This window comes from Chamaea fasciata, unplaced genomic scaffold (assembly GCF_029207755.1).
Source record: "Chamaea fasciata isolate MVZ Bird 193981 ecotype frontalis unplaced genomic scaffold, bChaFas1.0.hap1 SCAF_6, whole genome shotgun sequence".
NCBI classification, from domain to species: domain Eukaryota; kingdom Metazoa; phylum Chordata; class Aves; order Passeriformes; family Sylviidae; genus Chamaea; species Chamaea fasciata.
The window spans coordinates 22,379,941-22,917,754 of NW_027094091.1; the positions used below are offsets into that span (position 1 = coordinate 22,379,941).

At 38.8% G+C, this 537,814-nt stretch overlaps 15 protein-coding genes across 30 annotated transcripts; 7 read left to right on the forward strand and 8 right to left on the reverse strand.

Annotated features, from left to right (window-relative positions):
* Positions 1-34,077: 34,077 nt before the first annotated feature.
* On the forward strand, positions 34,078-58,579 carry KLF3 (KLF transcription factor 3). 4 transcript variants are annotated; one of them, XM_066185612.1, is made up of 7 exons: positions 34,078-34,724; positions 38,278-38,784; positions 45,457-45,553; positions 50,934-51,429; positions 52,284-52,434; positions 56,732-56,892; positions 58,049-58,579. In XM_066185612.1, the coding sequence occupies exons 3-7, from the start codon at positions 45,497-45,499 to the stop codon at positions 58,228-58,230; spliced, it is 1,047 nt and encodes a 348-aa protein (XP_066041709.1). In that variant the 5' UTR covers positions 34,078-34,724; positions 38,278-38,784; positions 45,457-45,496; the 3' UTR covers positions 58,231-58,579. The 4 variants fall into 4 exon arrangements, with proteins under 4 accessions (XP_066041709.1, XP_066041707.1, XP_066041708.1 ...); XM_066185610.1 differs by having other exon boundaries at positions 34,079-34,724; positions 45,454-45,553; XM_066185611.1 differs by having other exon boundaries at positions 34,079-34,724; positions 38,670-38,784; positions 45,454-45,553.
* A 6,642-nt stretch (positions 58,580-65,221) lies between these two features.
* On the reverse strand, positions 65,222-69,036 carry LOC136291031 (toll-like receptor 1). Its single transcript, XM_066185608.1, has one exon. The coding sequence runs from the start codon at positions 68,750-68,752 to the stop codon at positions 66,236-66,238; it is 2,517 nt and encodes an 838-aa protein (XP_066041705.1). The 5' UTR covers positions 68,753-69,036; the 3' UTR covers positions 65,222-66,235.
* Positions 69,037-76,936: 7,900 nt separating this feature from the next.
* LOC136291033 (toll-like receptor 1) lies at positions 76,937-81,635 on the reverse strand. Of its 2 annotated transcripts, none has more exons than XM_066185613.1 (2): positions 81,547-81,635; positions 76,937-79,028 (listed from the first exon to the last, which is right to left on the reverse strand). In XM_066185613.1, the coding sequence occupies exon 2, from the start codon at positions 78,949-78,951 to the stop codon at positions 77,002-77,004; it is 1,950 nt and encodes a 649-aa protein (XP_066041710.1). In that variant the 5' UTR covers positions 78,952-79,028; positions 81,547-81,635; the 3' UTR covers positions 76,937-77,001. The 2 variants fall into 2 exon arrangements, with proteins under 2 accessions (XP_066041710.1, XP_066041711.1); XM_066185614.1 differs by having other exon boundaries at positions 76,937-79,025; positions 81,547-81,625.
* A 2,853-nt stretch (positions 81,636-84,488) lies between these two features.
* Positions 84,489-115,041, forward strand: FAM114A1 (family with sequence similarity 114 member A1). 2 transcript variants are annotated; one of them, XM_066185615.1, is made up of 14 exons: positions 84,489-84,546; positions 86,985-87,331; positions 88,111-88,198; positions 96,577-96,690; positions 96,849-96,955; positions 98,999-99,133; positions 100,906-101,058; positions 103,241-103,364; positions 105,388-105,473; positions 106,526-106,693; positions 107,926-108,065; positions 109,326-109,398; positions 111,366-111,419; positions 112,805-115,041. In XM_066185615.1, the coding sequence occupies exons 2-14, from the start codon at positions 86,993-86,995 to the stop codon at positions 112,931-112,933; spliced, it is 1,710 nt and encodes a 569-aa protein (XP_066041712.1). In that variant the 5' UTR covers positions 84,489-84,546; positions 86,985-86,992; the 3' UTR covers positions 112,934-115,041. The 2 variants fall into 2 exon arrangements, with proteins under 2 accessions (XP_066041712.1, XP_066041713.1); XM_066185616.1 differs by having other exon boundaries at positions 105,391-105,473.
* Positions 115,042-117,703: 2,662 nt separating this feature from the next.
* Positions 117,704-143,883, reverse strand: TMEM156 (transmembrane protein 156). The gene is given in 7 exon segments (XM_066185617.1): positions 117,704-119,101; positions 127,273-127,373; positions 131,815-131,919; positions 134,970-135,077; positions 137,155-137,403; positions 139,121-139,402; positions 143,709-143,883. Coding segments are annotated over 6 exon segments (1,017 nt in total). The 3' UTR covers positions 117,704-119,101; positions 127,273-127,275.
* Positions 143,884-146,603: 2,720 nt separating this feature from the next.
* Positions 146,604-197,628, forward strand: KLHL5 (kelch like family member 5). 5 transcript variants are annotated; one of them, XM_066185622.1, is made up of 12 exons: positions 146,604-146,684; positions 149,547-149,660; positions 167,210-167,395; positions 173,598-173,734; positions 174,519-174,715; positions 182,168-182,380; positions 187,003-187,189; positions 188,117-188,341; positions 188,639-188,801; positions 191,437-191,649; positions 193,880-194,051; positions 196,117-197,628. In XM_066185622.1, the coding sequence occupies exons 3-12, from the start codon at positions 167,253-167,255 to the stop codon at positions 196,171-196,173; spliced, it is 1,707 nt and encodes a 568-aa protein (XP_066041719.1). In that variant the 5' UTR covers positions 146,604-146,684; positions 149,547-149,660; positions 167,210-167,252; the 3' UTR covers positions 196,174-197,628. The 5 variants fall into 5 exon arrangements, with proteins under 5 accessions (XP_066041719.1, XP_066041720.1, XP_066041715.1 ...); XM_066185623.1 differs by having other exon boundaries at positions 167,213-167,395; XM_066185618.1 differs by lacking the exons at positions 146,604-146,684; positions 149,547-149,660 and adding an exon at positions 161,364-161,740.
* A 271-nt stretch (positions 197,629-197,899) lies between these two features.
* Positions 197,900-237,177, forward strand: WDR19 (WD repeat domain 19). Of its 2 annotated transcripts, XM_066185624.1 has the most exons (37): positions 197,900-197,919; positions 199,414-199,505; positions 199,588-199,653; positions 201,116-201,241; positions 202,932-203,047; positions 203,637-203,752; positions 204,092-204,172; positions 204,522-204,634; positions 205,878-206,051; positions 207,247-207,317; positions 208,462-208,634; positions 208,733-208,847; positions 209,564-209,670; positions 210,079-210,201; positions 211,498-211,647; positions 212,167-212,314; positions 212,932-213,136; positions 213,692-213,851; positions 214,442-214,552; positions 215,899-216,008; positions 217,095-217,152; positions 217,381-217,521; positions 217,634-217,716; positions 218,951-219,034; positions 220,078-220,224; positions 220,631-220,755; positions 222,384-222,496; positions 223,370-223,438; positions 223,782-223,859; positions 228,299-228,395; positions 230,472-230,596; positions 231,274-231,355; positions 231,967-232,117; positions 233,419-233,542; positions 235,221-235,297; positions 235,974-236,094; positions 236,861-237,177. In XM_066185624.1, the coding sequence occupies exons 1-36, from the start codon at positions 197,914-197,916 to the stop codon at positions 236,086-236,088; spliced, it is 4,032 nt and encodes a 1,343-aa protein (XP_066041721.1). In that variant the 5' UTR covers positions 197,900-197,913; the 3' UTR covers positions 236,089-236,094; positions 236,861-237,177. The 2 variants fall into 2 exon arrangements, with proteins under 2 accessions (XP_066041721.1, XP_066041722.1); XM_066185625.1 differs by lacking the exons at positions 197,900-197,919; positions 199,414-199,505; positions 199,588-199,653; ... (3 more) ...; positions 204,092-204,172; positions 204,522-204,634 and adding an exon at positions 205,247-205,262 and having other exon boundaries at positions 236,861-237,173.
* A 194-nt stretch (positions 237,178-237,371) lies between these two features.
* Positions 237,372-270,476, reverse strand: RFC1 (replication factor C subunit 1). 3 transcript variants are annotated; one of them, XM_066185627.1, is made up of 25 exons: positions 270,393-270,476; positions 265,247-265,375; positions 264,206-264,281; positions 263,630-263,749; positions 254,314-254,543; positions 253,518-253,592; positions 251,589-251,666; positions 251,197-251,284; positions 250,865-251,097; positions 249,677-249,784; positions 248,987-249,166; positions 248,564-248,668; positions 247,181-247,577; positions 246,160-246,269; positions 244,689-244,803; positions 244,155-244,243; positions 242,996-243,133; positions 242,478-242,573; positions 242,218-242,316; positions 241,642-241,796; positions 241,410-241,527; positions 240,364-240,509; positions 239,698-239,911; positions 238,468-238,659; positions 237,372-237,924 (listed from the first exon to the last, which is right to left on the reverse strand). In XM_066185627.1, exons 1-25 carry the CDS (start codon positions 270,393-270,395, stop codon positions 237,823-237,825), a joined length of 3,396 nt encoding a protein of 1,131 aa, XP_066041724.1. In that variant the 5' UTR covers positions 270,396-270,476; the 3' UTR covers positions 237,372-237,822. The 3 variants fall into 3 exon arrangements, with proteins under 3 accessions (XP_066041724.1, XP_066041723.1, XP_066041725.1); XM_066185626.1 differs by lacking the exon at positions 270,393-270,476 and adding an exon at positions 266,115-266,178; XM_066185628.1 differs by lacking the exons at positions 263,630-263,749; positions 270,393-270,476 and adding an exon at positions 266,115-266,178.
* Positions 270,477-275,960: 5,484 nt separating this feature from the next.
* KLB (klotho beta) lies at positions 275,961-292,606 on the forward strand. The gene is made up of 5 exons (XM_066184946.1): positions 275,961-276,778; positions 284,432-284,939; positions 287,202-287,470; positions 289,016-290,159; positions 291,887-292,606. The coding sequence occupies exons 1-5, from the start codon at positions 276,041-276,043 to the stop codon at positions 292,246-292,248; spliced, it is 3,021 nt and encodes a 1,006-aa protein (XP_066041043.1). The 5' UTR covers positions 275,961-276,040; the 3' UTR covers positions 292,249-292,606.
* Positions 292,607-293,714: 1,108 nt separating this feature from the next.
* RPL9 (ribosomal protein L9) lies at positions 293,715-298,864 on the reverse strand. Its single transcript, XM_066185629.1, has 8 exons — positions 298,835-298,864; positions 298,418-298,464; positions 298,223-298,338; positions 297,325-297,420; positions 296,876-297,008; positions 295,375-295,455; positions 294,816-294,929; positions 293,715-293,814 (listed from the first exon to the last, which is right to left on the reverse strand). The coding sequence occupies exons 2-7, from the start codon at positions 298,461-298,463 to the stop codon at positions 294,823-294,825; spliced, it is 579 nt and encodes a 192-aa protein (XP_066041726.1). The 5' UTR covers position 298,464; positions 298,835-298,864; the 3' UTR covers positions 293,715-293,814; positions 294,816-294,822.
* Positions 298,865-298,964: 100 nt separating this feature from the next.
* LIAS (lipoic acid synthetase) lies at positions 298,965-310,585 on the forward strand. The gene is made up of 11 exons (XM_066185630.1): positions 298,965-299,063; positions 300,136-300,308; positions 300,956-301,049; positions 301,796-301,876; positions 302,116-302,272; positions 303,106-303,163; positions 304,357-304,485; positions 304,988-305,133; positions 305,403-305,473; positions 306,227-306,338; positions 307,265-310,585. Exons 1-11 carry the CDS (start codon positions 298,986-298,988, stop codon positions 307,315-307,317), a joined length of 1,152 nt encoding a protein of 383 aa, XP_066041727.1. The 5' UTR covers positions 298,965-298,985; the 3' UTR covers positions 307,318-310,585.
* A 1,750-nt stretch (positions 310,586-312,335) lies between these two features.
* UGDH (UDP-glucose 6-dehydrogenase) lies at positions 312,336-327,220 on the reverse strand. 2 transcript variants are annotated; one of them, XM_066185632.1, is made up of 12 exons: positions 327,024-327,220; positions 326,219-326,382; positions 323,823-323,924; positions 322,266-322,466; positions 321,981-322,178; positions 321,382-321,529; positions 320,063-320,157; positions 318,660-318,790; positions 317,831-317,964; positions 316,672-316,763; positions 316,472-316,582; positions 312,336-313,596 (listed from the first exon to the last, which is right to left on the reverse strand). In XM_066185632.1, exons 2-12 carry the CDS (start codon positions 326,378-326,380, stop codon positions 313,486-313,488), a joined length of 1,485 nt encoding a protein of 494 aa, XP_066041729.1. In that variant the 5' UTR covers positions 326,381-326,382; positions 327,024-327,220; the 3' UTR covers positions 312,336-313,485. The 2 variants fall into 2 exon arrangements, with proteins under 2 accessions (XP_066041729.1, XP_066041728.1); XM_066185631.1 differs by having other exon boundaries at positions 326,219-326,387.
* Positions 327,221-333,448: 6,228 nt separating this feature from the next.
* Positions 333,449-373,998, reverse strand: SMIM14 (small integral membrane protein 14). The gene is made up of 5 exons (XM_066185633.1): positions 373,881-373,998; positions 357,978-358,088; positions 345,834-345,882; positions 338,327-338,475; positions 333,449-337,794 (listed from the first exon to the last, which is right to left on the reverse strand). The coding sequence occupies exons 2-5, from the start codon at positions 358,050-358,052 to the stop codon at positions 337,762-337,764; spliced, it is 306 nt and encodes a 101-aa protein (XP_066041730.1). The 5' UTR covers positions 358,053-358,088; positions 373,881-373,998; the 3' UTR covers positions 333,449-337,761.
* A 15,179-nt stretch (positions 373,999-389,177) lies between these two features.
* On the forward strand, positions 389,178-433,957 carry UBE2K (ubiquitin conjugating enzyme E2 K). Of its 2 annotated transcripts, XM_066185635.1 has the most exons (7): positions 389,178-389,353; positions 407,265-407,358; positions 412,518-412,576; positions 414,694-414,776; positions 423,666-423,765; positions 427,150-427,278; positions 427,643-433,957. In XM_066185635.1, exons 1-7 carry the CDS (start codon positions 389,291-389,293, stop codon positions 427,715-427,717), a joined length of 603 nt encoding a protein of 200 aa, XP_066041732.1. In that variant the 5' UTR covers positions 389,178-389,290; the 3' UTR covers positions 427,718-433,957. The 2 variants fall into 2 exon arrangements, with proteins under 2 accessions (XP_066041732.1, XP_066041733.1); XM_066185636.1 differs by lacking the exons at positions 389,178-389,353; positions 407,265-407,358 and adding an exon at positions 413,797-413,894 and having other exon boundaries at positions 412,513-412,576.
* Positions 433,958-441,556: 7,599 nt separating this feature from the next.
* On the reverse strand, positions 441,557-519,407 carry PDS5A (PDS5 cohesin associated factor A). Of its 2 annotated transcripts, XM_066185637.1 has the most exons (34): positions 519,220-519,407; positions 518,254-518,424; positions 488,002-488,205; positions 487,500-487,586; positions 486,634-486,731; positions 486,025-486,151; positions 482,594-482,674; positions 481,001-481,141; positions 479,853-479,968; positions 478,973-479,067; positions 477,957-478,102; positions 471,726-471,877; positions 468,438-468,551; positions 467,757-467,838; positions 466,974-467,022; positions 466,705-466,844; positions 465,692-465,807; positions 464,882-464,987; positions 463,823-463,983; positions 461,980-462,103; positions 460,550-460,708; positions 460,214-460,282; positions 459,441-459,577; positions 458,644-458,767; positions 458,188-458,392; positions 457,566-457,680; positions 454,291-454,423; positions 453,553-453,672; positions 452,350-452,412; positions 448,477-448,616; positions 447,365-447,470; positions 444,547-444,899; positions 443,338-443,488; positions 441,557-442,764 (listed from the first exon to the last, which is right to left on the reverse strand). In XM_066185637.1, the coding sequence occupies exons 1-34, from the start codon at positions 519,244-519,246 to the stop codon at positions 442,729-442,731; spliced, it is 4,248 nt and encodes a 1,415-aa protein (XP_066041734.1). In that variant the 5' UTR covers positions 519,247-519,407; the 3' UTR covers positions 441,557-442,728. The 2 variants fall into 2 exon arrangements, with proteins under 2 accessions (XP_066041734.1, XP_066041735.1); XM_066185638.1 differs by lacking the exon at positions 443,338-443,488 and having other exon boundaries at positions 519,220-519,405.
* Between the last annotated feature and the right edge of the window lie 18,407 nt (positions 519,408-537,814).

Below are 537,814 nucleotides of genomic sequence, written 5' to 3' on the forward strand. Positions count from 1 at the left end.
CTGCTCTATCTCCCTGGAACTATGTAAGAGGTTTTATTTGCTTTGTTCAAAACCAGCACCCCTCACTGCTTTGATAAAATTTCCTCTTTGTGTGGGATTGGGTTTTTTTATCACAATTTGGTGATAGGCCTTTAAAAACACCTTGGAGCAGGAGAAGCAAGGAGCAGCTCACATTGCATGTAGCAATGGACTAAGTGGCACATTACAATAATGAAGAGGGACAGGTAGCTATTAGAAAAAGAGGGTGGATAAGCTCAATTCATCTCCCAGCTGCAGCAGTGCCTCACCTGTGGCAGGTGTGGGTGACTGGGCAGCTTCGTGCTCCCAGCCTCCCTGGACAAGACAGGTCAGCATGTGTGCCAGCTTCTGATTTAGCAGACCCTGGGGTTCCTGGTCCTCTCTCAACCTCTTCAGCCATCCTCCAGAACCAGTCTGGGGTCACATGTACCACTTCACCACAGAGACGCAGAACTTGCAATGAAGTCCAGCAGGCGAAAACAGCTTCTGCTCAAACCATTGCACAAAACCCAATCCCCAGCTATCATTAGGAACAAGTTAACTTTTATCCATCACTGCTTTCCTCATCTGCCTCTTTTCTGCTTAGTCCACTCCCATTCCTGTTTCCGTGGCATGTCTTTTGTGTGTCACTTAGCTGAACTAAGTGGAATGTAGTATACATGAAACATATATAAAACATTTCCTCTGCTGGAGAATCAACCCCCTCATGGGGGAGGTTGTTTTATTTTCCTTCTTTGTTGTTCTGGAAGAAGTAAGGGAAAAGAGCTGACTCAATGGTATTTCAAAGATATAGTCCAACTTAATAAAAAATGCATAAAACAAATAAAAATAAGCAAAAAGGAAATATCCTTCTTTCTACATTCTTTGTAGTACTTCGCTCACAGTATCATGCACAGTATTAGACTGGTGGGGGGCTTTTCCCTGTACAACCTTGCCATGGCAGGACAAAGCAATGCAACTGCCCTGAGATCAAAGGCCTGAGAAATACAGCCTTTACACTTTAAGCAGTTACTGCTGGTATGAAAAAAAAGCAGTGTATATGTGGATTTGAAGCATATTAATTCGGATCGCAAACTCCAGAAACCCATCTGCAAAGCACTGATATAGTATAAAGTCACTCTGACAATTCAGATAGTACCAAAAATCCCTGATGTTCACTTTGACTGGTACCTGCAGGCTCTATGCCTGACCCATTACACTGCTTGCTGACCCCCTCTAGATTTTCACCAGCCAGGCCAGCACAGAGAGGCAACAGAAATGTGCTTGGGGTGATTACACAGAAATGTGATCCTGTGCCACACCTGATCTGAATCAAACATGTATTTCTGGGAGATCCAGTCAAACACAGATCCAATGTTAGTAATCATGGATTTACAACCTGAGAAGTTTCCAGAGAAAAGATTACAGGCCTAGGAAATGGTCACAGATTCATGGAAATTGAAGGCAAAGCCAATCAGTATTGCAAATGGCTTCTTCACATAATAAAGCCTTTAAAATCGTGTTCTTTGAGAGGTATCAATTAGGAAAATTTTAATTTATATAATGCAATTAGGTTGTACTGTTTTTCTGTCAGGCACTTTTAAAAATTCATGTCACAGGGAAAAATGCTTTTCAGAAGTCCAACAGTTGGCTGGAGGAACCAATTCATAGCCCAATTTCTAATTTGGAGGTGTGGGGGAGAGATAATGCTATCAAATTGAAATCTAACTACCATACAATTTAATGGCTGAGCATCAATCATGCAACTAACATTTCTGCTCACTATTTGCATGCCACAGTAGCCCCTCTAAGATTTTAATTGAGATTAGAGCAGTTTCCTGGTTCGATCTGGTGCAATTTTCAAACACTAGCGCAGATCTTTGTCGATCTCTGCAAGACGCCTGTGTGTGCCGAGCTCCTACGCTGGCAGTTCAGAGAATCATTCCGACAACTTGATAATGCTCTGGGGAGAGATTTTGGAAATGTTTAACTTCAACAGTTAGTGCTTTGTGTCCCAGTTGGTTGGTGGGAGCTTGTTTGTGCCCGCCGCAGGCAGAGCCGGTGCGGCGGGGTGTGTGTGTGCCTGTGCGGGTGTGTGCGCCCCAGGGCATTGCACATCCCGTCCCCTCCCTCGGCAGCGGCCCCGCCGGCCCGCGGCCGCACGGCTCCGCCCTGACCCTCGCACAGGCAGTGGGCAAAAGGCAGCAAACATAGCCCTGGGGAATCGGGTCAGCAGTCCCTGCGGCAAGGCAGGACCGACAGCAAAATGCGCCTGGTTGGGCAGCTTGATCGTGATCTGCTGATCCTCTCGAGGCTGCTGGAAATATTCTTGTTTCAGTGCAACACCCTGGCTGTAGGCTTTGGGGAGACTGCTTGCAGTAATTACAGTCTGTCATAACATGAGTTTATTACAATAGTCGTGTTCTTGTAATAGGGAGGAATGTTTTTACCCTTATGAAATACACAGATGCTGGAAGATTTATGTGGATAATGCAAACAATAACGCCTTTGCAGATTACAAACCACAGCCAATCTGCATATACTGTACTGAAGAAATGGCAAGAGCAGTTTATAAAGTCATCTGCCCAAAGCCAAGATTTCAGTAAATTATTTATCTTCAAGGAAGCAACAAACTGTCTTTCAATGATGCTTCTATTCATTGACAATTACAAGTTATTTGCTGGCACTTTAAAGTTGAGGGAAGGGTAAGGGGATTTGTCTGCTCAGGGGGAGGACTTCTGTTGGCATTTTAAAAATGATCAGGCCCCTCTAGGAGCCAGGTACAGCATTACACTGCTCAGGCGGCACCAATATAAGCAGGTTTTAGTGCCCAAAGTCTATTATTATGGCTGTCATGGCTCAATACAGTAGTTGAAGACATTGTCTGCCATAGAACAGGCAGGCAGATCTCTGCACTGGAGCTTGCTCACAATTATGGGAGCTGAAGGTCCTTAACTCTAAAACTATTTCCTTAGCTTTTTTAGTCAAAGAATCACCTAATGTGGGGGTAAAAAAAATATCCTTTAATCATCTTCAATAGTGCAGCCACAAGGCTTTTTATAAACAGCTACCAAAAATGAGGTTAAATTGTCCGGGTTCATTTAGAACATTTTCTCTCACATAACTTGTTTCCCCAGGCTTACCCGCATGGCAGTGTGCAACTTACATGCATTTTATTTGTTTGTGATTGTTTCAAGAAAGCTTTTTGAAGAGGCGTGGCTCATCCCCCACTCATCGACAGTGTTTTAAAGGACAGGGCGTGAAGATCTCTGTGACAGGCAGGTAGCTGCCACAGCAGAGGGTTTGCACAGCTTCTTAGACTGCTTATTTGTGTCAGTGTCATCCAGGAGATGCTCCCTCTGTCTCCTACCCAAACTGCCAAACTGCCACAGGCACCTCAGCAGTAATAATCTGCACCTAGCCTTGAGAAAGATTCCGTGGCATGTCTGGAAATTAATCTTCTCTAAAATTGACACTTTTCTCTTGAAAGTTTTTACATCTGTGTGACAAGGTTTATAGCTCCACTCTATAGCAAAATTTGCAAAGATACTTCTTTGCATCTGGCATAATGGTTCACCTTTTTTGTACAAGCCACAGTGACACCTCTTATGTTCAGTCACCTCCCTGCACATCAAGATGACAGCAGGACATGCAAAGAAGACAAGCATAGCAGCAACATCAGTGTTTCTTGGATCTGCTGTTGATTCCATTCAAAGTGTTTTTATTGAAGCTGTTTTCCTCTGGAAAAGCAGCCAGGTACACACCAATCAGGTGCAAGTGGGGAGACTAATCAGTATTGCTTATCATTTAGAAAGCACCACAAAAATATTTGTCACTCTACAGAACATCAATTCAGAAGTGTTGAACAAACATGCAGGATAGTCCCTGTTCTGAGCAGCTCAATTTAAAAACAGGATGTAGTGGGGTTAAGGATAAGAAAAGAGAAAACAGAATAAATGTGTTACTGAAAATTATGTTTAAAAGTTTTGTACTGAATAAATTTAATTGCTTAAGTATTGCTCTGGCTTGCAGCATCCTTTCAGAACTCTCAGTGTACTTGATGCTTAACTTTCTACTTTAATTTAATTAATTTTTGAAATCCCAGGGGCCCCCAGTATCCACAATATCCAATGCAAATTAGTTCTATTTTAACAACATATTACATGGTTTTATCTCCTTTTATTTGTTCGTTTAAATTTCCCACCTGATGATTTGATTTCATTTCATCCCACCTAAATCTTGCACCACAAGAAACAGAAAGCAGTTCAACCCACACGCATTTTCTCCCTTCCGTTTACTGATTGCTAGTTTATCCTCCCTCATTACCTCTTCTTGGGCTCAGGAATCTTGGTCTACTGAAGTGTTTCATATATGAAAGCCATTCCATATCTTAAGTGATATTTTTTCACCTTCTCTATACCTTTTATAATGTGACTGCACCCTTTTTGAGAAGAGCACACAGTATTCAAAACAGGGGTGTATCACAGATTTATACAATGGGATAGTTTCATTGCTGCAATTTAAGCAATTTAGTGTTTTCAGCTGCTAGTTTAATTACATTTTGAAAATATGCACAAAGACTAAAAAGGAAATGTAAATCTTTATAATTTCAGTCCCCTCACACTGATTCTGGGATTGATATTCAAGCTTAAATTTCTAAAGACTAATTACTGATTTGGGGAATCTACTTGTCCTCCTGGAGCATATAATGGTAAGTAATTTTTGAGGCTGTAAGAAGAGACTCGGGTGCTTAGATTCTGTTTGAAAACTCATCTCTGGTTGAAAAAGAGGTATAATATTTTTGTTTTCTTCTCTAACTAGGTTCCTATGTGAGACTGGAACAGGAGTGAATACTCCTTATCTTATAAATTAAAACATTCACAAATCTCCTCTCTGTCTCTATTTTTTTTCTGGTATTTTCTCTATTTGCTCCTAGAAGTAAAAGATACAACCTGTTGCTGTAACTGGCCTAAAAGAGGCTCTTAGAGAACTCCATAACACAAATATACATACATATATTGTTTTAATGGTTACACAGTAAGGAAAACTTTTCACATTATGAAACTGGTTATAGCCTATATACAAGGTTATACTTATACAAGGTTATACTGGTTATAGCCTATATACACATAACTACAGCACTTCTTATCATGGAGCATTTGGGTACTTTGAACAATATCTTAAATCAGCGTGGGTTCTCTGAAGGTAATGGAGCCATGAAGGTTGAAATTAGATGAAATAGGATGAAGCAACTTTCTGACCATGGCAGAATCATATCTCTCCTGTCCGTTTCCAAAGGACTTCCAAGGGCTCAAACAGCACAATTTACCTTGCTATAGGAGGTCCAGACAGTCCTTACACTGCATTTGCAAAGCTTTTTGGTATAGACATACTGCTGACAAAGGCATTATTTACACTGACAGGTCTGATAAGAGAATGTAAACACCTTAAAAGTGCCATTCCTCTTGCACAATTAGCTCCTGGCTGCTGAATCAGCGTTCCGGGGACAGCCCTTCCTGCCAACCACCCCTCCTGTTGTTCAGCCTGCACCTATCTGCTGCCATCACACCATTCCTCTTCTTCAGGGCTCCACATGAGCCTCAGAGAGCCCAGCAAAGCCATTTTCCAGCCAGCACAAAGTGGTTGTGCCCCTTTTCTAATCCAAATATTTCATAAACTGACAAATTAGAAGATTAGTTGGATGTGATAACTGGTGAGAATCTTTACCATACAGGTATTTTCTTTTGGGTCAAGTGCACTTTTCTTGAATTATCAAACCAACCCCCCTAGATTAAAGATATGGGGTATCCTAGATAACTATTGTCTGGTTAAAAATATTTTTTGCTTGAATCTGTAGGTTTCTTCAGAAACCCCATGACTTCATCCAGATAGTAAACCACAGTACTCTCTGAGCAGAGACAGACCTACTGTGTTTACAAAACACACGGCACCATCTGAAATCCTTCATCCATACTGGGTAAAAATCAATTGACTCGAACTACAGATAAAGGTTCATCTTTTATTATCTTGTAAGAGATAACAGCAGAGCTGATGATATGATCCAACAAGTGTTTTCAATCGAATTATTGTATTTAATAAACTGCCATTCCACACCTGTGAGCACATCCCTGAGCCATAGCTGCTGTGCAGGCTGCAAGACAGCAGAGTACACTCTGGGTGCAGCTAACTCGTTGAGATGCCCAGTGAAAACAGCAGCTGTTGCATGGGAGTGTGAGAGAGGACAGAATCAGGCTGTCCTTGGAGATGCTGAGGGGCAGGATGAGAGATACATGCTCCAACACAGGAAATTCCAACTAGATACAAGGAAATTGTTTGCACTATGAAAGGAGCCAAGCACTAGCACAGGTTGCCTAGAGAGGCTATGGAGTCTCCATCCTTGGAAGTATTTAAACACGGTCTGAGCAACCAGCTCCAGCTGATCTGCTCTGAGCAGGGCAGGAGGGATGGAGTACCCAATATCCAGATGTCCCTCCTCAATTACTCCATGATGCTGTGAATTTATGGCCAGTTACCATATTGCAGTTGAAGGAGCACTAGTTAACAAGTTTTGATGATTTTTCCCATCACTGTACCTATAAAGTATTCAAGAAAATTCAAGGATGAGAAAATAACCATTACCTATTAAAAAAAAGAACAGAAATGTAGATGTTGGAGAGATGCTTTCCAACCAAATTATCAACTGGCAGCACAGCTTCTCAGGAAATGGAGTTTGCTAAGACATGGGGAATTTCCAGCATGCTAGAGTGCGTTTTTAACCAGATTTGAGATGAAAAATGCAGATCATATATTTTACAGGAATAATCCAAAATATTTCAATTAGTAAAAAATGTTAATAATGTTAAAAGATCATCACACAATACAAACATGCACATACATACATGTGTGAACATAAATAAAATATAAATACATATGGAAATAAACAAGAATACCAACACTAAAAATTCAGGAAAAGTGATGCAGGGAATCAAAATAAAACAGGGAGAGAATATCCAAATGGAATATCACAATTCAGTATTGAATTTCTTTGAAATTTTCCCATTGAAAAAGCTATTTGTTTTCAACATTCTTCTTTGTGGAATACATCTTGTACCCTATGGAGCAGCATTTTCCAAAGGGAAAGTTCAGTTTCAAAACTTTACATCAGTTCTCCTCAGCTATTGCTCCAAAAGCCAGTATCTTTGAGGAATATGAGGAATACAACTCCAATTTTACCGAGTCACAGTTTTCCTTTCATCACAATAAAGCAGTGAATTCTTCACGTTTGTTACACATTCCTATAATGTTTCACAAAATGACATCTACAAATTTTACTGCCCTGTTTGTTTCCGGACCACCCTAACAAACAACTTCTGCTTTATTTTTAGAATTAGCCCTTCTTGCTGGCTTTTATTTTCCTGTGCCACCCTAGCATGATTTATTGTAATTCAAATTTAACTATTAGTTTGCTGCACTGCACACCTGACTCTATGGCACAAATAATACTTACCGATTTCCCTCCAAGCCCTCATTACTCAGGCTATTTGAGTACCCCAAGCGTTGACAAACAAAAAGGACATAAATAATGTATACCTCATGGTATGGAGGAGAGGTAATAAATTAGCTTCCCAGAGATGCTAGCAATCAGATGCTCGCTACATTAAAAGCTGTGACACTATGCATTATGTCCCTGGGTGTAAGCATATAACATTTGTGGATGTGAGTTATGGCCCAGAAAGATTTGTGCTTCCAGTGGTATAATGCCACTAAAGGTCATGTCAGAAGAACTGAAAGTCTCTGTATCACAAGGTTATAAAGACCCCTGATGTTTCAAACCCACAGTAATAAACAATGAGAGTGACTGGGGCTACTGCACAGTTAGTGTCTGAAGCAGCTGCTGCTCCACAGTCAGTCAGGAAAAGGTTAAGATTTTCTGGAAGTGATGTCTCCACAGATGGCAAATTCCTCTTTCTGTTCAAATAAGACTGTCAAAAACAAAACAACCTCTTTCCCAGAGAAAGAAAACTAATTTTCCACGAATTCAACCCTTCTTTCTTCCACCATTTCCTCCGCTGTTGGTTCACTGCCAGCTCACTACATCCTCAGCCCTCATTCCCAGTGGTTCTTAGAAATGATCGTGTTTGCTGCTTGCTGTTGATTTCCAGCCCTGGCTACCCTACTCCAGCAGTGAACATTACATTCCCCTTCTCCCTGTTCTCATTCCTACTTTTTTCTCTTACCTTTGTGGCTCCATCCCCAGTTTGCAATATCATGTGCTGTTTGAGCAAAAGACGCCACCTCTCCCTAAAAAGCCTGACTCATTCACACCACTGAACTGAAAAAACTCAACAGCCTCAAGCTAAGCCCCTTTTCTCTGATTATTCAGTTTCAAATCTGTCTGTCACTAGCTTTTTTTGCAGATCTTCTCTTGTTTTCCTGTGACAATCTTCATTTGCTTCACTAAGATCTTTAAACTCAGCAGACTTCAAGAGCTGCAGTGGTAGTTGTCTTTTTTTTTTTTCTTTTTCCTAACTTCAGCCTTCCTCCAAGGCTTAAAAGGATTCTCTTACATTCTCCCTTTTGTTTTTTATCATGTAAGAAGAATCATCTGTAGATCACAACTAGTAGGAGCTCAACCATCAGAATTAAATGTATTAATGAAGTCCTGTATCCCTTTTTTTGAATGCCTCAACACTCATCTGAGAGAATGTGGATGTACAAATTTGCCATTTCTATGAACCTAAAACTTTCTCAGTAGCAGACCCATTTCTCCAGGAGGTATTGTAGTTCTGTTCATAGTCTATGGCTCAGGGATATCAACAACTTAGACATTATTGCACTTCCAGTCAGTTTCATACCCTCACACAGTTATACAAATAAAAATGTTCCAAGGATTTATATAAAAATCTGCTCAATAACATTAAAATCCTTTATTAGGTAAACAAGACAGCAGGAGAACAAAATTTTGGTTACCATAACTTGAATGATAATGTGGAAAAACACATTTATGTGAGAGTGCCAAATTTTTTAGAAATTTACATAGAATTTTGAAATCTCGGTCTTTCTGTAGGTCTTGGCTGCTTGTGCATGCAGATGTTAATTTAGCAAGTGTCTACATATACAAATCAGATGGCAAAACTGGAGCTGCACACTGGTGTGGCAGAGGCACTGCTAGTGGCATGACTGGCAATGTTTTCATCATTTTCAAGGAGTGAAACCTCATATAATTGCTTTTTGAACACACAAAGAAACTACAGCAGAACTGATGAAGAAAATTCCCCAGCTGAGAAAGAAATCCCCAGTCAAACTACTCATGCAGATAGATCCCTCCAGCTCTTGCAAGGGAGACATAGCAGACAGACACCTATTTCAAGCCACCTAATTTCAGTGCTGTGCTAGCCCATTGGATATGCCGCTTTCAAGCATATCTTCTGTCTGTAATTCCCATACACAACACTCACAGGGGCTCCTCGTCCAGTCTCTTTCTATAGGCAGCTATACTACATGAACTATGCAGTGGGTACACACACAGACACTGGTTTAGCTCTACATTGTACTTGTCCACCTGATGAGTAACTTGGGAGAGAGAGGCTATGTGTGTTTCAGAGCTCAGCTAAATAGGGGAACCTCTCCAAAAAGTTGTACTTACAGTGTCAGGGCCCAGGGCCAGCTTTGCTCTTAGAGCAACTAAGGCACTTGTAACAGAAATCCCCACTTCTATAAGAAGAGCCTGCCGAAAACACTTACATTCAGGGAAGAAATAAATACTTTTCACAGGAAAATTGTGAAATCCTTTTCTGATATTATCACATATTTTCTAACTATATGACACACAAAAATTATTACTTCACCATCTATTCCTACTGCCTGTCTATGTTTTGAACGCCACTTTCACTCCCTTCCTAATTCTAACCCTCCCTAATCAGCACCTTTCCAAAATCAGTGACCTCTGTCCAAAACCAGTGCCTGCCAGCCCAAAGTGCCCTGTGTACCATGCCTTAGCTGGCTCTTTCACTGATGACTATGCCAATTACTCCTGATGGGAGAGGACTTTGTGGGCCAAGGGGATGGAAAGCAGTTTCTCATTTTGCTAATCATAATTCCAATTATCAAAAGGGATGGATCCCCTATTGTTTTTCTTAGCCCTGTTTTCACGGTAGTAACCATGAATTTTCATGTAGCCTTTGAGTAAGCTGTGCTGGCTGCCCAAGTTCTTTCATTATAAATACTATCTAGAGCTATTGATCCCTGGGCTTTCACAGCTCAATCAAGGGTAAAATCTACCTTGCTCAGTCTCAGCTAAGGAGCAACCTGTTCCCTAGCCCTCAAATGAAGTCAAGCCAGTCAGTTTTTACATTGGAAAATTCTTACAAAATATGTCTCTAGTAACTAAGGAGTTTCTTAGTTGTTAAATCAAACTATCACATGACAAATTGGCACTTTTAAACAGAATACAGTCTCATAATTCTTGCATTTCTGTAGATAAATGTTAAGCGAGGACAATGTGGCAAAATTCCAGATATCTTGCTGGAAAGCAAAAAGGTTAATTAATCCTCAGTGTAGTTTCAATCATGAACAAATAAAAATGCTTAAAGAGCTCTGGGGTTTAGATTTCAGCCGAGGCTGCTACGCATACGGCAAGACTGTGATGTTCTTCATCAGTGTCTGGTGCTCCACAGAGACTTTTCTGTATGAGCCCCAAAGTTCCAGATTTGAGTTTTATTCATATAACAAAGCCTAGGCTGAAGGCTGAGCCAAGCTTAACAAGATGTCAGGACATCCTTCTAGCTTTAACTCCTCATTTCTCCTCTTTACCATCTCTCCAGCACTTGATCTCTTTTACCTTCAGAGATCACTGCTGTCAGTTCCACACCAGAGACAAGCTATGACCGCAATCTGGCATTTCTAACCACTGCAGACCCAGGGGTGTAGTCCATGACAGGAATTTGCCTGTTAAACATTGTGTCCTAAAACTGTAGTGACATGAAAAACCCTTATTCTTCTACCATGTTTTCTGTCCTAAACACTGCATTTTCCCAAAGGCCTGACTTTTTTATTTATAGAAAAAAAAATATGAGGCATTTTGTGCTGTATTATAATTGGACAAACATTGAGTGAAAGATTGCAGTTTCTAGGAGACCCCCAGATAGTTCTGATCCTACATCAGTCAGAGGAGCTTCTTGCCATGATTTTGGTGGGAATCAAATCAGCCCCCGAATCTCATGAATGAGGCTTACAGGTGAGCTTTACAGCTGGCTGTTTGGGAGTGTGGCATATGAAAAATCAGACATGCAGCTGCTGTACCCAGGAGCTCAACCCTGAGCATCAACACAATCCAGTGAGAATGCAGCAAGCTTGACCAGCACAGTGACTTACAGAACAAGGTGGCATGCCCAGCATCAATGTTTAAAGAGCTGAAATCTGGTGTCTTTGCAGATGGACGGAGAGAGCACTATTAATGTGTATTATAAGAATGTAAATTTGAGCTGTGAAACAGAACTATGAGATAAGCCACAGCCAAAACTATTGATCTGAGTTTTCTATCTATCTGCTATGGGAAAATAGAACCTTGGATACAAGAGCACTTAAATCCAGGGCTTAGGACTTTGGACTTGAATCTAATTTTTCCATCTTTGTAGGTTTTTCAAAACTATATTCAGATTTGATCTGACACAGTTCAGGCCCAGACCCAAAATCTCAGTTCAGACTCAACTCTACTGAAAATTAGTTACCCAATTTATGCCATTTAAATCCAAATTTGTCCTAATTTCTAGGAAGTTTAATGTCAGGTAAACCAGTTCTAAAGTTCTATGGTGAAGTTCAGGTTTATATACTGGAAACATCTGGAGAAATTAGGATACTTAGAGTAAGAGGAAAACAGAAGGGTGAAAATCAGAAGAAAAACATCAAGAAGACCAGCTGACTGCCAAGAGACGGGGAAGAAGGGGCACTATTGCATGGCTCTGTTTACACTTCTATCAGGTAGGACATAGTTCTAGTGTGGAAGCTGTGGAGATAGCATGAAATGTCTATATTATAATAAATCTCGGCTTTCAGGTAGACTTGCCGGAATGAGAACATTCCCATTCTAACCAGTAACGCAGATCTGTGACTGGAACTGGCTTGTATCTCTCTTGGAAATGATGGCCCCTGACTGCTTTCACCCTGTGAGAAGGTATTTAGTATTTTAGATAGCTGACACACTGGCATGATGGTGTAGAAATTACATGAATCTGAGGTAACTTAGTACCAGTGACATCTCGTCAATGGTGAAAGACCCTTATATTAAAATTAACTCCTATGGTTTCTTCTAAACTCTTATACTAAACTTTTAAATGGTTTCTTCTAAACTGAAATGGTAAAATATTTTCTCTAGCCCTGAGAAGGTCATTTCCATAAATGGAGACATGTGGAATATTACTGTTTCAGTTTTGCTATTCTTGATAGAAAAGGGAACCACAAATCCTTGCTTGCTCTGTACTCAGAAAGACAGAAGGATTTGTCTAAAACACTAAGTGACCACTTGCTGTGCAAGCACAGCCTGAGATGTATGTAAAACCTGGTAGGAAATAAAACCCTTTTTCATTCTCAGTGAGACCAAAGGTATAAACCTCCTCATACACGCTGTCTCCTTGGTCAGCAAGATATGCACGGGATATTGAACTCAGCCAAAATGCTCTGTGTTACTCACTCTCTCTCTCTTGTGTGCTCACTCTAGAAAGTAACTCCTCTAGGTGTTGCACAGAACCAAAAAGGTCATTTATTCAGACAAGAAAGGAACATTCAGGGTGACTTGGAAAAGCATCTTGCAACTGCCTTTAGAAGGGCAGTGACATTGCAGAAACCCAACAAAATTATCATGTGAAACTCAGTATGATATTGTGGGTTTTGTCCTTTTCATTATCCACATTTCTATTTGTCAATTTATCATGTGTGAAACTGCATCCAGCCTCAGGTGCAGTTGTTGCTGTACTGTTTTGCACACTCTGTGCAAAGCTTTAGCACACGTGGGCCAAGTACAGATTCCATACGACGCACACAAGGCAGTGATGGTTGTGCTGCAGAAACACTCAGGGTTAAGAGCAGGGCAGGGCCATGCATGGAAAGGGAGCCCAGACTATCTGCCAGAGAAGCCTGATAGGATAAAGTTTGAAACTGTAGGATGGTTCTAAAACTCAGCTAAGACTGGCATGGGACTGCAGTGAACAGCAGACTGAATGGGTTCTCACATAAAAAAGAGAGGAGATCCTAGCAGTGTTTAAAAATTTTGTGAAAAGGAGAAAGCAGAAGCAGTAGCTACAGAAGACATTGAGATCAAAGACGGGGATTTTTTAAGGTGGAAAAGTCAAAAACTTGTTTGCATTATGCAGCAAAAAATCCCAGAACAAAAAGAAATTAATGTGGTAAGCAGAAGAGAGATGGAGGGGTGCAGCCAGAGATCTGCCTCCAGCAGGGGTATATTCCCTGCTTCTCATCCCACACTCTGCTACTACCAGCCATAGGGTGCCTGTAGCTTGCACAGCACCACCATTTTCTCTAGACAGCTGCTTAACTGATCATATTCCTCTTTAACCATTCTGCAATGTGTTTTTAGGACCTTTAGGCTGATTATTGCAGTGGGTCAGGGAGCAATAATGACAAATCTGACCTAGGGTCTTGCACCTGTGAGTGTGGGCACATACAGACTCTGGGCACAGCCTGTGCTCAAAGAACACTCACAATTTTTAAGTATGTTTTCCCCAAACTGATGGCATAGTTCAGGAAATGAAATCTTGTCTCCAGAGCATTGCACTGGGACCCACAGTGCATTTTTAATTCCATGCCTCATACACAGCAATTTATTGATGACTACTCACATAGTGAAGTGCACAGTTACCCACACAGCAATTGCTGGGAAGTATCTTCCAAGCTAAAACATTAATAATTTTTGACCGATGTGGAAAAAGTTAAATTAAGGTGAAGCTTTCTTGGTTTTCTTTTCCTTTTTGTAAGACATTCAACATCTGTCTCAGCCCCAACATTACTTAAGTGTACTAGGTGCTCACACAAGAGTTTGAGGCTGTTGAGCATCCCAGAGGGCTGGGGACACAAGTCCAAGGCTAAACTTTTCTTAAGGAAACATTTCAGGTTACCTTTAAAATTATAGGGCAAATAACAACAATAAAACAGGTAATAAATTACGATCACAACCAGAGCCCCGTATCTCCTTCGCAAGCAAACATCTGAACAAGACCAAACTACCGGTAGTGCAATAAAACACAGAGGGTGTGGAGTTTTTGTAACATGAAGACATAATTTCTGCTTCATGAATCTACTTATAGAAAGAGGAAAGAATTTCTGGGAAGTAAACAAGTTCATTTAAACAGAAAATCAACTTCAAAGAGAATCATAAAAGGGGGAGGGCAAACACAGAGATCACTTTGTTTTGAACTCTGTCCAGTTGCTCAATAAAAATGTCTGCTATTCAAATTTAATTTTTGGTTTAAGCATTCCAGTTTCTTTTGCTACTCATGGCAAAATTATGTTCCTATCCTGTAGGCACTTCTGTTGTTACTCTTTTTCTTAGCCTCTAAGCTTAAGGCTTCACAGGGACACCAGAGTTCATTCCCACAGACTGGCCTCCAGGACTGTGGGTTGCTTACAGCTTATCCAATGGAGTGATATTTTCAGATATGGACACCTTATCTGCAAAAGCAGTACAAGTTAGCTCAAAGTTTGAGGAACTGGATGTGTCACTACTACAGAAAAAAAAAATCCATTCTTCATTCTTTCTTTTCAAGCTACAATATAGGTTTCAACTATAAGGAATCTATTTCTGTTTTTTGACTTAAAAATGCCTATCTTTAGAGCAGCAGAGGGTTAGCTGGCAAGTCAGCTCATGCTTTTTCCTTGTCTCTGATCATAATTCCTCTTTTAAAAGACTATTTGTGATTCTCTTCTACAAGGTATATCAAACATTTACCAACCAAAGAAAGATTTTAATTCTTATCAAATTTTTGTAGCTATATTTTACCCACAATTTTCCTATTCTCCTGAGAGCTGAACCAGCTGACATTTATGCATTTAATTAATAGCATACTATACATGATATATCTTAACCTACACATGCAGTCTGCATAGCGTGGCAAGGACTGCTCTTTTTAATAGTTAAATTTCCCATGGCATTTAGTGGACCAAGCTACCTATGGGGACCTACCTCATTTTCCTGTCTTTGAAAATCCAAGCCAGTATTAGTATCTAACAGTTTTTATAGCAACCCTTTTAATACCCAAAAGAAGACAATTGGTATTTGCATACAACAGATCCCAAATACCGAAGAAGGTAAAGAAAACAAAAACACAAAGTCCACTTTGTGGAGGTAGTGCAAAGACATGGTATGACCCTAGGGACATCAGGATCATTTTGGTCATCTGCTACACTGAAAGCTGGGGGGAAAAAAGTTCCTTATTTACCCATAGGCTTGTCCTCCTCTTGTGAACATCAAACTCACCTGGAGCATAAAATGTTTCTGGAGACTATGGCATTGTTTTGGTCTGGTTAATATTTGTAAAGCTTTTTATCTTGTTTTACAAACAGTGCTAGCACCAAAATGACCTGTCAGCTTTTATTTTTAAAGAAGTATGACTGGTCAGATTCCTAGGTATAACTATTTAAGCCAGAGGGCATGTGGTAGCCAAAGATCCTCACTTATAAACAAGTAGTTCTATAAAACATTGCTTCAGGCAGAAAAATGTGGCAGATAAGGCACTGCTGGATGACAGTTACATTTTCCTCAAAGTAGGGAAAACAATGTCACAGTTCCCAAAGGCCCCATCTCTGTAGGCTTGAAATAGAGTAAAAAAAAATTAAAAAGAATGAAAAAAAAAAAGCATGCAAGAACTGTTTTCCATTTCTCAAGAACTGCCAGTAATAAAAATACAATGGATAAGCTTTTCTTGCACTGTATGTAATATTTTTGCATCAAAAAAGACAATGGATAAGCCTTTCTTGCACTGTATGTAATATTTTTGCATCTTCATGAAAGTTATGTGTACAAAGCATACACAAAGATGTCAAGAGAAATAATACCATCAGTGGAACTACAGAGTTGAGAAAACAAGCATTCAAAGGCAGGGAAACAGTCTTAAAATAAAATGCTGTCCCTGAACTTTACCCTCCTATATTTTTTCTAAAATATTGGATTTTTAAAATAGAAATAAAGAGAAATATTGGTGATTCCAAGAGCACAAAAACCATAAAATATTTTTTGTACAACTCAGCATATTATGCTTCACCAAAAGTAATGTTTGGCCTTTGCATATCTACAGGCTGGAGAACTTCACCTCAGCTAGTTTTCTGCAAGCGTGTCATATGTGAATTGCAAAAGTGTATTAATTTAAGCTAACTTTGGTTAAACTGTCTTATTGTTCAGTTATCCTTGCACAATGAAGGTGTGGTTTTATCAGGGGAAAAGTTATTTAATGTGTTTGGAATGACAAATGCAGTAGATACATTCTCTTTGCTTCAAAGGGACAAACTATGAAACTCAAATTTAGTCAAATTTACTATTTAATGCACACCTTTGGTATAAGGACTTAGAAATCTAAACTAAAGATTTCCCTTTAGGACTCAGTATTACTAAAACAACCCTTTTTTGACCCACCCAAATGTTAATGGTCTCATAAATTAGGCAACACACACTCTGAGTACATTCATTTGTTTGTTTGTTTGTTTTAATGTGAAATAAAAATAATAATGAATTCATTAACTGCCTGCATTGATATCAATCAGGGACAATTAATTAAGTACTCTACAAATGCACCATTGAACAAAGTGTTCCTGTAGGTAAAAAATAAATGAAATGTAATATTAATTCCTGTGTTTAGGGATTAGAATCAAGGATTCCTGCAGCATGGTCGAGGTTATCAACTGAAACCACAGAAGAGAAAACAGAGGATACCAAGACCACAGGAAACCCATTAGACCCAAATGTAATTATGACCTAAGTAATGTGGTCCTGAGATATTTCAGACAAAATATTTCCACTTGAAAAGGAACAATATTCATGGAAAAGTGCATTGCTTCACCTAAATCTGAAGTATTTAGTATACAATTCTGGTCACTCATTGTTCAGAAGGGATGAATTCAGGATGCAAAAGCAGTGCAGATGACTGGCATGAGCCTAAGAATGGATAGGCTACCATACATGAAAATACAATAGGCTCATTTGTTTAACCTAGTGAAGTGAAGGTCATTAGTGAAAATGGAATCAAGCATAACACCAGAAAGCTAAAATAACTTTTTCAGCTATTGGATAATGCTGACACTTGATGGAGATTGGAATTCTGATATTTTTTTACAATAATGTAGATTCTTAACCAGCAAAGAAATATGTTTCAGAAACAGACACTAAAGTGAAAATAGAAACCTAATTGCTTTACAGAGAGACACAATTAACTTGTGAGAGGCATTGTATGGTACAGTTGTCTGCAACAGGAGAGACATAGACTTGATGATACAAAATGTCCTTCTGAATTGTATCATCCTATCTAATAGGTATTAATCCCATAGGTATTGTATAACCTATAGGTTTAATGGGGTTCAGCCATCCATTGAAGACTGGACATCACCAACATTTCAAGGATTGCAACAGCTGAGAGGTACTACCACCTCAAAATCACATTTAAATTTAAATCAAGAGCTCTCAGGCAACATTCACTCATGTTTACCATTTTCCTGAAATCACTCTGGTTTGCTATGGCTGCAGACATGCTGCCAGTGCTGTCCCTGCAAAAAGCAGCTTCCAGCGCACAGGTTACCCAGACTGTGCTGTGTGGGGTCTCTTCCCTGCCCAGGCTCCTCTGCCAAGTGCTGCCCAGTAAGGCAGCCCTGCTGCAAACTGCTTCGCATTGAGCACAAGCACTCAGGGAGCTGGAAATCCTGCATGGAACATGCGGTAAACCTAGAGGACTGTAGGAGGGACTAGCAGTGTTGAAGCAGCCAGGATTTGGAAATTTTGGCTTTCAGGAAGAGGACAGTTTGTTAACATGACCTGTGGATCCTGGAGCGTTACAAGCCTGGCAAGACCATCCTTCTGTTGAATGGGGTGATCCCACCCAGGGGTCACTTTCTGGTCTATCTGCAACCTTGTCACCACAAGGTGAAACTGCAGCTATTGTTTAACTGAAAAGAAGTTTTGCCCACCTACAGTCATCACCTGCTATTCCTCCTGCAATCTCATTAAGCCGTGTTTTGCTTTGCTGACACCAGCGCTGCCAAAAAGCTCAGCTGGCGAAGGAGTGTGTGTTAGTAATGTGGCTGGCATTCTGCCTCCTGCAGCTGAGGTCACTTCTGAGCACTTCTCAGTCTCTGCTGGTCCACTCAGATGGATGGCCTAAAACTCCCTCCCTCTGTTCAGCTTCCCAATGATGCAGCAGGCTTGCAATTGGACTCTTGCACTGCCCTTGCTCCCTAGCAGTGATGATACTATATAACTGCTATTTTTCTTGCCTTGTATCTTCCCTAGCCAGCCACCAGAGTTGCTGAAATACTTAATGATTCTGTGTTCCCATTCCACTCAAAAGCTCCAAGCAGCCCTGCAGACCATTCCCCCTAATTCATGGAAACAACTTAGCTTTGCTGGAAGATTTTGCTTGAATTGTTTCAAATTTGGGTTAGAGTGCTTCTTTTTCAGCTCTCTTGTGAAACGCTCATCACGCTCACTCAATTTGGTCTTTTGATTTCAGTGGCCAGAGATGTGAAGCACAAACTACCTTCTTTGCACACTCTATAAACAACCTTAACTGTCTAGGATGGAGTCCATTTCACTTCACCTTGGCCATCAAAAAGTCAGCCTAAGCCAATAATTTAGATTAACTCTATAATGGTTAGAAATGAGAAATTTCTTTTAGAAGGAAAACATTTCCTACACTGATACATGGGGAGGTCTTACCCTTTGGAAAGGTCTCTCTCCACTAAATGCATATCTAGTACCCAGAAGTGTCTGCATGAGCACACACACAGTTTTATCATTTTTAGGAGTAACTTTTGATTCTGAAATACTCGTTCTTACTAATGAAGTATGCAGCTCACCAGAAATTTGTATGCCTATAGGGGAACTCCAAAGAGATATCTTCCACTTTACCATGCTGGACTTAGCCGCCTGAAAAGACTGACCAGATCAGGAAGGGAGAGGTATGGCTGTAAAGCCAGGGTGAATAATTTGTGGTGCAATGTAGTTGTAAAATCACCGGGCAAATACCTACTGAATCTCTAAACCATTGAGCTGCTGCATGTGGAGTGCATGTTGTGGAGAAGCTCAGCTGTGTCATACGAGAGGCCGCAAGGAGTCCTGAATTCTTACTGCCAGCTTATCAGAAAGAGTCATGAGACAAAGGAATTACTCTTTTTCAAACAGTTTAGTAGCTGAGAGCAGAAAATAGTGGGTTTGTTTGTGGTAAAGACAGCACTACACCCTGCACTCACTCTGCTACTGTACAGAAAATGTAAGAATGCAAAGCAATAGCATTTTAATTTCAGGTTGTAAATGCTACACTCTGCTCTTCATGCCCCATGCTTCATGCCAAGGAAAAGCTGCAGCATGCCAGACAGGAGCTCTTTTCAGTGAGCAGAAATAAAACTGAGGAAACTGGAAAACTACACTGTTTTACTGCATTTAAACTCCCTTCTCATGGTAAGCAACAGCCGCACCAGCAAGCCACAAACCAAGAGACACCTTAATGGTCCAGGAAGTTCAGAGATCTTTGAGTTAAATATTGAGCAATGCAGGTGCAGGCTGCAGATGGGAGGTTCGGGTGTGAAAGCATGCCAAGGGCATAACAAAACTCGATTGAAAGAAGCCAGTATTAAGATCTCAGTCTGAATTCATTGCACATAGATGGCAGGAATTCCACAGATAGCCTATGTGAAACAAGAGAGTTTTCAAGGTTCCTCAGTGTGCAAGCCACTGGCATAAAAAAGGACCTGCTTTGCTCTCTCTCAATTACAATTATCACTACACACACCTAAGGATATCTTCTGCTAAATATGCAGGGGCAAATATCTTCTTGGTGCAGCCCAGCTGAAGTGACTGTACTCACAGAATCAATGTTTTTCCAAGATTTATGTCTAATTATTTCAGAATTAAGAACTGAGTATTTTGCTGGTCATAGCCCATCATGCTATTTCATCTGTAAACTATAAGAGGTAATAACAGAGGTGACTCTCTTACACATAAACCTTAGTGAAGAGAAACCCTCTCAAAGTAGCCCCTTGCATTTCCTTGGAACCACTGACATAATGGCATTTAGAATCTGGGCCATTGTTCATGCAGTGGGTTTGATATATAAAGCCCAGGGCCTACACTAACTACTCCATTACTGTTGACACATATTTAAAAGACTTTATGATTTATTCTTCATGCCTTGCATTTCTTTGCTTAGGTTCCAATTCTTCCTAACCTTTACAGCCAGTATTTTAAGTTGACACATTATCAATTATTATACCAGAAATATATGCAGTATATTAGGTTAGGCATACACAAGTCTTTGTAGAATGTAGGAGACTTCACAAAGACTGAAATTCTCTCTCCTCAAGTGCCCTAAACTTTTATTCCATCTTAAGGATGTAAATAGGATTTATGCATGAAATTGGCTGTTGCTGGCTGTTAGCACATGGGTGAATTTGGTGCAGTGGGTGTGTATGTTGATTTTCCACTCTAGAATTTCTGATCCTCCCAATCCTTCAATACTACCTGCCAAGATTGCTATTGTTAGGTTTGGTGTTTTGAACACCTGAAGAAAGATTTATAACCTTTGTGGTCAAAGTATTCCACATCTCATCCTTTTTCTATTTGCCTTTAACTCTTCCCCAGCCCTGATCATAGCTGCTTTAAAAAGTTTAAATGGCTTGATGATGTTTTTATTAATTATTCATGTAACTAAAAGCTAGTTTATTAACTGAGTAGGTCTTGGTTTCTGGAGTACTGGGGAAATTGCATGTCACTGAGGATTTCTCTAAGTTTATGGTGTCCATGTAAATGGTTCTAACCTTCTCAAGTGCTTATTTCTGAGAACTTCCACCTCCAAAGGACTGGTGTTTGCAACAATTTTCTTTGGAAGATTTGAGAGTTTAAACATTTCAGACTTAGTAGCAAATTTTAAAGCAAGTTAATAGACCTTTCTGAGAGAAACGTTAATTTGTATTTTGAGTTATATAATTATTTCCCTAAGGTAATAAAATTCAACTGCTTTTGAAAATGAATGTTATTTTACCTCTCTTATTTTTAAAATAGTATTTCCTTAAGCTTGATTCTTAAATTAAAGTACCTTTTCTATTTTCACATTACATCTTAAATAACTGACGCATTTTATGATCCTCTCTGGAACCCAATAAGTAAAGGTCTGATTTGAGACTTCTGTATTACGAATTTTTAGTTCTTGCCTGCCACAAGCACACTCCAAAAAGAGATGAAACTTTGTGCCAGAATATAACGCTATTCAAGTACTCAAGTATAGAAGAACAAAAAACCAAAAAGTTGAAAATTGCATTAAAAGAGCCATTAGTATTATCCAAGAAAAATACATATATTCTCTACAAAACTGGAGATTCCACAAACCCCAAACTCTAAATTTTCAGCTATTCATTCAATACACACCTGCAGCAGATTGTCCAGGCCTTTTATTAGAAGTATGCATAATATATTGCCCTCTCCAGATGTACTCTGCAATTGGTTCATAAAGAGGAGAAATGGCAACAGGCACAATGGAAGAGGCCAAAGGAAGACTTTGGACATTGCTTCCCCTGAAGAGATGACAGAACAGATTTGATGTCTGCAGAAACAAATACAGCATATTTATTTATAAAATATTTTATTTGTAAATGCAACTTTTATTTATTTTAAAAAATAAGCTTCAGGATTTCTACAGCAGATTTTTATGATGGTACTTCTAAAACCTGATCACCAAAGGTTGAATTTCTTCACTGATGTGAAGGTGCTTTTGCCATGCCTCACTGGTGAGGTTTTACTGAAGCAATTCCTTTGAGAGGTCCTCACTACAGGAATAACTTTGCTGTTCATAATGGATCTAAAGAAACCTGAGGAGAGCATGCCTTCAGTGTAGACAGAGGAGAGTAAACTGAAAAGCCATCTTCATGTTCTCTTAATCTTGTTTGTCTTAGTCCCATGTAATTCAGACATCCCAGATAAACTCTTCAATATACACATGAGCAGCAGTGCTCTCCCAGCACCAGTACACTTTAAAAGGAAGCCATTATTAACATTCCCATGACTCTTCCCACACCTCTCCCTACTAAAGCCCTCTAAGCATGTTTCTGAAAGCATCTTTGGAAAGTGCCACTTGGCTATGCCTGATCCTGTTCCAGGTAAACTCTCCTCTCTAAAGACCTCTTCATCTCTTCCATCTCTCTTGCATCCTGTGAAAGAACACAGTAAGGACAAAGTTTTAATCTACAGTTTGTATAGATCCAACAAGCCAGGTTTTAAAGTGGTCCAGGAGAGGTAAAATCTAATTTCTGGATAGTTTTCAGTAACTTTTTCCTGTTTTGGGAACTGTTTTATTTCTGTTTAAATGTTACTATAGATACTGGAACTTAGCCTTACAAAGTTACACAACCAGCCTCTGCAGAGGCAAGAGCAAGGGTGTCTGGAGGGACATAACACCCTCCTGTGCAAATCTGACACAGAGAACATTTGGTGCAAAAGTGCTGGGAGGGAAAGGTACCCTTCACACCTCTCTCCAGGTCTGGGAGGCTGTGTACCTGCCCTGAGGCCCATAAGGGAACATGGCTAAAGCACCTGGGAACAACTGGGTGAAACTAGTCATAGGACAGTCATAAACAATATTGAAAGGGTAACAGCAGATATTGTTCAGACAGAGACAGCAACACATACTAGCAGACTCCACAGCTTGGAAACAGGAATGAAGGTGCATTGCGTTTGTCTGGACCATTCAGGACAATGATGTGTACAGAAACCAACCACCTTGGAAGAAGCTAAGTCTAGACCCAGGGTGCTGGAGTGGTCAAGCACACCAGTTAACTAGCCCAAAAAGCTGAGCTAGTCAGTTGTTGTGTCACTGCTGCCCAAGATCTATGGTGGTGGCTGGATAAGCACAGTTCAAAACCCACCAGTTTCCTCAGCACAAATTCTGAGCAATGTTACCTACCCATGATAGTATGCTTATGGCCTCAGTCATTCTTCTATTACTCATGAATATTTCTTTATCATATGGTAGAGAGAAAGAAGTTTCTAAAACAACTTATACATTAATTTGGCTTTTTCCCCATCATGTTTATAATTTAGGAAATTGCTTAGGAAAAGTCATTATCCTCAAAGCCCAGAAATTCCCTATTGCTCGACCAAATACAACTGAACTCCGAGTGGACACCTGTTAGAGGGGAAGGATGGTGCACTGCTTTCCCAATATTTTCAACAAAGCCAGGTTCAGCTCTTGAAATATTGAAGCATTGAAGCCTAAACCCACAATTCTGAACTGAGATAGACATTTGAACATTTAACTGAGTCTCTACAAATTCAGACACTGTAATTTTCACACTTCCCTGCTCGCACTACCAGTTTCCTGAAAATGGTGATCATGCTTCCCTATTTCACAGAGCTGCAGCAAAGAAATTCCCATAGCGAGTATGTGATGCTTGTCATCAAAGTCTTAAAAAAAAGGACTGAAGGAGAGCTGAAATAGAAATTCCCTGCATCCCAGGCATATAAAATGCCCAAATGCTTTTTATTTAAAATTGTGTTCATTGTAATCTTGCCTTTCTTGGCAACTGCCACAAATGGTCCCTTTACAACCAGTGCAGATGCTGCTGCTTCTTTAGTGAAACAAGGAGAGAGCTCAACAAGACAGAGACATCAGGCACAGCCATTTAGGACCAGAATTAAGAATTAATCAACATCACATGGCAATAATATAGGCAGGCAGATTTTCTGAACAGAAGCCTTGTTTCACCTTCCCTGCATATACCTGCTACCCCAGTTTTATATCTCAGCACTATCTCACTGCCAACTCTATACTGAGACCAGAGCTTTTGACCCATATGTAGCTTTTAAATAAATAGAGGCCATTTAGATACTCTTCACAAGCTATGAGTATAGTGCTGTACTTGAAATTTTCCAACACCATTTGAAATAAGTACACACTTAAGTTAGTAGATTTTTCCCAAAGCATGTAAAACAGGTCAGACACAGGTCCACTGCATTTGTACATTTAAAGGACAGGGTTTATGTAAACACAAAGAGGGATAGTAAATGATCTAGCACTGAGAAGGCAAGTAGGAGATCCTGACTCCAGTGCTTGTAGTAGATAGATATATACATTTCAATTCTATTTCCACTTTCTTTTACTGACAGTGAAATGAAATCCCTCACAAAAAAAACCCCACAAAACAAACAAAATTTTAAAAGCCCACTTTGCCTTGAGAAATGCCAATAGAGAACAATTTCTATGATGCATTGACTCCCCCACCACCTAGGTTTTGGCTGAGTTAGAGCTGATTTTTTTCCAAGTAGATGGTAAAGGCTGGGGTTTGGATTTAGTCTGAGAATAATGTTGATAACACACTGATGTTTGAGTTGTTGCTAAGCAGTGCTTACACTAAGTAGAGGACTTTTCAGCTGCCCATCCTCTGCCAGCAAGGTGGTCCACAAGAAGCATGGAGGAAGCATGGCCAGGACAGTTGGCTCAAAGAGGCCAAAGAGAGGTTCCATACCATAGAATGCCACACTCAGTATAGAACCTGGGTGGGGGAGGGGTCAATCACTGTTTAGGAATAGGCCTGACATTCATCAGCATCAACTGTTCATTGATGAACAATTACAGTGTTCATCACTTGTGTTTCTCGGGGTTTATTTTGCTGTCTCTTCTTTTTGTTGCCTCCCTCTTCACTAAATTATTATAATATTGTTATTATATTTTATTCCTATCTCAATCCACAGGTTTTACCTTTTCTCCCCCAATTCTTCTGTGATCACATTGGGGACCAGGGTGCAGCAAGCAGCTGTGTCATACTTAGTTACTAGCTGGGTTAAACCATAACTCCCACTTTTTAACAACCTGATTCCTTCAAAACTGTTTCAAGATGCACTCTGAAAACCTGAGGACTTCAAAAAAGAGAACCTGGTCTTTTTTTGAAAATGTAGTACTAGTATGAAGTGATGTAGATTAAGGAAGAGAAATGGTGAGTTTTCCCTCAAAGTTTAGACTGGAAGATGTTTTTCTGGTGATGGTTTTATCTGGTTCATGAAAAATTTTGAAGGTGTTTAGCAAAACAAACTGTACAAATGCTTTTCCTATTGCATTGAAGAAATTATGAGCACAACTGAAAGACTTGCATATATTGTGAAATAGTTTCTTTACTTTCACATCATTTTAATGTCACCCACTTTCTTGATGAAATCCTGAACCATAAACTGAGCTGTAGGCAGGCTATCTATGAAGTAAACCCCCATGACTTTGGATGTTCTGAATGCCACATCCCCTTCTATCTCAGTACCTTTACTTTTACAATTCCATAGGGCTTTGCTTGAATTATAACCACTGCTGGAGTAGTTCAAATAAATTCAGGCCACTTTAACCAATCAGTTCAGTGTCATTCTTTGCTCAGAAATGCCAGTGTGACCTTACTATTTGCTGAATCTGTAAATAAGTAATTATTTGGCTTACTTATTAAGGTAACACACCCTAGCTAGGACGAAAAACCAGACCTACAAGATAATCCTCATCTCAAGTTTCTGCTGGCTGTACTGTCCCAAAGAATATGGCCATATTGAATAAGTGAAATTTCATTTAGCCTTCATACTGTAGTTGGACCTGTGAGGCACAGGTGGTCAAAGCCATAGTCATTGAACAGGCGTTTTCTCACATTAATTTATGAGTATGGAATTTTGCTCTGCAGATAGAGATATATTTTTCTTACTGCAGAAACTGTATTGTTAAGTATGCAATTAAAATTTCCTGTCAAATCACTTTTCATTAAAATAGGTGGATCAATAATGACATTGTTAGATATCTGTGTAGAAGGCAAAGAAATTAAATTTCATAGAAGAGATCTATATTTCACACTATAGCTGATATCACCCCATTAATCATTTTTTTATAGACACTGAAATTCTGAATATCACTGTTTTACAAAAGTAGTTTGGAAGTATCATGAAAACAGCAGTTATGTAAAAGAAAATAGACATCGTGATATAATTCTTTAAAAGTTTTAAAATTATGTATTTTCCCAGGTTTTTTTTTTTCTTTTAATACTTAGAATATGCAGTAAAAAAAAAATATTATTGCTGGTTAAAACAGGGAACAGCACTTGTTCTCTCATTTTAACCAACAGATGCCATTCTTGCTGGAGCATGTAGTACCATATGTATGTAAGATGGTAGCCACTGGCTATTCCCTTACTTTGTTGTTAGTGCCTGCATTATGATAATTTCAACTTGCAATTCGTTCTCATTCATGTTTTCATTTTTAAAAGTACAACATTTTATAGCTATAAGTTGCCATGAACAGCCTGATTTTAAAATACATAATGATCCTTATCTTCCCCCAACAGTGGTACTTAATGCAGATGCAAAGAAATCACAGGGTTGGTCAGGCTGGAAAGGACCTCAGGAGGTCATTTAGTCCAAACTCCTGTTCAGAACAGGTTCTGAGTTTAGAATGGATTTGTCTAAACTTCGTTCAGTCAGATCCTGAAAACCTTTTGGAAACATTTCAGAGCCTCCATGAGCAACTTGTTCCAAAACTTCACAACGCAAAAATGTTTATTCTTGTTTTGTCTAGAATTCCCCTCTCCCATTCCCTAATCTTTAGGAAACCACTGTCTCCCACGTCCACACTGTGCTCCTCAACTTCAGTTTCACCTCCTCAGTAACCTCCAGTGCTCAGAAGGCTGCTCTTAGGTCTCCTGACAACATTTCTTCTCCAGGCTGTCACAGCCTTTACTGAAATACTTTTTTATATAGTGATATTTTTAATTTACGAAAATCAGCTTAAGATGGCAGCTAGTTCAAACTGTTCCGAGTCTGCAAAGGTTTTTCAAACAGCAAGAGAAGGAACCAATAGCTTACCAATTTTAGTACATTCTTCTGTCAAATGTATTCAATTCCACATTTTGTCTGATAAGTAATTTCAAGGCCTCACAATTCAGCAAAGAAATGTGCTAACTTTTCAGTAAGTATTCAATAACATTAGAGTAAAAGAGATTCAACATTTTTTAGTTCTATATTAACTTTTCAAATTATTCCAGTATATCTTTTTCTTACAATACCATCTTTGCAAGAGAAGAAAACCCAAAACAACAAACCAAACCAAACACTGTTTCCCAAAATTGCATGCTTTTGGAGTTTGTTTTTGAATATTGAGCATTATGAGTCATTTGTGACTGTGGAAATTCCAGTAAGTCAATGGAGTTACATCAGACCTGAATTGGACTCTTTAATTCCTGACAGTACATCCTAAACTGCACGAGCAAACAATGTCCCCAAATGTGAAAGGAGTGTTAACATCCTCCACATTTTAAGACAGCTCTCAATCACCAGATTAAACCCAAAACCTCCATTCTTGCAGAACACATGAAAACCTGTGATCTCTGGATATATGAAACCTCCAAAGCTCAGTCTCCTACTCAAGTTGTATAAAGCCATACATAATAAAACACAACAAAATGGGGAAATAAATTCTTAAATTAAACAACAAAAAACCCCACCTCAACAAAATTATTAAAATTTATCTATTTTCTCATCAGTCAAGGAAATAAATAATAACTGAAGGTCTAGCAGCTTTAACTATAGGCTACTATAGTTAGATAGCCTTAACTATCTCCTGAAAGATCCAAGACCTGGTTTTCCCCTAGGAGTAACCTGGCATTACTCCACTTGAGTTGCTTAACTGAGCAAAGTCAAATGACTTTTACATTATAAAAGACCCTCAACAGACATAAACTGACACATCTAAATTACTTTTTGTGCAGCAAAGTCAACTTCTGTCTTTTAACAATCCAACTTTCTATCTAACTGGTGCACTACAAGATTTTCTGAGAATAGTAAAGAGCAGAATTACTTCTCTTGATTTCTCATCTACCATGGGTTGACCCTGGCTGGATGCCAGGCACCCACCAAAGCTGTTCTATCACTCCTCTCCACAGCTGGACAAGGGAGAGAAAATACCATGAAGGGTTCATGAGTTAAGGATAGAGAGAGATCACTCACCAAATACTGTCATGGGCAAAACAGGCTTGAATTAGGGATGTTAACTGAATTTATTGTTAACAAAATCAGAGCAGGACAATGAGAAGTAAAATAAGACCTTAAAAACACATTCCCTTACCCCTCCCTCCTTCCCAGCTCTACCTCCTCCCCCAGCAGCACAGACAAACAGAGAATGGGGATTATAGTCAGTTCATCACGTGTTGTTTCTGCCACTGCTCAGGGAGAGCAGTCCTTCCCCTGCTCCCTCTCACAGGAGACAGTTCTTCAAGGTTGAGTCCATCCCACAGGCAACAGTTCTTCACAAACTGCTCCAACACGTGTGACTCCTCCATGGGGTGCAGTCCTTCAAGGACAGGCTGTTCCAACATGGGTCCCCAAGGGGTCACAAGTCCTACCAGCAAACCTGATCCAGCATGGGCTCCTGTCTCCGTGGATCTGCAGATCCCTCCCAGGACCTTGCTCCAGGACGGGTCTCCCAGGGGGTCACAGCTTTGTCTCAGGCATCCACCTGCTCCAGTGTGAGACTCTCTCACAGGCTGCAGGTGGATCTCAGCATCTCCATGGTCCTTTGCAGGCTCCAGGAGCAGAGCTGCCTCACCTCACAGCTGCAGGGGAATCTCAGGTCCAGAGCCTGAAGCACCTCCTGCCCCTCCTTCTCCACTGACCTGTGTATCTGCAGAGTTGTTCTTCTCACATGTTCTCACCCCACTCTTCTCTGGCTGCAATTACATCTGCACAATAACTTTCTTCCTTCTTAGATATGTTATCACAGAGTCATTACCACAATTTCTAACTGGCCCAGCCTTGGCCAGCAGCACAGCTGTCCTGGAGCCATTTGGCATTGGCTCTGCTGGACAGGGGGGAACCTTCTGCCAGCATCTGACAGAAGCCACCCCTCACTATCAAAACCTGGCTGCGCACACACAATACATCATCATTTCAAGACTTCCAGAGCATATATTGGAACACAGAACAAATCTTTATACAATGAAAGTCAACAGAGTAACTCACTTTTTATCCATGTGTTTTCCATTGCTTTCTGTTGGGAAGGAACAGTGAACATAGATTGAAAGCAACAGACCTTTTATAACCAAACCACTGACTGCATATATTTTTGTAGGAGAGAACTACACCATCTTTCTGTTTCCTGTTGTGCACTCTAGAGAGAAATTCCTGCCCCACTACTGAGGAAAACGTAATTATAAACATAAAGCTTAAGAACAGTATCAAGAGACGGGGCACCTACACAAGATCATTCTCAATTATAACATCATCCACACATCATCTTAAGCTCATGTCAGCATATACTTGATGGAGATTTGGTCTCCAAACCCATCAATCTTCACACATACGTATCTGCTCTTGCTTCCAAAATTGTTGTTATTCTTTCTACTATGAAAACTTCAGGTGTCCCTCAACTACATCTTGGATACCACTACTAAATTCAACCATCTTTCTACACTTCAAATAATAAAATTCAAGCTCAGCAGGCTTCAGTAAGCATTACACCTGCAACAAAATCATGCCTGTTCTTAAAAACATTAACATATAACAAGAAATTCAACACACACACATCCCAGTCCCCACATGTTGCCTCTGTAATTTTGACTTCTGCAGTAGGCTTGAGGGCTGGCCCTCAGAGAGCTGATTTTTGCGTGACTTGTTGGTTTTAACTAGAAAGAGACGCCATCCATCCTTTCCTTGTGTGAGGCATTGAGCACAAAAGAACCTTGTATTGTGGTGTTTGAAATTTGTTTCTGCACAAAACGTAAATTCATTTCAGGGGTGAGGAACTACAGTAATCGTCTTGATCTGTGGGCACAGAAAGGGACAGGCAGGAGGAAGAACCTGGGCCAGGTCAGGCAGCAAGACTCGTCATCCATGTGTGGGCAGGAGAGATGCAGGGAGGGGTTCACACAGTAGCCTCTGCCCTAGGCCCTATGCACCTCAATACCAGCTCTGCCCAAGCTCCTCCAGTGGTTTCCTCTTGTCCACACCTGTATGACAGAGCCAGGAACTGGCTACTCACCCTCACCTTGCTCTTCCTCCAAGCAAACAAGAAGGACCCAATTATGCAAACACGCAGATTGACTCACAAACTGCTCACATGGCTACAAGATGAGAGCCCACCATTACAACATGGGACATTTCAGTGCAGTAAAGGTGAACCTTATGTTCCGCTTTGAGTTTTATAATACCTGCAAAAGCCTTTCCCATGGACCACTGAATTGACACTAACCACAAAACTCCCAGGAGAGCTTGGGAATCATATGCCAGAAGACAAGGCTGAGTCACAGAATTCACAGGATATGTCGGTGCTATAGTCACAAGTGATGTGACTGCAATACTGTGTATACACAGCCAGGCAAGTTCTACATTACCTGTCTTGGGCACTGGTAGTAGTCTGGCCATTGAGTTCAGGCCCGCCTAACCACTCAAGTATTTACCCAGCTTTTTGGGCATGTTTTCCAGATAGCTTCAGGGTCCACACTGCCACAGCTAGAATGCTACCAGCTCCCCAGCTGACTAGTTTTAAACCAGCTCAGGTAAGTACATGATTGTAGCATAAACATACCTAAGCTTTTAAGTCATTTAAGCTTATATTCAAATTCATACTGCTTCAACTTCTACATTTCTAACAACTTGGACTTATAGCATGTATCCTCACTGTATTGTGGAGATTAACCATTTGGGGGGCAATAAATTAATAGCATTTTAAGTGTGAAATTTATGGTTCTTGCAAAATGGGAACTGTGTTTAACAAAAGTAATGAATATTGCTGGCTATGTGATGATCTCTCCCTCATTCCTTCCAGAAGCTGTTCAGTGAATACTAGATGTATGAGGTGACTATCTGACCTGAAACGCTGCAGAACACAGTAAGTTTATACACAGATATTCACATCCCTCAAACATGTATCTGTAGACTGAGGAAAAAGCCCACTGGTTGCAGTGGACATTTTCTCTACATAAATACCATTCACTGACTACATCTATAGTACATTTTGTAACACAGAACAACTTGGAAGAAATGTCAGCTTAACAACTGTACTGCTTGGATCCAGCAAACTACTTCCAATTCACCTCAAAACCTGAAGTTGAATGAAGGACCGCAAGAGTACACAGAATTCATAAGCATTTCTTTTAATTTTTAACTGGATTTTGGGAAGCAGAATATGTCAGAAATGTGACAGAACAGTCACAGTTATCACAGTGGCAATTTAGCCGAATGTAGCAAAGGTTCAACAAATGGCTGGATCTGGTCTTTTAACAGACATCTGAATATATTACAAACTTTCGTTTAAAATTTTAATACTGATTTGTTCACACCAGAGATTCATACCTTCCCCTCAACCCACTCTAGCTAACACCACCTCTCTGCTTTTATCAGAAACTTGTAACATGTTGCCAACACTCTTCCTAATGCTCGGTATTATGCATCCTCAAGGCCCCATGTTGTTAAATGCTCCATCTTGTTGCAAGGGCTCATGGCAGGCGCTACAAACTAAAAGTTGCCCAAGCAGCATTCTTTCTTTTTTTCAATACCAAGGACTTGCATACCACTTCTCTACCTTCCGTTTTGAGACAGAAGTCATTCTGTGGGGATGATGGGTAGAGCAGAGATGGAAGAGGTGTTGTGCTAGAAGATGTTAAGGGCTGCCATCAACCACTCCTTTGATCTAGAAACACTTCCACACCTGGTTAAAACTGCTGGATCTGCTAACCAGATGGCAAGGACTCTCTGCTCCCAGCTTCTCCCTTCTGGTTTTTCAATTCCCACTAAAATCAGTAAGATTCTGCTCCCTTCAGAATTTGGACTTGCCAAAACAAACATGGGAAGGCAACAAAATGCTGACAGATGTACAATCTTGACAGTGCAAAAGCATCATTCTCAATCCTCCCTATCCTCTGCCAGTTCACAAGAAGACAGTAAAATTCCACCAGATTAAAACAGGTTCATCTGAGCCAGAGCTAGATAATAGCAAGAAAAGCCAGTGACTTCACCAGGAGCAGCATGCTGGCTACTACTAAATATTTTGGCATTTCTCACGATTTGACATCAAAACAGCTCTGCCTCTGACCTAAGGGTTCCACTTAGCTGTTTAACATCTGCTAGTTCCCAGAATGAAAGAATGCAAACTGGGACATACCTACTTCATCTTGAGCATGTTCATGCAAGAAAACTACAGCAGCTCCTTTTCACAGCCCTAGTGAAATATTTTGTGCCCATGTGTGCAACACAGCATTCTGTTTATTTTATAGACTTATAATAAAAAAATGACACTTTATGAGCTACATGACAGTATTTCAACAATACGTTGTTGTGACATGATATGGTGTAATTACTTAGCAGGAGATACTACAATTTATTGTTATGTCACTGAGTCACACCCTTCAGGGCTTCAGATTGCTGTCTTAATTTGCTTTTTTTAAAGCCATACAGACTAGCAAGATAAGTAATGGGATTTATTAAAACATCCTAGGAATAAGGACATAGTCTGAACACGCGTGCACAGCCGCGTGTTTGAAAATACTTTCCCCATCCTTTCCCCTTCCTTATTTGCTTTGTTTTTACAGCATTATCGACTGGGTCAATAAGAAGCAAAGCGAACAGAAATTTCAACCCAAACATACAAAGAAACAGCTATGTTACCCTTGGGTCCTATTAAGACAGTTATATACATAGACTGGTCCTGAAGAGCCGGAAATACTCAGTCCCTTCCACTGACTTTACCCATGAAACAAAGCATGTAAATGAAGACCTGCCTGGTGACCTGTCCATCCACACCTATCACTGGCTTTTCCTCTGTCCATGCCATTAGCACTGGACAGGGCCTTGCCAGGCACAGCATTTGCCTCTTCTTGGTCTCGTGGTTAGGTACCATACACCAGTAAGGAGAGAACATGATTTCATATGGCACACTACAACCATTGTAAGCACACTACAGTGAATAAGTGGCAGCACTTTTCCTTAACCAGTGGAATAGATACAGTCAGCCAAGATACATTTTTTAAAAAGTATTGCTCCCGGTGAAGTCCCTCGGTCTATCAGTGGTTTTAAGTGCCTCCCATTTCACAGAGGGTGCGTGCAGCGCACTCCGCTCAAAACTGTCTCGAGCAGCAAGCGCAGCCCTGGGGCAGAGCCAGCGCCCCGCCGTACCCCACATCCCCGTGCCGGGAGCGGCCCCGCAGCGCGGCCCCCCCCAGGCAGCGCGGCCCCCCCCGGGCAGCGCGGCCCCCCCGGGCAGCGCGGCCCCCCCCCCGGGCAGCGCGGCCCCGCGCCGCTCCCCGCTCCGGCCCCTCCCGCTGCGAGCGGAGCCCGGAGGAGGGGCGGGCTGGGTCACGCACACACACCTGCCCCGGGCCGGTGCCAGACGCAGGGCTGGGCGGGCAGCGGCGGCACGGGAAGGGGAGGGAGGGGATCGCCGCCTCTGGCGACTGGGGTCGAGTCGAGGGAAGCTGGCAGCGCCTCTCCCCGCCAGCCCCTTTCCCTCCGGCGGGAGCGCACCCGAGGCACAACGGGCTGAGCGCAGCTATAAAAACCACCCCGCCAGGGGCCTCAACAGCCGGCGGTCCCGCCGGGCGAGCCGCCAAGCCGGGGCGGAGCCGGGCCGACACCTCTGCCCCACGCCCGCCGCGCTCCAGCCCTCGCCCCGCCCGGCCCCGCCACCTCCCCCGGCGCGACGGGGCGCGGTGCAGGCAGCCCGCGGCGGCAGGGCCGGGGAGCCGCCGCCCGGCTCCGCGCCGCCCCGCGCCCTTTCCCAGCCCCTGCCGGCGAAGCCAGCTCGGCGGCAGCGGCCCAGCGTGAGCACCTCCCTTCCTTCCCCCCGGGCGCAGGGTGTTGCTTGTTGTTTTGCTGCCGCCGCAGGTCGGCCGGGGTGGACGCGGAGGGAGGGAAGCAGGGAGGGGTGCGCCGCGCCGCAGGGCCGCTGCCAGGTGCACGCCTCTGCCTGACACACGGGCGGGGAGGAGGAGCTGGACGGGCAGGTTTGTCGGTGGGGCGGCCCCACTCCCCTCTCCTCCGCTCCCTGGGCTGCTGGGGATAATTAGTGTCTGTGCGAGGCCGTCTGCCCCCGGGAGGCAGGGCGGGCGCGCAGTCAGTGCGTGCCCGCCTGCTTGTGAGCGGTGACTCGCCCCGGCCCCTCGGCGGAGCCTCCACCCCGCGGGCGGGGACCCGCCCGGCCGCGCTCCCTGCCGTGACCCTCCCACCACCACTCACCCCGCCGGCCCGGGGAGCCTGGCAGGGCGAGCGGCGCCGGCGTCATGTGACAGCGCGGCCCGGTGCCAGGAGCCCGGGGGGAAGGCGAGCGGGCGGAGGGCGGGAGCGGGCAGCTCCTCCTCGCACACAGTCCCGGAGACACCGCTGAGGCGTCTCAGCCGCGGGGACGCGGGACACGCCGGGCTCGCGCCTCGGTCCATCGGAGCGCTCCCACCGCCGCCACCTACCGCGACCCCCGGCGCTGCGGGAGCCGACGGAATCGCGGCGCGCTCCGCACCGCTTGCCGAGCGTAAGTGTGAGGACGGGGGTAATGCGGGGGCCGGGCTGTGCCGGCTGCGGGATGGAGGTGCCTGAGGAGGAAAGTTTCCAGGCGCTGAGAGCAGCGCGGAGCCCGAGGCGGCAAGGTGGTGCCGCGAGAGCCGCAGCCACGCCGGGGGTGGCGGGAGCTGGGTCTCCTCCGTCAGGCCGCAGTTGCGGGGAAGGGGGAGCAGAACTCGCCGCGGGGACTCTCTCCGCGGCGCCTGGGAAACTGTGTGCGGCCGGCAGGAGCCGGGGGCGGGGGGCCGCCGCTGTCCGCCGCGCCCGGCGGGCGGGCAGCGCACCTGTGTGGCCGGCGGGGCCGCTCGGGGGGCGCCTTCCCCGGCGCCCTCCCCCCCGCCTGTCCGCCCCGCGGGCCGCCCGCCCCCCGGGGCCGCTCTCCCGCCCAGCGCGGCCGCAGCCCCCGGCCTTTCGCCGGGGCGGGACGGGCGCGTCTTCGGGTAGAGGCTGCAGTGCCATCGGATCCCGGGCGGCATACGGTGCCCCACCGACCGACCGAGGCGGAAAGTATAGCGGGCTCGCTCGGTTCCGCGGGCGATGGGTAGGTGCCAAGGCAGGAGCTCGCGTCCGGGCCGTGTCCCAGCCGTAGCGCGGAGCGGATCGGCAAGCGCCATGTCCCCCATTTAACTCTTGGTGAAGTCCAGGATGAAATCGGCTCCTAAAAGCCTGCCCCTCGTACTGTCACGTCACCTTAGCACCGCTTGGCCGCCATGCAGGCGAAGGTACAACGTGGGACAGCACAGCAGCGAAGTGTGGACTTAAAAATAACCTTTCCTTTGCTAGATGCCTTTTGTTGGTCTTTTCTTAGGGTTTTTTTTTTTTCTGGATTTCTGTTTGTTTATTTGTTTTTAACCGAAATAGGACTAGAAGTTACTTGCCTTGGACCACTGTCAGGTGAGTGCCTGGCACAGGCAGGGGGGCCCTGGCAAAGGAAGGCTCAGCAACACGAGCCTGTGCTGGGAGATCACAGCACCTAACTGGAGCTTGGGAGAAGGACCTAGTTCAGAATAGCTCAAGTGGTCGTCCAGGAATTATATTTTAAAAAATATATTAAAGTTGTTTTGTATGCTTTCCTTTTGATTCAGGTACTGTACCTGCACTGTCCACTGTGTTTTATTCACTTCCTCACCTTTGAAAATTCAGGAAGTGCCACTGTTTATAGAATGAACTCTGAAGGTTTAATTGTTGGGAAAAGCTGAGTTTGAGTGGCTGGTAGGAGAGCTCTGAAGATTTGACTTCATTTAAACTAATATAAATATACATTATCTTTATTGAAAAGACAGAATTACATGGCTGCTGACTAGTGACTTTTCCGTTAAATACTTTGAAGATACTGGCGTGATAATCACATGAACAGTTGGTATTTGTGTGAGAGGAATAACATCTGGATTTGATAATCCCACCTGACCCAGAAGATGCTTATTTCAAATTAGGTTTCACCTTGTATTTTTGAGAATATATCGTTATTACCTAGTACCAAAATATAAAAAACTCAAAGCTAACTTGAGTAGGCTTTTTTTGTACAAGCAGGCAAATATTTTTGGGTTTTTTTCCCGTTATAGTTATGGTACAGATGACGAGAGAGACTAGGGGTAAGGGCGAGGGGTGGGGGCAGGAAAGAATGCTAAATGTTCTCTTCCTTTTCTGAGAATCCAAGCAAAATTTCCTCCAAGTTGCAGAACTGCAAGGGAGCCCTTAGGTACTGTGAACATTTGACCTAGTCAGCACCTGTTTAGCTTAAAGCAAAAGCCTCCAGATAAATCAGGATGTGTGAGTGAGATGAGTTGAAGAGTCAGTGATATTAAAGATGTATACAATCACCAAATTACCTATATTTGCAGTTATTTAGTATGAAAAAGTATGGAACTGATACTATTGGCACAAAACCTACACCCACACCTTGCTGTGTAGATGCTGTACTAGCCAGTTTTTACCCCATGTTTACCGCATTACTCCAGGCTTGGAGCCCCGCAGCATGTGTTGCTGTGGTACTCATCCACGTAATTCGCTGTACCATTCTCACATTTGATAATATTAGATGCCCCACTCGTGGCATATAAATAACTGATGCAAGGTATCTAAGAGAAGAGAGAGTATTTGAAACCACAGCTTTGAAGGAAAACAAGTGTTGAAGTTACTGTACTGCATGAAACGTAGACAAGTTGTGCTCTTCCTCTGCTTCAGCTTACTTCATTTATTCAGCTTTATATGTAGGTGCTTCAAAAATAAAAGTAGTAAATTCATAGGAAATTAGATTCCGAAATGAAGTCTGAGTGCATATGAAAACAGGGATGTGGAAGGCTAAGCATGTGATGGCTTAGAAAAATATTCTTGAGTGTACTGAGTGACGTTGGTCCTCAGCTATGGAGCAGTATTGAGCATGAGTGAGCCACTGTCCAGGAGCAGCCCCAAGCTTTACAAATCCTTCCTGCAATGGTCTCATCCCCCAGCTCTGTCTGCAAAAAAAAAGCTACTTACTGCCAGGCTGGGCGCTGCCTCTTTGATGTCATGAAGCCAGAGCTCTGTTTAGCTACTGGCATTGTGTAAATACTGTAATAAACCAACTGGTCTGAGGGAAGGTTTCAGTGAATCCTGACCTGTGGTGTCTTAAAATCTCCTGCTCCCTCATGTTAAGGGAGACTGTTTGTAAATAGGGCAGGTCCCCTGCATAAGGACAGTGTTTTTATTCACACCCAATGAACAAACACCTCCACCCACTGTTGTTGTTTTAAAAGACTCCAGCTGCTCATGAATATAGGGTCAGGGAGGGCCGCCTAAATGTTTCTCTGTGCTTTCTCCCCAGCACAGCCAGCAGAGCTGTTTCCTGTTCTTTGTTTCAAGGCTGGGGTTTGCGTCACACATTCCAAGTGGCATATGTGGTGCTCTTTCCTGTTTCAGGCTGTTTTCTGGCAGTTCGGTAGCCTCGTCCAGGCCCCTTGTCACTGCCCCTCAACTCCCAATCCCCACCCGATGAGTTATCATGTCTCTACACACTGAGGATTGCTTAAGATGCCTGTGTTATGTCATAACGAGGTTTCCAAGTTAACCTTTAACGCGCGCCTTCAACTCCAATATAGTTGTGGGGGTGAACTGGAGTTTTTAGCTCTGTTCGCTGAAAACTTGAACTCAAGTCTCCAGAAAGTTGTGAGCCAGTTTTCTGCTCTCACTTGCTCATCAGCTGATTTGGAATAGCTCCATTAAAGTTACAGAGTTGCACTGATGTATGAAGAGTGTAAGTGAGAAGAAAGTCCACATCTGTAGGCTCGTAGTTGTGAGAGGATTCTGACTGAATGGCTCACTATAAGCACTTCGTATTTCCAAATCTCAGGAGGAATAGGTATTTTCTCCTCATACAGGCTAGAAGAATCATTGTCTTCCAGATGTAATACAGAATATGAGGCATTGTTGTCTAACTTTTCTTTGGCATTAATAAGTACTGTCCTGCATTTTGCATTTTTGAAGGCATAAAAGTAATTGTTTTACTCTTGTTCTTATATTTATCTCTCCCCCTCACCCTGTTGCAGACAGATGTAGTGAAAAATTGAGAGGAAATTGAGAAAAACATAAATCTTTCTGTTGCTTTGAATCTGACAAGAAGAAGAGCTAAAGGACCCAAGCCAAAGCTCATTGAAATCGAGAGGAAAACATCGCATTAACTTCAATGTGCCCTGGATGAAAATGCAAGATGGAGTATTTATTCTTCCCTGTCTGTTAGGAGCTGGAATATGCCTGATTTCTGTACACACAGAAATAATTCCAGCCTTTCATTTTACTCTTTTTTTTTTTCCCCCAGTCATTTTTAAAGTAGTCTTTTAATTCCTGTTCTTGCTCTTCTGGATGCTACAGGTTAGCTGCTTGAGATCGTTGAACGTATCTTTAGGAAGTATCTGAAATATACACTTTAAATGTCTTTCAGAGCTTAATTGTATGTGAAAAAAAATCTACTGGATTATGTGCACATACTTAGAGCAAACTGTTTTTTGTCTGTTCAAAAATCCAGATAAAAAGAAGTATTTGGCTACACAGTTTTGGTAAGTTGTTTATTGATTATTTTAATGTGTTGCTCTCAGTTGTTTTTATTTTGTAGATTTTCTGTTTTAGAACACCATGGATGAGTTTACCCATTGGAACACAGTTACATATTTTAATTCTCGTACTGATAATTTGCCCAAGATTTCAAACAGCTAATCCTTTTTTTTTTCAATGACAGAGGAAAAGAGTTGCCTTTAACTGTGTTTAATATTGGAAACTGCTGTATAATAAATGCAGTAAATTTTGTGGTTCACACCTTTTTGTAGCCAGAAGTTCTATAAAATAGGGAACTGAGGTTAAAATTATAATAATTTTTGTAAACCAACTTTTAAATATTAATTAACACTGCTAACAGGAGGTCTTTTAGAGTTCTTTTATGCTGTCAGCATTCAATCTTTGTGTTTTCATTCCGAGGCTAGTTGCTTCCAGTCCAGAATATGAAGTTTGGCAGAGCTGGTTTTAGGAGAGATTTAACTCTTTCCTGTGAAGCATTCACTTGATGCCGAAGCTTCCTTTGAGGGTTTTGTAGCTGCAGGTGATATCTCCCAGGGGAAGGAAGTGTAAGTGTAGATCAGCCAAATGGAAAGACCAAGCTCCAACAGGTTTTAAATAGTAAACTAACTCAGAAGGGAAAAAAAACTCCAAACAAACGCATGGTCTGCCTATCATGCAGACCGTGTGTGTTACCAGCCAACTAACTTGATCCATGAAGACATGACAGAGTTTCCACTTTCAAAGAGTCTAGGCTGCTTGGATCACTGTCACATTTGTACCCACTATACTGTCCACCTCTTTTCCCTGGTTGTTTGGTTTTTTGGTTTCTTTTTAAATTTCCATAGGTTCATAGAAATTAATCAGCATTTGCCCTGTATTCTGATTCTTGTTCAAATCAATCATTTAGGCAGTTATTCATAAATGTATACTTCCTTTCTCTAAGATTAGATTTTCTTTATTCTTTCCCATGCTGTAAAAATGTTGAATCTCTTTTTCATGTTTCCTGAAATAGCAGAACCCTTCACATAAGAGAACGGTATTTTCTGTCATTTTCCCCTCACAATTAAAAGGTTTAATATATCTCCTTTTAAATTATCTTTAAAATTAACCTCTTAAGAAAAACACGACAAGAAAAGTGAAGTTCAGTTTGGAAGGGAAAGATTATCATACCATTCCACATACATAATTTGTTTTCAAAAGTCTGATCTTTTATCCTTACACTGTTTCTTCTTCTAAGAAGTAGCTTGGGACAGGAAACCAGACAGCAGTCTGCCCTGATAAGGGAGAATATTGTCTGATGGAGGTGCCTCAAGAGATTTTCTTTCTCCTCTTAGGTTCAGTAAGTATAGAACTGAAGGTTGAACAGGGCTCAATTTTTCCTTGGTAAAGAAGATGTTTTCTTAGCAAGCACTTCAAGAACATTTATTCTGAAGATTTTTACATACAAGAAAGCCATTTCCAGACATGTGGCTTCAAAGAGCCTGCAACAGTATTATCAGAAATTTAATTGAAATACCGTTAAGTCTGCTACCTGTCAAAGCTGTTCTAGGTCAAACAAGGTGACGTCAACAAAGTCATGATGCACGAGTTGTGCAAAAACACAAGCTTTTCAGTCTGCTTGCAGTCCTGAAGGAAGGATGATAAAAGATTTTCAAGTCTTTGCTAGGAAACAAATGTAATTTGAAATACTGAATACCAGAATTCTGTAGAAATGCTCTTTTTTTAAAGGCCTATCAATAAAACCTCAAGGAGTAAATTTTTGCCTAGGTGCCATTTTCTTTTACAAAATGTCCTAACATTTTCAACAATTATTATGGTTACCCAATGGAAATCCAGCAAATAAACACAGAAGGCTATTGATCAGTAGAAGATTTTCTTGGTGTGCTGGTTCTTCATGATTCTCCTCCTGCTCTGTTCGTCATGGTCTGGGTGCTCTGGTGTCTTCCCACAGCACCGTGTCTGGACCTTTGTTGCTTTAGCTGAGTCTGACTGCTGTGCTAAGCTGGAGAGCTTCTTTGCCTGCTGCTATTTTGGGGTCAAGTGCAGTTAAGCACTTGCTTACTTCCCATTAAAGTTAATGGAACTTTAGAAACACTTTTTTGATGACTCAGGTCTTGAGGAGCAACTAGTACAGTAAAGTGCAAACACCTTACAAGCTCTGGAAAACAGCTTTTTTACCTTCCACAGGGAATGTCTGTCTCAGAAACTGGTTCCTCTCTGTCAAACTCTTTGGAGGTTCCACTGAAGACAACTTCTCACCTGGGTTCAGAAAACCTCCCTTCCCTTTTGGATTTCAGTGGATTTCAGTGGCAGTGAAAAATCTTCTGATACTATTGCTTCTCCCTTGTATCAGAGCAAGTTTGACTTGAGGTTCACAGGAGTCATAGGTTCAGAGCAGCAGGTCTGAGTCCCAATATGCTTGGAATGAAGAGCTTTTGCAATGTAACAGTGTTTGCTGCTGGATTCAAACAGTGCTGCAAGAGCTGCAGTTCCTTGCAGAGGGCACTCATGCAGTGCTAATTTAGGAGATATCATTACATTATTGTGTAATTATACTGACAATAACAATCATACCTTGAAGCTTCTAGACAAAGACTTGCTGTACATGGGGCAGCATTCCCTTGCTTCCCCCAGGCACAAAGACTGAGGAAATAAACCCTGTATGTGTTCTCAGGCAGAGTGAAGTGTGGCAAAATGTATGGTCACCACCCCCATGTATGTAACAAAAGTCAGTCACGGACTGCTCTTCCAGGTATTTAATGAGAGCACAGGCTTTATATTAGAATAAACCTTTGTTGTTGGATGTGCATAGTCAAAACTGGTCCTCCACCCCACCCTTTCCTTTCATAACAGGTCTGCAGAATTGGTGGACCTTGAAAGTAGATGTGCAGGGCTGCTGGGAGCAGCTGCACTGTGGTTGCCCTTTTCCAGCTGCTCTGCAGTGCAGATGTGTACTCTCAGTGCATTCTTTAACCACTTTGCACATTTCATCCAGAGTAAATAATCCATCCAAGCCCTTATTGTCAGAATACATGTTTAAGTACCTTTAAGCTTTCATTTAATCTCAATTATGTCTCTGAAACAATAAACCATACACCTGTCAGGAAGTTAATATTGAGAATTGTTCAATCCTGACAAGGAGATGAGCTCTAACGATAATGAACTTCCCTTCTGGAATGGATACCTTGCTGTATATTGGATCATAAGGGCAGTAGTGTTTCTGGCTTGCTGTCTTCACTGGACTTCAGATAGGAGAATACTGAGGCACTTTGCCTGGACTTTACCTTGCACCTGTCCTTATTTGCATACAAAACCCAGTTGCTTCATGCGTCTTTCTGAAGTACAGGGTGTGAGCAAAATCTTATCAAAAGCTGTGTCCTGTTTGGACAAGTTGGACTGACTTGGCAGAGATCCACAGGGTGGAGTGAATGGGAGGAGGCAAGAAAGTAAAACTGGGTGGCTTGTGAGCAGAAAAAAAAGAGGGAGAGCAAAAAAAAAAGAGAGGGTGGAATGTTTGCTTACTGGATTGCAGTTAATTATTTAGTTTCAGATTATATTAATTTTAAATTCTTTTACCTCACATGAGAAAACCCTTTAATGCAAAACAGTTTACCTAATAAAGACAAAAGTTCTTACTTATTAATACCTTTAACATGAATATATTGTTGTTACCTCACCAGTTTTTCCAGAGTACCTCAGGAATGAGAGATGGTATTTTGATTTTCCAGAAATTACTTGTATGTACTAAACAATTTGCAGGCTTTCAAACAAGTACATTCTGAAATCACTCTGTAAAATAGAACTCAACTGTTTTTTCATTCCGCTGTAATAGATAAGACTGTTTACCTTCTCTATTGCCCCCTTCTCAAATGTTTAGGAGCAAAAGACTGAGAAGTTTTGAGTTAATAGGCATGATTTTGCAAATATACTGGGAAAAACTACCTACTTCTTAGTAGAGGTACCATGCTTTTTTGTTAGTGTGTGAGTGTACATGCACATATTTGCCCATGAGTGTGGTCCAAGCTATCAATTTGGAGCATTATTTTTACATACAAAGAGGAGTCTTTTGTGAGTTTATTTACAGCCTTATAAAAACATCATTTTGAGATAAATTTTAAATGCCAGATCCAAAGCTGACTTACATTGACTATGTAGCAATCCGACAGGACCAAGTGTTTTATCTTAATTCATTTTCCCTTCTTGAATATTGGTTTCCAGTCACTATCAAATGGGGAAAAGAAACCTGCTTAAGAGTAACATTATATAAATAAAGAAATGCTTGATTCCTATACTCACATGCAGCATAGTAAACGTACATAAAAGTAAAGTTTTCCTCTGCTGTTCTTAGATGACTGCACTTGGAAAAGATTGAGAATTACTTTTCACATTTGTTCAGAGTAGTACACTTCCTGTTGTCTGTGTCAGTTCAATTCCTGCACAGTGATTTAGAGCTATCTCAGGAAATACTGAAATGTGTAGCATATCATGTGAAATGTGTATAAAGTGTCTTTTCACACACTCTTTTGGAGTAAAAGGTGAAAAGGAGTAACTCTTAAACTGAAGAAAATATGGTTTCAGAATTACAAAAATTACAGAAAGAATGAGCATAGTTGCATTTACTTAGAACAAACATTTTCTTTCTCTCTCTCTTCCTCCCTTCCTCTCTTCCTCTCTCTTTCTTTCTCTCTTTCTCTCTCTTTCTCTCTTTCCTCTTCTTTCTTTCCTTTATTTTCTCCTTTCTTCCTTCACTAAAGTTCAGATTGGTGTGTACTTTATCTATGCACATACAGGCTAAAAATCAAACATTTCTGGAAACTTGATAGGAATTAGTTCCAAATACCTATGTAGGAGCTCTGAGTGGCTACATTATACTGTAAACTTTTTTCATGTCTAAAAGTACAACTTTCCTGTTTTCACAATGCAGATGAATGTGTGAGAATATGAATGATGCATAGATACATGGATATATTTCTGGCAAGTCAGTATTCCGTAACATTAGTTCTAGCTATGTGACATGTGGAAACCTGAAAAAGATAACTTGATAACAATTATCTAAATGATAACCATTCTAAGAAAATAGTGTAATTAATAACCTTCTCACAAACACGCTTAAGGTATTTACAGAATTATCACAACTTTTAGCAAATAGTGTCATCTTACACGACTGCTCCGAAACTAAAACTGCATACTAAGTTTAAACTAGAAATTGCATTAAGCTGCATTATTTGTTTCACTGTAGTTTTATCATTTGTTTTTGTCAGACCCTCAACTTTTATAAGGTGAATTATGAAGATACTATCATTTACTCTGCTACCTGTTTATTTCTATTATTCAAAGTGCACACTGTTGTAATATACTTCCAGAAGTCTTTAAACTTCATTTATGTACCTGAGTAACTAATGGTAGACTTGTAATAACTCGTGCCATCTCTCTCTGGAAGCTCTTAACAAATTTTGATCTATAAACACATGCTCACTGCAAAACTGTTCATTAGCGTAGGCTTATTAGAATTGTTTTAATTAGAGCAGGTATATCTTCAAATGTTCATTTACGTTTCTGGGAGAATTTCCCAGCCACAGCTACAAATCTGTTGGTGAGCCTTCAGCCTGTCCTGCGGGTGAATTGCAGACGGTGGAGTGTGACTGTATTCGCTTCTTTCCAGTGCCATCTACCGGCCAAATTCAATTTGTGTCATTTACTTTTGTCCTCGCGTCTTAAAAGAGGTTGTACCGCTTCCAGGCAGGGCTGTGAAGTCTGCGGTGTACGGTCAGAACTTGTTCCTTTGACATCAGTCATATAATGTATAAACTCTAGTGATTTATAAACAGCTTGGCAACATCTAAATGTCATTGTGAGCAACTTCCTTTGCTTCCCCTTAGTTTCTCTGTGTGCTTTCATGGCTTTACCCAGAAGAGGTACCTCCTTTCTTTCCCCGGTATCTTTCCAAGATGACCATGGCAAATGTGTGGTGTGACAGTTATGACATGCTTTATGCTAAATACTTTTATTTCAGGCATTTAGAGATTGGACAAGTAAGGTTGAACATTGTAGGGAAAAAACCCCTGAAGCTGCACAGAATGCAAGCAGATTTTTAAAGTGCTTTTATTTGGCACAGTTAGCACAAATAGCTGTTGGATTGTCGGTAAATCTGTTATAACTGATGCATTTTTTTCTATTAAACCAGTGTAGCACATTGAATATAGTCCATTAGTCTTGAATTTTAATCTTTTTTTTGCATTGATATCAGTGTCACTGTGTATGATCTATTGAGTGTTTCTATTAGGACTCTTAGGAAAGGGAGATCCTCTCCAGAAGCAGTTCACTTGTATAAACAAGGTTATTCTGAGGTTGTAATGCTGATGAGAAATGCGTAGTTTAGACTGTGACGTGTTAGAACACTTGATAGCTAATGAAAGTGAAAATTCTGTGGTCTTGGTGCGCTGACATGCATCACAAAAATTCAATTTGACTTTAATGAAAGTGAGCAGATGTCCCTTTGTTTCAATAACAATTTGGAAAGAAAAAACTTGCAATAAATTCAGTCAAAGATTTAAAAATCTGTGTTAGCGATGGATAAATATTCACATTAATCTGACAAAATAGTAAATTCTCTACTATTCAGAAAGTTGATCCAGGTGTTTCCTGTGGCTCTCTAACACCTTGTCTTTCCCCAGCAGGACAGAACTTCAGAGGCATCAGAGCAGGTGAATAAAAAAGATGCTAATGTTCGACCCAGTCCCTATCAAGCAAGAAGCCATGGAGCCTGTTTCAGTGGTAAGACTTCAAATATATTGGTGCTAAAGATGACGCTTTAGTTTTTGCACCTTTAAAGTCATGATGAGATGTAATTAGGCTTTGGACTAGCTTAGGAAAGCATGTGAAGCTGTATTTTCCTGAATCAGATTCCCATTCTAGGAAAACTTTCTGTAGTTTATTAATTTATTGCCTTAAATGACTGACCAGTTGCCTGTCAGAGGAGAGGGCATCCCCTGAGCCACTGCTCTGTTAAATATCATCTCTCTAGCTCATGCTGCTGATGGAGATGGGTAGAACTTCAGATGCCACTCTTCATGGTGAAGTGGCAATAGCCTGTGGTTTTAATGTTGCACCTTCGAACAGCTTCTTGCTGTCCCTGTTTTCCTCTTGATTGTGGGAGCAGGTGCCTGTGGCTAACTCTGCTGTAAACAGCAGAAAATTAATCCTGCAAAAACCCAAGACAACAATGGCTTTTTTGCTGGGTAAACTGGTTGCACTACTTTACCAAGTGAGCAAATGAGAACTAGGGCAGTGAGGAAAAAAGGGGAAGAGGAGACACTTCTTTAAAGTTGGGTTAATTTTCCATGAACTTAGAGTATAGGGTCATCTCAGAGAAGAGTCTGATATGCAACAGCAGCAGGGACATTTAGGTGGGAGCAGTGCAATGAGAATTGTGACGATATAGGCTGCTGCTGAAAAGAAAGGTTTTAACTTTGCTCCCTCCGTACCAGCTTTGTGTCTCCTTTGTGTGACTGAAGAACTGTGCGGTCCTAGAATGATTTGGAACCTTTGGATCAGCTCAATGAATGGTCAGAATTGCAAACCCACCGAAAATACTTATTTTTTGGTCAGATCCGGAAGCTGATCTAACTCATTCTGTGCAGCTGCTCAATACTAAAGCAAGGGGAGGGGGAAGGATGAGAGAACAGGACCTCCCCTTTCAGCAGTAGCCTGCAATAACCGATTAGGTATAACATGAAACCACACCCCGAGGAAGGCTGATCCATTAGAAGGGTGAAGTCAGTGTACATAACTGAGTGAGCATTAAACTTGTGCCCTGAATGGCATCAAAGTTTGTTTCCTGTTTTATTTAAAACAAAGAGTAATTTTCATAAATATAAATGCATCTGTAAGGAGTCTAATTTCTTCAGTGCTATTCATAATACTTCTGGGTGTTAAGTGTATATGCATTTTAAAATTACAGTTTGACTTACGTGGGGTTCATTTGCTGGAGAGTAATAATAGAAAAAAAACTGTCACTGAAAGAATTTCAATATTTGGGTCATGAAAGAAGTTAAATATTGGCCAGCCTGTCTGTCACTTTAATCACAGTTATTGTGCAACTGTATTAAGATTAGTGGTGGTTATCTACTCTAATCTAAGATTATCTAATGGTGTGCATTGAAACCAGAAAAGAGGCCTCTTTTACAAAAGATGTGTCACTGCTGTCTTTTGGGCCACCTTTCTTGCACGTCTGTCTGCATCTCCCAGAGAAGGTTCTGCAATGGTTTGGGATTCTGCGCAAGACACACAAGTGGCCCAAACAGTTGTGTGCTTCTGCCAGATGGGCAAGGTCAGTCCCTCAAAAGGCTCACCAGGAGAGGAGTGAGCAGTCTTTCTCAGACCAGCAGATGAAGGAAAAATTGCAATGGGAAGAACAACGGGGCATTTCTGAGCCAAGTGCATTTCCAGACTGGAGTTCAAATATTGGAATGATACCATATAGTTGTTCTACACCATATCCTTCTCCCAGTGATGTGGTGCCTTCCGTGCTTTGATTGTCTGGAATTTTCTCATAAGTCAGTGTAATCACTCTGACTAGCTATTAAAAACTACTCAGAGCATTTTACCACATTTTTATGGTTTTCTTTTTGCCATTGCATAAGGGGAAAAAAAAAAAAAGGCAGAAAATGAAAAGCAGAAAGTCCAGAGGAAAGTATGGTTTCGGAGTGAAGTTTCCATCACTGGACACTACTTTGTTTTTCCTCAGGCTCAGGACCATGTATGTTTCAGCTTCTGTACACACATAGGCTGCTTAGCCCCAAGCCCTCGAGCTCCCAGCTCTTCTTGGTCTTGTGGCTTTCTTGGAGCCCTAGTGCCACAACAGAAAATGCCCAGGAGACACCTCTAAAGGGAGGTGATGTGGAGAAAACATGGGAAAGGATAGCAGCCACTGAGTGAGTTAGTTTTCTTGACCACCTTTTGAGGCGGTGGAATGATAGGGAAACTGTTAGTGTAATGTTAAGTGCTAAGCAGAGCAGTATGGGCTAACATTACCCAGAAATCTAGAATCAGAATTCTTTGTATTGCATCTTTCATTCTGATAGAATCATTAAAGGCCAAATTAAATTAAGCCCCCTAGAAATAACTCACTCTTCTATCTGAATGTACACTGTAGATGTAGAGTCTATCTGTCTTTAAAACACTGCAATAGTAGGAGTGGAAGGAGGAAACTAGTAAAGGTTTTGACACCACTGTATTTCAGGGTGTGTGGCTGAAAGGATTAACTATACTTTTCAGGTGACTGAAGCTTGCACCCACATTATTTCATCACTCTACCAACTGCTCATGCCATTTATTGAAATGAATTATTGAACATACATTATAATAGTTTTTAATGAACTACTGACAAAGTCATCCAAGTCCTAACTAAAGGACTACCTGTTTCCTGCAAGGACTTTTTAAACATTTGGACAAATACCAGTTACCATTTGGTGAAACAAATTGCTTTTTTGTTTGACTTGGAATAAACAGTTTTTCTCTGTGTAGCAGAGTAGTAGAGAGAAGACTTGGTCAGGCACAAGAAATATGACACTGATGATGTGAGTCATGATGATAAGATTTACTGATAATACAGTGTCTAAATATTGTCAATGCAGTATGTAATATAATGAGGTCCGAAGGGTTATTATATATAAATATATTAGCAGGTTCAGCTAGAAATGTTTACAGTCTTCGGCCTCGCAGAATGCACAACTACAAAGGAGCAAAGCACCTGTGGAGCTGCTTCAGGGTTTTATCTTTGTATGTGACTGAATCTTGGCATTTTTACTCACCCATCCAAAAGTGAGTGTTCCAGTCCTTGCTGTGGCAGTATTCTGCTGGCCTCCCTACCAGGGAGGGGGAGAATCTATCTGGAAGCTGCCCAGAGTCTCAAGAGAGCAGTTTTCCCAGTCTCCAGTGGCATTTCTACCCTTTTGCAGGCTGTGCACCAAAATCAGTCACAATCATCATCGCTCCCCCATCAAAGAATGTATAAACTATGTGAGCATCCTGACAGTTACTCCTCCAATTCCCACCAGGTGTTCTTAGGATAAGGTTACACCTAGGGTTGCTTGTTCTTCATAGACTCATTGGTCAAAAGCATTCCTGGAGATTTAAATTTCACAGGCCTTTTCCTTTTTAGCGTTCTTGCAAGGGAAGAAAAGTTCATAGGCAATGACACTGTGATCATCCCTGACAAACCTGCAGCACTTTAAATGCACTGATGCTTAGTGATGGAATGTTTACCATTTTGTAAATGCTGGGTGAACTCTGCGCTGTAAACCAGTAACAGGAGTTTTAACAGATGTATTTAATGTTTCTTACCTGTTAAAATTTTGATTTTCTGGCTGTGCCTATAATTTGATCAGATTTAATAGATACTAAATCCTGTTAAATATTAAATTATATCAATATTTAGTGGTCTCCATTACTTAAAATGCTAATAATTTCATTGCTTGGCTCAGCAGTGCTGGCAAGTCTACAGACTGCACTTCTTGCAATAATGGCATTTAATAAAATTCTGACAAACCAATTACCATCAAAGATGAATGTTTCTATTGGTGGAATTTGTAAGAATAGTCATAAAGAGAATACATAACTTTCAGAGATTTTATTGTAATATTTATTGTTTGAAGATTATTTGCCATCGTGTGTGCTGCTTTATTTGAATGTTTTATGGACTGAGTGATTCAGCTTTGTTATTTTATCAACAAAGTGCTATCAATGCAGGAGGATAATTGAGTATTTTCTAAACTCAGTGTTTCAAACAGTAACTGAAAAGAATAAAATTACATTTGTGTCATTTTACAAAAAGACCTCCAGTTTACACTGATTTTTAAAATGAACCAAGTATTGCCTCACAGGGAAGACAGAGGTAAGAAACCAAGAAGATGTATTGACAGAAGTGTTCACCCCAGCAAGAAAAATAATTGAAATGTTATGAAAATAATTTTATAAAAATACAGTAGTTTTATACTTCTGATCTGTTTCACTTTATACCATTTTGAACATTTTTTTAATCCCACTCATCAAAATATTTTTGGTAACCAAAGAAGTAATTAGTTTCTTAATATTAGTTTACTTACCTAAAATCCAAAGGTAGCATTTTATTTCAAAAAGTTGACAACACAACAAAAAATTTCAGTGCGTTGCATTTTCCGTGTCTCACTGCTGTGTTAGAGCATCATATCAGTTTCCATTGTGAGTTAGCTGTTAGTAAACAGCCTCAGTTTTCAACAGTTTTTAAATGCAGTATTGGTGTGGATATTTGTTTAATAATACTGCACTCTGAAGTTAATGTTAATACTTACTGGTTTACAAAAATCGTTAGATATGTGTGCTACTTATATAATACATACACACACATAGATATAAAAGTTATTACTAAATTGTGGAGGTCATCACATAGGTCAAGATGAGCTTTGGTGTTTATATTGTAATGGGAAGAGGTAGCTACCACTAACAGGAATATTCTTCCAACTCACCAAATGTTTATCCTTGTATTCATTTTCCAAAATAAGACTGGCTAGTTAGCTGCTTTATATCTCCAAAATTCGTTTAGAAAAGTTTAGATTTTACCTTTTGCACCCTTGAGTTTCCCACCCATTACTTACATAGTTCAGCTGAGTATTTTGTATTGATTGTAGGGTTTAGATTCATAATTTCTTTCTTTAGTGACGATTGTTTTTCAGTTACTTTGAAAATTTGATTGGGACTGATTACTTGCAATTCTAAGCCCAAGTGAACTCCCCTCTTTCTAGAAATTATGATCCTCAGTATATAGTAATATGCTTGGCATAGCAGGTGTATCTCCCAGGTCAGTTAAGAAATGTACAGTTTAATAAATGACAGGCAGTTTTAAAGGGAGAAAAGTAGTTGAGTAGGCCTTGAAGATTTGTTTTCATAATCTGTTTTACATTGCTTCTGAAACACTTAGTGAATCAGAACTTGATTAACTTCCTGTGTGTGGAATCTGAGGCTTAATTTAATTCCCTTTTATTTAGAAAGTACATTAAAGTGCCTTCTTGAAACTTCTTCATTTTGCCTGTTTTATTGGCTGCCTTTCTTTTTCAGCAGTAGCTGTATGTGTTGATGTATTTTTTGATTTTCTGTATTTCTTTTCCACTCTTGACAGTCATACCCATCCAATTACATGGACCAAATGAAGCCAAACAAATACGGCGTCATTTATTCTACACCAAGTATGTTGCACAATAAATTCTACTCAAACCCTGAAGGACTATCAAATGGAATCCAGATGGAGCCAGTAGACCTTACAGTAAATAAACGGAGCTCACCACCTTCAACTGGAAGTTCTCCTTCCCCACTAAAATTTCAGACTGTGCATAGGAGAAGTTCACCTGGATTGACTCTGTCCTCACCCAGCTCACCTCTCAGTAAATTCACACCGTCACCCCCAGGAGTACAGCCTCTTTCTATGCCAATAACAATCCCACCTGTAATGGCCGCTGCTCTTTCACGCCACGGACTGAGAAGCCCTGGGATACTCCCAGTTATACAGCCTGTTGTGGTCCAGCCAGTTCCTTTCATGTATGCTCCCCATCTCCAGCAGCCCATCATGGTGTCCACAGTTCTTGCAGATGAGATGGAAACTCCAAGTAGCATGCAAGGTTGGTGTTGTCAGAATTCCTTTTTATGCTGTTTCCTCCCTATAAAATAACACAAATATCCAAGTGCTTGGTTTCTGTGGGTTGTTTGCATTTTAGGAAGTTGAACATAATTCCTGTTCCTCCAAAATAAACAGGCATAGAATTTGTTGGGTAAATATTTTACCAGACTTACCAAGGTCACAGGATCACAGAACAAATTCGGTTGAAAGGACCTCTGGGATCACTGAGTCCAGCCTGCCACCAAACACCACCTTGTCAACCACACCATGGCACCACATGCCACATCTAGTCTTCCCTTAAACACCTCCAGGGATGGTGACTGCACCACCTCCCTGGGAAGCCCATTCCAGTGTCTTAATCACCTTTTCTGGGAAGAAATTCTTCCTAATGCCCGAACTAAACCATTTTCTCTGGTCCTGTCTCTAGTTGTCTGGGAGACCAACCACCACCTGGGTACAACCTCCTTTCAGGCAGTTGTAGAGAATGATCAGGTCTCCTCTGAGCCTCCTTTTCTCCAGGATAAACAACCCCAGCTTCCTTAGCTGGTCCTCACAGGACTTGTTCTCCACACCGTCACCAGCTCTGTTGCATTTGTTTGTATCTACATAAACTATTCATCTACCAAGATGTGGACTGATAATAACATCAGACTGATGAAAATTAATAGAAATGTTTTGAATCATAGTTCGTCAGGAGATAATTAAAACAGGAAGATTTTGTATTTAGTATAAATTGTCACAGTAAATGTAGAACTGATGGATTTGTTTTAACTATAGATTTTTATGTATATTATTTATTTCGATAACTCTTAATTTTTATGTGTTGCTTTCCCTCTCCTGCCCTCTCCCATACAGTGCCCGTCATTGAGTCTTATGAGAAGCCCACACTGAAGAAAACAATCAAAGTAGAGCCAGGAAGCGAACCATCAAAGACTGACTTCTATCCTGAACAAATGTCACCTCCAATGATGACCTCCTTGTCTCCTCAGCAAGTAATGTTGCAAGAGTAAGTAGCTAACAGTAGTCCCAAGATCAGCAGAGGAATGGAAAGCAGTTTACTACAATAGTTAGCAGTTCTGAGGAGTGGGAAGGATTGTTGCTATGCTTTAGAACATGTCATAAAATACAGGAAAATCCCTCCTACCACTGTCACTATGAAACGTGATTTCAACTTTCTTTTCCCCCTTCTTCACCAACACAGGAGTTGATCATGTTTATACATTGCAATAGATCTGCCATTTATAGAATGCATTTCTAAAGTGATGATAGGTCCCAGTTCCACAATTTACTGAAAGTAGAACTAATAAGCCAGTGATAACCTACTTACATAAAACCAGCAGCAAAATTGAAAGAAACTTAAAAGACAGTTCATACTGATATCTCTGTTCATGTTACTTGAAATACCTTTCTTTAAAATGAGTGTTGCAACTTTCTCTTCTTGGAGGACCTCTTTGTCTTTTCAAAAGTTTTGCCTGCTTGGTGGGAAGAACCTCTTCAGGCTTACAAGTTCTGTGTATATCCAGTGAAATTGCATTTTTACCTGAGGCCATTGTTCTGGGGGTGATTTTTTTTGGCAGCTCAAGTAGTTTCTGAAGCTTTCTTCCCTCACAGCCACTTGTTTCCATCCCAGTATTAACTCACTGTGCTGGTATAGCTGTTACTGGGGCTGCAGCATGAACTGGATCACAGATCTAATGGGTTTTAAAACACTGCTGCTTGCAGAAGAAAGGACAAGGGCTAGAAGAAGAAATTAGGTCTGGGCCATAAACCTTTTAATTGAAAACATTAAAAAGTTCTCAGGAAAGTACCTGAGGAGCCATGGGCACCTTTCCATTTCCTATTTTCCTAGGGAAGATCCTGTCAACTTATTAAAGCCAGGGAATCACCAGAGCCTGGCTCATCCTTCAGCAGGCAGTGTCTGGGTAGGAAGGCAGGCTGCCAACGTGGCTCTGGCAGGAGCTGAAGTTGAGAGCTGAGCAGGGCTCACAGCACAGAACCTCAGAATCCATTTCTGCACTTCCCTCTTGCTCGCAGTTACCCTTGAGGTGGTTGTGTTTGACCTCACCTCATAGAGTAAGGGAAAGAGGGCTTCAAGCCAGACACTCAAAACCTGGTTTGAGTATGGTCCAAAGAGAGAATGAAAAGCATAGGATGGATGGGTGGTCTCCTGTATTTCCTCCAGAGCACTGCCTCTTCCTCCTGCTCATGGCCATTGGGTTCAAAAGCACACCACAGCACCAGGGCTGCCTACATTCCACAGCAGCCTTCTTGTGGGCACCCCTCCTTGTCTTCAAACAGTCTAGATGCAGCTCCTAGACTGTGGGCTCTTTGCAATTGGTTGCCAGCTAGCTTTTATAAACTATGTTTATGTGCTGTTTCTTTTTAAATCACCTTACACATTTTATTGTAATAAACATGCTACTGCTAGGTCAGGACTATCAGATGGTTCAGTGTTTTTTTTGTCTTTGTTAAGTCTCTTTTACAAGAGCAAACCAGTAAGTGCTGTTCCTGACTTGTGCCACACCCTTCCTCCAGGGCTGAGACTTCTGCAGGCTTGTCACCTGCATTAGTGATTTGCATTATTTATTTCCCAATGGGTCTAGTTTCCCCAGGAAACCCATCCACTGAGCAAAGAATATAAAATTTGGTATAATGTGTAGATGGATTTGTTACAGAAAACATTTCTATGTGAATGTTTCCAAAGCATCTCCTCTGCTTGCCCATGCTGAGTGTTATGTTCATGGAGATTCTGTCCTTGCATTGGAACAGCTTAAATTGCTTTGTAGCTGTCCTGTGGAGCTCTAGTTCTTGCTCCTAGAGCCAGCCCTTTCAAGTTCACATTCTGCTGTGTCCAGAACATGAAGTTTATAAATTGTGTTTCTTATCATTAAAAAAAAAAAAACATAGATAACTCACACAAGTTACAAGATGAGATACTTAAACCTTTATTTTAAAAAAATGTTGTTGTCTCACAGCTTTATGAGCTATAGCCATTAGTTAGGCATTGAAGTTTTTATCACTGTTCATTGGTTCCAGCTGCCCAGACTGTACTATTCAGAAACCTAAGCTACATTAAAGGGGCATAGAAAACCTTTAGTGTCACTGAAGTGACTTATTTAAGACTTTTAAATGACCTAATTTGCTTTAGTGTTAGCTTGTGGCAGTATATCTGTCTATATCTGGATATCCATGTCTATCTATCTATCTGTCTGTCTATATATAAAAATAATGTTGGTGGCATTTCTGTAGGGATGGCTGGACTTTCTAGTATGACTGATAATCTATGTGCAGTTATTTCTAAAATCAAACTTGAGGTAATAATAATAATCTCTGGCCAAATATAAGGAGCCTCATTAACATGCTTTCATGCAAGTTTCAAAATCTAACTCATGCTCTTGACACAGTGCTGTGGTAAAGAAGAAAAAGCTGTTGAAGTTCTAATGTAATTTTTGGAAGATACTCTTACCTATTGAAGAGTGACAAATGGGTAGACTCAGGTGAACTTACATCTGGTTGTAGAAGAGGGAATGAAAGAATTAGGGCTATGCTTTTATTATTGGCACTTACTTAATATTTACCCCTGAATTTGACACCACCCTAACCATTTTTTAAAACTGCCACATCCTATCTGATTATTGGTAACATTCTGTTGTACTGCCAGCCTCCTCTCCCATAAGGGGAAAAGGAGACATTCTCAGTGCTTTTTCCAAACACTTGCAGATTGAAAATCTGTATCACAAATGGTATATGGCCAGTATCCTTTTTTTCTCCCTTTTCCCAGATGTTACCATGTCCAGGACTAGCCTCCACATACAATGATTTAAACCAAGTCTGTTTGCTGTCCTAAGCCAGAGCTTGTCCAAAAAGACTGGTATGCAACTGCATTAAGACTGTGCATTGCTTTAGAGAGCCATTTCTTTGGAAGCTAGAAACCTGCCTTCATATTTAAGAGTTTGTACATCTCTTGTCTAACATCACCATCTGGGATTTCCTGCCATTATAATGTTTTTAGCTAGATTTCATGTGTACTTGAAGAGTACATCACTCAACAGTCACAGAACCACCCAAGAAAGAGAATTTGGCTCCCAGTTCCCAGCTTCTAACTCTTAAGAAAAGAATCAGTAACAGACTTCGACTTTTCCCACATCGGTAATCCCCATTCTGCTGCTGTGGGGTCATAGAAAAATCTTTTTTTCTTAAGCCATGCACAAGATTTTCTGTCCTTAGCACATGCCCTTTATTTTGCTGAGAGAAGTAGGTATTCAGTGTTCCTGAAAATTAGGCCCTAACGGAACTTGTAGTAAGTAACCAGTAGAACCCAGTGTTACAAAACATAAGTTGATTGGTAAAAATGTGAAATACATTAACTTAGAAAAGACAGAGGAGTACTAGAGAGCTGCTTTCTGTTGCGTGGAGGAGCTGGTTTTGCCACCAGGAATGCTAGTATCTGCACGTTACATTCTACACGTACCTTTTTGACAAACATGTTTTCTAAGATTGATGTGGAAGAAAGAATCAAGGTTGTCCCCAGTTCTACAGTAGGGGTGTCATTCAACAGTCAATGACACCTTTTAGAAGCTTATGTGTTTTTACACGCGTGAACACGTAGGGGTATGTTTGTTGCAGAAGTCCATGTGTAGTTCGTATATGTCTTACCTGCACTGTACCTGTGGACTTCTAAAGTGAAAAATTATGTTTATGAAGGTGGAGGGACAACTTCAGACATCCTGTGGGTGTGCCACACAGGCTAAGCTCTACTTTTAGGAATTGACGTCAGTGGTAGAGGGAGGCCGCACCCTGCTGCCAGCACCAAACAGGAAATTCATAATTACATTCTAAAGGAGTGGCTGGAACAATAAAGATTGAGTTCTGCTTTGAAACCCTAAAGACACAATTTCTTTAATAATATGGAATAGCTGTTTCCAATTACAGTCAAATTAGTTGTATTTGAAGGAAAAATAATAGTGAACAAATACAAGAAAAGTTAAGTTAAATATTAAGAAATCTGGGTTTGACTGAAAAACACGAAGTTGAAGGGGTTTTTCTCTGTCAGTTTTAAGAAAGGGCTAGGAAGTTGTAAAAAGGCTACATCATGCCACAAAGTGAGTAAACATTTCAAAATATTACTGCTAAAGTACACAAAATTTGCTAAACTCTGTTGAATTTCTCGACATGCATGTAATGTTGTTCTTTCTGCCAAGAGACAGAGTGGTAGTGAATAAAAAGGCTCTGTTATGAATCATATTAGCTAAAGTTTGCTTTGCTAAATGTTTTTGATTTTTAACATCAATTTGACTTTGCAGGAATCACCCTTCAGTTATAGTTCAGCCAGGAAAGAGACCTTTACCTGTGGAATCTCCAGACACACAAAGAAAACGCAGAATACATCGATGTGATTATGAAGGCTGCAACAAAGTCTACACTAAAAGCTCCCACCTGAAAGCTCACCGAAGAACCCATACAGGTTTGAGCATAGCTATGCTTCTCTTTCATCAAGTCTATGGTAAAATAGTAGGCTAAGCTTGTAATTTCTGCTAATGGCCAGGTGACCACAGGTGTAAATAACAGAATGACAGAAGGTAGATCTGACATTGTTGTGAAAGTAATTATAGGCTGAGCAAAAGACAGAGGACATAGTAGGAAAAACCTACAAGAGACCGTAAGCCAGAACAGGCTCACAGTGCATGCTGATGTGTTTTACATTCACTGGCTCTTCACTCATTTTGTGTCCAGTTGCTTGCCGTTTACTCAGTCCACACACCCTGTAAACACCAAATCCGTTCAAATTGCACTGGCTTGCCTGTGACATCACTGTTAAATTTGACTGTGATTTCCATGGGAGTAGCCCATTTGCAGAAGTCTGGACTGTATGCCAAAAGCAAACGCATCTGCTGTGTGGAGATGCTAACCACTGGTGCAGTGATGCTTTTTTTCTGAATGAGTGTTCCAGTAATTATATCCCCATCTCTGTTCTCCACAGAGATGTTCATCTTGGCGTGCTGAATGAATATATACACACCCAAGATTTTTACAAGGGCACCTCTTCTAGGAGAAATGGAGCCCAGTTCATGTCTGTTGTGCATCAAGCCAGCCCTTTACCTGTTGGGCAATACAGTGATGTTAAAGGAGGAGGATGACTTATTAGTAATGATAGAGAGTTTCATTTGATGTACTTGCAACAGGGATGCCAGTCATTTGCACTACATTAAATTTCAGAAATCACAAGATTCTGTTGTGCTTTATGGTAGCACAGTCCTTTCCCCCAGAAATCTAGAAAATGAGACCTCTGTTTTGAAAATACTTGAACAAATGCTTAAACCTCCATCCTTCTGCGCTTCGTAAGACAAAACAAGTGTTAATATGGCAGAGAGAGGAACAGAGAGACAATAAAAAAATGAGTTGTGGCAGGTAACAATTTTTTTTGGTCAGTTAACTTCGACTACAGTTTCTAGCGCAGAGTGCTCTCCAGCTTTGAGCTTTTGGGGGCTTTTTGAGTAAGCATTGAAGTACTTGCTAAAATTCAGCAAGGGAATAGAATAAATCTGTCAGATTTATGTGTGAACTTATCAGAATTGAAGTGTTCATGTTTTAAACCCCTACTTCTGTGTTTCCTTTTCCAGGAGAAAAGCCGTACAAATGCACTTGGGAGGGATGCACGTGGAAGTTTGCTCGTTCTGATGAACTAACGCGGCATTTCCGCAAGCACACAGGAATCAAACCCTTCCAGTGCCCAGACTGTGATCGTAGCTTTTCACGTTCGGACCATCTTGCTCTTCACAGGAAACGCCACATGCTAGTCTGAATGTCTTCTGTCCCTGACTCCTGTCACACTTTGTTTTTTACACATGCATTTTAATTTGGATTCAGCTGGTCTGGATCTCTGAGTTTATACCATTAAAAGCGTACGTATGGTCAGTAACAGATGTTATCTAACCCTTCTATGTCCTTGCCACGGGTCAGACCTAAAGAATGTGAACACGTCTTTTTTTTTTCTCCTGGGGATGCTAAGCAAACCCTTTCTGCATTCATTATGTTTATTGTATTTCATTTGTGAATAAGGGAATTTTTAAACTAACAGCTTTCGTTGGTTTCTTCGTATAATCAACCCAGCATATACTGATAAAATAGTAAATGTTACTGAATATCCGAAATGCTAGTCCTTGCCAGAGACTATTATTTATGTGCCCTGTAAGGCATACACTCTCATTTTATGCTCAACAATGCAATGAATGGACTCTCCCAGCTGTGTTGATTTCTGCAGTGTGGTTAATACAACAGTTCTAGAAAGACACCTGATTTACAAATCCCCTCCTCCCAAACAGTGAGTAATGCTGAGGAAATAAATCTAAACAGTTTAATTACTTCACAGAAAGATTGAATCATAGTATCATTTACCCCAGTTAAGAAGAAAAATGGGCAGGAATTGGTCCATACATAATACTGTGCATCTAAACCAATGTCATGTCACCTGTATTACAGTGTAGTGTATATCCTTGTTTTTATTGCATAATGTCCTGGTGGATTTTTTAAGGGAACACTTTGTGTGACGCTGTATGTCTGGTTTCTGTGCAAGTGTATGGATGGAACACACACAGTTGAGGAAACTTCGGCTTGAAGCTGTGTCAGGGGTTTACCATCAGGAAGTTTTTCACCCAGAGGCAGGTTGGGCACTGGAACAGGCTTCCCAGGAAAATTGTCACAGCACCAAGTCTGAGTTAAGTCTGGACAATGTTCTCGGGAACATGGTGACTTTTGGGGTGTCCTGTGCAGGGCCAGGAGTTGGACTTGATGATCCTGATGGGTCACTTCCAACTCAGAATATTCTATGATTCTGTGATTCTATGGTACTCTCCTGTGATTTGGCATTAAATGACATTCATGGAAACCTACTGCACCTCATTTCAGGGATACAGATTATCCCCCTGCAATCATGCCCCTGCATTTCTTCTAAATAAGTTTTTTTTTCTTTCCTGTACTTCAGAAAATAGCAATCATTAAGTCAAAAACTGCTCTGAACTGTATTGTTGTGAGTACCACTGTGATACACTACAGTATTTAAAATTACTGATCCACAATATTTTTATGAGAAGATGGCATCAGAAGTACTTCTGATGATAAATCGATTCATGTATGTTTTGGATAAAAACATATACCAAATCATCCAGTTCCTAACTCTTGATTTGTGACACTCAATGGTAGGTACAACTGCTTCCTTGTGGACATGTCTATTGCATTAAAACCATGCCTACCAGCAAACAGAACTCCATAGGGAAAAGAAATTGAATTCAAGCAACCTGAAGTTGTCCCTAGAAATGTTCCTCTGAAAGGAAGGTTTCTGTCTGTATTAGCTGGCAGACTTTGTGGCGCTGCAAGGAAGCAGGATGTATTTCTCTACGCACACACACAAGCGCATTTTCCTTCCTTGCCCTATGTAAGGTAACCACCATTCCCTGTACGTTAAACATACTGAAGTCGGCTTTTCCTTTCGTTTGGAAAAACCCAGTGAACAATGGAGGTGTGAGGGGAGGAAGAGTTCCATAGAACTCTGCAGGAGACAAGTGGAGTGTCCATGTGCAGGTGGGTATATTTGAGCTTATGGAACAAGTAGGCTTTGCTTTTATATCCAGTGGAGCCCAATGCCAAACAGCCTTGGAGATGCAAGAGTGTGGGTGCGAAGAGCCTTTATTTGGTGATAGGGCTTTACCAGCTGTTACACTGACATCCACATGCCTGTGGAATTAGAGAAAGAGAGGTCTGTACTTGTAGAAAAATGCTCTGACAGCAATTGCTCTTTTCCAGCTCCATACATCTTCACCACCTCTAGGGCTACATCTGGTGTCTTGTAACGCTCCCTTATCTGCTCACCTGCGGCCCTGAAACACCTGGCACATGAATTGGTCTTTTTTCTTTCTTGGTAGGCCAGATTGTTAGTGACATTGAGAAACTTGTAGGAAAGAGACTGGTATTAATGAGCAGCTGTTCCAGAATGTGGACTTCCTTCTTTTTCTTCTTCTTCTTTTTTTTTTTTTTTTTTTTTTTTTTTTGGTCAGTGGTAGAAGGATTGGCTCTAGGTTTTAATGGCAGTTTTGTGAATCTAGGTGCGTCACTGGCTGAGAGGCTGTGTGGAGGGAGCCCTGTGGCATCAGTCACAAGTCTGCAGACATTTAGTACCGTGGGATGAAAACAATTCTCTGTTCCGTTGTAGAGGGGAAAAAGCAGATAAAATAAAAAATAAGCACCTTAATGGCAACTGGTCCCATTTTTGCCTTAAAAATGCAAATTTATAAAATCCGGGATATTTAAGGAACATTTCTTTCTAATGCTATGTTTCTCTTTTGAGGCTTACATACAACAGTTTTATTAATATGTTTTTTAATATTTTTTAAATCAGTACCCTAAAAGCAGAACTTCTTTGTAACTAAGAATTACTTCAGATAATTTAGGTTATTTGCCATGTTAATTCATTAGCTTATGTACCTTTTTCTTGAAAGTATTTATGCTAATGATGAGGTCAAGTACAGTGGAGATTGAGCAGAACTTTCAAATTTCATCCATGTGTCTTGCGAATTAGAACAGCAGAAATTTAAATATTAAATACAGGTATTTTAGATTATTACATGATAGTGCCTTCCTTATAGGATTTTTCAGTTGGGTCTGTGGTGTCTTTGTCGGAAATCTAAAAGGTCACAAACAAAGACACTTTTAGCTGAATGTGAATTTACCTCTTAACCAGCTCATTGGTTCATTTTAGCAAACTTTGATTTGAGGGATACCTTGCAATTTTTAAATATACTCAGTTAAATAGTTTGCAAAACCAGTCGTTCCATCTATGCCCTAAAGAAAAGCCAGTTCAGATAGAAAATCCTAATCCTGGAGAATGAGTGTATTTAAACTACTCCCACCTTTCTCCCTAACAGTATTGCACTGTGCAGTGTATAACAGGTAATACTGTTTTACTAAAATGTACCTGTTTAGGCCATATGATTATAATAAATTACTCGTTTCTAATGCAATTGCAAGAAACTAAGCAGGTGGGGTTTATTTAATATGTGTGGGGTTTATTTAAATATAAACCCAGCATCCTGCAGTGATACTTCTAATGCCACATTTTGTTCAACTATGTTGTTTCTGTCAAGGTTAGCAATGTATAGGTGAATACAAATCCATTCTAAAAAATTTACAAAGCATTTTACATCTCTTAAGAGGACTACACCAGTTTTCATTATATTTTACAGATATTAGCACTTAATGTACATTAGAGGGTCAAAATAATCCTTTTGCTTAGCATCTCTCACCTGCAAACATAGCAAGGATTTTTATTTACTTTAATACTTCTATAAACTATGCAGAATTTTTAAAATAAAATGTAATATATTTTATAAGCTAATAAGACAAAATGGCTAATTAAAAGTTTCTAGCGTGCATTACTATAACTTGCAAATATGGAGACATTTTGGTAATCTTTTCTTACTAAAGATGTGAATGTTTAATGTACTTTCACTGTTTCTACTTTGGTAGTCCAATGGGAATTCAGTAATGACATTTTGTCATGTCAAACTGTGAACATAAATTTGTACTGTACAGTCCTCATATTTAGTATAATTAGTATAATTAGTGTATTTAGTATACAGTGCATATGTATTATACTTGTTAATAAAACACTCAGAATGTTGTCCGTGGTGATGTTGTCACGTGCTGGATGACAAAGAGCAGTGACGCTGTCCTTGGGTGGGAGGCAGGCCTGGAGGAGACCCCTGCGGCTCTGGGCGTTTGCGTGGCCCTGCTGCCCGGCCCGTGGCCGCCTCCCGTGTGTGCCTGCCCCACCCGGGGCCTAGGGCAGGAGCACAGGGAGTTTGTGCTGGAGGAGCCGTGTCCAGCAGCACGCTTGGTGGCAAGCTCACAGAAATGTTTTACTCACTTCTAAATAGGGCATTCTAATTAGGGCATTCTAAGTAGCCCATATGCAGGTGTAGAGCACCGAACACGTGAGTTTGCCTTTTTTATCACTAGCCAAGCTCTGCCCTACAGCCCCTCCCAGACCGCGGTGCCAGAGGCTGCTGACACATCACCACATGAGTCCTGCGTGCCTCCAGACACACCTGCAGGCTGTGCTGAGAGATGATGATGATGTTGATGGGTAGAGATGACGAAGAACGGGGTTTTATTTCTTCACACCTTATCAGATGCCTAAGAAGGGGGAGCCCGGCTGAATTCACTATGCATCTCTAACATCTCCCATATCTGCTGAAGTATTTGCAGCACAATGTTGGTGTCTCACTACCTGGGATCCTGCAGATCAGCCTGGTGAGCACCTGTGCTATGCCATGGTGATGTACGGAAGGGAAAGCAGGTACAGCAGAGATGACGCATAAAAACAAAAGCCTGCAAACGGCAATCGGAATATGAGAAAATGACTGGCTTGAATTTCTTGGCCTCCTGCTTGAAAATAAGGACTGCACATTGCAAAGCCAGAGACACTCATATCATGCTGTTGATTTCAAAGGTTCAGGCAGGAGGGACCAATGGCATGGGGGAATCACAGCCACTGACCCAGCGTGGCAGCTGTCACGGGAAAAAAACTCGTCCTGACCTGTCCTCTTGAGCCCGCACACTGCAAGAGACTACTCCAGTTGCTGGCCTGATAAGATTTATCTCTGTTTTCCTATGAGTCAAAAGCATTGCAATACATTCTAGACTGAGTGATCACTTTCAGGAAGCAGTGATAATTTCATCGGCCACTGGGTGTCCCTCTTAGTCTGAGAAAAAGGCAAAATTTAAGTTAATGAGATTGTAATTTAAGATAATATTCGGTTTCTTGTACTTGAGAAATTAAGGTGTTCCCTCTGTCTTATTTGCTATCATTGAGTTCAATCCTGTCGTACGCAGGAATCTGCTCAAGGATTTAAAACTGGTCTCTGTGTCTTTACTGCGATTTTTAGTCATAAAAACACTTTAAATGTGTCCTTTACAATTAAAACTCTGGCCTGGCTGAACACTGAGCCAATATACAATGTTGCTTGATAAGAAATATTGTCAAATGCTTACTTAAAAAAGAAAACCAACCAACACACCAAACCACGAGAAAAGTCTGCTTTATCAAAGGAACTCAGAAGTGTATTTTAAGAAGCTGTAGTGTATGTAGGTATGTAAATAACTGAAATATTTGCAATGTGCATGAAAGATCTGCGAGGTGGGAAGGATAGAGTGTAAACAGCTCTTACAGTATTAATATTCCAAAACAATATACATAACAGACTTTAGAAACCATTTCTTTCACACCCTAAAGCTTACATTTCAGAACAGTCTTAAGGTGAGGGATTCCTCCATGGCCCAGTCTGTATATTATTTAGGACATAACTCCCCATTTGATGCTGACATAACTCAGCATTTAATGCTGATGCATTAAATTTACAGAGACCGGAAAGCCTGCATTAAGAAATTTTACTTCCTCTTTTCTTGTCTTGTAAACAGGGTAGGCTATGTCGCCTTTAGCCCATTAGCACTAAGTGTGACTGCTAATCATGTCCTTAGGCTGTAATGCCTGGGAGGGGGAGAAGGCTTTCAGGAAGAAGGGGCACAGGATTTCTTGGTAGCATTCCCCACTTTAAAGTGTCAAGAAGTCCTAGAGAGGTAAAATCATTAAATCATAGAGTCATAAAATGGCTTGGGTTGGAATAGACTTTTAAAGGTCATCTAGTCCAACACCCTGCAATGAGCAGGGATGTCTTCAACTAGATCAGATCACTCAGAGCCCTTTCCAACCTGACCTTGAAGGTTTCCAGGGATGGCACATCCACAAGTTCTTTGGACTGTCTCTTCCAGTGTTTCGCCACCCTCATTATAAAAAATTATCGCTTATATCCAACCTAAATCAGCCCTCTTTTAGCTTATAAGCAGTACCCTTGTCTTATCACAACAGGCCCTGCTAAAAAGTCCCCATCTTTCTTATAAGCCCTATTTAAGTACTGAAAGGCCTCAAAAAGACTTCGAGGGAGCCTTCTCTTCTCCAGGCTGAACAACCCCAGCTCTCTCAGTGAATAGGAGAGCCTAATAGGAGAGGTGCTCTAGCCTTCTAATCATCTTTGTGGACCCACTCCAACAGGTCCACATCCTTCTTACACTGGGACCCCAGAGCTGGATGCAGCACTGCAGGCGGGGTCTCACCAGAGCAGAGCAGAGGGGCAGAATCCCCTCCCTGGCCCTGCTGCCCACATGGCTCTGGATGCAGCCCAGGACACGTTTGGCTTTCTGGGCTGTGAGTGCCCATGGCTCGGTCATGTCCAGCCTCTCATCCGGCAGCACCCCTAATCCCTACTAAATCTTAATTTCTGGGTAAGGCTTTGACACAGTCCCCCACAACATCCTCCTCTCTAAATTGGAGGCATATGGATTTAATGAGTGTGGAAATAATTGAGTGATAACTAAGATTTACTAGAGATTTTTAGCTCTTCTTTCCAAAGCTCAGGAGCCAGGCACCTGCCATCCTACTGCAATCCTATCCAGTTAACCTGAACTGGTAGGTGGGTGCCAGGAGTGTCTCAGCATCTTTGGGCACCAGGAAGCTCTCCCACAGCTTCAATTTCACTGTTTCATCTAGCTACCACACCTGGTGTGTGTTTGGTGAGCCAACTCAGTGAGTGATAAGGATCACATCCTCTTACCAGTTTGATCACCTCATGTGCTGCTCACAGTTGTGATCACAGGACTTTACATTTCCATTAAGCTGTAAGTATGACACAACTCCACATCATCATTGAAATTACACATGAAATTTAATAATTAATTAAGAATGAGATGTTTATTAGACTCAAATCCAAGCACAGCAAGTTACTAGATATCTTCTACTAACAAACACTATTAATTTAATCAGTAAAATTTTCGCAGAGAAGTTATTCCCCAGGGAAAACTACTCTTTTTTCACCTGTGTGATGACCCTGAGCACCTGCTAATTAAATGAGCAAGGTAACAGAGTTCAGTGGAAGGCTGGAGATAAAATGGAGATAAAAAACCTCCAAACATCAAGTTTCTAAGTATTAGGAAGCAAAAAAAAACCCCACGCAACCCAGCATAGCTTGATAGAATCACAGCAGAAAGCAGTAACATTACAATACTACAAAAATAGTAAGTATGGGTATTACCTATGAATTTGAAGACAGTGAATAGCAAATTCTATGAAATCATGACTTGGCAGGTATCTATCTCTAGGCAAGTGGTAACGTTTAATACAGCAAAGGAAGAAGAACATCAAACAAGGATTATTGGATTCAACTTTTCAGCACTTACCGAAGAAAGGAAGGGAAAACAGGCTAAAACGGTGTGGATACTGTACTCTTGACAACTACTATACCAATGTACTGGATGGGATTCAAACAAGAGTTTTCTTCTTTGTGTTATTTAATTAAAACCAAGAAAGGAGATCCCTACAATCTAAACCTCACAACACTCACATCAGAACAAAGATTAAATGTATGCCTTGGCAGCCTGATGGCACCAAACCAGCCACTATTCTTGTTACTTCCAAATATAGCTTTCAATAGGAAAAGTCCAAAATAAATGCAACCTAAAAATAAGGTCAATCACTATGAAAATTTCTCTCTCATTCTCTTTGTTGATGATGGGCAACTACAGATGACTTTTAACTACTTGGATGGCTTGAATAAGCAATAGCAATTTCTATATGTATGACATTTTGCAACAATCTGGGAATATGGTGAGAAAATAGAAAAAAATATTAACAGAGTTTAATGCAAAACAGTCAAGTCAGTTATTCACATACTTATACTACTAGTAAGTGTAGCATCAATCTTCTACTCATTTGCTTCACTCGATATTGGCAGGTTAATGCTAATGGCTGCCCTCAGGTTAGCCCAGAATAGGGCACGCTTGCTCCTCTCCTTCGGCCACTCCAGGTAGGTGCGCTTTGCCATGAGAGCTTTCAGCTTGTGATACCTGGCAGGGATAAGGTACGGAGGGATTGGCTCCAGTAAAATGAGGATCAAGCTGTTGGAATTCTCACTGAATAACTTGTGATGGGCAAAGTACAGCTCATAGTGACACCACTCACTCTGCACAAAGTTGGGAGACAACACAAAGATCGACTTGTAGCTCTTCTCAATGCAGTTAATGATGTTCTCCACAATGCTCTTTCCGGGGATAAAGTTTCGCTCGTGCTGGCACAGTTGTATGCAGCCCTCCCCCTTCTCCAGATTGGGGATCAGCTCGTTCTTCACCCACAGCGAATCGCGCTCGCTGTAGGAAATGAAGGCGTGAAATTGCAGAACGGGCCCCTGATCTCCGGGGGAGTCGTGCCAAGCTCTGCGCTTGGTCTGCGTCCACTGCCACGTCATCCGCACGTACCACGGCACATCCAGGTAGATGCACAGAAAGGCCACCGCAGCCACCAGCACCAGCGTCAGCAGCAGGGCTGTCACAAGCAGGAGCGTCGTGTTGCAAGCCAGCGGGCTCAGGTGGAAGTCCTTGAGCTCCGTTCCTCGCAAGCCTTCCGGGTACTCGCACACGTAGGCCGCGGGCCAGCCAGACAGCTTCCCCCCTGACTGCCTCTCCAGGCCGATAAAGGCTTGCAGCTCACAGGAACACTTGAACGGGTTGTGCCCCACCTGCAGCTCCCTGACCCTTGGGCAGCTCTGGAAGAAGTCAGCAGATGGGGTGAGGATCAAATTCATCTCTATGTTCAGGAACTGCAGCGATGCAAAGCCACTGCACCCAGGCAGGTCAGCCAGCCTGTTCGATGCCAGGTTCAGCTCCTCCAAGGATTTCAGCTCCACCATCCCCCTGGGGACATTGCTGATCTGATTGTTTTGTAGGCTGAGTTTTTTGACGTTGACCGGCAAGCACTCAAACACAGCATCTGCCAGCTGGTTGGAGGACAGGTCCAGCTCTGACAGAGACTCGGCCCACTGGCAGCGCACATCAGCTCCATCATGGCACAGCAGGTTGCTGCTCATGTCCAGGTATTGCAGTGATTTCATACGGCTGGTCATGAAGCTTACCTTGTGAAGGCTCTTAAATTTATTCTTCTGCAAAATAAGTAATTTCAGATCCGTGAGAGTTCCACAGTTCTGGAACAACTCATCTGTCAGGGCGTTGTGAGAAAAATTTAAATACTGAAATGAGCTTGTTGTATTGGGGCAAAGCATGTGCGGCATATACGCATCATTTATTGTCAAATTGGCAATATTCATCTCTGAAAACTGTCTGTATAGAATCTCCTGGTTGAAATAATAAACCTTATTACGAACATGCTCCAAAGTTAATGCTTTCATGGAGCCATCCAAAGAGATTAATTGTTCCACAGAGCTTAATAAGTGTAGAAATGCATATTCAGTCAGCTCCTCCAGTGGTCCCCGAAAAGTCAAATTTCTCACAGTCAAATGTTCCACAGGTGAATACCAAATAAGCATGAAAATTTGCAGGATGATAGCCCATTGTAAGTCCACAGCATCAAGTGTGAGAACTGTTGTCTTGATTTTCTTCAAAAGCATTAAAGGTGGAGAGGGGAAATCTTTGTAGCTCAAGGTATATATTAAGTTAACTATTTTTAAGTTTTCTGAAGCGCTCATTCCATCATACAAGAGGGGGAAAATGAAGTTTTGGTTTGCTGCGAAAACAATGTGGAGGTTTTTTGTAGTCAAGGCTGTCAGACTCTGAGGCTCATACAGTGAAAAGTTTCCCAAGGTCAGGAAGACGGTGTGCAGCTGCAAATGTTTGATATACCTGAAATCTGACCTTTGTATCATCGTAGCACTTAATCCAAGGTACTTCAAATGAAACATGTTCCCAAATTCCTGACAGATGGGCAGGACAGTAAACTTATTGAAAGAAAGATCTAAATGTCTAAGACATGAAAGAGTTAGACACCAAACTTTTGAAATGTGATTATGAGATAAATCTAAGTATTCTAAATTTTTATTAAAAATAAAGACACTAAAGTCAAGTACTGTAATTAGATTATAAGAAATATTTAATACTTGAAGGTCAGAAAGATAAATAAATTCTGAGGTACTAAGTCCAGATATCCTATTATGTGAGAAATCTAATACTTGAGTATGGACTGGAATAGTTTTTGGAACATTAGTTAGCAAACTGCTTGAATAATTTGCAATAAATTCATTTTCTATGGTTGGCTGGATATTATTCCACAGTGTGAATGTAAAGGCACAAATGAAGACATGGATATTTGTGAGGGATCTCATTATGCTATCCAGCTTTATCTTGTTTTTTTTTACAGAAACACAGCAGCATATCTTTGTTTTCTGTTCAATATGTCTCACTGATGAGTCCAGTCCTATGAAAAAAAAATACATGAAATTTAATGAAGCTGTTTAAGGGCTGAAGTTGCTTTTTCATTGTGAAAATAAAATTCAATATAAAATCTACATAATAAGAAATTATTTTTACATACTCTTGTTTTCAGTTCTTATCAATCGTCTGCACTTCCATTCTTTAACTCTAATTATTGACTCAGTCAAATATAAATTACTTCTCTTATAATAGGCAAGATGCCACTGGTATGTTAAAAACACATAGATGTTAAGACATACAAATTTCCTAACAATCATAAAAAAATACACAACTGGTACAAACCAGCATCAGTGCATTTATGAATAAAGGAGAACAAAACAACCCATCCATCTGCTGTTTCTATACATCCCAAGTTCACACACATTTGGGGAAAAAACTGCAATAAAACCACTCTCCAGCAACTGGTGCAAAAACAAATTCTTCACTCAAAGAATATTCCTCTTCACACCCCAAAGACCCTGGACATTGCCATGTACCCTCTCAGAGTCAGATTATCAGCTTTGTCCTTGCTATAGCACAAAGACTTAAGAGTTCATTTTTCCAGTAAGCCAAGACTTCTGAGGAGGAATTATACTGTCCATTGTATTGGGTTTGCATGGTGGGGTTTCAGTAGCAGAGGGACTACAGGTCTGGTTCCTGTGAGAAGCTGCCAGAAGCTTCCTCTGTGTTCCACAGAGCCAGTAGGAGCTGGATTGAAGCTCATCCACAACATTAGTAGTGACTCTGGGATAACATGGTGAAGGAGGGGGGAAAAGCCCTGGAGAAAAGCAACTGCAGCTGGGAGAGGGGAGTGAGAATATAGGGGAGAAACAGCTCTGCAGACGCCAAGGTCAGTGCAGAAGGTGTTCCAGGTGCTGGAGCAGAGATTCCTCTGCAGCCCGTGGTGAAGCAGCTGTGTCCTTGCAACCCATGGAGGTCCACAATGGAGCAGAGATCCACCTGCAGCCATGGAAAACCCCATGCTGGAGCATGTAGATGCCTGAAGGAGGCTGTGACCTCATGGGAAGCTCATACTGGAGCAAGCTCTTGGTAGAACCTGTAGTCCTGTGGAGAAAGGAGCCCACCCTGGAGCAGGTTTGCTGACAGGACTTGTGACCTTGTGAAGAACCCATGCTGGAGCATCCTATGCCTGAAGGACTGTTCCCCTTGGAAGGGATCCATGCTGAAGAATCCTTGAACAACTGCAGCTAGTGGGACAGACTCACACTGGAGAACTTTGTGGAGAACCATCTCTAGTGGACAGGACCTCAGGATGGAGCAAGGGAATAGAGTGAGGAGGAAGAAGCGGGAAATAACAAGTGATGAACAGACCACATCCCCCATTCCCTGACCCCTGTGCCACTGGGAGAGGAGGTAGAGCATTCAGAGCTGAAGCTGTGCCCAGGGAACAGGGGAGGTCTGGGAGGAAAGTGTTTTGGGATTTGGCTTTATTTCTCATTGTCCTTCTCTGACTAAATTGTAATAAATTAAATAAATTTCCCAGGTTGAGTCTGTTTTGCCTGTGACAGTCATGGGTGAGTGATCTCTTCCTACCCTTATCTGGCTCACAAGCTTTTCATTTTATATTGCCTGTCCAGTTGCGGAAGGGGGTGATGGAATGGCTTGGGTGGGCACCCTGCAGGGTCAACTCTCCACACTCCAAACAAAAGAATATTGTAATACCAGTCTGACCAAAAGCATACTAATGGTAATACCACACCATGACTGGACTATGTATGAAGCAGTGATACCCAAAATCTGAAAGAAAACACTAGACATTACCAAAGACCCCAGAATTTCCTAGGTATCCTATGAAATTTCCTGTATTTTTCTACAGGAAATTGGAACTTGACAAAGAATCTCTCTAAAAATAGTGAGGAATGATGAATCTAGTTCTAAGTATCAAAAACCCAAGGAGGAAAAGATTTTGTGGATAGGGTCCAGCTGAATTAAAGCTGGTCATGCCTAGCAATAGTCTCCATGGACTTGGAGAGGCATGAGTCCTTTTCTGAAAAACCATGACCTGGGCATTACTCTCTTGTTGTCAAGCATTAAACAAAACACACAGACAATATGAAGCATAAACAACTCATGACTAGTTTCAGGAGACAAACATCCCCAGTTTTATTTTCTGTTCTGATTTTTTCTGTCAAAAAGATCTAAAACCCCAAAGTTTTAAAATTCTGTACCTGTGTAATCTTTTGTTAAATAGAAACCAAAAACCTATTTTTTTCAGTTCTAGGTTATAATGTGTGTTAGTCCCTAATAATTTGACTAACTGACATCAAAACTTAACCCTTCCCATCCAAGTTTCCTATCAGGCTTAATCCAGGTTTTTCTTAATTAAGTAAAGCAGAAATATATGCAATTAACATCACCAAGAGAAAAAAAAAGAATAAATCACTAAAGAACTTCTACCTCTATTGAATCCAATAGAGAGGTCAGATTACGCCTTCAGAACGTTGTGCTATGGTATCTGAGGACACAAAAGAAATGAGGCTGAGATGGTTGATCAAAGTACAGTATCAATTGCAAGACAAAACAAGACAAGGAAATCTGACCCAGCTCCTTCGAAGTGCCGTTGGCTTCAGAGTCCAGACTGATAAGCAATCTAACTCTTGAATCAAATAAACTTTGATCTAGATCTATCTGGAGGAACTTCTTCCTGGGCAAAAGGGATGTCAGTAATAAAGCAAGAAATGTTCTCAAGGGAGAAAAAAACAGAAATATGTTCTCTGTCCATGTTCCAGCACCAGATGAGTTTTAATTTACTGCACATGCTATGCTAGACACTGTAACAAGGGACAAGCCACACTCTATGGCCCTGCAGAGTGCCACAATAAAAGGGTAAAGCAAATATGTCTAGAAAAACAGTCTTACAATAGGAAGGATCAAGGGTTACCCCTCCAATGCTGTTTCAGAATGGTATTAGAGTTGGCTGCGAATTAAAACTGCCGTGCCAAATGATTTTTCTCCCTTTCCTCTTTGCTGAAATTCAGATGAGTTTTTTCACTGCAACTTCAAAATATAAGAGTATCTTCCAACAGCAAAGAAACACCTGAGATTTGATGAAGACCAAGATATATATATTAAAAAGAGAAAATAATTATAAATAATGGAGCAAATGTAACCCACCTTTTGTGCATGGAATTCATCTCCAAGCTGAAGAACCAGCAAAAGTCCTCTGCATTGGTTAGCATCCTCAAAATACAATTTCAAACATATGTAATCTTCAAGGTGAGATGAGATGCTCACATGAGATGCTAATTCCTCAATAACTACCTACCTCAGGAAGCAAAAAACCCCAGGGCTTTTAAAAACGGGCCATACAATTCTAAGAATTAATGAAACTTCCTTTCCATGCAGGTATTAAGAGCACAATAAAAGGAAAGTTTTAACAGTTCAGACTAAAAATACGCTTACTTCTGCAATATTTACATAGCTATCCAGTTTAGGAGGAACTTAACCTATCTGTAGTGTAGAACATTTCCGTTGGCCAGACTGTTCAAATAATTCTGCATTTCTAATTTCAAGTCTGCTTCTGATGTTACACAGATGTTCTAGAAATCCGTCAGCTGTATCTCCTCTTTGCACACACAGAAAAGAGGAAGCAGAACCCTCACCGCCAACATTTGCTCATATCAAGATCTCTTGCAGAGCCTTACCCTACCAAAATTTTTTGCTCATCAAGGAGAGCAATTAATGTAGCACACTGACAGATGACAGAAGTTTATGTCTCAAAAGCTAGTAACAGGGGCAAACTGGCACAGGTAAAAACCTTTACAGGCCAATCATCTTTACACTAGAATGTAGTGGATCACATTGTGGATTTCTCCAAAAAATTATAAAAACTAACAGAGAATATTCCCTATGACAAGACAGTTGTAATGAAGCCACAAAGAATATGACAATATAGGGCAATCTGGGGCTGAAGGAATCCAAGAAAGCAGCCATTCAGTTAGCATTGTGAACAGGGACATGAGCCTGGGAAAAAATCAACATCTGTGACCCAAGCAAGGGATCATGAATGTTTCTCAGTAAGCAGGAGTGTTTGCCAGCTGATATTATCTAGACTTCAAGTTAAAAGAGATGCACCGATTGCTAGGCATTAATCCATGATACTGAATAGAGTAAGGCACTTGCTGACAGAACAATGATATCACGATTAGGCAAAGCAGTGGCAGCTTTACTTTGAATATAATTCATAGAAAAAACTTTGCTGCATGGATAAAATCAAATACATCATCAGCTTTCATCAGAACTGACTCTAGTGCACACACAGCTATTAAAACCACATTTTAGTTGTAGTATGTTCGATGTCCATACCACCGTTCTTTATGAGGTTTTAAAATACCTTCAAATAAACAGTTTGTCATAAAGAAAAATTTGCAATTAGTTAAAATAAAACTGATACTTCTGAATACCTCTGTTAAACCACTAGAAACCTTGCATAATTTATTTTTACTAACTAATTCAACAAAGTTTAGTTTGGGACTTGTTTCAGTAATTTTTCATCAACAGACAAAAACTAAAAGGAATGTATTTCTGTTCATGCATCTTGAAATGTACCAGCTACATACCATCTTTTCCATAATCAGCTCACACATGTTCATGCAGATACCTTGTTCCACTTCTGAATTTTACACTGCTGGGGGTTTTTGCAGTTTGTTTTATCAATGTTCATAAAAAGACATTTCACACTTCTGCCTGTTCGTCATCATTACTTACCCAGAGAGGGACCACAGATACCCTTGACTGGGTATGAAAAGTCATTCAGGACCAGCGCCATGCTAAAAGTGTGAAGAATCACTCTGACAAGAACTTACATGTGCAAGACATAGCACATGTCTTAAAAAGCATAGTCACAGCAGATGAACCTATCTGAGCTGAAAGCAACTCATGAAAAGTTAATACAATAACTAAAGGTTTGCAAAGCTGGTGTTTGGTCACATTAAGGACTTTATGTTTAACTGTAATTGTCATAGTCACCTGTATGTCAAGTAGGTGAAACAAAGGCAAAATGCCACCACAAGGCAAAGTGAGCAGAGACTGTATCACATTTATGCTCAAGCCTATTTTACTCTGGTATAAATAGGCACAAGGTTCAAAGCTGTGGAAATCAAATTGGTAACCCAGAGCCACCTTGCAGAACACACTTATTTTCTCACTTATTTATTATAAATACTGCTTTCTCTTGACAAAACAGTGACTATAAATGAGCATTATAGTCAATCTCAGCAAATATTTCCAAAAGAAAAAACAAAGCCCTGAGTAAAGACATGGGTTTCACAGAGATTTTGAACCTTCCCCGCAGCAGAATCTCCCACAGAGTCCCATTATTTTTCCTTGAGTGCCTTTTCTCCTCTAACTCTGTGCAGCTGAACTTCAGTGAAGATGTTTTGTAACATTTCTAAAGCTAAAGAAGAGCTGAGCTCTCATCAGGGCAGCCCACAGTGTGTCAAGTCTCCCTGTCTGCCCTAGTTCAGTTTCCTTTATACTACACACTACTTAAATGTACATAAAAACATTTACACTTTCATACTTTCATTTTATCCTGTGCATTTTTTAGGTTTTGGAGGGTGTTTAACTCCCATGTTATCAGTTTTGTATGTTGATATTTTTATGTATGTAAAAATAGCATTCCTGCTAGTCACCAAGATGACTAGCCAAATGCCAGGAATCTGCTCTGATACAGTATCTGACACATTATCAGAACACATTTACACACTCCCTTTTCCTGATAACTGGAGTGCAGCAACAGTTCGACATTTCAGTGCGGTACCAAATGCAGGCACACATCATCAGGCTGTGCACAGAAAAGGTTGGTCCCTTTCCAAAATGTGCAGATAAACTGGCTTATGTGCTGTGAGACTACCCATGGCCCCATGAACACGGAAAAATTTCTTCATGGATTAAAGCTGATTTTATAGAAAGGGTTGAGAATATGACAGAGGCTAAGATAATTGTTTGAAATAGTCTAATAACAGTGGAGAAACTCATTCTCTCTTGTGGAATCAGAGAAACTAGCTCTAATAACTAGTTGGATGTTTAGATGTTTTATCAGTTATTTGGCACATATAAAAAAAAATAATAGTATGTGGGCTTCCGTGGGAAAAAAGGTAACAGTACGTGGGCTTCTGGTTCCAAAGTACAAGTTTTAATTGATGCCTGTGCTCATCAAAAGCCACCCTTTCCAATTTATCTGCTCAAGGATTTTGGAATCCAGAAACCTGTAATACCAGAGAACTGTAATTATATACTTCTGCTTATCATAGCATCAGCTACTTTCCCTGAGGTCACATAGTTCCAAGTTCTTTCTAAAGTGGCAAACAAACCTTGCTTGCCTTGCTAAAACCTTCCACTCCTTAATTTCTGGTAATGGCTATGGCTCCCACATGAGTAGGAGGAAGGTTTCTTGGTGCACTCTCTGACTTGCAGAGGGTTTCTCTGTCTTCCAGACAACAGAAGGAGCCAGATGAGTTCTTAAGGTTACACACAACAAGGGGATGTTAATTGTATTGCACAGGTTTCAAGGGTTACTGGCCTAAAACTCTGAGGCTTCTGAAGAAAAAATTCAAGCAAGGCACCACATAATCCAGCTGTCCCTGGTCGTGAGAAAGGAATAGGCAAAACAAGCTGTCTGATCATCTTCAGTTTTCTAAGGGTAAAATGAGTCACACACTGAAGCAGTAGTTAGAGGGGAAGGAGGAAGCAGAGAAAACACTTATTTCCACAGTCGTGAATGAAATGTCTGCAATTTGGTAATAGGTGTGTTATATTAATTTTGAGGCTGAGTGGCATGAGAGAGCACTAAAGGTGTTAAATTTGACCTTTCTTCTACAGGTCATAAACAGTCACTCTCAGTTCAAGGCTTCAGGTCAAGAAATCTCAGCCTACTTAGACCTCAGGCAAAAAAAAGCATCAAAATTAAAACCTTTTGCTAATAATGGAAGATAAAAATAAGATAAAATGTAAACATTCTATACTACATGAGGATTTCATAATAACATCCCTTCTTCTCTCATATACATGTTGAAACACATTTTTGAAGGGAAACTTCCTGCCTGATGGTCATCTAGCTCTGGTATTTCAAACAATCCTCGCTCACTGCGGCAAAGAGGAAGTTTGCTGTCATAATCTTTAGTAATGGTGAATGTTTGCCTCAACCCAGCCATGCTTCCTTGAAGCTAAAACAGTGTAAGTACGGACAGAGGAGCCTGCTATATTTCTGTAAAGGTAAGCAAATACTGTAAATGTCGTTTGTTTTTCTAACTCAGTGAATAAAGTCTTACCTGCTGTCCCAAGACCTGGGAAATTTTTTCAGGTTCTGACTGGTTATTGACTTTCTGACCACAAGTCATAGCCATGTTGGAGGAGACACTGTTTCAGCTGAAAAGGACAGATTCTTTTAATGATAAGCATAAAGTAAGATGTATGGGTGAGAAAGCAAAAAGTAGAAAGCTAGGGGGAAAAAGAATCATTTAGAGATGTCAGGAGTTTCTCAATACACAGACAATATGATGAAAGCAGTTCTGTTACTGCAGATGCCCTCCCACCCGCTCTGGTCAAGGTATCTCTCAGGATCAAAATGGTAACAGGACCGTATGGGTATTAGAGCTCCGTCGATTCACGGCCTCTCCTTGCCACAATACCAAACTAAAAAGTGAAGTACCTCGCTGCCTTTTTTTTTTTCCTTAAGAAAAAAAACCAAACCTTTCCTTCCTTGCTCAATCCATGGTTTTGGCAAGTTCAAAGTTCACAAATTTCTGGGTCCTATCCTTTTAATCTTCACCGAATCTGAGCAAAGACTATTTGGCAACCATTTTGAGCTCTGGACTTCCGGCATCTTGTCAGACTTAATTTTCTTTCACATGAACCAATTTTAGCAAAATATCTCCTTTGACAAAGCTGCCTAAATTTTGTGATTAAAGCAGCTCTGCAAACTATCCAGCAGTGGAAGCACTCTTCCATATGACTAAATTTTATTCTGTTGACAAAAACTCACCCCAGATTTTATTCTGCTGAGTAAACCTCACTATAATATTTCAAGTCGTATTTCAAAATCCACATTCAAATTCATTTGCAATTTGCTATCGCAAGAGATGTGCAATAAGGTGAATTGAATTTTGACTACAGTTAAGAAGCAACACAGACAACTAGTAAGAAACAAGAGTGTGTAACAAAAAATTAAATACATTTACAAGGAATGAAATAAAATCATATTTATTGTTTCACAAAGGGAAAAAAAAGTGAAATTCCATTAGAAAGATTCTTATTCTCTTTCCTCATAACAGTTTTCATCAGTTTTTGGCAGGTTAATGCTAATGGCTGCCCTCAGGTTAGCCCAGAATAGGGCACGCTTGCTCCTCTCCTTCGGCCACTCCAGGTAGGTGCGCTTTGCCATGAGAGCTTTCAGCTTGTGATACCTGGCAGGGATAAGGTACGGAGGGATTGGCTCCAGTAAAATGAGGATCAAGCTGTTGGAATTCTCACTGAATAACTTGTGATGGGCAAAGTACAGCTCATAGTGACACCACTCACTCTGCACAAAGTTGGGAGACAACACAAAGATCGACTTGTAGCTCTTCTCAATGCAGTTAATGATGTTCTCCACAATGCTCTTTCCGGGGATAAAGTTTCGCTCGTGCTGGCACAGTTGTATGCAGCCCTCCCCCTTCTCCAGGTTGGGGATCAGCTCGTTCTTCACCCACAGCGAATCGCGCTCGCTGTAGGAAATGAAGGCGTGAAATTGCAGAACGGGCCCCTGATCTCCGGGGGAGTCGTGCCAAGCTCTGCGCTTGGTCTGCGTCCACTGCCACGTCATCCGCACGTACCACAGCACATCCAGGTAGATGCACAGAAAGGCCACCGCAGCCACCAGCACCAGCGTCAGCAGCAGGGCTGTCACAAGCAGGAGCGTCGTGTTGCAAGCCAGCGGGCTCAGGTGGAAGTCCTTGAGCTCCGTTCCTCGCAAGCCTTCCGGGTACTCGCACACGTAGGCCGCGGGCCAGCCAGACAGCTTCCCCCCTGACTGCCTCTCCAGGCCGATAAAGGCTTGCAGCTCACAGGAACACTTGAACGGGTTGTGCCCCACCTGCAGCTCCCTGACCCTTGGGCAGCTCTGGAAGAAGTCAGCAGATGGGGTGAGGATCAAATTCATCTCTATGTTCAGGAACTGCAGCGATGCAAAGCCACTGCACCCAGGCAGGTCAGCCAGCCTGTTCGATGCCAGGTTCAGCTCCTCCAAGGATTTCAGCTCCACCATCCCCCTGGGGACATTGCTGATCTGATTGTTTTGTAGGCTGAGTTTTTTGACGTTGACCGGCAAGCACTCAAACACAGCATCCGCCAGCTGGTTGGAGGAGAGGTCCAGCTCTGACAGGGACTCGGCCCACTGGCAGCGCACATCAGCTCCATCGTAGCGCAGCAGGTTGTTGCTCATGTCCAGGTATTGCAGTGATTTCATACGGCTGGTCATGAAGCTTACCTTGTGAAGGCTCTCAAACTTATTCTTATGCAAGATTAATGTCTCCAGTTGAAGTAGGTTGTCACAGTTTTGAAATAGAAAATCTGTTAAATCATTCTTTAAAAAATTTAGGTATCTAAAGGGACTCTTAGATGAAGGGCAAAGCATATGAATCATCTCTGAATCAGCTATTGTCATGTCCACAATATTCATGTCTGCAAATATTCTGTATAGGTCATCCTGTGTGAAGTACAGGTCAGTGATTTTAATTTTCTTCATTGTCAATGCTTTCATAGAGGTACCTGAATAGTCAAAGTCATAACTTTCAATGTCTGCCAGTTGTGTTACTCTGTTAATATTGAAGTATTCAATGGATGAGTGCCATACAGTCTGAAATATTTCCATAAGAGCATTCCAATTCACTGACACATTTGTCAGTGTCAGATTTTGTAATCTGGATCCTTGTCTAAAATTAGATAATAAAGCTACCAATTCTTTTACATTGCCATTTGTGATTTCTGACAATGACAGGCTTTCTGTAGTATTTTGTATCACAACCCAATCAGAATCATGTTTGGACTGATTTCTCTTTGTATACAGGAGTGGCAGGCTCTTGATTTTTTGGTTAGAACCATCTTCTGGAAAATTGTTAGAAACAGATGTAAATAGTTCATCTTCCACAGATAGGTTGACATGGTTCCAAAAAGTTAATGCAAATAGACACTTGTAAAGAGAAGAGTTTCTGAGAAAGCTCATATTTTTGTCATACTGTTTTCTGTTTCCTCGGAGATGCTTAATACTTTTCTTAACTGCCCTTCTTTGTTCTAATCCTGCTGGAAAACAAAGAAACACAAGCAAAAACCAGATTGCATTATTAAGTAGCTGTGTAGCCATTAGAGACTTTTTTAAGGTTCCAATTTCTCACTTCTCTGATTCAAAAAGTAAGGATTTTCTAAAATACCTGAGGAGAGACGATCTTTATTAACAGAACACCACTGAAATTTTTATTTGGCAAATATGGTGTATTTAACAAATAATCAGTCAGTTTTTTACAAAATATCTGATTTCATAGGTGTCTAAAATTTGCTGCTTACTTACAGAATTACTGCCGTGATACAGTGTATTATGAATGCTTCCTAAACTGTGTAATACACTTTGATTAGAAAGTACAATAATTGGGGTCAGCACAGTCATCGTCTCCTCAGAGTCACTCTTAAGGGATGTGAACTGGACTCAAAGACATTATTTTAAAATGGGCTTTTTGAAAGTAACACTTGGACTGAAACATAGGATGGAGGTTCAAGAGTCTGAATCAAAAGCTGAATGTCCTTAGACAGCTGAGATTGGACCATCAGTGCTTCTTTTAACTGAGGAAACTGGGGCAAATTATCTATATTTATGCCTTGGGAAAGTCCACAGAAGAGTTCACTTCTTGTTTGAGCTTGAGCATTTCCTGAATTCAGACTGAAAGTGGGGTGCTCACGTATGGTTTGTCACAGACACACACACAGAGGACACCAGACACACACTGGAAATATTTGCAGGCTACACAAAAATATATCAGTTGTAAAACCTCTGTACACAAAATCCAGCCCTGATCCAAGGACACTGGCCTTAAACACCTCTGTTGTGAAAGAGAGGATTATTTAAACAGACTTTAGGTGAAAAAAATCATAACTGATCAAAGCCTTTGCTTTAGTTTTCCGTATTAGAAGTTACTTTTTCTTTCCAAATGTAGGAGTTTAGGGTAGCCAGCCTCCCTTTGTTTAAGTCAGCCATGGAGAAGAGTGTCTTAAATCTCCTTTTAGGTATTGCATAAATCCATTAGACCACTCCTCTAAAAGAGGAACTGGTAAGAACTTGGCTAACACTTTTACATGCGTAAATCTTACTTAAAGTTGTTTTCCAGATTACGAATATCTTTTTATTTCTTCTTCTTTTCCCATCCCTCCCATTAATTTTAAATCATAGTCTTGCCTGAATCTTCCCTTAGTACTTATTAATGGCTGTACTGGCCTTCAGCTTTCACTTGATATTGAAGAGGTTAAATTGTGAGTTTATATTTTTAATGACTCTACAATGAGACAGTAGATACCACCTGATGGACTGATTTACAACTTCAAGGACTACATTCACTGCACCATTAACCATCCCACAAGCTTTCTCAGAAGTACTGGGGTAAAATACATGTTCTCCTCAATCTAATTATCAAAAAAAAAAAAGAAGAAGAAGAAGAAGAAAAAAAGTCGACTGAGTTCTTTTGTAAAGAATGCATGAAACTAAGCTTGGAAATAATCCAGAAAACTTTTCCAGCCTTTTTCCAAACTATCATTTGGAAAAATTATATGCATCACAGCCCTCAAAAGGCATTTGGGCATCTTCAGTCCTGTTCCTCTGATTGTTTGGGCAACTCTATTAATGTGTTTATAACCAAACAAAGTACATCACTTCAAGAGAAATCTGAAAAGAAAAATCTACTTTTAAATCACTATTCCTTCTTTGGATAAAATTTCAGCAATATCCATGGACTAGATGAAAAACAGATATGATCCTTCTACATGTGTTTTCTTTCTCATTCATATCCTAGCATTCATCCTAGCATTCAGTCAAATTATTTATGAGTACCTTTAAACTTTCTTTAGCACATCCTATGAAGCAACACAAGTGAAAACTTTTATAACATATAACCTGTGATTTGGGGGTAATACTGTAGAAATTATCCTTCATAGTCATTTCACTTTTAATTCAGAAGTATCCTCATGTCTTCAAACTTGATTAAAAAAGCTTAATTAAGAAAAGCAATCCAGGAGGGTAGGCAAGCCAAGAGCATAGCAAGAAAGTGTCCTGTTGTTAAAGAGTGAGGGGAGAGATAAAAAATGAGGTTTTAAGAGGTTTTCCAATATAAAATTGGTATAATCTGACTAAACTTCCATATAAGAAATACACAGAATATATTCAACTAAGACAGTTCAGTATTAAGGCATGCACTTCGTAAGTTACCAGCATAGGAAAAAACTCGAATGTTACAAACATGCCTTTCACAAGAAAGAAACACATGATCAAGTTAGATCCATTCCTGAACTATAGCGAAAATAATGCCATCACTCTGCCTCCCCCCCCCCCTTAACTATGGGTGTAGTACTAATAAAAAGAGACTGCTACTTCGACAGTTCCTTTGGATAAATATTCCAAACACAAGCAACTTTACCATCGTTGCACACCCATACACTTGAAAGAACATCATACACTCTCTATGGAAAACAAGGCTAATTTTCAAATAAGATAGAGAATATAAAACAATTCCAGCTAACTAGCAACAGCATAAAGTCAACAAAATAAAAACTTTCTCACCAGAAATCCCTGCTGTCCAAAACAGCAGAAAATGTTCCAAGGAAAACACAAAAAAGAAAACTTCCCGTAACTATCCTACTGAGTAACAACGGTTAGGAACGCCCACATTTTTATAGACATGCTTGCGCCATCTACTGACAGCTTGTGAAATGGCATTTGCTTTTCCCCAGATGTATTTTTCACATACAACATTACTGTAATATCCCCACTAGTCTATTATTATTGAACTTTGTGGTTTTATGTTTTGCAACATATTAAACAGGAGAAAAAAAGAATCTTTTCACCAACTTTCTACCTTCATTAAATTAATATGAAAATAAGTACCTCTTTTGAACAAGGAATTAAAACACGTTCCTATCTGAACTTAATAATGATCTGAGTCTATATGCATTATTGTAATTGTTTGTCCATTTTGCTATACCAATTTAGTTGTCAGGCCCTTATCAAGGCTGGTTTACAAAGTACCATTTGTCTTAGTTTAATTTCCATTTAATGGGAATGGAATAATAATCCCTCTTCTGCTCCAGCAGTGTTGTGATTAGGTTAAACAATCACATGGAAACATGAGTATGGAAACATTGAGTGGGGTTTGGTTCGTTTTTTTTTTAAATTAGAACAGACTTTGGTACTGAATGCCCAAACACAAGGTTATTGTCCTGGCAAAGACATAAACTAGTCCCCCTTTATTTTTGTACAATGTTGGTCAGAAATTCCACCATTGCTGAGATCTAAATACAGAACTGTCACACTATAACCTACCTTTCTGGGTTAGCATATCCTAACACATTCATGATTTAATATTTCAATGATTCAGGAAGCAGAGGAAATAATCTTTAAAGACTATATTTAATTTATCACCCTCAAGTGAAAAGAGGTCATCAAAAATTAAATTGAAAGATAGGGCAGGTAGTAAGCAACAGAATACAGAAAATTCTCTGCCATAATGCTGATGAGTCTTAGAGTAATTTTATGATTCATTCTCCATTTCTGTCAATTCAGACAAGACTATTCACAGCTGATTTTCAAATGACACCTTATAATGATGTTACATACAAACCTCCCCAATGGCCTGCTCTTAGCTGGAAAGACTTTGCTCTCCATCCTTAGGATGAGATAAAATCCTAAGGTCATCCTTAGGTAGATTTGCTTCTACCAAATATTTATTCCTGTTTTGTAATGTAACAGCTGAACTGCTTGAACATAGCCTACATATTACACTGCTGAATACAGAGCCAGATGTACAATTACTGTAAGAACTTGGTAAGAACCGGTAAGAACTTAGCTAACACTGTGTATTAACTGTTGTAAGGTAGAGACTGTTATTCCAGAGGATCCCTTCAATTCAGTGACAGTATGAGCTGCCACTGGCATTGTTTGTATGCCTATATACTATAAAGACAGATGAGCAATACATTAAACAGCAAAATAAGCATATTACCATTAATTGCATGCCATTAACCATTCAGATTTACCAGTGCAATCACTAGAAGTAGATTAATACAGTCCATGAATGCCATGCATACTTCCATGTTCTGTTAAAAGCAGCCAAATGTATTTTCATCTTTATTTATATTTATGCGTTTATTTATTACAAGGCAAGTATCTTTTCTGAAACTCATTAGAAAGATGATGACATTGTAATAACAAACATCAGTGAAATATGAGTGGAAGTGTTCAGTCTCTAATGCTTATTTATTCCAAAACCATTTGCAATATTACCATAGTGAAACAATACAAGTGAAATCAATTACTGAAAATTGAAAGAGAAAAAAATTAGAAAATGCTAAGTGTAAAAGCCTTTAATTCAAAAAAGTAGTTTAGGAACTTACAAAAGGTATGCATCCATATATCCAAACAGACAGACATCCCCATTCATATACATATGTTAATTTCACCCTTAAGTGACAACTTCGTGTTACAACAGTGATTAACAATGTCTTGCATTAATAATGTCTTGCTGTTCTATAACATGCGTGGTCATGTAAACAATCTGCAAAACTGACAGTGCAAGATCCACGTTACAGTCAAAATTATTATCTGTCATGGGTTAAACAATCTCCAGCCAAAATGATTCCTCCTAAAATACTGGTCTTACTCTTCCACAAGCTCCACTGAAAAGCAGAGGGAAATCCCTAGGGCCACTCTAGATTTCATTTTCAATAAATGTATCTAACATTAATGAATTACCCAGCATTCCCTGACACTTAAATTCTCACTGAAAGACCTTCAAAAGAAACTTATTATGTAGGGCTACAAACATTTGTATGCTAATAGCTACCTTAATGAGAAACCTCAGAGACATATGCCTGGTAAATGTCTAAGTCACATAGCATGATCAGCTCACTTTGAGGAAAGATTAGACTTTCTAAAAAGAAAATAATTTTTATGCCAGCTCAGCAACTAGATTAATTTGGACTTTTTCTCTCAGGGGACGGCCGAGCACTGAACAGGCTTCCCAGTGAAGCAGCCACAGCATCAAGCTTGTCCGAGTCCAGGAGGCGTTTGGAGACAACGCTCCCAGGCACGTGGTGTGATTCTTGGGGTGTCCTGCACAGGGCCAGGAGTTGGACTCGTTGATCCTGATAGGTCCCTTCCAACTCAGCGTAAAATTCTGTGAAATTCACCCCTTTTCCCCCTCAGCGCGGAGGCACCGCCGGTCCTGAGGGAAGCGCTGCTGCAGCCGTGCCCGACGCTCCCACCGGGGTCCCGCCGGGGCCGTGAGGGGCGGGCATGGCGGCCGGGACGGCTCCCCGCGCTGGGTCAGAGGAGCCTGCACTCCGGGGACGGCTCAGCAGCGGCGGCGCGGCGCTGCCCGTTTGCGGCAAACGGCCGCCTCGCACAGCCGGAAGAAGAGCGAGGGACAACAGCCAGCCCTCCCTCCTCCCTGGGGCCGGCCCGGGCTGCCTGGCCCGCTCTGCCTCCTCCCCCCCGCTGCTGCCGACGTGGCGGGGCGGGGAAGGGAAGGAGCCGGGGGCGCGGCGGTCGGGGCACTGCTGAGCGGTAAGGAGCGCGGCGATTTCTGTATTTTCTGCCGCTTTTGACACTGGCTGCACCACACAGATCTGTTCCAGAGGGGAATTTCGAAAAGGGAAAACAACAAAAGGCGAAGCGGGAAGTTGTGGGCGCTGCGGGGTTGCGGGAGCGGCGCCCCGGCTGCTCCTGCCCCGCCTGGGGCAGAGGGCGGCGGGGCAGGGGCAGCTGCCGGCGGCGGGCGCCAGGGGAGGTTCGCTGCGCTCGCCGTGCCCGCAGAGTCCCGCGGAGAAGGAGCGACTGCGGGCGTCGAGCGAGAGGGGAGCGAGGTGCCGTCGTCAAAAATGTTATTCCTCCCTGCTGCTCGGGGACGCCGATCCGTGTCTGAAGGCGCCCGGAGGCGGCCGGGTTTTGCTTTCTAGGGGAGATGAAACACCTGAGACGGACGCTCGGCAGGTGCTGCCACCGCCAGTCCCCTCAGCACGGCTGGTCGGTGCGGGCCGGGCACTCCCCTGCCAGCGGTCCGGGCCGGCCTTAGCATCTCCCTCACGAACTCCCCGTAGAGTAATTCCCTTTGGGCGGAGCTGTCCGAGTTGATTTGGATCTGGACAGTCTCACGGATGAGAGATTGAATGGCGCTGACCCCGGGTGCAGCACGGCTCATCTGCCGTTACAGACGCAGTAATTTGCTGTTTCATGCCGTGCTCCTGGAAGGAAGGTTCAGCAGGCAACTGCAGGGACCGTGGTCCGAGTGGTACCCAGAGATGACCCAGTACTGCAGAAATCCATGTGCAAGTCTGCGTAATCCTTTAAAAAGTGCTAGGCTTACTCAGACATAATGCCCATTCAAAATTATGAAGTATGTGTGTAAAGGTTTTCAGGTTTTAGTAGAGGATCCTCATATCTCATGGTGGAATTTGGTTTACAAGTACAAAAAATTTCCTTAGGTGATACTACCCATCACACAGAATGGAATGTTAAAACAATAGCAATACTTCCCTGCACTAAAGCATTTTATAATATTTGCTGTCTTTTTAATGGAAAGCTGTCAAAAGCTGACTTGAGAATTCATGTTTTCTGAAGATAATTAAGGTAGAGTGTAAGCTGAAGTAGTAAAAGTGGTAGCAAGTGCTTACTTTTTCACTTACGTTTCTTGTTCACTGTTCCAAAATGCTACTCTTGTAACTGTTTAAACAAGTGATCTACTTTCACATTAGATAAACAGGCTGCTAAACTATAGTTATAGATTTAATAAAATATACTCATCTAAATACATGCTTTTCAGGCAAATTTCTCCTAAATCCCAGTTATGTTTCGCATTTTGCCTTTTTTTCCACCCTCTTTTCTTCAGTATCTCATAGAACCTCCATTCTTCCTGACAGATGCAAACCTTTGAGCCATATTTAATTAATATGAGAGTCAATGAAAAGGCAGCATCTACAGAGAGGACTGTACAAGTCTTTTTATGCTATGCCACTCAACATTTTGCAAGCTCTCTGTCAAGGATTGTCTTCTGAGTGCTGAGTATACTGTTAGTACCAACAAATAAGTGTTAGTAATCACAGACCAGCAGTCCTTCTGGACCCTGGCAGTGCCACTCCTTAATCAGCTGCAGACCTTACTCTGTGGCTTTATTTTTGCCCATCAGGATCCTCAGCCTGATGGCTGCACAATGGTGGAAAACACCTCCAAAATTACATTGGAAGATAAGGAATAAGTAAGAGAAAACTGTACAAAAACAACCAAAAAAAAATCAGTAACTACCTCATACAAGCTTACCTTGGCTTCAAAATTGAAGTTTCATCACACAGCTGGAATTTTTGGAAATGGTGAGAAGTGTTGTACTCCCCAAAGAGTAAGACTGGGACAAGTGATACAGAAACAGTGTGAGCAATGACTGGGCTATGGCTGTGTCTATGGAATGGGACTAGGGCCCATAGCCTGTCGTATTCACAGATTATGCCCCTTCTCAAACTCATGAATATCACCACAGTTTTAGTTACAGAGAGTTACTCTCCCCTCTATCAGTCAGCAGGCTGTAGGGACCTGCGTATGTCACAGTGATGAAAGAGACAGCAAGAGCTGCTTGGCTGTTGCAGATTATTTTGTTCTGCAATGGTCTTTCATACACACCTGATAGTGAATATAGAAATTAACCATGTGGAAACTGCTACATTTGACTTCTCCAGACAAATTAATATCCTTTCACCCTCACTAAACCATATTTTGGAAAACATTAATGCTGTTCTTCATATTTGAGTGAGATTCTGCAGAGTGAGTGGAGTATTTACAGTATTATCGTGATACCAGTGCCAGCATGATGCATGTGCCACAGGGCTCCATGCTTTAGGGGGTCTTACATCAAGGCTGTATTGTTTTTCAGCAGTAGCATATGGCAAATGCTGTGAATTTTATAATAAACATTCAAATGTTTATGGCACCTAAAAGACTTTACTTTCTATATTCAGAACTGAAAATGTCTGAAGGCATATCTGATGGCACCCCATCTGAAGGAAAACCTGAAATAATGGAAATGCCCAGCAATGAGGTATTGCCTCAGGAATCAGTACCACACCTCTTAGAAGCTGAGATCTTGCATGAGTCTTCACAAGATCAACATGGACAGGTCACTCAGAATGTCAGTAATAGAGAGGAAGGAGACGTCCTCATTAATGAAAACCCTTTGACTGAAAAACTTAAAAGTCTGCCTTCCAGTGAAGAGACAACTGAAGACATGCCCACTGAGTGCATTGAAACTGTAAGCCTTGATGCAGAACCTGAACTGGAAGAAACACTGCATGAGCAAAACAGTCCAGTAAGCAATACCTTCTTTTCTGTAAAAGCCCTCCTCTCCCTGCGACAGAATTTTGTATAATGTATGTACTCTTTTTCACAAAAACCAAGGAAGCTATGCAGAAAACCTGCATAGGGATAAATTAAATTACAACACCAATCTTTTGAAAACTAGGAATAGTTTAATTTCATTTTGCCAGTATGATACTAATTTGGTTTTTCAAGTCTGGTTGCAGTAAAACTTGCATTATGTCGAGGTGGTATGTTACTGGAGACTTTCTTGAGACAACAGTTTCTTAACACAATTTAAATATGAATACTGATAATTGCTTAACACTGCCCATTACTGTAAAAGGTGTGCAGCACCTTCTCTGGCTGTGTTTTTATTGAACTCAGTTGTTAGGAGTTCCCTGTGCACATCCGCTGAATTACACATGTGAGGAGACTTTGGAAGAGAAGCCTTCAACTCTGGCTCCTGCCTCCTACCAAGGAAGGCGACAGGTTCCTGCCTCTCCCTAATATTAGCCCTGATAAACTTGTATGGCTTTGTAGGATTGGGTGCCTGAAGAAATATTAGGACATCTGTAATGACTTCTCTGGAATTTAAGGCTCTTCCAGGAACAGATGATGTAATCCATGCTTTTGATTTTTTGTACACAGAAGTTTGAGCTCCACATAATACCCAATCCATCATCATCTATTAAATGCCAGTCTTTGTTGCCTGATCAGTTCTTTGTGTTTCCTCCTGCCCTTTGAGAACAAGATTTTTCAGACAGTGGAGTAACATTTTTTTTCTTTTAGGCTGCAGACTCCTCATCTAAAGCAAGTAGATGGGGAGCTTGGGGTACCTGGGGAAAGTCCCTCCTGTCATCGGCTTCTGCCACAGTGGGTAAGTCTTCAGTTGGTAAAGTGTGTGGAACTAATTAATTTTCATGTGTCATTAGACAGATTAATGTTGCATCTTAAAGATTCATAGACAATTTTGCCTTGATAAGCTTGGGAAGCATGATTTTTTTGAAGAGGAAGATGGGCCTTCCTAATTATTCAAACTATGAACAAGGCACTAGGTTTGTTTGTAAAGTTAATTAATTACTTGATTGTGATTTCTTCATAGAAATTCTTAATGAATTACTTGATTGTAACTTCTTCACAACCTCTTCATAATCCAATACAATTACTATCAGCCAAAGGCTTATGATTTCTCAAGTCAAAGATGCCAGATTCATGCTCATGCGTGTTAATGGTTTGTGTGCCAGGTTTGTCTCCTGCCTACTCAACATGAATTCACTTCTAGTAAATCATTCCAGCTTTCATTGTCACCCAGTGAAACTGTCGCACGGCCACACTAGATTTCAGACAGTAGAACAGCGTATTGAAACATGGACCCTATACTCCCTCTCTCATTTCCAATAGTAGACCAGTACAAACTGTTCTTGTGAAGACTTTAGGTAAAAATTATTGCTCTTTGAAAACTCACAGAAAAAAAGCGAAGCACAGCAATATGTAGTTACCAGTGGGAAATAATTTCTCACAAACCAGAAATGTTTTGTAACAAAAAAAAATGTGTTAGCTAGTCACTTCTCATAAAGGATCCACAGAACACCCTTAAAAGATGAACCTAGGAATTAAAATTAATTGCCAGTTACTAAAAATGAGTTCAAGAGATACTGGTTTTATGATCCCATATAAGGCTGAATAATTCTCCTCCTTATCTCTTCTGTTTCATAGACAGTAAAAGGTTTCTGTCTGTTTCTCAGAGGAGGAAGGAAGTTTACTTGTACTCTTTTTTTTCCAGTAACATCCACAGTCAGGACTAGATACCTACATTTTCTTTCAGACAGTCCAACAATTAACATTTTTAGTTACATTCAGAATGGGTTTCTAGGGTGTGTAGAACAGTCTGACTTGATAAAGTTGTGTGATGTCTGTTTTGAACAGGCATGTGATCACCATGAATATATATTTTTTGGATTGTTATTGCCTAAAAATGAGCTTTTTTGTTCCAGTTGGAACAAGTCAAGTTGCCTTGGAAAAAGAGCATCCACATGCAGAGAAGGAAAAGGAAAATTTTAAAATAATTTTATTTCAACCTCAGAATGGTTGCAATATTTTGCACTGAAGACCCATCTACTATTTAGCTTCTGGCAGTGACCAAGAACAACTAGAAAAGCACCTAAAACCAGGTGTATATAAAGCAGCAGTTCCCCCTGTTTTCCTATTTCCTGGGATCTGCAGTATAGACAGACTTCTGTAAGCTTTATTTTAGTTAGTTAGTTAGTTAGTTAGTTAGTTAGTTAGTTAGTATTCCCCTTCAAGTTACTCCATTTAATATCTGATCAGTTCATCTCCTATTGCGCATCAGAAAATAGTTTTGCTATGGACCAGTTCATTATAAAGTGTAGCAAGTGCTGTAAGTAAAACTGCCTTCTTGGAGTGAAGACTTAGTAGCAATACCTTCAGTCTGATTTTTCTGTTGTTCTGTCGTCATGCTGTACAACACAGCTGCTTGCCTGGTGAAATATAGCCAATATTTACTATTCCTTATATTTTTCTTAAAAATCGTACTTCGTAAAAATAGCAGAAAGCTTGAGGTGGACTAAATAATATTTTAAAAGCTTAAACAAATGCATTCTGCTTTTAACAAAGAGTATCATAGACCAGCTAGGGTTGGATGGCACCTTGGAAAGTGTTCTGGTCAACGGTTTTGTGGGAAAGGTTTTATGCATCTAGATGAGATTATCTAGTGTGTTTCCAGTCACATCTTGAAAACCTCCAGCAATGAAGACTCTACCATATCCCTGGGTAGGTTTTTCCAGTGAATAATTTTTCTTACTGTAATTAATTTTTCTTGCATTCCTGCATATTTAAGACTGAGTTAAAATGTTGTCCCAATGATCTCAGTTTCATTATTCTTCAAACACTGATGGAGAATTCACAAACACATGAGCATTTTTAATGCATGGCTATAATTTGTTTAGCACAGCTGATTTTAGTTCCTGATAGTAACACAGTTTCCATAAAATTTGTATCTCATCCTCCTTTAAGTAACTCTGCGCATACAGCCAAGGATTGTTTTAGTGGTAGTTTTTTATTCCAAAGAAAATATCTGTTGTCGTTGAACTGATTGTGACATTTTTTGGATCGAGGTCCCCACAACAAGAGAGATGTGATACTCATCTACGCAACAGAACCTGTAGTGCTTTTGGATTAGTTTCAGTCACTGCCTGAACCATGTTTGGGCTCTTAACACTAGATGTCACACTAAGCTAACTATTGAATCAGCTTCATCAACGAGGTGAAGAGATTTCTTTTGTTTTTAAAATGTGCAAGAAAGTTGGTTCCATCTTGTGGAACCACAGTGGAGCAGAACCACTAAAATAGTTGCTGGAATGGTGAGATTGGAGAAGGTGGCTCACTGTGATATGGAGGAACAACTTGTACTAATTATCAGCATTTTAGTCTCTTTCTTTTCAGTTGTGTTTTTTAGTAAATCAGCCATTACACAATCCAGTCCTTTAAGTGTTGGTAAAGCTATCCTGCTCGAGAGGGTGACTCTTGCAACTAAATCCATTAATGGGTAGTAGCCGCTGAAATGGGTAGTCCCTCACCTGTCTTTTCCTTGCATGTTTCTTCCTTCTCCCTGTACCAGCACTCATGTTCCTCTGAGTCCCTCTAATCCAGTTCAGGAAGCTAAACTGACATATGAATAACTCTAGAGGAAAGAAAAATCCATTTTCTGGCTCTTCAGTTCTTTGAACTGACTCTTTGAGACCAGTTTCAGGGCAAGCAGGAGGGACAAGCTTGGAATATGGGGAGGAGTAGAACTTCCCATAACTGCACCAAGATACCATTAGGTTAGCTTAGCTGTAACAGCAAACTATCCCCAGGGTTTATGTGAGGCAAAATATATTTTCAGTTTGTACTGGCAGCTTGTGACTTGCATTTTTAAAACAGCTTCTATGCTTTAAAGCGTGGCTCTTTGGTTTTTCTGCCAACTAATCTATCAGCTAGCTTAATGAAAATGCTGCATACCTTGCCTTTCATATGCTGTGGTGTTTTGAATGAGGTATGACATTCATAAGGTGCTGAAGTTACAGTGCTCAATGAGCTGCATTTCCAAGGAAGTCTGTTCTCTATCATGCTATATACAAATGCTGCACTCCGTGTAAGTTTAAGGTGTTTTACCTTTAGGGCTGTTGCTAAGACGAGCACTGTCAATACATTCACACAGTAAAAGTCATTTAAAAAATAACCCAGCTGTTTGACTCCCATGTTCTCTGAAATTCATACTATAAGGCTGCATGATGCATCTTTCTAATGTATTGTTTGTAATTGATGTTCTGCTGTCTAGATTATTTTGTTCTTGTGTATATTCTCATGTTGTTCCTCAACTATGAGAATGGCACATAAAATATCAGACACCCGCAGTTCTCCCTGGTATGCTGAAAAGCACTTTTTGTCAGTCAGTATGACAGAATGAAATGTCGCTTGAAATGTCACTGTGTTCATGAGCTTGGATATCATTACACATGGATGTGTGTAGTAATCTGTATTGCATAGCTTAAGTTGACTTCTCTGTGGAGCAGAAATGCCAGTGCTGCAGATAATGTGAAACTAAAGCGTTCAAACATTGCAAATGTTTTTTCTATTTTCTATAGATACTATTCCCCTGTTGCAAAATAAAGTACAGTACTAAAAAAAAGAAGGCTGGGTGTTATGCTTGTACTTAGTTATGCTTGTACTTAATGTGATCATAAAGAGGATAGTTAATCTCTTTGGACTTTTTTTTTATTTCATAAATTCAGCTGATTAAGGGAAAACTACTTTGGGTTGAAATCACATGGTGATCACAACTGTTTTGTAAATAACACTTTACGGCTGCTGTAGCAGCAAAGCCCTTTTTTTACAGTTATTCCTTTTTAAGAATGTTGAATGCAAGTAACAGATGGAAGGAAATGTGGATGCTTTCGGGGTTGGCAGTCCCTTTTGCTTTCTTTATGTCTTCTAACATGGGCTTATAGTCTAGAAGAGACCGAGAACCAATAAAATGGTGTTAACAGCCTTTATACTTTTTGCTGTTATTGAAACTTTTTATGCTTGCAATAAGGAGATCTGAATCTAGTCTCATTTACTAGATTAATTGGAGTGATCCCTGATTAATAGACCAAATAGCAGAGGTATAATAAGAATCTAGCCTGTTTTGTTTGTTTGTTTTTTTATTTTAACTGCAAGGAAGAGAAGTTTTGTGAAGGCTTGAAGTGATTGGAGTGCAAATAGAATAGCCTAAAAGGGAGCATAATGGGGTCCCACTTTTTAGTGTACTAAACCAGAGCATGGCTGGATTTTCCACATCTCTGTACTTCGTGTAGAGAAGTGATTCTCTTCCAGCCAGTTTCAGGTTCTTCAGTTTCTCATCTGGTGAAAGATGCTCATTTAAGGCCTTGGTCTTCATCTTTAGCTTGAGCCAGATGAGGTCTCACTCATGTTACTAGACTAAATTTTGATCAGTTCTTCATTAGATGTGCTCCCATGGTAGGACACAGGTTACAAAGGCAGTGTGGTAGCCAGGGACAAAATCTCAAAATCCTCCCCATCTGTACCACTGAATCAGAGAGTCCAGTTGCCTTTGGGTAAGAGATGGACAAGGAATCAGTGAATCCTATACAGAGTGGTTTAGGTTTCAGACATAGCGAACTGCCCTTCAGAGGTGTCTGTTTGCCTCTCTCAGCTCTGCTGGGAATCCAAAGCTACTAAGCTGGGAGGTGGAAGATAGGACAGCTTGCAGTGAAGTGGGATGTATCTGACTAAAGCATTTGTGGGTGCTGTAATCTGGCCTTGGGCAGATCAGGCAAACCAAAAGGCAGGTCATGTTGTTAGGCAGTGTTAGCAAAACCTTCCCATTCAAATGAAAGATCCCAGCTAGGAACATGAACAATAATATTCTGTGGAAATTGCCAGCCAATAGAAAGGCAAGGAATCATGGAGGCAAGAGAAACAAAAGCAACAACACAGGGGAAAAAAGAGTGCTTTCTTCCAAAAGCTCACAGTTAACAATGCCCATTGCATAGCTCTTCTGTCTGCTGTTAACAGAAGAGTAAATGGAGGTGTCAGAGGTGTCGGCTCAGTTGCATTACCACACCCAGTGTAACAAAATGAGTGCATCTTTAAACTGTAGACTTCTCTCCCATGACCTCTTTTATTTCTGTGCCTTTTGACATTACAAATAATCATTTTCATTTCCAAGGCAACACGCGTTTCTGCCCTGTTTGTGTACGTATGTGTATCTAACAGTTGCTTCAGTTGTGGTCTTCTGATCTCATCTGGTTTTGCTGCTGCAGTCAAACATGCATGCCATATAGCTTAGTACAGCAAAGCCACCGGTTGTATTTCTCTGGGGAATGGTTTTTCCCCCCAAGACCCCTAATGCCTGTAACCACATGGTTTGACCTTTCCTTCCTTTCTTGATGTAATTGGCTGAGTGCCAACTGTCCTCCCAGAGTGGGAGTCTAGATAAGACCCCTATACTTCCATGTTCTCTCTCGTGCCCCTGGAACCCTTCGAGAATTAAACGCCTTGGAATAATTCTGTGGTAAGAGCCTCTCTTGGAATCTTTTGTCCTGTTCCTCTGAGATATCCCTCCAAAGCCTCTCAAGAGCTAGTCCCGGGGGGGGCTGCGAGGGGATATTTTCAGCCACCCCTAGCTGACCTGGAGTATTTTCTTATTATTCTAGTGCATGTAACTACAGCCCTGAAAATGCTACCTTTTGTAGGTCAGTAAATATCAGTACAGCAACTGTGTGCTTTCTCTTCTTAAATGTGTTAGCTTGTCTGCAAAATTATAAGAACCAATTCAAGGCTATAAAAAAATCACCATAAAAAAGTGGGAAATTGATCTGAAAACACATAACTTTTCCAGACAATTCAGATTTTTGCTCAAAATTTGCAGGATTTTTACTATGACTACAGGACCACAGTATTTTGTTACCAAGTCGATTAAGTCAATGAAAAGAATAAAACTCTTGCTCATTTAAAAAGTTGTGAGCAGAAGCAATGGAAAGGAATGTGACAGGCAGTATCAATTATGTTAGTGTAAAAGCACAGTTAATAGTGATTTGAGTCCCAGGAATTTGGGGATTAAATAAATGATTCCAGAATCTTTCCACACTAATATTTTTATTGAGCTCATTAAAATATGTGGGAGATTGGGATCAGACCATGCAGTACACTGCTCTCTAGGATCTGCATTGGAACAGACTGCAAAATTCAAGAAATTATCCAGTGGTAACTTAAACATTGTGGTGCATAACCTGGTAGGACCCACACAGTTGAACACACTGCTGGTTTTTGTAAGACACAAGATAAAATAGATAAAGGTCATACTTTCTTTAGACTGGTAAAAGCATTTATCTGCCTAGGCTGTTACAGTGTAAAACATTAGGACCTTCTGCAGCCTATGAAATTCCTGGTCTCTGCATTCTGTTCCTTAGGGGATATCTGTTCTTTGTGATCACCTCCAGATAGTCCAGTTTTCTTGTATGTAGTCTTTCAGAGGTGCTGCTTCACATATGTTTTCTAGAGTATTATTTATTACTGAAGTCACAGAGCACCTGATGTGTACTTCATCTGGAAATCACAGAATCATAAATCTAGTCTAATCTTTCCTTTTTCCTACTCCATTTCAAATCAATTTGCTGCATCTTTCTTAAATCAAATGTTCAAAAGCTTATTTGTGTGACTACACACACAGACACACATAGATGTATATGTTTATTCAGAATGCTGCAGAGCACTGGCAAGTGATAGGCTATTTTGCTGTATTTAGTGCAACTCAGAAAAGATGCTTTGAGCTTCTCTAATAGAATGCACACAGTTGTGGGAAAATGTGTTTAACACTTAATGAGTCATTGTGCATAACTTCTGGCCTTAGATGTCTAGATATCTGCCTGACCATCTGTGTTGATGCCTTTTCTGAAATAATATATCCATTTACAGTTCAGTTTAACCAAGGAAGTATGAAATTGTCATGAATATTTCTTAAAAATCATTAGGCAAATAGTTGAAGCACTCTGGATTGTCCTGCTGCTAGAAGTGATACCTGTCATGCAAGATGCACTAACAGTGTACTGTACAAGATAAAAATCAAATCCTGTCATTGAAGCTACTTAATTTTGTGTTGGAAAGAAATATTGCTCACCTGGTTTGTTGCACCTCAGCTGATACACAGAAACTTCCAGCTGAGGAAGATCAACAGCTGGATTGCTTATAATTAGCAAAGTATATCATGGACATACTTGTGCACAGATCCAGAAGCAAAATAGACAGACAACTTTAGAGTAGTCTTTTTTGAGGGCAGCATTTTTCAACTACAGTTGATGCAGATTAGGAAGATATTGCCTCTCCTTGAGTGACTGACTACCAGTTAGTCTACCCTATCTTACAGTGGGATGTTACCAGTCCCTGTGGTCTTCTAGTGTAAATAAACTGTGTCGAAAGCCAGCAAGGCAATCCTGTTCTGTCAAAAATATTCAGATAAAAATGGTAGCAAGATTAATACTTTAAAGTAAAGTAGAACATTTTAATAGAGGGCTGGGGAGTCACTGCATATGAGTCATGCAAGGTGGTAAAATCTCTGTAGGAGATCTCCTGCCACTGAAGCAATAGTTCTGCCTGTGTCAATTGACATCAGCAGACTTTACAAAGTGTATTTAAATAGTAGTTTTGGGGAGAGACACTTAAGAATTTTACTTCAAATGAGAAACTAAGGAGCTTAAATCCTGAAATAACTTTGAGGAATGGAGTCAGTATTCCTAAAGACATAGCACCTATTTGGAGGACTGAAGAACAAATTCCTTGCCTCAGACCTGCAATCATACACAATCCATTAACTTTGAGTTAATTGTTCTAGAATTCTGAAAACTATGTGAGCTCTTACCCTATGGCCTTAGGAGGATTGTCAGTTTCCATTTAAACTGATTGCAATAGAGTATTTGGCATCTTGAAAAGCAGGAAACTAAACTTATGTGTGTCACTGAAATAACTTCTGCTTTTCAGATCCAGCATAGTTTGTATTATATTTCAGCTTTATCATTTATATTCAGTGAATATAAATACAGTAGAAGAAGTGAATTATTAACCTTGAGAAAATTAAGCAGTTGGGGTAAGTTTAATAGATACTTTGTTTCTCATAATTCATGAAGTTTAAGAATACTATGTACTGTTAGTAACAAGTTTTCAAATCATATAGTCTAAAATATGCCTCTGATACAGGTCATGGGATAACAGCAGTGAAAGAAAAAGCAGGGACTACCCTAAGAATTCATAGTGGAAGTTCAGCATCTCTGGAAACAGCAGAGCCTCCTGCAGCTGAAACACCAGTTACTCGTAAGTTGAAGTCTGCTGAATTTGGACAAAACCCTTTCACTCTGCCAAATTAGTTCAATTTACAAAATTTTAAGATTTTGGTCACAGCAACCAGTTTACTGTAATTTGTGACTTGCAGGGTTGAAATTATGCTGTAACCTGCTTTTTTTCTTTGTTAGAAGCAGAAGATTCTCTGGACCAAAGCTCTTCTGAGAATATTCCTTCTTCTCCTTCATCTGGATCTCGTGGCATGCTGTCAGCTATCACTAGTGCTGTACAAAACACCGTGAGTCATTTTAGCTGGTCTCTCTGCTGTAGTTTTTTTTCATTATTTTTAGGTTCAGCCTTACTGTAAGTCATGTTTTTTAAGTTATAGGTCTTTGTAAAAACATCTCTTTTGTGAGTCTGGAGTCTTTTCCATGACAAAATAACTGTCAAATTAAAAAATAAAAAGTCAAACAGAACTATACTCAGTTACTATGTTGTCACCAGTTTCAGTGAAAAAAAATATGGTCTTCTCCTAAGCTATGTAGAATTCTGCAAATTTTTTGGAAAATCTTTTTTGTAATTGTACCATTGTCTGATTTTTTATTTTTACAGTTCAGTCCTTCCAGAGAAAGTGTGATAGGACTTGTTACCATTTTTGAAGCCAAATAAAATATAAAAATACTCCATTTGCTTGTTTTAAGGCTTTTACTAAGCTCTCTATTTTTAGTTCCTGCCCTTTACCTTCACCTCTCTATCTAGTCCCTCATTTCATATTAGCCTTCCTAGAGGGGATCTGATTACAAACTCAGTGAGGCAAAATCTTTTGTTCACAGTTCTTTCCTATTACACTGTCTTTACATTTTGTGTGTTGAACTTCATCCTTTTCTTTTTTGTTGGGTTTCAGATTTTGCAAAATTCTGTACTGTATGATTTCTAAATCAATTTTTGTGTCATCTTCTTCCCCTACTTTTTTTCACCTTTAAGTATGGTGTTTAACCTGAAATTAAAAGAGACTTTTAACATTGACTGCAAAAGCATAGAAGATTCATTCCCCACTGAGCATGTTTTATGAAATGCCAGTTCTTTTTATTGCGTATCCAGTTCACTCTGCCTCATCCCTCTAATATCAAAGATTTTGGGAACAGAAGGAGATTCCTATAGATACATCATATGGCTTGTGATAGCTGGCCACCGGTAAGATTACTCGAGCATTATACTAGATTTGCAAATAAGAGAAACGTGCTTGTAGCCAGCCTGGAGAGGCTGCTATGCCACAGTGTTCAGTGTGGTACAAAAATAATCACTTATGATCTCAGTAAGTCACCTGTAATGCCATTTGAGACTTTGGTAGGGTTTTCCATTATATATCAAGTTACAAGAGCATTTGAGTATCTGACACACACATAATCCAGATTGAAACGGAAATCTTTAGCCGGTGAAACTTCTTCAGTGTACATAAAAAAGTATGAAGACACAGAAGAACATAAGTATTTAAATAGACAGTTACAGAGTCATCACAAGTGTTAAATTTTTAAAAGTCAGGTAAGGTACAGTGTTCTGTTCATGATGGACTTGGCTCCGTATTATTCATATCTAAAATAAGTTCCTAAAAACCAGATGCCATTGGATGAAATTGAAGTGGTATTCATAGAATGATAGAGCCACAGAATAGTTAGGATTGGAAGGGAACTTAAGGATCATCTAGTTCCTAGCCCCCTGCCTTGGGCATGGACACCTTCCATTAAACCAAGTTGCCCAAGGCCTGATCCAACCTGGCCTTTGATATTCCAGCAGTGATGCATCTGCCACCTCTCTGGGCAACCTGTTCCAGTGCTTCACCATCCTCATAGTGAAGATTTCTTCCTGATATCCAATCTAAATCTATCCTCTTTCAAAATAAAGCCATTCCCTTTTGTCCAAACACTGCTTGCCCTTGCAAAGATCCCTCTCAAGCCTTCCTACAGGCCCCGTTCAGGTACTGGAAGGCTGGTGGAAGGTTTCCTCAGAGCATTGTCTTCTCCAGGCTGAACAGCCCAGATTTTCTCAGACTTGTCTTCACAGGAGATGTGCTCCAGCCCTTTTACTTTCCCCCCCTCAACAACTGTTACATTTCCCCTGGCGTAAGTAGTTTAATTAACTGGAAATATTTGTATAATTCTTTTATTTTCTTTTGGAAAATGTATTCAGAACAAAGTAAATGCATCAATCCTCCTGTTAGTTAAAGTATAGGAAATTTAGGGACCTGAATGTTCAAAGATGGTGTCTACAAAAGCACTGCCCTTTGCAGTTCATATTAGCCAAAACTGGGAAGAAAATAACCACATTGCATTATTTTATACAGGGGAAAAGTGTATTATCTGGAGGCTTAGATGCTTTGGAATTTATTGGGAAGACAACCATGAATGTCCTTGCAGAAAGCGATCCTGGATTTAAGAGAACCAAAACACTGATGGCAAGAACAGTCTCACTATCTCAGGTTGGATATATTTAAATACTGCTCTGTCAATGCAATTTCAGATTCTTTTTCCAGAATTTCACATGCCTCAGGGAGAGGCTTTATTTATTGCAGTATTTGCTGGCTGGGCTTACAGAAATAAATATTATGCTTTATAGTTGCTCTACTTTATTTTTCTTCACAGAACAACAAAAGATAATATAAAGTCATCTTTTCTGCATAATCACATATGCAGTTGCTGATTTAAATAAGATAGTATATGTGGTGATAAATCTTTACACTCTGGAGGCAAAATCAAATTGTTGGTGTTTTGGTAACAGCTGTAGATAGATATCTTCCAGCATAAACATCACTATACTGTTTTCCTTGGACATCAGTAATACTGGAATACGGCGTATGTTTCATTTGGAATTAGACCTGTAAAAAGTTGTATCTCAGTGCCCATCTAACTTAATGGTACCCTCACACACTTGTGACTCATATGTTTTAAAGCTCAGAGATGCAATACGAACTGAAGTATAAATGCCCTCAGTACAAAATTATTTTAGTTCTCCAGACTGAAAAGAGGGAAAACAATAGGCATTGAAAAGAAACTGTGTTTACTGCATGTTTACTTCCTTGTAGAGAAGAGTAAGGTACTTTTCTTTTAATGAGATGTTTCATCTTTAGTATTCATCATTGGAAGAGTTAACAGATTTATGCTGTTATAGTAGATCAAAAGCAATTAACTCTTGTTAAGGCCCACAGGGTTAGAATGAGCTTTTGAGAATGTCTCCTTTAACAACATGCATGGATTTGCACATAGAATCTGGGCCAGAACGCAACATAAATCAGTTCTCATGGGTTGCACTATCGCTTTTCAGTGATTTGTTCATGAACCTTAGTTAACTGAGTTAACTTCTGAAGACAGACTTCGAAAGAAAAATGTACCATTTTAAGTCTTTTGTACTAAATGAATCACTGAAGACAGTATTGTAGGAATTTTGAATGATGGAATAACATAACTGGTGGGAGTTCACCTGTATTCAGAGACTTGTATGAGACGTAACATGCAGTTCGAATGTATCTGCCACCTTTGCAGTAGGAAATTCATGAGAGGCCATTTTGTCCAGGAACGGAAGGAAGGAGTAGAAGATCCTGTTGTATACACTGTTCTATTCTTATACACTGATAGAAGTGTATTAAAAGCACACCAAAATATACCCAAGTATATAGAGGGTAGTTCTTCCCTACCTTTGGTGTAAGTCATCAATGTCTTTTGTCAGCCCTGCTGTCACATAAAACTGACTTTACTATTTGCTAAGAATATTTTATAGGAAATATTTATGTAGGTGCATTATTTATGCCAGTTGGTGGATAGGTCCTGAAAATAAAACTTCCCATTTTGTGGTCTGTAGAATGGATTGCATGGCTCTTTAAGGCTGCACATGAAATAGTCCTTTCTCTTTCATTATAATTGGTAGTGAAATTTATTATATGGTACCTGTAGCTGACATTGTTTTTGAAAATAAAAGCAAGATCTTTTTTGTTGTTGTTGTTCATTGTATTTTAAAGAGAGATGGTTAGAAAATACCATTGGGAAAACCCTGCTTAGAATACTGTATAAATATTTTCTCAGAGAAAATTGTCAAAAAAGAAGTTAGCTATTTAATCTCTAAAATTTTAGCTCTGCAGGTGTGATATAGTCCCAAATTTTATTACTACTTCTAGACACGCAGAAGCAGGTAGTAATAAAATCTGTCACACTTACAGTACTATCAATAAAACATAGAATGATGTATGTATTTTTACAGCTGTTGCGAGAAGCCAAAGAAAAAGAGAAACAGAGGCGGGCCCAGCAAGCTACAGTTGAAAGAACAGCACATTATGGACTACTTTTTGATGAATTCCAAGGTTTGTCTCATCTTGAAGCTCTGGAAATCCTATCAAATGAAAGTGAAGCTCAGGTACAGTACAGATTTATGCAGACAGCATAAATCAACGTGGTTGGTAAAAAAATTTATCTTTACATTAATTTTATTCTGCAGATGTGTGTAGAATGAACAGTAAGTTTTCCATCAAGTTCAGAGAAAGCTGAATTGATCCTTTGGGCTAGTCCTGGGTTTTAGGAACTCTATCTCGATACCTCTAAAGTGTAACTATAAGATTAACTCGAAACGAGCTTCGTAACTGACAGGTGTTTTTGTCAGGACTGTATGTGGTGTGCTATACACAGCTTGTGACACTGCAGATGTCTTGCAAATTCCATGTGGAATTTGCAATGAGGTTGAAATCTTTTGGTTGAAATCAGGTACAGATACTTACATTCAGGAATTCCAGACATATTACACGTGGAGGCTGGTGAACTAAAATTAGTTCCAGATCACTTATTAACTTCTTATTTTGTCAGTTTTTAAAGTTACATAGAACTACACCAAGATACTATTACTGGAAGTATGCAAATATCTCTCTGAAGATGGTAATGTTAATAAGGCCTATCTGATAAATATATATTTCAATTTCAACTCTCAATTTTTTGCTCTGTTAGTACATCAGTAGATCTCTGACAGTGGACCAATAGAATTTTGCAGATTCCTAACAGTGATATTTTTGTACTGGAACAGTTTCCTAAATAAATTTCTTAAAAACAAGTTTTCCTTTTTGTTATTGTAATTAGCATTCTTTGCCCTGTGGGGTACTTCTTAATAAAATATTACCAACTTATATTTTAAAATATTTTATTTGCTCTCACAAATAAAAGAAGCTTATATTAGTAACAGTTAGGTGCATACTGTCAGTGTTGTTATTTTTTGTTACCATCTAGATGAAATCTATACATTCAAACCGCACATGTAAGGTTCAAGGGTCTGCTTTTAAAAACAAACAACAAAACCGAAACTGGCCAAAATCCCCCACCCACTAAACAGGAAAGAGATAGATAGAAAACAAGTTCAGGTTAATTGCACGTGTCAACAATATTTTTATTTTACTGTGAAATACCACAAGGTAAGCAAGACATGGAGGTTGTTACCATGAAGTTTCTGATACACTTCATTTATGTCCTAGACACATACATGGTTCTACTCAGTCCAACAGGATTGATGGTAACTGTGTGGGTCAACAAGTCCAATACCCAGATAAATGTCCCGCTTACCAGACACAGATGCACACAAACACAGAATACAAAAAGAGTACTCTAAGCTTGAGACCACTTCTAACAGCCCAAAAGCCACAGAATGAGTTCAAGAGGTATTGAAGACATGTATGTTTAAGCTTTTATTTTAAAAGTTTCCATTAAAAGAAGTTCCCAGTTAGCCCTTGAAATGGATAGTGCTATAGAAAGGGAGGAAAAAAGCCCTATATAGTCCTTCATAACCTGACTACAGTGTCACAGGTTTGTCTTGCTGTTCAACCCTGAGCACAGGAGCTGGACACAAGGACACGCCAGTAAGAAAGTAACAGCTGTCTCCAGCCTTGCACTGAGGTAGTCTGTACATCTGTGGTGTGGAGCAAGCTTTAGAAAGGCCCCTTGAAACAAACATCAAGGTAAAACTTTGTATCAAGGGGAGTAAGGGCATTTCTCTTGGCTTCCGTAGCAGAAGGAGCGCTCTGCTCACGGAATTAACACCAAAAAACTGTAGTACAAACAGTGAATCAAAAAATCTGTTTCCATCCCTCTTAGATGTGCTGTCCTTGTTAAAGATGCAGGGATTTGCAGATAGCTGAGACATGCAAAGACCTGCCAATACATTCTTCAGAACATTCTATACAATAATTTTGGCTGCATTTTGAAGGCAAGTTTTTCCAGCTCTCCCCATGAGTGCTCAAGACTAACCATTATGCCAGTGCTCTTTTTGCCTGCTGTCTTCATCCAGGCAATCCCAAAATGTCTGTTACAGTTTGCAGTTAAACCACAGATTTTTAGATCAAAACTCATGTTCTGGAGGACAGAAGGGACCTGATGATCTGGCAAGGGTGGTGTAGTTTTTGTGATACTCAACAAATTCTGTTGACAACATCTAAAAATATGTCTAAGCTGGGAGGTTAGAGACAAGATCTGAACATAATGGAAGTTCCCATTTCTTAGTCTGTTTTTGATTCAGGCTCTAAATTGGCATTTAGTAATACTTACTGTCCTTTCTTTTACAGATCCAGTCACATTTAACAACACTTGAGGGAGAGCAGTTGGAGACTGTGAAAAATGATTTAATTGCTATAAAAGAGATCTTTGTTCCAAAGGAGTTAGATGATGAAGTGCCGCAGGTGCAAAAAGGTAATTTGAAATATAGAGACTTAACCATATGAACAATTGCTACTTCTTTATCTAGTATTTAAAAAAATTCCAGTCCGAACTGTAATTTCTGATATCCTAATAGTCTTCAAAAGGTAGTTACTGAAATTAATACTCTAAAAGTTCTGGAAGCTGATCAGTGCTTAATTTGGAATTTTTATTGTAACTGAAGTGCAAGATATGGAAGATCAAACATAAATAAATTTTACATTTTTTTGCTATAACATCAGTGAAAGCAAAAAATGCAAAATAATTTTTTTGATAACTAAGCTTTTCTTACAGAAATTGTGTAACCTGAAAGTTTTGAACTACTTAGAAATGCTTTTATGTTCAGCAACTTCATCCTCACTCTGTACCCTCCCTTGCTGGATGGGCAAAAAGATTAGAATATCATAAGGAAATTTAAGAACCCTGAATTTTTTTGAATGAAAGTGACTTTGAAACATAGAAGCAAAGCAACTTTATAGGTATTGCTTGGCAAGATGTGGCATGTGGAATGTGAGAAGGAAGTTAGAGCCTCATAAGCATTTCCGTAACTGTGACACAGCCCAGCATTGAAGAGAATAGGCTGAGCTCACAAAAGTTACAATAAAATGGGTGAGTGCTTTGGTTAGCGGCAAAATAAGCGTCTTAAACAGGTCAGAAATTTTAACATTCCCACAAACAGGTTAGAACAGAAGGGTAAGAAGTCCGCTTAAAGGCAGCATTGTTCATGTCTTCAGGCCTGTGAGATACATATCAAACCTCTTAGACCTAACAGGAAAAATCCCCTTGACCTCAAGACAGGCATATGCCATTGAACATCATATTGTTGTGTTTTGGAAACAAAGAAACATAAAAGGATATTTCTTCCAGGTCCTCTTGATCTTCTCAGGGGTGCTTTGCCCATAAAACCTACGTTTTGCAAGATGGTGAGATTTGATTTCTTTAGCCTTCTGAAAAGTTAGCAAAACTTTTTTTTAACATCCACGTGTTCTAACAGGAAAGTAATTTCTTCTCAGAGTGCTCCTTCTGGCAGTGCTTACTCAGCTTGCCCGATCCTTCTCACAGGGAGTTCATTGTTCCTCATTGAGGGGGGCAGCAAGTGCTCAGCACAAAGTCTTAGTGTGGCGAAGTTTTGTGCTGGTTTTTTCCCCTCTTAGTTGCTCTTTAAACCCCATTCCTCTATGGAGTTGTGAGAATAGAAGTCAAGAAAGTGTATTACCTGCTTAGGAGTGAAGATTCATGAGATGTCTGTCGTTCCTTAATTTCTGTGGAAAGTAGTTTCTTGCTTTAACCAACTCCCAGGAAAAGCTCTGTTTCTTGCATAAAGTAATGGTTTCTCTGAAGGTCACAAGTTCTGGTTTTTTTTCAGTAAAGCACAACTGCTTACCCTGCTCCTTGAAACATTTACAAGTGTTTTGAATGGGCTGCAACCAAGGCAGTGAACACCTTAAAAAAAAAAAAAAAAAAAAAAAAAAAAAAAAAAAAAAAAAAAAAGACCAAATCAAAGTTTGCTGCAGATTTTCCCCCAGAAAAGCAAACCACTCATCAGTGAAACACCTTCCTTCTTCCTGTGACTGCAGAAACAACTAGGAGTGTTTTCTGGTACAAGTAGCAGAAAGCCACACACATACCCTTCTCTCTGATGTTTCCTCTCACTTTGATTATCTAACCCTTTAATGTATTTTTCACTGCAGCTTCATTTCAATTGTTTATGAAATAGTAAGAGGGGAAATATCTGAAAAAGTGGCTTTACCTACATTTTGAAAGCCATTAACACCAAAAATTTCATAAATGAGGTTAACTGAGACAGCAACCACAGTGAATATTCAATTGAATATCCCAGTTATCAACAATTTTGGTGCATATACATGCACACCCCTACACATTCCTTTCTTGTGTCACTGTCACTGTTTTTCAAGTGCTGGAATACTTGGTGAAACTATTTCATTGGATATGTTTGATCATATAAAATGCTATAGCAGTAACACGCTAACAAAATCTGTCTTGTTTTTTCTTGCAGCAGATATGGGAGAAGAGTTTGTCAGCATGCTCACAGAACTGCTGTTTGAATTGCATGTTGCTGCTACTCCTGACAAACTAAATAAGGTTAGCACCTGTTAGTGAGCTGCCTTCAGTTTTTTGGGCAAAGAAGGAGGGCTTTGTTTTGAAATCTGACACAGAGCAGCACCCAGTTCCCTTCAGACAGCTCAGAAAGCAAAGTACAGGAGACTGAGACTAAAATGCTGAATATAGAAAAGCTTTCAGAGAAGAAGTGAGACGAGCAAGGCAGTGCAGTTGGATGAGCCCTTTCCAGTGTTAGAAAGCTTGAATGGGGGGTGTCTCAGCTGAACAGGGCTCATGAGTACAGCAGATTTGATCTTACATACTGGGAACAAAAGTCAGGTTCAGAGTAATTATTCTTGCTCTAAAAATGAGATTTCTAGGAGCTAGTCACATAACTAGTCACATTCGTACTATCAGGTCCCTTTAAAGCTGGTTCATCTGCTGATCTTAGGCTCAAATGAATGTTTATCTCTAGCTACATAGATAGACTATGGATAGTCTGGCTTAGGTCTTAACGTGTTTTAATTTGACTTCATTTTTAAAAAGAGACATCATACATTTCCTACTAAGCATAACAGTACTCTGAAGTTGTATAAAGCTTCAAGACTCTTCAGCTTCGATCTGTTTGCACGTCAGAGAAATCAGCTCAAGATACAGTGATGTTATATTTATTTTTCATTTAAGATTTTAGTACATCTCTTACCTCTCCAAAGTGTTATTCTTTTTTATACACATTTGTCATTTTCTTATTTGGGAAACTGTGTAAGAAAAAATTCTGTATAAATTCATTTTAATAATACATAATAAAGCTGAAATATTAACTTTGTAATTAACAACAGCTGTATGTGTTGATTAGGAATATTATACCTGTAGAGGAATTATCCCTGGATGATTTATCTTCATGCAGTCCAAAATGCTTCTCTCTACAGTTTCTTAAATGTACACTTATCTAAATGCCACCCAGAGGCTTGATACATTCAAATTTCTGAGTATAAAAAGGAAATAATTAAATGTATTGTTAATTGATGTTCAGGAATGTCATCTGATAGTCTCTTTTCAAACTGAACTTTGAGACTGGGTTCTTTGTTTGGCAGGCTAGGAAAAAAGCTCATGAATGGCTGGAAGAAGCCAGTTTGTCCACCCCAGTAGACATAGAAGAGGAGCTAAATGAAAAACCTGAAGAACCTGGTGAAGAAACTACTCAAAAAGACAATAAAATTGAGAACGATAAAGCAGAAGTAGACAAAAGCAAAACTGTGGAGGTAAAATAACTTTTAGAGTATAAGTTTCATAAAATGAATTAACATATTTTGTTTGATAAGATTGTTTCTTTGTGTGTTGGCCTTGTATGTCATCCTTATTTTTTAAATTCATGGAAGTAGTAAGAAATAATAATACGCAACTCTTTACTTTAGGCCCAGTTGAAGACTAAATTACATAAATATTCTTACTGTTGTTCCATAAGTAAATATCAAAGTAACAGGTATCACATTGCTTTTATTGTTCTATATCTGTGTCTTTGTGTGTATGCATGTGTATACTCAACATACAGTGAGCTGAGGGATTCTGAGGTGTCATGTCAAACATTACATGGACACTGAAAGTTGTATCTCAATGTTCCTTAGTATGTCCTCTCAGTGAGAATACATGGGGAAAATGTTCAAACTGTTTAAACAGTTTAAATCATAAACAGACAAAACAGAAATATTATTTAGGCAACTAACAACTGTTCAATTCTCTTTATGAAAGGTAGCTCTTAAGGCTAAAAGTGTTCATTTAGACAGATCTGATAAGGTTAATTGTGATTGAGTATTTTCTGTCGAGTTAATGGCAATATTAAATGTGGTTGCTATCTTTGTTGAGATTATTATTTCTAATTAGAAATTATCTGTCCTGTTTCCTTACAAAATGTCTAAAGAAGCAAACAGAATATATACCCTATATGTATTTCAGATTTTTTTAAGTGATTGCAGATTACCAGCTGGCATCAGCTTGTGAAAGCTGTAACCCCAAAGTGCTGCATAGAGATTTCTATCATTGTTGATAAAAGCCACTTTTTTATTGGGCACATGATCTGTTTCTGCTCTAGAGATTCAGCAAAGGGATGCTTCAGTGCTTTTAGCTCCATATGAAAATAATTATGATTATGACTTATTCTAGAGTTTAGGTATCTTTCTGTTTGTTAGGACAAGGTTTAAAAGTGGTATGTTAGAAAATCCAAGAGCCTGACCTAGTTCCCAGCCAAGTAAACAGTAGACTTGATCTTACTAATTTTTCAGAGCAAGTAGAATGTCTGTATTTTATAGTCTGTGGATATTTAGTTTTCCAGTATTGTTTGTGAGGATGACATTATGGTTGATATTCACCATGTATGTGTTGGTATTTCCAGTTGGGGTAGGAAGGGCTCCTATGTTTGAAATTCTTTTATATATTATATGTATATGTTTATCAGTGTTGTTATTACTGATTGTATTATTCTCATTTTTAATTTAAGGAAATCTACATGCTGTCCATTGAAAGTCTGGCTGAGGTAACTGCTCGTTGTATTGAACAGCTTCATAAAGTAGCAGAATTAATTCTACATGGGCAGGAAGTAGAAAAAACTGCTCAAGATCAAGCAAAAGTACTGACAAAGTGAGTATTACGTACTTCATATATGAACATTTGACATTTGCATAGAACTCATGAAGTTCGATTCAGCTTGAAGGCACAGTGTTCATGGATCAACAAACAACATTGGCTTTAGGGGTCCTGGTGCTTTATTTTCTCAGGAAATCAGGCTCTATAGGCTACCTGTCATTTTTTGACGTGGCTGACATATGTATGTTTATGAAAACATGACCTATTCACAGGCTAAAAGTTGTTTCTGCTCCAGCAAGCAAATGTGCATGCCAACTTGGGTTGCATTTCCTGTTCCCTCTGCAGAAGATACTGTGCCTGCATATATGGAATTTGCTTTCAGAGTATAAAATGCAGTCTTAGTATCTGCCAACAGAGTTTCATTATTTAGTGTTTATCTGCCAAAAATATACAAAAATCAATCTCTTGTTCTAAACAATAGACCACATTTGTTAGCAACTTTAGAATTAACTGTAGTAAAACACCCAGAATTTCAAGAAGCCAGTCGGTCTAGTGGGACTCTAAATTGAAATCTCAAGCTCTCTGTAGTTATTAAGTCTACTGCTTTCAGTAAGTTTTCATGTTAAGATATTTTAAACAGTTGACTCCTGAATAGGTAAAATATTTAACCAAGTGCTTATCCTTAAGAATGCTGCTAAGAATAGCAAAGTCCATGGGAACACTTGAGTCTAAAACAAAGCACTTGTTAAGTATTTTTCAGAATCAGAGCTAAGGTATGATGAACCTGGGAGGATGAGGCCCTATGGGATACACTTGAGAATGTCTAGGAAAACAATTAAAGATCTCAGAACAGAACTAGATCTTGTTGTCTCAGATTTTAACCACAAATGGTCTTTCCCTTTTAGCACAAGAGTAGATGTTCTGTTGTTCACATAGAAAACTTCTCACTGTTCTCACTGAAGTTTGTTTTATTTCCAACAGTATTCCCAGAAGTTGTGTTGCTGCAATCATCAGAAAAACCACAGTTAAACTAGAAGTTTAAAATTTTAAAAAGTGAAACACTGCACTGTCAAAAAAGGCTGGTGTGTGTAACAACACATCATTTTTCTGCTGTAGTCAGCAGTGGATTTTTCAGTGAAGGAATATAAAAACTTTATCATTAACAGTTTATGCCTAAATATTTTAAAAATATTTAAAAGCAAAATTGCTTTAAGAACATCTTTGCTTCCAAGATAAAGTTTGTCATAAGGTTGTCATCTATTGATAGGTCAAGAATGTATTTTTATATTTCTCTCTTTTTTTTTTTTAAACCAGTTTAACAAGTGCCATGTGCAATGAAGTTTCATCTTTATCAAAGAAGTTTTCTGATTCTGTAACAGCAGCTGGGGTAAGATGACAGCATTTTCTGTAGCATTTGGGCTTTTTTTAACATAGTTCACCTCTTGAAACAGAAATTCTTACGTGAGTACCAAGGCTTTCTATCAGCAAAGAGGCCACTTCTTTCCTCAGATCAAGATCACAGCATTTTTGCAGCAGGGAAAGTTTATAAGCTTTGATAGATGACACTGTGTCCCCTGCCTTGTAAAATCTGTGTTTGCAGAAACCATTTCCTGTTTTTCCTGATCACCACTCAACACTTCTTGCCTTCTCACATTGTAAGGCCCCGCATTCAAAGTTACACAGAGTGATGATAATTTCTTCTCAGACTCAGCCTATCCCTTTTGAACACATTTGTGTGAAAGTCATTCACAGATTGTACTTGCAGCACCTTAAGGTGGTTTCACAAGTTGTCTTCTTAGCCTTTACTAGATCCCCTGGCTTAGCACTGCAGTGTTTTCAAAAGGTTTAAGAGATCAGAAAATCTGTTTGGCCCATCTTAAAAAAAATCCCTCTGTCTTCTATCACAAGATATTCTGCTTAAGAACATCCATTTATCTGTGAACATCTTTGCTAGAAGTAGCATCCTGCCTTTCAAGATGCTTCAAGGATGACTGACATCCGAGCATTATAGCAGGGTTTGGAGGTAAAAATTGTGCTGTTGCTGAAATCGTTCTGTAAACATCAGAAAAGAACAAATTCTGGTTCTCTTGGTTGTTCCATGAAAACATGAACGTAATTCAAAGGGAATTTTTCCAGTTTCCCATTAGCTCTTCCAGCACATCTCTGAGCATGTTTTGTCATAGTTGTTTGTAAAGGACATGATTTATTTCTTTGCTTTTATTATGAATAATGTACATAACTTCCAATTACTGTAAGGAAAAATACTTATTTTGCATTTTGGGATTGTGCTTTAGCATATATCTGTGGGACACTTGAAATAAATACATGCACAATAATATAAAAATAAATTGCACACAAAATATTAAACTAGCCCACTAAATAGTGCATTTTGTAATGGATTTTCTGGTAACTGAGAGTAAAAATGTACTTCTTTTTTCCAACCATCTCTCTCTCCTTGGTTCTGCCATCTTTCTCTGAACTAAAATTAAGAAGTTTCATGCTTCTGTAAATCTGTAATATCAGAGCTACAAGGCTGCAAGTGGAAATCCTTCAGTTAAATTAATCAGTATTGTATTCAGTGTTGAAAGAAAACAACTCTTGCTGGAGGTTACTGTTGTTCTAAAGAACCACAATGCAAAGAGCATTGAGAAAAAAAAGGGAAGAACTTTTGCCATTTTAAAAAGTAGACAAACTAATGAATCTTGATTTTTTTAGCCTCTAGTAGTGTCACTACTTGTTGTAACCACCTTTCTTCTTATCTGGTGGTTGAGCAAAATGTCATGTGTGCTGAGCTGTTTCACCAACCAGCCTGCCCTGCCCAGCACATGTGCTGCCTCCAGTTTGGCGATCTGAGTTTCACCTGGTTTTCCTTCTTCAGGGGAGCTACTCTGGACCTTTCATTTTGTCCTAACCACAGATATTTATATAACTTCTAAGAACTTCATTTTCTTCTGACATGTCTTTTTTCCTTTTTGTGTCCTTGAAAATGAGCAGGGGGTTAAAAAATCTGTGGGATGTGAAATGGTCACTGATGGACAAACAATGTCATTACATAAACCTCACACCTGTAGGAAAGCAGGCAATTTGAAACTCTGTGGTACATGAATTAATGAAGAAGTAAAAGCCTGGGCCTCTCTTAGTTCATTGTACTCTGTGGTAGAAATGCAGGGGGTGTACTGAGTTGTGTTTGAAATGCAGGCACAGTTATTAGCAATACTGAGATAAGCAGTTTGAACAAGAATCAAGGTGAAAGAAGACCTTTACAGAATTCATAAATCCACATCTCAGATATCAGTGTATTTCTGTTAAATGTGTTTCTTGACCTGGCTTTTCATTCTGTTTTCTGGCTTACAGAGCAATATGAAGGCAGAGATTCTTAACCCCATGATCAACAGTGTGCTATTAGAGGTAAGCTCCACCTCTTCACATCAGCAAATGTTGTAATAAAATTATTTGAAATGAGACAGGCACATTTATTTCTAAAGAAAAAACTATTTAAAAAGTAATGACAATATCATTCTGACTGTTCTGTGCCAGCACATAAATGTCCCAATTTTGTGTTCAGCCTCTCCCACAAACACTGTAGTAGTGAGGTTGCATTTACTGAGGACTCTTAAGAGCTGTATGACTGAAGTGAGGCTGGGCTGCTCTGAAACTCTGCTGCTGTATTGGTCAGAACACAGCAACAAGTAGCAATTTCAGACTACTCTTTCCTTTAAAATTTGGATTGTAGATATGCTACAGCATTTCCCATCTGCAGACACTTAGATTTCAATAAAGATTCACAGTCTAGCAACAGCCTTGGTCAGCCCATGGATAACCATGTATCAGACCACCAAAATGTTCATAAGTTATTTCTTTCATTGACACCATGATCTGTTTTTCTTCAGAAAAGCACAGTGAGTAAAACACACCTCAGATTTATCATGAAGAGGTTGAGATGAAGTAATATCCTCATAAAGTCCTAAAACTCACAGGATCTGCAGCACAAGATTTTAACTCTGTCAGATCACACTTACCTTAAAATATAAATAAACTTATAGTAGTTGACCATAAATTGTCATTCTTTATTTAATAGCAGCCGTCTCTTATAAATAAGGAGAAGATTGCTTTACGAAAAGCAAATTTGCACTGAATTAACAACACCTTTAAGGAAAATGATGGAAAGTTGAATAGAGCTGTAGTGAGGACTACTGTGCAGTTCCTTTTGTTCTAGGGTAAATTTGCTGTTGCTGTTGACTCACCTTCCTGTGCTCCAGGAACTGCAAAATCTAGGAGTATTTAGAATTGTGGATTACAATGTTTTGTACTTCATAAATCCCATAGTTGTATACAAATGTGTATTAATACAGCCTAGGATCATGGAGAATTACAGGCTGCTGTACTGTTCAGTATTAGAAATTCCAAAAATAGTACTACATGTTAAAACCATTATAATTTGAACTGTTAATTTCAGTGACACTTCTTCCACCTACAGCAAATTCAAAATTGGTTCACTTGATGGAAAGACTAGCTAGTTTGTGTTTAAAAAGTCAAATCTGCTTCTGAACAGTGTGGCATTTTATTCTACTCATATTACCAACAAAGCTGTCCAAGAGTTCAAACTTAGAGGCAGTCAGATTTTTTCCATATTTATTCAGGCTAAGCTATCTACAAATTCTAAAATCTGTGTGAAGACATATGCTAATATAGCATCATGCAGATGTAAAAAAAAAAGGGGGAAAAAAAGTACAGTATAATTTCTGAAGTACATGGCAGCTGTACTGATGAACCGCATTTTCTCTCCCCATTAGGGCTGCAACAGTACTGCTTATATTCAGGATGCTTTCCAGTTACTGCTTCCAGTTCTGCAAATTTCCCATATCCAGACCAGTTGTTCGAAAGCCCAGGAGTTGACAGCAACCACAGACCCAAAGTCTTGAGCTGTGCCAAGAGAAGAGCTGGTGCAAGAGATGTCTGGCCACTCGACTTCTTTGAAGACACTAAATGCGGTTTTGCACACACAGTACTGAACAATATTTTAAAACTCTTTCAGACTTTGAGACTTTAGAAGTAGTCAGTAAAGTGAGTCATTTCTTTTCCAGTATGGTTCATGCTTTGCATTAATTTAAACAGAAGTTTATTGATATTAGCATTGACTTAAATACAGATTCTAAATGTTGACCCTTTCAGTTGTAAACAACGCATGAAACAAATTGAAATGTAAAATTTCTTAAAACATTCCAGTTCAGATTACCCTTTATATCGTTTGTATTATAACTGCAGTTTAAAAAGTATATTTCAGAAGCTGGTTTCAGTATTTAATTTTCGCCAACATGAACAAATTATCATAGTGTTGAGCTTGTTAAATATTATTTCCAGTAGCGAATAATAACATCATATTAATATGTACCACTAACATAACACTTTGTATTGAAGAAGTTGCACAGCAATAGGTATTAACTTTACTAAATGAAAATTATGGAGGTTATGCATAAAGAATTATACTGAAAAGAAATTTTCTGAGCCAGTAAAGGTTACGGGTATAGCTCTGTATTTGCTGACCCATACATTTATATTAATTTAGGTCTAATTCTTCATTTCAGTGGTTGAACAACACAGGAGACAAAAAAAATCTTTTTAAAATGCAAGGGATTGAAAATTTTCTTTTGTTTGGCAATCAAAACACCTGCTAAACAACCTTCTCTCAGATGTGTTACCTTGGGGTTTACTGATACCTACAGTTCAGAAATAGAAGTTGTAGAAGAAGTTATGAAAAAATTGCTTTGGGTGTGGAGGTATTTGTCAGAGCAATCACCTTTTTTCTGAGGCTATAGTGAGGGCATACACAAGCGATAGAAATGACATTTCATAAGAACACTAGCAACCATGCTAATTTGTCCATATCTTTAGTTTAAAATTCTGGGCTTTGGACCTAAGAATTTGTTTAGGCTATTTTACCTCTTAGACAGGAAAAACCTTCCAATATTTTACATAGCCTGTTCTCTTGGATTTTTGTCATTTATTATGTTTCTTTCCATTATTTTGTACTTTTTTCTCTTGGTATACTCATGAAGTGTATTTAAATGCTAATTTTTACAATTAATATTTTAATACCTTGAAACATAGTTCATACATCGTAAAAATAATGAAGTAGAGTGTGAGGCAGTTTCTGTGTTTGATAGAAAAGAGAAACCATGTATCTGCTTTGCACATGGTAACATCTTTGAGTCCAAAGAACAGAACAGAAAGGTCTTTTTGTGTTGTACACTATTGTAGTACTTGTTCGGCTGTCACACTCATGGTGACTTTTCCATTTTTTGTTATATAGAAATGAAATTTTCCCTGTCCCTGAAATAAGGTTTATTACGCAAAATCTGTATTCTGGCACCCTGTAATTTAACAGACGTGAGATATCTTTCTGGGTAAGTAGAAGATGTACAGTCTTCAAATCATTTGTACAGGCTGAATATAACATCAGAACCCTCGGGGGAGAATGTTTGAAATCATTGAGGGGTATTCTTAAGACAAAGATTGCTTGTCTGAGATACTCCTTACTAGAGGTTTCACTGTCTTGCTTGAATTATGCATTTCTGAATAAAGTACCTTACCCTGAAGTAAAAGAAGGTATAAAAAGTAACATGGAGACTTAAAGTATTTACATCCATACAATGTAGGAAAGGAAACAGGGCAAGATATAAGCATAGGGATACTCCCATCTGATCTTAGATTCAATCATCTTGTCCTTGGAAAACTGAATATTGTATCTTTAAATCAATTTTAGGTAGATAATGTTTCAGTGGAAAAGTACTGTATGGACATAGCCAGAATATTTCGTTTACACTGATTTGTATTATTCCACCCGTCAAATAAATCATTTGAGATACTGAACTGAGACAGTACACTGAAAGGGAGTGGTTTGAAGAATAATGTGATGGGAGTATATTCTCAGTGAACTAATTTACTTTCTGATTTTTTGATTTACCTTTGGAATGATGAGTGTGATTTTACTGCAAGACTGACAAAAACAGATGTTGCCTTAAACTTTTAATGAAGAGTGTTCTTTCTTTCATCACCACCATTTTCCAGGTTAGTACACTGAGTGTGCCTTGGCACTTGGCAGACTACTAGGTTTTAAGTACTTGTGAAAATTACCTGTTTTCTTGAGCAGATGTGTTTTCTGTGGCAGTCCATTCACTTTTGAGCACACCCACCCTGTTATGCAGTGACAAAGGAGGCAGGCTTGTGCACTGATTTAAGTTCAAAATTTGTCAGGATGAAACTTAAAATAATGTCTGCATACCTACCGCCTTGCAGATGATCCAGAGTTACAGGTCATCCCTGAAGAACAAGCTGGAATTAGACTGTTACAGGAGTAATTTACTGTATATTAAGGATATTGACTTCTTTTTTTCTTGGGTTTGGGTTTGTTGGGTTTTTTTTGGCAAACAAACCAAAGCAAGCTGTAAGTTGTTTACTGCTTTGTAGGGTATAGTCTATTCGTGTGTAAGCATCTCTTCCCCATGAGTTCCTCCTACACTCCAGCTTCCATTGCTAGAGACAGCTGAACAAAAGAACTGTCTCTTCCACTTTTTATCATGCTGCTTAAATCACCCACTGAAGCTGTTAATATCTTCCTCCAAAATGTGCCACAGTCATATCATACAAAATCACAGCTATTACCAGTTGGGATGTCTTTTAATGATGTGTGTCACCAATAATGTCCATTGTCACTCACCAGTCAGGATTCATAACAATTTCAAGGAGTCTGAAACACCACAGTATATTGAATGACAAATACAGTTTCCCCCCTTTTTTCTGATTCACAGAAGTGTTTTTATCATACAAGAATTCACCCAGCTCATAGGATTATCTTTGAGACATTCCAGTTCTATTTCAGATGACAGCCCTGTCCTTTCTGTTAGTCTCAAAAGAATGTAGAGCGTGGAAAAGGACTTTGCTGAGTTCTTTTGAAAACCATCTCAGGGCAAGGCTTAACGTGACGCCATCAGCCAGTCTGACCTACTTTGAGGTTCTTACAGTTGGACTGGAAAGCCCTCTGGACTTCAAACCCTTTATTCTGTCTCAGATCAACCTTAATTGTTGTTTTTATTGTGCAACTCGTACATTTTCCATGCTGTTTCCTACTTCAGCATTCATATTGTTGACAGTGCGCAGTTTTAGAATTAAAAATTGAAAACAAAATGTCAAAAATTCAGCTGTATTAAAAAGATGGGAGATGGAAATTATTTTCAAAAGAAAAAACAAAAGAATGTGCTCTCTGGAAATAACAATTTTCAAGGTTGGATTCTCTAATCTCTAAAATCTCTAATTCTCTAAAAGCCTCTGTAAAAATATTTTGTCAATGTTTCTCAGAACAAACAAGAGATGATATCTGATTAGCTCAGCAGAACAGGAATAATGCACTTCTGAAGTGAAATGAAAATCTGCATTAACCTTAAGATCGTCAGAGGGGGAACATTAAAAGAGGAAGAGCTCAAAAGAAAGAAGACAGTTAATTTGATCACTCTGGGTCTGCAGTGCTCATTTGCCCTCTATTGCCTGCCCTGCAAAAGTCCATGAGTACACATTTGCGAAGAACTCCTTAGAAGTCTCCCCACTTTGATCCCCTGTTCAAAGCCTCCCTTTACAGACTTTTGAGGACGTACCCAGAACACCAGGTAATTCAAGTAATTTTTAAACACCTTAAGAAGCCTCTCAACCCATTTAGTAGATTTGGGAAAATGCAGCCCTGCTCTTCCTGCACTTTGAGATCCCAGAGAGTATCAGCAGCTTATCTGGTGCACCATTTAAGGTCGTCTCTGCCTTCCCTCCAATTCCGTTTGCCAGTTCAGCCCCATGTCCATTTTGCACGTTCTCTGCTCCATCAGTTCCACCTTCCCCACCAGTTTTGTTCACACACACACACCCTCGTCCACCTTCATGTCTCCTTCCCCTTTATGGTTTCTGAGGCTCTTCCCTCCTGCCCATCATCTTGTGCTTCAGAGGCTGCAACAGGACATCCTTTCTCTCCTCACATGTTCAGTTCTGACAAAGCCAGAGATGAAGACAAGGAGTTACAAGGATCTGGGAGGAGAGAAACCAAACCTCAGGAGAAAATGGCAAGACATTAAACCAGTTGTTTTCAGTCCCTCCTTCAGTGTAAAGGAGGTCGGATCAGCCACCACCTGAAATCCTTTTCAACCAGAACTACTTCAGGATCACATTTTTTGTTACCATCCTTACCAATGTCCCCCCATTCTTTATTTCCTGTAGTTTGGATCATAGTTAGAAGACAAGGTAAGCTTTACTCAGCAGAGAGGAAAAGCCTGTAAGAGCCTTTTGGGTTTGTTTTTTTTGTTCGTTTATGGCATTCTTAAAGGTAACTTTGAAGATGGAACCTTCCAGGGTGGTAAAACCAAACGCTTGGAGAGCCATGGGAGAACTGTGGTTAATGAAATAGCAAATCATAGGAGAAAGAAAATTATGTTGGGGTCACAAGAAGCAGGGCTGCTCCTGTCAAGATCTCTGGATTACTGAAGGGGAAAAGTGATAAATATCTTGAATCACTTGAAGCATTTAAACACCAACAAAAATGGCCTTAGCAACTCTGTAGTGATTTGAGACAAATATGTCTCTTAATCTGTAAGTTGCTTTCTATAATAATAAGAAAAAACAACCAAGAAGCAAATTGTGAGAGGTTTACTTTATAGGTTGTATTTAAAACTCTGCTTCTGAAAAGCTCATTAAAAACTCTACTTCTGAAAAACTCTGCTTCTGAGAAGCTTAGTTGTTACCACAGACAAACAATAAAAAGCCCCCAAATCAAGAAAGTATTTTTCTCTTATTTTTTTAATAAGATGTTAAAATAAAAAGCAATATAAACAAATGCTTCAGACTTATCCAACGAAATACAAAAAATTCCATATGCCCTCAAATCATTCAGAAGCTAATGTTCACAACTATTCCTATTAAATCTGAAGTGCTCAGTGTAGACTGGAAAATGCAATTTCAGAAAGCTTCAGGAGGGAAAGGCTATATAAATGTAAGGAATGGAGGTAATGAAGTATTAACTGGATGCTAAATTGCTGCCTATCATGTTTGCAATGGGCAGTTTACAATCTGTTCGTCCTGATGGATTTAGCACAAGGGAGCCTGAAGTCCTGGCAGTTTCTGTCTCTGCCTAGTAATTGATGGCTGAGCTGTACCCACAAATCATGTGTTAGCACGGAAGGAGTTTGGGACCCTGCTCAGCCCAAACAGCTCCACTGCACTCGGAGCAGTAGGAAATGGAAAGTAAGGAAAAGTTCCAAGAGATAGTAAGTCAGAATGCTAATGACCCAAGCTAGAACAAAGGATGGAAATGCAATTTCTCAAAAAGTACAAACCCATTTTATGTCCTAATGAGTTATTAAAAACCTGTAATAAGGATTTTGTGATCTGAAACCAAATTAGTATTTTTCCACATTTTTTTCTTTATCCATTAAGATATTGCACAAATTATGATGGTCTTTCTGGTTTACTGCAGAAACTAACATGCTTGCTGCAGAATTATTTTCTTCTGTAGTACTTTGGCCGCCCTTCTCAACAGCCAGAAACTGTATCTTTTAGGCATCTTAGTCATCTAGAGCATTAAGTAGGTTGAAAATTGTGCTCATTCCATGAAAGTAGAGGATAATTCCTAGGTTTATACAGACTTTTTATCCTACGGAATATATAAAAATAAATTTCTGCCCTGATAAAAAAAGGTAATTATCACAAGGATTATCTCTCAACCATATATATAAGTATGAATCCTGAACAAACAGGAAATAGATGTGAAATCTATCCTCTCCTATCCAAGTTGTTTACGCAGAAAAACTTGTTCGTCCATCATTCATATTTTCTTAATACCAGGAATTATGATGGAAAATGCCAAGTAATTACAATACATTACAATACCAAATAATTATGATGACAAAAAATGAGGCTTGTCAACTAAAATGCATAATTGGCATTCCCATGAAAAGATGGTAACATAGCTCCACAAACTGGAAATGGGGAGGCTTTCTTCTGTGGTGCATGATGTGTCTTCTTTCATCCAGAGGTGCTGGTATTTCATAGGGTGATGCCTGAAACTAAAGAAAATAGTATCAGAAAAGAATGAGGAGATTAATTTAGTCTTCTCTAATTTATCTCGTCATAATTTTCTCTTTCACAGTAATGAATTCTCCTCTTTATTACAAAAGAAAACAACATTGTAAACAAAAGGCAGACAAAATAGATGATGCACATCAGATTGGAGCGAAAGACTGAGGCTGATACCTGACAGCTGAGTGTGATACAGGAACATGAGCAAGGCACACCAGGCCTTACCCACTTCCAGGGAATCTGGCAGTGGAGTGGTGGGCAGAGCCTGAAACGTTCATCTCATCCACCTAGCTGAAGTGCTCTTCTGTGCCCAACTGTATTTCCCATTCTATACTGCTACATGGCAGGACAAATTTGGAAATAATGAAATGAAAGCAGCTTTTTCCACATTCACAAGTGAAATGCTTCTCACTAACCATCAATGACACTTTCAAATTTGGATTGCAGCTCCGAGAGCTCACAGATTCCAATCAAGCTTATCTTACTTTTTAGGGAACTGTACAATGCTGAGGGAGGGGAAGAGGGAGGTGGAGTGGAAGTAGAGGATTTCTGTACTTCTAACTTGCACACTGAGTGAAAAAGCAAATATAGCTTGTCACCCATTCTGGTAGCTCCCATAGCTGCAGGCCGGATTACAACATCTGTCTACATTTTCTTTTACATGATAGGAACTGGGTTCAGAAGTGTTCCTTGGCTGTGAAATTGTACTGGAGGCAGCAGCTGCCTAAGTGAGTTAGAAAATGACAAGTGTAGGCAGGATATACTGCATCAAAAATTTATGCCAGCTAATGGAGCAGTGGGTTTAAACAGCCTGCACAGTGCCCCTTATAGTCCAGTTCTGCCAGCAAGCAGGAGTGCTTCCCATGGAAACTCTCAGTGTCTCATTTGGAAAGAAATACATCCTGGCATGCATTTAGTGCAGGACCCAGTAATTGTGCCAAGTACCCTGAAATGTGCTCAGCAATCTGATTCTGTGAGCTCTTCTGTGCTGAGAGGAGTTGTCATTTTAATGTACGATTAAGACTGGAATCTCTTACAGAAGCAGAAACAGGAGGAATTACCTTTCATGATGTTTATAAAATAAATACATAATTGAGTGCGTACAGTTCTGAAAACAATTTAAAGCTGCATGAGGGCGTAGAATCATAGTTATCAACAAGAATTATGGTGTAAAAAATGAAGTCTATCAAAAATGGCCAACCCACAAAGCCAGTAGGTAAGTACTAGTAGGAACTTCTCCCTTCAGCACCTTCACTCCAAATTTTATGATGACTTCAATGACAGTACTATCACTTCAGAGCACTGAAATTATGCTTTTCAGAAAAACTGTCAAAAGGATAATTGGAAGGATCCCAGCAATTTAAAATCACACCTACTGTTCTTCACAAATACTTGCATGAAAGCAGTTTAACTATAATCTTCCTCTCACTCCTGAGCTCACTCATAACATGCCTTTGCTAGAATGTCTTATGAGTTTCTCTGTTTTCTCTGCATAATTTCTATCTTCTGTTGTTTGTGTGGGTGCCTTGCTTAAAGACAGATGAGAGAGAGATTCTTTTAAATATGAAAACATTTTTGTCAAGCCACAATCACATAAGGAAAACAGGCAAAGAATATTTTTAGTTGCACTTGCTGTTTGTGCTACTAAGTTCAGCAAGGATGGCATTTAAAGCCCTCTTCAGGAAGGCAGCACCGGCGTGAGCCAAAGCCCAGGTAATACTCTAGGTATACCTGCACTAAAATTGCCTGGCAGTAGACTGGGACATGCACAATCAAATTTCTGATTTCCTATGGGAGTGTTTCACTAGAAAACAAGGATGGTGATGATGATCTGAATATTGCTGGAGAAGAGTCAGCCTCTCATAAACTTGTTGATTTCTTGTGCCAACCCTTGCACCCACAGGGGGTTTCATGCCTACATGCTTCTCAGACTGTAAGAGAGGAAAGGGATGCATCAAATTCTTCCATTTTACAATTTCTTTGACAGAGGTTTTCATCTTTTTAGCCATACACCATGTGTTGTCCCTGCCAGTTACCTGTCATCTACTTCATATTCCAGTTTTGTAATCCATTTCACCTGAAGATACGATCGTGCCTTGAATTCTATATTCACTGGATACCAACCTGTCGTCTTTAACTGTACAGCTACACTGTCACTCAGAAAGAAGTGAAGCTCCTTATGTGTTCAAGAATCTCAAAGCTCTTCACAAAGACAGATGGCCAAAGGCAGTGTACTAAAAATCAGTGTATTAAAAATCATTGACAGTTGCTTATGTAGAACTTTCATTAGCTTTTATGCAGCCTTTGACATGTCTAGCAGTTTTATTTAAAGAATTAGTGGAATGTAGGATACCAAGATTATTTTATCGTGTCCTTGGGGCATTGATTGATGCAGTAAATAAAATGTTTGGGTAATAGTGACCAGTTTGTGTGAATTTGATCTAGCATCATCTAAGCATAACACTGGGCACTTTCAAGGAAGAAAAAAAAAAAAGTTCACAGCAGTTGGCTTTAAGACACTGAGTTTTTCAGCTCTCTCTTTCTCTTTCTCTCTCTCTCTCTTTCTTTCTTTCTCTTTCCTCATAAAGTGGCAGCACTTCATCCAAGAACTTTCAGGTCTCTATGTGTCTCTAATTCCTCCAAACAGAACACTGTTCTGTCCTGAGTCATTCATGAAATCTATTAATGCCTGAGAGCCCCTTAATTTTGGAGGGGAGGTTTACATTCTCCATTCCAAGGGAGACTACTGCCTTACTTATCTGACACCTGTCTTTCCGAACCAAGACACCCACTTTAATTTCTTACTTCAGTTATTCTTTGCCCCCACTCTTTAGGGAATAGCCATTGAATCAAGCACTTTCAGAAATGTTAGTCCTCATGGTTTCTCAAAGCATATATGCATCACACAGCATTTTACAGCAGCTGAAAATAATAGTTCACGCAAGTAACGTTCTTAAAGTTAAAAGTACTGGCGAATGCAAGTAAAGCTTTGTTAAAAGCACTATGCAATCTCTGTGTTAGCTGAGGATAAACAGTTCTTTCTTACCACCATGCAAATTAGTGAGGAGGTGTCATTAGGAGGGACAGCCCTGAATGCAAATATATGCCCTGAATAAAATGTTCATGCTTCCAATCTAAATAAAATTAGGGTAATTAATGTCACAACCTTCTGACAGCACTATGGAAATACATTGACAGCTGTCATATGTTGTCCTGGTTCTGGCCAGGACAGAGTTAATATTTTGCTGGAGCTGTGAGGCAATGAGCCTGGATCTGTGTGGGCATGGTTAGGAGATTATTCTATACCACCTCAGGTCATTGCCGGGAGCAGGGATAAGGGACTCTTGCTTCCAAGGAGAAGGGTTTTCCTTGCAGTTGGGAGAAAATGTGGTGGGGAAGAGCCTGTCAGTATTGTCCCAGGCTTTCCATGTAATTTGTTTCCTTGCCTATACCTTTTGTTATTTTCTTATCTCATTGCTGTTTCCACTAAATTGCTTGTATCTCAAGCCATGATCTTTTGCCTTTTGTGCTTCCAGTTGGAGGGGAGGGGAAGCGAGCTGCAGTGTGGTTTGGAAAATACCATTCCTAAACCACGACATAGGTAAAGTGTGTTTCAACACTTGAAGGACATGGCTCATTCATTTTTTCCAGGACAGTTGCTAATATGGTAGTTTAATGAAAGATGGCAGAAACGGGGGATTCTTACTTTTGGTATTCAAGTGTAGTTGTAATAGTTACTGTGAAAATACACAAAGACATTAAGTGATCTATGCTGAAAACATTCACCTTTGGCAAAGACACAACTGCAGAAGTTGGTACATTTTTTATTAGCTAAATTAGCTATCAGTGCAATAGCGAATAACAAAGCATTTGGGTGCATTTCTGTGTGCACACAGATAGATAGATACACCACACAGTTGGATCTAAGTATATTGGTAAACATAGCAACACATGTACAGTCATATGTTTGTCAATATATTTACAATTTATAATCGATAGTATTGTCTTAAATCTAAAGACTTTAAAATACATTTATAGAAAGAAATGTCTTTTTCTTGACATAAAAATCAAAACAGCAGAAAATTGCAATGTGTAATTGATTGATCATTGATAACTCTCTCAATCTCTTAGCAAGAGCAATACTTTACTGTTGGAGAGTGGAGCAACAAGCAAAGAATAGGCAAATAGGTCTCTCCTGACCATTCCCGTGGCTAAAACCAATGTTTTTCAGCCTTTCATCTTCCAATGTGTTGTGTTAAGGGCGACTGCTGAGGCCATCAGCAGGTTCTCCAGCTCATTAGCTATAATGGTCGTGATCAGAGTGATCCTTGCTTTTACATTTCCTCCCCCTCACAACTGCTGTTACACCTACCACAGCTGCTGCGTAGGTAGTCTCCTGACAGAGAAATCAAACACTCAGTGCTATGGTTAATGATTTCTCTGAGTGCAGCTCCAGCTGGCTGAAGATGAGGAAAAGTATAACTCATCTTGCCTGTCTGATTCAAGGCAGGCATTGAGGTAACTCTTACCAACCAGACAGAAGCCAGGTTTGAGGCAGGGAAGAGCAGTATCCCCAGTGGAGCTCTCTCAGGTTTCTGGCTCTGCCTAGAACCCTTCCTTATTTGAGGCTCTTGTATCAGTGGTCTGAAATGCACACACTTCAGGGAAGCAACTGTCAGTGATACAAAGATGAGGAGTGTGATCAAGAAACTCCCTGGTACATACTTCTCATCTCCACCCCACCTCCTCCTTCAGAGAAAAACCCACACTTTATCAAGCTGATGTAGTCTAGAACTGTCTTTGGCAATTCTGGGAATTTGATTATTTTTGCTTTCTTCCTGCTCCGTACTTAGCTTTCATGTGCAGTACTTGTAACACAGCTTCTCCCTGTTGAGTGAACGAGTGTTTAGCAGCATTCTAGAGACTTCACAGAGACAAACCCAGCACTCATGCGAAAAGCAAATCACCATTTCCTTCCCCCACCTCAGTTACCACGAGCACTCGTCACTAGCAAGCTTTCCTGGAACTGAGGCACCCACAGACACAAACAGTAATGACCTGCATCTGACCTTATCAGATAAGAAAGGAGGGGGGGGGGGGGGGAGGTTTGCAGGAAGTAAAGCAAAATTAAAGCAGAAAGTGCTTTTTATTATTTTCACAGAGTATTTAGCTCTGAGACATTATTCCTTTAAGAAATGTATTCAAAACAAAACATGATGAAAGGCAAAACCTACATCGAAGTTTCTGCAGCCACATCATTTAATAATATTTCCACACAATGTCATGTAACATTACAATTTACAATGTATTCTGCATTATTCCCACATATCACATCTGGATTTCACCTCACTGCCAGCTGTCCCTCTGATAGGAAGACTATCTGGAAAAGCAAGCCTGCTTCTGTACGGCACTGAAGAAGATTTTTGGACTTTCTCAAGATATCTGATCTTTTTTCTTTCAGTCATTCACACAGAGATTAAGAAAAGGGAATAATTGATCCCAAAGTGTTCTGGATCTCACATATTGTCTCACAGAGCAACCAAAAATCTGAAAAGCTGTTCCATCTCTTCTTTCTATCCTTTATTTCCTAATAGTTAAGGTAACAAAAGCAAAATGTCACTCCAACAGTTACTCCCACCTCTAGCAACACAAAAGGTAGATTTGTATGGGAATGAGCCATGATTTTTCCCCCTGCTTCTAAAAGATGGGTTTTAGGTGAATGCAACATCCTGGAAGAAGAATTAAAAGAATTTACAAAGCATAGTAATGATCAGCTGTAATACTGTATAAATGAAGGCACTGAATACAGGTGAGCACCTGCATAGCAGCATGTCCTATCTCAACCTTAGAAAAGTATTATTTTTAAACCAAGAGTAAAAAAACCAATTAAGTTGGGCAGGTGTCGCAGGCACGACACGAAAGAATGACACCATCCGGTTGAGAAGTGATGAGCAAAAGAACGTTTATTATGATTTGGGGTTTATATAAGGTTTGGAAATTGTTCAGGGATTGGGGGACGAGAAGAGCACCTCTTTGACCCCAGTGGTCAACTTGGAAGTTTATCAATTTGTCCTTCCTCTTGGAAGGAATGTTGTTTACAAAACATTAGTTTTTGTTTATCTTACAATTTGTGAGAAAACTCCAGTAGAAATGAAAACAGCCAGAAGGTTGAAAATCAGGGCGACAGGCAGGTACCTGGCAGACATGGATATGGTGAAGTTACAGGTTTGTCTGAGAGACAGTTGATGGATACCAGAAAAATAAATGGTGTAGTACTGAAGTGTCTGGGAGGAATCCCTGCAGAAAAAGAAGAAAGCTGCCCTACAGAAAGGCTAACTGGAAAACACCTGCTCAGTCAGAAACTGAGCACAAGTGGCAAACGGCTGAACTCAGATGATCTGAGAACTGCTCTCAGTTATGTCACGGAGTTACCAAGTCATGTTATCTCTGTGTCTCCTGATAGCCTCATTTTAAAATAGTAATAACAACAGCTTCTCACCTTTGTAAGTCTTCACAAGATCTATGGATGACAACCACTTAAGCAGTATTTTTTATAACTATAATATACTATCCTATAACCCAACTAGTCTCATTCAAACACTAAAAAATTACCTAGCTTAGTTATTCATGTACTATGGAATTACCTCATCCTCTGTCAGTAAAGGTATTCAAAATTTTTTCTTTAGCTCTGTTCTCAAGGTACAATTTCATCCTCATGGTTCCACATGAAGCACAAAAATCAAACTGCTCTTCAGTACATTATTTTTTTAACACAATAAAAAGATAGCATGACATGTGTAGTGGTTTGAAAGCAAAACAAGTGAGAGGCTTCAAGTCAGAAATACAATTTAATAGGAAAAAAGGGGAAAAAAAAAAGGTAAAATAAAACAAATGCAATATTACAAAAGACCACTGACAGAGTCAGAACACAACCTGAGCAGGGTGATGGAAGCAGTCCAGATGAGGTGGTCTTCCTGAAGTAGCAATCCTGTAGAAGAGTCTAGTAACTCTCATCCTCTGGGGATCCAGTGGGTAAGGCTGCTTGTACTGACCCAAATCCCAGATTATATCCAGGTGGGAATGCTTGGTTCCTCCCTCTGGGCAGAGCATCTCACAATGGGATGATGAGTCATGCAGGGGGTCCCTGATGGCCCATTATACAGAGATAACTCCTAGAGGGGGTTATCCATGAGTCATGGGCAAGGCATTTGATGGGCCATTAGCAGAAGATAGCCCTGAGGGAGGGGGCCCAGGAGGAGCACTGCTCCAACAATTGGATTCAACAGTTCATGAAGATGGTGATAGAATATTTTGTGCACATCCTACACTACAACCCAGGACAACATGATATTGAGTTTCCAATAAAACTCCATCCAATTTAAGTAGAAATATAAAAGAAGGACCTCCTTAAAGTTCTAACCTAAAAAAGTTCACCATATACAATAATATCACGCATGCAGGTAGCCATCACCTGCTCTATGCACTTGAAATATTAGTCTGTATTACTTAGTCAAGTCGCAGCTGTTCTTTTTCTAAACATTACAAGTATTTTCAGGAAAAGGTATCTCTTACTGCACATTTCTATGAAGATTTGTTTTCTTGCATCTGGAGTTCCTGAAACAATTACTGCAGCACAGTTTTCTTACATCTGGAGTTCCTGGAACAATTACTGCAGCACAGTGGCTGCAGAAAGTGAGGACTGGGAGATCAGTTTTAGTTCTGAACAGAAACCAGTTTCTCATCATTCCTTCTGACTGGTGTAAGAACAACAGAGTGATCAATTTCTCTTGCTTGAGGAATTTCATAAAGAAGCTAGGTATTTCAATTCAGAGATCATTTGCAAATTGCTTTTTTCCTCTGCCCTTGTCAGAAACAAATGTCAGCACAATGCTGAAGTCTAGGACACAATATTTTACAGAGACACACTGGGTTTATTAGGCTAACACATATGATTATAGATCACTTTTGGTAGCAGAAGTAAAACTGACTCTCTTTTCATGCCACCTAGCTCTCACAGAACAAATTATCCAGTTTTTCATCTCATACACTTGGCTAGAAGAAGTAAGAATTTGTTTTGTGCAGATATCCACTCTATTAATTCTAAATATATGAGGAAAACCAGAATAATCAGGGTTGTAAGATGTTTACTTACCTTCTACAGCTGATCCACATGACAATGCTCTTGTTCAGGAATTGCAGGCAGTATGTTTGTGGTCTGTGCAGGAAGTGGAATCTCTTGTTTGCTGGTTTTCACTATTGAAAGTTAAAATAATTTTTATCCATATTATTAACAGCAAACATATCTGCAGAATGTTGGACTTGCATATGGAAGTTTGAAAATAATTGCGACCTATTTGAACACAAGACAGAGATGGACAGTACTGAAAGTACTAACCATGTTTTGTATTTAACCTCCTCTGAATACTAGTAGGACTACAATGTGCTGATTTTAAGTCTCCCTGGGAGGCAGCTTCAAGGTAAGCAAATTAATTTGTGTGAAAAAAATTGTGAATATATTGTAGTGAAAATCCAAAGCATGCGAATTTGAGGTTATATAAGAGTTCCCCAAAATACAAACCCCTCCATTTGGCCAGTTAAGCAGAAACAATGGAAATTTAGAAAAATTCCTGACTCATTTTCCCATAAGGGCCACACAGATTGCCACAGGCACATGTGGTGTGGCCTCAGCTCACATGCTATACACACAGGGAGAGCTCCTGGGTATCACCCAGTTGTCAACAAAGATGACAGCATACCCCTCAGAAGCGGGAAGGGGTGAGGTGATGCCTTTAGCACACAGATCCTGATACAGTATCTCAGTGGAATACAGATAAGGAAATGCAGAGATAGCATTGTCAGGCAAATGCACACAGAGTTGTTTATCCAATGCATTTTTCAAAGAACTGCTGTAGAACACAAATAATATTTTGACTCCAGGTCCATCTTGTCCCTGACTATCCATTACTTCTGTAAACCTACAAATGGGTTTCAACTGAGTTGACAACAAGAGGATAAACAGTGCCACTTATATCTAGCTATGTTTATTCTCCACTGACTACATCATTTGGAATTCTCTCTTCACAAATGCAATTAAAAAGTAGAGTTTGGATCTTGGCACTTAAGCAGCTGAATATGAAAAGCAAAGTCAAAATAAAACTGGGGTAGTTTAACAAAAATAACAATTAATCTTGTTTCACCCTTAGGATGAATCTGGAGAGAATGGGAATATAGGCTAATGTCCCCTTCAGTATCAGTGTTCTACATACATGCAAACTGAGTAGAGAAAAAGTCGTTTGTACATCAGTGCTCTACGGAAAGCATACAGGGGCTATAAAAACTTCCCAAAAAGTACCTGCATCCTATAGATTTTTATCCTTTTTATCTAAAAAAAGTTTTTAAAGCTCCAAAATGGTAATAAGGCTTCACAATTTTCTCGGATATGTTGCATTTCAGAAACATTTAAGTCTGTGTTAAATATTGAATACTATGAGAAGCTTTGCTTTTGCCAGCATTATTAATGTAAGTTGCAGAGGGAAAGATAATTATTCAGCTATGTCAGGAACTGAGGGAGACCACCAAATAGGTGATGTTTCAGTTAGCCAAGATTAAACAAATTTCACACATCTTATGCCACATTCAAAATAGAATAAAAATAAACAAGGAATGTCATTCTTTCTCCAGGAAAAGAAAGTCTAAATGGGAATTTATAGTGATAAGATTCTAGTAATATAAATTCTCACTTAAGTATAACCCATCTAATTATATTAATGAATCTTCCAGACCCTACTAAGCAGTTTCAGCTTAGCTATTAAATGCCCTGATTTATGCAATCTCATTCCTCTACAATTTTTTTTTTAACAATATCACATACGGTTCACACACACTGGCCTGCTCCCAACAAGAATATCTTTTTTTTAAGATACACCTGCATGAGAATAACTACAGTTATTCTTAGTTATACTTAGTCAGTTACTAGTAATAGTCAGTTACTATACTTAGTCAGTTACTAGTAATAGAAGAGGTACCAAAGTGGTTTAGGGAAAATGGGCTAAGGAAGAGGAGTAACAGCAGGGTAAGTATAACTTTCTTCCCTTTATCTGCATCAGAGACTGATTTAAGCAGTAAGCTGCAAATGTCAATTCAGCAGTTTCTATCTGAGTTCTTTTAAAGCTCTGTGGGGAATACATTCCAGTCCTTCTAATTGCTATTATTAATTTATTAAGCTGTTCTACAACCTCTTCTACTGCTTCTTCAATTTAAGAAAGCTCTTCAAAGAAATTCTTGCAATAAAATTCTCTTATGTGGGAATGTCACTAAGATTCTCTGTAGTAAATGCAAAGGAAGGAAGTGGCTTCAAAGGGTTATTTCCTATGTGTTATTACTATCAAGTTCTATTAGATGAAAATGCTCTGTGTCTGGAAATACAGCTCAGTCACTTAAAGAATACTTACTTCTTGCACTAAAAAAAAAGTACCCTCTCTTCTTTCCCTTGTCTTGTGGATACATTTAAGGGCAACTCTGTTTTGACAGTTCATACCATTTAAGGGACAGGTATTATACATAAATGCAATGGCAGGACCAGCTCCTAAGTCTAGAAAATGTGCTTTGTACAAGACATGGTCTAGTGTCTTTTTTAGCTGAACACCCCAGACAATGTTTAGTCAACATTTATGACCAGAATGCTATAAAGCTCCTCACTACATGTGCTTAATCCTTTGCAGTACTGTGAATTTGGAAGGTTGTAAATTTAATCCTTCCCTAGAGAACATGCTATACATTTTCCCCACTCTCCTCTGGTCACTGGGCTTAATGACAATGATTCATGGATATGAAGCCACTAACAGTTCCACAAAACTAATATCCATGCTGTAAATTACCTTTTTGTAGGACCACAGTGACATAAAGCCAGTAATTTACTGTGCTTCCTAAGAATTCACTCCCATTCTCGAAGTATAGGCTTCCTTCTTTTTCTTCCCTTATAATTTCTTAACTTCAAATAACCTTTTAGTAGTACCTATACATCTTTTCATCTATATGATGTATTATCACATCCTCGCAAGTACTCATTACCATGTTTCCAGGGTGACTGTATTTTCTTCAGTGGATGTCAATGGTTTTTTTCGAGATTACAACCTATTCCCTAATTATAATGAAAATATTGTCAAGGGCTGACAACAAAGTCATCTGTAGCTATTTATAATCCATTATCATGGTAGCAAATCCTAAGCTTAGAAACTGTGGAAAGAATAAACTCTTCATATTGATTTGATTCCACTTTAAATTATATTGGTGTAAACTGTGAAATTGATTGGATTGACTGAAATTATGGTGTGTGAAACCAAGGAATTTTATATTAAAATAAACCCCATTATAGCAGTTCATGCAACTAAGCACCTTTCTGGGTTACATGTATTGATTGTAGTGGGAGGCACTTAAAAGTGAGAATGACAGACCAATAAGGGATTCCTATTCTCTCCAATATAATCTAGCGAAACCAGATTTGAATTTCCATAAGACCACATCAAAAATGCCTTGGATATACAACATTAAAAATGCCATTCTGAACATGTGATAAAACAGGTATGGTATTAGTGAAGCTACTCAAGACAATAGATGTCAGAAAAGTAATTCCTTTCCTGCAGAATGAAAATAACACGCTCATAAATATATCTGAGAGGTGGCCAGTGCTTTAAGAGCAAGAAGCATAAATTGTACTCACAGGAGAGTTCAGACAGACAAGAAGCTATTCACTCTTTTCTAGGTAAAATTGAAATGCCATGAAATACTGAGTTGTAGACATAAATTACTGAGTCTCCTCTTACTCCCGAAGAACTAAGAAGACAAAAAGCAAAGTACTTAAGACTAGCCAAATTTAAAACCATTTTTTTCATTTGCTTGCTTTGTATTTTTGTTGTTTTGAAGGTTAGTTTGCCATTCAGAGCTATTATTCTATATTTTCATGTTAATCTTTTTAAAATATAGCTCCCTTCACAAAACCGAAGTCCTTGAAATTTATTAAAACATTTTATTCTTTGAGCAATGTCGGTAACACTCACAGTAACAACTGGTAATTGGCACTCACACAGATATTTGTTGCCAAATTCAGTTTTCTAGAATCCAAACTTTGAGTTTAGCCATGCCATTTAGTTTATCTGTGCTAAAAAAACCTACACTCTCTGAAGACTATAATTTTTTACCTATCTGAAACTCAAAAAATTGCATTTGGTGGGAATTTGACCCTAGAAATAGGCTATGAAATGCCAGCAAAGCCATTTTTTGAGTCCTGCTACAGTCATTCATTCCACGCTCTGGTAGCAAATTTTATCAAAAGTCACAAACACATAGAGCATACATACACGTGTACATCTATGTATACTTTTCATACACACACAAAGCACTCAGCTGCCAAGCCTCAAAACTGCACACAACATGAGCAAAAATTTTAAAAATTCAAAGTCATTTTGAAGAAGCTTTCCTACATGATATATATATTTCTTATAGTTTTGTTGTAAGATTTATTTCTTTATAATAAAAAAGTGTTTCCTTAACATAAACCAGATCAAATTTCGGTAGGACCAAGGTAACTCTGAAACAAACCCGAAGCATCTCTTGACAGGAAAGTCTTAAAAAGTCTTTCTTGACTTTCTCATGCCTCGAGATTTGTTAGATTTTGTTTTACTTTTATATTACTTACCAGGAAGAGGATGAATTTTAGTAGCAGATACAGTTCTTCTTGCATGCCCGGAACCCTTTCTTCTTAAAACAGTAGAAACTGATGTTGCTGCTCTGCATTTATAATCTGCTTTAAACAAAATGTGTTAGCATCAGCCCTGATTAGAAGGAAAGCTTGTAAACCCCTTATTATTAAACTGTTGAACACCTTGGAATGTGTTCAAAAAATCAGGAAGGCATTGGAATAAGGTGATGAGGAAAACCAAGGGCCAGATAATTTGTGTTTTCCTGAATGAAATTTTCTAGAAATTTCATTCAAGTTTGTCCCTTTCAAATCATTACTTGCTTTTTTCTAGCCTGTGTACCTTGAACAAATTTTGGAAGGATATCAAGAAAAGTACATGTTTCAGTACAGGTTTGGACTCTCACTGCTGACAGTGGAGTAGGAAGGATGGAGTGTACTGGCATCCTAGGAAGCTGACAGATTCCTTGCTAGTGTGGGGTGTTCATCTTGGAAAGCACAGTCTGAGAGCAAGCTCCACACCACTGGCAAAGCTAGAGCTGGACTGGGCACCTCCAGCTGTTCCTCAGCACCCAGTTCATAAACTCTCAGTCTTTCCATCCTTCTGCTGCTCTCTAAACGCTGTGCTCTCAGTGGATTTATTGCAGACAGTTGTGCAGCTGTTGTGGTTAGCCCTGTTCAGCAGTGACTGTAGTCCAGGGCTCAGACAGCTTCTGGTGACAGGCTCGCTCCAATTCTATGTAACAGAATTTATTTTTATCTTTTTCCTTTGAGAACACTAAGAAATTCATGAAGTTAAAATTATTTAGGTCATGAATTTTTTTTTATGAATAGCCAGTGGAGATTTAAATTGCTGAAGCCTCAAGCATGCACTGTAACAGTTAATGTCAAAGGAAGCACTGGAAGTGTTTGTGAGACAGGGGCGGAAGGGAAAAGGCAAAACAATCAATTTCTAGTTTAGGGCCTTTGTCATGGATTGATTGTAACCTCCACCAAGTTTATTTCCATATTTTATTTTATGCACTCATGAAAATAGCTTAATGATTCAGAGAGACTCAGAGTCTACCTAGCAGCATATCTTGCAAGGTCTCAAGAGGAAATGAGTAATTCCACATTTCTTAACAGCTTTCAGTGGTGCTCAGAAATGAAGAGGAAAAACTACTAACTGAATTACGGCTGGAAAAATTCATAACAACTGTTTTAGGAACATAGTTATGTTCTGCTCTCTTCTTTGAGCACCACTGATAAAAATTAGTATATAGACTTGCAATGAAAGGTGACATCTTTATATATATACATAAACTTAAGTTTTATTTTTTATGCACTTGTCTTTTTATCAGTAACATAATGATGTTGGTTATAATGTTATATATTATAAATATAACTCATAAACCCACTTTTCCTCAATTAGCAGAAAATGTATCTTTGATGCTAGTAAGTAATTAGAAGCCTCAAAAGGGCATCTTTTCCTCCCTGTTTGTGTTCATGATGATTCTGAAAACTTGAATTTAATAAAAAAGTTATACCTTTAAGAATAAAGGTACTAAATCATTAATCATCACTACTTAACAGTTATCATCAATCATCACTACTTACAGTTCTACATTAAAAATAAAATGTTATGACTCAAAGCATAGAAAATCAGAGACATGACATTTATAAGTCATTTTCAAATTACAAATAAAAGTTCTTTAAATTAGAGCACTTAATAGTCCACTTATAAAGTCCTAATTTACGCTTTGTGGGGTTTTATATACATGAAATAGTTCTCAGAAACTGGTTCTAGCAATGAGTAAAATATCATGTATTTTAGGAGTTCCTTTCATTGGGGCAGGGAGGGTACAAACTTGACATCTCAAACAATTATTTTGCTTATTCATTAAAAATACACGCATAAAGTATTTACACTATGCAAAAAAGGCACAGAAATATTTTGTGTGTGGGCACTATTCTTCCTTCTGTTCGCTTATGATTAAAGCTAAACTTCTATTGCTCCTTCATTACAAAAGTATCTGTGCATACAGTAAGAATGGTCAGGGGACTGGATATGGCTTATTATTTGTTTTACTACCCCTGTGACCAGGGTCTCCTTTCAGCACCTCTGAACTACAGGGGGAATGGACACCTGCCTGGGAATAGCAACTAAATGATGGTTGTCTGGAGGCTTTCTGCCCGCTCAGGGCTGATGCAAGCAAAACACCTCTAGAAACTGCTGTGAAAAGCACCTAGGGGTTATTCCCTCCGGTAACAGCTTAAGTAACATTCTTTTCACAATGAGGAAAGGTGATGTGCTCCTGGTATCACCTTCCTCTGACTTGGCAGGAGAAACAAGGACCAGCAGCTGACCAGCGGTCAGTTTTCTGTACTGTTTTTGTGCAGAGGACTTTATCTTGATTTCTCAAAGGTCTCAAGCTCAGGGTACTCCTACAATTTTATTCTTGTTTTATTCATTGTATATTGCTAGAGAAAATACTGTAAATCTGATTTCAGCTTGTATCCCAAGAGAAGAGCCTGTCTTGGCTGAAGTAATATTGTAAAAACAATTGTTTCAGTCTCTGAACTAATGGCAGGCTCTGTCATAGCAAAGTTAATGGTATCTGGGTTTAATTCAGCTCTGGGCTTAAGACGGTGCTCCTTGGTTGTACTTCATGGGATTACACCACCAATGAATTTGAATAGCCAGTTTTTAGGACAGACAGATGAGTGCATATCTCCTCAAATCTCTCCTGTAATTTTTCCTGTCACCTAAATTAATCCTCTTCAGGAAGGAAAGGGTATTTCAATTAATTTATAAATGTCATTGGCATTTCTGCTTAAAAACTTCCACAAAGTTTAACATAAATGTTCCATCTACTGAAATCAATGTGAAACCAGAAGTTCCTGTCACTAAGCCACCAATCATCTATGAAAACCCCCCCATTTAATTTGCCATCAACAAGCTTGGATTTGCATCCACAATTTTTGCATTCAAAGAGGTGAGAGGTGATACTATCAATCATCTGAGTACTTCAGTCAGTCTCCAGGAAGCTTTTAACATTTGACAATCAAAATATCAGTATCTGAGCTACAGTAATAACAGTTTTGTTACTATAAATTAATATATGTTTACATGCATAGAAATTTAAATTCATGCGGATTAACTTTTCGTTACTTACAGTTCTGTTTATTTTCTTGGACTATTTTGTAGATGACAATTGAAACAGTAAACACAAAAACTACTGAAATCATAGTGAGCCAAGTGATCTTCGTCATACACATCGGATCTGTCCATAAAATGTACAAGAGAGAAAATTAGGCAGCAAATCACTGGCAGCAGAAAAAAAGCAGAATATTCCATCTTGGTAGGTTTCTGGATTGTCCTATCCCCACAGATTAAGAGAGAAAAAAAAATAGAGAGAGAGATGATGCCTTTTTTTTTCAGCCTTCTCTGGTTTTTGATGTTAGATTTCCTGTCTAGAATTTAGTTTAAATTTTGCCTCTATTTTTATATCTATATCTATATATCTCCCCACAGCTGAAATAGGTACAGATGACTAATTGAATGAAAACTTTTCAACTCAGCCAATGAAAATGCTTCAAAGATCAACATTCGTATTTAAGGTAGAACAAGGGTAATACATGTCCCCTCTGTCTGGACAGAGCATGGAAGGGTTTGGTCTGCTGTCCAACATTGGCCTATACTGTCATTCTTAACTTCCTCGTCCATCTTCATATATGAGAGATGGCAAGATTCTACATATAGAAATTTTCTTATAAAAAGGTGAGGAAATGCCACCAACAGGAGCCCTCTGGGAAGACCTTTAAAGTTGCTGTGAGGGAGAATTGCATGGGACTGGATGCAGGAGGTAGGCTGCTCTTTTGGATAACAGCTGCTGCAGAAATGCACCCACATTCCACAGGGATTTAGTTCAATAACTAGTACAAGTCAGGACTATATACAACAAAGGAACGATCTGGAGAACTTTTCCCTCTGGTTGTTTGAATGGCCTTTCAAACTTCTTTGGCAGCTGCATGTTGATACATACCTTAGCACTGTCAAATAACTGTTTTAAAAAACAGCTCTGTTACTGTGACTCATGAAAAACCAAATTACACCCTGTAGCCAAACTACTGTTTCCCTTTCCCTGACTTAGAAAAATATAATTAGACTTACTCCGACTTCCTTTGTCCCTTCTCCATCAAGAACTCATGAAGCAAATGCCAATGACCCCATGGTTCATTCCTTCTAATTTAGAACTAAAAATATCTTTTATACAGTAATCTAGGCTCCTTTTAAACAGAGCACTCTACCCCATTTTGCAGTGGCTTGTAATGACTTGATTATCAGCCATGCTTAGTACAAGCCCTGAGCATCTCTTTACCTGTTTTGAAGTAAAGAGAAAAAGAGAACGTATTGTTAATTTTCGTTGCTAATATGAGATTACTACTATCCAGGTAAATCAGTATTAGCAAAGGGTGGTTAGTTCATAGTATTGACTCATGTTAGAGGGGCAAGTTACAAATTATGCTCCTCTTATGGCTAGACACACTTATTAAAAAAAAACCCAAACAAACAAAAAAACCAAAACAATCTTAAACTGCCCTTTCTTCTCTAGGATTTTCCCTGGAATTCTTTAACATACATTAATCCAACTCTAAAAAACCATTTTTTCCAGCAAAGGTACAGCATCATTTGCCATGCAAAACCAAATGTATGCAATAATTCAGCAATTTCTAAATGACAAGTGTTGCATATAGACAGAATGGAAGCCCTGACCATGGTCAGGCAATCAGACAAAACACTCTTGCAGCACAAAGAGAAATATAAAAAGCTGAAGGTTGTCCTCTGGGAAAACTAAGCTTAGTTCAGCTGAAAATTTATCTTTTAAGCATACTGTAGTGAGGGTATATAGTAGGCTATTGGAGTACAACCTTAGAATGGTCAAATCTATCCCCTGGTTCTTTTCCCACTGCAGTTAACAGAGATTTTTAAATTTACCTCCAAGACAACAGGGTTATGCCATTGTAAGGAAAGAGAAAATTATAGTTCCAGGTTTTGTCACATGCAATACGTGAGACTGTTGCTGCTAAGCAAAAAACAATGTACATACCTTTATTTTGCTGTATTTCTTCTAGGAAAAAAGGGCACAGCTAAATCTGCTTTAAATCAGTATAAAAATCATCAGTTGTCTACTATGTATTGTTTTTTAATAAGGGATGTTCAAAATTTTATTCTCTTCTTGTGAAATATTTAAATATTTTCAAATGGTTGCTGGAAGCAGAGAACTACCTACCTGAGATTTTTTGCAAGATTATATTGTTTCTAGTTTGATTTCCATTCTGACTCTCCTTTGTACTTACATTCCATGTAAGACTTCAGTTGCAGTGAAATATTTATACAGTCGTTTTGGTCTTCCATCATTGCCAAGAGGCAAGAATGATTCAATTGTTCATCAGCTGCATTTCGTCCTCCCACTATAGAATTGTTGATGTAGATTTCCATCAGGTAGTTCGTATTATGCTCCACTTCTTTCTTGGAAACCGTGGTGAAATTAAAATATTTATAAAAATATGTAACATTTTCTTTTTTCACTTCAAGAGAGCCTTTTGCTTTTGGAAATAAAAATGAAAACAAACATGTTATACAAGTGGGAGACCAAGAGACAACTCTCAAAAAGAACTGAATTCTCTGTCTCATTTGCAAAAACATAAAGGTTTCTGCATCACTGACTATTAAAAAGATGGATAAATGCATACCGCGTAAAGTTACTCCGAACAGATCTGAAGAGCATTGATTATCTATACTTTTTCCCCTTTTTTGCTTTACTATCACCTTTTTGTTGTTGTTTTTTGTTGTTAGTTGTCAAAGACAACAGGCAAAAATCAGGCTATGGGAAGGATAGAACCCAGGTAGAAGCCATATGATGCTAGAGATTTGAAGTGTGCACATTGTTTATCTGCTATCAGTTGCAGGAGGCCCTTGCTTCGCTTCAAACCACAAAAGCTGTGAAACTTGTGCTATGTTTACAAGAAACAGGTGAGACATTGTCAAAAGTGTTAGTTGTACAGGTATAACTGAGAACAGAGATTTTCCATATAAAAGTTTTTATTTTTCATACTTGTTAAGACAGCTATTTTGTAATAAAGAAAATATGTGGTTGGAAAAGAACTGAATTTCTTCTATTCAGGACTTGGACTATTGCCCCTGTTGCTGACAATGTTAGAAAGAGGTATCCTCATCCCCAAAGATTTCCAGATATTTGTAAGTGTAAATGGCACAGAAGGCATGTGCTGCTACTGCTCTGAAAAGATGTGGGTATTGCTACTAATGCCTTAAGTTCTAGCTTTCATGTTTTTCAGATTCTGTGCTGCCTAGGTGTGTTCTGAGCCGCGTATGAAGTGTTAGTAAGTTCTCCTCACAGAGTAGGTAGACAAAACAAATCCTTTTTCTACTGAAGACCAAGGACAACAAGTACAAGTTTCAGGCCCAAAAGCATAAATAATGGTGGACTGAAGAGAGAAACAAGAAGGATGAGACCTCACAACCTGAATCTGTAATTGGACAATTAAACCCCAATATGCAAATGGACGAAAACTTAGTGTGAGACCTCGTGACCAGTAATCCACTTTTGTCACCATTTTAAGTCCATCTTGGGTGTAGCCCTGGCCAGGCTCTTGGAACTACCCAAAGTGTATCCTTAAAGGCCTTTTAATAAATATCTACTTTATTCTCTGGCTCTCTCCAGTCCATGTTCGAGGTCAGCCTTCCCACAGGCATCACTAGCTCTCCTCTGTAGTGCTGTGCCATTCCTTACTCAGTGCTGCTTTCTATAAAACATATAAGGCCATTTCTGATACTACACAATTGTAGATAATGTAGACTACAAACACAAAAATGGTTATTTCTTACATAGCTGCCATTGGAATAGTTACCTACTGAATTAGTTCTTCAGATACTTGCTCATAACTATCTTCATAATGCCAGCAATCTACATGTAGAGTTCCCCAATGGCATTTAAAAGCAAATTCAGCTTGAAAATTTGTCAGAAAGTACAACTCCTTAGAAATAAATTAAGTACTTTAGAAAATACTTGCTACCAACATGTTTCACTGACAGCCAGGAATGAATGCCACTGAGAATCTGGCACAAAATATGCATTTTCCAGATATGCAAAGCAAAGCTCAGACCCCCATTGTTCATAGACTTCATTGTGAAGACCATAGAGAACTAGGAGCATATAATTTTCTTCTAAGTACCAAATAAAAACTTGTCTTTTATTTTGTAATTACCTACTTCAAAATCAAGTATTTCCCTTATCCTACTTACTTTTTTTAGCTATTGACCCTGATCCTTGATGATCAACATTCACATCCCTTTTGGATTCACACTCTCTCTGTTTAGGGTGGGACTGTTGTTCCCTCCAGGATAACTGGCAAATACATGGAATATTTTGGAAATTGGAATTATTTACAAGGACCTTCAGCAAAATAGTCTGGTTTTCTCTTCTTTGTTGCACTGATCTTTTGTAAGAATTGTTAAAAGTACAAAGTGGAAACGTGGTGTTACTTGATGAACAGGTATCCATGCATGACACCATTACAGTGTTAGCTGTAAAAGAAAGAGTGCTATATTAGTCAGACAATCAGACAGGACACATGGATGATATATGCATAGAAGCATCATGTAGTGGATATTCCAACCATCTTATGATGAAATGCACTTTTTTTTTTTTTTCTTGAGAGTTATGACAAGATGTCAAATGCATCAAATGTAAGAGAAAGCAAGCACAGCTTCCCACAACCCAGATGCTGAATTTTATTTGCTGAATTGTATTAAAACTCTTGTAATAGTAACTGGAATTTCTGGTGGTATCTAGTCACATTCCTGTTTCAAAGCTGCTCCAATTTGACTGTTCTTCAAAAGAAGAGAAAACTTGTTTGGAGAGGGAACTGAGCCCTGGAACAGTGCAGTTGCAACACTCCAGTGCAATTATGTTGTAAAATAGCTATAAACAAAATAGAAGCTTTCTTTCCAAATGACATTGAAACCACAGATTGAAAAAAAAACTAGAAATGCTGCTGAATCCTCCAGCCACACCCTTCACACTCTTTTATATTCAGTCAACAAACATGGATTTTAATTATGACCTTTGGGGTTGGTATTCAGAGTCATATTTCAGTATCAAATTACTATAGCTAGAGTACATTAATGCAGTTCTGGCAAGCAGCAAAAACCAAAAAGTTATAAATAAGTGTGATTTGTCTTCCACATTACAATAGAGCTTTATCATGCAAATTTTTACTCATGTTAACTTTGAACTACTTTTTCAGCATACAAAAAATCAAGAATAATAAAAAAATTGTGTGACCTCAACATTAAATATATATTTATGAATAACCACTTCCCAGATCTGATGCAGCACTAACCTACAGTTTTATAGCTATGTTTCCAATTCTAGTAGTACCCTTGCATCTCTATAAAGGGAAAATTTTGTATATAACTCCCATTATGAGCAACTGGAGCAATATGATCACAAATCCTTATGTACAGAGAACAAAATATAGCCTTTAGTTCCTCCAGTGCTCAGCTACGCTCTGACGGCTTCAACAGGCCACCTGTGCTCATAGAGCAGCAGGCTGACCTCAGAAATGGTTCAGTAAGAGATTCCAGACAGGATACAGAAATAAAATCCAAACTCCAATGTCAAAGTCAATTATCTTCTCTTTACTCACACTACATCAGAGAGTCATAAACTCCTTATAAAACATAATAAATTGAAATGTAAAACACACAGGTAAGAAAAAGTTAATTTTTATGTAAAAAGGAAAAACTCAGACAAAATTTAGGGCTTGATCTTTCCCTGAGGCAAGACAAAGTATTCTTCTTGAAATGCTTACAATCTGACCCACATAAGAGGTCATGGAGCAGGCTTCTGAGATCAAATTCTTCCACCTGAAAGAGGCATTTTGTATAGAACTTGTCTGTGGAGATGAGCCAGGAGCAAAAATTGAATTCCTACTCTGCTTTCATGGCAAGCCATGGCATCTGGGCAACCAGTCTAAAACCAATGCTACAGCTTTCAGTGGCAATTAATCATAATTCCCTAACATATCTTTTTCACCAAGAAATCTGTACATGGACTTGGGAATCTGCTGACTGGACTGTGACAGACATCTATGTTCAGCACTGCAAAGTCCATTTTGAACTTCACAAATGGCTAAACAGATTCCAGCGCTGCCTGTGAGTCACCTTGTGGGTGTGTAAAAGGCATGTTATCTGAGTGGAAAAGGTGTGAATGTTGTTGAGTTAGGGAGAGTGCTTACCAACCTCTTGAAAGGTCTCTACTGAGAAAGCCAATCAAATGATTCTTTTGTTCCATGTCACAGGTCTGTGGCTTTTCTAAGGAAGGATGTAGATTGTTGAACACTTGAAGGAAGGCCACAACAACACTACACTTTCCCAGTGGATTACATGGCAGACAGAGAGACATCCCATACTCATTGCTCCTTACTGCAGGACTGGGAAGCCCCTCCCAAATGTAAACATCACTCTACAGATGTGGGAAGGGTTTTGTGAAGTCTGAACACAGGCAGCCTGAATAGTTAAAAAGGATTGCTGAGAAGAAACTGTACAAATAACCTGAGAAAACTGTTTTATATTCAAAGGCCTGCAATCACATGCTTATGTTAGGAAGTTCTGAGATTATTAAATTCTTTTATAAAACCTCTATTTACAGGGTGGTTTTCCAGATAAAATCCAAATCCATGAAAATGAAATTTTTCACAGGGAAGATTACAATTTGTAAAAAACTTGTTTCCCATTAAGAAAATCACAAATATTTCACTTTGCATGGGCTCTTTTCCACTTGATCTGCGGTATTCTGTTTTAAGTCAGAGCAGCAGTGTATGCAGTTGCATTTTTTATCACTTCCTTATGGAGGCTGTAGTCACCACTTAACATTGTAGAGATGCAAACCTACAGTACAAGCTGGGGAATACCCAACTGATAGATTAAAGGAGATCCACACCATCAAGTAGCAGGAGCCAAGGGATAGGACTGGAATTGAAAACATCAGACCCCAAAAGGATAACCTCCTATCTAACTCACTGTAATTTAAAGGTTCAATGACTCGTAACCGAACAAGTGGGTTGCTTTACAAATAAAAAGGAAACATTTCATTTCTGGTAATGCTGAACTGTATTCTTTATTAAAAAATTTAAAGGCTTTTTTTTTTTTTTTAACAAATTGATTTCCCCCTAAATTTTTTGTTTAAGAAGAAATTTCCATTTTTATTCCCTCTCCAGAATGAACATAAATGCTGGAACTTCCCCTGGCATAAGATATCCAGGAATTAGGAACTTTCTGCCATTTGTTTAGGAACTCGCAGAAGAAGAGCCAGTGATTATATTTCACATCTCAAAGATTTCCAACAACTCTGTCTGTTGAAGCCTCATGGTGTAACCAGCAATTTGAACCATTTACATAAAATTCTGTACATTTTAGGTTTGTCACAAAATCTGAAATAAAACTGCTTTTCAACAGAAGGTTTTTGATAAACCAGAGACCCAAAAATCTAGGAGATTTTGAGAAAATTTTTCAACATATTTACTTTCTAATGTAGTTCAGACATCATTACACAGTCTGTTATATAGTAATTTAGTTTTTAAAGCATCCCAAATGTAGCAATAATTCTAATTTTTCCAAATATAAATCTGTCTTGCTCCAACTATAATTCTGTTCTGCACGTGTATTTCACAATCTTATTTTAGACATGCTGTGATTAAGACAGAATTGAAGTGATCACACTGTTGCAGCCTAAAGCATGGCCAATAAGAGCAATCTAGAAAAATTATCATGGAAAAATGTAATTATTCTTTGATGTTTGACACAATGGTTAATGTTTTCTTCTGGTAATAGTCCTGTAATTGTTTATTTGCATAATCTGTGCTACAAATACTTTGTTTACTTCTGCATGGAGGTAAAACATTAATTATTCCAACAGCTTAAACTGAATTATAAATGTTATGGTATTCAAAACTTATGACAGCCTACCAAGTTTGTTCATTTATAAACTATAAAAATCTATACATTATATTCCAATTACTGGTATGTCCATTCTTCATCATTAATAAAAAAAAAAAAAAGTAAGTTACCTAACCTGGATATTTTGATACTCATTTTTTCCAGAAAATTATATGCTTGATAAAGATATTATGATATGATGCCTGAGAATACACTCTTTGTCAAAGGGATGGTTTTTATCATAATACTTATTTATTCAAAAGCTTTCTTAGGAATGGATGTGACAAAACTATTTTAAAATTAATTTACTCATGAACTTTCAAAAAACAATGAACGAATAACTTATTCACATGCGTAATTTGCACTTATCCTAAATCCAGTATCAACATTTAGGATCACAAAGAAGCATTTGGCATTCATGCTACAAGATTTGCTTTACTCAGTTACATCTATTCTGCTCTACTTTCTGTCAGGTTACTACTGCATAACTCTTTCACAGACAGCATCTCATTACCAGAGAGTAATTATACAAAGTTTTACAGCATTTAAGTATAAAAACTTCTAAAAAGCCTTTTTTGAAGACACAAACACCTGGTATAAGAGAACATGAGCACTTTAACTACTTTCTTCATGATTAAGACAGTAAAAATACAGTTACATGGAAATAGTTACCAAAAAAATTGCAGTGTATGTAAATGAATTACAAACTCATTTCAAATTACCACATATAATTAACTCTGTTTGTAAAAAGTCTAACAAAAAGAACCAATATCCTTTGCAAATTCCACATGTGTACAGCCTTCTAACTATTACTTTTAGGAAAGCACATGCCAACTTTTCAATTGCTGACTTCAGAATAAATGAAAGGTTATTTTAAAAGATGATCACTCACCTTCATGGATTTTGAAAAATTCAGGTAAACACAAAATAAACACGGTAATTATTCCTAGTGCTAACCTGAAGACTACTGGTTTTCTCAAAAGTAAGAACATGTCACTGAAGCACTCCCATCTACCATAGTGATGGTAACTTCCTTCCTGGTTTAGCTTTTAACTTAGTGCAGCCATTATGCAAAACAACATCTATTCATTTCCTTTTCTTATAAAGACTTCCCTTCTTACTTCTTACTACATTAACTTGCAGAAAGCCACAGTCTGTTCTTACATGGGCATAGATGAGGCTGATTCATTCAAATATGCTCAAGATAAAATTAATGTACCACAATGACAATTTTAAAAAAAGGCAACTATTTTATATGTTTGTGGTAGTTTTGCTTTAAGAACCCCTTAATAACCACTTTCAAATACCTGCTAAACATTAAATCAATTGTCTTTGTGGAAGAATTTTGTTCTCCTGTGGCCAAGAAAATTTTTTAAAAATGAGTCAGACCCTCATTATAAAAATGAGTCAGAACCACGAGTCAGTTAGAGGGATTTTATTGTTTTATTTATATAAATTTGCATGGGTCTAGGTGGAAGATAATGTTATGTAATAGAGAACCTTTCAGACTTTAATAGACTATTGATTTGATCATTACAATCTTAAGTTTTTGATCTGGCAATCAGTGATATACTAAGTACAATGAACTGAGGATGAGTTGTTCATGTCATTGCTGTATTCTTAAAAGATGGCAGATGTGTTGCCAATCTGTCAAATGTCAGTTTGCATTTTACTATTCCTTACACCACAAGAAGGCTGGATAGAGCCATTGCTATTTCTGTACATCATAGTCACAATTTTTCAGCTAAACTTTCCAGTTAAAAGTGAACTATTTAATTTTGAGAACCACCATGATATTCTATAAATTTTTCTTATAGATGAGACTGCAAAGAACATTTCTGAAATGTTCTGAATAAAAGTACTCTGAATAATGCATGTGTAAAAACAAACAAATTGACTCAAATATAGAGTAACACAGTATAAAAGATTTCATTAATGCAGAATGATGTCTTCTGAAGTATTTTTCCCACTAGCCATTAAATATTGAGTACTACCCAAATGAAGTAATACTGTTGAAATTAAAATAAGAAATGCCCTACAAACTTGAAATGCTCTTCTTGTCATCTAGTTATCTCAGAAAATGAGTAAGGCAAATGGAAGCAAATACAGTATTCATTCTATAGAAAGAGTCCTAATGAAGCTGTAGTGAATGTACATTTATTAATATGATATTTTAATGTAGCACTTTCATGCAGTGAAAGCAATGAAATCAAAGCAAAATGAACACTGATTTTTTGGCAGTATGGTATAATAGAAGCAATAGGATACAAAAAATCATAGGTATGAGTTTAAAAGGAAAACATTATGCAATTTATATGTCATCCATTAGTAATTTAGCTCTACTTTGTTTTTGCTGATTTGCATTTCCCCTTAAGTATCTTCCATATCAGTTACTTTTATCTTCCTGTTTTCAGTGTTGTATGGTGTTCACCCATTCTATCGGCCCAGAAGAAATGGAGAAAATACTGGAAAACAGCAGGAGGACTTTCAAGTACTACGTGTATCTGTCTGTTTCTGGTACAGACTATCACCACTGATGGTAGTGCCCAAGGTTAGAATAGATATTGCCCTATAGGATTCCATCCAAGCTCAGGCTCCGATAGTATTAACCTGTGAAATACATTGAGCATCAGATTCTACAGAAGGTGGCTTCCAAGAACTCTGCAGTAAACTGATGGGGCATATCTATTTTAGGGCTATTGTGATGGCAGTTTTTAGTTTTGTTTCTGAGTTCAGAGTGCTCATGTATGATCTGTCTGCACATCCCCCAAGGACGCCGTAAACTTTAGACCTTTGGGCTGTTCTGAGTGCGTGTGTGCGTGTGTGTGTGTGTGAACTAGCTGAATCAAGTGTGTGTGTGGCCTGGCCACACACCAACCTGGAAAAGACGAGCTTTGTTTCTTGGGGACAATCTTCCCTACACCTAGCTAGTAATTTTTACACAGCTGGAACAACTAGCATCTTTGAACCCCCCATCTTTGTGTCAAGTTTAGTTAAAACCGGCTCAGTCATTTAATGCCAGCCGGGATGAGAACTGTCAGACAGGCGAAGGAGGCCGTATTTCAGTGCAGAACGAGGCACAGCACGAGCTCTATATTTCATTACTGCATCAAACCTGCACCACCATGCCTCAGCAATGGCCTTCTGCACCCTTAAATCAGTTTGAGCAGTTGGAGGTGCATCTGGCCGTCACACAGTCTATTAATTCGGAAAATTATCAACCTCTGGATGGCAGCGGGCACTGGTAAGGCATTGTGTGACGAGGGCAGGAAACGCTGTGTGTATTTGCGCATGAGGCAGTTAGGACCGGCTGCCTCAGCATCAAGTACAGCATCCTGAGAGGAGGCGAAAGGCTGTGGTGTGTATTACCGCAGGTTTCTTTCTCTGAAACGGGGCAGCGTGCAGCTAGGGAAATGTTTGGCTTTGTGCTTTTGGAAGAACGACAAAGACACCCAGCGACAGGATGGGACGGACACCGGCTCCTCCATCGCTTCCCTTGCCCCGCCGGCAGGGGGCGCGCGGCGCGCGGCCTGAGGGGAGCGGCCCCGGCTCCGCCCCGCCACACGCGACCACGCGCCGCTCCCGCCTCGGGGCAGGGGGCGGGGCCGAGGGCAGGGGGCGGGGCTCTACGTGGCCCCGCCCCCCCGGGCCGCCCGAGCGCAGGGAGGGGCTGGAGCGGGGACGCGACAGCGGCGGGCGGGAGCGCCCAGTGCCCGCGGCTCCCGGCGCAGCGGGAGCGCTGGCGGCCTCCGGGCGGGGCGGGAGGAGAGGGCACGGGAGGGGACGGGAGAGGGTGCAGGGGCCTTCCTTGCGATTTTTTTCTTTCTCCGCCCCCTCCCAGCCGCGCCCCCTTCCCGGACCGTGAGAGGTGAGAAGGGCGGTGGGGGCTCGGCAGCGAGGGGAGGGGGCCGCGGCTGCCTGGAGGGGGAGGAGAAAGCGAGAAGGAGGAGGAGGGCGAGGGCCGGCGCCAGCGAGGGGTGGGGGCGGGTTCGCCCTCACCGCCACCGGGCTCCCTCCTGCCGCTCGGCTGCGGAGAGGGGCTGCGGCCGCCGCCCGGGGGCCGGTGCCCCTTGCCCGGTGTCCGATGCCCGGGCTGAGCGGGGCCCGGCGGGAACCGCGGCGCTCGGCGGGGCAGTGCCGGCGCTCGCCCGAGCGGGGCGGGGCGGGGGCGGCGGGGCGGGACCCGGCGCGGGGTCCGGTCCCGCCGTGACGGGCGGCCCCCGTGGCCGGCTCGGTTCAAAGCAGTCAGAGCTGAGACCTGGTAGAAGTGCACTGACACAGCTCTCAGGGACTTAACCCCATGTCTCTTAGCCTTCACCATCACAGTATGAAATAGTGGAAAACATTTTTTTTAAAAAAAATTTGAGACTCGTCGAAAAGATTAGAGCAGCGACTGACTGCTAACTCACTATTACATGGGGAGCGGCGTTATTACGCGGGGAGCAAAAAGAAGTATAAACTGTTGAACATCAAAGATCTGCTGATTATATCCGTTACTGGTTTATGTTTTTCCTTAAAGCGTTTTGGTGGCTTAGGGCTTTGAGCTCGGGCTGGTTGAGCTTCGTGAGCAGCGGGGCAGCCCATCTGAAGCCCAGCCGCCCGAGGCTCGTTCGTGGTCGGCTGTTTGGGCAGCTATGTCAGAACAGTAAAAGGGGAAGGCTTGGCTTTGTTCCTTTCTTTTACTTAGAAGTTGATTGCGAAATTACATGAGCTGAACTCCAAATACGTCTCCAAATACAACTCCAATTTCATCTTTTGAAGAAAAAAATATTGCTCAGGTCTTCTACGAGCATGAACAGGAATAAAAATTTGAACTCATGGTAATGTTGGTGTAGCTTTTCTATCTAGACACTCTATGTGCTGGATGGGTGGATCCTTTTTAAAAAACAGATCGCACAATGTATTTTCATGAGGAATTCATCAATTTTGCCAGAAATCATCTGATCATTTCTCATAAAGGTCTTTTTACCTAGGAATTTCCAGGGGCATATGTGGATTAGTATAAAAAATAAAAATAAAAAAAAAAAAAAGGCAGCACCCTGTTCCTGAACTTCATAGGTGCATTCTTGATAGGTCAGATTGTATTCCCATTTTATGTTTTTCCTGTTTTCCCCTTGCTGAACAATGCTAAGGAACATAAAGCAGGATAAAACCAAAGTGATAATAAATAATAAACCTAATCTGAGTCAAATAGTGTTTTCTTCTTCTGCTGTGTGTCAGTTTCATTGAACCATCCATCTCTCAGTCATGTCCTCTCCATGGGCAAGTCCGCTACCAAAGGCAGCATATTTACACCATGGCAGTAGACAAACGTATTACACCAAAATGCAATAACTGCTAATTTAAAATAAAAAATTATTTGAGTGAAGATGAAAATCTTCCATTAGACCGTTATGGTTAAACAGTACTTGCAAGCTGTTGCTAACAATGACAATTCATATTGGTGGACTTGTTCCAACTCTTTAGACTTCTATATCACCCGTGCTTTTAAAAAGATTATTGTTTGCTTATTTTTAAAGTCTTGTGGCTTTGTTGATATAATTCAGTGTTTCATGCTATGGTAAAAAAGATTACCTAATCAGACATAACATGATCCATTAATGAAAGTTTCTACAGCTCTTAAGAAATTATAGTATAATTTTACATTTCCCTTACAAAATTCTTACAGTTTCCTCTTTCCGTAGCAATTAAATTGCTTTTCTTTACAGCAGTCTTACTAAGTAGAAAAGTACAGAAGTTACAAACGTGACTATCCACTGCTTGATTTTTGTTATAAGAACAGAATCTTTCATTTGAAGTTACCAGTAAGGCAATGCTGACTCTAGACACATATTATTTGGCTGCGTGGCCTTAAAAAACAGTCTTATGGGAGAGGTGAGATTATGTGTTCCAGATGCAAGAATGAGGTGGTATTACCCTTCAGAGACTGCAAGGTTCTTGAAGCTAGTAAGAAAGATCAGACTGTGAGAGGTTACATATTAGGTATCACATTATGCATGCAGGTATCATGTAAGGCTACTTTCTTTCTTTTCCAAGTGCATATAGTAATCTGTTTGGTGCCAAGCCAAAAGCATACACATACTATTTCAGCAGGCTAGATTTTTTGAGTAGAGTCTAACTTTGGTAAGAAAATTTTTACATGCCTGCAAATAGGTAAGGTTTAAGAACCACTGTAATAGTAAGTGTGAATTTTAGAGCTGCTCCATTTAGGGGAGTGTGTTTAGTGGTGGTACTTGGCTTTAATCACCTTGCAGTGATAATGTCATAATGCAGTCAGTCTTTACTCTTTGGCACCAGTGTTCAGCTTAAGTGCTTCATGTGGCAGATCAGTTCTTCACTGTTTTTCCCTTCAGGGGAGACAATCAAACATAAGGGTGACAGTGGACTAAGGTTAGTTTGTTTTTTGGTTTTTGGGGGGGTTTTTTTTTTTTTTTTTTGGTTTGTTGTTTGTTTGTTTTCAGTAGGTACTGTCTTTGTAAACCAGTGTTTCTTGAGAATTTACATATTCACATTTCATATTAATTTCCCCTCTTTTTTATGAGTCTTTGTTGATGGGTAAGTAACTTGAAGTTGTGGAAGGAACTAGGGTGACAGTTGTGCACTGACACACTTTTAGCATCTTCCTATCAGTAAGTGTAAGAATCACAATACAAATTGAAAGAAGTTTTGTCTGAACAGAATAGGGAATCTGCTTTTGAGATGATTCCTTTCTTTTTTTTTTTCCTTCCAGTGGGTATTTTTCTGCCTCTAGATCTTTTACTGCTACCTCAGTTTTTTTGGAAAGAGGAAGACAAATGGAACTAGATGATTCTTTGAACAACCAGAGATGATTCTGGTGTTATAGGTAAGTATATATAGTATGTATTTACTCAGTTCTAACAGTAAGTTATGCCACAAGGAATGTGATTTTAGCCCAAAAGGCTATATAGTCTTCCTTACACCTGAAATTTTATTCTTTTTTTGGTCTTATATAACACATCTTGTAAGGGGTTCTTTCTGGCAAGTGTGCATAAGCAGCAATGACTTTGCTCTTCTGTGGGCTTCACATGCTAGTGTTTGGACCATTTTTATGTGATTTCAACACTTGTGCTCTTTATCAAAGCATGCTTTATAGAAGACTGTCAGCATTACTGTAAAGTTCAATTTTGATCTTTTCAAAATGCATGAGAAGCCTTTGAATCTTTTAATCATTATAAGAAAAACAGGAAAATTGATACTGAGTCTGTTAGAGAAAATACTGCTTTATAGAAATTCTTACGAATAAGAATAATTTATTTATAATTCATATGAAAAAACCAAATGCACAATCAAATCTCATCACTCCAATAATGCTGACTGGGTTTCGCTTTATTTCATTATTTTAGCAGGAAAATAGTAAGACTGTTCCAAGTGAAATTAATTTTCAAAGGGAGTAACTTTGACATTTGCACAAAGGAAAAGGATAAAAGAATGTTGAAAGCATGAATCCATGCAAGAATCTAGCTTTACCTGAACTCTCTATAAAGTAAAATACTGCTGGAAAATAAGTGCTAAGGGTGACAAAAGCAATCCAATTAATTTAGAAACACTAGGTTTTACTGTAGTGAAAAAATCTTTCTCAACTGTGTGATCTCTCTGTTTTGGGAATGTTGATAAATCCCTTTAGAATTTACTCATGTGATACAAATACAGAAGAGAGATGGTCTTTCTCCCGGTTCATGATATGATCAGTCACATTGTTTCCCTCTGTCAATCCATATCCTTGTTGGTATCTTCCGCCACAGATGATATCAACACTTTTGTGAGCTTTAAACATTATTAGAACTGCTAAGGTTCCTCGGAAATTGCTTTCAGAACAGGCTTTGTGTTTTCATTATTTTGCAGTAATTACAAGTGTGGTAGCTCCACCTACCAAAATAGCCAACCTCCTCCAGGCCCTCAGAATTTGTGCAGACTTGACCTGCATCCTTTCTACGGTGGTCATGAAAGTTGAAAGGGATTTGAAACAAATGCCCAAGTGTACTACAAAGAGAAGGAACTGAAAAGGTTGACCTTTATATTGGATATATCTTTTTTCCTATCTTACTGCAAGGTAGAATGACTAGTAATCGAGCAGGGCTGCTGATCTTTAATTATGTCTTACGGACTTTGCTGGCATTTTTCCAGAGGACAAATTTCTTTAAAGTTGGTTATTGATTTCAATCTATTCAGAGGAATACTTTGCTAATTAATTACCTCTTCTGGCAGTTCTAAGTGCAACTGATGTTAAAAATCCTGATGTCTTCCATAACAACAGGATATACTTTAAAGAAAAGAAAATTGAGTGGTAGCTTGGATTCTTCCAAGAGCATCCATCAGATTTTCAAAGTGGAAGACTGTTCACAAAATCGTACAGGATGTTTTTGTAAAACAGTGAAATTTAAGGTAGAGTGAGTGCTGGTTTAATTTCTTTGAAAATGCGTGTGGATAGGCTTGTCTCACTGCCTTAGTTGATGCTTTTATCAAATATCAAATATACATCGTATTGACTCTCTTGAAAAGAACTTAATAAAGGACAATGATGATATGATCTGTCTAGAACAGATTTGAGTTGATTTGGATGGAAGTAGTATCATTCACTACAAGTGAAAAAAGTTCACACTATTCTGGGACTTGCTGTAGCCTTGATCTCAGAACCAACAGAACTCATCAAAATGAGGCTAAAGTATAGCTTTAAAACAGATTAAATATTCACGGCACCTTGCTGTATCCTTTGATACATGTTTCTGGTGTACAGTAAGACAAGACTCAAATCCATAGAGGTTTACTAACCTGAACTGTAAAGAATACAAGTAGTAATATGGCTGAATTAGCAAATTAGTTAAAAGTTTACAAGTAGTGTGTATGTGGTAAGGAGATGTAGGAAAAGTTCATAGGAAGATGAGATTTTTATCAGTGGTTTTGATGGTTGGATTATTTGCAAGCAAGTTCTTACTTGCTCGAGTAGATGTTTTATGTTGACTTTTGCATGAATAAGCTATTAGCCTGTCAGTTGCTGTGAAGCATGATATGTTGGTTATTCATTAGATCCCTATGCATTGTCTGGTAGATAGATAAAATGTATTCTAATATTCTAAAAGAAAAATACTTTTGAATATTAAATGATCACTTCATCCTTGCCTAGGATGAAACCAAAGTTTAAATCTTGCTCTTTTACATGCAGTATGGGAAATTATGTTTTTGAATGTAAATGTAATCACAAGCTTTTGCATTCAAACTATAATGAGAGCATGAAGGAGGTCGGGCATTTCATAATGTTATCATAGCTTGATATGGCTTGGCAAGATCTTCACCAAGCACCATAGCATTTTAAACTTGGAAGTATTTTCCAAGGAAATAAAAGTAATTAACAAGAATTTGTCTATGAGTTTATAAACATGTGGGCAGATCAAGTGATAAGTAATAGAACTTCACTTTGTATCTCCTCTTACTTCCTGATAGTTTTTGTAATTAACAAATACAAACTTAAATTGCACTTTTGTGTAAGAAATTGTCCAATGGTTCAACTCAAGAACAGTTGTACTTAAACCAGATTAAGTGATAGTTTTCAGTGAATATTCAAACGTTGTTTGAAAACTTACAAGCTCAATGAATGAAAAATAATTTTTACAAATACTGAAAGCTATGTAAAGAATTCTTAGAACTTTGAACTAATGAAGAAGAGTGTTGGATAAATGATTGCAGATCATCTAAATCTGAGGAGATCTATATGCACTAAATACACAGTTTTGTATTTCTCTTAAGAAATGGCTAGAGTTGATATGAGAGAATGGAAACAAACATATGCCAAGCAAAGAGTTAATGTTTTTTTATCAATCATGCTTTCTCCTTCTGACAGTTTAGCAGTCTGGATTCAAGATTTTTCCCTTTTTTGAGCATATTACTTCAGTAATTGACCTCATGTCCCTGGTAGTGCCAACAGTTCTTCCTGGCACTTTACTTATATTGCTGATGTCTAGTTCTTGCTCCCTGTGCAGAACAGGAAACATTCAGGGGTTCCTTTAAAACCAGGGGTAAGGCAACTAAGATGGGATCAGTATGCCGTTTAGGATAGTAGTTAACTCTGCAGGTAATTCAGCGATTTAAAGCTTTAATAAGTGGTCAGATTTCTGCCGTTGTTGCCTCTGTCCTTAAGCTCATTTCAGTTTTATGCAATCATGGAAGGGTAAGAGCTCAGAGCTGTGTTTGAACAGTCAGTTGGCTTTTGTGTTGATTTCGCTTCTACTTTGTTTATAAATCCTGGGCTTAGGCGACATGTAGCCACCCGGGCTAAGGCAGTTGTAGATACTCAGAAGCAAAAGATAGGCAGGTTGTGAGTCTGTAAGTTCCCCAGGCAAATTTGGTTTATGTCTTGTGGTTTAGCCAGTTCTTCCCTAATAACATTTCTATCTGCTAGCCTATTTCAGTCAAACTCTGACAGAACGGAGCCCTTGTTGCATTTAAATTCCTGAAACGTTTTGAAAATACAGGTAGGTAGGAAAGGCCAAATAAGTAAATACTATTTGACCTACCAGCTGATGAGCCTGTCTGTTCTCTGTCTGAATATGGCAAAGAATTTGCTTGTCCTGCCTGTTCTGGTACTTGGTAGGGAGGGATGTGTACATATGGGATAAGGGAGACTACGTGAGGTGAAACATGCAGAAGAACTGTAGTTATTGTCAGAAGAGTTTGTAAAATAAATCATACTGGGGAATCTGAGATTACTTTCACGTGAAACTGTGGAGACAGAATAAAGAACTTAAGAAACCAGTTTTCTGATTGTGGTTAGGAATACACGGTGACTTGATGCGTAGCTTAACCTGAGATTTAATAGTATCCAAATACAGAATTAAAAGATCTTTTTCCTTATGTGCCTCAGATACATACTGTTTTTAGCTACATTGATCCAGGCAGTGGACTAGTTTTGTTTTAGAATGAAGAGGATAGTTAAATATACTGTGATTTGTTCTGCTTTTTTTTTTTTTGTTGTTTTCCTGGTAATATATCCTTCAGCCAAATCACTAGCAAAATTAATGGAAGCCTGTTGTTAATATCTCCAATTTAGTCATCTTGTTTTTACAACTTTGTGAAGCTTATTGTAACATGAAAAATTTATCATCAAGTTACAATACTTGTAATAAAAGCATGTAATACAAGGGTTTGTGTTCTCTCCTCAAGGGGGGGGGGTCACCAAAAGTAAGTTGCCCAGACAGCTTTTGAATATCTCTTAAGGATGTAGACCCCACAGTCTTTCTGGGCAACCTGTAGTCAGTCATCCTTACAGTGAAAAGTTTTTTCCTCATGTTTAGATGTTGTGTTTTAGTTGTTTCCTGTTGATTCTTGTCCTGTCACTGGACACCCCTGAAAGAGCCTTTGCTCCATTTTCTTTGAACCTTTCTTTCAGATATTTATGCACGTTGATGAGACCCCCATGAGTCTTCTCTAGGCTCAGCAGTCCCAACCCTCTCACACTTTCATCAGACAGAAGAGCTCCAGGCCATTCCTCATTTTACTGGACTTTTTTGCACTCCATCTTCAGTACGATCATATCTCATACTGCTGAGTAGAGGGGCAGGATCACTACCTTCACTTGCTGGCAGCACTCCTACTGCAGGCCAGGGGGCCATTAGCCTTCTTTGCTGCAAGGGCACACCACTGGTTCATGTGCAGCTTGGCAACCAGCAGGTCCTTTCCTGCAAGTTGTTTTCCTGCTATGTGCCCCACAGCATGGGGTTGTTTCTTCCCAGGTGCAGGATTTGATTTTACACTTCCCTTTGTTGAGCTTCCTCAGGTTGTGAAGGCTGATATTGCTAGTAAAGAGTGAGGGCATTCAATACCTCAGCCTTTCCCATATCCCATGTCACCAGGGCCCTGCCCCATTCAGCAGTAGGCCCATGTACAGAAGACATTCCCTAGACATCCTTTGTTCCCTGTGTACCTACATAAGTCCTTCATGTTACCTATGATACCTCTTCTGAGATTCAACTCCAGGTGGGCAAATGGTGTTAGAAATCTTTATATTGAAAGGACTTTTATGAGAAGTTCTGCTTGACATCTGCAATGTTATGCACAGTTGGGTTCTAAAAATGCTGTAAGTCCAGCATTGATTCTTAAAATAGAAGTTGTTTTCCATATTTATGAGATATTATGATTCTCATAAACATTAATCTTGATACTTATAAATTTTTATATGATTCTTATAAAGCATTCTGCCTTTTAGTGTGATGATTGTTGGCTTTATACTTTGATCCTGTGTGTTGCCTTTCTGTGAACCCTGTTTGCTGCGACACTACTTTTGAGTTGCAATGATCAATTGAACACAAGGAATTCCAGATGAGATCGCACCCCTTGTTTTATAAATATGTAATAAGATATGATGTCCTCATATATTATCTCTTAGGCGACTCAAAGTTTCAGTTGGGGGGTGGCTTAACTGAAGCTGCTAATTAAACAGAAGTCCTCACTGGGAGATAAGTCTCTTGAGGTGTTTTTGGTGTTAAATGATTAATTTAGAATGCTCAAGTCAGTATTTTGAAATGCTTTGCCTCAGTAGCTGTGGCATTGCATAGCTTGACATTTAAATACAGTGTAAACTTTTTGCCCACAGACCTCTGTGTATTTCTCTTAAAAGTTTGTGTTGTCTGTCACGGAGCACTACATTGCATTGCCTAATCACTTGCAAATCTGCTTTTTGACTGGTTTTTTAATGTGTCATGACCTGGTGGATTTTTATATGGTGCCTAATGTAGAACTGTGAGTACTGGTAATTTTTTACCAAATAAACATCCACTCTGCTGTTAACAATGTTGGTTGTGTTATCCTTTACCCAGTTTTCTGTGAGTTTTTGAGTCAGTCTGGATACTTCATAGTGAAATAACACTGCTGCTGTCTTGGAAAAATGTTAAAATATTGTCTTTAGTTTGCCCAGCAGATCTGCCTCTAAAAGGAAACTATCTACTTGTTATTTTGTTTTGATTTGATCACTCTTTCAGTCTGTCCTTTATGGTATTTTGTAACTTTATTAGGCAATACCTTCCTAAACTGATTCTAAAGAATGACTTTACTTTCAGCAGGACATCTTTAAATGTCTGCAGAACAGTGTTTTTGTCACCACTCTTTCTTAACAGTGACATTTCTAAAGGACACGATTTGTGCTGGGCTATTACTGTGTCTAGATTGATGACTACCTTGTTTCCACTCGAATTGGTGCTACCAGTGTTTCTGGAATGGATGAACTGGTAGTCTTTTGCTTGTCTTCACTCTGTGTGTTGCTGCTTGACCCTTTTAGTACAGAAAACCGGTTCTCTGTTTTGAGAGACTGGCCCTTCACAGTGTTGTCCATTTTGTATTACAAGTAATTTTTAACTTAAAACCAGCATCTGACCTGATGAATTGGAGTGCTCGTTTTTTGAGAGTAAATAAGCTTACTGTGCTGTTTACTTAGGAATAGCTCTTCACTATGGCTTTACTTGTAGATGGTGCAGTCCCTGATGATGCTTCAGCATTAAGTGAATGAAGCAGTATTATTGTTTTAATCTTAAAGAAATACAAATGTCTTGAATCACAACTTCTGTTGTGTGTGAACCACTATGATATTTGAGCTTGGATCTAACAGTGTAGTCTTGTATTACATGTGGAAATCTCTTATTCCCCACCCCACTCTTAGCTGAGTAAAATAAACTGCAAACCAGGCTGTTGTTCTGTACAGGACTTTTCATGCTGTTGTTAAGTTGACTGCTCCCTCATGTTTCGAGGAAAATCTACAATGCGAAGTGACAGAAAGTTGTGATGAAGTACCAGTAATCTGGCTACAGCTCATTTCTGCCAGTCAGAACAATGAATTTAAGTACATACAGTCAGTAGCTGTAGGATGTTTTCCTCTCTTTCTACTGAATGAACTGTGCCATAGGTGCTGATGTAAGGCACTTTTCACATAACTGTAAACCAGAAGTGTTTGCATTTATATAAAACTTTGGGATAGGAAGCAATTACAGTTTTATAGAATCATGAAGCGTTATTATAGCAATCTTTCTGACATTTTTGTTGAGCTATTTCTGTAATTTTGGGTCTGGAGCACAGGAATAGTGAAGAAAAAAGAAAGTAAATATTCAACACTTCTAACAGAGTAGTTGTAAGCAGAGTTGCAGTTTGAAGTTTGTCTATAGCAGTTTTCTTTGAGCAGTTATTTTAATGCCTCAAATTAGTATCTTAAAGTTTGGAAATTCCAATTTAAAAAGTGCCAAAGTTAGAATGCCTTTTAATGCTGTAAGTATGTGTTTGATTAATTGATGAACATCTTATGGTCAGTGAAGCTTTCTTATGTTTTCAAATACACATCTAGGATTGCTAAACACTGACAATATTACTTTTTCACATCGTAATGAGTCTACTTATATCTAAAACTTATCTTTTTATATTTAATTCTTTTGTTAATCAGTATTTTTTCAGAAAACAACTCGTGTAGTCACAACAAAGACTTAAGTAATTATTTTGACATTTACATTCTTAATTGGCACTTGAAAGGATCATTAACATCTTCTCAGGAGTAACTGAGCTTTTATGACCCCTTTTAAAATTCATTTGACACATTAAATACCTCAAAAATATTATATCTGAATTGCCTTGAGGTTGAGTGGTGAAAGGTTTTGGAGCCAAATCGTAGTAGTGACAGAAAAAATGTTACCATGAAAAGTAGTGTTGAAATTTAAATCTCAAAAGTGCCTGAAAAAAGTATTCCTTATGCATGTTTGTTTATTTGAAAACTTGATTGATTTCCTTTGGCAAGAAAAAGGAAAAATAACAATGAACAAAAGCACTAGGTCTTATTATTTAAATAATAATATTTCCGTATTTCCCAGTGATACACTCTAAATATGAATTACGCCTTCCCTCAAAATATACAGTAGAAGTATCTTAAGACTAAAATAGTTTAAATTTATCTAGTTTATGCTGGATTGCAATCTATCTTTAACTCTTGTATGAATAAATGTATATCGTATCAGAGAATATCAGTGTAGTAAATTTTTTGATTAGTAAAAAAAATGCTTTTTATCTCTGTGCAGATAAAGTGTCTGAAGATTTTGAAAAGGGCAATTTATAAAGCTGTCAGGCTATGTTCTTGGTGTTACCTATTTACACAGATTTAACATACAACATTTTTTAGATGTTTATTTTTGTTCACAAGCCAGAATCTGGGAAACTGTCCCCCACTGCTAACTGCAAGGATTTATAGCTTTGTGAAGCTCTTCATATGGGAGAAATTATGTGCTTAAATGTTCAGGTGTTCCACTTGGAGATATATCAATCAGTTCAATTAAAAATCGGAGTTCTCAAACTTGTTTTCACGGTAAGCTTACACAACCTTGTTAATACGAACAGAAATATGTTCTCAAATGTGACAGTGTACTTATATTTGAAATGTTATTTTGATTCACCACAAAATAGAAACAGCAACAGCGCCCCAAGGTCAGAAAAAATGGATATAAGCGCTGTTGTTTTCTCAATAAATACAAACTTTTGCCTTACTAGATGAAAAGATATTTCAGAATCCTTGCCAAGTCTGTGTATACTGTGCTTGACTAAGATGAGTTTTAGCAGGTTTCTCAGAAATGAGTTAGTGCCTTAGAAGGATGTGTGATGGGAGGCCATAGAGGGTGGGCATTTGGATTTGTGAGCTCCAATCACCAGATGAGATGTCAGCGATGAAGTCTGAGTGATCCTAGTCAGTGGAAGTCCTAACAGTTCATTGTTTGAGATCTTCTCAAGAGTCTTTTAACTCCTGGCTGGGGATGTGATAGAAGATATCACATTTTTCATAGTAATGAAGATTGTCCAGAACAAGAGGCCCTCAATTGTTTCTGAGGAATACTGTCAATTTAAACTGAAGAATTAACTGGCACTTGTCTTATCATGTCATCTATAATACAAACGTTCCTATGAAACAGAGAAATACTTTAGATATTTATGCAGTCACTCTTAGAACTGTAATTTTGAGAATGGGTAGAGGAGCAAGAGTTTCTTTCATCTAGAAAAGAGAAAGAGAATAGAAAACACTCTTGTGGTGCGGTCTGTTAAAACTGCAGCACATTTTGTTTCCTAATCTCTGTTTGAGCCCATAGCTTCACAGCCAAAAAAAAGGCAGTTATTGGGCTGTTTCTGCCAGTAAATCAATGAAAAGTGCTGAAAAAGCACTAGAATCGCAAATCTGCCACTGTCTTAGTAGACTTGTACTGGGACAGCTTGAATTTTAAATGAGTCTGTTATACAAGAGTAAGAATCCAGGTCACTCCTGATGTATAATGTATTTACCATACCAGCAGAAATAAAGGTATTTAAAGCTTACTTTTTTATAGTTGAATGGATAATTAAAATATTAGTGGTTTGATGAATGTGAAAGGCACTAGTTGCTTATCCTATTTCTTCACCCTCAATGAACACCCGGGACCAATACAAAACAGGAGGAGAGGATAAATAAAAAGATGCCATTTTGTTTTTACTTCTTAAGCCTTACTCCAGTTTCAGTCAGCTTGCAGTTACACAAATGATGGTATTTGACCACTACAGTTAAGTGTTTATAATTAGCTATATGTGTACAAGGTGAATGGGGGCTGATGGCATATCATTTTGGTTAAGCATCCATACATTTTTCATGCTAATATACTAAAACATTAATCCTTTCCTAAATATTTCCCTGTATTTCTGTGTTTAAATTAAATCACCAGGAAAGATGGTAAGAGCTTTATAGATTTACCTACTTAATCATCTTGCATCTGACGCATCTTCAGCTTTTTTCTGGATATGCTGCAAAGGTCTCAGTATTTGGCTTCTGGTAGGCCAGGATGCCAGCAAAGAACACACACTCTGAAATGCATCTCTGTGGAAACAGCTGGAATGCAGTTCCTGTAGAAATGAGCTTTTGCTAGCCTTTGTGAGAAGCACTTAGATAAATAACTGCACTCTGGGCAATGACGGGTGAGCTTTCCAGGCTAAAACTAGCACTTGGAGCATTGTGTTTCCTCAGAAAATAGCATAATATTCTCCTGGCACTGAGTTTGAAACAGTGTGGGGGTTAGGGTGGTAGAATCTGGCACTGTTTAAGTTTTCATGTGGACTCTACATATAGCTTGTTTTAAAGAGTACTGCAGATATCCTAATTACAGGATTCCATATTTTGGAGTTCATCATGTTCATCTGAGTGAGACTGGCTTTCACTTTTGATGAAAACTGTAGGGTAGTAAAGAAGCACTTCTTGTAAATTTGTTGCATATGTGTCCTGGAGAGTTGAACAGACTAAATAAGTTGTAAAGTTTGAAAACACAGATCTCTGTATCAAGGACTGATAAAATCCAGTGCCTCTTTTTTGTTTTAAAATTGTTATTACAATTCGCATGTGACTGAAATTAATCTCAGCATTTTATACCTAACTAGCTTTGTATGTCAGAGGAAATAGGCTGGTTTTCATGGGAACTGTAAATTGGTCATTCTATATTTTGTGCTTTAGGCTTTCTATTCCTCATTTGAGTAGAAACTTTTGCTGGATATTTTAAGATGTTATGTAAATTCCTAGAGGGAGTTCTGTCTCAAAAGTATGCATCTCTCTTTTTCACTGTTCCATCACAGTAGTTCTAACATGATGTGGAAACTGCTGATAATGTATGATTAGAAAGAAGCCTTTTGAATGGTTGTCTTATATTGTTTATTTTGCAGGGATCTGTCTGGTGTCTTGCAATGACCAATTGGCTTTTTCTTGCTTTCTGTTTTAGTGATGTATAAGTGAATGGAAACCATTTGCTCATTTCAGATAGAAATTTTCAGTTACTGCAGACCTAGATTTTAATCAAAGCACATCAAGATGAAAGGCTTTATAGCCTCCACTGCTAGTCCCTTGAGCCTTCCGAGGCTGTTCTTGTCCTTTTTAAGTTAGTTCATGTCCTGTAATGAGAAAAAGAATTATTTACAGTTCAGCTTCTGCTCAGCGTAATCATTTATCTTTGGGTTAGTTTTAATTCTTCTCTGTACATTTATTTTTTAGCAGTGTAGAAGGAATTTGATTTGATTTTTGCAGTTTTCCCCCTCTGTAGTAGAAAGAGTTAACAGAATAAGAAACAGATTGTAACACGCAGTATAGGAATTGCGTTTGCTGTCATTTGTGGTTTAAGCAAAGGGGGTGGTATTTAGCTGTTGAAAGGACTTTAATGAATATTGTTTAGTGGTTTTGAAACCTAATGGTCAGAGGCAGCATCAGAAACAGCCTCGGAGCTTTTAGGATGAAGTGATTAGCATTTTTCCTGATGAAGGTGATTGTTTCACCTCCTCTTTTATGTCAGCATTTTTCACTGTCTGTTGCCTTTTGTTTATATTCCAATGACAAACCGTTAAAGAAGGCTTTTTTGTGTGATTGCAATGCTTTTCCCCCTCCTTCTGTAGAAAATCTGCTTGCTACAGTCAGGCAGAGCATGTGTTTCTCTTGTCTTGGTTGGGTGCACAAATCTTCTTTTATGTGTGCTGCTTCTTACCCTGTTGCCTAGACGATCGCTGGCTTTCACTAAGAATGTCTGGTTCTCGTAAAGAGTTTGACGTGAAGCAGATTTTAAAAATCAGATGGAGGTGGTTTGGTCATCAGGCATCAGCCCCTAACTCTGCAATTGAAAACCATCAGGGAGACTTCTGGAATAGAGGACAAAATGTAACAACTGGTGGCACGAAGTTTTTAGATTCAGGTAACTTACCTTTAACATCAGTTGATTACAGAAGGTCCAGCCAACAAGATTTCCAGAACTCGCATCTTTGGCCAATGGCATCCACCTCAGAAATCCCTGCATTTGAATTCTCTGCAGAAGACTGTGGAGGTGCATGTTGGCTTGACAGACAAGAAACAGATGGTAGAGCAAGTGAAGAAGAAAATGAATTGGACAGCAGCTCGTGCAGGTTAATTATTACTTTCCTATTGTGAGAAACATGTTTTCATTTCCTGTTTGTAGTTAGCGTGCATATACAAGCTTGTCTTTGTTCTGAACTAAAATGCTTTAGAAACCTAGAAGCTATTGTGAATTAGAAACAGAAAATAAAGTATAATCAGGTTCTGTGTGTTTACTAGGACCTTTCTAAAGGCAGTCAGTGGGGATAAAGCATGAACATGGATGCACTTATGTTTTAAACAGTGCACTGGTACATGCTGCTATGAACAAGGTACTGCCCATTACGGTAATGTTACAGAATGCTTTCTACATTATTTTGAAGTTATACTGGTTGTTTAGTTATGTCAGTTAGGAGAAGATTATGAAAATGTAACCTTCTTATTCTGACCTCATGTTTCCATGTGTGTCTTTAGAAGACAGAGAATGAACTGTAAAAAATACTTACACTATAAATCAATGAAAAAATTTACATTTATTGAAAGTCAGTCAATTTGTGCTTTAAAGTGATTGCAGTAACCCATTTGGTTGTATTAAACTGTGCATCTGGCATAAGAAGAAAAATGTTTATATTGCATCTGTGAAGGTGTTTTGGTGTTCTTTTCTTAGACATCGTTACTAAAGATGAAACTGTAAAACTTGTTCTTGAATGAATGTTGTTTACCAGGTGGTGTAAGTTAGGCAAGTTAATAACCTTTCTTATAAAGTATCAATTAAATTCTTTTATTTCATTTACTGCATGTCAGTCATTCTTCACTGCAAGTATTTTCCTGTTTTGTAGTTCATGTAGTGCATAATAGCTTACCATTTCAGCAAATTTTATGTTTGCTTTCTTGCTGTTAAGATAGCTTTGCCCTGATGTGGCATTTCAGAAAGTGTGGCTACCTAAAAGGGTACACTGTTTAATAAAGGCTATTAAGGGCAGATCGATCTACTTATAGCAGTTTAGTGTTTTTCATTCTTTAGCAGAAGAATCAATTTAGTGGAAAGGCAAAGTAGTCCATAATATAAATACTAACTGTTTATTGTGTATATGACCTTTAAAAATTCAAGGAAAAGAAGGAGAGTAAGATTGCTTAGAAGTGAACACAGTGTATTTGCTTTTATCACCGCATGTCAAAATAGTAGAATTACTGGGAAAGGAAATCCTATATTACTGCTGCATCATAACAGCAGTCTCACCATGCTGCAGCAACTATGTAGCTGTAAGTAACATACCTCTGAAGAGACCCCTTTTTGAATGACATTCAGAGGTGAATTTTTAAATAGCTATGTCATTGGATATGATACAGGTATAATATCACCTTCCATTTCAGCAACATATATTTGTGATGGGAAAGTTTTACGTGCAGCATTTCCCCAGTTAGAATATTCTCTTCACAGCAAGGGGATCACTGTAGGGAAAAAAACTGCAATTTTAAATGATAAATGTGTAAATTGAAAATACTACAACGTTTGGTCTTAATTGTAAGAGAATAATGTGCATATGGCAAAACTAATTTATTGCGTTGTAGAACTGGAGAACTGCAGGTATTTATTTAGGAGTTTTTAAAAGTCTTGGTTTGTTTATGGTTTTTTTTAGACAGTTGTATACTAGAGAAAATGCACGAAGGATTTGAACTTAGTAAATTGAAAATACCTTTTAAATTATGTGCTTAATCATGTATAGCATCTAGTGGTTTTTGTATTTCTGTTACTGTGTTCTAATTCATGCTAATGTTTACTTACACGCTTTAAAATAAATAATTGGGGTAAATTTTGAGTTCCGTGTCAGTACAATTTAAGATGTAACTAATGGCAATGCAGGAACTTGCTTTGCATTGTTATCTGTATCTCTGTCTTATGGGGAGACTGTACTCAAACCATGTTTTATTCACTTCATTTGTTAAGAATGTATAAGCTCTTGGACAGACTACATAATTCTGCCTAACACCTGGAGTTTTTCTGATATTAAGAACTTAATTAAGTATTTTTTTCTTTGTAGTCTAAAATATGGTTTCTTATATGTTGACTCGAGGAAGAAACCCATACCAACATTTTCGTCTACATAGTTTTCAAAGAGCTTTTTTTCCTGTATGAAAGCCGTTACTTCCTTTACAAATAAATTGTGTGCATGAATAAGTCCTTTTAAAAAACCTTTTTCTAGAAGCTACAGAGTTACCTTACTTCTATGATCCTCTGTAACTTACTGCCCACTTACAAGCCCTAAAACTATGAAGTAACAGAAGCTGCTCTACTGCTTTGTTTGTATCAGTCCTTCCTCATTGCCTTGTCATATAGCAGAAGGAGAAAAGCATTTAGATCAGGTCTTTGTCATTATGGCATAATTTAGATCATTATGTGATTCATTTAGAGGAGAGCTGCTGTCAAATTAATTTGATGTTATTACAGAGCTCAATTCCAAGTTTAGTACCAGATCTTTGACCAAGGTTGGGTTTGAGATGCAGATAGATCATTCAGATTCAAGAATCAGGGCTAGTCAGCTGTAATACTGTTCATATCATACTCCTATGTGTCATTTGTAACCAGCATCAGCTCAAATGGTTGTTTACTGGGACAGTGAGTTTTGAATCCTTCTGCAGATTTTCATCTTCTAGATCTCCTCTATTGCTACTGTTTATTAACTGTCCTGCATCCCTGAGGCAATGATCATCCTTTTGGATTTGTACACTTTTAAGAATTCACTAACAGCTGTGCAGACTCTGGTATAGAAAGTGTAAGCCTATTAGCATTAGATTTGTTTTTCTTTTTTCATGGTGCCTTAGCAGCAATGTACAGACCTTGAAGGCATGGTGGAGATAAAGCTAAAAATACCTAGAGTGTACCTAGTGTGCAGTGTTATATCTGGTTCATTTCATCCAGGTATTAAAATATGGGAATTATTTTATTGTAAATTGAAGTCGGGAAATGTATTAAAATATAATATAAAATGTGTATTGATATTTGAACATGAAATACAAGCAGGATTCAAAAATTCATCAGCTGTGTGCTGATTTTGAACAGTTTAGTAAAATGTCTGTAATTATTTAAAGGCAAGGTCTGAATGTACCAGGTAGTAGCAGCTCTGCAACGTTGCTCTGTATGATCAGTCTTGGAGTTAGGATGTTATAACTTCCAATCTTAGTCTGTCTCCCCACCCTGAGTTTTCAAGCAACAGAATCCTTTGATATGTCTTTTCTTTCACCTCAGACTCACTGACCTTTGAGGGTATAAGTTCTTTAGGAATTCTCCCAGGTTGTCATTTGTCATTTCTGTGGTAAATGGAACTAGAAAAAGATTCATAAAACAGTTTGTGGAAGGAGGGGCATTTAAATTTTTCATATCCAGTCACAGGGTAACAGGTACAAATAGCTTTTCAAGTGTTATTTTTCTTTCTCTCTCTCTCTCTCTCTCTCTCTCTCTCTCTCTCTCTTTTTTTTTTTTTTTTTTTTTTTTTTTTTTTTTTTTTTTGCAAACACCAGAAGTATTAGACTGTCTCTTTCATATTCTTTTTATGGACCACTGAATCTTAGTCTTTCTTTCCTTCTCCTGTTCCTTCATTATGGAAAATAGTAAAATAGTTTGTAAGTGACTAGCTAGAGGACAGGTAGGGGATTGAATATCTTTAGATGAGGGGGAGAACTAGGCTTGACTCTGTTGTGACCTGAATACATGCTTTATTGTGGGTAGTGGAAAACAGACACCACTGCAATTATTTTTCCTTATTGAACGAGAGTGATGAATGAGTTCTGTGTGGAAAACCTGCAGTTTTGAGGCTGGCAATAGCTCCAGTGAAGTTGTGATCAAGCAGGTGCTGGCTTAGAAAGCTTTTTCCTTTGTTGTTTTTTCCATTCTATCTGCAAAACACTTTGTAAGGTTGTAATATAAATAAAATCCTGATAGTGTGCAATTTTTTAAAAACTATTAATATTAATTGAGTTACTTTGAAGAATGTGGGTTAAAATATAGTTCAAACAAACAACCAAACAAACCAGAAAAAACACAATGTATTAACACATTTGAGAATGTGCTAAATTGTGATACAGACGTACAGAATAATTTCCTAAGTATTTGAGTGTTGACCAGCCACCTACTCTTTCCACTTCTATTTTTATTTTTCAGGGCTTTTAGTGTTGCTTTTACTGAGTACTTCTCACTCATTCCCTTGAGAATGCCACCCAGCTGGCCAACATAGTGTTGTCCATGGTTACATGGTTACATCTTTGAATGAGCCCCTGATTCAGTTTCCAAAGTGGCCACAAAGAAGACTTGTTCCAGCCTGTTAGAGGGCCCGTGGTGGAGCAGAGGGAGTGACTTGTGGGCTACAGAGATCAGGGAAGAAGTTGACAAATAAATAAATGGCTAACCAGAGCTTCAGCGAGAACATTTAACATAAAGTCCCCCAAGGGAAATCAGTAGGCAGGTATCTCATTTCTGATCCATTATCAGATTTAGCTCTGAATTAAGTACCAAACTGCTTGGCTTTTTTAGGTGCCTCAGTACATGCAAAAAAAGCCCCAAAACCAAAACATAGAAACCAAGACCAAACCACAAAGTTCCCCTTTACAGAAAATCTTCTAATGGAAATTTAGACTTTGGTTTTGAGGAGCTATGTCTTTAAATGAGTATCCTATACCAAGGAGTAAGATAATTTTTGTGGTGGATTTAGCCCCAGGCATGCTGCTCAGTTCATGATATGTTTTGTGGAAGCAGGGGTTGGGATGCAGATCTTGTGAAACCACATCCTTTCAAATGTTATGGTAGATCCAGAGTATTTTATAAGTTGCCTGGATTGTTGAAAACTAAGTAGTAGTCAGTTAAAGAGCTGTGAGCAAGAAAACGTGCTTTCCAGTGTCCATAATTAGGATTAATTTCCTGTATCTCCTAGGTCCATGCATTCCTTTTTCATTTTCTCTATTCCTGTTTTTTCCCAATCTTCTGTGTTTGTGTATACAGACGGGAATAATTTTTCTCCCTATCCACCCTTGCTTTCATTTCTGTTGACTTCTGATGTTGTAGATCTCATATTGGACACAAGGAGTGCAATAGGAGTGGTGGTCTATCAATGTGTTTCTTTGTGGTTTTTTCCCCTGTTACTACCTGAGTTCTGTTCCAGCCACCTTAGGCTAAGTGTGAAACATAAGTGGCAGGGGTTGTTTGGTTCCTTATTGCCATCCTTCCATTACTTTTTCGCTTTGGAAAGTCTTGATGGATGTTCTTCCTTAACCATCTGACAGTGCTACAGATGCAATTGCTGGGCCCATCTCTGTGTATCTATTAGTTGAAGAGTACAAGCTGAAATGTTTGTACTTTTTTCACGAGGGTCTAGATTAAGTTTGGAGGGAAATTATGAATATGAAGAAAAATCAAATAGCAAGGGAATATATATTAAAATAGATCATGTGTATAAACTTTAAAAGCACATGTGGTTTTTATTTTACCCTTTGTAGATAAAATTTCACATGAATATTGTGTGAACTAAGATTTCTGTTATTGTCTTCAGCAGAACCTCTGACAGCAGTCACACCTTATCATCTTGTCAAACAATGGAGCCCTGTACCTCAGATGAATTTTTTCAGGCTCTCAACCATGCTGAACAAACTTTTAAAAAGATGGAGAATTATCTTAGACACAATCAGCTATGTGATGTGGTGTTAGTTGCTGGTGATCGTAGAATTCCAGCTCACAGGTAAGTTTATTATAATTTGAAATATCTTCACAATTGTTTACAAATGCACCTTCAAACTGTGTCCCATGTTTTATTAAAAAAAGTTAGAACATCCTAAACAATTTAGAATACTTTAAACAAGTATTTTTTAACAATTATTTGAAAATGAAAAGTTAATTTGTCTGTTGTATGCAATACAGAATTAAAAAAAAAAAACATGTTCTTTTTGTTTCCAAGTATACTTACAATATTTGCATAACAAAATTAAACCCTCAGAAGTCCCAAATGCACTCCCAGAATATTATAAGTTGTAGAGATTTCTTTATCATAAAATGGTGTAAAATTTTTTTCTTAGATTTAGTTTTTTCTTTGTAGTAGCAATTATTGGAGTTACATTTAACAATAAGGACGGTTTTCTGTCCACATAAAGGTTTTTTTGCTCCCATAGTAAGAAGAGTCCATTGATAGGAGACTTCTGAACACTGCCAGTATTAGATGTCTAAATTAGTTCAAACATTACCTTCTCTGTCATCTGTGTAATCAACAGATCATATGTAGGCCACTTAAAAGCTAGGAAAATACCAAAGATTGCAAAACACAGGCATATGTAACTGAAGCACATTATGGTATTTAATGCACGGAACTCTAGTTTGAATAGGAACCTAGCTATAATAAAGCTGTGGTTTCCTAAGTTGAGGTTTACAACAGAAATAGCACCATCAAGCATTCTTGTTTTCCATCGCTCATTCCTACTCCGACGGTGAAACTACAGCTCAATGCTGAAATAGTAATAAAAAGATGGGAAGATGTTGCTGGTTTGGAGTTGGTACTTTCCTTTTAAAAAGCCAGATTTCTGATTTTATTCAGGTATTATCCACACTGTTGTGCTGACTCAGCTGAGGGAATGACTTGAGATGGGATGGAAACTGACTTGAGAATCAGGGAGGCTTTTAAACCATAGCTTGCTATTGCTCTCAGAGACTTCATTTTATGAAATATTCAAATTAGTTACTAAGTTGTCCCTGTGAAAAGAATAAATCAGATGAAAACAGGGAATACACACACCCCTAGTGGGCACATGCTCAAGTAATTTAGGGTCAAAAAACTTCGGAGTGGTTTAACCAGGAAAAAATAGTGATTATAATAAGGGAATCATTTAATTCCTTATGGAGCCAAGGAAACCCCTTTGCAATACATATTTGAACTATGGCTTATGTAATAATTAAAAATGTATAGGAAGTGTGCAGAGGGCAACCATGAATATCTTGTAAGGACTGGAAGATTCTATTTGCAACGAAATAAAAGGATAAACACACTAAAAAGTCCTTTAATGTGGTTCACACTTGTTTCTCATTTATTTAGAGAACTGGCTTTGATTCTCCAGTTTCTGCTACTGTATGCACTATTTCTGTAGTGCATGAGGTATATGCTATTACCTGTTATTTGCTCTGGACTTGTCTTCTGGGGAGAAACATCTTGCTGTAATTGATATATTGTGTGTTAAATATGCATGAAAGTTAAAGCCAAAGAAGCACACTTCGTGCTTGTAGCAGGAGGTGGGAGGCTTATGATTGTTCCTTGTTCACTTTATAATGTTGGAGCAACTTACAAAGAAGCTTTGCCTTTTGCATAATAAGTTATTTCTCTGTTTTGTTTTCACAGGGAAACATAGCAATAACTACTTAATCTCAGTAGATCCAAAGTATCTCTCTGAAAACTGATTTTTTTTCATAGTGGGAAAGATAAATATGGAAATCTTAAATTTCATTTAAATTTTATAGAAATTCAAGAAGATGACTGCCTTTATGTACTTGTAGTAGCCAACGTTAAAAGAAAAAACTTCTGTAATATTTTTTGCTACCTCCATACAAGTTCTGACTTCTTTAGTGTTGACTGTAGGCTGGATCATTTCAGAACACCAGGGATTATTTTGTCTAGAGACTTAATAAGCAGCAGAATATGTATTAAATGGATCTTAGCTTAATGGCTTGGCATTCTAAGATAAGTAAGAAAATAGAAGGTTAACTTACACTGGACAGCTTTGTTTTCCTTTATTTTTTTATAAGAAAGATAAGAGTTTTTCATAGTATGTGGTCACAGAGCTGGTAAGAAAGAACATCTTTCATTATTATTATTATTATTATTATTATTATTATTATTATTATTCACACTAATATGTAGAGCATATTCAGATTTTCTATTTTGAACCTGGTATTTTTAATAATTCCTGTATTTTTAAAATTATCAGTTTCTATTTTTATTGAGTGTTGTGAGGTGCATGATGTATGTTTTTAGAGAAAAGAGACATGAGTTTAGTGTCTGTCTTGGTAATAAGCACAGGAATACATTACTATGAAATTCTGAGAGGTTTTGTATCTATTCGAAGAATTCAGGCTATGAGTCTACTACAAATAAAAGCATCACATATAGTCATGATTTTTCTGAATATGGCATTCTCTATTGTTCCAGAAGTGTTTATCTTCTTTTTCTGTGCTGAAATTATAGCTAAAAACTTGTTTACAAGGTCAAGAAGCAAGTAGGAAAACAGGACCATTCTCCACTAGGAAGAAATGTATTATATTGCCACCCCTTCAGCTTGCAGTTCCATAAAGGAATTTTGGATACTTTAATTAATTTAATGAAGTTTTTCATAGCAGGTGTTTATTTTGTGTCCACTGCAATTTCAGATGTCTGCCATTTATTATGTTCGTATTTATTACATTCAGTTAACTGCTATATCCATAATAAAATCTTGTTTTGTTTGGTAATAACCCACTGATCAGTACATTTATGTAAGAAAAGGGAAATATGTGTAAATTTCTGCCCAGAGGGTATTTAAAGCCTGCTCCACATCCTTTAATCAGAAGTTTGGGCAGAGCCATTGTCTGTCTTTCTGTTGACACTGAAAGATGGAAATGCAAAAGACATGGCACTTAAGAAAAGAAGGCAAATGGAACCTTATGTACTCACGGGTTTAGGAAGCTTGTTTGAAAGAGGGTGAACTCTTCAGTATCACAACTTCAGTGAATGCCGATACTGAGTTTCCAAGGGCGGTTTTCAGCTGTTAGACAGCCACAAACAAAGAGCTGCCTAGGAAGTATCCCTTTTATCTTTCAGATCTGAAGCAGCTTCACTTCATTCTGTCAGATGAGATGGGTTTGGAGATACTAAACCTATAAATTGCCAGGTTTGGCAGCTGTCATCATTTTACACAGTAATTGCTTTGGTGACGTAGAAAACTATCTAGATGATGCAGTTTGTGGCAGTTCCAACAAGTAGGGATTTTAAGGTATGCCACATATTTTACTGGTTCTCAGTGGAAGACTGTTTAAAATAAGTTAAGCCATCAAGGTAGATCTTTCTAGTTTTGGATTAATACAGACCACTGAAATTAAAGACATCAGTAGCCTTGAAGCCTCCTGCAGGAACAGAAAAATGTGCTGAAAAACCCAGATTTTGTCAGTACTTAGTGACAAGTAAATATCAAGTCACATGTGTATAGCAGTAATTGATTTTTATCAGTGACCAGTGGGAAAAAGATAAGACAAGAAAAGGCCAGTTGGCTGAAAGTCTGCCTTTGTTTTCTTTTATCCTAGCTCAGTGTCACCTTGATGCATTGTCACTTTATATTTTCATCCCATTTCTTTCTTTGAAAGAACTTTCTTTTCTAAATTAGTTGAATTAAGAGAAAAGTGTGAATACCTCCTCTAAGGCTATTCATTGTGAAATCATTACGAAACTACTCTCAGTATAATTTGTGCTTTTTAAAATTACCTGTATTAAACTACTTCTGGACTTCACATCCTCTGTCAGCATATGCAAGTCACTCTCTGAAAAGCACTTACCACTGTGAAGCATGTATACCTCCTTATGGATCTGAACATGTTTGCAAAAATAGTAAATGGATTACAGTTCTGTTAATTTCTTTTGGAGGACTCTTGAGTCTGGAAATTACAGGGAGAAATTTGCTGATGTCATACCTCTGGTAGATTGGGACCCTCATGTTATTATTTGGCATTTGTTCAGCAGTTGTTCCTAACATGTATACAGTCCAGTGTTCTAAATAATAGTGCAGCTACATAGTCCAGTTGCACTGCTGGGAGAAGAAAAAAAACAAAAACCAAACCAACAAAAAAAAACAAAAAAAACCCCACAACTGTGATATGACTAAATATTAAGTTCTGTTTCCCACTGCAGAAGACCTGTCCTTTTCAAGTGTTGCTCTGATTCTTCAAGCCTTCTGATGATTGTTTAAATATTTCTAGTGGAGTCTCTCACAAATGTAACATTAACAAGTAGATTGTTTTCATACCAGTCTGTGATGGACTGTTGAACTGGCCACTAGGGTCAGAAAGGTGTTCCTCTCATCTCCCAATCCTTGATCAAACTCCAAATCTTATTTAAACCCCAAATCATAATAAACTTCCTCTCTTTCTCTACTCATCTCTCAACCTGAGTGAGTGTGGTTTTTCCGTGTCCCTGCTGGTGACATTCAAGCTCTGTTCTGTGTAGAAGTTTCAAGTCAGAACTGCCGTATGTGAATATGTTAAATTGATTGTTTTGCTTTTTTAAATTCTGAATTGGACCTGCAGCGATACTTGGGTTATTCAAACCACTTTCCCTTCCAGTGAGAACCCCTATTTTGTACTCAGAAATGTGATCTTGTCATCTCATTCTAGCATTAAAAGCAGTTGCAGAAATCCTCTCTTGATACTTACATGAATGTATTCTCTAATTTACTCCACTTCTATAGATCTCTGGGAGTCAGTATTTTCATTTAAATGCAGATTTCATTAAACCTGAGGTTAAAATGCCTAGAAATGATGCCTGGACCCTACCTTGGCAGAAGTTTCTACCTTTTCTAGTCAACCACAGAATAAATCTCATATTTCAATAACAAAATTTCATTTTTCTTTAAAAGAACAGAACTTTGTTTCTTTTGACAAAACTTCAATCATACAAGGTGTTAATCTTTTTCCCATACACTCATAACTCTACTCTGTTGCCTCAACAGCTAGAAAAAAAGGATTACCCTTTTTTTCTGTAAGTCTGTAAGCCTGACCAAATCGTCAATGATCAGAAAATTCACAAGAAAAATGTATTATGATAGTGATTTTATTCAAAAGTCAAAATTTAATTTGCAGGTAAATAACTGAGACAACTCCTTATATTTCATTACTTTGTATATGTACCTGTAAATCCTCCCCTAATGTGCTCACCTTTTCAATTAGTTTTGCTCTGTTTTGTGGTTCCTGATCTCTGTCATTTTAACCCATCAGTATAATGATTCAGCACAGCATAAACTGCCTGAAGTATTAGATTAATTGAATGTATGCATATGGACTGTTTAATATATTTGCAGTAGGCTGTGTTCTTGGGCTTGCTGCTTGTATAGATCACTAAGTATACCAAGTGTATTTATATTGAATTCCCTGTGGGCAAGCCACAAGGCCATTCCTGGAGGTGTCTTATTCCTCCTGAATAGTTATGGTAGGTTTCATATTCCTGCCTCATATCATTTTCTCTTTAACACCAGTCTCTGAACACACACTTCCACATTTTGCAGGGTGGCATTATTGTTTGTAGTGTGTGTTTTACTCTCAATAATCCAAAGAAATGTCTGTTGTGCATTAACATGTTTACTTACACAGTATTGTAAAATAGTCAGGACTGTTAAAAAAAGGCTAAATACTTACCCACAAAAGAGATTACTGTGTATCATCTCCACATTTACTGTGACAAGTTTTGTTATCAGTATTAGTAATTGAACGTATATGTGTGCACCAAGAGTAAAAGCATTTTAAAGCACTTTGAAATGGACTGGTAAGTCATTCTTTCACATTAAAAAAAGTATCTAACGTAACATAAATTAAAGTCAATTCAATTTTATTTTTATTTAAATAATGTATATTTATATTCCATTTCCAATTTATGTGGATTTGGGGGGGGTGTTATGTCTGTGTTGGCTATTAAAAGTCTTTGAGCTTTGAAAGGGTAATTAGTTTAGATCAGTTGCAAATGTAGGTTTAGTATCAGTATTTCGTTATTCATAGAGAGAAAGTAGAGTATGGTGCACTTTGTGTCAATTTTTAAATGCTTTTCTCCCTACAGTGTTTCTTCGAAGGGCAAAGTAATGAATCATAAACTAACAAACATCAGGTTGACTAAGGTTTTTTTCTTTTCTTCTCTGGTTCTCTCCTTTTCTCCTTCATGTCGAACTCAGATTGGTTCTCTCCTCTGTTTCGGACTACTTTGCAGCAATGTTCACTAATGATGTAAGGGAAGCAAGACAGGAAGAAATCAAGATGGAAGGTGTGGAGCCAAAGGCATTGTGGGCTCTGGTTCAATATGCATATACAGGTAATTGAAGTGAAAATGGGAATTTCATCTAGTGACTTGTCCTCATGTGAGCATTGTATTCCATTCCTAGATTTCAGATGCTCTTTACAAATCATCCACATTATTTAAATTCTTATAAATAAATAAAAATAAATCATAGAATATCCTGAGTTGGAAGCAACCTACAAGGATTCTCAGAGTCCAACTACCAACGCTGCTCAGAATGCTCCAACAATCACAGCATGTGTCCCAGAGTGTTTTCCAAGCGTTTCTTGAACTCTGTCAGGCTCAGTGCTGTGACCGCTCCCCTGGGGATCCTGGGCCAATGCCCAGCCACCCTGTGGGGGAAGAACCTTTTCCTAATGTCCAACCTAACCCGCTGACACAGCTTCAGGCCATTCCCTGGGGTCCTGTCACCAGTCAGCAGAGAGAAGAGATCAGTGCCTGCCCCACCCCTTCCCTGGTGAGAAAGCTGTAGACAGCAGTTAGGTCTCATTGCTGTTACCTGAGACAACCTGACGGGATAAAGTTTCTCTGATAATACTGTATTCAGTTAGTTAACAAATTATGTGAATCTATTAAATGCATCGTGACTGACAAAAAAAGGAATCTCATTAGGATTCCCTTTCCTTGCATCATTATAGATATTAATTTTGAAAACTATCAGTTGTCTAATGCTGAGGGTGATGTTTACTAAGCCTTCTATTCTGTCATAATCTGTAAGTAGTTCTGTTGCCTTGGGGTTTTAGGGAATTTTTAAGATTATAAGAGCAAATTAATGTGATTTTCTTCTTGATATTACCAGGTCGCCTTGAATTAAAAGAAGATAACATTGAGTGCCTGTTGTCCACAGCTTGCCTTCTTCAGCTCTCTCAGGTTGTAGAAGCATGCTGTAAATTCCTAATGAAGCAGCTTCACCCATCCAATTGCCTTGGAATCCGATCTTTTGCTGATGCACAGGGTTGCACTGACTTGCACAAGGTGGCTCACAATTACACTATGGTATGTTGTTACATCAAGTGTCACCTGCTTTGTTTAGTAAGGAAAATACAGAATTTTTTCCTAAATAGAGTACTAATGTTTTTCCCCCAGAAAGCCTTCATCATTTTCAAAGAATGCTCGTATGTTCCCATGATGAAAAATGACAAAATAACCGCAAAGTTGCTGGTTTAGAGTTGGAAGGAAATACACAAGCATTAATGCTTCCCTGTAACAGAAATGGGATTATGCATTTAATAAAATATTTCAAAATCTAGTTCTTTCTGACAGTCAGAAACTACAGACTTCACAGTGGGCAAGCTGCTGTCACCTATTCCAAAATTACACATTACTAAACGGAAATGTAGAGTTCCTTTTTTCTAATGAACTGGAGTAATCAGGTTCTAAGCTATACTTGGGGTATGAATGTGGGCATTTAGCAATATAGATTCTGCATTACCCTTAATAACTTAGCAATGGGATGTCAGGCATCAAAGAATTTAATCCTAGGCTAGGTAATATGTGACTAAGTACAAATTTGCCAATTATATTTTTGAATTAACTTTCAGAAATTCAGACCAATCAACTTCAATAAACTTCATCTGCTGAACAGTCATCCTTTTATTTTGATACAAAATGTTCTTTTTTTTTCTTCTCAGAAGTGTATTTTAGTAAAGTTATCAAAAGAAGGCAGGAGAGCTATCTCTGAAGCAAGTCAGTTCATCTGCTCTTTGCAGTTTTGTGAGGCATTTTCCTCACATGTTGATGAAATTTTGCCTAAGTAAGCTCTTGGGATCTGAATGAGGGCATGTAGATACTACATAAGAGATGTGGGAATGAAGACAGTGCTTAATTTGCTTGTGTGTCATGGCATTACCTTGCCATTAAGATATTGGCTTAGATCCAAGAGTTGTAATTTATGTCTTGTAATTAGTATTAAAAATCCGTGGGTCTTCCTTTTGCTGCCTTAGGTTTAAAACCACTTTTCTTAAAAATTACTTGTTCTTGGCTTAAAATTAATTTAATTTAGTGTGAATACGAGTTTAAGATAGTTTTTTTTTCATACACAAGACAAAGTTCTTCCACAGTGAATGGATCTCTCACATATTTGATATTATAGACACAGATTTACTGAGGCAGATCAACAAATAATGTGCAGATTGTAACATGTACATGTTTCTATTTTTGGTCTTCGTTATTGCACAAACAAAAATAAGGAGACTGCAGTTAGGTAGAATGTGCAATGAAACAGTAAAGTAAATGTGGCTTATGCCTTTGAGGAATATTAGAATTTATGTTGAGTGAGACCAGTGATAGAAAAAATACGTGAAAAGAGAAACTCCCTCCTCTGACCTACTTGTTCGTTTTCAGAATAAGCATGTGTTTTGGTCTGGGCTATTGTCATGTCCTTTATAAGTGAACTGCCAAGATCAGAATAGTAAGAATTATTCATCTAGTGCATCCTTAAAGGGGAATGTTGGCATTCCAGTCTTAGTATTCTGACTGACAATTCATGACTTAGGGCAAATAGGGGGGCTCTGAACTTTCTAAAAGCCATTTTTTTGCAGCACCTATCTTTCTTTTGTTCAGACCAGAGGAAAATAGTTCTGTGCCTTTGGCTGTTGTTTACTTCAGTGGCAAATTGTTGCTTTTAAGGCTTTGATGTGAATGAAATTCTAATTAGGTGGATTTTAAAAAGCCATTTTCAAAACTAATTAGTTGTACTAGATGGATTTTTCCCAAGGCCTCTTTTAATGTTGTTTAGTTCCAACAGAGACATTAAATTGAATTTTAGTAATAATGAGTAATAGAGAAGCAGCTTCTTTATTTTGAAATGAATGTTGCTATGGAAACTGCATAGAAATGTATAGTCCAATTGAATCTTCAATTAAAATAAATCCCCAAGTAATTTCATTTGTTTAAAAGCTGTTTGAAAAAAGAAAATGTTCAACACTAGTAAGTGCTAGGTGCTTGATGCTCTTTCCATTAACAAGTATAAGAATGTAAGGGTTAAGTACACCTGTAGTACCTGGTAAAATTCTCTTTGATATAACAAGGAATTATTTTTATGCTGCATTGGGCTGCATAGAACAGTGTGGGATTATACTGAGTACAGTTTACAGTTCTTTATAGTTTATGGTTCTTTTAAAATGCTTGAAGGTAGTGAATAGTATAAAATACTTAAATTTTAATTTGCACATGTTATTTTCTATGAGTTTTTCTTTGACAGAAAAAAACACTGATTGCCATTTAATATTTTTACAAGTAAAACAGCTTCTCTGTTTTAAAGGTTTTTATGACACATGTAATAAGTTTGTAATCATCTTACCTGCTTCATTAAAATCATGAAGATTTGAAATTCAGGTAAAATGAATGTTTGTTTAAACTGGACGATGAATCAGTGAGTTATCCCATTAGGTCTGCCTCTATTAATAGGGTTCTGTCTTAGTAAAGTACATTAGTCATAGGAAAGCATCACTGATTTAAAAAAAAATTAATAAGAAGGATTTGTATGCTGCATTTCTTCATATTACAGATGTATATTATGCTAAAAGGACTGAAGTGTTGCATTACTGTATTGCTTCCTGTGTTGACACATGATAAGTTGTTTTGACAGGGGAACAGTTCATCAGAACGGGTCAATTTCTGGCATTAGAAACTCAAGCTTAAAAAATCCTCAATATACATGAAGTAAAACATGAAATGAACTGATTAGTAGTGGATTTAATGCTGTATAAAGAGCAACTGATTTTTACACATCACAGTTCTAAAATAGAGTTGATAGAATAATGAAATGTATCTGAGTAAAGATATCTTTTGAACAAAGGTTATCCTGTTTTGTTGTGATTCATATATAGTATTTGGGGCATACAGTTATAATTTTAAGAATTTTATTAGACTGGCCAGTATTTTATCTGTTTGCTTTAACAAATTTGTAAAGGCATTTTTGCACAAAATGCCTTCTACGCATTTTTATTGCTGTCTTCAAAGTCAGAACAATCACCCCTTTTGACATCTTGTTTGTTTGAAACAGTTGATCGTGTACCTTGACCAAAAACCAATAGTTCCTTTTCCACAAAAGAGTAAACAAAAAGGAAGTTAATACTTTGAGATAAGGAAAAGCTAGCCTGTGTTATTTCCCGAACATGAAATATCTGTGGTGACTAGTGAGGTGTTCTTAGGTAAGTGTCAGTAGCTTCTTCAGTAGCCAGATTTTAACTTTCTGATTTATACCTAAAAAAGAAAGAGCAGACATTCAAAACTTTGTGTGATAGTGCCTGAGTTAGTCCCTGTGTAATCACTGTTGCTCAGCTATGCATGCTTAAAGCAGAGTGAAAAGTCACTTTGATTTTCACCAGAAGTCTTCAGAAAGTACATGAGCAGTGATAGCATTATAAGATTCAGATAAGGTTAGTTTTGGAATTTGTGTGATTTCTGAGCAAACCAATGGATGTATAAAAAAGAAAAACTTAAAAGAACAGAGTAATAGATTGGGTCCAAGTACAGAAACTAGATCATTTTGCAGAAGAAAAAGTGTGGCACACTTAGACTTGCTTTCTCCTGTAAGGCAGTAGTTGGGTAACAAAAAATCATGGAGTTACAATTTGAAACTAAAGAATTAAAGAGAGATAATTTGTCTTTTTTTTTTTCTTGCAACAACCAGGATAGCTTTTTCTTTTGCTAGTGGGGGGCATGAAGAGAGAAGAAATTCAAATGCTTTTTGTCCATAAAGGGCCAGAACCAAAGATTGTCACAGTGTCTAAAACAAGGATTTAACATTCTTGCACCTGATATTGCAGTCTAAAATATCCTGCTCAGTAATCAACTGACTTGGAAAATACTCATTCACTTTCTTTTCACCTGTGAAAATCCAAGATATTTTTGTCTTTCAAGTTCCCTCAGTCCTGCCTAGCACAATAGATCAGTTCTGCCTTTTCTAGACTGAACAGGTTTCTGCATGTTGCTCAGCCTGTTTTGGAATCCAGAAACGGTGCAGCAAGGAGTCAAGCTACAATAGCTGTACTCTAAGCAAACCCTGCACACAGTGTAAGTATTAGGTTGGTTGATTGTTCAACATATCAGTCAAATCTGAGTAAAAGTGTAAAGTAGGTGGTATCTGACAGCTGTTTGACTATTAATAGTTTACAGGAAGTCAGCTCAGTTCCTAGTGAATTCATACTTAGTTGACCAGAGGACTGAAGCAGTCAGCAGACAAAATAACATTTCCTGCTTGCTCTCATTCAGATCCTGTGTGTCAAACACCTCTTGGTTTTTTGGTTGCCCAAGTTCAGAGTTTAAGCAGAGCCCTGTGGTTAGAGCTGCCTGTTGGGCAGCCTCAGTCCCTCTCAACCTGCAGGTGTCTGATCCTCTCCAAGGTTTTCATCCTTCTGACACAGTTTGCAGGGAGACTAACCACCTCACTGCATCCCACTGTAGGAATTAAGTATCATTTAGAAATGCACATCACAACATCTTATTTTTTATGTGCTCCTAATATTTTTTTTGCTCTGTACCAAGTCCAAGGCTGATCTGTAGTTAAGGGTATCAGTATTAGTCTCTCTGGAGTTGCTGAAGAATGAATTTGAGGTTATGATGTGAATGAGCGGTACCCAGCATTGAGCATGAGGACTGAGTGTCCCTGTCTTGGTTAACACATAAGCCTCAGGCTAGTTATTTGATAAAGTTTTCAAGCTCTTTGAGGAGTTAATTTTGGGGTTGGGAAATTCTGTATTCTTTCAGGACCAGAAAGCGAGGGATTGAAACTGCAGACCATTTGTTCTCTGAAATATCCTGTTCTTCCACAGAGAGTTCCCATAAGAAGAAGGAAAGAAAAGGCTAATGAGGAGGTTAAGAATGCTAGGAGATACACTGGCTCCTTCTTTTTGTCTTCAGAATCTCTGTCTGTAAAGGAAGAGGAATTTTCAGATTCTGATCATAAAAAAACCCAGACATAGGACAAAGAGTGCCTGTATTCCCAGTGGAATGCTTTGATACTCTGCTCAAAAGGAGTCTCTGCTTTAAAAATAGAATGGGAGCAAGAGGAAATTTAACTTGTTCCCATCAGAAAGCAATGGTCTGCAAGCAACAAGAAGGAAAATCAGGCATTTTAAACATAACAGCTGTCGAAGTGATGAAATCCAGTTGGAAAAAAGCTTTCCAAAGAGGATCCCTGATTGACTTATGCAAGATCAGCTTGTTGTTGCCTCCAGAGACAAAAGAACTTTTCATGCAAGTGCTTTCCCCTTCCTCTTCCTGTGATCTGGATAGACAATTTGGAAAGTTTAAGGTAGTAAGTGTTGGTGTTTCTCCTTGTCAGAGCTCACTGCATGTTCATTCAGCAAAACTAAAAGCACAGCTCCAGCTTGCATACTGTCTAGGAAAAAGAACCAACAAAAAAGCAGCCAGTGGAAAAAATTAACTCAGTGGAATATGAATTGCTGTGAACTGCATGTTTAAACTGTGGAAATAATTTTGATCATTTCTCAGATTCAATTTTACTGCCAGGCATTTAATATCAGAGTGAAATAAATAGCAATGCACGTGTAGTGTTTCTGAATATTGATACAGTCCTTTCACTGTTTTTAATTCTTATATTTGTTCATTTGGACTTTTATTTTGTAATACAAATAGTTAAATGAATTAAAGAGGAAAAGACAATTCTATCTCCCTTCTAATCTACTATATCTTTCACTTGGAAGTACTTTTCTTGTGTAGACAGTTGGGTCTTTGTTGTAGGAAAGCTTTTCCGATATTAGATATTTTCAGTTATTAAATGTAAAAGCTTTCTTTCCAAATTCTCTCCACAAGTAGAATTATGTACACTGATAACATTTTCAGTTATTTTCCTGATTTCCAGAATTACCCATGGGCTGGAGTAACTTTGATCTTTCTCCTTACATATCTTGCAGCCTTCTTATATACATCTGGCTTTCATGTAAGATGGACTTTTTACACTAATTAGTTTCTTCCTCTTAGCTTTTTTTTTTAATTTGTCAGTATCTATTGAGAACTGAGGTATAGCTTTGAAAGCATTAGACCAAGCAATAAAATCAAAGTATTAACTCTTTTGCTTTGTTGTCATGAGGCCCATTGCATATATAATGCCAAACTGCACTGTCATTTTTGTTGCCATTTTAAATACTAAATTCAGACCTGTTTTGCAGTGCACCTCTTGCTTCTTCTTGTGAGTTTCTCCCCTTTCTTGACCTAAAAATCCTATTTTTTTCCAACATAGGCTTCTAATCTACAGGTTTTTTTATTAACATGCAATTCTTTCTTTTTAAATCATTAAATAAGACACTAAGCAAGGCTAATTTTCATATTGGTCCAGTTAGACTTCCGTGTTTATGGATCCAACACATTTTGTTCTCTAGGTGTTTTAGAGGTGCATGTGATGGCAGAGCAAAACCAGCATACCATTAGTTTGCTATCTAGCAATCCACAGTGCATTTAACAAATTGATTTTAACATTGTTATCATCGTGAAGTTACTCTCAGTTTTGAGTGTGAATTTAAGTGGAGTTTGAGTTACCAAAATACAAGAATATATTGTGATTTTACTTTTCTGCTTTTTCGTTGCTTTGCTTTGCTGCCTTGTAAAGGTATATGAGGAGAGAGGATAGACATCACCCTTTTCTGTTACATTCAGGTTTTTCACTGTAAATTCATGGTGCTGATTGTGTTTCTACATACTTGTGCTATTTCAGCCTAAAATGACCAAAATCCTTACAGAATATGCTGCAAGTCCTCTATTATGAATTAATCGGGTGTCGACATAAGATGTGTTACATATTATGAATTTCTTATTTTGCAGTAAGGATTTGTTGCTGAAAATAACTGGATGAAAATTAGAAGATTGAATCCTATCAGAATAAATATTGTCAGTGTAGCAAGGCATGTGTAACATCGTGCATTCTTTGTATGTTTTCCTCCCCAGTCAAATCAGATCAATTGTATAAAACCTATGAAATAGCAAAATAAACTTAAAATGATCTCTTTTAAATCAACAATAAAATTGTTAATGTTGTTTGTTTTCTCTGAAAACTTACTGCCACATTTTCATCTAGCAGTAATGGAAACAGTTACATGTGCCCAGTTGTTGTAGTGTGTTGTGCTCTTTTCTTGACGACAGGAACAAACTGCATCTTTTTAACTGTACTTCAGAAAGTATTCCTTTACTTCGCAGTGCCAAGATAGTAACACCTACAACCTGTGGCTCATTTCTGCCTGTACACTTCCCTTGGTTGTTTCAGCACATCTGTCTGTGAGACTGAGTGATTGAGCTGAGGAAATGATCAGGGGTGAAAATAATTCAGTACATTAACTCCATTTTTGTTCTTCCTCCTCAGTCAGTATTCCAGTGGGAGAACTGAGAGATGGCGTGAAGGGAGGGAAAAGAGGGAAGGATACAGCAGGCATTCCATAAAATGTCTTCAAATTATGATGTTGCCTCTATTAAAATACTTTTCTTTTCCAGGAAAACTTCATGGAAGTAATTAGAAATCAGGAATTTCTGTTATTGCCAGCCACTGAAATTGCTAAGCTTTTAGCAAGTGATGACATGAATATTCCTAATGAAGAAACTATACTGAATGCACTACTTACATGGGTTCGACATGATTTGGAACAGAGAAGGAAAGATCTCAGTAAACTTCTGGCTTACATTAGACTGCCTCTGCTTGCTCCACAAGTAAATTGTTCAGTTCCTCTCTAATTTATACACTGGTTACAGTGGGCATAATCTTCAGCATAAATATATTGATAGTTACAAACCATAAAATTTATAGTGATCTGGATTCTTAGAGCTGCATGTAAGAACTTAGCATGGTGTATGTAGGTATGATAGTTTCTGTCTGTGAACTACAACATATTCTGATCTTAGGACATAAGAAGGGGAGGAGCCTCTAAAAAAAGTTGTTTTTCTTGCCTATAAAAATGCCCATCAAGGATATCTTAGTCACTAGAAGCTGTGACATTTTTAAAGTTCTTCTGTATTGAGCTTGCACAGTTTATTTGGTTCATTATATTTCTTTCATGTAGAAATAGCTAGTAAATGCAATTTGAATTAATTGTTTGGAGTGATTTTTCTTCTGTTGATTCTTGATAGGCCATCATTGGGTACTTCTTGTTCTTTTCAGTCAATACTTTTTCTCCTTCTTGGACATTAACAGAAATTGTTGTGGAAACTTTGGGCTCAGTTTGTTTAAATAGTTGTGAATTACAGTTTTCCTAGTCTTGTAGGAATGACTACTCTTGTTAGTCTCATACTGACTCCCCCAAAGGAAGGGAGGCCCTGTGGAGAGACCTCGACAGATTAGAGGACTAGGCAATCACCAACTGTACAAAGTTTAACGAGGAAATGCCAGACTCTGCAAATGGCATGGGGCAACCCTGGATGTACAGACAGACTGGGGAATGAGATTCTGGAAAGCAATGACATTGAAGGGGACCTGGGGGTCCTGGTCAGTGGCGAGATGAACATAAGTCAGCAGTGCCCTGGCAGCCAGGAGGGACAACCCTGTCCTGGGGTGCATCAGGCACAGCATCACCAGCCAGGCAATGGAGGGGATTGTCCTGCTCTGCTCTGCACTAGTACAACCTCATCTTGAGCCGTTTGTGCAGTTTTGGGCACCACAACATAAGAAGGATCTAAAGCTGTTAGAAAGTGTCCAAAGGAAGGCAACAAAGATGGTGAAGGGCCTTGAGGGGAAGCCCTCAAATATAAGGAGTGGCTGAGGGACCTGAGGGAATGGCCTGAAGTTGTATCAGTGCAAATTTAGGTTGGATATTAGGAAAATGTTCTTCACTTAGAGGATGGCTGGGCACTGGAACGGGCTCTCTGGGGAAGTGGTCACAGCACCAAGCCTTCACAGAGTTCAAGAAGTATTTGGACAATGCTCTCAGGCACTGGATATGACCCTTGGGGATGTCCTGTGGGGTGCTGGGAGCTGGAGTCAGTGATCCTCGTGGGTCTCTTCCAACTCCACTTATTTTGTGATTCTGTGATTCACTCCCTGATAGCAAGTTTGTAAACTAGGTTTGATTGTTTTTACTTTTTTTTTCCTTTCTTCTCTTTCTTTGCTGGACCTTCTTTAGTAATATTTAATATTTACTATATAGTCAAAGGATTTTGCTTTATGATTTTCAGTTTGTTTAGTGAGAATTTGCTCTTAAATGAAGAAAATAGGATTTTTATGTAACCTGAATAATAAGTAAAATTCATTAACACAGGAAAAATAGAATTCAAGTAATTCACAGGGATAAATCACATGCACTACATTCTGTGTATTACTTCTAATCTGATGTCATCTTGCTGGATAGTAAGATTCTCTTACTCAAGCATTTTAGTATTTATTTCCATACTGATTATTATACGTTCAAAAGCAGGATTTTCTCAGTTGTGGCTTTGACTTTGTCATTCACTTTTTCTAGAAACATAATTCAGTGTAAGGCAATTGACAAGGAAGAAATCATTCTTTTGTTGAACATTTAATTAATTGATAATTAAGTAACCCCTGCTGTATTCCTTTTACTTAATTGGCTGTAATTGAAACATCTTTAGAAACTGAAATTACAGAATTTATCCCGGAAATATGTACTGAAATCAAATTATGTCCACTCAGTAACTGATTAGGAAAATAGCAAGATGAAATACAAAAGCAAAATTATATTTTACTTATTTTATCTTTAATTTTTCATCTCATCTCCAAATTGTACTCATATTTCTAAAACAAGATTTTTCTGATACCTTTTTATTTATTACTTTCTTTAACAAAAGTGTTGGAACTTTGATTTAATATGGAAACATTTAGTAGATGAGTAAACTAATAAGTTTTGTACCGAAAATAGTCTTAATATTTTCAGAATCATGTTTTTATTCATGATTATGTGACATTATATGTAATATAAACAGGAAATATAACATAAACAAAAGCTTTTTAGTTTTATTGTTGATGAGCTAAAGGTATTTGAAAGAAATTAAATTAGAAAATTTAACAACTTGCTGAAACCAAAACCATTGCAAGCAGAGATGCAGATAGATACACTTAAAAAAAATCTTCAGGAAATACTATGATACTGTAGCACTGGAAGCAAAAAAATTGTAATTAAATGTTAGTTTTATTGGTTGGTTTTATCCATCTCTTTGTAGACAGCATTCTGACATCTCTCTGGTTTTAATGCAAGCAGTGTCCTAAATATTTGTACATTTCTTTTTCCTAAAGGTGAATATTTGTCAGCCTCTAAAGCTGTAAGGTGGCTCTGATAAATAATGAAAAAGATGATTTAGCAATTTCTGAATTACAAGATGGCTCCCATTCCTTTTAGACAGAAATTCTTAGTACTGGAGTGTCCACACTACCATTCTCCTTACCAGATTTGCAGTTACTATGATTTCATGCTAACATGTCATTTGTAAATGCTGTTAGAAATGCTTTTAGTACAAGGACCTATGTAAATAATAGAACTTGAAAAAAATGTACTTTTACTAAGCCCATTCTACGTTCTTTGAGAAATAATTATAGTAGTTTCAGTTTCAAGAGCCTGCAAACTAGATTGCATTTCTTTTGAAATGAAATGCTTTCAGAGACTGCGACTCTGCTGTGAAAAATTCTTTAGAGGTTGAGTGGGTTAGAAACTGTAGAAAATGTAGGTTGCATCTTGTTGTTGCAGAACTTATATTCACACGTAGTGTTGCTTTAAATATTATATGCTGCTTGTCCATCAGAAAAATATATTGAAAGCCTGGATTGGTCATGTTGTGTACAAGCCTTAGTTTTCATGCATGCAGCTCTGATTTAGGACAGTAGGAATTAATTGATTTCTTTTGTATCTATTTTTAATCTGTGTGCAGTTCTATAGCATTGCACACTGGCAGTTAAAAGACAGCTTTTAGTATATTATTTTATAATCAGAAAGTGTCCCTGTGAAGTGATACAAGTGGTCCTTCGGGTCAAAAGAAGAAACAATGGAGAGTATGAAAGTAAAGGATGAGATTAAGTTCTCTCTACTAATTTACATGAGAACACTTCATTTGCTATTTTAAATAGTGAGAACTTTAGCCACTTAGAGAAATGCTGCAAAAGACTCAGTTTTCTGAAAATCACTGGTTAGGGCTTTCAAAGGCTTTTTTATTCTCTCTGTGATGGTTAGTTATGTTTTCTGTCATATTTTGTGTTACTTTGCCTGATACTGAGGTGTTCAGGTTTAGCCATCTGTAGTTACCTATATCTCTTCTGGAACCGTGGTTATCATATTTGCCACTTTGCAGCCCTAAGGCAGCTTTAAGCCAGGGATATTCACACCATATTGTGCACATCTATTTCACAGCAAGTCCCTTTAGTACTTCTGATGACTGATGTCACAGCAGTTTTGTACCTGTTAGTGGTTGGCTGTCAACAGCTCAATAATGACATCTCATTCTGGTTTGTGGACGTGCAAATCACAAAGTGTTTGGATTTTGGCTTTTCAGAGGCATCTGCTTTTTTTCCTCTCTCTCTCTCTTTCTGACAAATGTCCAAATCCCATTGGGGCACTTAATTTCTTTTTACTCTGTGATTCATGCTATGTTGTGCAGCTCAGAAAAATGCCAGTTTCCAGACTTCTGATAATTAGAATGTGACTCTGAACCTAATATTTTTTTTCCTGCAGTTTGATAAATATGGAGTACAAACAACTCCAGAATCTTTGAATTTAAAAACTTCTGTTAGTAGTCTTAAGTTGAATTTTATTTAATTCATATTTAAGATTTAAAAGTTGCCAAATTTGCTTGTAAGCTTGATATAAAAATTTTAACAAAGGCTTTTATTAAGTGATTCACTGTGATCTTAGTCACTGTCAGGGTGAGGAACAGAATATATATTGAAATATTCAGTGTGTGCTGAAAGGGTTTTTACAGACCTCTGCACTGGGTAGATTTGGGAATAAAAGCATAAGGTTGAACTGATTTACATACCCAGAACCTGTTTCCATTTTCTTGAACATTCCTGCACAGCACTGGAACTCAAGGAGATTATGTTTCCTTCCTTTGGACCATTAAGCTTAAATCCTCCATTAAGAGCAGATGGCCTTTCTCTTTAAATATTTGTTTGTTTGTTTGTTTGTTTGAGGGTTTTGCTCAAAATGCGAATGTTCTGTTTATTAGAGGTTTGTTTTTACCCTAGCCTTTTTTAATATGACCATTTTGAAAATACAGAGATTTTAAATCAAGAAGTGAAAGTGTCTGTATAAAATACTGTCTTGGTAGTCATGGTTTTATTCTTCATGTGGTTTATATATCAATACAGCTTGTTTGATTTTCTTTCTTTTTCACAGTTTCTGGCAGATATGGAGAACAACGCACTCTTTAGGGATGACATTGAGTGTCAAAAACTCATTATGGAAGCAATGAAGTACCATCTGTTGCCAGAGAGACGACCTATGTTGCAAAGCCCTCGCACCAAACCTAGAAAATCTACAGTGGGCGTTTTGTTTGCAGTTGGAGGAATGGATGCAACGAAAGGTATTGGCTTATGTAATGTTTAGCTGATGAGCTGGTTTGGTTCTTTTTAAAAAAAATGTTTGATAGGTTTTTTTTACAACCTGTTAAATCTAAAATTCAAGGATTCGGCAGTACAGAACATAAAACATCTAAAGTGTATACTCTTTATTAGGTTAAAAAGGCCTATATATCTTTGAGAATACTGTAAATATTCTGGAATCTAAAGTTCAGAATTGAAATTACCATAGGAATACCTGGTATCTGAGTGGTCAAGTGTTTAATTGAATACAAACTAATCTTTATTTACTTGAGGGGGCAGTAGTTTGGAAAAGGAAGAAAAGGACTGAAAGGCCACAAAGGTGACCTGCACATGCCTAAAAAAAAAGCCAAAACGACAAAAATATTTTGACTAATTTTTAAATAGTTCTGTCACAACTACTTGGATTAATTTTTTCATAGAAAATTCCGTCGTTTTTAATGGTAACTAGAAGGGATCTGGTAAGTTAGGAAAGTTACGGCAGAGAATGTTTTTTCTTTAATTTGTTGTTTTAAAGCTGTTTCTCGGTAGTTCATGGTGCATACCATCAGCTTTTTTGTCTAATATTACAAAACAGTTGTTTTCAGTATATGATTGCATTCCACACAGTTGGTTTATATTCCTAATATTTCTTTCCTAATATTTGATTCCTTTCTTTCCCAATATTTGATTCTGCAAAGCGGTTACAAAACCTGTATTTTATCTTGAAAAGTACCAAGAAAGTTGTCCTTTGTAATGGTGCAGGTAGTTGCTGAAGAAGTCAAAAAAGACTATTTGTCTACACGGACTTAAGAATATGCTGCAGGATATCATGGTGTCTTGTGAGATCAGCATATTGCTAAAATAAAAACTATCCTAATACTTTAGAACTTTTTTTTTCCCATATATAACTTGCAAATATTGTCATTCAGGAGCCACAAGCATTGAAAAATATGAACTTCGTACCAATACATGGACTCCAGTTGCAAACATGAATGGACGAAGATTACAGTTTGGAGTTGCAGTCTTAGATGATAAATTGTTTGTTGTTGGTGGCAGAGATGGACTGAAAACATTGAATACTGTGGAATGCTACAACCCTAGATCAAAAACTTGGAGTGTAATGCCACCAATGTCCACTCATCGTCATGGTCTTGGTATGTACAGTTCTGTAAAGACTGAATGCATGTTTTTCAAGGTTACCTGTTTTATGATTGGCCAAAAAAAAATCCAAAAGTAAAGTTTAGGAGGGTGGAAATTTTGTTTTAATGCCAACTGCTTATTCAATGTCCTTTCTCCTTCAGATTATACTGGAGATTGTATTTGCTAGGATCAGCTACCAAAAGGAAATTTTTTTTTTTTCAGTTTTGTGGTGCACACTGGACTGTCACTAAGAAATTCTGATCTCAATTCCTCTTATCCAGAAGCAATTGTTTTTCATATCTGTTTTGTAGGAGTAGCTGTATTGGAAGGTCCCATGTATGCTGTAGGAGGACATGATGGGTGGAGCTACCTGAATACAGTAGAAAGATGGGATCCACAGGCTCGTCAGTGGAACTTCGTAGCTAGTATGTCAACTCCCAGGAGCACTGTTGGTGTAGCAATATTAAATGGAAAGTATGTGAAGGAATTTCTGTTTTCAAATTTAAAATCTCATTATTTTAATGTAATTAAAGGAACATCCTAAATGACTGCTAGTAATTCCTCTTGATAGATATCAGTTAGTAGCATTAAGAGCTAAGTTTCTTCATTCACAGAAAAGATACCTGCTGGGACAAGCAAGCCTCTCCACAGCATTACAGCTGTATAGCAAGCACCTTCATCATCCTGGTGACCGTCAGCTGGACTTGCTCCAGTATGTCAAGATCTTTTTTATACCAAGAACCTGCTGCATTAAGTAGGAAATTTGGCAGAAAATAATCCCCCTTGCATTCCAGCCGGTCCCCAGAGATCAGAGGGGCTGGGTGCAGCTGGGCCTAATTTCTGTTTATAACCAGTTCAGTGCTGTAGGTCTAGTTGGGTTCAATACTTTCACAATCACAGATCCACAGTGTGGTTTTTTGAAGCTACAGAAATGCAGGTTTGGAGCTGCTGCTGATGAATGCACCTAGTGCATCAGCACTAAATATACTAAGACTAACCAGTGATTAACCAAGCTAAGTCGGCAATTCAAGCTAAATTAACAAATTCAGTCTCTCGCTTCACCCATCATTAAGCTTAGTTTCACTGGGTATGCGCCTATGCACTTGGAGTTGCAATTTGTACTAAAGAAATGCCCCTGCTTTGAGAGTGGAGAGAGGAGCAAGCTATGTTTTGCCAGGGTGGCTACAGGAATACCACAGCAGACAAGTGCTACTGATTTTCGGAGTAGTACTGTAGTTGTGACAGAATATTTACACTCTATTGTCCACAAATTTTCACTTCCTGATTCTGTGCTATCTGATGCATCTCCCTTGAGCTACTTGAATGCTGTCAGGTAAAAAATGTTTTTCACACCTTTTTTTTTGTTTGTTTTTTTTTGTTTGTTTTTTTTTGTTTGTTTGTTTGTTTGTTTTTGTTTGGTTTTTTTTTTGTTTTTTGGGTTTTGTTTTTTTTTGGGAAGCCTAGTCACTGGTAAATTAGTACTGCTGAAAGGCACCTACAAAGGGTTCTGTAAGATCTGAAATAAGTCCAAGAATGAGTGGAAATGCTCTCTGCCTACAGGAAGGAGGGATGAACCTGAATGACTAGCAAGCAGAGTGCTTTGGCTGCCTTGGAACTGCAGTCTCAGATACCTCAGTTAGGTCTTAAGTTTGCTCTATATTCAGCAGAGGGTCCTAGATGTGGTGAGAAGCACCAGAATTAGAGCCTCACATTTCCTTATTATTATAGAATATTGCCTAGTCTCTTAATGGAGGCAGCAAGAAAAGATCACTACAGCTGACAATTTTAAAATGCATGCAGCTTTTCAGATGCAGGAGCAGTAATTTCTGCACTTTTCTTGTAACATCTTTCTCTAACTTGGGAAGTTTCAATGACTGAATCAAAACCTTCATACAGAGAAATGAATATGTCTTTCTCTGTGTCCAGAATGCAAAATCACTGCATAAGTGATGAAAACTCTCTCATGTTTTGAGAGAAGGTAAAGTTGAAGTTGGGAGCTTCATAAATGTTATGTTGCATAAAGGGTTGATTTTAGTCATGGACTTTATGGAACTAGAGCAGAGTTTTACAGAAACCTTCAGTACATTCCTTACCTCAAACAAGCTGTATTACTAAACAAAGCAACTTCCATGCAATTTTTTTAAAGCATATTAAAATTGTTACTGAGAAGGACTAGATCAACCATATTTACAAGATGTTTGTATTTAAGTTCCTTGGTCAGTATATTTTGAAAACCAAACACTATTATCCAAACTGAGGACATTTTGAATAGTGCTTCATGGTAACTGTTGTAAATTGTTCACACTATCATTATCTACAGTATCTAATGTTTGTTTGATCATTTAACCGTTCTTAGGCTCTGAAATTATTTGAGGTGATCTCTCACTGGATTTTACTTCTGATGCATTGCTTCCTTTTTAGAATGGCTTCTGCCTTCCTGCTTTTCCAAATAATAGTGCTGGGCATGTCTGCGGCTATGCCTAGATTGCTCATAAATTCTGTTCATAAGCTCTTTATGAAGTTTGATTATTTGATTAGTTTTAAAGGTTCATCAGCAATTGAGTCCTCCTAAACCCAATTTTTTTAAAAATTCATTTCAGTCAGCCCATGCAAATAATTGAAATCTTATGTACCAAATGCTAGAAACTTTTTTCTTAGGACTGAGCAAATTGGGCCACCTAGTGGGTGCGAGGGATTTAAGGTAGTGTTGTCGGTCATGGACTAAAACCCAGGTCCAGAGAAGCACTTGAATGCCTAAGATGAGGCAGGGTAGAGATGGTGCATGCACAGATCCACTACTGAATTTGTCCTTCTGACCCTGCAAGTCACATATACGATTTTGAAATTGTTGGCATAGATTGGAATATAAATGCTGTGTAAGATATTCCATTTTCTCTAAATTATTGTTGTTATGCATTGATTGTTACAATAGGAAAATGTTGGAGCAAAATCTTGCCTGAGATTTCACAACAGAGCAGTCTACTGAAAGTTGAAATTCTCCTTCTAAACTTCTCTTTTTAACAAACTTGGAATCCTTCATGTTTCACTAGAAGCTGTCTTATTCAGACAGCATTTATTTTCTTCTCTTTTGTTGTGTTTTGTTTTGTAGGCTTTATGCAGTTGGTGGTCGAGATGGAAGTTCTTGTCTTAAGTCAGTAGAATGTTTTGATCCTCATACAAACAAATGGACTCTCTGTGCTCAGATGTCAAAAAGAAGAGGTGGTGTAGGTGTAACCACCTGGAATGGGTTCTTATATGCAATAGGTGGCCATGATGCTCCAGCATCCAACTTAACATCCAGGCTGTCAGACTGCGTAGAAAGGTAATATCCTGATGGAGGCATATCCTGCTGTGGGATTCTAATAATGCTAGTCTATGAAGTGATTTATGAAAAGAGATGTAAGTAGAAACCAAATAAAATAGGTGTGTTATTTTTAGCATGAACAGAGGAAACTTACATATAAAAATATGCCATGTAGTCATACTATGATTCAAAATGTTACCTGCACAGATTATTTCAAGCAAATTCTCCTTAATGCAATTCATCTAGATTATTTTAACAATCTCATTGAATGAGTTATGATTGATAACTGAAAAAAACTTGGAATTTAATGCTTTTAAAAATGGAGCAGATCTTCTTTCACAAAAGAAATCTGAATCTAATCATATAACTTTCAAAGGAGTTAACAGTAAGGTTTTGTGGATCTTTATATATCTAATTCTTTCTTGTATCCCCTAATGGCACTGAGGAACTGGCATGTAATTCAGTCATTCCTAGGTTGGTATGTCTTTCTGTAAAGTGATTAATGAATGACTATATCACAAATTGCAGAAGCACAAGTGATCCATAAAATAATCTTAAAAGATAGTAAATACTTCATAATTCACTGTATTAAATCTTCACTGGCATTTTAGGTATTTCTGAACTATGCTTTAATTCTCTCCCTGCTCTCCCATCACCAGCTGTAAAACTTTTCTTCTTTCTTGTTACCTCCCAACACTTTAAGTAAGTCTTCGTTGCCCATATTCTTCTTTTACTGAATTTTTTCATGCCAGGACATATATTTTCCCCTTAACCCCCCAAAGAACCCCAAACAAACAACAAAACACAAACTAAAACAAAATAACAAGAAAACACACCACAAAAATCCACCACAAGACAACTGTAATTTTCAAACTTTCAGTCCTAGTAGACCTGAAAACACAGTGTGGCCCATAGCCCTTAACATGTGGAAGTTGCACTGAAAAGACCCCAGAAAGTTTTGCAGATAGGAAGTTACTACTTAGCAAATTTTAGGGCAATACAGATAATCAGAAACCCAAGAGAAGCAGTAAATCTGTGTATTTTTCTACATCAGTGTTCTCTGAAACAAAGTTACAGAACTCATGGCTTTAATAAATAGGAATCATCTTGGTAACGCATTTTGTCCTTGCTCTTTAAGTGAGTTGAAATTGAAGACCATTAAATTCATGGAACTAGTTTCTTTAAAAAATTAAAGAATTGAGAAATACTAATTTTAAAAATCAGGCTTTTATAACCACACTAAGCTTCTGAATTATGTTTTGCAACATAAGTTGTTATTTCCAGATAAATCCAATTGCTTATAAATTATAAAATAATGGGGAAAGTAATTTCTACATGTGGCTTACTCTTCTATTTGCAAATGTGCTTCAGGTAGTGTTTTCATGTTACAGTTATGCTTGCATGCATTTGTGTAGTATTTTGACTAGAGGACAGGAAATAAAATTGTTAGAGCTCTTTGTATCTATGCTCTTAATGCAAAAAATTAAGACTGCTGTCTTTCAACTTGTTTCTAGCAAGTATGATTTTAGCCAAATAATTATTTTCTTTGTACTGTTTTTAGAGCCCTTCAGAGCTCTGTAATTACACTAGTTCTGCTGTAAGTGTCTGCAATCTTAAAAAAGATTGTTTCTTTCAGTGAGATTAAAATATATTCCTTGCCATAAGCATAGCATGGAGTCTCCTATGTAGTTCTCAATTTAACTTGTAAAGAATGTTGATAATGTTCTTGAACCACACATTTTTTTTCATTAAACCATCTGGTGTTTACTGTGCTGATACTTCTGATTTGAGAAGTGTTGTAAATTGTCTTAAGGGTTCACATTTCCCATATAATTTTTTCAAACCACTTTTGGGGGTCATATTTTTGAAATTGGTAATCTTGGTAATCTTAGTACCAAACCAAATTTTACCAGCTTGTGCTTTGACATACAGTACCTAAAGTAAGCACTTGCTCTACTGTGGTGTAGCAACAGAACTGTTTGTGGCATAGTATGTTTAGACATACAAAATGTAGTAAGAGCAGCTGCATATGGCTGTATGACTATTTGGAAGTAGACATCTGGCTAGTAGTGACTGTGTTGCCAGATGACTAAAGAAACAGTTTCAAAAGGAAGGAGAAAGTCCTTTGAAATTAACACCCAGATCTGTACTGTCCTGGTTTCTACTACCTTGATAGCATCAATTCCAGTACATTTTGTTGTTGTTCAATTTTAGTAAGTTTTAGAGCATAATGCATATTATCTTTTAGGTATGATCCGAAAACAGATGTGTGGACTGCTGTGGCCTCCATGAGCATTAGCAGAGATGCAGTGGGAGTGTGTCTTCTTGGTGACAAGTTGTATGCTGTTGGAGGATATGATGGTCAAACATATCTTAATACTGTGGAGTCTTATGATCCCCAGACAAATGAATGGACACAGGTATAGTTTCTGATCAGACCATACACTACTATTAATATTGTTATTTCAGATGTGCCTCCTTTTGCAAGGAGAATTCGAGTATTCCTTCTCTAAAAAGCACTGTCATACTAGTCTGTTGTGAGTCTCTTTTTTTCCTTTGTATACCATCTTGAGATGACTTATCTTGAACAGACAGTTGTTAATTTCCAATAAACCGCCCTCCTTTCTTTTGCAAGAGTATAGCTATTTTCTTTGACAATTTCAGTTACTTCTAATAAAATGTATTGCCACATTCCCCAAACTGTCATAAAGGATTTTGTTTACATGCCTGTTCTGAAGATAAATTATAAATGTAGATTAGTTTTAGCTCTAATGCATCTCTCAGCATTGATTTCGTCAAGGTTTTGGTTATTTTTTCATAAATAATCCCATCCTGAGGTGAATACTATGTGCAGTGTGTGCAGGTTTCAGAAAGCCTTTGCCCATTTTTCTTTTTGTAGCTTTAAAATAAAAATAATTCTTCAGTTCATGCTCAGAAACCATTACTGTCAGTTCAGAGCTTGGTTACTTTTATATAGCTCCAGGAATGTGTGTCTCTGTGGGAAGAGCACGCTCAAGGACATCCTGAGCTGACTGTCCTTTGGTATGTAATACCATTTGAGATACCCTAAAGCATCTACCTCCACAGAAGGTTGGCAGATACAGCACAGAATCTATGGGACACCAAGGCCCTCCTGGAGTCCAGTTGCAGACCAGGATGAATGTCCAAGCGCATCTCTAATAGCATTAGACATCAGTATTTAGGCAACTGAACTCTGAATTACCTGAATATGTTATTCTGGTAATAGCCCAGATCCCTAATCCAAAAAGAGAACTAAACTGCTGTTTATAAAAATCCCTGAACACAAAAATCTCAACTGTCCATTTCCCTCCATTTCATACTGCTGCAAGCTCTTAAAACACAAGTCATCAAGGAGGATCATCAGAGCTTGGGGCATTCACTGGTACTGGTAATGATAACCCATGGCATTGTTAGTCCTGCTAAAGAAAAAGTGTACCAGAGGACAGCAACTGCTTCTCACCAGAGGAGAGACACTGTGCTTCTCACCATTGCATCTAAATGAGTCTCACGTGTCTAGGTGGTGACCATCTGATACCTTTGTATCCTTAGCCTTGGCCCTCTATATCTCACTGAATGCCATGATCCCAGTATGTAGGATAGTTTAAAACCCTTCCCAGAGGGATTTGGAAGTATTTGTGTACCTTCCTTCTCTCTTGATTTGTCAGCAGTCTGCCACCTCTTCATCTACACACAGCTCAGGAGAGGGCAGTGGAATTTTCTCAGGTGACGGTTGTCAGAGCCACAGACAGCTCTATAAAAGCCTATTGTTCCTGGGGAAAAAAAAAAAAATAGAAATAGGGGAGTTGGGATAAACAGCCTTTTTGTCTTCAGGATAGCCTCTGTACCACTTGGTGTGCTATTCACATACACTGCAATACTATGAAGGTTAAAAAGGGAAGCAAAGGGGAGTGTTAGAAACTACTGCCCTCTGTTCAAGTCCAGCAGAATCTCAGCAGAAAAGCGTCTTGCCAGAAGTAAATTCTGTTTGCAGTTAAAGAATAAAGACTGGTAAATTTATTCTGATTTCAAGAACTCTTAACAGGATTTTATCAAATAATCAAGTAGAAAGGAGAGGTTGCTCCTATAATTTCAGACACTTTCTGTTTCTGAGAAATGCATTATTTTACCACCCTTTGTTCAATTGTCTGACTGTCTAGCTCCTTTATACAGTTTGTACTATAAAAAAAAAGGTGTTTTTTTGCTGTACTACTGAATAATCAAATTTATCAATAAGAATTGCTTGATGTCCTTAGGGCTTGCTCTTGTTTTCAGAGTGCTTCACTCTGGTATATAAAATGTCTTTACCTTTTCTTTGTGTTTGTATCCAATTTCGGACCATTTTGTAAGTCTTGTTAACAGAGCATGGGTAATATCGTCATTCTGCTGAAGCCATATAATTAGGGGGAAAAATTACTTAAAGCTGACTGCATTTATCTCACGGATGGTTTGTTTGTTTGTTTACAGGTTGCACCACTGTGCTTAGGAAGAGCTGGAGCATGTGTTGTGACTGTAAAACTCTGAATTATTTTCTCTGGGAAGGTGACATTCTCCCGCGTAGACTCAGAGGATTTCTTTTTCCTCAAGCAAATTATGAGCGCACCAATAAACACCAGGTGCAGGATATCTGCCACAGAAAAGTGTTTGGTCTGAAGCTGACATAATGTTCTTATGGACCAATATTAAGCACTTTTTAAAAATGTATCTTTGTCATGCATATGTTACAAGAATTCTACTTGTAAGAAAGTCAGCTGCAACCTGCCAGTTGGCAGCAGAGAACTTCTGTTTAGGAAGTGCTAAGAAAATGACTGAACTCACTATAATAATCAAATGTTATAGTTCCAGGGCCTTGATTTCCCCAAATGCAGAGCAATGATGCTATAAATGGATATACTTTGTTATAATTGGGTCTGTCTCTGGATGAAACAAGTTATAGGGTTGGATCCCATAGATTTGATTTGCTGTAATAAATGCAAATAAGTATCTGAGTGACTACAAGGCAGGCTAACAAACCAATGCAAACTATTGTAAATGGCAGGTGTAATGCCTGCCTTGGAAATGAAGTTGTGTATTTGGTGAATCTTTTGCACTTTTTATCATCATTCCTAGTTTAGAAAACTTTTTATTTAACCAAAGCCTTATTTTAAATATTGTCTTATGCTAACAGAAACCTGCTATTTAATAATTTCTGACAGATATTTTTGACATCCAGTGTACTTTTTGGATTTTCAAAGTTGTTATGCAAGATGCAGAACATCGTATCTTTTTCTCTGCTTTGGTTCTTGTATTTACTTTGCTATTTGTATGAGTTATTGGAAGAATTCTAAAGTGTGATAAGCAATTAACTAATTTAACATTTGCACTTTGGAATTTTTGAAGCATTCCATGACATCTAGACTAATTACATTTTTAAATGAGGCTTTGCACTACTATGAGAACTATAATTTTATAAGATGAAGAAATTGTCTGTCTTTCCTGTAAGGTTATTTAAAAATGTAAAGGGCCCAATCCTGCCAGATGCTCATCTGCCACCATTTAAGCATGTTCAGCATCTTGCAGGAGAGTGAGGTATGCCTCGCAGGTCTGTATCAAATCAGTTACCTTATTTAAGTTACCTATTTTTTTCAGATACTTTATAATTTGCCTTTCTCGAGCCCTCTGCTGTTACATCGATTTGCTTTGAAGGGTCTAAATGTTCTCGGGAGAAGCCTTTTTGTATTTGCTTTTACGTGCCTTGTCCTTTTTGTTCTCCGAACAGCACCGCGCGTGAAAAACGGGAAGATGTGAACTCATTGAATGTTTAGGGCTTGGTTTTTTTTTAAAAAAAAAAAAGTTTGAAGTGCCCGATACCCAAAGTCCTTTGTACATTTGTAATTTTAAACGTATGTTTTAACGCTCTCGACGAACTGTTTATTGTTTTAAAAGAAATCGGTAAAACTTTGTGATGAAGCTTTGCAGTCGGAATACAGCTGATCTCAAGAGGCTTTGCTGGCGGGTGTGTGCCTTTATTCCCTCGCTTAGAGTCCGTTCTGCGTGCCTGCGGGTCCAAAACCCCTCCTTTTCCTCTGAGAACTGCCCGTATCCCTCTCCGGGGGCCGCGGTCTCACGCAGAGCTCCTCCCGATGGGGATGGGGGCCGGGGCCGGGGCCGGGGCCGGTCTCGGTCTGTGCCCGCCCTCAGCCCGCTCCGTCTCCGCGGTAACCGCGGCGCCGTGGGCGGGCGGCGCATGCGCGGTGGCGGCGCCGGCAGCCCGCGGTGGCCGCGATGAAGGTGGGTCTGGGCGGCCGCGGGCGCCGCAGCCGCGGGCGGGGGCGGGCGGGGGGCGCGGGTCCCGCCCCGCCGAGCGGGCGGTGGCGCTTGCGGCCTGTGCAGGGCCGGGAGGCGCGGCGGGAAGGGCCGCCGGCAAGCGGCGGGGGGGGGGGCCGATGTGCTTGCCTGCGCTCCCGTGTTTGTTTACTTTCTCGTGGAAAGACTTCGGGTAGAAGGGAGCTTAAAGGTCATCTAGTTGCAACGCCTCTGCGATGGTCCGGGACGTCTTCCGCTAGCCCGGGTTGCGCAGGGCTCCATCTAGCCTGGCCTTGTACGCTGCCCTTACACAGATGAGTTGTCCAAAACTTCCACGGGAAACCTGTTCCAGTGCCTCGCCACCGTCAGAGCAAATACCTCTTAATAACTAATCTAAACCTTCTTTCACAGTCTGAAGCCATTCCCCCTCGTTCTGTGGCTGCGTGCCGTTATAATAGTCCCTCTCTGTATATCTTGTAGGTTTCCTTCAGGTACTGAAAGTCCGCAATTAGGTCACGCCAAAGCTTTCACTCCTCCAGGCTGAGCACTCTCAGTTCTCTCAGCCTTTCCTCAAATCATCTTGGTGGCCTTCCTCTGGACGAAGATTTTTTAAAATATTTTTCAAAATCAGACGTCATTGTCAGATGTCATTTGTGAGTGTGGCATGTGGTGGTTCCATTTTTCCCATTCTTCTGAGCAGAACGCAAATCCAGTGTGAAGAATGCTTCAGTTTACATTGACCCAAAGGAAGGGATAAGAACCCGTGGCAGATTTGAGCAAGCCTGACAGGCATTTGGTGGACAGCGAGTGTTGGTGTTTATCTTATGACATGTAGAGATATAAGTCTCGATAGCAAGCTGTGAAACAAATTTGTGGGTTTTATCTTATACCCAAGTTACAGAAAAATACCTGTGGATGGTGCGAAAGAAAAAGGACATTTAGAAATTTTCTCCGTTGGAAGTCAGAATCTCTTTCTATAGTGTGTTGCTTTGAAATCTTAGCTTTTAAGACTCAGGAATTCAGAGTAACAAAAAGGGTACCTATCTCTGTAAGAGTGAATGTTGAGTCTTCTGTGTTTTACAAACTAAGGATGCTTTCTGATCCCAGACTTTTCTATTAAATTTAGAGAACTATTGAGATTGTGGTCTTTGAACTAGGAGAGTCTCATGCAATTTTTTAATTCTTGTAACTAAGAGGCAAAAATAATAGTTTTAATAGAGTCACAGTTCTCTGTGCAGACATCCAGCAGGCAAAACTTCAATTCTTTCCACTCAGACTGAAAGAACTTTTATGTGGGATTTTGGTACTTTGGTTCGTTGGAATCACACAGAAGTTGGTTTGGATTGTTTGGGGGGGTTTTTTACCTCCACAGTACTCAGTTGCAAACATGCTAGGAAATTGTAGTATTCTTATATGTTATGATTTTAAGATTTATCATTTCCTACTTTTTTTTTCTTTCTTCTTTTTTTTTCCCCCCAGCAAGTATTCAGTCTGTATGAAAAAGCTTGGTCTGGTTCGCCGGTGCAGTTTGCTTGGCAGAAAACTTTAGGAAATTTTCTTGCTGTAACAGGGTAAGACTGCAACTATTTATTGCATTTGTCCATCAAAATTACTGATAAAGAAAGGGAATTATTCTATGTTAATCTCTTTTAGAGGTGATCGTGCTGTGAAAATTTTTGATCGTCACGGTCAGAAGAGAAATGAAATTAGCCTACCAGGGTAGGTACTAAGATAGGTTTGAATTATTTTCTGCGTTGTTTTCTTTAAAAATGCTTCTCTTCTGGTGAGATACTTAGACAATGCAAGAAATTTGTAGGATGCCATACTATCTCTGGTAAACATACCTGGCAAAGACAAATTTTGTAATTAAAGTGTAACAAAAAACCTATCACATTAAGTAATATCATAATGAGGTTGTGTACAATATATCCTTGCGTTCTTGCTAGTGTTGATTTTCTAACGGTTTCTTATAGTGGCTTTGCTGAGGAAAGATACTCCTTTGGTTTACATCAGTGGCCCAAATGTACACATTGGCATTGTTGCTTTAGGTCAAGATGATACTTATAGAGTGTGTCTTTTTTTTCCCCAGCTTATCACACTTTGGTTCACATCAAAGAGTGGTATGGGAGTTTACTGGATTTTTTTCTGATTAAATTTTAAAACTTGTGTACTTTGGAAGATATATTGAACTTCTTAAAAGGCAGTCAGACCATAGGAACAGGCTGGATATGAACCAGGGGAGACCTCCCTAGGGAAAAATGGTGTGACATTGGGTCATCATATTGGTTTGCTCAATAAATACACTTTTACTGGGCACCAGTAATGCCTCATGTAGTTTCATTTGTGTACTGCTCATCTCTTCTTAAGACTTTAACTGTTCTTAGGAAATTTTTAATTTTGTTTATAATTACCTGATTAATTTCAATTAAGATAAACCCCTTAGTCAAGGCAAAATTCCCATGGTCTTTAAGGCTGGAACCTCTAGTCAAGAGTATAACTTTAATTTCCAGATCGTCGCTTATGTAGCCCTGTGTCATTGGTAAGTATGAGCCAGACTCACTTAGTTCCCCAAGAAGTCTAGAAATCCAGTTTTTGCAGTTCGTGGTACTTGCCACCTTGCACCAAACCAAGAGATGCAATTCTCATTGTCTTTACCATCACTGACCATCACATCTTGCTGTTTGGGTTAGGTGTCATTCATAATATGGTCTGGCTGTGCCAGTCTCTTTTGCTTGGTAATATCCATGGCCCAGGTCATTCTGTGCAGTGTTTTGCACAATGTATGATAAATACACATTGCCTCTGGAAAACTGTCCAAAGTGAGGACAGCTGTGAGGAACAGAGGTGTATTATTGGAAACATAATCCCAACTCTGAATAGCCTCTAACAAACCAGAACCTTACAGGGGACGTTCACTGTCTCTTGAAAATCAAGGTGACAGTATTTCAAGTACTAGAACATACGTAGCAGTGTCCTTTGTGACCTTCCTCTCAGCCTCTGTCATCACTGAGATTTGAGTAAGAGTGGGGTTGCTAGAAAACTAATTTACAGATAAATCTGCAATCTGTCATAGGTTTGCAGGGGAGGAGAAAGGAAGAATAGGGACTCAGTTGCATAGTTCTGTCTGTTTCTGTACACTTACAAACACATTTTAACATTCTTAGTGATTTTTTTTCTCCAGTAACTGTGTTGCTATGGACTGGGATAAGGATGGAGATACTTTAGCAATAATCACGGACAAATCTAGCACCATATTTCTGTGGGATGCAATCACAAACAAAACAAGCCAAGTAGACAGTGGCATGAGGTAAGAAATTTTTTTTAACGTGTACCACTGTGACTTGTTGATGTGGAGGCTATACTTCAAAATCATCTTTTTATTGGAGTCCTCATATATACTAATTAAACTAATATGCTACAGTTCATTGCTAAATCATTTTTATATGATTTGCTAGTTTTGAAATGTTTGTTGTGGATGGGGATTTTTGGGTTTACAGGGTGTTTGTTTATTTTTTGAGTGTCAGCAGTGCCATAGTTTCTAGAGAGCTTCTCTTCAATGTTACGACTTTGTGGGAGCAACAAGGATGGGTGAAATTTTTTTGTGTGTCTGCACTGGCTACTCTTTCTCCTAAGTCTTTCACACCAGCTAAAGGGAGCTTAAAAGTAAAGGAGGTGATATCAGTGGTGCTAAGATATTTTTCCCCCCTTAGTAAGGGGGCTAAAATGTTCTTCACGAAGTAGACTAGTTTAGGATGGAAGGAGATCTCTAAGGTTCAAAGCTTTATCTTTCTGAATTTGGCCACAGACTTTAAACTCTTCTGGGGTCTGCATAACCGTCAAGCATAGATAAGGGTGGTCAAATAATTAAACTTTTGGCTTCTTTGAGTCTATTCCACTAAACTCTTGCATTCTACATAAGCATTCTTCTTGTAGGAAAGAGTGTGGAATCAACTCCGTCCTATGTTTGTTAACATGTATGTTATACACGTGTTATACTGTGGGAATGAACGGACCATATTGTACCATTTTCATATGTGAACAAATACTATGGGAAGAAGAGTAACCTGCCAGTATGCAAGCAAAAAAAAAAAAAAAAAAAAAAAAGCAACAAAAAATATACAAGGTACTTAACAGAATGGAGTCTGCAGTTAATTGCAGTTCCTCCATGAGCTTTCTCTCTAATACTGGAGGTAAATTGGTTGCTGGAGGCAGTCTTGCTGGAACATTATATCAATGTAAGTCCCTAATTCTTTTTTTGTCAAAGTGTTATTGCTTAAGCAGAATAAGCACCAAGACATAAACAGTGTGATAATGAGGCTTTTCTGATATCCTTCCCTTTTTGAAATTAGAAAAGCTCCCTTATATGCAAACCAAATATATCTGAGGTCATTTCACATGTCAATATTTCAGATTTCTTTCAAATTTCTATTGCATGCCTGCAGTGAAATTTAAAAAGTTGGGAGGGACTGCACTAATTAGAAAATTCTGGTCTAAATTTTTTGCTTAAGAGGCTCTTTGTTTTTTAACATGATGTATAGTATCTGTGTAGCCTTAAATATACATCAAAATAGGCCTTGCTCTATCTTAAACTTGAAGTTAAAGTAGATCTTTCTAACTTCTTTATTACATTGACTAGAACAAGACCTACTCACTTTTGAGTTGGCTAAATGCATAGGATTATTTAGGTACAAAAAAACAATGCAGAAAGTGACTGGAAAATTACCAGTGATTCCATCAAAACTTGATGTTTGCAGACCCATTTTCGTTTGTGCAAGTCATGTTACATTACCTCATACAATTTTGTATTACTTTTACTATCTTCTGCCTGCTTTGATAATTCTGATATTGGTAGAGAACATTTGCTTAATTTAAAAGTTCTCCTTGGTCTGTATGACTCATAGAAATTAAAGACAAATGCAGAATTTCTTATGCAAAATGTTTTAATATGTGAACACAGGAAAGAAATCTCTACAAAGTAAAATTTTTCTTTGTTTTAGGGATGCAATGTCTTTCTTGTTGTGGTCTCGAGTTGGAACTTTACTTGCTGTTGGAACAACAAAGGGAAACTTACTGATATATAACCGTCAGACTTCTCGCAAGATTTCTGTTCTTGGTATGGGCTGGTTTGAAACTACTCTGGCACATGTGAAAGTGGAATTTTGCTAATATACATAGTTTCCTTTCCAGTTCTCTGTATGAACATACAGGTTAAAGATGTGCTCATACTCAACTTACACCTTCTACTTTGGTGTACTCAGCAGAGTATTTTTAGAGTATACTAAGTGATATATATATATATATATATATATATATGTATACACACACGAATACTTCATACTGCCTTACTGCTTCATGGGAGTCTTGTGTTACCTTTCTTGCAAAGGATTTTTGTGGTTGTTCATTTGCTAAGTTACTCTTTCTTACCTGCTTAGAGTACTTCTGAGCATAAAGGCTAAGGATGTAACACAATCCCTAGAAATGTGATGCATACATATGGAAGAACAGGGGCTGTGCTCTTTCATATAAAGTCAAAAGACTTCCATCTGAGGGCAGATTTTTTCAAAAAGGGCTCTTGCTCTGACAGGTTGTTCCACATTCTGACAATCTGTGTTTGAGTGGCCAAACGGTGTATATTTCCATCACAGAATTTTTTTTTTGTAGTTGTGTTTGCTTTGTGTTGTATAGTTTTTTTTCTTTTTCAGGTAAACACACAAAGAAGATTACTTGTGGCTGTTGGAGTACTGAAAACCTCCTTGCTTTAGGTGGTGAAGACAAAATGATTACTATAAGCAATCAGGAAGGGGATACTATAAGACAGGTAGTACTTATAGTGCACATTTGATTTTAAGGTGTACATTATTACTCCTGGTTCCCAGCAAAGCTGGGACTTATGGGAGCTTGTGCCTTTTGAATCCCAGTCCTTTCAAGGACAAGGAGCTTTTTTTTTTCCAGTATATTTTATGCTAACGTGTCATTAAGACCCAAACTGAGGTCATGGTTTCTCCAACGATTTTCTTGATTTTGGTACTAAATGCAGTAGCAACTTTCTCTTTCTGTCCTTATGAAAAAGTATATATGGCAGGAATAATGCAATTATTTGTCATCAGTATGTGCCACATTAACTGTTGATTTCTCAATCTGCACTTCTTTCTTGCAGACCTCAGTCAATGCAGATCCCAGTGACATGCAGTTCTCAGTTATGAAGACTGATGAAAGAGTATCAACCAGGGAAAGCACAGTAAGAAGTCACTGCAAAATACTGTAGTTCAAGTGGGAATAATCTCACAGGATAACTCTATGTGACCTGCTGCCTTTTCTTCTGAGGAAATCGAGCTGACTTCTGTAGGAGAAAGTCCTGAATTTGAGATGTTCTGCTGAGCTTGCATTTAGATTTGTGAACCACTGGCTCATGCAGGGGAATGTCCTGAAAATCTCTTCCAGTGTTGATGAAGATTCAGAATTCAAATCCATGGGATTCTTAAGGATTATTCAAATTCCTAAATCTCATCTTTTAGTAAAGATATAGGGCCTTACTTTAAAGTTATGCCATTCTTGTCATGTTATTTTTTCTTTTCATTCATTGGCAGGTAAGTGTTGTGGTTGGCAAGAGGACTCTCTTCCTTTTTAATTTGAATGATCCTGATAATCCAATTGATCTGAAATTTCAGCAGCCTTACGGCAGTATTGTAAGCTACAAATGGTGAGCAGAACTTTCTCAATTAATTATTCTAGTATTAAGAAGCTGACTATTTTCCAAGTAGTTCTGATAAATGCTGGAAACGAAATCATCTATCTCTTGCTCAGGCTGGATTTTTTTTGGCTGTATTGCAGACTTTTCAGTAATTCTTTTCTGAACACAAGGTAGTCTACACTTTTTTTACTATTTTACTTGATGATTCAATAGCTATAAAAACAGTATCTTCCAACAGAATCACTGTTGGTATGCTCAGCTTTAAATGAAAATTTGTTGCTGTCTTGACGGAAGATTAAACTGAGGGGTTTATGGGTTTTTTACTGTTTGGATGAGTAACTGATGAAAGAGCTAGGAATTGTGTTCTTCAGCTAGTTTGTTGGTTTGCAAAGCTGTGCAAAGTTCTTGTAGCCTTCTTATTGTGCAACACCACTGGTAATGTTCCTATGAAGAAAACCTAAGCTAGAAGTTTCATATCTGTACCAAAAAAGTAGTTGTACTATTTCTGTATCTTTGAATTATTACAGCTTGTCTTTTAATGCCTGTTCAGGCAACATGGAATTGACATCCCTTTACACTTCAACTCCAAGAAAACCTGAAGCTGTATGCTTCTTATTTTATGACCATGTGTAACAAGGTATACCTGGGCTGTTTCCCTTGCAGTGATTTTTCTTGCAATTGAGCTAATGAGATGTTGTTTGGATTTGTCTTTACATGCTTTAACTATTTGTGCCTTAACCTCATTATTTCTACTTGACACTATGAGAAGTAAATAGAATATTCACAAATTTGTTGCTTTGGTACTTCCACTGTGTTTGCTGTTCCCCTAAGGGCACAGTGACTGGCATTATTGTTTTGATATGGGACCACATAGGCCAGAACACTGAAATAGAAGCTGCCATCTTCTGGTATGCTTATTTCAATGAAGATACCAGAAATCTTTCTCCTGGCATCACTCCCATGTGTGCGGGTAGCTGAAAATAAAGTGGCATTATAGAATACAGGAGAGAATAAAGGTGACTTACGAGGCATCTGGGCACAGACATGGTTCTGTCCTTTAAGGATCTTTGATAGTCTTCCCTTAACCTGTTTTATATTATAGGGTTCAACATGATATATATGATTTCCCATAATTTGTTTATTTTCTTTGTTGCTGGGAGGCATTTACCGTACTCCAGCAGTCTGAAAGAAAATGCTTTTTGCACATTGCATTAATAGAGCTCTTTTCTAAATTGCTGCTTTTTTGTAACAGGTATGGTGATGGCTACATTATGATTGGTTTCTCACAAGGGTGTTTTGTAGTCATTTCTACACACATCCGTGAAATAGGACAAGAAGTCTTTCAAGCTCATAATCATAAGGATAATCTAAGCAGCGTTGCCGTATCACAGTCATTAAACAAAGCTGCATCATGTGGAGACAATTGGTAAGTGGTAGTTTTATACATAAATAATAGAATTCAACTCCCAGAGCTGGAGGTACTGGGCATTCATGCTATGCTTCCTAAGGCATCAAGGCTCCCTAAGAAGTGAATTTAGAAAAAGTAAGATTAATTGCTCTTTGGAACTGCTGCTCTGCTGAGAGTTAGGGGAAGCTATTATTGACAAAAATCTCTGCAGCTGTAATTAATATAATTAATTGTAAACAAAAAAGAAATAAACTTTAGTATATATTATTCCTTTTGATTCATTCTTTTTCTGTTATGTTGCTTGGCTACACAAAAGTCCAAATTTCTTTACTGAGATTTATGGATTGAGCATAAACATCTGCTTAGCAACAGGAGAAAAATGAATTTAAATGTCTACTGAGTATGTTGATACCTGATATCCTCCTCTCTGGTGTTTGGTCTTACCTGCAGTCCAGACAAAAGTTGAAAAGTGTGAGCAATTAAGGAAATAAATAATTAAATATACTGGAGTTTTTCCAAAATGTTTTGTGCATATGATAGAATAGCTCCTTTAGCTCCGCATCTGCTAATCCCTGATTCTGTGATTTTTGAATTCTTCAGCAAAAGAGGAATTGTGTCATAGTAGAAGTCAAACTATTCTTTCTGTCGTCAGCCCTGTGTAGGACCAACTGCTGATTTATGACACTTGCACATCAAGAGTGCTGTAACCATGAACGAAACATGGTGCAACTTCAACCACTTGAGCTGTTGTTCAGTAGGGGTTATTTCTTCAAGGAGTGGTTTAACTTGCATTGAGTGACATGACAGCATAAGTAGACTCTCACTCTGTCCCTTTTATATGCAGCAGGATTGAAAGTATTATTTGCATCTGTGTTTCAAACCCTGTGTGTCGATCAGTAATGTCTTTTAAAAATAAAATACTGTAACAGATTAAAAGGGAGTAACAGTTTATGTTTCCCAACCCTGAATTCTTTCAAATTGGATTTATGCCTTTTCCTCAAATTTTAATTCTCTGAGCAAATATTTTTGTACTGTGAGTGATACACTATTTACAGTGATGGATAATAATGTGTTGTTTTTTAGGAAATTAGAGACATTTTGCATTTGTGTTCTACTTTTTGCTCCATTAGGCTGTCTTGATTGGACTGGGTTTCTTCCAGTTTGTGGTGACTGAGATTGGGTGGGAATGACTGACTCTTTGTTTTTGTTTTAGCATCAAAATCCATGATCTGACAGATATGAAAGAAATGTATGCCATAATAAACCTGGATGATGAAAACAAAGGTATGTTAACTTTCCCCATGGGGATAGAAAATTTGACAAATTAACTGGAATTTTGACAGTGTCTCTGGTCATGGAGTGAAAGTACTGCTGTTGGAAAAACTGTGTAAATATAGAATTTTGCAAAAACTCCTGCTTTCCCAACTTGTATTTATTAGGTGACCTGTAGCAAAATGGGAGCATATTTTACCTGTTCAAAGTATAGAGGAGTACAGCTCTCAGAATATTTGAGCAGTTAGTGTTGTGCAGTTTTGAATCTGTATTACAATATATTCACATTATTACAATAATACACTTAACTTGTTTCTGCATCTTTACATGATTTTTTTTTTTTGTGCTTTTCAGCATGTCTTGTACTAACACTGATACTTGATCTGTTTTTGTCCTGATGTACAGCACTTGTGCCTATGGCTTCAGTGAACAATGTTACAAAACCATTTTCTTGAGTAGTGAATTTCCACCTTTATCTCTTCATGTAGTGTTTGTGAATGCTTCAGTTATTGTCAAGTAGCTGGTTGCTTCCAGCATTTTAATTTCAAAGAACCTTTCTCTTTTAATTTTTTTTTTTTAAGAAATTTAGGATACTTTCTGCACAAACTTCTCTGTCTCCCTTGGAATATTGGCATTAGTCAGTTAGGGTATGATTTTTCTAATGACATTTTCAGACACTGAGGAACAAACACCAGTTCTGTGTTTAGTACTTACTGATTTGGCAGTAAGGGGAATAAGATGGAATTCTGCTCAGCTGCTTCCAGTATTATGGATCACTTTGAATGTGCTGCCTGAACTGTCAGTGTTGAAAAGAGGAAGAGTGTTGATCAGTTTTGTAACAGATCTGTTATCTGGTGTAATGGAAGGTGAATTGCACCTAGATGGCCTTTAAGGTCCCTTCCAATTCAGACCATTCTGTGATTCTGTGAAGTCTTCAATCTCAGGAGAATGCTATATTAGTAAATTATGTGTTTGATTTGAGTGGTTCTAGTTGATTCTGGAATTGTATTAATTGATTAGCTTTGAGTACATTAGTACATATGTTCTAGATATTAATTCCTACCATTTTCACAGTTTAGAGCAAAGTAATTACTTGTTGGTAACAGTAGTTAACGAAAGGACTGTATTTTTTACAAAAAACTTGTGAACATTTTAGGTGTAGATCACATGGCTTGGACAGATGATGGACAGCTGTTGGCAGTATCTACACGAAGAGGATCACTCCATGTTTTCTTGACAAAGCTTCCAATCCTTGGAGATGCTTGCAGTACACGGATTGCGTACCTCACATCTCTTCTTGAAGTCACCACAGCAAATCACGTGGAGAGTGTATGATTACCTCTTCCTTTTAAACTTCATGTAGATGTAATTGAAGTAAGTATTAAAAATGAATGGAAATTGTATTATTTTGTTTTGTTTTCTTACAGGAGCTGCCAGTCACAGTCTCTGTTGAAGTAGAGCCCAGTTTTGTCGCTATTGGTGTTTATCATTTGGCTGTAGGAATGAACAATCGGGCTTGGTTTTATGCACTTGGAGAGAATAGTAAGCATAAATTTAGTTCTTTTAAAACTAACACAGCACTCTGTCTTATTTTATTAATTCAATATTGTGTTTAGTTCTGGACATTCCACGCTGTACAATAAAAACTTGAATTGCCTGTGGTCCTGCTAGGATGAGATAATAATTTTTGCAGTTATGGCAAGGCATCATAAGTAATAGAAATAAAACTTCTCGTTTGAGGTGTTGGTCATGAAATGTAGACTGTTGCTTACTTGTTTTTTTCACATCATCTTGTTAATCAATGAAGGACTTCAGGCTTTTTGAGACATGATATATCTGTATCTTAAAGTACTAAGTTTGGCAAGGTACCTAGGAGCTATGATCAGAGAGTTTAAATTTTCAGTTTGGTAGATCTTCATGTTGTTTGTATGGGATAAGGAAAATTGGTTATGCTGTGTCCCAAGTTTTAGATGGTGGATTTCAAACTTTCGTGTTTCTTTAAGCATTCCCTTTTTTCAGTGACAGTAAATGAAATAAAACTGTAACAATACTTGTCAGAGTTGCATAGGAAAAGAGCTTCTGTTGTGGTTTCTAACCAGTTCTCTGACTTCTAAGAAGAAAGTCTCTGTGTGACTTGTCCCCTCTCTGCTCAGTTGTGAGATTTTCACATTTGCTTACTCAGCTGCAAATTTAGATAAGCAGAGACCTGTACAAAATCAAAATACTTCTACCTTATCTTTTCTGTTTGAATCCTTTAGATGTAAAAAAGCTCAAAGACGTGGAGTACCTGGGGACAGTAGCAAGTATGCACCTTAATTCCGATTATGCTGCTGCTCTATTTGAGGGTAAAGTCCAGTTGCATATGGTAAGAGCTCTGGCAGTTTGGATTGTTGAACCAATGAGTTGATATAAGCTGAACAAGTTAATGTAATTTTAAAAATTAAATAAAATGCAATGATCTGCAGTTAATGGGGATAAAAATTAAAAAATCTTCAGAATAGTTTTGCTGTCTAAATAAAATATAGAGCTGAATTTCTGTAGACTTAGTAATACAACCTAGACTAGAACAGGTGAAGAGAAACGTTTTCTTGTCAGCTATTTAACAGGTTTTATTTTAATGGTCTCTGGTAATGTGAGAGAAGCAGATGCTAGGTTAAGGGATGCACATGCAAAGTTTTTTTCATCTAATTTTCTACAGTTTGATACAAGCAGCACTATGATACCCTATTGTTAACAGTGGAGTTTTTCAGTTCATTCTGTCCTTTATATTTAGATAGAAAGTGAGGGTTTGGGTGCTCAGGAAGAACGAGAAACTCGACTTTTCCCAGCAGATGATGATAAATACCGAATTTTGTGCCATGCTTTAACTAGTGACTTCCTCATATACGGTACAGATGTGAGTATTTCTTCTTTTAAAAGACCTTTTTAAATGGAATATATTTCTGTCTGAATTTTTTTCATTACTGCTTATGCTTTTGGCAAAACAAAAAGTGCATCTGTGAACTTTAGAGTGGATTATTTTCTATACAAGAACTCTGAGCAAATACAGTCAAAATTGCATCCAGCTTTCTTTACTGTTGCCTTTATATGACATGCATTGGCAGGAAGGTTAAGTTTTGCTTTTACTAGTGTTTGTTGCAAAACATTGCTTTTAATAGCAGAACTTAATTCTGTTGCATTAATGAGAGGGTTGGCAATGAAAATGTCTTCCAGATTGAGAAAAAACATAGCACTTGCCTGGCAAATTTGTTGGTTTAGGTGGTGATGTGAAAAATGTGGACAAAAAGGTACTCATGTATATAAGTGTCATAGTATAAATGAAAGCCTTGACTTGCTACTGAAGCCTTTGTCCAAAGAGAATTTTTTAATGTGTTTCAACAAGGATAGCAATTAAGGAGGGCACTAAAGAAGGATGAGGGCATGCTTATGGATTTTTCTGGAGATTTTTTTATATATGAGGGTAGTTTTTTGTCATCGTAATATTTTCTGGCACTGGGAATACAGAGCACGTTTGGCATTGTAGTATCATGCTCTTTGTGATATTGACTCATGTATTGACCTTCCAGAGGCAAGGCAGAACTACCTCTGGTTTAATAACTGGTTTAGGAACTTGAGTGTGAGTTTTGTAGCAGATGAGGCCTTTCCCACCTCCTCAGTACCTAAACTGATACTGGTAAATTTGAAGGACTAACTTTGCAACTGATCAATTTGATGTGTACAAATTCTACCACTGATGTCAAAAGCCACTTTCTTTTTAAATATACTTTTAATCACAAATCAGTTTGATTGCTTTTATTACCTGAGTTAGGTGCCTCTCTTCTTAAGAATGTGTGGTTCTTCCTTGGAAGCAAATTTTACAGCTTTTTTTGAAGGTTAGGCTTCTCTCAGCAATGAGACAGACATGTCATTTGTTTAGAGAACTGCACAGTGAACACTTGTCTCCACAAAGCAGAGGGAGGTAAGTATCAAAACCAAGAGAGAACCCCTCAAACCTGCCAAATCCTTTCTTTGTCCCCCAAAAGTTTTTCCTGTCTTACCCAAAACAGGGTGTGAGAATGAAGCAAAAAAACCTTCTTGGAAGTACTTTTTCTGAACTCTCGATACTCTAAGATGGAAGGCACTACAGCCAGATTGATTACCTGCTTGCCACTTACTGATGTAATTATTAACATTTTCTATTATTTATTGTTAGACTGGAGTTATTCATTATTTCTACATTGAAGACTGGCAATATGTGAATGAATATCGACATCCTGTCAGTGTGAGAAAGGTTTTTCCAGATCCCAATGGAACCAGGATGGCTTTCATAGATGACAAAAGTGATGGCTTTGTCTATTGTCCAGTAAGTTAGTGTGGGATAGCAACACAATATATTTACAAGCAGGCTCTTCAACTATATAGTGTTTTTAATAGAAAATGAAGAAGATTTTGTCACTCCAGCATGTATGCTGATAGAAGAAATTGGCAAGGAAGCTTGAAGATAATTTAATGGTAATGTAAGGAAATAAAATTTGTCATACTAGATCGAGACAACTTCATTATACTAAGTTTCTGATCGGTAATTTTCAAAAATGTATGTGTTTGTGTATTTAAATACAGATCATTTAGCCAGTTTCACTGCCCCTCTCCATACCTTTTTTTTTAAGAATAGTAAATATCATTTATATAATGTGTATTTTCTCTGCTTTAAATTTAAATTCTTGTGTTATTCAGGATCACTGCTTATAAGGAAACTTTTTCTTAAGACAATTTTCATATTTCTGCACTACTTATATTATTTTTAAAAATTTTAATCACAGCTGAGATGAATATTTCTTGTCTTAGTCACTTGGTAGTAATTTTACTTTTGCATTATATGTAGGTAAATGATAGAGTATATGAGATTCCAGACTTCTCACCAACCATTAAAGGAATCCTGTGGGAAAACTGGCCAATGGATAAAGGTGTTTTTGTTGCCTTTGATGATGATAAAGTATACACTTACGTTTTTCATAAGGATGCCATTCAAGGTACCATAAGCTCTTTAAAAAGGTTATTCTTAAAGATTATACTCTTTCAGTTTACAAAGTAAAACATGTTCTGAATCTTTATTTGTCTTAAATAAAATGCATATAGAAATAAATAGTACTACAGAAGATTCGAAGTGCAACTGATGAATAGAAAACTAGTTACTTTGCAGGTTTCTCTGTAAGGCTTGAAGACATTTTGGTCTCAACTCCATAAGCTATTATAATATTTTCATCTGAAAGTTACATGTGCTTCAATTGTATTTGGAAGCATTCATGAGAAAAAATTCAGGATCAGGGTGACAAAACTTGCATCAGGGTGACAAAACTTGTATTCACTGAATGTGTTAAAGTTGTAAACATAACCATTTCTATATTTGCAAGAAAAAACATTTATATTTACCTACAAATATTTGGAAAAGGACCTTACTGGATTAGAAGCTTTAGATTCTGTATATTTACTGAAAGATATGTGCTTGTGTAGTTGCTGCTGACTGTCAGAATTACACACCCTGAATGAATGCCCTGCAAATTGTATGTTTTCAGCTGCTTGCTATACTTTTTACCATGTAGGGATTTTTACAAAACCTCTTTTTTTTCTTCCTGATCTTTGAATCTAGGATCAAGGATTATTTTGGCAGGTGGCACGGAAGTCCCCTATTCCTATAAACCTTTATTGTTATATAATGGAGAATTAACTTGTCAGACTCAGAGTGGGAAAACAAACAATATCTATTTAAGTACTCACAGTTTCCTTGGCAATTTGAAAGGCTTTGGACCCGATAGGCTGAGACAAATGCTTACTCAGACTCTAATGTTGAAAAGGTACATCTGCATTTTAATTATATTGTGTAAATGGTTGTCTTCTGTGCTTATAGTTCAATATAGCATATCCTGCTGATTTTCAAGTGTCCTGCTGAATATAAATCAGATTGTTCACTTAGCTCTCCAGGCAGACCAAGCAAAGTAAATGACTGCGTGGTCATCTGGGGTTTTTCATTGTTGAGTAGAAGCCTAAAGTAATTTTTTCAAGACTTATTCGGGGTTTTGTGACAGTGGCTCCTCCGAAACTGGTTGAAGGTGCTTCTGTCGTACTCTGCTCCCTCTGTAATGAAGCAATGCAAAATCAATATAATGGAAAGAATGCCAGGCTTCCAATCCCTGAATTTTCCTGAAAAAATATGGTAGAAACAGGAGAAATAGAACTGTATGGTACACATTTGTATTTTTCCTTTTTTCCTGATACATCTCTCTCTCTAGCCTAGAAGTAAATGTTTTAAATGTTTTGTATATAAGAGAGAAAAAAATGTTGAGAGAGAGTTTTGAGAATGAGTAATACCTAAAATTAAAAGAGTTGTAAATGTGTTTTACCTTCTATAGGTTTTCTGAAGCATGGGAGGTTTGCAAACTTCTGAATGACCAGTCTTGTTGGGATGAGCTGGCCAAAGCTTGCTTACATCATATGGAGGTGGATTTTGCAATACGTGTTTATCGAACATCTGGTAATGCTGGGATGGTGATGTCACTGGAGCAAATAAAGGTAAAATGTAAAGTCTTCCCTAGGAAATATGGTAATTTAGTTCCTCTTTAGGAATTTCTGAATTCTTGGGGTTTTTTTTGCAGGGGAAAGGGGTTGTTTTTGTTCAAACAGAAGTTGAGTTGCTTTCAAGGGACATAGAGGATAAAGTGTCCGAACTACAGACTGTTAACTTGGTTTTCTCTTGAAGTGGTTGCAGTCTCTACTGGACTGCACAGTATTTCTTTCTGCATTTACTTGAGAACAGCAGAATATATTCATGTCTCAGGCATTGGGAGGCTCTTATTTCCTTTTGTTATTTCTGAGAAAATGTTGAAGACTACTATTAAAAAAAATCCAAAACAAAACTAGATTGTATTTATACATCTAAAATACCTCAGAATTACACTTCTCCAAATTGCTGATTTCAGACAGTGTTAGCTGTACTGGCACATAAGGGCTTTTTCTGGTTTGTAGAATTCAATACACGTCATTGTGAAATGTAAGGATATTTAAATTTAGTATTTTGCATTATTTTTCTTACTAGATTATGTTATTTGTACATTATTTCTTTTCTTTTGGACTACTTCTGTACCTATTGTGTCTTTCTGCAGGGAATAGAAGACCACAACCTTTTAGCAGGACATCTTGCAATGTTTACTAGTGATTTTAATCTGGCTCAGGATTTGTATCTGGCATCCTCCTGTCCTATTGCTGCTCTTGAGGTACTCATTTAAGATGTGTATTTTTTCTGCTGGTTTTGTTTCCAGGTTAATGCTGAAATCTTTTACCTTCTGATAATTTTGTCATTTTATGATTTTGATCTTGCCATTGTGTGACTAGAATCGTAGACTGTCCTGAATTGGAATGGAACCACAAGGATCGTTGAGTCCAAGACCTGGCCCTGCACAGAACAATCCCAAGAGTCACACCATGTGCCTGAGAGCATTGTACAAATGCTTCTGGAACTCTGTCAGCCTTAGTGCTGTGACCACTACCTTGGGGAGCTGTGCCAGTGCCCAGCCACCCTCTGGGTGACAAATATTTTCCTGAATGATATCCAGTGTAAAACTGCTCTGACACAGCTTCAGGCTGGGGTCCTGTATCTGGGCACCACAGAGAAGAGATCAGTGTCTGCCCTTCCTCTTCCCCTCAGAGGGAAGTTGTAGACTGTGATGAGGTCTCCCTTCAGTCTCCTCCAGGCTGAACAGACTAAGTGCCCTCTGCCACTCCTCACATAGCTTCCCCTCAAGGCCCTTCACTATCTTTGTTGCCCTCCTGTGGACACTCTCTAATAGCTTTAGATCCTTCTTATACTGTGGTGCCCAAAATTGCAGACAAGACTCAAGGTGAGGCCACGCCAGTGCAGAGCAGAGCAGAGCAGAGCAGGACAATCCCACCCACCCTTGCCTGGCTGGTGATGCTGTGCCTGATGCAAACTTATTTATTATACCTTCAGCTCCTGTGTCCAAGTCATTTATGAAGATGCTGAAGAGCACAGGGCTGAGGATGGAGCCCTGTGGAGCCCCCGTAGTGACAGGTCCCCAGTCTGATGTCACCCCATTCACTATAACCCTTTGTGCCTGACCTGTGAACCAGTTGCTCACCCACCCCATTATGTGTTTATTCAGATGTGGGCTGGACATTTTACATGCTCTATGAGACTGTATTCAAGGTTTTACTGAAATCCAAAAAGATTACATCAATTGACTGTCCTTGATCAGCTAGGTGGGTTACCTTTAAATGAAAGGAAATAAAGTTTGTCAAGTAGGACTTTGCTCTCCTGAAGTTGTGCTGTCTGTGACCAGTGACTGCATTGTCCTTCAAGTGTTTTTCAGGATCTCCCAGAATAATCTTTTCCATAATTTTACCAGGCACTGAAGTGAGACCAACAGGCCTGTAGTTGCCAGGGTCAACCTAACAGACCTTCCTTCTGGATGAACATCTCTCAAATTGTCTGAATCTTTCTAGAATATTAACTCAATATTTATATTTAGAATAATTTAAAGTTCAGAATTGAAGACCAAATTCGATATTTGCATCAGAAAATGTTACTCTTCTTTGTTAATAGATGCGAAAGGACTTGCAGCACTGGGACAGAGCACTTCAGCTGGCTAAGCGTCTGGCCCCAGACCAGATCCCTTTCATATCGAAGGAATATGCAGTGCAACTTGAATTCATGTAAGTTCTCCTGTATGGCTGTAGTATAAGAATATTAAACCAATACTCATGGTCAATAGAAGAACATAGAATTGAGATACTTCAGATTACTGCATTGCTGAGAGAGGATTCAGTGAGGTCTTGCAGCTATAGTACGAAGAAGAGGAGTTTTGCAAGGAATCTTTCATGCTAGAGACATGTTAGTGAACCATAGTTCCTTTTGACTAATTCTGTTTTATGTAGGTTCTTTGCTACTGGTAGGTCCACTATATAATATCATCTACTAAATAAATACTTCGGTGCAGGAAAGTGCTTGGAAAATAGAGAAAGTCCAAATCATTTAACATTTCTTACATTGGGTGAAAACCACGCCTTTTGCCTGTCTTTCTGTAAATATCTATAAGCCTTCATTTTCTTAAACCATTTAGGTAGAGATGTGTCAAATTTCAAGGCTGCCAATCCCTGAAAGACAGAAGGTATTAACCATTTGACATGATTTAAAAGTCTATTTAATAATTAATTCTTCCCAGATAAAACCTGGTCTGTTTAATATCTAAGTCAAGAGGAAAAACTTACTTATTAATAGTTTGTAGACAACTCCCTCTCCCTGGCAGTACACTTGGCATTGAGAGGACACTTGCTGGTCACAGAAAGGAAGGAATAGACACAGTTGAAACAATGGGACCATCTGGAACTTGAGTTCTGAATATACTCCAGGGAAAAAAAATGCCTTTAATTTTGTGTTGCAAAAATTCTGAATAATTTCGAAGATTAGCTTTCATTTCAGAAAAATTTGGAATAGACCTGAGACCACTGAGGTGTATTTTGCAGGTAGATTCTCTGCATTTCAAGGGAGGTTTATTGGTCCCTGTCCAACAGAATTGAGAGATGGAATTGCCTCTTTGACTAAGAGCTTGATCAAGTCCATGGAAAGTGCGATGACAATCTATGTAACTGTCCACCTCTCGCATACTTCACAACCTTCTATGCAGTTGTTATGTCTAAATCAAGGCAGATGCATGCATAATGCATGCATGAAGTGGTAGGAATGCAAACATCTCTTCCTATTAAAAATATTTGTCTGTGTAACTTCCAGTTTTCTTTTAGGGGTGATTATGTTAATGCTCTGGCACATTATGAGAAAGGAATCACTGGAAACAATAAGGTAACTCCTTTTTAGTACTGATAGCATTGTACTGTCACAATATACAATAAGTTGTCATGTTTCAGACACATTTGAATTCAAATTTTTTAATTCTGCTCTAAATTAAATGTTATTAAGTCTGTAATATTTTGTTTGTTTGTTTCAATGCTTGATTACTGTTGCTTTTGTGACCTGGGTTTCTAATGTGTAATCTATAGTTACTGCTTTTTATTTGATTGCCACTACCAGGAGCACGATGAAATTTGCCTTGCTGGAGTGGCTCAAATGTCCATTCGAATGGGAGATATTCGTCGAGGGGTAAACCAGGCCATTGAACATCCCAGTAGGTTACTAAAAAGAGACTGTGGAGCTATACTGGAGAATATGAAGGTACTCAAAAGAGTGAATATAAGTTAAGGCTGAATATGTGATTTCACTAGGTTAGTAATTTATCTATGATGTTAATTTAGAAATTTTATTTTAATGGTTTCTGATATTGTAGCAATTTTCAGAAGCTGCTCAGCTGTATGAAAAGGGACAATATTATGACAAGGCAGCATCAGTATACATCCGGTGTAAAAACTGGTAAGTACAGGTTTCAGGGAAATGTTATATTTCAGAGGATTTGCTGGGGTGCTCTTTGTAAAGGATTGATTCTCTGAATAGCATAAATGCCTCATTAACTATGTTTTATTGATTTTACTGTTCCAAATTCAAGCTTAAGATTCTCTCAGAAAATTATGCTGTTTTAATATAGTCTTACTGTAAATGGGAAATAATTTTTCCTCTTTTTTGAGTGTTATGGTTAAAGTTTCCTGCAGTTTCAAGTCCTTTGTGGGTGTGTGCACATGCACACATCCACACTGAATTTAGTGCTCACTGAATATAGTAATTATATTTGTGTAGTTACTGTTAATTTAATTAGATTTCTTAGTTTTATAACATGCATAGCTGAGACTGAGTATTTGGAAAATTGGAAATGATTCAAGAATAGCCAGTAACATAATTCTCTTTTTAAGTTAATTTGATTATTGTGAAGTCTCCATTGGAAAAGTCCAATTTTTTGAGAGATTTAAAGGCTCAGTTCTGGCCTAATTGCATTTTATGGGCTTGTCACATTAGGAGCTGGTTGGATGGCTCAGTAAGACCTCTTTCATATGAGTGCTCTCAAGATTAGGTTGGAATATTTTTGTGCATTTATTTGAAAAATGAAAATTTTATTCCATCAGAGAATTGTCAGTGGCATCAAAATGAGCCAGGAAAGCATTTGGTTAAGGGGGGTAGCTTGCATCCAATGATAACCTTGATTTGGGAAGTGGGAGGTACGAGATTTGTTTATTATTACAGAAGGAGGTTCAATTTGAAGAGTGCCCACTTTTAGTCAGAGAGGTGAGATTTAAGGTCAGCCTCTGTTGAGTCTCTCATATCCTTTGTCCTGAAAGGCTCACTGCTTGGTTTTCTGGGTTTTATAGATCTTTCAGGTTACAGTTTTAATGCAGTGCTTCCTCTGTTGGTTAATCCAAGAACACCTCAGGTAAAAATTTTTGGTCTGGCACTTCTTACGCTTGTATACCTCAGACTTAAAAAAAAAAAAAAAAGAGAAGAGAATGTCTTCAAGCCTGTATGCTCATAAAAGAATCTGTAATTTCCGGTTCTTTCAAAGTGCAACTTTTTGAAAATATTGAAGTGACTTCAAAGCTTATCCATAATGTTCAGTTTCTTCTATCAGACTCTTTTTCAGTGTTGATATAAATATGACAGTTATACTGGAGAAAAATTGGAACCAGATGTATTTATTAAACAGCTATTATCTTTCTAGGGCTAAGGTTGGTGAACTTCTACCTCAGGTTTCATCTCCAAAGATTCACCTACAATATGCAAAGGCCAAGGAAGCAGATGGCAGGTACTTTTGAATGCTCTTTTTTAATATAAAACATGTTATTGCTGCTGTTGTTATTATTATACATTAGTGGTTTTGTAAAAAAATTAAAATGCATACTGAAACTTTTGCATAAAATAGTCTTGTGAAAATGGATTCTAAAATATGTCAACTTAAGCTTACACTTAGTGTCTTGAAGATTTGAAATATAATCTAAGGACATTCATCTGGTATCAAAGATGTATTTCTAATTAATTGTTTCCCTGTCTAAACATTAATATCTTTCTAACAAAAATCATCAAAGGTTTTAAAGTACTGAACATCATTCCCCTTGGCAGAGTATTCAAGTTCAGTTTGTTTCTAACAACTCCTTAGCTGTGATTTTAAAGGTCATTTAAAGGGAGAATAATCATCAAAAAATTTTTTTCATTCTAGAATCAAAATACTGGTACATCTTAATGGCTGCACTTGCATAATATTTTATTAGCTGAAGTGAAAGCCCCAAATAGGTTATATTTAATCACAGAATGTAGTTCCTCCTAGTCCTTACCCATAAATAAACGTGCTTCAGAATAATACTTTAAAATATGAAATGGCACCAGAGTTTAATGTTTGCATTAATGAGACTAGAAAATACTGCTTGTGTCAATTGCATAGTGAGAGAATGAGAAATTTCTTGATCTCATCTACAGAACAGAAAAGAGTTCTTATTTTTTAAATTGAGCACCCTGCTATCGTGTTTGGTTTTTATTGTTCTCTTGCTCCCAAGGGATTTCATATGGAAGAGATGAACTGTTTTTAGTATATAGCAAAAGAGATGCTGGCAGAGTAGTTCAAAAATAGTATTGTGGTAGATATTTTTCTGTTGCCTCTGCTTTTCATTCTCCTAAGAGAAAATTAAACCAAAAAGAACATAGTAAATGCAGAGCAATGTGATTACATGCAAACTGGAAGGAAGTTGCCACAAAGTAATCTCACAGAAATAAAATACCTTGTTTCCTTCACACCATATTAGAAAGAGTTATTTACAAAGTTAAAACAACTGAGGTGGGACCATTATTTTGCAGGTATACAGAAGCTGTGATAGCTTATGAACATGCAAAACAATGGGATAGTGTAATTCGACTATATTTGGATCACCTAAATAATCCTGAAAAAGCCGTTAATATTGTGAGAGAAACACAGTCTCTTGAAGGAGCAAAGATGGTGGCCAGGTAACAATCATGTTATGCACATTAAAAAGAAGTCTATATCTATTGGGAGTTTATGAGGCTTGCTAACATATTAAACTCTGGTTATTGATACTTGGCTAGTGACTGTATATTTCAGTTAATTGATTTCAGTTCTTAAAGATTTGGACAACTAAACAGGTACTGAATTTTTTGTTGTTGTTGACTTTCTGATTAAAATTATATTAACCTGAAGTGATAAGTTTAGACAATAATAAAAAATTGCCATGCTGTATCATTTATGATAAGTTAATTTTAGGACCCTAGTTAAAATAATCCAGATACAAAAGTGTGTCATATTTGTATGTATGAAATGTACTATCTTCCTGAAACATTTGGTGTTTTTGTTAAGCTAATTAGTACTAAGGTATTAATTTGTTATTCTGATTAGATTCTTTCTGCAGCTTGGTGACTATGGTTCTGCCATCCAGTTCCTGGTTTTGTCCAAGTGTAATAATGAAGCTTTCACGTTAGCTCAACAACACAACAAGATGGAGATTTATGCTGATATCATCAGTGAGTATTCCAGGCCCATAGTTTGCATGCATTATGTTTTGCTGTTCTTTTAGTTGATTTTAACCAATTTGAAATCATAAGACAGTGGGCGTTAAGTTTTGTTCCCCATTTCCAGTCATTGTGGCCAGATTTGGCAATGATGTGTGTGCTTCAGGCATACAAGCCAGATTTTGCTTTCAGCTTTGCTATCTCCTTGGTTTTCAAATCTTGCCTGTCCTACAGGGTTGTTTTTTTTTTTTTTATCCATAGAGATAAAACATTTGTCTAGACTATTTTCCTGTGCCCTTTAAAGATAATCCCTTTCTTTGACCTTGATACAAAACGGAGCATTTGACAGGTACTGTCCTTTATTTTTGTTCCCTTTTCCCTTTTTGTTGATTCCAGCTCCTTTCTTATATGTATTTTTTTTTCCTTTTGTACTCTTTAAGACCCTTCATGGCCTCCTCTTGTATCAGTGAGAGATGGAAAGGAGATTTTACTGAGAAGCTGACTTTTATCTTAGTTCATCAAGCCAGTCAGAATCCACCTTGTGAATTTCCACCAAATTTTGTAGTTTCCATTTGTGAGAGGCACCTTTGAAGAATGCCCTATCAGCTCCACATACTTATCTCCCAAATTCTCATATTTTCAATTAATCACTTTGTTTAGACATTGATTTCTTATTATGAAGGTTATAAAAAAACTTGGCAACAGTTAGCTTGGAGATGTATGGTTGCAGATGATTGTCAAGGTGACCACAATTGTTCTACAGTTCCTTATGCTTTCTTACTTCTGTCCAAAATAGGATGTCTCAAACTGTAATCTAAGTGGGTAGAAAAGGAGTTTAAAACTAACTTTGGAGTAGTGGCTGTCTTTGTTTCACATGTATACAGCAGAATGGAGTCTTGGTTAGAAGACTTAACTGGTACTCTCTGCTACCACATGGTTGCATTGGCCCTCATAGCCTTGCTTTGTACAATGCAAGTATGCTTCCATATTCTGAAACTGTGAGAGCAATTCAGGTGATCATTTCATAATCATTTGCCTGGCTTTAGTGTTGCCAAGACATGATGGAAAACTTCAATATTAGATCATAGCCATGCCATTTCATTATGATTTTTTAGAAGAGAATGTAGACAGGATGAGGGGGGATGGTTTTAAACTACAAGAGAGTAGATTTAGATTAGATATTAGGAAAAATTTCTTTACTGTGAGGGTGGAGGCACTGGAAAAAGTTACCCAGAGAAGTTTTGGATGTCCCATCCTGGAGGGGTTCCAAGGCCAGGTTGTATAGAGGTCTGGGCAAGACGGTCTAGTGAAAGGTGTCCCTGCCAATGGCAGGGGTCTTGGAAGTAGGTGATCTTTAAGATCCCTTCAAACCCAAATAATTCCATTATTCTACGACTGTGTGAAAAAGAGAAATCTCATTATGGTGAAACCTTTTCACTATGTTATTAGCTCCTAATATCTGACATTTAGTCTGAATAAGTAGGAAAAAAAAGTGTAAGACATAATTTGAGTCTGTTTGGATTTGGTTTTCTTTGAATGTCAGTAGAAAAACAAAGTAGAATAGGAATATGTTCCTTCAGTAGGGTCTTAATCTTATTTAATAAGAATACCCTGCTATCACTCCTATGTGTGTGTTGCAGGTTCTGAAAGTTCTACCAATGAAGATTATCAGAGCATTGCACTATATTTTGAAGCAGAAAAGAAACATTTTCAGGCGGGGAAGTTTTTCTTGCTGTGTGGTCAATATGGACGGGTCAGTATTTAAAGGATAATCCAGTGAAAGTTAAATGTTTATATAAACTGTTCAAAATAGAGTCTTCAGGAAAGTTCATATTAGATTTTAAGTGCCTTAACTGGTGACATACTGATATTTTTTAAAAGGGTAAAAAATGTAAGCAAACTATTTATATTTATAGTCATCTAGACAGTGTTCTGTGAATGATACATTGCCATGCACAGAGGTCTTTCATAGCACTAGAAGCCTGAGATGAGTCAATGATATACTATTGTCAATGAATCTCTGAGTGTCACGATCCGCAGCAGCAATTTATTTACATTTCATTGCCTTGACCAGTGGAGACTTGGTTGCAGAATAACTAGTTCATTTAATTGCTGTAGCATGCCCTAACTGAAAGCTTTTTTTAAAAAAAGAAAATGTGATAATTGAAGTATGTTGATTAACATAATTTTGATCAGTTACAACTCTGTGAACTGATGCTTATGAAAAATTTGACTTTTGCATACTGAACACATACCAAAATAATATGACTGATTTTTGCAAATTGTGGCCATTGTAGATGACAGTTCCTTCAACTATGGCATGGGGGGCTCCATGACATTAAAAACATTATGACATTAGTCACATTGTGACATTAATTACATTAATCATTAATTTGTTCTCACCATATTGCTGTGAACATCTTTCACAGTTAGTGAAAGGTGTACACCAGTATTTGGCAAAGTCTCTATTGTTTCTTGCTTGAATATCGGTAAGAGCAGTTGCTACCTCTGTAGTTGAGATAAGCATTCAGTGTGCCACTTGTCTTATCAAAATGCAGAGAGAGAGAATTTGATAAAAAATAGTTTCATGTGTCTTAATTTTAACTTCTCTTCTGTATCATTTTAGGCATTAAGGCACTTCTTGCAAAGTCCAAGCACAGAAGATAACTTGGCTATGGAAATGGCAATTGAAACAGTAAGCACCTTTGATAAAAAAATTCTTTTTAAGATGTTTACCTTCAGTATTGTGACATTTTCCCATCATCACTGGGTATGTTTGGACAGCTTTCAAACAGAAGGAAAACTGTATCAGTAAAGATGATATCTAAACATGTCTAAAAATCCCAACTTAATACATTAGAAAATGAATGCAAACTGCTGCATGTCAAAGCTGATGAACCAAGGAATCATCTGGTTTGAACGTACAGAACTAAAAAAATCATGTTCTAAATCTATCTAGTTTCAGTGTTTTATGGAAAGGTTCCTTATGAGTAAGTTATTTTTTCTTTTTTTCGTATCATAATTTCTTTTTTTAATAGGTGGGACGGGCAAAAGATGAAGCCCTGAAAAATCAGCTGATTGACTACCTTATGGGAGAGGGGGATGGCATGCCCCAGGTATTGTATTTTTATCGCTGCTATTGTGTTGCATTTCTATGCTACAAGATATTTTGAGCTTACTTGGTCCTAAAATTCTTAGTAGGCACAGACTGTGCTTTAGCTTTCGTTAAGGAGCCAGACTTGTATGATCATTGCATGAGTCATTCACCCAATAACTCCAGATTCAGATATATAAGAAAGGAAGGAACTATCTTAGATATAATAATTTTCTTCAGTCATCTTTATGAAAGCAGGTAGTGGGACAGAGGAGGTCCAAATTATTGCTCATAATGAGAGTAAGAGACAAAACTTCAAAACTTAGCTGTTTGTTGTTGCCAGTTTGCCGGCTGGCTGTTGCCTCTCCAAGATGGACAGTCAGCATGTGTATGTCTGGAGACAAGCTACAGCCCTGATCTCTTCCTGCAGGAGCAGAGTTGGTCTGACTTTTGTGGTGGAAGAAAGCAAGGTACAGAGTAGGAGATGCAGGTCAAAACCCCAAAATTGACCAGACTACAATAGTTCTTGTGGTCAACATCAGTGTAAGGCATAAAATATTGTGGACAGATTTTCAAAATTAGCAGCTCCATTTTGATTTCTGAATGGCTTTGATGAACATAGAGCTTGTTGTACATTCAGTCATAATTGGGCTTCAGTTCGTGGAACTAAGTGGCTGAACCACTTGAAGTTTTATTGCTTGTTACAGCAGACCTGGAACACGAGCTAAGTAGTGAAAGCCAAACCTCAGGTGAGGGTGTTGCAGTCTGCAGTCAGTTGCTTAGTCAAGGAATTTAGGGTCTCATACAAAGTCATTGTAAATACAGTCAGGTGCCATAGGATATATATGGAAGAATAAATTACGCCTTGCTGAGGGCAGTAAGATTTGGTAATTATGGAGCTGACAGGGGCTCGGTGCAGTAAGTTGATTTCACCCCTAATATTACAGCTGTGGTTTGCAATTCTGTTAGGAAATTGGAAACTCTGTCTCTTTCCTCTCTGTATGGATTAAGGGTTTGAGATTTTAGACTTTTAGAGACACTGGCCATTTGATGGCCAAGCAAATTTTGCTTTTGTAAAAGGTTAAAAAAAAAAAAAAAAAAAAAAAAAAAAAAAAAAAAAAAAAGAACCAAACCAAACCACTATCTTTTTATTATTAACATCTTACTTTACCTCTAACAAGAAACGTGAACTTCAATAAAATAACGAGAAGCAAAACATAGCAAAACAAATGGAATTCAACTGCAAGAACCCAAAGGGAATCAAGCTGTTAGAAGCACAGGGTGAAAAATCTATGCAGTATCAGTGTAAGCCGGACTAATTTCATATTTATGCTGGAAGTTGGGTGGGGAGAAACTGTAGCATCCATGCTCTTTTCTCAGAACTGCAGTCTAGCGGCCTTGTTCAAAGAAGTCCACGGGACTGTGTAAGGGAAGTGAGCTACAGTATGAACCCCATAGTGAAGAGGTTCTAAAGATTTTAGAAAAGATTTAGGAATTTTTTGAATGCCATTATTGCTACATTTCACATTGTTTTTAATTTCAGTGTAGAGCTTTGTTTTCCTTATTTAAAAGCTGTCTCTTGTTCTTCTGAATGCTTTAATCCAATCTACCATAGTCTCTCTCAGTGAGTAACAAAATTTTACTTTATCAAATCATATGTATTTGCTTTAAAAACTACTTTAAACATAACATTATCTTGATTATGCTGTGGAGACTGTTCTTGAACTTGTCAAGCAAGATATTATTGTTTTTAGAAAATAGAAGCTTCTATGTCGTGACATTTTTGTAAAGCTGAAAGTAAGAGTGAATTTAATAGTAGCCGTGCAGCAGAAACTTGTTCACCATTTCAAGCACTGATCTTCAAACCAGATCATCACTGACAGCAGGCTGATTGCTTTAAATCTTTCACAGCCAACAATTGTGTGGCATTTGAATGAAGGGCCATATTATCAAAATTATTATGCTCACCAAAATTTTGCTACACTACTGTCTGACTAATTATAAACTATTTCTTAGATGTGTGATTATGTCAACTATTTTGTTTGTTAACTTCAACATATAAAGATTCTTAATTTGTCACGTGCACTCTTTCAGGGAACATTAGCTAGCAAGGTTCTGCTGTTTTCTGTGTGCATATTTTCTGAGTACACATGTTTTAAAAAGAAAAATTAAACTCAAAGTATGAATATCTAATATCAAATCAGATTGCAATAATAAATTTTCCAAAGACCTTAGGAAATGTATTAGAAAATTCTTTCCTGCATTTTCTGCTTTTTAACTTACTGACTTTAAAGGTAGAAGTGTGAAAGTAAAATATGGGACTAATTTTTCTTGAAATATTTGCAGTGTTTTCTTTTTCTTTTGTTATGTTTTCTTTTTTTTTTTTTTTTTTGGTGGGAGGGTAAGTATTTAAAATATATTATTTAAGTCAAATAGAATTAGAAACATGGCAAATACCATGTAAGACAACTGGTCTCTGCTGGGACAGGATCCTTTCCTGCTGCAGCTGGAGAAAGGGGAAAAGCAGCCTGGATGGTGAAGTAGTGCTGCTTTCTGCAATTCATCAATGGAATAGCCATCTCTGGCCATTAGGTGATGTCAGAAGTTGGGAACAATTATGTCATAACCCACAATTTTAACTAAGTTTTGGTTTATCCCACTAAGAGGATAGTAATTTTTCTTTTTAAGGCACTTTACAGTGGGTAAATAATATCTGTTAATATAAGTAGTTGCCGTTACTTTATTATCCAGATAACCATTATTCTTAAGTTACAATTCTTACGCTGTTCAACCTTTTCATCATATGTTACCTAAAAATCTGCTCCATCATTAGTTTTAACAGTAATTACTTTGGGTCACTTAATGTTTTTCCTTGTATTTCAAGTTAAAGAGAAGATTTTGTCTTCTCTTTTTTCTTTGCATGTGCAATTCTTTCTCTCTTGCTTTTATTTCTGTGATTTTTTTGATTTTTTTGTAATTATTCTTCGCTTCTCAAGTACAAGCTAATCTTTGCAGTTATCTTCTCTACAAGGAAATACCTTTATATCTTTAATATTTCTGTTCCCTTGAATTTCTGCCTTTTTTTTTGCTGTGTCTGATACTCACATACAAAACCCACACAGTATTCCAGAGAATAACACAATATTGGTTAATGCAATTATTGTTGTAGTAATTTTTATACCATTTTAAATAGAATACACACTTTAAATGTTTGGATATACTACTAATACTGCAGAATTGGTTGGTTTGGATTTTTTTGCTAAGTTCTCCATAAAGTTGCCAATGTGTTCTTTTTTTTTTGCATTTGTACACTTAAGTTGAAACCATACCATTATTTACAATATTTAGCTTAATTTAACCCTAATTTACTAGTTATAAGATTATCATGTACCGGCTTTACTTTTTATCGACCCCATTTTAGAAATCACTGCTAATGATATAAAATAGTGACACTTGCCCAATTTTTTTCACTTAGTATTTCCTTTTCAACATAAGCAACATCATTTTATTTTGCTTTTTTTTCTACTTCTTTAGTACCAATAAATAGATTATTTTTAATATTCACTTTTTCTATTCTTTTTTATATTCCTATATTTTATTTTGTATTTTTAATAATTACCTCTTGAGGATTTTCTCAAAACCAAACCAATTCTGATTTGTTAACAAAGACCAATTCTTCTTTCTGTCATTGGTATGTTTTTACTAGTCTTCTAGACATTTGAGTACACTTACAATAATAGAAGTCATGTTTGTTTTCTACAATACTGCCATCTTGTTTTTTAGTTCTGTTTTAAATTATTTCACTAATTTGCCTGCTGTTAGATTGCCAGTTTTAGGGTGAACTGTTTGCTACATTTGCCATTCTTGAGGTTATATAATTATCAGAAATACCTGGTATAGCAAATTATAAATTTTATGCATCTTATTAGCTGGTTGTCCCCTAATTTTCAATTTTTTAGCTGTCTTGGATATCTACCATCTTGTCCCAGAACAACACATTTGTTAGGGGTCAGATTTTGTCATCTGCATCCACATTAAGCAATGTTTGCATCTAGATCTGTAACACAATTTAAGCATTTCCGGCAAGACTTCTGTTTCTAAAAGGGGTCCCTGGGTTCTTTTCTGACACCATAAATGCCCACACAGCTGGAGTTGTTTGGTTTCCCCCTGTGCCACTCTCCATGTGCATAGTGGTCTGTGGCTTTCTGCATGCCTCCTGACAGGCCTTGGCCAGCACCTGCCAGGACTCCCTCAGGCCCTTGGCGCGGGTGTTCTGTGCCTGGGCAACAGCCAAACCCTGCAGGTGACTGTGGCATAGCTGAAACGTGTTCATACAAAGAGCTCTTCACAAAGCAAGCTTGTCTGCTTTCTTTGGAGAATGTGGTGGTAGGATGTGCAAGAAAGGGAATGCAGCAGTATGTATTTGATCATTATTAATTGCTTTTGTATGATTTCATTCAGGATGCCAAGTACCTGTTCCGCTTGTACATGGCCCTAAAGCAGTACCGAGACGCTGCCAGAACTGCCATAATAATTGCCAGGGAGGAGCAGTGTTCAGGTAAGTCTGTTTTCTCTGATATGATGGCATCTCTCATGCTACCTCCTTAGGTACCCTACTTAGGCTGCTGTTACTTGTGTAGGATTATACTTAGAGAAGACATGTGCTTTTAATTATATTCAAGTTCAGTTTTGAATTTTAAAGTAGACTTGGGGAAAACCTGTGGACTCACACCTGTATATTAAATATTGGGAAAAAAAGAAACTTGTGGAAAATATCTGTGTTCTTTATTACGTTCAGGTAAACACAGTGATTAAGACAGCCTGTGACTTTACCTTTCAGTCTATTACAGGTCATAGAACTGCCATTTCTACATATGGTTTCTGACTTGGTACTGAACCTTTAGTCTTAGCACCTGAGTTTTATCAGTGGAAAATGGGCAGAGGAGTTGATTTCTATTGAAGGACCAGACATATGCTTACTTTTAGCTTGGTTTTCCTTTGTAATGGGTTGCTAAAGTTAGAAATAGAAAAAAATAAGAAGAGAGAGGGCTAGAAGCAAAATAGCTGCCACCTCCATTATTCACTCTCCTCTGTAGCCATGGCAACAACCCTACCCTAACACTGCTTGCTTTTCATTTCAATTATGTAAAGGAAAAATAGCAGCCTCGGGAATAACCCAGGAAAATTAACATTTATGGGCTGCTTCTCAGCATTGGGCTGAGGAGTAGAAAAACCTCTGAAACCCTTGGCAAGCAAATCTCCCAGTCCATCATAGCAGTGAATAATGTGTTTGTGCTAATTATATTAGCAGGAAATACAAAGGCTCAAAGGTTTAAATATTTACTAGCTTCTCTGAATTTGAAAACTTGTATCTAAAATGCAGTATCATGTATTTCATATTCCCTAGTAGTATAAATGTGTTCTGCAACATTGTAATAAGAATCACAATATTTGTCTCACTAAAAGCCCCAATCTTGCAGTAATTGTTTCTTCTAGAGAGCCAGTTTTACATCAGCCCCCTCGTCCTTCAGCAGATTTCAGTGAGCTTGATTGTGAAATTTGCACCACTATAGTTTCTTCTTTCCCTAAAAATCCATCTAATGATAATATTTAAGTCATACTGCTTGGTATTTTTCTTTGGGTATGCCATTTTTAGTGCCATTTTCCATATTGTTTTTATGTAATCACGTGATTTTAAGACTGTATTATACTGAGAGTCAGTAATACAATATAAAAGAGTAATGTTGTTTTCCAGCAACTAATTCTGAAGTGATATTTAGCTGTCTCACACGAATTTCACAGTTCGATTCAATTGTAGTGTATAACAAAACATTACAAATTACTCTGTAGACGAAAAACATCTGCTGATAAGAGAAATATAGGGAGGCAAAGGAAAATGTTTGCTGAAATAACTGGAATTTCCTTTAAATGCCTCCAGCTGCAAACAGTATGACTTTCTCAGCCTCTAGTAATGCCAAAAATCCCAAAACAATCAGAAAAACAACCGTCAAAACAAAATAAGGAAAAAAGAACTAAGAATAGACGAACTGAAAAACACTGCTTGATTTCAGCTACATTGATAATTTAATGAAATCCTGTGATTTCAGGACAATCTTCAGTAGTAACCTTGAAGCAGTATAATCTAGTGAACATTCAAATTTTAACTATCCCTTGACAAGTTTTGGGTTTGTTTCATTGAAGAGGCAAGGAGTTGCCAAGGCAAATGATCAAGTAAAAGTATGCTAAATTGACATTTAAAAAGTAGTTTTTGAATATCTGACACTGAAGAACCAGAAAAAAAAAAAAAACAACCAAAAAAACCCCCCAACAAACCCCTTTGAATGCTCTGAAAATATCTTCCACTTTTAAAGTTCATTATATTAAATTGCCATCATATATATTTTGCTGCTGTTTAGATTACTTCTCCCAGTGTAATTTTTGAGTTTTTGTAACTTCCTGGCTGATACTGTTTAGGATACTGTGACAAGCATCTGCTTATGGCTTTCCAAAGAAATTGTCATGCAATGGTTTTATTCGAAGGATCAACATAACTTCAGCTTCCCTATATGTCGTTAGTAAATATATTGTTACGAAAAATTAAATTTACTGTTAATTGTTGGGTTTTTTTCTTAAGGAAACTATCGAAATGCACGTGATGTTCTTTTCAGTATGTATTCTGAGTTAAAGACCCAGAAGATTAAAATCTCTTCCGAGATGGCTACAAACCTGATGATTCTACACAGCTATATTTTAGTGAAGGTAAGGAACTGAGAAATTGAATTTATGTGTAAGTTACACAGTGTCTGATTTATTGAACTGTATGTATGGATGCTCTGTACATAAATTATATTTGCATATAGATTGTATCACAGAATCCAAGTGCATGCTAACAGCAAGCTTCAGGAGGACAGTCCATAGTTGTTTCTGCCTCTTGGAGTAGCATAGTCTTTTTTAAAATACCGAATCATTGAAAATACATATGGCTTCCTGTTTTTCTTTTGCATTCATGCTTACAAATACTACGCTACTAGTACAACTATATTTATTATGATTGTTGTTGTATTTGAGGTTATTATCCATAAGTAGATCAGTGCTTTTCTGTAAATGAAATTAAGCAGGGGCTCAAACGTTTTCTATTAGTTAACCCATAACGTTTTCTATTAGTTAACCCATGGATGCCCATCAGGATATCCATTCCTACAGCCAGCTTTGGCCTCCCTCTCTACCAGCAGTGAGGCAAGAGCTGCAAGTGATGGGATGAAGGCCAAAAAGACTGGGAAAGAGCCATGCTGCAGTCTCTGGTCCCCTCTGTAGTCAAACTGCTCAGTTTCATGAAGGAGCTGTTGGCATGGAGCAGCAGGATGAATGCCAAGGGCAGGCTGCATGAATTTCTCTCCAATGGCTGCAGTAAATGTGGTTTCTTTGCTGCATTCCAGATTCACGTGAAACGTGGCGATCACATGAAGGGAGCACGGATGCTTATACGTGTAGCCAACAACATCAGCAAGTTCCCATCACGTAAGTGCTGACAGCAGAGGAGCTGTGCTCTGCAGGGCAACTCATTAATCAGCACTGCATTGCAAGGTTCATCCTCCCCCTGTGATCCTGTGGGCAGCAACAGAGTGTAACTACACAGTGTGCTCTGCATCCTCCTCTATACACTGCCTCCAGGATGGGATCCTCACCAGCACTTTAACCTGTCCTCACAGTACTGCAGTACTGAGCAGCCTCAACCACACACAGTCTCAGGACTGTGTGTCATGAACTGACTAGTTCTGAGACTTTATCACAAAATTTTAATTGATCTTTTTTAAAAGTGATTTTTGAATACATGGAAAATGTAGACTAAAAAATAGGCTTTAAAGAATGCAGACCAGATTTGGGAGAAATGGTTAAAGTTAGAATATTCCTGCTGCCATGCTGAGCTTCAGGAGTGTGAGACAGTGAGAGGTGAAACCATGGTTTTCTTATATATGGTTCCAGGAATGGCCCAAATTGTGCCACTGTGTACCATGACAAAGAAGAAAAATAGTCTTTTTTCATCAGTACTTTTCTAGCTGTATTAGCTCAAAGATTATAAACATTAATATTGGTAAATAAATATTTGACATCGTTTCATTCTATTACAGATATTGTGCCAATCTTGACTTCAGCTGTGATTGAGTGTCACCGAGCAGGATTGAAAAACTCAGCGTTCAGTTTTGCTGCTATGTTGATGAGACCTGAGTATCGGAGTAAAATAGATCCAAAATACAAAAAGAAAATTGAAACTATGGTCAGGTGATGTTAATCAAATGCACGCAATGTCAAGGCTTTATTTGCAATGCTGTTTTTGCTCATAAAGCCTGTAGACTGTTTTCATATTATTTCAATGTCTTATATTTGAAAGGCTAAGAACCATTTCCCACCCTTCTCGGAGAATTAAAGACTTCCTTTGAATGTGATAAGTCGTAAATGCAATGTGCATTTAAAATGCTTCCTAATCAGCGTTTTCCATCTTCTCCATACAGACACAAGTGCAGCCACACAGGTTTAGCTGGTTTCTAGTTGAGAATCCACAGCCAATCTGTTGGCTACTACAGCCAGCAGCATTGTGCTCTTCTGTGACTTAGATGATTAAATGGCTAAGATAAAAAGAATCAGAAGGCAAATAAAATATATGAATTCCTGATATTTTCTTCCTTATCTGAAGTTTTGTTTTGATCCTAGTCAGTATTTTCTGCCAGAGAAGGAAGCATAGGTAATTGTACAAGAGCAGGACATGCATATGTAACAGTTCTGTCATTTATTCTACTAGTCTCTGACCAAGGCTGAGGGACTTGCTGAGCTCATAGGGGTAGTTTAGGTATTTATTAAATCTCTAAGCTCTCCATGAGCTTATCCAATTGCTCTGCTTAAAGTCATGTAAATATTTAACGAGAGTTGACTCCTACAAGAAGTTCCATTGTGTCAAGACTGGTCTCTAGCTAGTTTAAGGTGATGCCTCGTAGTTTTCTTTTCCTCTTGGGAGAGATCTCCCCTTTTCTGTGTCATATATGATTTTAAAAATCTCCATAATTTATTTATTTCCCTTCTATATCTTTTCAGGACCTGAAGAGTCTCAGCTTACATAGCTTTTTTATGGATACTGGTTTTTATGGTGTTTCTCTGAAACTCTTCTTACAGCCTTTTTGGAGGCAGTTAGAAGCTGTATAATCCTACCAGAAAGTCAGGGTTTTTTTACTTCTGTTCTTTGTGGTCCTGCCAAAGAAAAACTCTGAAACAAAGAAACCATAGCTTTATAGTCAATACATATAGATCAAGTTTTGAAATCTTATAAAGTATTAAGATCTGTTACACCTTTTAAAAAGTGGTGGTGTTTCTAATTAAATGGAAAATGACCTATTTCTGAGTTGACATAATTGTGATGAAGCTTGGGCGATAGTTAATAGGAAGGAGCTAATAGAATGTAAAATAGCAGCTGGAAGCTGTGCAGGTAACTCAAAGGAAAAACACTTGCCAAGTATCAAAGACATTGTAAAACAGCTTTGATAAGTTCAAACAGCTTGAGGGTTTTATTCACAGCTGTATCTATGTTTCAGACGTCGGGACACAACTGAGACCGAAGAGCCAACAACAGCCTGTCCCTACTGTGCTTTCCAGCTCCCGGAGTGTGATCTTCTGTGTCCCAGCTGTAAAAACAACCTTCCATACTGCATTGCAACTGTGAGTGTCTGCTGTGTTTTCTGCACTGTGACAGTAAAGGCAAAGGTGCTTTCCCTTCTAAAAATAAGTTCATTTGAACTTCAGTTTGCTAGTGGATCCCAGCTAGATATTTTTATGCATTTATGGGTTTTTCTAATCTGTTGCTGGATTTCTTTTTGTCTGTGATTACCAGAGTGTCCTCACTTGCCACCTAAAAGTAGCAGGCACTTGAGGGTGCCAGTAAATTCAGGAAGTCATTCTGGGAGACTTCAGCTTCCCGAGAAGGCAGGTGCAGCACCAGGAATCCCCAGCACACACATTTGGTGCACTTGGGAGAGCAGACAGGCTACTGCTGCCTTCCCAGCTCAGCCATTTGCCCAGGGGCTCAAGTGCTGAGAAAACTAACACAAGTCCCCCTTTCCTTTTCCACGTACAGGACCTTGTGGAGGGCACACCTCTCCTCCCCTAAGCTACCAAGACTTCAAATTAAAAAAATTTAAAAAACCAAACCAACCGACTGAACAAAAAGCCCAACAAAACTTCAAAAATCTGTTCTGGGGATTTTTTAAGCACATCCAATGCTAATGGTTCAGGCAGTGACCTCAGCATTTCTTACATTACTCATCCTTCCAGACATGAGAAGTTCTAACATTCTTTGTTTCTTTAGAGTGTACTGAAAAGGTAAGGGTGGCATACATTCCTGCTGGAAGTTAATGTACAGCTACTGTATAACTAACAATTTTTACTGGGTTCATGTGAATTGTCATCCTAAAATTCCGGGGGAAAAAAGAGAACTTACTTGAACAGGAAACAAATGTTAAGAGTTAACATTCTTTATTAAAATTAAAGAACTAAGTCTGACAAAAAAATTAATATCCATTATGCAAGGGTATTTTTGATCTATTGGTTTAGCAGAAAAAGATGACAGGCAAACTTTAGAAGTAATACCTTTAGGAAAACAAAGGGTTTTAAATAAAAATTTCTGAGTGTACTTGTTAATATATGTTACACAATATTTATTTAGGCTCCATCTTGGCCACAGTTTATGTCAAAGGTGTTTGTAGACATTAGGACTGTGGCATTTTCAAATATCTGAGAATCAGTGTCAACACAGTCTGTTGTTGCATATTGTATTAGAGCATAAATTTCTCAGTATAGTCCAAAGTGCTGCTGTGTTTTTCTAGTATTGAAAGGTACATACAAACTCATTCTATCAAAAATAAACTAGTAAACTGTAGCAAAAAAGAGAAAATGTAGAGTAAGGAGGCAAAGGGCAGGCAGGCTTACAAACTTGAGTGCTGAATGTGACCTACTAGGCTCAGGTGCTTTGGGGACATTTTTGGTATGTCATATACAACACCAAAAATGCCAGAAGATTTAGGTACAGCTCTCGATACAGATCTACAACTAGCATTCTAGAATTGCCGAACTAAAAGAATTTTAAACACTATAATTCAGTATAATCTTAGATTTCCATTTTTAAAAGAGGAATACAGATGATAACACTGCATCTCTGAGAGCTCCTTTTCGAGTTAGAGAATTTACACAGTAATTAGCTACAGTAACACATAGATGGGGCTTTTAACTCAAGATCTTAGAATTCATTTGCTGAGACTTTCATAAGAACAGGTTGGAAAGTAAATACCCTCTGTAGCCAGGCAGCAGTTTCCCCTTAGTTACCTGCAGGTTTTGTGTGCAGGGTCGGCACATGGTACGTGATGACTGGACAGTTTGCCCACACTGTGACTTTCCTGCCCTCTACTCAGAATTCAAAAGGTAAGTTGGGATTTTTTTTTCTATTGCAGTATTCTGATGTTTGTTCGTATTTTAGCAGCTAATGGATCATTTGGTACTAAAAACATGTAACAGCTGGGCTGGGTGGAAGAGGAATTCCCCTTCCTTGGTAGTTGCACCTAAGGCGCTCACAGAACATTGCTTCAAAGTTGACCAAAACGACAGGCTGTGACAAAGAACTGGGCCAGTGATGCAGGGCTCCAACAGGAACAATAATGAAGATGGATGGTGAGCTTGTTTAAGTCCTCAGCTCAGTCCAGGAAGAAGGCCTGAGATGAGGGCAGGGCAGGAACACAGGTGTACCAGCAATCACCAAAACAAAATGCACATAGACTTGGGTACAGACTACCACAGCAATAGTGTCTTGTCCCTGATAATCAATGTGGCAACAGGATGGGATAGCTCTGTTCCAATGTCAGGAACTCTGAAGCTGCTAAAACCTCCTTTGTTATATGTTTCAATGCTGCAAACACCAGCCTTCCTGGTGTGGTGTTAGCTCCCAACTGCTGAAAACATAGACAGAAGCATCCATTGCTCTGTCCTGCACTTGTTACATAGCACTGGTCAGAACCCTGCTCTAGGCTTGTGCCTTAGGCCCAACTTCCTTTGAAAAAATGTTAGAATTAGCTTTTGACCAGTTACCCTTTCTTTAAAACAGCATGTTACAGACTGAAAATGTGTGTCCCATGTGTTCTGAAAGGATTAACGTTGTTGATCTTAAGAAAATAAATGATTGCACAGAGCACCTCAAACTAGAAGATGAGGACCAATAAATTCAGGTATGTCCTACACTCTGTACTTTTTACTTAACAGGGTTCATTCTAGACAGCTCTGGGCGTTTTTCCCAGTAAGGAATCTTAACTTACAACCTGGGTCAATGCCCCAGACAACTTGAGATCCACTTCTATCACTTATTTTCCCCCAGACATGCAAACACCAGTAGGTTTTGCCACTGCAACTAACCTGGTTGTTAAACTGGGCTTTAACTCAGTTCACCCCTAAAACCACGTTAACATCCACAAGCTGTTCTGGTTTGGAGCATGTTCCTGAACACCAGGTGTGCCTGAGTAGCATAGAACAGTTTGAAGATCTCAGCATCATCCAGACTTCTCCAGATCTTCCAGCACAGGTTTAAGTGTGGGGAGAGAGAGCAAGAGGGGTACTAACTGGAAAGAGCAAATCTAAAATGCACGTTACATGATCTTAACTTGCTTATCTAACAAAATCTATCCCAGGATAACAGCAACAAGTATTGGCCTGAGATACTCATACTTCAAAGAATGAGAGCATGGCTCTGTCTAGACCAAAGACTTAGATCCAGAATTTTTTTTTAATGGTAACTAAAAATGAGTTAACAATGTTCCTCAATAATGTTAATAATTTCAAGCCAGATTTACTATTGCAAATACATTATGTGAAAACTCAGTTGTAGGTCACAGTAATGCACTTAAGTTCTTTTGGGGAATTTTGAGTTGATTTTATTTTTCCTGATCTGCTATCACAGTGTATCTAAGAAAATAATTAACCACCTCTGTTTATTTCCAGAACTGCTTGTGTTGGCTGGCAAGCAGCAAGAAAGCTCTATCACTACATCACACATCTCTTCCCCAGAAAGGCCTAATACCAGCCATGTCATTTCTATTTTGTGATATCTAACTATTTAGCTTTTGATAAATTTTGTACTTTGCTTCATTGTAGTAATAAAACTGGTAATTAATACAAAAAAAAATCTGCATTTTATCTGCACCAAAGAAAAACCACCTCCCTATTGTTCTTTTTTTCAGTATCAGTTCTGAACTGTTACGAATATTTTCAATTAAACATTTTTTATTCTTTAAATATTCCTTTCTGGTTTTGATTAAAGATGTAAGTTGTACAAGTAGAAGCAACTGAAGTTTTGGAAGTAAATTCCTCACTACTTTTCTGTGTCTCTCATTGAACAAAAAGGAAGTTCTAGGAAAAGAGGAATGCCACATCATGCATGTGAAGGAAAGACAAAACTTGAAGGAATAAAGGAGGGAGACAGGACAGAACACTCCATGAACTTAAGCAAAGCTTTAAAAGAGTCCTGTGAAACATTTTATTGTCATTTTATATACTGCTTAATTTCTGTAATGTACAAATAGGCCATTTATGTATGGGGTTTTTGCATCACATGCTATTTACAAGACTTCACCGCATAATGCCAGGGGATTTATATTAAAAAAAAAAAAAAAAAGGCAGTGAAGTCCTAGGAAGACTCGGCAGAAATGCCAGGTAACTAACATGACATTTTCAGCATGTTCATGCACCTGGTGTCTGTTGCACAAGGACAGTTATAGCTTGTAACATGTACCATGTCAAGAGTTAAGCACAGCAGGGCATCGTGTGAGAGCACAAGAGCTACAGCACCTCTATAAGAGGAGCATTTTCAATGTACTGGTTCTACTTTCCCAGCAGCAGCACTGGATCAGTTTCATGTTCCTGGCAGAAATTAAGACAAGCAAAGCTGTGTCCAAAGCAAGATTTTACTCTAAATGTCTTGTTTTCTCTTTTCTTTTCCCTTCTTTTTTTGTTGTTTCTTCATTTTTCTCTCTTTTTGGCAGCTTGGAAGACTTCACCTTTTTTTGCTATAAACAGAAATATACAGACAGTTTAAAATCCAGCTGCAACCTGGCAAAAGTTTAAGTCAAAATGTAGTCATTGTTAAGGAAAAAGGCAGCTCTTTCCCTCCCCCTTCAAGTGTTCAGTTTCCAAATGCCATGGAGAATACAGACTACAATATTAAGGGCTGACCACAGTTCCCCATTTGGTGATACCTACAAAGGTATTACTAGAATTGTCATCTGTAGTAACCACAGTCACAGGCATGGCACCATCCTCATCAACACCTGAAATATTACTAAGTTTTGGAATTGATGCAGAATGCAGAGGTTTAGAGTGATATCTTACTTTGGTTCAACATAAGATAATGGATGGAAGTAACTTCATACTTTTCCACACTATCACCAGTTAAAAATTTAAAAGTTGAGAGATTAATATTTAATATCTACTATGATTCTTTTTCTTCATTCATTAAGATGATGCTAAAAGTCACAGAAAGGTAACTAAAAACAAACAAAAAAGTCCCAACACTTCAGTGGGGTGGTTTAATACTGAGGAAATTAAATCACCTTAATCATTGCATCACTGTCCACAGTATCCTGCTCATCCTCATCAGACAGGATTTCTTCCACATTCAAGTCTTCACTCAGATCTAAGGTCGCTGCAGATCCCGACTGCCTTTTAGATGCCTTGACAGAACTAAGTGAATAAGGAGTCAGATGTGCCTCTTTGTTGTAGGCACGTGTAAAAGCTGCTTTGACCTGGCAGGGTGGAAGGAAGGAAACTGAGCATCAGTTTAGGAACCATAGATTATTAGCAAACTAACTTACTGAGAAATTCCACGTCAACTTTCCTTTGGAAAGATGTGACCAAAGATACATAGAAGACTACACTCTCTCAAAAGGAGACAGAAAGCATTTAAGAGCTGTATGGTGAAGGCTCATTCTAAATAAGTCCCACATAATCCTCAATAAAGTGTGCATCTTCAGATGCTTCTTGCTTAGGCCTACAATAATTTCAGCACAGTCACACCAGAGTCCCCTCCAGCAGCACTGTACACTTGCCAGACTAAACAGCATATTCAGACTATGGGAAAACACTTGATAGAAACAAAGGTTTAGTTACCAGCAGGTTCTTCTCTTTCCATGAGCACCTGACCTGGATGAGGGAGATCAAGGTTCAGATCATGTTTCAGATCACATCTGCCTAGTTTGTAAAAGCAACCTGAGCTTAAGGTCACCTTGTACCAGGTGAGGGTCCCAAGAACTGGAGTGCAGAAGCTGGACACTGGAAGAGCTGCACACAAAGCACCCCAGGTCTGGCAGTTCTGTCTAAGAGGACTGGGAAAGGTGCAAGCTGCCAGGCACCTCTGAATGCAGGGCCTGCTCTGTAACAGGTAGCTGTGCATCCCTCCTCCTTTGCAGGATGGTAAGAAAGGCAGGGCTGTGCCTGAAGGACACAGATCTTGCAGCCAGAGCTTGCCTCTAGAAAGATACCAGCTTTCCCTGTCCTTCCTGTGTTCTGCTTCTATACCCAAAACACAACTGACTCCCAGTAATCCTTTACACCAGGAACAAAAAGTGTAGGACTCCTGAGTGAAGCACAGCCTGATTATCTTCAGAACTTAGCCCTGAAGCTTTAGTGGTATGTTTGACAGCTGATTCATAAAGCCTACCATCAATTATGGTTAAGCTGGTGCACCAACTTCAGCCTTTCCAAAGCACATCCAGACCATAGCAATTATTCCAGGATTTCTTTTTTAAGATATGAAGAAAAACAAATTCACTGGTGAATTTTACCTTGGGATCCAGCTTTGAAAAAGGACTGGGTTTGCCTCCCCACATGCTTATTTCCATGATATTTTCAACATCTTCTTTCATCAAGCAGTAAGAGTCCATAAATGATACAGCTTCTTGTACACCATCTGCTCCAAAGTCTTTCAAGGGCTGGACAAGTGAATCCCGCAAATATGACAAATATTCCATATTTACTGTCCTCTTGCACGTCTGAGTTCTTTGTCAAATTGAAAATAAAGTATTGAGTAAGTAAATCTGTCCAACCAGCACCACTGACTTCTAAAGACAAGAACAAATAGGTAAGGAGGCCCTCAGCAAATCAACGATCAGATGCCTTAAGAGCAAACTGCAAGTTGTACTGTGCCATTCCTTTTGCCATAGCTGCATTAGGGAATAACCAATGCAAGGTATTTGAACACCAAACAGTCTGGGGAAACACATCCTTAAGTGAGAAACAACTTCAGGGGAGAAAAGAAAAATGCAGGGTACTTGTGATTATACTAAAAGCATTTCCAGTTTTGACTTGTTCAAACTAAGCACTGAGAAAAGTGTCACCAATAACATAGGAACACATTCACAGAACACACGAATGTGTCATTTGTCCAAGGAATTGATGGTAGATAAAGAACTGCCCAAGAAAGATCTGTATCAGAGGAACGTCAGTACTACCTGAGACTCATGTGCATTGCCAGTTCTTGAATGATACGATCATGTTTGCCTGTGGATGAGAATTTCCCCAGCCAGCTGGGAAAGACAGGAAACTGGGACATGTAGCCCCTCATCAGCTCCCCTGGGAGAACACTTGCATAAATAGCCTGAAAAAGTAACACACATGCCAAACTCATATCACACTGAAATTCTCATGGATACCATGACACCCTGCACTGCACTGTCCCCAGGAAAGAAGGGTAGTCAACATAGGGCCACAGTAGAAAGAGTTTATTTTAAGAGAACTCTCTCAATTGCTTATTTCTAGTCAATCCCTGTTGGGTTACAGCTTCACCCCTTGTACCACCCTTGTTACCATGTTCTAAAATACCAGTGAAATTATCTGGGTTTCAAAACTCAAAAAAAAAAAAAAAAAAACCAACCCCAGAACATGGCCTTTTCTCATGTCCAGTTTCGAGTGCAGTCAAATACTCACTTCACACAAACATGTGAGCTCCAACACAAAGACATAGTGAAGGAGACACTTCAAAGAACACTGCAAATCTACATCAAGTCAGCTGTGTTCCTAAGCAATTCAGCTCTTGGGACCTGTACTGAGCAGGGGGGTGAACTAGACGACCTCCAGAGGTGCCTTTCAATTTCACCTACAATGCCAGTCATAATCCTTTAAGCACAAGTCTTGTCAGTGTTTCAGTGAGCATTAAAAGAAGTACAGTGACCAAACTTCAGTCCTCTATGCTTTGGGAGAAATCCTTCCCTGGTGAGAGGAAGGACAGAGCAGGCTTGTAACAGCACAAGTGATACACACCACATGCTTCTATGCTTTGTGACAGTCCAACTTTTCCAAGTTTAAGACGACTTCATTTCATGTTGCAGCATGGGCTCAACAATATGGATATGGGAAACTCTTCTGATCACCAGTGGAACAGAGAATACTACATCAAGTATGAACTTTACAGAGCATATACTGGAACACCGATTTCCACAGATCCACCTTTAACATTGAACACCCCTTAAAAAACATAAAATGAATGTTAAGTGCTCACCTGTGTTGGAAGAAGATTCCAGTTCTGCTTGCTACGAATCTGCCTGTCCACGATATCACCATCACATATACTATCAGCTGCTCTACTCAACAGCACCAAGTGCTTTTTTAAATTGCCTCTGGAAAAAATAAAGTTGACTTTATTACTAAGCAGAAATAGCCAGATTGGTTTTGGTCTACTTTGACTCCCTGACACAAAAGCCTATGTCAATTTAGGGTTTGGAGTAACTCACCCAGCAGCAGCTGGTTTCACATGCACGTAGTTCTCTTGGACAAAGAGAGGTGCTAGTGAATAATCATGGAAGAACAGATCTGATTTGTCAATAAGAGACATACGAGCAGTCTCCTCTCCAGTAGCGAAAACCTTCCGGACAACATCGAAAGGGCCCTAAATAAATGACATTTCAAGAAGTCAGAGGCTAGAAGGTCAACACAAAAAGTAAGACACAGCACAGTATCAGCTAAATTAGTATCGAGGAGTATCCTGACTCATCAGTACAAGCTCCATGTTCAGTATTTCCACCCTAGAACTTCACCAGGTTTAAGAACTGTATTTTATTTTTGATATTAAGAGAATTAACTCCTAAACAGAGAACAAAGGATGGGAAGAATGAGCATCATAATTGCGTCTTACCTAAGAGACCAGTATATCAAAATATATACTCAGTCCTTGATATACTACTCTCCAGCTACTTGTGGTAAATGTGATAGCTCTTGGCACCTAGTGCTTCAGTTCAAAAGATGCTTATAAAGCCTAGTGATTATATCAGAATATGACAGCAAAAGCCAATCCAGTATTTGACACTTACCAGTTTGATGTCCTTTTTGGCTCTGCTGGCATCTGTTTTAGCCTCGTCGTAAGTCAGTGATTTGTCTTTTGCACACCACATATTAAGATTATGCAAAACCTAAAGAACAAAGTTTACAATTTGGTAGCATAATAGAATTTAAATGGTAGACTCCAGCAGTAACAGCCTGATCTTATACATAACAATACTGCTCAAATATTTCAAAGATAATGTACATAATCTGCTATCTGAATGGTCACTGATGCTGAATGGGTACTGACCTGTCTGATGTCCTGATTTGCTGCCAGGATTATCTCTTGCATAGCAGGTGGGGGAATTTTTAAACCTTCTTTAAATGCAATAGACATCATGGCACCCTGTAATCACAATTGAGAAACTGTCACTAGAGAATTCCTATGAATTCCAGTAGAACATACTGACACATGAAACCGACACTGTTCTACTAACAGTAGAACATGAAAGAGCACTGCATAATTTTCTGAATTTTTAAAGCACATATAGCTCAAATATTCTCTCACAAACATAAACCATCATTAACCACTGGTGTAAAAAAGAGCATGTTCATTTATAAAAACCCATTCTGGCTATATTCTTAAGACAGACATCTAAAATCTAAAAGGCTTTGGGAAGAAAAACTCAAACAATTCATTCTGAAAAGCAGTTACTCACTGAGATGATCCATTAAGTGCTGTATCCAATTCTGAATAAACCCTGCCACATGAAAACTGAAGTTACGGATGGTAATTCAGTGCAGTCCATCAAGCCACAGCCTACTTACTTTGATCTGTTCTAGCCGAGGTCTCTGAAAACGAAGATCCAAACAGTAGTGCACTAAGGAGCGCATTTTAGGATGGTTGCGATCATTGCACATACAAATGATGGGTATCTTTGTGTGTCGGATCAAACCAATCAACTCCTGTAATTTAAACGTGTTACATCAGCTAACCTGGATAATGGGAACAATTAGAATGTCATACCAAGCAGCATTAGTGCCTGCCTTAAATCAGATCCTTGACAGATGCCAAGTCCATAACACTCCTCCTGCTGTAATCACATTTCTGCACAGTGCAAACATAGCCCCTTGCCTGCATTTTTCAGTTGCTTTTCTGTTCAGCTGCAAGAGATCTGCTGCTTACCCACTTCCACTGTCTACTTCCAGCAATTATGTTTGGAACTGTCTTCAAGAAGCAATGAAGTCCAACAACCCAGAGTACAGCTGTTCACCTGCAGAACTAGACTCATTTCTCCAAAGGCCAGTTTGACCTGCCTTATACCCAGAGGGAACACACAGATTTCTGCCTGCACCCTGCTACAAAGCATGAAAAAGCAGAAAGTAAAAAGATTGGCTCATCCCTGCTTCAAGAGGCTTGATCATTTTTAGGCTTGCCAGAACAAACTTTGCTAGCTCTAATGAAGGTGAAATTCAGTTCAGTTTCATTCCTGCAATGGAAATGCCTGCATCTGAGCTAAAAATCTGTATGCCCTTTACTGTCAAAGTACTGCACGTGACTATAGGAACTCCTCAGAAGCTAAAACTGGAGCTACTGAAGAGAACAAAGGATGCTGCTGCCTATGACACACGTTAGCTACTCAGTGTTACTGCCTATGCAAAAGAGCAACAGTCCCAGCCAGATTATGAACCTCCCACTGCAGGGAGATGTCACCTTAGAGAGACCTTAGGATAAATATACTTGTTCTGAAGTGCACACACTCAAGTTCATCACTCCAGGCTGTTTCTACACAAGTATCCTTTTTCCCCTCTCTACCAATGCACAGTTCTTACACAAAGACAGGCTTCTAAAACAAGTCAGACTGTACTCTGCAGAGTTTGTTTATGGACCATGGGTTGAGGGACAGCAGAGTAGCTTGACCATTTTGTGCTGTATATGGCACATACTCTTGGCAATCGCATTAGCTAGGAACTACAGTGGCTTCACCTGAATCCCTCCTCTGTCTTCATTGCCTGCCATACCATCCACTTCATCCATGATCAATACATGTTTCCCGCTAACTGATGAAGATGCACCTGAAAATGAATATGGATAAGAAAATGAGATGGGAATAAAGGAGTCTTGCTCAGAGCACTACCCAAAGCTAAGTAAGATAACCCCGGCCTAGGCAACTGAGGTGGTGGCTCTGCCACTGGATCACATGAATCTATGTTCACAGACCAGTCTATAACCTCATGTCATCTTCTGAGAAACAAGTCCAATGGAACAGAGGAGCAACTGCAGAGTTCTTGAGTGGTTTGTGCAGATTAACAACTCAGGCTATGAATAACAGGATTTAATTCTAAATTGAAGAAGAAATGCAATGGCTTACTACATGAACCCATCCCTATTAGAGCCAGGTCCCTCCACCTGACAAGCAAGGTAAATTCCTAACATTGTTGTGTAATAAGGAAGCTCTGCCCTCCTCTACCCAGACTCTTTCTTAGTAAAACGAAAGTCTCCTTCAAACAACAGACGCACCAGAACAGAAGTCTTTGATGCTGGTGTTGTTAAGTGACTCAGCAACTACTTCCTTGAGACTGTTCTTGCTGCGAGTGTCACTGGCATTCAGCTCCACGTAGCTATACCCCAGTTCCTGGTCCAAACACATAAACCACATAAAAAGCGAGAACACAAATCAGTGAAAAATCATACAGCTTTAATTAGTTTCTCCCCTTATATTCCTTTTCTGTAGCAATTTCTCAAAAATTATAACCATGTATGGAACAGATAGGCCCAAAAGAGATTATTTTTGAGTTTTTTGTGGCGGGTTTTTGTTGAGATTTTTTTTTAGCTTTTTTTTGTTTGGCTTCTTTTGTTTGAGTTTTTTGTTTGGTTGGTCGTTGGGGTTTTTTTTGGTTGGTTGGTTTTCATTTTGTTTTAAATGAGGGGGATGGGGAAGGATTGGAATCATTGGCACACATTAAATTTTGAAAGATTAACAGAACTGCCAGAACTACCAGCTGGGATGGAAACAGAGCTATGAGCCAAGGCTGGCTAAGCTCCATGGAATTTCCAGCAGCATAACAAAGAAACATACCACATAGCTCTGAAAGCTGCAGGAAAGAGAAACTTTTGACTATTTAACCAATAGGAAACACATGACTCCCCCAGCAGCACTAATACAGTCCTTGACACAACTTAACCCAGTTGTTCTTTTATCAGCAAACTCTCTTGCCAGAGGCAGCCAGAACACAGCACTGAGCACACACAGCCTTGGTCTGCTTAGCTGGCATTTCCTGTGGAGCACAGAGAACTGCTCTGCAGAGTCCTGAGGTAGCTGAGAGCAAGCCAGGTTGGAAACCAGAAACAGAAAAAACCATGCCTGGGGAAAAAAAACCATGAGCCCAAGACAGCACATTCACCTTTTCTAAAAGTCTAGTTCTAGGTGTGACATCAACTTGTTGGCACAAAGCCCAAAGGCATGCAGTGGGGGAAGGTGGGGTAAAAGATTAAGAGTTACTCTACACAAGAGATTTCTAAATTCAGATTTAGAAATGGACACATAGCCCTGTCAATTTCTCTCACCCTAAAGTAGCATTTCAATATATAAAAACCATAACCTTAGGCTTTCAAAAAGCTTGCCAGATTTTGACTCACACTAAATTAAGTCTCCACTCCCACCTAAATTATTCTCCACCTTGCAGAACTAGTGCTGAATACTCACAATTGGAAAACCATTTCCAATTATTCAACATACTGTGATATGCTTCCTCTCAATGTAACAGAAAGAAATGCAGACACCCATTGGTACCTTCTCACCTCAGACCTGGTAAAGGTATCTAAACAGCCACATATTTTTACCTGGAACCCTGTTCTGAGCAGGTGCAACCTGGCTGACAGCAGACCCCGGTCATTCAGAGCATACCCACCTACACGCTGTAGCTGTATGCAGATACAGAATTAATATGTAACAAAAAAGTGCTGGGAACAACCATTGCTATGAACTCACCTTACAAACCAAAGCAGCTGTAGTAGTTTTACCAACTCCAGGTGGACCAGAAAGTAATGCTGCTTTAAAGCCTGTCCCATCATCTTTGCTTCCAGTTTTACTGGGTTTTGCTAAAAAAAAAAAAAAAAAGATTTCAGGTTTTACCTAGGTATGTAATTATAAAACAAACTGCATGCTCCTAAAGATATCAAGCATCACTGAAATTTTTCCTCATTTAAGGCTTGATAAGAACATCCAAAGATGCATATACAGCTGCATCCTAACCACTTGGAGAAAAGCAGCTTATGTTAGCTTACAATTTATGACTTGCAGTGATTTTGAACTGAAAAATACCAGAAAGTGCTATTAATGTAATACAACCATTTCAGCAATTTCCTCACAAACATATCATACACATAAAAAAACAAGGACACCACCAACCCCACACGCCACCACAAATTAAGCCAAACCCCAAATACACCACACACAAAAATCCCACTATGGCTGAACTAAAACTTAAACCCTCTTTTAAATACAGAAAAACCTGTCTGTCCATAGGATGATGAACTGTCTACTTGACAAGTGCACTTTTTGCCAGAGCCAGGACCTTGACAATTCACCCCTACACATGACAGCAGCCCTTTAGACCTGCTCTTATCCTGTGTCTTCGCTGCTGGCAGTGCCAAACCTATTTCCTCTTGCTGAGGAAGAAATCAATAGGCCCAACACAAGGCCATTTTTAGATACATCACACTAGGCTATTTTGGGGTTTTTTGTAAAAATGAAACCTAAGACTTGGGGAAAAAAATCTTTAAGACACATTTTTCTGCTCTTTTTTGAGGTGGAGAGATGGGTAGCAAATGAACAACTACTTTGCCAAAAAAAATCTCAGGCTCAGTTGCTGCTAAAAAACACATCTGATTGCAGTATTATTCCCGATTTCTAGAGCTGCTCTGCTACCACCCAAGCCCTCACTGGTCCAGGGAACCAAGGAGCACAATTAGCGTGAAAGAACACAGAGAAAATTAACCAGGCCAGTCACCTTGTCCATCTTCCAAAGTGTTCCTGTGCCAATTTCTGAGCCATCGCAGCAGTTTATTGGCACAGCTTTGCTCACCCTGCTGTCCAATAATTGCCTTAACAGACACAGGCTTATATTTATCCACCCATAGCAATTTCTCTGTGCCATCTTCATTAACCTGAGAAACCAAGTTCCCCTTAGGTTTTGGGGCTTCTTTTTCCTCTACAGTCTGACGTTTAAAGTCCGTAAGTTTTCGAACAGCAGTGGTTTCTTTCTTGACAGATCCGATGGTATCTCCTTTTTCAGGAGTAGACTTGTATTTTTTATTATTAGCTTCCCTCTTGTAGGGGCTAAAATTCCTTTTTCCAGCTTCAGCTTTCTGTGGTGTCTTTTTGGGTTTTGACTCCACTTTCTTTGCCTTAGTAGAATAAAAAAATTAAAAAGAAATTTTAAAAAATGCAATAAATGAACAGCATATTTATTTTAACAATTACAGGAGTGCTTAGGAAGTGACAAAGTTTACGTATTGATTAAAAAAAAAACTTCAAGAGCAGATACTCTCTGAGAAATAAAGCACAATGTCAGCAGGTTCTGTGATACAACCCACAAAAAAGAGGCAGGAAATGTTCTGGTCATTCCAAAAGCAGTCCCCTTATTCACACAGCCTGAGGAATCCTACAGTGCTAAACTGATGACTGTCAGATTGGAACAAATGTGTCAGACACCCTTGAAGCTATTGCAAAACAACACTTGCAGAAGCTGTCCAACGCAAAATAATTCAAAGGGAGCAAAAGTGATCAGCTAATGAGCTTAGAGTTGCTTTTCCCTGGGACACTAATGGTATCTTTGCATAAATAACTCATGTCTGTACTGAATGCACCACATGTTAGAGCTAACAGGGATTTTAATAACATTCTATCAGCCACTACAACTTAAATTTAAATGTGCACAAAAACCTTGTTACCTCTTTTTTGGTATTGCCTGAAAAAATTACCTTTAATATTCTTAGTTCAAGTACCCCATAAAGACAAGGTCTGTTATGTATACACATAGTTTACACATTCCTGGGCCTGTCTGGTACCACATGCTATCAGTCACAATTACTTATTCCAAAGAATTAATTAATACTCCTTGTTTCAACACAATGCCATCTAAGGAGATGCAATTACCTGCTGTGTCAGGTACCTAAAATGCAGAATAATGTCAGAGTGCGAATATAACCTTTAGCTCCCAAGGAGAGTCATTTCTCTTAAGCACAAACAAAAAATTTTCACTTTTAACCTAGAAGGTGAAACTGATGATTGTTGTGTTACTATTACTGGAACAGAAGAGAAACTCCTTTCAATTAAAAACAAACCAAAGCAAAAAAACACCCCTAGCCCCCTAATTTTATTATAAACATACCTCTGCTTCAGCTGCCACCTCATATTTGGACTTTTTGCCTGGCATGGTTCGAATAAGATCGAACAGACCATCCTCATCAATAAGTTTTGTACCTAAAGCTGATGCCTGGAGCAAAAGAAAGAATTAAATGTGAAGTCAAGTTACATTAGAATTTGCATCATTCATTTCAAAGTGTTTTCCAGTAAAAACTATGACTAGGAACAGAACAACAACAAGAGTTTATATATATGTGTGTGTGTATGTGTATGTATGCACAGAAGTAAAAACAAAACAAAACCGTAAACCACTTGGCAACTTTTCATTTTAAAAATGCACTTTACTGTTAGCACGGCTTCCTGTTGGCAGGGATACTGGAAATTACCAGTTAAGAGAGGAACAATTCAGTTTCACTTTGCCTTTGGCCAGGCACAGGAACACACTCACCTTCTCACATTTGGACTGGCCGCAGTCTCTCCCCACCACCAGGTAATTTGTCTTCTTGCTGACGTTGCCAGTTACTTTTCCTCCGTAACGTTCAATCAGAGACTTGGCCTCATCTCTCTCAATACACTCCAGAACACCCGTAATTACAAATGTCAGGCCTTCCAAGCAGTTTTCAGCTCCCTGAGAAAAGGAGCATTGCAGAAAATGCCATTACTGATACAATGCTACCAAATAGCTCTTAACCATCAGCTATTTTAAACCTCTACCATGTCAAGTACCCTCTGAAACTTTACAAATAAGATTATCATACCTACCTGGGTAATAGTTCTAAAACTTCCAATGGGAATAGCTACCAACAAAACCTCACACATTGTTTACCTGACCATACTAGTAGCCCTCTGCTTCAAGCCTAGCATGTCAGTCAAATGAGTGACAGCAACCTTCAACTTTAAGACCAGTAACTATTTTTGATCATCATGACTTCCTAGACCAAGTTCTGAATACAAATTCTTTAGTACACTTCTTTACATTTAGTCACTGCTTTGCATTACAATTTGGATTTTTCTAATACATTCTTCCTACTGGGAAAAAAATACCAGTCTTTAAACAGTTAGGTTGATGCTTATTAAACCACTTACAGCGGTAGGTCTACCAAACACTCCATATATAGAATCCTGTGGCCAAACTTACCTGAGGTATCTCTTTGGAACCCAGTGCTTTTGGACCCTCACGATTAAGGAAGCTGCGGTAAGCCTGGTAATTGTTTCGCTTCTTTTCAGAGTCCTCAGGACTTACAGACTAGGTCAGGAGAGGGAATAAAAAAAAATATACACATTACATATATAAAAACAGCAAAATAAACCCAAGCTTCACAGTTTAAGACATTTTCATGCACCAAAGGAAAAGCAAGTTCTAATGTTTGTTTTTAATCTACTAACATGCAATACTGAAGCTTGCTCTGTTTTTGGTGCTTGAGTTGAGGTGTTTTTTCTTGATCCTTTAAAAAATATTTCAAAAATGTGAGAGAGTTTAAAAATACGTACCCATTGTCTATTGTCAGGTTTCTGTGAATTCGTCTATCACACATGTACAGGCTCACTTAACTCAAACTGTCACTTTAAATTCACATCCTATTTAATTTGTGATCTACACTTACATAAAAGTAGAAATACTATGAAGTAGACTCAAAGAGACACTTAAGCTTCTTAATCAGTAAAAACTGTTAAAAACTCACCTCAAAAGGAGGTGCAGTCTCTCCCTTCTAATTATAACAGTTATTTAATTGTCAAAATGGGGTACTTTATATTGTATGATTAAAAAGTACCTTTTGATGTTGCAAATAACTGCCAGTGTTCAACAAATACAGTTCCTGAATCAGATAAAAAACCCTAAATTCTATTCCTACATAGCATATAAATAATAAGAAAAAAATAGGGGACTAGGGAGAGAAATATAAATCCCTAAAACAATGCCACATATCATTCTAGCCACAGAACAGATCCTCAAGGTCACCACACTCACATCAGGGAGTTTTCACTCACTAAGTAAGCCTCAGAATTCCTGCATTCTTAACTTTTCCAGCAAAGTTAAACAAGAGAAAGCACAGAACTGATTTTGCAGTGTACCTGCAAACCATAATGGGCATTGGAGAACCTCAGGTCCATCATCTGCTTAATTTACACTTTGCCAGATAATTTTTTCCACATAGTTTTACAACTGCTGTAAGGAAGGAACTTACAGTCTTACCAGAATTCAAATCCTTAAAAGCTGCCCAGGAGATTCAAAGTACCAAGTTACAACAGTGACACCTATAATAAATGAAAACTATTTTCCTGCAAACTCCACCAAGACATCCAAATTAATTTTGACAGCTCCTACCTCAGTCTTCTTGGGAGAAACTTTCTCCTTCTTTGGTGGTGTCTTCTCTTCTTTCCCTGAAGCTGCTTTTTCTCTTGATAGTGAATTTTGAGCACCTCTTTCCTTTTCAGCAATCTCTTCTTTTTTACCATCAGATGATTGTGGGGATAAATGAGAAGCTTTCAACTGCTCAGATTTAGTTTGTGGCTTTGCAGAGTAATTCTTGGCTGTACCAGCTGAATCTGTTGCTTTCACTCGAAAGGAGGCAGAGGGAGAAGAGCTCATATATAAGAATGTATCTCATTAATATTATAAATGAGTTTTATAAATGCTTTTCAGTTTCTGTGTCCTACCTCTTTCTGACTGCTTATATCCTGCTGTTGTAGTAGGGCTGTTGTTGATGCTCAGTACTGTTTGCTCTCCTTCTGTATCTTTCCGAGCCTAAATAAACACAAAATGCCAAAGTCAGGGATGTGCCCCAAGCTACCACTGGGACACAGCAACACACTTCACCTAATTACCCCAACAGAGGCATGCAGCACACACTGTCTGATTAGGCAGAACACCCTTTACTGAGCAAGGAAAAGCCAGGAGGGAAGTATAAAAATTGAGTATGCTATTTCCATGAAAACATTTTCCTGCTGTTTTTAATGCATTTGTATGGAAGTCTCAAAACACAGGTGTCTAAATAAGAACACTCCTGGCAATGCAATTCCTAAAAGCTTAAGTTTAAAAAGAATTCAACCTTTTTCTTCCGTGGCGTTTCATCCAACATGGCCAGAGTTCTAGCAAATTCTTCATCTTCATGCAGCTGTCTCTCCAGCTGAAAAAAAAATATTTTTAGGCTAGTGCCAAACAAGTTCTAACTCTAGTGTTTTTTTAAAAAAAACTCTATGCGAGCACATAGCTAGAAAAAGGGTGTTCTACCAGAGGCAAATAAATTTCTAGAAATGGCACTGAAGAATTACTTGTTTGCCCCAGAAAGCAAGACTAGTTAAATCTAGTAAGAAAAATGGATTTGTTGCATTAGAAGCATTATTATGCCTGTATAAGCTATTTTCAAAGGAGTTTTTTGTTCGTATTTTTATTGTTGTGTACCCTTTTCTTTTAAATAACCAAACTCTAAAGACAGCACCTCATAACTAAGAGCTTGCAACAAGATGTAATCTGTAGGCTTTATCAAAGGAAGTCCCAAAAGACAAGTAGTAACAACGCTTGTTAAAAATTATGATGTCTCCAGAATGAATGTTTTCTTATCATTTACTACTAGCAACATATATACATATATATACATATATACATATATATATATATATATATATATATATATATATACACACACACACACACAAAATTCTGTCTGTTTTGGAGAATTTAACTACTGCCCTTAGGCCTGCACTTAGTGTCAGTTCTATTTACTTCAGGGAAGCAAATATACTTTAACTTTCTATTATTTATACTCAGACAACTGATTTTCTCTGATAGAAGAACCAGTAAGAACAAACAGGACATGACATCTGTGAAAGTTATTTATTAGCAGTAAAAAACCCCCCAAAGTCAGTTTGATTTCATTTTTACTTCACTTAACAACATAAACCTGGCATCTCCAGTGAAAACTGATCCTTTGGTTACCTGTCCTGTCCAATGCGGTGCCTTGGGGAAAACCTTTTCTATTCATGAACAGTGTTCATTATTGCAAATAAATATTGACCACTGTTTTAACAAGAGAACAACAAAATTACTTTCATAATTGAAATCCAACATGCCGTGCTCTAAGACCCCAACAGATGACTTGACAAAACCAGTATGCCACAGGCATTGTTTGTACGTGTCCATAACAGTGAAATCTACCTTCCCTGTGTATAGTGAGAAAGGGAAAGGACAGTGACCACAAAATGCAAAGCAGACTGAAGCAGACATACACCTGACATGAAGTACTTTGATGCACAGAAACTCTTATAGATAAGATCAGTTCAAATGAAAGACATAATCTTACTTTTCATAAAGATAGAAAGACATAACCTCATTGATAGGTTAACTTTCTAGTAGGGTGAAGTTGGATTCATTTACTCTCATCCTTACCTTCAGAGATGCAGATTTGTCTGTACAATCTATTTATTTCAAACAATACTTAATATTACAAATATATCTGGGAAATCAAATTTTCCCAAAAGCTAGTCAGTATGTGTAAGTGTACCTTCCCCTCATATTAGTATTGATTCAAATAGGAAAGTTTAAGGGTCATTCCAATTTTTGTCAACTATAAGAAAATTCAGAAGACAAGTAAAACAGATCACAGATGACAACGACTTTTCATTTTTCACTCCAGAAAATTAAAAAAATATGTAACACCATCAAAACACTACTAAAACATGAGGAAGAAGAAAGTGAATTCTGTGTGAAAGGCAGGATTATTAGAAGCACATCAGCTGCACAGATAGAAAAAGTCTGGATAGAGAGAAAATAGACTAAGTGATACATTCTATTTACATAACTGAAATAATGCCTATAAAAATAACTGTGTGACCAGGCTTGCACATATTGATGAATTTTATTACACTTAACTAAGTGTAATAAAATAGTGTACCTGGAAAGTCCATCTTAATTTCTTAAGGAAAAACAATTTAAGTTAAACTGCTCTTGATATGGAGCATGAAATTTGTAGAGCTTTTACCTCTGAATCTTCATCAAGCTGCAGTTGCCTAGCAATGGCCTCATCATCAAGAGTGCTGTCTCTGCTCTGTGAAGGCTATATTAAAGAAAAAAAAAGACCAACCATTCAGTCACCCTATAACCGTGTGAATTATAATAATTTAGTATGTATAGATCCCTTCTGTATGCCTCTAGAAAAGGACTGTGAATGAGATACACAACATTAATTTCTAGCTCTCTAACCTAAACACTATTAAACAAGGCTATTTTCAAGGGATTTTATTATTCAAGACAAGACTGTGCTATATATAAATATCTCAACTCTTCAAACAGTGCTGAACATCTCTGAAGCTACCACAGTTGGCCCACTTGAAAAATACATCAAATAACTACGCTGGGAATTTTTAAGTTCCTCCATACTTTACTTAGTGCTTTGTTATTCCATGAATACATAGGCCATAAAGCTTGGGAAAACCACCTTCTCCCTCTCCTGCCTGCCCTCCACCCTCAAATATAAGCTATCCCTTCCACTCACTAACCTCAGAAAACATCATGGAGTTCAAGAAAAAGTCACTTGAGAAGAAAATACGACCTTCAACTTCGTGCTATCTTATCAAGCATGGAAACTCTACTCCGAACTTGTGGTTGAGGGCCTGAGGTGCACACCCGGATCATCAGAGCCCAACTTCTACCGGAGTGCTCATTACAAAGTAACAGGAGGTAGGAGCAGCAGTTAAGAACTTCCTTGCAGTCAAACTGTTCATTCTGAGCTGCCACCAGACACAGGGGCAGCCTAAAGGAACGTCGTCAGTACTCACCTCTTTCCTTTTACTTGCTACCAGTTTCTTTTCTGAGCGTTGGACACTCCTTGTCCCAAAGAAATCAAGTGCAGAGGTGGGAGTCTGTTTCACTGGAGAGAGGGGCTTGCTTTTAGCTGGTGGTTTTACTTCTTTTTTCACACTATTTGTTCCTGGACAACCAACAGCTGACGTCCCATTCTCCTTTGGTTTCAGGGAAATTCTTTTATTGGCAAAATCATCATCTTCATCTAAACACAAAGAGAATTCCATTACTTCTGGTACACAGAGCTCAAGTTCTAATAACTGAATGGCCAAGAGAACTATTTTGGCACGTTACATTAACTCAGATACTAAAAAAACGCTACAGGCATTCAGAAGTTTTTTGGAAAAAAGGCTGAGTTGCACAACATGCAGTATTTATCAACTTTTATAGCATAACTCGAGTCTGAACAGATTCAAGACTAAAATAATGACACATTTGTTACTTGTGCTCCTACATTACCTCTCAATTAGACAAGTTCACAAGGAATGCCTTCCCTTCTTAAATGGGGAAAACAACAACCAGAAGATCTAGATCAATGAAATTTGAACTCTCTCCTTAATTAATGAATGTCAAATTGAACAGCACAACTCTTCCTTTACATTTTATGTGTAGTACAAAGGCACGTTTATCACTTCATGGTATTCATCAACAAAGCAGCTAATATAGGCTTTGTAGACATGTATTTTTAAGAATCTCTCCACCTGACATTACAAACCAAGGAAAAATATCAGAACAATTAGTTTACAAAAAAAAAAGGAAAAAAAAAAAAGGATTCTAGGGTAAGCTTCCTTGTTATTTTTAAAGTACTGCTCATAGTTTATGAATGTGTTAGCAAAAACATTTCAATGTCATTTTTTCACTTTTTCCCTTTTAGAAATTCTATGAGCTCTCTACATCTCTATCTCTATACTTAAACACACTCTCCTTCCAGTACAGAAATAAAGAAATACAACAATTTCACAGAATACAGAAATCAGATGAGGTCAGCAAGACAAAATGGATTTTTCAGTTTGAAAGGAGGAGGAAAAGTGGCATCCACAGTCTTACTAAGAACTAGCCCACAGACCACCAAACAAAATTTTAATCTCTCCTTTTCAAACTCTTATCTAATAACCAGGACATGGTCTGCCCAGCAGTGAGTTTGATGGCCACTTACTCATTCTGAACCCAAACACTTCATCCAGTCAATCAATCAACAAAAAATTAATACCAAGGACTTCAAAGAGCTCTAATTCACGTTGTGAAGTTTTACTGACAGTCATATAAATGAAACCCTCTCACTGAGGCATACAAAACCTCACATATATCGTTGCCACGTGATTGGATTAATACTACAGCACAGAAGACAAACATCACTGGACAAATTTTTGACAAAGCACGATCTTTGTGAATTCTTCTACAAACTCAAAGTGAGCAAATAAACTGAGACAAAATCCCCAAAATTAACATTAGACACAATAAAAAAGCAGCAGAAAGACTTGAGAGGAACAGAAACAGAGGCCGTTTTATTTGCATGCCTCTAACTGAAGTCTAGTTTTACTTTTCTCAAAATACAGATGTTTCAGACACTCACCTCAACGTATCATAAACATCTGTTTTTTAACAATTTAAACGGACAGCATTATCACAAAAACATGCTCATTTTCCAGCAACCTCTAATTTAAGTCCCCGTATTTCTTTTCACACTAAAATTTATTTTCTTACCACTTCCCTAAGTTTAGGAGATGTTATAGGTCTGTCATCTCTTATTTTTGTTGTATTCTAGACAAAGATGGAGGGAAACAATTATTTTTTGTTTCACCTGTTCTCAACAGATGGCAGTGTTTTAGAGTGTTTTAGGCATCAGCCAGAACTTGCTGCTACTGAACACTTACTAGGCAGAATATAAAGAGAACTAAGCAGGATTCCACCTGTTGCTGGGAGAGAAAGTTCAGAGAGGAAAAAAAGGTAACACAAAAATGCATCTGTAAGGGGGTGAATTAGTTCAGCAGTTGAATTGAGAATGCCTAAGGATAAAATTTTATCCAAGAGAAAGTGGCATTTCAGCCAACTCAATTCACAAAGCAATATATGGAAGGGAAGATTCAATCCCAGGTCCTCAGCTGACAGCAGCAAGTTTTACACAAAGCTAAAAGCGTTACTATTCTCAGTGCAATTTATTTTCCCGGTGCAGCAGTGAATGTCCTGCTGCCATTTAGCTCAATTTAACAAACTATAACATATGAGGGAGATTTGGACACTAGATGCTGTAGACTCCTAATTTATGATAGTTTCAAGTTCTGAATAGGAGATTGCTTACCTCAAACAATTTCAAGAATATTTTTGGTTCTTTCAAATTTTTTCAGTTTAACAAAAAAAATTTGCAGAAGTAAAATATATAGTTACTGCAAATCAGCAGTTAATATAGATGTAATTACATTTATTTGTCTTAAGAAGATACAAGTTCTCGTCTTCCCCCCTGCTCCCAGCTTTTCTTAAACTAAGGACTGCTTGATGCTAAAAAACATTTTTTACTTATCATTATTGTTATCAGATCTGTATGCAATATTGATTTTTTTCATTATTCACTTACAACCATAAATAGCAACAAAACCCAACAGGATATTGCTTTCTCTTAAGTAGAAAGAAGTAAATACAATTAGATTTTAATTAAGAAATATATGGACTCAAGTCATTTATGAAGCCGGTACCATATATTATCAATAGTTAGAACTTGGCTTTAATTATGTTGTTTCAAGAAATTACAGGATTAGAAGCATTTATTGACTGCAAGCAGTGCCTGAAGACAGACAAGAGACTTACTCATGAACAGTCATTGATAAATGTAAATAAAGAAAAGGGAGAATGAGAACATGGAAGTTGTCATTAGGAAACAAAACAAGCCTAATTATATTAAGTGGGTTTCAAAAGAGGCTTTAGGGGACTGACACTAAGGCTACAGTTTCATCCCAGGTTCAGGAAAGACATCAACACGTCACAAATTCACCTGATCTCCAGGCACTCCCCTTATTTCAAGAATTGATAAACACCAACTTTTTCAGCAAAACTTTAACTCTTTTCCTCCAAACAAACTGCTCCCAACAAACTACTGTCACAAGTGAACAGCAAAGTTAATCAGGTGCACACTTCCGCTCTCCTTACAAGCAAGAAGGCAACTTTATTTACAACTCTGAAAATGCCAAGAGTGTCATACTATTGCTGCAGCACTAATCAGGTCAATGTTTCTCAACACCTGACCTGTAAAAGGAAAAAGATGTGTTCTTATTCACACAAGCAAGCCAAAAAATGTGGAAAATACAAGTGAAAGTTTGGGTTTTAACTTGTAAAAATTGTAGATTAATTGCATTCTTATAGCAACTGCTGGGTAAACTTTGAGATAGCCTTACATGGGGGCATGATCTTCACCAAGAAATAGCAATCAATTTCATCATCAACTAGATGACTTTTCTGTTGTAAAACCTTTCTATAGCAGAACACGACTATTCCAAGAACAGTATTTCCTGTTTACATGGATTCATTTTTGTGTGCTACACAATGAAAAAATATGCTAAACATACACTTATTTTTTCCAGGATCAGCTCAGAACTACAAACACAAGTAAAAACCATATATTCTAGTTGAGGCTTCTGGAAATCAAGTACATGTGACAAAGGGAAAACTAATCATGTGATCAATGGAACACACAGGCAGTGACAATCAAGAGATTGCTTTTAATTATTTTGTATGCAAACACTACACAAGAAGCAGGGATCTATTATGCCAGGCAGTGTAGAAGGACAAACTTCCCTAGCAACAAAGAGCTGTCATCCTGGGGGTTTTAAGAGCTATTCCATGACGTTAAAGCACAGCTTTATACTGTTCCAGCAGTACCACAATTATGTTAATAAACCAATGCCAGCAGGTCACTTGCAACTGTTTGTTATTCCTCTTCTTCCTATCATCACCCTTTCTCAAAAGAGTTTCACCTGTTGATTACTGAAAAACATCTGTGCTTATTCCCTAACTGCGCCTGATGAAAATTATCTAGGCCATTTTTAACATAAATTCAGATCCTTTTAAAAGGCTTGGGTATAGGAATTACCTCAGCCAATCTAAAAAAGGAGCAATCTATTGCAGGCAGGGACAATGGCAACAAGCAGCATAGGACAGATCCTCAGAGGGTCTTCAGAAGAGTGTCTTTTATTAATTCATTTTTTCTGTACTACTGAGTTGCTCATCACTAGAGAATATAATTCTCTGGTTGCTATTCTATTTAGGATACAAAATATTTGAGGCAGGGACAGCCTCTTGCTACGATTTCATAAAACCAATTCCAGATACAAGGCATCTACAGATTATAAATAACTTGTACTTATTACAATGTATGTTGAGTGCCATTTGTAGACTACTACATAAGGATTTCTGTATGGAGCTCAAGGACTATATCCTAAAATCATTAAATCTACATTACTTGTAAAAAATTATAATATTCTGGATATTTTTCAGTTTCAATGACACCTCTTCTGCACAAGTACTTAAAACAGCTCCTGCCCTACAGAACCCACCATCTCCAGCAACAGGCACTGCTGTCTAAGCTAAACTGAGGATGCAGAAAGTGAAGTTTGTCTACGGTCCTAATACTGACTTAATTTACTTTACCTGTGCATGGGTCAGTACTCAACACTCCCAACACTTGGCAGGATTGAGTTTTGTTCTCATCTTTTGCATAAAGTAACTCTTTAAGAAGATTACCTTTAAGTTAACGGCTTCTCAAAAAAGCCAGCACGTCTATTGCAACTCAAGTCCTGTAACTCATTCCAAACGACAGATGCTATGTATGATTAACAAAGTGTATTTTTTCTTTCCCCTCATTTAAAAAACTAGTAGTTGCAACTACATTAAAAAATTAGATAATATGTCACTTTAGATTTTTAATGCCATTTCTCAAAAAGGTAACTGATTTCAGATATACGACAAACATGCATTTTAAAGCACAACTGTTTGCACTTGGCCTATATTGACATGTCAAGGTTCTGTGCTGTTATAAAAATATAAAGTTTACCTGAATCATTTCACCTTTACACCCCTGAAACAAATTTACCTTTAGATTTTCCAGTTATAAAAGGTAACCTCAGAAAGTTGCCTCTGCTTTATTTTTCACTTTGAGATAAAAAGGTTTAGGGATACAAGACTGAAACGCAATTAACTACCATGAGTTAGACACTTAAGTGTGAAACTACATAGCCTCTGATATCCTTACATACCAAATAAAATTGTTAGTCAAGTCTGTATGCTTAGTTTTGGGACCATTAAAACATGTAAGAAGGGTGAATATATTTAAACCAAAGTAAATTATCTTAATCTGCAAACCATCAATTATAGCAACTCCTTCCAAATTAAATGCTTGCACTTGGCATAGAAACATCTGTGTGTATTACCTCACGAAGCAATTAGAAGGGATCAGTCCATTAACTCATTCCAGCTTATTATTACTGAAATTTTTATTCACTTGAGCAGGTTGCTTTTCTACAATAGTAGCTCACAGAAGCAGATCTGAATCCCACCGTGCAATGAAATTTCATGTTCTGGTTGAATTGCCTGAAGTTACCTGCGTGACAGGAATATTCAGTAATGCCAAGTGAATAATTACAAAACAGGAAAAAAAAGTAACTTCAAGCAATCCAGGCAAGTATAAATGTGCTAATTTTTTCCAGCTGCAGCTCAGCTTACTGATCCTCTCAGGACACAGTGCTCTGTTTTCAAACAAAATCAATCAGTGTAGAAAATAAAAATCCAAACATAAATCCTCTTTTTACATTTTTAACTAAGCCAGCAGATTAACCACATTAAGACTGGTTGCTCTGGCAGCTCAATAAGGAGATGTGAAAGGGAGAGAAAAGGTCTCCAGCATGGAGAATAGGAACAGGCAGAGGAAAGCAGCAACATCTTCAGCTAACACAGCTACCGCTTGAAGAGCTGCTAAAAAGACTAAACTAAAATTAATTTTATTTCATGTCCTGCCATGTTTGAAATACAGGCTGACAAGTAATTCTAATGTCTTCTGATAAATTAAGCCTTTTTTTAGTCAGAATTACCTTTATTTCTCAATATTGCTGTTATCCTAGTTTCTGTAGAAAGGAAAAAAGACCACTTCTGTAAGGATAAGATTATATTTTACTTCATCCACACCTCTGGTTTACACTTACTCCCTTACCCAGGGAGTTAACTACTATCATATAGTCACTATATTCACACAACAGTCCTCTCAAGAGCTTGAGTACAAGAGCACATTTACCATTATATGACCCTTATGTTGCACTGCTGGTATTCCCAAACTTAGCCCAATCAATTTCAAACAGGCTCACTCCTCAATAACTTTTATATTCTCCTCTACAACACCCACCCCTGCTTCTTCAGAGGATTTCTGCCAGAACCCACCCTCATTCTCCAAATGCATTTCAAAACTCCCTTAAGGTTCAACGACACCTTTGCAACAGACTTTTCAGCAAACACTTTAGAGAAAGGTTGGTACACGCAGTACTATTTATCTCCTCCTCACATTTTCACTTAAGTATAGCGTTTTCCATAAGCAAGTAGAACACAAGTATTGCCCAGGAAATGCCAGTGACAGTATTTTATTTCCCCATGAAGTATTCCAGTGAAAGACACGCTTATTCACTGACAACCTGCTGCTCATTTGGACCTGTGCTTGGATGTGAGGACTACTTGTTTGGACACCAGTATTAGCACTTAATTAAGTTTTTGTCTGGGGTTGTTTGGCTTTGTTTCGTTGTTTGTTTGTTTACCCATCCCCGATATTCTCTACATTAAGAGTCTATATTCAGCAAGGACCTTCACAAGCTGTTCTTTTTGTCCTGTCTTCTAAGCTGTAAAGGAACAATTTTCCAGTAACCTGGAGACTACCATGTCAATTTTTCTACCTTTAAAAATAATTCAGCCTACCACTAAGACTTTTCTATTTTTAAAAATATTCCAGCAATCAAGGCAATTGCTAATATACATGATTACTTCTACACAATATATATGAAAGATTAAGTATTCACTTCAAGCAAGGTCAAAATTCTTGCTAAATAGCCACCTATGATGAAACCAGATGAGGTTCAACAAACCACACTCACAGGTCATCTACAAAGCTCAAGGTTCCATGCTTCATTAAACAGTGCAAGTATTATTTTAACAAGTAAAATGAACATCTAGATTTTTCCCAAGCCCCGAAGACTGTACTACCAACAAAAAAGGCGCTTTTTTCCCCTTTGTTGCAGTGCAGAACAACTTAGTTTTATCTTTGGCCACCATTAAACTAAATATTTATTTCGATTAAATGTATGAATGAAGACAAAGAGCAACTATTCTTGCTTTGTTCTTTTGCCTTTTAAAAAATTAACTTGTTCACAAAGCAACGCAATAATCCAGATCAGTCTACTCCTACACAAACCTAAAGGTTGATTTCCCCAGACACTTTTGGAGAAAGCTGTATACCACAGAGATATACAGATCAGCTGAAAAGGAATTCAAGCAATAATGGGAAGAAAGTTTCAAATTAAACTGAAAAATAGGTTGAGGCAATTAACTACCAAACCTCTATTGCCTTGTTGATGCCAAAAGGCTCTTTCAAACACTGCCATGGACGGAGCCTTTGAGAATGAGATTCTGACTTCTGAGTAAGTCCCAGCAGCATATTCTTGATTTAAGTTTTCAGTTCCACAACAGTAAAAAAAAGGACAAACATCTACAAATTTTGTTAGGACCTTTTCTATCTGTGTGTTGATATTCCTATTCTGGTAAAACATATTTATCTCAAGCCAACCGCTGTTCCGATACCACTTAAATGCACTCAGCTTGACAGGTCCATCAAGCTGAAGAAACAATTTATAGAAATTAAATGTAAACAAAATTCAAGCATTATGTCTCAGGGTTGTAAAGGCATTGTTTTAAAATACACTGTTAAATCAAACCTGTGTGTACTTAAGACTCTTTTGATAAGAGTAACCTTGAGCCCATGGTTTCCAGGGATTTCACTAATGACCTTGAGTAGTGTTCCCATGGTATCCCTATGCAGAAAAACCTGATTACACCACTTGGAATTGCATAACAAACCTAAATATATGCTGTTTGTTTCCCAGGAATTTGATCATTTACCTATTCTGGGATAAATGTTTTTAAAGATCCTTTTAATTAGGACAGAATTGTGGGAAAAACTGTCAAAGGAAACAAAGCTTTGAGTAAAAGGATAAGTAAGACGAATAAAATGTTATTTTGGAAAATTGAGCTCATTTGAATCCCTGATATGATACAGCAGTATGTCAGGTCAACTACCTAAGACAATCAAAATAAGCACAATGTACCTTAGAGATGGAAAAGACCCCAAGGAAGAAGAAAGGTATAGAAAAAAACAGCCGAGCTACATTTCTAATGCCATACTGCAGCAAACAATCCATTTTTGTTTTAAAAATGCACGGTATTATTATAGGGAGGCAATGTTTATGTTCAGCAATAAACTTACAAAAAAAAAAAAATACTGCCATACCTAGTGACAGTGTTCACTCTTCCAAAACAAGTACAATAAAACTCAAAGAGGGATTACAGAAGCCGTATTAAAATTCTATTACTTAAAAACCATGTTTGATCAAAACAGATTTGGATTCAAGTCTGTTAATTGAATCACAGTTTCCTCAGGAAGTACTGTGGCCAGAAAAGAATTCTACTCCAGAGACAAATACAGAAGGCAGAAGTTACAGCTTCAGCCCAACTCAGACTGGGTGCAGAAGTACAGGCAACCACTGCAGCAACTGACAAAATAAACGTGTGTGTTGAGAAGTAAAAGACAAAACCCAAGAACTTTTTAGTCACCAACATATCACATTAGACATGGAAGGTTATATACCAGGTAAAATAAAAATCCCTGTTTTATAACCTGCAGCCAACAGTCATTTCAAAGTATGTTAGTGAGCAGCTAAACTATATTAAAGGTATTCCTTAACTTCCTCCCCTAAATCTACGGAATTCTCTTAAGCAAGTGAAGCATTGCCTCATTAAACTACATGACTATTTAAATCAACCTAAGCCACTACTCGCCAACATCTCAGTTTTCACTCTGCTCCAGACTTTACAGTACTTGAGGCTAAACTTCTGAAGTGTTTTTGGTTAGCTTGTTTAAGAAGAACATAATGATTCTTCCTCAATATTAGGTTTTATGGCCACATTTGAGTCTATCAGTCAAACAATCCATCCCACTGTAACACAACCCACCCCACTTCAGGTGAACATGTAATGATATATTTCTTCCATTACCTGTCTCTGAAATATAAACAACAGGATCCTGCTTTAGAACTTTACCAAGTTTTGAAGTAGCTGCTTTTTTCTCAGGTGGCTTCTTCGAATTTTTCACTGACTGCACCTCCTCTTCTGAATCTGTGTTTTGACCACAACATAAATGTAGATTTCCTCCACATACACATAGGCTTTAAGTAATAGATCACATAACAGTTAATATGTTCACATATATTCAGCTGAGTGACAAAAAGACTCCATATTCCTACCATACAGTGGAAGGTCAGAGCATGGCTTCCCTTTTCAGCCACCATATAAATGACTAAATGAAAATTTGGTCAGAACTCAGTCTTGAGAGCACTATTTCTCTTTTTCTCTCCTACTACTAAAAGGTTAGAACTTGCCAAATCTCCAAACAATATCAGTACTTTAAAGGTAGCAGCAATATATTAATTTCGTACTCCTATTCCTCACTGCTGAACAGGAACTGTTTATTAAACTCAACCCACAAAAACTTTCAGATGTACAATTTACCTAATCAACATTGCGTGCTGACAGAAAAACAAAGGAATATTCAGAAACAGTTGTGAACACTACCTGAATCATAGATGATTCTTCTCTTCTTTTTTGTCCGCTTTTGTTTGGAATCATCATCACTGGGTGAATTATTCACCTAAGTGTAACAGTCCATTAGTTCAACCATTAAACAGATCCTCTAAGCTTTTGGTCAGTCATACATTCAAATGTACGAGTTTCAAACAAATTCTAGCAGAAATTATTTATTTTCCAATATTACATTTACAAACAGTCTGGTGCTAACCTTGTGCATGGGAGGGGAAAGATGCACCATGGAGAAAATAAGGAAGAATTTCCACATAGAAATTACATAGTCAGAATATTTATTTTAAGTAGCATGCTACTTCTAAACTGTTACGTTTCACATTAAACATTCCATCCTATTAGAAATTCTTCCACTTTTTAAGTGATTTTAAAACTAGCTTTAGCCATTGCTGTCTTTTTTTATACAGCTCAGATGATTAACATGTAAAGCAGACTGAAACCAGAACCCAATCTAGTTTTAATGTGCCATTTTAAAGAATTTGGTCTTTGTAGGAGGTTTAGAGAAGTGATCCCAACAAACCTAATGTTCATGTTTCCTGCACAGGTGTTTAAAAAACTGGTCAGCAGGCACTACACCACAGACTTTTACCTCATTTGTAAGCATGACACCTTTATGAAATGTCTACATCTACTGGGCACAAACCTTGGGTTTATTAGACTAAAAATTACATTAGCAAACCTAATTAGAGAATTGTGGCCAATAGTCAAAATCACCTCAAATATATCAGACTCTTCTTACACTAGCACTTAACTGTAAAAACTTCTACCTACCTTTGTCTCAGAAACCAAAGTTTTCAAATTAGCAATTTTCTTCACCCCTACAAAGTTTTACTGCTAGAAGTTAATTTTTAGTGGCAGTTTCCTGCCATGCCTACAAAAACAACTGACATATAATCTGTTATTTTAGTACATGAGAAGAATCATGACTTTAAAAAATGCTAGATACACAAACAATCCAGCAACATAAATATGAAACTATAAATATCCAACTCCATAAATATGAAAAGCAAAACTAACCTTAGTCTCCTTTTCCCTTTTCCTCCCACTTGAGGGTCCTTCACCATTTTTAATTTTTTCACTCTTTTTCAGAGTCTCACATTCCTGTCGCTTTCCAGAAGGTACAACACCAAAGAATCTCCGGATATCCTAGTAAAAGGGAAAAGAGATTTATAAATTTTTAAATACAGACAGCTCTTCACACTACAAAATAGCAATGCACTGAAGTTACCTTCTCAGCAGCTCCATTACATTTATTGATTTTGAAATCCTGTTTATAGTTCAGAAAACAAAGCCCAGATGGTTAGAAGTAGTGACTCAGACACCCACACCACCTGACTGTAGTCTTTGAATCATGAAAAGAATAATTTCTTCCTCAGCTGGTCATCTTCACCAATACAAACTTCTAGCAGCAATGAAATATGACTTAAGACGGATGTATAATTAGATTTTTTTTTTTTCTGATTAATTATTGCAAACCTAAACCAAAGTATTTCTGTAGTTAAAATGATTAACACAGCTATGAAGTAGCATCTCAGGTAGAAAGAAAGAAAAGGACCGGGAGCTTCAAACAGTGAAGTAATGATACAAACTGCATTCTCCACCTTCCCAAAAATTTTTAAGACAGTAACTCACACTTCACTAAAAAACTAGCCAGCAAGAAACTTATAAAACTTAAATGAAGAAAAATGACACTAAGATCTATTTTGTTACCTAATTTTAGTACCTGACCACAATACCGCCATAACAAGCTTTCTAAGCATGTATAATCAGCAGCTGGAGCTTAAATTTTAGAAAATCACTATTGTACACACAAAGCCACATCTGACTACTCTTTAAAAAAATCTAGCAATCCAGTTTTATTAAAAGAAATTGAGGAAAGAGGTACCTTATTGGTATCACTAGCTCCAGGTTTAGCAGGCATTTTAGAGAAAGAAAGCACCTGCTGTGGCCTAAATCACAGACAGCAGGTAAAGGATGGGGCTCAGGACTCCACTGGAGACAGCTGAGAACTTTTCCCTTTCATGGAGTTCAGCTGGCACCTCTTTATTATTACAGGGAACCACAAGTAAAGCTGTACATTCTGATGAAACTGGCATCAGGTCTGGTTGATAAGGGGTCTTTGAGGCTCTTTTTCTAACAGTCAACTCCTGTAAGTTTGGATTTAGGGCTTAAAATCAATGGAACATGGAATTTGAAAGTATAAACAAAAGATAGGACATGTATAGATTCATTTAGTGCACATAAAACAATTTTCTAGAATTGAAAATGTTGTTTCCTGTAAAAATTTAGGCTCTTTGTGTTTTAACTGCATATATTAATATGGATTCAGCAAATGGGAGACTGAAAATCATTCTTCCTCAGTGTAACTTCACACTTTTCCATCCATGGAATTCATGCCTTGAAGCATAGATTTTCAACATTCTACTATTTTCCATATATTCCTACAATATAAATGCAGTACTATATAAAACACTGAAGTTTTGACTGCCAATACCTATAGCTAATAGGTCTTAAGAGAGCATCTATTTAAAAAGTCTCCAAATAGATATTTGGACTTAATTACTCAATTATACTCATTATTACTGACTTCTTTTTAGGCTAAAGGTAACATAGGCAAGAGAAAAAAAAAAAAAAGTCTCATTAGATCTTTTATGTAGGAAAATAATTTAAATACTTAATACAACACTGCAAAATAAAGTGCTTTTAAAGTTCTCTTTTTTAAAAAATAGTTGTTACTTTAAAGCTTTAAATACTTGAGGATTTAATTTTAGATCAACAGTAAGGCTCTGTTCATTCCACTGTTATTACTAAAAACTGTTAACTAAGTGAGGTGCTCTGCAAATCTACCTTGCTCTGCCAAGCTCCGTGCTACCTGGAAATTGTTATGTGAGGGAACATGAATATACCCCAAAATTACAATCACCAAGCTTGTACATTTTAAAAGTGGTAGCAGGGAATATGTATTACATTGGTTAGCCCAGCTTAAAACCACATGTCTGCTTCAATTTATTTCTAAAGCTTTTCAGCAATAGGCTTCTCCAAAGGCTTTTTAGCAAGATTTATTAATCACTGCTTTTTCTCTAACTTGCTCTTGAGTTTGGATTCTGGTTCCAGAATCAGTTTGAAAGTGTACATAATTCTGGCAAAAGCTTTGCAGAACCTTTTGGTGTTTTGAGAATAGGCAATAACATTAGAACTCTTTAAGATTTATACAAGGTTTATGAAATGCAAACTTAAAATACACAGCCCTAAGCTACAAAGGAAGATTGATCTATGCAGTCTATGCAGTCTTCTTCAATATTCTACTATAAATTCACCAGTCTTCTTCATCTATCCTGCTCCTCGGAGAAGGTAATGCTGACATAACACAGTGAATAGGGAATTGCTTGGGAGAGAAGTATGCCTCAGGGCAACAATAAAGTTACCTTTCAGTGAAGCTTTCATCCAGGAATCATGAAACAGATTTTTTATGCTTTTTATAAAGACATGCCAGATAAACTATCCATTCATTGCATAACTAATTGCAGAAATCAAGCCACAGAAGTATCTATCATACAAGCTTAGATCCCAGAGAGGACCACTTTCCTCCATCCTGGGCTTATTTAACATACTCTAACTGACCTTCCTATTGGTATATTATGAGACCCATACATATATAGGACCACCAGGTGGAAAATCTGTATATTCAGCTTTTATCTATGCTCATTCCAATGAGGAAAGGCTGGAACTGTCAAGTTTCCTTCCAGGACATGCCCCCAAAAACCACAGCAATGTGCCCTGTGTATCCTGGACATACTCACCAGCATGGCTGTTCCCTTGCCCATAAGGCTAAAATTAGCACAGGCAAGGCTATTTTGGGCTCCCCAGGGCTGCTTCAGCAGCAGCACCATCAAGGGTTAACTTTGAGCAGTCCTACCTGGGTAGGAGTTGTAACTAAATGTTAGGGGGGCAATTGAAGCATGGCATCTGAAAGGCCTAAAAAGCTGGCTTCTCCTCAGCTTAGACTTGTATGGCTGTGCCATCCAGCCCCTGCCTGTCCGACTACTGCTTCAGATCCTCCATCTTACACTGCAACAGAAGATCACAGTAGTTAATCATGGCAGGCTGCAAGTCTTCTCTTGAAAGATTTGTATCTGTCTGTTCTATTGGGGAGAGTAACACCAACAGAAACTGAAACTCATTTATTAGGTAGTACAAAGACTGGTAACTCAAAGAGGGTTTTTACAAGACTAGTGTTCAGTAAGGCAAAATATTCTCCAAAGTAACATCATATAATCCAGTCTGCATCTCAAAACAAAAAATAGAAAACTGAACTTCACCAACCTAGCTCAATGACTGCAGCAGAAAGTAATGCACCTTATTACTTCAGGGTACCCTGTGTCTCAATGAGGGCCTTACATCAAAATCATTCTTTCCAGTCTGCCTATTTGAGTGCAACTTCTGCTCACATATCAGCTCTGACACTTGGCACTTCCAGAACAATTGCACTAACTAAAATCAGATCTATACTATCACTTCAGTGAAACCAGTAATACCTGCTTGGATAACTACACCTAATGAACAGTTACTGATAGTGGTAACTGCAGCAGATTTTTCAAGCAGTATCACAATTCCAAGTGTATCACAGCTGATGCTTCAGCTCCAGACATGAGTATTGCTCTCAGCAAGAGGAAACTCGAGAAATTCCTGGGCATTCATTCCCTCAGGTGTATCACTGTAGCTCGCTGCTTGTGAACTGGGTCATGGCCACTAATCTGGGTGAAAAAATAAATTCCTTCTAACACAAATCAGTTTGTTGTGTAACTCTGCACACATCAGTTCTGCACAGCTGAGAATATACTGCAGAATCAAGCTAACAGGGGCTACTTACACTTGGCACTACACAACAAAAGTCTGCATGGGTGTGACGTTGACTTGCAATATGCTCACGCTGTCACTGCACAAGCAGAACAGGCTGCATCATTACTAACATCACAGTACTTCTGCCTCTTTTTCCACAGCTGCAGCTGAGATGGTTGAGCAGCCACTTCAGCACTGAAAAGGGAATGGGATGAGGCAACTTTCACGCTCCCCAAAATGATGGTTGTCTTCATCCCTTCTAAGACAGGGCCAGACACTGTGAGATGTGTGACATTCAGAAGATCACACAGCGGGAGTATGCCTTAGTTCTGGGAAGGTGGGAAAGGAGGAAGCAAGCCTTCCAAGATCAGTTTACTAAAAAGGTGATAGCAGGGACACAGGAGAGGCAGATTTGTCCTCCTACATAAATTTGAAGTCATCAGCTGGCCCAAAACAAACCATGAAAATACCAGTTTAATAGTGCCAGGAGTCGGAGTGCTGGCAGACCTTTGTCAGATTGTATCGCCCACCATTGCACAGCACCAGGTGTAAGCCACGAACAAGCTTAAACTCTTCGGAGAATCCAAAACTAGAGTTGCACCTTAACTTGCAAAATGATATCTGTAATTAAGCCAGTAAAAGATGTGCACAGACTCCATCTGAATAAAAGCAAACTTATCTGAGCCAGAAATGAAAAGGGGATACCATCTTATGGTGACTGCATAGGTGAGCAGCACTTTGGAAAGCACAGGAACACGTGTATGTTTATATTTAAAAACTCTTTACATCCTACAGAGGGTTGCATCATTATCTACAAACAACTGTCTACTTCCAGACTTTCAAGCTCTTTTCTTCCCCCGAGGAATTGTTTTTCTGTAAATACTGCGCACCCTCCAGCTCGGCATCAGAAACGCCTGTGTGTGCTCCTGCTGGACTTAAAGGAAGAGGTCACACTCCGGCGCACCGCCTTTACAGAAGGTTTGCTCATCCGCATTCCTGCCCCGGACGAGCCCACGGTCCGCGCCCTACTCCCCACCCGCTTTCGGGGAAAAGCGAAACTGGAGAAGCTCAGCGGCATCCCCCTCCGGGCAAGGGCATTTCCTCGGCCGCGGGTTCGTGGGAGCCTCGGCCCGTGCGGGCGGGAGCGCGGCGGGGCGGCCTCTCCGCCGGGGCTGCGCGCCCGGGGCCGCCCGCGGGGCTCGCTCAGCCCGCGCCGGGCCCCGACGGCCCCGCGGCCGGCCCCCGGCCCCCGGCCCCGCGGCCGGCGGGACCCTGCGCGCCGCCCCCGCCCCGCACACCCCCGGCCCGGCGGGGAGCCCCTCACCATGGCGGCGGCGCGGTGCCTGTGCCTAGCGGGACGCTCCCGGTTCCATGCTCCCGCCTTCGCGCCAACTCCCGCGGCCCGGCGCGCAGCGCTGCCGTCACCGCCGCGACGGGCGGGGCTGCGGGGCGTGCCCGGGGTCGGGGCCGGGGCCGTGGCGGGCGCTCCCGCGGAGCCCGGCTGCCTCCAGCGCGCTCCCCGGACCGTCGCTGTCGGCCCTGTGCCCGTCGGTGGGCGGGCGGCAGCGGTTTAACCGCTCCCGCGGCCCCGGGCGCGGCCCCGGCGGGAACGGGAGCGCTGCGGCAGCAGCTCCGAGTGGGGCCGTGTGTGCTCCGGCACCTGCGCCAGGCTGAACTGCTGGGTGAAAACAGACGAGAAAGCAGTGCCAGGCCTCCATGGCTTTCGTCTCTTTGTAGGGCGCTGAGGCAAATGCAGCACTCAAAAGAGGCGGGCAGCCGGGCCCGGGTCGGCGCGGCGCTGCAAGGCATTTCCTGGTCATAAACATGAAATGGTCCCCTCCTTCCTGGCTGTCGGAGCGCCGGGATCGGGTTCCCTAATGGTACTTTCTCCTATGCTTTGAGGCTGGGGAGAGCTCGGAGTTTTGGAGTCCAGGAGAAACCGGGGAATTAATTAACGCTGTGTCTTCTACTACGGAGTGCTTAATTTTCTAATTAATTTCTAATGAAGTCTATATTTTGTTCCACTGAACACACTTGCTGAACGCTGGAAGGGAATAAACGTGGTCAAGCCAAATAAAAACAACTCCAGTCTCAAATGTTGTCTGATGTTCAGATTTTGTCAACCTACTGATTTGCTCATTATTGTTGGACTTGGAGAAGAGTGGGCAAGACAAACTGAATTTGTGACGTTACAATATATTGCTGGTGATTTAGGAGACCCTTCATCAAAGAAATCCAACCTGAGAGTACAAGCTCAATTTGCACTTGTCTCATACTGCAATCCCTAATGCGGTCACTTGTGTTCCCCCTGTGTTCACTGGTGGCGTGGTCTCATTCCAGAGAGCTGTTAGGGATCCCTATTACCATTCCTGTTTAATTCTTGAAATTGGACTTCAAGTAATTGTAAGATCCTCTTTGTACAGAAACTGCTACCATTCTTTTATGAACACACGTGATTAGGTGGACCCGTGTATTTTCAGCATTAGCATAGCTTGTGAATTTGGGTTTCTGCATAAGAAACACAGGGAGAGGGTAAACACAGACCCACAGCACAGGCTGTGCTTTTTGGCCTGTTTTGCAAGTTATTCCATACGCACTCAACATAATGGCTATGCAAACAAAACCGATAGTGCTTTAGAAAAACATCTCCAGTGATAAGTTTGTATTTACATATATAATTCTCGTTATGTAACTTCAAAAGCTGTGCGTGTTCTGATACCAGCACTGAAGATCAGTTAAAATGGCTGACATTTGTAAGAGCCAAACTCTTCAAATGATGCTAAAAGAGTTATTGCACGTGTTTATCTCTGTTTGTAGTTGATAAAGCTACCTAGAGTGACATCCAAAAGAGGAGTATCTGTTTGTGTGTTTGTGACATCTTCATGCTTGGAAGGCAAGAGTTTAACCCTTTATGGAGACATCAGACTGAACAGGAATGCCTACAATTCACTCCTGGGGATGGTGGGGAGACCCAGGATACCTCTGTTCCTGTCTGCATGCCTATGGAACCAGTGGGAGCGGGAAAAACCTTGCTCCACCACAGGGGAAAAAACCCGATCACTCATTACATTATGGTGTGCTTTGCAAGATAAAATCAAGGCAAATAGCCTTCCTTCTGAGTCTGTAATTGATCATGGGTTGTGTTTTAAAGGCCTATTACCCAACTAAAATTGCAGCTTTTTAAAAAGTAGCTGAAGTACACTTGATTTCACCACCCTATTTACAACTATGACAAATAATTTTTACTAAATTAGTATTGTTTTCTACTTTTATGAAACTAACAGATTAATTGGCTTTTAATGTTGGGTTTGTTTTGGGTTTTTTTCCGAAATACATTTTAAAAAGTGAGATATTAAATCTTGAACTTGAGTTTTTTTCCTCTATGTAATAAGCCCAGTCCTACTGTTAATATTATTAGTGAAGGCTTTGTCTTTCTTATTGAGAGAGGTGGTTTTTAATAAGAAAATTGCATTTTCTTATATTGAGAAATAAAAATAGTCTGTTTTCTTTTTTTGTTAATATCTTGTTTATTTTATTCTCTCATTTTTTATATTGCTATGTTGATATTCTTTTGGAATTTAAACCAACTCTTTAAGTGAAATGTCAGGTTAAATTCTGGTTGGGTTTTTTTTGTTGTGGTAATAATGAGCATTAATACTCATTTACTAGATTGTAGTCTCTATTTTGGAAAAATCTCATAAAGCGTATTTTTCCTACTAGACTCTCTAGTAAAGGAAATAAATTTTTTCTGGCATTGTAGAAGCAGAAATTAGCATTTTGTTACAGACAAAAAATTCCAGAAGTTCTTCATAAAGCTGTGGTGTAGTTTCTATTTACGTTAGGCTTTCTATAGTATCTATCACAATTATGTGTCTTTGGAAAAGACTTGATCCCATCTCAAACAGGTTTTGCTGTTTAAGGTGAAGATAAGGGATTTGCATGACGCTGCTGTGGGCAATTACATAAGTTGTGCTTCTTTGATCACCTAACACTAGTAGATAGGAGCAGCTGATGTTAATGTAAACATTACACTTCTTCTGAGTGAACTTTGTCTTTAGGTCTTTGTCTTCATTTACACGTCTAGGCAGAATGAATGTGTCAACTCAGATACTCAGTCTAACATTCAAAACTCCGTCCTACAACTAATGTGTTTGGCATTTCTGTAGATCAAACCCCATATTTTCAAGCCAAACCCCAAAACCAGGAGAGTTCATATTCAAGAGTCGAGTGAAAAATTGCTTTCTTCATTTGAATCACATGCCTTGGAAAAGGCAAAGAAGAAAAGGAAAACTGATGAGTAGGAATTGAACTGAATAATCATTAGACTTCCTAACTACTGAATCTGTATCAGCAAGTGCCCTGGAGATTTCAGCTTCTCCCAGTCTTGATTCATTCTGAAGCCAGATTGATTAGGTGTGTGGACAGAGGCAGGAAATCCCACGGTGCAGCATCATACTGTATGATGTCCTCATACAGCATCAGGGTTGGAGCCTGTCCTACTCTGCTACTTGAGCCAGTGGGATCATCAATTCTCTTCCCCTCCTATCACACCCTGACTTCCCAACAGCCCCTGATCATACCACGCTCTTCTGTGCTGATTGCTTTCCAAATTAACAACAGTCACAGTTGTTAATTAAAATAGATAAAAGACTTTTTATTTAATAAAAGACTTTATTAAAGACTTTAATAAAATAAAAGTCTTTAATAAAAGACTTCCTTTCCCCAAGTCTTTGCTCAGGTAAGAAATCCTCCTTCCAAATTTAAATCACTGTATGATTCTCATCAATTAAACTGCTTCGTCTTTTACTTCATGAAGTTAAATTACATCCCAAACAGTTAAATGTAACCAAGCAGTAAGAAACTGGATTCACAGAGGCTTGAAACATTGAAACACTTTCAAACCATGATTATAGCATGCTCCCAGTCATGTCAGTAATAAGGAAAGAAGTACAGTTCGTGTCCTTATCCAGACCAAGCATCTGAGAGCACCAGTGTCTGCTGCACCTTACACATCTCAGGCAGGTGCAACACACTGTCTGCATCCAGTGCCACTGGTACTAACACTGCTGTATTTATTGAGGAGAAGCATGTTGTCTTTTCCTTGCCCAGAGATTGCCCATGGGGTTACAAAGCTGCTGTGGGGACTTGGAGCTCAAGCATCTGGTAAAGATGGTGGTTAGCTGCTTTAGAAGGGTAGCACTGATAACGACTCATATTTGGGTTTTCTTTCATGAAGTAGGATACATAAAATCAATGCTTTTAAAGGTCAGAATAGAAAGACGGTGTTGTTGCAATAACTATCAAACAGCATTTTAAATGCTGTTCCATAGAACAAAGAAGGAACAGGTCAGTATGTACTGTAGACCAACTGTGTACAGTCCCCGTCTGCTCCTCTTGTTCCCGGGCTGCCTGTGTGTGGTAGGATCTTGGCGGAGAAATGTAGATCAGTTTCTTCAGGTAAGAGGAGAGGCTCATGTGAGATGCAAAGCTACACCACCACCAGGGACCTGGAGTGCAGATGTCAGTGGGAGCTTTTATCTTCATCTGTGGTGAAAATGTTTCTTGTAAAGGCTCTGCAGAGAACTGCTTGCGAACATGGACGTTTTGTTGTTTATCCTAAAAATGAAGAAATTTGCTTCCATTTGTATTAATCAATCAGCTTTACTGATAAATTAAAGGTGTATGTCAGTGGCGTTCTGCAGTGCTGTGAGCATGCTCTCACAGGGAGCAGGAAAGCAGCAGTAGCCCAGCAGTGCATCTGGACTCTCCTGTCCTACATGGCAGCAGGGCTAATTCATCTGAGCAGAGTGCTCTGCTCCAGTGATAAATTGTTCCCGTGTTCAGATTTCAGTGCATATCTTCCTTGCATGCAAAGTTACTTCATACTTCCATGTTGTTCCTCAAGGCTCTTCTGCAGCTGTGGTCATACAGTTTCTATTACTATATGGATACACTTTATATTACTGTACCTCAAGAAAAACAAAAACGGCAGGCATCAGTCTTACAATATTGAGTGAATTGACTACATCTCAACATACGTACTGTTGCTAAACATGTTAAAAGATTTAATTATACTGCAAAATTGCTCTATAAATATTTGCTGTACTGATGCTCCAGCTGTGCATATGAATTGTTAAGTTAATCAATACTGAAATAGCATCTTTCAGGGCTAATTATCTTTGCTAATAGTGTTTATTTGAAGAAATCCAGGAAAATTGTGTAAAAACTGGAACAGTGCCCTGGTGATTTTGTACTGCTGCTGTGTGTAATGCTATACAGGAAACTTTTGTATAGGATAGAAAAATGGTTGCATGTGTTTGAAAGAAATATTGACTTGCTTTGTGTTTTTATATAGTTTAGTTGGATGTCTGTATATCTCTTGTTCACAACAAAATCTCCCACAAGTCCAGGAAGAGTTTTTCAGCAGAAGGAGGTTGGTTGAGCAGAGTAGGACTGAGGAATCATACACTGCCCTTCCAGCCATGCGGTTACACAGATAGGATAAATCTCCTTTAAATTGGTGATTATGTAGTGTGAATTGCATTAATGTTTTCTCAAATACAGTTCCATAAGAACAAAGGATGTGATAGCTTCTTGGATCCTCTGTCACATATATTATCCCACCTGAATGACTGGCCTTTGAATGAGGATAAATTAGTTCCTAGCATTTCTGTTGTTCAGGCAGCCTGCAGCAAGAAGCCAGGTAGGTGTCTCAGTGGTCATACAGAGGCCACCTCCCTATAAATTGCACCAATACGGGTCGTTCTCTGACCCGCTCTACATCTCACAGTTCAGGCTAATCATTGACAGGGCTTTTACAATCACAAGCTTTTAGTGAAGCTTTGATAAGACACTCCAGCAGCTTGTGGCAAATGAAGACAGTCTGCACGGCGTGGACTCCAGCACAGGAATGGAATTTTTTCAGCAGTACAGGAAATCTGATTTTTAACAGTGGCACTATAAACTGGCAAAATGTGTGGCCAACGACTGGAGAAGATTTTTGCTTTTTGGACATTAGTTTTCATAAGGATAGTTACTGGGCTTGCTGGAGAGGGAAGATCTGTGTGGAAAAAGGACTCCCACTTCAGCCCCGTGAGTGAAACACAGATGTTTTTATATGACACTTTCCCTAAAGAGTTTCTGTGGGGTGTAGGGACAGGAGCTTTCCAGGTGGAAGGCAGCTGGAGGAAGGACGGGAAAGGCTCCTCCATCTGGGACCGCTTCACCCACTCAGAGTTCAGGGATGCTGACGGCACAGGCATCTCCAGTGACAGTTATATCTTGTTGGACAAAGATTTGTCTGCTCTGGATTTTTTGGGAGTTACTTTTTACCAGTTTTCAATTTCATGGTCAAGGCTTTTCCCCACTGGGGTGGTGGCAGCTCCCAATGAAAAAGGACTTCAGTATTATAACACCCTTATTGACTCTCTACTGTACAGAAATATTGACCCCGTAGTTACACTGTACCACTGGGACCTGCCCTCGATGCTGCAAGAAGAATACGGGGGATGGAAAAATGAATCAATGATTGAGATCTTCAATGACTATGCCACGTTTTGCTTCCAGACCTTTGGAGATCGTGTTAAATATTGGATTACAATTCACAATCCATATTTAGTTGCTTGGCATGGATACGGCACAGGTATTCATGCTCCAGGGGAGAGAGGGAAAATAAGAACTGTCTACTTAGTAGGACACAATTTGATCAAGGTACAGTATAATAAGATTTTACAAATTAATCTTGCACTGCTGTGGGAAATAATCAGAGGAATTGGTCCTGTGATCAGTGTTTTTTTTTTTTTTAAATCACCTACTGTGAAAGCACCAAGAAATAGGCTTTAGCTCAGTCAGTCTTTCTGTTAATCCTCACTTTGATCTTATTGCTTGTCACAACAGCTGACTCAGTAATTATTTGTTTATTATTTTATTTAAATTACCTTTTACAGACAAATTCTAACTATTAAAGTGCATTCTTTGTTCTTTACATTTAGTTAAACAGATTTGGCCATACTGAAATGACTATTCTATTTGTTTAAAAGGAAATTCATTTGTATTTGCATATTAAATCAATTTTACTGGCCATGGAGTATGTATATGTAAGTATGATTGGTTCTAGCTTAGTAAGATCATATTGCAAAATGTTTGCTTTTAAACTAGTAAGGTTGGCACTTCTTGGGTTTGGAAGAAAACAAATGTCCTCTTCAGTACCTGAGAGTTTCAAATTATTTCCATGACGTACACTATTATTTGCATCTGCCGTGCTCAAAGTACTTTACAGAGCAGGTCACTATCCCATCTCTGCAGCCAGTGTAAGTCCCCCTGCTGAGACTATTCTTAACTGTCATGAAGAGAATTTTTCTACCGTTTGCCATACATTATACATGGAATTAACAAATAAATCTGAATGAGTTTATCCTACTGAAAGAAGTATGCATGTGAGAAAAAATTATTTGCCAGAGTGGTTAAAATATTCTGCAATGACAAATTCTTGTATTTGCTTCTGGCCTTGAATCTTCAGAACATCATTTTTCAAAAAAGTCACACTGCAGTCAATAGAAGTTTTACACACAGAAAAGTTGTCAAGCATCCTGAGTCACTGACCGATTTCAGACTTAGCAGAAGAATGATTTAACTACAGAGATTTGTGAAGCATCTCAAAGAAAACTGATGCCAAATCATTAGTTTATTTTCAAGTGCTGTTTTACATAATGCATGTAAAAGATAAAAGTTTGCAGTATTTTGTGCTTTAATTTCTGAGTGTCACAATCAAATGTGGAGTACCAGCTAGGCAGTCTCTGCACTTTCTGTAAAATCCATGTAAGCAGCACACCACACACAGGCAGTGATACTCATCTGCTGGAGAATCAATTGGATTTTCCAGGAAACCAAGCACAGCTGGGTCTGATACACAAATTACTGACCTAATTTTCTTGGTCAATGTTGTCTCTCAGACTTGATTTGATAGTTGCTTCTTGTTCTAGAGTATAAAAATAATCATTTGGATGAAAGAGGTAAGGAGACTTTCAGCAACACACAGTCCTTTAACTACTGTTTTATTATATTGGGGCAAAAATTGTTTTCCTGTGGTACCCTTCTTCCAACCCCATGAACACTACCTAAATTATTAGCAGTTCTCTCCTGTACCAAAAATTTCTGAAGATTTTAGGTTTGAGATAAATGAAAAATCTCAAATTGGTAGTAAAGTATTTGAGGAATTGGACTTTTCTGGTTGGAGTTAGAGATGGAATGGAAACTCTTGAGGTACCAGTGGGTATGAGTCAACTCTTTTTATCTTTAGATAGAATTATTTATTTCTCTTAATAAACTGTAATGCTTGCCAGCCATTCCACAGAAGGCACAGCTGGTACTATATATTCCAAGCCAACTAGCCAGAATCCTTCTCAAAGATCTTTGTGTGTGTTTAAATGTTCGGTTCATTTTGCATTGTTGACAATACAGTATTAATTGAATGTTTTGATGCACAATCAGTATTCATGTGTTGTGAACTATCTCTCCTTTGAGAATCAAGAAAAGTTATAAGATTCTCTCTTTAAGGAGATTACACATGGGTTTTTTATTTCATGAGTGGTATATACTGGTCTGTTTCTCAGACATTGTATTATGGCTACCTTCTGATTTCCCACCGCAAACCAAAAACATTATCCCAAAAACAAAAGATCAACCAAAATGTCAGGTTTTGTCAGTGTGAGGCAAGGCCTGTTAAAGCTCTTGAAAATATTGCCATTTATATCATCAGCTTTAGGAAGAACCACATTCTTGTCCATGTCAAGGCTTCATTTTTGGACAGGCTGTTGACAGACGCGGTCCTCAATGTCACCCTGTGCACAAACCAGGTCTATCCATGTTCCTACTCTACAGAGCAGGAAAAACAGGTCAGATAATGCTGAAATTAAGCTAATCTTGCCACACTGTTCCATAGCAATTTGCTGAAAATCATTCTCAAACCTTTTTGTAGTATCTTTGGAGAAATTAAATTAAGCTCTCGCGAATCCTGCTGTTAGTTCAATTTCCTTGTGTATTGTTGTAGTCATGGTGCTATCAGAACTAATGGCTGTTTATATAAAGGAGTGCTTTTATGTGATATATCAATCACAGCCTGAAGCTAAGTTTAAGAGAATCACAAAAACAATATAACAAACCATAAACCTCTGCTTTTTTGGACTTTGGATTATTTTATCGTAAGAACAGTTTGAAAGTTGCTGGAGATCTTTGTCCCTAGAAGAGGGCTGAAGAAATTTCTCTTAGTTTTAAACTATCAATTTTATTGCTTTCAAAAGCAATACAAAGTCTTAACACCCAAATAATTGGCTGGCATATGGAAACGCTCCAGGTTGGAAGAGGACCTCAAGGATCATCTCCATGATGAGATGCATTTTAGAACTGATAAAAAAATTATCTGCTTCTGTGAATGAATTCCTGTAAGTAACTAGGCAGATAATGATTTTATTAAGGCTTTCCAACAAAAGTAGGGTTGGTCTGTCTTCATCCAGCCCCAGAGCTCTATGTGTTGGCTGGCACAAGGCATTGCTGATGCTGAATCACCTCCCACTTGTGCTCCCCTCCAAGCCTCACATCCTGTTAAGGGAATGCCCCAGACACATCTGCTTAAGAGACAGCCCTGCCTTTTACACAGGCTTGGCTAGTCAGGATCTATAAAGAGAGGTAGTGAATGCAGAATCAAAGGCTGCTGAGCATGGTGCTTAGGAGATCCACATTGGGAAAATAATCCAGAAGAAGAATTTCAAATTTCAGCTAAAAAATTTTCAATTTTAGAAACCTATTTGCATGTTGCTATGTATTCTAATCAAACACAGAGGGTAATTGCTGCTACTGACCATTTCAAAGGACTCGATACTACCTCTATGGAAATTGATATGGAATCTGAACTTTGATGCTTATTAATTATAAATTGCTAAGGAATTCTCTTAGATAAATCTCTCTTCAATTTTATGGTCATTATAAAAGGAGCATGTGGAATCTTATACCAGGTAGAGAGTGGCCATCAAAAGTACATTTCTGTTCTTCATTAAAGGAGACTGCGCTTCACAAAGGCAACATCGGAAAACAATTAATGATAACAGGTAATTTGCTATGCCACATTTGAAAAACACACCAAAGAAAATAAAAAAACCTATGAGCTTGCTCCTGAGACATGTTTCATACTGAAGCAGAGAAGAAAAAAATGGCACACAGAAAAATTAGATGGATTTCTTTGATTTAGCAGTAAATAAATCTGACAAGAAGCAAGAAAATACAAAGCAGGTGAATCATTGTGTCTGGACCTATGTGAGATATATTGATATATTATTACCATTTTCTCTATATCTAGTTACGTTCTTTCATACTTGGATTGAGGTTTGTAAATATCACAAGGGCAGACCAACCTGTCTTCTTTTCCTTCTCTGTGTCAGTGCCCTCCAGGAATTCTGCTGTTTTTAGTAGGCAGAATGGGGCTTTTTTTTTTTTTTTTCCTATTATTCACACTCCTTTCTATCTGACAGAAAAGCCCAGGGGACAAATATCATAATGAGGTCTCTCTATAAAATGTCTTCATCACGTGCTTGGAAAAAGTAAAAAATTCACTTTCAAGCCTAGTGTCTCCCCACAGGTCCACTGCAGATCAGGTTGTTTTCTGTGCTCAGCTGCATTACTCGTGGCTCTTTGATAGATCTCGCTTTGCCAGGATCTCTTTGTGGACACTGCTGACTTTGGGATCTGTGGATGAGTGTGCTCCAGGAAAGTCTTGTAATTCATTCTCTTTAAAAACAAATTTTTGCTTCATGAATGCAAAATAATTATTACCTCTATGTCCTACCGGGGACTTCCTACCCTTCCCCCAAAGGATACTCTTTTCCTCAGGATGCAGAAATGAAACTACACCAGCACCTGTATTTCTTACAGTAGGAGGGAAACCTATCTCCATCAAGTATGGCTCTAGGGTGGACACCAGAATCATCCATGCTTCTAAATGTCTTTGCTGGGAGATTTTTCAAATAGTAGTAGCCATCAGTGATGATGTAAAATTCAGCACTGATTCATAGTTTTTTGATGATTTTTTGATGATTTGTTATTTTCAGGTTAGCTTTCTTAGATTTCTTGGTAATCATCAAGGAAAACACAATCTAAATGCAGGACAGTTAACATACAACAAATTTGATAGTAAAGCCTCAGTTCTTCATAACACCCTCTCAAGAATCCTTCACAAGAATTGAGATTCAGTTTGCAAAAGAAAGGGTTTAGTTCCGCTTTAGCTCTAGTGACTATGGGGCATCTTTACCACAGACCAAAAAAGCCTTGAATGGTAATGCACTCTCCAAATAAGCCACATACCCTTGCCCTTCTTTTGAAGTGTAACACCATCATCATCATACTCTATATTCTAGTTCTTCATGGTTTAAAAACCAAACAAGTAAACAAAAAGCCCAAATAATTTTATTAACATTTTTGCAATTCTAGTTTTCCTAAATGTTCTTGATTTCCACCACAGTAAAATAACTCCATATACCCCTGACATTGTTTTGTATACCCATTGCTGTTCAAAGAAAAATTGCTTGACTGAAGTATCTTAGGAATTTGAAAGTATTGATCTTTCTAGTGAAAGCTCTTTGCATACATGTATGTTAAATTACAAGATCAGAATCTGAAGGAATATGAGAATATTTCAAAAGGAGAGAAGAACAAAACTGCTGTCTTCAGTTTTTAAGTTGATTTTTCTAGCTTTTTAAGGGGTTAGTACTAACTGACATAGCACTCTCTGTGACTTTCAAGACTAGAGAATATTTTCTACATTAATACCAGGAAAATATGCTGAAATTAATGAGTCATACGTATCTAGAATAAATACCCAATATTGATCCTACTTTGACTGTGTATTTAGCCTTGACATTTGTCCTTGCTCTAACGAGGAAAGTGAAAGATTAGGGATTAAACTCTAACTGAAAAAAAGATTAGTCAAGATTTACTGAAAATGCCCAATTTGATGTATGATATGCCTTTTATATTAATGTTTGTTTCATATCTGGTCTTAAAAATATATAGATAAATCAGCTGTTTCCATCAACAGTTGTTTGCATTTAGCAAACACCTTTTGAGAATGTTAAGCTTCTTTAAATAATAACTCAAAACAGAATTATAGGCAAGCTAATTATGTTGTGTCTACTATGTCTGTAAAACCCTTACTATAGACAGTGACAAGTTTTTAACAGTAAGAGTTAATCCTCAGAATTTATTTATCAGTGATACATACAAATTTGTATATGAGGATTCTATCTTGACTCATATTAAATGTACTTACTTATACTTGAGGTCTACTGCTCTAGAATTATACCTGTGGCTGTATTCTCTACTGTACACATTATTTTTAATAGCAACTTTTTTCTTCTAATCACCTCCTGAAGATGTGTATGAATACAAGTTATCCCTGATTGGTTTTTACATGTCATTATTGTATTCTAATTAGTTGGTTTTTTGGCAAAGCCATCTTTCTCCATTTCACCTCGAAAGGTGTGACTGCTATGATTGACCTAGTGCTATTTTCATGGTACTGTGCATTACACAGCTGAGTGCAGTGGGGGGAGACTTGTTAAGCCAATGCAGCCGCATGCCTCTCGTTCCACAGTGGTGTTGATGGGCCGTGTGTGGAGAAAAAGTGCACAAACCAGGTGAGAAAACACCAGAGGCAGAGCACAGAGTAAGCCTGGCCCCAGCAGCCACCCGAGCCTGGAGGGACTTTCAGGAGGGGACAGTGAGGGCAACTGAGGAGATAGCACTGGCCACATAAATTTTCTGATGAGGCTGCTAAGAAATCCACTAACTAATCCACTTTAACTCTATCTTGCAATTTGCCTCATGAGTCCATTTTTGCTGGGTTCCCTCTTCGGCTACAGAACCTGCATTTCAAAGGTTAGTGTCACTTTATCAGTATTTTCAAAGACAGACCTTGAACAAATGTTACAAGCATGACCTTAGAAACCATAAACAACTGATACACAAAATTTCACAAACTGTAATTCTTTGGTACTCCCCAGCTTAAACAAATGCCTACCCGATATCAGGCCTTTTGGAGTTTTTTTAAACTGTCAAGGCTGTGTGTTTCCAGATAAATTAGCTGAAATTATTGTCAAAGGTAAGCAATGCTGTTTGGCTTAGTAATGATGGCAATTTTAACACAGCACTCAGTGTTTCACAATGCTCCTAATGTTTTTTTTCTGGGTGCAAACTATTATTTTCTTTCCAGCTTAAGAGTATAAAGGCACACCACAGGCATAAGGTAAACCCTGAGTTACTTGACAACTCTTCAGCTGGGAGAGGTCAGCTCCCCTCCCCTGCGTCAGATCACCTGATGTGATTCACGCTGCAGTCCAGAGTCACTCTTCTCTGACATACGTGTCCTGTTTCCTTATAGGACTTCGACAATGCTAGTGGTTCCTCAGTCTCTCATGTATTTCTGGTTTTGTGTAGATCTTGTCTGCTGCATACCCTTATTTAAGTGATTAATAATGTGACATTTGAAGCTAATTGTGATGTATGATAATGCTATGCTTTCTAAAACATGATGATAATCAGAAAGGTGGTATTAAGATGCAATACAGTGCAGTGGTCATTTCGAAGAAGAAAATAACTAAAATCCTGAACAAAATTCTCACTCAGAACTGTGAAACTTGACATTTGGGTTCCAACTTCACAGCTGGGTCCTTTGCCCAAGTTTTTACATATAGGGATTGTGCAGATATCAAAACTTGAACACTTGCTTATGTGACTAGGCAAAAGTAAAACAACTAAATCCCAGGAAGAGGGATGGGGTGGATGTGGTTTGATCAGAGTAAGTCTAGGTAACCCCCAGAGCACAGAGCAGTTAGTGGCACAGAGTCACCACTGACAAATGAAATACCACATGATATGCATAATTGATGGAGTAATTGTAAAGATGGTTTGAAATTTTAACCATATCAGGAACAACCATTTGACAGAGATTCAGATGGGACTGGCTGTATCCCAGAGTTCAAATCCCACTGTTGGAGCTGTTCCAAAGTGTCCGTGTAACAGCCATTCTCATCCCTGCTGGGATCTCCCCTGAAATTTAGATGTATGGTAAAAGGCAAAAAGCCACAGCCTTAACATGTCATAGGAACAGCACATGAGTTACTGAGCATTGTCCTCATCCTGAGGAACCTTGCAGGGTAAGAGTGATTCCCATTAAACTGTGCAGGGTAATTCATGTGCCTTAACTGATCCTTCCGTAAAAGCCTGCAGTGACTCAGATGGAGCTACCGGCCTCTCTAGCTGCCAGTGCACAAACAGTCTTATTAGAGTTACAATTTAATGGTATTTTTCTCTCATCAGGCTCACGCAAAAGTTTGGCATACCTACAAAGAACACTTTGAACCCTATCAGAAGGGGATGATATCCATAGTATTGGGATCCCACTGGATTGAACCTAACAAATTGGAAAACGAGTTGGACATTTCTAAATGTCAGAAGTCTATGGAGAGAGTACTTGGATGGTTTGCTAAACCTATCCATGGGGATGGGGATTATCCAGAAGAACTGAAAAATGAATTCTTGTTTTTGCCACACTTTACCGAAGATGAAAAAAACTACATAAAGGGAACAGCTGACTTCTTTGCATTTTCCTTTGGTCCTAGTAACTTTAAACCTCCAAACACTCTACCAAAAATGGGACAAAATTTGTCACTCAATCTGAGGGAAGTGCTGAACTGGATTAAACTGGAATACAACAGTCCTCGAATCTTGATTGCAGAGAATGGCTGGTTCACTGACAGCCATGTGAAAACAGATGACACCACAGCCATCTACATGATGAAAAACTTCATTAATAAGGTTTTACAAGGTTTGTACAGAAATTACTTGTTGGATTTTTCAGAGAGCGCTTTCAATCATTTGATATTTAGCTCTGTAATAATCTTTTTTTAAAGAGATAATGCAACAAAGTTAATCATTAATTATTTATACTGCATGAGTACAAGTCATGGATCAGGATCTGCTGGTGCTAGGTATTGTACAAACAGAAAAAACCCATAGCCCCTGTCCCAGAAAGCTAAAGTCCAACATTGGGTTAGGTTTGGTTAGGGTTAGAGTTTCCATACTGAAACTATTACTCCTGCAGGACTCCAAGACTCCACGTATAGTAGGTACAGAAAAGCCTTGAGATCTTCTGTGAATGTCACCTCTGGTGACACAGGGAGCTTAATTAACTCCCGACCTTTCCTACCTTCAGCCCCTTGTTTCTGCCCTGAACCTTCCCCTTGTTTTTCAGGAGGCTTTTCTCATCCTCACTCTAACACTCAGTCAGGATCCTGACCAGTTTCTGCCCTCTCCTTTCACTGTCCTTGCAGACAATGCTGTAAACATACTCTCACTCTGATCCACCAGATGTCTACCTACCACCTGCCTAACGTTTCTTTACCATAAAGCATACGTAAAATAGTACTTTTTCCTCTACCTATTTAAATGGCCACAAAGTCTCAGCATGTACCATCTCAAGTACCACAATTAAACTAAACCCTGTCTATTCAGTATGCTTCTACAAACAAACATGTTCTCTGCTGTCACTTACTCTGTCCCTAGATGTCTGCTCCCATTTGTTCAACCTTCCTCATTGTGGACACCAAGCATTCATCTTTACTTGCAAGGCCATTCTAGCTTCTCTCTTTGTCCTCTACATTATTCTCTGCCTCTGCATTTTGCAATGAGTATTTTCAGACATTTTTGTACTTTCTCCCATGGTTTCCCTAATTTAGAAGTTGCTTTCTTTAAAAATAGATGCCATTGTATTGCTTTGTTACATTTCCTCATCTCCTTTCCAGTATTCTGGCCTTGTCTGACAGTTTCTCATATACTCACATTGCAAGCTCTTGGGCTTTCTGTTTTCATCTGGCAACTAGGAGAATATCCAGCTGGACTATTCCCATGCTGCTGGGTACCTTGGAACTCTGCTGCATCAATACATGCACTGTGCAAAAACTGCTTTCTGCTCAAGTTGCAGCCTGGTGTGATTAGGGCAAGGAAGTTCAGTGGAAATACAGAATGATGCAAAATGAAATGTCCTGAGAGAATGAGGCTAAACAATATTGGGAAAGAATAAACCAGAAAACTTCATCTTTATTCCTTGGCTTACTGTTGTGGTGAACTACAGGGTTAAAATATGGCTTGTCCACATGTCTGTGTCAAAATCCTCAGCAACGCTACTTGGTCACTGCTTTGCCTTAGGTATTCCAGCTCTTATAAGGTTAACGTGAGGAGTTATCCTGTGTTATTTCCCAGCTTAAAGCTGGTGACAGGCAGTGAACACGACTGACCATGGAGTTTGGACTTTTTCTTCCAGGCTGCCAGCTGGCACGCGCCTCCATGGATAAAAGGCATTGTGGTTAGTTGGTGTCTGCTGAAAAGCTGCTTTGCAGGTTCTGCTGCCATTCCTGAAGAATTAGGTTCCACATCTGAGAAAGCAGTTGTGTTGTCATGTTTCTCATATATTATATTATATAAAAGATCATATCTAGACTCCTTTGGAAGAGGGACATTAAGATTGCCTGAAGAAATCAGTATACACTGCACCCATTCTGCTACTGAATCAGTGTCTGGGTTGGTCAACCCAACTTCTCTAAAGTCATTAACAACCCCATGCCCACAAAATACATTTTTCAATTTACAAGCTGAGTAGACATTCCCAAATATTTGAGCTTGCAGAAATCTGTCAAATAAAGGTAAAGAGTTTTAGCTTCATGACAAAGTTACAAACCAGATCAACTGTTGCTCCCTTTATTTTTACTCATGATTCTCTAATTTTACTGGCAAATTGTCAAATGCAACTTTAAACCTGGATGTGGTATAATATTTCTTGTTTGCTCAGAGCAGAAATAAAACATCCAACAGTAACTTAATTTCTTAAGGAATTATTGACACCTTTTTTATTAAATTAAGACTAAGATATATATGTAAGTTTTGCAATGAATTACAGTGGGTCAATAACCCTACAAATGTTGAGAAGACACTCGAGATTTTCAAAGTAAATAGCCCTTTCTCATAAATATCCCTTATATATATATAAGAGTACTAAATAAAAGACTCATGGATGTTGTCTTCTCTTATGCAGCTATTAAATACGACAACATAGATGTGTTTGGTTACACAGCCTGGTCCCTCCTTGATGGCTTCGAATGGCAGCATGCTTACAACATCAGGCGCGGATTATTTTATGTAGATTTCAAAAGCAAAAAAAAGGAAAGGATTCCCAAGTCATCTGCACTTTATTATAAACAAATAATACAAGAAAATGGCTTTTTCCCAAAGGATTCTACCCCAAACTTGCAAGCTCAGTTCTCCTGTGACTTCTCCTGGGGTATCACCGAGTCTGTTCTCAAGGTAAGCATAAAATATTAAGAGGATCACTGGAAACAGAGTGATCAGGAACTTGAACTTTGTGAACAAATGACCGTATACAGCACCTTGGATTCAAGAATTTCAATGCACACTGCCAACAGACGTTAAGCCCTAAATGCATTGGTTCAACTTCATGTGTTCCAGGTTTTCAGGTGAGCTGGTCACAAAGTGCCGGCACTGCTGCAGCAGCTGTCCCTGCTGCAGGAGCCCTTCCGGCACGGCCCTCCCTCTGCTTGCATCTCCATGCTGCAGATCAGATGGGGAAATTTCAGACCAGGAAGCTGATCCAACCAATTGTTACTGGGTTATTTTTCAACCAGGGGTTTCCAAATCCAGTTTGCAGTGCAGCCATAGGGATGCTTCTGATGGCCTGATGGAGAGAGTGACAAAGGGCAAGGACAAGGTGATTACGCTGGTGGCAGCAGAGCTACTTGCAGGCTCCAAGTTTTGTCTACAGCCAGAAACACATTCCTGGGTTAGGCCTGGCACTATGTGCCACTTAGACAAGTGGGTAAGAAGCCATTCTTTAAAAAGGCACTTAGCACAGGTGAAGATAACCAACCTTGAGGTTTTACCATCTGAACTCACACTAGAAAACAGATCATTCAGCCTTTTGTCCAAACCTAAATAGGTTCCTACAGGACCTATTTATACTTTATTTTTCTTCTATTTCTGCTTTAAACTTAATAAATAAGCTAACTGTATGTATGGCCAGTGTTGGGATACCCTTCTTGTCATTGCACACAGACAGTCCCATGACAAATATCAGCCTCAAAAAGTAACAACAAAACCCCTTAATTTAACCTGTTCACTGATAACCATCGGGGGGAAAAAAAGTTAAGCTCCTATATATCTTGTTAATATGCAGCACAAAAAAGTACATTTTCTTTTAAAAAAAGCAATCTAAATATTTTAAACTCCACTATATTGTACTTTGAAACCTACAAAAAGCATATAAAAATTGGAATATAAAAAAAAAAAAGATATGTGCTATTCAGAAACTTTTCAACTAGTGGGAGATAGAAAAGATATAAGTGCTACAAGCTGTTTATGTCAGATTACTATCCCTCAGTTTCACAAGGTTGATCACAGCAGCAGTGCCAAAATAATCCATGCTCACCTTATACAGCCCCTGGTGCTTGTGCTTGCACCACCCACTCTCCTGGCAGCTGCCTGAGAACTGCTGGGTGCATGACCAGAGTGAACTCCATCAGGGAGAGCTGTGTGAAAACATGTCATGTGGGCTGGTGGCAGGGCAAATCCCCATGTGTAATCAACAAGAAAAAAGTGCAAATTTGATGTTTTTCATAGGGAAGGGAACAGACTGATAAGATGACCACTAGCACAAAGCCCATATAGGTGAGTTGGTTATCCTCTTCCCCCTGGAGCATCTAAGTAGGGCCTTCTGACATCCAGCACAAACCGACAGCTAAACACAGGCAGATGTGTTTATACCTTGTGTAAATACAACCAGGTATTACGTTCATTTAATTAAAACCCATTGTAACATCTTTTTTATTTTCACAGGCAGAATCAGCAGCTTCCTCACCTCAGTTCTGTGATTCCAGCTTGTACCTCTGGAATGTCACAGGAGATGGGCTTCTGCACAAAGTTGAAGGGGTAAAGCTAAAAACCCGACCAGCACAGTGTACAGATTTTGTCAGTATTAAAAAGCAACTGGATCTCTTAGAGAAAATGAAAGTCACCCATTACAGATTTGCACTTGACTGGTCACTAATTTTGCCCAATGGAGATTTGTCAGTGGTCAACAGGCAGGTTCTTAGGTATTACAGATGTGTGATTAGCGAAGTCCTGAAACTCAACATTCAATCTATGGTCACCTTGTATTATCCAACTCACACCTACCTGGGCCTGCCGGGTCCTTTGCTGCAGACAGGAGGATGGTTGAACCAATCCACTGCCTACGCTTTTCAAGACTACGCAGCTTTATGTTTTAGGGAACTTGGCGATTTGGTTAAACTTTGGATTACAATAAATGAGCCTAACCAGCTGAGCAATGTCTACAACAGGAGCAGCAATGACACCTATCGGGCAGCACACAATTTATTAATAGCACACGCCATGGCCTGGAGAATATACGACGAACAGTACCGGTCCTCTCAGTATGGCAAAGTGTCCCTGTCCCTGCATTCAGACTGGGCTGAGCCTGCCAACCCCTTCTCTGAATCTCATTCAAAAGCTGCCAACAGGTTTCTTCAGTTTGAAATAGGCTGGTTTGCCAATCCCATATTTAAGACTGGGGACTATCCAGCTACTATGAGGGAATACATCACCTTTAAAAACAGAAAAGGCCTCTCATATACTTCGTTGCCATCTTTCACAAGTGAGGAAAAGCAGCTTGTCAAAGGTGCAGCTGACTTTTATGCACTGAATCATTTCACCACCAGATTTGTGATTCACGAACCTCAGAACGGAAGCCAGTATGAATTTGATCGCGACATTCAGTTTCTGACGGATATCACCTGCCTGAGCTCCCCTTCTCGTTTGGCAGTGGTGCCTTGGGGAATACGCAAAGTTCTCAGGTGGATCAAAAAAACCTACGGTGACATTGACATTTACATCACAGCAAATGGAATAGATGACCCGTCCTTAGACAATGATGAACTTCGTAATTATTACTTGGGCAAATACGTACAAGAGGTTTTAAAAGGTGAGTACATGACAGATTCAAGCTCCCCAGAGCCATTTCCGTGGCTCAGACCCAGGCATGGCTAAGTCTTGCCCTGGACAGAGTGAGCACTCCTGGTTCAGATGCAGGAGCCAGTAGCACTGAGCCCCCTGAGGAGCCCAATGCTGTACTCACACACAGGGCAGCTACGACACAAAGCAATGGCATCAAGTATCTTGCACAAAATGCAGCTACAGCTGCCTCCAGTTTAAACCATGTGAGAAGCTCTCTGGGCATGCACATACAGCAGAGTAGTTACTCAGAAGTTATTAGGAGATGGCACTTCAGCCCAGTAACTCCCAAGAGACAATTAAAATTTGTACTCTCCAAAGAAAGGCAAGAGCCTTCTTGCTTGCTGAACTAGCCCTTGGACACGAAAGTGCAAGCAAGTCCACTGAGACCTGTAGGGACATACAGAAGAAATATAGCAGGGCACCAGCAGCACCAGCTGCTGTTGAAGGGAGAGTCCAACTCTAGGTCTTGTTCCACTACTTGTTTTCTCCTGGGCACATATGGAAATCTACTTTACTTTAGAGAAAAACTAATAGGAGTTATAGAGGTGGATGACAAAAACATTCAAGGCAATGATCTTCAGCAACAGCTTATTGTATGAGAAATGCTGCAGGGACCTCATCCCTCCCCTCCCTCTTCCTCCAACCAATCATTAAGGAAAAGCAGCGAGACACAGGCTACCAGCAAGGCCTCGGTACCTGAACCATACAGGCAAAATAGGATGTGCAATAAATCCCTGCCCTCACCATTACATACTGGTGAGCATTAGAGAGATCCTGGTAAGGACATGGGGGGTTCAAAAGCTTTTTTGAGACAACTGACATAAAACACAGTCTAGGTATCCTGGTTTTTCCTCTCTAGGAGTTAATAAAAGTGAGACAGATCTTACTCATGGCTAAACATGGCTTCAGATTACTTCTAGACACCAAGAAACAAAGTGTTCTCTCTCCAGTCCTTAGCTTTCTCAGTTACTACAGGACTAATGAGCGTTTGCTGATTTATTTTCCATGTTAATTTCATACTGCACATAAAACACTACATTATTGAAGGAAGTAAGTTATTAAATGAAAGGGTTGTTGAAAGGGCACTTCATTATAGTATTCCCATTTTAATTTTCAGAGAGCATAACACTTTACAGTACTCACAAAAAGATCCCCCGATTTACATGTTGTTAATCTGGGTCACATTCCCAACTATGCTCACATGCTTGCACATGACTTCAAGGCCTGCTATTTTTAAGTATTTTCACCCAGCATATGGGTGCAGCAGTGTAACATGGAGTCATGCATGCTGCAGGGATGAGCAGCTGAATTTGGGCAGGAATTCTTGGAAAGCTGCTCTCATGGCACCAATGCGCAGCTGCTCCCCAGTCATTGTAGCTGGCTTCAGTTAAGAGCAGCATCTAGCTCTTCCCAAGGAAACAAAACTCCCAGCTCCAACCCTGTAAAGATCAAGTTTTCATGGGGAAGGTCCAAAAATTCCCATATCATTAGGATTTTTTAAAAAAAGTTAAGTTTTCATGTACTTTAATTACTAAGTAATTGAGACAAATGAGTATTAGAAGCAGTAAATATTTTGTGATGTAAGTACACTTTTTAAATTGATAACAATTTGAAATCTGAACTCCTTACCAGAAAATCTGCAGGTTTTACTTAAGTTTTTATTAACACTTTGTTTTGGTTTCCTCTCCTTCTCAGCCTACTACATTGACAAAGTCAAGATTAAAGGCTACTATGCGTTTAAGCTGACAGAAGAAAAATCAAAGCCCAGATTTGGATTCTTCACGTCAGATTCAAAAGGAAAGCCTTCAATAAAATTTTACAATAGCCTGATAAGCAACAACGGCTTTCCTGCTGACTACTCAGTCTGTGGCCCCTCTCGCCACGAAAAGCAGTGTAGCTTCTGCTTGTTTATTTCTCAGAAGAAGCCATTAATATTCTTTGCCTGCTGCCTTTTCTCTACCCTCATTTTGCTTTTAGCTCTTATTTTTTTTCACAAAAGGAAAAGAAGGAAACGTTTTAAGGCAAAAAGCATCAAGTGCATCTGTGTCTCATTTTAAAAGGGGGCACAAGCCCCCTTTCAGTGAGATCCATCACTGCATTCTACATTGGAAAATGCCACTCAGACAACTGTGGAAAAGCACCAAGTCGAATCACTCCAGCCACACACACCAAGCATTTCATTCGAAAACAAAGTAATCACATTCACAGGAAGAAGAGCATGGCACTTGTTTCTGGTGTAATTACTTTTATCCACCTACTGTACATAGAAGACAACTTCATCTATTTAAAAAAGAAAAAAAAAATTATGACTCTCTTATGCCTTGGAATAACTTTTGAAACAGCTTTACTTGCAAAGAGCAACTTTTGAGAACTGATACGCACTTTTGTATGAATAAATGTGTCTTATGATGTGTATTCATGTTTTAAGTGTTGTTGAGCATAAACTGCAGCTGTTAGGGCTTAAAAAATGTTATTAAACCCCACAAACCTTCAACTAAATACAACACCAGGAATGAAATGTGCCAGGCTAACTTCTGAAGATACCCCTAACAGAACAAAACCAAGTTCGCTCCATTATTGACCAAGAGACATCCCTAACAGATTGCGTGAAGTAGTTTTAAGCAAATATAACTGGAGCCAAAACCATATACAATCACTATTTTTCATCTCCAAAATGGGGCAGCCGTAAAAATTTTTACTAGCAGAGATCTAAATGAATAGTAACAACCCACTCAATAGAGTGATAAATGTAAATTGCACTTGTCATTATACAAATGGATTTTTGGGCAATTTTTGGATTTTTTTTAACATGTGTGGGATGCTTTAGCAACTTGTTGCCAAGTATGTTTCTGCACTATCCCTGTATTTTATGTATTTTTTTCCAAACTGAGTGGAGCAAGTGACAATGTGGATTTTACTACTGCACAGAAATAGTACAACCTCACAGTTAGATGTTGCTACATGGCAAGATTAGTAGTGAAGAAACAAAGCTGTATCCTCAGATAACACAGATCACTGCTAGTGAAACAGCAATACACTCTGAGCTTTGAGGCCAAGTCCTTCGTTTTCTTAATTGAGCAATAAAAACAAAGCTTCATGTTTTCAGATTACTGCTTCTACCTATGTATTTAGTTTAGGTCTTACAAATCTAGTTCTACCGATTTCAGTTTTGTTTTTCATCTACTTCAGATTCTGTCATCACAAGTCTGAGACTTAAGAAAAGATGTGAAAGAACACTCGTCTCCCCTCTGTGACAACAAATGCTTTTATTATTCCTTAATGCTGTGACTCAAAAATGCCACTTCATGACTTTGTCACAGAAAGATCATGGTAGCACAGCCTACATACTGCCCTACCAGCCTCTGAGCACATTCTTTCAGTCTGAATGAAGTCTGATGGTTTGAAAACACATTGGTAGTGTGGACCCAGTGTGCAATCTCTGCTCCAAAAGCCATCATGCAATCACCATTTAGTTCTTTAAGGAAAAAAAAAAAAAAAAAACCGACAACAAACAAACCCAAGATATGAAATAGAATTTATTTTATTAAACCTCTGGTAAACACCTTGTACCAGCAGGCACTGCTGGTAGTGTCTCACGGTAGTTTCTATTAGAATCCAGACATCTGTAAATAAAAAATTAAGAGCTTTTAGAAAGGTTTTAGCAGTGCAAATGTGAAAGTTTATAACCATTTGATGTTAATTTAGCTGATGATTTTAATGCAAGACAGACATTAATAGCTCAAAGAATTTGTTTGATTTTACACAGAAAAGATGACTTAAAGATGCCTTCAAGCACAAGAGCTCAACTGTTCAACAAACATAGTAAGTTGTTCCATCTCTCATGGCACTTGGAACAGCACAAAAAGTTATTTTTTCGGAGGATTGCAAATGTTTCGTATCTGGAGGATGATTTTAAAAAAACAATGGGTTTATGAAACACATTGCATCAACCTCCTGCCTCAAGCTTAGGTTCTGAAGGCACACAACATAGAATTTATTTGCAAGTCAGACTGTCTCATCCTGTACAGGTGTTTTGTACTATGTATGGAATCACACACAGGTGAAACATCTCAATTCCTATAGCAGCTGAAATTCCTAAATTATCCCCAAATCCTTGTACTCAACTTCAGTAACAAATGCCCATAGACAATGTAAATAGCTGTCCTTGTTAAACTGACCTGGTTACCAGCATTTACATACTAACTGCTCAGAAGACCTTTATATATAAATTGGGTGCTGTCCACATTTTAGTGAGGGCAGTATCCAACCAGGAGGAACATTAGCCTGAGGTCTTCTCTGTAAATAGCTGTAAAGCAGTCTGTCAGGCCAGATCAGCTGATTTTAAATTCTTATCCAGCACTGCAGCTTGCATTCACAGTGCAGAGTACAGCATTGGTGAGACGGGTCTTCTCCATACAGTAGCAAGATGCCAAGTTGATGAAAGATGGAAAACTGCAGTTGAAAGACCTAGCAAAATTCAAGTTTTATGATGCATCTTATGACACCTGTTACAAACAAAATTTCATCCCTGCTGTTAAACCACAGCCCCGTTGAAGCAGATAGATCTTGTTAAGGCCCCATCTCTACACAGAAGATGTACAATGTGTATTAAGGTAATACCAACCTGAGTTTTACTCATCTGCCTGCTGCACTGTTCCTTTCTCGGAGACATAGATACCATCCAAGAACTTCCGGATATCCTTGTTCTTGACTGTGGTGGCTTGCTGGATCAAGGCAGCTGCAGACAGAGTGAGGCCATCAGCACAAAGCCAACTTACTGTAGCCTTTGTTTATGCTCCAGTATTTCAACTAACAAACAGGAGATAGGAATTAGCAGCTTAAAATCCTGTAAGGTCTAAAGAAAATAGGATGCATTTCCTTGAGCTTATCTTGGCAACTCAGGGCAGTGGCACTTCATTACTGTACACACGTACAACTGAAAAACTGCAAAGTTTAGTGCCAAAAAGGCTGTAAGTACTGACTTGAAAGTTCTGCAGACATGTAAAAACATCTTTAAGCTCAGAAACAGAGTAAGGAACTATGAAAAGCAATTACAGTGACTAGTGCAAAAAAAAAAATCTGGGCTGCTCTTTACCACAGGGTTTGAGGTAAAGGGTTTGCTAAGCTGACATCTTCAAGATAGAAGTTTCCATGTAATTTTCCACACATCTACTTTCACATACCTGAATTGGAGACCAACTCAATATCATTCCCTTCAAGGATCAGCTCATCTTTCTGGGCTTGAGATACTGCGCAGGTAACACCTATGGAAAGGCAAACACATAATCCACACTGTTGAAGGTGTTAAGTGTATTAAAGAAACAATATTCATGTCCTGTCCCAATTTACATATCTAGACAGTAGTACTCAAAACAATAATTAACTTCTATGACTTTGTTAAACAGAGTCTCTCAAATCCATTCCAGGGTTTGTCCTCCCTCACACAGTTACAAAATTTAAAGATTAGTGCAAGCCATGCTCTGGAGTGAAAGCTACTAAAGTGATACTCCTGCCTACCCATTATTAGATTAGAGCCTCAATCATCAACACTGTGTACAAGCCAGTGCTTTTGCCAGCACAGCTCTGTCAGCCAGGTGGTGCCAGTTCCCACAGGCTTGCGCTCACTAAGACAAAACTGGAGTCACCCCAATCAAAAGCCATTAAAAACCACCCACCCCCACCATGTCATGTACTGTGTTTACACCAGAAATATTGCAAATACTCACAAGGAGTAAACATGAGGGCATTTGAGAATCTAACAGGAAACTTGAAGTTTTTACAGTTTGATCTATTTAATCAACAGCTATCAGCTTTTAAGCCAGCATTTTACTAACTGTAAATGCTGACTTAAAAAAAATCAAGTAGAGTAATCAAACCCACCCTTAATATCCCACAATAAATCAAAAACCCTGTAACTCTGCACTGCTATCTACCAGTGTTTTGGGAAAAGTCTGATGTATTCCTCTACAGCAACCCCAAAATATCATCAGTCACATTAAATGTCCTTACCCATAGGTAAGGTGGTGTCCCTACCCTCACCAGAAATGGAATTAGAAAAAAACAAATGGATAAGGGAAGCCTTTCCTACGGTTTTTACATATCTCTGTTTATGACATGCTTTCTGCCCCCTTTCAGAAGTGTAACAAGTTCCATCAAGTGCCAGCTTTTCTGTTAAGACATTTTACAGAAACTCCAAGAACTCTAAGTATGCAAGATGTAATAACAGCTAATAAGAGGCTGGTTTTCAGTTTATTGTGCATGCTCCTAGATAATCGGCAAATTCAAACTAAACACCTTAAAGACCAAAACTATGATGTGGTATGAAACTCATGCATGTTTTAAAACAGAAACACAAATCTAACACTAAGCACCTGCAGGTTACTAACGATAAAAAAAACCACTCTTAAAATCTCCCAGTGATTAAACTAAATCCTGGAGTCCCTGTATTACAGTAACTAACTCCAGCCTGGTTATCAGCTAGCTCTCACTAGTAAAGACAAATTACAGAGGCATTATTAATGACAAATCCAATGGCAATGGTATCATAAGAAGATTACATAAATTCAGACAAGCACATGCTGCTCCAACAATTATTCCTCCTCTCCCATTCTCAGTGGCAGAGCCCAAGAGAAGAGCTTGGAAAGCCAAGTTAAAAGCTGCAGAATCATCTCCAGAAATGCTCACCTGGCCTCATCCGCACCCTTCGAATGTACTTCTCTCCCAGGAAGTTGCGGATCTCCACCAGCGAGCCGTTGTCCTGAATGACAACGTTGATGGGGAAGTGCGCGTACACCGATCTCATCTTGTAGCGAAAGCCCTGGGATGCAGAACACAGCTGGATATTGAGAGCAGAACACGCCCAAAAGGCACAACACATGCACAGAGCTCACAGGAGAAACTAAAGGCAAGGTGTATCAACAGCTGCTGATAAAGGGCAGGACACTGAGCCCCAGAGACATTTGTGCTTTCCTCCACCTGCAGAACTTGCCTGACAGCCAAGGCAAGACAAGAAGCAAAAGGAGGAAGAAGCTGCATCTTGGATGCTTAGAAAGGCTCTCCCTCCATAAAGTAAAGGGCTCTCACAGCAAGTAACAAAATGGGCAACACCTATCCTGGATCCAAACACAACTCACCAGAGTGACCCCCTTGATCATGTTCTGTACATGGCTGCAAATTGTCCGAACTGTTGCCAGCTCCTTTCTGTTACCCCACCACTTGTCAACACGCAGCTGCATCAAAAAACACAGTGACAAAGCCTTCAGCTACACTTCAAAACCAGCAACAATTTTGTGAAAAACAAAGAGTAAAACTTTCAGATGAACTACTTAAAGCCCACCAACCAAAACCACAGAACTGTTTTGTTTCTTTGACAGACTAAAGGCCCACCTTAAATCCTAAGCCCGAGACATGTGAGAAATGTTTGTTTTCTTCAAGTCCTGCCACTAACAAGTCTTCAAAAGAGCTGGGGCAGATAAATACGGAATCTTGAGCTAAAGAATGTATTAGCAATTGCCAAACATATTGTTTTAACGTCTGCCGCCTATGCACGATCAACTTAAATGAAACACTATGTGCTGATCCACTGTTTTAATGAAGCATTCAATCATTGTGAAACAGTAGCTGAAATCAGTCACTCTCGATATTTTCTTGTGTTTTTGAGACAATATGAGAACTCGTGCATTAATTTACAGAACATCCGTTCTCCCAATGTAACTTGCAGTTTCTGGAAATCCAATAAACTTTTTTACCCACTAAAAGAACCAGTTTGTAGAACAGCATACAATGATCAACCCCTTTCCGTGCAACTGTCACTACAGAAGAATGCAATCGATATGTTCCCTCCCACAGTGCCCGAGGAGGCCCCATGCCTCCATCAGACCAACCTCTCTCTCAGGAAACACAGGAATAAGCAAAATCTACCAAACAATACACTCGCAGCTGAACATTTTTGGTCACCACCAGAAAGTTTTTAAGCCAGCTGTAAAGCTCCCCTGTGTCTCCGGGCAGCGAAGCAGCTTGTGCAGCACTCACCTTCTTGTGCTTCTTTCCCAGAAGGGACAGCTCCACATTGATGTGATTAAAATCTCTCCGCAAGGTTCCTCGGGGCCCCTTCACAATGACCGTCCGGCCCTTCAGCGAAACTCCAACTGCGAACCAAAGGCGGACACGCGTTACGGGCTGCGGGGGCGGCACCGCCGGGGCCTCCCAAACGCGGCGCGGACTGACCTTGTTCGGGGATGTCCACGGTCTGGTTGCTGAGGATGGTCTTCATCCTGCGGGAGACAACGAGAAAGGCTGGAGGCTCCCTCGGCCTTGCGCCCGCGGGGACTCCGCCCGCTCCTCCCCCGCGCGACTCGGCGCTCCCCCCCGCGCTGCCAGCGCCGGGCTCCGCTCCCCGCACCGGCGGCCCCCGCCCGGGCCCGGAGCGCCGCGGGGCGCGGCGGCCTCAGCGGGGCCTTGCCGGGAAGGCGCCGACCCGGGGCCCTATAGCGCGGGCTGCGGGACAGGAGGTGCCGGCGGGGCCCGGCGCCGCTCCGGGGGGCTGCCCGCGCGCGGGCCGGGTGCTGGGGGGCTGCGCGCCGCGGATGTTCCCGGATTATCCCGGTGATCTCCGGCGGTCCCGGCGGCGCCACCCGGCCTCACCTCGCAGAGCGCGGAGCCAAAAGAGACAGCGTGTGACGTCATCGCGTATTTGTGGCCGCTCCGGTCCAGTGACGCAATCACGCCGGGGGAGCCGTCCGATAGGCAAGAGTAGCCGAGCCGGCCGAGCGCATCGATCGGGCTGGGTGTCGCCATGTCGCTGCTGCTGCCGCGGGGCCGGTGCGGGGCCGCCGCCGCCCGGGGGCTGCTGGTGCCGCGGGGCCGGGCCCGGGTGAGTCGCGCCGTGCGCCCCGGGGGCCGCCGGCAGCAGGACGGGCCGGGCGGGCGGAGGGCGCGCGGTACGGCAGGGCAGGAGGAGACCCCGCGGGGCGCACCGCGGTGCCGGACGGGTCTGTGGTGGTGGCGCGGGACGGCGCGGGGCGGCCGCGGGCAGAGCCCGGGAAGGACCGTCCCCGCCCCGCACGGGCACACGCATCCCCAGGACACAGCCCCGCTCCCAAGGGACAGCGCCCGGCAGTCACGGGAACCATGGCAACGCCGCTTCCTGCGGCCCCGAAACACCCGAGTGACCCACGCAGTGTTATTTCACGCAATCTGTTAGGTTGGAAAGACCTCTCAGATAACTGAGTCCACCCTGTGAGCAAACACCACCCGGTCAACTACGCTACCGCACCGAGTGCCACATCCAGTCTTTCCTTAAACACCTCCCCGGGCCGGGAGCTGTGGTGACGCCACCACCGCTCTGGGCAGCCATTCCACTGTCTAATCACTGTTTTTGGGAGGAAATTCTTCCTGATGTCCAAACTAAGCCTCCCCTGGTGCAGTTTAAGACCATGTCCTCTCATCCTGTCGCTGGTTGTCTGGGAGAATAAACCAATCCCCACCTGGCTGCAGCCTCCTTTCAGGCAATTGTAGAGACCAGTCAGTTCCCCCTGAGCCTCCTTTTCTCCAGGTTAAACACCCCCAGCTCCCTCAGCTGTTCCTCACAAGCCTTGTGCTCCAGACCCTTCCCCAGCTCTGTTGCCCTTCTCTGGACACCCTCCAGCACCTCAGCATCTTCTTGTAGTGAGGGACCAGAGCTGGACATAGGATTCGAGGTGTGGCCTCACCGGTGCTGAGTACAGGGGAATTTTGTGTTGCACTGTATAATTTAATGTGGTGTTATGATAGTTAAGTCTGTTTCATGTGGCTTAAAATAAAAAGAGAATTATGCATGTAACTTAAAAGCCGTTGGGAAAATGCTTACACAAAGCATACATTAACCAGCAAAAGGGCAAATTGTTGTTTAGTATATGATGCCAGCATGTTTGTTACTAAATAAATTACAATTTTGCTTACTTTAGGTGTCAGGGAGCCATGTGTGTAACCAGTATGGAACGTCAGGTTCTTTGCCAGGGGAAAAGAAAGAGTTCCTGCAAAATGGACCAGACTTGCAGGATTTTGTCTCTGGAGATCTGTCAGACAAGAGCACATGGGCTGAGTATAAAGGCAATTTAAAGCGTGAGAAAGGAGAAAGGTAATAGACATTTTAAACAACTTTACTTGCTTCCCAGCACAATCTTGCACGTTTAGTAATAACTACAAAATGTATGCTATGTATCTTCATTAAATTCTGCCCGACTGTGTTGCAAATTTAATGATTATTCAAGAAAGGACAAGTGTCAGTAACTTCAAATCCATAACAAAACGTGGAGATGTGGTGGTATTTTCTTGAGTGCCAGTAATTAAATTACAAATGTACATCAGTAGGTGGATGTGTTGAAAAAGTACTACTGGTAGAGAAAACAAAAAATTAAGACTTAAGTTCAAAAATTGTTTAAACCCCCATATTTCCAGTTATAGAATGATCAGACTTTGTGATAGCTGTGCAATATCTGCTGCCATTAATTGTTGCAGTCTCCAGTGTGGCACTGTTCAATCCCTCTGAAATAGTGAACAGTTTTAAATATTTCAATGACAACAATTGCTATGCTTGAGTGTTGGAATGATGATGAAGAGGGAAGAGAAGTCTGATCTGGCCATGAATGATATTAGTTGCTGAGTTGCATCAGTTTTCAAGGGATTTTTCCTTGTTGGGATCTGTAACAAATTAAAACAAATCTATTAATGAAATTTACCATGTAAGTAGTTCATTAATTTTTATGTTTGCTTGGTGTTATTCAGGCTGCATCTTCCTCCATGGCTGAAAACAAAGATTCCCATGGGAAAGAATTACAATAAACTAAAGAATACCTTGAGAAGTTTAAATCTTCATACGGTAAGTCTGGCACCAACCAAATGTTCTTGTAGAAATAAGGCAGATTTTTTATTTTTCTCCGTGGAGGACCGGTAGAAATCATGTCTTGCATGATTTTCAGTGCTGAAACCAAGGCCAGTGCTGATCCTTTTTGCTAGCTGTGTACTTTGCCCCTAAAGAATAAGGGTAAATCCAACAGATTTAGTGGTTTTCCTACTGTGATTTTAAATACTGGGATTTACTACTTACATCACCAGAGATTAGAAGATGCTATATGCAACTGTTTTTAATGGAAGCACACACAATTTCAGAGTTACATACTTGATTTTCATGAAAAGAAACTGTACAGATTTTATTAATTGTACTTTCCAGATAGTAAAAAGTGGTGGGAATGCATGGAGGGTTTTTTTTTTTCCAGACTAAGTTCATGCTTTAATGAGTCACATACTTTGTGAACATTTTATCAGATCTTAAATTTAAAATATTAATGCTAATGATGGGCTGTGCTAATTAATAAGACAGTTATGTGGCTGAGCAGTTTTTGCAGTTTGGAAGTAGAGAAAATAATGGTAGTGCATATCAGGAAGGAGTTCTCTTCCTATCTGTTCTACTGACTTGTTAAAACCAGCAGGGAACTGTTAACCTCATTTATCACAGAAGGACTTATGTTTTGTTTGTAGGCTACTATTAAAATCCATCAATAATATAATAATTATTTGCAAAAATAATATGGAAAAACCAAGTACAGTACAGCCTTTCACCTTCAGGTATGTGAAGAAGCACGTTGTCCCAACATTGGAGAATGCTGGGGAGGTGGGGAATATGCCACAGCAACAGCTACTATTATGGTAAGTCATTAACCTTTTCTTAAGTGTTCTCTAAATGTGTGAGCTGTTTGTACTCTATTGTTGGATCTCTACGGTAACAGAGTGGGTTTATCACAATAAATTTGGAGTAAAGCACTGTCCTAATTTTATTTTTGCTTACTGTAAGGATTTATCCAATGTAGCTTATGCAGCTGTTTCCCTGCTATGTATCCCATAGTGATATGTACTGTGTAAAGGCAGGAATGTCTTTCATGTTGCAGCTGATGGGTGACACGTGCACCAGAGGCTGCAGGTTCTGCTCAGTGAAGACCGCGAGGAGCCCGCCCCCGCTGGACCCGCAGGAGCCGCACAACACGGCCAGGGCCATCGCCCAGTGGGGCCTGGACTACGTGGTGCTGACCTCGGTGGACAGAGACGGTGCGTATGGCCTGGCCCCCCTCAGGGCTGTGCCCTGCCTGCACACGGGCCCCACAGCACACTTACCTGCACAGCTGCCCAGCAGGCGTGTTTTATAGGAGACAACTGCTGGAACTTGGAACAGTCCCTACGTATTCTTAGTATTTCTCCATGTCTGGTGAAACGCAACAGAAATTACGCTGTTAATAAACATCAGTAAATGCTGCAACGCTAAATATTTTATAACTGATTTTTAGCAGAATGCATGCATATACATACATCATGTTCTATTACTTAGATAGCAAAAAGACAAACATTCATATGCGATACCATTACAGAACTTCCTTCCAAACACTAAACTTGGAATATATTATATATAACAAAACTGAAAGTTGTGTTTTCCTGAGGAAGTAGGAAGTAGCTCCCTTGCAGTAGCTCCCTTGTGGTGACACCATATCGGTGAGGAAAGCCATTGTAAAAACTGTTCAGTATGATGGAAAGACAACTGGCTTCAAAGGGGCTTAAAAGAGCACTAATATGTACTTCTCAATTTTTGTACAACTGTTTTTCAGACCAGAATCATAAATAGGTAAAGCCATTCTGTGCTCAGAGAGACAGGGAACCTAAGGACAGGTGAATCTGAACTCTGCCCTAGACAATCACTTAGACTTCAGGCGGAGGCTTGGTAGGATATCTTTTGTAAGCCCTTGGAATAAGTGGTGAGATAAGACTGGGGTTTGGGTGCTTTATTATTCTGCATTTAAGGTTTGAACCTGATGGAGTTTTTATCTTTGCTAGTAAGTAAGTACATTTCTTGAACAGAAAGATTAACTGAATAATTGAAATGCTTCTAGATCTGCCTGATGGTGGAGCGGAACATTTTGCAAAGACAGTCTTGCATCTGAAAGAAAGGTGTGTCATTGATGTATTACTGTTACTGTTAAAACTTTAAAATGTGGTACTGCATGTAGCTGCGTTATTCCAGGGGCCATGCAAATACAAAAGTCTGCCTCTAGCCTGTCTGTGCCCCTTTTCCTTCCTTTCCTTCCTTTCCTTCCTTTCCTTCCTTTCCTTCCTTTCCTTCCTTTCCTTCCTTTCCTTCCTTTCCTTCCTTTCTTTCCTTTCTTTCCTTTCTTTCCTTTCTTTCCTTTCTTTCCTTTCTTTCCTTTCTTTCCTTTCTTTCTTTTCTTTTCTTTCTTTTCTTTCTTTCTTTCTCATAGAATGGCCTCAAACTGTTTTGAATTTGGATGCATTTCCAATTCTTCCCAGGCTTATTTAAAGCTAAGCACTGGATTCTTTCTTTGAGCAGACAGCTGGTTTACCAGGAAATGAATACATTCTTCCGAGGTATTTTCATCCCTGAACCTTGGGGCTCATACACACCCGAGTTAGGTAACACTGTCACCATGTGACCAAAAGAGTCTGGTTTCTCATTCAGCAGTCACCAAACTGCTTTTCATTTTGCCTCAGTGGCCATTTCCAAGTCTGTGATTGTACCTTCCTGCTTTCCCTGGCTGGTGCTGCCTTCACCCTATGTCTGTGCCCTGTATGCAATTTGACAGCACACTTGTCTGCCTGCAGAATTCATCTGTATGACCTCATTTAAGTCTTTATCCAGTGTATCTTGGAGCTTGAAGGGGTCCTGCAGTTTTTCCCCACCTGCCTTTTTGAGCTGAAATCAGGCTCCTGGACACCAAGACTAGATTCTAGACTGAGAGTCTTCTTATTCCAGTAGTAGAATTACAGCTCCTCTGTATTTTGGAGCTAAGATCTTAAACAAAATACATTTCTGGTTTTACTGATGTGAGCTGAAATACAGCAAAAGCCGAATAATAAATATAAAAACAATTCCAACAGTCTCTCATGTGCACTGTTTATTATATTATTTTTGTAACGTGTTTTTATTGCAGGTTAACTTAATATGAGTGTGTTATAAAGTGTTTGCAGAAACCTGTTGGTTTAGAATTATCCTGAGTGAAGTTTGCTTTGCTTATTAGTTTCATGTCTTCAGTTATGGGGGTTTGGGGTTTTTTTGCTACCTTGAGTTCTTTAGCAACAGTGACACAAAATGCCACAAGTGTGTTTCTTTTGTCTCTCGTTTTCAGGAATCCAAAAATCCTGGTGGAATGCCTAACTCCCGATTTCCGAGGGGACCTTAAAGCAGTGGAGAAAGTCGCCTTGTCGGGGCTGGATGTGTATGCCCACAACGTGGAGACGGTGCCGGAACTGCAGAGGTGAGCAGTGGCTCTGGGTGTGCGGGATGAGGGGCCGGGCGCGGAGCGGGGCCGGGCTGGGGCCGGGCGCGGAGCGGGGCCGGGCGCGGTGCGGGGCCGGGCTGGGGCCGGGCGCGGAGCGGGGCCGGGCGCGGAGCGGGGCCGGGTGCGGTGCGGGGCCGGGCGCGGAGCGGGGCCGGGCTGGGGGCCGGGCTGGGGCCGGGCGCGGAGCGGAGCCGGGCCCGTTCCCGGCCTGCCCCGCGCGCGCCGCCGCCGAGCCCGGCGCTGCCGGCAGGGGGCGCGCGCGGCGCGGGCCGCGGTCGGTGCCGCCTGGGGGGTGCCCGGGCCCGGGCCCGGCCGCGGCGCCTGAGGCGGGCCCGCCCCGTCGGCGGTGTTCAACTGCGGCCAAAAATGCTCTGCTTTGCCGCTGAGCAGAAATTGGCAGAACGCGCCTGTCCTGGCGTCTCTAACTTCTGTGTGCCCTTCCACGTGGTTTTCCCCCTTGTGCTGGAAATGTGCGAAGGAAGGTCCGCGACCCCCGAGCCAACTTTGAGCAGTCCGTACGTGTGCTGAAACACGCCAAAGAAGTCCAGCCCGGCGTCATTTCCAAAACCTCCATTATGCTGGGGCTAGGCGAGACAGACGAACAAGTATATTCCACGATGAAATGTAAGTTGGTGTTGAAATAGATGCCAAAATTCACAGGTATGAATTTTACTGTGTTGGAAAACAGTTGTAAGCATCTTTGCCTGTACATGCGAATAAGTTTGCTGGTGCAGGAAATGTTTTCCAAGTTCCATTAAAAACTCGAAGTTTAGTTTAAAATGACTGAATTTCTGAAATACTTTGTCTTATTCCTTACAGATTCAATTTGACAAGTACATCCATGATTTCCCTTGTGATCCTTCTGCCACTAACAAGGAATTTTGTTTTTACAGTATTGCGGGAAGCAGATGTAGATTGTTTGACCCTAGGACAGTATATGCAACCAACAAAACGTCACCTAAAGGTAAAAGTGCCTTTAATTTACAGGCAGAGTTATGGTCTGAACCTTGCACAGTCATCCTTACTCTAACTGCAGTTGTTGGGAAAAATTTCCTTCCTTGTTTAGCCTGACAATGATTATCTGTTAGGGGCTCTTCATTAAAAATGACCTCAGCCATCTAACCCCTTCCATCTTCTGCGGACTTCCCAGTGCTGGTTTCTACTGTTAGCCAGGGAGACAGCTGGAGCTGAGGCATGATTCTGGAAAACAAGAACTTCAGTGTATGTCTCAAACATAATTGCTCAAGTCAGTGCCCCTTCACTGTCTTACAGGCTCTCCCTTATTGGTGCCACTTCAGCTGGGAAGTTTACCATTTTCTGCTTCTGCAATCTGTCCAGAAATTTGCTCTCTGTTCTGTTCCTGTGTTTCACTGAATTAACTGTTAGTGAAGAGATTTGTAGGACTATTGTGATTTTTCACTAACTTGGAGAGAAAAAAAGGTTTGCTCAAAAGGACCATTCAAAAACAGAATGAAGAAAATGATAAAGCAACAACTAGAAATGAAATTCTGAACTTTTCAGCTAAATATGTAGAGCACATAAAATACATTTGTTTGGTAGAAAGTGGAGCAAAAATACAGTTGGTGATTTCATTGATGAAAGGTTTGGACTGGAAAATTTTGAACTTGCAGTATAACTATATTTCATTTCACTGTATGCTAGCTATAGCAATTTCCTTTGCATTAATACCTGAGCAAAATTAATTCTTTTCCCCCAGGTCGAGGAGTACATAACTCCTGAGAAGTTTAAGTACTGGGAAAAAGTAGGAAATGATCTTGGATTCCATTACACTGCTAGTGGGCCTTTAGTGCGTTCTTCCTATAAAGCAGGTAAATTACTGAAAGGTGTTGGATTATTTAGGATGCAATATTTTATTATACAGAACTAAAATGGTGAAGTAATGTGCAACAAAGCTCACCTTAGCTCAAGGACACCTCATTTGGTTGTCTGTATTTTAAAAATTATTTATGGTATTTCCTATAGGTCATCCAATGACAGTAATTAGTATTTGTACAATTGCAGTGCTGATTAACCTAATTGTTTTTTTCCAGTACTATACTTGATGTGTGAGGCAGGATCAAGGGACCAAATTTTCAAGTTTTCCTTCATGTTCTGTCTCTGGGATGCTTCTGGGTTCAGTGAGGTCCTTGGTTGTTTGTGATGCAATTTTGTTGCTTTAGGCAGAATTTGTTTACAGCGCTTTAAAAATAATTAGAGAGACTTATGGCAGTGCTTTTTCTGACAAAGCATTAGGTATGAAGTAGCAGCTGATATTAATGGAACTGTTGTGTAGGTACAACATCCTGCTTTTTTCCTAAGGAAAGAGCAGAGAAGACTCATCTGGGGTACTGTGCTGCCCAGTCTGTTTTAATGCCAGCTCAAGCAAAATTTGTAGCAGGTTTCATTATAACTTGCTGATACTTTATGAAACAGGAATTAAATTTTAATTAAATCAATTCACTCTTGCCTGTTGTAATGCACAAAGCAACAGAGCTATTTCATAAAACTGGACAGAAGGAAAATCAGGATTTTGGGAGTGGAGGGATTGTATGTTGGATTATAGTTTTGAGGGGTTTTTAGATTCCTGCTGTATGTATTGGAAATGCTGTTGTATAGGATTGAATTCCTATAAAATAACTGGCAAAAACAATTGTATTGTAGAATAGAGCACTCATGTTAAATAAGAATGCATTCTTTTGCCTTATTTTATTGAAATACCTACAAATAATTTTATTTTTTTTCTCCTTTTAATTAGGTGAATTCTTCTTGAAGAACTTAGTAGAAAAAAGAAAGACAAAAGCTATCTGAGAATGAGAGTGAACCCATTTGAAGCAGCCAGTTTTAATAATCCTTTTCTCAGTGCATAATTATACTCAGTTCCAGAAATGCAGAAGAACAGATGGTGGCTATATGAATAAACTTACTATCTTTCCAGAACGATTTTTTCTCATCAAAACACATTATTTTACCTCATTTCTCCTGGCAAGGCTACAACAACAGAGTACTTCTAGCGTTCAGGAAAAAGACAGAAGATAGAACCGGTTTTGAAAGAGTGATGGAACTGAGGTGGAAGAAATCAACATCACCTGGGAACAAAGACTGGGCAGATTTCTAGGTCTCCTAGGACAGTCAGCATTGCTGCAGTTAATACTTGTGAAGGTGCTGATAGTAATTTGAAAGGTACTGATACTTTGGTTTACTATTATGTAACATAAGCTTGCAGGGGCTCTGGGAACTGTAGGAGTTGTAAAGAAAGACTCTGAACATGCTAATGCCCCAGATTAGGGCTTTCTTGAACCGAGCTAGGGAAAGTGTAGCGATACTCCTTCCAAAGATGGTATCTCTCACCTGCATCAGAGAAAATGAGCTGTACCATTCTGATAGCTAAAGCTTTTCCAGAGCTCGCAGGTCTCCAAGTGTGAGCCTTGGTATAGATAATGTATCAAGCTAAACAAAACAAAATGTCCTTTTTGGCAGGACAATTAATCTCGTGTAGATACCATTAATTTAAACCATTTGGAAAATTAGTTGGTGTAGGAGTAAAAATGGAGCTGCCCCTAATTTATGTACATGGCTGTAACAAACCCCACTGAACTGCACAGATGCTTCTCTAGTATTGAGTATGCAGAACTGCTGCTATTCTGGACTGTGCTCTTACTGCATGGCTATTGTCTTGTCATTAAAGGAAAGTTAAAACCCCGGTGGTTGTGTTTGGTGGGTCTGGTTACCTGCCTCTCAAGACAGTCTGGCTGCAGAGAAGTGAACCACACTGTGGGTGAAACATGAAATCCACTGCATCCCACACTAAGCTCAAGCAGAAATAAAAACGTGGCATAAAGTACATTAACACCTCTACTTGCCTCTCCTTACAGCAATACTCCCAGTGATTGTCTCTCCCTAGTGCTCAGCTATGGACATTAAATACCATCTCTAAACTAACTTCACCTGTATCTTTGTGAAGTTATTTGGGAAACATCCCAGGACTTTGCTATCTGGCCCCAAACTCTCATCATGCAGCTAATTCTATGAGTGGCTCTAGTTTTTTTTTAAACTACTGAAGTCTGTAGAAGGAGAGTGAACCCTGCACACACCAACTCAGCAAGGTGACAGAAGGAAGACAGCTACCTAGCAAGATAATATATAGGAGAAACTTGTATGAATATTATACCCCTAAGGCCAGTGATGCACAGCTGACACTTCACAAAATGAAGTACAGCAATATTAAAGCATTATGAAGACAAAGCTTTAACCAAGAAGGAATGCACTCATTCACCAGTGTGAGGGGAAGAGAAATGTGAGCCACGAGGAACAAAGGGGAAGAAGTGATGAACAGCTTTTGTTACAAAGAATACTTAGTAAGGGTAAAGAGACAGGCAAGGCTGGGGTTTTTTTTAATAAACAATGTTAATACATGTTAAAAAATAACTTAAAAGGTCTGATTGCTAGTCATGGAAAGCCCAGGTATTATTTTGAGCCAAAAATGCTCTGCTTCAGCTAAAGTACACTTGAGTACTAGAGCAGGGAAAGGTTATCAACCATTGCAAGGAAATTCAACACTCCCTCCACTGCAGCAGACGAGAGGGTTGTAACATCAACTCCAGGATACCCACACATTTAACAGCTGCCTGCCTTTATTAGAGGTCCTGTTGTAAAGAATGGTTTTGATTTTCATCTGCTACAGAGCAGATTTAACAGAATATGACTTTAGTTTCTGCCAAGTTGATGCCCTTTCAGCATATCAACACCAGAAATATAGAAAAAAAGCTCTGAGCCATACAGCCATTGTCAAACTGGAATAACAGTGAGAAAAAGAATGCTTCTTGAAACAGTCCAATGTTGTATCATGTTAAAATTCTCTTGTGAGTTGCTGCTGGGTGGTTCACAGTATGATCTCATGCTCTCTTACACAACTGTCTGGTACCAAGTGTCAGAAGCTACACAAGTTTTCTATCTGCATGTTTTGCTGTGGATTCTAGTGAAAGTCATCCTTCGACTTCATAGATTGGAGAGGGTCTTTGCCTGTTTTGTTTTTTGGTTTTTTTTTGAAACCATGTTTGAGGACAAGGCCTGAAGTTCTTTTCCAAGTTACAAATTTCTGCTTGTACAGGCATTTGACTTCTTTTGTCAATTCAGTTATTCCATAAGTATGTGTTAAAGCACTAAATTCTCACGAACATCATTTTTGTAATTCAGCACAGGTTTCATTGCTCTGTTTAGTTGAAGTTTCATGTTTAGTGACATTTTTCATTTTGTATATCAATCACATCATTCTGTCAAGTTTGTTTCACAAATCAGCTATAAAATATTTTAAGAAACATTAATCATCCTTGCAACCAGGAAAATATTCAACTGAGTTTTGGGAATAAGATTTAGAGTTGACACAGACACTTTAAAAGAATGAATAGTCTTTTTGGTATCACATCAATCTACTACACTGTCTGAAACATAATTAAATGTTATTCATAGAGAATTGTTGCATCTTCCAGTAACTTCAAGTCCTTAGGTGAACTGAACACTTGCTTTGTCAATTTAAAAACAGTTTTAAATTTTTTCCTACGTGATGAATAATTAATACTGGTGTCCCCTCCGTTAAAAAAGCGTCAAGTATTTTTGCTTCTTTACTACAATGTGGTAAACTTATTGCAGGTGTTCAGCTTGGAGCAGAAATTTTGGCTTGATTCCAGCATTCCTATATCAGATCTCCATTATGCCTTCCTTCATTGTTTAACAATTATATTTCAAGTTTAGCTGTTGAACAAGATGGTAGCACTACAAGAACCTCAAATGAGAACTGTAAACTTTTAGGCCAGTACAAAATCTCACCCTTAACTGCTCCTATAATACCTAGTCTTGGTCAAAAACTTGTGTTCTGTTCACTTGGAATATTCTTGGCTATTGTATTCCTGGAACCAGACTAGTTTTAGCTGCACAAAAACATGAACACACATACTCAGAACAAAACCCCTACATCTTGCCTGGCACTTACAGTTTGTCTGTGTATGTCTTGGGTAAGACCCAATTTATGCATTCTGTATCATACTACTTCTTGCCTTGCATTAAATCCTGATTTTCTTCAGATGCTGTATTCAGATTTTTGCCGTGTAAAGCAGTGTTACCATGGGACTGCACTTTAGGAACACCATAAAAAGCATTTCAGAGCAGTGGAGTCCGTTGGTCACGTTGCACAATTCTCATCCAGAATGACGTGCTGTAACATCCATACACAGACTCACTGGCATTACCCCCATCTCTTATGTGCACTACTCAAGGCTTCCTAACAGGAACACAAGTCACCTCCAGTTGTTATTTCCCAGGCAACTGTACTCTAGAGACAGTGGCTTATGATTCACAGTGCTACACGAGCTTCTGAAGCTCTTCCTTTTGGCCTGTGGTAAGGTTCTCTGGCATATAGGCAAGGTTTGTATTGCTGTATCCTGAAGGAATGCCCCACTGGATTCATCCCCCAGTCTCAGTTCTCCCACTAAAAGAATGCAGCCACCAAGAAACTTAAGCTGACTCTTAAGAAAGCAGGAGAAATGCCAGTACTAGTTTTACCTCTTACTTGCTCTTGAGAAAGGATCTGCTGCTCTCCCTTTGCTAAGAGAGGGAAGTGAGAGTGATCCCACTGTAATGAACTTGGCCATTCTTTAATATCTTTATGACTAACCCACAAGTCACAATTCAGGCTTTGATTAATTCTGCAGGAGAAACAGGGTAGCAGCACTTAGTTTTTCCAATTCTTTGGGATGGCTTGTGAAAAGCCACTGGAATCTCAGGAACACTTGCACATTCCTAAAAGGAGCAATACAGGGTTGTTAGACAAGAGTAACATCTGCTCTTGTGAACACCTGAGTTCATCATCTGCTTCAAACTGATGAAGACAAGTCCCATACAGAGGCACTACTATTACAGGTGTGTTCAAGTTTCAGAAAGGCATCCTGATTTTTTGACAACATCTACTCACATCCTAGTTAAGATGGGCCCTGAAGCAGTGCTGTGTTGACCTGAACAGTCACGGACAAGAGATCCTTCAAGTACAACTTGTCAGCACCCTCTTCTTAATCCGAAAGAAGCAGTGACCAGCCTGGCCTCTTGGGTAGAGCCAGAGGTAGCCAAGAGGACACTCACCTGCAAAACCAGGGGGATCTGCCCCTGGGATCACAGTGCTTACAAGGGCTGCATTGCAACCCTTGCTGCATCCCAAAGTTGTTACATGAAAGCAGCAGTAGTCAATAGGGAGGAGGAAATGGCATGGTGAATGACAGTTCGATTTTAAGCCCCCGTAAGTCCCACTCACTTTGTGTGGCTTTTGATGTGCAAAAAATCTTACAGTAGGACAAAAAGCCTCAGGCAGATTTGCCCAAAGTGCCAGATGATTGCTGCAGAATAAGTCTCTATGTGGAAGCCATTAACATGCAGAATCTGGAAGCATCTGGTTCAAGGACACAGCTATTTCAGTCAGATAACAGGGTCTTGTACTGTTTATCCAAATTGTTACACAAGTTCCTTAAATCCTCTAGTAACTGTCCTAAAGCTTAAACTGTATCTACATTTCTGTGGGTAAGCAGTTACAGTAATTGCAGTCATTACCAAGACACTGATCTTACCTCCTGTTTAACTATTGATACGCCATGCTTGAAGGCATACCAGTTGAATAATTCAGACAGTGTTATTTGAACAGTTGCAGGATAATTCTCTACTGTCCCAACACTCTATTATTCACTTTAAGATGTCTATACCTTCTACTCTGAAACTTGTTCATAGTCATCCTTCTCTACCTTCCCCTCCATTTCACAACCCCATGCAACAAGCCAAACACTGACAAACACTGTCATCTCAAGGATTTTAATAGCACTGGCCAATTGAGAGTAATAAAAACAAGTAGAAACAAAGTAACAGTAAAGGCAAAAATATCAAGAGAACATTGGAAGTATTCATTCCTGCTAGTCAAATGAGGTAGGATGCTGATTTATGGGGCTGAATTTATTTTTAATAATTTCTTCACAGCAGAGATTAATTTTTTGCAGATTTGTTAAAAAGACTGCTTTCAGATGGAGTATGTAAGGAAGGAAAAAGATAACTATCAAGTAACATTGAAGCCAATATTTGTTTTCTACTTGGGCTGATGCCAAATTAAGGTAATTCTCCTTAAATTCAATGTTCAAACAAGCAGAACCCTTCTCTGCTGAAGACAGGTTATGTTGCTGTAAGTTAGGGAATACTTGCCCCAGGAATCTGATTAAATCAAAAATGTGTGGCTGTACATGGAATGTAGGCAAGACAACCAAAGAATGAAAACTGCCAGTGGATCAGTTTGTAACTGCTGTCCCCTGGCACAAATTACATGATTGATACCTGCAGAACGATCTGATCTCCCAACAGATGCGCTTTAGACTGCATCAGTGCCAGTGGATCCCAACCAGGACTGGGGCATTACTGTTGAAGTCAGTTCTATCTTAGGGCTGGACCTAAACCCACCAATTAACTTAGAAATGATCTTTTGACTTCAATGCCAGTTAGAGCATGCATTTAACTGGGCAAAGAATCACCCCAAAAGAAAATAAATTGGTGAGACCAAAGTTCCAGTCTGTAGATCACAGTTTATGTGGACTGATTACAGTCTAAAACTGGACTAAGGTACAAAGATATTCTATTTCTTTTGTTTTCATATCATTTGAAATATTTAAAGTGCTGTTTAGGAACATTTCTGGAATCAGAAATCTGCAGTTTGAAGGTAACTTTTTCACTTAGAAGATGATTCATTATTAAAAACAGGTTTGTACCATCTTCGGTAACAAAAAAAAAATTGCTATAAAAATAGAGATTTGAAAATAGACTGAATTCACATGTACCAGGTACCATTTCTAGTGTAAAATTGGTTTAGTTTATGAAAAATATATTTCCTTTAAAAAAGCATAGGCTTACAGTATTATCACTAAGGAGATCCACAGAATTCCTTCAGTATCTAATTAAACATTATACTCTAGGCTTTTTGACAGGTGGATCCTGCAGGCTGAATTTAGGAATTTCACATGAAGAAGCAAAAGGAATTCTTTTGGCTGACACCTTCTTCCCAATTGTTTCAATCTGAAAGAGAAAACACATTTAATAAGTGAGTGTGGCAAGCTAACAATCATGTCAACCTATGAAGAATCTACAAAGAACACATTTTATGAGCATTAGAATAAAACAAGCCACAAAGCAAAATGCGCCCAAGGGCAATTTCTGTGACTAGAGTTGCAAAGAGTTTGTTTAAAAACCAAAACAACCAACCAGCCTTTTACAGGAACCTGCTTTGCCTACTTAAAGCTGCATCTTGACAATTTGAACATTCATCTGCCTCACTTTCCATAGGACTACAAATACAAACACCATAAAATGTTTCTGGGTATTCATTAAATAGGGATTTAAGACTTCTCTTCCTGAAGATTTATTCTAAATTAGCACAGAAGCAGCTTTTTACCTCCCATAATAATTTCCAATAATGCAGTAGGCTGTTTTTGAAGCAACACAACTCTGAAAAGCTAAAGGCAGCCAACACAAGTGAGAGCCTGTAACAAAGCCAACACACACAAGGTATGGCAAAATTCAAAGGGCAAGGCAAATTCCCCTAATTTCTAGGTCAGACTAATGTGACTCAGTAAGCACAGAGTCTGTAGAAGACAGAACAGTAGCTAGGTAAGACAATTCAGGCACTCAATAAATAAGCAGAACTGTAGCTTTGCTCTTAAGCAATGCAGGTCAAATGCAAAGGTCCAAAAGACAAAATGCTTTGACTATTCTATTCTAACAAAGTTTTGATGAATATATTCTAGGCAGACACCTGAGTTAACACTGAAGAGCATCGTTTAAAGAGAGCTGTATGTACCATATTTGTCCTTTAACAGCTTCAACTGCCTGGTTAAATGGATTTATACAAGCTGGTTCACAAACAGTATACATACCTCTAGCTTAAACAGGGAAAAATCTCAAGAGAGAATCTTATAGTCATTATGAGAGTGAGCACAGTAGTCAGGAGAACAGGGAATGAAAAATGACTGAAACATGCCTCTCATCTGGCTTGCAGATTTTGTTCTTATGGTGTCTGGCTGAGATGCTTCTATCAGATTACTGGGGAATTTGGTGATTTCAGTATTAGTCAAATTCCATCTATGCTGAAAGTGCTTCAAGCCCTTCAATCAAGGCTTACTCTGCTTTCCCTGCTTGAGACCTGAGCAGACTTTTTTCTCCAATCAGAAACTACCCTGCCTAGAATCACAGAGCTTCCCATTCATGTTTCCTCAATTAAGCTTTAACTGTGGAAAGAGGTTATAATTGAAATGGTAGGTGTGCTAAAGTTATTTAAATGCCAGTTTGAGAAAAAAAAAATTAAAACTACTCAAATTCATAGGTTTGGATTTGATACAATGAAATTGCTATTAGCATCAGGGTGTCTAATGCAACAGCTTTTAACAAGGGAAGTTAAAAGACTAGGGCCCTAAAAACTTAGATTTTGGGTCTGTCCACTTAAGACAAAATCCTTTTTATTATTTTATGCAGAAAATATAGGTCAATTGTTAAATGCCTTTGCAATGATAATCTGGTTGAAAAATCTGGATAGTAAACCTGGATGACTATTGCATTCTGAATGGCAAACTCACAAATTGGTTAAAAATTCAACAAGAATTTTATGGAACAAACAATCATACAGTCTCCCATCTATAAAGTCTTTAAGCCATAGAAGACTTCAGAAGAGAAATTCCTAGGAGAAATATCACACAGATTAGAATTTGATATAGAAATTGCTATTAGCTTAGCAAAACACTTAGCTAAAAAGTCAAGCTTCTGGGCCCTCTCTCTGGTATAAACAAACATCATTGTTTGGATCTTCTAGCTGATCTTAATCGAACACAAAGGACTAAAAGGACTAATCAGTCATCTCCTCCAGCCTCTCACGCAATACTTAAGCATTTTACTGACTATCTTCAGATACGTCTTTGCATTCACTGCTTTCACCTCCAGTATCAGCCAACTTTACACAAATCTCAAGAAGAGTCCAAAACTTCCCTTAATAGTTTGTTCAAGTGAAGATCTCACTGGCTGATAAACATTTATTACCTGCATTACATCTTGTTCAGTGTTTAAATCTCATGTCTCCAGTAAACCTGCTTTTGTCCTTTTTGTGAAGAGCAAAAATGGTCCTTAGAGCTTACATTTACTTCTGCAGGAAGTGTGTTTTGCTATCCTGTTACTGTCAATTTCAAAAGCTGGGGGGTTTTTTTGTTTGTTTTTGGGTTTTTTTGGGCTTTTTCTTTTGTTTTGTTGTTTTTTTGGGGTTTTGGGGGGTTTTTTGGGTTTTTTGTTTTGTTTTTTGTTTGTTTGTTTGTTTTTTGTGGGTTTTTGTGTGGTCTTTTTTTTTGGGGTGATATTAAAATAAGTCTTAGCAAGAGCTACTGAAGTAGGGGCTATGCCATAGGTTGTAACATACAAACTCAGCCCTTCTGCTGGGTGGTAGCAGCAAAGACTGCAGATCTAGAAGAAACAGTGAAGGGGCTGGTTTTTTTGGAGTCAAACATCATGCCTAGAATAAATTTAGGCATGAGATTTAGCAGTTTTTCACATTCATCTCCTAACTGTCCATTATTTCCCTGCTGCAAAGAAGGGCAGAGCAGCATTCAGATGTTAGATTTATGGTTGCAGTCTATGACCTCAGATGCCTTTTCCAACCTGAATGATTCTAAGGCAGGCTTATACTGTGGAATGTTGATGGCACAGCCTCAACTGTAAAAGCACATCAGTCTGTAAAAGCAGTAAGATTGTGGAGGAAGACAGTACTAATGAACACTTAAGAACAGACAGGTTTACATTTAAATCTTCACCTCTAGAGGTTTTTTTTCCCTTGCTACTCAGTCACTGAAGAGGAAGAGCAATAGGGAAGAGAGTAGAAGGAAAGAAACATAAGGAGCATCACCCAGATGATTACCTGGAAGCCAATGACTTGTAGCTCATTGTGAAGATCATCTAGAACTCTCCTACCATCAAAGATAAATGCAGGCTTGAGCATTTTCTTATGAATACGTTCATAATCCAACTCCTGTAAAGAGTAATTAAAGCAGACAGAATAAGTAAGTAGCATAACACTCTCTCTTTTTTCCTTTAGTTTGAATTAAAGATAACATTCACCTTAAACATGTCCCATTCAGTGCAAATTACAAGGGCATGAGCTCCATCACAGGCTTCATAGGGATCTTTACTGATAGTGACCAACCGAGACACTGTAACAGATAGAATAGTTTTATTCTGCATGACTTTAGCATCAGTCTGTGGCATGCTTCTGGCAAATGAGTCTCCTTCCTTGCCCTACACATAGAAGTGCTTTCAAGTCACTCACCGACAGGTATTTTCTACCAAGATACTTAATATTTTGATTTTACTTATTTAAATGAAAGCAGACCATACCTGGCATCTAAGTAGTCAGAGCACTTAAATGTTTGAAGTCAAGTGTTCAAATTTGACATAAACAGTCAAGCACATCTCTAGAATTTGAAGGTACTATGGAGTGCTCAAATGCCAACTCTCACAAAGGTCCTTGTCTGTACAACAGTAGCACATCACAGTTTCTATTCAACACTCAGTTCACACATGGCTCCCCAGGGGCTGCCTGAGCAGCTGCCTAGAGGAAAGCCTCCCCTCCCCCTCTAATTTAAGGCCTGTCTAATAATGTACACCCTTCATTCTTCATTGCAGCTCATTTTGCTCCATTCTCCTCACCTCTAGAAGCCTCAACTATTCTCCCCATCCATCAGCTCGATTCCCGCTCTCCCCAGTAAGAAAACAGAATTCCCAAATATCCCTTACCTCTGTAATCAGAGGTGATTAAAGTTTTCTTGAATGTCAGGGAACAAAGTCATTTGGAAGTGATATGAGGGAAGGGAGAATGCTCAACAGTGCATTCCAGAAACACTTTTTTACTTCTATTTTAGATATGTAAGAACAAACTAAGATAGAACGTGGGACACAAAGGAACTGTCAGAACTAGTCTGTCCTTCTGGACATTCTTCTTTCTCTTAATTATTCAGAGATAAAATGCTAGACATCTATTCATATGAGTGTTTACTGAAAGAAAAATATATAATAGTTGAGAATTAGCATTTATCTAAAAAAGCTACAGGGAAAGGAAGAAAATTGAGAGTAATCCTCTGAGCTATAATGATTTCCCAGTAAGTGCAATCAACAGCACAATGATGTCATGCTGAAAATGAATTCATAACATTTAAACAGACCCATGTATATTGAGAATAGGGTGGGAAGAGGGGAATAAACTTTATACGAGAATTCTTACCTTGGTTATCTTCTGAGACACCCAAATGTGAGAGATCTAAGATGATTTGCTCCTTAGGTACTTTAGGGTCATAGATATGCAGCTTTGCTCCTTCATCCATTAAATACTTGCTAATGTAGATACTAGATGACTCTCTAGGGAAGAAAATGAATCAGTTAAAGAATCAGGTGGCATGTTCCAAGTAATGAAAGCTTTCAAGTATCCTGATATGCAATGCCAGAGTTTTTATATCATTTTTTACATTAAATATCTTAGTGGCAATCATGCCAGCAGGAAATCTGTAATCTTGATGGACAGCAAGGAGAATAGCATGAAAAGGTTTATATCTCTTTTGCTGAATCGTCCAAGAAAGATAAGTCTGACGACTCCTAGTGACCGACATTATAAAGGCCTAGAGTTTATAAGCTTTCCCCACAAACTGCAGTTGAAGAGTTGAATCAAGTTTGACCTTTACAGGAGAACAGAATTAACCACTTCAGGAAATCAAGCTGAAACTTTGATTTCACAAAGCAACTTAGAACCAGCTGCAAAAGTGTTTGCATTCTTTTCTGTGGAGAATGGAAGGATCTGTCAAAATCTCTCCTTGCTTGTGCAAGTTAATAAGGACTAGAATTATGTGCAACTTCTGCATGATTCAGGTCTGTTGTAGAGATCAAGAATCAATTCTCACCCATTTGAGAAAGACTAATCTTTGTTACAAACCAATTCAGTCAAAATTAAAAAGGGGTCCCATATCCAGCTGTTAATTCAGTTCAGCAGTGGGCATTAGCTGGGTGGCTGGTGACAGCTGTAGGGAATCCATGCTGGTGAACTGAGCTTGCTTGCTTACCTTGTGTCTCCAGTATCCTTTTTGAAAGCAAACCCTAAAATAGCAATCTTCTTGTCAGTGACAGTATTAAACAAGCTGTCAATAATGCGGGAAGCAAATCTTCTTCTCTGATAATCATTCATGTCTATTACCTGAAATTATACAAGCCATGATGGTATAAAAGGGGGCCATTTTAAACTATAAACAGATTCTATTAACAATCAAGCCAAACTACCCACACACAAATTTAACAGAGGCTTAAAAGAGAAAGCATTTTTACTGACTATCATAAGCAATCTGAAGATAAATCTAGTTAATTGATCAAATTCTGAGATAAGTCCTATTTAACGAATGAATACTGATGCACATATACACATCTTAACATACATTATCTAGTTTAAAGGCTAGGATTTTTTTCAGTTTGCTTTTTTAAAAGAATTAAAGGTTACTGCTTTCCATGTCTCTGCCTAGAATACAATTTCAGTGTCAGGGTACTTGCTGTCACATAGACATCTCATTGCCAGACCTGCACTGGGAATGTGTCCCATTCACACTTTTTTATGTGCCATGTGTAACAACTGTGAGAATATTTTTAGCTATTTTAATCCACACTAACAGATGCCAACACACAAAACCTGTGTAATTCAACCACACTTAAATGCCTCACTTTTGTTATTACATGCAAGTGTTCCAATTGTTCCTGCGATGGAGAAGAGTGAAGGGAAGAAGGCTAACCAAAATGAAGACCAAAAAAAGCAAAACTGCTAATAAGGTAGGCAAATCATGCACTTGGTATTCTGGGGGCAACTGCTAGGCAGCCTTATCCTTGACCAGCACAGACAAATCAGGACAATAAACCAAAGGGGTTTTCTGACCATATCACACATGTCAAAGCTTCTCAGTAAGGACTAGTGAGGTGCTTTCACTGGTTAACAGGGAAATGCTTGCTAGTACAGACTGGGTACCATTGCTGCCTGAGAGCATCCATATCTTCCCAACCATTCTTAACATTAAACCAGGGAACAACAGCAATCATGTTTATTTTTTAAAAATGGCAAGATCTACTGAGTTCTTTCAGAACTGTAAGAGTAGACCCTGACGAAAAGATCACAAGTTCTGAATTCAAAGTGGACAGATACCCAACTGCAAAATAAAGAAGGGAGACATGTATTTGTACTTCACATTTTCTACTGCTGCTAGACAGCTTCATAATCCATTTGATCCAAGTAACTTAATTCACCCCAAAAAAACCTAAGCTCCCACAAGTATCAAATGCCAGTGTTAGGCTGAGGGCCTTGAAATGTAAAGGTGATCAGCACAAAGCTGAAACAAAGTTTGTGAGGACAATGCTTGAAAGCTCAATGGCTGAAAGCTGAGTGCTGAAGAAACACCACCCCCTGAAAAAATTGGTGAAGAACTTGTACCTGTTGCCAGTAGCGAGCTACCTCAGGTAAGTTCAGGGCCTCACAGAGGTACACTAAATTCAAGACATCCTTCTGAAAGCAGCTACCTCCAAACCCTGAAAGAGAAAGCAGTTATCTTACAGGTGACTTAATCAGCATTATCATTTTTCCCAGTATTTCACTGCTAGCAAATGAAAAACCTTAATCTCTTAAAATCCAACTCCTGGACCTACTTACTTTGTCAATTACAGAATGCTTAATTATGCTTCAGGTTCCACAGAAATCAATGGAAGTTTTAACACAGAAACCTGAATTGAAAAGCAACTACAGGCTATTATTAAACGTAGGTAGATAAGATCCTGGGTCTGTTCTCCCTCCACCTCAAGATTTAGACTAGTATTTATCAAAACAAGTGTGTTAGGATTAGGTTCCTTCCTCTTGCAACCCCAAATGGATATCTAATCATTGCCAAGAATCAAAGATCACCACAGCTGACCAAGGGAGAACTGAGAGAGGGATCCTTGAACCTAGAACTTTGCTCAGCAAGCACAGTCCCAGAAACAACACACTGCAGAAGGAATTCTAACAGCCTAGTAGCAATTTTTGGTAATGCATTTGGTATCTATTTTTCACTCTTGCATGGACTCTAGGATAGGTTTTATATATAGTAAAGTTTTTTTTAATTCACACTTTCTAGCATGAAACCATACAGAGAGGCTTCAGTCTTGTTCTGAAGTTTGAATGTTTGATGCACTGATCACCACTTCATCACACTTTACTCTCTCATAAATCTAAGCCAGAAATGACTGTATATGGCATTTACAGCCATGGCCGAGTTGACAAGGTGGTGATCGGTCAAAGGTTGGACTCAATCTTGGAGGTCTTTTCCAACCTTATGATCCTGTCAATTCATCCTACAAATTAGAAGCTGTCATCACACATTGTGAGCTACAGGTATTCTCTCCATCAAGCCACTGGCAGCAACTCCCAAACAAAGCTGCAGCAGTTGCAATTGGGAAGACATCTTAGAGAGCACTGTCGTCAGTAATGCTTCAGAAAAAAATAAGTCACAGCTTTTCTTTCCAGTGTCACGGGCAGGGTAAACCAGGCACTCTGAACTCTCCAGTTTCAGGTTGCTGGGTCTGGGGCAAGCTCAGTTCCACATATTTTACCAGAAAAATGGATTTATACTAGTATTCTACAGCAGTATCTTCATACATTAAGCACTTCTAATGCTGTAGAAAATTTCAGAGAATCAGATTACATATTGCAAAACACTGCTATTGCACTATTAAACAGAAGTCCAGTGGGGAAAAAGAAAGGAGGAACTTTTCATTTACCAACACTGGCTTTGAGAAATTTATTTCCAATTCTTTGGTCTGTTCCAATAGCTCTTGCTACTTCTTCAACATCTGCTCCTGTAGCTTCACACAGAGCACTGATTGAGTTAATGCTGCTGATTCTTTGGGCAAGGAAAGCGTTAGCTGCCTGCAAATAAAAAGCATAGTAAAGAACTTAATTTTTTGAGAAACCAAGATGTTCACAGACAAAGGGAGTTGCTACTGAAAGGATTACTTTAGTATCTATGCAACTCCACTGACATACAAAAGGGTAACATAATGAATTTAATATATAGATGCCAGTTAATGGGATTTAAGCAAAACAAGATAATGCTTAACTTGCAGAGTTTGAACCATTTTATGACAGTAAATCAGTTTCTGCAGCACTGGAGCTTGCTCTTAGTAATAACTAACAGAAATAAAAGTGAGAATCATCTCTTAACTGTGTCAGCTAAGAACTGGAAAAGATCGATATCCTTTGACGTACGCACTGGGTCCTCCCAGCCTCACCTGTCTTTCCTAGTTGCATCACTCAGCATCAACAAAATTCTGCTTCTGAGTTTTGCTCATTGCAGACCACAGCAAGGAGCAACACTAACCAGTTTAGAAAGTTCTGATGACCAGGTATTGGTTGTGAGGATTTTTTCTTTGGGCACCCAGTGCTCATAAACAGCACACAGAGCACGGACAGCTTTCTGTCCCTCTGGAGAGTCATCCCCACCAATCAGTACTCTGTCCGGGTTCTTCAGGTCCTTGATGGCCGTTCCTTCAGCAAGGAACTCTGGGTTAGACAGCACCTACACACACAGGAAAAAAAACAGTAGCAAGTAAAAGGCAAAAGCAACAGCCAGCCTCTAAATACACAACTCAAAGATTATGTTTACCTGCAAATCTAAGTTCGGCTTAGTATTAGCATCAAATATTCGACGAATGCTCTCTGCAGCACGGACTGGAACTGTGCTTTTCTCAGTGACAATTTTATAGCCATTTGAATTCTGGGCAATTCTTCTAGCACAAGCTTCAATATACTTCAGATCAGCTGCTCGGCCTTTTCCCATCCCATAGGTCTTTGTTGGTGTATTAACCTAATTACAAATACATGAAAGGGGAAGAAATGTTACAGGTCAGTACCTCTTGTGTTAAGAGGCAAGGTGAAATTGTTAAGACTGAAGTACATTTTCCTTCTCAGAGGAAGGAAAATGTTTCTACCCCAGAATTATTCTGGTTAGCACATCAGATGAAGAGGTATTAGCTGTCTCAATTATCAATTTTGTTTTCTACAGAAAGCTACTGGTCTCTATTCAAATAGGATTTAAACAACAACAATTCACAGCAGCTCTGCAGGGTTTGGCGAAACAATCCTTATTCTGGAAACACCAGTAATTTCTTCATGATTATGGTCAGCCACTTTTTGTTACCTTTCCCACATTAGGAGTGTAAAGACTCATGTAACAATCTTGTGGCCAGTGAGGCAACTATAGTTCAAACTCACTTTGCAACGAAACCTAACTGTAGGGCTGATGAAAATTAGTGTACTGATGTACACAGAAAAGGCAACATGAGGGAAAACACACAATTTAGATTAAGACAGAGGGTCCTTTTCATTACAAATGGAAAGAAGAAATGGCAACAACAGGCAAAACACAACAGCTTGTTTTGAACCAGGGACAGGTGGCAATATATGGGCTGTATTAGTGGCTGTCATCCAGCCACACAGCATTCATTTTAGACTTAATGAAGAAAAATACCATCAGAAAGGGAGCTCCATACTACAGTGTCCTAACAAAGAGGAGACCTCAAGAAAAAAGAACTTTAACAAAAAACTTATCTGCAGCCTCCCAAAGCAAATAGCAATCAGTTCTTTTGGCTTCTGCATTAGTAACAACCTCTAGATTACAAAATCTTAGTACATCTTTGACTTAATCCTCCTTCTAGTGGTGTCAGTAGCTTTGAAATATTAAAGCCACTCCTGCTTCCATTAATACACTATTTTGAAAAGCTTCTAGAAATAGGTCATCTTTGTAACGACATAACCAGCATATGGTTTTGCCTATCTGTCTAGGAATTTTATCATTATTATCAAAGTCCCACAGATTTCACCAGTACACTGCAATGACAGAGCTGCACTACATTCTCCTCTGACTCCATACACCCAACCAAGTTAAACATCAACATTACCATTTTGACTTAGAATCTATTCATTTGTAAAAGGTGCTACTGGCTATAAGAAAAACATATAAGAAGCTTACTTAACATTTTTCCCACAGTACACAGAAAGACAAGGAGAAATCTGTGACACAATGACATGACACTGCTAACCGAATCTACATGACAAAACAAAGGCAACTTCCTAAAAAAAAAGGCAACATAATTATTTGATAAGAAAGAAAAAATAAAATTAAAAGAAGATAAACACAACCACCTTCTTCTCCTAAACTTACAGAAATAAATACAAGATCAGCTTCTCTAATGGCATCATCAATACTGGTGGAAAAGAAGAGGTTTTTTCCTCGACAGGATTCTACTACTTCTTGTAACCCAGGCTGAAAAAGAAGCAGAAAAAAACCCCAGTTAAGATTAATGCAGTTAAAAGAACAGCAAATGCTAGGTCCAAACAATATAATTTCAGACAAAGGAAGATTTTCTTTTTTTCACCTGTCAGTGCAGCATCTTTTCAGTATGGCAGAAGTAAAGCTTCTGAAGATTTACACAGTAAAAAAGTTAAGCTCTTTCTTATTTGAAAGACTCAAAATGCTGTCCTGAAACTTACAGCCACACTGAATTGCTTATTTGCACAGCCAGATTTTAGCTTTCAGTTATTCCGGTGCTCAGTTCCACTACCACATGAAGCAATTAAAGAAATACCTGTAGAGTGATGTTAAGTAGATTCAAGAGGAAGTCTTACAATATTCCCTAGACTGCAAACAAGAGATGGTCTCAATTCTCCTTTTCCCTCTTTCCACGACTCCCATAATATCAGATCTAAAACTGCTTCAGCACAAAAAACCCCAAAAACCCCATGAAGTCTTCCACCAAGTAAGCAAGCCCAGATCCAGTGAAAGATAGGCAGCAGAGTCACACAGGAAATCTAGACCACTCCTTTTAGCAACCACCCATATTTGGGCCAGATTAAACTTATCAGGGCACCACTCCTACAGTGTCGAAGAATCACAACAGCTGTAATATGAAATTATTTTCAGAGACACATATGGTGGGTGTTGTAACACTTTCCCTTAACACTTCCACTCAAACAAGAGAAGCAGAAGGTCACATATAAATGAGCAATCCTCTGTACTAGAATGGTCTTAAAAAATATTTAACCAAGACATAGTTGCAACAGATAAAAGAAGCTTTTACATTTTGTTTGAATAGTCAGTCATGCACTTTCACGTGGCAATCATATCTCCAACCTGAGACACCTATCATGACATTAGATATTTCAGTAAATGCCAGAAAGGCAAAGGTTCACTGGATGGAGAGATGAAAACAAAGCAGAAGCTTTCTTATGCAATACACTTTTACTGCCTCATTTTATATCACAAACCACCCACTCAGAAGAAAAGCAAAGGTCAGAACAGGCAAAATAACATGTCTTACAATCCATTGAATATTTCAGCTATGGTCTTAAAATGGGATGTAAATAGAAAGCCAGCCCGCTAGACAATTTCTGACACTGAGAAGAAACAATCCAACCCAAAAAAACCACAGAAACTTCACTGTGCAATGACTCAATTTTACAACTGTCTGAACTAACTCTTGGCAGTTTTTGTACATTCTTTGTAAGCAAAGGACACCATTCCAGGAAACAGATGTTACAAGTTTGGTGTTTTTTTAAAAAAAACATGCCAAGGCAAGCTCGACTTCAGCTCATTCAGTCTAAGTGTTAAGAGAAAGCAAAATACTTGCTTTCAAAAACTTTATTCACATTTCACCTGCTAATCCAAACATTATACAGTTTCTTTTGAATTTATATGACAAAAGAGATCTATTCATCTTGACTTAGTCACCGTATAGCTCTGGTTTTAAGAGGGAAGAAGACTTCTTACAGCAAAAGAGCAACTGTTAGTACCAGTCAGATGCTTTGTCTTTGAGAGATGAGTGAAGATTAGTCTTCACTCCCATTGAAGAACTCAAATCTATAAAAACCATATTTCATGAAAGAATGAAGGAAAGAAAAAGATACCTATTCTTTCATGACAAAAAGGAGTGGAAAACAAAAAATGCTAAGAGAAGCAAAATAGAAAAATGCTTCATGTCTTTTCCAATTAAAATTATTCTGTAATGAAGGAATGATAGTGTGGTACATTTATTTGGCCTAGACTTCCCAGGACAGATTGAAAATTTATGGTACAACTGAATCATAAACATGACTGTCCCCATCTTTCCACATAGTTAAAGTTGGGCAGCACACAGACTGGATTTTGGCAGTATTCAGAATGTGAATAAAGCTTACAGCTCAGTATTACACTTCTATGCTGTGCTACAACACAGTGGGTAATATCTGTAATCGAGCAAAAGGACTATATTATGATCAAATCAGGTCCCAAAAGAAAGTCAGCATGATTTAGCACAATTCACTATATATAGAATTACATTTTCCTTATAGGCCCTTCATATAATCATTAATACACATCTGCACCAGCTGCATTAAGCTATTTTAAAAATCTGGTTTAATGAGCAGTAGTAACAAGCAGCTGTTCCAGAATACTCTTTTTGAAGGACATCACTGATGTGCTAAGATTGACATGCTTCAGAAACGGGCTATGGGGAAATGCCATGTAGTGGGCGGCAAGCAAGGGCAACACCGGCTGGAAGAAGAGACAACAGTGATGTTTACCTCGTAGATTGGGAGTGTGTCTGAATTCCAGGCATTGATTCTGGCCTCATTGACATCCACAACAGTAACTTTGATATTGGGGCACATTTGCGCAATAACACTACAGGTTGGCCCACCAACATAACCAGCACCAATGCAGCAAATCTTCTTAATTTCAAACATGACTGCTCTAGTAAGACGAGGGAAAAATGGAAAATCAGGAGTTACACATTAAAATACCGGCCAACAATTCAAGGAAAACAAAGAGCTATTAGTGGTTTCAGATTTTATTACGCTGCGGCCCGCAGAAGCGTTTTCTTACGCCTGAGCTCTTGAAATGAACTGCTACTCCTCTCTCCAACGCGGGAAGGTTTTGGAGCGCGGCCCTCTCCGGAGCCCCAGCATGCACAGACCACCAAAGAAGCGTTTCTTTGGTCGCTTTGAGTCATGACACCCCGAACACCACCCTCGGGCCGAGGAATTGCTGATGCCACGGCAGTCCGGGGCAGGAGCAGCGCCCGCCGCTGCAGACAGCGCTCGGCGGGGACGGGCGCGGCCCCGGGCTGCGGCCACAGCCGCGCCGGGACCCCGGGCCGCGCCCTGCCCATGGAGCCCCTCGGCCGGGAAGGGCAGGCCGCAGCTCCCGCCTCCCCCTGAAGAAGGGCACGGGCCGAGCTGACCGCGCTCCCCCCGGGCCGGGCCGACCCCGCGGGCTCCATCCCCGAGGGCGCAGCGGGAATGGAGCGGCTCCCGGGGCGGGAAGGGGCCCCAGGACACCAACGGGGGGACTCGCGGCCGGCACCGCAGCCGCAGCAGGAACACTTACCGCGGGCAGGCAGGCGCGGTCCGGCCCCGGCGCGGCGGATCGAGCGGGAGCGCCGCAGCGGGGATGCGCGGCAGAGATGCTCGGGGAGGATGCGCCGAGCTCAACGCGACGCTCTGCTGCGAAGGAAGCGGCAGCGGCGGCGGCCGCTATTTAAAGGGCCGCGGCGGGCCCGGGGCGGCCGCTTCATGGCGAGGACGCCGAGCGGGGCCGTCCCGCCTCCTCCTTCCCCTGGGGGCGGAGAACGGCGCCGGCCCGCCCGGCCCGCGCTCCCCGCCCGCCGCGGTGCCGGCGAATGGCCGCGGGACTGCTCGGGCAGGGCCGGCCCAGCCCGGCGCCGCCGGGGCGCGGGCGGCTGCGGGGCCGCAGGGGCCCCGGGCACGGCTGGGAGCTCCGGGGCTGGTCCGGGCTCGGCCGCTGAACTGCTCCTGTCTTCTGCCTCGGGGTATTTTTGTAAGACAGCTTAATTGTGGTGGTTGAATAATTTTTTGTCCTTCAGCTGTGGTTACTGTGAAGTAAAGAAGGCGATGTTCACTCTCTCTCCTGTACCATAGCACCGTCTCAACAAAGAGAAGTGAAAGCAAACGTGGACAGGTTACAGTAAAGTTCAGTGTTTAAAGTCCAGCCTGTAAACATTGCCCAGAGGAAGGAAATAAGACGAGCTTGCACTCTTGCCCTTGTAACCTGGGCACTGCCTTGCAGTGTTAAAGTTCTCAGATGCAGCTCCTGCCCCTTATGTAAACATGATACGGTATGAGTATACCACATCTGACTTTAGGAGCAGAAAGATTGTGAGAATTCTGCTGTCTTTTCTTCTCTAGTACATTTAAGTTCACTTAAACTGCCTCTCCTAGAAAGTGGGTGTGGAGTTTTGCTCCATCTGCATTATTGCAGTGATTTAGACTTTAAACAGATTACAATTTCTTTGTTAAATGCTGCCAGACTAGGTGGATAATACATGCATGTTCTTATCAAAGCAACTAAAGAATTGCCTTGTTCTTACGTGGCATTTCAACCACAGCTCTTAAAATGTGTTTTAAAAAATTGAACCATTATTTCTGTTTTATATTTTATCCTGTTACTGAATGTCTCGTTACCACTTTGGAGGATCTGGTCTTTCCCTAGAAGAATCTCTACCTATTTGAGTGAGTACATACTATAATCATGAGTCCTTTAGAAATGCCTGTAAAATACGTGTGTTTCTAGTGAAAGAGCCTACTGAGGTTTGCAGTCAGTGCAGGATCCTGGCAGATTCAGTGTGGTTAGCCAAAGAACCGCCTGGCGAAGACGCAGGGTTCACTGTGTTTATTCTGAAGTAAAAACAAGTCATACCTTTTCTCATTGCTCACTGGCACAGCTGTCTCAGTTTTAAATACATCTGGGTTTGGTTTTTTTTCCAGGGAAACCTAAGCAAAGAAAATAGAAGCTCCGCCAGTGACTCAGAAGTCAGTCTCACCTATACCACCCTCTTCAAACTCCCATCTATCTCCTTAGGTCTCAGAATAGCCATGAATGCATACATTTGTACTGCAAGAATGTTATCTGGTCCCTCTGTACCAGCCAGAGCCAAAACCACCTCAGGTCCTTTAAGTGGTCCCCCGAGGGTGTTGGTAAGTGTGCTTAGTGTGTGCCTGGCACACAAGGAGTGGATTTTCTAGAAATAGGAAGAGTACAATGGTTATGTGCAAGGCAAGGTGTGTGTGACAAGGACTTCCCTCTGCCTGCTGGTGTATGTGTGGGTAGTTAGTAGTTCATTAGAGTCACCTAATACCTCCCAATTATTGAGTTTGCTAAGAATGAGGGCAAGAGCTTCAGAGCCTTTCTCGGCTGGTGGGGTTCAGGCATACTTACCTCAGGAGAGTGCTGTGTCCTGAGGATTATAAAAAAACGTGGATCTACCTCTCCACCTGCATCTATGCTACTTGCCAAGGAGCTTCAAAGGGGATATTTTTTGTGTCTGGAAATCATGGCCCTTTCCTGGGAGGAGAAAGGTCTGGGTTGTAGTCTATTATTTGAGAGCTGTTTCAAATGTCTGAACGGCCCTTGGAGCAGACAGGGGACCCCAGTCACTTTTCTCGTAGCAAAGGGCCTTCACTGATAACAGACAGTCACACCCCTGCCTGGGATGTCGATCTCGCATTCTCTCTTGCAAACACAACTTAACCTGAAAGGTTGGACTGCATGATCTTGGAGGTCTTGTCCAGCCTAAATGATTCTGTGAAAGGATGACAAGGGCTGTTTTTGTTTCCCTATAGCCTACACTCTGGTGGTGAGGGCACTGCTGGCAGATTAAAAAATTCAGGGCTCAAAGGCATTGCAATGAAAATGGTGTGAAGTTTGGGTCTCCCCTCTTCTTACAGAAAAAAAATCTGAATTATTGGATGTGATCTTCTCGGTTTTTCCATTCAAACAGACCTGTCATTTATGAGGACCTTGAAGTTTTTGCAACAGCATGCAGAGCCAAGAAAGCTTATGTAAGGCTGCTGCAAAGCAAATGAGGCTGGTCCACTGCTGGCCATTTTTTAAAGTAGAAGTTGTGAATTCAGCTCTGTTTTTTTGAAGGCTGAGTGTAGACTTAATACTTTTGCAGTGCAGGAGGAATGGGATTTCAGGTGTATGTTTTTCTTTAGCCTTGGCAGTTGACTAGGTCAGGTGAATCCTTCTTCCAGCATATTGGGTTTGAGGCCACACCTCTTCCTTTCCAGAAACCACCAAGTGAATAGTGATCTGAATACCAAAGGTGGGTGAAGGGGCCACTTCTCACCTCCCATGTACAAGCTGTTCCATTATGCAAGGGAGAAATCATAATTTATGAAGGATTTGGGGGATGAGGGGAAGGAGAGGGAAGACAAAGAGCAAGTGAGTGCATGATTGCATAATCTCCTGGCTGGCATCCTGATTTTGGAGGTGGGAGGAAAAGCCAGCAAAGAACTCTGGATATTAAATAAGTTTTGAATCCTGTCTGGTTACTGTTTAATGTCAGACTGATTGCCAACCAGATTTAGCTGATCATTAACTAAAGGCAGCTGAGTTTGTGTAATCAGTTTATGACACTAACATCTGACACAGATTCAACAACCACCATTGTCTGTCGAGCCTATAATTTTTGAAAAAGCACGACTGGTAGACAACCCCACCTGTAACTGGGAAATGAGGTACTCAGCAACAGTCCCAGGCTGAGGCACAAAAGTGCCCAGAGGACCAGTTGGATCAGTATTTGAATCCATCCTTTGTATTTTACGTTAAGAGGAAGGAGGGAAGGAGAATGCAGCCAAAGAGATTTTTCAGGACATGTGGGACTGGGCATCCGTGTTAAAAAGGCTCCAACAACTGTATAAAGAAGCCATAGGCCATTTTTGAACACAGGCAGATGAGAACCTCAGCTTGACATGTGCTCAGAGCCAACATTATCTTGCTATAAGATATTTTCTGCCTGGCATATCCTTACTTACACCCTCTCCTTATCTCCACCTCTCTGGTTCACCAGAACTTTGATATTGCTAAACAGTCTGACAGTTTGCCCAAACATCTTATGATTAATCTAATACAGTATTTTCTTCACTGGTGACAACCAGCCTCTCAAACTGCACTTACTGGTAAAATTTGTTGTAAAATGCAGTGATTTCTGGTCAGGTTCAACATGCCTGTTTGCATAGAGCATGGAACATCTGGACAACAACGTCATCAGGTCTCACGTACAATATTGCCATGTAAATAAAACCCCAAAGCCATGCAGGATAAAAACTTTTGAATGTTGGAGGAAGGGCATTCCAAGAACTCTGATGAAAATATCCTGTCAAACCCCATTCTTTAAGTTACTGCACAATGTTTTTTGGTTTTTTTTTTTTCCCAGTACATGACCCTCCTCTAATTACATTATTTAAAGCTCTCAGTATACACAGAATTTATTCACGCTTCCTTCCAGGCATGATTACGTTTGGTGGCCTATCTGTTTTAAGTGCCTCTTTTTTTTTCATTCTCTTCTGATGTTTTTCTGGAAACCATTTACTTCATACCAGACATCAAAGCTGCTTCTCCAGAAGCAGTGCAGTGGCAGCAGCATTGCTTTTCTGAACACAGAGTACTCTGCAGCTCCCACCAGGAAAGCCATTTCAGGCTAACAGCCATCTCCAATGAAAGAGTGAGGAAATGTTAAATGCTAAAACGAATGCAATGGAAGCAAGAGCAGCCAGATAAGGCACGGCTTTTCATCACTGCCCCACTGGAGAGAAATTTTCTTGAAGCATCCCCACTTTAAAGGGCTTTACTCAGCTGAGCTGTCCCATTGCAATAACAGTTGTTTGCATAAAATAAGGTGAAGATTTGATCCACCCTCACAGTGCTAAAAGCTAAATTGGCTTAATCCCTTCCCCTTACATACTGAAGACCAGCACAAGCATACAGCAGGGGAAGATGTCAGAGACAAGATGCATTTGTGATTCAAATTACAAGCTAATATTTGATGAACGGGAGATGATTATTTGGATTTTCTATTTCAAACAAGACTCCATAAAATCACTAAGGGAGTTGAAGAAACCCAATTTTTACTCATCATCACAAGAAAGCAGATTTTGATGCATTACATGCCGTGTTAGGTGTAGTGCTAGTCCTGTGGAGGCTTCTTTGGGTTGTTTTCTTGCTAATCATATTCATCTTATCATTTATCATTTCAAGTTCTGCCCTAAACTGAACACCTTTTTTAAGGTTTGCTTTTATATCAAACTAATGGCTGTGACCTTCAGAATATTGTACAGTGGTTGGGTTTTTCACTGGTCTGCTAAAGGAAACATCTCTAGGATTTTCTTCTACATTTCAAGGATAGTTTTTGCAGCAGAAGAAATTAATTTTAAACCAGTTATAAGTCTAAAAACTACATAATCACAAGAATTATTACTCTGTTTCATCATTTATATCTTGGAAGATGTAACAAAACCTGTAACTGCAAAGAACTTTTTTCTGAAACTTTGTTACGTGTGATCTTTGATTATAAATTACTGCTTTGTTTTCAGTAAGTATTTTACAGTAACACTTTCCATAAAAGCAAGGAGAGTGAAACCTTTGAAAATCTGTATATATATGGTGAATTAATATGTACTGCTGAATACTGAAGCACATTTGTTTCAGACACCCCCTCTGGCCAAAGCTCTGACCCTACAGATGTAAAAAGGTAATGTGGAAGCCAGATTCTTCTATGTATTATATTTAACTACAAAGTGTCTGCTATGGGAGTTGGCAATTTTGATACAAGTGTTCAGTTACTCAGTTACTTTTCTTATATGAAAAGAGTAATCTTTAGCTGATGTTGCCTGGAGCTGGTAAGAGTTACGTTGTTTTACAAGTGAGGATGTTGTTCAGCATGGAATATTCTGCCTCCTCCCCCACCCCAAGCACCAGATCTTTACACTGAATGGCACTGTAGGCTGTTGGCTGATACTGAACAAATAAAAAGCAGGAGAAAAGGATGTAAGTACTCCATTTTTGCAAGAAATCCACTTCATGGACTATTTTGCTGCAATGATTTGGTGGGGCTTTTTCCCAAACATCCTAGATAGGGTCAATTTTTTTAGGCTTTAGGGCAGAGTAATTTCAAATTACCTGGTGATCTTGAGCAGCTAGCCCTTTACAGATTCATTCACCAACATGAATTTAGATTTGTGGCAATTTCCTTTCTGCATCACTTTTCTCAATAGGCATTTGCATCCTTGGCAAACATTTTAACAAGCATACTTAGAAGTTTAGCTTTAGTTTTAGGGGTTATTTTAATCTCATGTTTGAGTAAAAGGGTAAATTTTGATGAGCAGACATTAACGATATCTGATTAAGATCTTGTACTTTCTAGATTGACTCAAATGCCTAAAATATTTGTTACTTCTTGTTGTTATATTACTCTGGTTTTGTTTCTGATTCTCTGGTATTTATTACCACTATCTCAGAATAACTGTATATTATTATAAACCCAAATACACCCCTGGTTCTCCTTTTCTTCCTCAGGTTAACACAGTAATCCCTAATGAGGGATCTGAGTTGCTATTGAGTCAGTGCTCAGAATTCTGTGCCCTGCTTCCAGAGAAGTGTGCTGCACTTCATGGGAACAGTGAGGAATCAGCAGGTCTCTCCTACTCCTACGCACCATCTTAGAGCCATTGCAGCATCTTCCTTCCTCCGAGCAGCTCTGGGTCCAACACTGCCAACATCTCCAAGTAGAAAACAGATTGCAAATCCTGAAGTAGTAGGATTTGATCTAAAACAAAGTAACACAATCAGCATATTTGTCAGTAGTTTTCTTACTGTATTATTTCTAACTTTCTACATTTGCCTGCGAAGAGCAAAAGGCAGAGGCATCCATGCTGGTCATCAAAGTATCTTAAACCTTGGAAACTGCTTTTTGTTCATTCTGTCTTGCTTGAGATACATACAGTAGACAAGTGTCCATTAGAAAAGTTAGATTTTATGTTTTAAAAGTTACACAGGTGACACACTATTTTTACTGATGCTTATTTTTAGATGATTTCAAATTACCTTAGAAACTGATAGGTTGGTGCAGTCCTATATCATATATAAAAACTAAAAGACAAAGACAAAAGTTTACTAATGATTTCTATTTATTAAGTCAATAAAAAGTGCATAGTATAAGCCCTTTATCCCAATCCAAGTATTCAGTAAAAGATTACTAGGAAACTGCAAATGGCACAGATGATTTTTTGTTTGGCATAATTCAGATATTTTAAACCACCGATTTACATTAAGTACACGACATTATCACTCTTCCTTTTTCTGTCATGGATATTACAAGGCTAAGTGATCTGCAGACAGTGCATGAGTACATATGATTTCTCATTTCAGAGTATAGTAATTGTGTTAAGCAGACTCTAAAAATACTATTGTTTTAACGAAGTTAAGGTATAATTGTAAATTTCCCTCCATATTTCCCAAGTTGCTACAACTTGCATCTCTTACTAACCAAGCGTAAAACCATCATTACAGAACTGATCATATCCTGGAGCTTTGCATACCACTAATCTCTTCCACACTTCCCAAAATTTACCATAAACATCTGTAACCATGATACAATTATTTAATCACAAATTACATCACTAAAGACCAGATTTCTGCCACCCTTACTAAAGCTGCTACTAGTACATTATCTCAGAGTAGTTCCACAAACTTCAGTGCAACTACTTGATGAGTAAGGCACTATTTAACACAAGTAAGAGTGGCAAAATACAGTCCTATGGTAGTTACTTTTATTTTAATTAAGAGTGCTGATCTGAAGTTTAGATCTTGGGAGAGTGTATTTGAATTAAAAAGGCATACATTTTGATGTGGGATAGTGGCCTGGCTCTTTAGTAAAACATTTTACAATAAAATATTTCCAATGTTTTTTTTTTCTTTTACATAGAAAATTTAAAATAGCAATTTACATGAGGAAAGCATACACGTATAAAATGACTGGAACAATTAGAGGAATTTCAAGCAATACATTTCATTTGAAGGTAAACCACAACATTCCTCTGAACAGAAAGTTCATTTGCCAAGACTCTTAGAGCTGGGTGCACGTGGTAAGTTTTATAAATACATAAACAGACATTTAAGTGAGACTGATCCTCACAAGTAAGGAGCATCTGTAAATCTCACCAACTCCCAATAGGATGAGGAGTAGTGCTGTCTGAACAGAAGCCTGTTTCAGGCTTTTTAATCAATTGGAAGCTTGTTTTATGCCTCCAACAGTGAAGAATTCTGGCCAAAAATCCTTGGAGAAAAAAGGTCAGTCTGGGAGATTATCTATGTTTCCTTGTGGGTTCAACAAAATGATACTGTATTACTTGTTCTGAACAGTATCCCAAACATAAATGTACATGGAAGGCAAAAAGCAAGCACTGGCAGAGTGCTTGTCCCAGTGACATCTTTACACAGTGTTTGTGGCCTATACATTATTAGACATAATGAGACAGATTCTCTCAGCTTCTCCCCTGCAGGTTCATTGCTTCACCTGGCACTGCACTGATGTCACTAGGAGCACCTGGCCCAACCTTCTTTTTTTTTTTCTTTTCTAAAAATGCTCTTATGCTTGGGATCACACTATTCCATAGAAATTCAACTGTCAATTACATCAAATTACAGAAGCCCTTCTTCAGGTCTACACTGTACCTTTACAAGACAGCTTAGCTGGCTCACCATTTACCCTGAAGAGCAAAACCCTGCCTCTGTAAACCGTGGGATCTGATGTAAGATTTTTGTTAGAGCCCTGTTGGGGGTTAGGTTTCTTTCCTTTTGTTCCTTTTTACTTAGGGAATCTTTTTCCCATAAGTTGCTAGGAAACACTAACAACTGGGTACTTAAGAAAAACGAAAGAAATGGCCAAGCTCAGGGCATGAAGGGCATCTGGTTCCACTTCTGTTATCTGGGAGTTTCTCTCCAAGGGGCAGAGATGCCGGAGAATTGGGCAGGTGAAGGACGGGGCTGGGGCAGCGGCTGGGCTCTCTCTGGGCTCTGGAGGAGGACGAGGACGGTCGCAGCTGCTGCTTGGGGAAGGGAACTCGCGGCTGCCGCCGGAGCCCAGCCCAGAGCTGCTGCTTCTGCCGTGGGATGAGCCTCTGCTTGTGAGAGCAGCCACTGAGCTGGGACCTTACTAACACCCACCTCACTAAAAGAGGGACTTTTCACCAACTGCTCAGGTGCCCGGGATCCCCTCCCTGCCCTGCTGGGACCCGAGCTGCTGCTGCCCCGCCCCCGCTGCTTCTTTGGCACTGCTCTGAGTTTTTACTGCCCTGTAGCCCTGCACCCCCTGCCTGCTGAGACATCCTGCTGGCCCAGCTTGGTGCTTCCAACAGTCCTGCCGGGGCACCAGGATCGGCTGTCCCAGGGTTTGTGAAGCAAAGCCTCTCCTCCGTCCCTCCCCATCTCGGCCCAGCCGCCATTACCGCGAGCTCCCCGAGCCCGCACCACAGCGCCCCCTGCAGCCGCGGGGGAATCACCGCACCCGCCCTGCCCGCCGGGAGCCAGCAGCGCCCCTGGCGGCTGTGACCGGAACTGCACCGAAGGGGAAAGCGCTGCAGCCGAGAAGGCCGGCACTGGGTTCCTGGTGCTCTTTGTTAATGCCAGAGGTGGTGTAGGTTGTTGGCTTTATTAGACACACTAGTAAAGAACTGTTATTCCTATTCTCATATCTTTGCCTGAGAGCCCCTTAATTTTAAAATCATAACAATAATTCAGAGCAAAGGGGTTTACATTTTCCATTACAAGGGAGGCTCCTGCCTTTCTTAGCAGACACCTGTTTTTCAAACCAAGGACAAGCCCATTAATACAAACCTTTTTGAATTTTAACAGTTAGTTCCTTCAGCTCCATAACTAAAGTCCTCATGAAATAAAGGTTTGTAGAGTAAGGCTTAGAATTTCCATACGTCTGTTCTACTGACATTTAAGGAAAGAAGTTTTATGTTGGTAACATAAAAATGTTCTTACATTATTCTGATCAATTTTTCAATTTGAACAAGAAAATATACAGTGCTGCTTTTCTGTACATCTTTAAAATGTTCTTAAATTAATGTACATAAAAAAGTAATTCCCATTTGCCATAATGGGAGATGTGCACAGTTGTGTGCACAGCCACACATACACACACTTAAACATACCACACATACACACAAATACCAGAGGGAAGAGACATGCCATATGTAGTCACCTGCAAGTTGTTACTCTACAATTACAACTAGTAGATAAAGATGAAATGTTAAGAATTGCTGATAACATACAGGTGAAAAATTTTGAATAATTCAGTACATTGTATACCAAAAGTTGGTAACTGTGGTAACTTCTTGGTATGATTTCATCCTGTCCAATATACATTACATCATGGCTAAAAACTTGTTACGGTACCAATTATGAAAAGACTATACCAGGACATAAAATTCTACCAAGTTCTTCTTACTAAATTTCTCTTTTGATAAAATCTATAAGGAAATACACCTGGGTTTAGAGTATGTTTTTTTGACAATGTATTGATAAGACACACAATTTATGAATGAAAATGGTTAAATTAACTTTTTGGTGGTATAATCTTTTCTGTAATCTAAAGTTCTCAATATATAGATCAAAGCTTTGACAGTGGCAATTGCCACATTCACTTATGTGTGTACACACACACAGTTTAATTCCAGTGGACAATCCATGCTTTTGCCAGCAAACTTGAAAACTGTGTTAGTGGTCCAAAGACCAGAATAAAAGCTGCTCTGAAACCAGGGCAAATATAAGAAAATTTCAATTTTTCAGCACATAACTAAGTTAAATTCCAACCATAATATAACTCTCAAAAGCATACTGGAGAAGAAATATGAATTAATCTCAAGAAAGGTCAGTAACCTTCCATTCTTCTAGATGGGACTGGGATTTTCTTTTTCTTTTGACGCATATCAGAAATCACGGCAAAGAAATTAGGATCACTGTAATAGAAAGAGACTGAGTGGAATGTCCACAGTAACAGTAACAACCAAAAAACCCCTGCAATGCCTTACCATTATTCGGATTACAATCTTATAGGAATTGTAATAACATATGAAGCAGAAATTAACTTAAAATTGAAGTTGCTAAAAGCAGTTCATGAAGATTACTGCTGAAAGATAACTCTGCTCTAGATAAATGAGAAAGGGAAACCATATTGAGTGGGGTTTAGGAGTAATCTGGTCACTTCGTTCATTTGGTCGTGCAAGGTTTTAGCTGCTGAACTTTTCCAATACTGAATGCTCTAGTCCACTGGTGGGGCTGGTGGTTCTTGTCCCTTGGGAGAAGAAAGGAGGAAAGGGAAAGAAAAAAACAGGTACAGAATTAGAAACAGTGCTTCACATAGGAGGATTTAGCAATAGAAGAACTCAGAAGTATTACACTGTGTTATCTTTCATCGTTTTTCAATATGTCTTAAAAGATTTATAGTAAATGAGCATCAAAAAACTATACTTTTTCCTGTATTAATTGAGGTTTTTCCATGATCCCACATCTAGCACAAAGATCACCCTTCTCAAAGTATCATGCTGTAAATTTGTTTACTGACTTCTCTTAAAGCTGTGCTTGTCCCCTCTCATCTAAGAAGGCAGGAGGCAATTTCAGCCAGGGACAGACAGTGTTCAGAGGGCACTGCACCTGCTCCATCCCACAGCAGGCCTCACACTTAGCCTTCATTATTCCTTTCACTTTGGTTTAACTCATTTTAATTTAAAATGGGAAAAAAATTACTTTGAGACAGTGTGTATTAAACCAAAATAGATTTAAGCTATTACAGAATCTCCCTGCAGGGCACTTGACGATGCACTTACGTTGTGTTGGCTGGTTGCCTTTCCGGCTGTGTTTGATCCTCTTAGATTACTGGGTCTCAGTAAGAACAAGACAAGTGCAATCACCACCCAGGCCATCATTATCATGGCAAAGCTGATGCCATTGTCACCGGAGGAGTTTGGTCCTGGCACTACAGATGAAGAAAACTCAGGTTATAACAGAATAACAGTAGAGTTCTTTTCCCCAGGTGAAAACAAAAATGCAATCTCAGAAAAAAAATCCCTGAAATATTTTTCAATTGAGTGTTCTGATTAGTCCCTCGTTTTGGCTTTGAGACAGTAATACTGGTTTTTTGTCACATTTCTTATCCATTTCAAAAGAGAATTATCTATTTCATAGTATTTCACTAGCATTCTCAGAATTATCATGAATATTTCTTAGTTTATATTAACTCCTAGTGAACTGGAGATGATAAATACACTCTTCACATTTAAGAAATCAAACTTGATTTTTAAGAAATCAAACTTGATGCAAAATATATTTATGTAGGAAAATCCCCCATATGTATGTTGGTCTTTGGTTTTTTTTTGCCTCAAACAAATAAAACAATAAGACTAAACTGATGAAAGTTTAGGCTCCATTGTTAGGCCCCACACAGAGAACATGCTAATTCTAGCACGAAGGGAGCAAACCAACAGCAATTAATTTCTTGACTCTAAGTTATTTCTTGAGGATTTGTTTGAAGGTGCTCAGTGTCAATATGCCAGATCTCCATGACTGATCATCCAGGTCTGCTAGCAACATATCTGGCAGGAGGTGAAAAAATGCTGCAGAGATACATTCCAAAGTGAAGCCCAGGAAGACAATACAAAAATTTTACACCAAATTTCTGTACAGAGTACCTGAAACATCAACATGTGGAAATAAATTTAAGAAAATACCTTCAGGCTGGAAACAGGTGGTTTATCTGGATCGTGAAAGTCTCCCAAATACCTGCACATTTTAAAACAACTTTTCTCCTCTGAAACACAATTTCAAGTAATCAAACAGTAACTAATCTTGTCAGCTGAAGTGTAAACCCATGTATAGCTAATTACCTGTGGTAGTTACTCAAATCCATTTATCATAGTATCTTAAGGCCTAACATCTTCATTAACGATCTAGATGATCAACTGATACACAGCAATTAGTTCAAAGGTATAATGAATAACTTTCAGAAACAGAAGAGCTATTCTACTTTATTACTCAAGATGAAAATTTTAACATCCAGAAAACTCCACAGAGATACATCTGTCATATTTTCAAGTTGTCTTATGTGGATCACCTGATTATGGAGTCATGTCTGGATTCACTATTGGTTGGGTTGTTCTTATTTAACATTTACTTGATAGCTTATACCCTGCTGGAATAATTTCCTTGAAGGTTAATGCTGATACCACAGAACCACCCTGATCACCGTAATCCTGGGTAGAATTGCTAACAGAGGCTCTTCCATGGAAAAGGTTTATTCATAACACAGCAGAGGGGCCCAGAAGGGAGGCTGACAGCTATGCCATTCTCCACACTGCTGCGCTGGGAGTAAGGCTTCATAGGTCGGGGCTGTTGGACTGATGTCCTTTACTGACACCACAAGCACTCAAAAAATGTCAAAGAAGAAAAAACCACATGCATTTATAGAAGTTCATGCTTCTCACAGCACAAACACCACCACTACCATGTATGAGCAAATGAAGCTGCTTTAGACTTTTAAATGACCAAAATATAGACATTTCAAAACTCAAGAAGCTGCTGATGCAGAGGAATTTTATGATTAGAATTATATGCAATTACAAGAGAGAATTCTTTTGAAAATCTGAGTGAATAAAGGGCTTTGTATATAAGGAGATAGCATAGTGCATAGAAAACAAATAAGAATACTACAGCCTTTAATTCACTAAACTCTTATACACTTGATTTTGAAAGCCTATGGAATTGTGAAGGTAAGAATTCAGACTTTCAGTTTTGTTGACCAAAATATTATTATTATCAACAGCACATATCAATATTTTAAATTGTGGAAAATCTTTATATATACAGTCCAGGAGACCAGCATATAATTTGGCATGAAAAGAACAACTGCTGTATTTTGAGGCTTTCAGACAACATTAATAGCCACTCTGAAACTACGTTCAACAACAAGCAAGAAGGCCTTAGGTACCTGCTTTGGCAAATATTTCTGGGAGAAGACTGAAAATTGAGATGATTTGTTATTCAGGATTCCCCATACAGTGCAGAGAAACAGACTAGTCTGACTGCCTTCTGGAATTTTTGCTGAACATTAGTGCATTTAGGGTCTGTGGTGGTTAAGCAAAAGTTGGGTTATGCCAATGATGCCAGATCAGGTCATGCTACAGGTCAGGGAAGGGAGCAGGAGGGACCACAGAGGGAAACCACAGGCATTCATTGCAAGACACAGTTTCTTCCAGCCAGCGTTGTAATACAGCTCTGATGGAACCAAACGTGCTGAAAGATGTTCTGAACTAACTGGCCCTTTACTACCTACTCAAGGCGTGCCAGACACTCAGACAGACACAATGATGTTTACACTTTCCAAGAACCATTAAATCCACATCTCTCACAAATGACCTTGTGCTTTAATAAGGATGTGAGATACTTCAGAATACATTACTTTAACCTCTTAGAGGAAACAGGATAAGCAAAATTGCACATAGCTGGGGTTGAATCCAACTTTTCAAAGCTTTGTATCACAAATTAAGCAAACAGAAAGTTATTTCAGCTACTGGAAGTTGTTATATGTAGGAGACAACAATCTTGCTACAAAGATCTTAATCCCTGACATCACAAAATAATCAGATAAAACCAGCTTATGGATAAAGAACAGTTGAGTGAAGGTGCAACCAAACAGGATGGAATTCATGATGACAGGCAGAAGAAAAAAAATCTTGTTTTGAAAAGTTCGCAGTGCCTTTATCTGTAACTGGTATTCTTTTGCCAGTAATTTAGAAGTGAAGTTTTGATTCCTTGAAGAAAAAAGGTTATCCTCTAAGAGCACCTGTGAATGGTATTTTCTAGTATTTTCAGATGGATAGAAGATTGTCCTGGTCTGAGATGAATGTTCCTGCCACCACTCATTTTGATGGATGGATCTGGTTATTAATCTCCAGTGCTCCAGAGACACCAACTAGTACAGAATTTAACAGCACATATTCCCATGTCACTGAGAGACATGACACACAGTCTCTAACCTACCTTTCCATGCAACACAGAATCCAGCCCAAGGTCTTTATTTTCAGAGTATCTGGTCCCCTGGGTTTGGCAAACATATATATCCACTCACTTTTGAATGATGCCTGTGAGCAGTTCTGGCCCTGTTACCTGTTCTGGTCCTGGATTTTTTTTTTTTTTTTTTTTTTTTTTTTAACAGCATGGCTGAACTATCTCTCTGCAGGAAAAAGCTTTATGAGGAGCTGCTCTGAGATTGTGGGATTAACTCCCATGGGAGTTAGTGACTACGGTGAGTCCTATCTGCTGCTCCATGTACAGTTATGAGATACAGTTTTTGGACTTGCTTTTTCCTAGAGAAGCAGAGACTAGGCCACACAAACTAGTCTTCTCTCAGAAAGACATGGGAAGTAGAAAAAGAAAAACACCTTTGTGACAGATGTTTGCAGATTCATTTGAGCTTCTAGAAGGCAAAGCTATTGAAGTTACGAGTTTGGTAAGAAAGTTTTAAAGATTAAAAAGGTCAACCAAATCCTGATTGTGCAACTGAAATCTCAAGCATACAATATTAAAACTATTAAGTGCCCGTGTTAAATACTCTTACATGAACTTAGTTCTCTTAAACTGCAGTTTTTCCTTCAGAGTGAGGCTGTACTCTAAAGAAAGAGAATTTTCAGTTCTTTCACTGTAGAGGAGTATTCCATGTATTTTGTCTGCCCTCTCATGGTAGAAATATCTTCTTTTGGAGTACAAACAGATCTGCCTTGGTAAAACTGTTAAACAACTATATGCAGAAAGGCAAAAGCATGCTCTCTGACTTTTATCTTCTTTTCAGGGTGCATTAACCCTTGCTTGTTCCGTGAGGGAAAGGCATAAAACTGCATGAAGAGAGGTATTTTAGAAATTAATCATCAGGGAAGACAAAGAGCCGATGGGACCTTCGGCAGATAATACCTGCAAGGTGACACTTTCAACGGCAAGGAAAAAGAAGCCAAAGAAAGCCAAAACGGACTTGAGCAGCAGAGGAAGGGAGAAGGGAATTCCCAGAAAAGGGAGGGAACAATTGGCAGACATTTCAAGCTGTTAAGTGAGGCTGCTATGACTGCCCTGGATGGGTACAACTCAAAATGAATCACAGCTACGTATTCATCTTAAATTGCATAAAAATTTGGAAGTAGAGTAGACAACATTTGAGATAGTCATCTCTGACCACATTACAACCTAGCAGAGCACTGAGAATAGTGGTGAAAATATGAATGTGGTAAATTGAGGTCACAACATCTGGGAATTGCTAGAACACAGAGAAAGAACTCAGGCAGTAGCTACTCATTTCCTCTGACACGGAAGGCTGACTGTGAAGGATCATGAGCCATCAGAGCAGATCAGTACCAGCTGGGATCCTCCCTAGGCTGGATGAAACCGCTGATGTTGCAACTGCCACATGTCAGAGAATGTCCATGCTCCACTCCCATTAGACAGAATTCAGAAAAGAATTACTGCTCTTATTCCTCATTTCAAGGGAAATTCTAAGATCTTCTGATTTGCTGAGCATTAGCAATCCCAACAGAGTATTTAAAGTGCTGCCTATTCAAAACTTACAGCCTCTTCTTTTCTGCAAGGCAGCCACTGAAACTGAGGGAACAGTCATCAGACTTTGACACATACTTTAATGTCACGCAGATATTCTGTTGGAGAACCAGCAGATGAACAGCCATCAAGGAGAGAGCCCCAATGCTTGTTGAAGTGGTGCTCCTATCTTCCTGTACCTAAATCCAAAAGCATTGGTCCTGACCCTGGCAGGAAACTCTGCAGGGAAGTCACTTTGACATAAGGGTGCCAACAACTATAAGTAAGAATTTATAGATAATAACACAAAAAAGTGAATGAGGAAGAGCTGGTACTACTGCCTTGATATGACTCCAAAAAACCAAAAAACAGAACTGAAATCAAGGGTTGAAAAAACAAAGCATGCTCAGGAAGAATCAACAGAGGGTGTTTCTGAAAATTTCCAGCTGGTAGCAGCAGCACAACACATGATGCTGCTGTGACATTGGCTGAACCCCAGCCCTGACGTCTCCCAAAACAAAACCACATTCATCTCATCAGTTATTCCACAGCCTTGCAACTTAAGAATCCGCGTATGACAACATTCCCAGCTGTGCCTCCAGAAGGAAGACAAAATTCCAGGAATGAGCGAAATTGGTAAGGAGTGAAACCAACTTGTTCATTTTGAGATTCTGAAATGAGGAATCAAAGTCAACAAATAACAGGAAATGGAGCTGTGGGACCTAGGGAAGAGGAGACCCACCTCAAACGTAAGCACATCACTGTACAGCTCATAAAAACAGGATGAAGCAATGGACAGAAGACTGGCCCAGAATTATTTTAGTATGCTTCTGAAAACATCTCTAGAAGTTCTCCAGGCTCAATCTGTTTATTTTTGCCTTTGATTCCCAGGGTCTTACAGCCTGGCACAAACACAGAAGCATCACAAAATAATGTGACAAATATGCAGGCCGTGTCATTGCATCAGCAGAAAAATACCTTTGCTAGAACTAAATTTAAGGCAATATAATAATATAGGATAAGATTTACTCTGTAATTTTTGCTTCAGTTTTTGAAACAAACCACTAGTTTGGAACAATTGCTGCCAAATTGCTTGCATCTGCACAGACAGTTATTGCAAGAATCTCAGAATGGAAAGCTATTTGTTGCAAACCATTCAAATCCCCACTGTACTATAGCTTGGTAACATTAAAGCTGCCCCACAAGCTTTGTGCCCACACATATCAGAACTTACTCATTTATACAGAATTTAGTCTAAAGGCTTCATAAATACTGATGACCCAAGACTCCCAAGGCATGAGTGAAAATGACCTACTATTGCTTGGTTCTGACTGTGGACTAGAGCTCCGAAAGCTCCACACCCTGTCTGTGACTCCTTCTAATATAGAAAATATTCTGTCTCCCATCATCTGCCTCTTTCCCTCTCCTATATGCCTGTGATTAAAAAAAACTACATAGAAGTCTAAGGTGTGGGAGACTAAAAAGCCTGCCCTTGGAACAGGTGTATTTGGAAGAGGAGGTGTGATGGAAGTCACAGAGAGCACAACTTGCAAAGCCCATAAGGAAAGAGTAAACCAGCAGCACTGTACAGCACTTGTGCACCACAACATCTTTTCCTCAGGGGTTATGTGGGACAGTTTTCCCCCTTCAGCCCAGCATGGCACTGAATCTGGGACTGTTTCACACTGGCAGAGACCAGTTCAAGTCTGAGCAGGATGACCATCTCTAAACAGGTTTTACAGGGGAATGAAGAGGGAGAAACATGAGGGTGAAGAAAGGCATACAGTCTCTCCAAGATGCTGGAAACCTTGCCTGCACTGCTCCTAGACCTGTCAAAGATACGGGCACCAGCAGCTCTTGCTTACAGGAACACTGCTCAGGTGCCTGCTGCTCCCTCAAAGCATTACAGCAGTTCTGATGTAAGCTGAGTGAGTTCACACGCTCACTAGGTAAAGTGATATATGAAAAACAGATCCACTTCACTTTTATTTATAAACAATTGACAACATTCCCTCTAGCTCACAGAAAGTGTCTCAGGGAGTGTCTCAATGCCTCAGGGCGTGCTTACATTATTGCATAGCCTCCACACAGCTATGCTTCACTGCTGATTCTGGTAAGGTTTGACTGACCTAGTACTGTTCACTGTTTGGGTGAGGTTTTTTTGATGCATTTCATTCAGCAAATTCCAAGCAAGTGTACACATCAGTCCTCTGCTTCATTAACTACACAGGCGCCACATCAACAGAGATGCAGTCATGGTGTATGTCAGCTTATGAGTCAGAGCCTCCTCTTCCTCACAGTGGAGTAGAGGGGTCACAGTGCTGACAGTACATCAGCCCCAGCTATGAACACGTGCGTGCGTGTGTCTGTGCTCAGTATCCAGTTTTCATTGGTTAGGCTTCTCTGAATCTGAGGAGGACGAATAAAGCACCTTCCAAATTTCCCCTCTCATGCCCCAAATCATCCTATTTGTAGGCTAACAATAAGATCTAGTAATGCTTGGGGCCTGATTAATGGTTATGCTGCTTTGTTGATACCACCAGGCTTCTCATCAATGCTGCTTCTAATGCACAAATGCTCATCACAGATTCTCAGAAGCTACCTCCCCAGCATATCTATTTTATTACTGTAGTATTTGATTTAATGTAATATGGTCCTATAATATTAAATCAACTGCTGCATTTTAAAGAACAGTCAGACTGTCTTTTAATTACTGCTGTTCATTTTACTTCCGTGAACCTGATATAAAAAGTTACTCACATTCCTGAAGGCATTCTGTGTCTGTGCAGTACGACTGGGATTGTCTCAGCTGAAACACAGAAAAAGAAAGCATGACACTTAACAATAAGTCTTGGTTGGCTTTTACTGAAATCAGGATTTAATATATTGTCAGAGTAAAGTTCAAGTATAACTGATCCTTTACTGGATCACACCTGGCTTATGGTATGTGAAGAATCCCAGGTATGGAGATAGTTTCTGAACACAATTTACATAATACCTTTAAATCACCTGACTACAGTGTTATTGCTTTCAATTCAGCCATTGAATATCTTTCAAAATCCAATTTAAAAAATCTGTAGTGATATAGGAGCTATTATATACAGATATGCTCTCAACAGATATTTTGGGATTTAAAATGGACAGGTGCTCTTACTATTATCTAGATCAAGTAACATTAAAATACTCTATGATTACATCACAATAAATGATCAGACTGTGATAATGGTTATGTCTTAATGGTTAGAAGTGAATCAGTATTTCACATTTAAACTTAGTACTTACTATTTTTTCCCCCAAGACTTTTCTTTTTGAAGCAGGTTTTATTGTGTATTTACTGTTTTTTCTCTTTACTGATGGGTAAAATTTGAAACATTTTTAGTGACTGTAATGACTATTTGATTTACAGACTAGGTAAGCTTACCAACTGCAAGAAAAGTCAACACTGGCTAACCTGCAAATCAGTACAAGTATTTTACAGATGACAGAGCCAAAAAAGGAAGACAAATATCACATTCTTTATTAGGATCAGAGATGTTAAATGGATGGGATTTAATGTGCAGCACTATGGAAATAGATTCTATCCTCTGCTTAGGTAAACATCATGGATTATTAGTAGAAGTTTTTAAAAGTACAGAATTGTTACACTGCCTTGGTTGGAAATGACATTTGTTTTATCACAGGTTTTATGATACAGTTGTGTCACAAATCCAAACACTTCTTGTCACAACAGGCTAATCTGTTTACTACCAGCGTAAATATAAAAAATTTAGAGAAGAAAAGATGGTGCTCTTTATGTAAGAAATACATGAATCATTTCCACAAAACCCATTTGCCCTCGTGTTGGCATAACTGATTCAACGTATATAGTCATATTATGCAAAACACATCAAAGAAACAGATGAAGAACTGAAGAAGCAAGACATCTGGGAAAGTATAAGCTCCTTCTTTTATCATAAAGATTGTCAATGACTGACACATTGGAAAAAGAAAAACCGTAATTGGAGACTGATCATATTAATTCTTTCATTAATATATTAAGATCTACTAGCAAATTTACTGAGACTACAAAGAAGTCTCTTAGGAAGGAATTTGGAAGGTTGGATTTAACCTTTCAGCTATTTCTATAGTTAAAAACAGCATTGAGGGTAATTCAGGTAGAATACTTCTCTTTCTTACTGAAGGAAAAAATCTATCAAACTATGCATATTTCCTGCCCTTCTTATATAAAAGCTCATTTTATTTTAAAACTTTGGAAGTAATTTACAAAGGGGAGGTTTTATCTTATCAATAGAACCCATTTGAAATACTTGAAGGATTTCCGAACTGGGATAATGGATATTCCTATACCCATATTTTAAAGAGCTCAGCAACATAATTATCTTCTGTTTGTATAAGAGTTTAATTCTGAGAGGGGCTTAATTTATAATCCCTATTTAAAACATCGTTTACAGATATTCAGCACAGAAAGATGACCAGAATTAAAATGGGCAACAGATACATGATCAGAACCACTGTACAAGCATCTCATTATCCCCCTCTGTCCCCATGATGGCAAGTCCTCATACAGCTTATCCTAGTTTGCCTAGATATAGAACATTGCCTGGGGGTGTTTTAGTCACAGTATCAGTTATCTCCCATCCTAAGTGTCACACTGTCCAAATACAACTCTTTCAAAGCTCTAGGATGGCTCTCTGAGCCAGGTAACAAATCTGTTTTCAACAGCTCAGCGAGAGGCTGCACATTGTCATCATCAGATGAAACACAGCAGATCATGAAAAATGAGCAGCAGTAAAAGAGGTTTTTCTCAATTCACTGAGATCAACAAGTCCCTTACTGTGTAACCCAATATATATCTGATTCCTTGTGGTCACTCATTTAGTCAAAAGACAAGAAACGGTTCTGGCACATGTATGAAATACTGACGTAAATTGAAAGGCTGGGAAAGGTAATGCCTTTCGCTGAAACAAGAACGTTCCTTCTACCAATTAGCTCTCTTTTGACAACGACAGCCTTTAAGGAACACTGCAACTATAGGGAAAAACTGAATGTGCAACATTTCAACAGTAAGGCAATTGAAAAAAGAGCAGTTATCAGGGACTGGAAATAAACAGTCCTTTGTATTAAGATTTTTCAAACCCCATTGGAGGGGAAGTTTGGATGAAAGTTTGTGGAATAATGGTAAAAAGCTGAACCAGACTTCACCTGTTCTCAAAACCCTCAAAAAGACTTCAAATATATTCAATGTTTTTCAGACTGGGAACACTACAGAGCTGATGAGAAAAATTTGAACAGAGAAGTAATTCTTCAAATACATTAACTCCTAGATACTTAAATTATTAACAATGATTTTGATTTTATTAATACTTCAGAGATCCTTGTGTGGCTGAAAGTGTGAATTTAGTGGAAGATTAATAGCTGACTGTCTGATCTAACATATACTAAAGTCAGCCACAGCCTTTTCATCTTTTTCCATATATTCTAAAACGGACCCTTAAGAACACAAAAATCAGGCAAGTGAAACATCAGGACATATTCAACAAAAGGAGAGAGTGAAAACTGTTACAAAACTAAATATTTGTACTATTTTATTCCATTTAAATAAAAAGGATTATATCTGAATTTTAACATTCTCTGTGCAGTTTATCATTCAAATATAATAAATGGCTTAGTGCATGTGAGCTGAACGATGAACTACTTTATTTTTTATTGTCCAAAATTAAGTAAAAACAAAATGTAAATAGCATGAAAGCCAGAAGAGAGCTAAAAAGAATAAAAAAATTACAGTTTTAGTACAGTGCAGACTTGAAAAAAATAAAAGTAAAAATACTAATTACAAATGTATATTATTTAAAATACAACTGTGAACTTTCATTTACTCCAAGTACATTTAATATCTTGAATAGCCTAAGTCAAAATAAATTAAATTAATAATCCTCAAACCACAAGAACTCTTGGTCAATAAGAATATTTGGTTTCTATGAAAGCCCTGATAATTTCCTGGAAGAGGCAGCAGTGGTTGAATCACAGCATATCAGTGCCCACCCACTGACATATTGTGAGTGTAAACTAAACACAATACCAAGAAAAAAGAAGAAACCAAGTTACTTCCAGTGGTAAGAGAAAAGGGCTCTTCCTCACTCTTGCCACTCTTGTCAAAATTTGACACTCAAATTTTGCATTGCAAAAATAAAAAAGGGTACATTTCAAATAGCTCCAAGTTCCAATTTGAAACTGTTCTTCCTTTCTTTTTCTTTTCCTTTTCCAAAATATACAGCTTTTAGCCGCAGTTCACACTAACACAGCAGTGTTTAGATCCTGCTCCTTTGAGACAAGGACAGTTTTAACATGCCATCTTGTGGATCAAAAGCATCCACCCATCAAGCACACCTGAAACCTGTTATCATGCTGCCCCTCTTTCAACAGATGCCATGTTATGGTAGGAGTCTCCACAGTTTTTAGCAGAGAGCCTTGACTTTTTACAATCCCAACTGTGAAGAAAACAGCCACAGTAAAGGGACACTGTTATTGGCCTCTGAAAACTCTTTCGTGAAGCCACCATATTAAGTAAAGTTTGTTTAGTTTTGTTTTTTCATGTGCACACAAACATGCTACTGTGTGGTGAAAACAGGGTGTGAACTTCTACTGCATTTTAGCTGCTCCACAAAATCACTGAAGTCCAAGTGAAATAGTAAGCCCAGTGAAAACATCTTCATCTAGCTAAACAGAGAACTTGTTTTCCCAACACAGAGACCTCAGCCACCAGGACAATTTCAGTCTTCCTTGAAAGAAGTTAAGCTACTTTGCAAAGATACTGGCTGTGGATAAGGAAACGCACTTTGTCTGCCTATACAGTAATTTGTTCTTGCTTCAATTCCTCTGCTTCCTCTTCAGACGGGTTTAGTGAAACTCCTCAGGTGAGTTTTCAGAGTTTGCTATGCCACAGTTCAACAGTCTCATAATCTCTGGGACTGATCCTGCAATCTTTGTTCAGACACATTTTTTTTTAAGCAAAAGTCAATAGTGTATTTCCTGAAAAAAGATTCAGGGTTTCTATCCAGTGTGAACACTTTTTCTTGAGAGTTAAATGTTTAAGAGTTAAATATTTAAGAGTTAAAATATTTATAAATATGAAGAGTTTATAAATATTTAAGAGTATTAAAAAAAAATGGACAGAGCATACAAATAAATATCAGGGAGATACCAATGATCAGACAGCTCACCAGTTTGTCATTTTTCAGGAGAAACAGCAGCACAAACCCTGTCCAAAAGCACCTTCCACCTCCAGAAATGGTGAACTAAGTAGGTAACGAAACAAGGAGAACAGGACTAATGGCAGGAACAAAATGCAACCATCAGTGCAGTCTAGTGTGAATGGCAGATGAGGTGAAAGTATATTATTTATGTAGGGATAAATAAAATATTTACATTTTAGACAGGTCAGAAAAAGACCTCCATACAAGAAATTGTGATGGATGAAAGCCCAAACAGATGTGTGAAAGAACAGGTACAAAGATAAGAGAGCAAAAATGGATAATGGTGGGAATGAAAAGAACAGTTAAGTAGGAAAGCAAGGACAAATAACTAAACGGATACAGTCACTTATTCCATGAATGCAAGTAAATTTAAAACGGAATCATAAAGACTGTTGATAGAAAATTTTATGTGATAACGAGGGCAAAGTATCATCCCTTGTGAAAATACTTTTTTGCCATTTAGACCAGCTGGAAACTCTGCTTTTGCTCTCCAACAATGCCTGAAAATGACAACGAAATGGCATACTCCTGATTGCATTCTCACGTTTCTGGGTAATGAAATAATTGTTTAAGCTTTGTTGGCAGCCACGTCTGTTCTCTCCAAACTATATAAATGATCTAGTAAACAACATAATAAATACATTGCTATGGTAGGATATCCCAGTCCTGAATACAAGCCAGGTTGCAAATTGAATTGCAGCATTATCTGTAAGAGTTCAGATTTAAAGATGCAAAAAATAACACCTACATGCATTATTCTGCTACAAGCTGGCAAAGAGAAGTAAGAGGAAAAGAATGGCATACTGATGGAATTTGACTGTCTCTTAAACTACACTAGCTTCTCTTAGAGGAACAAAAAAGGAAAAAGTGAACACTGACTTCCCCACTCCGTCTTTCATGTGTATATGCAGATTTAGAATAAATGATTGTTCATACAAGGACAGAATAACAGTCTGCAATAAAAATATAGAGCCTGGTCTTGTGAGGAGGCAACTAATTTTCTCTCCAACTGCAAGTGAGAGAGAAGGATGGTTGCTACGTTTCAAAATAATATTCCTAGATTACACACCAACTTTTAAGACTCAGAATCATCAGCCAGTTATGACAGGCGAACATCAACTTTCATATTGAAAGACATGACATTTTATGGAGGAAGATGCATCAGAAGTTCCAGGGATCACTGCAGTCTGGAGCCCTGATCTGGACATGAACACATTCTTCTCTTCATTTTTTCATTTGTTCTGGGATTGCTGTTTCACCTTGGTGTCATATAGATCCTCCTTTTACACACTTCCCTCCTCACTTTCGTACAATTGCCTGACTTACTGGTACTTCATTTTATAATTTTGCTGACCCATGATATCAATGACATCCTCCTTTCACTGAATGCAAAGCAGAATGAATTAGCAGTGAAAAGAAGATGAAACAGTGATGATCAAGTTCATTATAAGGAGCACACAGCATCTCTGACTACGTGAAATACTAAACAACAAATACACGAAGCAGAATATTAAACAAAGGCATCTGAAAATGTGCAAAAACAACATACATATCTCCCCAGAGGATATTTGTAAACTTATATCTAAAATGTAAAACCAAAATACATATAGGCTTTTTGACCAAACAGTCGAGTATCTTCTGCAAAATGATGCGTATTAGCAAAAAGGAAGTGTACTCCCACGTAGACAGTCTTGAGGAAAAGGCTTAGAACTTGCAGTTCCAAAAGATAACTACAGTTCGTAGATAACTAAGTGTTGATTACATGAGGCCTGAGAGAAAAAGCACAATTTTCTCCTTTCTCCTCAAGAGATGGCCGTGACACATCTCTGCTCATCAACGTTCAGCCATTCATAGCACAGGTTAAACGTATTAATTATTTCTGGAATATCAAGCTGAAAGAATTTTCAATGAATGATTTTTTACAGTTTGCAATACACTTTGCATGCCTCGAGATGATCATGAGGTGTGACTGAGATTTTCCTTTTTATATTGTTTTTCTTAATATATATTGTTTAAGAAGGAGCAGTTTCAAGCATACTACAAAGCTCAGGAATGGGAAATGTAAACAATGACAGACATGTTCAAAAAGTCCTGATTCCTAACCCCTTATAGACCCAAGTGGACCCCACTTTTCAGAGCTTTTTTCTTTTTTAACATGTCTAGAAAATAGTCTCCATTTGCACTGTTTGATGCAGAATTAGATTCTAGGTTATGACATGCATTGGCAGTACATGAATTCTGTAACACAGTTTTGTGGCCTTCGCCTGTGCAACACCAGTACCTTGAGCACTCAGTGAAAAGCAGAAAAATTGAAGTCAGCGGAGGAGGAGCACTCAGGTACAATCTTACCCTCTTGGAAACTCCAACCCTGTGTCTTATTCTTTTGGGCTGGTGTCTAAGCAGGAGGATCAAGTCTTTTCCCTTGCACAGGGAAAGAATGACAGCTTCTGAAGAATGACAGCTTCTCTGTCCTAATGAACAACCTATAGTTCAGCTGTTGGGAAGGCCCTTCTTTGAATCAGCTTGAATGCAGAGGACAAAAGGGGCAAGTGAGAGCAAACTGCAGTTTCCCGCTCTTGGGATGTTTGGCTAAAAACTATAGACTAGAAGAAGTAGCACCTGCTATATTAAAAAAATAGAAGGCAAACACCATGGAACATGTGTAAGAAGTCTCCAGGGCAACCTTCATATTTAAAGGGCATTTTAAATGATAAAAAATGTATTTGGTATAGCTCTGGTGTGCTTTCAGTAAAAGCCCACATCAGTAGGGAAAGCCACTTCTGCTGACTATTTAAGTTGGGCTTAGCTATGCTAACATCTCGAGAGCTTTTCAACCATTTGCAGCACATATCTATTTTAGTCACCTGTGTTTATTTTGTGCTGTTTACACAAAGTCTCCTTCAGCCAAGACTTGTGGCTATGCTGGATACTATTTCAGACTATGCCAGTTTGAAACAGTAAGACTCTAAAATGACCTGGTCAAGAGAATTATGCGGCAACTTGATTGATAAAAGAGCGTTTGAACCTATTATGTTGAAATACTTTGAGAATTTGCAACTTTTGCCATAAAAATCTAGTGACAAATCAAAATACAAGAGAGATCAAAATAAAGAATGATTTGCTCTGTATCCCCTGAAGTTTTGATGTAGCAATATAACTAAGCACGGACCATTACTTTGCAATTAGCTACCGAAGGACAAAACACAAGGTTGTAATTCCCACAGTGGTTTCTAAGTAGAGCTGTTGGCACTTTATCAAAATGGGTTCTTTTACATTATAGTATTAGAAATGTTTTGGTTAAAAAACATACTGCTCATTTTCATAAAAACTAGTATGAGAGAATTCTGAAGTCAGTTTTTGTAAAGCAAATAAAACTCTACCAGAAGGAGACAGAAAAAGGATGTTTACTTGACACAAAGTCGTGTGCTACTGGCTTGCTTGGACATTTCTGGCCACTCTAAGCAGTCATAAGCAGGTTTCAGTCTTCACGGAAGATGCTCTATGTATGATTATTCCTCACCACCACACAAACTGTGTTTTCAGTCTAGTTTTCAAACTTGAACTGACCCTTGGGCCAAGATCAGCCATGCTTACTCAGAGAGCATCAATACCCAGAGGAGAAATACAAGGGAATCAGATTTTTGTATTACAAAATAAGTGAAAAAAAGGGGAAATAAAAAGGTTTAAATGCAACATCATTCTCATCGAGGGATTTGCTGTCTTTTGCCAAAACTAAGACAGGAACCATTTCCTCTGGGTACACAGAATGTCCTTCATCATGATTCATACAAACAACTATCCCCTTGTCTGACAGATTCCCCTCAATAAAACCACTAGCTGTCATCTGCTGTTCCTCATACTTGAACTTTGGCTCTTCTTGTCAAAATAAGTTTTGCAGATGGAGGAGACTGAACAGGAGATAAAGTCACGCAAGCTAACAAACCTGCCATTGTCTTTTGACAACTCTTGTGTATCTGCAGAAGATGGAAAGTCTTGTGACATTTTTCTTCTATGCTTACTTCCTCTTATGGAAGTTCCCAATTAACTGCTATATCCATAGAGTAAACAGTGAACCCAACATACAATAGCCAAATTATTACACAATACCACCACATCTTAACAGATCATGCCGTGGGTATTACACACTAGAAATGATATTTATGAAGTCACAGCCAAAAATTTTAGATTTCTAGTGTTTCCTAGGAATATCGAGATCATAATATCTGCTTATTATTTACAGTGGCCATACTACAGAAATTTACACGTGTGAAATGTTCATATTTTGACGCCAAGGAGAACCCTGAAAAATCCACTACAGGAAAATGATAGAACATTTCAGCATAAAATAATTCAATGCCCCTTACGCATGCACATATACATTGTAAGAACTCTGTGTATGAACAATATCTCCAAGTTAACCTAATAAGCAGCAAAACATCTTTTAAAATTTTATGCATATTAGAGATACACAGTTGACTGACTATAAAATCTTCATGGTATTATGAATTAAGAAGGAAAAACCCAACAAAACAAAGCCCTGCTTAGTCAAGGAAAATGAAAGAGATAAATAATCAAGACACATAACTAAGAGGTGAATTTTTTAACAGCTTTCTTGTTTGCAATTTTCTGTTGTGTTGCTAACAACAGAGAGGAACAAGAGTTTAAATGACAATAGCTTTTTTCACTGTGTAAGCATTAATTGTACTATTAGATGAACTGAAGTCTGCATTTCAAATAGAGAATTAAACTATATGCTATATAAAACCCCCAAAGTAATGTATTCAACCACAAATTAAACTTTGAATGCCACATACATTTTCTAAGAGTTTCAAAGTAAATATACCAATTAAACTAGAAGTTAAAATTATCATATTGGAAATTAAACAAGAACTTCAGGTTCTAGAGGCAGACTTTTTCACCTCCTTCTGTTTTTGGAATAGCAATATCATTCAAATCTCCTGTACAGTTAATTCTAACAAAAATCCTGTGTATTTGAATATGCTAACTGCACATAATAGTCATGGCTGAATATATCATAACTTCCTCATTAGCAGAAGCCTTAATTCTTATCAGTGTTGGAATTCTTGTCAGTGTTAGTTTAGATAGGTATAATAAAAATCAGTCTGTAAAAATTAGTTTACTTTCACTCAAATGCAAGTTTTAAAAAAACTACAATTAATCATGGGGGGTTTTGCACAATGTCATTACTGGATTGAAAGACCCTAAAACTAACATTTTCACACTTGGGCATCTCCTATGTATATTATTCTGTTAAATTCGATTTACATTATTCTGTTAAATTTGACTCTGCTAAATCTCATCTCTGAACTTCTGCATTTACAATGCTTAATCTGGAGACAATTGCAAACACCTTGTTATACAATTTGCTCCAAAATCCTATTGAGTACTGCCAGCTATAACACCATTCCAATGTACTCTGGTGCGTTTTATACCTATCTAGGTTAAAAAGAAACAACAATCAAATACATATAGGAAACCATTTGGGGTACATAGCATATTTGGATATCTTTTTCTCATCCAGAGTCTGGACAGATCATTTTGTTTATCACAATAATTTTGAAGTTAGGGTTTTGAGGATCCAATTTTTAGAGGTAGTGTGCACCCAGTCTCCATTGAGACTTGCGGGGTTCAGCCGTTTTGAGAACCACGTGTTCTTTTCAGCACAAATAGTAAAACTCCTGTCTGCTTATGTTGTATAAGACTGAGTGACAAAACATCAACTTAGAAGGCAAACTCTTACTGAAGCATAAAAGTTACAGATGCAAAAATGGCTTAGCAAGTCTCCTGCTGAGATCATACAACAGGTTACTTGAGGATAGTCTGGCTGCTGACTGAGACTTCTGAGACTTTTCTTTTCTAGATTCTGCTAAATTATCCTAGCTAGTGATTTGGTCTTATAAATATTTAGGAGCATCTGCTTTGCTTTTTAGGAGAGATGAAATCTGGAATTTCCCTTTACTCCCCACAGTTTCAAGTGCTACTCGTTATGATCTTTTTGGAAGGTGGATACTTAGCAATAAACACCATTCCTGCAACTACAAAGAACATTGTTAGACTGCTCTTGGTGACTGCCCAAGAGCATGCACCTATTATGTGCTCTGTTTACATTCATAACACAGGAACACATAACACAGGAATTTGTGTTCCTCCAAATTATCTATTTTTACCCATTTCACACTGCATGGAGCAGCCCAGGAACAAAATCTCCCAGATATCTGTGGCATTTCTTCTAACTTTGGACACAACTCACCCACATTGTTCATAACTAGAATCCTCCAGCCACAAGAGAGAGAACTGGCTGACCAGTGCCATTGCCTGTCAGTATCTTACAGCAAAAAATGAAAAGATAAAAAAGTGCTGAATGGGGGTCAAAATTCTGAACCATGCTGGTTTAGATTTGCACTTGACAAGCTTGAGGAAAAAGGGCACCGTCCTTTCCTCCTCCCAGCTTCTGAACTTGGTCCTGGGTGTTCCTTTCTCACCACTTCAGCATGTGTTCAGAAGCCTCAAGGTTCAGAATCCACACAGCTGTGGGATGTGGCACAAACATAATGTTGAGGACAAAAAGGAAGACCTTCTTGGGAAAGAACATATATACAAACATCCATATAAGGGCAGCAGGGAGAGCTCAGAAGATTTTGAAATTGTGCTTTAACTGGGAAGCATGAGCTAGGATGGCTAGGCACGACGTAAAGGCTCCACAGAAAGTACAACTATTCTCCACAAAAGCCTCAATTTTCTGCGCCTTTGTGTCAGCAGCACCTTTCCAAAATACTGTTAAGAAACCTGTTGAAGAAGGGCCTGGTCCTAGAGAGAATCTTTTTCACACGTAACTGCCTTGAACATTGATGTACTCAGTAAGTTAAAATAATATTAATTTAGGCCCTAAGAAAGAAAATGTTATAAAAAGAAACATATGAAAACCAACAAAGGGAAGTACACCAAATGAAGATATATAGTGTAATCTTAAAAAGAATTTAACCAAATGAGAGCTGTAATCAAGCTCCCCTAATTGCTCACAGTTCATAATTGTTAATATTATTTTAAATATATATATACTTTATTTAAAAAAAAAAAGAAGCACTTTGTAGCTTCTTTTTCAATGGACATTGAACTAAGTTCAATACAGAAACAAAGAAACAGCTATTTGACAGGTCACAGAGCAACATACATAACTTGCTTGAAGTTGCTCAACCCATCAGTGACATAGCACGAAACAGAACTCAAAACTCAGAATCATTGGATTCTCAACCTCAGAACTTCTTAGAGAGTCGTTTTAAAAATTTAGACATCATTAGCTTGCCATATGAGTATGTGCAACTTCATGCATTGACTACAAAGACTTTGCTGGGTAGTTTCCTTGGTTTTAAGCAGACTGAAAAAAAGGCATATAAAAGAAACATTTCAACAGAAACAGTGTCAATGCTGCCAAAATGCAGCTCTGGGAAATAAACAGAAAGCTGTAATTTGTATTGACTATTCAAAAGCTCATCAGAAAGTTGGATACACAGATTCTAACTGTACATGCTACTGAATAAGCAGAATCAAAAGCACCAGTAACTGCAAATCTGCAAGAGCTGAAGTAATGTCTGAATAACCACCCTTCCAAATATCCTCATGTTATCCTTACCAGATTGATTAATCTTCTCATTGCATGTTCATGCGAGCAAATGCATTCACAGGGATCAAATCCACCTTCTGCCATGGCTCTCTGGATAAACCTGAACTTGTCTGTGAACACCTAAGAAGAATAAAAGGACAATGAACTCTTTTTCAACTGACCTTATTTTCCAGAGACTCACACATCAAGTTTCAGTTCATTTAATGCCAGGGTGAAAAAGCAAAACAAAGCGGGGTAATCCTATTATTCCTTTGGCAGTATGAATGAAGAAGTCTGGTATGTGCAGTTACATTTTGATGTTGCTGAAAACACAGTCTCACACAATTTTTTTTTGTGAGACTGTGTGTGTCTCCCCTGGGTTTTCTCACATACCAAAATGAAATACATCCTAACAAACATGAAGCACAAAGATTAAATTCTTGTCTCGCATCTGCACAGTGGGACTCTTAAGTATACATATACAAATTGAAAGGTCAGGCAAACCTGTACTCCTAATAAAGTGGTGGTATTCTCCCTCCATATCAATGTACAGGAAAATAATTTAAAACTCAGTAAGTTTTTTGCTAAAGGAAACAATCATCTTGTATAATGAAAGCGAGCAGCAGGGGTGCAAGTACATTCACTTGGAAACACTAAAAATGGAGCTATGCACACTAATTTTAGATCAAAGCAGTAGGTTAACTTAGCAATACATAATGTTCAAAGAAACTAATGGACATGGTAGGAAATCAATTCTACATTATTCACCTGCTAAAACCACTTATACCAGACATGAAAGGCATGTTCAAATGTATGTTTACTATTTACCAATAACTTTTCAGTATTAATTAAGGGTCAAACCATGCAGCAGACTGCAAGGCATTTCTACCCCTGTGGTCAAATCTGGGATTGATTTTTCGCAAATGAGGACTCTTAGGACATATCAGGTAGGTCTGCAAAACTATACTTAAGAAATATTTTTCACTTGCCACCAGTAAAGCTGTATTCAGAATGTGTTCGTGTTGCATGCACTCAGGCTCTAATGTGACACAACAGGCAAGCTTAACAAATGCAGCAGCACAGAGCAGATACAACCTCTCAATTCCTAAAATAAGTACTTTATGAAGGTACCAGCCATTTGATAAGGGTGTGCTTAATCAACAGATGTGCTCTGCAGTCATTGCCTATAAAAACTTCCAGCCTTGATCACACATGAGCATTTTAATGTTTCAGTGTCACTAGAAGAAAGAGGAAGAACCTGTTTGTCTGTAAGACATCTTCATTCGACAGAACACTGCGACAGTTCTACCCTCTTGGGGGGAGAAAAAAACAAATGAATTTCAGAAGTCCTTCCTTTGTTAATGCCTACTATTCGTCTGAATAAATTTTTACCATGGTGGAGAGAGACAGAGAGTAAAAGAAACTCAGAGATATCTGTCTTAATTATGGAGTTTGAACATCAATGCCCTTAACCTGCTAGGGTCTCCACTTCTTCAAAAGAAAACTAAAAAAGGAAAAAAAAGTTGAAGTGATGGAGGAAATTCTTTTTGCCTAGATACTAAGAAAGCAGTCTGGCTATGTAGTGAGAAGATGATAGAGAGATGACTTGATTATGTGGCATACAAGTACCTTTGAAAAGAAAAACAGGCCAAGTATTGAATTCTTCAATGAAAAAGTAGTCAAGAACCAGTAATTGGAAGCTGTAATTAACCAGATTGAAAAGAAAAGCAAGGCACACATTTTTACCATCACAGTAACTGATCATGCGACAAACCACCCAAGAAGCAGTGGATTTCCCACCACTCACTGCATTAAGATATGCTTCAGTAAAATACAGGTTACTGAGTGTCTTGGTTTGAAAACCTGGTATCTGAGAAGAAAGGCAGGACCCTCGCTCGTAATGGAAAATGTAAACCCCTTTGCTCTGAATTATTGTTATGAGTTTAAAATTAAGGGGCTCTCAGGCAAAGATATGAGAATAGGAATAACAGTTCTTTACTAGTGTGTCTAATAAAGCCAACAACCTACACCACCTCTGGCATTAACAAAGAGCACCAGGAACCCAGTGCCGGCCTTCTCGGCTGCAGCGCTTTCCCCTTCGGTGCAGTTCCGGTCACAGCCGCCAGGGGCGCTGCTGGCTCCCGGCGGGCAGGGCGGGTGCGGTGATTTCCCCGCGGCTGCAGGGGGCGCTGTGGTGCGGGCTCGGGGAGCTCGCGGTAATGGCGGCTGGGCCGAGATGGGGAGGGACGGAGGAGAGGCTTTGCTTCACAAACCCTGGGACAGCCGATCCTGGTGCCCCGGCAGGACTGTTGGAAGCACCAAGCTGGGCCAGCAGGATGTCTCAGCAGGCAGGGGGTGCAGGGCTACAGGGCAGTAAAAACTCAGAGCAGTGCCAAAGAAGCAGCGGGGGCGGGGCAGCAGCAGCTCGGGTCCCAGCAGGGCAGGGAGGGGATCCCGGGCACCTGAGCAGTTGGTGAAAAGTCCCTCTTTTAGTGAGGTGGGTGTTAGTAAGGTCCCAGCTCAGTGGCTGCTCTCACAAGCAGAGGCTCATCCCACGGCAGAAGCAGCAGCTCTGGGCTGGGCTCCGGCGGCAGCCGCGAGTTCCCTTCCCCAAGCAGCAGCTGCGACCGTCCTCGTCCTCCTCCAGAGCCCAGAGAGAGCCCAGCCGCTGCCCCAGCCCTGTCCTTCACCTGCCCAATTCTCCGGTATCTCTGCCCCTTGGAGAGAAACTCCCAGATAACAGAAGTGGAACCAGATGCCCTTCATGCCCTGAGCTTGGCCATTTCTTTCGTTTTTCTTAAGTACCCAGTTGTTAGTGTTTCCTAGCAACTTATGGGAAAAAGATTTCCTAAGTAAAAAGGAACAAAAGGAAAGAAACCTAACCTTCAACACTGAGTAAAGTACAGAAGCACCCAAGTTCAGATACAATGTCCTCCAATATATAGGAGATCAGAGCAGATGATCTAATAACTTTTTGAGAATTCTGTAAGGCTACTACACTAACTTTCATGAACTTATTTCAGAACCACTAGAATCACATCATAGCAATAGAAGAAATTTTTTAACTACACCGTCTCCCTGAATAATATACCACACCAAGCAGAGGAGCCTTTCTAAAACTACGTTAGGATAAGGAACAGATAAAAGCACTGATTACTAAACAGTGCAAAACAGCTTCTCTGGATATAATGCTGACATCCACAAGAACAAGTGAAGTTGCAAAAAAATACTTAATTGTAACTTGCAATAGTTTAGGGGTCAGTAACACATAATAATGTCACAGCAATTAACAGACAAGTGTTTATATTATAGAGGACTACACAAAAACCAAACATCTAATAAGGGTCATGACTAATGAAATGAGGCTAACATTCTCTACAGAGCATACAAGTGAAAAAGATTAGACAATAGTCAGGAAAAGTTAATCTGCCATACAACATGATGAATTTAGGCGGAGGTGCGCTAGGAGGAATTTACCCCAAGGCACCTGTACATGACAAATTACCTCAATGAAAGCACAAGACACATCACCAAGTAAAACACCATCCAAGCTTTGAACAAAAGATCTCTTACAAGCTTTCTCACCTTCACATAAACGAAGAAGAAACGCATCATCCTTTCTTCCCTCCAAGCCTACAACAAACTCTTTCATTGACAACCAAAGATTGACCATGTATTTTGGGAACAGCACTAGGTTTTCCCCTTAAAAAAGATACTAAAATCGGGTTATTTTAATATGCTTAAAATCCAGGTAAATAATTCCCCTTTAGGCAATTTTTTTTTGCCAGAACTGAAGGAAACAGAGACTTTATACATGTCTGCCCAGTTATAAAGAAGAGAGAAACACTCTGTACTACGTGATGATTTTCACTTGCAAAATTACACTCTCATGTCATTATTTCTCGTTACAATATTCTTGACTTAACTGTGTTATTTGTAATACACTTCCAATGCATGAAGTACTTAAGCTCTGTAATCAGATCTCAAGGTTTATTAGCGTTTTGTGATCCTGTCGAAGAATAAGAGACTGGTATTTTTATATACCACAAAGCAGGATTTCTTGGCTCCTTAGGCAGCCTGTTTGTATTAAAATCCCGTTCCAGAAATACAGTGCGCTTCCTGCCTGCCTCCCGGTACTTGCAATTGTCTGATCTCACGTCAGCAGTTAACTTGTTCTGCTCAGCTCTGACCTCTTTGCTGTGAGTCACACAAGCTCTCCACCTTTTGCAAATACAGACGTTCTACATACAATCTATCACAGAAAATGGGAGTATGTGCCCTATTCTTTTCCTCCTGACTTGGAGAAAGAAATAAAATGCTTGTAGTTTTCTGTTGCTTATTTTTTCCTGTATGTTTTTCTGTTTATCATCACCATGTTTTCTTTGGTGTTGATAGAGTTGGTTTAGAGCAGTTGGTAGGATCACAGAAATCGGTAAGGTTATGATGTCAAATACCTGCAAGTCCTCTGACTGGCAGTGTCTTTTACTCAACTCAAAATTAACATATTTTGGGTTGGCCATATTAGGGCTAGCACAGTATTTAAATCACAGGGTTTACAAACAGCTGGGAGACATAGTCAGTAAATATGCCAAAGCTCTCTATGATAACATCTGAGAACATATCTCTATGGCCTCCAGACTAGCAAACTGATAAAGCACATAATAAAGGAGAGAATTAGTACACATGGACAAATACGATGTACCATCAGAGAGCCAATATGACCATTCCAGTGTAAAGAGGCCCACAGATGTGACCATAAATAGAATAGCTGAAATTAAAACACTGTGGTCAGAGTTTGAATTACTGTAATTCAGGAGTAAAGTGAAGGATGGTCTCTGATGATTTAAGTCAGAAATTAAAGCCCCTCATTACTTTTTCAGTTGAGTATCTATTTGAAATTGTAGTCAGTGAAGCCATATGGACAATATTTCTAGTCTCTCATGATTTAAAAAATAGCATTCTCAGTTATAGTAACTATTGTAAATTGTTTCTTTTATTATCTTCCCCACTCCCAGCCCTACAGAAGTGTGTTATATTTTGTACATCCTACTATCAAACTCACAATCTTTATGGATACAATCTGGCTGAGGGGATTTCTCCCTGGAGACTATTCTGTATTTTGAATTATTGCAATGACTGTACATTATTTCCCAATTCTGCAACACCGCTCCTGAGTAAATAGCATGCAGCTGGTGAGCTCTGGGAGACAGAAATTATACTCTACCTTGCTCCACTGTAATAATTACAAAACTGGATTCCTTTCTATCATGCGAGCAAACATGAATTTTTGCCCATTTTCCATGTGCTAGATGCCTTCCAATGTGATTCTAATATGATGCTGATTAGCAAGATGGTCAAAGTGTGCACATTGGTCATCTCCACTCCTTGGTATAAAACACTGTGAAAAAAATACTTAACACTTCAGTATTTGAAGAAACACTCAGTTTATATGATACCTAAATCACAGTTACTACAGATTCATCATGGACTGAACGAGGCATCTTCAGCATCAAAACATTAGGCTTATTAACTCTCTTCTTTCCTGGATCCAGGCACTTCAAATGTGTACTATAACAAACAAGATAAATACAAAGGCTGAAGATCCCCCTGCTAAGGCCTATTTTCACTGTGCTGCTATTTTCCTGAAGACTGAAGGTAAGAAATCCTTAGGAACAAAAATACCTCATAGCACAAAGCAGGCAAGTAACAGAATCTTGCCACAGTACTTTAAAGAGAAACAAAATCCTATTCAGAGATTCTCACTACTGTTTTTCAGCCAACTGCAATAACTTGGAACACAACTGTCAAGTACCTCTAAGAAGCCATCAAGTTAATTTTGCTTCTGAGTTCAGTTTGGGAGAAGAGTGGCAGAACAAATGAAAATATGTATCAAATTTAAAGTAAAATTACAGAAAAAAAAAAGCAAATCAATTGCTCTGCCTCTTGCAGGCATTCTGAAAAATTACAAAGGGCTAAAATAGCAAAAGCCATACACAAAGTATGAATGATTAACTGCCCCAAAGATAAAATGCTCATCTTTATCTTACTGTCAGAGGCAGAAACCCCCTCTCTTGTACTCATCCATTATCTACTAAGGCATACAGGTTTCCTTAAAAATTATGTCTTCCATTGCCTTTTTGCCTGCATCTAAGCCATACTAGTATCCATGTTTTCTTACAATACCTGACCCTTTTTGTAATTCTTCTATTCACAGCATTCTCCAAGTTTGGTTCTTTCCCATCTCCAAATGACCTCCAAATATTTTCTTCTAGAACCTAAAACATCCTGCACAGCGCCCTCATATAGCATAATATAACACCCTTGCAATCCTGCACATCAAGTCCTGTCCCAGAGAAATTACCAGGCAGTCCTGTCCCAGAGAAACTACCAGTGTGACCACAGTACCCATTAACTGAGGGAGAGAAAATTTGTTTCAAGCAGGAAGAGACTGGTGTGATAAGCTCCTCCTAGAACTCCTGATCACTGCATTTATAGGAATCTCTTCTCCTCCTTGGCCATGCTGTCCCCCTAGGTACCGTGAGCACTCAAGGGGCAACTGGGACCCCAGCTGACTCATTATTGGGCATTTCAAAATGCCTCTGGGTACAATTGGTTACTCCAAAATCTGTGTCTAATCCTGCCTCTTCTAGGGAGTGGACCCACTGAACCCTGCCTAGTCACAGAGTCCAATTCAACATTCATTACTTGTACAGTAAAATATCAGATAAAGGTATATGCAGTAGGACAACACTGTTTACAACACTGTGACCAACCGACCAAGTGAAGCCAAAACATTGCAAAACAGTGAATCCCATACAAACTCAGAATTTTCTGCATTTGTTATATAATGCATTTCCCTGTTGATTTCCATCTTTTATAGTATTTGTACTCCATGTACATCCCACCCTCTCACATAATCCTGAGTGTTTTCTTACTCTTCTGATTAACTACCTACATCCAAATCACTAGTGTGTTATTTAACTTCCCGTTATTTCAGTTGTACAGCTAAACTTTGTGAGTAAGACAGGGCAAGGAATTTTATCCACTGATTTCTGTATTATGTGTTCCTTCAGACTGGATTGAAGCACAGAGGGGAAAATAATATGCATGGATTTTGTGGTTTTCTCTTTAAAAATCAAACGGATGTATGTGTACATAGGACTGGCTGATTTTACCAGCACATAGCTTTCTGAAATTTCTAGTTTAATTGCTACTACCTGAAATGCAACATATTTCCTATCACCAGAGCAGTATAAAGGAGGAACAAGGCAAAAATGGTAGCAGAGCCATTAAAAAAGCAAAGGAAGGCAAACTAAACACTGGACAGAACTAAAGGACACTGGAAGGAAACAAAAGCAGTAGTAGTTCAGTAGGGAACAGGGAAGAAATGTCACAAAAAGAACTATGAGAATAGGGAGAAAACTAACGAGAAAAATACAGAGTACTTCAAAACAAATAAATGCTATTTGTCTAAAGTTAACAGGGGCATGATTTTAAGGCAATAGAACCCGCACTAAAGACAAAGACACCACACTAAATCAAAATTAATCCAGAAGCCAAGGGCCTGGCATGAGTAACCAGTGGAGGTGGTCTTCATTTTTTATAAAAAAGTTTTAAATTGCTGGGGTTATAAAACTAGCAAAAATAAGCTTGAAGTTTTCTAGGAAAACTTCCTTTACAAAGCAACTTCCTCTGTTCAAGCAAGGCTAAAAACAGCTTCAGCAAAGAAGAATCTTGTATACAAGTTGATACTAATTAAAACATTCCAAGGATCCATTTTCCTCTATTACTGTAATTTAGATAGTTCAAGTAAATCTTCCCTCATAGAACTAAAATCTGAAACATGGCAACATTATATTTGGCTTTTTATAATGTTGATTTTTAATCCCGTTTATTAATAACCCAAGAGACACTCTCTCTCATCATCACTTTCACACTTACAGCTGCACCCTGTTTTTTACTGGAACAGATACTATGACTCTCATCAGATTTAGTACACTAGGATCTAATAGCTCTGCATGACCACAGATCTCTAGAGAACTACTGATGATCTTTTTCTACCAGGCCTCCTCCTGGGCATAAAACTGAATTTTCAGGACAAAAGAAAATCAACTGGCTAACTGGGCAGCAAAAGCAAAACAGCAGGATATATGAACGTGTGTCCTGCCAAAAGGAGAGCAGCCACAGTAAAGTGTGGCTCCAATTAGTTTTCTTCAACTAATTGTCCCAGTTCAGACCACCCATTTAGCTTTTCTAGGGAAAAGAGCTACAATGATTTTGATGGCTGATTCCAAAGTGGGTTCCTAGGCATAGCAACACTTTCACAATATAAAGCAATCATCTCCACTCTCCTTATAATTCCAGGGGGTGGGGGGAGAGCAGCTGGTTTTGTACTTGAAAGCATCAGCATGTCTCCCTGGACTTTCAGCTGTAGCTTAATCAGTTGGCAAGTATTTTTTGCACTACTTCTCCCAGAATAATAAACAAGATCTAAGATGAACTCTTCAACGCAGATTGAACTAAGCCAGTTAGTTCCTCACAGAAAAGTCAGTGCTTACCCACACAGAGAGATGGAGGCAACTGGTGGTGTTTTTGTTGGATCCAACCAAGTTGACTGACACTGGTCAAGTAGGAGCTAGAGACCCCAGTAGGAGCTCCACAAGAGCAATGCTCACCCCGCCACATCCTGCACAAAGCATATCAGTTGGGTAACTTTGCTACTGTCCCACAAATCACCTTGTAAGTAAACAATTCATTTTCCAGTGCCATTCTTAAAGTGTTTCTTAAAGATGCAAACATTAAACAAAACACCTCCTTAAAAATAGGACAAAGCCAAAGAAACTAAGAAATGCTGAGCCAGCCACTGAAGGATAATACAGTGACATGTGAAATCAGGGAAGGAGCTTTTGAGCAGGGACAGACTTGAAGCTGAGAAGTGGTAAAGGTCTCTCTGAGGTTTTTTTTCTGATGTTCTCACAGGACTACTAAAGCACTGACACATCCCTTGTCTCCACAGCACAACTCCACTACTGCCTGACCACCACAATATTCTGAGCATTGCTGGGTTGCTAACATTTTCACCCTGAAGTGGACATCGGAGTTGCTCTGAGTAGGGCAGAATATTCTTCTGAGCCAATCTGCCAACAACAGTGTTTCACCTAGAGCAGTGAAACAGTAATCAGAGCATAAAAACTTCAACTACTTATAATTATGGTCAAAGCCCTTGCATCACAACCCTTCTCAAACTGAAATATGTGAAAAAGTTCACACCCCTTCAAAGAGTGGCAGGATCTAATAAGAACCTGGCAGGAAACTTACTATTTTTGGGCTGGGCTAACCAAGGTATGCTGAGGTGCATCAGTTCAACATCAAATAGCATTTAAGGGGAATACAGATTATACAGAACCTTCCTTCAGCTTAGTTAAGTCTTCTCAGCATCAAGTACAACTCTCAGAGGACAAGAACCCACACACTGAAATTCCTCATTGTTCCAGTACTGTTTCCCCTCTGCTTTTTCATGGTCAGACCCCAGGACGTGAGGACAAAGAGAGATTTCAGGCTTTAAAGTCAATAAGGCTGATGTCAGTGACCAAAACTGAACGCCCTAAGGGAGCTAAATAAGATCCACCAAGATTATAGAAAGCTATTTACTTATTTCCATGCAGGTGCCTCAACATTTCCTCTGGGCAACACTTGAAAAGGAGCTAATTATGCGCAAACAGTCATGGACCAAAAAAGCAGTCCAGCTATTTTAGAATTCATTTACTGATATTTGATACAGAATGTTATTACCAAACTCCAGCTGCCAGCTTTGGTCATCCTTTTGTTAGAACGATGATATTTTTCTGAAAGAAAGTTCTAGGAATATGAAAACCAATTAAAAGAAGATGTCAATGACACAGAATATTGTTCAAGAATAATACCCTCTTTCTGCTAAGTAAATGCTTCAGCTTCTTCTAGCATGGGAGACTGACAATGGTCTAGGACAAGTTATTCCTATTGAACTCAGTAACTAATGGCTATTAATTTTAATTCACTTATGTTAGTGCAAAAAGTTGAGCTATCCTCTGTAAAATTGCTAACATATTATATTTCAACCAGTTTACAGAGCAAACTGGGAGCCCTCTCCCATGGTCTTCAGTAAGGCAAGAACTCTCACTGACTTTCACGGTTCTTCCATTTCAGTAAGTAGAAAACCTGGGCATATCAGCTCACTCTCCTGCTTTTGGTTAGTGTCTCCAGCATTACAGACTGCCTCACTGCTTGCTGACATTCTTCTTCCCATTCCCAAATAACTGCCAATCTCCCAAATTCAGCACTCCTGCAGCTGTATGAGTGATACACTGCTGCACGAAGCAACACATATTAAACCCAAAAACCCTGCTGGAAGTGCTTCTACACCAGCTCTGCAAGGACACGCATGCCTGTGCCACACCAACCAGGGCCAAAGGCAGGCCAGATTCTGAGCAAGTGGCTACACATGGAAGAGGAGCAGATATTCCAGGGGGCAGACCTGCTTTTGCAAGGTAGCGAGAATAAAGAGTACTCTTGCAGATGGAAAATGGCGGAGGTGAGGATCTCATCCTGGCTTCCCATGGAAGAAGAACATGGAACCTGACTTTGCTGTTTATTACCCAACCCGAGAGATGTTTTGGGCTTAAATTTTGTGCTTCATAATACAAAACTACTCATTTACTTTTAAAAGCATTAAAAATGTATGCTCCTATAAGAAACTATATAACCTATTGTGCTAGGTTTGGCCATTGAAACACAACTTTGCTCGGTCTGTAAAAGAAAAAGGTTACCCTGAGACACACCAGAGTGATCCTGAGCTAACCGTGAGCAGCCAGGCACTTACCACAGCTCAGGTGGCCTGCAGTAATTATTTATTACGAGATAGTTTTTTTAAAGTGGTAATAATTCAGAAATTTTTAAACACTTTGTCTCTTTGCAAAATGAAATGTGAAAAAAGTCTCTTATTCACTCCTTTACAAAAAAAATATAGTTTGAAAACAAATAAAAATGAAACTTTTGCCACCATATTGAGGCAGCAAATGAAGCCCTAAACCATGAGCTAGGAATCTTGTTTGTACTAGTATATTAAGAGTACAATTGTTTACATTACAAAATACCTTACTAAATCCTTAAAACAGTAAAAATACGCTATTCCTTAATGTTACGCCGATCACATACAAACACAAAATTACACTGAAATTCTTTGGAATACTTTCATTATTTTTTTCTCCAGGGATGACATATGTTTCTAATAACTTGCCACTGAGCAAACAGATTTAACAGGGTAGCAGCATGCTGAGAAAGATAGCAGGATTTTCAATTTTCAGATGAAAGCAGCTCTATTCCCTGGCAGCTCTACTCCTAACCCCTTTAGGCCAGATCAAATTTTATCTGAAGCTAGCTGGTGCCTGTCTTCAACTTCAATGGAAGTTGAATCAGGTTTTTTGAACACCTGCAGTAAACAATTTGAAGCTTATCAATTAGAATTTTTTAAATCAGTACTTATACCAGACAAAATCCATAGCAGTTAACAGGATTTCTGGACCTGGTTATTTACTTATGTTTAGCTAACAGATGACCCAGTTTTTACCAGAGAATATCACCCATCTAATTCAGCAGACTCATAGACTAGTTTAGATTATCAAAAGGAAAGTGTTATGCAAATTACACAACTCTCCCCTGCACCTACTAGCAACAGATTTTAAAATCCATTATATTAATTTGCACAACAAAAATCTAGGGTACTGTTTCACAACATCAGGATTGGCTTGCAACACACATCTTACCTTTGGCTCCAACATTTTCACACAGAAAATAATGTATCTTTCATCTTTAGATGCTTTTGTTCTACATACTGATTTGAAGCTAAACCATCTGACAATCTCCACGGCTCAAAAAGTCTCTTTATATAAGAAATATAATAATATAATCAGAACGTTTCTACATTTCACAGCTCTCTCTGATAAAATGCCTACCTAGTATTTTCAAATAGGGGTTCTTAATTACAGGTCACATCTGATCAGTCTCATCTAGATACCAGGGTGAGGAACCCTGAACAACACTGTAATCACTTGCACTGGAATTCTTGCTAAACTGAGGCTGCTCACACCAGGAAGCTTTCTTTCACACTTGATTTAGTTCAACTGTTTGAAGAGCTAACCTCAACTTTTCTTCACACCTTCATGTAATTTCATTCAACAGCTGTTTTTTTCCCTAAATAACTTTTGAATGTGTGAAAAAAGACATAAATTATTTTATCAAGTTGTCTAAAAATATTGCCCTGCTAAAAATAAAGATTTTATGATTAAATAAGAGGAAATAAATGAACATACACATACAAACAAAAAAGACCAAAACTCTAATACTAGAGGTCTGTGTTTGACAAAGATTCACCAAATAAAGTAAATTAGTATTGCAGCTGCTTATATAATGTAAATGGCTGCTGCTACATTTCTGGGGTTTTTTTTCCTGATAAAAATCTTTTCTTTCTGAGGAGCACTCAGTGGTTTGGATCTGACATTTGTCTAGAAGCTTTATAAAGTAAGAATGAAACCATATTTAGCTCCAGAAAGCCAGGCTTTTTAATGCATGCAAAGCTGCAGAAGAATCAGAACTAATCTTAATGTAGAAAATTTTTATCAAGTGTAGTTATATCTGTTCCCACCCAAATGGGACTAATTCGTTCAATTATCTGTAAAAATATGAGTTAGACACTTAAATGAAAGCTTCTGAAGCATATCTGTTCAATTAACAACAATACAAATGCACAATCACTCAATCATACCAGGGGCTGCTCCCCCAAGCATTTTCAAATCTTTCATGAAAAGCCTTATCAATCATCACTAAGGGACCTTTTTCTTGCTCCAGTCTCAGACAATAGTGTGGAATAGGTGGTGGGAAGAGGATAGGATTATATTTCTTCACTGTACTGGTAGCAGAACCACTGTTCTGTCAGCAGAAGTAAGACTAACGCAGGTAAAACACACGGATCCTTCTCATATCCCTGACAGTATTCCTTCATAACGAGGAGCTAAGGGGTAAGTTTCAAATGAGGCTCATTGGGAACTAGGGAAGCCAGCAGTTGATGAGTCAAGGCATACAAGCTGAAGGAGCTCTTCTGGGAAAATAATTCCTTTTGTTTTTTACCTGAACAAGGACTGCAAGATTCAGCTCTGTGAGAGAGCCTTAGAAAGTTACCTTAGCTTCTTCTGTACTTACAGAGGTTTTGGGATTTTCCAAGAAGTATAAGCATTTTGCAGAATCAGGTGCCTCATTAACAATTAGATTGATCTGTATGCATTCATAAATTGAATCTCTAACCCAGAAAGTTAAGACAGAGGGTGTGTTTAACATGAAGTGTAATATCACGTATGTAAATGCAAATATGCAGAGTGTGTAACAGCTCCATGAGCTGTGTCCCAAGCAGAATATGGTGAGATGACAACAAGCTTTATATGCATAAATGCATCTGCCAAAATATTTTCATGTTTGTTGTGATGAGGAATCTGATAAATGTTCAAAACATAGAGAGTAAGAATTTGATACTTGGTATTGTCAGGGCACTGTACACCTCTGCTATTCATATGCATTTATAAGAAGAGAAGATCTTGCTAGTTTCATTGTACTGGCCCTGTGAAGTCTCATGATGTTGTTAGGTCAAATTCCCGTACGACAAACTCCAGCAAAGACAAAATTTGGTCTTTAAGAATGTACTTCAAGTACCCAAAATATCTAGGTGGGAAAATTCTAAACATACAAATGTAGTTTCATTACACATCTGTTATGCAAATAACATTCACACACGACTTATTGTGAAGCTTAAATATATGAAAGCAGGAAATGAGAAGTTAATAACAAAACCAGAAGTCAGACAGAAACTAACTTTCTCCAAAACCAAATACCAACTTTTTGAAAGCCGATAAAAGAGTTTAAAAGTTATTGAAATGTAATGAATTGTTTTAAATGTAAAATACCTTTTTAATAACAGCTGTATTATTCTCATTTCCCTTAGAACAAAAGAACACGGACTGCAGAATATTGCTCATGTAACTGGCCCATGCAGTTTGAAACTTAATGGACTTGATTGTGGTTTATGTAAGGTGTTGCAAAACTATCACAATGTGATGTGTGATGAACCTTGTCTATTCTATTTATTTCTGTAGTCAGCAAAATAATATCCAACTAGGCTAAAAAAAGATCCATCCAGAGCTACAAAACTGCTGCTACCATCATCTCGGTTCTACAGCAGACCTCGGGGCTTGTGGTCCTGAGGGGTCAGGGACGTCCCTGCCAGTCCAGGAAGCACAAGCAACAACACAGTGTGGAATTACCAATAACACACCTAGTATAACTTTGCCGTTATTTAGCTCCTTACATGAAACGATCTTAAATGACTTAAAATACAGAACTCTGTAGCACTCAAGAGTTAGGCAAACACTGTAAATCTTGTCTTTTACAAAGGACAAATAGAACAAAAAATGTTGGACTCACCCACCACAGTGGCAGGGGAAAGAACAGTGGTTAGAAGTGAACCAACTAATGGCTGCTAACATTACAATTAATTTCATTTTGCAAAATGCATCTACCATTTCAAGCCTCACTGTTAGCGACAGGGTCACTTTTTAAAATCAAGGACTGATTTCTTTCATCTCTTCAAGTCACAGGAATTGGATGAATTTATCAAGGATATAGGAAGAAATAAAAAAGTAAAACAGGTCTCCCTCACTTCTGATTTTTTTGAGCTTATATCTGCTTTTGGAAAGTAATGTGAGTAAAGGTGGATAGCACTCTAACATCTAAGCATTTAAAGACTTCTAATGCATAACCCACTAATACTCACTAAAGATACACACCTTGCCCAGTAGGCACACCAACAACAATAACGTAAAATGCTATTAAGGCCCAAATGTTAGCTGTCCTTGCCTCTAAAACCTGCAGTTTATTTTCAGGACTCATCTATCTGCATAGATCTGGATGTTCAGACGGTACTAAAACACAAACAGTCTACAGCCTAAAAGGAAAACCTGAAGACACTTGACTAGGCAAACAGGTGTTTGTCAGGAAACCAAAGTTTTTGATGTAGGTCTTGCACCACATTCACACAGAAGTGCTGGTTAGCCAAGGCCTCAGAACTGCCATGGAAGGCAACGGCTGAGCTGCAGGGCAGGACAGCTGGGGAACCCAACACAGCAACAGCAGCAGAGAAATGACCAGATCTTGTGGTCCCCAAGGCCAATATACCCCTTCCCCACTGATTCCCTAGGAGTCACATATTCGAGCATACATGAAGAGCTCCTGGCAGGAATCCAATCTTTAATAACTTAACAGCAGTGTGATACCGTCCTTTTCCCGAGATTATCTTTCACGTGACATTGTTTGATCTCTCCCACTTCAGCTGCACCCTGTTCGTAAAGCGGGGAGCAGCCTGGGAGTACATATCCTGGTGTCTGCACGCCACTGCCAGCTTCTTTAAAGAGAGAAAACTAAACCTCTTTGGCTCAAAGTATCAGACTGAGATCCTTTAAGAAAAAAAAAGAAAAAAAAGAAAATCGATAGAAGAGTGCTACTTCGCACGAAAATCCCAAATAACCAGAAAAACCACAATCAGACCAGCTGGTAAGAAGACGAGCCGACGTTTCTCTGGTTTGGAAAAACGGAGAGCTGCCTGACACCGAGCGGAGAGGCTCCGGCTCTCCCGGTGTTTATCGTCACCGGCACTCGGCAAAGCGCCCGGCGGCGGGGACGTTTCTGCACTCCAACAGGCTTGAAGTTACCCCGCAGCCCCCACCGGGGCTCCGCCGCCGCCCCTCGGCCCGCGCCGCGCCCGGCGGACGAAGGGTCGGGCGGAGGTGTCCGCGCAAACCCTGGGCCGCCGCCAGCCCGCGCCCTCCCCGGCCCCGCCGCGGCCGTCCCGCTCACCGTTCTCTGGCCGCCGTCGCGGAGGGCTGCGAGGGCGGGGGCAGGGCGGCCGGGCGGGCAGGGGCGGCCCCGCGGCTCGGCCCCGCGGCTCGGGCCGGCTCACACGTCAGCCCGCGCCACGAGACCCGGATCTGCCGGCTCCCGGCGGCGGCGGGGCCGGGGCGGCGCCGCGCGGGCCCGCCCCCCGCTGCCGCCCCTCGGCCCGGCACGGGAGCCTGAGCGCTGCCGCGGGCAGGGGCCGCCGCGTCCCTGGGCGCGCTGTGCGGCGGGGTAGGGCTCCAGAACTGCTGTAGCGCGGCGTGCCGGGGGGCCGCAGTGCCGAGCAACGCGGCGGCCATAAAATACTGCTCCAGTAGGTCAGCGCGGAGAGGACGCAGGAACAGGACTGCTCTGGGGCCAGGTGTGCCTGCGGGTCCGCCACAGACCCCGCAGCCAGGGCTCCGCCAGCCCGTCACAAGCACTGCCACTTCGGCCCCAGCCATCCCCACTGAAGTACGAGGGAATTTACAGTGTAGTTTCTCATCTTGAAATCTAAATCAGGAGCTCGTGACTCACGGGCTTCTAAGCAATTAAAGCACCCATCAAAATAGGTATTTAGATGATGTGAATGAAGTTAGAAAGGAAAATCAAATTGTGGCTTCTCAGTCAGCCAAGCAGAGGGAGTGTCATGGTCCCAATACAAAAAGAAAGACCACATCCTGTCTTGGGGACACTGATACCATGCAATAATGCGGTGGGGATTGTACAGAGAAGAAAATCTCGTCCTTCAATATTTCCAAGGCTGTCTTTCCTCCTCCAAGCCAGGAAACAAGAACAGCACTGCAATTAAAAGTGAGAAAGGAGTGTTGGATAGAAGTTGAAAGTGCTCTCAGGTTGGTACATCCGACCAGTGCTGCATAGTCTCATGTGACCCAGGCATGGCTGTTCTCATTACTATTTGCAGTTGTCATAGGGTTTTCAAGCCTTCTTTCATGGCTACAGCTTTTTTCTTTTTCTTCTTTTTCTTCTTTTTCTTCTTTTTCTTCTTTTTCTTCTTCTTCTTCTTCTTCTTCTTCTTCTTTTTCTTCTTCTTTTTCTTCTTCTTCTTTTTCTTTTTCTTTTTCTTTTTCTTTTTCTTTTTCTTTTTCTTTTTCTTTTTCTTTTTCTTTTTCTTTTTCTTTTTCTTTTTCTTTTTCTTTTTCTTTTTCTTCTTCTTTTTCTTCTTCTTCTTCTTTTTCTTTTTCTTTTTCTTTTTCTTTTTCTTTTTCTTTTTCTTTTTCTTTTTCTTTTTCTTTTTCTTCTTCTTTTTCTTCTTCTTCTTCTTTTTCTTTTTCTTTTTCTTTTTCTTTTTCTTTTTCTTTTTCTTTTTCTTTTTCTTTTTCTTTTTCTTTTTCTTTTTCTTTTTCTTTTTCTTTTTCTTTTTCTTTTTCTTTTTCTTTTTCTTTTTCTTTTTCTTTTTTTCTTTTTCTTTTTCTTTTTCTTCTTTTTCTTCTTTTTCTTCTTTTTCTTCTTCTTCTTCTTCTTCTTCTTCTTCTTCTTCTTCTTCTTCTTCTTCTTCTTCGTCTTCGTCTTCGTCTTCGTCTTCTTCGTCTTCGTCTTCTTCTTCTTCTTCTTCTTCTTCTTCTTCTTCTTCTTCTTCGTCTTCTTCGTCTTCTTCGTCTTCTTCGTCTTCTTCTTCTTTTTTTTCTCCCTGAAAATTTTTTCCCAACTTTGGGTGTCCAGCCTAAGTTACTTTGCCAAGTCTTGGATGCACTGCCAGTTGCAGCCTTGCATATCCAACCATCACTGGTGCACAGAGCCACCTCTGAGAGAAACAGGAAGACTAACTCTGCTTGGTTAGGGCTGGCCCTGGACATATCCATTCCACTTCTGAGAGGCAGCAGGTAGGCTGCCTTTGTCTAGCAATGCCACACAGTCCTGATGTGCTGTGAATCTTGCCTCTCCTTTCCCATGTTTTAGTCCTTTCTCTTGTCTTAGCACCCAACTGAGCAGCAGCAATACTGAAAAGGGAAGCAAGGCACTGACAAAGCCAGGCCATCACACAAGAAAGCTAAACTATGCAGACCTTATATCATCTTGCTTACCTCCATCCAGGGAACTAAGCCTCTGGTAAGGCACTAGGGATGCTAAAACTTATCTTTAATTTGGAAGTATGAAACTATATCCTTGCAATGTTTCCTGGGAGAACAGGTTTATTGACAGCCTGTTCAGGAGTTTGGACTGCAACAGGAACCATGAACATCAGCAATATCAAGGTACACTTGGCTTGAAGTATACTTTAGCTGTTCTGGCCAAACACTAAACTAACCTAGACAACGGTGTCAGAGGGTAGTCATAGGAAGAACGATCAACTGTTAGCTGCATCCTTCCTTCCAGCTCTCCCTCAGCCATTCTCCTAACCCTTCACCAGGAACAAGCCACCCTTGAAACAAGCAAAGGCAGCTTCTCAACACCATTAAGTAGTCTTGTCTACCTGTCTCCCACACCTCATACAGAGGGCTAGCCACTGTTCTAGAAAATGGATCTGAGATCCTGAAATCCCCAAACCAGACACAATTTATCATTAGTCCTGACTCAAACAAGAGAGGAGAGAAATGCCAACTGCACAATAGCAGAGAGATGGATTCCTCCTGCCAAGCTGAGGCAGGAATGCAGAACACTTCTATTTTCTTGCCACACAGCTCTTGGACAAAGTCAAACAGCACTTTCTAAAATGACAGCAGGCACATTTGGGTGAACCATTGAAACTGATAAAAGAATCTCAGTGATTCATTTTTGGAGAACTGAATTGGAGAACTGAACAATCCTAGAACTGGAAGGGCAAGACTAAGTGAGCTGGACCATCAGCATGAGATGCCTTGTCAGAAATAATATGAGCCTGCAAAAGTTATGTAGGAGAGGCAGGAGTTGGGAGTGATGACAACTGAGTGATCTACAAGAAAGCAGTATGCAATGGTGGCACAGCTAGAGCTGGGATGTCTTCCTCACTTTGCACGAATGCAGCCTCCTCAGACCTCAGTGCATCATATCTTTCTGGCTCATTTCTCACATCACCCCATCAAAGTACTTGCACTATGTTGGGTAATGTCTTGAAATTATGCCTTAAAGAGGTGTGCAAGCAGCACTACTTGGCTGGCCAGCCAGCCCCACTGGGTGGGATAAAAGCTACCCCTCCCTATCCTAATTTCTTCACCCCATGTTGTTACTGCAAAGCTCAGCATCTCTGAAAATAGTTCTACATAACTGGTTTTAGTAAAAAGCTGAGGTTTTTTTCCCCAGTATCCTGCATTATTTGCACTGCCTTTTGACAGCAAAATAGCAATTGTTTTCCTGATTATTTTTCTTTGTTCAATGTATGTGTTTCCATTGGCATACTTGGAAATACAGGCAACTGATGGCCCTAATGAAGGATGGATTTGTGAAAGGGTTATCCTCATGTATGAAACTTCAGAGGATGAACTGTCAAGGAAGGGGGGCAAGCAACAGGAACCACAGAAAGCAGAGACCAGGAGCAAGAGAAACAATGCATAAGCTTATTGTTTTCAAATCAGCAAGAACGTGCACATAAGCAGAAAGTAGCTGGGTGTATGCATATAACATTCTGCCAGAGCATCCCTCAGAATCTGGTCCTCCTGCTTCCCACGGGCAAATGAACAAGCCATAGCAGGCACCGATTCTGTCTCAACTTCCTACTCCCAGGCTGCAGCCATCTGCTCCCCCTTACACTCACAAATTTAGTGCACAATACAGCAGTAAAACAAGATCCTGATATGGAGGCTATTTTCAGACTCACTCTATGAAGTCTCCATTCTGGCAGTCAAACTATGATGAAAACAGTGATGACTTAGACTACTTTATGAACAAAGCCATGAAATGCATTCAAAATCAGCTAGTAACAAGGACAGAATAGTGAATTCACTGATTTTGGCGCACTAAAAGAATTGTGCTGCCCACTGCCAAGCTAAAACTATGAAGACAACTCTGATTAAAGAGCAGAGGATGGTAACATTCCTTCTACCAAAATCCTGTACAATGGAGGGGAGTGGAAGCTGAGCAAAACTTAATATCCTCTGTACATCCATCATCTGAAAGTAGTGTGGGTTGGGCATTTTGTAAAGCAACAGGCAGGTGTCACATTCCACATCACCGTGCTAGCTTTCAACTTTCCTACCCCAATAGGCAATGGTAAAGTAGGAGTCGTGCTGGTGATCCAACTTGCCAAATAATGAATGACCTTGTTTACCGGCACCCAAGAACATTACTTTTTGCATTCTCAAGTTCTTTTTCTGCTGATGTTCTTCTCATCTTTGCTGCATAAGTCATGTCACTAGGCATTGTATTGCTGACATCCAGGTACACTGTGGAGTGGAAATTGTTCATCTGCAATTCATGCAGTTTCATTAGATCTGAAAAATGACCTAGAAATGGGGCAATTCTTCTTAATGTAACTCCTTTTCTGTTTGCTCCCTCTTTTCTTGTATGCAGTTCATAATAAGTAGATAATGCTATTCCTAGAAGGAATCTGCAGGAAACTCTGCTGCAAATTTTGATACTAAAGAACCATTTGGAAGAGGTCTGCAAAATGGTCTGAAATTAGCACCTAGGAAGTGGAAAGGAAAGGGTTATTAAATACCCTTGTAGTACTAAGGTAAGAGAGGCCTTTTGGCATCAATACTGGGATTTTTGGAAAGGGAAATCAAATTTTGGAAAAAAGACGCCAAGTCCTTAGAAAAGTTGCCTGCAAGCATTCCTAGAATTCAGCTGGGCTGGCATCTCACAGAGCTCTGGAGAATTGAAAAGCACTTTGGGACACTAGGCAGCAAGCCTGTAAATTGGCTGGCACAAAGACTATATTGTGTACTTGTGTTAATTTAACTGATATTTACTCATGTAATCACCACTGAACCAAATGTATCCTGCCAGATTTTCTGTCAATATGCAGATTTAAACTCAACGAACACTCAACCACAAGCATCAGAACTCACCGTAAAAGTATGGCTCAGTGGAAACAAGAAACTCCACTGAAACTGTCAGAGGATCTATGGAGGATGGTTTGTGCTCCTGAAGCATCAACACACCAACACAGACTTTTGTGATCAATTAGCCACCGTCTAGGGAAAACGACCACAAAGGATTGCTGCAATGTTGCCAGACCACTGCTGCCCAGTGAAGTTTTCCAAACTAGGAAATGGGTGAAGGAAATCTGAAGCTGAGAGATGGCAAGGATTATTTTACACTTAACTAGAATAATGACTAGTAATTTAGAGTAACTATGAAATGCAAGGAGGCCAATTGGGACGCTTACAAGGTCAGGCTTGCAAAAAGCAATTTAAAAATAGAGGATTAAATCCTGAGCCACCAAATTGTTAATGATAACACTCACTGATAAAGATACACCATCTGAATTAGGCTGAAATTCTGTATTAGAATAGTATGGTCTCAGTAACCACATAAGTTTATACTCCACTAAATTTTACTCATAATTATCCAATCAGTACTGGGAATATTATTTTGCAATTGCTTTGGGCAATCCCCTCTAAAAATGTGGTCTAAGTGAACCAACACTGCTATAACCTTAAAAAATTGTTTTTCTTCTGGAGCAGAAATCATAATAGCAGCTGCACAATTGTGGTGGCTTTCTTTCAAAGAAAGGATGAGAAACAGAGTGAACTGCTTCATAAGCAACCGTAGTTCACATAAGCTATCTGCAGCCATAAATTTACCAGCAGCTAATATCGCTACATTCATCTGAAAACTGCTGCCACTCGGGAAAAACACATCTCATGTCACTCTCTATGTTCAGAGCCATTTCAGGATTTAGTCTCAAAATGCCTCTGAACATGAGTCAGAGTCCTCAACTGTTACAGTTCTCACAGACTTGAAATAAAAATGAATCCCTGTTCATTTCCAAGTGAATGCCTAATAGAAGAAGCCTGATAGACAAACCACAAACTAAAATGCAAGCAAGCAGATCTGATGCAGAAGGTGCAGAAGTGAGAAAATGAAAACAAGACCCCAGAGGATTTTAAAAAACACTTTACAGCAATGAGTTAAAATTTTCTGGTCATGAACTGAGAATTACTCTGATCTGAAATGGATACATGCAGTTTGCAGTTGCTATTAAGCACTCGGTGTATGACTGAAATTTAAGAGTACTATCCATTAAAAAGCCAAGGCATTATTTACTAAAAAAAAGACATGACAAAAAGAGAAGACATTTCATGTGTCATTGAGGAGGTGTCTCAAAAGGCATCACTCTGCCAGTCAGCGCTTGAAGATCAGTATTCTATCACATAAAATGTGGCAGCATCTCTGTATGGACTACAGAAAACTAAGTCACACTGTTGGAAAAATATCTGATCTGTTATCACTGTAAGCAATACTCTGGTTTGTGTAGCACATTCAACCATACTTTTTAGTTCGGATATTAGAACATGAGCATTGACAAGTGTACAAGAAATGACGGGTGTCTCAGCTGGGCAAGATCTCTATAGACATAATGCAAGGGTTTTAACTTCTGCACGTTTGCTTTTGAGCAAATTTTGTTTGAGGATGTGGTATGATGCAGCTGGGTGTTTGCTGTATGTGTAGTATGTCACACCTTTTGAAGAGGAATTGTAAACCCTACAAGGGGCTTAGTGTAAGAAAAAAAAAATTGGCTTTACAGAACTTGACAACACTGGTGAGGAAAAAAGAATTCATCTGTAGTATGCCCTCAGCAAGTTTGCTGACAACACCAAGCTGAGTAGTGTGAACAACATGCTGGAGGGACGGGATGTCATCCTGAGGAACCTTGAGAGACTTGAGAGGTGAGTCTGTGTGAACCTCATGAAGTTCAACAAGGCCGAAGTGCAAGGTCCTGCACATGGGTTAAGGCAATCCCAAGGACAAATACAGGCTAGGAGGAGAATGGATTGAGGAGGTGGATGAGAGGCTGGACATGATCCAGTGAGGTGCACTTGCAGCCCAGAAAGCAAATTGTATCCTGCAGTCAAAACCGTGGTCTGTAGGTCAAGTGCCATGATTCATCCCCTCTACTGTGCCGTTGTGAGACCCCACCTGGAGTACTGTATCCAGCTTTGGGTCCCACAACATAAGGACATGGACCTCTTGGAGTGAGTCCACAGGAGAGCCACAAAGATGACCAGAAGGATGGAGCACCTCTCCTATGAGGAACAGCTGAGAGCTGTTCATTATGGAGAAGAGAAGGCTCTGGGCAGACTCTATCGTGTCCTTCCAGTACCTAAAAGGGGCCTTACAAGCAGGCAGGAGAGACTTTTTACAATGAGTTTATTAGGATGAAATTTTTTACTGTGAGGGTGGTGAGGCACTGGAACAGGTTGCCCAGAGAAGCTGTGGCTGCCACATCCCTGGAAGTGCTCAAGGCCAGGTTGAATAGGGCCCTGAGTAACCTGGTCTAGTGGAAGGTGTCACTCATGGCAGGGAGTTGGAAGTAGGTGATCCTTAAGGTACTTTCCAACCCAAATGATTCTATAATTCAATTCAACTCACACTTCACAGTTCATAAATTTTGCAAAAATATCACAAAGATTGAGGGAAAGTGTTTTGGTGTTTGAAAGTATGAATTTACATATTTGGTATTTAAACAGGTTGTTCTGGTTACCTTTTGTTAAGCTACTTAGGCAATCGTTAGACATAATTCAGTAATTACCTTCTAAAATGGAAGGTAATTACTGAAAAAAAAGGATGGAAAGATTGGAAGCTGAAGCTGTACAATAGCAGAAGCCCAACTCCTTCATAGAGAAAATACTGAGGCAGCCAGTGCCTTCACAATGGTGCCCAGTGACAGTTCAAGAGCTAAACATAAGAAAACATCTTCATTCTGATGTTAACTGTACATTGGTAGAGGTTGCCCAGAAGGGCTGTGGTGTCTCATATCCATAGAGATATTCAAATGGACAGGGTCCTGGCAAGGCAATGTGCTCTGGCTCATCCTGCTTTGACAAGAACGGTAGTCTAGATGATTTCAAGAGGTCCCTTCCAACCTTGACCCTACTGTGATACTGTGCCACTCAAGAGGGAACCCAGAAGTAGGTACACCTGCAAAGCACCTTCACTGCAATTTCTGTGGGAGTAGAATTATTTGGAATGAGTGACATTACGATACAGGGATAGTACAGGGCTTATAAACGTGTGCTGGGAGAGTTCATATCTTTTATGTCTGCTCTCAAGGGATCAACAGTGTAATACCACAACATTCCTAGGACTAGGAGTTAGAATCTGCAAAATCAAGAGACAATCATACAGCATGACTGAATACTTCCCAGTATGACTAACCTCTGGGGAAAGAAAGATACAGTCTAGAATACTGCCTTTAAAAGCTAGTTTCAATTCACTAAGTAATCTTTTTTGCACTGTCAGAAAGATGGGAAAGCTGTAACAGGGAATTTTATGAGCTGGATTATACTTCAATGAAACTGCTATAATTGCTACCCTTCATTTGAGAAAAATGTTCAAGGCAAGAAACTCCTTACATCTAAACTAGATCTTCCACTTAAACAAAGGCATATGCTATTACTGAAAAACAGACACAGAGAATAGTATGGTTTTTCTAGATACTGCTCTGTGAAACATTGCGTGCCTGGCAGAAATCCACAGACCAGAGAAATGGCTTGTATCTGCTGTGTTCAGGAAAACTGTGCATTACCCAGTACAGAACACTATTTGAGCCTTGTTTGTTTAACCTGACTTTATCCTCGATGTTCTCTAATAAATTGCCAGGTGCAGTTTTCTTGCTAGCCACCTGGACAAACTGAAGACAATCAGGGTTGTCAAAAAAACAACAAATCAGATTGTCCTGACTTCTATTCTTGAATTTACTGGTTTATGTGATTTGAAATCCTGTTCAATTAACTTTTTTACAGAACTGTGTGCAGACACTGGCTAAGGATTTAGATTTAAGGATTTAATTCTAAATTATTATTCTACTGTAGTAGAAATAGTTAATAGAAACTATTTCTATTATTTCTATTTTCAATAGAAAAACTTGTTATTGTTGTTGGTTTTTTTTTCCTAATACAAAATTGTTCTAGTCTCCAAAATGCAGCTATTTTAGGATGCTATCAACATATCTACAACAACAGAGCCTGATAAATTACCCATCTGTCACAGCCGAGCTTTTTCTGGATAATCTCCGACAAACTTCACTATTTTGTAAAATTTTTTTTTAGACAGTTCCAAAAGCCTTCCATCAGTTGTGGATTTGGTGCCCATCATAATAGATTATACTGTAGTTTAGCACAATGGCCATCATTGGAAGTAAGTTCAAATTCTAGATACGATTTTCGAAAAGCCTCAGAATCAAAAATTGCTGGATCAAGCAATAATAACTGAATTCAAGAGCTCCAGATTGCTTTTTTTATTAGTAGTCCCACCTTTCAGGATCCCTAAAATGTCCCACGCTTTACAAAACAGAGACACCATTGAAGGAATTCTTAACAATTGATATGCAAAGTATACTGGAGTATGTTGTCTCTGTGGCTTGGGTTGTAGTAGTTTTCTGATTTTACTGCACATATTCTTGTATTATACTGTGGTTATTCAAACATCTTTAATGCATATTCTCTTATAGCTGGAAACCTTTATTGAGGTGGAACCACCTCATAAGACTGTTGCCTGCAGGAACTTAATCCATCACTGCAGCCTGCATTGTTGGCTTTATGTCTCAGGTGATGTACATTAAGAGGAAAGATGTCCATGGTCATTAAAATAGCAGCAATTGTTTTTCAGTCACAAATCCTGAGGCCATGAGGAAAAAACATTGTCCAGTTGGCCACAAAAAGATGTTTAGCTGGCCTTTTTAGGCAGCTCTAACTGCCTTTTGTACCTTTCTATGAAAGAAAGATCACAATATTTAATTAAATAAAATTACATAGATTTGATAACATACTAAAAGTTATTCCATTAATAGATGATAACACAAAATACTTAAAATGGTACAAATTCTTCACTCAAAGTAGAAAATGTTTTTTGAGTGGACAACAATATTCCAGCAACATAGCATGGTGACTAAGTTCTTTATACCATTGGTCAAAACTTCCCTTCCCTTATAAAACTAATATTCATAGAACTACTAATAAAGTCATGTTAGGTTGTGAAATCTATTTCCGTATCCACAGCTTACTTTTATTTTGAAAGGATCCTCAGAAAGACTGCTATCTTCTTTTTGTAACAGCAAGAAAGGAGCGCAGTTTTACACCTTTTTCTCTATAAGAAGTGCTTCTAGTTCCCTGTAATCAACTTGTCAGTCTGTGGTTGCCAAATTTTCAAGGTAGATTCCTGATCATCAAGAATATTAATCAACTTGGGAGCTCCTGCAAAATTACAAGAACTATTTCACAGCTGAACCTATTTCCCACCCCCCCCCTTTTTTTTTTTCATGAAGCTACAAGAATTGGCTTGTGGACCCCAAGGTGTATGTATCATCAGTTGAAAATCATTCCTCCACAAAAAACTGGAAGCTCAAAACCCCAGTAATTTTGCTAATAGACTCAAAAGCATTGGGTGTCTTTGTATCTAGGTTTTCCTTCTAGAAACATCAGGTCCCAATGTTACATTAATTTAAAGATATTGGCAGACTGATATCAAATTAATGAAAAGTCCAGGTGTCCTGTCAATTTCTAATAACAGCCCTTAACAAGTGAAGGACAACAGGATGTTATTAAGCTACAAAAGAAATCTGCACATTCATTATTTAATGAAACTTTGCTATGTCATAGATGGATTTCTGATGTAACTCCACTAATTTAGAATGATTGCATCATATGAATTCAACCTGAGAGACTTCATGTCACTCTAATATTTACTTAGAACCCTTACTGCCTTTTAATGCATATATATTCATCTACTAACAACATGAAAAATATAATTTGGTAAGCACAGGCATCTTGAGTGAATACCTTCTCTCTCTTCCTGAACACTGAACAATTTCTGTTCTACTGGTTTGGGCGTTTCTGCCTACAGAACTCCTACAAGTTCTTCATCAACACATTTACAGGTAAGGCTGGACAAAGCAGTGATAGTAGCTTGAGCTATTTGTAAAGCAAGGAAAGCTTCCCAACTGAGGGATCAGTCTCAGCAGGGCAAGGCAAACTGTCCTGTTCCACCCAGGAGAGGGCACTCTTACACCTGGCCACGCAACCGGACATGGACACCTAGAGGAGGAACAGGAAAGTTAAAATGACATCTTGAAACTCGGGCGACTTGCACGACCAGTTAGATATTTTTATGATAACGCTAATCACAAGTAAGTTGAATCATCCAGACACTGCCACAACAGGAACATAATATGACAGACAATAAACGTGCAGGCTACATTTATTCTTAGCCTCCGAAATGTGCTGAATGATGTGCAGATAAAAAAGACAATTCCTGCATTTCTCTGTTATAAGCTGGGATCATAGAAAGAGAGCTGTAGGTGTACCTTTCGCGGAAAACGAAGGTTAAATTTAAAAATAACCTGGTTATATGAATATTTATTGTTACCTTTTTAAAAAATAAAGCACTATTATAAATGAGCATACAGACATTTAAATGCAAAGTGCATATAATCTAATACTAACACAGCCTGTAAAGTTAATCCTTGTATGATATCTCATTAAATAATTAAAAAAAAAATTTAAAATGCTACAGGGTCCACCCCTGTTTCTAAAGAGATTGAAATCAATATACATACCTCTTGAGACAGCTTTCCTCACCAATAAGTAATCCTTCAGCAACAAAGAGAGATCAAGCCTGTCATTTTTGAAATTTCTAAACTAAAGAAGCCAAGTTGAGGAGGTGGTAGTTTTGTTATGCAAAACATTAAACAGTAAAAGAGGAAGAGAATGCTGCACACTGCAAAGTTAATGTTTAAAAAAATCTCATTTTCCTCTAATCAGAGGGGATAATCTCAATAATTCCAAATTTTCTCTGAGTAATTTTACTAGAAAAATGTCCTATTGATATGAAAAGAATGAAATTAGGAAAGTATGGAAAGGAGAAAAAGATCACCAAGAATCTTAAAGAACAGAAAGTAAATGATACTTAGTGCTGTCCTAAGTGTCTTGGAGTCCCCAGGCAGTACCCTGGGGCTGAGAGAGAAGCACTGTGCACATGGGGCTAGACTGGATGTACAGAGTCCAATGTGCACAAATTCTGCATGAGCCAGAGCCACTTTTCCATGAACATGTGGGGAACTCTTTCTTATATACAGTGTGCATTACAGACAATACTTCCTACATTACATGGGAAATGACAGAGTGTTTAGGATGTCTGGTTATCCTCACATTGGCTAATGAATATTTTTAGCCTTTCCATATTGACAGCTTGGGCTGAGGCCTTACAACCAGTGACCCTGTTAACTTTCCTCCTGCAATAACCTTACATGGTTTCAACTTCAACCATATCTCTTGCTCCCACTCCCAGAAGTCTTTCAAAACAATCTGCCAAGCATAATAAACAATGCATAGATAACTCAGAATTGTATCTCCCCCTCTATTAGTTATGATCAACACCAGTGGGCAAAAGCACAAACCAATCTGCAGCCAGTTTGTAGAAGCTGCTATCGAAAGAGTTGTTCAGTATGAGACTAAAAGGATGATAGGATCAATGAAAGAACTATCTCCTGAAATCATACATACTACAAAATTTTTAAATTCAAAAAAATGAGCTATGTTCAATGGATTACAGCTGTAAATTTTGTGTATGGAGTTTTCTAAGGGCAAAAGACTAATGAGAACTTAATTCAGGGCTTTATTATCAACATACCAGAAAATTCATTAGGGAGTCAGACATGGAAGTCACTGAAATCACACAAAGAGGCTGTGTTCTCAATTTTTGTCAAAGCATTATCTTTTTTAACAAAGCAAAAATAAAACAACAACCAAAAAAGCCTAAACAACCCCCCTCCCCAAACAACAAACCAAGCCCCAAAACACCTATTCTACCCTAAAACCCTGTAGAATCTTCTGTAAAATAGTAAACTATAATAAAGTATAAAACAGTATAGGAGGCATAAAATGGTGGACCCAGCATGCTGATTACGTAAGGTACTGATTTTTATGTAGATTTTGATCCTGGCAAAACTCACCACTAGAACTACTCTGTTCTACCAGCCAAAAAGCCTTTCTACATCTGTCCTTCTGCAAAGAGAAAATTAACACAGTATCTGGTGAATATGAAACCTTTGTGAGGTAAGTGAAAAATGCCTACTTAAGGACAAGGGAAAAAAGAAATGGGGTATAGCAAGGAAAAGAGATACAGTAATTCATATTAATTTCATTTTTGCAGTAAGAGACTCTGACATTTGTAATCCAAATGAGCACATGAAAATGAACCTAGGTACAAACCAGACTAAATCATTGCCCTTTACCATGGCTGTTATTGGATGTCTACTATCTACAACATAAAAGCATACTCACAGGAACACAGAGGATTTTGACACTTGATAAAGGTCATGTTTTCCACTCCATTCAGAGCAAAATCTGAATATTGGAAGCTTAGCTTCTTTATGTGAGCTCTCTGAAAAGACATGAGGGATTTAACAGGAGATTTTAACAGGTACTAACTTTATTGTTTTTGCCTATGGTAGCCAAAGTTGCTCAGCATGCTATAAACCTAACTTTCATCTAAGAAACAAAACAGAGTTACCATCTTTTATTGGTGAGAGCCAAGGGCACACAAAAGCCATGGCCTACCTCCTCTAAAGGAATTTAAGACATATCAGTGCAACTCAGATGTCTAAATTATTCTGAAGATGAAGGTCCAAGATCACACTATTAAGTCATTAAAAATAAACCAGGCCTACTGCAAAATGGTCCTTTTCATAAAGGTATTGAAAATGTCAGCTAAAAAACTGGACTGTATAATACATTTTAAAGTGTTCATCTTAAAAAAAAAAAAGAAAGATGAACAGATGCACATGATACAACATTTTTGCAGAAAAACGAACTTTTCCCAGTCAAACTACAGGGGAAGAGTAAACACGTTAAATTGTATGCATCTGTATATGGTTGACAGATTTTTTTAAAAATATTGATTTTTTTTGTTGCCTGGGCCTATACTTTCTTTATAGTGTAATAATCAAAATGCCGTGTATACTAATGGAGATAAATGAACAGCACTTGTAGATAACAGCCCTGCCAACATTTGTTGAGATAAATGTCCATGTTGTACATTGTCCTGCACTGCACCGTTAAAAGGGGGCCCTATAAAATGTTTCTGTAAACCTTAATGTCTTGAAAGTCTCTAGTTCCTGTATAAACAACAGTTCAAAATCCAATCTCATGTTCTCCTCTGCAAATCTATGCTCTTCGATAGCATACCTTATTTTATACACCTCAGGGCAGAAGTTATGGTTACTGTGACCCTATTTCAGATTTCAAAACAGAAGCAGCATCTGTGGGTGCCCGTATTTACTTCTGCAATAAAATGCCCAATTAGACAGGGCTGACCCTTGCCTTTTACTCTACTTTTAAAACATTGTAGCAGAATCTGCAAAACTGAGCAGGTCCTTTCACTGCCCCCATTAAGTAACCTGTTTCTGGGCCTGCATGTTCCCCTGGTCCCGTGTGAGGAGGCACCAGTGTCTCCAGGGGGAGGGGGGAAGAGGACGAGGAGCGGGTCTGGGAGAGAGACGTGGAAGGAATGACATTTTTCTCTGCCGAGCATAATGGGGAAAAAAAAATAGATGAGAACCGCTGTTATGGGCCCGGGTGAGCAGATTCTCAAGTTACGTGGGAGCCCCCCCGGTTTTTTGCTCGGGGGCTTCACCAGCACAAGTACCAGCGGCTCCTTCAGCCAGCTGTTTCCTCAGCGACACCTCAGCCATTCCTCCTGCTGCCGCGGACCCGGCCCTGCCCTCCCAGGGGCGCTCCTTCACCCGGTGCCGGCCCGCTGCCTCAGGGCTCAGCCCGCTGCGGGTACAGGGCCGGCCGGGAGCCATGACGACACGACGGTCTCAGCCGTGCCCCGGGGCCCGCCCGCGGCGGGGCTCTGCCTCAGGGGTGCCTCCTCACGCTTTCGCCACGGGCCCGCCCGGCCGGTGACGAGGCGAGCGGCTCGGGCAGGTGTCTCCGGGGACGGGCAGGTGTCTCCGGGGACGGGCGGGTGGGCGGCCAGCGGGGCGAAGCCCAGCACCTCTACAGGTGGGCAGCGCACCCTTCCTTTGGGGCCCGCGGGGAGGAGGCGGCCCAGAGCGCACACGCCGCAGCCGCCCCATCGGCAGCGTCCAGCCACGGCGCCCCCGGCCCCGCCGCCGCCCCGGTGCCGCTCCGGCCGCGCTCCTGCGGCCCCTCCTGAGGAGCGGCAGCGGCCCTTTCGCGCATGCTCGGCGCGGGCGCCATTTTGGTAGGGCCGGGAGTTCTCCAGCGGAGCGGCGGTGGAGCTCGCTGGGCCCGGCGCGGAGGGGGCGAGGGGTGCCCGCTGCGGAGATGGCCAACATCGCGGTGCAGAGGATCAAGCGGGAGTTCAAGGAGGTGCTGAAGAGCGAAGAGGTCAGAGCCTCTCCCCACTCCCCCTGCACGCCGCCGCCACCCTCCCCCGTGTGAGCGTGGGCAGCAGGGGACGGTGCGGGCGCCCCGCCGGCCTTCGCGGGGACCCCGCACCCCCCTCAGCCCCACCTCCCCGTGCTGGAGGTGGGCCTGTCCCACGGCATCTGGGAGGGGAATGGCGATTCCTGGGGAGACGGGGCCTGCCGGCCGTTGGGAAGAGGAGGAGGAGGGGGCCGCAGGAAGCGCGGCGGCAGGGCCCGAAGAGGCTGGGCGGGCCGGCCCCCGGCGAGAGCTCCCGGCGGTCGGTGCTCGGGAGCGCCGCCAGGCCGGAGGCCACGGGGCGGGGCGGGTGGGGCCGGCCCGGCCCCGCGGGGACCCCCGGCACGCGCCCTCCCGCGTCCGCCCGCGCGGCACCGGCAGGGAGGGATGGATGGATGGGGGGGATTGGGCAGGGTGAGGTGGGGGTACGTGATCCCACACATCCCCTTCGGCTGACCCCTTTGGCTCCCCAGTGCCGGAGGCTGCAGAGTACGGATTGAATGTTTGGGGGTTTTTATCGGTTAATACTAAACCCCCATTTAGCTTCCCTGTGTACAGAACTTCCTTTAACTCACTGCAGGCTTACTCACCTTCAGATGGATGCTTTTAAAGCCCCACTCATTTCAGTCATGTTACCTCGTTTCCTGATCAGTGTGTTCAGAGGTATGTGTTGGTCACTAAGAGAGGCTGACTACTTTCAGGACAGCAGTAAAGAAGTTCTGATCAGTTTGGGGGAATAGATAGCAGTGTTTGCAGGGTTGCATCGATACAGCTTCGCTGTGTCTGTGTCTGAGTTGGTGGACGTCAGCCAGATGGGTTTTAATGGTTGTGTCGTCATTGTCGTCCTACTTGGGATGATGTTGCAGGTTAGATCCTTGTGAAATATTAATGTGAATATGTAACTCTTAAAGCTGGTGTTTCAGAAATACGAACGTATTCACGGAGAAAAAATTGAGAGGATAATTTTTGAAAGGTACTAATGGCTTAAGAAAAACACGTTTAGGGTAGCAATAGTTGATGCACTTTTAAATTGTGTGCTGACAGCATTGTTGCTATGCAGGTTGAGCTAGCCCCTAGAAAAATGTAAGGGCCTTGTTTTACAGCTGCCTTTAGAGCCCAGGCTGATTTTGCCAAGCCATTGCACAGCAAGTACAGAATTGCATGGAGACCAAGAGAAATTTCTAGGTGGATACCTTTATACCAAAGCTAGAGAATGGAGACCTCATACCCCGTATAACCAGCTGATACGGTGGAAACAAAGAAGTCTGTTTGGAGATGCTTTCTAAAGGCTTCAAAACCCTTTCCTTTTGCTTTATGTAGAGAAAAAAAAAAAAAAAAAAAAAAGAAAAAAAAAAAAAAAAGAGGAAACCTTAACTTACATAGGTTTTGGGGGAGCTCGATGGTAAATTTTCCTGCTGTAAAGGTTTGATCCAGTGTGCACATTTTTGATTATTTCTGTTTGTTTAGTCTGGAGGACTCAGTTACAGAATTTTGGAAATGGATATTATTATAAAATAGCCTTTGAGCTGCCTAAAGCTAGCCAGAAAAAAAGGTCATAATTCTTATGAAATTCAATTAATGGAATTTCAAAATCATAGTCCAGCAGACTCTTGGTATTTCTTTTTTCTTCTGCTATTAGCAAGCTACATAAGAGTCATGCTGATATATTAGGATGTATAAAATTGCTGTTTACAGACTATACTAGCTCCCATGTCTTGAATGCAAAATTTTGGTGTTACTCAGTGGTTATCAAAGTTGCAAGCAAAGTTTTTTTTGTGAATGTTTGTACATTCCAGGGCAGTCAGACTATAGTGTCATCATTGCTGGGTGTGAAAACACATGGAGTGGGATGATGAATGGAGGTCCAACTAAATACTATCAATCACAAACCAAAAATAAAGGAGTTTTCTTACTATTTAGTAACATTATCATTAAACCTGGTTTCTTCAAAAAGAAATCTTTTAAATGAATGGCAGTGCTAAATTCATTGTTTAGATGTTTGTAAATCCCTCTCTGAAGGCAAAGTGGCTCACATTATCTGTTCCTAAATTATTTTTGATTTAGTGCTTTGAACTACTTAAAGAACAGTTGTCATTTCCCCCCCCATTTCCTCCTAGGCGTAATAGGAGCACAAATGCCTGGAAAGGTGGTAGGCACACAGGGAGAAAAATATGTAGAAAGTTTGTTCTCTGTCTTCTTCCACTACTCACCTTTGTGCTGAAATAGAGTGGTGGAACCAGAAATGTTTTTTAAGAGTTCATGGATGGCAGTTAATTCCTTCTGCATTTGAGGTATGTGTTGGAAGTGCTAAATTCCAAATGAAGAAATAATTCTGTAAAGCGTGTTTTTCCTTGCCATGGTTAAATATCTTTGAATTCTTGCTGCTCAGGACTAAATCTGCTTTTCATATTACTTAACACTTCCTGTTTCCTTGAATACAATTTCTGGGAAATAACTAATATGTGAAAAACTACCTTGCTCTCTCTTTTACAGATAAGAGATGAAGGATCATCCATATTTTTAAGCTGAGTCTGGGACTTCTTCAGTGTTTTGTAAAAGGATTTAAAGTCTTTTCATGCTTGAGGAAAAGTGCTTCTGCTGTGCTTGCTTTATTATTTCCAATTTTGTTAAAAAGCATGACATTACATTAAGAAGTAGGGTATTGTTTATTTAAGAGAGATGCCTGTGACTTTGCATCTCCTAAATATTTGAATTAAATAGATAAAACTAGCTAAAGTTTCTTTGTCAGCAGTGCTCTCTAGAGTATGATTTTTAAACTTTTTACTTTTGTGTGTGGAGAAAGCTTTACAGTTCTAAGACAGGCAAGGTATTGTGCATCTGTAACAAAGATGAAGTTAAGTTAGTCTAGGTATTAACTTGACTGGTGAAATATGTGTAGGCAAGGGATCAGATGTTCCACTTGATCTCTTTTCTTGTTCTGTCATTTCATTAATCTGTTACCATGTTGCTTTTATGGGCTGAAATTCTAAAGCAGCAAAATGTATTTTGAACAAAAGTATGAAGCTGCAGCATGATGGAGAAACCAATAAAGAGATGGAAGGAGAGTAGTATCCTGCTTTTACTAAGAAGGAAGAAGTTTTAGATAAGGTTAGCTGCTTTTATTTTTAGATGAAGTTACTGGAATGCTGCAGTGGGTAGCCAAATCCTTACCTGCTCTCTGTAAGTAGATATCTTATGAGAGGGAGAACATTCCTGACATTTAATAATGAATAGAAACATACTGAAAGATCTTGTGGTCACTTACAGAGTGATGCTGAGATGTGTTGTAATTGATCAGGTATGTTAAACATGACCTATGACTTGGTTTTGTAATTTAATAAAGCATCAGTGTTTACTTTGAAGAAATTGTACTGTGCTAGAGGTGAAGGATTCAATGTTTAATTGGCCAGCCACTTTTTTTATCATGTAGAAATATAAGGTGTTTTCTACTAATTGATCCCTTTTGCAGTGAAAGCTCTGATATTGAAGGTGACACATTGGGAAGCATAGCTTCCTTGTAGCAGGAAGAGAATTGCTGGTATATCTACCATGAAGTGTTCTTCTCTTACAGATATGAAGAGACATTTATGGCAGGTAAATCCAGGTAGAGCTGAGAGTAAATTAAACTCAGCTGCAGTTATGGGATATGGGTATCTTCATGGATAGATATCTGAAGCAGCAGTTGAAATTTGTAACCTGCTTGAACCCAAACCAGCATTCAGGTGAACATAGTAGGTTAACAACAAGAACTTCAAGTACTTGATTTCCAAGAAGGAAATGAGTGTTTGTTTTGGAGTCTGCTATGTGTTTCAGTGATTTATAGGCAAAAGGGGAGGGAAGAATAGCTGCAGTCTGCCATGCCTTTATCAGACTTTTAAAGACCTAGTGAGTAGCTCTCGTGTTGGCTTTTATCATTGCCTGTGGTGGTCTTGTGATTTATGGCAGTATATAGGAAGATACTAAGTAACATCTCTGAAAACTTCTTGCTGTTTGGAAAAGCCATAGATATTTAATCTTCAGAAAAACTGCATTGCTTTGGTTTGTTTATGTTTGGGCAGTCTTGGATGCTAGATACTGAATTCACTAATGTGGAAACTTTTAGTTGTAATTGTGCTTTAGTGTTAGTAGGATTCTTGTTTTTCTTCCTATTTATCATGTAGAATCCATGCAGGTATTTATAAGAATGAGGTGTCTATTACGCTTCCTGAGTCAGCGACGTATATTTTTTAAACAGTATCCATTTTATGCTGATACATATGCTTAGCTTTTGAATTGTAAGAATAGTCAGTGTAGGTTTAGTGAGTGCAGTGGGATTGTTGTCATTGTTTAATCCTGGGGGCAGCAAAGTGCTGTGCAGCTGCTCAGTCAGATGCCCCACTCCCCATCATGGGCTAGGAAAGAGAATTGGTAAAAGGTAAAACCCATGTGTGAAGATAAGAGCAGTTTAATAATTTAAATAAAGTAAAAGATAACGATAATAATGAAAAGGGAGATTACGAAAAGAGAGAGGGGAGTAAAACCAGAGAAAGACAAGGGATGCCCAGTGCAGTTGCTCACCACCTGTTCACCTGTTCCCAGCCCATCCCAGCAGCAATCAGCAGCTCCCAGCCAATGCCCCTTGTTTCTGTACTGTGTGTGTCATTCTGTGGGATGGCACATCCCTTTGGCCAGTTTGTGCCAGCTGTCCTGGCCATGCACCCTCCTGGCTTCCTGAGCATGTGCTCTCTGGCAGAGCATGAGAAACTAAATAGCAAGTCTTTGACTTCGAGTAAGCTGTACCCAAGATCAGTCTGTTATCAACATTATTCTCAGACTAAATCCAGACCCCAGCCCTGTACTGGCTACTGGGAAAAAGTTATCTCTGTCCCATCCTAAACCAGCACAGCTGTTTGTGTGAATAAAGATAGAGTGTCGATTAAAAGGCATAAAGAATGTTTGAATGTAAAAAAAGGTGTAAACATAAGAATGTTTCAAGTGTCATTATTACATTGGTACCAGGCCCTCAGGAGGTCTGCATCTGATTTAAAAGGTGTGTGAGGGGAGTTTTAGCACACTAGAGCTTGGGGCTGCTATGTAAAAAGGGTTCTTAGTAGGCTGGAGAAATGAATGTCCTGGCAGGAACCTTCTGAAGCTCAGCTGAGGTAGCTGCCAAGTCCTGCACCTGGGAGGAAGTAACTCCATGCATCCATGTGTACAGTCAGGACACTGTCTGGAAACAAGTCTAGCAGGAAAAGAACTTCATGACCTAGTGAAGAGCAAGCACAATCATGGTGGTGGCAAAGGAGTCCAACCACAAACTGGGTTGCATTAGCAAGAATACAGTCAGTGGGTTGTGAGAAGTAATGCTTCACCTCTGTTGTGTGCTTGTGAGAACATCTGTGGTGGTCTGTGCTCAGAGACATACTCCAATGAACAGAGCAGAAAACTGTCAACATGGTTCAGAGACTGGAGCACAAGATGTGTGAGAAGAGGGTGAAAGAGTTGATGTTGAGAGAACTATTGAGAGGGACATCTTCCTGTTATCTATAAATGCCTGATGAGAGGCTCCTGAGAAGAGCCAGACGTGTCTCAGAAGTGCATGGGAATATGATTAAGAGGTGGCAGACACAAGCTGGAACATGGGAAATTCTGACCAGACACTGGGGAAAAAAAATACAGTGGTAGTAGTCAAACATTTAAGCAGCATAATGAGCAAGATTGCAAAATCTCTGTCCTTGGAGTTGTTCAAAACTCAACAAATTCTTGAACAACCTGCTCATATTGGACCTGCTTTGGGCAGGAGGTAGGGACTAAAGCCACTCAGCTGTCTGCCATGTACCTGCATGATTACAGAATCTCTAGTGTAAGTTTGGTTTTTAATTACTGTTTCTCTTTGTCCAAGGAAACATAAAAGGGTTCCAACTCTGTTGCTACATCTGGTAAAACCTTCCCCTGTAAACAAATAACAAAAAGTTAAAGCAGACCATTTCTTTTTAGTTTAAAAGTTTTCACTGTTGTATGACAATAATGAATCTTCTTCCTTTTCAAATTGGAGGCTGGGTTTTTCTGGTAGATGCAAAGCTTTCAGGGTTTTTATGTTGAGAAAGTTCTGTTTTGGAACCCTGAAAGTAGAACAAAATGCACGATTTGTACTACTTCTTTAAGCTTAATTTCTCTGAAATGTGAAGATCATCTTAACTTTAAAATAGTTGTTTGTGGAATCTTTTGTACGTTGCCAAAAATAATTTTGTCTGCTGTGTTTTTAGCCATGCCTACAGTTTTAGGCAAGACAAGGTTTAGACCTGTTTCCTATAACTGCATAGAAAGAATAGTGAAACACCATTGATGTGCATCTTTGATTTTCTTAATCCCGTCTGTGGTGTGTTGCTTGTAGCTTCTAGTTTGTACTGGAAAATAATGGAGAATGGATCTGTAGGTCTTTGCCATCAAACTAGTTTGTCTGTAAGTGGTGAGAAGACTGCGTGTTATTCTCAGATCTGGGGTGATCTTTCAGAGTTATTAGGTTATTTGTAGTTAACACCTCTTTATCTGAACCATACAGCTGTTTCTCAAGTTCTGTGAAGATGATACCAGGCACTTCTTATGTAGATACTGATCAGTACTAGTATTAGGAACACTACTTAAATCTGTGATTTAAAATATACAGTGTCAGTGATCATTTGACCAGACCTATGAGTTTGCCAAGTACTGGTAGTGGGAATATTTGTGCATGGAAGGCTAGGTCTATTGCTTTTTCCTGTGTTCAGTTGGTGACTGTTTTAATGTTAATATGTATCCAGTTGGGTCCAGATTTCTCGTGAGGGGTCTGCATATCAGTTGGCAGAATCCTAAAGTTTTTTAGAGTAAGTGGAAAATGGAAAAAGAGAAACTAAAGTCTGCGCTGGAGTCAAACTCATTTGAAAACGTCATAAAAACCTGAGGAAAGAGAGCAGTCCCCGGTTACAGGAGTGGATTAGTCAGGTTAGGATGAGGGGATAGATTGTAGCTGAGGATGGTACCCTCTGATAACAGCCCTCTGTGAACCTAAAGCCCTGCTAGAAAGTAGCCAATCCTTCACCAGTTCCAGTCTTGCATTCATTCTTCTGTGCTTGTTTCCAGGAGTTGGGCTTTAATAGGAAGGAAGTGTGCGAGTCCTAAGGTTAGTTCCCTTTATGTAGTATGAGATTTAAAAACAGTTAACATTTTATCATAGGAAATTTGTGTAAGTATAAACTACAAGAAAGTGCTGGTTAAAAATCCAGTGGTCTTCATTTTGCATTAAGCTAGTGCAGGTACTTAGAGTAGTTCTTAAATTATTTACCTGTTAAATGATTTCTAGATTCCTAGATTTCATCATCCTAATAAGGACTGTTGTCATTATTATACTTCATCACTTTTACACTAATAATTGCTGCTGGTATTAAAATGAGAAAATGCTTTAGGTTAAAGTTTATCATTAAGATGCAGGCCATCTTTGTCTTTGACAACCAAAGTAAAACTGCTGCAATTTAGATATAGAAAAGGAATGAATTTAGTTCTTTTATGGCAAAGAGTAGGAATTTTGGCAAATAATATTCTGTATGGCACTCTAAGGATGCTTCATAGAATCATTGAATATTCTGAGTTGGATGTAGTCCACTTCTGCACTCTTGACTTATCCAGCATTTTCCCTTGAAATTGTATCACTGTTAATATTTGTAATATTTGAGTTGGAAGCACTTGAAAATGCTTGCCCTGAGTATTTAACAAAATAGTATGTGCATCATAAATAAAGTATCTCTGTGAGTAGCAAAAGTAATGTTGTTTGAGTACCAGATCTGTGTTTTTGCATTTAGTATATTGCAACAGAAATGTGCTAAAGTCATGGACTGCTCCTGTCTCTCCTTCGAAGTGTCTGCACAGGAGGGTGATAACTGTGGATGTCAGTGTTCACACTTCATTCAGTGTTGTGCTCTATTGGACACTGTAAAAGTCAGTCCTGCAGTATAACTCCAGTTTGGCTATGCCAGTGTCAGAAGTGGGCTCATCCTGTGTATTGTTCTTCTGTTGGATTGCTCATAGGGGCTGTCCTGTCTACCGTGTCAAAAAATACTAAATTGAAGGAAACTAACTGAAGTTCATTATTTCCTAAGTTTATTTCATTACTAGCCAGTATGATCAACAGTTCATTGGGAAAGACTAATGAAAGAGTGCAAATCTAGTTGTTTAAAAAAAGGCAAGTTTAAAGTAACACGTCTTCAGATTCTAAATATGTCTACAGTGTGTTTTAGGAAGGGAAGAAAAAACTCAGACCCACAAATACATTAGTCCATATTTTACTTAAAGAGGTATTTTAGCTCAAGCTGAAAATATTTCACTTTTTATTTTTAGCTGAAAGGGAACTGTGAGGAAGTATTTTTGAGTTTTTGCTGTGTTAGGATGTGTTGAAGTACAGGAGGCTGTGATGAAATAAGGTAGTATACATGAATGGAAATCATGGTAGATGTGTTGGATTTTCTCCCTTGCTGGAAGCTCTTAGAGGCTTCATGGTGTTTAGGTAATCCCTTCCACTTTGGAATAAGGGTACCCATGTGGGAAGCTGGTACAGAAAAACTGTTCTGAGCTATTTTCACAAGTCTTCAAGCTCTGAGACTGTGAGTGAATTAGCATAATCAATTTAAAATGAACTGAATCCTGTGATTCCTTTCTATGTGGAATTGCTAACCTAAGTAGGGTAGATACGCAGAATTGGCTGCAGAGCCTGCATCAAATGGTTTGGTATGTTCAGAAAACGACTAATTCAAAGGATGGTTCAGAATGATTATTAAAGCATGCTTTATCTGCAGGGTATTTCAGTTCTATACCAAAACCAGAACCATGCATAAAAAGATAGGAAAAATGCATCCTTCCTTTCCCCTCTTACTTTCCTGAAGGGAGCAGGAGTCCTTTGCACTATGGCCACACTGATGTCGGGTGTCTCAGTGCGCTCAGATCGTGGTTTGGGTAACTCCTGCACTGATTTATGCTCCAAGCTACTGTAAGGATCTTGCATAGCTCGACACAGCCTGTGCAGGGGCCCTTAGAGCAGTACAGAGAGTGTGTATGCAGTTATTTACACACGTCTCATGGCACAGCTCTATCAGTCTAACCACACTAGCCCTTAGAGAGACAAGCAATGACTGTGTAACTGCACTAAGGGCTTATGCCAAGGGAGCCGTGTCAGTTCCACCTCTGGGCTCCATGACTGCTGCCATGGTTTTGTCAGAAATAGTTTAGACACACACTAGAGCTGAAGTTTCAGAATTCTTTTAACTTAAGGCAGTTCCAGGAAGCAGTGTCTCATTCCTCTTCCAGACTCATGTCTCCTTGTTGCTTTTGTGCTCCTTCCCTTACTTGCAGTGTTTGTGGTGAATCAAATCAGGGATTGGGTTAAAATGAAAGATCTGTCTTGCTAGTATGTGTTTATTTCAGGTGTTTGCTGTGCAATTGTGTGAATGCTTATACAAAATCTTACCCCCTTGTTTACATTAATTCTAGGATCAGAAGGGAAGTAGGGCCTTGGCCGCTGTTAGGCTGGTTTGAGGTGCTGTGGAAGTAGAGTCATGTTTTAACAGCTGAACATTAGTAGGGGTGGGTATTTACCTACCATAAATTTAAAAAAAAAAATCCACAAAAACTTCCTGGTGCTCAAGGTCTAACTCTTGCAAAAAGAAGATGGTTTAAATATTTGAGATATTTTTGTGTTCTGACAGGAAGAGAATATCCCTCAGCATTGTTCTTGTATGTAAACGTATCATACAAAATTTTAAGGTTGATACAGATTTAATCTCTTGATAATATTCTTTAATAAACTATTTTAACAAGATGAATTAAATAAGTAAAATTGTGTTAAATACAAAAATTCTAGGCTATCTAACCACCAGTAATACAGAATTCTCACAGTACTCATACTTGTATCTCCTTAGATACAATAAAATACAAGTTACTAGTTAGTAACATAGTCTTTTGATCAGTAAATGAAACAAATAGGGTGCAAAAACAAGGTCAGCTAGTTTTACTGGAACAGATGTAACCGTAGAAAACGTATGTTAGTAGAGGGGGATGAAATAGAATGTGAAATATTGTAAAATTTCCTTAACTGAAATTCTTGATAGGTTTAAAGAGCATGGGAGCATTTTAAGGAAATGCATTTCTTGGTATTGACTCTTCCTTATCTAGAAAACTGCTCTTTAATGTGCTCTAGACAGAAATGTTTCCTCTCCGCTCCCTGCCCTGCCCCAGACGCCGGATTGTTTCACTCTGCCATTTCTCTGGCCTTTGAAGGTGGCAGGTGCTTGCCCTAGAATGCAGAGTGATCTGCTGATCTCAGCTGGTAGTGCAGCATGTGTACTTCACAGCACCGTGGTAATTATGGGACATTTCTGCTTCTCTTAATAATAACAAGCTCAGGATATGCACTTGATTTTGGCTTTTAAGCTGGAGTGAGTCTGAAGAAATGTTTTGGAAGTATTGAACTATTCCCTTTTGCTTTGGTGACTCTTTGAAGGGATGGCAGTGGGATTTTTTTTTTTTTTTTAAAAGTTGAAATTACCATTTTGCTCCAGGACAGTGCACTGCACTTTGCTTCCTAGTGGAGTGATACCTCCTTCCTTTTTTATGTTTTCCCATTTCTTGTGAAAGAGTGAACTGAATGGATGCACTGTACTTACTGTGGCCTGCTCTGGGGTAGCAAGGGGGTTAAGAAGGGAGAGTGTCAGTTTGAAAAGAAGGGAGATGAGAGGCTGGTATTGACTTAGACATCAGCTGAAGAGGTGAGCCTTTATTAGGAATCTTCCTTTCTGAAATATCAGTAAAGGAGGAAGACCTGAACCATTTGCATTAAGTTGAGAATGGTACCTTAGCAAAAGAGCATAAGAAAACAACAAGAGAAATATTACAAAACAAAATTCCTTTGAATATTTATCCACTGATTTGCAAAGAGTTGGTAAATAAGATAAGAATGGACTTGGTTTTGTTTCTTAATTTATTTAAATAATTGTTTAATGGAGTAAGCTGCTACTGAAATATTGGGAGTCTTTTGCTCAATACAAGTTGACTCAGAGTACTCATGGCCTTGTGCAAAACTCGTGTTATGGATTTATATTATTTATATTTAAATATATAATATTATATATATTATATTTGTATATATTTATATATATTATTTATATTTAAATATAAAATATTTATTGTTTATTATGGACTGGGATAGTCAGGTGATCTCTTTCTGTAAATCTGATGAGATGTGGTCATGCCAGATTTTGGTGTAGAATAAGACTCCTGGGTTAGAATATAAAATGGGTGGGAGGACAAAAAGAGTTTATAAGCCACTAGTTACTTTATAGTATAAACAGTTTAATTTTGCTAGCATGGCTTCAGACTAGAGTGAAGGATTTCTTACTTAAATTGGCTTATTAAATATTGAACCTTACAATGTCAGTATAAAATGTTGGATGTTCAAAAGTACCTATGTCACATTTGTAAGTCTTGGCTGTAATAAAGAAGTAAATAAATTTTTATTAGATCTTAGGTAAGTTCAAAAGTGATTATTGCCAATTTACCTCATAGATTAATCAATAATTTTAAAATCCTGTCTGAAAGATAAAGAAGTAATTTTATTTTGTTTTTGTGATTGGAGAAGCAATTAGTGATTGAAAGCATTTTGCATGTACAAAACCTCCTTCACAAACTTTGTCCTTGGTTGAGGAGATTCCAGCGGAATTTTTTCAAGTTTATTCCTTAATCTTTGCTGAAATTTTTGCATGTACATTCTTTAAGATTTTTGTTGATTTCTTAAAACTCTTTCTTAATGTGTAAGGGGCTGGTCCTAAAGCCTTGAATGATTACAGATATTTAATACACAGCTGATTTTAGTGCAGTGTTTATATGCATCATTTATCACATATAGGTGTCTTTTCAGGTTAGTTTTTTTCTTGTTTAGTTTTGTTTACATATATATATATATGCACACACACTTGTTTCTAGAGTTTTCTATGAGTTCTCTTCTGTAAAACAAAGTAAATTAACAAAAAATAGTAGTACTTGATCCAATATAGAGTATATTTCCCTTGAGATTGAAGAAAATAATTTTATAGGACCAGTAAAATCACAGACTGCAGGTAATTAATTCCTGTATGGAATAGCAGAGTTCTGTGATTTTGCCTGGTTTTCTTTGTTTGTTCCTTTTGTTGTTGTTGGAGGGGTTTTTTTCCCCCCATACAATGTAATTCAGAAGTAGCCACTGGGTTTTAAATTCCAGATCTAATTCTGTTTAAGATGGTTTTGTGTGTGCTGTTTTTTGTTTTTATACATTCTATTTAGCACCTTGACCTTTTTACCCAAAGGTATTTGATAGGAATTTGCACGTGGTGCCTGAATATGTAAGGAGAGATAGACAGACCTAGAACATGCAAATAATAATTCCATTTGACACTACTTTATTATTTTTAAAATAACACTCTGAAGTTATTAATATTGCTCATAAGCATTATTTCCTTTTTTAGTTTTGACACCAATAGTTAAAAACATAGTATGTTTGCTAATGGATGCATTTGTTTTTCTGTAGAGTAATTTATTATACAGGAATTTAAGATCTAATGAGAAGATATTGTCATGAGGGGAGTAAGTAGAGCTGGTTGGTTCTAGAAAAACTTCTCTCAAAACATTTTTTACATGTCATCGTCATCCAGTATTAAGTTTATGGTGTTTGGTAGCTGTGGCTGACATGGAAATGTGAGGGATTTATTTGGAGTTTGGGTTTGTTTGGTTGGTTTTTTTGCTTCTACTCAAGAGAATTCAACACATGTCAACACTGCTGGCCATGTAATTAAAGAAAAATTAATTAGAAACATCTTATTCTTTCATTTTTAGTTTAGCCTGTCAGCATCTGTCCATACATCACTAGCTCTGATAATAGGCATTTTTATGCGGATTGCTTGAGATCGACTCTCTGGTAGTCTCCTTATCAAAAGAACTGAAGAATTTGGAGGCTTGTAATTCCTGATGTGCTTGTAAATCCTAGTTCCAAAAAAGCAATTTGCTCTGCGTCAGTCTTTATGAAGTAGACTTATCCCAGGATCAAACTTTGAATATATAATTTTCTTCTGCTTTTAGTAAGTATAGTAAATAGTATTTTGTTTGTGAGAAATAAAATTTAGAAAAACAATGCAGTTTTTAATAACTTGTCTTAGTATGCTCTTTTGTGTTGATCTATATTGGTTTTGTCTGTTTATTTTATATCAAGGAAATCTTTGGATTTTTAAGAGTAGAGGTGCTGGACTAGAGAAGAGAATAATAGGCCATGAAGAAATGAAAGAGGTTTTTAAAGGCAGGTTGAAGAAAAGAAAAAAAAAACGAAATGGTAAGGAAGGCTCAAGAAAAAGGTTGGATTTACTGCAGAAAGGAGACAGGCCCTCCTTAGTTAGGCCTGTAGGCTGTGGTGAATAAGGAGAACAGAAGAGCTTGTTGTCTGTTGAGAGTAATATTACAGTCCAGAGCTGCTCTCAAAAATGGTTTTAGTGATGCCTTTGGAGGCTACTTAGAACAGAGTCTAGACAATGTTAAAGGAATAAAGTAGGTATTTATTAAAAAGGCCTTCAAAGAATATATGCCTTGGGCAGTACAAGAGCCTGGCCGAGACTACACCCAAGATGGACAGTGGCTCACACACACATTCTCACACTTTTATAAGTTTTGGTCCGTTTACATATTGGCGTCAATTGTCCAATTACAGCTTCAGGTTATGAACTCCCATCCTCACAGATTGCTCTCCTCAGTTCACTGTTGTTTACACTTCTTGGGCCTGAAGCTGCAACAGTTTCCTTGGTTCTGGGCTGGAAAAGGATTGATTTGTCTAACTACCCTGTGAAGACAACTTGCTAACATTTTATATGAAGTTCAGAGTTCCATACTAATGCAGTGCAGAATCTGGAAAATATAAAAGCTAAAACCTACAGCATCATTCGTAGAAGTGAAGATGTGTGTTAAAATTTTCACAGTGGCAGAACTTAGTCTTCAAATTTTCTGCTGGAGTGGATTGTGTGTTCTTTGCAAGAAAGTCGCTCAAATATAAAACTAGACAGTATACTTCTGGATTTTTTTTTTAAGAGGAAGCAGGTGAAAACAAGTCAAAGTGTCAATAATGGTTACTGTGGTAAATGCTATTGAGTGTCCTTTCTTCAGAAGATGCTCACAGAATGACACTTGATGATGGATTGATTCCTTTGAGTCTCTTTTTAGAGATAGAGCTTTTATAGTGAATAAAAGAGCATAATATGAATCTTCCCCTACTTGTCTGCATCATACTTTTAGTTTAATCTCACATGCTTGGGTTTAGTTTCTGCAAGGCAGAATAAAGTTGGTTAAGCATGACCATAGCAGTGCAGAAAGAATCTTAGCAACTGAGTTGGTCTAAAAAACAACAAATCCTTAGACTAGACCCTACTTAGGATTAAAGGATGCATTTAAAGAGGTAAATGGCTACCCATAATCCACCTAGACTATCAAGAAAAAACGAGGGAATGACATCATGCATTGTGTAGTATCTATTCTCCTTTGTCTTGTCTTTGTTGTTTGAGTTTTTTTGGTCAGTGTTGATCAAAATAATTTTCGGGTGTGATAATGGAAAGTTCTGCTAGTGTTGGTCTTGAAGATTTCTAGAAAAGGATTTTGCTGTTGGATTTTTGGGCATTGTATTGTTATGAATTTAGCTGAGAAACTGTGGAAATAAATGCTACAAGTAATGGCATTGCTCGTGTTTCAGGAATCGCTAGCCCAGTGATTTGGTCACTAAATTCTTACTGAATCCACAGGTGGTAATGCTGTTTTAGACTTGGTGTGGAGGTGAATTTAGGTCTTTGTAGAACTGCTTCTGGAAAAGAAACTTGTGATGTGACATCACAAGTTGATTCATGAATTCTGTGCTAAGATCATTGGTGTTAGAGAGTTTTTGAAGACTACTGTTGTTGGTGGAGGTGGAGGCCAGGGATTTATTATGTTAGAACTGCTAAAATTAAGTAATTTTATCCTACATGATCCTCATTAAAGTGAAATACTTTAGGAAAACACTCCAGATTTAATTTGATTAATAATCACTTTGGTGCTGTTTCTCCAGGGATGAAGGATAAAGCAATCCTTGTCAAGGTGAAGCTGAGCTGAACCTTGAAAAGTGTCAGAATAACATGAAAAAAGGATCTTTAGTTATATAAAGAAAAAATTAATTTGGTATATGGAGGACATGATAGAGTTTAAGCATAAATACAAAATTAAATTAATCCCTGCAATAAAACAGTGCAGTGTAGCATGCTGTTTTTCCCTAAGGTTCTGTGCAAGGCAAATGAGTGCATGGAGACACCTACAGCTGTAGTAATACAAGCAGTCATCTCAAAGTGGGGAACCAGGATCACTGACTCTTGAAAGAAACTAATCTTAGTGACAGGTATTTGATTGCTTTTAAACAAATTTATGGAGTTGGGAAGAATTTATTGTGAAAAACAGTTAGTGTGCACTGCATTCAGTTACTAACTGAAATTGAATATGAAGGAGAATATCCAGGCTGCTTCAAGACTGTGCAGGTCACTGAAGAAAAGTAGAATGCTAAGTAGGAAATGAAACAAGCTGCAGCATGGATTAACCATAGATTGTATCACCGAAGTTCGTCCTGTTTGCTATTAGTACAGTCCTCTAAATGGAAAGTTATTTGCAAAGAGCAAGAACTCCTGCCATCAAGGTGGAGCTTGCCAGGTGATGTTGGCTGAGGGAGAGCAGGAGAAGCTCAGCTGAGTGGCTGCAGTACCTGAACAGATAGTTACAGTGACTCCCCTGTACTGGTTATTTAAACCAGTGTGCTGCTTTGGGAATAAAGAGGCCATGCACAGGGGAAGTACCTCTAACAAAGCACTGTGCAGTCACTGGAGAGGACAAAAAACTTCCACAGCAATCCTTGCTGGGACTGTTGTCACTTGATCTGAGCCTTGTGTCGTGCTGCCATGAAAAAGACAGATTTCATCTTTCTTGGGTTCTGCTGCTGGTGATGTGTCTTCAGTGAGCGCAGCAGAGTGCTCATGGCACAGATTCTGAGACATCATCTAATTCTGTTTATGCAGGGCTGGTTAGGTGATCAAGTGACATAGTAGATAAGTTTTTTTTTTAGAATCAGCATGGTGAAATTAGAATTTCAGCTTGTCTAAAGCAAAATTATGGCTGGAAAATCTGTGTAAATGCCGTATATTTTGCAAAGGAATAAATACTAGATGTATAAAAACTTGTTGAAGCTGGGAAGCAATACTGTCACAAGTGGGCCTAAATAGATTGTAACTTTACCTAATTGTACTTCAGACAGCTTTTAAAAATTGTGAGGTGCTGGAACAAGCTGCCAGTTGGAAATGTGAGAGCAAAAAAATGAAAAGGGATGTTGGAAAGCTTACAAGAAGATACATCATGTAAGATCAATCACAGATTTAGAGAGGGAATTTTTTATAGTGCCTGGCCATTGTGGAGAGCTGCAGGTGCTGCCTCATTGGTGTGGGCTGAAAGGATTTCAAATTCTAAAGACAAATGTATGTAACTGTGGATGTTAAAAGCTCCCAGTTCACCACTGGATTAATTTAGTGAATTACGATTTTTACATGGTGAAGCTTTTGCCGAATCTTTGATTTTTCTTTATATCTGTGAGCATCTCTGCTCAGAAGAGCATTCTTTGTTTTATGGGGACTGATTCTACAGAACACTTGCAGGAAAGAAAGAAGTAATTTCCCAGCTGTTGTCCAGTGGATTCTGTGTGCCTAATGGTTCACATCACTGATAAATTAAAGAACCAGTTGATGGCATCCATCAGCTTTACATGACTTCACCCTTCACTAGCAGCTGTCAGCAACCAGGTTTACTCTGAGAGTGGGAAGAAGCACAGCTGTATAGAACTAGTTGGAACAATTTTAAAAGATCTGGGAAGATGCTAAGGTTTCTTGCAAAAAATAACACGGGAATGAGGAAATCTGTACTGCCATCAGTGAGCACAGTATGCAGAAGTAGCAGAGTGGAAAAACCTGTAATTACCTCTAAAAACTTGATGGTACATCTTTCTAAAAGGAAATTTAGCTTTGTAACCCCCCAGTAACAGTTCCTGGCTTGGAGATTTATGTGACTTTCACTAATACTGCTCTCTGGACCTGGAAAGCAAATTCAATGCAATGAGTAGCTCTGGCTGAGTACTTCTGAGAATCTGTTTCTGGAAAACATATGTTTTCTCCAGTATCAAAGTACACTGTTTTTATTTTGTAAGTAAGTTTTTATGGGGTGTGAAAATGTTGAGGAGGTGACAGAGAAATTCAAGCATATAATGTAAATTGTGTGTTATGCCTAAATATTAAAGATACACATGAACTTAAGACTACAATATTCTGTTCAGATCATTGTAATGTTAAAAATACTACTCCATTTCGGGAAGTCTTTCTGTGTTCCATTGAAAGTGACAAATGTATCTGTTTTTAAATAAATTGGTCTAAATATGAAAAGAACTGATGTGTAATTTGGTCAGTTGAATTTTATAGTTTAGATATGTAGAATTAAGAGCTGATTTGAATGATCACAGTTATTTTAAAATATAGTCAACTTAGAAGTATAATTTAGATATATTGCTGGATTGCTTTGGATATTCTAGTGATGGTATAAATAATATTGAAGTTTCTAATGTTTCACAAGTAGTTTGTTCTTAATGAAGTAAATTTCAGCTGGAAGATAGCTATTAACTTTAGGTTACTATATTTTTAAATGTTTACTTACTTAAAAGTACTGCTCTAACAATTTTAAACAGTTTATTTTGGGGGAAATTTGTGTGTCAAATGCTTACTTATGATTCTTTGTTTCTCTGTTTATTTTTAAGACGAGCAAAAATCAAATTAAAGTAGATCTTGTAGATGAGAATTTTACAGAATTAAGAGGAGAAATAGCAGGACCTCCGGACACACCATATGAAGGCAAGTAAAGTTTTTGTGTATGCAATCACTGTACATATCTAGTCATATGTCTTGAGATGCTCTGTTTGTACAAATAATTACAGCATAAAATGTAGAGGCACATGTTTTAAAGTAGTCTGATTTTTTTTTAAATACAGATTTTAAGCTTAAATACTATTTCAGTTCAGCTTCTGTGTTGCCTGAAGAGAGATCTGTTCAGTAGAATAGACTATCCCATATCAAGGTTAATGTGCAAATAGAAACTGTGTGGTTTAATTGGTATAATTGTGATTTTTAGTTGTTTACTGTCTCAACTGTTTGAGCTCCTTAACCATTAAGCATTAAGGAGCTTAGCTTCAGACTGTACATGTATTTCTGCGATCTAGAGTGGTGATCATTCATAAATGTTGCATTTCTCCTCTCTCAAGCAGTGATGCTGTTGCAAGTTAAATTTGGGATTAATTTTGGGCATCCATGTGTCCCAATACTTAATTTATACTGATGTGGGTGACTCCATAGTAGAACTTCATATCTTTAACTCTCTTCAAATATTATACCTTACTGACTTTCTAGTTTATTAAAGCTGGTATCTTACATTATTATGTAGTTATGCATCTCCTAAAGTCTGGTAAGAGCAAAGCAACATCCAGAAAGAAGCTTTAACAGAGGCTAATATAGCATGCTTCTTCAGAAATACAAAATTACTCAATAATGCTGATACTTGTAAACTTTGTGTATAATATATATGGAACTGGCAGATGTACCTTCTATTTAAAGTTTTTTTCATAATAAATAAGGATTTTAAATTTATTTTTTAAACTTTTGGATAGCTTTTAAACATTGTTTTACTCGACTTTTCCATGCCAGGTATCTACTTTGATTTGAATTTGTACTTTCAATAAAAAAGTATCAAGGAATGTCACAAGCAAATAAATAGTTTTGTTGGAATATGAAACAATTTTGCAAGTTCTTCAGTTGCTCTAGTTGCTCTATGTCTTAGAGCTAAGAGTGAGACTTTAGTATTCCCCTGAGACTGGGCACATGCCATTTGTCATTATTTTGAAAAAATAAATTCTCATCAGGTGGGGAAAATACCTGAAGACTGTTTAGTAGCTATAGAAGTATATGCACTCAAAAGCATTAGTGACTGCCAATGAAAACCTGGTTATCACATCTTCCCTATCAGAGGACGTCGCTTTTGATTTGCTTTTCTGGACTAGAAGCTGGTGCAGCAACATTGGATTTGAGAGCAGGTGTCTCTCCCCTCCACTGCCTTTGGGGCCCAGGAGAGAAGAGGACTGAGGAAATAGCCTAACAGTGGTTAACATGGAAGAATATTGAGCAGGGGTAGATGTCAGAAGCTCACAAGAATGGAAATTAGTCTGGAAGAAAGAAAGTAGAAAAGTAGAAGCAGCTGTAAATGGTAGGGGTGCCCTGCAGAACTTCATTTCCAGAGTTCCTTAGCAGTCTGGTAAATAATGGTAGTTTTCCCCTCTCCCTCCCTTCTCCCATGTGTCTCCATCTCATCAGCTGCTGATGTATAGTTGACACAAGATAATGGCTGGAAACAATTTATTCTGGTCATAGTGTGTGCCTTCAATTTAAAGGGAGTACTATGCTGTTCTCCTAAAATACAGACTCGTGCTAGTGATCTATTTGGAAGTGAATCATTCTATTTAGAATTTAGTATAATTGTTATTTTGCAATAGTATAGTTCATCTGGTAAATCCAAGACTTGGTATTGTAATAACATCTGTATATAAGCAGTTGGATTCTAGGAAACAGCTGAATGGTGGTAGAGGGGTGTTGGTTTTGGTGTTTGTTTTCCATCCAGGGAGAATTAAACCTCCTTGGATGAGTTGTTTTGTCAGAGCTTGCCATTTTTTCCTTCAGGTCAATATTACCTTGGTTTATAAAATGGGCCTTTTTTGGAGAATGTATTGAGAGTTATTTGAAATTGCAGATGTATTCATGTGTCACAAAGGTTAAAAACTGTATAGCAGGTCATGAAGAGGGTAAAAAAAGATTGAAATGTCTGTCTGCTGAACTGGGTTCTGTGATGTGGATGATTCAGGTAGACAAGAATTTCAAAAGCTGGGTATTGTCTCCTCACATATTCAGCATATCTTGCTAGTGAAAAACAGCAATATGTTGAGTGCAGAATTTGTTGATGTGAAATGCATGCATACTTACATACCTTTGAGTACATTTAATTATGAGGATATAGTAAATACCCCTTTTGGGGGGGGCTAACTGTTTTTTTATTCTTATTATGGCAGGGATCTCATGGAACAATAATGTGATTGTATGCTTACTTTAATCTAGAAGGCCTAAGCATCAAGAAGCAAAATGAGAGTTAGTGCCAGCCCAATTTATGGTGTTTCCTAACATTAGAATAATTTGCTTTGGAATGTTAGTATTTCTGTCATATAGTTATATGCATTTATTCCCTTAGATAATTATGAAGGGTGTGCCAGTGTGTGTCATCTTCGTTTTATGACTATAGCAGTAGTACTTGCTGCATAATTACTGACTGATGTTTTGTCATCTATAATCTGAACAGTGATGCAGCAAGAAGTGCTTTATGAAGAAGTTTTATGCAGTAGTTCTGGTCAGCCAGTCCCTGTGATACAGGAGGGAATTCTAGAACCAGTGTGAAGTGAAAGAACAGTTGTTGGCCATAGTTGGTGAGGTATCTGAAATCAAACTGCTGCTGCAAAATTTTTTCTAGGTAATGTTGGAACATTAGTTAAGAATGACTGAGAGGAAGAATGCCATCTATTGACAGAATTTACAGCTTTTATTTTTCTATTAGTAGTGTCAACTCATATTGATCAATTTTCAGAATATTGCAAGCCAACTTTAATTGAAACATGTTTACATCCCATGTTAAAGCATATTTGGAGAGAGAACCTTTGAGAGACTTGATTAATGGCTGCTGGGTTTTACTTGATTCAAGAGCTTTTCAGTAGATAGATTGGGGTTTTGCGGGTTTGGATTTTTGGGGGGTTGTTTTTTTTAAAAAGTCTGTGTAATATTGGTATTAATTTCAAGCCAAGCTTGCATGGGAGCCACAGCAACTGCAAGATTTATAATGGGGTATTTCTTCAAGGGAAATAGCTAAAAATTGCTCTAAGTCTTGTGAGACCTGTTCCAGTAGGACTACAGAAAGAATATTATACCATTACTGTTTAATTCAATTTCAAGCATTAAATAGCCACAAAAAAAGCCATACATGTGCATACTCTTAAAACAAAAGCAGAAATAATGGCATGCAGAAGTTAATATATTAGTAATTTGTATTTTAAATTCAGTATTTTAAAAATTACAGATTTTTTTTAGGTTATGTCTTCAAACCTGTATTTTTAACCACAAAGTTTAGTGGAAAACAATACTATATAAATAAAACTACCAGCTCATCAGTCTTTGGTGAAAAATATTGGTGGCTGAATATCCTGTTAGGCAGAAGACTTGTAATAGCTTGTGGAAGGCAGAAGAAATGGTAATACCTAAGGGTAGGTTTCATATTCCCTTACGAAATTGCAGAATGACTGATGCATTTTTGTAATCCAGGCGGAGTGCAGCTGTTTTCTTAAAAACAGTTGCTGCCAAATTATGCTTCAATTCAAAGAAAAGGAAAACCAAACTTCCTTAAGGTCTCTTACTGATGTATGTGTCCTCAAAACTGTTTCTCCTGTTCTGTCCTGTAAGCAGACAAGCAATCAATTTAGATTCCTAATATAATTTTGGATTTATTGGCCTTTCTTATATAGTATTTTCTGTTAAAACTTCCCAAGTTACTTTAGTGTTAAGTGAGAAAAAGAACAGCTGTAGACAATAGTGGAAAATATCAAACTGATACTAACTAGTTTCAGGCAGAGTGTATTAGACTGAAATACATTTTAAAAATGAGAGTTGTTAGAGCTACTAATGTGTTTTTTGGCACAGGTAAAAAGATACCGTATACTGTAACTGCTGAGAGGAGTGCTTTGAGGCTTTTTTTCCCTGTGTGTCTTGTTGCCAGTATTGTCACTGCTTGAGAGCTGGTTTTGTACAGCTTGATTTGCAGAGTAAATCACTCTGGAAATCACAAGGAAAATAGATTGCAAATACTTCAGCTTTAATTGAAGAAATTGTATAAATTGTAACACATTATACTGACAGAGGGAAATGGTTTCTGAAAGAAGAGCCACAGGTTGAAGAAAAAAATTGCAAGTGAGGATAAATGCTTTCAGTTTTTATAAAAATTAAATGTCTGATTTGGTGTATATGTTTTTTAATACCTTATTCTTTTTGTCATTGAATTGCCTGGCAAATGGCCTTCACTAGCCAGACAGAGAGAGTTTGAGATTGCTCCAGAAGGCATAAGTATTGGTAGTGAACTTGAATGTTAACTGAACTATAATGGAAATAGGATAGGGAATGGTACTGTGATAGCGAAATAAAACCTAGAAATGTTTAAAACTGGCCAGTAGGAGGGGGTTCTGTCTTTCAAGCTCCTATTATGCTTTACTGTATGCTCTGGCTCTTCATATTATATTAATGGTACTGGTGTGTCCAAGTGTTTGCAGAATTGAAACAGAAAGAACTACTTCAGGTGGTAATGTAGAACATAACAAAAGTTAAACACTGGTGCCTCCTTTATTATTATTTTTCCCAAAGTGTGGGAGCTCTTCTGAAGGAGTTATTTGAATGTATTTGAATTCCAAAAAGTTTAAAATGAAATACAGGTAATTTCAATTATGTAATTTGAAGAAAATTTGTCATGAGGTATAAGAAGAATGTCAAAATAATGTAATATCCCATGTTCAGCCTCAATATTCCTGTGGCCTCTTTTTTCATCTGTTTAGGAGATATTTGGTTCATATTTTCATAATGTTCATATTCATCTTTTACTAAATTAAATAATGGGAATTGTAAGATTGAGAATGAGAATGTACACCTAAGAAGTATATGTACTGATTTGCATAAGCAAACACAGCTTTTCTAACTGACTTTATATGCATTTATTTTTAAAATAGATGAAATCTAAATGTATCTCCTAACTAATACTATTCTGGGTAAATTTGAATTACTTGAAAATCTGCTCATTTAGAAGTGTAAGCTTTAGTGTCACGAAAGATTTAAGTTTGAATAATGTTCTTTTGGTATAATTCCCAACTTGTTCTTGTCTTTTGCAGGTGGAAGGTATCAGCTAGAAATAAAAATCCCAGAAACATATCCGTTTAATCCTCCTAAGGTACTGCAGACACACATTTTTGGATAATACAAATTGGCTAACAAGTTGGGTTTGAGTATTCTTATTTACTTGTTTGCTTGCTTGTTGGGGTTTTTGGGTTTTTTTGTTTGTTTGATTTTTTGAATTCACTTCTAGACAAGGATTGGAACTGTTATATTTAGATAGAAATAAAGCAGGATGTAAAACTGTATCCAATTATAAGTACCTTCTGATTGTTCCTAAAAGTAAAAACTGGGAAATGCTGTGGAGGAGCTTGGGTCTTATTGTAATATTTTTCTGACAAGATGAATACAGTTTTCAGGTAGTTTTAAATGATGTAGAGAGTACAGCTGTCTTCCCTCCCCCTTTGTTGAAGAAATGTCGTAATAAGGGAGTTATTGGTTCTTTTAATTTCTTGGGCTCCATAAGTTATACTTAAAAGGTTCTTGAATCCAACCTGCCAAGTTTCTAGTAATAATCAGATGGTGACGTGTACAGGTATGTGTCTTGAAGAACAACAGAGAAATACAATAGTCTTACTGCTTCTTTGTTGAAAGAATAGATAATGAGGACCTGGATGAGAGATGAGAAATGGCTGTGGTAAAGTCATTCATATATTTTTCACAACTTATTGGCCTTTTAATTTTACCGCATCTTTCTATAACTTCCATTGTGTGGTTCTGCTCTGAATGTTCTCCCCAGCCATGTGTGGCTGTATGTTCCTGTGCCCTGATTTAGTCCACTCTTCAATGGCTTGAGTCAGTAGACACCTGAGTTGTCTGACTCAACTTCTTGATTGGTTTTCTGTTTGTCTGAAAGATGTCTTTGAACCAAGAACATGTCCTGGATTCTTCTTATTTTCACCCTGATACATAATACTGGAAGGAACTGGGGAAGAGGACGAAGAGAGAAGTGCCAGTAGCTCATAGGTGCTTTGAGTTACTTCCTTGAAGCTGGAGCAAAAGATACAGAAAATCTTAAAGAAATGTCTGTTGGTCTCAGTTCTTTAATCAGCACGTGTTCTGGTGGGAGCTAAAATAAGGGGAGCGAAAACGGGTTGTGGACACTGAAAGATGAGTTTGTATACCATGATTTATTTGCTGCTGTAGGGCTTGGTGGTCTCCATTTCCTGTATGTACAGTCTTTTGCTGTAGTGCCTGACAGATAATGTGTTCTCTTCACTGTTTGCAACTCAGGGGCAAAAGTTGAAAGATCTATGCTATACATAAAATGTTTTTCAGGAGTTTGGGGTTAGGAGGAGATGAGAAGCAGACGGGTCAAAATCACTAGAAAGCAGTTGAAGTGCAACCTGAAGAAAATGAAGGGGGAATTTCCAAAGGCATGTATGTCCTTTCTGAGGACAACTTTGGTCTCCAGGAACCCTAAGAGAAAGTGCTGCTTTTACCTTTCTTGGTGTCTTAAAAAAATGCAGAAAACCCAAACCACCAAAACCTGATTTTAGTAATGCTTTGTGAGCATGAATACACTTTAGTGTAAAAATATGGACATGATTAATGAATGAATGAATGCTGGGACTAGATCCTTTCAATAGCAAAGAAAAAATACTAGTAATCTAGTTTAGTTTTGGGCTGGTGAAGAGCTTTCTGCATATGAGGTAATGAGACAGGATGGTTATAGACATAGTAGCATCCACCAAAGAAATTTTTCTAATACTTCTGTAGCCAACAATTTAGTTCAACAGTGAGTGATATCCAGTTCCTGTGTTAAGAGTTCAGGACTTTTTGAAATCTAGAGAGCCCACTTTTAAAAATGTTAGAAGTTTTAAGTCTGTATTTGACCATCTGCTTGTCAAAAGACTTGTATGCTGGAGGATATTTCTAACTAGCTTTGTGTGATGCAGGGATGTGAACACGTGACACGTGAGAAAACAGTTAGGGATGAGTTTGGGGAGCTTGGCAGTGGCCTGTTTTGGGTAAGGCAAGGCTCTAACAAACAGCCTTACAAACTTGAAGCCTCCTGAAATAAGCAGTATCAAGTCTTAGTTCCATTTGTAGTACTGCATTTTCTGAATTAGTATTTCTTCACAGTATTATTTTAAATGGTGGATTTAAAATGTTTGCTTAGTATACTGCATTTAATTACTGCTTTTGTTTTAAAAAATTATCTTGTTTTTTTAGGTGCGGTTTATCACCAAAATATGGCATCCTAACATTAGCTCAGTCACTGGGGCCATTTGCTTGGATATTCTGAAAGATCAATGGTAAGATTCCATGGTTGGGTTAAATGTGCAAAATCAAGTATACTGGTGTCCTGCATCAGCTCACCTTGCTTTTCGCCTTGTGCTTATAATTTGACATGTCCTTAAAGTAAATATTTTGGTACAGTATTCTGAGGTGCAAATATGCAAATGAAATGATTGAGTGATAATTTTGGAAAGGACTAAGTATGTATTAAATACACAGAGAGTTCTTCCAAAAATGTTTGCACTACAGTGAACATTTCATTGTTGACATTGTGGGTGGTTTTGTACTACCTATTGCCTTCTTTGATCAGTTAATGTTACTGCAGAAGTTTTAATAGCCAAAATCTGTGGAATAGACTTGTGTCCAAACTAGCAGCTGCACTCATTATTCATTTTTCAAAGTAATTGATTTTATGTGGTTTGAAGATTGTGTACAAAAGTTGTATGATAGACATGATACCTAATACAGATGATGGTTATTTTCCTCCATGACTGCCCCAAAAGAATGGGACTGTAATTCCCCAGCAGATCATACCAGTATCTAGTCCATACAAACTTCAAATGCTTGTAAAGTCAACAACTTTGTAAAGAGTGCTGTTTTCCAAGCAGACATCAGTTGGGTTTGAAACAGAAACTTTAGAGGAGAATGCTAAAGTCTTGAGGTCTTGCAGGTGACATGTCCTGGGTATTAATCTTTTGCAGATGTATGAGATTATAGAAGTCTCATATGGATTATACACTGGACAGTATAGTGTAAATTACTGAAATGAAATTGTAATGGTCAGAAACTGTTGTCTTTCTAACTTCTCAAATGTCATGTATTTTCTTACCATCTCAGAGCACTTGATGTTCTTTCAGGCAATAGAATCTTTCAATATACATGCCATGGTACCTGGTATAGTTTTTCTTATCAGTAAAGCCAGTGCACTTTTGTACCTGCATCTAATTGTTCATACCACCCTACAGTTTTACTGGAGATTATTGGCTCTTTAACTGTCCAAGTACAGTCTCCTGAGATACTGTACTCTGAAGCAGATTAATGAATGGGCATGGGGTTGTCTGTAAGTATCAAAAGGCAACAAAGACCTAAGAAACCCATGAACTTCCACTTAATTTATGTACTTTTGGGGTTGTTAGTCAAAATCTTTGATATTTGAGAAGGACAAACAGGAGAGAAGAGTTGACCTGTGTTCTTGTAATCTTTGTGTTATGTCTAGCACAGATAATTTGATCTGTGTCTTATTTCTGTTATTTCTGCTTGATGAAAAAAAACCCAAACATGAATATCTTCCTTCTCCAAGATGTGTATGACACAGGAGTATTGGAAAAGAATTTGTCTTCTGTGTATTTAAACCAGTTGACACAAGGTGCCCCAGTATTAGGCCAGTTACATAGTTTTAAACTCTTCCTTTGAAACAGTGTCTTCATTTGAAAGCACTAAGGTGACAATTGCACAGAACCTGGTGGTGATGGTGGGGGATTTCCTGTATACTATTAATCCCTCTTCAAATGATTCTTAATGTAGTGTGATCCCTTCATTTCCTAGTTGTGCTATTTGTTAGTTCTGTTTCTTTTCAAATCATAGAATGGTATATGAAAATCACTTGAGCATTGTTGAAGTGCTTGTCAGAGCCTCTAATCCTTTGATAAGAACAAACTTAGGGCTGCCTCCATTGTTTTCTCTTTGAAGCATTGCTGTGTTGTGATAGATAAGGTTGTTTTTTTCCAGAGTAGCTTCCTAAAACTTGCTAAGCAATATGAATGGTTAATATTGTTTAAATAAGTTGTTTATTTTTCTTCAATATATGCAGCTAATTAAGAAATGCCCACAGCATACAATCATAGAATGGTTTGGGTTGGAAGCGACCTTAAAGATCATCTAGTTCCATCTCCCCTGCCATGGAGAGGAACCATAGATCACTTTTCCACTAGATCAGGTTAAATCTGAAGTCGCAACATTCGTAATATATGTGCACACAGACAAAAATAAGTATGTACAAAGGTATACTTGGGAAAAATTACCCTTGAGTTCAATGAAGTACTTTTAGATGCCTTTGGATCTTCTCAGTGGGCAAAGGATTAAGCCTTGAGGAATGGTGGGGTTATTAACCCAGGCGTCACTGGCTTTTTCCATGGCAATCCTCAGAGTCTCACAAACTTGAGAGTTTGCTGCCTCTGAGAGTCATTCCACTCTGGGAAATGCTGGTCACAGCCTGCTGTGGGCTAGGACAGCTCAAAGGATCTCAGTACCATTGTTCATAGATAGGGTCACAAAATGATAGATTGAAATCATCAGTAAATTTCCATCCTGGCCACAAGGATGAGTTGGTATTTACTGGAATATTCCTTGAGAAGTCCAATAACAAAAATACTATTCCACTTCGTTTCTTGCTCAGATAGAAGGAGGAATTCAAGGCTATTTACTGGAAAACAGGAGCTTGCTAGACAGCAGAGGTTCTGGGAGCAGACAGTGTTTTTGATAAGCTCGAGGAAACCTGACTGTCCAGGTGCGATTAATCCAGGCTGAGACCTAACAAGCATTCCTGAGACCATAGCTGGCCTAAGGAAGGAGCCAGGGGGAGGATGTACCACCATACACCATCAAAAATGAGTTTTCTGCATGTCTAGGTTGAAAAGTGGTTTGAATAAAATAGCTTCATTACAAAAGCAAACAAACAAAAAATAAACAATCCCAATCCCTGCCCCCCAGATTAATAACTTAAATATTAAGTTATTTCACCAAGCATTCAAGAGTACATTGGACAAATGCAATTCTGAAATATTCCTTTGGAAGTATTCTAGAAAATATATTTAGTTCCACAATCTCTCTTGTCAAATCTTTGAGCAACAAGATCTGTTTTTGAAGTGCCACTTCACTGACTTGTAATGCTCTTACCTGAATAATGCTCCTCTTGTTGCTGTGTTTAAATATAAGTCTGAAATTTCACTGCATGTCTGTTTCTCAGTGAGGTTTGAGAGTTAAAGGACTGGCGAAGTTTGGTGTATGGGCCTTAGCAAGATTTCTGAAAGAGTTATTTACTAAGCTGATAAAATACTCATGTATAGATGGTGAATACAAATATAAAGATTTTAATGTGTTTGTGTAGTTTTAAGAAGTCTCTTCCCTACTCTCCCATCCTGTGGTAATGATTTTCTGTTTTAATGAGCATAGTTGAGATGGTATTCTGCATATTGGCAGGAGGTTTTATCAGTTAGCAAAGAAATGTCTTTAAATTATTTCTAATAGCTTTAATGAATTTCTTTTTCCACATTGCATGCTTGAAACTGAAATTCTTTGCAGCTGTGGATTTTCATTATGTTTAGATTTTTAAGTACCTGTTATGCCAGTTTGTTTGGAGAGCTGCTACTGTTTGCTGCTAGAATTAAAATAGGGGTATGATTTGGTGAAAGGAATACCGTTTATGCTTATCTGACATAATTTTCATTATGTGGTTTCACTTACGATGGCCTGTATTTATCTTCCAGGCTAGTATTCTGTCTCAAAGCTTTAATCTTAAACATACAACATACCAATGCAATTCATTGAAACCTGAGAACTAAATTACTTGAAAGCAGTTCTACATAAATCCCCTGAGCAGAGACTATTGAGTGAATGTGTCGTGGGTGCATATATGGCTACAAAAACTCTTGGCTTTTGTGGGTTTGACAGTCAATAATGAATAATAAGAATATTTTTGTCATAGTGGCTCTACTGGAGGATTCATATTTCAGTTTTAGTTGAGACGCAGAAATCATTGTAAGAGATAATACAATTTTAATAGATAAATAAGCAGCAGCCAGCTTGTAATCTTCCTGGCTACCCAGTACTGCTGGATTTTGTTCAGGGTGTTTGAAGAGCACAGAAGCTTCTTAAAGTTTTGAGAAAAATGCAGAGAATATTAGCATGGTTTTAGGGAACCTTTCAGCAAGCAAGCTGTCTTTCCCCTCAGTGCTGTGTCAAAGCTATCCTGTTACTCTTTCTTTGATGGGTGCCTGGTCTTGTAGTTGTCCTGTAAATAGTGACTATGCAACGGGCTTCCACTCAAAGACTTTATTCATTTCCTTCCAGATTCCATAAGCCATTGGTGCAAGGTCCCAGAGATTTTCTCTTGGATTAACAAGCTTATTTTTTTCACAAATAGAGCAAATACTGCAGATTATGTAGAAAAAAATGTTCCCATAGCCATGTTTGGTTGACAGAGTGGAGTAGCAATCTGCTGCCTGCAGCTGCTCCTGGCATTCTGCTGGGTTACCCTCTTGGAATAATGAGAGAGATTGTTTCCTAGAGAGGAATGTAAAGAACATAAGTAAAAACTTCCTAAATGGAGAATTACTTAGCCTTTAAAAATGAAGAAGAAAAATAAAACCTGGCAGTATTTTGTAATCCTCTTAGGACTCTCTCTGCTCATCAAAAGGCAAAAGAGATTTCTTTCCTCAGGCATGCTGGGCACAGCTGGCTTGCTGTGCCTTTTAATGTTAACACTATAGTCACTCAAACTAGGGGTGCTCTTTTTTAATGGAAATGCCCTAAGATATTATCTTTTAAAAAAAGAGGAAAAAAGTGTAAGTGAACAAAATGTATATCCAGCTCTCTTTGTGCTGATTCAAACCAGATTTTCCTTGTGGTTTAGCAAATGCAATGCCAATAGAAAGCTGAGCTTTTGGTTTGGATGTCCAGAATGGAGGCTTTTAGTTTCATGTTCTCTGAGGGCCAGTGTGTTCCTGTAGGGAGCTCTCTGCAGCTCCCTGATGCATGATAGTGGCCTCCTCCCATTTTGCAGATGGCAAACCTGCATGATAGCTAAGCAACATTTTGGAAGTGGAAGTCAAGGGTTTTTGTAAGCTTCAGGAGCAAACAGGAGCCAGTAATGTCATGGGACAAAGGGGATGTAAGGTCATGTGCAAGGCAAATAGGATGTTTTATCTGTAAAACCCATTATACAAGCTGGCTGCTTGTTGCTGGTGATCAGTCAGGTTTCCATTGAAGTGGTGTACCTGCTTAGAGAGTTGTTGTACAAGAAAGATGGGAACCATAGGAAAAATCCAGAGTGAAGTAACAAGAATGATGGTCTAAGCAAAAACAGTATACAGTGAAAGATTGGAAAGCCATCTCAGTGTGTGGAATATCAAGCATGGTGAAGAATTGAAGATCTTTCAAGAGCCTTCTGAGGCTTCAGTTAAGAGCAGATCAGGTGGAAGTCTGTCAGGAGCAATACTTGCCTTTAGCAAGGAAGTGAGAACAAAGCTAGAATGCAGCCATGCACCTAGCTTGAGTTACCAAAGAGAATTGCTTGAACTCCATGAGCTGTTGCACATAAATACATACCTAGAAGTAAACTTCAAATGTAAGAAGAGTTGGAAATACCTAATTTTTTCAGGATTTTATTCTAGATCAATAAACCTTTGAGGTGTATTAGAAAACTCAGAAGATCTGTATCTTTGCACTGGAAATTTATTTCAAAGAAAATACAGCTTTTTTTTGTTGTTATTGTTCTTCCCGTGGACATTCTTCTTTGGCTTGGGAAGATATTGGAGAAGGGTGTGGGGAGGGGGGGGAATTTTTGGCTTTGTGCCACTATCAGTATAGATTTTCTTTCAGAACTGATGATGGGAATTGTTCTTCCTTTTTGCTTATGAGGAACAGGTCCTGCCATACTGGTATCTGTAAATATAATTCTAGGCAGTCATCTCCATTTGCTGCATTCTCTCTCCCAAAAGAAGGTAACAGGAAGAAAGAAAAGCTTTTAAGTTCATGGGAAATCAGAATCTATTTTTAGCTGTTTCTTCAGTGTCTTCTGTGAATCTTAATATATATCTGAAAAATTAAGACTAAGCTATGTAGAAAATAAGCCATTTTTACTTTCTTTAATCACAAAAGCTAATTGGTGTTCTAAAGGTAGAAGATTTTGGATGGTTGTGCTATAGTTACACAAAATATGTCAGGTTTTCTCTGCCATTAAGCACAAACTTTAATTTGTTCTTTTGTTTAATACAAACAGCAACTGAAGCTGTAATCGGTTTTCTTTTATGATTTAAGGATACTTCTTTTAATGTTTGTCCAATAAAGACTTTGTTACTATGCATGAGATGGGAAGGCTGTTTTAAGACATGAGACTTGAAAATCAGTTGTAAGCTACATTTTTAAACATTTTTATAAATGTGGCTAAACCAATCTTGTCTGAAACATAGTATTTCAGAGTTTAATTTCTCTGATCATATAGCCATCTGTATATATAAATGGATAAGTTGTTGCTTTTTATTGTTATTTTAAAATTGGAATGTCAGATGTTTAAGTATCAGTATGCTTTGTATAAAAATCTACAAATATAACAGGTAAACGGGGATGGAAAGGACCTGGCAGTCTTGAAAGCCAGAGACAGCTGGAGACAGCTGGTGTCCATGGCACCTTTGGTTCCTAGTGATGCCCTCTGCTCCCCAAAGTATATTTTATACTCCTCTCCCAGAAGGTACAGTGTAAATGGAAGTAAATTGCATGTAAAAGTGGCACAAAAGGCTGTGATCCTTCTAATGTCATCTTCTCTACATTTTCAGATGTCTCTAAAGGAAAGGACAGAACAACTTTTATTTGGAGAAAGTAACTATAGTATTAGTTATGGTTGATAGGTATTTCATGTTAAGTCTGTCTTTAAAACTGCAGTAAACAACATAATAAAATTACTGGGAAGAAGACTTTAGGTTTTACAGTGGGTGTGGCAGATGTGATAGTACGTGAAATTGATTGCATACAAATAAATATTATTACATCCATTTGACCATAGTAAGGCCTGAAAGACTTATTATTACATGACTCCTGAATGCTGGAATAGTAAAAATGTTGCATTACATTCCTGTAATCCTAGCAGATGACACTGAATTATGTCATCAGTGTGTACATTAAATAGGTTAATATCAAGGTAGTATAAACGTTTAGAGATTACAAACCCAAGGAAATTTTAAGAGCAAAATAGCATTAAGTACATATTAAGAAAAGAAAATTATTAATGAATAGCTTTGAAAGAGGAGAATTGTATGTTGTGATGGTTTTATGATTGTCAGAATTCAGATTTAAAAGGATAAGGATTTTCTGTAAGATTTAAGTCTACTACGTTCAGCTTAAGGGACTTTAAGCTGGTGTGGCAGTTAGAATGAGACACTATGTGCTAATTAAAATCTGTCATTTGGGATGTTTCTCACTTGCATTTTGATGTAGAGCACTGCACTGCGAAAGCTCAGCAATAATTATCAAGCGAAAAAATAACATACTGAGAAAAATCTTCTAAAATTAGAAACAATTAGGGAAGAATGGCATGTTTGAATGGTTAGTGACATAGCAAGAAAGGTGTGAATGTAAGCCTCTAGGAACATAATATTTGGGTGCCACAAATGTACCTCTGACATTTTACTACCATCTATGCTCTGTTCATGGGTGTACAGTGCTAGAGTACCTTAATACAGTGACTCAGTACTGGAAAATACATAAATTTCTGCAACCCGAGCCTGGAAATGCACTTGCACAGTGTTACCTTTGTAGCTGGACCATCAGGTCAGACTGTTCCCCACGTGTTCTAAGAAACTCTTTGCATTTATTTGCAATCTTCTGAAAACGATAAACTGTTTTCTGTTGATTGAAAATTGAGGTTTGTTTGTAAGAAATTGCATGCCTGTGTTTCACAACTTTCCTCTGACATTCCTGTGCCTTAGTCACTTTGCTCAAATTTAAAATGTCACATTTTCCCCATTCACCTTGCTACTAGTTCTTAAGCAGAGTAAGCAGATTTTGTACTGGTTTGAACATCTGTCTGTGCCATTACCACAAGAATTTTATGAATCTAGTTAACTGTTCAAATCAGAAATACTCAACTTCCACAGAGTCTACGGAGTTCTTACTTGGTTTCCAGTATATGCCAACTGAAATGGTAGCTCAGAGATGTTATTTATGATAAAAATCAAATGAAACTATGAATGTTACAACTTTCCAGACTTCCAGTGTGTAATAATTTCATGTGATTACTTTTGAGGGTTTATTGACTTCTCTGAGCACACTGGGTTTTCCCTTACTAAATTATTGAGGTATCTTTTCCTGAATATACTTTGAAATCAAGATAAATGGTAAGAACCTAAAATCTTAGAAGTTTCAACTCTGGGACTCTGCTACCTTCAACAGGGTTCTTTCACAGGGGCAAAGAGTGACTTTACAGGACCAAGGACCATTGTGACTACAGAATGTTTTCCTGCTGCCAACAGTCATGTCAGATTGTAGTGAGAGGAAGCCAAGGAAGTATTTTGATTGCACATGTCATAATTAGCCTAACCTTTTTATTATCGTAGCAGTAATTAACTATGTAAATGATTCGATTTAATGAAATATGTGATGTTAAAGCTGGTGCAAAGAGGCGCAGTGTATAGAATTCCTTACCTGTTACACACGTTTAAATGTAGGTCACTGCTCCTGCACGAAGAGTGCCGGCAGAGGGAGCATCCCCGGGCTGCGGCCCCGCCCCGCCCCGGCAGGGAAGTGCTGCTACCGGCAGTGAGGGAGAGTGGCACAACCTGCTTTGGCCTTGGTTTTTGTGGGGTTTTTTTTCCCAATATGAAATGAATCGCTTTAAATGGGCATGGTGAAATGTGTAGGTCAAGGTACTTTCCAAAAACTTCAGAAAGCATTGTTAATAGGAAAGTCCATGTTGGAAGGCTTATTTACACACACACACACACACAGACACACACAGTCACAGATACATATATATACAGAACAGTATTTTAATAACTATAAGCTGCAGCAGTTTAAAATTATATTTCTTGGACTTAAAATCTGTACATGAACCTATATTTTCTGTGACAGTGGAGCCACAAGGGTGAATACAGACACGGGATATGGTAAAGGATTTTTTGAATTTTCAATTTTAGGGCAGCAGCAATGACTCTAAGAACAGTGTTGTTATCACTGCAAGCATTGTTGGCAGCTGCAGAACCAGATGATCCACAAGATGCAGTAGTGGCAAACCAGGTAAGATACTCAGTTGCCTGCGATTTTCTAACACTTCTGTAATCTTTACTGACTCAGGTTAGGTCCCAGGGCTTACAGGAGATACAAGATTTTAAACAATTTGTTGTAAAATTGCATATACTAGATGTGAGCTGCTCAGTGTTTTGAGCTCTTTTTGAATTCCAGAGTATTAGTTACTCCACAGTGTCAGAAGGTTTTGTCCTTTATTTATATTACCTTGTTAGAAATGTCAGGAGATAACAGCATAGTTAAATGAATTTCAGTGTAACTTGCCTTTTAAAATCTAAAGCTTCCAGTATAAGAAAAGCAATATGCTATTGGTTTTCAATGAGTTTTAACTTGGTGGTGGTAATTGGATTTGGCTTGGTATGTAGCTCCTCTTCTGCATTAATATGAATGTTGTTGAGCATTGTATTTGTTTAATGTCAAAATTTTATGAATAATGACTTGGGGACAACTGTTTTAATCACTGATTGAATTGCTGTCAGTAAAATTTTATAATCAATAAGGTTTGTTACTTTTCAGACATTACTGATAACTTTTAATACCCAAAAATGTCACTTGGATCTGAGACCATATCAGGACTGGCATGATTATTTTTAAAATGTTGCTGAAGGATTAAAACAATCATTCCTCTGACAATTCTCAGCAAAGTCCCAAGTATGTGTGTGTTTTCCTTTTTACTCTGGGGAGAGAGAAGGGCAGCCTGGCTTCCCCACTGACTGGCAGAGTAAGGGTGTGTATTTCAGTAACTGAAGAACAAAGCAAGGTGATGCTGGAAGAACCTTCTATCTCACCTGTATCTTCTGTAAGTCAGAACCCTTCAGGATAGGGTGACAAGGTGTGCACTCTTTTCCTTTAAAACTCACCATAGAATGATAGATCAGCATTTTTTCAAACCTGTCAGGATTCAAGGGGAAACACGGAGGTTAGTGGTAGCCCATTGCACTGCTGGGTGCCTGAGAGCTGTTGGATGCCACTGTACTCAGTAAGTACAGAAGGCTTGCTTGTGGGATTCTGCAGTAAGGCTGCTCTGAATAAATGTCCCTGAACAGTTCTGTCAGGCTGAATTGCTCTGCCCAGGAGAAGTGTTGCAAAGGCCAGAAAGGCCACCAGGCACATCCCTGCACTGAGTTTTTTTTCTGGATGTATGCCCTTGCTGTCACATTCTTTCATTACAAAAAACACTATATCCTTTTTTACGAAGAACAAAAATAGTGTTTCCTGCTTCTGGCTCTGATGGTAGAATTTTATATGGGAATCATAACAGTAGAAGCACTTCAGCTGGTAGGAATTTTTTTCTCTGGCAAAAAACTCCATGAAACTGTAGATTCCAAAGAGCAATTTTCTAGGCTGCCCCTCAAGTGCTTGTGGGGGTGTGTCCAGTGGGATTGTGGCATGACTGATGTGGGGAGGACTCAGTTTATCCTATTTCCTCCAAATACCTGCATGAAAACTATGCTGGGGTTTGACCTTGAGTTACAGGCACATGTATATAAGTAGAAAGTAATTATAATGGTTTTGAGAGAGATGTCAGTAGACAGCTGCTTTTTGCATGTGTTTATTTGGTGTTGGGGTCTCTTTTACTTAGTTTGGTGTTGGGGTCTCTTTTACTTTGTTTGGGGTTAATTGCTTTTTTCACAAGGAATTAATTCTCCACACTTGTGCTATTTTATTAAACTGTGTGTTGTCCAGGTAAATGGCAGTTCCTACAAGCTCTTGAGAGAATCCCGGGGAGAATTTCTGTTTGAGTAAGAGCAGTATTTTCAGACACCAGCTGTCTGGTGTATTAGTTGCTCTGGTTGCTGGGGGTTTTTTTTCAGTACAACAACATGAACTGCCTCAGATTCCTGATACTAAAACACCAGCGAAAGTTGCCTTTAGGCTTTTCTAAATTCAGTGAGGAACTGGATTATTTTCAGATACCTAAGTAAAGGAATTCTATTAATAGAACACTAAAAGCTAGATCTGAGTTAAAGGCAATTATGACTAATTCTTTGCACTTCAGCTAGTTGCTTTCTAGGCTTGGCAGTGTTCTCAAAAATATTTTTAAAAAATTAATTGGGGGAAGATCTCTTAAGAGCAGAAGAAAATAATACTTCAGGATGCCACTGGTGTTTAACTTAATCCTTTTTATTTTTTAATCATTACTCCAAAAGAAATTTATTACAGACCACTGAATTTATAACAGTGATTTATTTCCAACAGTAGATTGCCTCCCATGTTTGTTTTAATGCCATAAATGCCACCAGAGAGTAAATATACAAATTATGACATATGGATTAGACTTAGAGGGGGGTGGGCAAGGCACACAAAGCAGTGTGGTTGTTGTAGGAGAGGCAAAATGACATGTAGAGCATTTTACTGTGCTTTACAGATCTAATTATTATTTTCATTTATTAATGAAATGTCAAAGAATGATAATCAGCCATGTTTCTTGTCCTTAAAATATACTTAAATATTTGAAAAATGTATTTCCTAATATCTTGTCTTCTTAAAGTGATGATCTAAGGGAAGAGAATTTTTTTAAGACAAAAAACTTGATATTGCATACAAAAGCTGTTAAAATGGGAAAATCATTTAACTTTGCTGAGTACAGTTCATGACAGATGACCCACTTTCTTGGCAGTTGAGTTCTTGGCACACGCTAAAAATTCTCTGCAATATGGTCCAGTCTGTTGTTTATTGGAAAACTGGTTAATGACGAGGTCGGTACAAAATAATATGTTACATACTGGCATGATTTTTAAATTTTTTCCTGGTAAATGATAGCTTTCATGAAGAGTTGCAGCTCCCTAGCTTTTTTGCACTTGCTCACCCATTTCTCAGCCCTTCTTCTGTCACCTGTGTGATCAAGATCCTCATTCTCAGGAAGAAGCCCAGTAGTATAATATTAGCCCAGACTGGAAAACTGCAGGCCTACTTGCAGTGCCTAAAACCATATAAAATATCTATTTTTAAGTGATTAGAGGAATGCATTAGAGTAGTACATAGTACCATGTTCAGGAGATGTTAACATAGGGATAATTTGTATTCTGTCACACTGAATATAAATTTTCAGCAGCTGTGCTATATATAGCTACTTTGCTTTGATCTGTGCAATTGAGAGCAGTACCTGGCTGCACACATCAAATACCAACAGTGCATAATTTAACCTGAAGGCAAACTCATTATATCAAATGCTTGCATAGGTTTGCTCTTTGTGTAATCCTCACCTCTAAATTTACTTCAAGAATAGCAGCATGATCAGTATGAAACATTGTGGAAGATATTGTAGGAAGAGTGATGGGTTGCACTCTGCCACATTGTCTTGATGTTTGGTTGGATTGCTGAGTTGATTTAACTTTCTGCTTTCCCCCCCCCCCCTCCCTCTCTTTTGTATAGTACAAACAAAATCCAGAAATGTTTAAACAGACAGCTCGACTTTGGGCACATGTGTATGCTGGAGCACCAGTTTCTAGTCCAGAATACACCAAAAAAATAGAAAACCTTTGTGCTATGGGCTTTGATAGGGTAAGTATAAATAACTCAAATATTTTCAGTAAGGACAGGGCAAGTTTATGTGTATAAATACAGGGAATCATTTAGTGTCGTCAGAATCTACTAAAGTAGATTCTCTACTTCCATGACATTGTGTAGGTCTAATTACACTATTTTGCTAATTATTTTTAAGAATTGAAGTTTTAAAATACTGTGTTGCAGATAACTCTTGTGAGCTACCCCTGCCTTTTTGAAGCAGTTTTTCTATCAGTTATTAGTTGGGATTTAAGAAATGGTAAACTAATGTGTTTTGATTTTCTGTGAACTTTTCATTCCACTTCCTGGAGCTGCAGGTTCACACACTGAAAATATTATTGCTTTTGTTTTCTCATTACAGAATGCAGTAATAGTGGCCTTGTCTTCAAAATCATGGGATGTAGAGACTGCAACAGAATTACTCCTGAGTAACTGAGCCATATAGAGAGAGCTGCTTCTGTAGTCCAGCTTGCCCCTTCTGGAGGAGCATCACCATCTGTTATTCCTAGGATTCTATATAGATTCTCTTTCAAAACTGGCACTCTTGCCTGATGATGCTATCTAGGCACTATTGGAGACTGAAAAAAAGCGCTCTGTAAATAAAGCTAATTAAACGTCTGTGTAAATTTAAAAAGGGGAAATACTTTAATTTTTTTTTCTTACTAAATATTGTAAAAATTCTTTGAGCTCAGCTAAGATAATGGGGGAAAACAATGCCTACTTTAGTGTTTAGCAGTGTGACAAAGACTAGCAGGAACTTGCTTCAGGATTTTGATTTAGTAATTCAGAAAGCAACATTTTGAGTGTTAGTCATCAAAATTGTTGGTGCCACTCATCACAGTTATCTTACTGTTTTTAACATGGATCCTATGTGCCTGTGGATTGACCTATATTTGCATGCTTGTACTTAATAGACATATTAGGTAGGGTTGCTGAAGAGAGCACCATTGAAATACTCAATTGCTTTTGTAACTTTTTTCCTGACAGACTTTCAAGACTTACCCAAAGTTCCAAATGGTGACCTGTTCAGAACCATTTTCTTTCTAGCTTATTAATTGGGAAACCTGATTCTCCCCTCCTTTACATCATACTGTTGATTATGTTTCATCATCTTGTGGGTATTATGTGTGCCATTGCAGTAGTCTAGGGTCCCCTTTAAAAATATATATTTTGAATTATCAGTAGTGATTTTCATCCATCATATTTTCTACACAATCATGTAAGGAGTATGCCTCGATACAGCACAAAAAGATGGAACTGGTTTCATTTTTTTTTTTTTTTAAATCTTAAATAGCTGTAAAGTGTTCTTCAGTACGCTCTGGATAATATGATTTCACAGGGTTTGAAGGAGGACAAAGCTGATTCTCCAGTGTACTGAGAATGGAAAAAAAAAATTTTTTTGAGTACTTGATATGATGCAATCAGCTGTTTTTTGCAGCAGTTTTCTAGCTTTATTTTGGGCTTCAGTTTAAAGATTGCTTACCAGGTACTTTAAAATTCATCCTTGCTTGCATTTTTCTCTGGTTAACACATGGAGGCTGTGTTGGTGTTTTTACTGTACATACTTCAAATGCACATAGAATTAGAAGTGTGTTCTCAGTTTAGCTTTTTTTTTTTTTTTTGATTGATGTTTCTGATAAATGAGAACTGAAATCTTACCTTGGCTTGTACATACAGTCAGTCTTTTTATTTGTATTAAAATGACATTTCATCCTGAGTGCAAAAGCTTGAAAATTATTAGTCTTGCAACTTCAAACACTAGTACATCTATTTAAAGAGAGCTGTAATGTCTTTGTGAATATGATGCTAACTTTTGAGAGTATATCTGACAAGGAAGTTCAGAGAAATCCTGAGACTAGAGAGTGGGGATTGTGGATAATGGAGTACTGTATCAGTCATCTTTTCTATGACTCTTTTGTTCTGTTTTTTTGTTGGTTTTTTTTTTGTTGTTTTTTTTTTTTTTTCTCCTAGGCTGTGGATTAATGGGGTGGGGAAATATGTGCCTGCTTGGGGTTTTTCTAGAGCTGTGAAGTACAAATTGAAATAGTTTTGCACTTCATGGTCTGTTTATAACTCATACTAGATGAAATCAGGAACATTATGGTATCTGTTAAATACCTGGAGCATAGTAGTAGGGGAACAAAACCAGAAAATAGAGCTGTCAAGACCTGGCTAGTTCTGGTGTGTTCCCTGTACTGCTCTGTCTGATGTGTCCAAACTTAAAACAGGGCACAGACAGTAAATACTTTGAACTCATATCAGTGCAATACTAAATGCATTTGCTTAGTCTTTATACTTACTGCTTTTTAAAGTGTAGTCAGTGATCAGTTTTCTTGAGTTAGTGTAAATCATTTGCAATGATGCCAAAGGAAATGAGTTGTTTTGACTTTCCTTATATTTATTTATTTTTTTAACAAGAAGCTGCTACTGTTCAGCTGGTTTGCTAAGTGAAAAGTGAAAACCAGGGACGGTAGGAAACTGGCAAAATGCTACTTGTGTTAATCTCAAGTTGCTGTCTTTTCTGTTATACAGGCTAAGGACTTCTTGATTACATCAACACCTTTTTTTTTTTTTTTACCCTGGTGGTAAATTTGAATTGCTGACTACTTTCCCTTGTTCTTCGCTGCTATTTATCAAAAGAAAGAACTCGGAAATCATTGTCGGGGACATAAAACTTCTCAGTAACGGGCTTCTGAACATGTCTGTGATAAGACCAGTCTCCTAAGAACAGCAGGCTTCTCCAGCAGTATGTAAAGTGATAAAGGAAGCCAGGGAAAGGGAGAGAGGGGGAAAAGAGGTTCTTAGGTGAGCACAGTCACCTCTGAAAGAATGCCCTGTTAAGTTTTACTTCTCTCATGAAGTTACCTCATTTTCTTCTCTACTGCAAAACACCTGTCTTCCCCTTCCCCCCTGTGTATAAATGTTGGATTCCGGATTTTGCTCTCCATCCGTGCGCTCGGGAGCTTAATGCCGGCTCAGGTGCTGGCAGGAAGCTTCTCAAGTAGTGAGCTGAGAAGGCAACATGACCCAGCATTAAGGAGACATCTTTGGTCTGAAGTCCCTCTGAATTTTCACATGTGACTCCTTTATAAGGAATGTTTTTGTATTCTTGGTAATTATCAGAGTTGAATATAGGGATAATGTTGTACAAGGTTAGTTTAACTGCAGCTGGGGCTGAGCCCTAGGAATCTTGCTGTTAGTGTTCAGCTTATCATTGTGACACATTGTACATACAAATGGCAGTTCTGTTTTCTGTATCACTGAACATTGCTATATTCAGGGCCCTGTGCATTCACAGACATGGAGTTGCCGTGCAGCCCACTCCAGCTCTGGACTCAGGCTGTACATTTACCACTCCTTGCAACAAGAACATGAAACATGGGTACAGTGGCTAAGTACAAACAAATCATGCATTGTCTTCCTCTCTTGTGCCAGAAGATGGCTTGAAACAGTCATTTTGAAGTCTAAATGGCCCCATTTTTCTAAACAAGGTATTGGTAATAACACTTATGGATTACCAGAGCATGCATTGGATTTCACTGCTAAACATTTCAGCGTGCATCCAGCAAAGTGGTTTGTCCTATCTTGCCCAGTTTCTCCAAGAGCAAAGTACAGCTTTGTTCAGAGGTAGAGAGTTGCCCTTTCCTGTTGCCAAAAGCCTCCATTTTCCCTTGAGTACCAAAAGCCTTGACTGTATTCCACCCCCTTGCCAAATTCACAGCTTCCTCCCATTCCTTCTGTGAACAAACTGTGTTCTCAGTGTGACAAATTGGTGCATTTCGGAGACAAAACCTTAGGAACATATCCTGGAAAGATGCATCATTTAGTGCATTCTGCATATTCCAAACCTTTTTTATTATTACTTTGTTTAAAGCTTGCAACAGAGTACATGGGGCCTTGACTATAATTGGTTCGGTAGTATTTATGAGCAATTAGGTACTACTGGTGTATGAATATGTCTTAGTTTTTTTCTAATTATCATTGTATTCAACTGTTTTCCATGTAAATTAGTATTGGAATACTGACATAAGAATTTAGAAACTTTTGTTATTGTTGTCTGAAAGGAGGAATTAAATAGCCAGAAAGAATCTTACCTTGTAACACCAAATCTGCATTAGATGGTGTGGGTAACAGAAACATTTAAACTATGCAAATTTAAGCCTAACAGCTGTGACTCAGACTAGGCACTTCAGAACTTATGGATTGCTTATGTCATTTGGGAAGGGAGAAGGGGAGTGGGGGGAAATCAAAACACAGACTCAAGTGAGAGTTCTTGTTTTACTGCATTGGTCATGCACTGTGTTGGGAAGTTCTGTTTTTAGCGCAGGGGAAGTCAACTGTGCATGTCCCTTGTTCCCTTCTGAAACCACCAAAAGCTGGCTTACACTTGGAGGCTTGCCTGAAGTAGGAAACATTAAATTATTTAGCAAATAAATTGGTTTTTCTTAAATGCTGATGAGCAGAGGCAATGAGAAGATGAGGTGTCCTCTCCTGTTCTGTTTTGTTGATGGAACTGGTGAGTGGGGGCACTGATTTGTGATCAGGTGCTTATTTTGTGTGGTTTTGATGAGCAGGTGGCTCAACAAGAGAGCGCAGAAGTGCATTTCATCGGCATCTGTTGCATCATGGAACTAAAGCATGAACGTCAAGATGCTTGTGGGTGCCTAAAGCCTCTTCTGGGAAGACCAAATAGACGTTTTCAGTGTTACCATCCTTGTTTTCCAGGCACAGCTTTCTCCTAGGGCTAGGCAAAGGGGCAATCACTTCTTTCTTGCTAGTTTTCTGATCTGTTCCAAACCTATCCGTGAATGATGTAGGTAGCTCTTCCTGCTTGTGGTGTTTGTGTCATCAGCTGATTCATCATCAGACTCACAAGACCAACTGTTGCCAACGCATTTGGCTTCTGGCTTGGTTATTCCAGCTGCAGTGCTCTGTTGGCAGCAACCTGACTTTGGATTTGTTCTCACTGGACGAACCCTTGTGAATCATTTGCCCTGTACTGTGCTGTGCTGTTCAATCTGTGCTGTTACCTGCTTTGTAGGCATCAAACTGGCTCCAGGATCGCTCATGGTGCTGAGCCCTTCATCGATAATGTAAGTTCAGATCACGGCTCGACAGCTGAGGACATGTACTGTGACAGTGCTGTGCTTGTCTGGTGTACAATCTGCAGCAACTGCTGCTGCTCTGGGGCAGTGTCTGAAGAAGGCTGCCATCATAGGAATGCTGATGTCAACTGCTGAAGAGCCCTGCTTTTCACTTACCTTTTCCATCCTAAATTCTGACTTTTCTAGTAAATAAATATTTACCTAAAAGTACTGCAGGAGGTTGGTTCCTGAGCACCAGACTTCCTGTGGAGGCGGAACAGGGGTGGGGAGGCTGGACTGCAGCATCAGTGTTTTTTGTCTTGAAAATAACTACAGAAACACTTTTGTACACAAACGATTTTTAAAATAAACACACATTTTAAAAGATGTTGATTTTTCACTGGGAATGCTTAACAATAAATGCATGTTTCCCTGAAAACAGTTTTCATTTTATTTCTGGCAATTCAGATTGTTCTAAGATTACAGGGTCTGCTGCCTCCATGTCAGCAACAAGAGAGAAAGAGACGATCATTTTCATGGTGCACATTAAAAATTTTTGAAGAAGAAAATTGCGTAAATAGAAGTTGTGTAATATTTCAACTAGGACTGCCTCTTGTGATGGCCTAACCATCCTGCACCACCTCTTGTCTACTTTCAAAGGCTGCATCTGAAGAAACAAAGCCGGTAACACAGAGGAAAAGTTCTCTCTGGATTTCCCTGCACCACTTACGTTCATGTCATCTCTGTACATTTTAAACTGTGTACCTCAAACTGCAGTTGATTCGTGCGCAGGGAGGTGACAGCCTGGTGGCTAATGGCACTGCCCTGCTGCTCAGCTCTAGAAGAATCTTGAAGGGATGATGACTGTGGATTTACTACCAGTACAAACCACTTTTTGGGCATTTGTCAACGTTTGTTAAATGGAGTAAAGCAATCTGAAGAGAGCGGCTGCACAGCTGAAGCGACGAGTAGTGAGTTTGCTGTGAAGCTGGTTGTAATATTGCGTTTCAGATCTGCGTCTCATCTTCAGGTGCGTGTTTGTCTCTGGGCAGGCTCTGCCAGCTGAGATAGTGCTGCACTGTTTTATGGTGTAAGATGTTGTTTGGGGTTTTTGTTTAATTTTACTGTCATCAGGAGCTGTGTCGTATTGTGGTACCTCATTCTTTAAGAGGGGTGAGGGAGAGGGAGCACTCCCCAGTCCCTCTCCTGCAGGTCTTAGCATGACATTAATTCAGAGTTTTTAAAAAAGCCCAATTTCCCCAGTTCGTGTAGTTAGACACTGACATGAGTAACTGAGAGCTGCTTTATACTGAAATACTTGTGAAGTTGTCCAACAGCCTTGTCATTTCTTCCAGCGCCCCAGAACTGGAAGCGAGTTCACAGCTGAAATGGACTGATGGTGCTTGCTAGCTTGACTTGTCCTGTACTTAGTTTTCTGTTTCAGTGGCTGTAATACTGACACATTTGGCTCTCAGACGGGTAACTGATACCTCCAATACAGCAAATCCAGGATTTTAAATTGTTTTTAAGGTCAAGTCTGGATCTGGAGCACCCGTGTCTGGTATAATGTCAAATAAATTACATTGCTTCACTTAGTGGCTGCTTTGTGTTGAAATACATGTCTTCTTTAGGTGGGTTTATGACAGCCTGGTATAAAATAAAGGGTAATGAGCTGGGCTGGTGAAGAAAATATGGGGGGAGGGAGGTGGGAGAGCATCTGTTTTGTGTTGATGATACCTGAGCCACCAGACCCCTTTAGCAGCCCAAGTGCTCCCTGTACAGCTGCCTTTGCTTGTTAATGGTGCAGGGCATGGGCTTGTGACCCCCCACTCCTGTAGTGGGTGGGGAGAGGGACAGTGCCATGGTCTCTTCCCTTTGTCTTTCCCAAAACCTCTTCTCACACCTGGCAGTTTAAAAACATGATGATGGTGAATAGTCAAAGCTCCTGCTGAGCCTGAGAGGTTTGGGAAGTTCCTGCAGCTGAGCCACATTACTGTATCAGGGCAAAGCTGCCTATCCCCATTTTTACATTTCTTCTTGCTGCCCAGGTGCAGAGGTGGGTTGGAGGGTGCCCTTCTTGAAGGAGGAACATTTTGCTGGTTATAGCCCCCCAAAATAGGAGCCAGTTATGCACCAAGATGGATTTTGGTTCAGTGGTTGGTCCCATGTCACACTGCAGTCAGTCAAAGGGTGGTCACTGGAAATCCTCTCATTGCCACAGCTTTAAATTTCCATCAACACAAGGCTGGAGAACAGGCACCAAACACAAAGTGGGTCCTGGGTGTTTCTGGAAATGGTGGCCATCACATCTTCACCCTGCTGCAAGAAACTTGTTGGGTGTGAAGTGGTTTATCTGTAGAAAGTGGCTTAAAGGATCCAAAGCTGTCAGTGCGAAAGGAATGAAAACACCTGATGTTTATGGCTTTTGCTGTTAAAGAGGCAAGAAATGAATCCTGTGTATGAACAACCTGCTGGGAGGGGGGTTGCTCACTCTTTGCTTGGCTTATGTCTCGCCCACTATAGCTTATTCCACATTCCAGTCCTTTAGTGGTCTGAATCACATCAAAAATACCAGGATAAAGTGTCTCCAGGCCATCCCTATCCGGAGACAGAACTATTTGGAAGAAAACATGTATGAACAAAATAGTTACCAAAAGTTCACTAGGTCAGACAATGCTGATGTGGAAGGGGGGAAAAAAGCACAAACCAACCCCAAACATTTCTTAAAAAACAAAGAGGAAAAGTCATTTGTATTGTGTGCCATCCTTTTCACCTGTGAATGGTTCTCACCCATGAGGAATTCAGGAAGGGAAGCGCAGAGTCCTGAACCTGGGGAGGGAAAACCCAGGCAGCAGTACGAGCTGGGACAACTGTAAAGCAACTTGGCAGAAAAGGACCTGGGGGTTTGGGTCTGGACCAAGCTGAACATGAGCCAACAACCTGTGCTTGTGGCAAAGGCAGCAAACTCTCCTGGGCTGCACGAGGCAGAGTGTCAGCAGCAGGCTGAGGGAGGTGATCCTGCCTCTCTGCACAGCCCTGGTGAGGCCACATCCAGCAGGAATGCCAGGCCCTACTCAACTGGGATGGGCTGGAGGGAGCCAGCTGTCCACACAAGAGATTGTGTACTCGGGGGGCCTGGGTCTGTTTCACGGGACTGCAAAAGAAGCAAACAGACACAAAAGTGGGCCACATCCTGCAAGTGTGAAATGACAAAGCCCTCTTAACAGCAGGAAGGTTAAAAACCCCCACCATCAACTCCAAAATAGAAACGACCTACGTTTTGGCTTAAAGGTATGTTTTGGAAAGGAAGCAGCTCAGTGATGCAGAATCAAATGACATTCTGCCATCATCTTGGCCAACTGCTTTGGGCAGCTTCCAAAACCACCCTCATGAAAGAATGCAAGCAAGGAAAATGCTTAGAGAGGAACCCTGCTCTGCCCCCCCTGGCAATGAGTACCCCTGGCATGTTGTGCAGGTCCCATGTGGCAGCAGGAAGGGGCTTGGACACAGCAGGGTAAGTGGTCTTCTGGAGGAGAAACTCATTACCATTTTAAGGCTGAAGAGTGACCAAATAAAAAACAGGCTTGAGCTCTTGAGATCTGAGGAAGTTGGCAAATCTGTTTTAGTAAATTTCACAGAAGGCCACCATGGTAGCTCTGATGGTAGCTCTGGGAACAGAGGTGCCCCCAAAAATGGCCAAACAGCACCAAATACGTAGTGGTCACATGGGAAAATAGTGTGTTAGTCAGACAGGACAATCTTGGAGAAAGTGTGTAAGGAGATGGAGTGAGACAGTGGGGAGGAAGTGGTGCCACAGCACTGGCAGGGCCCCTTCCCCTCTCCACAGGCACAAGAAAAGCTCCAGAGCGCAGAAGCCCACGGCCAACCTGGGTGGGGGGGGGGGGGGTGATGAGTCAAGGCAGTGGATGCAGTGGTGGGTGTTTTGTTGTGACCAGTCACAGCAAAGGGACGTGATCTCAGGTTGGTATTAATTGGTTAGGAAAAAATTTGGCCTGGAAATAGGAAAATTTTCCAATTTCCATTTCTCTAGGGAGGTACTTCTGTCTCTATTTGTTTACACTCTCATATTTAGATATTTGATCCACATTGATACATTCTGAAGGATGATCTCATCAGGAAGGTACCTGAAACTTAGAGAGCCAGAGATACAGCCACATCCACCACTCGGTCAAACACAGCAGGACTGCCGAGAATGCCACCGTGGTCTTCTGTGTGCAGTCTGTGAGGGCTTGGTGTTTGCTACGTGTGTGGAAACTAGAAAGGATTACCAAATACACCCTATTTCTGCACGGAAGGATGATGGATCTCCTGTCATGCCTTGCAACAGTCCAGATGACTAGAAAACTTTCCTAAAGCACTGGAGATCTGGCCATTTAGTACACTTTGACAGACAGAGGCAGCTCCAGAGGTGACTGTGACTCTCACATGGGAAACACACAGGTTACGGGAGCCAGAACCTGCATGGCAGGTGCACTGTGGGTAACAACCCTCCGGGCAAAGGGAGTGGTAACAGCAGGAACCAGGTGCTGACCTAGGGAGGATACCAGTGCTGAAGATGGTGTCCTTGTGGGAAAACCAGACCTTACTAAAGCAGAGCCTGGTAAACTGTGACATGCAGGCCCCCCAAAAGCCTCAGAAATAGATCAAGGCAGAGTCTGCTTTCTTCCCAAATACTTTTGTGCTCAAAGCTAAACTCATGTAGATTAAAGCGAGAAGGTAATGCGGAAGACACAATGTGCAGGTATGGATGGATACAGCAAAGAGGGCCTTGAAAAACAGCTGGGAAACAATGTACTACAAGGCTGAGAAAAGGGAACTGGAAAGGGCACTAGGAAAAGGCACCAAGTTATTTTGTCATGTTCACACACCAAGTGTGCAGAGCAGCTTCCTGGTCCATGGCCCAGCCTGAACCCTGTCCTGGTGTAACAGCATGAGGAAGGATGAACAGTGGTTGCTGCTACCACCATCCAGAAATATTTATCCAGATTACTGATTACTCTCTCCTTTCCAGAGAACTCAGGGATAGAAGCAGGTGATGGCTTGAATTACGTGAATTATGTTACAGTCTCTCCTGACTTTACAGGAAGCAGAGAAGAGCTTATGTGTGGGCAGCAGGGAGCAGTGAGCAGTGCAGGGCACCTTGCATGTGCTCTGGAGACAGCACATAAACCTCCTGACAGGAGACTGATGGCTCAGACCTCTGCCATCAGCATAAACCCAACTTGTTTCTGGTCTGAGGACAGTACCTAGGGCACACCGTGACCCCCCGCTTGCTTTACAGCCATCAGACTCAACAACAAAGAAACAGCCACAACCACCTTCCACCTCTTGGAAGAGCTTTGGTTCATCAGAGTCAACACATCAATTCCTGCTTCCAGGGCAATGAGAGAATTAAATGCCTGAACAAAGAAGCAGAACATGTGTTTCTCGTTCTGGAGCATGCCCAACTTGCAGCGTTATGAACACACATCTGAGCTCTTGTGGCTGGCAGGGCTGTAGGAGGATGCTCACTATTCCAGAGCTATTTGGTCAGGCTTTTTGCCTGAGCTGGCACATTGCTGAGACTACACAGCTGTCAGCATGACCTAAGTGAGTGACAAATTGCCTTGGACAACCTCTGTGCTCCCAGTGAAAAGCAGACGTCTCCTCATGGCTCTCCCTCCTCACCAAGCAACACAAGAGGCAGCTGCACCACACACTTGTGTTGCCCACAGAGGTCTCAGCTCTGCGGACCATGGATAGAGCTGCACAGTTGGCGATGACTCCACCAGATTCAAAGTTGAATGGCTCCTTAGTCACTTCTTGCCAAAGCTGAAGGTGTCACCATGAGCCTAACTTCCTCTAGTTGGCTTGCAACACCCAGCCACTGCAGGGTGACAGTCCTGATAAAAGTGTCAGGACTTTCCCTAGGCAGAGAGAAGGTGCTCTGCTGCAAGTCAGAAAGGTCTTTCCAACACATGAACAGGAGAATTTTTTCTAATGGTATGATGACTGCCCTTTGCTGGACATGACACCAGGACTCTGAGGAACATGCTCACAGCATCTTCCAGCACGTGTGACACCGAGTTGGGCTGCAGAGCTGCTCCTACCAACTGCGGAGAACGTGTGGCTGTGCCTTCGGCTTTTTCAGCCTGAGTGAGCAGGCGGTCTGACCTGCAACAAGCCTTTGGCTGTGCTCCCACGCATCTCTTTACAAGCAGGTGCACAGCCCAAAAACTTGCTCCTTTCAGACTGCAAAAAATAGGGCTGGGAAGTTCCCCAGAGTCAGAGATGTTCCCATTCTGAATCTGAAGTATACTAGGGAGTGATTTGTTGAAGTAGTCATCCTTCATGGGGGCACCACGCTGACTCAGTGCAAGGGAATCTCTGATGGGACTACTGGGTCATTCACTTGCTTTGGTGTCTCATTCAGAAATAAGAACTAAAAGGACATCCTGGATCCACTCTCCTGACTCAGGCTATGCAGCTAGAACGGGACAGGTTGTCAGCAAGCACTTCCAAATTCTGCTTCTGAGGAAGTTCTGTCTTGTTTTCTGTCTCTGAGGAACTGAGGCAAATCAATCCACAGAATGTGTGGATTAAAAACTCTCAAGGAATGGAAGCTACTGTTGGTCTTTGAAGTTTAAGAGTATTTTATAGTATTGTTTGAGCTTCCTTCTGGCCATCTGAATACCTGGGGTACTCATCAGCATGATGATTCCCTCCTGCCAGAAATTCATGCAGGGGAAGCCTTTAAGGGACACATAAAGCGCTGCTGTACAGAGGGACTTTGCTCTCTGCTTTTTAACACCTTGCTGCTCCCTGTGCAAATCTGTTCCTGCACCCAGATACAGTGCCCTGGGCTGAGACCAGCCACTCTGTGACTAATGCTTGGTTATCAGCTCTGTGCACCTGCAGCCAGGCTGGCAAGTAGACTTCATAGCCCAGTTTCTTTAGTTTGGGCTGTTCCCCTGAGCACCAATTTGAGATTTGATTTTCAGGCACAAACAGAACTACTACTGCGGATAAAGACAATAATGAAACACACAGGCAAGAGAACTAGGATTCACATGGATGATTTCTTTAAGAAGGAAGTTTCCTGTGTATTGCGAATGTTTGGTGGTCCCAAACCTTTCTTCATCTTTAGAGGAAACAGTTCAGCTGTTACAGCCCCATCAGTAAACTAGACACTCAAGAGCCAGTCTGATGTTGAACTTGGTCCAACAATGTGAGCTAAGTATCTAAAAACTGGAAGCACATTTTAGATAACATTTTGTTATTTATCAGCTCTAAAACTTACAGGGCTTGTCAGCATGTGCAGAAAAGGTTTGTAGTGCATGTTATTTCTCCTGTTTAAGATTGCTCTAGACAACATTATTTTTTTCGTCCAAAACAACTATTCAGATTTAGTTTTGTTGAGTAATTGAGGTTTAATTTAGTACATTACAAAGTATGTTCTCAGAACAGCTTTCTTGTCTTACTGTGATGAAAGCCGTGCAGTCCAGGCATCAGAAGACAGAAAGAAACAGAAATAAATGTATGTCTGCTAAGAAACACAGCCAGACTTTTATGAAGATGGGAACTTAAAAGATGATAAGAATTTAGCTCTAACTGTCTATGTAACTGAACATGAAACCTCAGCAACTTAAATCCTACTTCGGTAAAAAGCCATAAAGACTGCATTTTATTAGGCTTCCTATTAATTGCACCTTAACAAGTGAAGAACTCTGAGCATCAGTTCCCTTATTATAACGGGAGAATCCCCACTCTTAGGTACAATATTTGAAAACTGGTAAGTGGCCAAGTACACGCCCTGCCCTTTTCTTTGAAATACTTTGCCTTCAATTCTGGAGTTTTATACTCATTACTCTCTAATAGATCTTGATTTTAATCTTAATCTCAGCAGCACTGGCAATGTATCAATTACATCTGTGTCGGAATGGTGGCTGTGCTCTGCCCTGGCTCTCCAGGCTGTCCCTGTGTGCTGTCACTGCTCTGGTGCAGCTCTGACGCAAAGGTGCCCACCCATGGCTGGGCCAGCTTCTGGAAAGAGTCACTGGGGGCCACCTTCCTGTCAGCTCTTGTAAACTGCATTTTGGCATAATTTGCTACATCAATGTATCAACGGACTCTCCTGAGAGTCAACATGTGAAAATAACTCAAATGTCCACATAAAAAAACCCCAGAAAAACCCCCAACATAATTCCACCTGGAGAAAGACAATTGAAAACCATGCTCTGAGCATGGCCGTGAACCTCCAGAAACTTCTTCTAACCTTTATCGTTCTATGATGATTGAGTAATGTGACATTGTAACTAATTAAAAACTGCCCAGAAAAGATAAAAAGGAAAAAAATCCAATAATTATCCACTTGATAAAAACCAAAGCTTTTGGAAATAAATCTGAATTACTTGCAAGATTTCAGACCACTGTTAAAGGCACACCACTAGGTACCAGAACTCATTTCTAAGAAAAAGCAAGTTTCTTTTTCAGGTAGCACCCGAAAACTTTCAACTAAAACATTTTAAATTAGTTTAAATGAAGAAGTATTTGACCAGACACTGAAAAAAACCTCCTACATTATAATCAGTAAATCCACCTTGTGAAATTATTTTAGTTTTAGAAATCAAACCCCTGATAGATGTGTAATTTCATCACTTTAAGATCTCCTCTCTGTCAAAAGCATTTCAAATCCTTCAGGTAAAAGCAGAGCAGGTTGCTTTAGAAGGGGAGCTACACACACTGCTTTATGCACAAAGCCTGGTTTCCTGTTACAGAAGAAAAATAACACCAGCTGCACACTTGCTAAGAGAGACTTAAGTCATGTTGAAGAGCACTCAACTGCACCCTACCCATTTTAGGAGCACAAGCAATCCCAAACTAATGCCACCAGTATCCAGCTCTTCTATATGAATCAAGGGATTTCAAAACAAATTGCAGAAGAGAAATGGGGAACTGAGGCAGTGGGAAGCAAAGCAAAGTCTTCACTGTCATTTTGCAGACCAACCCAACCCCCTTCACAAGATAAAGCACTGTCACTTCACCTAAAAAACTTAACTTTTTAACTACCTAACTGTCTGCATTACAGCTCCTTTGCTCTGTGCAGTACTTCTGTGAATGTCCAAGCCCATGTACAGATACAGCAATTAAGTTTTCTGTGAAGGAAAAAAAATTAAAAAAAGACGGCCATGTGACACCTAGAAGCGTTTATTTTATGCAACAAACTTAAATATGATCATGTGTACATAAAAGTGTACACTGTATCTATGCTGAACAATGCCAGGAAACATAATATTGATGCAACAATCTTCTAAAATAAACATTAAAAAATGAGCCTGGACAGGAAGACAAAATGCAAAACAGACTTACTTCCAATCAGCACAATGCTTAAAATTGAGAGCAATCCTAAACATTTCCAACTTTCCTTACAAAGCTGCCAAAGTCCAACTATTTTTAGAAACTGATTTTTTTTTCTTTACATCAATAATAAAAATCTGGTGACAAACATTATAAAATCAAATGCTGGACTGTCTTTACTCCTGTAAAATTTAGAATATTCCAACAGAACCGAGGAGTAAAAACACTTAAAAGTGATATATGTTTTTATAAAACAAACATCAATATGTACATTTATTGCAAATTATATTAAACTAAAATGGAGGGAAAATTAAAAAATGAAATGTCTACTTGCGAATTAATAATAATTTTAAGTGATTACTTTCCCACTCTGATAAAAATCAGAAAGCAACATTTATAAAATTGCCACCACATGACTTTTCATAGCAGGGAACTGAAATCTGTACATCTTATTTTTGCAGAAAAGTAGGCAGGCAGAAAGAATTATACATAAAACAGTCTCCAAAAGTAAAGCAAAAAAAATTTTTTGTGGTTTTTTTTTTTTTTTTTTCCCTCTAGTCTTGTTTAAAATCCATTCAGTAGACTTCTACCTTTTCTGTGAAACATGGGAATACCTGGCTCTAGGATCATGAATTTTCAATGTCAGTGTAAGGATCTTCTCTGACTTTCTTTAAAAAAAAATGCAGCATGAAAGTTAATGGTGTAAATACACTTTTAAACTCCAGAATGCAGGAACTGGAACCAAGTGTTAAGCAATTTGCTTAATTATTGACTTTTCATAAAAAAAGTCTCTGGGGAAATAAGTACAGATGCTTTTAGCCTCTTTCTCAAGAGTTTCTGCTTTACATTTCCATCAAGAAGGATTAATTTCACGAGAAAGGGAAGCATAGTTTTCCTTCTGGTTTCAGAGCTGAAAGCTGTGTGTTTTGAAGTAATTTCAGTTCCTGTACAGGAAATTCTGAATCCTAGTTTTTGCAGAAGCTTGGAGCATGCCTTTATTTGGCCTTCATTTCCTCCCTTTTCGAGCAAGTTTTCTTTTTACCTTTATGAGGGGAGAAAAGAAATTAAAGTTAAATTGTAGAGACACGGAAATTACAAGTTATTCTGAATCAAAATCCTACCAAATATTGTTTACATTTTAGCTTTTACATGCTTTATACTGTGATTCTTTCAACTCCATCTTGTATCGTCTCAATAACTACATAATTAATTGAATACAACTGCATTTCCTCACTGTATAGCACAACTTCCTATAAACTTGAAACTACACAACTTGAATTGTGCATTTTATAATTCCCAAACCGAGTTATGTTTTTTCAGCATTAATATAAACAGTTATCCACTGCTTTCACTGGAATCAGAGATTAAGAACAGTGATTTGATCTAATTAACTGTAATTACCAAGGATCATAAAAATAGCCCATTTTACTTCAGAATAGGCACTACTTCAAATGTTTTTGAAGTATTTACAGTAACTTGTACATGTCTACTTAAAAGCAAAAAAACCTATTAGACAGAGCTTTTTTAACACACAAATTTCTTTGATTTCTTACTGTATAAACTACAATAAAGAAGTAAAAACAGAGAATTGTCCTATATAAGATGCCCGCTACACCTTAAGGAAGCCTCCCTCTGCTATCTCTGTATCCTCAGTATCTTCCTGGCTGCTCCCACAGGCCTTAAAAAGATCCATTGCATTTTGAGAGTATTCTGAACTTGAGTCTATCTCCAACAGTGAATCTCCATCACTTCCAAGCACCTGGCTTCTGAAAAATGTTAACAATGTTTTGGTATTTTGTCCAAGAAACACTCAGATATTACACATTTTAAAGATGTTATCTGATACAGCAGCTTATTAAAGACTATGGATAGTGCAATTTGGTTTGGAGACTTGAAGAAATTTGACATACTAAACAAGCATTGCAAGGCAGTACACAAATATTACACTCTTGACATAGAGAACATTTTACTGGTGTATAAAGCTTATTCTGAGAAGAAAAGGTAAAACTATTTTTGTTCAAGGTTCTCTGCAAGATCTTCAACTTAAAAATCTCTAGAAAGAAACTATTCCAATTACTTCTTCTTTCCTTACATTAATTTGTGCTTTCTTAGAGCACACTGGTTTGCAGACCTCATTGCTCTACCAGTTTGGACCCTTTTGCATTAATTATGTACCAGGTCCAGCAAAACATACCTTTCACGTTTATGCACATTATGAATGGCTTGTATTGCAAACCAAGTCAACACGTTTAAACGCTAAAGTACTGCAGATTATCATCTAAAAGTTGCTTTCTTGTTTATGAAGTTCCAAATGTTAATTTTCGGTTACTTAAAATAGACATTACAGTACTGCTAATATTAAAACAAGCACAGACCCAAAATATCAGGAAATAGTTACAGTCAGAATTACAGGTTTTCCTGTGCATTGAAGACAGTCAGTTTCCAAGCCTTTGCTATCAATGAAGAGAAGCACAGCAGAGTAGCCAAATACCTGTGTGCCTGGCATTAATGAATGCACTGAAACACCATTAACTTTGTGTTCCATTACACAGCAATGCTACAAGGGGAGCCAGGATGCATAAAAATAATGTTTGGCAAAACCAGGTTAAGTTTATCCTGTTCTGACCAAGCAAATCAATTTCTCCAATTCCAGCTGCCCAGGCACTGTGAAAACTAGAACTCAATGCAACATATGGTGGACCATGGCATCTGCTGTGGTTTAATTATGCTCTTAACTAAGCTAGGTCTGTTGTAATTGTAAATTCACGTCTGACTTGAAACAGGAAAGGACCACCCCCCCATGTATTTCATTATTTATTTTTACCTCTGTAGATCAATTTGTCTCTGTGCTGCTGCTGGCTTTTTTGCTGTGTCTTGCTGTTTTGGTGCTTTGGCATTACCTGCCTCTAAACTCCCTGGACTTTCCTGGTTGGCTGCTGCCCTCTTCCTTCCCCTGACTGGTGGTTTATTTGTTTCCTCGCTTTTTGCAGTGGTACCCTGAGGTTCCGGTTTGGTTGGTCGCCCTCTTCTGGTTTTTGCTGCGAGCGATGGGCCTGTCTCCTCTACGCTTTTTTCTTCTGTTTTCTGATGAATATTCTCAGTTCCAGATGCTGTTGCTGTTCTTTTTTTCCCACGTTCAGTGCTATTTCCTTGTGTTGTCTGATCAGAATTCATCTCCTAGGAAATAAAAACCATGAATGTGAAGAAAAAAAAGATTCCCAAAGGCAAACCCAAATTGTCACCTTCCTCCAACAGAAATATGAGCTTTTAAAACTTTAAGTATTGTTATGAAAACACATCACATGGTCTTACACCTAGCAAAAGGTTTTACTAAATGGGATTTTGAACCTTATCCTTGCAAAAATATTTTCTAGATTGTGTGTAATGTCACTATCTGCACCCAATGTATCTTTTAGTGGTGTGAGAGAGTTATTACAGTAAGAATAATTATCTTCATGAGATCCCCTCATGACATTTTTTTTGGGCAAGCTCCTTTTACTGTCTCTTTGTTAAATAACAGGAGAAAACTGAGGAGAAAAAAAAATTATTCCAATACAGCAGTATTTACTGTTTACTTCCATACATGCAAATTTTGAGACCAGCATTCAGTAAAGGTGCAGTTTACTGAAAACCTAAGTGCCAGTAAAGAAAAACCCAAGACTTGTAGGCAATGAACAAGTGAGATCACACCAAAAATGAAACTTGCTGTGTTTGTTAATCCTTCATTATATCTGAATGGGTATGACCTACATGCAGGTTTTTCTCAACACACTGAACAAGGTAATGAAGAGATTAAATACCATTAAGAGGTGTCTGTGTGTATGAAACAGAAAGGGTTAGCAATGTACTTCTCTGCAAAGAGCAGTGTTCATATGGAATCAAAGAGGAAGCAAACTGGATGCTAAGCTTTCATTTGAACACTGACTTCCAAACCACTTGGGAGAAGGAGTAGAGAAAAGGATACTGAAGAAGTATGGCTGGGATGATTCAGCAATTTCAAACAAACCAATGTCACCATTCTAAGTGCTGTATCTGAACCAAGTTGTTTTTCTGTTAAATATTCTACTGTTATTTCTTATGTGTTCCAATGAGTCGGGCAACCTCTGTAATCTTCACTGCTGTTCCAGCAGCTTCATAGGACACTTGCTATTCATATGAACTTTACAGATTCTCTGAAATTTTAACTTCAAGAACCTAGAAAGCATTTTTGAAGATTTACTATATGTGTGCTTTGCCTAACTTTGCTTTGTGATGATACAAATTCAAAACACCTGCTTATTACTCTGATTTCATGTAATAAAAAGAGATTAAGCAGATTTGTAACTTCTTAAAAAGCCTAAATCAATCATCTGTGTATCCCTACATTATTACAAAAATCTGTTTTAAACCACAGAATCATCTAGGTTGGAAGCAATCCCCGAAAATCATCTTGTCAAACCTGTAGACAGTGGGGCCTCATCCAGGGCCTTGACAAGTCAAGCCATGAACACTGATAATCCACCACTTTTCTGGACAGTCTGTTCCAGTGTTTAAACTTCTCAACAATGTAGACTTTTTTTGTACTTTTCTCCTGCTTGCATCCAGACAGAATTTCCCCTGAAGCAACTTCTTCCAGTAGCCTTTTGTCTTTCCAGCAAGCAGCCTGAGAATACTTCCTTCCATCTTTTCCATAAATACCTTTTAGATATTGAAAGACTGATTGATCCTCTCCAAGGCTTCTCTTCTCTAAGATGAACAAAGCCAACACCTCAAACCCTTTCTTCACACAACAACTTCTCCATACCTTAATTATCTTGGTGCCCCCTGCAAGGCTCTCTCTAGTTTTTCAGTATCTGCATCAAGCTGGGGAGGACAGAGTATTCCAGGTATGGCCCAATGAATGCCAAATGGGGTGGAATAACCACATCCTTCTATCTGCTGACTACTCAGGACACTACTCAGCTTGCTGCCCTCACTGCAGCCAAGGCACAGAGCCAGCTCATGCTCTGTTGGTTATCCACTGGGGATGGCCCCCCAGGTCCTTCCCAGCCAATGTGCACTCCCAGCCAGGCAGATCCCAGCATGTTGTACAGCTGCTTGAGTTTAATCTATCCCAGCTGCAGGAGTCAACTGTGCTAAAATTCATGCTATGTTATGTTTTATAAGTTAAAAAATCATTATGGTTTACACACGGTGTTCTTGCTTTACAGAAAGGGGGGTGAACCATACGATGTATTTTTAATAGTTTAATTAAGGTTTTAGTTGTGAAAAAATTCCAAAGTTAGATGTTTATTTCATCCCGTAGGACCACTTGACATTTTCTTGGCACTAATTTCAGTTAAAGCTACTACAGGAGTGAACTTTCATTCTGAATCCCAGTCTCACTGTTACTTATATTGGAAAATGCAGAATAAAGTGGGAATAGTTTGGAATTTTAAAAAACAATGCATCCATTCAAATGAGTGCTATAAATTACTCTGGATAAAATAAATGGCCGTTCTGAAGATAAGGGGTCTTCTATTAGGCTAGGAAACTGATAGAACTACATGAAATGAAACTGGATGTTACCAGTTCCTCAGAGACCACCTGCAATGATGTGTACTGAAAAAACCCCCATGTCAAGCTTGTTACAGACATACAGTCCAAAAAACCCCTGGACATACCTTGTTTTTCACAGGTTCTGTCTTTGCTGGTGTGACTGAAATAATCCTCACAGGATTTTCATCATTTTCACTGACTCCAGTTTCTGATATATCTGAACTTTGTTCCCTGGAAGCATCATGGAAGATATAATAAAAAATATACAGAAAAGAAAAAAAAAATGTTTTGAATTACTGGAGGCAAAAAAAAAGGGGGTGGGGAGGGGAATCAATGCAATAGTCTAAATTAGTTTAAAAACAAGTGAACTTGCCAGCGTCCACACTTATATCTTCTTTCCCAGAACTGGGAAAGGTCTGGAAGGAATTGGCTGGTCACTGAGCCAAATCCTTTACCACAGACACACCACTGTATAATGACTTTTGCAAACTTAAAGACCAGAGCTATAAAATAGGCTGTGTTCTTTTTCCAGACAGAAAGAGCTGATACTGAGAAATGTAGTGAAGAATAATAAACATCAATAATGCCCCAAATTCATAGAAAATAAAAGAACAAAAAAGAAAAAACCAAGATTATCACAACTTATATCATGCACACTTACAGAACAAATTCTGAATGCAGTTATACTTCCTTTATGAAATGCAGCAACTGGAGCTGACTTTCTCTGCTTTCTTTAACCCTTTATTTTAGTTAGGTAATCAATTCCAAACCAAACTAAACATTATTAAAATCTCAAAGTGTAAACTGTTTCTCTAGATTTACAACAATTCTAAAACTCTGCATCCATATGAAATTAATGCCTGCTAGAAGAAACACTGAGTATTACAATCATATGTTGCATCTTTCCACTAAGACCCTGGTCTGCTTCAACAAGCTCTTTTCATTATTTTTAATCTTACATAGATCAGAGTATTTCATCTGTATCAAAAAAGTTCCTTGTTTCCAATCAGGATTAATCCTAATTTATACATCAAAACATCAACCACACAAACTGAGGCAAAAAGCAAGTACTGAGACTTTACCTATTGAGAACTACTACATTTTCTAAAACTGGACACAATAAGGACACTCTTCAAACATGTTAGCACACACCAAATCATCTCCTGTCCTAAAACTTGCAAGCACAGCGTAGAACAGGAAGTAACGAGCTGATGGAAGAAATTTTGGACTCCCATACCTTGATCTGTTTCCTGCAGAAGAGCTCAGCTCAGAGTTTACACTGCTTCCAGTCTCTGATCCTGTAGTCCTAATATATGGTCTCCTTCCAGTTGCAGATAATGGTTTGTTTACTGTACCTAATACACCAGTTGGTTTTGGCTAGAAAAACAATGTTCAAATCTTTAAAAAATGCAAACTTCACATATACACTTAATTTCACAAATATTTGCTTGATTATTTAAAAACACTTTTTCTGGATTAACAATCTTGATCACAATGCCATCAGGCTTAGAGCTACTAACCTTATCTTAACTTTAAAAACATTGTTTATCCTTGTACTTTTTGTAATTTAAGAGCATTTCATCAATTGCCCTTCTGTCTCTCACGCTTTGAAGGCATAGCGGCTGGAGAAGTCTCAACATAAGCCAAAATATTACGAAATATTAGACTTGAGAGCCTCTAGGTAAGGACGAATGGGAAAGCAAATAAAGTGGATACTGTTGTGGGAGTCTACTATTGACCATCCAGACAGGAAACCACCAGCAAAGCATAATTCTACAAGGAATTACAGGATCTATCTAGATCAACTGCCCTAGGCCTTATGGACAACCTTGGCTCTGTATATGGGGGACAGCAGATTTTGGGTGCTGTAAGACTTTTGGGTGCACTGGGAATCTGCTTTTCAAGGTACTGTGATCTATGAACACTGGGGTCACCTTTTAGAACCATCTCTTAAAAGCACAGGAGCAGGCAATTGCAAAGTGTGAGATGCCAAGCAAATGAGGCAGTTTAGCCTGGCTGAGCAGGGATCTTCTGGAACTTAGGCAGAAAACAGAAGTATGCAGTATTTGGAAGCAATGACAGACAACATGGCAGGACTACAGAAATACTGCTCACTGCTGCAGGGACAAAATTCCTGTGGTCAAAGCTTGATTACAGTTCAAGTTGGCCACCACTATTATAAAGGTCACAAAAAGGGCTTTTTAAGATATGTCAAAAGCAAAAGGAGGATCAGAGATAACACTGGGCCATTACTTGATGAGGCTGGTCACCTCACAAAGAGGAGGTGACAAAGCAGGAACATTTAACCCCATCTTTGCCTCTGTCTTCAACACTGATGATGGGCCCAGGGACCCCCAGAATCTGGTGTTAGAAACACTATGTCTGGGGGGAATGATAAACAACCCCAGTTCCCTCAGCTGCTCTGCATTAGACTTGTGCTCCAGACACTTCAGTAATTTTGTTTTCCTTCTTCAGACATGCAGTAAACTCAGCTACTCAGTAAACTGAGCAAATAAATTATTATATTAAAAGAATAATATGTTTAAGTAAATAATGCACAGAATTAGCATTAGGATGACGTATCCACTTAGCATGTGTCCAGTAAAAAGCCTTTCCTACAGAGACTGTTGCTTTTTTTGCTAGCCAGTGTTTTCCAGCATCAGTAGTATCTTTCAGCTGCCTGCTCCATCATAACTTCCACACATGGGAATTAGTTTTTCTTCTCGGGTATGTCTTAATTTATTAACTTGGTCTCTAAGGAAATGTAAAATTACATGAGGAATGTGACATGTCAGTTATGAAAACTTCCTTGACTGCTCTCCAGGGACAAAATAAAAAACTTCCTGTTGCCTACCCAGCCTGAGCACATGGGTCAAGCCATCAGTCACAGCAAGATCTAAAATGTTGTAATTGTATCAGAGAACCCAGAAGAGATAGTTCTATTTCTAAATCACCTTTTCTGCATATAGTTACATAAATAGAATATAAAATATTTATCATAAAGACATAATAGTTCAGTTAAAACTCAAGCTGGCCACTGCAATGGAAGATAATAAAAAGTGTTTTTACAAATACATCAGCAACAAAAGGAGGGCCAAGGAAAACCCCAATGCTTTACTGGACATGGAGGGGAATATTGTAACCAAGGACAAGGAAAAAGTTGAGGGACTAAATGCCTTCTGTCTCTTCTTTAACAGAAAGGTCAGTTATATTCAGGCTACCCAGCCCCTGAACTGGTGGACAGGGACAGGGAGCAGAACAGATCCCCTGCAATCCAGAAGGAAGTAGTTACTGGCCTAGTGAGCCACTCAGACACTCACAAGTCTATGGGACTGGATGGGATTCCCCTGAGGGTGCTGAGGGAGATGAAGGAAGAGCTCACTAAAACACTCCATCATTTTTCACCAGTCCTGGTTAACTGGAGAGGTCCCAGATGACTGGAGGCGGGCCACTGTGATGCCAATCTACAAGAAGGCCAGAAGGAGGATCTGGGAGATCTACAGGGCTGTCAGCCTGATCTTGGTGGCCAGGAAGGTTATGGATGATCTGAAGTTGAAGACTGGTTATCTTGAGTGTCCTGTACATGGCGTGTACAGGAAAATCAGGGGATCAGGCCCAGGCAGCGTAGATTTAGGAAAAATGGGTCCTGCTTGACCAACCTGATCTCCTTTTCTTACCAGATGACCTACCTAGTGGATGAGGAAAGGCTGTGGATGTAGTCTACCTGGACATCATTAAAGCACTTAACGCTGTCTCCCAAAGCACCCTCCTGGAGAAGCTGGCAGCACACGGTTTGGAAAGGTACGCTTTTCACTGGGTTAAGAACTGGCTGGGTGGTCAGGCCCAGGGAGTGGTGGCAAAGGGTGCTACATGCAGCAGAGGCTGGTCACTACTGGTGTTCCCGAGGAAGCAGTGTTAGGGCCAGTCCTGTTTAGTAACTCCACTGATGATCTGGATGAGGGGATTGAGTGCCCCTTAGTCAGCTCACAGATGACATCAAGTGAGTGGCAGTACTGTCTGCTGGAGGGCAGAAGGCTCTGCAGAAGGACCTGGACAGGACAGACTGGTGGGCCAAGGCCAATGCTATGGGGTTCAACAAGGCTCCCTTCCAGGTCCTGCACCTGTGTCACAACAAGCCCAGGCGGTGCTACAGGCTGCGGCAGAGTGGCTGGAAAGCTGCCCAGCAGAAAAGACCTGGGAGTGTTGGTCCCCAGCGGGCTGAACATGAACCAGGGTGTGCCCAGGTGGCCAAGAAGGCCAACGGCATCCTGGCCTGTGTCAGCAACAGTGTGGCAGGCAGGACCAAGGCAGTGATTGTCCCTCTGTACCCAGCACTGCTGAGGCCACACCTTGAATCCTGTTCCCCATTCTGGGTCCCTCACTGCAAGGACACTGAGGTGCTGCAGTGAGTCCAGAGAAGGGCAATGGAGCTGGGGAAGGGTGTGGAACAGAAGTCTTACCAGGAGTAGCTGAGGGAGTTAGGAGTGTTTAAAACTCTCTACAACTGCCTGAAAGGAGGTTGTAGCCAGGTGGGGAGTGGCCTCTTCTCCGAGGCAGCTAAAGACAGGAAAGCAGCAATGGCTACAACTGTGCCAGGGGAGGCTGAGATCGAAAATCACGAAAAATTTCTTCACTGGAAGGACTGTCAGGCACTGTGTTTAGTTGGTTTGGTCAATGGCTAGAATTGATGATTTTGGAGGTCTTGTCCAACCTTAATGATTCTGTGATATCTCCTACTGTTGTACTGAACCTAATTCTGCATTACATTTTGGAAAGCCTCTCCCAAAGGTGCTTTGCTTTGCAAATACAGGATGTTAAAATCACAGAATATCTCCAGCTGGGACTGCCTGAAATAGATGTTCAAAAGTGCATAGACATTCGCAGCTGAATTTAACAGCGTTAAAAGCTATATTAAAAATACCTCAGTGCACAGATAAACTTGGTGTTGTGTACTCATCACGAAGAGTATGTTCAAGGAATTAATTATGTGTTATCAAATAAGAGTCACAAATTACTGTACATGACCTACTATAATTTTTAAACTTCTGTAGTCCAGAACATTTTAAAAATCACAATATTCTAAGATTTGCAACTTGTCAAAATACAGTACCTTTCCTGTCAAAAGAAGAACCCTTGTCTCTTCTGAAATGTAATTCCTGTCATTGCAGAAATCCTGCATAAAATATAAAGTAAAAATTAGTTTGTCTTTGATGTCTCAATCTCACCTCTTTTTATACACACTCAACTACTTCTCAAATTAGATGCAACTATCAAGTGTTACACACACTTCACATCATGCAACCTGCTGATCAATTAATCAATCTAATAAAGATAGGTCAGACTAGTATTTTGGTGGAGATTTACAGTGAGCATTACTGAATGACAGTATGTCATACCTGAAATTGGTATGAACATTCTTACTTCTGAAGTGACATTAATTGTTTGAAATGATGCAAAACTGCTCTCCCTATTTGTTCACTTGCACATTTTTAATAGGAAGTCCTAACAGAGGAAAAGAGGAGCCATTTTCTCTAAACAAGTTGAAAGTTGTTACCTTTGTCACTCTGAGTGTCAGAGTTTTACACAGACCAAAATCCTGTAACTGAATAAAGGCACCAGCTCACTGTTATATGGCATCTGACATTTCACAATTAAATAGGAAATCAAATTTTGCTTAAACAGACTCTGGAAAGGCTGTTAATTAACAGTCTAGGGCACTGAAAAATGTCAGCCAGTACATTCTCCAGGACAACTAAAACATCAGGTCTGGTCCAGAGAGTTAGTTGTGCTCCCTTTACACTTTTCAGAAGTAGGTCGCTTGGAAAGCAGTAGTATCACTGCTGACAGCACAGCTGCACTTGCCAAAGCTATTACCGGGCAGTAAGAGGACCAACTTGTGCAGCAAGCAGAATAGCACAACAGCTACTGACAGACAGAAGCATACCACGGGTAACATAAAACAATGTTCCCTTTTTTTTTGTCTGATTTGCATTTTAGTTTAGATATACAGTCCAGAATATACATATAGTCTCATAGATTCAGACGCACTTGTAAAAAACATAAATGAAATGATTCAGCAAATACATGCCAACATATCAGCATTAATTCCAATTACTTCTCACCTGGTTATAAACATTTCTGTCACATGTTCATAAAACACAGACAGCACAGGATAGAGCTGACATTAAAAAAAAAATTGCTGATAATAAAAGATGCATTTTCCCCACTCATTATCTTACAGAGATAATCAGCTCTCAATCATCAAAAAAAGTATCTCCCCTTATTACTTTGGAAATAAAATCAACAAATTTACCTTTTCGGGTTGTGTAAAAAATTTGGTCGGCAATACAGGGTCCTTCGGCGAATCTGCATTGCACAAAGCACTCTTGCTGTTGATTACACATAGTGCTACATCACATACTGTGTAAAGTTTCTGGAGAAAAAAAAAAAAAAACAGCATGCTTTAGGAATTACCTACTGTTTTTACAATGTAGAAAGAATGCAGTACTCTAAAAAGTTTAAACTGTGTGTTTAAATAACCACCACCAAGGACGTATTTTGTAATTATATCATTAACCATACTGCTGGGTCTTAAAACACATGGAGACGTCCTCATTTTTCATATGATACTATTTGTAAAATCTAGCAAAACTTTACATTACTATGCTGTACAATTGAAGCTCTTGCTCAGTCAAATCACCTTAAATGGTTTCTCCTATCTGCAAGAAACTAATGGGTTTACCAGTAGCTGTATAACACAGTATTTCCTCCCCCAACAGCAGAAGATACTTATGTTAGGAAACTAGGTAATTGTTGTTAAAATAAGGCAGGCATTATCAGGAATATTTTTAAAAATTGCAGGTATTATGTACTGGCTGAGGTCAGCAAGGTTTTGCAAGAATGAGATTGGAAACATAAAGACAGTGCTTGCAATTAGCAATGTCTCTAAAAAGCCATAAAAATGTCAGAGCTAGTTCTTTCAGACCCTGCAAATCCTGTTTGTAAAACACTCAGCTCATCACCCAGCACTGATCTCTACTGCATTTCTTACTTCATTGGCCTTTGGCTCATCAGGAGACTGAGCATCTCGGGTAAGCTTGATGTTTTCTGACATCTTTTTCATGAAGGCATGGCTGTTGTTTTCATTCTTTGTCATTAAAACTTCAAGCATGAACCACAGGCACCTAAAAAGCCATAAACCACAAGCAATTACACTCCAGCTTTTATACTACAGCTCCTACATACAGCAAAGCTTTACAAAATTTTGACAGCTGTACTAGCTTTTCCTTAAGAAACCAAAATCAATTTGAAGACAAACAGATAACATCATATAATGGTGTGAACAGAGTCTAGACCTTTACCACACACAGCCTTAATTGTACTCCTTGGAGTAAACCTGCCAAATTAGCGTGCTTATTATTACATTTGTGAATACTGCCCAACCAATCAACTTTCTTCTCTTCCACAAATAAACAGAAACAGGAATTCTGGTGCTATCATCACCCAAATAAAATTCTGTAATCACTACCTTGAGCACCATGTCCCTATCAACAATGTACCATGAGCACACTCAAGGCAGGCTCAAACAAATCATGCTGCTGCTAGACAGTTATCCACATGAGGTGGATTAATACTGCAGTTCAAGTAGGAGAGGAGATGCAAAAAGCAGGTCAGATTCTTGCTAATGTTCCATAAGGGAGGAAAATTCTCCCAGGTAAGATGTAATGGAATTAGCATTCCTAGGTCTCTTTCTTTAAATCTGGCTTATTTATAGTGAGACTACATTTTATTTTGACTGAAAGTTTGTTTTAGAATTTGTCAATTATGATGCAGAGCACATCAGCCCCATCCATGGCTATCACTTGCTACCAAGCTCCACCACTGCATATGGTTAGAGGGTCAACAGTCACAATATGGGAAAATAGTTCTTATTTGGGAAAGACATGTGGGTGCTACTGAGAAATGCAGGCTTGGCCAATAGCTAATTTAATTCTGAAGCTTTGGAAGAGAGATTATTTTGCAGAAAGAGGTAATAAAACCCAAGAAAAATAGGATGACTGAACATTAGAATTCCCTGTTCGAAAAAGGTCCCATCTTCTTACCTGATACAAACTGTATTGAAAGGGATGAAGGAACATATCTCTCAAAAGCTCGGAGGCTTATGCTCCATCAGAATACTTACAGAGCTATTTGATGTTCAAGAAACTAAGATGTCTCTAGTCTGACTTGCATCCAAGAGCTACAAAGGCTATAGTAAATCAATCTGTTAGACAGCTTTACATCCATCTATCCACTATTTTCAAGAACTTGAATAAGATGAATACAGGACCAGTAACATACCATCTTGACCCAGGTTCTGCAAAATCCAGTGTCACCCCAAGATTACTACTGAGAACACATTATACTCTGGTAATTCCAGTTAACTCATGTCAAATTCAATAGCTTAGCTTTCTCACTAGATCAGAAAATTACATAAATAATTATCAACATGGAACAAGACCTGTCTAAAACACCAGTGGGATTTTTTGTAAAAAACAAATGCACCTAGAGGAACACAGTCACATAAAGTCATTCTCTGTCTCCATTTCAGTAATTCTGGAGTATGAATTAGGGAGAGAAAGATACTTGAGATAGTATAAAGATAAAAAAACAACCAAACATACCCCTGCAGGATAAGCTTAAAAATCTTCATCAGTAACAGTAAGTCTCACAGATTATGGTCCAGGAACTGTTAAGCATGCATTTACTGTACGTCACTGTATCTAGGCCATCTAAACCAAGATGAACTAGGGAGACACCTAGAAAACACACTGCAAAGCCTGTTTTTCCAACTTTGCAAGCATCTATGTTAACGCTTTAACGTGAACACTAAGACACTCAGTGCTGTTAAAAGGAACACTGTATCACATTAAATGGAAAACATTTTTCTCCTATCTCAGGAGACTCTTCAGAGGAGTATTCCTGCCAAAATTCCCCTACAGAGTATTTCTTTGTTTGGAGCAGTCCCTTCTGGCTAGCTCAGCCAGTCTGTGACAAACATGAGGGAGAAATTTGACAACAAAGAAAAGCTATACAAGGAGCGTCCAAAAAAAGCTCTGTGCACTAGAAAGTGCTTCTCAAAGGAAGTATTAACTCAGTGACTGGAAATCAGAACTTGTTCCCATGCATTTTGGATAGAGTACATGCTGGAGGATGCTTTCAGATGTTGCCAGGAACAGGGAGTGCTGGGACAAAATGTAGGCTTGTTGATAAGGTAGAAAATCTTCACTGACTTCAAGTCTGACCAGGTGTGAATTAAGTAACTCAGAAATCAGAACACACCAAGCTTTTCATTTAGAGAAAGAATCAGACCTGGACTGTCAGAAGTGAAGGTGCAAAAAGTATTAAGATCTGAACTAGTCTATTGCTGCCAAAAAAGAACCGCTTTTTGGGTGACATATATTGCAGTATGTGGTTATACATGCCTAATACAAAATCAACGAAGCTCAGTTTCATCAAAAATCAATACAACAAAAAGCCAAAACACTAAAACCAGGGCTGTGTGGTGGGAGAGACAACACGCTTTAACAATTTTTAAGCATTAACTATTTTTTAAAATTTTTAAATTCACTGCAAGACATAAGGAGCAAAAGAAGTTATAATTAAGATGTGAAATATTATTCAAGGCACACAAGAAAGTCTGAATCTGGAAACACAGAACAAGCTCCTGCCAAGTATGACGGTATTGTATACAGTAATCTTATTATAACAACAAAACTATATGATTGTATAAAGTAATCTGTGCTGAATACATTAAGAAGTACTAAGTCTGCACTGCTGATGTATAGTGCAAATGGTAAGTCAGCAGCAAACTCAGAATGAATTTTAGTAGGCTTGCATAGGAAGGGGAAAATAAATGTCCAGTGAGGCAGCACTTACCCAGCCTCAGTGTTTTCAAGTCTTGGAGAAGCGCTCTATTTTAAAAGTTCTAAAATATTTGAACTAACATTACTTGACATCCTATAAATATTCCTAGGCACAAAGACAAGACTCTAAAGTCATACTTTAAAAGAAGTGTACACAACTCACTAATTTGGTATATACTACAGTATGACCTACAGGTTACCATTTGGGATTTCAGAATACACTGCTAAGCAGCTGTTGATGCCTTCTTTCCATGGCTGAAGTGTTCCATATTTCCATTTTTTCCATTTACTGGTTCACAAGATACTGTTGATAAAACAAATATTTCTTCTTCCTAATTAGTTTTCTTTTTTTACTAATCGGATTCTTTCCACGTGCAGAACAATTCTCAGCATAAGAATTCTAGAATCACTTGACACTTACTCTTTGACATCACGAAGCTGATCAACATCCTGAGGTTTTGTGAAATCTGGATCATGTGCCAGTAAGTGAATCATATATGGTACCACATATTCAGGAAGCAAGGACAGCAATTTTTCTACAGTAACAACAACAAAAAAACTGCTTCAATATTACACACATACATGTGCATCATAAGAAAAACATTTTCAAAGCACAACGTTCTCCAATATGAAATGTAAAATTTTGACTTGCATTTTCTTCCTTCAGACTTTACTTTTAATGAATCATTAAAAATAAATGAACAGGTTTTATTACTACAAAACTACTTGGTCTTGCTTCAGGAAGGTGGTCATAAAGCCTAAAAATATCAGGACGCAAGATTTTTTTTTGAGCAAAAGAACTACAACTGGAAGAGCACCATATTTTAGATCTATAATTCTCAGCAATGTACAGCGGAGTATTTTATGGTTTATGCTAATACTGAACTAAGTAAATTTTGATTTGAATGTGTCTAATATAAAGATGAGGAAACAGACTAAACTCATCCAGTGTTTCTTTAGAAAAGCCAGTTGCTTAAGGTTTAGTAATTATTCCTTCCGGTTTACTATTATTGTACTCTTAACATTTTTACTGAAATACAAACCGTTAGCCATAGGATTCTGCTTGATATACTCTCTTCGTATACTGATGTTTTTGAGCAAGCACTGTCTGGCATGTGCTCTTCTCTCCTTCACAGGGTCTTTGGCACACAAAGCAAAGATTGCCATATATTCCAAAGGGAGCAGTAATTTCACAAGTGCCTTATGCAGCTTCTGGGCAAATATCTGCCTCACCTGGTAGCACTCATCCTACAGCAACACAAACCATAGAAGTGCAACCATCAAAATCCTGGTCTTAAAAAAGGCATTCAAGGTGGAATTATGAGGAGGCTTTTTAAAAAAAATGAACAGGAGCAGCACTATAAATATTTGAAACTGAAACTTCAATAACTCTTGTGAAAGCTGCAGTGAGGAACAGAATATACTCAGTGTAGCAGCAACAAAAGCTCAGATGTAAGAACTCAATTAAGGGTCACTTCAATTCTAAAGCAGTTACTTACATTAATGACGAGTGCACAGAGCTGGAACTGTTCTGGGGTAATTATTTCATGGTAACAGGGTTCCTGTGCAAGCTTCATTATTGCACTACCAGCAGCTAATCTCAGTCGAGACATATCTGATTTACTAAACATGGCAGAGAAAAAACCCAAATAATTAATCACAGCTCACCACAACTATCCTTAAATTACCTGAATGTCTCAATTTCTTCTTTCTACAAGATCAATGACCAATCAATGAAGTCCCAGTAACAGCTAAATTAACCCTACCAAAGTTGTGAAAAATAAATGTGCTTTACTTTCCCTACCAAAAAACTCTACTTCCAGTAAAATAATGAAATTAGATGAGTCCAGTTTCTTGTTTTCCTATCACTGTCTAAATGAAAGCAACACTTCTGCCAGTTTTTCTCTTTCCTTCCTTCACCCTCAAGATGAAGTTGAGGTGCAGTCACTTCACACTTGGAATGAAGAAACTCCACCCAAGATAAAATCTAACATGCTTGGGAGGTGGTTATCACTCAATTGTTTTCAAAGATACCTTTGCAGGTGTTTTACTCTCTACAATGTCTTTTACTAGGAATACAATCTAATTTGGAACTCTGTAGGTATTAGCAAATTACAAGAAAGGAAGTATCTAACATAATTTCATGTTGCCACTCCATTCCTTCTATTACTACTCTGATCAGATCTGTAGCCAACATTGTGCTGACCTTAACATTGCATAGGCACTCTAAAAGAACCAACATTCTTTGAAATTATACAACAAAATTTAGGGAAGCCTGCAAGGAACAAAATCTAACCTGATCCGTTTCTGTTCTGTCAAGTCTCCTTCGCTGACGAGCATGGCTGACAATAACCGGAGTGTGGAATTGGCGGATTTTGACTGGTTGTTTTTCATACCCAACAACCAGCGGACCAAAAGTTTAATTGCTTGCACCTATTGCACACAAAAAGATCAACAATCAACTTACTTGTCGAAGTTACTAAAACCTACTGTTGTCAAATTGAATTTCCCATAGATTACTGTGTGCTGGAGCTGATACATTTTTAAAGGAACAGAATGAAGCAGTCAGTATTTAGAATGAAAAAGGAAGAAGCTGTATTTGTGACCTCCGAAGACTTCAACTATGGTCCGCTGTCTCTACAGATTTGCATCTGCAAAGGATGTAGGATACTTGATATATGATTAAAAGTAAGAGCATCTAGATAAAAATTCCTGGAAATGGCCATGATTAGATTCACATTCATCAGGGTCTCAAATTATTTCAAATCTTTTACAAGTCAGTAAAGTCAAAGTAAAGTCACCTTTCTTGTAAGGAGAACTAAAACTTTTGAATTTCTTGATTTTCTCAACGCTCTGAATAATTAGTATCAGTAAGTGAAGACAACAGAACGCATAGTTTCTATCAGTTTTATCACTTCTGTGTATAACCACAAAAGCAATAATATTCTAACAGGACTAATACAAAAACACTTGAAGGGATTTACTCTAATATTCCCCATTGCACAACTTGAAGAAAAGTAAATTTTTAACTGCAGATATACACATTATTGCTGTCAGCAGATAACACACCTTTGCTAGTACTTCTGGAGAGACTTCTTCATCTGGAGACCACAATTTTCCATTTTTCTCACCTGTTGACTATAGAAAATTCATGTAAGTTTACAAACTGGTTCAACCCATAAAGAAAATGAAGAAGTAAAAATAGCAAAGTCATGGATTAGGCTTTCTTTTACAAAAATACCTTTTATAACGCAATTATCACTGTACTAACCATTTCCAGAACATTACTTTATGGACTTGTTAAACAAAACAGGTCTATTCCCCACAGAGTTCATAACAGGTTAACACCATAATAAGCACTTAAAAAAAAAAAAAAAAAAAGAAAAAAAAAGAAGATAATCTTACCCTGTCATTCATTAGGAGATCTTTCACAATGAAATTTGCAACAACAGATTTCATTGGAGAAGCAAACTGGTCTGGAGCCAACATAGAAATATGACCCAAAGAGACCAAGGGAGTTATAAGCTGTTCTGGCACATCAGCATTCAAACTTCTACTAAGAGGCTGAGGAAGGAAAAAGAAAAAAAATTCAAAACTCAAGATGAAGCTGAGGTACAGTTAACTCACAGACGGAATGCAGAAGCTCCACCCAAGATAAAATCTAACATGCTTGGGAGATGGTTATCACTCAATTGTTTTCAAAGATACCTCTGTTCAGTTAATAAATTAGCATGCCTTAAAAAGTGTTTATTTTACTGCTGCATTGCTGATGCATTTCACTGTTTTTCCAAAAGAATTAATAAAATTAGCAATCAGAAGTATAAAGAATATGATTTCCAATTCAACAGAGTTAACAAAAATCTCACATAAGTTAGGGGCAAAAAAAATTCTATATTCTCTTCTTATTTTAACGTGAAACACATTCAAACCTGAGAGACATGAGAAAAAGCTTTGACTCAGTTCTGTTCAGAATTGTGAAAACCTGAATCCCAAATGCCAATGGCAGAAAACAGCAGCCAAAACCTTGGAAACCACCAGGGACATTTCTACTCGCCATCAGTATTTACCTTCCAGGTAACAGTCACCAGGATAATTCCTTTATCACGCTACACCACGGCATCAGATTCTGATATTAGGGAGGGAACAGGCACTCTCACAGAAGTCTGAGCAGAGATCAAACTCTGAAAGCTTAATTCAATGCTTTTTACACTTACAAATTATGCCCAGGCTCAAAGATAGCCAAGATTAAGAACCTAAAATATTTTACAAGTGCAGATTAATAATGCTATTATTTAAAAGACTACAGTGATTAGTAATAAACTCTCTGCTCTGTATAGTGAGTCTTTTTGCTTAATAACTTGTCTCAGGAAGCAGTAAGTGAGCAGTAAGCTGATGTCTGAGCTTACAGTCAAGTTGTTCTGCACTAACTCCCTTAGTGAGGCAAAGCTGTGTGTGCAGAGACCTTAAAGCTGGATAATTCAATACAGCTTGAAAGCAGGAGACATTATCTCTCATTTAGTATCTGCTAAACGTGTCCCCATGGGATTTGCCGTGGCTCAGGTCAGCATATTTAGCTTACTTCCCCCCAAACTTCTCCCATGCAGATAAAAATGAAAACCTTCATCTATCAGACATGACAATAACAGTAAATCGTGACTTTAAAACACAAATATTAATAACTTGCTATTGTAAAATTAATGACTAAACGATCATATATCTGTAGGCTTCCTGACCTCTTAAACTGTTATCTGTTAATAAACAGTAGGAATTAATTTTAATTACTAGTACCAATTAGTAACAGAAACAACTCTTAAAAACAAAAAGGCAACACATACCTCAAAGATCTGTGCAAGCTGTACTTCTTTATTCGAAAATACGGCATGTATACAGTGAACAGCTTGTTTTGCCTGATGAGGAGTGCCTCTTTTTGCTTTCTGATGCAAAATCGGAATTAGTGTTCTGTGTGAACATTAAATAGAATACTTCAAAATGCAATTTGCAATCTACAAAAATGTAAGTATCTTCACACATACAAATCTATCATCACTGTCTTATAAATCAAGCATTCCTTTGAAGTTGGTTCAGGAAAGATCACAATCAAAGTAAAAAGCAGTTCGGAATTGTATTTAGCAATACTTGTTGAACACCTGACTGGACACATACAAGAAGGAAACAGCCCACAGGAAAAAAAATCAAACACGAAAGAAAATCATCATCAAAATAAAGCTATTTAGGAAGACAGATATAAGGTGGGGGCAACACAACTGTTTCAGCTAGGGTGAATTCCTGGGCTTATTACCCAAGCCTGGGAATGACAGGGCTGAAGAAAATCTGTGAAAGCTAAGAGTAACCACTAAGCATTAGTGTGTTTACAGGCTTTTACAACTGGAACTTTTAATCACAATGTACACCCAAGTAAACAACTGCTTTGTTGTGAGACTTTGAATTTGAATCTCCTGCAATCTATCTGCTGATCAGAAGGCACAGAAGGAAAGGGCAGGGCAGAAGCCACTCCTGATACCAGGTGCAGGTTGGTCAGACTTAGTGTCACTCCTCAGGCAGTGCTGGAAGGCAGGCCTGTCCCTTCAGAGCTCAGCAGCTGACACATTAACTAGGGAAGTTCACCCTGCAACTCACTCAGCAACTGACATGAAAAAACAAAATCACCTAGAAGGAGTCTGACACAGAAATAAACCAGCAATTTCCCTGCTTTCTTGAAAAGCTCTTTAACAATACAGTATTCAATACATGGATTATTCAGCACACCACTGACACATTCTACATAATTAAAATCAGCAACTGGAGGCTAAGGAGCAACTTGCTGGATTGAAAGAACCAAACCTCAGTTTCCTCAAAACCTCCACAAAATCCAAAAATTATAAAGTTTATAATTATAATTTATAATATTTTTCTTTTGTCCAAAATCTGATCCCCATTCAGAAGAATCACTAAGGTTACAGCTTTAATCTACCGCAAACTTAGAAGTGTACATTGGTATGCATTTTAGCACGGCAGTATCTGAAATGCTGCTTCAATATGTGAGAACTTGAAACCTGTGATTTATTATTTGGACAAGTTAGTTACTGACAGGCTGATTTCAAAGTTTCAGATGTTACTCACAGGGTATTTAACAGTCCGTGAATACCCAGTAGATTATGCAGCTTTAATCAGCAGTACAGCATGAATGGCAAGACAACTTACAGACAGCCAATTACTCTTTGCTAGACATTCATGCCTGCTTTTAAATTTTGTTTCCCATATTGTTAAATAACAAACAGAGATGTTAACTATATCAGAGACTGTATCTGCGATCCTTACAAAGATAGAAAAACTGTGTGAAGGACAGATAGGAGTAGAAATTATGCCAAGGAATCATATCTTTGCTGTATTTTTGCTGTTGCTTATTTTGTAACTGAAAAGATTTGCTACGCACTGGTTTTAATTTGTCTATTATAAGATGATTTTTAGGAAGTACCTAACATGTTCAATAAATATATAAAAACTGTTGAGAGCACAGAATTTAAAAATGAAAGGACAGGGACAGAAAGGTACTGAAGGAAATCAAAATCATGGGAGAAAAGTTGTTCATATTAACAAGACAAGATAGGGGCAACACATTAAATGAACTATCAAAAGACAGAATTCCAGACATGAAAAGCAGCACAAACCAATACTCACGATCTTATCTGTGGCAAGTCTGTTTCTATTTTGTGACCCGTGTTTCTGAAAATCTGTATGGCTGCCTCAGCTACCTTATCATCTTCCATCCTGAGGCACTGCAGTAGAGACTCATAGGTCTCTGCAGAGTGGAACGAGGTAGGATGTGTAAAGGACAGAACCTGCAGACACACATTAAAACAAAGGTATATTTATTCATAGTAAATGAATACTCAGAAAAACAAAATGATGGCTGTTTATGAGCATTACCATCCACATAAATAGCTATTACATGCCCATATTAAACTATTACATTCAATAACTTCATTGTGGAGAAGATTATATATAAATTTTCAAATAAATTCATCTAGGTTTTGTTTTCCAGGTCCTCCTGTCCTCCAAATACTTTGTAAAATACATTATTTGAATATATAAAAACACACTTCTTCAAATGAACGCGTATCAAAGTGTATTTGTTTATATTGCAATCTATATAAGAACACTTATTTTCAACCTAATTTAACTGAACTGAAATTTTAGTTTCTTCAGAATCTATAGTCCCTGAGCAGAAAAGAAACCAAGAACATAAAGCTATCTACAAACAAAACACGGGGTACTGTTTTCCAGATATTTCAAATCCTTCTTTCTCCCCCTTTCACTTCTCAGCACCACAAAGAACACAAGCACCCTTTTTTCCTCTACACAATGTGGCTCTTGAGCTAACTGCTTGCTTTCCTTCCAGTGTCATACACACACCAAAAAAGGTGTCTCTCCCAGTTTCCCTGTTTCTCTTCCTCTCACTTTATCTCTACACCTTCTTCTCTACTACTTCCCTAAGCAGAAACCAATTGCTGCTTTAACATGTACATTTCGATGCTCAGCACCTTTTCAAAACATACTCCTTCCACCAAACCATCTCTTCCATTATTCTTCTTTCAAGGGAGTACTAATAACCAGTTTCATACATTAAAGAAGTAATTATCTAAGTAATGACTATTAAAGCCATGCTAACATTAATTCGTTACTAATGCCACTTTTGTCCCTTCCATGACAGATTATAGCTGCATTAATGTAGATTACCTTGAGAAGTTCAAGTCCTGCACGAATAGCAGTATCAGGACTTACACCCTCCTCTTCATCATCAGCTGTCCCCTCTATGGATTTATTCATCAATTTTACTAGTGCACTAAAATGAGAGATACAAAAAGGAAGAAGCAAGTAAGTATGACAATGTAAAAGGCTGTGGATATAAGCAAGATTACTTAGTTTTCACAACATATAAAGGGAAGGCAACAGTCCTTCACGGGTGGTGTTAGCATTGCTATTTGGGTCTTGCTATTTTTAAGTTATTACATTAGCCCTTTTCCTTCTAACTTCACGTTCTGTAAAATGAATTCTTTAGGGAAAAAAAAAATCCATCCAAAAAAACCCCCACCACGCTGGTAGCATTAGATCAACACGTACTTGCACAAGTTTCAGAATGTAATTAGGTTGCCAGACAAGTCTCAAAAGAAATCAAAACATTCTCTTGCACAATCCCACAAAAGCTGATTAATTCAGATGCTATATGGAAGACTGTGCTGCAGTTACCTACGTGAAAATTATGTTTGCAGTTTTCAACCTGAAGCCCCAAAAATAGAACTTTCACCATGAACTGCTACATTTTTAAAATCATTTTGCAGACAGCATCGCAAAGCAGCCTCAAAAGAAGATGCACCCTCTAGGTTGCTGGAAATGAATACATCTACATAATTTTGATTTAAAACTCACCCACACATTTAGTAAGAGGACAGACCAATTTAAATACCAAGAAAATAATTTTTTCTTTTGCCATTTCTATCATCTCCTTAATCATTCATGAGTCAATTGTTCATGATCTTTCAAACTTACCTAATGGCTTCTGAGTCAATATGTACAGGGGCAATTCTTTCCAAAAGAAATTTGACCATTTCCAGAAAAGGATTTGTTGGCTGCTTAGGATTTGCAAGTTTCCGGGCTATCTCCCTCTACAAGAACATGAGATACAAACAAGAATTATGTTAATTTTACTTCTTTAACATGTTGAGTAAGCTAAATATAGCCACTTATTTTTACCACAGAAATTGTCTATATAATCAGTGAAATGTATTTTAAGGGGGTTATCTCCACACCTCTCTTTATAATGTTATATTCAAAGCAGACATACTTTAAAAAACCACTGATATAGGTTTCTAGTTAGAGCTCTTCAGGGGCTCTTAAGAACTGCAGCCCAGATTAAAAATAGAATTCAAAATTTCCCTGCAAAATTTCTGAGCCACTAGACAAAACCCAAGAAGTCTATGTCTGTTTGTAGGTGCTCTTTGTGATCTTTGTAATTTCTATCAATTAAATTGGTTACTTTGCCTTAGACTATTAAAAAAAAAACAAACCTCTGGTGGTTGGCAGAATCGGGAAGAGTACAATTTAATATTAAGGTGTGTACTTTTGTCAAAGAGGTTAAATAATATGAGAAAAAGAAAGAAAGATCTCAAAATACTATTCCAGGATGAAAGATAAATTAATAATATGCAGATGGTAATAGATGACTTGCAGGTCCTTGAAAGCTGAATCAATGTGAGAAGACAGTTTGGGAACCCTACCACAAAACAAGCACTTGAAATACAATATTTTGAAGAAATAAACTGGTCCTTTAGACATTATGCTTGATGCTCATAATCCCAGGAAGGAATAAAGCTAATGTTTTCTTAAGATGATGATCATAATCATCTTTTCCCTAATCTCCACAAGTTAATCAAAAAGGCACTTTTTGAAAATTGCAAACACGTAAAAACCATGTTTAGGTAACTAAGGCAACCATTAATTCCAGGTAGCTGTTTTAAGCACAAATACTTTTGGTATAAAAGTTTGCTTTTCCATTTTCTTACCACACAGACATCTGCCTGTTTACAAGAACATGTAGGGCTAATTAACAGTTCAAGCTGGGACCGAAGTTTCTCATCATCTCCCAAAACCTGATTGAATTTCTTCACAAAATCTTGTGCTTTTCCAGGATCTGGAAGGTTTTCTGTATGATTAAAAACAGTTTAACATGAGATAAATTTGCAACTTCAGCAGGCCAAGATTCACACAAATACAGTTTCCAGGAATGCTATAGTAGGTTACAGAATGTTTATAGAAAGTTATTAATACTTACTTGCTATGGTCATCAGCTTTCCAAACATGGCAGCACTGTTTGCTTCTGACTGAGGACAACAGCAAAAACAGACAAGCAAATCAGCAATATCTCCTTAATAAAATACACTTTTAAGCTGATCTGTTAGTTCTTCTGCAGCACTACTTTCTACTCCTGAATCTTATGTTTTATGTTTTTGTTTTAAGAATAGATACTAGATTAGTGTAACTATCATTAGCAGCTACTACACAGAAAGGGAAAAAATTTTGTAACATCAAAGAACTGCAAAAATTCATTAATTCACATAACAGGTCAAAATCAGGAAAAAGAGCCCATTACAGCCGAAACAGAAAATTCCCACAAGCCCACTCACCAAAACCTCAAAGCAATGCCCTTCTATTTAAAATTTCTACTAGAAAAATTCCAGTACAAATACTTAAAACCCTGTTTTTTCTAACCAACAAAGAAATCACTGCTTTATGTTACAACATACTCCATTTTCAAAATCTCTTAGAAAGCAAGGAAAGAGAAAGGTCTGCCAAAAGCAAACAAAAACCTTTGAAACTTTTAAAACTTGTTCCAAAGTTCTCGAGCAGTACTACGAAAGAATGATCAACAGAAGGAGGTCATATACCTTCAAGCATTACAGAAAGCAACTTTACTTTGTGAGAACGGAATGTTGTCTACATACAGAAATCAATGAATAACAAAGTTACACTGAACAAATAACACAGCATTAAAACTCCCCAATAAATTAGTCCCATAGATCCACTGGATAAAGTATAAATATTTTCAGAACCGTACAGTGGGCTGCTTATGCAAATCCAGCAATTCTCGTACGTGACTCCTGAGCATGTTCTGGCACTTCCACATCTCATTCAGCGCTCTGCAAAAATAGGAAACCAGAAAAGCAAAGCTTCTTCATGACAAGAACATGCTGGATGTTTTAATAAACAAGATTGTTTGTTTATCTTAGAAGTGCGACACTTGCTAGGTACAATCAAAACCTACCAAATATTGAAAATAACTGTTGAAAACAAGGTGGAACTGATTTTCTCTTTTTACAGAACATCATCTCTCTTATTCTAGGAACAATTTAACATATGCAGACACCCATAGTATTTCTTACAACCACCCAAATAAAAAAATAGGCCACCGTCAACCAGAATTCAGTTACAGATACATCATGGTCCCTACTACAGATCAAACCTAGAAGTCATCACTTGAGCACTTTTAAGTTTGCAGTGCTCTCATTTGATGAAAATGAATGGATAAACCCGCTCTTCTAAAACATCATGGGATCCTTTAGTCTAATGGACATGTTGGGTTCCTAAACAAAAGGGAAATGCTTTCAAATACTATGATACTTGCAAATAATGCTAAGCATCCATTATTTGCATTTTTATTACATATTAGAAGTAAGGTAACAGAGATGTTAGAAAAGCCTAAGAAAGCAAAAATTTGTTGAATAAAAACTACACTTACTTGACAGCATTTGGATCCAAGCTAGCATACAAATAGTACAAGCACTTCATTCGCTCTTCTGTTTCCAGATTGTGTGGAACAAGATACTGAGCAAAGATTTTCTCAACCAGTAATCTGCAGGAAAAGAAGGAAAAAAAGAAGAGAAATCACTATTGCACGTGTCAAACAATAGTGATATCTTTCAGACAAGCTGAAAAAATGAGAAATACTGGAAGTCATTAAAACCAGATCTTCCAACAAAGAAAGAAGACAAAAAAGTAGTGGCCTTTTTCTCAGCCATAAAGATTCCTTCCACTACTGACAGAAAGACTAGCAAGAACTGCTACTCAAGAGCTTTCATCTCTAAGAGGAAAATCTGTCACCATCCAAATTCTCCTTGTCTTTCGGATCTGAGAATCTCCCTTTGTTTATTCTAATGTATAGAAGGAAGGAACACAGACAGTAAAAAGCTCAATTAAAGGAGAAAGAATACAAGCATATAACTCAAAGGGGAGAAAAAGTAAAAATCTGAAGTATCCTTGAGGGAATGGTTAAATTTGAACTGTAATACCTGAGAATTTACTCATTCTAATACGCAAGCTAAAAGTCAGCACCAAAAAGGTGGAGATGAAGGAACACTAAAGCATACACAACTAAAGGTGCAAAAGGGAAACTAAGTGAGAACAAACCAAACCAGCAGAAACAATCTCCAATTATCTTTTTAAATACACATTTGAAGTTTTACATTGAATACCAACTTTGAACCACAAAATACAGTAGTTCATCTAATTATAGCCCCTCAAAGAACATTCAAATGTTAATTCATACTGATGAAAGCTGTGCACAATGTTCAGCTATACAATTTGATATTTATTGACAAATATTGCGTATGTGTTTTATAACTTTTTCACTATGCACCAATGCAGTAGTACTAGGAAGAACTCTGTGAGTGCCTTGTACAGAGACCAGAGCAGCACAGATCAAACACACCTTATTTCTGCTCACACAGCTTATTTTTGTTGAAAGAAAATGCCAAGAGACATGATGGCAAGACAGAGGAATAAAAGGATGGCCATGAATTTGGATACAACTATCTCAAGACAGTCCATTAAAGAAATTAAAGAAAACTTGGCTTTGTCTCTTTAAATGTACACTCTCCTACCACTAACTCCACGAGCTAAATAGTTTGGGGAACGGGATCTTCAGATCTCAAGGGACTCCATCTGCTTAATAGGAGATTGGAGGCATCAGAGCTCTTAGCAATTTATGAACATTACTCTAGCCCGTGTCTCTACAGATACACGTTCTAAAAAGCTGTCAGTACAAATGGAGAGACTGCATCATCCCTACCCTGGTCCCTGTTGGTTAGGGTCACAATTTACAAAGTGGGAATAACTTCAAGACACTTCTCTCCTGTGAGGAAAGTGACTGGTTAGCATAACAATAGTTGATAACTGGACACTGTATCAGATGTGGTTATTTCACTCCATTCCCTGTGTATTTGTTGTAAAACCAAGAAGCTCAGAGAACACATGGGAGGCAGCTCTTATGGTCAGAAGTTTTCAGTCTTGAGTAGACGTATGTGAACAGTCAAGCAACAACAAAAATGTTATCAAGTGACCAAGTTATCAATGTGTGGGAAAAAATCTGATCTATTCCACTTCATGCCTGAGTTCTGTGTGATACTGCACTATTATCTTCTCAAAGAACTAGCATTATCCCATGCACCTCTGGAAAATACTCCAAGGCTTAGAGCTGTGCACTGTTATTTTTTATCCTCTTCGCTGCATTACTGAAGGAAAATAGGCCAGAGCTGGCGAATTCTGGCCCATGTTTGCTTATGTGTTTAAAGGACTGGACAGACTGTCTTGAAAGATCATAGCATTTCTACAGCTCATCAGGTGCTGAATTTTTAAAATCTTGACTACAGCACTGAAACACATTTATACCTCCATTGAGATCAGGAAACCAACCCCATGATGTCACTGAGCAAGAACTTAATTGTCAGCCTTTGAAGACTAGCAGAATTTGAATTAAAATTCAGAGTATCAAACTGACCTAGAGGAACATTAAAAAATCAAGCCACCAATCTTTGTGTGGACCCCCAGAAAACAAACAGGATACAACCTATGCCTCCTCATGAAAAAGCTAGTTTCAATAGTGTAATCAGACTTTTTGAAATCATGTCAGAGAAAGAAACTCAGCTTTGATGACACACTCTTCCCTTAAAATTCCTTGCCTCATTTCCATCAGTGCTCTGCATTTGCTGTGAGCAGAAATACAGAAAACATCTGCCCCATTCACTATACAATCTGATTCATTCTCTGTCCACTCTCAAACCTGTGCACTGAAAATGAGATGTAGACATGGTGAAAAAACCATAAACCTCTCAATGCAAACTAAAGTATATTTTTATGCATATGCTGAATTAGCTTTGTATAAACGATGTGAAGATTTCCTGATTTTCGAAAGAGGTGCCAACTAATCAAGTCTGTAACTATGGCCTACTTATGATCTGCCAGATGAACAAAGCAAGAGCCTTCACCACTGCTGTGGTTAAAAATTTACTGTCATAACTGGTGACTGAAGGAGGCTATTGGCGCATTCAGACTGGTCACCAAGATAACAAAACATACTGAAGTAGCAGGCTGTATAAACAAGGCACTAAGAAACACTAAAGAATTTTCTGAGTCTACCATACTAAAAACTTAGGCTGAAATTCTGCCTTTGCATGACTTCACACCTTCTTTCTTTCTGAAAGACTATTAATAACCTTCCAAAACCTTGGCCAAAATACTTTTTTCAACACCAAAATGGTATTTCGAAAAATCAAAGGGATTGAGTGACAAAACAGAGATTAATCAAATATGAAAGCACCCCGATGTTTCTTCAGCTTTTGGTATACCGAAAGGTCCATACCAAAAGGAGAGATCTGTGCATGTACTGTGGTGTGGACATTACACTCAACAGATGATGGATTTTATAACAGCCTGGCCTCTGGAAAGCAGTAATGCAAACAAGAACTGGCCTAGTAAATGCCGAATTTGACCATTTTTTTTCTACAGAGTAGTCAGTTAATGAAAATCTGCTATCATCACAGATCTAGTTTCATCAGTATATAAAAATGAATCCATGAACAGGTAATACAACAATCCTGAATATGTGCATACATGTCTTAATGATTAACTAAATACATCAGACATCAACCCACAAACACAAAATGTAACAGCTTTCACAGGATAAGCACATATTTTCAGAGTATCTCTTATCACTATACAATTAAAATCAGGAAGACTTAGATTAACTCACTTGTCATCAATGCTATTTTGATAATATATGTGCAAAAGTTTATCCTTTATCCAGCTCACTTTCTCTGCAGCATCTTTTCCAGCCTCAGCATGAAGACAATACTTCTTGTACAGCTGGGCAAGACCCATCATAGCTTCTTTTCTTACTCGCCACTTGAGAGGGAAGAAATTAAAAGAAGTTGGGGAATTGGTTTCAATAAATAAATAAATAAATAAATAAATAAACCATATATAATACAGTAAAGATGTAGAAGCATGAAAGACAAAATAGCCACTTTCTGATCTCCTATATTTAGACACTTCAAAAGCTGAAAGATGCTCTTTGAAGCCTCTAGATGAGAATTTGCAAAGCCTACATAAGGGTTTTCTTGCCAGTACTATGCAGATTAAACATTGTCACTACCCAGGATTTCATTACCTCTCTGTGTTGAGGAAAGAAAATCTGAGAGCTAGCCAACAGAAAAGAAGTTAAGTACAGCTTAACATGTATGCCTGAATAAGTGTCTTACTGGGTCAGGGTTTGGAAAGCTTATCTATTCAGAGACAAGGCACCAGAAGTGGCAGACTTCTTTCTTCCCACTGCCTTGCACCATCTTCCAGCACCCCTGCCTAGAAACTGGAGATCTGGAGCCCCAGCCAAGCCAAACCTGCTCGGCTTGAACTCTTAGGCCACTTTCCAGGACAGTGGGAGAGGCCCATTTTGCTGAAGCCTTGAAGCCATCACTCTAAAACTGCAGGGATTAAGGGGAAAAAAACCCCCAGAGCACAACAGCTACAGGAGGAGTTCATGGGTTCTCAATCTTGCTTTTGGTGGTCATACTTTATTCCCTCAAGTAAATAACAAGTATCCCATTATTCAGCAATTTAACAGACAAGATTCATAAGCCATTCTGTGCTGATTTGTGTAAGGAATCATACCAGAACCAACTTCAGGATTAATTTACGCAGCACAGTGTCTCATGCAGAATGATTTACACAGTAAACCTCAGAAGACACTTGTTTTCCCACATCATTTAGCAGAAATGCATGAAATTCAAACAGAAAATTTCTTCCAGAACACACTAGGTATCACTTCTGGCCTTGAACTCCCAAGGACTAACAATGCACAGACCATTTCAGCCTATGAAGCATAAATGTAGATACTACTATTCATACTGTGAGTAACTTCCTCCATCTTGTTAAACTGAAGGCTTGACTCCATACCACTGAAATACTGCACATTTAATTTCTTAATAGTTTTACTGAATGATTTCCTTTTCTTGAAGGGCCAAGAAAAGACAAATCTTCAAGATAATATGGCTCATGTCACCACAAGACACCACTAGCCGTTGGAGTAGGTTATAACAATAAGATGGAAAAAATAAACTTGCGTTTTGTTTCATATTTCTTAACTATTAAAACCATAAATGACAGGTCAAGATAGTAATGAATTTTCTAGAACATAACACAGTAATCTTTTAGTTTTCACAAGGAGAAAAACTTTAGCTATAAATAGATATTATTGTTTAGCTTTTCTGCAGGAATTTGTTCACTCCTGTTGCAATCTAAAGCACATTTTAAATGAAGATCTGAAAGGGAAACATTTTCAGAAAAGTATTAATATTTTTCTGCATTCAGATATACCGTTCCAATGCAGGTGACAGCTTCATCAGATCTCCTATATGAGACAGGAAGGATGGCAAAGCTTGTCAGAAGAAAACGAAAAAGGATTTCTAGAAACAATTCCAGAAAATTTAAGCCTAAAATGAAGGAGTAACAAAGGGTTACAAAAGAAAGGAGGTTTGGATTGCCAACAGAATTCTGATTAGTGAAATCGCTGTAGAGTAGATCACAGAGCATGTAGAAAGGCAGTTGCAGCCTGACAATAGGAGACACGGGAACAAACCCCTTAGAGAATGTTTTGAACGCCACAGAAGCAAGTAATTCAATAGGAGATACGTGTAGGGAAAAAAAGAGTAAGATGCTTCTGAAAATTAAAGCTGAAACAGCAAATAAACATAAAGAGGAATGTAATCATCAGTTTCAAAGGCAGAATATGAATAAACACAGCTAACAGAATTACTACCCTGATTTAATTAAAAGAATTTTGATAACTCTAGCTTCCTTGGTTGACCAACACAATTCCTCCACTGATGACTTTTTGGCCTGAGTTTTGAAAAAAAAAAAAAATGCCATCGAAAGTTCAATACAATACCTTACCCATTAGAACAACTAACCTATTCCTTTCATAAACATCCTACAATCGTTCTCCTTCATCTAGAAAAAGCCACAGTGGTTTTCGGTACAGTTAAAACTGACACACATGCTGAAAAATGTGTAACAAGGAACTGAAAATTGGTGTATGATTCTATGGCTCCTCACCCTATAGCTTTTGACTTCAAGATGATGATGTGCAAGTCAGTTCTTATCAAGGGCCTCAGTCTCTACTCCATAAAGACTGTTAGGGAGAAACGCCAATGAAGTCAGCTGTCAAAACTCTCTTAACTTCTCAGGTTCTTAAGATTATTCCAGCAAAATGGAAAAGATTATTTTTGTTATTTGTTTTTAAAATGTCTCCTAATTATTCTGAAAAGTGAAGATGCTGGAAAGACCCTTGAGACAGTGTTCCATTGGAGCTTTCCTAAGAACAATTATTACCAAAGACTAGATTTCAGTTTTTGGGAAGCATCTATTACCAGAGTTACTTTTCCATCTGAAGCAATAAAAATGGATTTGAAAACTAGTGGTGGAAGTGGGGTTTGTTTGTTTTAAATTGTTGTTTTTTAAATAGTTACAATGATCATTCAAATGTCTATACAGATCAACTCAGCTAAGGACATTCCTTAAAAAAATTAAGTAGGGTCTTTTAGCCAGAAACTTTTACTCAAGAAAGTGTTTAGACTATCTTCACCAATTCTGTGTCAATTAGAATATGATCAGGAGAAAAAACGAGATCATTTAAATGGCATACCAGTTGGCACAATTTAATTTTCTTCCCTGATTTATAAAGATAAGAGGAAGAACTGGAATAATAGGTTGGCTCTTTACTTCAGCCTGCTGGACCAGCATTCTTTTCAGAGTAATAGGGATACTCATTTGATAGATGATTGCAGGCCTAAAAAGATGAAGTCAAACTGATGAATGATCATTCAGGAGTTGGCAGTAGATGTGTCCAACAGAAACCCAGCTACAAAGGGGAAAATGCAGTCAGCAAAATACAGAGTTCTTTTAAAGAAAAAGAATTATTAAAATAGGTATGTAAAATGCACTCAGCCTGGAACTGAGAAAAATCCTGCATAGAAAACATAAAGATAGTTACATGGATATTATCAATGTTCTTCTCCCAAACTGGAGAAAAATCCTAAAAAAAATTAAAAACGCAGATGAAAGTTTACAAGTCCTTGATCTTCATTTTATAGCACTAATTATATTTACCAACACATCCTATATTGCTAGGGTCTACTTCAAATGCTAAGTATTTGTTGTAGTAATTTCTAGTCAGTGCTCAATTTTATTTTCTCCTCAGGACATATTTTCATTAAAGCTGTCTCCAGAGATTTTTGTAACAGCAACATCATATACAGACGAAGTTATTCTTCACTGATTGCCTGAAAAAGGACCTAACCTTGAAATGCAACATATCAAACTTATGACTGCTGTGAAATGACTTAGTCAAACATATGAGGAACATTAAGTGCCATCACACTGATTTAAAGCCACACAAAAAAAGACCTAGCTCTGTAGAAATCAGTATTACAGCTGTGCAGTAATAGCTGACTGCCTCTTACTGACACAGGAGCATGCTAAAGGAAAACAGAGACACTGTATTGAAGACACAGTAACAATCATCCCATTCTCACTAGGTGACAAGCCCAGTGGAAAATGGTGGCTATACTAAAAGTTTTTAGATTTCATAAATGACCTTTTGGACATGTTTAGTGGCTGAGAAAGAAGGAAGGTGATCTTGATCACTTCTGAGAAACATACAATGTCAAGCTGCAAGTATAACTAATTGAAGAGCTGCTTTGTAATAGTGAACATATTCAAAATTAGTATTTCCCTGTGTAAAAATTACATCCTTATCTCAAAATCCGTTACAGCAACATTTTCATTTGAAAGGGGAACAAAAAAATGTATAATTTTTAAAAAGTAATTGAAGTAACTAGCTAGAACGACATAGCGGACATCCTTTCTATAGCCTATCAAAAAAGAACAGTAATAAGGCCAAAAAAAAAAAAAAAAAAAAAAAAAAAAAATCAACATGGCTACATAGCACAGAGAAGTCTGCCACTAAGTATCACTCTCCAAAGAGTATAGAGCCACATCCGAAAAAACGTAAACCGGAAACGGTGTAAGCTCTGGCCAATTGAAAGTAAATCCTTGATGAAGCATAGGGAATAGTTTCAAAACTAAAAAGCATACTAACTAAACATCTTCACCAAAGCTTCCAGAAGCAGGAAGCCTTCCAGACCCTTTCTGTATGGCTGAAAGACAAACAGATTTATTCCAGGAGAGAGATCTGAAGAGGTTTCCTAAAGTATCATTAAGAGACACTTAAAAAAAACTTAATAAAGCAAGTAGGAATAAAATCATTAAGACCAGGTGGTAACCCACCTATGACTCTTACAGGAATTTAGACAATATATACTGAATACAAATTTTTCCATTATTGCAATCAATCCATAAACAGATTGAAGACAGCAAATGTGAAAGAAAACAAAGAGTCTGAAGAGGAACAATGTGCCACTCATCAGAACATCTGATTTTGAATGGGCAAACAGGTTGAAATAGAACAGTCACGACAACAAAGAGCTAACACTACTGAAAAATAAGTTATGGAAATGTGTCATTGAACTTCATATAATGGGAAGTTTTATCTAAAAACTAACTTTTAGCAGACCCAGAAGAACATCAGTAAAATGCATCAGGATCCCAAAAAACTTCCAACAAAGTCTTGTACCAGAGTGCTTTAAAATAAAAATTCTGTTGTGAATTAATTAACTAAAACATAGGGGAAAATGGGTGGAAGTAAATGACTGATTTTCACAATGAAGGGAACAAAAGGAACCTATAAGATGGAGTTGAAAGGGAATCTCTGACACTTTACATATGAAAAATTATTACAAAATGAACCGAACAGTGTGTATAAAATTTACTGAGGTAATCAGATTTAACATCATAATTAAGAATTGCAGAAAAATGTCACGCTCCTGAATTGTTACGAAATGAAATGGAAGAAATTCAGATTAAGGACAGGTTCTCCCGCCGGCATTAACTCTGCATGTACATTATTTCTTCTAAAGTTACTCAAGAAAAACACTGATATTAACATGAATGTTTTCTAAAATTGTCAGCTCATTGCTCAGAAATAGAAGAAGAGTCAGAATGTTTCAGAATAAGAAAAAAAGTTACCATCAAGTACATACACAAGGTGGTGCAAACTGTGAATGCCATTCAAAATCAAACGTTCTGATGAGTGGCACATTGTTCCCAAATCTGGTCACCTTAGTTTCAACAGGACAAAGAACACTCAGACAAGAATGATCAGAAGTATGTAACACTCAATTTGTGCAGAAGTTACTCAGGTGATTCTTTAGAATGGAAAACAAAGAACTGGAGAAGATATCATATTCATATTTATTAAATATAAATGAGTCAAAGAATACTCATTATTTTATGTAATCCAAGAACTATGAGATACCCAGTCAAATTATCAGACAAGTTTAAAACCAAATAAGTGAAGTTACTTTTCCCAAACATGCATTAAACCTGAATTTACTGATGCATATGCCATGGAGGCTTATAAAGTACAAATAAATTCAAGAAAGAACTTGATAAATATTCGGAATAAAGTTCTGTTGAAAGTTATTCTGAACATGGGCCAGCAGACTTAAAAAAAAATCCTTTAATCACAAACTGCTGGCAGCCAAAACTGACCACTGTGAGAATTATAATGGGTTATAGTGAGCTTCAGCTTAAACATGTGTGACCATTCTGATGTTCTTAAAATGTAACTGTATTTACCACATGTAAATGACCCTATTTATTTGACAACACTTGATTGATATCACCATAATATGAAATTTTCATTAGGGTGTTCTTTTAAGAAAATTATTTTTTTCCTGGCAGTATTCTTGTTAATAGTCAACTCTGAAGATTCTCTGATTCTGTGGCTTTGGGTTTTTTTTTATTTTACTTTTACCAAAGTACATTATAAGCAGGTAATTGCTGAAAATATGATATTAACACTTACCCGTTTGTCCAGAGTTCTTTCCCTTACAAAGCCAAGCAGCTGGTCATTAACCAAAGAGAGATCTCTCTTGCCCGCAGTAATAATTGTAACAATAACATCATGTCGAATGGCTTCTTCTGGGTCATGTGATCTAACCTTCAAATATTCTGTTATGAGCAGAAAAAATGAGAAGCTTGGCTTTTTTACACAGGTGTGATGTCTTCTGATTCATTAATAATGCTTAATCAATTAAATATCACAATCATAGATCACAACCATGCAACCTATTAAATACAGAGCTACCCACAGGAAACGTCTGTTCCAATGTTTTTTATGTTAAATATAAAACATTTACATAGCTGTAAATATCAGAAGAATATAGGAGTGATAGCTCATATCATAACCTCATTTACAAGCTGCAATAAAGTGAAATGAAGTTGACTAAAATATATTTTAGTAATAGGGGGTGAGGGAATAAGAAGAAACAAAGAGAAGAAACTCTCATTCCCAAAGAGTGAAAAATGTAAATAATAAATCAAAAATACTGACAATAGCTTGCACCAAAAAACAACAGTACTTTCAGTTAAGCCTCACCATCTTCTCATAGTTAAAATGATATTGTAGAGAAAGAAGAAATTTCGTAGTCTAGATCAGCAAAAAGGCACTTTCTGAACTCAGTGGAACATCATAGTGGGAAACACAGTGACTGGTTTAGAAAATTATTCAGGATGTTGCACCAATATTTGCTTTGCCTCACCCGAAGTTTCTTTAGAACTTGAAATTACTTTAAAATCCATTCTGCAACGGTTAGCACCTTAATGACTCACTGACAAAGTCCACATAAAATCGCACACTCCTCTTTCTTATAACAAGCACTTGTCTTCAACAGGAATCAATTACTCAGCAGATACCCCTTCCATCCAGCATCAAGCATTGGTCTTGATACATTTCAGAACTACACTGTTATGTACAAAAACAGTTACACAGTTCCTTGCTCATTTCGTAGATTATTCTAAACCCCTGTATGAGCATCTCACCAGTGAGGTCTTTTGCTAAGTCTGGATGGTTCATTAAACAATGACTGGCGAATTTCACACTCTCTAATCTCACCGGGACATGGATATCATTGAACCTAGAGGGATAGAAGATGATGAATGTTAATTTTTAATTAGCTTTGCAAATCAGTATTGCTCTCTATGTAATAACATGTGTTGATAGTATGTTCTGTTAACTATTAGAATATTTTTATATGGCAAAATTAGAGAATATAAATGTTCTGAACTTATCTCCATAATGTACAAGTAATTGTTATTTCTTGTAAATTCAGTCAGGACTAAAATTAAAGAATGAATAGAGTGTATGTGGACAAAATGCTTTTTATCCCAATGGATTTTGCCCACTGACTTTTGAACACAGCTCTCCATACAATGTCAATTCTATGTGTGTGTTTACACACACGCATACACAAAATTATAGAAATGTAGATTAGCATCAAACAGGAGCCATCTGAAAACATTTAAAAAATTACGAACTTCTACATTTAAGTAAAAGAAAGTATCCCTTCACTCAGAAAGGTAAATGCCAAGCAGAACAGAGTTGCAGATACAGCTGAACAGTATAAAATTTCAGACAATGCTGGCAATAGCTGTTGTGCAAATTCTGCTACCCAGCTAATGTGCTGTCTACGTAACTTATATGCCCATGGCTGACAGCAATAAGCAGCAGTCCTTCAGGGTTCCTCCTTCTAAAATAAAACACTGTGCATTTTCCCGCTTTAAAGATTTAATAAAGTAACTTGTTCAGATACAAACAGTCACATCCTCTAAAAAGGCAAAGAAAAATGCAATACTGTAAGAAAAACAGAAAAAAGAGCATAGAAGAAGAACAGAAATTCAGAATTCTATCCCATTTCCTTACCGCCCAAGAAAGCACTGCCAAAGAGGTCGATTTTGTGTGGCCAGATCAGAATCTTTGGAGCCAAAGAGTTTCGCCAGAAGTCGAACAACAGCCAAACGTTCTTCTCCATCATTGCTCTAAAAATCAAAACATGAAAACTGACAATCATTATCCATAATACCCCAGTAACAATATTCTTTCTGTTTTGCGAACAGTTAGATTAAAAACTGAGTTTGAAAATATTTCTGATAATCCTCATTCTCTTTATCTTATTGGATTAATATGAGGCAAAACATACAAATACCTATTAAGGTAATGTATTACAGACACTGAATAAATGGTTCTGCTTTGAAAGGACCTTCTCTTTAAGGAATAAAAACCCACGCACAGTACTGTGACATACAGTTGACAATAAAAACAATGTTTTGTTTTAAAATATTAAAGACTATTTTATGTGTTTGGAAAAGACACCAATTAAGATGTTATAAACACATATGCACTAATGAAAGTTACATGTAATTTCACCAAATACATATTTCTTGGTTACTTTTGTTTGTTGCAACCATAGCCTACATGTACATCCACACATACAAAATTATTTCTCTTGTCCACTTACAATCTTAGGAAAGACAAACAGCTTTTTAATTAAACCTCCCACAGACTTCCAAATCAGGGTAAATTAACTATTTTCAAGGATTCAAAAGCAGTCAGCTGACTTATTAGCTGACAATAACAAATCTGATAAAATTATTAGGAAATACTCCCCCTATTATTAAAACATTCTTTCATAGAAGAAAATTCTGCAAATCAATACTGAAGCTAACACATTTGCATTTCATAAGATAAGCCAACCACAGCCTAATTACTTTATAAATTTTGGGTGTAATCCAAAGACTAAGTACATACAGCTTTTGCATTAGACTGCATTAATTTATCATTATAATGATTATATATATTTTGTGTGCATAATACACGTTTGCAAGCACAATAAGTACATAACTGCATACAAATTACCAGTATCCCTTCTTTAATATTATACTTACCTTCAAAATAAAGCAATAAATACAGAATTTTTATCCCCCGAGTAGAACACTTATTAAATCTACAGTTCTGCACTTTTAATATCCCCACAAATTTTACTGATCGTCCAAAGCTACACTGTAACCCACCTTCAGCTTGAATTCCAGCTGTGGCATGACAGACAGCAGTAAGTGAGGATCTATGGCAAAAAGCTCTTGTATCAAGTCAAAAACATGTTCTGATAAGTCACTTACTGAAGACTTTCCCAGTACCAGAACCTGGTTAAAAAACTAAAATACAAACAGTTTTATGTAGCAGATTTTCTTTCATTAATGCAAACATTATTTTAAAAACTTATTTTAACGGAGTATCATTAACGGTTTTATACTAATGGAAGGCACTCAAAGCACAATTTCTTCATTACATCAAAGCATTTCACCCTTACAGTTTTGGGTCAAGCAAATTACAAACATCCTTCTCAGTTCAGTTCTATTAATTCTATCAAGATAGCTTAATACATGACAAATTGATAATTTAAATTCAAATCTTGGTAACTGACTCCCAAGCAAAATTAACAGGTAATAAAAGAATCGTTAACTTAAAATGCATGTTCATCCAGTAGAACATTGATGAAAAGAAGTTAGTACTTTTAAAAAATTCTTATCATTGAAACCCAATCCAATTGAAGATCATCAAATCCTGAAAATAAAGGCTCTCTGCTTCAAATCAGTTTTAAAAAATGTCAGACATCTTTATGTTATGCCTTGCAGTATTTGATGGGTAATGTATCAAGGTCATTAGTGATCTAAGAGAAACAAACTGAAGTAGTCTAAATTATGAATTATTTATTTTTGGATTTATATAAAGTATATTAAAATGTAATACTTCCTATTAGATATTGTGGGTTAATAGTATTTAAACAGGGCAAATGCAATAGCAAAAAAAAGCTATTATACACTTGAAAAAGAAAGTATGACAAAGAGTATTAAATCAACTCAAAGGTTACTTTATGTACGATCCTGTTTCCATATGACTAGCTACAAAGCTTAAAAAAACAGGGGAATTGGAATATGGTAACTGTTAGTGAGACTCCTCGAGCTTTTAAATACTTACTGATTAATCTTTTATGAATCTGCCTAATTCCGTTTTAAACTACTCTGTATTTTATTAATTTTATTGGCTTCAGCACCAAGGAAAGGCAACAGAATGGATCTGACCATATTCATCAAAGGCTGCAGTAGCTGTATTAATAGGCAGAACATGCAACACTCGCATTCAACAAGAAGGAATTATAATTTGAATCCCTGTAAAAAGCATAGTTCTTTTACTCTTTATGACTACAAGTCATAGCAAGTTTAGGAGGGGAAGGAAAATGTAGCAAAGAGCCGGCAGCTTGAAATGTTTCACCCTAAAGCTTAGTATGAAATGAGGTTGTCTGGTTGCTGGACACATGAAGTATTAATAATTCCTTTTGTTTTAACAGGCTTTTTGGTAGTCACCATTTTCACAGCCTAGATTTAGTCTTAACATTAGACTAGGATGGATAAAAATTAATTTCCTCTTAGCTTATTTGAAATCCTGCACACACTTAACAACCAAGCCAACAACATCCTATGCGGAAAATTGTAGTGGCTTCTATAAACAATAAAAGAATAAAAATACCCATCAAATCTCCAACAAATCAAGACAGTAACAAGAACACTTGTTACTTGCAAGTTACATGGATTAATTAATTTACATACATTGGCAATACATGGTTCAATGGTCTGGACGGTCCTTTTCAACAGGACTTTTGCAAGATCAAACGCTTGTTTGTTAAGGTTCTGAAATAAAGAAAATATAATAAAATTTTACAGAGCTTTCACATGCAATAATAAGTTTTGAAGAAACATTGTCATACCTCCATACTCTGAAAATTTATGTGCACCAAACCTGGCACTGAAGAATGAATGAATTTAAATTAATTTTTAAATGTGGTTTTGTTTGCCCCTCATATACTCATTAAAGGTACACTCTGTATAGCAAGTTCAGCCTTTTCTAAAGAGTAAAACTGCACTGACTTCTCCAGAGACTGTATCATATGCTCTGAGATAGCCCACAGCGACACTACAGAAAGCACCTACACTTGGGCAGAGTTAGGAGTTAACTTTCCAAGCAAGCATTTGATTGTAACATGACAAATCTGAAAATTGTTTATATTGCTCTTGAGCAAGAAAAAGAATGTAACTGCACATCTGAAAAACCTGACTGTCCAAGTCTGTATAAATCCCACATGCTGTAGCTCTTATCATCTAAGGATTAATGCAGCTTGGAGGGGAAAAAAAAATAGCTATGGGTGAGCTGATTGCCCTGAAAACTACAAATCACTGCAGACAAAATGCAGGCAAAGCCTAGGGATGACAGATTCTTGGAAATACAGAATTTGGAAAGTCTACATTGAGAACAACTCTGCCATGTTCTTTTAACTAACGGCATGACAAAGACAGTTCATCAACAGATAGTAAAGAGAAGCAAGTGGCCAAAGGCTCAAACAAATATCTCCTCAGTCACCAAAGCACTAAACTGATGCCTCCTAATAGAAGACAGAGAGATTTTCATCAATTCTTCTCAAAAATTATCCCAACGCTTTCTCCCAAATCCAGCCATGATGAAATCTTGTTGACTGGTATGCCAGTAATAAACAAAAGGACTGCCAATCTTAAACTTTAAAATACATTTTCTGTGGGTCTTCAATACAGTTTCTTCCACACAACCAAACCAACAACCCAAATACACAAACGCAGAACACCACAACACTGAAGAACCAAACACCAAAACAGCCTAGGAAAGTAATATATAACTTGATAAAACAAATAATCAACTATTTCAACTATTAGGAGAAAAGAGACCCTGTGGGTCTGGACTACCCATGCTGTAGAACATGCATAAGAAAATACATATTTTTAACATATGAAAATGTTTTTAAGGAATAACTTAAGTAAGACTGGGAAGAAAAATATACACAGAATAGCACTATAGAATAGCACTTCTGAAGTTAATAGAAAGAACTACAGTATGAGGCCACAGGTCAAAATCTGAGCAAAATGTGACATGCTACTGCTATTGAAAACCTGGATTTACTAGATGAGAGTCACATTAGCACACACAGAGAACAATGTACACCACACCATCGCTTTACTACGAATGAATGTACAAATGAATATAACCTAAATTCAGAGGCAGACCCTATATCATGTCTTAATAAACAACAAAACCAGACTGCATTACCCAAAACACATTATTTCAGCTTCTTTACAAAGACAAACTTCCCTCAGGTCTTGCCAGAGTGGTATTTTTGTAATGTCATAGCAGAGAATGACTGGTATCTGACTGCTTTGCACAGACCTGGAAGTATTGCTATTGTATCCATTCTACAAGAAAATCAGCTGTGCTCTTAAGGCTACAATGCTTCTGATTTACATATCTAAAGACAAGCAATATAACCACAGAATTTTCTTGGAGATCTGTTCATGAAAGGAGAACATAGTTACAACAGTCAAACTCCACTGGGCAGATCAGACAAAACTTTATTGTTGTTTTGTTTTGTTTTTCTTAAGTGCTGTTACAGGAAACAAAGTAACACAGACTGACATATTGACCAAATTACAATACTGAGCACCGACTGCAGAGTATTATTTGCTCAGTCATGACCAAGAGCCAGCAAGGGTGGCACCAGTCCTCCAAGTGATATAACATATGCATTACAACTCCATATTTACACCAATCTCCCTCTTTAATCAGAGCCTTGCTTGAGAATTTTCTTCATTAGGCAGAACTATAACAATGTTAATTTTAAAGGATCACATTCACTTTTACTTTGCCTAAATCAAGTAGTCACAACACACCATTAAGCCGTACGAGGTTTTACTGGGCCTTTGTACCGTCAGAGCAATGCCCACCATAAACAGCACCACCTCAGATTTCAACTCTCTTACTTCCATTCCTCTTATGTACTGCCTATAATTCATTATAAGCAATTTACAAAGAACAGTATATTTTCACAGGGACTCTTGTTGTAAGAGGCCTCTCTGTGTTAGCAGTTTCAATAAGACATCTCATTTCTGTCAATAAAAATGATTTGACAGAATGGTATTCCTGTCTCATGATTATGACAGAAGGAATGCAAACTCATCTCCAACAACAGATACTTTTATAAACTTGTTGAAATTTCACAGGTAAACAACAATGGCCACAGCTTAGTCAATCCCACGCTACACATTTCCATGAATTCTCCTTCTTTATGCAACCAAATCAATAGTCCCTGTTTTTGTATACTAATTGTATTATGTAGTCATGGATGGACCTGCCTAATTTTTGTAATTTTAAATTAACAAATGAACAAACAGGAACACATACTTGGTAATCAGAGCACAGTCAAACTGCTGTAATTAATAACTGAAACTGACAGTACTCCATACTATTTTTGTTAAGTACAGGCAATTTTCTTGGTCACTGTAAGGCATCACCAGCCTGCACCTCATTTTCTCTTATTTCACAGCTAAAGGAGTTGTGTTTATTCTCTTTTTAAATTTATTAAGGCATTACAGTGAAGTTACCTTAAAAACTCAAGTCAGACCCAGTGATCCCCTTTTCAAGGAACATAAAATTCTTCCAAGAAGGGGAATGTCTGTGTGTTCTGTGTCACTTTGTTCCTTATAAAGGAATTAAATGAAAAACCATGGAAGGGGTGGGAAGCACAACTAGGAAGGTGCAGCAAAGTCTGACTGGCAAGCTGGGCAGAACAGCAGGATACCACGGAAGTCTTGGGAATGTCTTACCCCTGCCTCTCTTTTTTTAAATTCAAAAATATTAAATACCTTCTCTATTAAAAAAACCCCAACATATCCCAAAAGCAAACCAAGCAATTACCTACAATGCTCAAGGTGTAATGTTTTTCTTTTATAGTTGCCTGAAAACACTTTATGTTACAGTACCGAGATCCTGAGATGGCACAATCTCTTGGTATCAAATAATCTAGAGAGAACTAATCAACAGCACCAGGTAATTCCCACATGAATGGGAGAAAATAAAACAGTCATATAGCTAAAGTGTATAAAGAGATAAAACATGCAAAAGGCAGTAAGAATTATTGTTATTGTAACAGTATACTATGATAATATTTTACTTGGCAGACCTTGTGTGCAGGAATGAGGTTAATCAAAATTGAGTCCAGCAGCTCCTGAGTTACTCCATCGCCTTCCATGATGATAGAACTCATCAAATCCAGCATATGCATTTGTACCTTCTGGTTGTGGCTATTACTGTGATCATAAAGAATATTACCCATATTAAATTCTCAGACTGACAAATACTAACAGTACAATCAAGAAACAACATCTAATGTCGTCCAGTTTGCGCTCCCTTACATCCTCCACATCTCAAAACTATTTTATGTGCCTTTCCGCTCTTATAGAGAGGTTCAAAAATGTAGAACAATCTAGCTCCGCTTTAAGAGAACCAAAATAAAAAAGGACAATAACAACCAATACAACAATGTAGATAAACTAACCACAATGAAGTATACGGCTGTAATGTGGACAACAAATTTTAAAACACATCTACTTTTGGACACACACCCCTCCATAGTGTCAGTAGTTCAGTCATTTGCTTTTGGTAGCTCTTCATTTAGGGAAATAAAGACTTCTGTTCAAACATATTTATCTGGAGACTATGCAATGATTAAGTCTACTCTCAAACCTGATGATATTTTGACAGTTAATATAATGGAAGCGATTCAACTTACTTGATAACTGAAAAAAGAGTCCTAAAAAGCTGAATAAAAATTTCATTGCAATCTTCCAACTCAAAGCAGATGTTGTAAGATTTGACCCAAGCTAAATTCTAAAACAAAAATTAGGATATTTAGGCTAGTACAACTTCACATTAGGCAACATAATCATGTTAGCAATGAGGTTTTTTTCTATTTAAGGAAAAATAATATACAGTAGATATAAATGCTTTGGGGAAAGAGAGTGGATATTTGCTTTGCATACAAAAAGCTCCAAACACAGAGGAGCTTTGCAAGATATATCCAGAAAAAACAAAGTACAGAATGATCTCATTTCTTAAGTATAAAAGCCATTTGACAGAACTTGTTAATATAATAAGACCTTATTTTTTCTTCATGCCATGAAACAATACAATTTTAAACATCATGTTTTAAACATCGAATAGCTTGTTTATAAATGCAATGCTATTTCTAAAACCACACTGAACCCCACCACTCAGTTCTTGTCAAGAGTATGGTTTTGCAGTGTTTTTAATTCAAAAATCTTACATTCCTCCTATCACCAATACAGGCCCATTTACATTTTCATCAGCATTTGAAATTTTCTCTCTTGATAAAAAACTCCCGATGCATGGAATTGTAAGATAAAGAATAAATTTCAATAAACACCAATTGTTTTAACTTGTCCTCAACTAAACTTACTCAACACAAACAGCATTTTAAGTACTAAAAGAAGCAATTCACTGAACTTTACTGAGAGTGGTGGGATTTACAGCATAAAAGAAATTTGCCAGGCATACAGGTGCATCAGGAGACCTGATTATACTTCTTGGGCCTGCAGAGCTAATACCATCTACTGAAAGTTATAACTATTGTATTACCTCTAACAAGTAAAAGTATCTGTTAAATTGAGGGCTCTTCGTGTCCTCCAAGCCTTTTAATTGTCTTGTAATAAACAAGAATATGTCCTGTCAAAAAACAAAGTATACAAGCTTGATTCAGCAGAAAGTGAAAATACAATCCTTTAGCAGTGACATCTATTACCATTTTCAAACTCATAATGTGAGAACATTAAATTGTCTTTTTTAGGCACTGACAGAAAGCAATCACCAACACAGATACTGGCCATCCAGCACTCCTTTACACATCTGTCTCTGGCCCTTAAGTATTACACTGATTTACAGGATTAATGCAACATCTTTAACAAAACTAAAAATCAGTATACATGGGAATAGAAACATTTTTCTGTTGGTTTTGAGGGTTTTTTGGTTGGGGGGGCACTGTTTGGTTTGTTTGGGGTCTTTTGTGGGGAGAGGGTGGTTTATATTTTCTTCAGTAAGAATAAAGAAGGAGAAAAGCCTTTATTTTATGAAGCATTTTTACCTTAAGTTTGTCATGAGAAGTATATGGAGCTTCAGGAGCATAGATACGAAAGATATCAGCCAAGCAACATGCTACAAGGAGGCGCACATCTTTATTGGGATTCCTGAGGAAGAATTCAGATGCAAGGTGCAAGGCTAATGGGAGATACTGCTGCTTCTCATCTTCTGAGTCCTGGTCCATATCCATGAAGGTTTTTACCACCATCTGAAAAACACCGGGAAAAAAATCTGAGTTCTTTCTGCTTTTATTGCTTATTACTAAACAAGACTTTTTAAAAGGATGCAGTGCTATCAGTACATGTTCTGCTGCATACTCACAATTAGCACTTGAATTTTTTTGTTAGGACAAATATCAGAAAAATGGAAGTGCTAATCTGAAACTTAAAGGTTTATTGAAGGACACTGAAAACCACGTTGCAGTTCTGCTTGTTTTGTCCATCCTGACCTGAGGTACAGCACAGAAACTGCTGTGCGCAGATGAGGTTGAAGATGGCAGCATCTCTTCCTCAAAGCAGTCCTACTGCAGTTCTAAGTGAGGACCCACCTCAGTATGAATGGTGCAAGAGGCTGTAAGCCATCTGGCCTAACACATGGCTACAGTACAATGCAGCTGCTTTAGAGCTGTGCCAGGCCTAGAGGAGCCTAAGAGGCCACTCTTAGTACTCTGCCTCTATTGAGGCAGAGACCTCACAAAGTACTTTACACATGCACAATGATCTTTCTATCTAGTTTAAACAAACTAGATACTGGATAATTTAATCCCTCATGTAAAATAAGACTTAACACTGCAGATCTCTCTTTCTGCATATTCAGAGCTGCATCTTTAGCCTGATTAACATAATGTTAAAAATTAACCACGTGGTTTCCTTGTTTCTTCTAGCACAGCAAAGAACTATTAATTCCTATGAAATGCCACCAAAATAGTTTATTTTCAATTATTATATAACCCCAGTTAATTGAAACTTCTCAACAAAACGATTTGGCAAAGCTGAAAGTAAAAGTATAGTATGAAGAAATAAAAAGTTGCAGATTTAACTTTTGGAACAGTGTTTGTTAAAGGATGAGAATGCCTTCTAGGATGTCAGCACAGTCCGGGCGAATGTGCCAGAGACTCTTAGAACGACCTCTGAGAAATCAGTCTTTGTGTTCCATTCCTCCACATCACTTGAGCATCCTTAGAGCTAAAACTGTGAAGGACAGCCACAAGTGTATACCAAGAGGATTTGGTACACCCACTACAGACAGTATACACAGTGCACACAATGAAGAGATTCAGGACAGAACACAGAATGATAAATCTTGATGGGTCAAACACGCCTCTAAAATAGTAACAGTTAAACACAAAAAGAAGACTGAGCTCACACAGTGAATAAATACATCTCTTGCTCTAACCACAATTTTTTTGCGACAGCATCATTCAAATGATTCTAGGGTTGCTTCTCATTATTAACCATGTCCCTGCTTCCAACTTCCTGAAAGTGCTGTGTTTCAGCTTTCTTTCCTTTCTGAGTTTTGAAATATAGTTTTAAATTCAAATCTTATAAATTAAAATAAATGTTTAACAGCAACCTCTCCTACAGTACATAACTTAAAAATCCTCCTCAATTTCTAGAAATGTACAAGTATAATCCAATTTGCCACAAAGACAAAAAAGAGTAGACTAGAGAGGAGAAAAACCCTACACAACAACAGACAGAAAAAAAAGAGAACTTTACAGCCCAAGAAAACACAAATTGTATCTTTCTGGTGTGTTTCCTTAAAAATATTCTTAAGCTATGTTTAAAAGCCCTAGCTGAAAGCACAAAACTATTCTTCTACTGACAATTCAGGTCTGCCAGTGTCCTGGGTTGAAGTATATTCTATCACCATCTTCATGAACTGTTGAAGCCAAGTGAGGCAGTGCTCCCTGCCTCCTCCACTCTGGCTTATCTTCTGTTAATGGGCCCATCAGCACCTTTGCTGCACAGCTCACAGATGACCCCCTCCTGGACTACCTCCTGTTAATGGGCCCATCAGGCCTTATCACATGACTCACCATCCCATTGTGAGATGCTCTGCCCAGAGGGAGGAACCAAGCATTCCAGCCTGGATATAAGCTGAGACTCTGAACACCAGAGGGGCGCTTACCCACTGGATTCCCAGAGGACCCGAGCTACCAGACCTTTCTACAGGATCACTGCTTCAGGAAGACCACCTCATCTGGACTGCTTCCATCACTATGCTCAGGTTGTATTCTGACCCTGTTGGCGGTCTTTTGTATTATTGAATCTATTTTATTTTCTTTCCTTTTTTATCCTATTAAATTGTATCTCTGACTTGTAGCCTCTCATTTGTTTTGCTTTCAAACCACTACAGCCAGTTACAGGGCCATTTGTTGCTCTGTCCTGGGGCGCATCAGGCACAGCAACCCCAGCTGCTCAAGGGAGGGGACTGTCCTGCTCTGCTCTGCACTGCACTGCACTGGGGCAGCCTCACCTGGTGTCCTGGATGCAGCCAGAAATTGATCTGCTAAAATTATATGCTAATGAAACTGAAAACCTAAAATAAACTCTATAGATACAAAAGGCTGAATTCCAAATAATTTGAGGTTTTGAATGTCCAAACTGGAAACCACTCATTATCAAGCTAAGACAGTTTTTATTCCTGAAAAATGTGATCAAACTGTAACAAGAACCCACTAGGTTTTCAGATTATAGCAGTGCTGTTTAACTGATGCCTGGCTGTACAATTGAAACTACCTAAAACACTAATATTCATTTATATAAAAAGCATTCAGACTTAGCATCTTTCACAACAAAAACCTGTTATTGTACTCTGTGCAAAAAGCAAGAGACAGAAAAATATTCTTTAATAATATTAATGTAACATCATCCATTCCCTTCCAAACAATTAAGCAGTCAATTAAAACACTAATTCTAGCAAATGTAAACAGAATACAGCTATGCACGTTTATGATTAAATTCGTTCTGCATCACTTTTGATTGAATGCATCTCCATTAATTTGTCACATACTGGTATTTCAGTTAGCTTGAAAAAATGAAGTATTATAACTATTCTAGAAATTGACATTATTGCCATTTTTACCACAGTACCCTGAAATTCGAATTATCAGAGTAAAATTTTTATTCTCCAAGGCTCTGCAAATAAGTAAGTGAAATGATCAGATTATAACAGTGAAGAAATGCAAATGCCTTCATTCAAACTAGTGAGAATAGCTAAATGAAGACTGCTAAAGTCACTCTTAACATGTTATGAACATACTAAAAATTGGAAATTAAAGCTTTCAGGAAGGTGTTCATCTGATTGTATCCACCACGCAGTGTGCAAGCCAGTCACTCTGGGTTACCCTTTCACCCACTGGAGAGAAATACACAGACCCTGAGTTCAAGCACAGATGTCCATGATGACATCCACAGATGCTGGCTCAGTTCTGCCCTGAAACTCTGCACCAAGCATGAAAGCAGCTCAGTGTGACTAGAGCCCTGAAAGGAGGCGAGATGAACAATATCTGCAGCTTCTTGTGAGACTGTCAGCCTTTGGACTGCATTGAAACATACACAGGAGGCTGCCAAAGGGCTGTTCACACACTGCCCACATCTCCCATGCCGCTTACATGTGGCCTGTTTCCAAAGACTAAATCAGCATGGTAGCTTGCCCTTACGTGACTCAGCTGTGACTCTTGTGCAAGAGCTATGCCTCAGACAGGAATACTCACTTTTGCTGTTCAGATCTGCAGGATTTAGGAAAATGGTTGGTTAGATCAAGAAGCCCATCTACTGCTGAAACATACTGATGATGCCAGCAATACAGGGGGGATAAACAGGTATATAAACACCAAGAGACGACAGGGTAGTCAGTATAGACAGCAAAAAGACTCAAACCAGCAGCTGCAGAGGAAGAAGCAGGCAGATCCAGAAAAGCCTTGCTGCAGTTGGCAGGACAAGCATAAACCTCCAAGCCAGTCACAGCAGGGGGAAGGCGTGTACATGTTGCATTTGTTTTACTGTTCTTACACCAGCTTATTCACAGAGCTCCAAAGCAGTAACATTTAACAACCCTTGGCTTGTAAAAAGAGCAGGGAAAAATACTCAGGATTTAAAAAATCCCTTTGCAAAGGCTGAAAGAAGAAATTCAACAATTGAGAGAATTTGATACCATTTGTTGTAACAGGAGTGATACTGTAAAGTAACTTCAGTACTAGATTAAATACCAAAGATATTTGAAAGTAGAACTTAACCAAATGGATGTGAGTCCAGATAACAAGAGCTAGGACAATTCAAGGAGGGATGCCAAGAAAGGGCTGAAATCACAGCAGACACAAATAATGCAACTCTGTCATCAGAGTGTTTTTACACCTTTCCTGATACAATTTAAGCAGTATATAGGTGATTTTTGCCATTAATTATTAACAATAAAATATTTTTTTATCTCAGTTCTCACAGTAAAACATAGCAAAATGTTTCACAGACGTCTCTGAAAAAACCCAAAACTTCTATGTGGTGCAGATGTAGGGTGAGAAGTCTTGGTCAGCCTCAGGTAGTCTTATCTATCAGTCAGAAGCATCAAACAAACGTGAAAAAAGAGACATTAAAGTGTGAAGAAAAAGAAAAGAAAAATACTCAAATCGGCAGGACCAGATGATTGTTATTTCAAAATCTTTAAATTCATGACAAATGAAATCACAAATACAGTAACACAGCTTTTATTGGCTTTTGTTTTAAATAGCAAACAAGCAAAATAATCCCAAACAACAAACTATACACACACACCCCACCACCACCCCAAGCTAATGCCCAAACAAGGGAGACCCCAACTAAGCAGAAAGCACCAAACAATGGTGTAATAATCAAGAAGTGACATCTTGCCAATACATCCAACAGGCTGACATCAACAGAATTTTACAATACAAACCAAACCTGGAACAGGTCAGTAAACCCAGAAGTCAAGAAAAACAGGGTAACACATAAAAGGCAAATTAACTTTGATAACCCCCATCTCAAAACAGCTCATACTTTTAATAAAGATAATCAAACACTTTAAACAACACTGACCATGACAAGAAACTTAGTTTGAACATCAAGAACAGCCACATGGAAACTGAGGAGCTTGAAAGAGATGAAAATTAGGCCAACTTTGTCTCATTAGCCCCTTCCTAAAGTGATAAATTGAAAGAACCTTTTGGAACTGAATGGATTTATTGATGGACAATGGTGTTACAATTGACTCTATTTCCATAAAAACCTGTGGTAGGAGAAGTAGGAATTGATGGTGATGGTACCGTTACAGAATGGCAGAGGATACTCTATGACAAGAACAGAAATACAAAAAAATCACCATTGGCAAATCGTCATATGCTTAGTGCTTAAATCCAAGAACTTATGCTATTAAGACCTCATCTGCTGTAAACAACAGAAGAGGAGAAAGATTGACATTTAGTAAGCAATTGTAAAGAATTTATGAGGCAACAACAGGCTATGTACATGAAAACAATGAAAATGCAACTGCAGGATATGACAGAAGAAGGAAAAAAACAACAACACAACTCATTAAATGCTAAAAATACTAAATGCTGATTGGAAACATTACTTAGTCCTGATCATCCCCACTAATTAAAAAAAAAAAAAAAATTAAAATGACACAGGTACAGAAGGTATTTGCCAAAGGAGCCTCAATTGCCTTTTCTTCTAAGGAGACATTTACCATATTGTGCTAATTAAAAACAGCTGTAAACCTCTCTTTGGGGCTAGCACTGTTGAATATCTTTATCAATGATCTGGACTAAGGGATAGGAAATTCACAGATGACACCAAGAGAGTGTTGGTGGGAGTGTTGTTTGCTGGAGGGCAGAAGGCTCTGCAGAAGGACCTGGACAGGACAGACTGGTGGGCCAAGGCCAATGCTATGGGGTTCAACAAGGCTCCCTTCCAGGTCCTGCACTTGTGCCACAACAAGCCCAGGCAGTGCTACAGGCTGGGGCAGAGTGGCTGGAAAGCTGCCCAGCAGAAAAGACCTGGGAGTGCTGGTCCCCAGCGGGCTGAACATGAGCCAGGGTGTGCCCAGGTGGCCAAGAAGGCCAATGGCATCCTGGCCTGTGTCAGCAACAGTGTGGCCAGCAGGACCAGGGCAGTGATTGTCCCCCCTTGTATCCGGCACTGGTGAGGCCACACCTTGAATCCTGTTTCCAATTCTGAGCCCCTCAGTTCAGGAAAGATGTTAAAGGGCTGGAGCAAGTCCAGGGAAGGGCAAGGATCCATTTTCACTTCAAATTCTTTAATCCATACTCTCTGACAAGGCACTTAACTGGCTTTGGATAACTTCGGGAAGGGAAAAAAAAAAAGTTGAACAAAAGATGATCTAAAGCATATACACTCTGAGGGGCAAAGACTGCTTTCTTCTTTATATACATCCTGCTCACCAGGTGAAGCCAATGAACAGGGCTTCCAGATGTGATTACAGCTGTATCATATGAGATGTGAAGTTGGTGCAGCCACAGTGATAGCCCCTGACTGGGCGAAGTTTACCTGGCTATTCTTCCCCTGGGCACTGACCTACACCAGGCTTTTCTTTGGCATTCCAACCAACTGACCAATCACAAGCAAAGAAGCCACAGATTGGTAATTTACCAGTGTCTTCTCACTGGTGAAACGGCATATTCTGTATTACTTAGATCAAGCAAGTCAGACTATTTTCCAAGAACCCAGCTATTAAGTCGATCTAACATATGTAAAAGAAGAAAGACTGATTACTACTTGCAATAAAAACAGTATATGAAGCAGAATAGTTATTGGATTAACTGAAGTAGCTTTCTTGATACACATTTTTAAGTAACTACAAAATGAATTCAAATATCACATAAATAGGACAGGTATTGTTACCAAATTGGGACAGGGACTGCACAATCACCCACATATAATATCTTCGTAATCAACACATGGTAGAATTCCAGTTCTGTTGTAAAGCTGTAAGATCCCTCACAGTAACATGAATGCAACAGAAAGGGACGATAAGGCAAATAAAATGAGAAAAATCAGATGCCTTAATCCAAAATACTTTTCATGGCACAAATTAGAACACATATTTTAAATTCAATATTTTGCTCTGCAAAAATCAGTCATGTATTGACAGTCAATCAGATTCACATCTTGGTTGCAGAAACTCATATGGACTGCTGAAAGGAAAAGTTTCCAGAAAGTATGCTTCCCAAGATTACAGTGGTGCAAAAGGGAGCAAAACTCTGTGCTTCCTTCCAGCAGAAGATAATCCTAATGCTGTTACCATTGCATGCAATAAATCTTGTACTCTTTGGCCATGAACATGCCCGTAAGAAAAATCAGATTCATGATGTGCAAAGAAAATACTGCATGCTTTTTCCTATCATCACAACCTTGTCAAAATATATTTTGCTCACAACTGAGTATTTTAGACAATATCACTGATGTTAAATTTTTACAAAAGTAGGATTTGGAAGATTCAAAACCATTTTAGTACACCCTTAGTTCCTTCAGCACTATATGGAAGAGTAATGTGCTTTTTCCTCCAAGTAAATGTACTTTAAACCCAAGTCAACTTCTTTTGTTGCAGGTACAACTATGCTTTGTGTAAGAACAACCTGTAAGTTTATTTACAGTCTCTGTATTGCAACAATATGGAATATTTATAATCTGTCATTTCTTTAGAAATGATGACTATCTGAGTGATCACATGCAACCAAAATCACAGCTATCTGGAGACAGGTCTGAGTTGATCTAATACATTCCAGGTCCAGTAGCAAGAAGGTAGTTAGACTTCAATGGCCAAGACCAGGAAGGGAAGAACTTAAGCCTGTCCAGTGCATAAACTCTTAACAAACAACCAAAGACAGGCATGAATTCTTAACCTTACTAGTAGCAAGTTCAGGAAGCACTGAAATGGGCAGCAATAGAGAGTCAAATCCTGTTAGATCCCCTGAAAATTTACCTTTACTTCTATTTAGTAAAAACTGGCATAAGATGTGATCACCAATCATTTTAAATTCAAGGTCTCAGAAACGTGTCACTACAGTAATTTTCAGAACTTGTATCCAATGAATCAATTAACTTAATCATTTTAATTTCATAATCTGTTTCCTGGGGTTTTATCGTGACCTGAGACATCGTAAGTTTCCCAGTTACCTTTTTAGGACATCACTTTCTCTTCTCTGCTTTCCAGGCTCTTACTATTCTCATCATATCTTCATCTTGTACCTTTGGCGGCAAAGGGTCACTACAACTTCAGCATTGCAGAAGAGAACATTCCCATAGTATGCAAACAAGAACATGCATCTGATTCATATAAGGGAAGCATAAGACAATATTCACCATTTGGCTCCTTACCCAGCAGTAAATTCTATAAGGTCAACTGATGAATCAGAATTCCCTTATTTAGTCCTTTACAATTTCATGAAGTCATAGTTTTCTCTCATTATTCCTCACCATGCTTTAATCAACATTAAGCCTAAAAGCTCTCACTAGATCAATTCCACTCAAATTATTTGACTTAATACAAATTCTCCTTGGTTGTGATGAACAAAACCAACTCACCTCATCACATTTCCTAAACAGCTAAAAGGTTTTCAAGTGTGCCAAGTACTATCTGATATTAGGTCACTGTATGGTTTGTCACCAACAAAAATTGTTTCTTGGTATCTACTTTTTACTTACAAGCAGCTTTGGATACATGACAATACTTGGCTACTCAATCCAAAACCTTTAAAAGATATTTTAATGCAAGAAACATTAAGAAATATTGTTAGTTTGGCTGTACCAATATTGCAATCCCTAAGGTATTTTGCTATCCCAGTTTTAAACTGGTTCACACAATTTTTCTATGACACAAACTATAGTCACAATCAAATCACACATTTTAACAATGTATACATACCTCTTCTCAAATAATAACAATGGTCATATTTATCAGCACAGTATATTTTCACACTACTCCCCATCTCTTACACATTTATGATTTAAGTGAGGTGTCACAGCACCAATTTTATTTTTTTTAAGGGATTCAGTCCTCAGCAGCATCTCATCTTTATTACTGCAAAGGTCTGTAATGGTATTGTGATTTTCCTGCCAAAGACTAACAATTGTTTAAATACCCTAAGAAGGTTCCTAAAGTCACCTAAATTCTCAGAAACCTTGCTTCCACATCTATAGATACGTAATGAAAGAGTTTTGCAGAGGGACTAAAAAGAGCCTATTTTTAAAATGTTCTAATGATAATTCAAGACATCATTGGCTAGAAGCATTTCCTTAACCAGTCTTCCTCCCCTAAGTGTAATGGCAAGAGTTATATATGGCTGAGGCAAAACAAAAAACTCTTCAAACCTTATTCCCCACAGTGAAGGAGTTTCTATTTCCATACAAAGTTTTGCAAATACTTTGATAATAGCCTCCAGATGTGAGAGAGAGGATTCTTCATAACCAGCTCAATGCTGTGTTAATTCATTTCCTCTTCCAAAGAGAAGGCGGCGCTACCAAAACAATGGCATTTGCATTTCTACTGTGAACTGACTGCAAGGATTCATTTTGGAGTGATTATTTAAGATCAATTCTTAGAACAATCACGTGTCAGTGTTTCACATTAAACACACCTAAGAGAGCTATGCTGCCAGCAATACTGATCTTGTAAAGTCTATATCCGTGTCTATTTCTACACTATGGTACAGGTGCATCCCATGGTACATCCTACACTCTCCTGACTGTTAACCAGAAGCAGGCTACAGATAAAAACACCATGTTTTTTCCTACTTGTGTTTTGTAGTAGGTTGATCCTGGCTGGATGCCAGACACCCACCAAAGCCTCTCCATTCCCCTCCACTGCTGGACTGGCGAGAAAAAATGTAACAAAGGGTTTCTGAGTTGAGATACAGAGAGAGATCACTCACCAAATAACTGTCACAGGCAAAACAGGCTCAAATTAGAAATACTGAATTTATTACTAACAAAATCAGAGCAGGATATTGAGAAGTAAAACCTTAAAAATACCTTCCCTTCTATGCCTTCCTCCTCCCCAGCTCAACCTCCTCTCCCAGCAGCACAGAGAGACAGGGAACGTGCATTATGGTCAGCTTGTCACATGTTGCTAGTCCCACTACTCAGGAGAGGAGGAGCACCCCTGCTTCAATATGGGGTCTCTCCCATGGGAGACAGTTCTTCAAGAACTTTTCCAACAGGAGGCCATCTCACAGGCAACAGCTCTCCACGAACTGCTCCAACATGGGTCACTCTTCCACGGGGTGCAGTCCTTCAAGGACAGGCTGTTGCAACATGAGTCCCCAGGGGGTCACAAGTCCTACCAGCAAACCTGATCCAGCATGGGCTCCTGTCTCCGTGGGTCTGCAGATCCCTGCCTGCTCAGACAGGCCTCCCACAGGGTCACAGCCTCATCTCAGGGATCCACCTGCTCTGGCATGGGTCTCCTACACAGGCTGCAGGTGGATCTCAGCATCTCCATGGTCCTCTCCAGGCTCCAGGGACACAGCTGCTTTACCATGGTCTTCAACACAGGCTGCAGGGGAATCTCTGCACCCCCGTCGTCCCTCATGGGCTGCAGAGTCACAGCTGTTTCACCATGGTCTGCACCATGAAGCTGCAGGGGAATCTCAGCTCCAGGGCCTGGACCACCTTGTACCTTTCTTCACTGACCTGGGCATCTGCAGAGTTGTTCCTCTCATATATTCTCACCCCTCTCTTTCTCTGACTTCCATCAGTGCAAATAACTTCCTTTTTTTCCTAAATCTGTTATGACAGAGGCGTTACCACCATTTCTATTTGGCCCAGCCTTGACCAGTGGCACTTCCATCTCTGGACCCACCAGGGACTGGCTCTGCCAGACACGGAGGAAGCTTCCGGCAGCTTCTCACAGAACCTACCCCTACAGCCCCACCTCACCATAAAAGTATGCCCATGCAAACCCAATATGTTTCAACACATTCAATAAATGAGACCAAAAAAAAAAGTTTCTTCTCTACTTCTTAAAGAAAAAAAATGTTTTTCTATTTCAGCAATCTTGTAAACTGTGGTGAGCTGAACACCTCGCAAAGCAGAAAATTATGGGAACTATTTGTACCTTGATCTTTAACTGATTCCACAGTCTATTTCTTTTAAGAGAAGAAAAAAATGAAAATTTCTTTTATCTGTGACAGTAACAGAAGAAATAAATTAGAATTTCCTCCATGCAATTTGCTGAATGATCGGCAATTGCACATAATGCCATCAGACACAGTATCAGAACAATGGTACCATGGGTCAACAAGAAAATGCTCTTTAGTTATGACATGAATTTTCTGGTTTGTTTAGGAGCCAGATTCCATTGCACCTTAGAACCGAAAATCGGGGCAAAATCATGTGAGACCCTAGCATGAACTATATCTAGTGACAAAACTTCACTGAAGAATTTTGTCTCTCGTCATCTACTGGAGTCGTAGTACAATACTGTCAAATTAACGACAATTATACGGAATGCAGAAACTGAGAGTTTCCATTCCCAGTGCAAAAAGCTGGACAAAAACCAGAATTGTAAAACTGTAAAAATCTTTGATCTTTCACAATCAGAACTTACACTACCACCCAGGAACAACAAAAGCAAACCCCTACCAAACCAGCACAGCAAACCAGCTCCTCAGAAGGCACTGGCTGCCCCAGAGAACCTCTGCTAGCAGCTGGTGAGGTGCCAGCTACTGCACCTACCAAGTGAGATGCACTGCTTCAAAGACTTTCTGATCAGACAAATTATCTCTCTGCAATGAAGCACTGCTTTACCAAATAATTTTGCTACCTATTGAGCACTATTACCTGTTTCAGAAATACAAAACTCTCCCCACAGCTTTGTCTTTAGGCAGGTACCAAGATCAAAACTAGAGACACTACAAAATGGAAAGAACGCAAAATGCAAGAATTTTCTTACTTTGTGAGTTTCTGGTGGTTTCATTTTACTTTTAACTAGCCCCATCAAAAGCAAAGTTTCTGAAAATTCCTAAAGCACAGGGAAAAATTGATGCAAAAAAATTGGACCTGAAACTTACCTGGAGTGGTTTTCCTCGCTGTAAGTCTTAATTTTTTTTAATAAGGAGGAAGAAAATTATTTCTAATATATGCACAGAAAGTACTGCATTTGTAGAATTCATTTAGCAAGCCTAAATTATTTTACTGTGCATAATGTCAAGTATCCCTAAGTAATAGACTGACTTCTGATATATGTGAAATGAATAATATTTTCAAGAAATTTTCCATTTAAAAATTGTGATTACAATGGAGTGAGAGACCGAAGAAAAAATAAAAGGCACCAATATTGCTGATATAAGGACAGAAAAGTCAAATTTACAGTGCTCAGCAAAAGGATGATGCTAAAGACATAATGATTATGCGTACAATATTCAGTTTCTGAGAAATAAGCCTGTAAAATCAATATGATACATCCACGCATGTGATTCTAACAAACAGCAAAGAATAATACGAAAAATCCTCAAGAAATTCATATTACGATCACAACTGCCAATATTAAGTGTTGAAATATTTAAAATCAAATGTATTATTTACAGAAAGCATTTTCCTGGACTTTACAGGACAGTATTTAAAATGCTTGTTTTAATGTTTTTACTGTTCATTTTATGATACTATACGTAGATTTCTCCATCTTGAGCATGGGAGTAAAGTGAATTTTTATGCCAAATGAAAAAGTAAATGAAAAGGCAAGGACAGTTGAGCAACAACAACAACAAAAGACAAAAAAACAGCTTTTCCCATTTGTGTCTCTGTATTGTACCTGGTTTTATTTGCTGGGTCTTGACATTTACGCCCAATCACCAGTAACAGGATTATGTTTTCACTTGTTCCTAACTTTGTGAAACATTTTAACCAGTATTTTCAAGCAGTACAGCCACCTTGAACTGACTGAAAATTATCCCAAATCCAGAGTATGTACTTGGTTTATAAAACCATGACTTTTTTCTTACCTAATAAAGAAAAAAAATCGAATTCCTGCTTTGGGAGAGTTTTAATATACCTTTCTGGACTAGCAGTATTATTTTAGAGGATATTATGTCACATATCTCAGAGCAGTTGTGGCTTTGCTCTGATTTTCCGCAGTTATTTTAAGGTCAGGTTAATAAAGTCTTGACTGGGAATTTTCCTCTAGTATTTTGAGAACTTAAGTAATGCCTCATTTCCATCATAAGAGTTCTGCAACTATTTTGCCTATCAGTTCCATTAAATTCCTTCCTTGTAGATAGCTAGAGTATGACCATAACTGCTGTACCTGTCCCTCAACATTCCTCCCACGTAATCACAGTTTTATGGCTACTGATTTTGTTAAGATAAGAAGCAGGCAGTATGTCAGATATAAAGTGTTAATGACGTTTAAGAAGTTCCAAGAAGGAGTGTCTTGTACTAAAACTTCATTTTTGGAAAATGGAAAGCTCCCTGAGGTTCCAAAAATCAGAGAGCACTGCCATTTCCCTGCTTTGCTAGAAAGAGACTTCAGATAAAGACATGTTTTTTATTTAAAAAAACCACCTTATGTATTGAATGTTTAAGTTATGTATTTAAATACATCATTCAAGTTCAGTCTCACAATTGATGACGCTGAACTTAGCTGAAAGTAACGTTTCACTAAACTACATTGGTGGAATCAGCAACCTGCAAGTACCAAATATAACTTAAATAGCTGCCAGCAATATCCTCATAAACAGTGCCTAAAACAGGAATCACACAAAATTTCTGAAGGTCCAGCATACTTAAAAAAAGCACTTGAGGCATAGTAGCTCTGTATTTGCAAAACAGTTTGGCACGTCATCCAGAAAAATCACTTATCCTCACTCACCATGACAAAACTTGAGAAATTTCAATGCCGAAAGTAAAAAACCACACAGGAGTTGAGACTTGAGAGAGGTTCTTGAGGTTATATCCCTTAAATTACTTTAACACCTACTTCAGTATTACATTAGAAATGTTTTGTTACCCACTAAATTTTACAGTTTCTGAGTTTTTAAAACTCATTCACCAAATTCCAGCACTACAACAGACACAGCGTCTCAAGACAGTCCATGCTCTGCAACAGTAACTTCTGCCTTCACTTGAAATACTGGAAAATTCATCTGATTCCCTTTCTAAGATCAGACAGCTGAAACAATGTTAACCTGTACCTCAAGCACGAACATAAATTTGATACCCAGTGGCACAGAATTTGGTCACTTCACAAACACCTGCATCTGTGACACAGTGTCAAAGAGAAATCTGAGAAGCTTAAAAGAATGCATCAAGTTTCGGCACAAAAAATTCTGATTGCCCAGAACACATAGAAAGCAGCCATTTCATCAATAATACTGGACCAAAGTGGCCTGAAGCCAAAAAATAATGCCTCATTTAAAAATGATCTTTGTTTCTCTGACTCAAAAATTGCAGAGATTTCACTTCACTGGCTCAGCTGCAGTGATCTCAGAACAGCAGCCCACATGCATATGCTGGAGGTTCAATATATCATAAAAAACCCAACCATTGGGAAAACTAAAAAACAGAGGGGAAATGTTACCTGTAGAAGGACAGAACAGATCTCTTTCACATACAAACTCTGCAGAACGACAACTAGTTGACTAGGTGACTGTCAAAATAAACCACTTGGTCTTTCTTAAGCATACATACAAGGCATTACACATACGCACAAAATTTAACTTTTCTTATCTAAAACCACCCTAGACTGTACAGTTATTGCCTTGAGGTCCTGAATCCTATATAAAAGTATTATGTCTGTTAAGCTTGCTAACACATGAAGCTCCATTGCTCTTATTTTTCAGGAGTCTTGAATGGCTTTTGAAACCACGAAACTTTTTCATTCATGTTCAGTCAGTTGTATTTCTCAGGGGGTTTTTTCAGTATTTTAATTTTTTTTTTTAAATTACCCTCGTGATCACAGCATGTAGATCATGTACTGGTATACTGAACCCATCCAACCCGTCCCCACCGCCTCCCTGTGGAATGTACCTCGTTATTTTTCACTTTCTCATCGTCCCATCCTAAAAAGAAAACTGTAACACCGCAATGTTTTATTCTAATTGCATTAGTGGTCTTGTTTTGGTTTTCTTAAATTCAAAATCAACACATTTCGCAATGCATCTTCATAGTGAGGAAAGAAAACTCCAGAATGCACTTTGGCCTACAAATTGTAGAGGTATGCAATTGTCTTCTAAGCTGCAAGAATTCATTGGACATCCAAAAAATGCTGTTGCCTAAGATTTATGGTCAGGAAACAAAATCTGTCAACTACAATCTTTAGCGCCTAAATCTCAAATATTAAACTGAAGCCACCTAGCACCTTAAAGAAAATCGCTGAGACCTAACATTTTACTGTGAATTTTATGGGAGAATAGTGGACGTGGAAACAAGCAGATGTTGACCAAGTATCTGATCTTGAGGAAAATGCTTCAGTATTTTTATTCAGTGGTCCCAAAATACTGATACATACTGATGCAATTAATTACAGAACTCTGTTCCAGATGTTGAGAGTAGAGCAAATAACCCCAATCCAGATGGGGCTCAAATTCCTAACCAAGGAGAGAGGCCAAAAGATGTAACTCTCAGATTCCACTATTGGCAATTTCCCCACTGAAGGTAAGGATTGCCTGTACTAAGGACCAAGAAGAAGTATCAATGGGAAACAATCCAGCAAAGAAAACTGAAGGATGGAGGGAAATGCCTCTTGCTGCCTGCTTGAAACCGTGGCCTTGTTTAACATTACAGGCATCTTTCTTTTGCCAGAGCTCTGACATATAGGGTTATAAATGGTAAAATCATGGGGTAACATTCAAATCAGGTAGTGGCCACCTGCATATTGTTGACACTGTGTCTAAAGTATTTGTCTTGAATTTGCCTAGGAGCTGCCTTCAGAGGTCAGAAGACAGCTGATTCCTGTGTGAGTCAGGTATTGAGAACCCAGGTGGTAGGAAAGTACTTTTCCATCACTGGATAAATTCTTCCAGTTTAAGCACTCTGTGTCCTATGTGTTCGTCACTTCTCTCAAGTGAGAAAGCAGCATCTCCTAGCCAGCAGTCCTAGAGAAACCCAGGAAACCCAGAACATCTTCCCCTCATTTTCAGTATGATGGTTTTGCAAGCATTCTAATCAGAATTAAGACAGCACAAAGTAAGTTTAGAGTAAAATGTACCTAAATTTCTGTGTTTCGGTCAAACCTCTGAACATTCATTCCATTGGTCATGCCCAGCATCAGCTACTCACAGGTTTTTTTCATATACTATCAAAGACTTGTCAGGTAATTACAGATTTTTGAATCAAGAGTCACTTAACGTCTCCAGAATTTATATACAAACAAAAAGACTGAACTCCAGGAATCCCCATATACTACTCAGATGTGAATATAACTAAAGCATATCCACACATTCATTTCTTAAGCATTATTTTAAAGTTTTCTGAATTGAAGACTACCAGTAAGGGCATACTTCAGTAATAATATAAAATGAAACAACTAAACCCAACAAGCCACAAACCAAATTATATGAGATGAAATCAAATTATTTCAAAGTAAGGATTTGTATAATCAAAATTATCTACATAACTTCATTGAAAAGTTTCTGGCAACATTCCCAACACTGCTATTTTCATAGAAGTTTCCACAAACAAATTGCTACTAGAAGAGTAGGCAAAATTTAGCTCTAATGTTAGCTGAAGTTTGGCAACTACAGAATTTCAATGCATACAACCACTAAAAAATTGCCAACTCCTTGTAAACACTGCCTCTAAGAAGAATAAACAAAATTACGTTCAAACATATTTCAACAGCAGCTGGATTTTTGGGACTCCTATCAAGGAGCCCTTAATATGTTCTGCACAACTCTCAGATCCCAAAGTGTAAAAAATGTTACTTAAGTGAGTTAAGGAAGAAGAGTTCTCACTTTCTATGAGTAATTCTGGTAGCGCTTCACGTGCAAGAGTAAACCTGGAGATATAGGCCCTGTGGAGTGTTAATAACTGGCTCTGATATGACAGACACACAAAAAAAGATTCTACTGCTTGCATTTTGTCAGTTCATGCTTGGGGAAGAAGGCTATTTCTGATGCCTATCTGCTGGATAGTTTGTTGTGGTTTTTTTTTTTTTTTGCATTATGTGTGATTATCTGGAATTAAAAGATTCATCTCTGTCTACATGTATGTATGCATACAGTTACTCCCCTACAGACAGACACATATCCTGGTAGTTAGCACATGTCTTTGTTTAAAGAACAATCAACTACAGCAGGCATTAGGAAGGAAAAAACAGTAAGAATCACAGCCAGCATGAAGACAAATCTGTTTGCAAGCACTGGCCTGTACCGCCTACTCTAGTTCAAGTCATAGCACAAGACTCAGTAGTTTAGACTGCAGAACAGGAAAAGACCAGTCTAAACATACAAGCTGCATCTCATAACCACAGCACCGGTACAGAAATGCAAGCCATCATGCTTAGGGAGGCCTGAAAAACACTGAAACCTCAAATTCCTTCTTTTGTACGAACAAGACAGACAATAAGAGAAAAAGAGAAAACCAAACAATCCTAGAGAGAGTAGTTAGATATCTTAGTATTTCTCTCTACTTATTACTACATCAATTCTGAATTCAAATATAAAATCAGTTAATTTTGAAAGCAATTATGTATTAGGATGAATGGTATCTGTTACTGCAGTTACTCAGCTGAACATTAGAAAACTCATTGTGGATGCCCTAAAATTCACACTTGTTCAAAATTACTGCCACCAGCAAAATCCACACATTTGTGTATTAACACAGCACTGATCTCAACTGTTTGTAACCAGAAAACATTCTCCTCTGTTTCTTAGCTTCTTTTTTCAGACATGTAAAGGCAGTACCACATTCACTGCACCGACATTTGCAGCTTCCTGAAAAACAAGTGACACACTTCATTTTGTTTAGAAAGATACTGCCTCACAAATAGAGGGGGTAGAGGGGTGTTCGTAGAATTTCTTAGGGTGTAGTTTCATGGCTGTGTGAGTCAACCAAAATCTGCCAGATCTGTCCCTCCATTATGCCAGCACGTAAGTGGCTGATAAGTGACACTACTGAAAAATCCCTTTTTCTGCCCAGGTTACTTTTCAGATATATTTGCTCCTTGAACTAGCTCATTTACATAGCTGTAAAAATGACAGGGGAGGGTGAGATTACTTCCGCCCAATCTCAGGGTGCAGTTTAATGACTTAAAAATTTATTTAATAAGGTCAAACTCAATGACCACAGTGCTCCAAATTCACCTGTCACTGCAAGTAATAGTTCACCCCAATATTTTCACAGAGCTTCGACAAAAGCAATGAGGGGGTAGTAGGTGACCATGCAAGTCACGCTAATCCAAATGAAAACCTACCTGAAAAAACTGGTTTTGGATTCGATCAATTCCACAATCCAATATCCTGCAAGGCACAGATACACCCGGATAGGCATGGGGAAAAGGATGGTCCACAAGTAGCAGGAGTATTTAACTGGCTCAAAGTGCTGGCTTTGGTGTTTGTGCTTCCCTACACCACGGTTTGATTCAGGGCAAACCTCCACCTACTGGCATTGCAACTCCACCCTTTCCAACCACACCCATTTTCCCCTTTTTCCACAGTCACCATGTGCCTCCATTTTTTACTTTTTCTCCTCTCACTCTTCACACTCTTGATTTGTTTCTATGACTTTAGGAGTGCTGGTGACTCAAATGAGGAAAATTACTTTGAACCATTTTTCTTCCTGAACAGCAGTGGCAGCAGCAGTATCACAAAAAAAGTACTCAAAAGTAGTCAGATACAACAGTGCCAGGATGACAAGCTTCCAGAACACAATTCTGGCAGACTATAAAGAGAACTAGCCCTTTTATTATTATTTATTTATTTTTAAGATAAACTAAATTGATTTTGACTATGTTAGAATATCCACTATGCAGGTCAGCTTAGATTACTAAACTGACTTGAAATATTCTACAAAACCAACCTGTCATTACTTACTCCTCCATGTTGTTACACTCCTGATGAAATGGGTTTTGCCCACAGCTTTGTTTTTGAGCAGAAGATTGACAAAGATGATGAAAAACCATGAGAAAACTCTCAACAAATCTTATTTCTAGAATTTTGAGGTCAGTTTTAAAATTAATTTTCTGGAGACGGTACATCATGCCAGGCTTTTAACAAGTGTTGAGAGGCATCAATTCAGATTCCGTACAGAAACAAACACACGACAGCCCTCACACAGACTGAAGTTGGAGTAACTCTGAGAAGTCTCAAGACAGTGTGAATTAGGGCACAGCTCCACAGTATGAACTCTCAGGAGGCAGAGTGTGAGAGAGAGTCCCTCAAGGCGTTTCTCAAACCAGCTCCACTGCTAGATAAAAATCTAATGGTGAACTCCATCCTCACAGACTTACACAGGTATCAGAAACCAGTTTTAGCATCAAACATGGAGTGACAGAGAGCTCTAACTCTAGGATGAGTATTCTTTAACCTGTGTAGCACACCCAACTCAGAGCAGAATGCTTCAATTTGCACAAGAACCTAAACTAAGAACAGTATCTGAAAATGTCAAAGTGAAACAAAATTAAATGGCAGCTTTTTAATCTGTAATCTGACTGAAGGTCATTTAACCTTTAAAGGGTAGGACTGAAAGACCATACTTTGGAAAACATCCACGCATCACCTCAGCTCTCCCAGTTGAGATTTAGAAACACAGACACTAAACTTGGTTTTACTCCCATTTCAAAGTGATTTTTAATGGCTTATTAAGTTTGCTACTGACCTACTTCCAGCTCTATTAATGTGTATATATTCTACAAAGATATAGTTCTTGTACTTGGAGAACCCTCCATTTCCTAAAGCAAAATCCTCATGATTTTACAGCAGTCTAGACTACCAGTTTCAAGTGGAACAAAGCTGAAATCTTATTTCCAGATATCCCAATTTCCCTTCAGCTACAGTTATGCCTACTTTCATACTCTACATACATTTTCTGAGAAAAAAATGTTACTAACAGCTCACAAACACAACTCCTAGTCCGTCATTTACTGACTTCACATAAGCAAAACCAGTACTTCTTGCCACTGATATTCAACTGGTAATAGCAGAAAAAGGAGCTTTTGAGAAGAGATGGATTAGAATATTTCAGGAATAATGGCACACGCCAACAACATTTACAAAGGATGACTGAATTAGGCATTTAAATCAACATGCATTTTCAAGGGGAAAAAGCTTTAAAGCTACCTTGCATTCTTCATTTGCTTCTAGGTGAATGAATGTTAACTCTGCAGCACTACACTGATGAGAAAGAAACACCTGTTAAAACCCACACATATAGGGCCACTTTTTCCATCTCTCACGGATCACTGAGTTGTTTTTAACCATCATAACAAAGTATTGAGTTTACTTGGTTTTATTACTGCAACAGCTTAAGAATGAAACTTCCCCTTACAATATATTGTGCCACTGTGCAAACAAAGCAACATAATTTCTGAATTATTCTTCTTCACTACTTCATGTGAACAAAGTTTTAAAAAGAAAAATTATTTCCCTTATGACTGACAGGAAGAAGGCCCACAGAAAAGCACTGCAGTCAGAGTTAAGTGACTGAATATCCAGTTTTACTCTCTTAAATCACAAGAAAAGAACAATTTTTATATTCTGCAGAATTTACTTTCAAATAATTTCCTACTAAATTATGAATAATTTGATTAAATTTCAGTAATGAGTTTCTTACAGAGAATCATTACTGCATTTGGATAATTAAGTATATGCATGTATTTTCAAATGGCACCAGAAGAAAAGCACAGTTAAAACACAAAATTATACTAAAATAACAGAATTTACTGTACTTTGACTACCCTATGGGCCAAAAGACAGAGTAAAAATTTTAAGGTGAAATATGCAACCACATCTTCCTTACACTGAACTTAAACTGAACAGAAATCAATTAGCTTATTTTTTTTCAAAGAACAACTTATTAAAACCAATTTCTTTTCAAATCCACATCACTATTGACGTAAGTGTAACACTCACATTGCAAAATTTCTTTATATTAAGCACTTCCTAAGTTCAGCTATAGTTTCATTGCACACATTCTGCTACAGCACTTGTACAATAACCCTGATTCTAAGCAGCCAGAAAAACCCAAAAAAGCTAATTACATAAAAAACCACTATACAAAACAACAGTTAAAGAACTTCCTCTTTGTCTTTTGAGATTTTAAACTACTTTTGAGTGATTTGGGTTCTGTTGGGTTTTTAGGTTGGCCTTTTTTTTATTCTTGCTTTACCTTTTCAACAATACCATATTCGCTTATGCAAGTGATTTTCATCAAGATGATCATGGAATAAAAGTATCATATTCAGTTGCTAAAAACAACCACTTTTAAGTTTAAAAACCAGTAATATTTTTGCATACCATGAACCACCCACTACCAGTTTGTGGGTTAAGAGAGTATTAGAAAGTTTCTGTGCTTTATTTTTATTGTTTATCTCCTGTACTGCTCCTATTTGAAACTGATTTTATCACAGGCAGCAAAATTGCCACTGGCTGGTTTCCAACCGATCTCTTCCCCATCACTCTCCTCTCAGAGAGCTGCTGCATCCCTTGCCTTGCTCTCATCCTCCTGCATGACCTACCCACTGTCCTTTGGGTGCTGTGTCCAGAAAGCTGGGGAGAGGGCAGCAGATAGCCTAAAACATTTGAAACACCCATGAAATAATTAGTGTAATTTATTCCAGCTAGCACATGGGCTGCTGCCTTTTCAAATGTTTAACAGTGCTGGTCCATGTTCCTTTGTGTAAACAGAATTCAGATGCATCTACTGCGTTCAGCACCAATTAGACAAGTGTTCTATCTCTGAAACCTCTGTCCAACTGCCAGCAAGTTTTGAACTAAAATAACTTGAAGGAAGATCAGTAACAAAGAAATTAAACTTATTTCATTAGAAAAGCGAGGTAAAAATATTTTTCTAGGCAAAGTTCTATCACATATACAAAGTAAACTGAGAAACACAAATGTTCTCCTCCAGTTCTTGAGAGATTGATTTTTGGATACTTAAAACAATAGTACTAAGATTTTCATAGTAAGCACAAGTTTACAGCTGGTCTTTCAATGGGCTTGCACACTAGATGCACGGATAAAACAGCTTTAAGATCAGTAAGTTACATAATATTTAAAAAATATTGTAAAACTGCAGATGTTAAGCTATTTCCTCATGGTCAACCAGGCTACTTCCTCGGAGAGCCATAAGAAAGAGAGACAGTTGCAGAGGAAGGGGAATTATTTAATGACTACAAGCAAATTCTAAAACTACTAAGTACTAAAGTAGCTTCTTTTAAGCATTTTTCAGGTGCTGTAGACACTAAAGAATGGTGTGTGGGAAAACTCCAGAAATATCCAACTTCTCCAAAATCCTTTAAAAAATGTTCTTTTTCCTTCTCTTTCATCTTCAGTATCTGTTCAAAAATTATTGGTAAATAGAAAAGACATGTCCCTCTAATGCTTATGAATATATTTTTCCAGTACAAACCTTTTTCTCTGTTTCAATAGTTTGTAAAGTTTTGACAAATCTCATGGAGAGAGATGTCATAATTTCTAGTATTAGAAACTGAAGACATGAGGCCTAAAATGCTAATGACTACCAAACTGTATTCCAGCAAAACATGACAGGCTGTGCTCATGGAAGACAACAGAGTACCATTAAGATTAAGTAATATTGTTGAACAACTGGAAAGAAACAGGAACTCACTTGAGAGTAAGACATTAAAAAGGCTGATCAGCCTTCACAGTAAATTTTAAAGACTTTTGCCCCCACTGCCGCTGCAAAACTGATCCGAACACTGAAGCTCAGACACCTCCAGCAGGTAAGTAGGTATCTTCGGTCTCACATAAATAAAATGTATGTTTAGAATATCCCCAATGCTATCCAGGTACCAGACACTGTTCAATCTTCATTCCTGAGCAGCAACGACATTGTGACAATTTTATCTTGGTTTCTCCTCAGCAGTATTTCATCATGCTTAAGAGATCTTTACAACAGCCAAATTCTGATGTCAGCCCAGCAGCGGGAATACAGTTCATTAGTTTACTGCAGCTGCAAAGCCAGCAGAACACACACTGGTTTGAATAACACCAATAAGAAGCATGTGGTTTAGATTGATTTCTAGGTAACAATGGTGATTAACAAGATACTGCGGTCTGAAAAAAAACCCCTCAGATATGAACAATGTTTAACATAGACTGGGGACTACACAAAAGTTTGGCTTCTTTACCTACCAAACTGGCCAAATGGCTATAATATATACTGTGACCCAAAGATCTGCTAATTATTTTGTCTGCTGTTTTTCTTTTACATAGCAGAAGATGCACATTGACGTTAAGCAGGGAAAATAGTACGAATTGATTCAAGTAGACAAGGTAGAAAAGTAACCACATATATATGTCTGATTTCCCTTTCTATCAATCATCTCTGTATTACTGTCTGCAAGCCCAGGGATAGTTTTTCTTTCACTCCATAACACTGGTAAGAGAATAACACTTCCTTTATGAGTCTTTCACCACAGCTAAAGCTCCTGCTGTTTGGCAAACTTAGGCATACAAACTCCTTATAAGAATGCAGTATGTCACAGATTTTGTATCCAAACTTTATTTAAAATATTTAAATTCACAAAGTCTCCCACAGTGTATCAATAAAAATATATACTGGCTTGAATATCCACCTAAAGTGATTTGTATGATTAAATCATGTCACTTATACTGAAGACATCAGCACAGCTCTAGTCTGCCACAGGCTTCTGTATGCCCCTAATATTTAGCCTTCAACAGTTTGTTTCAGTTTTAGAAGAGGGAGACAAACCCAGAAATTTGTAATTTATTACTATCACAACAACTCTTATTCATCTTTTTGCCAAGGTAAATAATCCTGTACTTTTCAAACTGTTAATCAGTCTTTGTAATACTAATGGTTAATACAGTACTTGGTAAGTGATTACACACACACAGAAGGGAACACCACAACCAAAATCTTGAAGCCATTACTTGGTTCCATTCACATTAAAAAACTTGTTCCAGAGTTAATCAAGGTTGTTAGTAGAGAAGCATATTGCTCAAAGACCACCTTTCCTATTTATTGAAGATGGAATACTATAACTGAAGGAAAATACTTGAAGAAAAGGAATATTCTATGCTGTATTTTGAAACAGTAAAGTCTGCAGACCTGCAAGCCAGCCTCCCACCTATTACAAAGTTTCTATACAGTGCCTGTAAAACAGCCTGTAACAGAGTTTTTTCTGAAAACATTAGTCATTTTCTGGGATTTTTCAGAGAGATGATGAGGCCTGATTTACAGAAGCCCTGGGCACTCAGAAAGATAACTGAAATCAAAGAAACTTTCACTCTGAACATAAAAAGTGCAACAGAATGCACTTCACCTTCAGAAGCCACAATTTAGAAATACCAAATCAGGTACATGAAGCCAGCTTGTCTTCCTGGTATTGGGGTTTGTTTTTTTCCTTTTCAATAACTCTTCACTTCCCCACCTTTTAAGTGCAATTAACATCATGGAGTCACCTCACAAAAAAAGCATTAGCATAAGAGTAAGATTAAAAATTCTTTGAAGTTTATAGGAGAATAAATAAGGGCATAAAGACTCCTGAACTAGTCTGCCCATCTCAGTGGTCAAACAACAGAAGTTATCATTTCTAATTCAGCAACCTTTTTGGTCCCCCCCCCCAGCCCCCCTACCTTTCAAATGGGGGCTTTTTGTTCTTTCACAATACATTTATCTTAGTGTTGCCGGGAAACTATTGGAATAATATTGTACACGTGAAATTGCCATTAATTACTGACGTACTCGTAACAAAAGAAAATGATCAGATAAAAAAACAAAGGAAGGGTGTCATCATCAATCAGTTTGAAATTCAGTAACATCTGGGTGAACTTGGTAAGCCTACATGGTCTGTTCCTCTAAGGACTGACAAAATTGGGACATTTACAAAGCAATTGGTTAATATTCCATTGGAAATAAAAAAAAAAGAACACAATTTATTCTTCTCTGACTAGTGGCCTGTCCTAGTTAATGAAAAACTTGATTGTTACAAGACTCAAACTAATTAAAAAGATTAAACTATGAGCAAAATCAAATTAAAAATTTGGCTTTAGGCTTATGTGGCCAGCAAGAGCTCAGGAACATTGCAACTGCAGTATGCAGTTAAACACAATTAATGAAAGTTTAAAATTATTACAATAACTGTGGATCATTTCTGTAACCTGGTTCTATGACCTCCACAAAATTACTTATAAATCTTAAATATAATCGTGTAAATACATGCAAGTCACCCATGTCATCTAAGACCACGACAGCAAAGAGCATTTATTAGTTAATGTACTATCCAACCTTCTCAACATGCATATACCTTTTCCTCTCAAACATACCAAATTCTTGCGGGTGACACAACAGAATTTCTTCTACCAGATGATATTTTAATTGCTATTTTTCAGTATTGTTTAAAAGAACTACCTAGGTAAAAGCCAGGTCAGATCAAAGGTCCATCTAACTACACCACCTCAGAGAGCAGCCATTAACTTATGCAGAAATATCAGGGTTAGTCAAGAGTAACTTTTTTTCCCTCTCACCTAACTACAGCCAACTCCAAAATTAAAGTAGCAACATGCAACCTTTCTCAATTTTAACATGATGTAACAGATGCCTAAAAACCTAAATGCCTGTGCATGACATGACAAATTGTTAGGACCAGCTATTTCTAGTGGTATGGAAACACAACAGGCCAAACTACTAAGCAGTCAATACCGAATAACCAGTGGAATCTGCAGAAAGACAACGGAAAGAAGGTGAGGGAGGGTGTTTGTTTCCTTCTCACACAAACACATATAATAACTAAGGAAACCAAGGGACAAGATAGGGAAGACTTCACACCCGGAGCGCTAACTTCTCCAGATGATCACAAGCCAGGCCTTGGGTGTGCATGGCAGGGGGAGAACTGGAGAGAGGATGAAAGGGTGTGGGGAGACTGAAATCAAGTGCAACTTTCACAGCAAATGCCTTGCCTAACTGCCGCCACGGGAAAAAGAACAAGACTATTGGACTGATTGAATAACAAAAGGACAATCACTCCAAAAAAAAATCCAACTCCCCACGAAACAAAACCCAAAATCTTAACCCAGCTAAGATAAAGAACTGTATCTCCCTCACTAAATTCTAACCTATAAAACCTAATTGCACAGAAACATATTTAAATGCTGCCTTAAACCTGTGTTTAAAATTTCCCTGCTGAAATAATTTTATCACTTCTTTTTCTCTGAAAAGTTTCAGAAACATTTTTATTAACTTTTGTATACTTAGCATCTTATTAAACTTGCTATTTACAGATTTCATGAATTAGTATTGTTTACACTGATATCTCTAGGAAAAAGAAAATGCTACACTGTAAGTATTTTCCTTTTTTCTACAGACTTTCTTACACTTTACCACACTACACAGTTTTTAGTACAAAGCTTTATCTGAACTCACCATCATGCATTCCTTCTTTTACATTAAAAACTCTAGCAGGCACGATGGTTCTCCAGAAACAATGCAAATGTCCCCACCTCTATCTCAAAAGAAAACATTTGCTAACTTTCACATTCAAATCAACTCGGAGGTTCCTTCAACATTCTAAGGTAGGACTGCCAAAAAAAGAAGTTGGGTTTTCCCCTGTGCCAGCCCAAGCATTTGTGAGTTCTCCAGATAAATTACACAAGAAAATGGTTCAGGTTAAAATGAACATAGTTGGCGAGGGGTGGGTGTTCTGTTGTTGGTTGGTTGGGGACTTTTTCCCTGCTAAGTTTTAACCCAGCCAACCCTTCCATTTTGGTGTGCAGCAAAACAAAGTGCTTGTAAAGAGGGTACAGAACAGAGGTTGGGACAAGCACATGAGAGCCCCACGTATTTTGTTTGCAGTTCTGGCTTTGCCTACAAGGGCTGTTTATGTCAGTCACTGAGAAAATCAGCCTCTGTGCATTTTGGATTGAGGGGGCTATTTGTAATGGATCTGACAATTAAGTACACTACTATCAATCTTACTCATAATGACTAAAATGTTTTATCTAAATGACATTTAAATATTCTCTTGTGATCAATGTTATATCTGAGATTTAATAGTTTACTGACAGCAAAACACAAGTCTGGAGTTTAACACAGCAGTAAAATAGAGTCAATTTTGAAAAAGATTCAATAGTCATAAGGAAGCTTTGCAACAAAGCAGATGCCAAGTTTCTAAAACGTCTTTCAACCTTCAACTATCTCATGGAAATATAATACTGCTAACACAATTGCTCTCAAGTTTTATTTAGGTTCTGGTTTGATCTTGGAACTGAAGGAGGGCTTCTTGGGTGCCTTACAATTTTTTTTTTCCTCTTCTATCACTTGATTGTGTCAAAGTCACCACCCCTCTTCACAAGCCTTACCCAAATTGTCAAACATCTGACTTGTGGCTCTAAAACCAATCTCCATAAAAATTGAACATCTGCCCTGTAAAGAGGAAGACCTAAAAAAATTTTATTTTGTAGTCAAAAGTACAGTAAACCTCAACACTCTGCTACATGCTGCTGAGTTTTGTTAAACTTCACTGGATCTATTGAAGGGACACTTGAGCCACAGCACACCAGTTAAAGTCACTTCCTCAACAGCTGAAACCATACATCACATACTGTCCCAGTCTATGAAGGCACCAAACCATCAATGTCATCTCACACACCAGAAACTACCTTTGACTCCATTAAGCACCTGAACTTGGGTTTCATCTGCCATATGCAAATCCTGCATTTCCTTTCTACATCCCTCAAAAGATGAATGTTAATTTTAAAATTCTCAATATTTTCATTTTCAGGACAATGATAATGTTATCATAGAGATATATCAAAACACTTTGAAAGTATCTGGCCTACATTTTATTACCCACAAGCCCAAGCAGAAGGAGGGAAAGGATATAAAAACATTCTTTTTAAAAGTCCTTGGCACAAAAGCTGCTGCTCAGGCACTCTGGGACAGGTGCCCAGAACGACTCAAGTTCCAATAATAAGAAAAGCTTTCATTAGAAGAGGTCTGGACACAAAAATACAGATGCAATACCAGCAAACTTGCTAATAAGGACACAAGTTTGTAACCAATTAAGTTGACCATGACTTCAACAAGCTAAAAGAACAAAAAATTTGCAGGAACTGAGCCACATCCTGGCGGCCAAAACTCTAAGTTGCACGTTTTCTGTAAGAAACGCCTCCTGTAAGAGCATCTTTAGCTGACACATGGCCAAGAAGACAAAAAAAATCTACAGTTTCAAGAACTGATTCATGCCTGACTTGGTACCTTCTGTAAAAGCTGGCTTTTATCATTAAGTCATATTTAAAGTTCTGGAAAGTTATCTTTTGAAGAAAACTTAAAGAAATGCAACAAAACTTTTTCACGCATTTCCATCCCACGCACAGCATCATCATAATATTCCACATACCAAAATTAATTTTCTTTTGTAAATTCAAAAGATAAAAAGAAGCTCAGCCTTCATCAAGAACATCCATGTTATACAAAAGCAGAGAGAAAAATATACTTGTTGGTTTAGTTCTAAAGTGGACAGTACTTTCCATTTTCTTGATGCTTCAGTAAAGCCAATACCTAACAAAAAAAATTCCTCTAACTCAGATTTAACACTACCAATACAGTAAGAAAAATCTTTCTCTGTTGTTTCTGCAATGGTAGGTGCAGTAGCAAAGTATTTGTTTCCATTTAATGTTCGTCTCAAACTTTTTGCCTGTCTGAACTCCGTAATAATAATTCATTAAAAAAATGCTGGAAAAAAGTCTGTTCTTAGCCTGAAAATTATGTCTAATACACACATATGAATTCAGTAAAACATGTATAGATGATTTTGGAGTTCTTTTATTTCTATTATACAGGAATGACACAGTTCACCATTGCAACAGGAACAAAATTAAATATCTGTTTCAAGGATCACCTCAAAACTGCATTCCTGTACATCCCACAGACTTTGATCCAAGGTATCTGTCTAAACAGTCACAACTCTAATATCCTCTCCTGTAACTGGCAATATTCCACTGCAGTTTTGAAAATACTAAGCTGGATTTGTCCATTCATTAATTTTCAAAACTGCAGATGGACAACAAGGCTCATTTTCAAAAAAAACCACTGACATGTGCCTTGCTGCTTAAAAAGCAAAGCATAAAGCCCAAGTTCTCTTCACATTTATAGCTAAGAAAACTCTTCAATGTACTGACCAGCCAAGACCACGATTTCTACTTTTCAGTCTTTGTGGAAGCACTGCTGTCATGGGAAACAGATCATAAGATGACAGAATATTTCCAATCTCTAAAAATTATTACTCCACCCTGGGCATAGGACCAAATCCTAGGTTACAAAAACCTTTGGTCCAAAGACCATGGTGTTAACAAACGAGCTGTGTCAATATTTGATCAATGCTCAACTTAATTCTCAATTTTCAGCATGGACTCAAGAAATAATATTACTGTATCACAGTAGCATTTCATTGTTTTTCCAGTGGAAGAAGGGATTAATAAAATAAAAAAGAGGTAAGACTTGCACTCCCACAGGATGCTGTCAAACGAGAAGACACTTTTCTAACAATCTCTTTTGCTTATGAAAATTTAGTATTTTTGTCAGTTATACTAAACAGGAAAAAAAGGTATGTATTTAAAAATCTGAAGGAGGTTCTACATTTGAAATTATTTCAAAATTCCATCCATAAACTCCAGAAATTAAGCTTTGTTTTTTGCAAACAGTGTGATCTTTTCAATCAAGAATACCCTTACGTAGATCTACTTGTTTCCTCCGCTCAACTACATTTTCTTCAAATGACAGAACCCAAAAAACCACCTAGCTTGCAAAAAAAATTTCCTAACATATCCTGTAAATATTACTTATGATTCCACTTCAGACCTCTCCTGTAAACCGTGGATATGTTTCATGCACAAATCAGCAGTTAATGTATCAACTCTGGCATTGAGTGAACTCACAAGGGAACAGTAATGAATTACAAAAACGGGAAAAATGGGTCTTCCACTTTTAAGGAAAAGCAATGAAGTCATATTCCCTTAAATATTCCTGCCTGTCTGCAGGCAGGAAGGACAACAAAACTCTGGCAGTTCTCCATTCCAGTGATAAAATGTTTACCTTAACAAGTAAAAGTTGCAGGGAGGGGGGTGGTGGTCAGAATTGCTTACCTTTAACCGTTTAACCACCTCATCGTTGGTAATTTTGTCCGTAATCTCCTTCACCCCAGGAGGATAGTAGATGATTTTACCGTCGGCAGCAGGTTTTGGTTGGGTAGCAGGGAAGTCCATCCTGGCGCTGCTGGTTATAAACTTTCCTTCTCCACAGTCCTCTACCGGCCTCTATCGGTCAGAAAACAAAAGTTCAGCAGAATGGAAACGACTTTCTAACCCTCTTTTTCCATTCCTCTCCCTCAATTCGCTGAAGGCCCCGGCTATCGCCCCGCCGGCCGCGCCCCCCAGCGCTGCCCCCGCCGCATCCCGGCGGGAGCGAGGCCCGGCCCGCCGCCGCTCCCCGCGGCTCGGGCCCCTCCGCTCCCCTCCGGCGCCTCCTTTCATTGCGGGGCTGCTCCAGCCCAACACTGTTAGTTCGCAGCCGACGGCTTTACAATGAAATTTGGGGCCCAATCGAGGGATACCCCGCTGCCGTGGGCCCCTTACGGCCCGGGGGGTGGGCCGGGGACGCCGTTCCCGGCCACAGGAGGTGGTTCGGAGCCGGCACACCGGCCCCGGAGCCGGGAGACGAGGCCTAAACAGTTAGGCCTCAAAACTATCGGGAGGCAGAGAAGCCAACAGGAGAGGGGGAGGGAGGGAGGAAGGGAGGGAGGCGGCGGCGAGCGCAAACAAAACCCCCCCGCGACCCCCCCATCCCCTCAGAGCCTTCTGTCCGCCCTCCCGCGCCTCCAGGAACCCCCCCGGGGAGGGGGCCCGGCCACTCGCCACTTTCCATTTGTTCCCGCAACTTCATGTCCCCTCAGCCCTCGCCTCGCAGCCCCCGCCCCCCCCCCGCCCCGCAGCCCCGCATTCGGCCGGGCCCAGAAAGAGCCCCCCGCAGCACCGGCTCCGCGCACACACCCCCGCGGCCGCGGGGAGCGGGGAGCGAGCACGGGGGGAAGCGGGACCCGGAGCCGCCTTTACCTCATGCAGCTCCGGAAGGTGCAGCATTGAGCAGCCTCCGTGCCGGGTGGTGCTCGCCGCTCCGCCGCTACCCCGCCGGCCGCTGCCCTAGGCGCTCCCGCCGCCTCCTGCTCCGCGGCGCGGCAGCTCCTGCTCGGGAGCGCTGGCTGGGGGAGGGGGAGCGGCTCGGTGGCGGCAGCAGCGGCGGCGGCAGCGGCCGGGAGAGGGGGAGGCTCGGGCGGAGCGTGCGCCGCGGGAACCCAGCGCCGCTCTCCGCCCGCCCAGGGAAGCGCAGCCCGGGAGGAGCCTCCGCGCCGCCTCCGCCCCTTCCCGTTCCCCTGCCCGCCCGCGGCCGGCGGCGACGCCCCGCCAGGAGCCCCCAGCCCCCGCCCCGGGGCGGAGGGCGAGGCCGCCCAGTAAGTCTGGCACCGCGCGGAGCGCCGCGCAGGGCGGGCGGTGCTGGGCGCGGGCGCCGCCTCAGTTTGGCGCCTAAAGCCCCGGAGCGGCCGGGCTGGGCCGGGCCGGGCCGGGCAGGCTCCTCTGGGGCGGCGGGGCCATGGCCGGCGCCGAGCGGCGATGCCCGGCTGCCGGCAGTGTCAGCGAGCGGGCCTGCGGGTTCCCGGCTGCAGGGCGGGAAGGCGAAAGTTACGTTGGTGCTTCCTTAGGGAACCCGGGCCGCTTATGCTGCGCGGGCTCGTCTGGCCGGTCCCTCAGGCGTCTGGGGCCTGGTCAGCGTGATAGAGAAAACGGCGGAAATGTTGTGTGGGGTGGCACGGGGAGTGCGGGGGCAGGCGAGAGTGAACAGTCCTTCAGGCAGATGAGGGGAAAGAGCAGTATCGACACTTCGGTTATAAATCTTAAGGAGAAACTTGAATATGCAGACCAAAGGAGCCCTCGCTAGCCAACTCAGGAAATCCTTCCGTCAAAATGTCTTTGTAATTTAATATTCATATTTCCAAGGGATGGGGTATGTCTGGAAAGTCAATAGCAAAGTGGGATATATCTGTCTGTTATGAATCTGCAGTATGTACCCTGTCTGTTTGAAGTGTAAGTGGCTATGAAATGTTTTCTAGATGCCCGTGCTGCTCAGAGAAGGTGTGTGACAGCTGAAAAATGACTTTTAACTGACCAAGACTAATTTCGGGTCTTCAGCTGGTTATTTTTGTTATTCAAACCAGCTGAAAGTATTATTTTTCTTAATGTTGCAAATCTCTAATGAATTGCCTTTAGAGCAAATTGAAGGGAAGAGGTCAGGACCAGTCTCCAGGGAGGGACATTTCTCTCCATGGGGGTTGCACAGGTAAGACAAGAGCCTCGCTAGGTACAGCAGGGTGATGGTGAACGAAAGATGCAGGAGGGTGAGGGGATGGGAAAGGGGTAGGTAAGTAAGATTATGGTGAAGTATGCCAAATTCCAGCTTTACAAGGTGTGGGTGGAAAATGTACAAAGATTGAGAAGCTCTCTGGAACTTCTGGTGTAATAGCATGTGGGTAGGAAATTGCTCTCCTACACTTCTGTTCCTTGTCTCCCTGCAGTGTTGTCCTAGGGGAGTTAAAGCCTTGAATGTCCACAGCCTCTATGAAACCAGCTTAGAAGGATTATAGTGAAAGTGACTGAGAGTTGCAAGGAACACTTGGAGGATCTCAGAGACTGATTTTGAAATTAAGAAGGGTGTCATCAGACCAGGCATTTAAATCTGGCTGTGAATCCAGACTTAGATGAAACTATTCTCTGCAAGCTTAAGAATTGATGGATTTGGGCATTCACAATAGACAGGTGACCCTAAGTTTGTACTGGTTTTAGTAAATAAATAAAGCCAGTTCAAAGCATGTAATCTTTTTTCCAAATCCAAACTAAAGGGGCCATTTAGATTTGCCATAGCATTTAAGTACTCAGACTAGCTATCAGCTTTAATTTGTTGTCAGTCAAATAAGATGTACTGTCAGAGCTTACATACATTGAACATATTTGGGTCTTCTATCCTTACATTTGTTACATAAGGTACTGCTTTCTCAAATCAAATTACTAATACAGGCCATTTGGTGTAGGTTCTGTATTTTTAATACACTTCTATTACCACGATAAATTAGGAACAAATCCTAAAATCCTAGAAGATTATTCTGTTAACTAAATAAAGTATATATCAAAATCCTATGTGAGCTGGTTTCAGTTTAAATAAAAAAATACAGAATCTGAGTCAGTAAAAATAATGCGAGAAATAAATTTAAATAGTCCATTGCTAAGGACTTTTTTCATGAACCAAACATAAAGCTGGAAAGATGTTTGGCAGAATTCTCTTTGGGCAGAGTTGAATTACTATGGGTTTAGCAGTCCAGAAATTTCACCTAAGTCTCGGAACTTTTTGGATTTTAAGATTTGTTTTCAAATATTCTTCAGTTGTTATTGAAAAGCACTTTTATTAGTGTTCATTAGTGTGATCTACAATGTCATAACTTCTTGTTGTAATCTCGTAGTTACAAGATTATTTTTTTTCCCACAAACTGACACCATCTTTACTTAGAATTGTTTATGCAATGGGTTGTGAAGTAGGACTAAGAACATAGTGGTCTAGGGCTATGCTCCCACAACTTGCTTTTAGTCTAAGTTAATGACAATGTGCAAAGCCTCTGGTATGCACTTCTAATCACTTTTATTTTTCACCAAAGAATAAGATAAAGTCTTGCATTGTAAGGAATATGTACATTGAAAGCGAGTAGTTAGACAAGGCAATTCAAAGATTTGACTTGAGAGTGCCAGGCAAGGTTTGCTCGTTCAATTAAAATCCTCTTTCATCTTGTGCAAGTTCTTTGTGAATCTCCACACTGAAGTACTCCTGGTTGTGGACCAAGACCTCTCTGTCTTCTTGCAGATTTCAGATAAATAGGGAAGTTAGAATAACACAGAAAGTCTTGAAAGGCATCAGTGGAAGGTTGACTATCAAGGAGTTCAGGCAAGATTCCTGCTTTTATGGGTAATGAGTGATTAGTCAGCAGTATCTTAGCCAGATATGTGGTGTTTTGAATGAGTCTTGGACAAATCATATCAGCAAAGTGGCTGAGAGGAGTAGGTGCAAATTCTGTAATCATGGGCTGATTAGGCAATGGTCCTATCTTTTCTCAGAAGAGAAGCAGTGGGATTCGTACTTCTGCACCATTTGAAATTCTGAAGGGCTAAAACAGAGCATGTGGTTCTGATATCAAACCCAGTTAAGGGACGTATGAATGAACACTTAACTGCCAATTAGCTTGAATGTATGCATGGCATTTTCAGAATGTAAAAACATAAAAGCTTCAGATAATCTGACCTGTGGTACTCTTTAATCTGAATAGTCCTAAAATCTGCTGTCATCAGATATGATTGCAGCTGCTAGTGTCTGGTTTGTTGCCTTTGCTTGTTTGACCTTCACCCTTCTAATTTCAGCAAGCAGCTGAGATCTGACTTGGACTGTGCTTGTACAGCTGTAGCCAGGTTCACGTGATCCCTTGGGTTTTACTGGATTACTCTGTCTAATATGACTGAGTCCTTCAGTCTTTACCCAGATTTTACTGTTTCTATCAGAATTTTACTACTTTTACTCATGTTCTTTTTATTGGAATGTATTTACTCCAATCTGCACTTGTTTGTTTTGATTATATTTTAGACTACGATTGCAAGTGTTATGCATAAACAGACTGAAATAAAGGGTACTGAACACCTGTGAGGCAGCCTTGTGAGGTGCTTCTTTCTCTGTATTGTGATAGGACAGGTTGAAGGAAAGGATCAAGAAAAGAAAAACATGTTTTTACTGGTAGGTAAAATAATGCAGCATAGGGTTTTCAGAACAAAACACTTTTCAGGTGAAACAGAAGAGAGTACAGAGTGATTACTTCAAGCACAGAAAATCCTTTAATTCATGTTGATTAAATTAAGCTATGCTCACATGTTTCCAGGAACTGCTTAGTGGTTGTCCTCATGTCTTTGTTAATACAGTAAACATGGATAGTAACAATGACTAAGAAGTAAACAGTCACATTAAGACGTGACACTGTGTTGTGAACTGCAATAAGTAATGTCTGTCATTGCAGTATAACATATCTTTGATAACACCACCTACTTGTTTTAACTGCCTGTTTTAATAATTGGTGTATTTTACATCTGCTATAAATTGAGGTGGGTCAGAGGTGGGTTTCTTGACAATGTGCATTGCTATAATGAAAAAGCTCCAAAAGGTGTTCCATTCCAGAGGGTATTTACAGTGAAATTACTCCTAGAACAGCCCAGGAAGTGAGCTTTGTCAGAAAACCAGGGACTTGTGTATCTCCCATTTTCTTGATTGACAAGATAAAATCTGTAAAAGCGTGCAGGAAGACTTACATGTATTATGTCATAAGGACAATCAGATGGAGACACAGTGCTTCTCTGGAAGAGTCCCACAGCTCACTGAGTTTTCATAGAGTAGTACCAGTTCTGAATACAGGGAAGGACCAAATACTCTCTAGATGATAAACTCTTTTGAAACTGATCCCCAGCCATGATTTGCCTAAATGTTATTTTTGCTCTGGTTTTGGTAAGGAGGGCTTCTCCATGTGCTGCCTAAAAATGTCTTTCTTCTGAATCATGCTTGGAAATAGGGCAGTTATCATAGAATTACAGAATAGTTTGGGTAGAAAGGGACTTTAAAGGTCATCTAGTCAGTCCAGCCCCCCCACAGTAAGCAGGGACATCTCCAACTAGATCAGGTTGCTCCAAGCCCTGTCCAGTATGACCTTGAATGTTTCCACAGATGAGACATCCATAACCTCTCTAACCTGTTCTAGTGTTTTAGCACCCTCCTGGTAAAAAAAAAAAATTTTCCTTATATCTAGGCTAAATCTATACTCTTTTGGTGTAAAACCATTACCCCTTCTCTTATCCCGACAGGCTCTGCTGAAAAGTCTGTCACCATCATTCTTGTAAGTCCCCTTTAGGTACTGGAAGGCTGTTAGAAGGTCACCCTGGAGTCTCCTTCCAGGCTGAACAACCCCAGTTCTCTCAGCCTTTCCTCACAGGAAAGATGCTGCAGCCCTCTGGTCATCTTCATGGCCTTTCTCTGTACCAGTTCCAACAGGTCCATGTCCTTCTTGTGCTGGCACCCAGAGCTGGATGCAGCACTGCAGGTGGGGAGAGCAGAGCAAAGCAGAGCGGAGGGGCAGAATCCCCTCCCTGGCCCTGCTGCCCACGGTGCTCTGGATGCAGCCCAGGACACATTTGGCTTTCTGGGCTGTGAGTGCCCGTGGCTGGGTCATGTCCAGCCTCTCACCCCCCAGAACCCCCAATTGCTTTTTGCCCAGGGCTGCTCTTGATTCGTTAGTTCCCCAGCGTACACGCACACACAAACACATACACATTTATACATATATATACATACATACATATATATATATATATATATATACACACACATACACACACATATATATGTATGAACTTGCCAGGGACAATTACACCTACCACTGAACTCTTGTAGTGTCTTGGCACATTCAGATATGGCAAGGATTGTCACTGCACATAACATTTATGCCATTGTGAAAAAGTGTATTTTTATGGATACTTTTTTAATTTACAAACCACTCTATTGACAGAATGATTGCGCTGCTTTCATTTGCTTGCAAGTGAAGTAAAATCAATTTATTGGCACCTGCAGATTGGTGATTTCACAGGAGAATTTTTAGAAGCCTCCATGATCTATTGCTAGTTTTGAACATCAAGAAACTGAAGTTACAGCAGCCTACTGCATGTCATCTATCCACCTCCTTTCTAGCTGCTCTCAATTATGATGACTTGTCACCATTCACTCCATAATTACATTCTCAAGGTTATTTCCATCTCTGCTCCTGATGTGTCCAAAGCACATACATTTACACCTATTCATTTCTGGCAACCAAGTCCACTTTTCTCCAATAATATATTTAATATGTGCATTTATCACCTTTTCTGTCCAGAAGATATGTGAGTCTTTGCTTGCACCATATCGCAAAAGCTTCAATTTTGTCACAATCAATAATTTCTCAGAAGTCACATTCATAAGTTGCTACAGCAAAAAATTAGGCATTTTACCAGTCAAATCTTTCTACTTCCATGGTGAATTTTTTTTTCCCAGGCTTTTATAAGGGAAGCCATGGATGGATCAACTATTCAAAATTTTCCACTTTCTATTGGACAGGTTCTGATTGGGTAAATTTGATCCCAGGTAAACTGAATTTATGAACAGTCTCTATAGCCAGACCACTAATCATGAAGCTGGCCAATACACTATTTTTATTAATTAAGTTACTTTATATATGGTATACTCAAGAATACCCCATGTTTTTCATTAGCCTTTTATTATCTCTCTAATACTTGGTGTATAGCAGACGTGGTTGTGGCAGAGTGCTATGTCATTAGCTGAAGGTCATTTAAAAGAAGTCAGTTTAAAACTCAACTTTTCGATTCTGTGAAGTCCTTTTGAGATTTTTTTTTGTTTGTCCGAGCCAGGCTACAAGAAAATTTCCAGTTACCTGTAGTTTTCATAATAGCTCATGATTCTTTCTGTTCATTTGGTGTTTTTTCGAATAACAAGGCAGACTTGGGAAATTCTGAGTGTGTAGGACTGCTTAGAGGAAATGCTGCTGGGGAAATTGGGAAAGTTTGGCAGTATATTTAGCCCATGGCAGCTGTTTTCTGGAGGCAAAACAATGAGTCTCTCCCCCCGCCCCATTAAATAAGAACTGTCCTATGATCTATTAACAAATGAGAACGTGTTTAGTACTAACAAGTTCTGATTAGGAGGTTCATTTGTGAAAAGTATTGATTGTATTTACGATACTGCTGTTGCTAATTCTTCCAACAGATGTAATGTCTGCTGCTCCCAATAAAGAAAGAAATGACATGAAATTTTACAAATTAATATGAACTTGGAATTTACCGTTATGGTCAAAGAAAAGATGTTTGATGAATGGATGTGCAGCCTCAGAGCTGTGCTGTAATGACGGGGTCGTTTCACATTGATGGATAGGTTGTGTGGTGTATTCAGAGGCTTAAAAAAGGGTTGCATTTGTCAAATGTGGGGAAGCATCAAAGTGTGTGGGTATGACTGTGTGAGCAACAGAATCATTATAGTTTGCCTTTGAACAAAGTCAGGAAATATATTGATCATATAGGTTTATGCACTAGGGGAGCAACTAATGATGATCCAGTCAATGTGTTCTGTGAATGGCTCAAGGGGATAATCATTAAAACATTACACCACTACGCCATTTTGGAACCTGAATACGAAACCTGAAATTTCAAACCCTTGTAAAGAAAACTGCATTTGAATTGATGAAATAAAATTACTTCTTTTGTTTGTGCTGCTCTAGTCACTTCATCCTTACAATTCTGCTTCAGTTCATGCACTGGATGTTTGCATCCAGGTCATCAGCCATCATGACAGAAGCAGCACACTGACAACATAGTGATCCAGCAGCTGGGAATATTGAGTATCAGTGGAAGAAAATTTTCCTCAATTCAGGATATGTGGCAGCAGAGAAGCTAAAGAAGGTTTTTTGAGCTAGTATTTGCCTGGGTGCTTGACAAGGCAGACATTGAATTGGTGTCTGAAGAGAGCACAGAATATCAAATACTGAGTAAACAAAGCCAGAAGTAGCTTAGACAAGGCATGGGCAAATAGAGAAATGAGAAAAGTATAGTCTTGACAAAAATGCTTAGTAATATGAAAACTGTGTTAACAATATACAGATTTTTAGCCAAAAATTCTGCATGATGCAATATAAAAAAGTCCATGATGGTGAAGGGATCACTGAAGGTGATACTAATGCCAGCAGAGGGATTACTGCTTGTAAAGTAGACTGGTATGTATCCACTTAGAATTTCACCAACATCTAATACCACTATTTATATCCTATCTGAATTTGGCAAGGCAGCTCATGTGCACCCTGTGTAATACACTATAACTGTATCAAGCACATAAACATTTGCTTTCTTAGGTATTTTTCTGTACTGTGCTTTTTATCTTCCAGACACTGAATACTTGTACCTAATCATTTATATTTTCAGGGAAGCACTGCTAAAATTGTAAACTTCCTTTATCTAAGTCCTTTAATAAGGCAGAAAATGACTTTTAGCCACCATGTGAACATTTAAGTCCCTATTTTAGATATAGTCAGTTTTTGTTTATGAAATGCCATTGACCTATATTTAATCAATAAGTTTTAAACCTTCAAGGTCTGCTCAGCTGCCACCTCTAATTCAGAAGAAAAGTGAACAATATTTTTCATCCATTTTCAGTATCGTTCAGCTGCCTGGATGAACTCTGTTAGGCATGAATTTTTTGATTTAAATGAAAAAATATGTTGACAAGTCTGTCAGATTCTGAATATAGTAAAAACAGAATATTGTTACTTCTAGAGGAGGAAAGCAATAGATCCTTAAATCCCCAAAGAAAGTTCCTTCATATAGCAAGTACAAAGTACACAAATGCTGACATAATCTATGAGCAAAAAAACCCCCCAAAGACTCTATAGTTTCCTGAATTTAAGCAAACTTGCAGTAATATATTTTCTGTCTTACCAATGCCTTATTTTGGTGTTTGTCTCTCTGTTCCTTTCTAAAAGATTTGTCCTTTGAGCTGCTGCTGGGTGTGGGAAATGGGAACTCAGGAAAAGGTATGAATGAACAGGAGAAATGGGATGTGCAGAGATGAACACACGTAGTTGAAAATCTGCAGCTGGTTGGGCAGTAGAAGTTTCATGTGTGCAAACAAAAAATGCAGAGATAGAAGGTGAAATAAATAGCACAGAGTGAATTGTAAGTGACTTTTAAATATCATTATTTGTGATCTGTAAGTACAATTTTGCCAACTTCAAGATGAACTGGAGAAGCCAAATTCTGAGAAAAATACAATTAAATGTTCTGTTTTATATCTTAAAAGGAGTTACACCTACAGTTCTATTTACTTAATATAAAGGCTCTTTTCATTTTTTATTTTGGCTTTCCGTATTTTTCAGCCACTATAATAATCTCTTTGGAAACTAGCTGAACAAGCTTGCAAGAAGATTTTTAAAAACAGAGCATGCTATTAAAATTCAAAGTTAAAAAGAAGATAGTTGTGGATTTTTTTTGCCCCCCTGTTTACATATGAAGGGGAGTTTCAGGTCAACTGGAGAGCTACATCAAAATATATTGGGAGCTTTTATTTCTGTGTGTGTATGTCCTGCTTGCTGTTTTGATGCTGCATAGTTAGTCTTCTTGCTGAGACCTGGGAAGAACATATGTGTGATAGTGGCTGAAATCACACTAAAGCAGTGAACCTGACAGTGTAGAGTTTTGAAAAATAAATGAAACAAGCTTTAATTATGGAAATGTTTGTCTTCTACTTCATCCCATTAATGGGCTTAAACAAAATTTAGATACGGATTTAGTTGTATGTGCCTTTTATAAGTGCTGAATTTGAAAAGTATATGTATAAACAGAAACAACTAGGAAGGTCCAAAAATGTGTCTTTAAGAGTCATCAAAGTCATGAACTTCGTAATGCTGCTGAGGAAAATAATTACCAACATGTGTATGCATGTTGTGGTTTAACCCCAGCCAGCAGCCAAGTCCCATGTAACCCCTCAATCATTCTCTCACAGTGGAATGGGAACGAGAATTGGAAGGGTAAAAGTGAGAAAACTCATGTGCTGAGATAAAGACAATTTACGAGGTGAAGCAAAAGCCTCACAGAAGCAGAGAAAACCAAGGAATCCATTTACCACTTCCCATGGGCAGGCAGGTGTTCAGCCATGCCTAGGAAATCAAGGCTTCATGACATGTATTTGAGAAATACAAACACCATCACTTAAAATGTCCCTCCCTTTCTTATTCTTCCCCCAGATTTAAATACTGAGGATGACACTGTATGGTCCGGAAAATCCCTTTGGCCAGTGTGGGTCAGCTGCTCCAGCTGTGTCCCTTCCCAACACCTTGAGCTGTGCACCTCCAGCCTTCTCACAGAAGATGTCTTGACACTGTGCAAGGGCTGCTCAGCAATAACAAAAACATCTCTGTTGTATTGTCAACTCTGCTTTCAGCACAAATCCAAAACACAGACCCATACCAGCCACTATAAAGAAAATAAACTCTCCCCCACCCAAACCCAGCACAATGGATGAGGAGGAAATTGGCAATTTGAATATGTAACCTTTTCCTTTTCTACTCTTCCACTGTGTAGTATATTTATTTTTTGTACATGGAAAATAGGCAAATTCATAATAAAAACTGAGACAAAGATAAAATTCTCACTTAAGTTTTAAGGTACACATTTTTGTCTCCGAACCATGACCACTGTACAGAAGAAGAAATACCAACACAGAAACTGAACTACACAGAAAATATGAACTACTCCCATGTCAATGTTCTTTTAAGTTAGCGTGTTCATTCTTCCAGGTTTCGGGGAATGGAATCAGTGGAATAAAGTGTTTGAAAGAGTTTGATTTGATCATCTATTTGAAAAAAGCTTACATATGTTTTCATGCTGGTTGTATCAACTGTTTTTGTTTGGGGTTGGTTGATTTGTCTGGGTTTTTAATAAGTTGTCTATTACAGATGGGCCCAGATCCAAATGACACCACCTCTGCTCCATCCTGAATTGTGTATATCAGGTTGCAGATACCAATCTGAATGTCACGAGCTACAGCAGGGTGGAGTGGAGATTGTCTTAAGATATGATTCCCTCATTCTTTGAACTTGGAATTGTCATGAATTTGACAGGTACAAGCTAACTAATTTTTGCCTAGTCCTTAAATAAATTGGAAGCTATAGACTGTCCTGTTAGGAGTGAGTGTCCTTTTATGTAGCTTAGCTGCCTGTGGCTTTCTAAATTTGAGTTTCTTTTGTTGCTGGTGTTATTCACTGGGAAAGAATGTGGCCCCGTTTCCAGTGAGAGAAGGTATGAAATGTTAAAAAATAGAAGTGATAGGTGGATTTTAAAGGGACTAAAAAAAACCCCAAAGAGGTCAGAATTTACAGGAAAGCAAAAGAAGGCCTTCCCCATTCAGCAACAACCAAATAGCTTTCTGTTCATTTCCTATCTAAATAATTAGATTCTATAATGTGACAGTTACAAAGAAGCACATAATAAACAAAGAATTTTCTTTAAAAATGGTAGTCTACACAGCTGTTTTCAAATGCATTTCACTCATTTGCTGCTCCCTTCCCCATCTCATTGGCGTCTTGTTACAGCATAAGACATCTGGCATACAAGTTATTCAAGTTCAGAAACTAGTTACTGAAATCTAATTAATAAATGAGTGCTAGTGGGTTTAGACCATAACAAGTTCCCTAATTTATTTTTACAAGCAGTTGGAGTAATCCACAGATGTTCCTCACAGATGTCAAGCACAAGGATTGCTGTAGCTAGCAGCTTTTGTGTAACAAATGGTAGGTGAGAAAAACTGACAATAAGCAGGATACCTGCAAGATATTTATATATTGTAGAATTTTGAAGCCATCAAGTTGTTGATTCAAAAAGTTTTGTAAAATATTCATGTCTCGATAGGACATGTATTGTACATATCTGTACTTGAGAATAAGGCCTCTAAGAAACTACTTTGAGAAAGAAATAAAATAGATTTTTGTACTGTTTTAATCTTATATTAATCAGAAGTCAGTCACTGTGAGGAGAACAGGTTCGTAAAACACTTGTGATTGGCAGGCAGTTAACTTCTGATAAATGAATTGCATGGACAATGGAATGCAGTCTGTCTTGACAGGTAAAAGCATTTTTTCATTAGAGTAACATTAATAAATGATTGAAACAAGCCAAAGATTCAAGCTTGTACTTAATATTAGATCTGCTTGGAAATTCCATCCTGCAACAAGGTCCAATATTTTAACATTTAAAATTTCTGAATCAGAGCAAACAAGACATCTCAGAATTTCCAGTAGAATGAAAGTACTGGTTTTTATTTAGAATCACTGAAGTGTTTTAATGATTTTTTCCCAGAATTTAGCAAGGTGAAATGGACTAACTTAATATCACAAAACCTATAAAATACAAAAATATAAAAACTAAATTTTACTTACAGTATTAAATAGTTGAAAGAAAATAACTGATAGCTTCCCCCCCCCCCCAACCTCTTTTCTTTCAAACTTACGCTGTAAATGGTTTGTTTCCAAGTGTTTATTTCTGCATCTCAGTATGATGTGGCCACATTAAGTAAACTTGGGAATTAATATATTTGAGGAAATGCATCTCTTTTGCTCTAAGGAAAACATTTACTTTAGGGGATATAGAGTACCTTAAAGTGATAAAATCCTAATCTGAGCAAAGTAGTTTGTAGGTATTACATGCTATCTTGATGAAGGTAAACAAGTACGAGCATAAGATTATTTTAACCATCTAATATATATAATAAGATATTGTTCTAACTAAATGAAACAAACTTTTTTTTTCCTTTCTGACTCTGCCCTGATTTTTCCTTAGTGAAGACGAAGTCCAACATGGAATTGTTTGGATTCAGTTGCTATCACTTATGCTGGGGATTTGGCTCTTAGTAAGATACCCCAGGAGAAGCTCAGCTGCTCAAGAACATAAAATGCGCAAGTGTCATTGGAAATTCTTGAATTATATTAGTTCTGTCTTAATGTAGAATATTTTAGCCCAGTTCAAAATCAGTGACATTTCTTCTGCAACTGTCCCTGCCCTCTTAACAACTGCCTGAAGGCAGATACTGTGCAGATTGGAAACCTGGAGATTTTCTGACCTGGGGCAGTTTTGTTCTTACAACTCTGGCTTTACAAATGAATGGAGGCCATTAATGATACTGTTCCATGGAAATGTCCTCTATTTTAATCAGCAGACAATACTTGTTTTGTAAAAAACAGTAAGTAAACTTTCACATCCTGGTCAAATTCCAGTTTAGATAACAGCACCTTGCTGACAAAGTTCCTACAGTTTCAGGTGGATAGTAACTGCCTATTTACCTGCTCTGTGTTATTGCATGGCATAGTTAAACAGCAGTTGCATTTTGTTTGATGTAGATGTATGAAGTGAATCCCCCATGGTTTTGATTTTTTTAACAAATCATTTTCAGAATGGTAGAAATTGCAGAAGTGTCAACAATTATTCATTTTTTTCCTGTTATGTCGAACTCTTGCAGTGATATACATGAAATCTGTTTTTTTAAAAAATAATACAGATATGCAATTTTACTGCTTACCTTGTTCTTAGGCCACTTAAATATGCAGATCTCTAAGATATCTGTTATTAAATTTACCATAGGATAGGATCAATGCAGTTTTTAAAAGTAAAGAAAGTGATATTCAACAGATAAAAACATGACAGTTACAATGAAAGCCAGGTTATTGCTTTTTATCATATTCCAAGGTGACATATTAAGGATTGTTTGTTCTCCTTTTCTGCAGTTTAAACAGATTAGGGTGGATTTTTGTTATCTATTGAATTTGACATATCAGATTGATAAAAACAGCAGAGCAATACAAGAATCAGATTCACCACAAATCAAATCTGAAGTGTGAGCTTATTCCAAATTCAGTAGGTCCTTGTAGCAGTGAGGATTCTGTCAGCTATAAAAGCATGACCTCATTCTATGCCTGCAGAGAAAATACAATTAAGTATAATTCTTCAGTTCTTGGATAATAGCACTTATTGTCATTATCTCTCTGCACCTCCTTTCCTAAAACCCAAGCATCTTTATAGTTTGTATATTCTGGAGATGTTTAATATAGGAGGTATAATGAGCAAATTTTATTTCTGTTCTGCAATATATCTGGAGTACCTCATTAAAGTGCAGGTACTTTAAATGAAGACTAGTAATATGCTGCTTTAGAATGTGTTTAAACAAGAATTTGAAATTTTGCAACTGTTAACCTTCAGTTGTAACATTATAAACTCCTTTGATAGTTCACTGATGGATAGGTGAACCAAAGTACTGATTTGTTAAGTGACTTCTTTAGTATTCATTAGTGGTAATGCTGGAATAGGTGTGACCTGTTTACTTAAAAATGCAATCCTATTGATATCAGCAGAATTTTTGCTATTGTCTTCAGTGGGGCAAAAAGTGCCTCAATGATCTAGATTTCTGCTGCTTCTAAATATTTTTTTCTTGTTTAAAATAGTGCTGAAATAGAACACTGCATAGAGGGAATTAAGGCATTATTTTAATATAGATATAATAAATCTGCACTATATGGAATTAAAAAATGAATGTGTGAAATAACTAACATTACTGCAGTGATACCAACCTGTTTCTTCAGTTAACTATGCAATCGATCACTATATGGAACAGAAGAGCAATATCCTGCAAGTATAGAAGCCAGATATGGAGTTTCTTAATGGAGATAAAACACCAACATTCACTATGCATTTGACTTAAATCTAGAGATGGGTGGAGGAGAAGAGACAAGTGTGTGAGTTACTCTGCACATATTTCTTTTTATAAAATTTCTCCCTCTTTTTTATTTTCTTGAGGAATTAAATTTCTACTTCGGAAATCACATTCCGGCAGAGGGGAAGAGTTATCTTTTGTAGGAACACAAAGTCTAAGATCATGGACAAAGTAATATTAACAGGAGACAGAGACATTCCAAGAAGCCAAGTTTAACCTCTTAAATCAGCATTAAGGGAAATCAATTTTAAAAAATAGGGAGGGATAGTTAACACTCTTTAGTTTCAGCAATGTTAAATGAAACTTAAAGCTGGCTATGGAATGTGAAAGGGTCCTTAGGAAGAGGGTTATGGCATGGAGGGACTGGATCAACTTCTATGAAAATGGTTTCTGCAGGAACTAGATGAGGGCTATTTTCATCTCTTCTTTCTGAAGGAAGGCAAAACCTATGATAGTTTGGGGCCTTGATTACATATATTAATGGTCCAAAGTAAAGTTCTGAATAATGATAAAAACTATATCTTAAGCTCCTGGAAAGATAACTCATTTCAGATCTACTGCAGCAGGCATTCATTTTAATGCACACTTATTCCTCAGGCCTTTTCCTATAGTATTTATTATTGTATAATCAACATGTTACTGTAAGTAATAACAAGTCTTTAAAACTGGTAAAGTTAAACAAGTCTTTCTTGCCTCACCAGTATGCTCTTAAAGCCAAAGGTTTATCTAGAAATTGTTCTTGCAAATCAAAATCTATTTTTTTTAATATAAAGACATTTTGAATGTAGAAGAAAGGAAATCACAATTTGCTGAGTAGATGTAGGCTATATATAATCAAAAGCATTATAAGGGACTGACATTTCCTTTGGCTCCACTCTGATAATATTACTACTTTAATGTGATTTATAACAAAAGCAAAAATATACTGAAGTATTTTTGCTTTAAGAAGGCAGCACTGAAAAAACTAAAATGGAAAATCTCTTTTTAAAGTATTCAGTGAAGACCAGACTAAACACTTAGCCAAACAGCACAGATTACATGCTGTATGTTCAAGTCACTCCAAGTAAAAACACGCCAAGTGTAGACATAAGGAGAGGCAAAGGAATGGAAAAAAAACCCCAACCCAAACCAACAGCCTATATAATAGGTGATTATGGTGTTGTTTGAAAAAGTTGTGTGAAAACTCAAAGAAAAGACACAAATACTTGAAAGAACCTCTATTACAGAGATTATAATTTTCTAATCAAAAATCCCTCCTATTTAAATCAAATCCCTCCTATTTACAGTGTTAACTGTGATAGTGAGAAATCTGCCAGTGCCCAAATTAGTCTGGTATTTTCATGGTGTCACATACTGTAATATGTACAACTGGCAAAGAACAACATAGTTTCATGCATCAAGTGCCAGCAGCAACACCCCTCTAGCAGTGCAGTTTAATGGAAGCTATCAGACTAGAGCATACTGAAAACCTCTCTCTTCCTCATTTTTTGGCAACCTTAAAAATATAAAGACACAGTCATTACACTGGAATTTACATGACCTATTTTTCCAAACGTATGATTAACACATTACCAGCATCACATCCTTAAAGAAAAACGATTTTGTTTCTGATACTTGTCCAGACACTAAACACTTGAAGTAAGGAAACAGTTCCTGGTACATGCATGAAACTGTCACTTGACACCACATGCACACACAAATCCCGATCAAGGCAAATTTTCCGCCAGATTTTTTGACACGTACAATGGCAGTGTATTGAATAGTTATTTATTTAGCCTTTGTGAGTCCTGGCAAGAGACAGGTTTTTTGAGGTTTATGAGCACATCCTCTGGATGACTATGTACAGGCTTTATGTATTGTATTAGAAATGTAAATGTTTGTCCTTGTTTATTTAAATATTGCACACTCTATAGCTACAAGACATGAAATGGCAAAGTCACAGGCAAACTAGCAATGCCTAAATCAATTTATTTCCTAAAACATTAAATGTTTTGAATACGAATTTCAAATTTTCTTACATTACTTTTATTGAGGAATATATACATTGAGAAATCCTACATAAAAAAATCGTAATTTGCCTTTCTGTTGCTGTGCTACCAAATAGCCAGCACTTTGGGATTGTGATCCCTACAAGCTCCAGACAAATTACCCCAAGCAGCCTTCTGCAGTTTTCACAGGACAACTGTGTTGAGCTACCCATGCGTACATAGTTCATAAAACCAAATATTTTTGCAATTGCTTATTAATTATTTGCATTAAAAGTTACATCTGTAATGGAAATGGTCCTGGTGGCAAAAGGAGGCTCTCCAGCAGGCTGTTAAGGAACCAGAAGTGGGAGTACCTGTGATTGAGACACAAAGCTGGCTGTGACTTCTTGGTCTTTCTTGGGAAGCATCTAAGATTAGGTCCTAAATAAGCATACCTTTAGTAGTCTTCTGAAGGCCACATCTTCCATGTTTTCCTCTTTGAAGGAAAATGAAGGACAAATGAGGCTCAAGGATGCCACTTGCTTTGAATGTGATGAATCACACCATGAGGAATCTGGCGGTTGGGAGACAACCTTACTCCCCTTGTGGAGGACCAGGCATAAGGACGTAAGCATGATTTGTCTCAAACATTCTGACTGCTGTGACAGGAAAGCTGTGACTGTAAAAGAGGGTCCTGTGGAGGTGGAGCAGGTGCTGTACTGAGCCAACTTTCTTTTCTTGAGAAAATTAAATGTGCCTTGAGACTCATGTTCAGTGTGCCTGCATCAAGACAGGGGTTGAGGCCCCACTACAGGGCACCTCACTTTAAGGGGCTCTAGGATCCCCAGAGACGGGAGGGCTCTAAAAGGCTTATTATTGCATGCATGAACGAAATAGTGCAAAAATCTGTTTTACATAACACATGTGCACCAGGTAAACTATTTAAAATGTGGTTTGATCTCTCTCTCCCTCCCCTCTTACCCCCGATCCAGACCACTAGGGAACCTGAAATATTGTTAGGATTGGGAGCATATTAAAATGTGAACAACACTTCCAAGACCTGAAGTTTGTTGTGGGAGTTGGAAGCTTGTTAAAGTTTGTTGTAAAAGTTAAGGGCTTCTTAGTCAACACTTTCAAGACTAAATAGCGGGCTATTTGCTGGAGTTAAGATGATGATACAATAAGACATAAGTGTTCCCTGACCCATGGGTTGCTGTATTTGTTCAGTGTGATGACAAGTTATAAAGGACATTGAGCATCCTACCAAGTGGGTTGTGATACCCCATTGGGACGGAAAGTGTCCTGTTTCTGTTCCCTAGGAAGATCACAGCGGGACACCTCCAGCAAATGTCCTCCTGAGGCATTCTGCCCTGATGGGAAGTGGCTGCATGCAGATGCAGGGAGGTATCTCAAGACAATGGGGCACAGCAATCCGTCTACTGAGAACTGGATGTACAAGCACGAAGTAGTGGCGACCCTGCCTATTACCTTGCTGGGACAGGCAGGAAGACAGAGCTGATAAGGATGCCTATGGCAATGTAATGAAGTCCTAGTCTCAGACATCATGGATAAGTAAACTTCCTGTGTAATTTTCCAACTACATTTTAAAGCCTATTTGGTGACTGTGAAGTTTCTCAGATCAACGAACTTCTATAAAAACTACAGGAAAGTTCTCCCAGTAAAATCTCATCTTGAGTGTTGTTTGGCTTCTTTGTTTGTTTGGGTTTTTGTTTGTTTTAAAAATAATTTTAAGAGCTCTGCTCCTAAAACCCTTTTGCACCTGGCGTTTCAACTACGTGTTGGTAAACTGAAAACTCTTGTTCACTTAGTTCCTTTCATGGTGACTTCTCAGCCGTTCTAATTTCGGGCTACTTATCATCATCTCAGTCCATCAAGAGCACATGTGTTTTCTTTCATTTTTCCATAACCTTCCACCGTCCATCAACTGTCCACTGCTCGTTGTAGGTAACGAAGCCCTCCCCTCCTACTCAGCTGCTTCTCTATTCTGTTGCAGCGCAATCACTGATGCCAGATCCCACAAGACACTCCTCAGCTTTCTTAAAAACTCTCATTCTCCGCCGTGTACATGCCATTTCCCCTTCAGTATGAGCCTGCAGACCCACGGCATCATTCCAGACTGTGGGATCTATCTCTCATCGACGTTAAAAATTGCTCAGTAAAACTGGGCAGCAGCAGCAGGAACTAAACACTCGTGCTTTTTGTTACAAGTGTGAAACCTGCCACTACACGGTTGAGAGATGTCACC

Bases quoted from the DNA above. Each gene is read 5' to 3' on its own strand.
- UGDH (XM_066185632.1), bottom strand. From the start codon at position 326,380: ATGTTTGAAATTAAGAAGATTTGCTGCATTGGTGCTGGTTATGTTGGT. The intron at 323,925-326,218 runs GTAAACATCACT...CTTCTTTTTCAG, and splicing joins ACACACTCCCAATCTACGAG to CCTGGGTTACAAGAAGTAGT. The intron at 320,158-321,381 runs GTAAATGAAAAG...TTTCTCTTTCAG, and splicing joins ATTTCTCAAAGCCAGTGTTG to GGTTTGGAGGTAGCTGCTTT.
- SMIM14 (XM_066185633.1), bottom strand. From the start codon at position 358,052: ATGGCAGAAGGTGGATTTGATCCCTGTGAATGCATTTGCTCGCATGAA. The intron at 345,883-357,977 runs GTAAGGATAACA...TCTGTGTTTCAG, and splicing joins TGAGAAGATTAATCAATCTG to CTGAGACAATCCCAGTCGTA. The intron at 338,476-345,833 runs GTGAGTAACTTT...CTTCATCTGTAG, and splicing joins CACAGAATGCCTTCAGGAAT to TGCCAGGACCAAACTCCTCC.
- FAM114A1 (XM_066185615.1), top strand. From the start codon at position 86,993: ATGTCTGAAGGCATATCTGATGGCACCCCATCTGAAGGAAAACCTGAA. The intron at 88,199-96,576 runs GTAAGTCTTCAG...CCTCTGATACAG, and splicing joins ATCGGCTTCTGCCACAGTGG to GTCATGGGATAACAGCAGTG. The intron at 96,691-96,848 runs GTAAGTTGAAGT...TTTCTTTGTTAG, and splicing joins AGCTGAAACACCAGTTACTC to AAGCAGAAGATTCTCTGGAC.
- RPL9 (XM_066185629.1), bottom strand. From the start codon at position 298,463: ATGAAGACCATCCTCAGCAACCAGACCGTGGACATCCCCGAACAAG. The intron at 297,009-297,324 runs GTGAGTTGTGTT...TCTGCATCCCAG, and splicing joins TGATCAAGGGGGTCACTCTG to GGCTTTCGCTACAAGATGAG. The intron at 295,456-296,875 runs GTGAGCATTTCT...GCCTTTCCATAG, and splicing joins AAGGGTGCGGATGAGGCCAG to GTGTTACCTGCGCAGTATCT.
- LOC136291033 (XM_066185613.1), bottom strand. From the start codon at position 78,951: ATGAGCTTTCTCAGAAACTCTTCTCTTTACAAGTGTCTATTTGCATTA.
- RFC1 (XM_066185626.1), bottom strand. From the start codon at position 266,150: ATGCCTGCTAAACCTGGAGCTAGTGATACCAATAAG. The intron at 253,593-254,313 runs GTGAGTACTGAC...TCTTTAATATAG, and splicing joins TAGCAAGTAAAAGGAAAGAG to CCTTCACAGAGCAGAGACAG. The intron at 246,270-247,180 runs GTGACTGGCCTG...TTTTTTTTTTAG, and splicing joins CACTTTGGAAGATGGACAAG to CAAAACCCAGTAAAACTGGA.
- KLB (XM_066184946.1), top strand. From the start codon at position 276,041: ATGTGTGGCCAACGACTGGAGAAGATTTTTGCTTTTTGGACATTAGTT. The intron at 276,779-284,431 runs GTACAGTATAAT...TTCTCTCATCAG, and splicing joins TAGGACACAATTTGATCAAG to GCTCACGCAAAAGTTTGGCA. The intron at 284,940-287,201 runs GTTTGTACAGAA...TCTCTTATGCAG, and splicing joins CATTAATAAGGTTTTACAAG to CTATTAAATACGACAACATA.
- PDS5A (XM_066185637.1), bottom strand. From the start codon at position 519,246: ATGCTGCACCTTCCGGAGCTGCATGAG. The intron at 481,142-482,593 runs GTATGTAAATTA...TTTGTATTTTAG, and splicing joins TTGAACCATGTATTGCCAAT to TTTTTTAACCAGGTTCTGGT. The intron at 464,988-465,691 runs GTAAGTTTGAAA...CTCTCATTTTAG, and splicing joins ATTGACTCAGAAGCCATTAG to TGCACTAGTAAAATTGATGA.
- UBE2K (XM_066185635.1), top strand. From the start codon at position 389,291: ATGGCCAACATCGCGGTGCAGAGGATCAAGCGGGAGTTCAAGGAGGTG. The intron at 407,359-412,517 runs GCAAGTAAAGTT...TGTCTTTTGCAG, and splicing joins TCCGGACACACCATATGAAG to GTGGAAGGTATCAGCTAGAA. The intron at 412,577-414,693 runs GTACTGCAGACA...TTGTTTTTTTAG, and splicing joins ATCCGTTTAATCCTCCTAAG to GTGCGGTTTATCACCAAAAT.
- LIAS (XM_066185630.1), top strand. From the start codon at position 298,986: ATGTCGCTGCTGCTGCCGCGGGGCCGGTGCGGGGCCGCCGCCGCCCGG. The intron at 299,064-300,135 runs GTGAGTCGCGCC...TGCTTACTTTAG, and splicing joins TGCCGCGGGGCCGGGCCCGG to GTGTCAGGGAGCCATGTGTG. The intron at 306,339-307,264 runs GTAAATTACTGA...CCTTTTAATTAG, and splicing joins GCGTTCTTCCTATAAAGCAG to GTGAATTCTTCTTGAAGAAC.
- KLF3 (XM_066185612.1), top strand. From the start codon at position 45,497: ATGCTAATGTTCGACCCAGTCCCTATCAAGCAAGAAGCCATGGAGCCT. The intron at 45,554-50,933 runs GTAAGACTTCAA...CACTCTTGACAG, and splicing joins CCATGGAGCCTGTTTCAGTG to TCATACCCATCCAATTACAT. The intron at 56,893-58,048 runs GTTTGAGCATAG...TTCCTTTTCCAG, and splicing joins TCACCGAAGAACCCATACAG to GAGAAAAGCCGTACAAATGC.
- WDR19 (XM_066185624.1), top strand. The intron at 204,173-204,521 runs GTAAGAAGTCAC...ATTCATTGGCAG, and splicing joins TATCAACCAGGGAAAGCACA to GTAAGTGTTGTGGTTGGCAA. The intron at 223,439-223,781 runs GTAAGCACCTTT...TTTTTTTAATAG, and splicing joins TGGAAATGGCAATTGAAACA to GTGGGACGGGCAAAAGATGA.
- KLHL5 (XM_066185618.1), top strand. From the start codon at position 161,364: ATGTCTGGTTCTCGTAAAGAGTTTGACGTGAAGCAGATTTTAAAAATC. The intron at 187,190-188,116 runs GTATTGGCTTAT...ATTGTCATTCAG, and splicing joins AGGAATGGATGCAACGAAAG to GAGCCACAAGCATTGAAAAA. The intron at 194,052-196,116 runs GTATAGTTTCTG...GTTTGTTTACAG, and splicing joins AGACAAATGAATGGACACAG to GTTGCACCACTGTGCTTAGG.
- LOC136291031 (XM_066185608.1), bottom strand. From the start codon at position 68,752: ATGTATTTTTTTTTCATAGGACTGGACTCATCAGTGAGACATATTGAA.